At 33.2% G+C, this 576,716-nt stretch overlaps 5 protein-coding genes and 4 long non-coding RNA genes across 11 annotated transcripts; 3 read left to right on the top strand and 6 right to left on the bottom strand.

Moving 5' to 3' along the window:
- Positions 1 to 6,921: 6,921 nt before the first annotated feature.
- LOC127719071 (uncharacterized) lies at positions 6,922 to 11,560 on the bottom strand. Its single transcript, XM_052225117.1, has 6 exons — positions 11,458 to 11,560; positions 10,774 to 10,801; positions 10,266 to 10,300; positions 8,657 to 8,812; positions 8,000 to 8,061; positions 6,922 to 7,405 (listed from the first exon to the last, which is right to left on the bottom strand). Exons 1-6 carry the CDS (start codon positions 11,486 to 11,488, stop codon positions 7,169 to 7,171), a joined length of 549 nt encoding a protein of 182 aa, XP_052081077.1. The 5' UTR covers positions 11,489 to 11,560; the 3' UTR covers positions 6,922 to 7,168.
- Positions 11,561 to 12,171: 611 nt separating this feature from the next.
- Positions 12,172 to 23,046, bottom strand: LOC127717944 (uncharacterized). Its single transcript, XR_007989478.1, has 3 exons — positions 22,756 to 23,046; positions 21,006 to 21,326; positions 12,172 to 12,463 (listed from the first exon to the last, which is right to left on the bottom strand). It is a non-coding gene; the product is annotated as an uncharacterized LOC127717944 (long non-coding RNA).
- A 10,418-nt stretch (positions 23,047 to 33,464) lies between these two features.
- Positions 33,465 to 47,636, bottom strand: LOC127717945 (uncharacterized). Its single transcript, XM_052223825.1, has 7 exons — positions 47,561 to 47,636; positions 45,879 to 46,184; positions 44,044 to 44,162; positions 43,354 to 43,531; positions 38,756 to 38,896; positions 37,336 to 37,461; positions 33,465 to 36,518 (listed from the first exon to the last, which is right to left on the bottom strand). The coding sequence occupies exons 1-7, from the start codon at positions 47,625 to 47,627 to the stop codon at positions 36,475 to 36,477; spliced, it is 981 nt and encodes a 326-aa protein (XP_052079785.1). The 5' UTR covers positions 47,628 to 47,636; the 3' UTR covers positions 33,465 to 36,474.
- A 16,106-nt stretch (positions 47,637 to 63,742) lies between these two features.
- Positions 63,743 to 437,562, top strand: LOC127717947 (uncharacterized). Of its 3 annotated transcripts, none has more exons than XM_052223827.1 (7): positions 63,743 to 63,807; positions 413,057 to 413,169; positions 425,797 to 426,117; positions 433,869 to 433,981; positions 434,161 to 434,338; positions 434,955 to 435,071; positions 435,906 to 437,562. In XM_052223827.1, exons 2-7 carry the CDS (start codon positions 413,091 to 413,093, stop codon positions 436,214 to 436,216), a joined length of 1,119 nt encoding a protein of 372 aa, XP_052079787.1. In that variant the 5' UTR covers positions 63,743 to 63,807; positions 413,057 to 413,090; the 3' UTR covers positions 436,217 to 437,562. The 3 variants fall into 3 exon arrangements, with proteins under 3 accessions (XP_052079787.1, XP_052079789.1, XP_052079788.1); XM_052223828.1 differs by lacking the exon at positions 63,743 to 63,807 and adding an exon at positions 65,768 to 65,876; XM_052223829.1 differs by lacking the exon at positions 413,057 to 413,169.
- Positions 131,465 to 133,051, bottom strand: LOC127717951 (uncharacterized). Its single transcript, XR_007989480.1, has 2 exons — positions 132,305 to 133,051; positions 131,465 to 131,527 (listed from the first exon to the last, which is right to left on the bottom strand). It is a non-coding gene; the product is annotated as an uncharacterized LOC127717951 (long non-coding RNA).
- On the top strand, positions 139,885 to 229,610 carry LOC127717946 (uncharacterized). Its single transcript, XM_052223826.1, has 30 exons — positions 139,885 to 140,103; positions 148,499 to 148,535; positions 149,186 to 149,614; positions 154,818 to 154,900; positions 164,782 to 164,836; positions 165,664 to 165,699; positions 166,693 to 166,736; positions 167,802 to 167,945; positions 168,991 to 169,172; positions 171,098 to 171,170; positions 171,321 to 171,498; positions 174,725 to 174,843; positions 179,844 to 179,963; positions 181,943 to 182,011; positions 183,411 to 183,499; positions 184,349 to 184,466; positions 185,944 to 186,049; positions 186,848 to 186,894; positions 188,008 to 188,259; positions 195,757 to 195,820; positions 198,806 to 200,440; positions 205,804 to 205,866; positions 211,481 to 211,555; positions 211,940 to 211,999; positions 212,497 to 212,559; positions 213,574 to 213,615; positions 216,771 to 216,821; positions 217,890 to 217,997; positions 226,338 to 226,499; positions 229,097 to 229,610. Exons 1-29 carry the CDS (start codon positions 139,957 to 139,959, stop codon positions 226,496 to 226,498), a joined length of 4,650 nt encoding a protein of 1,549 aa, XP_052079786.1. The 5' UTR covers positions 139,885 to 139,956; the 3' UTR covers position 226,499; positions 229,097 to 229,610.
- LOC127717949 (uncharacterized) lies at positions 190,727 to 194,674 on the bottom strand. The gene is made up of 3 exons (XR_007989479.1): positions 193,923 to 194,674; positions 192,219 to 192,258; positions 190,727 to 191,067 (listed from the first exon to the last, which is right to left on the bottom strand). It is a non-coding gene; the product is annotated as an uncharacterized LOC127717949 (long non-coding RNA).
- On the top strand, positions 247,354 to 270,901 carry LOC127717948 (uncharacterized). The gene is made up of 5 exons (XM_052223830.1): positions 247,354 to 247,954; positions 255,806 to 255,961; positions 259,971 to 260,091; positions 266,014 to 266,220; positions 267,534 to 270,901. Exons 1-5 carry the CDS (start codon positions 247,929 to 247,931, stop codon positions 267,723 to 267,725), a joined length of 702 nt encoding a protein of 233 aa, XP_052079790.1. The 5' UTR covers positions 247,354 to 247,928; the 3' UTR covers positions 267,726 to 270,901.
- Positions 437,563 to 500,690: 63,128 nt separating the features above from the next.
- On the bottom strand, positions 500,691 to 508,854 carry LOC127717952 (uncharacterized). The gene is made up of 4 exons (XR_007989481.1): positions 508,686 to 508,854; positions 506,266 to 506,375; positions 505,775 to 505,867; positions 500,691 to 505,013 (listed from the first exon to the last, which is right to left on the bottom strand). It is a non-coding gene; the product is annotated as an uncharacterized LOC127717952 (long non-coding RNA).
- Positions 508,855 to 576,716: the final 67,862 nt, after the last annotated feature.

Genomic DNA, 576,716 nt, shown 5'->3' on the forward strand with positions numbered 1-576,716 from the left:
ATATCATTCCCAGCACCTGTGCAATATTAAAGCTTGTTTTATTTTGCTGCACAAGTTGAATAGGTTGTCAACTGTACCAACAACATTATCCATATCATACCAGACTTGCCTGCCCAGCGCAAAAGCAATTGTTCATTTTAGTACCTGATTAACTGTTCTTTGAGTGATCAAGAGCATGGCAAAGTATTGAAGAACTAACAATCAATATTTCATAAAGACGGGCAGCTGAAAATTAATTTATTTTTTTAGCTCAATATTTTTTAAAACGCTAAATATATGCAGATTTTCAACAACCTAAATCAATATGACCATTCATTGCGAAATGTGTTGCTTTATTTATTCGAAACGAATGCTTGTTATACTCAATTTGATTACAACCAAATATTAGTCTTAAATTAGATTATATGTTGCACCAGATTCTAAAAATGCCCGAAATAGGACCCATTTCTATCGTGTCTGATTGAAACATATTAACTGGTAAAATATTTCTTGATTAAACCTTTTTACTGTTAATGTTGTAAATCAACCTTTTAGATATACTCTATTTTACATCATCTGTTGATACCAGGCTGTGTATTTCTGTTATTTTTAATTTCCCAGATACTCAAAAATGCACAGAATGCTAAATGAACGAAAACATGGATCTAAATGATGTATTTTCATCAAGAATTATGTGTATAGCTTATCCTGGTTGGTCGTTTTTTAGTCGAATCTTTTGAATACTAGGTACTCCGGGTACGATGCATTATACCAAATGCAAAATTATATATTTTTCATATACCTAAAAGAACTGCTGAATTAAAATGAAGTATTTATGTGTATTCAAGAATAATAATTGATTCTTCTAAGAAGATGTATGCCTTGAAACAATTATTTCTATCAAAGTATGACAAAATAGAGGTTAACAAGCAATCAGGGAAAATGCTGATTTAATGAAGGAAAATTTTCTACAAAGATTGGGGTCAGTATTTTTTCTAATAATTTACTGATCCAAAACTCCTCACTTTATGTAAATATTTTTTACCACATAGGATACTTTTATATTTTGTGTAGTATTCTAGTTTTTTAAACTGAATATAATAATATTGGCAATTTCCCTAGCAATATCCCTGATTTCTAGATGATTATAAGATTTTATTTTGGAATATTTCAATTAAATAGGGATTTACCAAAGCAGACATACATTGTACATTCTGTACTACTTTCTCTCACTGTTTGGGTAATGATACTTTACAAACTGACAGGTACCCTCATTCCAATGACTAATTATAATTTCCAAGATATTGTTCATATTTACACTTTTCGCTATCGCATACTGATAAATTATTAGATACTGTTTCCTTTACTAAAATTGAGCGAAATGCTTATTTTCAGCCGTTCCTTCAACGACTTTTCATTCGAGTTATCTCCCTTTGGCCGATCGCCAATTTTGGACCTGTTGAATTGACACATGGCCGGTTTATCAGGCCAGTTTTTGTAACAATAGTCATTTTATGTTCATAATATCAGGAAGTATCATCCCTTTAAAGGAAAATACGTTACCATTCCGTGTATCATTTCAATTTACATTTATTTACTGAGAAGTGTCACGCCCGCTGCACGTTTTTTCATCTTTGCTTATCAAATAATCAAGGAAATTCAACTTTTTCATTCTTAAAAGAATAACGTTATCAAAGTTTGAAACCTGCCGTATCAAATAATATATTTGGTTAAACATGATAAAAACTTAAAATAGCTTTACGCCGTCGATTTCGTGGCGTCATTGCAGTTGCTAAAAATGCTATATTTTGAACTGAAAATAACGTGACCAGAATAATAAAATCGACGCCATTATGAGATTTGCTGTCCAGCTGCATCATCATCTAAGATGATGGTAGAGCAGATTGATAAACCTCGAAAAAAAATATACCTCGTTTTCGCCTCGATTGACATACTGTACTGTTTATTTTTTACAATATTTTTCTCAAATCTATATGTCGTTATTTGCTTCAAATTCAATTGATAAACAGAAGTTAAAGAGCAATGCCAAATGTCATTATAATATTTTAATATAAAGGATTAAGCTGAGTACATGGGAATGGTCAAAATAAAGACTTAAGATCAAATGTCAAATTTATATTAGTAAGTGTTATTTTGTATTGGAGCAATTTAAATTTTGTATAAAAAGAGACTTTTAGAGAGTGTTGGCTGTGAGGATTTCAGAACGATACAATATAGACCTCGTTCAAATGAAGTAGATGTTAGCGATTATAGTCAACCGTACTGCCTTCATCAATGTGAAAACCCCATACCGTATAGTCGGCTATAAAAGGCCCCGACATGAAAAATTGGAAACAATTCAACTGAAAAAAATTATTTTGTTTTTTTGTAATTTTATTAATTTATTTTGGATACAACCTGAGTTATGCTTATTTATTCAAATCTACCGCTAGTTCACCCGTGATGTTAATTACAATTGTATACGCCAATACTCTATGCGCGGTGTGTATATCAGATGTGAATACTGAAGATTAAGTTAAATACAATCTGCCTGTTAGTTTTTTTTTTTTTCTTTTTGCAATGGTACACAAATATTCGACTGCTCCACCCCTAAAACTTCTTATTCTAAACTTAAAAACAGTTGAAAACAGACAGTCCACCTTTGTTGTACATAACATAACAACACATTGATACACATATCCTGTTTTAGGAAAGGATAAATCATTCATGCTAAAAATAAAAAAAAGTGATTCAAACATCTCTTAAATTTACAACTTTCGGATGCATGGTTTTTTGAATAACAATACATTTATTACATTTTGAGGATGTGTTTTATCAACAAACAATCGCCATTCCCATTGGAATCAACTGTCATACGAGGCAGAAAGAATGCACAAATTAGTACCACATTTAACTTCACATTCCACTAAATAATGATGCCCGCTTACTAAACAACTTAAAATTTGGTGACCATTTTGTACGCATCTATCCCATCGAATTCAAAATGAAATATACAACAACCTCTATTTAGTTTGGTCTTTGGTAGGGAATTGTCTCATTGACATTCATACCACATCGACTTAATATGTTTATATATACAGAAACGGATTAAGATCTAGAAATTGACGATAAGGGACACTTGATGAATTATTTTTACGACAACTAAATTTATTGATTCTAACTTCCCAACTGTGATCTTTTCATGTGTGTGTAGCACCATTTCAACTGCGTCTGCCTGTGGTGTTTATATCCACAACTGTACAATAACGAATGACACTTGAGATCAACACGGTTTTGGTTGAGTTCGTGTTGTGCAGTTTTCAGTTTTCTATGAAGTGTTAATTCTTTCGTAATTTTTATGCCAATGCGTTGTCGGCTTGCCTTTCGTTGACATACTGATTCTTCTTGTCCCTTCAGTATCGGTCGCCTCCTTTTTGAGTGTTTTTCCAGAGAAACTATGTTCTATCTTTCTCTCAGCTAGATTGTTTTTATTTTTTATACAGGAACTTAACAGTAATAGTTGCTATAACTAAGCGGATTCACTGATGGTGAGCCATCTGTCCCCGAAGCATCAGTCGCATAAAAACCAGTGCTGCGATATTTGCACTATTCTAATGATACATTGTACCTTCCGGTCTTTGAAATACACCTTCATAACATTATTTCATAGTTACATGTATACAACTGAGGTTGCAACAAAGGCATTTGTTACTTTATCACTTTTACTATTTTGGTTGTTATCTTTGGATTCCGAATCCCTAAAAGCTTTCACAGGATGACACGTTATCATTTACGAGATTCAAGAAAAGCAAATTATCATGAACGAGGTTGAAGAAAGACACTCTATCACACAAGAGGTAATCAAAGTACTGAAGTACTGAACATCGGATGACCGCAAGTTCTGGTGGATGGTCACAATCACTTGTCTCAGAAAAAAAACCCTATACCTGAAAGTTAGGTTAAGGTACATAGATATATTTTTTTGAGACAAGTTCCTGTGTGGATGATGAATAAATGACAGGGAATTAAACCTCGCCGTAATAATTATTATATTGTAGTGATAAAATCATTTGTTATCAGTATACTCTGGTTTGTTGTTATATATTATATTGATATTTGTATACCAGTTATATATATATACATAGCAGATCATCTTAATAACTCTACAGGCAAATGTTCATCCATTCACATATCATATTATTCTACTATTCTAAAGATAGTGCAGTGAAGGTGCATGGTGAACACTCTTCTGTAATAATTCGTTTTTCTAATAGATCGGATTTGAGTAGGCATTCATATTTTCCCGCTTTTGTTGCAAAACGTTCTCGAGATATTCTTCCGCATGCGTTAACACAAATTTTCGGTATTCATGATTTGTTATTGATATATATATATATATATTTCTCACGACAAAACATTTTCATATCATTTATCTATGTTCTTAAAAATTATTTTCATGAATATTTATTGATGAAATTAATATAAAACAAGCGATAAGGAATGTTATTTTGCACTCGATAATATCCGCGTAATTATACGAAATACGTTCGGTTATCAGTCAAAAGCGCAAGGAAATTTCTGCGGCAACATAACACCGGTATGACCTCTCAAGGTCACATCCGATGTAATAAAAGGCACATTATCATGAACGAGGTAATAGAAAGGCACAGTATCATGAAAGGTATTACAAAGGTTGATCGAGGTAAAAGAAAGACGCATTATCATAAAGAGGTAATAAAAAGGCACATTAATATGATCACAAACTAAGTAATTGAAAGACGCATTATCATGAACGAGCGAGGTAAAAGAAAGGCAGATTATAATGAACGAGGTAAAAGAAAAGAGGTTATCATGAACGAGGTGATAGAGAGACACCTTATCCTGAACAAGGTTGTAGAAAGACACATAATTATGACCGAAGTAATTAAAAAAACCCATTATCATGAACAAGGTAATGAAAAGGATGATCATCATGATCGAGGTAAAAGAAAGACACATCATCATGCACGAGGTAATAAAAAGGCTGATCATCATGATCGAGGTAGAAAAGACACATTATCATGCACAAGGTAATAAAAAGGCTGATCATCATGATCGAGGTAAAAGAAAGACACGTTATCATGCACGAGGTAATAAAAAGGCTGATCATCATGATAGAGGTAAAAGAAAGACACGTTATCATGCACGAGGTAATAAAAAGGCTGATCATCATGATCGAGGTAAAAGAAAGACACGTTATCATGCACGAGGTAATAAAAAGGCACAGTTTTATGAACGAGGTAATAAAAAGGCACAGTTTCATGAACGAGGTAATAAAAAGGCACAGATTCATGAACGAGGTAATAAAAAGGCACAGTTTCATGAACGAGGTAATAAAAAGGCACAGATTCATGAACGAGGTAATAAAAAGGCACAGTTTCATGAACGAGGTAATAAAAAGGCACAGATTCATGAACGAGGTAATAAAAAGGTAAATTTTCATGCAAGAGGTAATAAAAAGGCACATTTTCATGCAAGAGGTAATAAAAAGGCACATTTTTATGCAAGAGGTAATAGAAAGGCACATTATCAAGAACGAGGTAATAGAAAGGCACATTATAATGAACGAGGTGATAGAAAGGCACATTATAATGAACGAGGTAATAGAAAGGCACATTATAATGAACGAGGTAATAGAAAGGCACATTATTAGAGTTATTGCCTTTTAATGACGATTTTTTACCAATTTTGTGCCTTATTGCTTAAATATTAAAACCCATATAAGATAAATAGAATATTTAATAAGCAAAAATCATTAACACACAAGATCAACAACAAATAAGTTCACATGTCCGAAATTCTTAGTCGACTTCTAATTGAGCTATTGCCTTTTGATGACAATTTTTACCATTATGTTGCGATTTGGCTAATATTTTAAAAACGATAATAGAACGATAGAAACTTTAAAAAGAAAAATATGATCAAAATGACGTGACTGTGTGAAAAGTTGACGTCTGCCAGTTGATAATTCAGGAGATAAAACATAATAAACGAAATATACAAGACTTTTATGTTTATAATGTTGATAATGGATAAGAAACTTCCCTTTTCGTGAGTTCAACCACGGTTCCTGATTGGGTTCGTGTTTCTGAATTTTTAGTTTTCTCTGGTGTATGTTGAACGTGTTGAACACTTTAGTTCGTTTGGTTGCTTTTGTTATTTTAGTCATTATGTTGTATTTCACTTATAGTTTTTGATTTACCAATCATAATCTTTTCTTGACATGTTTTAAATTTTTTGTATGCCGTACTGAAACTTTTGAATTGCATTTCCTCACATAAAATAAATGCATATTCAAGCCCAAATATTTTTTTTGAAAATTCTATATCATGGCTTGCTCTTTATATTAAAAAAATATAGTCTGATATACTAAGGGGATATTTAAAACAGAAACGTAAATTGTCATGGCAAACAAAACGAAATGCAAACAACAATCTACACCTGAAAACACAACATAGAAATGTGACTAAGTGTCGTCATCTAACAATCAAATTACAATTGAGGAACAAATACGTCAGCGTGGTGTTTTAGGTTAAACTTTGTACTTTCCTACAACACGGCATTTATATCTTATTAGGTTTTGATTTGATTAAACAAAGAAGGAAATATTTATACATTGTGACAGTCTTCATACAATGATTGAGGAAAGGGGAACCATTAAGTCTCTAAATTTGGAATCAGCGTAAAGTTAGCTATTATTTTACATCGGACGTGACTTTTATTTAACCGAAAGTGGCTAATTTTCTCCCTGAATTAAAGAAAACATTGCATTTTCAAAATGTTTAAATATTTCGTGTCGGTTCATTATATCATATGGTGGGGTTTTCTTTGGTTTGAAAACCAAAATATATGTTTGAAAAATTCTATTCAAATAAAATCGAAAAAAAAATGAAATTCTATAAATGCACTGAAAATTTACAATTTATTTAAAAAGATAGTACACAAACTTTAAAATGTATAACATAGGCGATACATTCGTAAAGATAAGTTAATTGACAACATAGAACACGTCGATTTGCAGTAAAGTTTATTGTCTGAGTTCATTTGAGTTTAATACGCCTTTAAATGATCGAATACTGTTCAGATTGTCTTATTATTTAATTCCATTGGAAACAAAAACAATATACATGTGTACATATATATACAACAATTATGAATTGTTATTTCCTCTTTTTTCCACAAAATTTTCTATACCATCTACGTACATAAAGTCATCGTCGCTTTCACTTTCGCTTTCACTTTTATTAGATGCCTGGGCTACATGTTGCGTCATAAAATCTATGTCCGAATAAACCGTTCTGTCACCAATGCCATGTATAACAACTTCATGCACAGTTGGTACATCTTCAAAAATAACTTCTGCATATTGTAGACTACTTTCACCAATCTGGAATAATATGGATATAACAACACACCATAAGAAAGGAGAAGCCTTGTATGTACGATGATGTATTGCTTAATAAATTTATTAATTTTCATGCAACTGCATCAGCATTGCAGGACCTACACTCACCAGCGACTGCAACACCTAAATACTTGAATGTTCGTGGTTATTGTATCAAAAACATTCACGTTTGAAATTACCATGCATGCTACTTTTAAAAATGCAATACAAGTCCATATCGGCTTAATCACACAACATATAAAAATATACATGTAGTGTTGTATAAAAACGTCGTTCACATCATTCAGGTTAACTACTACTAGTTGTCACTCATCAAGGAGAAATATCGTGATTCACATCTCTATACTATTTAAGGAGGGCGTGACATAGTGACTCGTATTCAGCCTTTCAACTTTATCAGCGAAATGCTTGCTGGAAAATGGATATATGACAGCTAAGTCTAATAAATACTGGACGTGTTTGAGTGTATTTACCAGTTAACCAAGTTCAATTCGATTGTTGAAGCATGATCACATCACAGACATACATTTAAAAAAAAAAGAAATTGTCTTGGACATAGTATGCAAAGTAAGTTACCTCTAATCCACGTACTGGCGATAGGACACTTCTGTTTGAATAAGACACACTTTGACCGTTTGCTAAAGAAAAATAAGAGATGAACTGAATTTAATAACCACTTAAAAACTGAAGAACACTTTAGGTTAGTGTTATATTGAGAAACGCCTCATTAGTTCAGCGATCGAATTAAAAATTGTGATTTCTAAAATTAGAAACAAACTCCACAACATGATCTTGAACCAGTCCAATGTCAGAAACCTGTTGTCTTATAGAATGTATTTATGCGTTTTTGTTTTCAATAGACGATGTTATAAATCCTTTGATATATTTATCTTTAATCTTTGAGACCTGGGTCAATTCAAAGCTCGACATATTTTTAAAAAGATGTCTATTGTTGAAGACTGTTTGTTGATGTATTTATTCAGTCTATTTGTATCGTGATGTCTTTCTACAGAAGGTGTGTGGTTCTCTCATGGCACTCTGGCTTCCTCTAGCAATACAGACTAACTGCCACGAAAAAGCACAATAGTGCTAGAAGTGACGATAAACACCATTCAATCAATCAATCAATCAATCATTGTAACGTGATTGACGTTAACCTCATTCTTCTTCTTTCCATATTTTACATTAAAGGATAAGACAGTGCGAAACTAGCTTTTTTTTATACGATCATACCTCCATTTTCATTATACAGTCGCATCTGATGAGTTTGATTATCATGAAACAAAGCTGGTAAGTTCTGATATGTTTCGTTTTGATTTAAAACGTGATGTACAGCTGCTGCATTTTGGAACGGAGACGACTGGTAAAGTTGGTTCTCAACTGATTCCCCTGTAAAATTTCAAACGAAAAATCAAAGTTAATAAACAAATATGGAAAAAAATAAAATAAAATATGGTAAAAAACGTTAAAAAAAAATTGTAAATCCATATCTAACCAATGTGGTCATCCATATAACATGTTCAAGCTATGGACAAACTGGCGTTGTGTACCAAACTAAACATACTAGGCATTCTGAGAAGCCAAATAGACACATAAATATTAACTGAAATTAACTGACAAGAAACCTGACTTAATGGTTATGGTTAACATGGCACACATAAAAAAAATTGATTAATGAATAGTAGCGAACTATTTTGTATCGATAACAAAAATAAGGGGTGACAGACTGAAAGATATTGGGATACAATCTCTCTGCTCTTCTTGTTTGATTACATCATTGTTTATGTTAAGATTCTGTATATAACGGACATGCGTTATAAAATAAGATGTGTTCATCATATCTTTCTACAATAAAATCAAAATCTATTAATGTGTGCATTTATCTTCTTTGTATGTATACATTGCATATCTTCGTCGTTTAAGAGTAAAAATATTGTTTTCAGACTAAATGTCAATAACTGTACAAAGGGAAACAATTCAGTTTAAAAAAATCAAAATCTATATCTCCCTTGTAACATATATTGCAAGCTGTCCCAAGTCAGGAACCTGTAGATGATTGGTTGTCTTTTTTTATGCCCCACATATGGGCATTTGTTTTTCGGTTTGTGCGTCCGTTAGTTCGTCTGTTCGTTCGTCCGTTCGTCTATCCAACTTCAGGTTAAAGTGTTTGGTTCATATATTTGGTCAAGGTAGGTTTTGATGAAGTTGAAGTCCAATCAACTTGAAACTTATTATAAATGTTAAATGATAAGATATTTGTAATTTAGAGTTTTGACCCCAATTTCACGGTCAACTGAACAGAGAAAATGATAGTGCGAGTGGGGCATCCGCATACTATAGACACATATGTTATACGTTAAAACTTTTATTGTTTTGCATAGTTTGTTCTTCTAATGTACTGTTACACCTCTGTCCAAGGTTTTGATAGGGTTGGCCTTCAATCATGTTTAACCCCGTCATATTCTGTAAATGCCTGTCCCAAGTCAGAATCCTGTAATTCAGTTGTTTGTTGTATGCATGGTTTATCACATTTGTTTCTCGTTCATTGTTCAATATATATTCACCATGGTGAATGGTTTTAGAATCGTCATTTCGAGGCCTTTTATTAGCTGAGTATCGGTATGCGTTTCTCATTGTCTTCATGACTTCTATGTTATTTGATCTCTGGTGTAGGTATATCGCATAGGCATTTATACCACATCTTCTTTTTTTCTTCTATCTATCAGTATAATTAAAATAATGTTATTTTACTGATTTACTTGACTATACTTTTGTTGTATATCTTATGTTTCGGTACACATATATTCTACATTAAAAACGATGATAAAAAATATAACAGTACCTTGAAGATTATCTGTTATCTCGTCATCTCTGCTACTAAAAAGAATTATGCCAAAAATTGGAGTATCAAACATTTCGTAGTTGTTTTACCATATACTATGAGGTGAAAGCGATATAATACTGGATCAATTAAGAATTGCATATGTATGTAAAATAACATTTGGACCAAATTTTTTATTGAAATTGTCAAAGTTAACAATTGTTTGCAGACGATTGAATGATTTTCGTATGACACGGAATAACAAAAAAATATTTACTTTCTTTTTATTTATTCACGCGAAGTTTGTAATTTTAAAAAGAAAATGCATATTGAGGTATAATAATACATAACGGTCCGTTAAGGGTATTGGAATTTACAAATATTTCTTTTTAATAGCATTAAAAAAATGCATAAATTAAAAAAAGATTGAACAAATATTAAATAGAATTGTTTATTTACATGCAATATAACAGAATAAAATATCTGTAGAACTAATATAATTAATTAAAATAGTAATCAATACACATACTCATTGATATAGCTAGATACATCTCTTGCTGAAAGAAGCAGAAAAGAAATGCTGTTGATTAAAAATGCAAAGTTATGGATATTCAACTGCTATTAATATAAATCCATTGCACACTGTATTCAAAATATAAATAATGTAATCAAAATAAAAATAAAAGTATTTCCTCGACTTTGACACATGTAACGTAGGATTCGCTTACCCTTCCGGAGCACCTGATATCAAATCGGATTTTGTGTTGTTCGTGTTGCTCAGTCTTTAGTTTCTATTTGGGTGTTTTGCATACTGTAGAATTGAGAATGGAACCAGGAAATGTGTCAAAGAGACAACAACCCGATTTATAGCAGACTACAGCACAAGGCCAATAATGAGCTTTTAATGAACACAGCGAGGAAAATTTAAACTAGTTTTATTTGTATACGTTTTTGTCATGGTGTTGTCAGTTTGTTGTCGACTTATGAGTTCGAATATCTTTTGGTATCTCGCACCTCTCTTTTGAAAAAATACCATACTGTAAACTATGTACCAATGTATTAAAGAAGTATCGAACACTTTGCTCAAAATATAACTTTGTTTCAAATGAATGTAAAAAACTGTTTTGAAGACGAAAGTTGTGTTGAATTTCTTTGTCTCTTTCCATTTGCATTTTCTGCACAGTTGTATCATAAAACATTTTATTTATCGTACCTTTGTTCCTTATAAAGAATACTATCCTCATTACAATCGTTAGAACCAGTATGAAGATGATCGGCACAACAATTGTTACTACTGTAACTGCAGATCCATTATTTGATAGGCCTGCAGACAAATTAGTGTAAACGTAATTTTGAATAATAATACGAACAACGAACGCAATGGATCATTAATCAACGGGGGTATTACGGTTTTTTTGTTTGTGTTTTTTTTTTTAATTATTTGTGTATGTTTTGTTTTGCTTTATCAGTCAAGCCACTTTCGAATAATTTTTATAATTTTTTTTCTTATGTTGTGGTTTTACACCATTGTCCTACATGTACAATGATGTATGTCAAGGAGAGAGTGCGCCCTACAACCATGTTTAACTCTGTTATTTTCTGTAAGTGCCGGTCTGTTCCTGGTCAGGAGCCTGTAATTCATTGGTTTTCGTTAGTTGCTGTATATAAATATTTTTTCGTTTACTGTTTTTCAGATAAAATAAGCCGTTATTTTCCTCGTCGTAATATAGCTTGCTATGTGGTTTGCGTTTAGTTTATTAAAGCACAAAGTTCTTTCCAATAACAATGTATAGACAAACTAAGCAGCTCACAGAGAAAAAAAATAACGGTAAATATAATCGGAAACGGGAATATCTCTAGAGGAAAGATAAAGACTGGTCAGCATGGTCAGGTTAATTTACTACATTTTTTTAAATACTCACCTAAAGACAGTACCAGAGTGAAATCCGTCTTATTACGTATACATTGTCCAAATCTATTCGTTGACAATACTTGAACATAATATCGAGTATTCGGACTTATATCATATAATAGAACTGTCATCATATGCTGCATATTGTCCATTACAGGTTCTGTCTGCCTCCACATTTCTGCGGTTTCTGTTTTATATTCTATAACAAATGTCTGAAAAAATCCTCCGTCAAATCCTGGACACCAAGAAACTTTAAGATATGTTTCAAAGGGAATAACTGACACATTTGTTGGAGGCTCTGGACAACCTGGTTTATTAAAAATGTATATATAATATACAGACCTTCTAAAATTCAAACTGACCATTATTCCGTGCGTTCATCGTGTATCGTGCGTGTTGCGTGCGTGTATCGTGCGTGTATCGTGCGTGTACCAATCGTGCGCTCATCATTCATCGTTCCGTGTATTTTCCGTGTAACGTGCGTGCATCGTGTATTCTTAATCGTGTATGGTGCGTGTATCGTGCGTGTATCGTGCGTTCATCAATCATTCATTCTTAACCGTGTATCGTGCGTTCGTCAATCGTGTATGTAACTGTGTACATCAGATAACGTGCATTTGTCAAACGTTCATCTCTAATCGGGTAACGTTCATTCATTGCGGTTTTTATATGATAGTCGGTTATAGAGCTCATCAAAGCTTATATTTTATCTCACGGTTAAAGTGTATATATATATGTTCCGACTTTAAATAAAATTCACATTCATACTTACTTTCTTGTGAACACTTAATTAACTTCATCGTACTTAACGTTCATACAGATTCATGAATTTTTGTGTAAAATTTATTTATCATCTGTAAACATTTCGTGGTTATTCAGTGAATCTTGGCTGGGACTGACACATTTTAATATAATGATACATGTTCTACGTACAAACAATAACATGATGACATTTCTACGACAGAACAGTTAAAATTGGAATTTCTATTCAACTGAGCGTAATGGGCTTAAAAATATACTGTTGGCCAACTGTTATTTGTTAAAAAATATTCCGCCAATTGAAAACAACAGTGCTTTTGCAAAATTTAGATGTTGGGTAGCTCCACTAAAAATAGAAACTGGAAAGTATGAAAGAAAAGAAGTCCACGAGATGACATGTGTTGTAGCTCTACTATTGAAGATGAACTTCATGTCATTTTAAAATGCCCATTATATGTAGATTTAAGACAAATTATGATACATTAAGCTAAACATTTTAATGAACATTTTAACCTTTAATTATCAGATAGCGAAAAATTTATATTTTTATTTAATAACGGCAATGTTGCAGCTATAGTTGCCAAAAACATCAACAATATTTCATTGAAAAGAAACGGCATTTTATTTCCTAGTTCTCAAAGAAAAAATGTTTTATTTTCATATAGTACAGGTGGACACTGTAAATTTTAAATGTAAATGAGTAAATATATTGTGTCTTAAAAGTCTCTCATTATTCTTTTTAAGATTGGTACATACAATGCAAATGTTTTAATGTTTTATGTTTATTTCTGTGATTCTCATTTTATGTTTGTATGTGGTGAGACTATAATAAAATATTGAATCAGTATTAACATGATTAATGTTCAACTTGAGTCATTTCTCCAATGTTGAACAATGCAAGATTATAATTCTTCGCTTATTTGGCAAATTCATATTCTACTAAATATTCAAACATTTAAGTTTTGATAAATACCATTACAAATATAATTTTTGTCTTCGTTTCTGATGGTCACGTACAGGTAAGGTTATTCCATTGAGAAAATACAATATACAAGATTGTCGGGTAAATGTGGATTGCGGATTAAGATTTTAGATGTCAAACTTGAATTAACAAATTAAACTGAGGCGAATTTAACACGAATATGTATTTTCTCTTCAACAGTGTTTTTATTCTCTGTTCTTTATTTTCATTTAAAATAAGCTAAATATGTTTTGTGGAAAATTGAATACAAATAAACATATGTATTTGAAGGCATTTTTTTAATTAAACAAGTATAAGATCACGCACATATATCCCGTATTCCTCAAGAAGGATTTTAAATTGAGGAACTTTTTAAACTTGAAATTGTGTTTACGAGTTTAAGATATTCTTTTTTATTTAAATTTTTTGATAAAATAGTTAAATATATTGTATTATCATAACAAGTCTTTATTTAAATGGAATAAACATGGAATACTTTCACAGATTCACTTTTCATTGTGTTCATGGTTGCATATCAAGGACACCGTTTTTAATGTATGTCTAAAAGATTAATATCCGAAAAAATAATTCACAATAGTACTTTGTATTAAAGAATGACGGATTATTTTACCATGGGGGTATTTTTTGTTCCGTTACTGAGGACATTTTTTTGTCCTTTATGAATCCATATGACAAATTTGACTCCAATAAGGATAAATTTTATCTTATAGAAAAATCGGTAGTTTTTATCCGATAGATTTTGTGTTCATCTTTATCGGATATAAAAGACTGAAAAATACAAACAATTAATTGAAGTTTCGTATGCATCTATCACGATCCAGCAACTTTTGACTAGTATAAAGGGTTGCCTTGGTTTTATAGCTCAAAACGGTATCATTTGTTTTGCTTTACATTGGGTTAAATAATGAAATGTATGTTTCAGAAATTTACACAAGTTTGATTTCGGCTTTGACTCCCGGGGACACTGTCGTTTACAGTAAAAGACGAAAATCTACACATGTACGTTCTTATAAAAAAGAAGTTGTGGTATGATTGCCAATGTTCATCATTATATCATAATTATTGTACTCCCCCTAATAATGAATCTATAATATATGCCACTGGACGTTAAACGATCAACTATTAATTCATCCATCTTATCCTTTTAGTTTTGTGATAATTTGCATATCAAATACATGAAACAACAGGGGCGGATCCAGCCATTTTAAAAAGGGGGGTTCCAAACCCAGGGCAAAAGGGGGGAGGGGGGTTCCAACTATTATGTCCCCAATTCAAATGCATTGATCGTCCAAAAAAAGGGGGTTTCCAACCCCCTGAACCCTCCCCCTGGATCCGTCACTGAACAACTGCAGAGTTTCACTAAAGTTAGAAGGCCGATATTATTGCACATATAAAATAGACATTAACATCGATCCCTACGTTTTGATCCCCTCACAAAACAACACTTTATAAATTTCATGCATATATAACGCTTTTCTGGATTTACTTTCACTAGGAACGCTCAATGCTAAATATTTGAAAGCCAAAGAATGTATAAAATAGATAGGAGTGTAGAGCTATATGACCAATAAAGGGCCTATACACATTCACAACATTCTGTGTATTTATGTGACTGTCCAAAGTCAAAAGCACGTAGTTCAGTGGTTTTCGTAACATCAATTCTGTTATATACATGTATTTGGGCTTTTTTTGTGGCAAGATACATGTAGCTTTGAAATAAAGAAGGCCGTTAGTTTGCTCAATTGAATTGTTTCATATTTTTTTCATGTCGGGGCGGGGCCTTTAATAACCGACTTTACAGTTCCCGTATTTTTTCATTATTGAAGGTCGTATAGATATAACTGCTAGCATTCCTCTTGATTTGAACTTTCTTGAATAGTTGACTCACTAGCAATTATATCACATTTTCTTATTTTTACAAAAGCCTTCAATCCATCAAAAGCCAATTTAGTCTGCTGAAGCTGAAACCTACGTTTCTTAAAAAAAATCTAAATTTATATACTGACAATTTAAGAAATGTTTGTCATAGATATCTGTTCGTGATATAAGTATCAAAATATTTTAGCTATGAAGATGTGTAAACCCTTAAATAAACCCTATTTCTTTGGGCAATACCTACGGGAATTAAAATAATAAAAACCATTATTAGAAAATCGGAATATATATGTGTGTATGACTCGGAGGTGCAATGGAGATCATAAAGTTTGATGGCCACGCGTGAAGTGCGCTGGTCTGCGCCGAAGTGCGATGAGCTGTTCGATGGTTTGCGATGGTTTATATAACGCGGGATACCTAGATTAAAGTCTACAGATGTGCAATTATTATGAGCAGTATATTTGTTTCAATGTCAGTATATAAAACATTTACTAGTGTTATTGTCTATGAATGTAATAGTTAAAGTTGCCGCGTACTAATTTAGAGACCGTCCTATTTGATGTTTTGCATGTGGAAATTATTCTTGCTTCAACATGTATCTTTACTTAATTTGTTCCTCTAATGAGATCCTCATATACCGTTATATAATCATAAGAATAGTTTCACGGTGGACCCGTATGTATTGAGGGAATGACACTTCATCGTACGTAAAAACAAATCTTTCGCGTTTCACAGTCCTACATGTATATTGAATTTTACCCACAACTCAGAAAGTTGACCAGCGCGGGGTATGCTTAAACCTCTTATTCTTGATGTCAGGTAACTTACTCGTGTTTATGTTGGATTGCTGTCTGATTGACGAATATCCGTCATTTTATATATATATAACAAACAAATTTAATTTAAATATATATATATATATATATATAAATAAAAGTTAAGTAGAATCCGTATGCTGGTAACATATAAGAAAATTAATAAAAGTTAATAACGGTTTCAATTCATCACTTTTACTAGCGCTTTCACTGCTTTTACAGATCTTCAGGTAATATATATATATTTAAATTTGTTTTTTAGGGATGCATCCAGTTGCACCTTTTCATTTAAAATATATTTCCGTGAAGTAATCTCAAAAGACTACTCACTTCAATAAAAAATAAATAAGGGAAATTTAACCTCTTCTCGCATGTTGCACTTTGTGTAATTTTTCTCTTCTACAAAATACTGCCTTGAACTCAATTTTGGTATAAATATAAAGAAGCCTCATTTGGTTCTTAAATGGATATTTTTTAAACACCTAAAGCTAGGTAAGGCCTATTTCTTGATATAGGCTCTTAAATTCGGCAACTTTTAGAGACAGACCGTGCTTGGGTTGTATAGCCAGTCAAGGTCGCTAAACTCTCATTATCCGTTTAGAGATTTTCTGAAAATACGATGGTTACTGTCTCATTAGAAACTAAAACCTTATCAAATATGGTGGCCTTCGGTTGTCATCTGCTCTTTTCGGGTTGTTGTCTCTTTGACATATTCATCATTTCCATTCTCAATTTTAAAATAACTAAAAATATGATAAACAGTTGTCAGATCAATATTCATTTAACAAGCCAGTGCGTTGATACAGGTTATATTCTACTGAATTTACTATATCCGTTGTTATTACGTAATTATATAAGTCCCGTGTCCAGGTAAAAATAACAATTTGTGGTTTGTATGTCAGGTGAAAGTGACAACGGGTGGTATGTATACTAAAATGTTTATCGTCTTCCATTATACATGAGGGTGTGGATGGGGGTTTATAGAATAGAAAATTATTGACCAAAAAATAAAGAATACAAAAAATAACCAGACAAATATATAGAAAAGAAAATGATGAGGTACTAGAATATATGGAATAAAGAATGATCGACAAAAGGTATAACGATTAGAAAAAATGCCTAAAATGATAGAATACAGAAATAATGAATCCCTATTCAGACCCTCATAATTTTACGATGACATTTAGCTTTAGGACAATTATGGGCATGCGATACAGTTTTAGAACCACACTGATTTTTTTTTACAAAAGTTCACATATATACAAGCTAATTTTTACAAAATCAATTTGTATATGTAATAAAAATTATATCTTCATGTGCTAAATTTAAAAGACAAATGGGTTTGAATTATTCTTCATTAAAAATTTTACTTATAACATTTCGGTTTCTTGGACATTTTTGTCCTTTGAACAGACATCCTTAGTTAACTTTTTTGTTTCAAAAGATAAAGATATGCGGATTTCGGTAAAGAGATTAGGAATATCTTCGTTATAAAATTGGGCTCTACATTTGTGTAACAATTCTTTGTTAATATTTAATTTTTGTGAAAAGAAATTGATACAAGAAGAAAAAACGGTATTTTTGTTGTATATTTATCTAGTTAAAAAAAAGTCGGTAATTTCTTCATAAAAGTTTCAACGAATAATCTTCATACAGTATCAAGCAAAATGTCATGTCTAAAATGAGGGAGCCATAACTGATAACACTTTTTCCTTAAAAAAATGAAAAAATAATTATTTGGATAAGAAAATAACCCAGATATTTAGATATATTAGAATAAAAATATTTTTTTAATTTTTTAAAAATCATTTAATATTCATCGGTTTATGATTAAATGAAAAATATAGAAAATTATTAAGTTGTTTTTAAGAAAGGAAAATAATGTTTGTCCCGAGAAAAAAGCCCCCCCCCCCTATGAATGATCATTAATTTACCTAAGTGGGGGCTTAAATTTGGAGACCGATCGTGCGGCCTGACTGCCATAAACAACAGATAACGAACAGCAAACAGTGGATACACCAATTGATATGTATGAAAGACAACGGCGGACACAAAATGATTGCACTGAATAATTTCAACTACCATTGAGATCGTTTTTTTTCAAATCTCCTTATCAAATTAGAAATGCATTTTAAAAAACCTTGGGATATCTTTTACAGTTTGGAATTGGAATTGGAATTAAAAATTGCATTTCCCAAAGAGTTTCAGGTAAAACCCCGAGAATCTCACCTCCTAGAAATTTGAAGTGCCAGGATGTTTGAAAATATGTATAAATTTTTTTACATACTTGAAATTGTATAAGGATTATAAAAAGATTCAGTATGTTTACTGTACAAACCAACAACAGACACCAAGTGATGGATACAATTGTGGCTTATATTGTTTAATTTATTTTTACTGAGAGCAAAATTTGATTGATTGATTATTCAGTGGTTGTTTAAACGTCCAGTGGCAAACATTTCATGCATATTCAGGACGAAAAGTCGTTTCAGAAGTATATAATGAAGTATTTGGTATTACAAATGTTTTAATTTTCTCATTATTTGGTAAATTTCATTTTCTTAGCTATTTCTAATTAATTTGTACGAATCAGATTTTTCTGACAAATTATATATTTTGCTCTAAATTAACTCATACGATTCTGATAATATAAGGAACATTGTAACTTCAGTAAAAAAAAAAAAAGATTATGATTGTTTAATCAGTTGTTATGTAAGTTCGCTCGTGTCAGTCGGATCACTGATTTTCGGCAATATCAAGGAAAAACCGGCACGTTCCAAATATTGTTCAACTACTCATTTAATGGTGATTCTTTTTCTTTAAAAATTGGAATTTATGTAATAAAAATCTATCTATCTCTACCATAGTATGAAAATAGAGTACAAGTAACACGTCCTTTCTAGTCCTTAGTGGCATATTATAAGTCCTTAGCAGTGTTTAGACGTACAGGCAGAAAACAGTCGAAGGCCACCAGTGGGTAGAAAATCCCGCACCGAAGGCGTTTTTCAGCTGGTCCCTAAACAAAAATGAATTTTAGTTCAGTGATAATGGACTTCATACTAAACTTCGAAACATACAAATATTTCCTAAATTTCGGAAGATAAACATATGATAATTAATTAGTTATGGTTACAAATTTAGACAGATAAAAAGAAAGGGGGGGGGGTCAATGCATTTGAATGGGGACATATGGTTAAAACCACCCCTTTTATCCTGGGTTGAGAACCCTCTTTTTAAAAATGGCTGGAATCGCCACTCTTTAAAACGTAGCAATTTATAAATTATTTATATTAAGTAGAATTATAAAATCGATGAGTTTTATAATTTGACAACACTCATTGATATTGGAAATACTATACTACAATTAATTTATTTAATACATGGAGTGTTTAGTAAAACTGTCGACCAATCAACACAGAAAGCGAGATATCTAAAATTTGTATACCCTTATAGATTTTCATTATCACATATCAATTTTAAATGCAATTTCAAATAAAATGGCTTTGAGAACCGTGTATTAAGCGCTTATCGTTCATTCGTCAATGAATCATTCACCGTGCGTGTATCGTGCGTGTATCGTGTGTTCATCATTCATCGTGCATCGTGCGTGTATCGTGCGTTCATCATTCATCATTCATTTTTCGTTAATCCTCCGTGTAACGCACATCGCTCATCGTGCGTGTATCGTGTATCGTGCATTCACCGTGCGTGTATCGTGCGTGCGTGTATCGTGCGTGTGGTCAGTTTGAATTTTAGAAGGTCTGTACATGTATATGTTAAAGAACTCTGCAGTCGTAAGTGACATTTTTCCTATTACCACCTCAAAACAACAATATACAATTTAAAGCAAATTTCCTGACGGTTGGCTTTTATCTTCAATGACATATCAGAATATGTTTATCACCATTTAAGTTATCAAAACATTTCTTTGAAAATTCAAGTTAATACACGAAACTTCATAGTTCAAACCCCGCACTTCTTAAAAAAATATAGCGAACAATTAACAAAATAATTCATTCAAGTTTCATGAAATCGTATCAAATTTATCTTTGTTTTTGTACGACGTATGGACGGGTGGATAGAGAACGATTCACCTCACTATAAATCATGGCTGCCGAATAAAAGACTACGTGTTTTTTTGTTTGTTTGTTATTAAAACATAAATATCATTTCTGCTAGAAATATCAGGACTTTTATTTTATCTATGTATCTGAGCGACATGGTCCATGTGTTCCTTGCATGCATAATATAAAGTTATTTCAAATAAAATGCGGCTCGCTGGTAAAAGGGAAACTATCCAATTTGAATCGTGTGTCAATTGTTTTTATCACAAAAGTATTCTTAACGCCCGTCAATAGAATAAAGTATAAATTATGTCTATAGTCCGCACGTCTGTATAAGGTACTAGATATACTCACTTGCCGATTTAATCAGTACCATGTACTCATTGCATCCTTTTTGGTTACAAGCTGTTATTGTGTAGTCATTAAAATCTTCAGCTTTATCCAAAACTATTTTGAAGGTTATCTTGATACCATTTACTGTTACGTTAACATTGTGAAATACGTCATTCGTTACAATTTTCATCATAGTAGTCTGTATGTTTAGAGTTATGTTATCTTTAGAAATATTTGCTTGGATGTTGCCAAACTTGTTGTACAGAAGCACGGTCAAGTTAATCTCCCGACTGTATTGTCCGAACTGAATTGGTTTGTTTGCTTTCACAAATATTGGCGGACCTAAACAATGAAACACATGTGCATAGATGTTAACATATGCTTAGTATATTGATATGTTACAACCGTTGATTTGAAGATACTTTAGTATTTAATTTCAAACACCTGCTCCTTTAACAAATTGCATATTGTTGTGCAATGTTCAACACAATTTGAATGAAAATAAAGCCAATTCTTATTATTGTATATCTATTTTTTCCATCTATAAATATAAAAAAAATCTTGTTTATTCATTATAAGAATATGATGCGGATATCAAAGTATACGTAGCAAAGGGTACCACTTAAATGTGAGGGTATGGCCATTTGTACCTTACTGTAAAGTATTTTGCGTAATTTTCTAAGAAGATCCGGCAATTGCAAAGAAGTGGTAAACCTTAACATAGATATGTAACATTGTATTCTGACATTATTTTAACATAAAGTTTGTAGAATTCTTTAAAGTTTGTCTCATGAACATTCCTTGTAAAGTCCTTTTCAGAATAGCATATTTGTTACGGTTGGATTAACTTCGTGTGAATATAAAATTATAGAGCGACAAACATTTTAAAATTCACCATCAAGCATATCATCGAAATGTATGCTTCTACATTTTTCATGGTTGGGTTTTTTAAAGCCAACTATACATTGCGCAAGGTCATGTTTTTCTATGACTGTTTATGACGTCTTTAAATAAATCAATTGGATGATTAATGTGTACTGATTGATAATTTCGTCTTCGATGCATGATATTCTTTAGTAGATGTTATTGGCTTTGAACAAGCTGTCAGTAACTGCGAGGACTCTCAGATGAGTACTAAGTGTCTTATTGTTTTTGGGATGCACAAGTACCCAGCCCCGCCCACTCTGTGTTTTTGTTACATGTATTTCAATTTGTATCTATCTGATGAGTAAAGCCTTTTTCAACTGATTTTTATAAATCGTTCTTATGTTGTACTGTCCCATGTTAGAGGTAGAATTATGATCCCGATAACATGTTTAACCCCGCACATTCTGTGGGTATGTGCCTGTCCCAAGCAGTTCAATGGTTGTAGTTTGATTCTGTGTTACATATTTGATTTCATTCATTTGTTTTTTACATTAATTAGGCCGTTAGTTTTCTCGTTTGAATTATTTTACGTATTTTACTTAGAGGCCGTTTACAGCTAACTGTGTGGTATGGGATTGGTTCATTGTTAAAGGCCGTACTGGGACCTAAAGCTTTTAATTTCTGTATCATTTGGTCTATTGTGGAGAGTTGTCCCATTGACAATCATACCACATTTTCTTTTTTATATATCCGGTATGCTTTTTTGCATTGTTGAAGGGCGTATATAATAGACTATAATTAGTTGCATGTACATACACTGGTTTTGAACTTTGATGTTTTATTGGCAATCCTACCACTTCACCTTATTTTCATATTTTTACTATACTTGAGGGTGATTTTCTACCTTGATCGTTAATGAGAACAGTTCCTTTCTGGTATAAATCTCCATGTACATTAGGAATACCGTTTGACGAGTTACACGTGTAAATGCCATCATTTTCATGCCGCCTGTTGTTGTTGCCTGCTTTAAAGATGGTCAATTTACCATCTTTCGTCCCTCGGAAACTTCGAATATATTCTTTGAATTCGGAGCGATGCTCCCAGTTGCCAAACGTATAGTTAGAAGGCTCTCCTTTATGATTGCAAGTAAGTATTATTTTGTTGTCAAATAATAATCTTGTAATATGGATAACCGGAGGATCTGTGAATGTAAAATACTATTATGATTTTCATTAAAATCAAAGCTATTTGAGAGAAAAATTTGATAATATTCAAACGTATAACATTAATATAAAAAAATCATTTATGCACACTTTTTTGTAGTTGTTAAATGCAATTACCAACAGTTGACAATCAATGTTTTATAGATTTTTTATGAGTATCACCGAGATCTGTCTTAATGACTTACTACAAGTCAACACAACAAATGTGCTTGCAAGTTGAATGAAACCAAAATAACGCAGAAAGTCAAAAAACATTATGATTACTGCGTATGTTTCTTCTTATAATTGATGGACCGGCTAATGTGGTTTTTGTTCGATACAACTACAGTTTACAATTCGAAAATGCAGTTATTAATAAGAAATACTCTTGTGTTTTGAGGTTCCAGGAGAAAAAAAAATTAAAATGTTCTATAAATGAGTAGTTCAACCTGTATATTTGAGGCGAAATATATCAATTGGGACATCCAAGCTCAAGGCGAAATAAACTGACCAGAAAATTACAGTAAGACTTAAAGACTAATGACGGTATATAAAACACAACAGAGACACAAAAAAACCCGAACAACACGAACACCGCTAAATACCGTGGATGAAATGATCAAGTTGTCCGGCAACCTAAAACAGATCCTGCTCCACATGTAACACACGTTGTTGAACAATATAATCAATACAATTATTGATTTATTTTCAATATAACCAATACAATTATTGATTTATTTTCAATATACCGAAAGAATATGTCTGTCTGTAGTACATTATTTTTAAATCAGAATACTCGTATTAGAATCTTGTAATATGAATGAAATAAAATGGTGAATACACGTGTATGCAACAACAATTCAATCATACAGACCATTATTATCAATAGCAAAAAACAAAAAAAGAGGTCATAATGCGGTTTCAACTAATGCAAGTTCATGTTTTCTTGGTGCCATTTTTTTCAGTTTTAAGTATATTGCATGCTTTTGCCAAACTTTTCATTGCTATGACACTCTACTTACATAAAACCTTGTAGAACATTGATTGTTCTGTTTGTCCTACTGTGTTAGTTGCTTTACATATGTAAAGTCCGGTATCGCTTCTGTTAAGTGAAGTAAATTCCAAACATAAGCAAGAATCATAACCGTTGAGCACGGATTCGTCATTTTTTTCCCATTCAATAGTTCTGACCTTTGGATTGCTTTTAGCTTGACAACATATTTTTGTGGAATTCCCTTCCACTAAAGTTTCTGGAATTATTTTATCAATGGCAATCTCTGGTTTGACTGGAAAAGAATTTCAACTTTTGCATACATAACTTACTTTCTTTTTCATGCATGTAAACAGGATTAGTTTACATAAAATAGTTGTATCTGAATATATCTCTATATAAAATTTAGGAGATGCGGTATGCTGTAAAAGGGAAAACTATTCACTAAAATTCAAATGGAGTGGATGTAAGCAATTATATGTTACCTTACGGCCTTCAACAACGAGAAGGGGCCTCGGTGGCCGAGTGGTCTAAGTAGTTACTACTGTACTCACTAGCCAGTCAACACTGAGGTTGTGAGTTCGAACCCCGCTCGTGCGGGTGCACTCGACTCCAATCTTAATTGACTAGGATTTTCAGTTTTTCTATCGAAGGTCGGTGGTTTTCTCCGGGCACTCCGTCTTCCTCCACCAATAAAAACTGGCCGCCACAAAATAGCCCAAAAGCGGTGCTTAAAAATGGCGTTAAAACACCAAAACTCAAATCAAATCAAATCAACAACGAGAAAATCCCACACCGTGTAGTCGGCTATAAAAGGCCCCGACATGAAAAAAAAACCCAAACAACTCAAGTCTATCAATATATTTTGGCAGGCTTTCATAATATATTTAGATATTACAAAACATTAAAATTTGATGTAGCGGGTTTGATAAATAAATGGCAGTTTTACTTTCAAATTTATGTCTAATTACAATAAGTCAAAACTATATCAACTTAAAATATGTAAATTCAAATGAACAATAAAAAAACAAAAAATTCTCCCCTGGTATGTTTCATTGGTTCTATACTTAGAAATAATGTCTACTATTTCATCCATAATAGTTGATCAAAAAAATCTGCTATGATCAGTTGTATATTAGAAATGACATTGTTGTTTTTTTTTTTTTTTTTTTTTTGATACACTTGTTACATGTACTGTTTTGTGAGGAGAGGGAGGGGGGTTGAATGGGAACATTTGAATCGTTTGATAATCTCACGTTAACAATTCAAAACATCTTAATTCCAAAAACATTATATATTAAAAAAATGTTTATCACATAACACATTAAAAATTTTATGCCCCTATTATTTTATGATATCTAAGGCAGATACATTTCATATCTTGTACTAAAATCTGACGTTCTCATTTTTTGTGATTTAGAAGAAAAAAAAAATAAAATAAAACGCTTTGTAAATGTTACGTGTTTGAAGCGCTCTTTCTGGATTTACCTTCATTACGAACGTTCAAAGACAGATAGATGTATAAGTTACGTATCAAGTGAAGAGCTGTATTCCTAAGAGGCACATTCGGTACACCCTTTCCCCCGTCATCATCCCTAGTAACTTGATCATAGTGATCACTGAAAAGAGTTTCACTCACATAGGATATCTAGCTCTACTGTACAAACCAGTGGATTATTCAGTGTTTCACTAAAGGCATAACACACAAATGACTGCTGGTTGTTCTTTCTTGTAGGAACAAAAGAATACTCTAGGCTACCATTTTTACCCCAGTGAATTGTGGATCCATTCGTTTTTAAAACCAGTGTTTCCTCTGGATTACCACTTTTCACAGTGCAAACAATTGTGATACTTTTCTTCTCAACTCTGCGGAGTATTTTCTTTCCATCTCTGTCAATTGTGTGTTGTATTTTCAAATTAGAGGGCGGACCTATTAAGAAAAAACAATTTACAATATTAAAAATTAATGTTGTCTAATGTAACATCTAAAAGATGTATACAAAACAAAATGTTAACTATTATTAATTGTATGTCTTTTTTTATGAAAACATATTTTCCTTTGAAAAAAGATACAGTTATATGGTCGTACATGACAAAAAGCAATCACATACTGGTATAACTTTGTATTGATACATACGAAACTATTACGCAAATTTTAGTATATTCTACAACAATGAACTGAAAATTTCCCATCTTGCAGCAAGATTGACAGCCCTTAATATACTATATATTCATTGACAACAACTACATGTCATTATTCAAAAGCTTTGATGGACGAATCACGAGAGTAGTCAATTTATTTGATTTTAGATTGTCTCAAATATCAGTGGCGGATCAAGAAATTTTCATAAAGGTGGCCCGCTGACTGCATAAGAGATGGCTTGCTCCAGCCATGCTTCATTGATTCCCTATATAATCAATAAAAAAAATCCCTCAAAAGTGGGGACCCGGGCACCCTGCTCCCCCTAATTCCGCCATTAAATATTTAGACAATTCATATCATCTGATAACGTATACAGTAACCCTTGGTTAGTAAGTTGTTGTTGATCTATGAGAAAATGAATGATAGAAAATAGATACTCATTTGTGTCGAATGGTAAAGGTTTTTAACTTTCTAGATTGTTTATATACTTTTTTATTTTCATGTCTCATACATCATTTCTTCTTTATATATTTTTTTTCCAATTACAAATTCCGTCATTATATTTGTTGTTAGACAAACGATACACATGAACAAGCTTGAATACAGATGATACGTGCTGAAAACGTAATACGTTATAACCGATGAGACAACAACCATTATAGGAAATAAGGTAGATCAAAATATTCAGAAAACACCTTTTTGAAAACATTAATTCGAAGAAAGACCAAAATTAAGTAAAACCAAGAAAGACCAAATACGAGCAAAAGTAAATAAAACATTGCGCAGATAAACGTAAGATTAAAAACCATTAACCCTACCAAAACTGATAATGAAATCAGGTGAATCAGATTATTAGACATGGCCCGTCCCAACTAGGAATCCTTCGTGTCAGTTAGATGGCCAGATTAATACCCATAGTATACAAGTTTTAAACTGTACCAGGGAAAGGTGTCCTACAGATTAAACGCAAGTTGAACAAAAAAATTACTTTTGACATATTTTCAGACATTATTTTTTATAAACAAAAACTTACTTCGAAGGTACACGTTGTAAGTATTTATTATGATAGAGCCACTTTCCCAATACTCGCATTTGTAGGTTCCGGTGTCGTCAGCTGAGAAATTTCTTATTATCAAGTTACATTCACCACTTTCATAATCCCCACTGATAAAGATATTTGAATTTTTCAGTTTGGGATTCAATAAAAGCCCCTCGGCGTAAGGCACATTAACTGGTTCTGTTTCGTTTGCATCTAGTTGATTTACCGCCGATGTTTTTAATACTCGCCATGAACTTTCGTTTTGATTAAAACAAGTACAGTTAAGAACAACGGTTTCTTGTGTGCCCACAAAAATTCTTTTTGTGCTAGACGTAATCATCTCTTTTCCTACAAAAAATACTTCATCCACTATTATTACTATTAATATTTAGAATAACTGACCTAGAATAATACATAATCATGATCATAATGATATTATAGATTCATTTCCTAATTGGTCGCTATACAAACGCTGATAAGGAAAGTATTTCAGATCTTTATAACCTGTAGATGTAACTTTTATGATATGTAGGTATTAAGTCTATATTTATACATTTTCAACATGTTATGTTATGCCAATGTGTTCAATAAATATAGATTCTACCACTGCATCGAGTGTGATACGATATTTATCCACTCGAGACAGTTAAATTTTAAAATTTAAAACGCGAGGCTCGCCGAGCGTTTTAAATATTTAAAATTTAACTGTCGAGAGTGGATAAATAATCGTATTACACGAGATTTGGTGATGGAATCTGTTTCTCTAATGATTTTCAAACAATACGCAGGCAAATTTATTCCTTCTTTTCGAATGATCTGCAAAAAGATGTGTTCTTTCTATGTGACGTCATCAGGCATGGTCGCCTTTTTTCATGCCGTCACAATAGGAAATTCAGAGGAAAGCAAGAAAATTCGACGTCATAATCGGATTTTAACCAATGAAGAACTGAGATCAAACGAACCACACGTTGATTAAATTTTTTTTTATACAATGGGTGCAGAAAGGGATAAATTGACGAAGAATTAGAGAAATTGTCTTACATATTCTACTGAAAGTAGAAAATATGATTGTTAGAAAATTTTCTCTTAATCCATCAAATGCAAAATTGTAGATCTTACCGATATGCAGTTGACAAACTGTATATATATTAATAGACAATTTCTTGACGATTATGTTCGTGAAGTTGACTGGACTGTTGTTTTCCACGCAACAGTTTTTTCTCCGCTTGTATGTAGAATAAAATTGACAACAATATATTACAAATGTTTCAAAAAATTCCCCCTTTTCCTCTCATTTTTTATTTAAAGTATATTTTTACTTTAGTGATTATATTCTTAATCTGCACGCCATTTACCGTGCTGTACAGATAACTTATTAATTAATAAATATGTTATACTTGTAATGTTTTCTAGTGTTGGCTCATTTTTTTTTATTCCGTTTTATGCTAGCTCATTGTCGACCAATAAAAAATGTTCATCGAATGAAAATGTCGTCTTTATTTGCACGCCATACTTTATTTTACACAAACTAACACTGCATTTGTTTCTTTTAAACCATTTTCTTATCTTATACTGAGTTTGCTAAAACTAAACCGTTCCCGAAAATCGTCATAAAACTATTTCTCAACTTTCACAACCTATTTAGTTTTAAGTACAAACACTACCTTTTAATTTCAGATCAGTTTACCTGAAGAATAAATGCCAGTTAACACTAATAGCTTAAGAATGCCACTTGAAATATGCATATCTGCAAATAAAATTTCAAAAATAAATTTCTAAATAAAATACAAAAACCCACATAAATTTGAAGAAAAACAGGTTACACCATGTTCTGAAGAAAAGAAAAAACCGGACATTTAGCAGTCTTCCAAACTCTTAAAATAATACTCCAGACAGAAAAATAGTATTTATCACGATGGAGAAAGAATAAGTAAGAGTTATAAAAAAATACAAATATATGAAAAGTTACTTAATACTTAAATTTTGACATTTAGCTTGTTCATTAGTTTCTATATTTAACAGAATTATTTTATTATACATGATTGAATGTTTCTATTTTTTTTATTTGGTTGAGAGCCTCGGTTGCCGAGTGGCAAATTGCTTCATCTGCATATGATCAATAACCTGTCAACACTTATTTTTGTGATTTCGAACTCCGATCGTACACATATGTAGCTAGAATTTACAAGAAGGTCGATTGTTCTCTCTGGGTACCCCAGCTTCTTCCGCCCATTATAACTCACTGTCATGATATTGCTAAGAATGTTGAAAATAGCATTTAAACACAAACAATGAATCATTTAATCAATCATATTATTATTCTTTGATAAAAGAGCGGCATTGACTCACCATGGTATATGCATGAATTTTTATCGATATCATCCCCTTAGCAAGAGAACAAAGAGTCTTGAACCGATACTTCTTTAAGGGTTCTCCCTAATATTCCGAACCAAACTAGTCCGACACCACAAAAGTCCGACAAAGGTAGATTATTGTTGGAATAGAAAGTTTTCATAGAATCATCATAACTGGACGTTAAGCAACCAACAATCAATCAATCAATAGAATCATCATTGACGTTGTATGTGAACTACACTTTCTTATAAAAGAAAACAAAAATAGACAATATTATCCATTTGGTAAGAAATACCATGACCATATTATCCTTTTCAAGCATTACAATTTCTAGTCACTCACTGTATACATGAAGGTATAAATCCTGAAATGTCCAATTGCTAATTGGTTATATATTTACTTTACATGAGGGAGACATATTCCTTAATCTAAAATATCTCCCAAAACATTGTGACAGTAAAGTTAAATGACAGAAAATCCGTATTTTTATGCCAGTACCGAAGTAAAGGCTACGGGGCTGGTTTTCCCTCGGGGACTATCAGTCCACCAGCAGTCATCCACCCACTAGTGGTAGTAATAACTTACATTTACTGTTATTGATTAGTTGATGGACAATGCCTTCTTTTCTAAACGCAGTTTAAGTATTAAATGAGCATCATCATGCTTTAAAATATAAAAGAGATATACATTGTGTTCAATTATTCAGTGTTGGACTTTTGGGGTGTAGACCAATGGGGTGTCGGACTAATGAGGAAAATAATAGTATGTCGGACTTATGGGACAGCAGAGCAATAGGGTGTCGGACTAATTAAGCGTCGGAATATGAGGGTGCTGGACCAGTGGTGTTTCGGGATATCGGGGCTGTCCCCTTATTGAATACTTGTATTTACGCAATGTAAGAATCTACAAATTTCCAGTCGTTAATTTTGTTAAACTTGTTAAAAGATCTCTGACGGTTTGCTGCCCTACTTTCGTAACTACAAGTACATACTATTAAAAAAGGAGCAGTCTCATCAATTTTTGTCTTTTCAATATAAATAACAATAAAATGACTTATTTTCAATAAAAAATAAATACCTGACTCGATAACATTTACTTAAACTTTCCAATGTATCTAATTAGAAATGTACATACATGACATGTATAGAAATTACAAGAAATTCTTCCTTCTAAATCAATACAAATATATCTTCCGTTTTCCCAGTATTAAACAATTGAAATCGGAAACTAATATTCAATATGTATAATGTTCTAAGTGCTTTGTGTTAACTAGTACATACATTGATATCAAAATGTCTTTTTACGAATTTGTATATAAAAAATGGTGCTATAGCATAGGTCTGTCATTTGAGAACCCATTTATAAAAGTAATGTTCAACTAATACAATTTTTAAACTGTACGCACAGATTATGTCTTTGTCATTTATCTTTGGCATGACTTTATCGAGTGAAAAAAAGCTTGAGTTTGGTACCATTAAAACGTTTAATCCCGCAATTGTTTGCACCTGTCGTAAGTCAGGAATCTGATGTTCAGTAGTTGTCGTTTGTTTATTTGGTTCATAAGTGTTTCTCGTTTTTTTTTATATAGATTAGACCATTGGTTTCCCCGTTTGAATGGTTTTAAACTAGTAATTTTGGAGGCCCTTTATAGCTTGCTGTTCGGTGTGAGCTTAGGCTCCGTGTTGAAGACCGTACCTTGACCTATAATGGTTTACTTTTATAAATTGTGACTTAGATGGAGAGTTGTCTCATTGGCACTCATACCACATCTTCCTATATCTATTGATCCGTTTAGTTGTTACAAAATGTAAACAACTTAAATTAACGATCTCAAAGAAAGACAAATAAGGACATTTTTTCCCCGACTTATTTTATGGTTATGAGACTAAAATTCGGAAATCTTATCTTTCATAGTTGCGTATTGTGTCAATATTCTAGCTTCTTTGCTCATGATTTGTTTTGAACTTCACCGAGATATTCGTATTTGATTGAAGTTTAGTCGGAATGTGTGCTATAGATGAAATGAATACAATTTTGAAGCGTAGAATGTTTTATTTGCAATTTTGAGTGGAAATATCTACAAAATCTTGACTGTAAAAACATAATAGCGGATTTTAAGAACTGGTGCTTTTCCACATTTTGTCTGTATACTTTATCTTTTTTTATCACACTGTTGATCTTGTCGACGAATGTTGAATGTTTAACTACGGAGCCCTGTAGGTCTCATACTGTTAAAGAGTTTGTTTTAAGTCAAATGCTTGAGATGTAAGTATATGGATTTATATTTAAAGTCTAGCGCTGCAGATGTAAAGTCGCTCGCTGTAAATTTAAATTTCACTGGAGATGCAAACCATTAGCGCTAAAGTTGAGTATAAATGTCGAAATCCCAATCCTGCAGAAAATATTTAATTTGGAATTTACGTTTCAAGACGCTGTTTTTTTTTTTTCTTCTAAACATCTACCCGTCTCTTTCCATTTTTCAATGGTTAGTGTGTATTAAGTTCGTTCGGAGAGAGCAAATGTATCGCCCTATTGTGAATAAATAGTTTCAAAAGAAAATACAAACTGGCGGGAAACATCTGATAACCGCAAAGGTTCTAAATGTGAATTGTGGTGTACTGAATGATAAGCCTTACTCCAATAAATCCAATCTGTCATGTAAGACCTCATCGTTAAATTTATGTCATTTTATATCTTATATTCTAATCTATTCCATTCGTCAAATTCTAAAGTAGGGTAGGGTTAAAATGTTAAAAAGCTTTATTTACACTCATATTACAATATTGTCATGTACCTTTCGCAAGGAAGGCGTTGTCAGTGTTTGCCTATTGTTTTTATAATTACTCTTTAATGCACACGATATTAGGTAAAAAATTGCATGAATTGTGACAACGGGCATTTGAATTTTCGAAAAACTAAGGCTGTTCTACCTCAGGAAAAGATAACCTTAGCTGCATTTGGCAAAAAATTTTAGGAATTTTTGGTTCTCACTGCTCTTCAACTTCGTACTTTATTTGACCTTTTAACTTTTTTTAATTCGAGCGTCACTGGCGAGTCTTTTGTAGACGAATACAAAATTTCAATCCTGGTATCTATGGTGAGTTTATATACAAAATATGCACATTGTCGGAAAAAATACAATTGTTTTGTACAAATTCTTAGAAACAGAACGAAAAGCGAGGTCCGACGAGTTTTTCTCCTGTTTCGTAGCGATCGAGTCACTTGGTGAATTTATTAGCATGACGTGGTATTGAAACAAACAAAAGTTTGTAGTGTAAGACCAGTTTTATTTGCGCACAATCCAACCCCATTGGATATAAGAAAGTCTTCATTATGACATACCAGTTAAAAACACAAAGTTCTGTAACCAATTTAATGATTATTTACCAGAACAAGGAAACTAAATAGAATGCAAACATTTGAAAGTAAGGTCCAATTGGAATGCTTCTCGGCGAATAAAGCTAAATGAGTCAGCGCTTTTGGTCGAATACTGCCTATCAAGACAGTGAAACCTTAATAAAAAAAATACAACTGTATTACACGAGTTGAATGATTAATTTGTCATACTAAGATATGCCGTGTAAGGAGAACTTTATAAAATAGTTGATAGTTTGGGTTTTTGTTGATGTTCATCCGTCTGATTAAATAACAGTTTCTCTTTTGGCCAAATTAAAGTTTCTCTTATCATTGATAAGTATATGATTCAAGTCTTTTCTCTTTGAGAAATGTATGTTAACGAGCACAAACTAATGAAAAAGAAACTATTAATTAAATAAATGGCGATTTCAGTATCATCTTTAAATTAGGCAAATATGAAAAAAACAACATAATACAAAGAAAGGTAAAATAGCTGTCAAGATCACTTCCTGTATAAATGTACATATGAAAATATAAACTACATTTTAATATATACAATACATTAATAAGCAATCATATCAAAAAATTACAATATATATAAATAACAAGTAATATAATATAATAAAAAGTTGTAAACAATAAAAAATTTTTCGAAAGTTAACTCTGAATGGATAGTAATGAATCAATAGTACTAGTCTAAGTACATTCTAGAAATCAATATATTTAACAGCTGCCAAATCATATGAGATGGGGTTTACATAATAGATATTAATAGGGGGAAAGTGCAGATAAGGGTCCAACAAGAGTGCACACGCTAAAGTGTCTCTCCTGATTAACTGACTAGAAACGCAGATAATGATGCCAGACAGACGTATATATACAACTTACATTTTTTTAAACACAAAATATAACTGACCTACATTTATTGCTTATAGTACTTGAAAAACAGACCAAACGACAAAAACTTAACATTGGACAATGAACCATATAAATGAGGTTAAGGTCAAATGTAACCTATCAGACTGAAATGTACACCTTACAATCACCTTCAATACACCGCATATAATTGACCAACTGCTTATTGTATTTGAGAAACGGACCTAATCACGAAACTTTCACCTTAATCAATGGTCCATGAAATGAGCTCGAGGTCAGGTTAACCCTGCTGTCTGGCAGACAGGTTGACGTTGCATGCAAGGGACCCATATACATGTACCAAATATGGTTATCCTATTACTCATAACGAGTGAGAAATTCAAATGACAAAAAAATTCAAATTATTTTCTCAAGCACTTGCTGAACAATGAAAATGAGATCAAGGACATTCGACGTATGACAGATGGAAACTTAGTCACATACAGTATCTGCATACAAGTTATGAATCACCCAGGTCTTCTTATTTCTGAATTATAAAGCTTTAAACAAATAATTTTCGCCATCGCCGGAAAGTTATACCTATGTCTCGCGTACTGCGACTTTCGTCTCAGGCGAGACAAAAAAACAGAATAAATTGAAAAAAATAATGCAAAAAAAATAAAGAATGGAAAATAATGGGTGCTAAAATATAAAGAAAAGAAAATAACAGGAAAAATATATAAAGAATAGAGAAGATAGGAATAAAAAAAAGAATACATAAATGAAGGTCCCCCATCCAGACCCTTATAAATGTATAGATAAAAATATACTTTTGTATAAGCATAAACATAATACAAAATATTTGTACTTCCCTGCCCGGGATTCGAACTCATGCTTTTAAGATATCGTGGCACCAAATCGCCTTGCACTATGCCCGACGCACTTGACCACCTAGGCTCAACAAATATCAAGCTTATGGCTGTCACCTTTTCTCCTCAGTTTTTATCTAGCGTTGTAACACATTACATGATATATAAGACATGAAGATGGAATATTACAGATCAGCTGAATTATCTATCGTAGAGGACCTTACAAATAAATGTAGGATGCAGTCACAGAAATATTAATATTTTAAGTACGTCTGAACCAGTGACAGATTGAATCCATCGGATCACTAGTGATGGCGATACAAGGCTGAAAACACATTCTGTATATACAATTTGTCTAAAAAACAGCCCAACAATGTTAGATCTGTAAATCTATTTATCTCTACATATATTTTTAAAAATGATTTATTTATACAAGATAAAAAAGTAAAATAACCAAAATACCGAGCTCCAAGGAATCCAAAATGGAAAGTTCCTTATCAAATTGAAAAATCAAAAGTTCAAACACATGAAACTCATAGAAAACAACTGCCATACCAGAAATCGTACAGACATTAACTTATGTATGAAAACACTGTTAGTATGTTTAAGAAAACGATACAGGGTATACGACAACAAGAAATTCAAATAACAACTCAAACAAAAGCGAGAGACATTTGTAGGTATGCACATAAATAAATATCAAGCTTCAGATAACGCCTAAAGACCAACTTCATAGATCCGTTGTCAGAGGTCATAACAAATATACTATCAAAACAGTTGCTGCCTTTGTTCATGAGCATGCATTTGGATAGACACATGGACATGTGGCAATGTTTAAGTTAATTGCCGAATAAAGACAGACACGTCTTAGCTGGGATAGTATGTAAATGAGGTCATGATATTAATATGACAATTGCCAGACAGACATAAACACTTTACAATAATTCCATAAATCATAATTATCGATGCCCTAATGATTATGCATGCCAGACTTAAATATGTTCATACGCCAAACATAGTTTTCCTATTGCATACAGTAAAAGAAAATTTGACCAAAACACAAATACTTAACTTAAACCACTGAACCATGAAAATGAGGTCAAGGTCAGATGACACAAGTCAGTTGGACATGTACACCTTACAATCAAATATAGTAGACATATTGATTAAAGTATCTGAGATATGGACTTGACCCTGAAAACTTGACCTTGTTCACTGATCCATGAGTTCGAGGTCAAGCAGAAACTATCTGATGGGCACAAGGACCATGCCAGGTACGCACATACCAAATATAGTTATCATATTACTCACAATGAGAGAGAAATAACAAATACTTAAACAAAAAACTTTTGTTTTTAATTAGTCACTTAACCAGAAAAATGAGGTCAAGGACAATGGATATATGACAGACGGAAAATTCATAACATAAGTCATCTATATATTTGGATTGAAATTGACGTGCAATAGGCTTTCATATATTCAAAATATATACATGTGTAATTCACACATACATTCGCACTACTACTATATATGAAGTATGAACGATTCAGGTTTTTTACCTTCTGAAATATCAAGCTTTTAAGAAGTATATGTTAACGCCGCCGAGTCCCTGTCCCTATGTCTAGATTCTGTGACAGAAGTCGCATTCTAGACAAAAACACAAATTCAACTTAAAATAAATTTGAGTTTTCACATATGACCAGTTATATGTCCATAGACACTAATCTTCATCCTCTCTTCGAACATTTTTGTCATCGATTGAGACCGGTAATATCTGACTTTCATCCAGTCGTTATTTCATTTTTGCATTGTCTAAAATATTTTTTGCTGTTCATCTTCAACTCCCAAGCCGGAATCTATCAGAAATACAAAAGTTTAAAACAATGTAACAAATTAATCCAAATAATCATGCTTTGGGATTTGAAAGGTAGCTGACAATATAGCTACGGGAAAAATGGAAATCGCAATATTTAAAAATGAAATTATATATTTTTCTGCTTGCACACAAATCAACCAATGTTCATAAATATATTGTGGAGAAATACGTATGTGACTTTTGAGATTTATATTTGATATTTGTAATAGTATACGTCCATTACTAATTATATTACTCTTAGTAATATTATATTTGTGACATTTGATTTAGTGCAAAAACCTATTGGACTCATGTGACTATACTTTAACATACGAATATCAAAATTATTTTGCTGGCACATGTACATGTCTCCATCTTTGAACTACATTATATAACGTTTATTTGTTTATCAAATATTGTGGTTATATTTTTAACATGTTAAGCATGTCTGTTAAATCTAGTATTATGATATTGAGTAATAATTGCTGAATTTGTCCTTTAATTGCAAGAAAAATTGGTGTTGAAATTTGAAACATAATTGTATTATTTTGATGTAAAATTTTGCAGATAACTAAATATTTGATACTGATTTGTCTTGTAGATTTTTAAATGAAATACTTTGGTTTTTCACATTTCCTGCTCACTAATTATGTTCATACATTTACCAGTACAGCAGAAATATCTTTTATCCAAATGTCTTTACCAATATAGAGGGTCTAGGTTGCTTTGTGTGTAATTACAAGAGCACCTAATTTTAGGTTTTGAAATAACTTTCACCAAGTACGTTCAAAAACAAAACATAACTTTTCGAAACTCACCTTGTGACAGGAATTTTTCTTTCTCTTTAAAATTTACATCAGTTGTAGATTTGCTGTCATCAGAAACATTGCTGCTACTTGTACATGTACATGGTTGACTTTCAACGTCATTGTTTGTGTCTTTTTCTAAATACATTGATACAGATTTAATGTTGTATAAACAATTTAATTAGATATTTTATTTTCCATCTGAATCCTCAGTTTTTTTATTGTGTGAATAATTTTCGATCATACCGTTTGTTATTCGTGCACTTCAGATGAATTCAAATTAAAATCTGTCTTTGGGAGAAAAACGTTATAATTTCAATACATAAATAGGGGGAATGTTCTACAAAACTGTTTTCGTCTAGTTTTTTTTTTATTCGAAACAAAATCCTTAAAAGTTTTTAAAGATGTTGCTTTTCTATCATCCTCAACTTTGAAAAACAACATTATATTATTTGTAGGGCATGGAAATCGAATGATGTGATATACGCGCGTGCAACATGTGTTCACTTCAGCTGGTACGACTGAGAGTTTAGAGAGACAAAATTATAAACCGCGCGTAGTCAAAAGAATAAAAACAACTGTTAAGTACTGTATAACCTTAAGTAACAATAAAATAACAGTTACAATGTCCACCGCATTGCACATATTTTATATATACAAGGTACATGGCCAATAGCAAAAACAAAAACATTTTTTTATAAGTATTATTTTACTTATAAAAGTATCTTAGAGAATGAAAGCTTCAGAGCCAAATGCAATGCGGTTTCTGTTTCCAAGGAACATAACTCTTAAATAATATTTGATCATCACTTGTTTTCGAAAGTGTCAAAATCATTTCTGATATAAACCTATGATTTAAGTTTCATAGCATGAACTGTACACATGAGAGCTCCAAAAATGCACTTTTCCATATATTTTAGTAATCAATATTTCCAAGGGCATAACTTTTGGAAACAAAACTCGTCCAAGAAATTCTGATATAAACCTATGATATAAGTTTCATAAAAATCTGGTAAGAATTGTACACGTCCTTGCGCTAACAAGACCGGACAGACAGAGGCCTGATTTTTCTGTGTCCTGTAAAATGCGATGCGCGTGACTCACTGCTGCACCTTTTCAATTTAATCAATAATATGCAAGTCTTACTGATAGACATTAAATGTCTTGACGTTTTTGCATTTGGCACGATATTGATTTGTTCTCATCTATCCACAAACAATCCATTTGGTGAACCAGTAATATGCGTACTGATAACTGTCATAATACTGAATTCAACATCTAGAATGTGGTCTTCTTTGTATATTTTCATCGTTCGAAAGTTAAATTATGATATCTATATACTGTATACATTATTCTAAATCTACCGGACATTGTATATTTTTAAAAAAACCCACACATTTCGAAAGGTCAATAGTATGTTAAAGGTAATTACCATTTTTCTCTTCTTGGTCTGAATCTCTTCTTTTTAAACGTTTTTTAAATATCAGAAATCCTATTACCACAATGAGTACTATGAAAACTGTCAGCAAACTAACCAATAGTTCATTCCCTGTCTCTGAATCGTCAGTGAAAGCTATTAAAAGTTGACAAAAACAAGACACATATCAACTTTGCTTGAATAATGATTCTCTTGAATATCTTCATCGTATGTTAATCATTAATCTATAATTCAAGTTTCTTAATATACATGATATACAAGGATAATGGTGCCCATTATATTGATAATGATACGATTTAAAAAGAATCCTTCCTTTTCTTATCGATTTTCTTATTCAAAAATTGGAAAGCGAACTGTTCCAAAACGCACAGAACAATCAACATATGAGCTATTAAATATATGATGTTCATGGATGAATGTGTCGCTTTTGAAATCCGAAAACTACTTTTTATACATGTATAAGGTTTGGTGCCATTAAAACGTTTAAACCCGCTGCAATTGTTTGCACCTGGCCTAAGTCTGGAATCTGATGTTCAGTAGTTGTCGTTTGTTGATGTGGTTCATAAGTGTTTCTCGTTTCTCGTTTTTTTATATAGATTAGACAGTTGGTTTTCCCGTTTGAATGGTTTTACACTAGTAATTTTGGGGGCCCTTTATAGCTTGCTGTTCGGTGTGAGCCAAGGCTCCGTGTTGAAGACCGTACTTTGACCTATAATGGTTTACTTTTATAAATTTTGACTTGGATGGAGAGTTGTCTCATTGGCACTCATACCACATCTTCTTATATCTAATTATTAAAGAAAAAATTCGTATGACACATAAAACATTCTCACTTCACTAGGCAGCTAACTTCGTAACATAAGCATTAACGGTTTCATGGTATTCCGTCGTGTAAAACAGAAATGATGACAATATCCAAGTTCTACTCGGAGGCGAAACGCACTATACCACTTGCCGCTACCAGTGCAGGTACACGCATAGTAATGAATGTTTCAAGACTAATCTGCATAAGACGACCTAGTTCACTCTCCTAGTAAGTTTCACTGAATATCGAATTTCTCTCTTTCCTTATAAATATTTACATGCGCAATGAAGAGGGGCAGAATTCTAGTTGTCAGTTTAGTTATGGTGACCGTGTAATAGTAGAAGTAGAAGTAGAAATGAATGTTAACATCAAGGATCAAGTACATCACGTTGCATTATATCACAAAAGTCTGTTTGTCAATTTCCTCATTTGACCATGTAATTAGAGATTATTTCTTATTAATGTGTCTTAGGAAGGACATTAATTGGAATTGACAATGGAGACATAGCGGAAAGAGCAAATGACACATGTGCAAATTTAAAATATGAAAAAAGGACAATGACGTCAATTTTAATTCAGATGTATTGACTTTGTTGCACAACAGTACAAGATCTCAAAGTCTCATTGATTTTAGGGTAGCGCCATATGGGACATTATTATGTTACCTACTGATGAAACATACACTATAGATATGATACTTTATCAATCTATTATCAATAAGGGATTTTAAGCTTTAGTTAAAAGTAAAATCGTTAGGTTATTATCGTACTGTTAAATGTTATGCAGATTTTTTACGGTTTCTTTTAGACGTATTAATTATGAAGGTTTTTCATTATTCTATTCTATATATATATATATATATTTTGTCATTCAATAATGATGCTTATACATGTATGTCCCCTGTGTTTCGTATCCATTAATATCTCCGTATTGTCTCCCGTTTTTAAAATGTTCCCTCTCGGAATTCAAAATCAAGATAGTAATGCAGATGTGGTATGATTGCAAATGAGACAACTATCCACCAGAGAACAATGAAGTGGATGTACGTTCTCATGTATACCAAAGGTGTCAGATAGGCAAAAGTTTACAACCAACTATTTATCTGAAGGACATATTTATTATAAAAAAGGATATGCCACAAAAGAGTCAGACTTTGACTAGCCTTATTTCTTGTTTGTAAGAATAGATATGGATTGCAAATTTGTGTATATTACATGTATAGCCAAAACAAACTGATGTAAAAACTGGACATAACAATTTAAAACGTTCCTTGTAAGTAAATTTTTCGTTTTTGGCGATGATGATCATTTTGACCCTTCTTATTGTGTGCATATTTTTTAACAAGTTCGCTATGCTCGTTTCTGTAGTAACTTTTTAGATTTCAAGGAATATTATCTATGTAAAACTGGTCAAGTATTAGGATTTCGCTACATAGCATAGATTACTTAGAGCTGAAAAGTCTTTTTTAAAATTCTTTCATAGATACAACAATTTGTTTTGGAAGTTTGGTTGTACCTGTAGAATTATTCTTAAAGACGGGATATCACATCCTAGTTTTACGTAATGTTGTTCTTATAGCCTTTATACTTGCATACGATCAATGTAAATGTATAGAACCACTAATTCAGGCCCGGTCGGAAAGAACATACAAGAAAGTATGCATATTTTAAACAAAATAGCTCCTACGCATAGCTGTATCTTTGTCAATAGCGGATATATTTAGGTAGTTTTAGTATCAAATGAAAGTTTAGGGACTTGGAATCACTGTAGAACTCTTGTTGAAAGTTTTATTTGAATAATAAAGAAGTATATGAAATTTTAATAGGAGGGCAAATTTGGCCTGTTGTTCAGATCGGAAGTTCCTGTTTTTGTACTATCAAACTTCCGGGAACCAGTACGCTCTAATATGCAATTAAAGGTATATTGATTTTGTCAGCACAAGTCAGGATAAGGTACAGTTTTGACATGAAATAACTGCCACTTTATTTGAACTTAAGATAAAGTAGCCATTAATGCTTGAAATTGCAGAATTTAACATAGAAAGCAATGGGGCTATGAATTAGTGGTTTTATACCTGAAGTCATTCCTTTGATTAAACGTATAGGATATCAATTTAACACCGTAGCAAGGTCTTTATATATTGTTTTGATCGGTACGAACATTTCTTTCATTCGTGATAAATTATAACCAAACCAAACATCCATTGCTTAACATTGATACAACTTAAGGTCCTACATCCTGGAAACATTAAGTGCTCACAGGGTCATGATTTTCTTAAAATGTTTATGACGTATTTTCTAAATCAATCGGATGTGTACTGACTGATACTGTAACCTGGGAGAACACGATGAATTTATTACAAGTATGCTTTTATGATTGGATTTGAACTAGCTTTCAGTAACATCGAGTACTCTAGCTTAGATCTGTACTTTGTACATATTGTCTTTATGTTAGTATGTTTCTTGCTTCATGTCAATCTGATGTCAAGCCTTTTACAATTGATTTTTACAGGCTGAATTTTGTTATGTTTTTTTGTTACATCACTGTCCTGGTTAAGGGAGTTTGATTGCTAACAAACATGTTAAACCCCACCGCTTTCTATGTGTGCCTGTCCGAAGTCAGGATTCTGCACTTCGGTGGTTGTCGTTGGTTAGTGTCTTTCATATTTGTTGTATTTTGTTTGATTTAAATAATCGTCTCACATTTTATTATGTCTTGGCCTTTTATAGCTGACAATACAAGGTTTTCTCATTGTGGAAGGTCCCATGGTGACTTATTTGTGCCTAATCCGCTTCATTTGTTTTCTATTGAATAGTTGTCTCATTGGTTTCCCTATATGTACTTTTTTCAAAAGTGGGAAGAGATTTCCTTGACTTAGCCTATTCGTCTAGTCATAGATCATCATCTAAAATTGCGTTTGAAAACAGTCACTGCCCCCCTGAAAAATATCTCCAATATGCCAAGTTTCCTACAACTAGGACATATGAGTAATGTTCATACGGTTTCATCAAAACAATTTGTTTAAGTAAAACACAGATAGCATTAAATGCTGTGCAAACAGTTGGATCATAGAACAATGGATTATTTGTTTGTTGTCTGAGAAACCTTGAAACAAATACTTTTTCTTTTAGAAATAAACAAGCATTGCTATCCGTTTCTCGAAACACTTTAAATTCCAAGTAGGATTTCATAAAAATTCTTTAAGGTATAGAACCACTAATACAAGCCCAGTCGGAAAGAACGTAGTACATATTTTAAACAAAATAGTTCCTACGCATAGCAGTATCTTTGTCAATAGGTGAAATATTTGGGAAGTTTTGATATCAAATGAAAGCTTTGGGACTTGTGAACACTGTAGAACCCTTGTTGAAAATTTCTTTTAAATAATAAAAGAAGAATAAAAAAAATTAACAGGAGGGCAAATTTGCCCTGTTGTTCAGATCAGGAGTACATGTACCTGTTTTTTTACTTTCAATCTTCCGGGAACCAGTACGCTCTAATATGCAATTAAAGGTATGTTTAATTTTTCAGAACAAGTCAGGATAAGGTATAGTTTTGACATGAAATAACTGACACTATATTTGAACGTAAGACAAAGTAGCCTTTAATGCTTGAAATTGCAGAGTTTAACATAGAAAGCAATGGGGCTATGAATTAGTGTTTTTTTTTTTACCTTAAACGCTATTTCAATTCTTAACAACTTCTTCTTAAAGTAGAAATTTAAGTAATGAATTGTGATGTAAACGTGGAAAAAAAAACATTTAAAAATCCAATATTGCATAAATACCTTCTGGTTTACAGGGATTAATATGTTCAACTGCTAAAGAGTAATTTTTTATCAGCTGGCAAGAAACTTCAAAATCACGATTGCATTTTATCGAATTCGCCAATCGTTTAATCATATAAACTTCATAGTAGATACCATTTGTGTGGTGCTTCACAATATCGAGAGACATTTGGGAATCCTAAAACATAATTATACAAGAGTTCGATTATATTTCTGAGTCAAAATTTTGAATCTATAAATATAAATTGATACGACAAGAAAGTATGTCTTTACTTTTGAAATTTCTATGATACCAGATACCAAAATAACAAATCCTAAGATCTCAATATATACATCCAAAATATTTTTATCAATCAAAGTTGCATACATCCTATATTATTTGGAAAAGTATACAAAAGCCACAATGTTGTCTTCCTTCTCGGTGTGTTACACTTGATTTGCATTTCTGACTAGGAAAATGATGGGTGGGTGTCATGCACAGTGACTGTTTTACACATTCGGTTCAACTAAAACTAGATTTATACCACAGTTGTCAGTATTTCTTCTTTTATATTATTGGTACAACTTGTAAAACTCTAAGACTTCCTTGCACTAAGTTTATAAGTTCATAAACGACATTTTAAGTACTAAGAATCAATTAGGTGTATTGGATTTCCTATTCAGTAACAATACAAATATTTGACAACTCACCCCTACGGTTACATTACAGATCGGCATGGGATAAACCTTTTTCAAATGCAGATCTACTGTCATACTTCCATCTGATACGTTGCTTTTGATTATGGCTTTGGTTTCATTTGCTGGTGGATCTAGAATAATCAAAATATATTTCATTCTTTCATTTCTTGCTGCAAAATGCCATCAGATCGTATACAACCATATACTGTTAACACAGAGATATATATGTATCGTCTTTTGTTCAGTTTGGTAGTATAAAAGAGGGGCGAAAGATACCAGAGGGACAGTCAAACTCATAGATCGGAAATTAACTAACAATGCCATGGCTTAAAAGTAAAAAGACAAACAAACAAATAATAGTACACAAGACACAACATAGAAAACTAAAGACTAAGCAACACGAACCCCACCAAAAACTGGGGGTGATCTCAGGTGCTCCGGAAGGGTGAGCAAATCCTGCTCCACATGTGGCACCCGTCGTGTTGCTCATGTTATTACAAACCCGGTAAATAGTCTAATTCGGTAGGTCACATTAAATAATGCAAATGATGAAATCAAACGAGCAATACATTAACATGTAAAAAATGCAAATATTCAAAGTCTATGAACCACCACTGAATGTACAGCGCTAACTACTCTACATTGAGATCAGACGTGTCAATGATTATACCAAATGCATATCAAATATCATTATCATTGACGTATCATAAGCGGTTCCATTTAAACTGATTTGAATATTTTCTATAACATGTAATCATGGTAATATATACTGATGGGACAGGACCCAATAATCCTTGAAGAAATGAGATGTGACAATGCTAAAAAACTGTATACCAAATATGATTAACGAACCATTAGTGGTTCCCCTTAATTTGACCTAATCACAAACTTAAAATTATAAATCTCGGAATCATCTTAAAGTCAATAGACCATGATTAATGGGGCTGGGGTAAAATTATCTCCATGAGAATAAAATGTGCCAACATGGCCAATGCTTAATATACAACTGCATATTTAACAAATATCATTGATTGATCATTCATGCCATTAGTGGTTCCACTTTACTTAACCTAATCATAAACTTTAACAAATTGTTGACGCCTCCGCTAACGCGATCGAAAAAAGCATACCTAGTCTCGCTATTTGACTTTGTTAAGACGAGATAATAAAATGAACAATCGATGCATTTTATTTTACCATGGTTAAAAATGTCAAATGACTTCCTGTCCCAAGTCAGATGCCCGTAAATCAGTGGTTGTCGTATGCTGCTGTGTTACATATTTGCTTTTCGTTCAATTTTTTTGTACATTAAATGATTATTAGTTTTCTCGTTTGAAATGTTTGTATTTGTCACTTCGAGGCCTTTTATAGCTAACTATGCTGTATCGGCTTTGCTCATTGTTTTAGGCCGTATGATGGCCTATAGTTGTTGATTTCTGTGTCATTTGTTATCTTATGTAGATTAGTCTCATTGGCAATCATTCCACATCTTTTTTTTTTTTTATATTCAAAGTTTATTAACGCATTCCCATCTGAATAACATAAATGTCAAAAGCAAAGCATGTACCTGAACCAAGAATGTCGTACTTTGGCCTATAATGGTTTACTTGAAATAACACTTCAAAAATCCAAAAACGCGCGCTTGTTTTGACTTGAATAATGTTAGTAAAACATGATCTCATCGTCATCGTCATAGTGGTCATCATTATCATCATCAAGTTGCATCAAAAGTCACAATGGGTACATTCTCCATGTTCAAGTAATGATATATATTCAGTATTAAACCAGTCTATGTGGGTATTCATGCCAGTGTGAAAAAACTTATCTTTTCTTCTTTTTATACTTACATTCAAAATTATGTCTCGATATCTCTATCTTCTTTGTTTGTGTTTCAAAGCTATAACGACATTGGTAATTACACTGTAAGTCAGACTCTGTTACGTTGTTGATCTGCAGCTTAAATTGGTTATCATTCGTCACAATTTCGCTATACTTAATTGGATCTATTGGATGGCCATTATAACAAATCAGTTCCGGACCTTTTGTCCACTGCCTTATAAGTCCTTGGTCGATAATGTCTACATCAGCTACAGTACAGACTAAAGACAGAGTCTCTCCAATTCGTATGACCTCTGGTTCAAATGTCCAAAAAACTGCAATATGTGTGATACTTGAATTTAAATAATGAAAGATGAACCCAGAAGTTCAAGGATGTAATTTGGCAAAAACATTATCAGTCTAATTCTACACTGCAATGAATCGTAGTCGAGAAATTTTAATGTATACGATGGCCATAACTTGATTTGGCATTAATATATATATATATATTATATATCAATAATTTGTGGAATTTATGGTTTGCAATCCTCTTCAACTTCGTGATTAATTTATCCTTCCAACTGTTTTAATTCGAGCGGCAGTATCTTTAGCCTTGCGTATCAGTACATTACACTATTTTTAGGACTTATTAACCGATCGCGCAGTATCGGTACCAAACGATTTGATCTCATTATTCAGGAGTGTGTGTCTCCCCCCTTATTATTTGTATGTCGTTTTATATTACTGAGCTAATAGTGAGGCGTTAGTTACTCAACAGATTAAAAAAACAATAAGAGATTACCATGATTGCAGGATTTTTAATGTGTTGTTATTATACTTTGTAGCATAACTCACGTCTTTTCAATTTTCATTTGAATAATTGTCATTAATGGTTCTTAAACACTTAATGAACTAACACTTTCTTTAGTTTTAGAGGTGTTCACCATAAATGTACGACAAAACCCCGAAAGTAGTATAATGCAAGTGCTTACTTAACAAAATTTTGACAAATGACCTTAAACTGCCGATTTTGAGCGGTTATTAATTCTAAAGCACGAGAACTATTTTGTCCGTTTTAACATTGCATCACTTCTCAATAACTACTGAACAAAATTAACATGGTCATCAGTTTGACATTGATGAAAACATAAGATCGATATGATTACAATGCAAAAATGGTATTTATACCCGACCCTAAACTCAACTGTAAACACATTTTTTGTGCATTTTATTTTTACATGTTTAGGTCGAAACATGTCTCATTTCTAAACAAATTCAGATTGACCAAAGCATGGAAAGTGTTTGAGATTATGCGTAGGATATTGTTATGCGTATAAATAAGTGTTTAAATGTTAAACACCTTATTTCTAAAACACATTTTAAGTGTTTTTATTCAAGACATGTGTACATTTAATGACTGTGCTTACTCCAAAAATGTGTTTAGATATTGAACATAACCCGGAAACTTGCTTAGAAATAAGCATGTAAAACAAGCTTGATTTTTACATTGAGTTAAAACATAATAGGGGAACCATCATCATGAATATTGAATGATGATAAAAGTGCATAAAATGTCCGGATTTGTCTGACAATTTCTGTATACACTACAGATTTTTAATGGTGTCATACAACGAAGTGAGAGCAAAATTTCCATTGCTTCAAGTATTAAATTAATAATTAATTTCAAAATGCCTTTTATTAAAATACATACCATTAGCATTTAATGTTTCTATCATATTCAACAACAGCAATCCCCACTGGATATTGGATCGTGCCATTTTATCTGTACCTGTAATAAGGATAATCTTTAACATGTTTAATGCTAATTAAATAAATTCAATTCTGGAAGATCCTTCCTTGTACAATATTACTGACAATTCTGGATTAATAAATAAAACAATTAATAACAAACTGTATAGTAATCTTCAAGACACAGACAGACAGTACCCCCCCCCCCCCCCCCCCCCCACCCCCAAAAAAACCGAATCAAACCAGATAAAAACAAACCCGTTTAAAGATCAAGATGAACATATAACGTAATTATGTTTTTAAGAACTACAACCAGAAGAAGAAAACTGCCTGCTTACACACCGATAACCTGATGTCATTTCCAGTTTTTGTATGTTTTGAGGGAGTTCATTTTTGCGAGATCCACAAATTTCAGTGATGTTTGTACAGTTATGAGGCTTTTTTTAAGATATATATATATCGTGTGATTGTCAGTCAAACACATCTGTATAAGTTTACCCATCTTCGCTACCCAAGTGTTACGACCCACTCCCGTCCTCTCCACGTGGAGACGAGGGGAGTGGGTCGTAACCCTTGGCTAGCGGATATGAGGTTTACCCTATTCGGATTATATTTATCGTTTTTTTGTTTGTTCATGAGTTAGTATCATCTTTGAAAATCTCACAACTGCAATTTTAGGCTGCTTTCAAAAGGAGTTATTGGTATTTTTTTTTTTTTTGGCAATGTTGACTTCTTAAATATTTGTCACTACTCATTCTGCTTAATTTGTTTTGTCGGGATCTGTCTGCATGCTGTAGTTGCAAGTATAAAATAATTGCCTATCTACCAACTAGGATTTGTTCCAGCATGTAAGCGAAAACACAGGTATTATGTGTTTAAGCACATTGCCGACGGAGTTTACCTGAAGCAACAAAAGGAATTTAGTTCGAATCTCACTTAAGAAAAGAAATAAAAATATGCTGCTGTAAATTTGCAGAACTTACATTTTTTGGCTTACCTTCAGACGAAGAATACTATAGAATGTATTTTTTAGTTTTAGCCTAGTATAATACGAAGATATCAGCTAGATGACGGATGTCAAAATTGTCACATGTACATGTATCCTATTTCGTGAGGTAGATCGTCATACTCATTAGTTAACAAAGTTGACCACGATGACAGTGTTATAAAAGAATAACAAAGGATATGGGGAATCCACCCATGCACAAAATCATGACATACATGTACACATTAAAACACACATAAAGTAAAAGAACCGCGGTTTTATTGCGGTTCTTCATCTCGATGTACAAGGTTTTTGGTAGAAATTTTGCATATATTGCCAAAGTCGGATGTACGCCGAGTTATCTAATCTTATTATATCCTTGACATTAATACAAAACTTCATTCTCACCTGTTTGTAGGTAAATTCAAGGGTAAACAAATGTCATCCCGTCCAGAGTACCTCCGTTTTTTTGAATTTTTAGTGTTTTTTTTTTGTTTATCTTTATCTAGCTGGTCTAGTGTTTTTGCAGAAGATCAGAAGATAGCCGTTTGCCTCCGTATAAACCGACCTTGATGCCTAGATACTTCCAATTGCCAATAAAACATAATGTGTAAAGCGCATTTTCCGTCTTCGCGTGCAAATATAATATATTATTTTACTTATATCACATGTTTGTTAATTATAGCAAAATGCATTAAAATATCAACAAAAAATGCTGTTGTCAAAAACTACAAAATGTAATTAATTAAGTTAAAAATAGATCTAAGAGCCCTTCGTCCGTCCTTATGTATCACCCTTTTTGTAAGACTAACATATAACATGTAATGAAAAAAAAAAAAAAACACAAAAAAAAACAACAACAAACAAGAGCGGACACACAGAAATGTCTCGCCTGTCGTGTATTTCTAATTGAAGTTATGTTGAAAGTAAATGCTATCAGACATACATTATAAATTTTAAGCTATAAATAATGAGATAATGTCGCTGCTGCTGATGCCTGTATGAACGCTAAAGCTGCTGCCAGGCCTGCTGAAGACAACTATCATAGTGTCTTCATATTTCTAATTGTATAAGTTATTATCCGCTATATGAAGATATGCTGGATAACTGTGGTTAAGAGTGAAATAACTTAGTGATATACTATTGATATTGATTATTGTGATTAAAGATGGTAGTGAAGAATGAAAAAAACTAACATTGACCTATGAACCATGTGAATAAGGTCAAGGTCATATGAACCCTGCCAGACAGACAGATACGCCTTACAATCATTCCATACACCAAATATAGTTGACCTATTGCTTATATTTTCCATGAAATGAGGTCGGGGTCAAGTGAAAACTGTCTGACGGGCATGAGGACCTTGATAGGTACGCACATACCAAATATAATTATCCTATTACTCATAATAAGAGAGAAATGAACATTACAAAAAATCACAACTTGTTTTTCAAGTAGTCACTGAACCATGAAAATGAGGTCAATGACAATGGACATGTGACAGACGGAAACTTCGTAACATAATGCATCTATATACAAAGTATGAAGTATCCAGGTCTTCCACCTTCTAAAATATAAAGCTTTTAAGAAGTTAGCTAACGCCGCCGCCGCCGTAGCCGTCGCCGCCGCCGGATCACTATCCCTATGTCGAGCTTTCTGCGACAAAAGTCGCAGGCTCGACAAAAAACCGCAATCATTAAATCTTATTAAATAGTCCAATCGATATTATATTGATTATCGGAGCTAAATAGAAAAAAAATAACTGAAAACTCTGATTGGAAAACCTTTAGGCTATCTATGTGTTTTTGATGAGATACATGCATGCCTAATCTTTAGTTTTAATGGATTACTAGAACACATCCGCGAGGTCAGTGACTAGATAAAAGTACCTACGCCTTAATTTCATCTTGGATTTTATAGTATCCGTATTGTCATTTGATAAAGTTATGCTGATTATAAGGTGCGCAGTTTTCTCTGCTTTCAAAATTTTCGGTTTGAATCCGTCCTGCTTTTCTCACTATTACCGGAAACTACTTGTAGATATATTTTTGAGTTCGATGATTGAATTTATTTGATTTTTGATTTTTTGTGTTTTAACGCCACTTTTAAGCACCGCTTTTTTGCTATTTCGTGGCGGCCAGTTTTTATTGGTGGAGGAAGCCGGAATGCCCAGAGAGAACCACCGACCTTCGATAGGAAAACTGACAATCCTAGTCAATTAAGATCGGAGTCGAGTACACCCGCACGAGCGGGGTTCGAACTCACAACCTCAATGTTGACTGGCTAGTGATTACAGTAGTAACTACTTAGACCACTCGGCCACCGAGGCCCCCATGATTGAATTTAGTAGTGTCCTGTATAATGACGAAGTTCGGCAGTGATAAAGACCCGTGTATATATTTCAAATTCGAAATATAATAGGTCTTCAATAATGAGCAAAGGCCAACCCGTATAGTCAGCTATAAAAGGCCCAAAAATGACAAATGTAAAATGATTTAAACAAGAAAAGTAACAGTCAAATTTATGAACAAAAGAACGAACGAAAAACAAAGATTTATCACAGCGACATACGACAACCACTGAATTACAGGCTTCTGACTTTGGACGGGCACATACAGAATGTGGCGGGGTTATATTAGTTTGAATGCGCCAACTCTCCCCTAATCTGGGACAGTGGTGTCACATGTAGTTCAACATAAGAACAAACTATACAAATCTATCTAACAAAAACACAGAGTTGACATGGACGGGTACTTGTACATCCCAACAATAAAAATACACTAAGTACATATCTGAGAGTACTCGCAGTTATACTGACAGCTTTCTCAAAGCCAATAACAACTAATAAAGAAAATTCTTTTTTTTACGGATACAACAGAGGGTTGTTATGTGTGAACTGCTTGTAATCATCTCTTCATGAAATAAAGTAAAATCATTCACAGATGAAAAGCATGTTAAGGAAGCCACTTGCAAAAGAATCGAGTGTTGTAAAGATGCAGAATTAAAAATGGAGGTTTTCTTACATTCCGGCTCACAACAACAAGTACTGTAGCATCCTAGTGAACAAGATGTCATTTTTTTTTTTAAATTAACAATATAATTTAGGACACTACACGGTTTAGAAGATACCCTTGTGCATGCTTAAATATTAAAACATTTTCTTACCGTTGATTTATATATAAAATATTTGTTATGTATAACAAGAGTTACACTTTCCGGTTTCCTTTTTTCGGAGAATTTGATAAAATCTTAGTTTTTGTCTTACAACTTGTGGTCATGTAATTTTGTCAGTTTCCCTATAATTTCAAATGAAGTGGGTGTAAGCAATCACAGGCAACTGTACGGCCTTCAATAATGAGAAAAACAAACTGTAAAAATCAGTTGAAATTAGCTCGACTCAAAACATCTCACATGACTAATATATTTGATATATTTTTAAAATTTAGAGTTGAATCCGTCGAATGTTATAGAATTTGCCATGTGGCCATATCAGTGAGCGTAAATGTATTTCGGGTTACGCAGTGACGGTTTTAGAATTACTGAGTATGGGAAGTTAAAACTTGAATAACAAATCACACTATTCAGTGAAAATTGTGCAATGGTGTCGGAACAACTATGTCGTGTCGCAAATAATCTATACATATTCAGAACAAGATGTTATTAACAACACATGTCATATATCATTGATACGCTTTGTATAAATTGGTCGAATGAAGGGTGAGACATTTCGACTGTCAATTGGAAAATGAGGCTACGTTGCAATAGGTCATCTAAGTACCCCAAGAGTTATTGCTAGGGTTCTTTAATCATCGATACAGAGGGATTGACACAAAACTATTTAAACTTACCTACACGAGACACTACGATGAAGAAAATTTGCATGTAATTACATTTTAAAAGTTGGCTATTCAGTGGTTGTCGTTTGTTGATGTGTAACATATTAATTTTGTTTTTCGGTTCATTTTTTTGTACATAAATTAGGCCGTTAGTTTTCTCGTTTGAATTGTTTTACATTTGTAATTTCAGGGCCTTTTATAGCTGACTATGCGGTATGGGCTTTGCTCATTTTTGAAGGCCGTACGGTGACCTATAGTTGTTAATTTCTGTGTCATTTGGTCTCTTGTGGAGAGTTGTCTCATTGGCAATCATCTACATCTTCTTTTTTATATAATGATGAAAATTAAAATAAATTGATAACTGTGCTTGGACAAGAATTATTGGTGAAACTGTATTTCGATGTGTCTAGTAACTGGTACCATATTTTGTGTATTCATTTTTGTTGAAATTGATACTTGAATCGTATTAATAGTTTATTTGTGACCCCTTTGCTTTTTTGGGGGATTTTTTTTCAATGCCCATCCTCATCTGAAGAAGAGAGATTTTTTACCCTCTTTAAGTTCACAAACATGTTCAAGCCACCACCCCACCCCTCATGTATTTCCATCCCCATTTCGATTAACTTTAGAAATGAACATTCTCTTAATAAAAAAATGCACAAATTATATTATCCTGTTAACCGTAATTAATATTTAATCATGCATATACATATAAGTGTGTTTTTTTTGCATATTATCAAAAAATCATATATATAATGCTAGTAAGGAAAAAAATATAGTTTGATTTATTGTTGGTTAATTGTTAAACGTTCAGTGGCAAATATTCCATGCATATGTTTAAGACGATCAACTAAAAATAAAGACAACCTTAAAATTTGCTTCATGTTTATGAAACTTTGAAATCAAACTTTTTGTTTTATCTGGAGACATTATATTTATATGTATAAATATATGTTTAAATGATCTGCAATGGTATTGAGCAAAAATTAAAAAAGACACAAGCAAGATAAATCGAAATGTGACACGAATCATTTGTCGTCGTAAAAAGTAATTCGTTTTGATTGGCTACTACGACATACCTTTGTTCTTATATTCTCACGGCCTGCGCAGGTGCGCATAATTTATGTTTACTACAATTGGGTCACAGTTACTATGAAAGTAGTTTATGTTTACTACATTTGGGTCATAATTACTATGATAGTAAAACTTTTACTTTAATTGGCTTTAAGGCATTTCTTTGTAATGCCATTTTTAATGTAATATTTATGATAATAGCCGAGCTGAGGATACAGTCATTCTTGTTACACTTGAAAAAAGTTCTTTGCTGGTGGTAAACATAATTATTATACTTTTTAATATAAAAAAAGAAAGTATGATTCAGACTTCAATCTTACATTGATAACTACTTGGTTGAAGTCATGTGTAATATATCTAATATATAAATATAACTGTACCTCTGGTTTCTTTCGTGTAGATTTTTCCATTGAAAGGCCAGCATTGCTTTGCGTCTTCTTTTATTGATTGATTGTTGGTTGTTAAAGGCATATTGCCAGTGATAAATATTTCGTTTACATTGAGGACGAGAGCAAATTAACCTTCTACAGTAAATATAACATGTACTTGTTCTACAAAGGGGGTCGACTGGGTTGAAAGGCGACTTAGTTTTGATACCGCTGGAAAATTGGTAAATTCTATTAGGGACAGACCTTTTGCCTAATATATCAGCCTTCAATGAACCCTAGCTCGGAGAGTGGTTGCAAATGTTGTTTTACATGCAGAGTGTGTAACTCTAATCATACACCAGCATGATTAACTATGTACTTGTTCCAGCCGATCACATCTTCGCTAGCCAAGAGTTAAGATCCACTCCGCTCTGTGGAGAGGAGGGGAGTGGATCCTAACCCTTGACTAGCGAAGAGGAGCCGATCATTGCTACATACATGACATAATAAGCCAAGCGACACCTCATCGCGGATTCACATATTTTTGAAAGAGATGGAGAGGATGTTGTCTATTGCGGTATCGGTTTCGTGATTCAAAATAAAAAAATGGAGGAAGTCAAACCCCCTCAATTTATGTATTACACCCCTTTTCCTTTGTAATCGCCAATGCTGTCCATGTAGCAGCCAAAAGGTAAGTCTTGTGATAATTTAATGCTAATGATTATGTTTTTAATGGTGTAACATTATGTTTGCATGGTTTAAAGCATAGAGCATGTAGAGGTGGCAACCTGACAGCAGGTCTGTGCATGATAATATATTAATGGTTACAATAGTGTATTTGTTTTCAATACATATATTATGTACAAATGGATCAATAAACCATGCAAAAAGCGTAAACACAATAATGAATATATGAATGTTATGCAATTTACTTACTTTGAACTTGTTGAAGGCCCCAAATGCTCTGACAGCTATACATTCATATTTGAATTTTAATTATTATGTAATTGGGTCACAGACTCTAATAAACAAGGCAATCGATTTGCTACATTTTTTTAAATTCGAGTACATTATAAGACAAGTTAAGCATATTAATCAGCAAATATTAGGGCCCAACTGGAAATATAGCACACAAACAATAAAAATTAGAACCATTTGCAGAACAATAATACTCAATCAAGACAATAGACATGTAATAAAAAACCAACATATAACATATCGAATAATTTGTACACATTATCTTATAATAAAGTAAAGTTGATACATGTATTCTATCGACTTGCGTGTCATTAATTCTGTATATATATGTATACATGTATATCTAAATTTGAATTTGACCTCTTTTTAAATAAATATTTATATATAAATATCTAAGAATAGCGCACGAAATCTCTAGGTTTAAACCAGGAAGTTAGTTATTATAATCCTTGCATGGTTTAAACTAGTCTCGATTGTATATATATCAATATAGCGTGATTGCCAATGAGACAACTCTGAGTGAGTCTCCACAAGAGACCAAATGACACAGAAATTAACAACTATAGGTCACCATACGGCCTTCAACAATGAGCAAAGCCCATACCGCATAGTCAGCTATAAAAGACCCCGAAATGACAAATGTAAAACAATTCAAACGAGAAAACTAACGGCCCAATTTATGTACAAAAAATGAACGAAAAACAAATATGTAACACATCAAGAAACGACAACCACTGAATTACAGGCTCCTGACTTGGGACAGGCACCTACATACAGAATGTGGCGGGGTTAAATATGTTAGCGGGATCCTAACCCTCCCCCTAACCTGGGACAGTGGTGTAACAGTACAACATAAGAACGAACTATAAAAATCAGTTGAAAAAGGCTTAACTCATCAGATGGATACAAATAGAAACACATCTAACAAAAAAACAGAGTGGAAGTGGCCGGGTACTTGTATATCCCAACAACAAAAAGACACTATATAAGTACTGATCTGAGAGTACTCGCAGTTACTGACAGCTAGTTCAAAGCCACTAACAACTAATAAAAAAAATCATGCATCTAAGACTAAATTATCAATCAGTACACATCCACCATCCAATGGATTTAATGTACGTTTCATTCATAATTTCAAACTTAAATATTTGACATAAATTTGAAATTTCTGGAAGGAAGTTGTGGTTGTGGTGTTATGTATAACACGGTGTTTGTGTGTGGCTGTGATTCTGTATGTTGAAAAACGGGAATGGGGTTACTAAGCATGATACATGTCTTTAAGGATTCTTTCAAAACACACAAATACATTTATGAATATAAACACACGCCTTTTATAAACGAATTGCAATAGATTATAATAAAATCCATTATTTGTTATCAATAGCGAAATGATTTAATGCAATCATATAAATGTTAGTAAATGGCATACCAAAAGAACCTTATAACACTGCATTTTAGTTCCATTGCAGCTGCTATGAAGATTCAAAATTATCAATGTAATCCCCAACAGTCGTTATATGGGCGTTTTTCAAAAAATGGCTCTGTCCAGGGCTAAAATTGTGATAAAATCATATATATTTTTTTACTGAGACAGTAAATTGTGCTTACTAAATACAACTATACAACACTTGTTGTTTGCTTTGTGGTAAGGATGTTCAGAAAATATTAGACCAAAGGGCTCATAAACAGCAAGTTATTTATGAGTAAGTCTATTCAAATTTCAATGTTTTGTCATAGAGCTACATCTGAACATCACAAAAAGTATTCAAATATTTAAATAAGTTCAAATAGATTTGTGCTAGTACTTTTTTAAGCGGTGTCCATGAAAAAATGTCCACTACGCCACACAACAAACACTTGACAAATTATAATCTTCGCAACGCCAAATAACACTTGACAAAATTAATCATATCAATCTTTTTTTTTTAAATTGTAGTCTTTCCTAAAACTTGCCTCTAATACAACTTCATTTAGTAAAATGGCGGTCATCTATGGATGCTGAGACTTTATATATTGAAAATCCTTAAGGGCATACGATACAGTTTCGATCCCATGATGTTTTTTTTAACGAAAATTTGCATACAAGCTATTTTTAACCTAAGCAATTCAAATATGTAATAAAAAATATACCTTCATGCGCTACTTTAAGAGATAAATGAGATCGAAATTTTAGACATTTACTCAAAATTTCGTTTTTTTTATATTTCTATCCTTTAGATAGATGCACCTAACTTTTTTTTTATTTCAACAGATAAACACAAGCGGATTTTTGCAAAAAAAAATTATGAAAATCTTCTTTACATAAATCTGCTCTTAAAATGTACAACAGTTCTCTGGAAATAATTAAATTTTAACAAAGTTTCAGGATTTTAGGAAAAAAAAACCGGCATTTTTTGCGTTATATTTATCAAATTAAAAAATAATTCAATGTTGACTTTTTCAATAAGATTGGTATAAATAATCATCATACGTAATCAAACATAATGTCATTTTAAAAAAGAGGGGTCCATGTACTCGTTTTCAAGTTATATCAGTTTAAATCAATCAGTAATATTTAAGGAAAAAAAGATATAAAGTTCATCAAGCGTCTTCGTAATCGTTATTATGCAGGATACACTAGAAATACTGTTTGTTTTGTATGTACTACAACACAATTTTCTAATGACAGCAGCGTGATTATCAATTATAAGAATTTAATTTGCCGAATGATTCGTGCAATATACATTGTAGCATCTTATTTTTTTAATTGCTTGCTCAACATTGGAAGGAAGCGACGATGCCGAGTTTCCCCTATAGGCACCAATGATGTTCACTAAGACCAACTTTTTGACGGAAATGCATGCAACGATCTCGAAAGTAGTCAATTGGCAAGTCCTATTGATAGCTTACTGTTTTACTTGTCTACTCTGCAACGTCTTTTATTTTTAAATGAAATTTTGGCCTCAAATCATAAAATAACGTTAAGTTTATGAAATAAAATGACAATTGTATCATCTAAGACTATAACATTAAAAGCATGTATTTGAGAAACCGCATATGTCAATTGCTGCTAACATGTAAATACATCCACTGCGCAACACTCCACTACACAACATGTCATTGCGAGGTGGACATGACCCGTTGCGTAGTGGAACATATCGTTTTATAGGGGACATACATCCGAACTGTTCGTCAGGAAAGGCAACATATAAGTTTGGTACACTTCTACTCAATATGTACTAACAGTCTGTCTGCAAAGCCATTATGTGATATTTGATCAAATATAGGGCGATGATGATAATTTATATGATGACAGCGAATAGAAAAAAAATGTCTATTCGTCCGGCCATCCGGAAGAATAGCTTTTCTCTGCTATTGTGCTATTATTCCAGCCATACATGACCAAGAATAATGAAAATGCGTTGGGTAAGTGGTTATTGTAGCATCCAATGGAGAATGTAATGGCAAATATTCCCTTCAATGCAAACATTGGAACTATAATTCATGTGTTGCACATTTTCCGCGCGCACGGTACTGATTATAAACTCAAGATAAAACCTTATGGAAAATAGCAGAAGTCTATTACTAGACAAAAGTCCATTACTAGACTAGTAATGGACTTCTGAAAATAGTAATAATGAAAAAGGAAATAAATAAAAACAGAATTTCATGTGAATAAACTCCTCAAGTACCAACTTTGATTGATTTTCTACTGACTGTTCTATGGAACACGCCGATTAATATAAAAAGCTAGTCAAATGAAACCAAAAGAAGGATATCAACATAGATTGATCATATGCAACAAATACACTTCTGAATTAAAGCCACTTTGCTATTAATTGTACAAAAAAGTTTCCATTCACTAAAACAAATAAAAATGCAAATAAATTTTCTTGGTAGTGATCTAATTTTCATTTTAAGGGAAAAATGGGGCAACAATTCCTCCCCTCTTTTAATATTCTACCTATGAATTTCCTGCAGGGTTAGAAGTCCACTTATGGCTTCAATGGGCATATATGATACCTAAAGAAGATCCTGAATTTATCATTTCCTTGAAGTTTGGTTCCACTGAATGAATTCGAAGTCGTCAAATGACTGAGATTTGCAAGATTGTTTATTCAAAATGTTCGTTGTTTTTTAACCCAAAGAAATAAAAGAAAGGGGTAGGCACATGTTAAATTGTCCCCAAAGAAAGGCTGTATTTATGATAGTAAAAACACGTTTATAGAGAAAAAAAATAAAACATAATGAAATAAAAAGGGGGATTAAACCCCTACCCTGGCATACTATTCCCAGTCCAGGCATATCGTAGCATGTTCATATATCTCCGTTGTAGTAGAACTTAGAAATAATACATCCATGTATATTTGTTTTAGATGTTTTCCGGTGAATAGTTTTATTCGTATTGCCTCCATTGATACAGATAAAGGTACTGATGGGGGTAAATCAACAATTTCAAAAATTGAGTTTGATTTCACGCTTTAAAATTCCTCCCAGTTTACGTGCACACGCTATTGTTCTGGAGTCTGCCATATAGAAGTTTGTTTCTAAAGCAATCACATTATCTCTAACTTTCTTTAAGATACATAAGATATATATTCCGATCATCAATTCTCAAAACGTCCATTGCATACGCGCGTTTGCAATCTGACACCTCATCCGGGTCAATTTCCGCATCACATGACACTGCTGTTGATATTGAATATTTGCGCATGCTCAAACGGATGGCCGGACAAATAGAGATTTTTAACTATTCTTCCGGCTAGCCGGACAAATAGACACTCCGGTATTTTTTTTACGATACGAATACATCTTTAACAGAACTTCAATTCATTGTTAATTGGAATGTGTCAAGATCGGGAAGGATAGTTCGTGCTAATTTATTCAGGCTCTTTTACCATTACCAATTACTAAATAAACTTTTATTAAATGTTAATGTTTTTATTTGTTCTATTCCCGTAATTCTTACTCATGTTTTTTGACGGATATACAATTCATTAATTAAACTCTGACTTAGGTCAGGATCTACATGCAGTGTGTATAGTGCTCTATTTTTTCTCCAAATATATAATTTTTAGGCATTTATTTTTACGAAAAGTATAGGAACATAGAAAACAAAGTGAAACTATTGTCACGGCTAAATTGTAAATGTAAATGGTTATGTATGTCGATTTCACAATAGCATCCACTTTTAATTTCACAGGAATTTGGGATTTTGCATTGAACTTCTGAATTTCTCATGATTTCGGAATGATGAGACCCCCGCCTACCCCCGTAACTAAGAACAGAGTCCATTTAAGTCAATTCTGATCGATGCAAAAGACTAATTCAAAGGTAAACTAACAATTGAACTTCAATACTGACAAAAGCTTCATACTCCTACATAATCATGACAACTGGATTTAGACATTCGATTATGTTCAATGTGCATATCAACTGAATTCTCAGAAAGTATTTGAATAAAGTATTAAACGTTTTGGGTGGATTTTTCTATTTAAATACATAAACGAACTTTTGATGCACTTTTTCGTTTAGTTTAAGTAAAATTGGTAAACACACAAAAGATGTAAAAGAAATCATTGAAATCTTGATTGTCGTATTTCTGAAAAGATTTGGAACGGATTGCGACAAATACTTCGAAGTTACGAATTTGAGGTAACTAAACATCAAAATGGTCGCATTGCTACATCAAACAAATTGTTAAGCACGACGTCAGTGTACTCCTTTGATAAATACATATTTTGAAATTCGTCTCGCACTAACACGATACAACTGTAAAAGCTTGACACTCTTACCAATTCAAAATCTTATAGTTTAGGGTTACAAAAAATTAAAAACTAATAATGTTGAATGCACTTTTTTTACTATAGGGTTGAAAAGTAATCGGGTCAATGTTGGAATGAAGTGCGAATCTACAGAGTTTGAAAACAAGGTCGTGTGAATGGTCCAAAATTCTGTATGGCACTAATTTTTTATAGTTGCAAAATATGGGGCTATATAACTACATTTGTACTTTGTACTAAGAGGCGGATCCAGTCATTTTTAAAAGGAGGTTCCCAATCCAGGATAAAGGGGGGGGGGGGGGGGGGGGGGCATTCAAATGCATTGATTGTCCAAAAAAAAAGTGGGGTTCCATCCCCCTGCATTTTATTTTCCACTATACGTTAAACAGCCATAAATATATCCGTCAATCGCTCCGTTAGATAAAGAATTCAAGCGTGAAAAAAATCCAGATTTTTTGGGTTAAGATAGTAGGGCAGTGACACGGCGGTGACCATCTTTAAAATTCGGTTCCCTCTCCTTTTCCACGATCCCAAACCCCAATCAATTTCCCATACAATCTAAACACTGATTCTCAGCAAATCGGGACCATTTGCCAAAATTAATCTTGGAAAACAAATTTGTGTAAACCAACTTCTAATAATGCTCAAATGATTCGTATATATATGATTTGAAAGATTCCAAAGTGGTTGGTCTTAGCTCTTACTGTGAAAATAATATCGTGGTCAGGACTATGGGTCACTGTTTTCCACATAACAGATACGTTACCGTCATGTTTTATGTCCTTGGAAAACGAATTTTCATACAAAGTGTCGTTGCTTAGATATTTTCCTCCAAAACTATTCTAGAGGTACCCAAGATGATATCAATAGTCATAAATATTAAGTAATAGATTCTGAAAAGTTAATTAATTGTTCTTGCATCCATATCTTGATAAAATATAACTTTGAAGACAAAAAAACATAACAATTAGGTTGTTCTTGATAAAATATGTATCAAGATAATACTCAAAATATGTTTAAATATCATTTATCAACAACTGCTCATATTAATTTCATATACTTTTTCAAATGTTTATATATATTATCTTTTTTTCAACTTGGAAATTAGCAGATCACGTATCTGTTGAGAAGACAATTTGTATATTAAAAACTCTGTTATATCGGTTCTGGAACTATTAAGAAGGTTCGCTACTCAGTTTCAAAATTATTAAAGGAACCAAAAGTGCAACAAAAAAATATAGGTCAATGTGCTTGTTTTCGAGATATTAGCCATTGAAATTTTGGCGGGAAAATGTTCTCTCTTGATTTTTCATAGCTTTATCATTGAAAAGTTCAAGTTCTCAAAAACTATTAAAAAATAACAAAGATTTTATAAGACTTTTACAGATGGCTAATAATTATACATGTAAAAGATTTATAAAAAGAAAAATGGGGGTCAATGGGCAAAATTTTTTAAGGCATTCACATGGATAAAACCAGAGGATTCCGAAAATCTGACAAAAAATCTAAATCATGACAAGCGAACATCGTTAATTATAAATTAACTTTAAATATATAATATTTGAAATCAAAGAAGTGAGCGTAACGCTTCAAACTTGAATGAAACAATAGGATATACGATGTAACGTATCTGTTCAAGGCATGCAACAAATACGCTACTATAGGACACAAATACGTTACTTAATGTTTGCACCCTGAATTACAATACTTTAACACTATTTTTATCCTGTAGGTACAAAATTAAGATGTCTTATTCGTATCTAGGTGTTAAAATATCTAAATAAATATATTAGTGAAAAATACATGTATATTAAAATTTCAAGTTAACATCAGTACAATTACTAAAACTGACGTTGTTCTTTCATATGTCTTCGCAAATTGCAGCTGATAACTTGTTGTACTGATGATATTATTCGTTGATCAGTAAACAAAACAAAAATGTATTAAGGCAGATATCTCAAAAGCCTGAATTCCGAAATAATATCGATATTTTATCGTTAATCGAAACATAGTAACGTATCTATTGGAACTGTATCTGTTTAACAAATTGTTCGTGGGCCATTATTTAAAATATGTTTTTGATACCAGGACATTTTTCACTGTTGAAAAGTACGATCAAATATGTAAAAACATATTTATTCAGTTAAATAGATCCCATGCAAGTGTTTAATGTTTATTCAAATGATTCCATAGTAACGTATCTGTTAAGAAATAACGTACAAAAGCCATTTCCTAGATTTGGAGCTTATCAATTTTCTAAACCATTATAGATACACATCATATAAATTTGTTTTGGTTATAACTATGGACTAACACTTCAAAAGCAACATACTCAAATTTCAATTGACCTTTAGATAAATGTAGAGTCTAATTAAAAGGAAGTAACGTATCTGGTCAAAGAAATAGTGACATATATTCTCAAAACTGTGTTGGTTTTATTTTGTGACAAACTACTTAAAATGACATAAATTTGTATTGGCTAAATGGTAATAGATCGGAAAAGGCAACATAAGTACATGTTTTACAAGCTTCTTAAGTCAAATACTCAACAGAAAAAATATCTATACCATCAGGGACATTCGTTTTACTCAAAATAATAAGTTTTATTGTAAGGCTGGAGTAATTTTAATATTCTTCTACGTAGCAATTGTGTTTGTTTTAGCTAGATAATTATCTTCCTTGACTTTCAAAAACATATTTGTTTAGACATTTTAAAGCAGATGAGGCTTCAAATATCTACAGGGACAACAAATCATGTATTGGACCCAATTTCCTGAGAATGAGTGTAAAAGTGTTTCACCGCCCCCTCCAAACCTGACACGGCCTAATTAGCCATGACATCCGTTTTATTTGAAATATAATGTATACATGTATACATACATGATCATGTAAACATGAACCTGCATCTGTTTTAAATGTAATTGTAACTTAAATCACTATTTCTACAGGCTACACATGCTATTGACCTTGACATGAAATAGTAAATATTTAATTGGTTTGTGATACTATACGGTCTACCTTTTTATGATTGAAGATAAAAAGACATATCAATAGACTGAGGTATATTCCCAACTCTCTAAATATAAATTGACATATTTATATATTTATATATAAATCTTTGTAATATTTACATCACGTAATTTATGCAGCTCCTACATATTTACATACGTGTTCAGAAACATGATGTCTAGGATTATAAACATTGAGTAAGTAACTATTTATTTTTTGATAAGATATACATTTATTTAGAATCTGAAAAAAGCAAATTAGTACAGTAAAATTGCAAAAGCCACATGCAGTCATTGCAAAGTGTTAATTTAGTTTCTAATGGTTTAATGTGAAAAGAGCAATATGTGTGTATATATATATAGTATTAATAATGTTTTCTTTAATAATTATTATTAACTTATTACAACGTATGTACGAAATAATATTATGCCTTATGTTTATATAAATATGTTTTGAAATATATCAAGGCTAATTTTAAACAATTAACAACAGCATACATGTACAAAAGCCATACACGTTCATATTTAATTACGTACTTTTTAATTGGAAAATTTTGCCAAGCTGTCAAGAGTACGAGTATGGTTACAACAGCGCAATTATTCGTAATGCATCTTCTATATAGCAGTGGCGGATCCAGGGGGGAGGGTGGTTCCGTGGGTTGGAACCCCCTATTTTTTGGACGATCAATACATTTGAATGAAGGCATATAGTTGGAACCCCCCTTTATCCTGGGTTGGGAACCCCCCTTTAAAAAAAAAATGGCTGGATCCGCCCCCTGTATAGGGTACCAGTGGTGTACCATATTTTGTTTCTCGAAGACTACACAAAACAGAAAAAAAAATGGGTAGCAGTTCTTGTAACTAGAAATATCAGCGATACATAACTGCCAAAAATATACATAATAGATATAGTCATGCGGCATAAGTCGACCTGAAATGCTCCTACGTGCAGAAATGAATAATCTGTAAAATATAATAAGTAATATAGAAGAATTAATTCCAATCCGGTATCATTCAATCAGAAGCTGTACAAGATTTTTTCTGAGTACCATCTTGGGGTAACTTGTCGGTAAAATGTAAACAAATAATTGCGCTCTTATAACCGAATGTTTGACATATATACTGCAACTTAATTTTAAAACGTTGAAATACAGTCCGATACATTGCACCAGTCGGATGGCATCAAATAAACATTGACGAAAGAGGTTTAACTAAACTTAAATAGATTGATTGATTGATTGGTGTTTTAACGCCACTTTCACTTTAAGTCGATGTATACGTCATAGTAGGAACCTTGGTCTTGTGTAACTAATTCATAAAATTAACTGGAGATTAGTGTATAGTAGCTAGGTTAAGAATTTGTTCAGAATTGATCGGCACAATTGATCCATGTACTTTCAGGAAAATCAATCGAAATGTTTTTCTTTTTTCTTTCTGTAATTGTATCTGAATTATCCATTTAATTTTTTTTTCAGTACTTGGCTTTTTCCTTGAAAACTATAATAGGAGCTGGGTTACAAGTATAAATTTCAAATATGATGAACATGACAAGATATTTTTCGAATTTATTCCAGTAACCGCGCACTGAAAGACTGCATGATTCCTCAATTACATATAGACTCGATTTCAATGCTTCCGGCATGCATGTGAATCCTCACTTTCAAAAAGTAATTTTTTTAATAACATGAATATGATGCAGGAAATTAACATTAAATTTCAAGAGGATTTACAGATTGTCGTCGCATTTGTTACTTAATTCAATGCAAATCACTTCATGCTTTCATGCAACTTCTTGCGTTTTTATACCCTTCTAGTTGCTATCTGAACTGATAAACGTAATATAGCATAAAAATGTAGGAGAACGGCGGGGATATTTTATAAACAAACAGATATAAATATTTGTTCCGTTCGATTTATCTGCCTAGTCTTATAAGCAGATAAGCAAGTCTAGTGGACTTTTTAATTATCTGATCATATTCTAGAGAAAAAAAAAAACAACATGCTTTATCAAATACAAAAAAACAATACGCGACTAGTGAGTGAACATCTGTTCATGAAATATAATTGATTGTTTGGGTAACGTTAGTACATTATCAATGATATGGTCATAAATACAAATTAACTGTTTACACAACTTAGTACATTATTATGTGTATGGTCATGCATTACACTGGTACATTATATAGACATTCGGTCGTTTATTAAGGAAAATGTAAAGAAAAACATGACCCTGAAAAGAGTAAATCGGAAAGTACCGCGTGTTAACCGTAAGTATCAGTATTTGCCCTAATTTTATAAAAAAAAGTACTTAAAACATAATTATTGGTTTCTTTAGTAAAAATAAAGTAATAAGCCAAATAAATAAGATTTTGTAAACCAAAAGTAGCAAATTATCTCGTTAACTTTAGACAAAAATACATAGAAACCATTGACATTGGAATGAAAAGTAATAATAATGAGAACAAAAAATCAAGGTCTTTCTACAGAAAGATGAAAAAGTCTAAATACTGTTGTCTCCTACCAACTTCTTATGAACATATCACGTTGAAAGATTTGATCATACTTTTGATTTTCTATTTCTGACACCAAAACTGGTCTTTATATATTTTCTTCTTTCGGTGCATCGGAAGAATAATCGTTGTTACTCCAGTAGTGACACCCGTGATTTTGTTTATGGAATAAATTCATTTGTAATCATTATGCATGCTCTTTCCATTGTAATAATTGTAATATTGTATTATTACAATACTAGATATTCAAATACGAAAGCCGAGAGGGCTCATTCATATTTTACAGAATTCAGAAATTCTACATTAAGATATATAAGCTATGGATCCCTGCGTTTACACTTTGATACTCTACCGAGAGCCTTGTTTTAAAGTTTGTTAGGAACACAAACGATTTTAAAACAAGGCGAGGGGTCTGTACAACTTTCTAAGGGATGCCATCAATTTTATCATTCAGACCCCGTGATACAACAGCTTCCCTGTAAACGTCAACCCTCTAAAAAGAAAATAGGAGAGACAGCAAAGCCCTGGAATACCGTATCGTAACGTATCTATACTAATAAAATAACGAGATTTAATTTGTTAGCCGACGTACAAACGACGAATTAAAGAATTCAACTTTATATATAACTAATATAGGACATTGGTGTTGTTTAAAAATTACACCATTCCAGGCCCTTTTGTTTTCCACATAATTAACATGATTAATATTACCAATGATTAACAAGTGCCAGGTAGAATCCGATACCGATACCAATAGTATATGTCGCATGTAGTCTCCGGTTACCTGTTACCTTCTATAAATCCATCTCTACCAGGAGAACCCTGAAGTCTTCCAGGAGTTGTTTTATATCTATGATACACTATAGTACACTATTTAACAAGTCTGTTTTCTTCCACCTCAATGCCACTATTAATTTTGGTTAATTAAGTAAAAATTCAATCTTAGTCTATGGTAAGTTTATCGTAGTATCACTACAAACCAGTAAAAGTCTGAAATGGCCTATATCTGTACTCGACTGTACTGATTTTTACTCGACCAGTCTGAATTGGTCTGAAATTTACTTGATAATACTCGACTGTAGTCTGAACCATACCTAACAGTCTGAACTTGTACTCGACCAGTACTTAACCATTTTATACGCGTCTGAACCATGCTCGACCTAGTCTGAACCATGCTCGACCTAGTCTGAACCATACTCGACCTTGTCTGAACCAACTCGACCAAGTCTGAACCATACACGATCAAGTCGTAACCAACCTAGACCTATTGTTTGTATCTATCTATTGTATTTCATCAATTTAGGAACTGTTTTGAACAACAGCTATTTCCCCTGGCTAGAAATTTGAACAACAATTTGAAATTAAAAATGTATTCAATATATATAGCATTGAAACCAAAATTTCACAATAAACATAATAGAACTTCATCACCATATTCATCAACACTTATTTACATACATATATATCACCTTTAAAATAAAAATAAAAAAAGCTGATCAAATAATCTCAAAACTGAATTGTGACTAATATTTTCAATGTTATTCAAAATGTTTTGAATGTTTCAGATATATTTTATGGTTACTGGACAATTTTCACCATAGTAACTTAAGCCTCGTATAGATTTATGGTGTCAGTTGAGTTTTGTTAATAATGCAGTGAACATTTTTTTTATTAAAATATATATAAAATAGCATATAAAGCAACTTAACAAATTTAAAAAATGACACCTTTGTTTTGTTAAACCAAGAATTTAATATAATCATGATAATAGAACTTCCAGAGTAATCCTGTGATAAACTTTTAAAAAAGGAAATGTGTTCCAAAGATACAGTAAAAATTTATTTCAATTAAATTTAAATAATTTTTGTCAAAATTAAAGACATGGCATACTTTAATAAGGTTTAATTACCTCAGTACATGTGTGTTTTACAGGTAAAAAGAAAGCCCTATTTTTCTTAAACTCGTGTATTACTTATCTAGTGAATTCAAAAGGCCTTGCGATTTAAGTTTCACAGGATGTTGCAATTTTGAATGAATGTTATTTAGAATTTAATACTCTCTTTTTCATGAGTTTCCCCCAAGCAGGAGGTATTACTTTATACTTCACCACTAATCAGTAGAACAATTTTATTAATTTCTTTAATTTTTATCCCTTTTTGATATATATTGTATATAATATATCCCAAATTACAATAATAGATATATTTCAAAAATAAGGTTAAACAATTTCAGTGATTTTGTTGGCTGTTGTTACCTCATTAAAAAGATAATTATATAACTATTGTACATTTTTGTATGTAACCATGAAACCTATGTAGTTTTTATTTAGGAATTTAGGAAAATTAATTTAAAAAAAAACACATGCCAAACATGAAGCACCTTAATAAGGTTTAATTACCCTCAGTATAGTTGTGGTTTTTAAGTAAAAGAAATGTTTTTTTTTAACAAAACTCTAAAACTTTAAAATTAATATAATTAAATTATTATATAAGACAATTTGATTTAACTATCTCTATTCGATAAATCTGAGAATCATGTAAGAATGTGAAAATCTGTTTTTATAATATATCTTTATTTTATTGTGGCTGTTGTCATGTCAGTTAAAAAGAAATTTATTTTAACAGTTAAAATTTAGAAAAAATAGAGGTTATTTGGTCAAGTATGGTTCAGACTGGTCGAGTATTGTTCAGACCTTTGGTCGAGTATGGTTTAGACTGAAAAAAATAGGTCGAGTACAGGTCGAGAATGGGTTAAGACTGTTTCAGACTGGTCGAGTAATAGTTCAGACTATTTTCAATGGCAAAGATAAGGGTCAAGTATAAATCAGTATAGTCGAGTATGGTTAAGACTGGGGTCGAGTAATGTCAAGTAAAATTCAGACCAATTCAGACTGGTCGAGTAAAAATTAGTACAGTCGAGTACAGATATAGGCCATTTCAGACTTTTACTGGTTTGTACTGTAAGAAAACCAGAACGGATTCAAACAGAAATATTTTGAAAGCAGAGAAAACTGCGCACTTTGCAATTAGCATGACTTTATCAGATGGCAATACGATTACTAAAAATACGTACTTAATATAAAGCATTGGTACCTTATTTCAATCACGGACCCGCGGGTGTGTTCTAGTATATATGTATACTAAATATGCAGGCGCTGGTAGAATGTAGCTTCATCGAAAAGGTAGGTTATCAATGGGAAAATTTAAATCAATGCTTTGTGGTAAAGTTTTAGATGTTAGTTTCTGGATTTCATTCAAGGAAGGGGCATACCTTATTATACCTGTGGTGTCGTTATTACGAGTTCATTAAGATATATGTAGTTCACCTTGTCTATGAACGTTGAATTTTTCAATAATGAAGCGAAGCGAAGAGACAACTTCATGTATCCCCCTGAAAATTGAGTGGAGACTACCTCATATATATATATATATATATATATATATATATATATATATATATACCGACAAAAGCCACATAAACTGTACTCCTCGGGGGTACAATTGGACATAAAGTGGACTCCTCAGTTAACTGTACAGTTGAGGTGAGCACCTTAACTTTTGGTATCTGTACAAAAAAAAGTATAAATATTAGCAATGTGAACTTAATGCCACACAAAAGATCGATATATTACGATCACATAACGGTCTTGATGGTCAAAAAATATTGAGGAATAAGAAAGATATTGCTTTCTGAAGTGACATACCCCCATTTTTCTATATATGTCACTTTGCACCAAATCGGTACAAACAGAGTTAAAGTGTACACTAACTTTAATCACGATTATTTATTGGTTTCCCCATATATATCTAATGAAATTTGCACTCAAATGATAGTTTAATATATCTTTTAATTTTTGATACCTCAAACAAGTATCGGAACTTATCCGTTAAGAAATTATTTGAGATATATAATCGATCCTGACATATACATGCCTGGTTTTCGATCAACTTGAAAAAGATATATACATCCGGGCATTTGAATGTTTATTTCGTTTGAAAACAAAATGGAGGATGTCCAAGCGATGACCTATATCATCATTTAGACGTCGGATAATGGTTTAAAATGATTGAAATACGTAAAATAATGTAAGTTTTTATTCATTTATATGAACAAATGTATTTAACAAACAAAAGTATGCCTGAAAGAAGAAACAACGATCGTCGTTAACAATGGCCTGACATCTGTATCCTACGACTTTTATATTCATTCTAGTTGATAATTCAGAGTTAGATAACTAAAATATATATATATTGTTCTTATTAATATTGATATTAGCCTGAATAGTTGCGCAACAATCTATAAAATGAGGGCGAATCGTGTTTATAAACAATTACAAAAAGGGGGGACACATGCGTATGATCAATCTGAAAATGCACATATTGAGACAAAATTGTTGTTTTTGTTTGTTTTTCATGTCCCATCTTTAATATGAAAACGCTTTTTTTTTTGTTGAAAGACGTTTGTAAAATGTTTATTGTTAGTATTATTGGTAGGGTTTTTATATTAGGTGCTGGGTTCTTCGGATTTTGATTGATTCAAAGCTTATTAAAAAATCAACAAATCATAAGTTTCTAGGGTGATGTGAGATTATCTGGCTAACATCACTAAACATGAGATTTTTATTTTAAAGAATGTTTTTTTGTTTCCAATTTTTTTGGAAAGGTTAACTCAAACATTACTAAATATGTATTGCTTCATACACTGATACATGTACGAAACATGATTCTACATCCTGTTGATATAATGTTTATATTTTTAGTACCGACTATGATTAAATTTTTAAATGTAATAATAAATCAAAAAATATTCTTTATTTAAAGACTAATTGTCAGAATGCATGGTCCAGTTGCAACTGATTAATTGGGGATTTAACAAAAACTATATGTTGGCGGTTTCATTGTGTAGTTGTAACATTAATCTTTTCTACATGTATGTATTTAATATATTAAAATGCGAAATTAAAAAACATTTATTCAAACTCATTCACTATTCTTATATGACATTCTTATTTGGCTTTGTAAACAAAGCCATGTTTTAATTTGCACAAAATATGTTTGACACATGCGCACAAACCTACTGTTTACATTCTCATTACTGTCATTTTTATCCTAAAAACCATATATTTTTAGCTGCTTTTCTATGGAAAGACCTATTGTATTTGTTCTGATTATTATTTTTTTCTTCTTCTTCCGCCACATTTTGTCTTGCTGTTTATAGTGGTTTCACAAGATGTCGCTTAGATTTTTTGCATGTGATATTGAACAGTTATTGCGCTTTTGAAACTTACCTGTTTGACTGAACACATTTCATTGTAAGAGTTCTCTCCCCAAACACTTTTTCTTGAGTGCACATTATAGCTCCTTTGCAACCGTGAACGGTTACGACAAAATTATTTCACCAACTTGCTCGTTTTATCATAAGGATCTTCAGAATAATTTTGAATGAAGCTTTCCGGAGACTCCATATAATATATGAGAGTCATTTCCCCATCTGTATTTAAAATAATTGAAATGAATCTGTAACTGGAAACCATAAGTCATAGAGACCAAGGGTCTTTTGAATTGTGGTCCTTTGTCCAAAAAAAAGTAAATTAGGTCAAGGTCAAAGGTCAATGTCAGGTTATAAATTTTGATTTTGGCTTATCCTTGCTACTTTTCAGAAACCGCATTAGGTATGGACAAAAATTTTCTTCTAATTTTGTTAGTTGCGGCATGTCTTAAAATATATATTTTGGTTATAAAGGGTGCATTAACTTTTGATGGGAGTTTCCTTCCCTCTGATACTTAAAACTAGCTGTATTGGGATAGAACTCATTTCCCATATTATAGTGGAGACTTGTGGACATTTGATTTGAAGTCCCTGCTTTATGACCTTGAAATTTAATTCAAGAGCAAAGGTAAATTTGATGTTCTATATTTTGACCTTTACTCTCTATTGATATTTATACATGATAGAGCCATTGGGTCTTTAAAATTAGGTTGGTAGCCATATGACGTTGAAAATGTCAACCAGAAGTAACCTTTTTAAACCGAAAGTACCAACTTATTTAAAGAAAAGGGTTATAGAAACTATATATTTTTGGAATCAGTGTAAAGTTAGCTATTATTTGAAACCGGAAGTGACTTTGGTTAACCGGAATTGGCTTATTATCTCCCTTAGTTGAAGAAAATTGTACCTTAAACATTGTATTTTCAAAATCAGTGTGTGATAAGCTATCATTTAAGACCGGGCATACTGTTTTTATCCAAATTTTCTTATCTTAAGTGAATTTGGGTGGAAAGGCCTTCAACTACCCCCCTGAACAATTAGTTTTTAAATGTATTATACATTGTTATTCAAACATTTTATATTAATTCTGCTTTTAGTTTTTAAACTTACATGTATCAAATATTTAAATGTAATGCGCATAATTCCTGTGGAGGAAATGGAAACAGCCAAACATTCATAAGGAATTTTCTTACGCTTCAACCTAATAAAATTCTGTATTAGTTCTGTTAGTAACTAACATGAGATAGTCTCAAAGTGATGTTAAAGCAACGTTTCAAGTTACGTTGAATGGAAACAAAAAACTAACGTTAAAGAAACCTTTCAGTTCACTTTATTTATTTACAATAAACTTATGTCAGTGTAATATTCATCAAATATCAGATATTAATACAAAAATTACAATGGAGTAATAATTTCTAATAAAGGATAAATAGTTACTGTTAATTTTCAACTTATGGTAAAGGAACAATATGTAATTGTTTCCTACTTTTAAAAAATGATGTCAAATAATAGCTTATGACATCATATTAAATTATGGTTAGTCATTAAACTTTAACGGTAAATTTTTATATCGATATAATTTTAGATATATATTTTTTTTAAAATATTTTTAAAAAACTTTATTTAGTCGTTGAACTTGTCATATCTATTTTAAGTAATAATTTTATATAAATAAAAACATAATATTTTAATGTTACATTTGGGTAAGTCATGTAAGTCAACATTGCTTATAAGACATTATGATTATAATTTTACACTTATGTTATTAAAACATAAAAATTTTACGTTTCTTTGACATTTTAAACTAATACAATGTATGTGATGTGTTTAAGCATGGAATACTTTAAAAGTAAAAACTGCAGACCTTAAGCATGTTGAGCACATAATTTCTTCTTTTATAAGTCATAAAAACCTCCATGGCTGTATGTTGAAAGATTAAAAAAAAACACAACTTTTTATCAGAAAACAACCTAAGAACAAGGATCATGAGGATTGACATTTAGAAAGAAATGCATATTTATACAAGATGTATTATTCTTTAATAGAAATTGACAGAATGAGTTAGTTTGCCTGTTTTACTTCAAAATCCATTAACTTTGCTTTTTTTTTTTTTTTTTTGCAAATCAAAATGCGGAAATATTTCATTGTGCATTTATACATTTAACTACTTGTAAAGGAATGCAATCATAGTTTCTTGTTTAAAAAATGATGTCACATTCCAGCGTGGGACATACATTTATAGAATGTGTAGTAATTAAACATTGAATTAGTATGTTGATTTTATTTAACATTAAATCATAAGTTTTTTTGTTAATTTTAATATTTGCTGACAGGAGTAAACAATTTTTAGATAAATGTAATTTAAGGTTGCTGATCTTAAATTGCATTCCGACAATTAAACTGATATGAAACAATCATGTTTTGTTACTGTTTAGTTTTCAACGTAATTGTAGCCATCATATTGGGGATCAGAATATTTTTTTGTTAAGAAAAATCCATTACCCCCACCTTTTTTTTTTTTCCTTTGCAGTTAAATGGTCGTTCCCTTACACTATACATGTTAAGCAATAATTGATACTATCAAAATGTAGTTGGCTTTGAATTAGATTTTAGAAACCGCGACTAGTATCTTAGAATAAATGTTGGTGCTATACCCCCTTTCCGAATTTTTTTATAGCTATAACGCCCTGTCGTAATTTAAGATCGGTTCTGCTAGTCATCTTTTAGTACATTGTAATACCATTTGGAGTTATTTCCCTTTGGTCGAAATCAAAAATTGAATGACCGACATTTATTAAATAAGTTTCATGATGGCCTTTCATGATTGGATCGAAGAAGATCGAATAGGAACAACATTGAATTTGTATATCTGCGAATTTAAACTGTAGACAATTTAACAGAAGACTAGGTGATCGTCTGAGTTATACATGTATTTTTAAGAATAAGATGCAGGGGATGAACATTTCAAGATCTGTGATTCTGTCAGCTGTTTCAAAGTGTTTGTATATTTTCATAATGTCCACGTGGAGCTTTTTACACTTCAAAATATACTTGGAGTACTTACTAACCTGTGAATCTGGAAATTTTTTAATGTTTAGCATGACCTAGATAAATAGACAATATTTATTAGCACAAACACATTTACATTAAATGGTTATGGCACACAGTATTGAGACAATAAACTGACAATAATTAAATTAACTATAATTATAAATTAAAATCAAATGCATTTTAATTTATGTTTAGTCTTTAGAACATAAAAAAACTTGACTGGGTTTTGCTGTGACTTTTTTCTTCCTCACTACATGTTATATTAGCGACAGGAACTGAGAAGGTACCAAAAATTATAAACAAGGAGGGGAAAGAAGTTTGGGAACTTCACATATATATATTTAACTATTGAAGCGAACTGTATTGTCATAGACTTCAGACATGTCAGATATCCCAAACCCAGAGGCGGGGTTTAGCTGGCCCCAAAACAAAAATGTGTACTAGTTCAGCAAAAATGGACGTCACACTTAACTCCAAAACATACACATGCCACATAAATGAACCAAAATTATAAAAACATAAAGACCAGAGGCTTCTGACTTGTGAAAGACACAAAAGAGTGGTGGGTTTAAACATGTTTTGTGAGATCTCAACCATGTTTCAACCCTCCCAATATACCAAAGAAGAATAAAAACAAACACACAGTAAAACTCACATTTTATACAACACACACAAAACATTCTTCATTTTCATTCAATTAAAACATTAGGCCAAAAAAAAATGTATGTCTGTTTAACGTTACATACTTTAAAAAAATAGGGTAGGTAGGTCGGTGTTTCCATTTTATTTTTTGTGACATGATTTTGAGTCATGCCGTTTCGACTTGTCGTGGTCCAAGTTGATCATGGGCCGAGTTTACCCGTATTTTTGATGATTGGATTATTTCCCTTGGAAAAAAATGGTGGCAAAGTGTTTATTTCATCACACGAGTTGCGAATTTCCTTAAAACAGTTGTCATATTCACGATTGTGAAAATTGGGATGTATCAGGCAATTGATTTATATCATTTGCAACACTAACTTCGCTTTTGACACGAGTTCAGTTTATTTTTCACTTTACGACGGAAATAAAATGACTTAGGGTCGGCCCTCAAAAGTAGGGTAGGTCGGGTAACCGTAAACAGACATATATTTTTTTTTAGCCTTAAACAAATGTTTCAATGTTTCATAAAAATTGCAGTCAAAGCTAGACTATGTTGGCACATTATTTAGTACCTTATTTATAGAAGCACTATAGAAAAAGAATACATAACGTGAGGGTACCCAAATTGCACCTTTTTTGACAGTTTTTTCACCTACATTTTTTTATGGTTCATAAGAAAGTTTCCATTCTGTGTTTAGTTTGTAGACCTATCCTTATTTACTTTATAGTTACACCAATTTAATTTTGAATCTATTTCATTGTATTTTGAATCATAGAAAAATAGGTTTGAACCGACCTATAAAAGATCAATGATTCTGTAACAAGGAGTACCCAAATTGCACCCATGGCTATGCTTAAATACGCATCCTTAAAAATCCAATAACAGATGTCTTATTTCTTCAAAAATTTAGAACAATTTGACATTAGTCCATGCTTACTATTCATTTTTCATCAAATGAATGCTTGGAAAATATTTTATTTGCTCATTTCTAAAAGAATACTTTTTGTGAACGTCGCATGGCGACGTTTGTAGATTTTACTTTTCCAGTTAATGCTTCATCTGTTGATACATACTGTGAACGTTTTGTGTATATTTACATATATATTTACTTATGTTGATGGACGTGTATAATGTAAAATCATAAAAATACAAATTGTTTTGTCTCAAAGAAAACTTGTTAGATTTCCGCTGCTATTGCAATCTGGATACTCCATGCAATTTGGGTACTGTGACGTTATATCCTGCCCTGATAATGACGTAAAAATAGATAATTAAAATTTCCTCCCCCTCCACTCTATAAAATTGAATGGTCATCCCCTTATCAAACTTTAAACTGTTTGAAAGATGTCTGTGTTCTAAAATGGTTTAGTAACTCATTTGATAATTTAGAATTAGCACAATTAAGCCATACCTTGCAGTTCTTAACTTCTTACTAAGAGCGTACATGTAGCTGCCAAATTCTGGTATTTCAAACAAGAACAAGAAATATTTTATGCCCCCATCACAAAATGTCGAGGGGCATATTAATTTACCCCTATCTATCCGTCCGGATAAGGATACATTTTTTGTCCGGCTATCTCCTCCTACAGGTTTGGAGGTACAACTTTAATATTTTTATACGACCGCAAAAAAATTTTTGGGATCAATAACTTAAGTTTAAGTGAATGGATCTCTATGGAGTTTTTTAAGAAGGTTCAATACCACAAAAGGAAGGTTGGGATTGATTTTGGGGATGATGGTCCCAACCGTTTAGGAATTAGGGGCCCAAAACAAGCATTTTTCTAGTTTCAGGATAATAACTTGTGTATAAGTATTTCGATTGCTCTGAAATTGTACCACAATGTTTAATACCACAAGTAGAAGGTTGGGATTCATTTTAGGGGTTATGGGGCCAACAGTTTAGGAATTAAGGGCCAAAAAGGGGCCAAAAACAAGCATTTTTCTAGTTTCCAGACAATAACTTGTGTGTAAGTGTATGGATCTCTCTGACATTGTACCACAAGGTTCCATATAACAAAGGGAAGGCGTTGATTGAGTTTGAGGTTAATTGCCCAAAACATGTAGGAATTAGGGGCCAAAAAAGGGCCAAAAACAAGCTTTTTTCTAGTTTCCAGACAATAACTTGTATTTCAGTGTATGGATCTCTCTGAAATTTTATTACAATGTTCCATACTACAAAGGAAAGGCTGGGATTGAGTATTGGGTTTATTGCTCCAAGGGGGGTTTCAAAAAGTTGGGGGGGGGGATTTTTTTTTCCAATTTTTTTAAGGGATTCATATTTTTTTTTCAAAATTTTTCAAATTTCGAATTTTTCAAAATTTTCAAGAAGAAATCTTCAGTTGCACAGTATTGTAAGATTTGTAAGATCTTTGACCACATTTATTTTATGTCAGAAACCTATATTATGTCAAAAATTTGATCACAATCCAAATTCAGACAGTATCAAGCTTGAATATTGTTTCCAAATTTGCCCAAACTGTTCAGGGTTCGACCTCTGCGGTCGTATCAGGCTGCGCTCAGCGAAGCATTTTATTATAGGATGTTCATACACATAATGAAGGTGTGCACGAACACAGGATTTTTATTGTTTTCAAATATTCTGAAAATGACAGGTAGTTGGACTTTCTTTTTTTTTTTGGTACTAGCTGCAACAAACATGCATAAAGAGATCATGGTTTGTTCGCCTATCTCCTCCTACAGTTACATCATCATACATAGTGTTAAATTTATAATTTCCTATGGTCAGGTGGAGGCATCATTTGTGTCTTACAGACAGCGTAACAATTTCAAGTTGTATGCCAACATCACTGTTTGTCAAATCTAAAATATGTGGAAATGTACTCATGCATATGGCAGAGCAGAAAAGGGGAGCATTGTTATTAGGTTTGCACTCTGTCCGTCTGTCTGTCTGTCCATCCATCAGTCCAGCAAATCAGTTTCCCACACTTGATTTCTTCATGCCTGAAGATATTGATTTGATCTTTGATGTTTTATCATAAGTTACGGATCAAGTTCAAATTTGGTCTGGTCTGATGATTTTGTGCAGAGTTATGGTCCTTTGACTTAGAAAATTCACTAAAATAATCAGTTTTCCACACTTTTTTTGCAAGTTTTGTAACCGTTATAAATAGAGAAAATCTGAAAGGAGCAAACATATTCAGAATAATGAGTTCTACCAATTGTCGATATATATGTCAAAACTGTAAGACAACTTCTTATAGGTGACTCGTGTTATTGCCCTTAAATGACAAATTTCACCATTTTTTTTCATTTTTATACGACGGTCGTATATTGGTATCACGTCATCATCGTCGTCTTCGTCAGCAAAAGGAAGGTTGGGATTGATTTTGGGGGTTATGGTACCAACAGTTAAGGAAAAAGGGGCCAAAAACAAGCATTTTTCTAGTTTCTGGACAATAACTTGTGTGTTAGTGTATGGATCTCTCTGAAATTGTACCACAAGATTCCATATTACAAAGGGAAGGTTGGGATTGAGTTTGGGGGTAATTGCCTCAAATGTTGAGGAAAAACGGGCGAAAAACAAGCATTTTCTAGTTTCTAGACAATAACTTGTGTGTAAGTATATGGATCTCTCTGAAATTGTATCACAAGGTTCCATATCACAAAGGGAAAGCTGGAATTGAGTTTGAGGTCAATTGCCCCAAACGTTTAGGAACTAGGGGCCAAAAAAGGGACCAAAAACAAGCATTTTTCTAGTTTCCCGACAATAATTTGTGTTCAAGTGTTTGGATCTCTCTGAAATTGTACTGCAAGGTACCATTCCACAAAGGGAAGGCAGAGATTGAGTTTAGAGGTAATTACTCAAAAGGGGGTTCAAAAATTGGGGGGGGGGGATTTATTTTTCATAATTTTTTTGTTGTTTTTATTCTTAAAATTTTCCATTTTTCTATTGATTATTTCTGATTTATATATAAAAGCAAAAAATACTGATATGGCAAGAGATACACACCAAACAGGATGTGTAAATTATTGTATTAGGTATTGTGCAACAGCAAGAAATCTTCAATTGCATAGTATTGCACAATAGCAAGAAATCTTCAGTTGCATAGTATTGCGCAATAGCAAGAAATCTTCAATTGCACAGTATGGCACAATAGCAAGAAATCTTCAATTGCACAGTATTGCACAATAGCAAAAAATCTTCAATTGCACAGTATTGCACAATAGCAAGAAATCTTCAATTGCACAGTATTGCACAATATTTTTAGCAAGAACTATCCAATTGCACAGTTTTGCGCAATAGCAAGAAATCTTCAATTGCACAGTATTGCGCAATAGCAAGAAATCATCAATTGCACAATAATGGGCAATAGCAAGAAAATTTCTTTTGCACAGTATTGCGCAATAGCACAGTATTGCACAATATCACAGTAAATATTAGATCTTTCACCACATTTATTTTGTGTCAGAAACCTATATTATGTCAAAAATTTGATCACAATCCAAATTCAGACAGTATCAAGCTTGAATATTGTGTCCAAACTTTCACCAACCGTTCAGGGTTCGACCTCTGCGGTCGTATCAGGATGGGCTCAGCGAAGCATTTTATTGCCATTTATCATGGAAACTATGATATTTAGAGGGAAGCATTTTTTTTTCTGTTATGCCTTATATGATTTAGATTATAATAGATAAATAAACACTTTAACTCACAAAATTAATCAGCAAGGCAAGATCTATTAAAAGTCAAATTTTGTCGATATAGTTAGTAGACTGTCACTCTTAATAGGATTGATTGCCCTTAAATGAGGATTTTTTTACCCTCTTTTGTGTTTTTAGCAAAAACTAAAAAAGAAATAGAGAAACTAAACAGACTAAAAGATCAGTAATACAAGATCAACAAAATAGAGATTTTTGATGGAAGTCTATATTCTTGTCTACAATGTTAGAGAGTGTCCTTTGTTTGATATGCACATAGACCAAGGTGAGCTACACAGGCTCTTCAGAGCCTTTAGTTTTTATTTAAAGCACAAACATTAAGAATTTACCCTTTTTTCTTAACAATTTCTTAAATACACATGTTTGTATGGTTGACAGTCAAATACAACAAATAGATAAAAACATGAAAAACAAAGAAATGAATTACAGTATATTTTTTTTACCAGATTACCAGCCACTTCCAATAGTTTAATGAAGGAACACAGCGTTTACATTCATCATAGATTAGTGATTTTTTTATTTTCCCTATACCTTCAGCGGTCAAACACTTTACAGCAATCCCGAAGCGATTGAGAGTAGTACCTCTGGCCCAGGGAAGCCAGTTGAAATGGTACAGAATTACTAGTAAAATGTCGTCTATATTCATGATATTTGGAAATAAAGACGTTAATTGAACACAAAGTTTACACAGAACACAACTGATAATAATTTATTGTATATAATTCGTTCCACTGTGCAAGAGTGCTAACACATGATGTCAGAATAATTTTAACAAACATTTGAACAACAAAAACATTGCATTTTTATTTTATTTTAATAGCTTACTTCCATATATACTTACTTTCACTTTCTCTCTCAATTGCTATTTATAACATAAATCACCATAGCAACATTGTGACGTTTTAATTTTCGATTTTGTACATCAGCATGATTTTATGAATTGTTTTCTATCCTGAGGACGGTGGTCTAGCCATCGAAACATGTTGATCTCAATAAATTACTGGAGCATTCCTTAAAGTGTTGTTGTTATACATGTTATAGAACCTTCTACACTATTTTTTTGAATTGTATATAAGTTGTTTATAATGATGATTTTAATTTTTTCAACAGAGTGAGACTTGAAGTTTTGTGTATCAATGAAATGCAAATTCACTGGTTTGAGCATGGTGACAGTCAGCATTGTTGTAAAATCTGCTGCACTTTTCTCAATTCACTGGTATGCATAATACAGCAAAGTTCCATAGACGATTGGTGGATTAGCAGAACAGAAAATCATGCTGGAAATGAACATCATTAGCAAAAGGCTACAGCTACATGTACATGTACAGTAGATGCATTTTATTTTTGCTAAGTAAATGTCTCCATTGGAATTTTCATTCCACAGCCATGTTACTCATATTAATAACTGGTGTATAAGTGAATTTTCCTCTGAAATTGTTCCAAACTTCAAAAGGAAGGTTATGATTGAATTTGGGGGCTATGGCCCAAACCATTTAGGAATAGGGGCAAAAACTAGGATTTTCATGTTTGGGGATAATAACTTGAGCAAAAGTCCATGGATCTTTATGAAATTGTACCACAGGTTCCATACCAAAAAAGGAATGTTAGGAATGATTTTGAGGGTTGAATAGGTGCTGAAAAAAACAATTGTTTCTTAACATTTTTGCTTATTTCTTGAGCAATTTCAATGGGGTTTTGAATTTTTGAGGATCTTTAATATGCTGAATCTAATCATGTTGTTAGATTTTGGATTTTTATGCCACCACCTACGATAGTAGAGGGGCATTATGTTTTCTGGTCTGTGTGTTCGTTCGTCCGTTCTCAAATCTCGCTTTTTTTTTACAATTTTCTCCTGTCTCATTTGTTCCCTTCTGTTACTTAGATCCTAATTTTTAACACACTATATCCTGCCAAATCACCATTTTTTTACGCACCTTATCCGACATCACCATTTTTTTTAACACCCTATATCCCTCATTCCAAAAATGTGTCTCATCTCATTTTCCGTTTTAATACAAAGTAATTAGGGTATTACAAAATTTGGGTAAAATCATAAAGAGAGCAATGTGGCACCGTTAAAGTCCATAATTCCTCTAAGTCCACAACACCGCTTAAGTCCACAAACTTTTCGCTAAAGTCCACAAACTGACCTCTAAAGTCCACTAGAAAACGCCGTTAAAGTCCACAATAACAAGTTCCGCTAAAGTCCACAAAAAAGCACCGTTAAAGTCCACACATTTTGTTTTATTATTAAAAACATCAATTCGGTTTTTTTTTTATCCCATTAGTACAAAACATAGCATGGGCCTTTCTTCTCGGTAGTTATTTGTTTATCAGTTTGATAAATGAGAAAAGTACAGTATCTGTAGATGATTTTGTTCCATTAATTTTGATCTTTGTATTATGATCAGATGATGATGGCCAATTTGGACATCATTTCTATAAAGTTCGTAAATTCGTTAGTGATTAACTTATTACATTATTACTGCATTCTTCAAGTACTTTTTTTTTCTTATTCTTTGCATATAAACACTTTTTGACGTTACTAATGTACAAAGCAAACATGCCTCCTAATCTATAACATTTGAACGGCATTCATTCGGACAACAATCTTGATTATGATTATAAAAAAAAAAAAAACTAAGTATATGAATCCCCAAAGGTCTCCTGTCACTTAACTTTTAACCAACGTTTAAAACCTTACTAATTTCGGTGTTGGTTATAGAAAACAACGAAAAATAATGAGTTATGATTTTCAGAACGGAAAAATGAAGCCAGTATGATAAATTCTAAATAAAAAAAAAATTCTATGCGATAAATTATATTTTTATCGATTAGTATAGGATATCGATGCGTTGAATGGGTGTCTACCAAAATGTCACAATAAAACCTGATTTGAGTACATTTCAATGAGACAGCAACTCAACAATAAATGTAATACATTTTTACACCACTCTTCCGGAAACCAAATTGGAAATTTAAATATTACTTGCATCATACTTGTATAACATTAATATCAGTTAATAGAATATTGAATAGTTTTTGACCTAAAATGAATTTACACAAAATTTCGCACAAAAGTGTATGTGTTGTACTGTTTCATTACTGTTCCAGGCTAGGGAAGGGTTTGGCGCCAGCAAAGTGTTTAACTTCGCCACATTCTGTATGTGCCTGTCCCAAGTTATGGACCTGTAACTCGTTGGCTGTCGTTTGTTGCTGTATATCATATTATTTTCCCGTTTATTGTTATGGAAAAAAATCAGGCCGTTACTTTTTTCGTTTGAATTGTTTTACCTTTTTCTCGTTTATTTCGGGCCTATTAAAGCTTACCGTGAGGTATCGATTGTGCTCATTATTGAGGGCCGTACGGTGATCTATAATAGATATTAAATTCTCTGGTAGAGAATAATCTCATCGGCAATCTTACCACATATTTTTCTATCAGTTAAATAATTTCCGAGGCCTGGTTTGCCGATCGATCTAAGAAGTATTATACCTACAGTAATCACTAGGATGCCAACACCGAGGTTGTAAATTCGATGAACCCCGCTCGAAGGGGGTTCGACTCCAATCCTTATTAACTACTTCTTTATTGTTCTGCACTCCTTTATCTTAAACAACATATTGTTGTCTAATTCCTTACACTCACTACATTTGAACTTTGGTGAAGAGTTGTCCCATTGGCAATCATACCACATCTCCTTATATTTCATAATGACTGTTTACTTATTCCGTACTGTGTTCTGTGTACTATTTTCGTTAACACATGACATGGGTAAAATCTCTTTGTTCTTACTGTGCTATAATCTGGATAATGCACAGCTAAGGCGGACCCTGGATTTTGAAAGGGATGGTACTTGATTCCATAAAATTTTGAACAAATATATCATGTTAAGGAGGGGTATTTGCGAAAAATACCAGTCGAGAGAATGTTAGCGTGCCAAAAATACTCTATCCGACTGGACGCTTGTAATGTCACTATCATCAATGCGTTTTATGTCACGATCATCAATGCGTTTTGTACGTTAACATTCGGTGTAATTAAACAGATATAGCATGTTCTTGAGGGGTATTTGCGAAAAATACCAGTCTTGAGAATGAATTTCCCTCGCCTTACGGCTCGCTAACATTCTCTCTACTGGTATTTGTCGCAAATACCCCTCCTTAACATGATATATCTGTTCAAAATACCACGGCAGAGAGGGTGAAAAAGGCATATCCTTTTTGCATATACCCCGGCGCTGTTTAAAAATGAACAATATTCATTTGATAAAAGTAAATTGGTGAAAAATACACTGGCTATCAACCAATCAAAATCCAGGATTCTTACATAAGGTGTAATTAAAAAAAATATCTATTTTATAATATTTTGTGTACAATGTAAATCTTAAATGGGTGTTTCACAGTCAAACCAGTTTACTTAATAATTATATTTTGTAATTTCTGCCAAAAAAAATGTATTTTAGAATATCAAATTAAATAAACTCTGATAGTTTTGTGTTCCATGGAATGAATGTATTACGACTATTTAGATATGTATACCTTTTTAGTGACTATTTTGCGATCGAATTTAATGAGGATCATTTTTAAGTTTGTACCAAAACAGCGGGGGAGGGGTAATAAGCTGCAGATCAATTGTTAAGATGCGACATGTCTTCAAAAATGAATTCAGTAGACACAAAATAAAGGGGGGAGGGGAAGTCAAAGATTGAAAAATGAAACATTTTTTTCTGTTTACTTAATATTTTGAATTAAGGTACATTTCTCCTCGGTTCATCTTCTTCTACGCATATTATTGAGGAAAAGAAAGGCAATTAATCTATTCCCAATAACCCGTTCAGTTATGATTTTTCATACACCGATTTAAAAGGTATGTAGCAAACTGAACTAAAACTGAGGAGATGTAGGTTATACGTCAATAAGACAGTAATCAAACGACAAAAACAAACTAATGACTACTAAAGGGCAACATGTAGTATAGTTTAAAAAAAAAAAAAAGATGTTTACACAATATGTCAATCTTTAAATCGTCACTAATTTATATAAAAATTGTGAATAAATTTAACAGAAACGATGAAAAACAATCGTACATCAAACTGCAATTCTCCAAAAAATGTAAAAATTTAGGAAAAAGCCTAAATATAAAAAAATGTTAATTATTTAATACTTACCAACCTTAAACTGCAATACAGCGTATTTCCCCCTTTCTTTGCCCTACAAGAAACTTTCCTAGGAGCCGTGGATTGCGGAATATCGTCCGCATATTTCCAAAATGTTCACGTAAATTGATGACGTAATGTGTTAAAACAGTTACTCGCCAATCAAATCGGTGTATATGGTTTAATCTGCACGGCTCGGGATGACCCTTTAACCCGAACTCCTACGTCGTTCTGGTTAATTAGGGTCACCCGAGCCGCGTGCAGAATAAATCATATATAACGACTTGCTTGGTGAATAACTATAACAAAAAAACAAGAATGTGTCCATAGTACACGGATGCCCCATCCGCACTATCAATTTCTATGTTCAGTGGACCGTGGAAATGGGATAAACACTCTAATTTGGCATTACAATTAGAAAGATCATATCATAGGGAACATGTGTAATAAGTTTCAAGTTGATTGGACTTCAACTTCATCAAAAACTACCTCGACCAAAAACTTTAAACTGAAGCGGGACAGACGTACGGACGAACGGACAGACGGACGGACGAACGAACAAACGGACGCACATACCAGAAAACATAATGCCCATAAATGGGGCATACAAAAATATACACACACTATTTGTTTAACTTAGTAATTAAAGTGTTTTAATCACATGCAAACTTAGTCAAAGATTAATATGTATAAACTCACAAAACGCTAAATCTGTTCTGCAGTAACCAATAAAATTGTATTGATGAGAACAGAAACATTTAATGAATGGCTATTATTTGTTTTGAATTTAATGAACCATAAAATTAATTTTTGACGCTTCACATTGAATAATCCGCGAATTAATTTTTGACGCTTCACATTGAATAATCCGCGAAGCGGATTATGTAAAATGTGAAGAGTCAAAAATTAATTTTATGGTTCAATAAATTCAAAATAAATTATTGCCATTCATTATAAATAAATGTCTATCAAAAATAAGGCTCAAAGAGCTTTTCATATTATTTATATTAACAATAACAACGTACACACATGTTGGCGTATGAATACACAACGTCAGAGTGGGCGTGTCGCCATAAAAATTGACAACATTGAAAATAAAGGTAATACTTTTAACCAATCAGAAGACAGTAAATACACCAAATTTATTTATTCCTTGATAGTATATAATTCGTAAAAGTTCCAGCTCAAAATTTCATACTAGTCTTCCATTTAGCCTTTTGAAAATACTAAAAAAGTATCTTTAAAAAGAGAATAAAGAAAGGAAATTAACTCTGAAAGCGATACCGTGAACTTTAATGTGACGTATATTTTATCAATCATTATGCCTATAAGATAGTTCCACAATTGTTGGTGTTCGGGCTCAATGCAAGATGAACGTTCCTATTGCCTTTATCCTATATCCACACCCTCCAATGCTCATATACATATATTTTTATTAGTTCTGGATTTTCTCATCACACAAATAAATCGGCAAGTGAATGTTAAAATCAAATAAAAAAAAATTCCAAAACATTTGATGGCATTTACAGTTGGATTTTCACAAACCATTTGTTGAAAGACGCAGAATTGTCTGAATATATAATTTTATTTGTTTATTTGGTCATAATTTCTTCGGTTATTTTTGTTTTTCTCCTGATGCAAATCAAAATTTTGGATAAAATGTAAACTTTGTGTTATATCATCAGAAATTGATAATTAACGCTTCAAAATAAATATATTACCAAATAAACAAATAAACATTTGAGAGTTCTGCTTCTATTGGTACCAATTTTGATTAAAATCTTACATGAAATAGTCCCTAAATATTTTTTATGAAAAACACGTAAATTTTCATGATATATATATAACAACAAATTGTAGGTCACAAATTCTTCTGACCATTAAATTTTACTGGCTTGACGGTTTTTGAAGTAACGTTCCTAAATGCTCTAAAACTTATCTTCCAAAATATATATGTATGTACTTCCAATAACTTCAATTTCAATGAGCATTTGAACTCAATTTCATACTTAATACAGGAGATTAACTCATAAAGTTACAATGTAGCGTCACTTTTGTATTTAGTTAAAGTTTTAATTTCATTTTTTGACTCTTGGGGTAAATTTGACAAATGCACGTGTATGGTCGAGCTCGTACTAGACCGTACGAGTATACTCATACGGTACGAGCATACGTTCGAGTATACTTATACGCTCCAGACCGTACGGTCCAAATACTCATATTGTCTGGAACATATATACATGTAGCACTGTTGAAATAAAATCTTTTATACTTGTACTCGATCATGATGATCATGGGTAATACACAATTCAGAACCGCATCCGCGTATAATCTATTCAATTCATCTTTCATTCTGAAACAAATACATTTTCCTTTTTGAAAACAAAACAAACATGCAAACCAATGAGCGATGGAAATCTGCTGAGCACCACAAAATGCATGAATGTGTGGAATTCTTTATCATTATTTTGATTTCAAACAAGAACATTATGGTTAAAAGTCTATTTTTGAGATTTACGGACCGTTTTGGCTGATGTGGAGCCTAACAGACACTGAATGGAAATCATTCTTATGTTTATAGATATTTGCAAAGGAAATTTAAATGTCAAATATAGGCTCCAAATTATGTCAGTGTCTCCAGCATATACATAAAGAGAACGCTATGTTGGAGTTTCTTGTGGATGAACAAATGTTTACTAAAGAATAAAAAGAGCACCATAATGATTGCTAGATAACTTTTCAGAAATGTTGTCTGTTTGATTGATAGAAAATCGCAATACAAAGATCAAATTTATGGGGATCAAAAGCAGATACTATAATCTTTTCATTTATCAAAAATATAATTCAAGCTGATAAGAAATACTTTCCAAGAACAAAAGTCCATGCTTTTTATTAGATCTATATATACTATCGGGAGTAAAAATAGGCGAATTGATCTTTTGATAATAAAAAAAAAAATGTGTGGACTTTAACGGTGCTTTTTTGTGGACTTTAGCGGAACTTGTTATTGTGGACTTTAACGGTGTTTTTTTGTGGACTTTAGCGGAGGTAATTTTGTGGACTTTAGCGGAAATTTTGTGGACCTTAACGGCGTTGTGGACTTTAGCGGAAAATTGTTGTGGACTTTAGCGGTGTTGTGGACTTTAGAGGAATTGTGGACTTTAACGGTGCCACAGAGCAACACCATGAAACAAAAATGAAAGTTAAAGGTCAACAGTGCGTCATCAATATAGCATACATGTTAAAAGTTTACTGTTGAAAGACACTCAAGTATAATATAATTGTTATTCGGGCCAGGGGTTCGGGCTTCGTAGGGGATATGGAAGATCCAGAAAAAAAAAATTTCCGGACCATATTACTGAATACTTGAATCATACGTATGTTCATGGCCATATGCCTATACTATTATAGTCCGACATACGCGTACGGTTGGATACTCGTTTGGTAACAAGTTAACAGGCTCATATTAGTATATACAAATGTACTTGGTTATTTTTTTTTGATGAACTTTAGTTTCCTTCGCAGGAACACACAGATCCTTCTCCGAACCAAAAACAGCACAAGTATAGCTTTCAGAATTCCTTTAACTATGTCTTAATTTAAAGCGCCCTTTTGCTATCCACCTTTTTGTCCGCAAAGTCACATTTCTTCTAATTTCTTCATATTTTCATTTAATGCACGTGTTTTTGCTCCTTTATATACGATTTTATTGTTATTGTGATGTGATTTGAATATTTATTAAAGAACAAATCTAAATAACAATATAATTTGGGGGAAAAAAATGATCAAAGTTCCTATGTGTTCAGCAGCTGGGATAACTTCTCAATAAACAGTTCATTAATATATTTCTTTGAAGTTATTTTCAAAGTCGACATAGTATAGCCATTTAAGAATTATTTCTATATGTTATGATAATTTTAACTTGTAAGTAAAGTTCACTTTAATTCCTTTATCATGTAATATTGATAACCTTATGATTGAATAAGTCAAAATTTCATTTTTAAACAATTTTAATTGCGCGATTCCTTTTGACCATTCATCATCAGTAAAATACTCGGACCATTCGAGTATATAAGCTTATGGTCATGACCATACGCGTCTGGTCCACATACTCATATGGGCCGGAACATATACATAGCAGGACACTCGTGAAGTATTATACGATTGTTATTCGGACTTTACAGGGGATATGGGCTTATACAAATTCTTTCTATCCAGGCGCAATTCAGCTGTTTTGAGAAGTGGGATTGCAACCCCCGGAACACCATGCATGAAACGTTATTAATTAAAAGATTTATATCGAAAAAAGGAGGGGGTTCCATCCCTCGGAAAATCAGCCCGTGTTCGCCAATGCTAATTATAGTCTTCATTGCAGCCAATGTCTTTTGACTTCTAGTTCCCCGTAAGAAAAATGTGAGGACTTATTTTTATAAAAATTGTTTCTCGATCCAACGTAAGCTGTTTCCTCTTTGGGAAATGACAGAAAAACTGCATGACAGTATTGTGCATGTTATTACTTTGTTTGGAAAAAAAATACATTCACATACACTGGTAATTATATAGATATAGGAAGATGTGGTATGAGTGCCAATGAGACAACTCTCCATCCAAGTCACAATTTGTAAAAGTAAACCATTATAGGTCAAGGTACGGTCTTCAACATGGAGCCTAGGCTCACACCGAACAGCAAGCTATAAAGGGCCCCAAAAATTACTAGTGTAAAACCATTCAAACGGGAAAACCAACGGTCTAATCTATATAAAAAACGAAAAACGAGAAACACTTATGAACCACATAAACAGACAACTACTGAACATCAGATTCCTGACTTAGGACAGGTGTTATTCCTGACTTAGGACAGTATGTCTTTTTTTAATCAACCCATAAACCGTATCAAATACCCGGTATACGTCCTTAGTATCGTTTTATTGTACTGTTTTTGTTATTCTAATAATTGAAATAAAAGGAGACTGGGATAATAAAAAAACCAAATACAAGTTAACAATTTTCATTCGTACATTCGTTCATGTGCCTACTCTGGTTTTTGATATGAAGTACTTAAGTTAGTGATTGAAAATCAATTTTTAGGAGCAGAGTGTTTGTTCAATTCATAAAAAAAAAATTATGACTCGGGACAATTTTAGTCCGACATAATGATTGACAAAAAGATCTTAGTTATCTTATCGAATTTCAGAAGTAAAAGGTTGTTTGATTTTCAACGAACCGGCGATAAGTCGATTATCTTTATAATAAAAATGGAACTGTGGTATTATACTCATTAGATCGATAAAAAGCAGAATACATCTAAAATGGTTGAATAATTTGCATTATTTCCAGTGCCAAGTATTTCACGTATGATCAGGACGAAAACAAATTAACAATGAATACAATAGGTATAGATCTGCATTGAAGGCCGGGAAAAAATTAGCATTATAACTGGGTACCTACCCCGGGTATCTACGGACCCTCAAACAGTTGTTTCAGAGGTTCTTCAAAATACAAAGATTTGTATGACACTCTCATCATGAGGCATCAGACTTCACGTCTCCTTTCTGAATTTAAACATTACACACAGTCAAAAGGACAACCCGCACTAGCAATGGTTTGATTGTCGGGAGAAAACGGAAATTATCACATTTCTGTATACCCTAGTCACCATTGCGGTTTAAATTTATTGACGAACAACATATACAAAAAAATTAAAAATCAAATCTATAGCATGCAGCTATATGCGATCATGTTTTTTTCATTTGACACGGTAGATAAAAAGGCAGCAAAAAATGTCAATATTTTCGTCTTCGTTCATAGCAGGCTCTATGGTGACCGTGACGCATAGATTAGAGTCTTGGTTGCTTTAGGGAGACGAGAAGGGAGTTTACATGCATACAAACGCCAGTGGACACAAACCGCTGCTCTAACATAATGTTCAATATAAAAAAGAAGATGGGTATGATTGCGAATGAGACAACTCTCCATAAGAGACCAAATGACACAGAAATTAACAACTATAGGTCACCATACAGCCTTCAACAATGAACAAAGCCCATACTGCATAGTCAACTATAAATGGCCCAGAAATGACAAATGAAAATAATTCAAACGAGAAAACTAACGGCCTCATTTATGTACAAAAAATCACAGGGACTCGGTTAGCAGATTTTTATCTATGTTTTTTCAATCTTTTTTTCGTATTTCCTGTCTATTTGTAATTACATTATTAACGTTTTTAACGTTGGCATCAATATTTCTTTGTTTTCTAGCAAATGCAGTTTACTATCCGTATAATGTAATACGAATAGACAGGAAATACGAAAAAAAAGATTGAAAAAAACATAGATAATTTTTTTTTTATCTGCTAACCGAGTCCCTGTGCAAAAAATGAACAAATAACACATATGTTACTCATCAACAAACGACAACCACTGAACTACAGGCTCCTGACTTGAAACAGGCACATACTTATATACAGAATGTGGCGGGGTTAAACATGTTAGCGGGATCCCAACCCTCCCCCTAATCCGGGACAGTCCGTTTTTTCAGAAAGTATAAAATATATGAATTGGAATGGAAAAATTCAACCGATCATACATCAATGGGGTGGCAAATTTATAAAACAATGCACCAATTTTATGTAAGCCATACGAATAAATCGAATTTTGGACAGTCAATATCAAATGCATACGGCCCCCTGTAAAAAATATAGGTGCTCCACTCACTCACCAGCCCCAACCTTTCTATAAATATATATGTACTTTATAAGTACAGTGCATCATAAGCCTTTATCCCCGGCTTAGTATATTTCTAGGAGTTTGATTGGTTAACGCACGTCGTTACAAAACCCATAGCCCCTGGGTGTTGCTAACCCATATCCCCGGACGTTGCTACCCATTACAACGGGGAATTTCACGCGCGTTTTCCTTAATTCCATGGTTGTTCCTTATGAAATATCGAATTCTGTAGATTTTCCATGATGTCTGTATAATTAAATACTTAATGCACTAACGATTTTATCTTATTACCTTGCACTCATTTTAGTAAATGCATCACTATGCAGCCACATTGTCAATGAATGGTACTACTGACCTAGCTATGCAAATGACCCACGTTGACGTCACACCCTTTATGATGTAACTCTCACAACATTGCGCGCCAAATTCGACCCATTTCAGTTTCTCTGTCTCTACTTTAAAAACGTCTTATATTTGTCTACCTGTAGGGTTGGTAGAACCCTACACCCCGTTAAAAATATGTCAAATTCCCAAATTTCAATAAAAGATATTTAAAAAATGAAAAAAAACGTTGCTTTCACGTTTCACTTTGTGGTCGAATTTCTCTAAAAATCGCCAGATTTAGACTAAAACCGGGGATAAATTCGTTATCTACGTTCATATCCGTAGAAATGGATATTTTAACACCCTTCAGTACCCTGTACACCCTTCGGCTGCGCCTCAGGGTGTACTTGGATACTTCAGGGTGTTAAAATATCCATATCTACGGATATGAACGTAGATAACTTATAATATATGAAGGATGGCTGACATTATAAAATATGTTAAACTTTTATATTTGTATTATTATGTTATATCAGGTTTTATCAGGTTGCACTTTAATAAAACAATATATATATATTATATATTATATATATATATATATATAATGTTACACGCGCGTAATATATTAATGACCGCCGTGGATAGTTAATTTTGAATTGATAGTGTCTGTAAACCATATATATTTCAAAACTTGGCGCAAATGCGTTGCGCCCGTGCTGTTATAAATGGTGCGTTTTATTGAGAAATAAAATACCATTACTTTACTTCTAAACGAAAAACCAAAAAGACATGCAGATAGCCATGCACCTGAAAGTTAAACAAATATATGTGCACGCATTGTACATTTGCATGTACAAGCATACTATAGCACCAGTGGCGGATTCAAACTTTTCATAAAAGGGGGGGGGCGCTGACTGAGCTTAGGAGGCCCCGCTCCCGTCATGCTTTAGTGATTCCCTATATAATCAACCAAATTTTCTGTTTTTTATTTTTCTCAAAAACAAATATATGTATATTGTCGAGTTTTTATATTGTTTCGTGCAAATATATATATTTCTTTTTATTTCGTCAACGTTAGAGTATAGCTTCAATTCATATTATATTAATTTTATGTTGACTCTTAACGCATAAACATAGTTTTGCTTGTTCCCAATCGTTATCGATGATTTTCAAAGAAGTATACAATTGCGAAATGGCCTGCAACATGAACAGTAATTTTAATTTAACTGTTTGCTTAAACTATTTCTGATAGATTGATGTTTGTTTGACGTCCAGTGGCAAATATGTCATGCATATTCATGACGTCCCTCAAACAAAAACAAGCCATTATCACTGAACTAGTATACATTTTTGTTTAGGGGACAGCTGAATCACGCCTAGGGGGTGCGGGATTTTCTCGCTGTATTGAAGACCCATTAGTGGCCTTCGGTTGTTATCTGCTCTTTGGTCGGGTTGTTGTCTCTTTGACACATTCCCCATTTCCATTCTCAATGTTATGGTATGTCGGAATTATATTTATAAAAGCATGCATGAACTGGAACATTTGTAGTTGACCGAATGCAGAATAAATTATTTTATACCGCAGTCACACTAGGCCACGATCGCACTACGATCTGTGAAAAAAAAATTCAAATTTTGACGATCGTAGTGCGATCGTGTATATCGTAGTAAGGTCGTATCACGGTCGTGGTGAGGTCTTCAAGATCGTGATGAGCGAGGCCAACTTTGAACATGTTCAAAACAATCGTGGTGCGGTCGTGGCGAAATCAGGTCGTAATAGAGGCGTAGTGAGAGCGCACTGAGGTCGTGGTAAGATCGCAAAGGTCGCTGTACCATCGTAGCGAGAGCGGGATTCTATTCGGAGAGACTGCGCTACGATCTCATAGCGACGTTATTACGACCTCACTACGACCATCACGTTCTCACCGCGACCCAACTATACGCTACTACTACGACAATACCACGTTTAAGCCACTCTGTTCAAGACCAGCAATAGGTTGTGATTCAGGTTGGATTAGTCGGTCCGTCATTTCTGCTGGATCAGGATTCGTTAATATCAGAGCTCCCTCTGCCTCTACATCTACCCCTTCCACTACGACCACGTGTTCTGGTTGATTTTGATGACATGACTGTGTTGTTTCCGAAAAATCTACGTATTAATCAGAAATACAAGGAATGAAACAGTATTGATATGGAACACGATGTTGACGTTATTGCTGAGAACGTAGTAAGATCGCGGTAGGAACGTAGTATAATCGTGGTAAGAACGTGCTATAATCGCAGTAGAAGCGTGGTAATTAAGATCGTGTTGCAATCGGATAACTCGTGGTATAGTCGTAGTGAGAACGTAATGAGCGTGGTAAGATCATGATAATCGTAGAAAAAGCGTGGTGAGAACGTGGTATACTCGTATCGGGATCGTTGTAGAAACGTTATGAGGACGTAGTATCATCCTGAAAACAACGAAAATTAACATTTTTATGCAGCTTATACCTCGACCTCATCTTTTTACAAAATCCATACTTAAGTTCCATTGAAAATCGGAATCCCTGCAGTTTTCTTTACAGTGTCAAAGAAAACAACAAAAAGGGGTTATGGTGCGTCTGGTAGCTTTCGGTTTTCAAGCTATGGACAGTCTTGAATATGCTTGTAATATTTGCCCTTGACGTTAAGCAAGCAACGCTCAATCAATCAATTCGCTTTAGGAAGCACTGTTTAACTAAGTAGATATAAAAAGGTGTGGTATCAATGTCAATAAGACATCTATCCATCCAAGTCACAATTTGTAAAAGTAAACCATTTTTATTGTATATATATATATATAACACCGAAATAGTTGTTTATAGATTTGAGGATTCTATACCTAAACCTATTATATAAATGAATTCAGAACACGAGTAAGATAACGTTTCTGTGATTAAGAAACAGTATATATATTCCGGATACTATACAGATTGATTCACTTATAACATAACGTGCTTTAAAATAACAATTAATAGAAATATCAATAACAAAAGCACTTCGCCATTTTTTACAAAATCCATACTTAGTGTTCAATTGAAAATAGAAAACCATGCAGTGGTCTTTACCGTTTCATTTTTGAAGCTTTCTGTTTTCCTCCTACGTACGGATCGTAGAGAGTATGCTTGTAATATTTGCCACTGGATATTTAAGCAAGCAAGGCTCAATCATACAATTCACTTACGGAAATACTTTGTGTGTAGGTTTATAACACCGAAATAGTTGTTTATGGATTTGAGGATTCTATCAGGCTAAACCTATTAATTAAATAAACTCAGCATAAAAATAAGATAAACTTTATCTAATTAAGAAACTGTTTAAATTACGGATATAATACAGGTTGGTTCACTTACATGTAAAATAGAACGAGCGTAATAACAAGATTTACAAAACACATATTATTAGCAAAAGCATTCCGACATTTTTATAAAATTTATATATATATATAAACTCGGTGTTTCCTCGGGTGTTCCATTAAAAATAGGAAACCAGTGCATGGTCTTAACAAATACATAGAAACAGTTAAAAAGAGGAAATTGTGCGTCATGCAACGTGCGGTGTTCCACCTATGGATCGGCTTGAATATGCTTGTAATATTTGCCATTTTGTGTTAAGCAAGCAATTGGGACTATGAGAACTTAAGACTTTTATAGCTGCCTATGTGTAATGGATTTTGCTCCTTGTTGAAGGCCATACGGTGATTGTTAGTTGTTAATTTCAATGTCATTTGGTCTCTTGTTGAGAGATGTCTCATTTGCAATCATAACACGTCTTCTTATTTTTATAAGTATATTCGAAAGAGAAAAACCTATATGTAAAGTGTTACTATTTTCCGTTCTCTTTCCTTCTTTTTATACACTACACTAAGTATGTTGGACGTTGATCCAACTTACAATTGATTTAATGCAAAGACGTCATTGTCTTCATCGGGAACATTCCAGCCCAAACATTTGAAAGTCATTTTGATGAACATAAATACTTAAAGATTAAGAACTGTGTGACCAATAGAGAACTCTACGGCCATTATGAACGCTTTCAATACTTATATTTTAGCATTGCACAAAAGTGTACTTGCTATTCTCAGACTGATTATAAAGTAGACCATTTGAACGTATCTCATTGTATGACAATTACACAGCCTGTGAATTGTCTACATCAACTTCATTTGAACTTTGGTGGATAGTTGTCTCAATGACTATTATCATTGTGACCACATCTCCTTATTTTTATATGGGAAACAGGATTTTAATACTTATTAATTGCAACTGTCTTTGATCGTGCTTCCAGTAACTATACATGCACTCTCCAAATCAATACTTTGTGTTTTTAATACTTTTTGTTAATTGTAACGGCCTCGGTGGCCGAGTGGACTAAGTAGATACTACTGTAATCACTAGCCAGTCAACACTGAGGTTGTGAGTTCGAACCCCGCTCGTGCGGGTGCACTCGACTCCTATCTTAATTGACTAGGATTGTCAGCTTTCCTATCGAAGGTCGGTGGTTTTCTCCGGGCACTCCGGCTTCCTCCACAAATAAAAACTGGCCGCCACGAAATAGCCCAAAAGCGGTGCTTAAAAGTGGCGTTAAAACACCAAAAATCAAAATCAATCCAAATCAATACTTTGTGTTTTTATTACTTTTTGTTAATTGTAACGTTTGTGCGCTTTGTGTCTAGCGATGTGGCGAGGTTAGATGATGATTGCGCGCTCACAAAAACCTGTTACATTCTGCATGCATATATATCTACCTGTTCTTTATAGTGGATGTCGTTGGTTGTTGGTCATTATATTTGTTTTCATTTATCGTTTTGTACAAAAAAAAAAAAACAGGCTGTAGTTTTTTTCTCTCTCGCTATCTTAATATTTGAATTGTTTTACATTCTGACATGCAGGGACCGGTATAGCTTACTTTGCGTAATGGGTTGCTCATTGTTGAAGACGGATATTTACTGAAACTTGCGTGATTTGGTTGTATAATTGACGACCTTATCGCATTTTAGGTATTCAACCAGGACAACATCAAAAGATCAATGAAGGATAAAAAACTTAATTCAAGTAGTTTGGGGGTGGGGGTGGGGTGGGGATTAAAATTGCTGCAAGTTTTGTTTATCCAACATTGATTTTACATATATCCATATTGGTCAATCCCAAAATAAGTTAAGAGGGGGCGGGGTCAGTGAAAAAACAATGTGAATTAAGTTTTTGTCCTACATTGAACTTTTGATGTCGTCCCTTACATGCAAGAGTAAGAACGATTAAATTTTAGAAAAGGTTTATTCAAAAGGCATATCTGAAAAGTCACACAAAAAATCATGGAGGATTTTTCAATTTATTGGCAACACTAAAATATGCTCATAGGTTAGAGAACACAGTAAAGACACCCTCCCCTATCGGTAATAAGTAGCAAGTGTCGTTATGAACAGAATGATAATATCGGCGGCATGTTTATTTATTAAATAGTTTAATTTTCCGATCTGTCAACATATCAGATTGCAGTATATTAGCAGCTTCACACACATATTTTTGTGGGTTTTTCCAGAATCATTGTGACACACTTTTTTGAGTGTTAAACAGAGATAGTCAACAACACATTTATACTTTTATTGTATTGTATTCCTCAATTACAATTTAGTGTAAACTTATTAATTTGGATACTATATATACCCTATTCATTATAATTATAATGTAAGTATTTAATTTTTTTTTTAATTATATAAACTTGTGAAAAAACAACTAAACATGTCACCTTGGTGGCACCAGTTTTCAATAACCATGTCATTGGCTTTCAACATTTGATAGATGTTCAGCAAATTCCAGTGTCATAAGACATTGTCGGGTCCACTAAAAAAGGGGGGGGGGGGATGGTCCGGGGGTTGGAACTTGTTTTTTTATGACGATCAATGCGTTTGAATTCAAACATATCGTTGGATCCCCCCTTTATCCTGGGTTTGAACCCCCTTTTAACAGTGGCTAATATAATGTCCCAAATTTACTGAAAGCAGTCAGGCGTAAGAAAATTTCTGATTTGACTTCTCGCTTTGTATTAGTCCTATAATATAAGATCATATAAGATGTCGTTGGGTTACTGTTTCATTGATGACGCGGAGTTTGAGTAGGGATTGAAACACAAAAAACATAGGTCAGGACAGGCCTGTCACGGAATAGAAGTTCCTTCATAATATAAGTTCCAAATGGAAACAATATTCTGGAATATTATTTCCACTGGAATAAATTTTACAGTAAATGTTGCTAACGGAATAAATGGTATAGAATATTTGTTCCAACAGGAACACATATTATGACATTGTTTATAACAAAGTTTCCAGTGGAACTTCTGTTAGGTGGAACAAATATACATATTGACAGGCCCCGTTGAACTACGGATCGATTCCATTCTCCGTCAACGGCTTCCTTTTATGTCATAAATGCACTTCCTTCAAGTTCGTCAGACGCACTTTACAAATTTTGAACACTTTTAAAGGTAGAATGATGTGTATCCATAACATTTTTTTCTCCAGATGCTTAGCTAAGTTTAAAACAAATTGAGGCATATGGGTTACTTTAGTCAATTCGGGTTCTTATCAAATCTGGTCGGTTCTGGCACAGGCACTGCCACTAGACCAGTAGACGTTCTGTCAATAAACAATAGTAATAAAATGTTTCTATTGACAGAACGTCTAGTGCCTGTGGTTCTGGTAAATGTTTACCAGTTAGTCCAAAGACTGGCAAAGCCAAAGTATTATGGCCACGAAGGCCTTAAATGGGCCCTAAATATCAAACTTTGTGTCAAATTGTGATACAATATGGTCATAAATATTCAAATACACCTTATCGCTAATCCTGCTTGACCAGAGAATCTGTCCTGCTCGAACTTTTGACGTCATACAACAAATTAATCACTTTTCCATTGTGGCGTCAGACATTTTGTATTATGATTTTTTTTATGAAATTTTACTGGAACCTGTGTGGTGTCCAGTAATGGCAGACAATTTTCTTTGGTTACATCTTCTGACATCAGACTCGGACTTCTCTTGAACTGAATTTTAATGTGCGTATTGTTATGCGTTTACTTTTCTACATTGGCTAGAGGTATAGGGGGAGGGTTGAGATCTCATAAACATGTTTAACCCCGCCGCATTTTTGCGCCTGTCCCAAGTCAGGAGCCTCTAGCCTTTGTTAGTCTTGTATTATTTTTAATTTTAGTTTCTTGTGTACAATTTGGAGTTTAGTATGGCGTTCATTATCACTGAACTAGTATATATATTTGTTTAGGGGCCAGCTGAAGGACGCCTCCGGGTGCGGGAATTTCTCGCTGCATTGAAGACCTGTTGGTGGCCTTCTGCTGTTGTCTGTTCTGTGGTCGGGTTGTTGTCTCTTTGACACATTCCCCATTTCCATTCTCAATTTTAAATACACCTTATCTCTATTTGTCCGCCATTACTGGACAACACACAAGTTCCAGTAAAATTTTGACATCATAATAGAAAATGTCTGACGCCACAATGGAAAAGTGATTGTTGTATGACGTCAAAAGTTCGAGCAGGACAGATTCTCGGATCAAACGGGAATAGCGATAAGGTGTATTTAGGTAAACAAGACCAATTTGTTGTCTGCTTGTTTTTTTAAACATGTTGACAGCTCCATTCAAGGATATCTAGAGTAAGACTATACGGTATGGGTTTTGCTTATTGTTAAAGGCGGTATGGTGACCTATAGTTGTTTACTTCTATGTCATTTGGTTATCTGGTGGAGAGACTGGAAATGTCTCTGTCACCGGAAAGTATGATTCTACTTGACATCTTAAAAGGCTATTATAACTTTTTGCTTTGACGCCTTACATCATTTGTACATCGTTGCTGTAACAGTAAAAGATGTCAAAACAAATAGAACCTATGCGTTACAAGGCAGCACGTTAACTGACTGAGCTAAAGAAGTACTTTGTTAGCTCAACTACTTACGGCTGACTAAGCATCTACCACATTTGCTAAGAAAGCAATCTCATCACATCTCATTGACAATCATATCACATCTTATTTTTATATTTACTGAATTTTAGCTGAATGGTCCGGTTTTTTTTTTTGAATTTTCAGCGCCTGCATACAAAGTATATATATATTATCTCAGTTGGTGCAATATTCAAGGGCTTGTATTTCATCCCTTCGTAAGTTTAACAGGTGTCATCATGAGTTGGTTAACCATTAAATATACAATACTAAGTATCTGTTTCACAGATGATAGTGGATATGTTTTTGTTTAGTAACTACAATCCCCTTACCTTTACTCGAATGTGACATACTGATTTAGACTAATTACCGGGTTGGACTATCGTGAGCAACACAACAGGTGCCACATGTGGAGCAGGATCTGCTTACCCTTCTGGAGCACTTGAGATTGCCCCCACTTTTCTTGGGGTTTGTGTTGCACAGTCTTCAGATTTCTATGTGGTGATATGTACCATGTATACTATTGTTAGTCTGTTTGGTCCTTTTCAGTTTCTTTTTTTAGCCATGGAGTTGTCATTTTACTTTAGATATAGACTGTCTTTAAAATAGCAATGGTCATGATGGTGTAAATATTAAACAAAATGCATGCATGAACAATTCCTGTGCATACACAGTGTAATCATGATTAGTATAAGCAACATATTGGATGTAAGTGTACTATTTTTTCAGATATTAAATGCATAATTGATTTTTGATATATGCTATATTCTTACCTCCTACATATTTCTAGGAATATGATTGGTTAAAAGCGTCCGCGTGGAGACCGTGTATATTCCATATTAGGTTAGTAGGGAGGCGGGGCTTATTTCAATACACGGTTAGTAGGGGAGTTACGACTTTGGCACTATTTGATTATTTAAATGTATTGCAGTCATTCCGAAGGTCATCGGACATTGGGCAGAGTCCAGTAAAAATTGGTTTGGTCCAGTTAAGTGATAAGCATTACTGGACCAAATGACCAGTAAATTTTTTAACTCTATCCAAATCATACGTGAAAATTACCTGTAAAAAAGAGTCTGGTCCAGTTAAGAAGAATGGTTAACTGGACCAAATGTCCAGTTGATTTCTCAAAGCCTTGGGAACCACTGGTATTGAATATTGTTATATCAAGGTTGTTGATATTAAATTGTTATTGTTGACATTAGTTTTTTTGTGCAGACCAATGGAAGTAGGTTCTTAAAATTGAACACTGGAACACTTTAATATATAAATAAGATGTGGTATGATTGCAAATGAGACAACTTTAGTCTAGATTCAACAAATAAAGATAGTCGGTAAGATAAATTCGTTACATAGTGTGCTAGTGACCTAATACAATATATACAGGGTCAGTAAAATCCATATGGGGTTCTAGCTTCACTCTCACCCCATATGAAATTTACGGACCCTGTATATATCGTATTAGGTCACTAACACACTAAGTAACTAATAATATTTTTAAAGATATATTGTTGATTCAGATTATAAATCTGAGAGTACTCATAGTATATTACTTATTAATTACTGAGATAATATATATACACTTTGTATGCAGGCGCTGAAAATTCAAATAATTAAAAAAAAAACGAGCCATTCAGCTAAAATTCAGTAAATATAAGTTAGTGTTATCATTGGAATGTTATATATATATATAATATATACATTTATATGCTCCTTTTATTCCCTATATCATTCGTCAAGCTCTACATGTATATAACATGTATAACATCAATACATTGACATGTGTAATTTTTAAACAAAGATATAATTGTTTTAATTTCATCCACTTTATTTCATTTTTGGTGGACATTTGTCTCAAAGAAATTTACAAAAAGTCTTGGTACTATTGACACCCACTTTGACAATGATAAAATGAAAAAGATTGTCTCAAACATGATTTTTCAGTGCATTTGACTTATAAGGTGTTTCTGTGCAATTAAACCCAGAGTACAATGGATGAAGCATATTATAACATTTCCAACAAGAAGCAGCAAAATTTGAGTCCAGATATTTTGTAACAGAACATTTTGTTTGATATGTTGTCAAGCTTATACAGTCAGATAATATAAAATAGAAGATATGGTATGATTGGTAATGAAAAAACTCTCCACAAGAGACCAAATGACATAGAAATTAACAACTATAGGTCACCAAACAGCCTATAATGAGCAAAGCCCATACCACATAGTCAGCTATAAAAGGCCCCGAAATGACAAATGTAAAATAATTTGAATGAGAAAACTAACAGCCTAATTATGTTAAAAAAATGAACGGAAAACAAATATGTAACACATCAACAATTTCAAACGACAATTACTGAATTACAGGCTCCTGACTTGAGACAGGCACATATATACAGAATGTGGTGGCGTTAAACATGTTAGCGGGATCCCAAACCTCCCCCTAACCTGGGACAGTGGTATAACAGTACAACATAAGAATGGAATTATAAAAATCAGTTGAAAAAACATAACTCATCAGAAGGATACAAATAGAAATACATCTAACAAAAACATAGTGGAAGTGGTAGGGTACTTGTATATATATCCCAAAAACAAAAGACCACTAGTACTGATCTGAGAGTACTCGCAGTTACTGACAGCTAGTTCAGAGCCACTAACAACTTATAAAAAAAATCATGCATCTAAGACTAAAGTACATTTGAGTGATTTTTTTCTTCTTTGTATTTGCTACACCTACATGTAGGCTACATATACAATGCCACAGTGAACAAATAAAAAAAAATCCAGATTTCAAAGAATGTAAGTATATTTGGTCAACTTTATTTGATGTATGGAAATATTTTATGATATACATGTCAGTCTCGCACGTTTTATTTAACTTTGAACTTATTATCACAGTTCATTGATAGCAGTGATAAGTTTTTGTGTTATGGTCTGTTTTTATTAAACTATAAGCAATAGGTCAACTATATTTGTTGTATGGAAGGATTGTAAGGTGTATATCATCTACATATTTATGTCCTTCTGGCATGCATCATATGACCTTGACCTCATTTTCATGGTTCATTTGTCATTGTTAAGTTTTCATTGTTAACTTTGTTTCTTAGATACTATAAGCAATAGGTCAACTATATTTAATGCACAGTAAGGTATAAATGTCTGTCTGGCAGTGGCATGTTCATCTGACCCTAACCTCATTTTCTTGGTTTTTTGGTCAATGTTTAGTTTTCCTGGTTACATGTATGTCGGTTTCATAAAAACTATAAGCAGTCGGTTAACTATATTTATCCCCGGCTTAGTATATTTCTAGGATTTTGATTGGTTAACGCACGTCGTTACAAAACCCATAGCCCCTGGGTGTGCTAACCCATATACCCGGACGTTGCTAACCATTATCCCGGGGAACTTCACGCAAGTTTTTCTTAGTTCCATGGTTGCTCCTTATGAAATATTGAATTCTGTAGATTATCCTTGATGTCTGTAATTAAATATTTAATTCATTAACGATTTTGTCCTATTATGCCGATCATTTACACTCATTTTTTAAATGCATCACTTGACTACCACATTGTCAAGGAATGGGACTACTGACCTAGCTATGCAAATGACCCACATTGACGTCACACCATCTATGACTTAACTCTCACAACATTGAACGCCAAATTTGACTCAATCCAGTTTCTCTGTCTCCGGATTAAAAACGTCTTATATTTGACTACCTGTAGGGTTCTACCCTAACCCTACACCCCGTAAAAAATATGTAAAATTTCCAAATTTCAATAAACTTTTTTAGATAATGAAAAAACGTTTTTTTCACGTTACACTTTGTACCCCAATTTCCCTAAAACTCGCCCGATTCGGACTAAGACCGGGTATAAATTTGTTATCTACGTTCATATCCGTAGATACCCATATCTACGGATATGAATGTAGATAACTTATATTGGTGTATTGAATGATTGTAAGGTGTACATGTATTTCCCGTTTGGTTTATCTGACCTTGACCTCATGTTTTAGTTTGTGTGTAAACATTCAATATCAACATGATCAAGACTTTTCGTTATTCTTTACTGGCAATCATACCATACCTCCCTCTTTTTGTTGAGCCCTCGACTTTTGTCTAAAAAGCGAGACATAGCGATCCTACTTTCCGTCGTTGTCGTCCACAAATATTCACTCTGCGGTTAAAGTTTTTGAAATTTTAATAACTTTCTTAAACTATCCTGGATTTCTACCAAACTTGGACAGAAGCTTGTTTATGATCATAAGATAGTATCCAGAAGTAAATTTTGTAAAAAATAATTCGTTTTTCCGTATTTTACTTATAAATGGACTTAGTTTTTCTGCAAGGAAACATTATATTCACTCTGTGGTTAAAGTTTTTAAAATTTTAATAACTTTCTTAAACTATCATGAATTTGTACCAAACTTGGACAGAAGCTAATTGTTTATGATCATAAGATAGTATTCAGAAGTAAATTTAGTAAAAAACAAAAAAACAAAAATGGGGGAAATTCTGGGCATCTGTCCTTCGGGTCTTGTTAGCGCTCTCTCAAATACAATTCTCAGATATTTATAAATCTTTTATCATAGGTTTATTATATCAGCAATGTCTTTGACAAATTTAAAAAAAACGGTGCTGATCATGTATTTTATAAGATTTATGTCCCTTGGAAACATTAATTATATGGAAAATTGCATGGTTAGCCCTCTCATTTGTACAATTCATGCCAGATTTTAATGAAACTTACATATATATCATTGTCATAATTAGTTTTGACAAGTTTCAAAATCAGTGACAATCAATAATTTCTAAAAGAGTTATGCCCATTGACTATGATAATTATATGAAAAATTGCATTATGAGTGCTCTGAAAGAGTTATACCCTTGGAAATATTTATTATATCATGGAAAATTGTGTTATTAGCACTCTATTGTGTACAATTATTGCTAGATGTTTAAACTTGACGTAGGGATAGTGATCATCCAAGGTGGCGGCTTTAGCTAACTTCTTAAAAGCTTAATATTTTGGAAGGACGTATATATAGCTGGATCATTCATACTTTGCATAAAGATGCTTTATGTTATGAAGTATTCGTCTGTCATATAAAATGTTCATAGTCCTTGACCTCATTTTCATGATTCATTGAAGACTTCAAAAAAAAATTAAGATTTTTAGTACCAGGTATTCATAATTTCTCTCTTATTATGAGTAATTGGATAATTATTTTTAGGTATACGCGTACCTTGCAAGGTCCTCATGCCTGTCAGACAGTTTTCACTTGACCTCAACCTCATTTCATGGATCAGTGAACAAGGTTAATTTTCGGTAGTCAAGTCCATATCTCAGTAACTATAACCAATAGGTCTACTATATTTGGTGTGTGGAATGATTGTAAGTTTTACATGTCCTACTGGCAGATGTCAATACAACCTTGACCTCGTTTTCATGGTTCATTGGTTAAAGTTTAGTTTCTGTGTTTTGGTTTGATTTTCTTTTACTAGTTACTGTATGCAATATTTCCTAAAGTTAACTATATTTGGTGAATGAAAATATTTTAGGATGTACATGTCAGTCTGGCACGTTTTATTTAACTTTGACCTCATTTTCACAGTTCATTGTTCAATGTTAAGTTTTTGTTTATTGGTCTGTTTTTCTAATACTATACATGTACATACATGTAAATACTATAATTAGCAATAGGTCTGCTATATTTGGCGTATGGAATGATTGTAAGGTGAATAATGTCTGTCTGGCAATTATCATCTGACCATGACCTCATTTTCATGGTTCATTGGTAAATCTTAGGTTTTCCTGGTTAAGCTGTATTTGTCTGTCTGGCGGGGTTTATCTGACCTTGACCTGATTTTTATGGTTCAATGATCAATGTTAAATTTTCCTGTTTAATTTTTTTTCTCATATATATACATGTACTATGTGCAATTAGTCAACTATACTTAAAGCATATATATTTGGTGTATGGAAAGCTTGTAAGGTTTACATGTATTTCTAGTGAGGTTTATCTGACCATGACCTCATTCTCGTGGATCATGTTAAGTTTATGTGATAGTTGTAGTAAAGCTCTATATTTAGGACTATCAACATAAAATCAAATATTAATCATATGGAAACTTGCATTGTCAGCATTATCATGTGTACAATTATTCCCAGAATTTTATGAAACTAATATCATAGGTTTTACTTTATATCAGCAATGTCTTTGACACTTTTGAAAATAAGTGCTGATCAAATATTATTAACAAGTTTTAATACCACTTCAAGGCACTTGGAAAATTAATTATAATGGAAATAACATTACATTTGCTCTGAAGCTTTTATTTCTCCATGATATTAATAAAAAGATTTAAAGAACAAAAAATAGAAGTGCTTTTTGTCGATCCTGGGACTTTTGTTGCAGAAAGCTCGACATAGGGATAGTGATCCGGCGGCGGAGGCGTTAGCTAACTGCTTAAAAGCTTTATATTTTTGAAGGTGGAAGACCTGGATGCTTCATACTTTGTATATAGATGCCTCATGTTAAGAGGTTTCCATCTGTCACATGTCCATTGTCCTTGACCTCATTTTCATGGTTCAGTGTCTACTTGAAAAAAAAGTTAAGATTTTTTGTAATGTTAATTTCTCCCTAATTATGAGTAATAGGATAACCATATTTGGTATGCCCGTCAGACAGTTTTCACTTGACCTTGACCTCATTTCATGGATCAGTGAACAAGGTTAAGTTTTGGTGGTCAAATCCATATCTCAAATACTATAAGCAATAGGTCTAGTACATGTATTTTTGGTGTATGGAAGGACTGTAAAGTGTACATGTCCAACTGGTTGGTGCCATCTGACCTTGACCTCATTTTCATGGTTCAGTGGTCAAAGTTTTGTTTTTGAGTTTTGGTCTTTTTTTCTAATACTATATGCAATAGGTCAACTATATTTGTTGTATGGAAATATGATGTACATGTCTGTCTCGCAGGTTTTATTTTACCTTGACCTCATTTTCACGGTTCATTGCTCAGTGTTAAGTTTTTGTGTTTTGGTCTGTTTTTCTTAAACTATAAGCAATAGGTCAACTATATTTGTTGTATGGAAGGATTGTAAGCTGTACATGTCTGCCTGGCATGGTTCATCTGACCTTGACCTCATTTTCATGGTTCATTGGTCAATGTTTAGTTTTCTTGGTTAAGTCAGTTTCTTTGAAACTATAAGCAATAGGTCATCTATATTTAGTGTATTGAATGATTGTAAGGTGTATATATATTTCTTGTTTGGTTTATATGACCTTGACCTCATTTTCTTGGATCATGTTAAGTTTATGTGATAGTTGTAGTAAAGCTTTATATTTAGGACTATCAACATAATATCAATGATTAGCAAGAAGGTGAGACATTTCAGTGTGTGCACTCTTGTCTTGGTTAAGTCTGCTTCTTAGAAACTATAAGCAATAGGTCAACTATATTTAGTGTATTGAATGATTGTAAGGTGTATATATTTCTTGTTTGGTTTATATGACCTTGACCTCATTTTCTTGGATCATGTTAAGTTTATGTGATAGTTGTATTTAAGCTTTATATTTAGGACTATCAACATAATATCAATGATTAGTAAAGAAGGCGAAACATATCAGCGTGTGCACTCTTGTTTTAGTTATTGGCCTTCTTCCTTGGATAGATAAAATATGAGTGATGCGGGGAAAATTGGAACTGAGTATGTTCTTTTATTAATCTTAATGGATGTAGAATAAGTATAGGTGGTAACTTCTATTTCATTTGTTCTCTGGTGGAGAGTTGTCACATTGGCAAGCATGCCACATCTTCTTATTTTTATATAAAGCAGGAGTAACACTATAGCTATTCAAATTTCAATATAGTAATATTAGTTTTTATTATATAAACAGGACTAGGAAAAGTGAAAGAATCATAAAGCAAGGCCAGGAAAATGTAAGTACTTTTTATTGATTATAATGTTTCTTTTTCATTATCTTGGTGGTTATTGTACATGTATTTTATTTATAACCAGTTATACTGGTACATGGTACCTTCTATGTTAAAGGCCCTTTTTATCAGAAATGCTTTTTCCTGCTAAATCATGACAGAGACATATAATACAAGAGATTCGCAACTCGGCGAAATCCCGTAAAAACACGCGGCCACTAGTTAAACCTCGCGTGATCTCCTTAGGTAATAAAGTCATGAATAAAAGTATTAAAAGTACTCAAAGTAAGGACGAATGTTTAAGCATAACATAAACTGTTTCAGTGTTAAATTTATCATAATTAATTAAATAATTTGAGTTCATATGTAATTATTCATTTTAATGTAATTTTGATTTTAGATTTGTATTATTGAAAAAGAGACATAATTTGATATTGTATAAAAAAAAACTGATAGTAAATAATTAACACTTGATAAATTGTATCAGAGTTCATTTTATTTGATAGTTTCATAATGGGTTTCTATTGAATATACACCTGTCTCGGAGACATAATTTCACAGTGTGACGTGTATATTAGGTTTGAATTATTCGATGACCAGGTAAATCATGAACATGTTATAAATAATGAGTTTAATTGACACCTTGTAAACAAGAAGTTGTTACACCACAGGTGTCCACACACGATTTCCAAAAATACAATTCACAAAATGAAAAATTAATTGATGTGGAAAAAAACTTAATTTATTTGTTAATTAATTGTTAATCATGAAAGGCTTTGTTTTTCATTCTTGATATTTATAAATTATTAAAATTTTATTTATTTTTATATTCATCATTAATTGGGCTTGCATTGAGTTTTTTCTGTGGGATTGTCGGTAAATGTTTGATTTCTAAGTGTTGTTTGACAGTTTCATCATGGGCTTGCATTGAGTTGTTTTTTAATTGATTGTCGGTAAATTTACGGTTTCTTCATGTTCGAAGTGTGTATTGAGAATTAATATTCATTCATGTGCACGCAATATGGAAAATTCCGATTTTATTTCGTGGGATGACAACCTTAATAGTTACGACTTAGATATTCTCCTAGTTGAATAAACTGATAACGAACTCTTTGTTACGAAGACATAAGCGAGAGACCCACCAACAAAAACAATTGACAATACTGCATACATAGATGGATATGTGTGTCCTCGAAGCAACAAAAAATCTATAAAAAAACACACAACATTGAAGTGGGAGCCGAGGTCATACATCAAAGCAACATGGAGGACACTATTTAAAAAGTTTTTTTAACCTTATTTCCACGAGACAATCATTTGTAGTGGTTTTTGTCTTTTTTATTCTGGGGTAAAGAGATGGCAGTTTAAAAGTAAGATTGTTTATGTGTATACATAAACAAATCCTTGGTGTAAATAAAATTATTCATTATCAAATATATATATATCTTTTGCAGTCACCATTGAAATGTCCTTAATACAATTTTAATTTAAAAATGAATTAGGTTCATGTTTTGAATGAGAAGCGTAGTCTGAAACGACAACAGATGCATGAAGCTCATTCATAATATTACGACCAGCAGAAGGTTTCCTTTACTAGGAAAATTTTACTCCTTTTGTAAATTTACTGCATTCGTTCATCTTTGGCACGCCACCCTACAAAGAAGAAAAAAATGACTTCAGAATAGGAGAAAATAAACAACTTTGCCATAAACAGAATGAAAAATGAATAAATTGCCAAACAAAATGCAGGCTATAAATTTCATAGTGCACAAAAATGAAGAACTGATTTAAGGAAATTTGTCCATGAACAATTTCAATATTTAACCAGTTTAATAAAAAAAAAAAAAAAAAAGAAATTGGGAGTAATATATTTCCCCATAATATGACATATTTATTTGTAAATTTCTAGTTTTGACGAAACAGATTGATAAAATTAGCATAGCTGGCTTTGTGTATAAATAACAAAATAATAGTCACCTTTGTTGATATTTTTAGAAATAAATGTTGGATCAAGTTTTACGAAACTGGTCTTATTTTCACGACATAACATCTGAGAGTAATATAGCCCCATACAATTGAATATTTATTCGCACATTTCCAAGTTTTACGAGATAAAATGATAGTACCAGCACAGCTGGCTTCGGGTATCAATAAGAAAAAATCGCCACATTTGTTGATAATTTTGAAAAAAAACACACTATTGGATCAAATTTTACGAAAATAATCTTATTTTCACGAAACAACATTTGGGAGTATTATTGCCCCATAAAATTATATATTTAATAGCATATTTCCAAGTTTAAGAAAAAAATTGGGAGATCAAATGGTTTCTTCGGCAATAGGAGGTGAAGTAAAATGGGCCGAGTTTTAACTTTGTTTGTATTTGATTAATCTCATCATTAGAACATATTTTATCAATAACAAATTATTAGAATTAGTTTTTTGTAACTTTTAAATATACTTGCATGCTTTAGCTGTGAAAGGTATCGGCATTATCCATTAGAAAAATCGTGAGGCGTAGAACCTTTTTCACAACAATAGCGATTTTTACCCATAAATCCATCGGATTAATCGGCTTTCCGGTGGCCACTTCATTTCATTGGCTGTTATATAGACTCTACTAGAGTTGCGAATCTCTTGTATTATATGTCTCTGATCATGAATAACAGTGAATTTAAGATGTGCAGTTGAAATAGTAATTTTGTCAGCACTTACTTAAGTTACAGTGTACCTAGACTATATGTATGTTCCTAGGGTTGGCAAAGTATTACCCGTGCGGGAAAAACCAGGTCCCTGTTTTCCCAGGCTGGGCAGTACTAGAAACGGGTAATACTGGGCTAGTAATAATAATAAGTTCTTTATTTTCAGAGAGTTACACAGTTAACAAAACAGTTTAGTTTAAGCATATTTTATTTGCTGAATTAAAGCAAAATTGATTAGACACAAGTAAATCATACTTATGAAGTCTTCTCCATAACACAATATAAAATTACAATAGTAGTATAATATAACGAGCATGCATGTAAAGCAAACAGTTTATAGAATATAATACGAGCTATTATAGGTAAAAAAGATGAGGGAGAGAAAAAAATAGAATAAGAAAGTTTGAAAGGTCATATAATTCTGTGATGATGACGTGAGTGTTAATGATGATGATGTTCCTTGTCAGTATCAATAAGGCTTTATGAAGGCACAAGAAATCTGTTTGACCTTTTGATGAAATTTTGAACATGTTTGAAAATTTGAATATTTTGTTTGTTCGAAAGTTCAAAGTGTCCGCAAATTAATAGTTTTGTATCTAAAACAAAGTTTTCGGAAAGCCAGTTAAGATTATTGAATAAGGTTTTTCTACATGAAGTGTATTTTGGACAAACGAAGAAGTAATGATGGACATCCTCAATATCTGACCCACATTGACAAGAAGGATCATTTATAATATTAGCTCGAAAAAGGTCATAGTTTAAGAATGAAGCGGAGCATCGCAAAATTGCGTTAAGATAATATTCAAATTCCTCGGGCCGTACAAATAAAACGTTTCAACTTTACTTGGCAGACTATCATTTTTCAATTCTTTCTTAAATTTAGAAAAAGAGTCGACACTGCAAATTTTTGGATCAAGTTTGTTCCACTCACGTATTGTAGAGGGAATAAACGATTCAGTAGTAAGGGAAAGTCTGCAAAATGGAACAATAATATCATGACCATTTTGCAACGGATAGTTGTACTTTGTACACATGGAGGTACAAGATTACATAGGTACTCTGGTGCATGTTTTTGGTTCAACAAAACAGTTAATCCACCCTGAAGCAATCTAATCTACATACAAGAATACACAATTTTTAAAAGATAATTATACATAATCAAAAGGGTAATATAGCAAAAACTACACTGCATACAAGTGCACATATATAGTACAGGTTAACAATTTACTTAAATAAAAAGTATATTTGTAGTAAAATTGTTTCATTAAAAAAACTTCAAAAAGTTCTCTTCTTGTATTTTCAAGAGATAAGCTTGACATTTTGTTTTAAAAACATTTATACTTTTACTATCCTTCATAGTCAGAGGCAAGGAATTCCACAACAAGGTCCCACAATACATAAATGTTCTTTTACCATAATTAATTAGTTTCATATCTTTGATCTAATATATTATTTTAGGAAGGTGATCTTAATGCATATTTATTAACAACTGAACAACTTAACTGATGAAGAGTTTTCAAATCTTAATTTAAAATGATTCTTGCTGCCCTCTTTTGTACATGTAACTTGTATAATTTGTCAATAATAGTTTTTGAAGCATTTCCCCACTTGGTACAGCAGTAGTCCATAATTGAAGGTATATATCTGTTATAATATAGTTTGAGAACACTATTACATAAATACTGGAAGATATGCTTTTAACATGTTTAGTCTGCAATACTGGGTAATACGATTTTTCAAACTTATTTTTACACAAATTAAAATAGACCTGTTGTAGTTCAATAATATTATAGCAAATTATATACATTTTTTTCTGGATGACCATTTAGAGTCATTCCTGGCCCCCGTACGAAATTATAAGGCGTATTACGCCTGGAAATCTGGCGTAAACCAGGCGTAAGTGGTAGTTACGTGCCCTGATCCAGGCGTAATGGAGCAGGAAACGTAAATTTGTAGTCTTTACGGGCGTAGAAAAAAGTGGTAAACCTGGCGTAAATTGAAATAAGCAAGACGTAAATTTTCCTACGGGCGTAAAACTGTTGGTAAGGCGTAAAACATAATACCCATAATGCTTTGTTTAAAGGATCATGGGAAGTTTTTTCAAAATTTGGCTCTTTGGTATTAGTTTGCAAGAGTATGAAATATGACAGCTTTATATCATGTATATATTCAGGGATAATTAGCTTTTTTGTGTTTTTGGAAGAATTTGAAGTTGGAATTATGGAATCAAATTGATGAATGACAATTGTGAAATAAAAGGAAAGTAGTATACATGGTAAATAATAATTTTGTGAGTAACTAAGTTATTAAGTTTTTATTTTTTAACAGTAATTTTGAATTCTGGAAACCTTCATCCTTGGAATATAACATTAAAATCTTTTACATTAAGCTAAATTGCAGTATTATCATTTATATTTTAGTTCAAGTGACATTAATTTTCAAAACATTAACTTAGACAAAATGCTTGTATTATTTCAAGAAAAAATAATTGTCATAATTCTTATTTAAACTGGAGCTAGTGTTTGTCTAATATTTATTTATCTATATAGCTTCTTCAATGGTTAATATTTCAAGTTTTATGTCAAACAATAAGAAATTAAAGCAACAGTACAAGTTTGTTTCAAATACACAAAGTACACAGCTAGGGTAATACACTGATTTAAATTAGGTGTAGTATTATGTAAGGATATTACGCCTGGTTTATTTTATTGACCAGGCATACTCATTTGCATATTACGCCTGGTTTTCTGTGGACCAGGCGTACTCATTTAAATATTACGCCTAATTTTACCCCTGGTTTCCGCCTCTGTTACGCTTGGTTTCCGCCTGGTATAGCCTGGAAATGCATTCCTTAAACACTGCAATGACGCCCGGATAAAGTATGATTTCTACGCCTGGTTTCCGTGTCATTTCCAGGCGTCACATTTCGTACAGGTGAAGTTTGAAAATTTAATTTATTCCTTTTTCTCCACAAATTTTATGAAGGTTGAATACAAGTTTTGGACATTTTAGGATACCTTGCTTTAAATTTCCAAGCTTTGCTTCAATATTAAATCCAAGTTGAAAAAATGCATTTTATTGCAGTGTTTAATTTATAAGTGAATTGTAAATTTTAATTGTTATGTAAACATATTGATAAATAAACTTCCTAAGGGGACAGGCCATGAACACTTTAGAAATCAAAAGGCTGATTATTGCTATATAAACAAATCTGTTTTATAATTAATCTGAATAATTACTTATTAATTAGTGATGTGCATAAACATATGCTAAAACGAGTAAACATTTTTAGTAATGAACAAAAAATGTTTAAAAGTAATTTTCCTTACATATTTTCCTTAATATAAGTTATATTTATTAAAAAGCAAATTGAATTCTTTGACTTTAATGTATTGCATTTGTGATAAATCACTGAATCCTCTTTAAAATTCAGGCCAGTATTTCATATAATTATCCAGTAGTGCCCAGATTTTCCTGGTAAAACCCAGTGGCTAATTATATATATCCCAAGTTTTTGGGCACTGTATAATGTTTTTTTTCTTGCGATATTATAAATGGCAGGTTTTTCAATTTTTACTGTATATAATTTTCGCTGAATGGGAAAACACCGGCGAAAAAAATCAGTGTTATGTTAAAGATGTAAACAAGATAAACTTGTTTCAAAGACATATATAGTTTATTACAAATTAATAGATACCAGTACTCACTACTCAGGGGTTTCAAAATCTTTCATGTTGTCTGGTACATTCCTATTTGTACTTTTCAATATATTCAATGAACATCTAATAAAATAATTCTTGAATTCAGGTGGTACTTATCAGTAGCATAGGATGGTAAAAGTACTAGGTACTGCCTCCTAATGAATGGCCTGAGTACAGTGATTTTCCTAGTGTTAAGGGGAAGGGGACAGTGGCCATGCAATTGGGAATAAAAGATCGTGAATTGTTGGCTTTGGGGAAAATATATGTGTCAGTTGATAAGGAGGGCACACGGCCTATGCCATGTGCAACATGCTATAGGGTTTGCCCCCCAAGAAAATTTTGAAAAATAAACAATTGGGAATTTTAGAGCTGAAAATTGGGAAAAAAGAGCATATTTCTCTTTGGGGTTGGGGCCCAAATTTTTACCCAAAATAAGGGTTGGAAAATCCCTGGAGTACTACAAATTAAATTTCACATAATTAGGATAACTTTCAACATGTCTAAGGAAAGTATATATATATTTGACTTTTGAATAATTATAAGAAATCTGATAAATCAAATGATTGTTCAGTTGCTTTTAATACTTAATGTAATATATTAATTTTTGCAATAGTTAAATTTTTTTGGCACAAACATTGATACTGTGAAAGTACTTTAATTCGTGGGTATCAATTTTCGTGGTTTGAGCAAAAGATACATGTTTGTGAATTTTTAAATTCGTGGATTTTAGTTTTCTAAACAAAATAATAATACTAAAGTGTAGAATTGAAGCCATCAGAAACGAAGACTATTTATGACAACCATATGTAGTTTTTGTCTCGCCTTGAATGAGTCAAAAAGCGAGACATAGGTATGCTGTTTCCGGCGTCGGCTGCGTCAACAATGTATTAGTTTGTGATTAGGTCTAGTTTAAGGTGAACCACTAGTGGTTGGTCAATGATATTTGGTATGCAGTTGTATTAGCACTGGCACATCTCATTTCCATGGAGATTATTTGGCCCTGCCCCCTCAGTCATGGTCTATTGACTGAAACTTGCTTAGTTTACATGTATTAGTTTCATGTGATTAGGTCAGTTTATGTGAAACCACTAGTGGTAAGTCAATGATATTTGGTATGCAGTTGTATAAGCATTGGCATATCTCATTTCCATGGAGATTATTTGGCTCCGCTCCCTCAGTCATGGTCTATTGACTTAAAACTTTTGCTTAGTTTACATGTATTAGTTTGTGATTAGGTCAGTTCATGGGGAACCACTAGTGGTAAGTCAATGATATTTGGTATGCAGTTGTATAAGCATTGGCATATCTCATTTCCATGGAGAATATTTGGTCCCGCCCCCTCAGTCATGGTCTATTGACTTTGAAACTTTTGCTTAGTTTACATGTATTAGTTTGTGATTAGGTCAGTTCAAGGGGAACCACTAGTGGTAAGTCAATGATATTTGGTATGCAGTTGTATAAGCATTGGCAAATCTCATTTCAATGGAGAATGATTGATAAAATCGTCCAAGAAAACCACGAAAATTAGTTCCCCATGAATAAAAGTACTTTCACAGTAGTTGAAATAATTTGATTTAAACGTCAAAATTAAACATCAATATTGAAATGTCCAGTTTCTATAATATATATCCCATGGCCATGAAACTTAACTAACTATCTAATAATTCCCTAAGCTTAGGTCATGCAAAGTTTTATTAGAATTGGTCAAGTCTTTCTATCCTATCAGGTCCAAGAACACAGTTATTGTCCTTTGATTTTCATTGTCTACAAATGTAGTCCCTAGTGTGAATTCATATTTTTTTCATACACTTTCCAAATTTATTTCTTTATATTTTATGCATGAAATATTAAGTGAGGGGATGAAATTACTATGTTAAAAAAAATTGGGTGCTGAATCTTTATGTTAAGTAGTGATTTGGTCCAGTTGAAAAAGGTAAAGAACTTGTATGTCTGAAGCCATGGAAGCTGTCAAACTGAATTTTACACCCCCTTAACATAGAATTATCCATATTTTGAGTTAGAGCTAGTAGACTTTTCTATAATTTTGGTATTATTTGTCCCAATAGTAGTACACTACACTGTAAAAATCTTTTTTGAGATAGAGCAGATGTGATTTTTTAAATTTTAATTTATTGTCTAAAAGAAATGCACTACAAAGTAACTTGTGTTCTCGGGCCATATAATCCTTGAAAGATCGGAAAATAGAAACTAAATGTTGCAGGCCAAACAAGCCTGAAAGCAACCATATACAATGTAATAGAATACATCTGGATGCAGTTTCATTTGTACTACATGTAGCTTTCCTCTTAAATTCAACAATAATTACTTTCAATTGTCTTAGGAATAAAGAAAACTGGTTTGCTGTCAATTTGACAACTCATTTCTTTTTAACATGTTGAATGAACGTATAAGAAATTTGTCACACATTTCTTCAGTACTTATGAACAGAATGACTTCATATTTAGTCAGTAGCTCAACTGTGATATATATGTGTGATTTCAGTTGAAATATGTGAGTGCATTTAATAAATTGAACACTAATAAAATTGAGTTCTTATGTTTCATTAGGAGTTTAATCCAGTGATAGATGCAGAGTTCTATATTAGAAAGCGTGAAGACAAGGAGGGCTTTGCTGTTAAAGAAATTACTCCAGAGATAGGTGAGTTTTGTCAGTAATGTTAGTCTTATCATTGATGGCCACATTGTAAAAATCATGACTTCTTTTTAAGGTTCTATATAATTAAAGTAAAAGTTAGACATGCTAAATATCTATACCTAGCTTTATTATAAAGCTAGGTATAGATATTTAGCATGTCTAACTTTACTTTAGGGGCATTAGCTACAATTTAGACAGAGAAATAAAATATGAACTCTGTTTTATTTAAATATTTTGATATTTATAAGAGCTGTATATTGAAATAAATTTTTTTGCTATTAGCTTTGTCTAACTATTGCATTGACAAGTGCCCCTAAACCACTCAACAAAAATTTTGAAACTTTCACATAATTTTCATGATCTTAAACACACATGGTTTATTTTTGCACCTCATATCTGAATGTTTTTTGGGGGCTAACTGTGCAGAAATAGGGACCTGATCATATATATTTGCATACACAATCTCAATATCAACTTAATATCTTAATAACCCATAATCATAATTATTATTGAATCTTTCTCCGAATTTTAACCAAATACAATAATGCTATTGTTCACCTTTAACATGTGTCTAATTTTGTCTCTAGTTTTTAAATTGGTTTTTGGGTTGTCTATACAAAAGTTTGGACATTACCATTGCTTTCATTTGAGGATGCACATTTTGTGAAACCCCATTTCACAGCTTATTGACGCTTTCTCATGATGTTAACCATGTAATGCTATTGAGCACTTCTTAATTTGCTTTTGATCAAATTTTTTTTTCTTTAAAGGTCCACATTGACAGTAATGTACATTTCATATTTTTCTCAACCTATTCATAATGTAACTGCTACATGAATTTTGAATAATAGCCTTAAAAGAAACTTCAGCTAGGCAATGGAAAAATGAATGTTCGTTTCCTTTAACATCATTACATGCCAAAATTATTAAGGCATGCCAGGCAGGAAATTTATTTATTCTATTTTGTGAAAAATCAGTATAGATCTGACCCGGGAACACAGTTATTTCTTAGTACATAGATTTCTTTTAGACAATAAATTCAAATAAAAAAAAATAGCACCTGCTCTATCTCAAAAAGAATTTAACAGTGAAGTGTATACTACTATTGGGACAAATAATATCAAAATTATAGAAAAGTGTATCAGCTCTTACTCAAAATATGGACAATTCTTTGTGAAGGGGGTCTAAAATTCAGTTTGAAAGCCTCAGACATGCTAATTTTTTATCTTTTTTAACTGGACCAAATCACAACTTAAACATAAACATTCAGCACCCAATTTTTTTAACATGTAATTGCATTCCCCTTGCTTAATATTTCATGCATAAAATATCAAGAAATAAATTTGGAAAGTGTATGAAAAAAGTTATACACTGTTCACATTAGGGATTATATTTGTAGACAACGAAAACCAAAGGATGATAACTGTGTCCTCGGACCATCTACATACAATATTACTGTTAACCTGACAGTAAATTCTTTTTTACATACTATATTTTGGTACAAGCTATAAGAAATTAAAGGAATATCAATTGAGCAATGTTGATACACTTTTGAAAGGTTATAAGACAATTTAAAAAATCATCAAAACCAAACCTAAACAAATTGAAAATAAAACAAAAAAAGTCTGATCTCAAACTTTGTTTCATATATATATTTGTACTCCTGATGTGACGAAATTGGTTAATTGATAAGTCAAAATTTCAGTTGTCTGGGACCAAATTTCAAATCAGGATGTTAACAAACGCATTTAAATTGCATCTGTTATCTTGAACCAATACACATATATATATATATATGTCAAAACATGAGCTCATGATTTAAATGGTTTATAGAGTTTTGCTGGCAATACACCTGACAAGTGTAATGAATTAAAATATAAATTCATTGATCACTGAATTTATTTATTTCCCACACTTTTTGACCAAACTTTATCTTTGATTGCTATAATAAATAATTAGGGATACATTGTTGTAGATTATAAAGAAATATTTAAAATCTTTTATAATCAACAAGTGTGGACACAGATGAATGTGGATAGTATGTTTGGATGTTTGACAGTGTTTTATATGACAAAAGGAGTTCTATTTATTTCCTATATGGTGTTATTAACTGTGCTGCACGATGACAACCAACCTGTGCATGAGGAGTGTTGTTTATTTAATATTTAGATTTTATGTTCAAGAGGGCATGGAAGAGACACTAATTGCATTAATGACCAAATGATTATGATAGAATATTTTCCACATCTTTGATTTTGGATAAATTTTGTAGCTAGGAGAGCAACACATAATAGGTTCATTTTTTCATGTGATTTTTTTTTAAATGGGAGATGATATCTGAGAACATGATATCAGGAGGCTGTAATTCAGTGGTTGTCGTTTGTCTATGTGTTACATAATATTTGTTTTTCGTTTATTTTGTGTACATAAATAACATAAATGACTATGCGTTATGGGCTTTGCTCATTGTTGAAGGCTGTACGGTGACCCGTAGTTGTTAATTTCTGTGTCATTTTGGTCTGTTGTGGAGAATTGTCTCATTGGCAATCATACCACATCTTTTTTATATGTATTTGCTCACTATTTGTATGGTTCTATTTACATTACTTTGTGGTGGATTGTCAGTATCATTAGTAAAATATTTTGTTAAAATGTCGAAATTGTTTCTCAGATTAGAAGACATTTATTGGTTTTTAGTAATGAAAATGCCTGACATGATACTTGGGGCTAGATGAGCTAGAAAGTAAACTTCTGTGTTGTTTTTTATCAATTCTTTGATAACATCTCCTCCAAAGCTGGCCGAAGCAAAAAAAAGTTTTGACCAATATGAAAACGATATCAACAAAAAAACCTTTGTGATCATGCTTCAAAGACTCATAACTGCTCCAAAAGTAATCTGATAGAATTTCAAGCATGTCAAGTGGGTATTATGATATGTACTTAATATGTCTAAATATCAAAAAAGTTATAGTATTCAATATGAAAAAGGTATTGCAAAATTATTCTCTTTTCAATTTTTTTTGTTATATGGATACAAATATAAGTGATACCAACACAGTATTTGTTGTGGTATGAAAGTGTAGTAATTAACATTTACTGTAACAATGTTAATTCACAAACATTAAGAAATAAACAAATGAATGAAAAATGTTGAACATGTACAATGAAATATAGTTTTAGAAATCAATTAGGCCAGATAGGCCTTATAAATTTTTTTTTTTTTAACATACTGAATGACCATTTACACTCAGGACCGAGTCATCAGTAGGCAGTACAGATGTATTAAAACAACCTAGCATCATATTGCTAGTAGCGAGTGTAGCATTGTCGGGTAAATTTGTTCTTTTTTTAAAATTTGGTTAAAGGACAAAAAATGTTTGGTTCAAATCATAATAAAATGCTTTTATCTCCTTATTACTTACATTGTACATAGAATGGATACTACCCTGACAAATCCTTGTACATGAGAGTTGTCTGTCAAATCTTTATTTCACAATGAATGAATTGCATAACAATGAACTGAGCTCAAACTCAAAGCAAAGCACTTTAATAATACACTTAGACAAAGAGATCAATCCAGTGATATACTTTGTACTACAGGTCCTTCATGAACATCCTATCCACCAAAACCATATCTCACAAACATGCCATACTACATGTACATGGTTCGATCAGAAGTCCTGAAAAAGATATGAATTTTATTATCATATTTTAATTATACATACACAGGTTAAAAGTTATATACTCCAATGGCAGTCTTTCCTGCTAAAATGTCATGTGTAGAATGTGATATACCATTTTTGGGTCTATATGGGTACTGTCCTTTATATTCATTAGGTCATTTTGACACAGCAAAATATATAGAAAATGTTAACTTTGATCTGGAAACTGAGTTCTTTTTCGCAAAATAAACCCACTAAAACTAAACTTTGAATGCAAAAGACCCCTAAATGGCTAACAGATATTGCTATAAAGAATGGTCTACAATATCGATTATCTATTTATTGTTATATTGTTGGTATTTTACACCTTCCTAAAACAGTTTTAACGCAACATGAACGCAAGCTTAATAGATCTTGATAGGGTGTCCTCACATATTTTGACGTTGCTGAAAAATTTTGGTTGACATATGTATCCTCTTCTCATCGTTTTTCGTGCTATTAAGAATGCATACTGTCGTCACAATTTCCATTGAAAAGGCATGCATAGTACAAATTCATATGACGTACAAAAACATATGATCTGACCATATACATGTACATGTATGTATAGGTTATCAGCTTTTCTACACATATTAGCCAGTAAGCCGCAATGAACCTATTATGGCGAGTGAGCGCAGCTAATGAGCTAAAATGAATCAAATTGTGTCCTCAGTGGGGGATATTTTAAGGGATCTATATGAAGAAAACCTGATCATCTGTTTATCGTTCTATTACTGGCTTTTTCACCTCCCTAACTTGGCCTAAGACAGTTTTTACAGACGAAAGCAAGCTTGATAACTACTCCTCACACACATGTATAGATTATCGGCTTTTCTACACGAGTCATGAATATCGTAAAATGTTAGCCAGTGAGCAGGCCCGCAATGAACCTTTTTAGCGATAAAATTGTGTACTCAGTCACAGTTGGTGATATTTTAAGGTATCTACACAAAGAAAACCTGCTTATATAAATCTCAGTGGCGGATCCACAACTTTTCATAAAAGGGGGGTGGCCGCTGACTGACCTAAGGGTTGCCCACTCCCGTCATGCTTCCCCAGTGGCGGATCCGGGGGACGGTTCCGAGGGTTGGAACCCCCCCTTTTTTTGGACGATCAATGCATTTGAATGGGGACACATAGTTGGACAGTTGCTTATCTGTTTATCGTTCTGTCACTGGCTTTTTTTAGACTAGAGACTTCATGTGTACAAACCTGACGTCAAACTCGTGTACTATAAAAGAAGAGACAAATAATTTCACATTAAATCCTGTAACATTACAACTAAAGATAATTATAATCCAAAGTAAATTATATTACGATGTCAATGGACTAAATTCCCGCGCAAATGTCATCACTGGGATAGACCAAAACGAATTTTAGGTTTATGTATCATTCACATTAAATTCCGATCAATTTACTCAGAAAATATATGTGTTAACTATTTTTATATTGGTTTTGAATTTAGCTAATCTATCAGAAAAAAGGATTTATTTCTCGCAGATAGCCCTCAATACTATACACCAACTCGACACTGAAGCTAAAAAACCCTAAAACATAATAGTATATGGAATCGTCCAAACGGATTACCTAATATTGATATAGGTGAAATATGTAGATTCAGAATTGTGTACACAGAAATAAGATCAGAAATAAAGCCCTATGTAAGGTGAAAACAATAACACAACTGTATAAAATCATTGTTTATTAAATTTGCTTGCATAAGAACCATGAAGTTAAAATTTATAACGATTACGTTTATCCTGTCAACCCCTTTTCTTCATTGCATCAAGGCTTCCGTTGCTTTACATCGAGCAGCAATTCAACCGATCGGGGAATGTTAAGTTGGGACATACCTCTATTTTTGGAAGCGTGATCTTTACATCGAGGCTTGCGTTGCTTTACACCGAGGCCACAGTAGTTCGACCAATCGGGGAATGTTTATTTGGGGCATGTGACCTTTTGAACTGCAGGTTTTATAATATTTTAATCGAAATTGTAGAAAAATGAAATGTTGTTAGTACATACAAAACAGAAAATGAGGAATACTTTTAGTAAAAGATAATTTGGATCCGGGTTCTGTGTATTCACATCATTTGTACAACTCTCCTTACTGATGCCATTTTTTGGAATTTCTGTGACCTAAATGGTTCGCGAAAATTAATATTTTATTATATATATAGTAATTATCCATAATTATTTATTACTTAATTGAGAGGGAGATATTTAGCTTTATGAAAAGTGAATATTATAGTTTATTCCATATTGATAAAACTTTAGTAGGTTTTTCTATATGATTGGGATTTTGAATAAATAAGCATATTCACCTGAGGAAAAATTATATATTCACCGCGCAGCGCAAAACGTCGCATTTTGGTAAAAAAAGTTTGATTGTACAATTGGTTTTGGTAAATAATTTCCATTACATACATTACTCTGGGAATATGGATTAAAACAGTTACTGTCTTTTGTTTAGGTAAATATGTGGTTAAATTGACTTTTCATCGGTACAAGGACATCATTCGTAAATATAAATCAACATGCAGACATCTTATACGTTCAGGTATTTCACATCCAATATTTTATGGTAATATTCTTTACAAAGCACAAAAATGTCGGTATTCACCTCAAAAGCTAACCAAACCTTTAAACAGACTTATTCGGAAAGGATATAGTTACGATACTGTTGTCAAGTCATTAAGGATTGCATATTTTGGTATTAATATTGATTCACTCATAGGGTCTTTGAATCGGAAATATAAACACATTTATTCTAAAACCAGTTGTTGGCATGATACAGGTTATGTTCTTCTCATATATTTTATGATGGTATGATACTAAACCCCTAACGGGAGGGATTGTACTTGATTTTCATATGATGAAGACATAATCTTTCAATCAGTTTAATTGAGGTCTGGAGATGGCATGTCAGTAACTGCTAGTAGTCCTTTGTTCATTTATGTATCATTGTCATTTTGCTTAGTTTCTTTTGTGACCTATTCTGACATCAGACTCGGACTTCTTTTAAACTGAGTTTTACTGTGCGTATTGCTATGTGTTTCTTTATTCTACATTGGCTAGAGTTATAGGGGGAGGGTTGAGATCTCACAAAACATGTTTAACCCCGCCGCATTTTTGCGCGTGTCCCAAGTCAGGAGCCTCTGGCCTTTGTTAGTCTTGTATGTTTTTTAATTTTAGTTCATTTATATGTTTTGGAGTTTAGTGTGACGTCCATTTTTCACTGAACTAGTACACAATTTTATTTAGGGGCCTGCTGCGGTCCACCTTTGGGTTCAGAATTTTCTCGCTGCGTTGAAGACCCATTGGTGGCCTTCGGCTGTTGTCTGCTCTTTGGTCAGGTTGTTGTCTATTTGACATATTCCCCATTTCCATTCTCAATTTTAGATAGAGCAGATTGTTACCCTGAGAAAACATTGTCAACTGAGGCAAAGGCAAGGTTTAAAATGTCTTTTCAAGGGGTAACAATCTGCCTTCTCAGATATGTGTTATTTAATTAATTATACTGAAATTTCTGTTATTCACTGTCTATCATTTTATAAATTCAAAGTAATAAACTATGATGTCTTGTACATATCAACCATTCCTTTTGAATTAGCGCACACTTGATCAAGCGTCTCAGTGAAACACAATAGAGTATTTGCTATGAGATAGAGTAAATTATTTGTTCAAAATACTCTCAAATTTGGATGAGTTCGTTTGAAACATTGGCAACACATATGGTGCTTAAAGTTAGATGTCATTTCTGTATCTCAGTGCATTGACAGAGTAATTTATTTTGTCACCAAAAATGCAATTGCATTTTGTAAGGAAATCATACACCGGTTCAGATCATAACACTGAAAGCAACACAAAGCATATTGTTCCACATTTTGCTTTCAAATCCTTGTAAAGACTATTGGCATTAAAGATCTTGAATTCAGATTTTTCCAAAAAGAGCACCTCCTGCCATGGTTAGCAAAATCAATAGTAAATGTGCCTAAGCTTGCCCATTGTAAACATTGAGCTGGATGCTGTTGCTAGGGATAGGACCCTTAGTGTAGGGATGGAGTGCATAAATGATAAAGTTGGTTTTCATTGAGAATGTTTCAAACAGACTGCGACCACATTCTTTGTCTGTGTTGTCCAATGGTTACCCTTGCTGTCAAGAAACAGTTGCACAAATGTTGTAACTGGATATGGCGATCCATCTAAAGTGTCATCACTCTAGGAGCACCACCAACAGTTCTAGGTCTATTGGAAACACTGTTGCCATAGCTGCTCAATAGTGCTGTAGTGACAGTGAAAATGATTTGAAACATTTCTCATAGACACAGCACTTTGTAACATATACCCCATGCTTGATTCCGCTCTGCATCACTTAGGTGATCGACCCATTAAGATAAACTTTTCAATTCAAATTACGATGAAACTTTGATTTACTTTTGGTCTTGTTATCTTATAGCTTTCAAAGACCAAACATTTTTGTAAACACTTGTCTGCATTTATTGCATGTGCTAAAAACTTGTTTTTGAAATGGTTCACCTTATGAGATTCTTGATTGCACACAATACCTTACCTTTGATTTATGACGTGGAGGTTTTGTTACACTACACAGAAATCTAAAACTAACCTCATAAAAAATTCAGTTATGAAAAATAAAATTCTTCTGTTGTTAAGTATTTTAACCTCATCAAGGCTTAATACCACCAAATCATACAACATGTTGTATGTTACATGGACTGGTTGAATACGAAAATTGATTGAAAAAAATTATTTCCTTGAATTTGACAGTTGTAGGAAGTATAAGTCCTACTTTTCATCAAATAGTAAAAAGTTTCTGAGTCTTAAACATATATCTTGGGTATTTCAAAGCACCATTCTTTTTTTATTTGGTGTTTCAATATAATATTTTGGAAACCTGAGGTTACATAATGTTACTAAAGCTTGTACACAGGAAAAAAGGGGTGAACATTTGATTGATTAACTACCAGTGATGCTTATAATCTTATATGCAATGAAATGTGATGTAAAATTTTGTCTGAAGTACTCAGGGTTGGTCAAACCCCTGTTTTGTGAGTACTCTGTGCCCAGGATAAAACTTACTCATGCCAAGCATTTCTTTACTTGAAATAAAGATAAATTCTGCAAATTTTTTTGAAAAGTACAAATTTAACAAAGACTAATGGGGAAAAACAATGGTGATATTACTCCTCAAGCTAAGCAAGAGTTGTGTCACTTGATCTGTCAAACTTCGATATTCATTTGGGTGGAACCATGGTTATCTTGGAAAAATATTAATCTGGTCCAGATGACTTTGAGAGTTTGTATTCTCTTATGATAACTACACTAAAGGTGACTGGGTATAGAAATATGATCATTTTTGTTATTAACTGACCTACAGTTGTTGCATGGGTATCTGTGTTTGCTGAGTATGATGTATACTGTAAATTCAGAAATTATTGCGTGCATTAATTATTATTGCGATTTTGTCATTTAAGACTTAAATATGATTTTAATTTTTGCAAAATGGAGAAAAATCCTGTTTAATTCATATAAAAAATTTCAAAATGCGAGTTTAAATTATTGCGATTATAACCCTATTGCATTTTGCACACTAATGAAAACATCAATAATTTCTGAATTTACAGTAGATAATTCTCAGTCATATCCAGTCAAAGCAGCTGCATGATCTAAAGAGAGTGCAATTTTTACACACTATGCTCATTAAAATTGATAGGTTGCTTGGTGTGAGGCTAAATTTATGTCTCTATTTTCTAGTTGCATTCCAAATTTCCCTTCTTTGATCCTATTATAAAGACCCTATTGTAGGACCTCCCAGTATCTATTGGACTCTTTTATTCATTACTGCTAATGATACATTGGTAGGTTTATTTATATTTGGTATGTAGTTGTATAACGAAGCACATCTTTTTTCATGGTTCATTGATTTTGAAATTTTTAACATAATAGAAAAACAAAGGATATGACGATCCATCCATCAGACTCAAAATCAGTACATGCTGTGATGTAATACAAAAAGCAAAGAAACAGCGCTTTTATTGCTGTTCTTTTTCTCAAAGTCACAGTAAGGCATTCAACACAGAGCAAAAAAACAAACTTGCCTCAATGCAAGTTTAAGGATTTGAAATTAAATAAATCTAGAATTTAGAATTGATAAGTACTATATCAGTTAGAAGAACAAAATTAGTTTAGGAACAAAATAAGCTTAAGATATTGATAGGTTATGGAGCTCCTTTACAAGATATTTAAGTTTTTTATAATGGCGGGAAAAGGCTGACATGGTCTTTTACCTTATGTTTGCATTGTCATTATTTGAGTCTCAAATAGAAATGAAAGAAATCTAGAATATGCTTAAATTTTGATAAATGACCTTTTATGAGGTAATATTGAAGTCTTGTATATATGAAAAGAAAAATGGGTGTTGTGGGGCAACCCTGTATCGAAGGGTTAAAACCAAGGAGTTCGAACATCTGACAAAAATTCCTAAACCTGACCTAAGTACATCCTTAAGTCAGCCCCTAGCACCGGTTTGAAGGGAATTCTTTGCAAAATGATTCGGATATAGCCTTTGTAGGATGTATCACCACCAAATCACTTATTTAGCTGTGACTGTCAAAAAAGGACATGCTAGAAAGTAGTACATATTTAAAACAAAATAAGTGTAAATATTTAACTATGTAGAAATAAGTGTAAATATTTAACTTATATAATGTTCTATAATTAAGGTATCAAATGAAGGTGAAGGACTGATATGTTATATTTTGTGATTAAGACATTTTTTTAGAAGAACCACTATTATCAAATGATTATTTAGTATGAGGTTGTATAAGTGTTGTCATATATCATTTCAACAGAGATTATTTGGTACCAAACCTTTACACTCATGGTTCATTGACTTCTGATGTTTTGCATTTGTGCATATTTTTAAGTATTGCCATTTTAACATCAATATTTTTAACATCAATATTTGCATTTTAACTATCAAAATCACACACAAGCAAGAGGTTTTTCTGTATGTGTCAAAAGTTTATTAAAGAAAATCCTTTGGATGGATTTTCAAGATATCACAACTTAAAGTGAAGTCTTTTTTTTTTACATAATTCTATATTTTCATTGAACTATATCCCAAATTTTTAATTGATTGTATTGTGAAGGTGTATACGTGAAAGCTACATTATACATGCAGACACTTTTTTTTGTTTTTCAAATGAAGTTCTTAATGCACACAAATTTTCATCAACATCTTAAATATCACCCATGTCAGTGGTTTCCAAGGCTTTGAGAAATCAACTGGACATTTGGTCCAGTAATCAATTCTTCTTAACTGGACCAGACTCTTTATAACAAGACATTCACACATATGATTTGGACAAAATTAAAAATTTTACTGGTCATTTGGTCCAGTAATGCATATCACTTAACTGGACCAAACCAATTTTTTTACTGGTCTTTGCCCAATGTCCGGCGACCTTGGGAATGACTGCCATATATCTATATGAACAAATTTAAATATACTTTGCTTTATTTTAATTTTTATTATTATAAGTACTTTGACACAAATTCAGCATATAATGGCACCACCACAATAATATTTTGTAGATTTGTGATATTCAACTAATATTCATTTCTTTCATTTATTATCATGATTATAATTAGGAATAATTTCTTAATTCATACAAGAAGAGTTTGCAATGTTTTAACAAAGTTTTATATATTGATATATAAAAAAGAAGTTGAAATAAAGTCATTCAGTTAATGAATCATGGAATAATTTGCTAAGTTTTTTGTAGGTGATGGTTAATTATAATATGTAAAAATATATAAATGCTTGAATTTTAAATTTTATATATTTATCTAAAACAGTTGCATAAGTAATATTATAAAGAACCGAAGTTGCACATAATATGACTCATGACAAGATCTGGCAGTGCATACTTCCTGTGTACTTGTTTTAAAATTCTTAAAATAAGTATATCAATTTTCAAGGCTTGGCAGCTGCTACTAGGTCAGAAAGTGGATATTTGATAAACATGTAATTTTCATACACATATTCACCACTGTGAAATAGAGGTACTATGTGGGATTTTTTGTCTGTGTTGAAATTTATTTTATGAAAACCATTATTTATAAAACTTGAATAATTAAGACCTCATGCAATGTATATATATTTTAATGTTCTATTGTTGACTCAATTATTTTAACGATTAATTATACCTGATTAATATGCTCTTTATGGACCCTGTAATTTGGAATTGATTTAATTTGATATTTATATTGTCATATATGTATTTTTCATATTAACAAATTAAAAATTTTTTTAACAAAAACACACATACAGTATATATTTATATAGTATATTTATGCAAAGATCTAATTACTGCTTAACAAAAGACTGTTTAGTTCCACATGTTCTTTTGATATGGTTAAATAATTTCATGATTTTTTTGTCATAAACTCATTTTCACACTTTTAACTTATTAAATAGTTCTTAATCCTTATTGATATTGAGCTTCAAGAGGAAATGTTTCTTGTATTCAAAAACATGACACAGTTTGCAAAGCTTATCTTCTCTAGGAATTTTAAAATATCAATTCTTGGACTTTTCAATTTCCAGGTTGGGGTCACTTATATGGCTTGATGAAACCCTTTCTAATAATAACGTCATGGTACATTAAATAATTAAAAATCTTTTTTCTGGAGCAATCTTAGTTTCTTATTTTTGTATAAAAATAAATTACTTTTTCGATCAATTAAAATTTTATATTTATCATCTATTTCTCTCCTGATCAGAACCTTAAGTAGTCTTACTTCTTTCAAATTATTTCAATTTTCCTTATATGTAAGATATCACTACCAAGTAGTATATAAAACATATATATATAGGCATTGAAATTTGGTTATAAATACCAGAGGAATTTGTTTATAAAGAGATGGCGCCCGTACAAAATTATAAGAGCGTATTACGCCTGGAAATCTGGCGTAAACCAACTTTCAACATAAAATTAATGGTCAGTAAAGCAGGCGAGGCATTTCAGGGAATGCACTCTTGTTTGATTCAGCCATGCTAATTCTATGTGATCTCCCTGGATTTGGAGATCGTGCAAAATTCTAAGTTGAAGACATATATCATGTGTTTGACAGTTTCTATGACTTGCAGACACTGAATTGATACACCATTTTAATCATTAACTGCCAACTTTCATTATGCTATTTGTCCTTAAATTAAGAAAACGTTGGGCGAACAACTTCTTTATTTTAGATATGGCAGATTTTACAGTATTGTGTTCTGCCTCCTACTTCCATGATAAATAATTAAAGAAGGCATTACACGAAAAAAAATTATATTTTCTGAAAATTTATTATCAGTAGATCATAATTCTTCAAAAAAGGAGTAAATAATGTAAGAGATTATTGAATGGTTGCCAAGGAAACAGGATACCCACATTTTCTCCTTTTGCACCCTGGTCCAAAATTTCATTAATTTTGGTTTAAAGCCTTTAACCAGCAATAAAACCAAAATAAATTCTGAAAGGTAAAGGGTTTAGGAAGATATTCAGCATCTTTCACATTACTATTTCTAATATATTAGTGGAAAAAAATATGTTTAAGATGATGGACATGTGACATATGGAAAATGGGACAAAAGTTTATGTTTTTCAAAGTAAATGACATCTAATACACAGTAAAAAGAATTGAATAAGTATAAAGTTGCATGTGTTGCCAATATTTACTTTTTACTAGTTTAATTTGTGCCAGATTCTTAAAAGAAAACATGTTTTGAATTAAGGCTGTTGCTAATGTGACGGAGACAAAAATGAGTAACGTTAGCGACATTTGGACATGTCACATTAGCAACAGCATCTTTAAAAAATAAAATGTATGCACAAAGTCGTGCTTTATAAATGCTTTGAGTAATTAAATTGTACAGTCTGGTTTAGAATATCTAAATATACAGAATGTCATTGGCAGGTTTACTTTGTATCAAATGAATACACAAGAAACCAATGTGTAATAGTAACATTAGCAACATCTTCTTCAGTAATACATTAAGAAAATTTGCTATCTAGATGGGTCGCACTAAATAGGGCCAAAATTGTTACAGGAGGTGAAAAATAAGATTCATGATATCTTTATCGAAAAAGTTTTCAGATGTAACTGAATGATTCTTCTAGATCTGTTCATATCTTTAGTCGTGAACTGAGATGTTGATATGATATGAGTACCAAATGCAATAAGAACTGTTCTTTGTACCAGACTGACACACCAGATTTTATGGATGGATGGATTAATTATTGTTTAACGTCCAGTGTCAACCTAGTTTGTGCACATCAGGACGAGAACAAGTTGATGTAATATGATCTCTGCTTTGTACTAGACCGACACGCTTAGATGGATTTTCCACAAAGACACATTATACAGACTCTGTTGCCTCTGTAAGCTGACCTTTGCTTTTACTCCTAGATGCTTTTGGCTTGGATGAGAAGCAGCAAAGACCCAATTTTAATGTCTTATTTTATCTGGCTACGAATTTAACCTGCAACCTTTGGCACTCAAAACAGAAGGGGGATATGGATTATTTATGAAGCACAAGCCAAAATGCCCATGTAATGTCTACCAAGAAACATCAAACAACATAAGAATGAACAATTTCAAATCAATTCGCAGTGAAGATGATCAATGCCTCAATGACTTTCACCATGGATTTTGGTAAAGAAAGTCTTTTGTAGTCTTCAGAACACCTTGCTTTGCCCATTTAATTCATGATGCATTTGCATTCAAAAGTCGAAAATACTGCCTAGACTAAGAAGCTTAAAAATATTTTAATGTTTGAAAAATTTATCGTCTCTGTTAGTTCTGGAGGACTGCATCTGAAAGAAAATAAATTGAAAATATTACTGGTATATGAATACAATTTAAAAAATGAACAACTATTAAAATTTTTAAAATGTATTGAAGTACGTACTGCCTTCAAATTTACTTCAATCAAGACATAGTTTTTTGCCGAATGCTTTCAGTATATATGGTAATTAAAGATATGTTGTCATCATTAATTATAGCTAGAACAGTTCAAGTTACCATCTTCTTTTAATGATTACCCGAGATTATGCTAAGATACCCCTGAAAATCAAATGTATGTTTACCATTTGGTAAATTTGTCTGTGAGCAATGACTTTTATGCCAATTTTGACAATTTTAAGAACTGGACTAATTTTGGCAATTAATGAACTAAGTTGTTATTATAAAAATAGAAGATGTGGTATGAAGCTCTTCGAAAAGGAAAGACTATTACCTTCAAATATATATAGTAATGAGCGCCCCTTCATTACTATATTAGACTGTTTTAATTTTCTTATATAACATCACATCAACAATATACTGTCCCAAAGTAACGATCGCTACATAAAAATCTGTCCATGTTATACCGTTCGCATCAAATTATTAAAAGAAATGTATTTTGATGAACTAGAAGACTCAACTGTACGTAAAATATGGTCAAATCTCGTTGGGAGATGAAAAACCAAAACAAAAGTTTCTTAATGTGACATTTAAATGACATTACTTGATTCAACGTTTTGTTGCGAATGTCTTTTTGATGGACGGAATACAATAAAGGACCTCGTGTAACGATATAACAGACAACTTACCTTCTTTGCTTTCCCATTATGTGAGGGAACCGGCTCCGCATCCATTTCTGCAAAGGGCGATATCGTAACTCCTATACAGGAGAGTTACAGATCTAAATATATATTGCTCACGTGACATTGATTTGGACGGAAACGTAGAGCAGTAACGTTTGCAAAAACTAAAACAGCCAATGATATTGATTCCGAAAGTCCTTTGACCCCCTTTCGTCATCAAAATTTAATGTGATTGCTATTTATATCAATTATTTATAAAACCCGAGTTAAAAATAACAACGGGCCGTCTGAGAACCAACAAATAAATTGCGATTGTAACATACCACAATGGACGAAAAAGATGTGACGTTCGCAGTAATATTATTAAATTACCTTTTTTAGCCTTTACCAATAAAAATGTGCCTTAGAATTATAATTAAAACACAAAAGAATAGTTTTTATTAAAATATAAGTCCATGTTATTAGGCTCCACTTAAAAATAATACTTTAAAATTCCACTCCAAATAAGCTAGATGTCAGTCAAGTAGGTCACAATGTCTATTCAATGTCCAATATTTTGAAATTGAAAACCCACTAATTCTAACAAAAAACATAAACACAGGGTGATTTTTATTTTTATTTACTCAGAAAGACACCTTTTATTAAATAAAATAATGCATTACTTCATTTCACACTCTGTTTCACAGTTTCAGCAATACCTTTTTTGATGGATACAAAAAAGCAATACTTCCTTTTTATTGTAAAATCTGCCTTATATTTATACTTGCATATATTTCCTTTTTAATCAAAATTTATATTAAATTGCCATTTATTGATTAATGTGAAAAATGTGATTTATCAAATTGAAGCAGTTGATAAGAATAAGGAAAGTGTTTTATCAGTTTTTAGCTCACCTGGCCCGAAGGGCCAAGTGAGCTTTTCTCATTATTTGGCGTCCGTCGTCCGTCGTCGTCCGTCTTCGTCGTTAACTTTTTACATTTTGAACTTCTTCTAGAGAACCACTGAATGGAATGAAACCAAACTTGGTATGAATGTTCCTTATGAGGTGCTGACCAAGTGTTGTTACTTTGAAGCCTATCCATCATCCAAGATGGCCGCCAGCGAGGGGGACTTAGTTTAACATAGGACCCTATGGGAAATACATACAAATGTCTTCTTTTAGAGAACCACTGAATGGAATGAAACCAAACATGGCATGAATGTTCCTTATGAGATGCTGATCAAGTGTTGTTACTTTGAAGCCGATCCATCATCCAAGATGGCCGCCAGCGGGGGACTTAGTTTAACATAGGACCCTATGGGAAATACATACAAATGTCTTCTTTTAGAGAACCACTGAATGGAATGAAACCAAACATGGCATGAATGTTTCTTATGAGGTGCTGACCGAGTGTTGTAAGCAGATCCATAATCCAAGATGGCCGCCAGCAGGGGACTTAGTTTAACATGGGACCCTATGAGAAATACATACAAATGTCTTCTTTTAGAGAACCACTGAATGGAATGAAAGCAAACATGGCATGAATGTTCCTTATGAGATGCTGACCGAGTGTTGTTACTTTGAAGCCGATCCATAATCCAAGATGGCCACCAGCGGGGGACTTAGTTTAACATGGGACCCTATGGGAAATACATACAAATGTCTTCTTTTAGAGAACCACTGAATGGAATTAAACCAAACATGACATGAATGTTCCTTATAAGGTGCTGACCAAGTGTTGTTACTTTGAAGCTGATCCATCATCCAAGATGGCCGCCAGTGGGGGACTTAGTTTAACATAGGACCCTATGGGAAATACATACAAATGTCTTCTTTTAGAGAACCACTGAATGGAATGAAACAAAACATGGCATGAATGTTCTTTATGAGGTGATGACCAAGTGTTGTTACTATGAAGCCGATCCATAATCTAAGATGGCCGCCAGCGGAGGACTTAGTTTAACATAGGACCCTATGAGAAATACATACAAATGTTTTCTTTTAGAGAACCATTGAATGGAATGAAACCAAACATGGCATGCATGTTCCTTTTGAGGTGCTGACCAAGTGTTGTTAATTTGAAGCTGATCCTTCATCCAAGATGGCCGCCAGATGGGGACAATGTTTAACAAAGGACCCTATGGACAATACATACAAATGTCTTCTTTTAGAGAACCACATACTGAATGGATTGAAACCAAACATGGCATGAATGTTCCTTATGAGGTGCTGACTAAGTTTTGTTACTTTGAAGCTGATCCTTCATCCATGATGGCCGCCAATGGGGGGACTTCCTTTAACATAAGACCCTATGGGAAATACATACAAATGCTTCTTCTAGAGGTGCACTGAATGGAATGAAACCAAAACATGGCATTAATGTTTCTTATGAGGTGCTGATGAAGTGTTGCTGCTTTGTTGCCGATTTACTGTTCAAGATGGCCACCAAGATTTTTTATTAAATTACAGGACCAATATTAAACCAAATTTGGCCTCACTCATTATTAGGGTATCTGTTATGATTTTAATCTATTTTTACATGATTTCCAAAACCAAAGTAGAATCAGGTGAGCGACACAGGCTCTTGAGAGCCTCTAGTCTAATGTTCCTGTAAACCATTGAATAAAATTTGGTTCAAGATGTGTATTGAAATCAGAGTTGATTACCACACTTTTTTTAAATGATTTTATTACCATTCTTTCATTAGGTAAATAAGAATATTGATACATACAAGTATGATAGACAACTGTCACGATTTTCAAACAATTACACTCAACGGTGTAAGTATATAAATATCACATAGCTGAGAGGGTGATAGAGCAGATTTTTACCCCGAAAAAAACATTGTTTACCGCGGCGAAGCCAAGGTTGACAATGCTTTTTAGAGGGGTACCAATGTGTTATTTGATTTATTATACTGAATGTCCCATTATTATTGTCTTTTACAGATGCATTTTATTTAAAAGTATTTTCTGTGACGTGACATACATAACAACGTTACAGGTATTAAAAAAATCAACAGAAGTGAAGCAAGATGTTTAATTTTTTTGTTTTGACAGTCAAATAATAAAATCTGAGCCAAAACTTAGAACTTAAGCATTGTCTTTAATTACTTAATCTAAATTCAACTCATTGTCCTTTAAATTATCGTTGGTCTGGACGAGAGGGTGACATTCAAAAAAATTGTCTCCTGCTCAGCCATGGGATAGAGTAAATTATCTATCTTGTATAAGCCAATCAAAATATGGCATTTTAACGTGAAGTATAATAATATTAATTGGAATCACATCCTCTCAAATGCAGACTTAATTGACCACAGTAAATAAATCATGACAGTTGATAATCATACTTGTATTCAGGTATCCCTAAATTGAGTCCCTTATAAATGACAGTGTCCAGAAATATCATTTCTGTATCCAAAATATTGTATTTGAACTTAAGCAAAGTGTGATGACCATTTGCTGTTTCGAAGAATTCTTTAAAAGTGTCTAGATGTAGTGGATTTGATCTTTCCAATCCAGTATAAAAAAAATTACGAAACATTATAGTAAAAGTGATTTAGTTTTAGCTGTAAAAGAAGATCATATGGGAAATTGCATTGTCAATATTTACAGAAGAGCAACCTTTAGGAATGTCTGATGTAATCACAACTTCTGATGGGATTGGGGGCCAATTGGTTAAGCATATTATCACATGATTTAGAAATGAAATAAAATTGACAGTGCAAGTCCAGTGTAAAACTTTTAAGGTTGATGTAAAAAAAAACTGTGGCAAATATGTCATGCATGTTCAAGACGAGAAGAAATTAACAATAATACAATAGGTAAAGGTCCTGTCATATAGGCTGTCGGGATGAAGGTCAGGGAAGTTTAGACAGCCACAGGAAAATGAAGGTATATATTGGATAGGGACAGAAATTAAACCTGGCAACAGGCCACCTATAGACCCCTCAAAAAGTTGTTGACAGGGTTCTTAACATGTAAAGAGGCATTGGATTTAACGTCCCAAATCTGACGTAATGTGACTGCCAACTTGTACATCTGGCACAGCCAAATGGACACCCCATTTTTGACGAGGGTTTTACTGCTGGGTGGAGGAAGACCAATTGTGACCATATTTCTATTCCTCAGTCACCCATAGGTGACTTTAACTAGAGGAGAATGACTATATACCCTATCTAATCTATAGGCTAAGAAATAGTGTTGTCACCAATTTTAACCAAAGACAAGTGTGACAAATCAATTTTAATTAATTTTAGGAAAAGGAGTGTTTACCAGCAGAAATTTTAAGAAAGGAGATTTTCTCCTTGAATATGAAGGAGAGTTGCTTTCCAGCGAAGAAGGTGTCAGTAGGCTGGATGACCATGTGGCAAGTGGCATTGGTTGTTATGTGTTTTTTTTCAAAAATAAAGATGAAAAAAAATTGAGGTAAATGTGTAAATTTAAGGAAATGTCAATTGATGACTCATGATATGATTTTGATTTTAAGTAGAGAGTGATAATTTATAGAATTAAATTTTCTTATAAAAAATAAATCTAACTGGTTGTTCACAATGCAATAGGAAATATCTTTATTTTTATGTCTTGATATTGATTGATTGATTAATGTTTGCTTAACTTCAGTGGTACTCTGATATGATAAACTCCATATAAAATGATATCATTTTGTTGAGTCTGTGGCAGAAAGCTCGACATAGTGATAGTGATCTGGCAGCAGCTACGGCTGCGTTAACTAACTTCTTAAAAGCTTGACATTTTAGAAGGTTGAAGACCTGGATGCTTCCTACTTTGTATAGATGCCTTACATTATGAAGTTTCAGTCTGTCATATGGTCTTATTTTCTTTTACTGCAATAGGCATGATAGGTCAACTGTTTTTGGTGTATGGTAATATCTTAAGATGTACATCTGAGTCTGGCAGGTTTTATTTGACCTTGACCTCATTTTCACAGTTCATTGCTCAGTGTTAAGTTTTTATGTTTTGATCTGTTTTTTTTGTCTCGCCTTGACGGAGTCAAAAGGCGATACATAGGTATGCTGTTTGCGGCAGCGGCGGCGGCGGCAACAATGTATTAGTTTGTGATTAGGTCTAGTTCATGGTGAACCACTAGTGGTAGGTCAATGATATTTGGTATGCAGTTGTATTAGCATTGGCACATCTCATTACCATGGAGATTATTTTGCCCCGCCCTCTCAGTCAAGGTCTATTGACTTTGAAACTTTTCATAAATCAAATCAAATCAAATCAAATATTTTATTGTCGTATAAACTTTACAGTTTGTGACCAACATGTATTAACACAATAAACATATAATAAAACATATTTCATAATTTACATGTATTAGTTTGTGATTAGGTCAATTTATGGGGAACCACTAGTGGTAGGTCAATGATATTTGGTATGCAGTTGTATAAGCATTGGCATATCTCATTTCCATAGAGATTATTTGGCTCTGCCCCCTTAGTCATGGTCTATAGACTTTGAAAATTTTTCTAAGTTAACATGTATTAGTTTGTGATTAGGTCAGTTCAAGGGGAACCATTAGTGGTAGGCCAATGTTAATTGATGTTCAGTTGTATAAGCATTAGCACATCTCATTTCCATGGAGAATATTTGGCCCCACCCCCTCAGTTATGGTCTATTTACTTTGAAACTTTTGCTTAGTTTACATGTATTAGTTTTTGATTAGATCAGTTTAAGATGAACTGCTAATGTTAAGTCAATGATATTTGGTATGCAAATTTATTGGCATTTGCAAGTATCGTTTCCATGGAGATTACATAGCCCCACCCCTGATCATGGTTCATTGACTTTGAAACTTTTACATAGTTTACAAGTTAATGTTTGTGTTTAGCTTTGTTTAAAGGGAACGACTTAAATAAAAAGTCAATGGTATTTGGTATGCAGTTGTATTAGCATTGGCACATCTCATTCCATGGAGATTGTTTAGCCATATACCTTCAGTCATGGTTCATCGACTTTGAATATTTGCATAACTTACATGTTAAAGTATTCCTATTTTAATTTCAACATTTGCATTATCAAAATTACAAAAAGGCGAGACATATCTCTGTGATAACAGTTCATTTTAACTATCAGTAATAGGTCAAATATATTTGGTGTATGGAATGATTGTAAGGTGTATATGCCTGACTGGCATTGTCATCTGACCTTGACCTCATTTTCATTTTTCATTGGTCAATGTTAAGTTTTCCTGGTTAAGTAACAAGTTTGTTTCTAAGAAACTATATGCAAAAGGTCAACTGTATTTGGTGTATGGAATGACTGTAAGGTTTGGTTTATCTGACCTTGTTAAGTTTATGGGATACTTGTAGTAAGATTTAAATTTAGTACTATCAACATAAAATCAATGGCCAGTAAAGCAGGCGAGACTTAAATTTAATTTTAGTTTCTTGTGTATAATTTGGAGTTAAGTATGACGTCCATTATCACTGAACTAGTATGCATATTTGTTTAGGGGCAAGCTGAAGGACGCCTCCGGGTGCGGGAGTTTTTCGCTGCATTGAAGACCCATTGGTGGCCTTCGGCTGTTGTCTGCTCTATGGTCGGGTTGTTGTCTCTTTGACACATTCCCCATTTCCATTCTCAATTTTATTTCATTAAAAAAAGGACCCAAGGATCAGGAGGATTATATATATATATATACTGAACTTGAAGAAGATAATATGACAACTATAAATAGTTGCTTACAACCACATCATTTGGTCTTTAGATAGTTGTCTCATTGACAATCATTCCACATCTCTATTATTTATGCATGTTTATATATAAGGATTGAATTGAAATATTTTAAACTTAAATTTTTTGAAAAATTATTGGACTGTCTTTTCAGATCAGCCAGGTTCAAGGGTAAGCTCTGTCCAAGTCTTTTAATGAAGGATGAACTCTTTAGAAATAATTTTTATGCCCTCATCATAGCATAGGGGGCATTCAGTTTTACCCTTGTCCATCTGTCTGTCCGTTCGTCTTCCGTCTATCAGTATGTACGTACCTAAATTGGTTTCTGTTCTCTATCTTTAGTTTGCCTAAACTAAATGTTATGAAACTTATACACAATGGTCATTACCACAAAACACAGATCAAGTTTGAATTTCAGAAATGTCACTTCTACCATTCTAGAGTTATGCCCCTTTACAAATGGAAAAATTGCTGAATTTTTCATTTCCGTTCTCTAACTTTAGTTTGCCTCAAACAAATGTTATGAAACTTATATGCACTGCTTATTGTTAAAAAACATAGATCAAGTTTGAATTTTGGTTGCCCCACTTTTACTGTTCTAGAGTTATGCCCCTTTATAAATGGAAAAATTGCTGAATTTTTCACTTTTGTTCTTTAACTTAAGTTTTCCTCAAGCAAATGTTATGAAACTTAAACACAATGCTTATTATACCACAAAACACAGATTAAGTACAAATGTAGTAAACTGTATGGGTAGTGTCACTTTTACTGTTCTTGAGTTATGTCCCTTTATAATCTTAAATGCAAGAGGGGGCATCATCTGTGTCCCATGAATACATTCCCCATTTGTTAAATTATTCATTAAGTGCTTCATGTTGATTATGTTGTATTCTGTTCTCTCTTTTAGCATTGATGGCACATATTCTAGGCTTAAAGCCAGATATGTAAATGATGGTATAGGTATTGAAAAAAATTCTGTTATGAAAAGAATTGATGTTGATGACAGCCCCCATTTGGCTTTATTTGCTGTTAGAGACATAAAAACAGGAGAGGAACTCCGTTATGATTATGGGGAAACATCTAAGTACCTGCCATGGAGGAAGAAGTCAAAAATCACCAATGTACGAGTATGTATTAATAGCATTGCATTTTACACAACTGTATTTTGGTTTAATATGACAGCTTCTATTTGTATTGTTAATTTGTTATTTCACATGTTTAAGGAATGACTGTAATATTTTGTCTGCCTATGAAGAAATAACATCAAAATTGTGGTGCACACTGAATAATCTGCGTAGCGGGTTATTCTAAAGTGTGCACCACATTTTTTATGTTATTTCGAATAGACAGAAAAAATATATTACAGTCATTCCTCATAATTTAATTCTAAATGCCATTTTAAGCCGGAGTAAATCATGAAAAAACGTTGATGAGGCCACAATTAAAAATATTTCAGTTTGCCCAAACCCGACCCATGATGACTGGGTGTGGGTAGGTAGGTAGGCAAATTCTTATTTTTTGTTTATTAGAATTTGCATGAAAATATTAAAACAGTATATCTTATTTTTCCGTCAAATCTTTGTAGAGACATTGTCAAATTCCTGTACAACCTCAATAGATTCACTCATGTCAGGCTCGAAAGTTTGTATCCCACTCTTGTCGGATACAGTAACAACGACTTCATTGGTTTTCCGCATGTCCATCTCATCAGCAGAGATGCAACTAATCGTCGGACCTGTCGGCCCGAGGGGGCAGAAATTGAGCAGGTCAGGCAAATTGGGCTTTTGTGCAAGAACTAATGACCGGCAGGCAGTTCTCTAGGATTGTAGTAAGATTTAGCATTTTTGGTGCTAACCTATTAGTGGGAAATTGAAATTTGCCTTGTTGAAAATTTATTAATTAAAGTTAGTAAGTATGTTTGCTGTAGATGTTAAACATCAATGCTTTGTAGGTCAACTTTCGCGGGAAACAATGGGGATACATGAGATTGGGGAGAGAAACGGCAGTTTTCATTCTTTCTGTAACTGTAACTGTATTGCGAATCTTCTTCCAATAAAGGAGCTCCTCAATTGATGAGTAATATTATCCACCAAAATAAAAGTTAATGTATCTGAACACTTAAAATATGACATTTATTATATGAAAAGTAGTCTTCCATTAAAACAAAATTTTGTGTACCAACATAATGGTAAAAAAATTATAAATTTTCAAATGTTGCTTTTTGAAGTTTAAACATATTTATTCATGCAATTTACAAATATATCAAAATATACAAGGATAACAAAAAGTAAGATCTGGAAACAAGCTGCACACAGCTTATATCAATCTGATTGATTTTTGTAAGTACATGTATCCCTGTGATGAGAGTTGTAACTGGGAAGTTTAAAGAGGGAAATTTAAAACTGAATTGACTTTTCAGTCCTCACTTTCCTGAGAAAGTTGTAATCAATTAAAAATCTTAGAGCACTGTCAAAAAAAATGGAGAATGGCCCTAGCCTGATGTTCAGTGGTATACAATAAAAAAATTTAAAATATATTGTAGTAATTATTAAATAAAAGAACTCAATTGAATTTTAGATATTTTCTAAAAATAATCCACTAAAGCAGCTGTCACTGTAAAGACATCCTATCTCCGTTCTCTTACTGTATAAAAAGCTGATTTAAAAAAAAATGTAGGTCTGGCAAAAATTTGATGGGTCTGACAAAACTTGCTACCCTGTAGGCCCCAATGTCTGACAGAAAAAAAAAACTGTTTGCATCTCTGCATCAGGATCAGCAACCTCATCAAAAACATCATTCCAGGTTTTCTTATTGTTAAAGCGATAAAGCCTATTTAAGACACAATAGGCTTTATTTTTTGGTTTATTTTAAGTAGTACAGACGACGACAGCGTAAAAAAACTGTCTGCCATTTTCACATGTTTTACTTCTTTACGTTCGTTAAATCTGTGACAGAAGATAAAAACCGAGAACATCGATTATCGATTAACTGCGTCTCTTACACGCTTTCTTTTAATCTTATTCACAGTTACTTTCAAACGCAAAGACGACGAACATTAAGTTTTATACGATGGCGGAGCGGACACGAAAAAAATCTGAAAAAAAAATTCTTCAAAAAAACGGCAAAAAAAGAATTTGAGTCGGCGGGTTTTTTTTGGGTCGGTCGCGTTTGGGCAAACATACAATATTTTTATTTTGGCCTGATGTCACGGTCAAATGACAAAATAATGTCTATGAGCTGATATAAGATTATAACAGTTGTTGTTGATATCCATTTTTCATTTAATTTGTATATGCCTGTATACATATATACAAATAGAGACTGCTTGCTCATGCATGACTTTACAGTACAGGCATTTGAATGATTTATATCTAAGTCTGTCTTAAACAGAGACAAAAATGTTCATCAATACCTAATTTATATTAAGCCAGATGGTCAATTTTATCAAATCATAATTTGTGAAAAACACAGAGTGGAACACTAGTTAAATGTTTATGAGGCAACTCATCATTGCAATTTTATATTGGTTGTTAAGTTTTCCAGATATTTTTGTCATTCACCAGAAAGTTTTGTTTTATGACCTATCTGGCTTTGTTCAAGTAACAGAGTGAAGTTCTGCTTCCTTCTTTATGTCCCTGTTTACAGTTTCCCATAATATTTTTGTCACACTCAATTTGTTGTTAGGAGCTACAGTGTTCTCCCCAGGCCCTTAAAGGACCGCAGGCCCGCGATGTATATTTTTTTACCGTTGTGGTATCGTTCTTACTGCGATGTATACTTTTTCTCCGTGGTGCTAAAACTTTCAGTTAAAAAATCGTAAATTGGTAAAGTTTTAAACAACTTGTTAAATCTTTTCCGTGAGGTATAAAATTCCAGGTGAAATTTGACCAGTTCATACCAGTTCCACCTAGACTGTTTACACCACGTGATCGATTTACCTTATGAGGTTAACCTTTTTGATTGGATTTAATCGATGTTTTTAACACTTATAACATGATTCTTTTGTGTTTTAATTAAGAGATCAGCTCCATAACTTTATGATCACAGATAACTATTTATTTATGGCTTATTATTAATTCACTCACCACCCAAGCGCTGACCAGTGACAAGTCGGCAAATACTATGTACACAAACAGAGTGGACCGGTACATTTTTTGTACATAATAAAGTTGGATCTTTACGTATAATCGAATTGACATTTATACATTTCTCAATTCTTATATTATAGTATTATATGTCTGATTAATCCATGGCCAAAATCTTTAGTTATGACATAGTTATTGCATGACAGTCAGGTTTCAAACTATAGTATCTGTCAACAAGTAATTAAAAGGGAACGGACATCTGTACATATCACATGACCCTGAGTTAGTTCACGTAGAATATATTCAAGTTTATTTACAATTAATTGCAATCTATTCTATTTTATAAATAAAATGTATGACTGTACCTTCAAACTGGATATCTATATCCACAATTAATGAATAACAGAAGTAATTTTGCAAATTTTATCCATAAGCACATATTAAATATATTCATATCTACTTTCTGTCATTTAGGCGGGAAAATAGGGAGACTTTGTTGTTGACATTGAATATGGTTTCTTATAGATCTATAGACCTAAGATAAATTTATAGATTTAGGAATTCTTTTTAAATGGATCATGACAAATAAAGATTTAGATTTCAGTGCAGTATTAAGTCTGTAGATCTATCTATGTTTGATTATCACCAAAGACAAGAAAGGTTAATATTTACATGAAATCTATGGCAAAATGTTTTAAAATTAATGAAAAATTTCTTTTTATTAAAATTTAAGATAGAAACTGGTTCAAATAATAACACAATATTTGTTCTTATTAATTTTATATCTCCTTATGACAAGAGACATAAAAATTGCAGTAACTAGAAATATAACTAAGCGACGCGACGGGACGCGTTACCCTGGTGCTATCCAAAAATCCTGAGGAGAACACTGGAGCTACAAATCAGATTCCTGAAATTTGGTATCAGGCGTCATTTGAGCATGTTATATTGAGTCGTGCATTTTAAAGATCTTTGTCTTTAGAGTTCCTTTTTACTTTCAAGTACTTATGTATTCTTTCTCATAATGGCAATGTATGAAATTATCATGTTTTTCATGAAAAATGTATGTCAGGACTTCTTCATGTGTGTATTAATCTTCGTGTGATCATGATATAGTCATTTACCATGTGATATGCTTTTACATCCATCACTCATCACTCACTGTCAAAAACTACTGAATAGAATCAACTTCATACTTGGTCAGCAGCTCATGATGAATTGTTTCATTGTAGATCTTTCAGAATTTACATTATGTTTTCTGATTCTGTCATAAAGCAAGTGGGTGAATGCTAAGCGCAACACATGCATTCTTTTAGTTGAATAACAGAAAATCAACTTATTATTTAAAAGTTTTTATTATGACCACAAAATTTGTGTGGCAGTATAATGGTATGAAATTAGTGACACTTGGTTTCCAAAAAATAACCTGAGAAAAAGCCTACTGATCTCTATGAAAATTTACCAAAAAGTCCCATACTATAAATGGTAAAAAAAGGATTACAGAAAAAGTTTAAGTAGAATACAAAGAGCTTTAAGATTGCCAAAGGCACAGCTTCAACCACCCAATGAGCATCAAATTGACTAAAACCACTGAGTTTGTTGATAAATACAACAAAAAACAAAACAATACATTTATACATCTCAGATATTGTAGGCAAAAAGCAAAGGTCAACTATGTTTCGTGTAATCAATAGTCTGTCTACCAATTCCCATAATTAATTAATTGGGTTTTAAATTTTCATCAGGTTTAATTCTATCTGGCCTGAAATTTTCAGACGCATCAGACACCCCCAGAATTGGTAATTTTGAGGAAATTATGCAGTTTTTGGTTATTATCTTGAATTTTATAATACTAGATGGAGATAAACTGTAAACAGCAAATTTGTTCAGCAAAGTAAGATCTACAAATAAGTCAACATGACCAAAATTGTCACTTGACCCTTTGAGGAGTTATTGCCCTTTATAGTCAGTGTTTAACAATTTTTGTAAATTTTTGTAATCTTTTACAAAAATCTTCTCTGAAACTACAGAGACAAATTCAACCAAACTTGGCCAAAATCATCATTAGGGTAATTAGTTTTAAAAATGTGTCTGATGACCCAACCTTCCAACCAACATGGCCGACATGGCTAAAGATAGAACATAGGGGTAAAATGCAAGTTTTATAATGACCTCTACAAATTGTCCATATACTTCAAAACTGTTAGACAAATTCTTTTAAGTGTTATTGCCCATAAATGACAATTTTTTACAATTTTTTTTCAAAGGGCCAAGTGAGCTTTTCTCATCACTTGGCGTCTGTCGTCGTCGTCAGTTAACTTTTACAAAAAGCTTCTCTTCTGAAACTACTGAGCCAAATACAACTAAACTTGGCCTAAATCATCCTTAGGGTATCTAGTTTAAAAAATGTATCTGATGTAACTGATTCTTTAGTTATCTGTGTAATGTTTTGTGTATCGTCTTTTTAGCTCACCTGGGCCCGAAGGGCCCCGTGTGAGCTTATGCCATCGCTTGGCGTCCGTCGTCGTCCGTCGTCTGTCGTCGTAAACTATTTCAAAAATCTTCTCCTCTGAAACTACTGGGCCAAATACCTTCAAACTTTTAACTAAATGTTCCTTAGGGTATCTAGTTTATAAATTATATCCGAAGTTTTGATCCATCGACAAACATGGCCGCCATGGCTAAAAATAGAACATGGTGGTAAAATGCAGTTTTTGGCTTATATCTCTGAAACTAAAGCATTTAGAGCAAATCTGACATGGGTTTAAATTTTCATCAGGTTTAGATCTATCTGGCCTGAAATTTTCAGATGCATCAGAGAACCCATTTTTTGGGTTGCTGCCCCCGAATTGGTAATTTTGAGGAAATTTTGCAGTTTTTTGTTTTTATCTTGAATATTGTAAAAAATGAGATAAACTGTAAACAGAAAAATTGTTCAAAGTAAGATCTACAAATAAGTCAACATGACAAAAATTGTCAATTGACCCCTTAAGAAGTTATGCCCTTTATTATAAATTTTTTTGTAAATTTTTGTAATCTTTTACAAAAATCTTCTCCGTTTAAGCTACTGGGCCTAATAGAATTAAACTTAGCCACAATTTTCTATAGGGTATCTTGATTGAAACATGTATCCAATGACCCTGTCATTCAACCAATATGGAAGCCATGGCTAAAAATAGAACATAGGGGTTTACTATAGAAGCCTAAAGGAAAATTGTAAAAAACTAAAGTTATGTACTAGCCTGCAGGGCTAGTGAAATTATTATTCTACTAGTCCTCTTTTCAATTCACTAGCCCTCCTGCACGACCCTATCTAGGAGGGTTTGGGGGCATGCCCCCCCAGAAAATTTTGATACAAATGAAGCTAAATCCTGGGTTCTGGAGCATTTCCAGAGGGTTTTGAACATGTTTTGTTTCAAGAAATTTCACTGGTTTGCTTATAAAAAATACCAAAAAAAAAAATTAAAAAAATCATATTTTAATCATATTTATTAAGAATGTGTTCGACTTATTTTGAAGACCCCTTTAGATCATTACTTCATCATTATCCTCATTTTACTTATCATTATTACTAGTGTCTTTAATGAAGATGGATAAGTTAGGGATTTAAAAATACACTCACATAAGAGGAAAGCTTTGCCCTTGCTGTTTTTTGTCATAATTCTTCATGGACTCCTTCTTTTCCCTTGTTGTTTCAGTTTATTTTTTTTTTTGCAGGACAAGATTTTATTCCTAAAAATCTGTATAGTTTTACCAGAGACCAAGGAATTGTATAGTATACAAATCCTTGCAGAGACCTATAATTTTGTTTTTATGACAATAATTCAGTGATATTGTTTGCCTCAAATTACATTCGAAATACAGCTTTTTCCCCCTAGAGAAAATTCCCAATTACTAAAAAACTGACTTAAAATTCCTCCCAATAAGTTGTACATTTTTCCCAAACAGTGATGGTATCGGTAGTAATGTATGTAAATTTCGTATTCATGTTTTTATTTTGATATTATGAAAGCACTTTTGAGATCCAGGTTTCTGATTAGAATCATCACGGCGTTTGTAACACACGTGGTTAATTCAATGTATTAAGTACCATCATTGTTTCTGTTTCTTTCCCCTCCCCAAAAAGTACCTTTCATGTTAAAAATGTCTGACAATCAAAATTTACGTGAATTAACTGTAATTTTTACTAGCCTCTGGCTAGCGGACTAGCGTTAGTGTCGAACCCTGCTACAATGGAATGACCTGCTTTTATTATGGGTCAAATTAAACCAAACTTGGCCTCAATCATTATAAGGGTATCCAATACTATTAATTATGATTTTAACCTTATTTTAGGCAAACAAAAAATATATGTCTGTTTAAGGTTACATCCTTTAAAAAAATAGGGTAGGTAGGTAGGTATTTCCATTTTTTTTTTTGGCGAGATGTGTGATGTTGTTACATGTTGTTTTAACTAATATTAAGTGACTATATTAACTTTTTACTGTCATTATAAACTTAAAATAAATTGTTTTGTCCTTTCTATTATATAGGTTTATTAATGTACATGTATGCAGGCATATATGCAGAAATGAATTAATTCACCTTGTTGAATTTCAGTCTTGCAAGTCACCGTTACTTTGTATGTTTTTGCAGGTTGTTTACTATGGTACAGATCAAACACATCGGTACCAATTATTAATTTGTTTTGTAACGTTGTCATAATAGATTTTGTAAGCATGTGGTCGCATTTTTTTAACTTTAATGCGACCACGCTTGCTGCCTCAGCCTATTGGGCCATGCAGGCTGCCATTGAGATCTAGATCGTAAAAACGCTTCAATATCGAGTACGCGATTTTAAGATTAAAGTGCTCAGATGATCACGCACCTACTTTCACTTTTGTTTTAAACTGAAAGTAGGCGTTTCCGGCTTTGTACTTTCACTTTTGATTTCATTTTTGAATAAGGGTCAGCACCCCAAAATAGGGACGGTCGAGTAACCGTAAACGGATAATATTTTATTTTGGCCTTACATGATATCCAAAATAACAGTTAATACAGGTGAGCGAAACAGGCTCTGAGAGCCTCTAATTGCCGACTATCATGAAAACTATGATACTTAGAGAGAAACATTTTTTTTCCTTATGACTTATATGATTTAAATTATAATAGATAAATAGACACTTTAAATAAAAAAAATGATCAGCATGGCAAGGTCTATTTAAAAGTCAAATTTTGCCGATATAGTTAGCAGAGCTGATATTTTACAATATCAATATACAGACAACCTGATAATGGGTACTTATTTCTATCATGTAAGGAGAGATTTTCAGCATTGTTTTTTCCATTTAAAAAATCTCTGCTTACCTTTAGTCTGAAAAGTAGTTTGATACTTTTCTAGTTGATCAAATACTTACGGCTTTGATTCTAGAGATTTTCATCAAAATTTCATTTACAGTCTACAACCAATACAGATGAAGCATCTGATGATAAAGGTACATATATATTTATATCATTTAATTTAGATGTTGCTTGCTATCCTATTTCCCAAATTAAGGCAATTACAAAAGTTATTATTTTGTTATTTCAATTTTGAAATTTCAATCCTGGTACATGTTTCTAGGATGAGTTTATTCAAAAGAAAAATTGATAATCAAATGTTGGCTATGATGTAAATGAGAGACCAACCCTTAGACACTCCTTAAATGACAATGTATAATTATGAGGGAAAGTATATCAGTAAATTCAGAGATTATTGGGTCCAATCTTTCATTTTGATAGTTGATCAATGTAACAAATTTTTGTAATTAAGGGAAATGCTGTGTGTTACTCAGAATTTAAAATGCAGTTACTAATTAATTTGGGGCTAATCCCTTTTTCTTTATAAATGAATAATGAAAAATACTATTCTATGAGAATCAGACTAATTAAAAAGGAAAAGAAAGCATGGCTCAATTGATTTTTTATTTTTTAACGATAATTTTTTAATTGACAGAAAAGTACATAACCAAACTCTGTCGAAACTTTACGATTGCATCTAAATGTCTGTTTAAGTAAAACAAACTGAAACATCAGACAAATCTTACAAATTTATAGTAAATGATATAACAAGTGTACCATGATTCTGTGTGCTTTCTCATTTTAGACAGTCTTCCAAAGCATAAAGTAGAGCGTGAGGTTGTAAAGACACAAATGCCTCTTATCTCTCACTCCAATGATGATACAGAACATGATTCGAGTCAAGATAAAAATCACTACGATGCTGATGACCTAGAGTCGCATGATCTTTTAAGTTCTGTGAGCAGTCAATTAACAAATCCTGCAGATTCTAGTTCTATTAATAGTTCTCTTAAATCTCATGACAGTATTGTACACCATGAAGATATTGGAAGTACTCATGTACACAGTTCATATATTCAGTCACATGGCAAGTCAACAGACCCTGGAAATTCTTCTGAAGTCCTTTCTGCTGACAATAATGCGCCATCAATGGATGACCTTGACCTACTTTCAACAAAGCAGAAAATACTTAAACATACTGAAAGGGATGATTTTAGACAAGGCAGTTTATTGTGTAAGTAAATTTCATGAACAAAATATCTCCCAAATAGTTTGGTTTATACTTTATTTAGTTCATATATGATTCATTTATTTACTGCAGATTCAGTTTATTCAATGTATACTAATTTGTGGAATTCATGGGTATAGGAAATTAATAAATGTTTTGAACTGAGAAAGCTATCAATATAGTACAGATATATGTTTTTATCTAACCCGTTGAGAATATTTGCCTGTTTGTATTAGATATAATTGTAATGCTTTTTTCAGTCCTCTACCGACGAAGTCGAAGGGGACTTTAGGATTGCTCTCCGTTCGTCTGTCTGCATGGATTTTTCTAGCATTCCACAGGGTCCATTATTCGGACCCATTCCCAATGGCAATTACCCTTCATTTTTCCTAATTTTGGGAGCAAAATTCCCAAACGATCTCAAAATTTATTTTCATCTTTATTATTCATGACAGCGATGTTCATTTTGTTCAACTGCTAGCTTTATGCTGAAAATCGCCAACAAGTAATGTGTAAATCTGAGTAAAATCGTATCTGACTGACAAAAACAACATTGAAAAACAATGGTACCATAAACCGGAAATGAAGACAATTACAATACCGGATCAGATTCCGGGGTTGGATAAGGGTAATTCCAGGTTTGCCGATCAAATACAATAAAAAAATAATAATTCCAGGCAAGTGACAAAATACATCTATGATGATGAAATATAAACTCTAGAATTGAAAACTAAAAGATATATGGAAAAGAAAGATAAAGCAGGAAATATTTTATACAGAAACTCAAAATTACTTTTAGTTCACAAATTTTCATGTCAAAATCCAATAAAATGTGACAGTAATTTTCTTTATCATTAATAAATGTTGATATTACATGTAGATATGTTTTTATAGGTAGTGTAAACATATTACTACAATTCCAAGAGGTAATTTCTTCTCAATTTTGAAGGGCCAGTAAAAATCTTTCTTACTTTATTTTCACAATAAAAGATAACTTTTAATGAACCAAACACACTAAAACTCAAATCTGGTTTATTTGCTGTTTTCCCAATTTCATTGAAAAGCGTGTGAAAAAATTCCCACAACTGGCCAGGGTCCTTTTTCCCAAAATACCCAGAAAAACCCCTGGGACTCTGTCTGTCTGTCTGTCCATCGTCAGCACGGCAAATCAGTTTTCCACACTTTTTTTCTTTATGCTTGAAGATATTGATTTGATATTTGATATATTGTTTTATCATGGCAAGTTACAGGTCCTGAATCTTGTTCTGGTCTGATGATTTTGTGCAGAGTTATGGTCCTTAGACTAGAAAATTCACTCATATAATCAGTTTTCGGCACTTTTTTTCGTCATGCTTGAAGATATTAATGTGATAATTGGTATATAGTTTTATTATGACAAGTTACAGATCAAGTTCGAATTTTGTTACGGTCTGATGACTTTGTGCAGAGTTGTGGTCGTTGGACTTAGGAAATTCACTCAAATATGCAGTTTTCCACTCTTTTTTTCATCATGCTTGAAGATATTGATTTGATAATTGGTATACAGTTTTATCATGACAAGTTACAGATCAAGTTAAATTTTGTTCCGATCTGTTAGTTTATTGCAGAGTTATGGTCCTTGGACTTAGGAAATTCACTAAAATAATCAGTTTTCCGCACTTTTTTTGTCAAATTGCTTGAAGATATTGACTTGATACTTGTTGTATAGTTTACACCATGACAAGTTATAGATCAAGTTAGCATTTTGTTCCAGTACAATGAATTTTAACTGGTAGGGGACTATGTATTGCCATGCAATACTCTCAGAATGCTTGTTACTAATATGTGTGTGGCTCTGATCTGGCTGTGGTTTAACATCTTAGAATTGAGATGATTTTATTCATATTTATATATGATTTATATCAACATTATAATGTCAATTATCAAAATCATTGTAATAAATTACTTTGCTCTTCATGGGCCATTTAATTGGAATAAAAATATCTTATCTTATCTTATCTTATAGGTTATCCATTAATTAAATATTGTATGATACTTCAAATTAAATAAAAAAGTTATGTTTAATATACTTGAATGACTAAATTTTACTATGAAAAAGGTGTACCAGAGCTTCCAAAAAGGTCCTATTGTCCAGACAAGTCAAGACCTCTAAGCTAGCATAAGACCGACAGGACATGTCCTGTAAAAATATATTCTGTCCTGTCGATTTTTGTTAATTTTGTAATACATTCCTAAGAAAAATTTGAAGAATCATCAGTTTGGTCCTGTAAATGCCAAAGCCCAATTTCTATGACTGCAAGTCTGACAAATTATATTCTGGACAGGTTGTGCCAAGCCTGATCTGGGCATTAAAAATGGGTTTGCCATTTTCAAATAATTCAGAAGAAAATTGAAGTTAAACACAATTTTTTTTACCTTACCATTTATATTACACATACACACATGTCCAGTCATAGAAGTGACATTTATATATGATTAATTACTATAAAACATGCCACCCTCATTGCAATCAAGGGTAATTATTTAATTAGTATTCTGCAAGAATGCCTGGCAGCAACCCGTACGAAATTATAAGGCGTATTACGCCTTGAAATCTGGCGTAAACCAGGCGTAAACCTGGCGTAAGTGGTAGTTACGTGTCCAGATCCACATGTAATGGAGCAGGAAACGTAAATTTGTAGCATTTCCAGGCGTAGAAAAAAGTGGTAAACCTGACGTAAAATAAAATAAGCAAGGCGTAAATTTTCCTACGGGCGTAAAACTGTTGGAAGGGCGTAATTCATAATACCCATAATGCTTTGTTTAAAGGATCATGGGAATTTTATTCAAAATTTGGCTCTCTGGTATTAGCTTGCAAGAGTTGGACATATGGCAGCTTGAAATATTCAGGGGAAATTAGCTTTTTTTGTGCTTTTTGGAAGAATTTGAAATTGGAATTATGGAATCAAATTGATGAATGAAAATTGTGAAATGAAAGGAAAGTAGTATACATGGTAAAGAATAAGTATGTGAGTAAACTAAGTTATTAAGTTTTTATTTTTTAACATTATTTCAAATTCTGGAAATCCTCACTCATCCTTGGATAATAACATTTAAATCTTTCACAAGTTAAATGACAATATTATCATTGATTTTTTAGTTCAATTTGATAATGACATTAATTTTCAAAACAAGTTAATCCTAATGCTAGATTTATTTCAAAAAAAATTAATTGTCATAATTCTTATATGTCTTTATTTAAATTATAGCTTCTTCAATTGTTAAAATTATTTCAAGTTTTATGTCAAACAGTGAGAAATTTAATCAACAGTACAAATTTGTATCAAATACACAAAATACACAGCACGGGTAAAACACTGATTTAAATTAAGTGTAGTATTATGTAAGGACATTACGCCTGGTTTATTTATTGACCAGGCATACTCATTTGCATATTACGCCTGGTTTTCTGTTCATTTAAATATTACGCCTAATTTAACGCCGGGTTTCCGCCTCAGTTACGCTTGGTTTCCGCCTGGTTTACGCCTAGTTGACGCCTGGACATGCATTCCTTAAACACTGCAATGACGCCAGGATAAAATATGATTTCTATGACTGGTTTTAGTGTCATTTACAGGCGTCACATTTTGTACAGGAGTTACATTCTTGTTGCATACTGTACGTTTCACATACCCCTTGTGCCCCTTAATTTTGTTTCTCCAATACTTAACATAAATATTAGGAATGGGTTGGAATTCCTGATGAGTGCTCAACCCTTACATCCCATCTCCTTTGTTCTACCAGGGGTGATCTGAGCCGGATCACCCCTACCAGATCACCCTACCTTGAGTTTCTTTGTTTTGCATGCTTTCCTTTGTTTTGTAACATTTTGGCGGGACTGTCAAATCCACAATAAACTTAGAATTATTTATACAGAAAAGACTTACTTTCAAAATGTATGTAGAAAAAATCCAGTAAATAGGCTGGGATTCGAACTCAAGACCTTTAGCATATAAACCCACGACTCAAACCTCTACACCAGGATGACTGGATACGAACTCACTGTTAATTTAATATACTCAAACATTGTGTTCGGGGATCATTAAGAGTATATACTATATAATTATATATAATGTATATTATAAGGATTGTGTGGCGTTTTAAATTAGATTTTATGAAGCGTTAATGTTTATGTAACTAATCTAGAACAGCTGGGATGTAAAATAGTTATCCCATTCGGACTTGGTGTGTCAGTTTAAGATCACCCTGTGGCCTACGGCCATCAGGATGATCTTACACTGACACACCGCGTCCTCATGGGATAACTATTACTTCCATAATCTCTGACAGTGGTGTAATAGCATAAAATAACTGTAAAAATCAATTAGAAATAGGTTTGCTCATCAGATCAACATGCAATCTAAAAACAACTAATGAAAGACAAAAGACACTAAGTACCAATCTAATTGTACTTGCAGTTACTGAAAACTAGTTCAAAGCCAACAACTACTAACAAATAAACCATGTTCTCCGTGACAGATTTAGTGTTAAGATGTCATAAAAAGTAATGCAGTATGAGGAGTAGTTTTGCCATGCTAAATTATAAGTGCATAATATTGATAGGTTTTAGGACCATATGTTTTTATGAATGAATAACAAAACATATTTAGTTATATATCATGTATATGTTTAAACAAGTTCAGTGTTTGTTTGTTATTTCGGAGGAACCATGTGTTGATGATTGATGTGATCTGTTGTGCTATGCAATATCTGTGTGATTCCTGCTTCTAGTGCATATTACAAGGTTGGTAGGCAAGACTATTTTTGAAAACATCGTCTTCAGCATCAACCTTTTTGTAGGTCAGTGTAAGATGAGCAACTAATTATGGTCACTGATAATTGGTATGCCACAATAATTGGTATGCAGTTGGGTCAACATTATAACATAACTAATATCCAGGTAGATTATTTGCTCCTGCACTTTCAGTCATGGTTTATTGACTTTGAATAATTTACATAGTTTTTATGTTAAAGTATGCCATTTCAATTTCAACATTTCCATGATAATGTCAAAATAAGATACAGACTATACCTTTCTCTTTGTCAAAAATTTGTACATGTATACATTATATTGTATAAACTTCATACATTGATGGTTTAGTCTACTCCATGAAATCAAGGTTGTAAGCTTTGGGAGATTAATCCAGTATTGCATTTCTATTACAAACAGGTGAATCTAGTTTACTTGAAAGCAAACAGAAAATGTGTGATGGTAGTCTACCTACTGAGCAAGTGCTGTCTTCTAAACTTCAGGTAAGACACATTGATCTTGAAAGATTTTTTTCTGTTTGGGCCCTGGGCCCCCCTAAAAATTTCAATAGGCCATTTTTGTATTAACTAGAACACACAAGCGACATGGCAGGCCCGTGACTGAATGAAAGTACCTATGTCTTATTTTTAGCCTGGATTTTTAGTTCTCTTATTGTTATTTGATAAAGTCATACTAATTATAAGGTGCACAGTTTTCTCTGCTCTCAAAATCTTTCTGTTTGAACCAGTCCTGGTTTTCTCACTACAATATAGTAGTGGTACTCCATATTGTGGAGGAAAGAATAAAGAAGAACTACAACAGGAAACTACAGGTGACATATTCTATTGGTACATATATCAGTATGGTATTAGACCCAGAACTTGTGAATTATTGGTAATATTAATTATGTGGGGAAAAAAAGGGCCTGGAATGTTGTAATTTTTATACGCCTGTCAATTTTTGACGGGACGTATTATGGTATACAAATGTCCGGTGTCCGTCCGTCTGTCTGTCCGGCGTAAACATGTCGCACCGTAACTTGAGAATGACTTATCTAAATTTCATGAAACTTAACATAGTTGTTTCTTATGATGGTCAAACGATCTGTATACTTTTTGGTGAAAATAAGATTAAAACTTTTTGAGTTACGGAACTTATTTAGTAACTAAAACAGGTATGTGTTTTTTTTCACATGTCGCACCTTATCTCAAAAAAAATTTATGATTATTGCTTAAAACTTTACACACTTTTTAGTTATATTTATCTTAAGATCTGTATACTTTTTGGTGATGATTCAAAATTTTATTTTTGAGTTACTGAGTATTTTGTCAAAAAAGGGGGATGGGTTTTTCACATGTCGCGCTGTATCTCTAAACGATTTATGATTATTGCTCAAAATCTTACACACTTCTTAGTTATATTAATCTAAAGATCTGTATACTTTTTGGTTTTGATTCAAAATTTTATTTTTGAGATATTGATTTTTATTTTTTTAAAAGGGGGGTTTTCACATGTCACGCCTTATCTCAAAAACGATTTATGATTATTGCTTAAAATTTTACACACTTCTTAGTTATATTAATCTAAAGATCTGTATACTTTTTGGTTTTGATTCAAAATTTTATTTTAGAGATATTGAGTTTTTGTTAAAAAAAAAGGGGGTTTTCGCATGTCATGCCGTATGTCAGAAACTATTTATGCTTATTGCATAAAAATTCACACACAAGACGATGGGCGTATCATGCGCTCATGGCACAGCTGTTTATTAATCAACACCATTGTCCTACATTAGTTATAGATAAAGTTGAATTCTTAATTCGTTGTTTTTACATATCATGCTGGCTAATAAATTTGACCTTGTTATTTTAGTATTTATGATGAGCCATGTTGTCAAATGAATGGGTCATTCGTATATAACAAAAAAATAAGAAAGCATATATTTCAAGAAAGAGGTACTAACCTGTATGATTTTAATTGATATTGTTCCTATGCTTTTAGCTTCAGTGAATAAATGTTTATTTAGTTCATGGTGATTTATGTGACAACCCAGCAAACACAATTACATCAGTACAACGTAACTTTTAAAGTAATTTTTGGTTGCGTTTACGTCATTAACTAACATTATTTTTAGGTAGAAATGGATGGTATCAAATACATCTTCCTGAAGTAATTTTGACGTCGGTACAACATATTACTGACCTTGAAATTACTTAATTTTACTAACAATTCCATATACAGACATAATAGTAACATCAAAATGACGTATTTTCAGTCAATTGAATCACGTCGTTCTGACATCGTTTCTCCTCATCATGATACTATTTATTAGGATACTACGTTTTAACTGTGTTTTGACCTCATGTTTTTTAATAATGACAAAATTCAAGTCATGTTTACATGTAATGAACCGAGCTCACCATTCATCTCTATTTCTATCAGTATTTTAATCACCTGATCCATTAATATTGAAGGAAGAATTGATTTGTCACCAAGGTCCCACAGAGCACTGTTAGATAAGGGGGAGCTAACTCGTATGTGCTGGAACCTAGGGACAGGGGGTCAGTCTATCGCTAGACTTAATGTTCTGATAGGCATAGCTAAAATGAAAGGAAGGTTTTCATAATTTAATCAACGATAACAATTTAGATGGATGATGATAACAATCAATTAGTAAACAATGCCAAATAATAATAATAATTAAAGTACAAAGTAAAAAATCTAAATATCAACTCCAAAGTAAAACTATTTCTCCTTACAATGTAAAATGTAAAATAAATGCCAAAACTACTAAATCATAAAATGAACTTAATCTCAAAATCAAAATGTAAAAGTCTCAAAAATAAAAGATTCTCAAAAATATTTTCCAAAGTTAAATTATGAGTCAGAGATAAATTTTGTCTCAACACTAAACCGTCAACTGGTAGACTGGTAGACAGTCTTGTAGGTCCAGTATCATGACGTGAGTAGTGAGAGGAAAGCTTCCGAAACACTGACTGTTTTCTAAAAAATTATCAAAAAATAAAAGGTGAGTCAAAAATAACATTTTTGTCTAAACACTACAAAGTCAACTGGTAGACTGATCAACAGTCTTACAGATCCAGTATAGTAGACTTTAGCAGTGCAAGTTTAGGTCCCAAAAAGATGACTGATTTTCCTAAATTTTACTAAATCCAAAAATAGATAAATATGTCTCGACATGTTAATATTACTCTCATTAGCAAAAATAGACTTTAATTAACAAAGCCTAATCCTATAATGTTTTGATAAAATCTTAAACTTTTAAAGTGAAATATGCTAATTACAATTAATATTTCAAAACAAAGTGCTTTGAGCAAACTGTGACATTTTGAGTATTAATGCCACAGCATAGGTAAAAATCAATTAAAACAAAATTAATTAAAAATTTTACAAAATACAAATATAAAATTTTCTTTCTTAAAATAAAACATATTTTTTATCCAAAATAACACTAACACAAATATAAGCCAAATAACACACCATGACAGATTACCCGTCTGGAGCACATGATCTTTTTTCTGATTTTTGTGGGTTTCGTGTAACTGATTCTTTAGTTATCTGTGTAATGTTTTGTGTATCGTCTTTTTAGCTCACCAGGGCCCGAAGGGCCCCATGTGAGCTTATGCCATCACTTGGCGTCCGTTGTCGTCCCTCGTCTGTCGTCGTCGTCTGTCGTTGTAAACTATTTCAAAAATCTTCTCCTCTGAAACTACCGTGCCAAATACCTTCAAACTTTTAACTAAATGTTCCTTAGGGTATCTTGTTTATAAATTTTATCAGAAGTTTGTATCCATCGACAAACATGGATGCCATGGCTAAAAATAGAACATAAGGGTCAAATGCAGTTTTTGGCTTATATCTCAAAAACTAAATCTTTTAGAGCAAATGTGACATGGGGTAATATTGTTTAATTGGTCAAGACCTATCGGCCCTGAAATATTTCAGACGAATCGAACAACCTGTTGTTGGGTTGCTGCCACAGAATTGGTAGTTTTAACAAAATTTTGCAGTTTTTATACAACCGCAAAAAAATTTTGTGGTCATATATTGATATGACGTTGGCGTCGTCTATGCCGTTGTCTGGCGTCGTCGTCCAAAGACTCATTGGTTTTCGCACTCTAACTTTAGTTTAAGTGAATGGATCTCTATGAAATTTTACCATAAGGTTCAATACCACAAAAGGAAGGTTGGGATTGATTTTGGGGTCTATGGTACCAACAGTTAAGGATTTAGGGGCCAAAAATAAGCATTTTTGTAACTTCCAGACATAACTTGTGTGTTAGTTTATGGATCTCTCTGGCATTGTACCACATCACAAGGTTCCATATCACAAAGGGAATGCTTGGATTGATTTTGGGGGTAATTGCCTCAAAATTTTAGGAATTAAGGGCTAAAAAAGGGGCAAAAACAAGCATTTTTCTAGTTTCATGACAATAACTTGTGTGTAAGTGTATGGATCTTTCTGAAATTATACTACAAGGTTCCATATCACAAAGGGAAGCTGGAATTGAGTTTGGGGGTAATTGCCCAAATCGTTTAGGAATAAGGGGCCAAAAATAAGCATTTTTCTAGTTTCCAGACAATAACTTGTGTTCAAGTGTATGGATCTCTCTGAAATTGTACTGCAAGGTTCCATATCACAAAGGGAATGTTTGGATTGATTTTGGGGGTAATTGCCTCAAAATTTTAGGAAATAGGGGCCAAAAAAACAAGCATTTTTCTAGTTTCGTGACAATAACTTGTGTGTAAGTCTATGGATCTTTCTGAAATTGTACTACAAGGTTCCATACCACAAAAGGAAGGTTGAGATTGATTTTGGGGGTTATGGTACCAACAGTTAAGGAATTAGGGGCCAAAAAGGGGCCAAAAATAAGCATTTTTGTAACTTCCAGACATAACTTGTGTGTTAGTGTATGGATCTCTCTGACATTGTACCACAAGATTTCATATCACAAAGGGAATGCTTGGATTGATTTTGGGGGTAACTGCCTCAAAATTTAAGGAATTAGGGGCTAAAAAAGGGGCAAAAACAAGCATTTTTCTAGTTTCATGACAATAACTTGTGTGTAAGTGTATGGATCTTTCTGAAATTGTACTACAAGTTTCCATATCACAAAGGGAAGCTGGAATTGAGTTTGGGGGTAATTGCCCAAAACGTTTAGGAATAAGGGGCCAAAAAGGGGCCAAAAATAAGCATTTTTCTAGTTTCCAGACAATAACTTGTGTTCAAGTGTATGGATCTCTCTGAAATTGTACTGCAAGGTTCCATATCACAAAGGGAATGTTTGGATTGATTTTGGGGGTAATTGCCTCAAAATTGTAGGAATTAGGGGCCAAAAAGGGGCAAAAAACAAGCATTTTTTTCTAGTTTAAGGACAATAACTTGTGTTTAAGTGAATGGATCTTTATGAAATTGTACTACAAGGTTCCATATCACAAAGGGAAAGCTGGGTTTGAGTTTGGGGGTAATTGCCCTAAATGTTATGGAATATGGGGCCAAAAAAGGGCCAAAAAACAAGCATTTTTCTAGTTTCCAGACAATAACTTGTGTTCAAGTGTATGGATCTCTATGAAATTGTACTGCAAGGTACCATACCACAAAGGGAAGGCTGGGATTGAGTTTGGGGGTGATGAATCATAAGGGGGTTCAAAAAATTTGGGGGGGGATTTTTTTTTCCTTTTTTTTTCTTTAAAATTTTCCATTTTAAATTGGTTATTTCTGATTTATATATAAAAGCAAATAAATAATAATGATATGGTTTGAATAGGTAAATTAAAAATTTTTAAGTTCTTAGACCACATTCATTCTGTGTCAGAAACCTATGCTGTGTCAAATATTTAATCACAATCCAAATTCAGTGCTGTATCAAGCTTGAATGTTGTGTCCATACTTGCCCCAACTGTTCAGGGTTCGACCTCGTATCAAGCTGCACCCAGTGGAGCATTTTATTTGTTATTATTTTGAATATTACTATAGATATATGTAAACTGTAAGCAGCAATAATGTTCCGTAAAGTAAGATCTACAAAAAAGTTAATATGACCAAAATTGTCAATTGACCCCTTAAGGAGTTATTGCCCTTTAAAGACAATTTTACACAATTTGTTCATCAAGTTTGCTAACATTTAAAAATCTTCTCCTCTGAAATACAGGTGAGCGATTCAGGCTCTTGAGAGCCTCTTGTTTTATGTTGGCAATGGTCTTGTCCCTTTTTTATTTCTTATTCTTGATGGCACATTCTAGTAACAGCTTGATGCACTAAGACTACATGGGATGTTTCCATCAGGCTAAATTCAGAACTCAAATCATATCAAACTATAATTCAATTTGATTCTTTCATTAATTGAACAACTATGCAATGATAACATATTAGTAAATGTTCACTACTCTCAGTATGGGTTAATCTCCTTCCAAAATTCCTAAGTACGGGAAAACTAGATTTATTCATATTCTACACCCGGTAAGTCATGTTAAGAAGTTTACTTTGCTGTTGAGCAGAATTAAAGTTATTTTCTTTGAAAATTTGGATCATGGTTGGTTACATTTATTTTGTAATCAGATATACCGCACGTTGCTATCATTAACATGAAGCAAAACACCAGAGATGTACCAAACATGTAGTTGGTGATCCTGTCATTGGAGTGAAACACAACACCTTTTTGTACACAATTATGGTGACATGAAACATGATCAGAAATTCATTTCAAGATATCTAAACGTTAAAGAGCGAATATACTGTATGCCACATTGGTGCTGACATTTGTCACTCACTCCACCATTTTTTTGTCAAAATGTGCATATTGCTCATGGCGCTGGACGTTTATGATCACTGGAGACACATTCTACCTTATTATTGAAATAAGTTAAATTATGTATAAGTGATATAAATAAAGTATATGGTTCATAAATTTATCACACAATTCCTTACATGCACGTTAACAAAGGCAAAGGACCAGCAATCATATTGATAAAGGTCAGAGTAAGACTTTCAAAATGAAGTTGAAGCTCACATTAAAGTTCAAGAAGATCCTAGCACCTGTTTGTTTTGAAATACCTATAATATCTTATGTTAATCATGTTTGTTAGAATAATCTATCAAACTCTGTGAACAGATTTACCATAAGATGACAAATTCTTGACTCATTTAATCCTTTGATATAAAGATAGTGTTTTAACCTGCACAAAACCTATAGTTGACATCACTATGAACTGCTCAGAGTCTGAAAATACCATATTTTGTGCTCAACAAGAAGCACAGGTTAAACTTGACACGACTTGACATAATATCAACTGTATTTGACAGTACTTGACTTTGATCTAGACTTTAATTAATAATTCTGATTGAGTACTTGATACTCTTTGTATAGTCTGAATATAGTATTGACAAATGCTTGACAAGTCTTAGCCAGTCTCAACTCAGTCTTGACTAGTCTCTACTCAGTCTTGACCAATCTTGACCTTTAATTTAGTCTTTTATAGTTTTGACTTGGTCTGAATCAGCCATCTGGGTCAATATCCCTAATGCGCCTCCAATTGAGGAACACAAAAGATGTGGGTAAACAAAAAATCTCTGTGTAGTGATATTGGACATGTTTCTATTTTTAACAAGTGACTGAGCTTAACCATTTGTGTTGATTAAAAAAGTAGATGACCATAGAATAAAAGTGTAAAAACTATGGAGTTATTAAATGTATTCAAAGTATTAAATTTTCAAAGAACTTATAGTGTGAAAAAAAGGGATTTTTTACCACAAGGAGCTGAGCATCACGAAAGGATTTTTGGGGTATGCTAATTTACAGAAAAAATTAATCTCACTTCGTACCTCGAAAATTAACCACATATGTGAAAATGTGTCAGCTTCGAAACAAGCCATCATACATATCCAAGTTTCTGATATGGACTGAGCTGCAGAAGAAAACTTTACCATTACCCCCTATGGAAAATCTTTTGCACATATTGCCCCATCTATGTCAATTATATATTGATCTTACAAAATGCCAGGTTTCTTGTTCATTTAGTTTATTGCTGTCAAATTTAAGATTTAATCTATTAGTGAAAAAGCTAGATTTTCAGTTTGGATTAAATTCAGGTAGTCACCTTTAAAAATTTCTATAACTTTTATCAATCAAATGGATAAAACTCTACAGCTATCTCAAATATATGTTGGTCTTACAAAATGCCAGGCTATCAATGGTAGTTTGGTTTATTGCTGTCAGTTTAAAAATTTAATTAAGCTGGCTCAGGTGTCTTTCTCTATCTTGGATTTTGAAGTAGCAGATAACAGTTGGTCTAGATCTTTAATAAAATGTGCAAATTTTGAGAGCAGTATGTAATTCATGTGTAAAACTTTTGATGTAAATATAGAAAATTATGTGTTTTATCATATTTACGGCTGTAATTTCTAAAAGAACACCATAATGGTGTTTGATTCATTTTTTTCAACTTTGCGATATAAGGGGAGATAACTCAGATAAAATAATGTTTTTAATAGAAAGTATTGTGAATTTACCTTTTATAATATGTAGTAAGAAAACAAGTTCGGTGACCTGGTTTTTTTCTTTTTCTTATCTGAAAGCATGTTATAAGAGCTATTTTCTTATATTTTGTCTTAAAATTCTATCATGTAGTTTTCTTTTTATCCCACAAAACTGGATTTTCCATGCATAATCTATACAAAATCTGACAATTTTGCACAACCTGTAGCATGAAAAAAAGTCCAGTGAGCCATACTTTTTATTATATTTTTGACATTTTATTAAAAAATTCTATGTATTTTAATTAAGAAAAAAAAAAATTCTTAACTTTTTCAAATCAACTTGGATTTGATAAAACTCTACACATATCTCAATTATATATTAATCTATCTGAATTTAGTTCAAAATAAAATTTCTTTAAAATAATTTCACCTATTAATTAAATACTTTAATTTGACAGCAATAAACCAAATTGCCAAATAATCTGGCCTTTTGAAAGAACAAGAGAAACTTCAGTACACATGATCATAATAATGTGAATATATATATATTAAAACATTTGCCAATTTAGGAATTTGACCCTATTTTCAAGGTTCACAGAACATCAAATTATGATAGTACAAGTGGGGCATTGTGTTTCCTTGTGAATACACATTCATGTTTTTCTTTTTAATCTATTTTTGCAAACATAATTTGTTGGATAAATTGATTTGCCATTTTTATACCCCTGCTTTTAAAAAGTGGGGGTATACTGTTTTACCTCTGTCCGTCCGTCCGTCCGTCCGTCCGTCCGTCTGTCTTTCCATCCATCCATCCATTCATCAGTCTGTCCGTCTGTCCCATGAATATTTTTCGTCCCATCTTTCTTAGGAACTACATTACAAGGATTTCTGAAACTTAGTTTCAGAGTTTATATGAGTCAGTTATACCATATGATGTATTTTCAGATTCATCTGTTAACCGAACACTTGCATCATTTTACACATGACATCCAAGTTAAAAATATTTGTCACATTTTTCTCAGGCACTACATTACAAGGATTTCTGAAATTTGGTTTCAGGGTTTATATGAGTCAGCTATACAGTGTGATGCCTTTTCAGATTAATCACTCAACAATTTCCTGTTTACCAAAAACACTTACATCATTTTACACATGACACCCCAAGTTGAAAATTTTCGTCACATTTTTCTCAGGAAATACATTACAAGGATTTCAGAAATTTGGTTTCAGGGTTTATATGAGTCAGCTATACTGTGTGATGCGTTTTCAGATTCATCACTCAACAACTTCCTGTTTACCGAAAACATTTACATATTTTTACACTATTACATGTATTAAGATTATCCAGTTGCGGTGGGGGTATCATCAGTGAGCAGTAGCTAACAGTTTCACTTTTTTGATATGTATGCTACAGAATTTGAAATGTTTATAGTTTCATTTTCAATCATGTCCTGATGCAGCAAGAGCTTATTGTTCGAACACTGGATTGTGTTAAAAATTGGGTGTCACGGTAAAAATCAGTTAGACAAGTTTTTGTATTTATTCAGTAAAGTTACATTGAAAAATGATTTTTATTTGGAATACTTATGGTTTCGTTTTAGTTGGATAATGAAGACTGTTTTTTTATTCCAATCTATGTAAACTGACTCTTTGTTACAAAAAATGGCACAAAAAACTTACCATTATCATTATATTTCATCATCAGAAAAGTTTCTGTTGCATGAAAGACCTACAATGCCACCTTGTAAAAGTCATTGTTGCATCACATTGAAGTCACATAATTTTAATATGAAAATAGTAATATATTATGCACTAGAATCTTACTATTAGTTGGTGCATGACCATTGCAACAAATTAAGGTCTTTGTAAATTAAAAAATTTTGCTTTCAGATGACTAAGAAATGCTATGTTAGTCTGAAGAGATTTTGTATTTCTAAACTGAAAGGTAACATGTTAATACTTAGATATACATTGTATATGTGTTTATATGATATATGAAATCGTTCTATCTTTAAAAGTACAACTATCAGGAAAACTGTTATGGTAGCCAATCTGACAACTATCCTCCAGAAACAAAAGGATGGGAATGTAAACAATAATAAGGCACTGCATGACCTTCAACCATGAGCAAAACCCATATCACATTATGAGCTACAAATCCTTTGTTGTTACAAGTTTCAGCATTATAATTATGACATTGCTGTAAAAATGTTATATGAACCAACATTCTAAATCAACATAAACAATGATTTGAGCTTGTTTTCAGTAACTGTAAGCATTCTATTTAAATGTGGCAATTTGTAATTTATTTTGTGTTTATTTTGTATAAAATGATAGAGTTTATTATAATTTGAAGGAGCTATAGGGTAAATGTCAATGAGACAGCAACCCATCAACAAAATTGACAAAAAGACATGTAGACAAGCAACATTAAGTCTTCAAACTGTGTCAATCTCCTAATTGTCCAGAGTCTTTAAAAGTCGTGAATATATTTAACTAGCACAGATCTGTCATTAACAACCATTTCTCCAATTAATATAAAGGTTGTACTAAATTAACATATGGCAACTACTATCAAGGTTCCTGACTCTGGAAAGGGACATGCAAATGTGGGAGATATATTAATTAATTTTGTATTTTGAGATCTTTTAATCTTGATTTGTTAACTTACTATATACAAATCCTACATGCAAAAAAAGATGTTTCTTACATCATAGAATATAAACTTACAGAAAGGATAAGTTATTATCTTTTAATGTATTTTCTTTACAGGTGGAAGATTTAAAGTAGGACAACCTGGTCACATAGGTATGAAACTGATGAAAAACTCTAAATGTATAAGAAGTACTTGGCTAGTCCCAAAAAGATTTGAATATGAGTTACTGAATTTTCTTGAATATTGATAATTAGTATTGCATTAATATGAATGATTATTGCCAATGTACTTGTCTGCATTTGGTTAATTAAAAGGATTGTCCTGAATATGCATGAAATATTTGTCACAAAACATATAAACTAAAAAGTGTGAAAGTTTATTTTCCATCTATGAGTTTGACTGTCCCTCTGGTATCTTTCGCCCCTCTTTTGTAAAATATAGGCACACAGGATATACCTGTCCCAATCTGCTGTTTTGTGTAATCATGACAAATAGCGATTATGGTAGCCTTTGTGGCAGGGTACATATGTAATAAGACTAATCTTTGTATTTATGAAAGAATTTAGTAAAGGTTTTAAGTAATGAGTGGTAACAAAATCTCTGATCTCTGGAGTGTAGTCTAGTGTATCTGAGTCCAAAGTTCATAAATGTCAACCAAATTGAAAGGACAATCAAAAGCAAGTAATTTGTCAAAAGCAAGTAATTTGTCAAAAACATCCAGAGAGTTTTGAACACTCCAAAAATAATTTTTTCCGTTATTTTCATATGCATTATTACAATAGTTAGTGTGTTCTCTTTAAGTAGTAAGGAGACTAGTAAAAAGTACTGAATAATTAGTTGAAGAACGCTGACTTAGATAAACGGAAACTTCATTGTTTTCTTTGTATATAATAGTGTAGGTATCTGACACAGTAAGGACATTTCATTCATTGAACAAATCTTGAGCTGAGTTGGTGCAGTGTTTTGATTGTTTTTATTTGGCCCTATGGGGTCTAAAAACCTGAATGTAGAAGAACTTTCATTCTTAAGAATTGAAATTGATTGCCTATCACATGAATGATTGACTTGCATATGCATGTAGTAGTGGAAATAAGTTCAGAAAAAAATGTATCATCCCTCATTGAATTATTTTTTTAATTCATTAGGCAGAAAAAGGAATAACAGTAAAGAACACAAAAGGGCAGAATATGTAAGTAGAACTTAACTTCAATAATCATTCTTATTTGCAGATAGCACATATTTTTTTGGTGTGTGTAATGTGAGTTGATCTGACTTGTGATTTCACTCCTTACCACTCTACAACACCTACTTATATACTCTGATCACAATCTATATAAAGCAACAGCAGAATTAGTGACAAATGTAAACTGCATCCACAGATAATAGTTATATTAGTAATCCCATTTCCTTTATTTTAGACTGTTTAAACATAAGTGAAAACATCTACACAAGTTAACCAACACCTTCTTACCGTACAGGCTGGCAGAGTAATCGGGATGGATACCGATGTATGCTACTGTTGTCTTAAAACCTTGGGAAAATAAAACTATAAAAAGACAACAACATCCTGGATTACTGCATGGAAATGCTTTATTCTGGTCTACATGTTTAGCCACTTATGGTGGTGTCTTCAGGACAATTTAATGATAGGTAACTGTAAGTGATGAAATATACAAAATGCGGTTCATATGAGGTTACGTTACGTCACAATTATTGGTAATACAACGTTAAAATTAAACTATTTCTGACGCAATTGGAAGTAGTACCTCATTCAGAGTGGAGCCAGTTGAAATGGTACAGGGGATTGTCCATATCTAGTTTCATTTTATTTATCTTAGAAAATTTCAAAATTCTGACTTAATTCAAAGTTTTACAATCATCTGATATAACTTTAACCAACAGATTCTTTATGGAAGTCTAGGCATTACTTTGACATCAGTACCGTTTGTAGTTATGAAGTCTTTCAACAGTATTTTTGTTGAATAGTATAAACCATTTTAAAACCCCTCCATTTAAAACTGTATATTAATAACAGGTTAAGTCAAAATTAGGCAGTTTGATTCCTGGGTTTTTCATGGTACAATTTACACTAAGTGAAGAGTCATTAAAGTGAATATGTTGAATTTTTTTTTAAGAAACATAAGCAATTTTATTTTAATTCTTGACCAAGGACAATTTTTATATGTCTGAATATCAGGTAACCAAAAATATAATGGAATATTTATTTCAAATTTTTTTATTTTATACTTTTTAGATTTCAGGTTTGGAGACTGTGCTGGAATCAGCTCCTGCTTTAAATAAGGATCTAATAATTAGAGATGTGATGGAGGATCAATTAGAAGTTGACACTGTTGATGACACAATTAAACAGCAATATAAAGAGGCACTAAAAGACAGAGTAAGATTATGTTTGAAACATGTAGTTACCTGGAAACTGAAATTAGTATAAGAAGGGTGCTCTAATTCATCTATTTAAATCTTTTCATTTGAAGGTAAAGTATTCACAAATCGAAAGAGCTTTAAGTCCATAGATGACTTATGAATTTGTGCTCTTTCCCATATATTTTTAATGTCACAATAATCACTTTACAACGTTGCAGAATACCTATTTTTCGAATATGTCTTTTACAGCAATTGACCTTTGGTCAACTGGTGTAACTCATTCATTAAAAAAAACTTAAGATTGGCTTATAGGACTAGATCAATTAAATTAAGAAAAAAAATATCAAATAAAATCAAGTGAAATAGCAGAGCTGTTGAAATATGTTTTGTCTGACAAACATTGACATAATTGCCAGACCTACACTTTTGAGGTAATTTGACTAATTCAGAATAATTATAAGCCAATAACTTTCAAAGCAATTTGGGTTGACATTATTTTGTTGATTTACATTTTTGGGGAAATTTGAAATGCATTGTAGTGGGAAAATATTGAAAATTTAAGTCTTGTTTCAAAAGAGGACATTATTGGCAATTATACCACATCACTTTTTTTTTTATACCCCACTTAGGGGCATTATGTTTTTCGGTCTTTGCGTCTGTGCGTCCCTTCTTCATTTGTTCGTTCATCCTTTCGTCTGTTTGTTTGCTGTTCATGCATCCGTCTGTGCCGCTTCAAGTTAAAGTTTTTGGTATTCATAATCTTAATTTCACGGTCCACTGAACATAGAAAATGATAGTGCTCACTTCAGGTTAAAGTTTTTGGTCAAGGTAGTTTGATGAAGTTGAAGTCTAATCATCTTGAAACTTAGTACATATGTTCCCTATGATATGATCTTTCTAATTTTAATGCCAAATTAGAGTATTGACCCTTATTTCATGGTCCACTGAATATAGAAATTGATAGTGGGAGTGGGGCATCAGTGTACAATGGACTATTCTTGTTATAACTATGAAAAGCTTGAAGACATTCAAATTTGTTTTTACTTTTGAATTATTAACAGCTACAACAACTACCAGATTTATCACAGCATGTTTCATGTACCGAGACAATTGTACAAGATGATATTCCATTACTACCACCACCACCTCCACCACCAAAATTGAGAGTTCAATCACTCCCACCTAACTGGGAATTTGCAAAAGACTTGGAAGGCAATGTGTACTATTATCATGCTAAAACCAGGTAATTGTTAAAAGGTCTCATCATGTAAGATGTGACTAAAAGCATTAATTTTATATAAAATTGATTCTTTTGCATGGTTCCAACTTTCATGGATATAATGGTTATTATTTTGATTTTTTTTTGCACACCAAACAGCATGCATATTTTTGCCATTAATTTGAAATTAACAATTTAAAAAAATAAAATTTTAAAATCCATGAACAAATGATTTTTCTATTAACCATACATATTTATTAACATATAGTACTGTAAATTCAGAAATTATTGCATGCATTAATTATTGTGATTTTTATAAAATGGACAGAAATGCAAGATTAATTATTGTTTTTTTTTCTGGATAATCTAATACAGATATATATATATATATCAGTTATCAGAATGCCAGTTCTTATTTTTAGCTCACCTGGCCCAAAAGGGCCAAGTGAGCTTTTCTCATCACTTGGGGTCTGTCGTCCCTCGTCGTCGTCCGTTAACTTTTACAAAAATCTCATCTGAAACTATTTGGCCAAATATAACCAAAATTGGTCAAAATAATCCTTAGGGTATCTAGTTTAAAAAAATGCATCTGATAACCCCGCCCATCAACCAAGATGGCCACCATGGCTAAAAATAGAACATGGGGGTAAATTGCAGTTTTTGGCTTTTATCTCTGAAACTAAAGCATTAAGAGCAATTCTGACAGGGGTAAAATTGTTCATCAGGTTAAGATCTATCTGCCCTGAAATTTACACACGCATCAGACAACCTGTTGATAGGTTGCTGCCCCTGAATTGGTACTTTTTAGGAAATTTTGCAGTTTTTGGTTATTATCTTGAATGTTATAATAGATAGAGATAAACTATAAACAGCAAAATTGTTCAGTAAAGTAAGATCTACCAATAAGTCAAAATGACCAAATTGGTCAAGTTTTCCCTTAAGGAGTATATAGTACTTCATAGTAAATTTTTAACAATTTTTTGTAAATTTTTGTAATCTTTTACAAAAGTTCTCCTCTGAAACTACTGAGACAAATTAAACCAAACTTGACCACAATCATCATTATGGTTTCTAGTTAAAAAAAATGTGTCAGATGACTCCGCTAACCAACCAACATGGCTGACATGGCTAAAAATAGAACATAGGGGTAGAATGCAAGTTTTGTCTATTATTTTTTGAACCATTAGAAATAGAGAAAATCTGAATGGAGCAAATATGTTCAGAATAATGAGCTCTACCAATTGTCCATATATGTCAAAACTGTTAGACAAATTCTTATAGGAGTTATTGGCCATAATTGACAAATTTTACCATTTTGTTTTTTCATTTTTGCCTATTATCATGAAAACTATGATATTTACTAGTCTTGTGTAATATTATTTGTCTGTTTGTCTTTTTCTTTTTTAGCCATGGCGTTGTCAGTTTATTTTTGATCAATGAGTTTGACTGTCCCTCTGGTATCTTTCGTCCCTTGTTTTGAGAGAAACATTTTTTTTTTGCTGTTATGTCTGATAAGATTTAAATTATAATAGATAAATAAACACTTTAAATCACAAAAATGATCAGCAAGGCAAGATCTATTAATAAGCCAAAGAAACTAAACATACTGAAAGATCAGTAATACAAGATCAACAAAATAGAGATTTTTGTCATGAAGTCTATTCTTGTCTACAATGTTGGAGAGTGTCCTTTGTCTGATATGCCCATAGACCAAGGTGAGCGACATAGGCTCTTTAGAGCCTCTAGTTAATATTATATAATAAAAACCTCTCAATAATTTCTGAATTTACAGTATATGAAACTTATTTGAAGAAACAGATTAATGAGTATATAATTCATGATTATATTTTTTTTATAATAACAAAAACTTATGTATCTGGTTCAAAATTAGTTGGCATGCAAAGTTGTTGAAAATACATTAAAAGCAAAACAAATGTAATCTATTTCAGACAAACTCAGTGGTCTCTACCAGTTTGGGATGATTGTAACAGTCAAAATGATGTAGATATTAGGACTTCCCTGGTAAGCACATTTGCAGTTTAAACAGGATAACTATGTTTATCTTAATATGGAAATAAAAAGGTATACGAGATATGTCGATGATAAAGATAAAAAATATGGGAATGGCAAATGAAGCAGATCAGCAATGTTTGTTTTAATTATATGTTTAAGGATGAAGATAAGACAGCAACAAGAAACGAGAATACAAAAAGTGTGACAGGAAATCTCTTAAGTATGGGAACAGAATCTGAAGTAATACCGCCTTATGTAACAGATGATTTAGAATCTACTATGTATGCAGCAACCCGAGTGCCAAGTATGAATGAGGATGACCTATTGGCAAAAGTCTGTAAGTTGTGTTTTAGGTAGACTTAGTAGAGTAAAATTGTAGGTTACGAATAATTTATATGTGACATGTGAATTTGTGTGTAGAAAAACTCTGGCATGTATTTTTTTTATGCAATTGAAAATTTTAAGACATGATTTATATTCATCTAAAAAGTAAGAAGATACCAATGGGATAATCGACCACTAGAGTGCATCATTTACAAATCGAGGAACAAAGACAATAACAAAACAAAACATCAGATTCAGTCCACAACACTTTACACAGAAACTAAAAATTGATCACTCTAACATTTATCTCAATAAGAAAAAAACCTATGTCATTCAACTGTAAGTGTTCAACTTTATCCTTCAACAGATGTAAAATAAAATAAGCAGGTGTCTTCTACTCTGTCCACTATTTTTGGGGAAAGTAAAATCTAAATTTAGAACCATTAATGAACTGAAACTACACATGTATGATAAGAATAGAACACGTTATTTATGCTATATTAAATTCTAATGTCAAAAAGATAGCGAAATTTGTGCTTTTGGTTATCTTTCTAAAGTAGCAAATACAATTTTGAAGTAATGTTTTTCTTCTCAAGTCTCAATTAAAGAAAACCACTGAATAGAGTATAGAGGGACAAAAAAATAATGTGACACTTGTAACTGCAATTTGATATTTGGTGGAATGAGAGGTGAAATGAGTTAAGACTCTTACCGGCTGGATACATTTTGATAGCATTTTAAAAGACTGATTTGTTTTATTTTGTATCCAATTTTCATAATATCTGCAGAAATACTATCAAATTCTATGTTTAACAAACTTGATTATACATGAAGATCTCACACAGTCAGCTCTATTCTATCACCTTGTTCAAATTTTCAGGAGCCGTGGTTTTTTGCATCAATGGATTTGTCTTTGAATTTTGGAATTGTTTATCTTTTTTTTTTTTAAATCTGTGAACCAACATAATAGAAAATTATAATGTAAAAATATCTGGCGATTTTTAAGATTTTTCTTATGTATCCTATGCATTTTTGGCATCTCATGATGTTAATAAGGGCCCCGCTAAATGTTGGATGCCCTATAGTGATCAGTCTGTCCGTCCGTTCGTCTGTCCGTCCGTCCGTAACAAATTGTGTCCGCTCTATATCTAGAGAAACGTTATGATTTCAACGTTTATACTTGATAAACTTGACATGTATATTAACCAACACCAGAGGGTGTGTCATAATTTATGTACAACTTCCTAGGTCAAAGGTCAAGGTCAAAAACTTTGGTTTCAGTAGACAACCCCATGTCCTATGGTAAAGATCGTGTCCGCTTAATATCTTGAGAACCGTTATGATTTCAAAGTTTATACTTGACATGTATATAAACCAACACCAGAGGGTGTGTCATAATTTATGTACAACTTCCTAGGTCAAAGGTCAAGGTCAAAAACTTTGGTTTCAGTTGACAACCCCATGTCCACACGTTATTCACAGTTTATACTTGACATGTATATAAACCAACACCAGAGGGTGTGTCATAATTTATGTACAACTTCCTAGGTCAAAGGTCAAAGGTCAAGGTTAGAAACTTTGGTTTTAGTTGAAAACCCCATGTCCACACATTATTCACAGCGGGGCCCACAGAGATGGCTCCCATCTCAATGCAGGGCTTGACAATAACGCTTGTCCGATTGTCCGGTACTAGAGGAAAAAAAGGTCGGACAAGTAAAAGCCATATCAAGCTTGTTCGACGGGACAAGTAAAATCCAACTTTGATGATCAAAGTAGTAAACAAAAAACCAGAACAGAAGATAAAAACAAGTATCAATTTGATATGTTTACTTGCAATCGATAATTTAAAACTGGTTCTTTGTCAGATACTTTATAATAGATTCTGGGAAACAAGTCTTACCAATCATCCAGTGGCTTTGTTATAAGGTGACCAGACAGTTCGGCACTGGTTCGGTTGAAGACATTTCGAGACCAATACAAACCAGTACCTTGTTTCCCTATGTTTTTCTGTTGCTTTATACTAAATATATGATTAGTTTTATTTAACAAAAATAATTTAAAAATGAAATGAAGAAATTATTGACCATGACATTCAGAAAATCATATTTGATCATATTTAGACAAACAATATTTGATTGTGTTTGAATAAACATTTTTTATATATTAAAAACAAAGCTGATTGTAGTAAGGCATTAATCATAATAATCAATATTCTATCAACATAAAAGACCAGGATACAAAACAAGTGAGTGTAGACGGACAGGCATACCAGATCTAGACTGTGCCTGATGTGCAGAGTCTGATACACTTTGGCATTGATGATAACTAGAACCTAAGTCCTTTGACTAGACATGACAAGATTCAGTTGTTCTTGACTCATATTTTTGAAAAGGATATCAAGAGATATAATCAAATTCTGATCTATTGTTTTAATTCATTTTGTTTCATTGAATCAACCTTAAATGCAAAACAGGTTAATATAAAGGTTTTTTTTTGGACAAGTTGAAATTCCATTCAGACAAGTAAGTTTTGGTATGTACTTGTCCTATTGGACAAGTTGAAAAAAAAGTTATTGTAGAGGCCTGCAATGATATCTAGTTTCCACAGCTTGTATCTCAAAAACAAAAACGGTTACCCCATTTTTATTTTATTTTCTGCTGTACTTTTACAAGCAGAATCCAAATGTGAAATTTAAAAAAAATCTGTGGTGTGGTTAAGTATGTACACTTTGCCTTCATTGAAACTTTGCCTTTTTATGCCCCACTTAAGGGCATAATGTGTTTTCGTCTGTGCGTCCCTTCGCTCATCCTTTCATCCATTCGTTCGTTTGTCTGTTCTTCCGTCTGTCCCACTTCAGGTTAAAGATTTTTAAAGGTCCAGTGAACATAGAAAATGATAGTGCTAGTGGGGCATCAGTGTACTATGGACACATTATTGTTTGAAATTTTTATAGAAACAACGTATTTGTTGTCTTGATAACAGATAATTTATGTATTTTGTATGCATGGAATTTGTTGATATGCCATAATGTGTGTCTATATTGTTGTATGGTTGACTCGAATGGCTCATTAAAGCTTGAGTTATATAAAAGGATATGTTAGATATATATATATATATGTCAATGAGATAGCAAACCAGTAACAAAAGTAACCAAAAGACATCCAATATGAATCTTGAACTCTTACAGTTTATATTTTATTAACATGCAGTGTTATATGAGGTATTATTTTTGTTTAAAGGTATTTCAGAATTATGGAAGTGGGACAAAGTTGACATGAATGTCACAGTTGGTAAAATTGAGAACATCAATGTAACATTGGAAAGCTTATTTTTTATGAGAGGTTTTTTGCCAGATGAGGTATGATGTAAAAGATAGATATAAGAAGATGTGGTATGAGTGCCAATGAGACAACTCTCCATCCAAGTCAAAATTTATAAAAGTAAACCATTATAGGTCACAGTACGGTCTTCAACACGGAGCCTTGGCTCACACGGAACAGTAAGCTAAAAAGGACCCCAAAAATTACTAGTGTAAAACCATTCAAACGGGAAAACCAACGGTCTAATCTATATAAAAAACGAGAAACGAGAAACACTTATGAACCACATCAACAAACGACAACTACTGAACATCAGATTCCTGACTTAGGACAGGTGCAAACAAATGCAGCGGGTTTAAACGTTTTAATGGTACCAAACCTTCACCCTTTTTCTGAAACAATAGTGTAACATCACAACATAGAAAGACACACTATAAAATATCAACTGAAATAGCTTAACTCAATCAAAGGACATATTAACACCATTGAACATACACTGAACAAATGAATTTGACCTATGATACAATGTAAATACAAATAGATAAACTAAGGGAAGAATAATAAAAGTAACATGTTATATTGGTATGAAAAGTTAAACAATTAAAGAAAAACAATATGCTTGAACAAAAATATCAGCCATTTGCAATAACTTTAAACACAGGTAAATGAAAATAATTTTGTTGTTAGGTATACGTGTACAGTTCCAATAGAGAATGGAAATATTTTTACAAAATAAATAATTTTGATGTTCATAGTACGAAATGAAAATTTATAGTAATACCAAACACTTACAAAAGCTGGTACATAGACCAGATATAACCCTGAATAACATTAAATAACAAAAAAGCAATACAATTAGTAACAACAGGTCAAATAAACAAGAAAGTACGATTTGAGAGTACTCGCAGTTACTGACAGCTAGTTAAAAGCCAAAACAATTAATAAAAAATCATGCATCAGAGACTAAAATCAACTAAAACACATCCCAGGGATTTAGTATTTTAACGTCATGGACAGTCAAAGAAGACATGACTAGTGCAATGCCAAAAATAAATGTATCAACAGACAGTAGGATAGTTAGGAGTTTAACCTCTTTATAGATCAAAACGAACGTGGGTGTGTCTTTATACATCCCGTTGGAAAAGAATACAAATTTAGTTATGTTTTAATTTGCTGATGACAAAATCGATATTAGTGCCAATGTAAACTATATTCAAAGATCTAATTACAACATTGGTAAGATAACCTTTACTAATAAGTTTGTTTAAAGGTTCGATGAGTTTACATGGATCACATAGTGATTTCCTCGCTTTAAGTACAATATTACCGTAAAATTTAGGAAGTGAAATACCGTTTTTAATCATTTTTCTACAAGTACAGCCAAATTTACTAATCAAATCTTTGTATCTATGAAAGAACTTAGCAAAAGTTTTACGTAATTTATGGTAACGAAATCCCTGATTTAATAATTTACCAGTGATGCATTGATTACATTAAAAATCTATGACATCAGTACACACACGGGCATAACGAATGAGTTGGGATATATAAACACCGTATGATGGAGCCAAAGGAACATCGCCGTCTAAAAAAGGAAAATTAACAATAGGGAATGAAAAATCGTCTCTTTTGTCGTAAATTTTCGTATGGAGTTTTCCTTTAGAGAATGAAATGTCCAAATCCAGAAAAGGACAACTACTGCTGTTTATGTTAGATTTAGTTAAAGTAAGTTCAATTGGGTAAATTTCGGTAGTATATTTAGAGAACTCTGGATTATTTAACGAAAAAATATCATCTAGATAACGGAAGGTATTGTTGAATGTATCAACCAAATGTAACAATGACGTGTCTTTACTGAGTTTGGTCATAAACTGAGATTCATAGCAATACAGGAATAAATCTGCTATTAAAGGGGCGCAGTTAGTGCCCATAGGAATACCTACTACTTGTCGATACACTTTATCGCCAAAACGTACATATATGTTGTCCAGGAGAAAATTTAAAGCTTCAATCATATCTTCACATTTCCAGTAAGTGTATCTAGCATACTTTCCTTTTTCGTTACAGAAAAAGGCTTTAAACGAGTTACAGTAAATAAATTTGTAATGAGATTTTTCAAAAGACCATTTGATTAAATATGAAAACTTTTTCTTGATAAGATTGTGTGGAAGTGTAGTATAGAGAGTAGAAAAATCATAACTGTCAACAGAATTAAAAGGACCATCAAAAGCATGTACTTTATCTAAAACCTCTAAAGAATTTTTAACACTCCAAAAATAATTAATACCATTATTTTCATAAGCTTTATTACAAAAGTTAATAACAAGTTCTTTGATAGTAGTAAAGGAGGTAGTTAGAAGCACTGATAGATTGGTAGTAGAACACTTACTAGATGCGGAGATGAAACAGAATTTAAATGGTTTTTTGTGCAATTTAGGTAACCAGTACATAGTAGGGACTTTCAAATGTTCGGAAGAGGCTTAAAGCTGGTTAGTGGCAGTGATATGCTGGTTTACAATTTGACTCTCTGTGGAGCGTATGGACCTGAATGTAGATGAATTTGTAATTTCTTTTTGGAGAACTTCCGTGTAGTATATGCGTCACACGGACCCTATTACTAATTTCAGAATTGTTTTCAAAATGAGATATACGAATATTAACAGTATTCATAATTTTATTCAAATAACTGTCTAGAGATTTTTTATCAGATTTTTCACGTTTACACCAATTTTTACAGTAGACAGACAGAGCGTCTTTAATGATCTGACGATTTTTTTATGAGAGGTTTTTTGCCAGATGAGGTATGATGTAAACGACCATGTTTTATTCATTAAGCTAAATATGTCATCATTAAGACGCATGCTATGAAGCTGATTAAGGGATTTACATGCAATTTCAAAGCCATGCAATTTTTAGCTCACCGTTCCGAAGGAACGGTGAGCTTTTGCCATCACTTGGCGTCCGTCGTCGTCTGTTGTCGTCTGTCGTCGTCGTCCGTCTGGTGTAAATTATTTCAAACATCTTCTCCTCTGAAACTACTGAACCAATTCCAACCGGACTTAAGCTGAATGATGCTTAGGGTATCTAGAATAATTTTGTGTTTTATTTACTGTTTCGTCAAATAACATGGCCGCCATGGCTAAAAATAGAACATAGGGCCGGGGTAAAATGCATTCATTAGGTGAAGTTCTATCAGCCCTGAAATTTTCAGTTGAATCTAACAACCCATTGTTGGATTGCTGCCACTTAATTGGTAATTTTAAGGAAATTTTGCAGATTTTGGTTATTATCTTGAATATTATTAATGATAAAGATAAACTGTAAACAGCAAAAATATTCAGCAAAGTAAGATCTCCAAGTAAGTTCGTATGACCAAAATTGTCAATTGTCCCCTTAAGGAGTTATTGCCCTTTAAAATCAATTTTTCACAATTTGTTCATTTAGTTTGCTTACTTTAAAAAATCTTCTCCTTTGAAACTGCTGAATCAATTTCAGCCAAACTTGGGCTGAATGAGTTTCAAAGTATCTAGTATAAATTTTGTATTTTATTTTCTTGTACGTCAAGAAACATAGCTACTATGGCTAATATGAAACATAGGGGTAAAATGCATTTCTTTGATTTTGAAGAAAATATGACAGATACAAAAAACTTTTCAATGGAAGTTTTAAGTATCTCTTTAATAAATGAACATGGTTAGCACATGCATCACCCAGTGGTGAAATTAAAGGTTTCATTACAGGTTTCATGCTATAATTTATTTGCCTTGTGTTTGAGCTAATTTTGACATGATTGAACTTAATTGACAGCTAATTTTATTTCAATATATCACTTTTGTAATGTTTGAAAAAAAAATCATATTTCATTTTTTATACGACCGCAAAAAAAGTTGCATTTGTATAATGCTATCATGGCTTCGTCGTCAGTTGTGTTGTCTGTGTCCTTGTTGTCGTCGTCCGAAGACATATTTGGTTTCCGGACAATAACTTAAGTTTAAGTGAATGGATCTCTATGAAATTTTACGAGAAGGTTCAATACCACAAAAATAAGGTTGGAATTGATTTTGGGGGTTATGGTACCAACAGTTTAGGAATTAGGGACCAAAAAGGGACCAAAAAGAAACATTTTTGTAGTTTCCGCACAATAACTTGTGTATAGATCTCTCTGAAATTGTACCACAAGGTTCCATATCACAAAGGGAAGGCTGGGATTGAGTTTTGGTGTAATTGCCTAATCTTTCAGGAATTAGGGGCAAAGAAGGGGCCAAAAACAAGCATTTTTCTTGTTTCCAGACAATAACTTGTGTTTATATGCATGGATCTCTCTGAAATTGTACTACAAGGTTCCATATCACAAAGGGAAGGCTTGGATTGAGTTTGGGGTAATTGGCGGGGGGGTTAAAAGATTTGATTTTTTTTTCAATTCTGTATTTTACTTATAAATGGACTTTCTTTCTACACCACTGTTTCATGGAAACACCCACAAACCTGTAATATAAGGCTGTTGGTTTTTTTTCTTTGAATTGTTTCTCATTTTTTCATGTCAAGCTTTTCATAGCCGACTATACAATAAGGGTTTTGTCAATTTTTGAAGGTTGAACAGTGGCCTATAGTTGCTTAAATCCATATTATTTGGACTCCTGATTTTATATAATACTGTATGAAGGCCCTATGAAAAATGGGGAAACTTCTATTACGACAAATTTAGAATTCTCCATACACTTTCACTGTACAAAAACACTCATCTAGAGAAGGAATTTTATAATGCCTTTCCTGTTCCAATTTAAATTTAAATGGAACAGCTCTGATCTAAAGAAACAGATGGGAACATAGTAGGAACATAATAACATTTAAGGCTGTTGAAAATAAGTACATACAGCTGTTACTTTTTCTTTCCTTTATTAGTCCTCACCATTGACTTATTTTATATTTTAGTTTGATCCTATTGGAATTGTGAAGGAATATTTTCCTTTGTGAAAAATCCTAACTACTTAAACTAGAAACAAAGTGTGTTGGTATTAATACAGATTTTTTTTTGTAGGTGATTGATGCTTATTTACATCAGCTGACTGTAGGATTAACTGGAACAATTTTTATCAACAGTACTATTATGACAGCCATTGCAAACAGGCAGACGGAAACACATGGCTGTTTACAGGAGGTATAGAAAAAAGTTCAAGGTTGTGAGATAGAAACATTTCAAAGATACAAATTTGTGAAATTTTTTTAAGAAAATTAAAGCTAATCAAAATCCTTCTCACATGGAGATCTTCATATAAAAACAATTGTTTTGTATAATACAATGAGACTAGTGTGTAATCTTTAAGAGGATATTAACCTTCAAACCTTGTAGCCTGTATTTGACATTTTACAAAAAAAGTTCAACAATAGATAATGGGTAAAACATTTGGAAGAAAATCAGAATCTTTTCCACAGGCATATTTTATGTAGAAAAAAAAACCTTTGAATAAAATCATATGAGACAATGATCAACAAGTTGCTATGAAAAGCAATATTGCCTGATTGGGTACCTGCAGTTTTGATGAAAAACTGTGCTCAATATCAAGGTAAAACAACTAATTTGTTATAAATTATTGTTTTTAACAATTATATATATATATTTATTGCACCACAGGTAAATTATCACGTTGTGATTGGTTTGATGCCATCACGTGGTGACCCCTTATGGATCCGTAGGGGGTTAGTAAATTTCATTGGGGGTTCATGACGTCACGTCTACTGTTAATGGTGACGTCATCTATTTATGTTGTTGTGTTTCATTGTTTATTTTTCTACAAAATGTAGCAGAAAAAGTACCTTTTGCAATAAATTCTTTATACGGTTCACTATTGACCCCCTATGGACCATTAGAGGGTGAATAAAATCCATAGGAGATTCGGCTTGTGGCCTCACCCCTATGGATTTTACTAACCCTCTATGGATCCGTAGGGGGTCAGTAGCTAACCATATAACTTATAATATATATTACATATGGTGTAGCATTCTACTGTTTTTATTGGATATGACTATCACATGTTTCAAATAGATATAAGATGTGGTATGAGTGCCAATGAGACAACTCTCCATCCAAGTCACAATTTGTAAAAGAAAAACCATTATAGGTCAAAGTGCGGTCTTCAACACGGAGCCTTGACTCATACCGAACAGCAAGCTATAAAGGGCCCCAAAAATGACTAGTGTAAAACCATTCAAACGGGAAAACCAACGGTCTAATCTTTATAAAAAACGAGAAATGAGAAACACTTATGATTCACATCAACAAACAACAACTACTGAACATCAGATTATATTGACACTCGGACTTCGTCCTTGGTCCATATAATCTGAACAGGTCCAGGTGTAATGTATTGACCTCGTCAAAAGTCAATAATTAATAAATAATTATACGCAATTTATTGCGTCAGGTATAATGTTTTTGACCCGTCCATCTGTCTGTCTGTCCATCCGTCCGTCAGTCCTGTTCATGTCATCACAACTTCTCTGAAACCACACAGCAGAATTTCATGAAACTTTGTAGATAATAAGGACATACGATGTAGATGTGCATATCGACAGGAAATTATGATTCATTTTTTTTCTAAGAGTTATGCCCTTTGAACTTATTGGCCTCAATATACTACTGCAACAGTTTGTCATCGCAACTCCTCTGAAACCACACAACAGAATTTCATGAAACTTTGTAGATAATAAGGACATACTATGTAGATGTGCATATCGACAGGAAATTATGATTCAATTTATTTTCTAGGAGCTATGCCCCTTTGAACTTAGAATTTTGGCCTAAATATACTACTGCAACAGTTTGTAATCGCAACTCCTCTGAAACCACACAACAGAATTTTTCATGAAACTTTGTAGTTAATGAGGACATAATATGTTAATGTGCATATCCGCAAGAAAATTTTTATCAGTTGACTTTTGTAGAGTTATGAGTCTTTGAACTTAAGAACCTGGTGAGATTTTGTTTGTCCAGTGACAATGTGGGGGCGTGGGGTATGTGAGGGTGCTCACAAAGGTTCTTTAATTAAGAAAAAAAAATGATCAGCTATATAGTTTTAACTTTTGCAATTAAGACATTATACTTCAATGCAAAATCTATTCAAAAGACTTTATTTATAGGTCAACTTCCAGGAATATGACTGTGTTATTGGTGCAGTGAATGAGGGAGAAAACCACTGGATTCTTTTGGTATGTAATAAATAAATTGCATTAGTAAGTTTTTAAAATGTCCTAGATGGCTATATGTATATTGTCCCCTGCACAACACATTGATAAGGAACATAGAAATACCAGGCGTCCGTCTGTCTGTCTGTTTGTCCAGTTTTGTAAGCATGCTAACCTGTACAATTCTTGCCAATTTTTATGCCCCCGTAGCGGAGGGGCATTAGGTTTTATCCTTGTCTGTCTGTACATTCGTCTGTACGTCCCAAAATTGGTTTCCATTCTCTAACTTTAGTTTGCTTCAACCAAGTGTTATGAAATTTATACACAATGCTTATTACCACAAAACACAGATCAAGTTTTAATTTGGGTAGCGTCACTTTTGCCATTCTAGAGTTATGCTCCTTTACAAATGGAAAAATTGCTGAATTTTTTGTTTCCGTTCTCTAACTTTAGTTTGCCTCAAACAAATAATATGAAACCTATATGCAATGCTTATTACCACAAAACATAGATCAAGTTTGAATTTTGGTGGCCTCACTTTTACTGTTCTAGAGTTATTCCCCTTTACAAATGGAAAAATAGCCGAATTTTTTGTTTTTGTTCTTTAACTTAAGTTTTCCTCAAGCAAATGTTATGAAACTTAAACACAATGCTTATTACCACAAAACACAGATTAAGTACAAATTTAGGTAGTGTCACGTTTACCATTCTTGATTTATGTCCCTTTATAATCTTATATTTTCATAGGGGTAAATAGTGACCTTACACTGGTCATTATGTTATGCCATGAAGCACATTTCATTGAAAATTGGTATTGATGATGTTGTTTCTGCCAAATAAGTAAATAACTTTATATAGTTTTATAATCTTATAAAATAGGAAATTGTGAAGGTGTGTAGATGTGTTTGACACATTGAAAACCATTGTTTAAAGTTACCAAGTTAGGAGCTTGTAATTCAGTGGTTGTCATTTATTGTTGTTTATCATATTTGTTTCTCATTCATTATTTTGTAATAAGTTTTCTCATTTGCATTGTTTTACATTTGTCATTTTGGGGGTCTCTTATAGCTGACTATGTGGTATGGGTTTTACTAGTACTCACTATTAAAGGCTATTAAGTGATCTATAGTTGTTAATTTCTGTGTCATTATGTCTCTTGTGGAGAGTTATCTCATTGGCAATCCTATCACATCTTCTTATTTTTATGCTCTTTATGAATTTGCTGTGTTCAAAGGCGCTTTCTCTGATTATCTTAAATTGAAGAAATGTATGTTATATAGGACATTGTAGGAGAATATGCAGTTCAATCATGTACTACGGGTAGCATTTTATTTTGTGTCTTCATGATTTATACAAATCTCGCTTCATCTTTTAAAAAAATTTACTTTGAGCCATTTTGTCATAATTATTTCTTATCTTGAAGATTATTTTACCTCAAGAAAAGATGATTTGTTATTACAATCCTATGGGTGAAACATTCCTGTCACTTCATACATTAATGGAGAACTGGTAGTAAGTAAAACTATTGTCTTAAAATATTATTTTTTTTAATTCTATCTTATATTTCACAATTGCTCTTGGAGTGATACAGTGTCAATTGGGCAATAGGGGCAGTCGATCATATATGTTTCATAAAAACACATTTTAAGAATGAACCAAGTATCTCCTTGAAGCATTGTGCAACCCAGAAATAAAAAAAGATAAATTGAAGAAGCTTTATTATAGCTATTTTCATAATTTCCCCAAATATAAAGTTGTTTCAGGACTGGGCAAATACTTTTTCGATCCAGCATATCTAAAAGTTAATTTGCAAACACCTTTTACCTATGTATTATTATGGAAAATAAGAAACGATAACTTTTTAAAATTTACACTAATAATTGGGCCAAATAAGGACCTTTTTTCCCATAACTTCTATGCTGTCACTTTGACAACTCATTTCAGGTACTGTGGATTCATTTATTTTCGTGGGTACCAATTTTCGTGGATTGAACAAAACTAACACTTTCGTGGACATTTAATTTCGTGGTTCTGCCAAAGTCTGCATACAAGCCTATGGAAAATTTGTAATTCGTTGAACATTTAAATTTGTGGTTCACCTGTACCCACAAAATCCACAAAAATTGGTTTCCAACGAAAAATAATGAACCCACAGTATGGTTTAGAGATAACAAGAGATGATTGCATTTGTTTTTTAATTATATACCACGTTATCATAGGTCAACAGTTTGGTGTTATTTACAAAATCTGGAGTATTATAGACAAGGCATTAATGGTAAATAAAAAATTAAAAAAAATTAAAACAGTGCAGAAGTACAATATTGATAACTAAATTGAAAAGTATGTTACTGAACATTTCAGCTTCTTCATGAAAGAAAGGTCAGACTTCATGCTAGATGGAAATGGAACCTGGCGGTTTAATGTGCTTGATCATTCCAAACAACTGGACAGCATTTCTTGTGGAGTATATGTCCTAAAGGTAGGATTAATTCATGAAGTTCTGTTTAAATGCCAGGTAATTTTATAATCATTATTTGCTTATGGCTTGTGGATTTTACCACTTATTTGATTAGATAGAAAACAGTAAGTAGTTGTAATTTTAGAAATTTTCACTTTTCATTGATTGAGGCTGATTCTTTTTGAAATGAAAAAAAAAGTTATGTGTGTTATGTATTGTATGTAGACAGATAACGTTTTGCATCATTTATTATAATAATTTTTTAGCTACAAGGAATAAAAGGCTCAAAAATCATACTTTTTAATATTTTTTTAAATATTTCACTCTGACAGACAGTTTTCAATATTCATTTAAAAAGCTAAAAAGGACCAAGTGAGCTTTCCTCATCACTTGGCAACTGTCTTCCGTGGTCATCGTCTATCATAGTCGTTGTTGTTGTTGTAGTCGTTAACTTTTTACATTTTGAACTTCTTCTGGAGAACCACTGAATGGAATATAACCAAACATGGCATGAATATTCCTAATGAGGTACTGATCAAGTGTTGTTACTTTGTAGGCGATCCATCACCCAAGATGGCCACCAGAGAGGGACTTAGTTTAACATAGGACCCTATGTGAAATACATACAAATTTTTTAGAGAACCACTGAATGGAATGAAAATAAAAATGGCAAGAATGTTACTTATGAGTTGCTGACCAAGTGCTGTAACTTTGTAGGCAATCCATCATTGAAGATGGCTACCAGCAGGGGACACCATTTAACATAGGACTCTATGGACAATACATACAAATGTCTTCTTTTAGAGAACCACTGAATGGTTTGAAACCAACTATCGCATGAATTTCATTATGATGAGCCGACCAAGTGTTGTTACTTTGAAGCCGATCCATCATCCAAGATGGCCTCCAGAGAGGGACTTAGTTTAACATAGGACCCTATGTGAAATACATACAAATTTTTTAGAGAACCACTGAATGGAATGAAATTAAACATGGCAAGAATGTTACTTATGAGTTGCTGACCAAGTGCTGTAACTTTGCAGGCAATCCATCATTGAAGATGGCTACCAGCAGGGGACATCGTTTAACATAGGACTCTATGGACAATACATACAAATGTCTTCTCTAAGAGAACCACTGAATGGAATGAAACCAAACACAGCATGGCCATTCCTTATGAGGTGCTGACCAAGTGTTGAAACTTTGAAGCCAATCCATCATCCAAGATGGCCGCCAGAGAAGACTTAAAGTTTAACATAGGACCCTATGGGAATTACATACATGTAATGTCTTCTTTTAGAGAACCTCTAAATGGAATGAAATAAAACATGGCAAGAATGTTCCTATTTTAACATGATTTCAAAAGACAAAGTAGAATCAGGTGAGCTACACAGGCTCTCAAGAGCCTCTAGTTTAGTATGAAAACGACTTTCATTTTCAGGTTGTTTAATAACTGTATATAAAAGACAACTTGCTATTTTAGTCATTTGTTTTCTAGATGGCTGAAATGTTTCTTTCTGGTGGTGATGTTCAGTTTGTTATGACAGCAGAAGATCTTAATCAGTATCGACTGCACATTGGGGCTGTCATATTAAGACAATGTGGTGAGAATTCTTGAATTATTATATATATAGATTAATATTTCTTATTATTATACTTCACGTCAAAATGCCAGATTTTGATTGGACTATATGAGGGAGATAATTAACTCTATCCCATGGCCCAGCGGGAGACAATTTTTTTAATGTCACACTCTTGTGCAGACCTATCAAATATAGATAACTTAAAGGACAATGAATTGAGTTTACATTAATGAATTAAAACCAATGCTCAAGGTCTTCGTTTTAACCTCAAAAGAACTTTTTCATAGACTGCTAAATTTTAAAACATTGTCTTGCTTCACTTCTGTTGTTTTTCTTATAAATGTTTCCTTGTTATTAATGTGAGTAATTTCAATTTAGAATTTAACAGTAAAAGACAATAATGACAGAATATTCAGTATATTGAATTTAATAACACATAGCTAAGAGGGTGATAGAGCAAATTGATACCGCTGGATAAAGCATTGTCAACCTTGGCTTCGCCTCAGTTGACAAATTATTGTTTTCTCAGGGTAACAATCTGCTCTCTCATTGCTCAGCTCAGTGTTATTTATATATTATAATTCAGTGTATTTCTTTTTGGTAAATATTTATGATACAGTATCATTGATAATAAGTGCAGGTTAAGTAAATCTTTTTTGTTATAAAAATAAAGTGTATCAGTAATTTGGACTTTAAAAATCATATTTAGCTTATCTTGCATTAGTGAAAAATAACTATTTAAAGTTAATTTTAAGTTTTTACAAGTTTAAATAAGTCTATATGTTTTTATTTTATAAAATTTAATGATGTATTTTTAAGGTTTATTAAATGTACACCAGTCTATTGTTTCAAAGAGATCAGTCAAGGTATGTTATGACTTAATTGGATAGATCTTTATTTTTTTATAAGGGTGTGCTCCTGAAACAAAAAACTGCTCAGACAGAATTATGAAGAATACTAAAATCAATACTACACAAGTGTTTTGCTAACCATTACCAATTGGTTGCCTGATATAATGATGTCCTGTCTTAACTCAATTGTGACATGTGCTCATGGTCTTAGATGGAACAACACAGAGGGAGGGTAGGACCTTTATCGGGACTCCGGGATCGGGTGTTTTTAAGCTCTGGATTTTGGGATTGATCCTTTCAGGATCCGGGAATTCTTTTTTCGAATTTCGGGATGTCAGGATTTAAATTTTTTTAAATTCGAGACCTCGGGATTCCATGTTTTTAATCCCGGGATTTCGGGATCAGGACCCCTCCTATCCCCCCTCAACACACCTTTAAAAGAAAAATTTCTTTTTAGGACAATATTAAAGTATAGGCCCAGATTTATACAGGGATGATTGTCAATGAGACAACTATTCATAGACCAAAGGACACAGATTTGAACCATAACAATTCACTGTACTGCTTCCAATAATGAGCAAACCTCATTAGTCGATTCTGCATCATTCTGTAACTCCTTGTAGACCAGAAATTATTTTAATAGATGTCAATGAGACAGCAATCCAACCATATCTTAAACAAACAAAAAAAGACCAAAAGAGAAGTTTAATATTTTTTTAGTTTATTTGTTGCAATGAATTACATTGATTTCCCAGTGAAATAAAAACTGATAATTTCTTATGTGAAATAAACGCAGTTATTTCACTCCTTTGACCTCATACAACAATAGGTGTTGTTAAGACGTTGTCGAAAGCAAATTGTGAATGCTAAGAAAAAGATACAGTTCCTAATATTTTCTACTTTAATCCCATTAAAAAGACCATTGTCAATGTCATAAAAAGAATAACTAATCAAAGAATTCAAATATGAAAAATATTCAACTGGTGACCGAACAACACTGATAATTTATTTATGTCCTACGAGCACTTGTGAATTAATGAACTAGTTGTTTGGTCACTCATTGAATATTTTTCTTTATTTGAGTTCTTCGATTAGTTATTCTATAATTCATTATCATTTTCTCTTTAGTCAACATGTGGAATCACCAACTTGCTGTCTCCTGGACAGAATACAGAGTTAGATAGTGGTACTAATGAATCACAGTATTCAGGAATTGTAAAGTTATCTGATGGCATTAGTGTCCAACAGTCTTCTAAGGTTTCACAGTCATCTATTGGAAACAATAAGGTGATATCATCTGAAACTATACAGACAGAACCTTGTACTGAAGAGACAGAAGTATCTTGTAGTGACGATGGAACAACTCTTGCAGGCAACAGGGTAACTTAAAGAATTTTACATTTATAGGATTATAATTTGGAGTGACAACAGCAATTTAATGACTTTTACAGCAAATTTGTGTCACTCTTAGATTACATAAGTGTTCTTTTATTTCAGCCACATTTCTTTTATGTCATTTTTGGTTTGCAAACTCATACCTATGTTATCTTGTACCTATAACAGCAAACATGTACAACATAGGTTTGAACCACCTTATTTTAGTGCACTAAAATGGTGGTAGAAGTTAAATATATAAGTTTAACTGAATAACTCAGAAATCTGTAAAAAATAGATAATTAGAAAGTCACAATGACAAATTTGTAGCTGATTGTTCCTCTGCTAATTGAATGAAAAAAACAAAATGTATATTTGTTTTGTTTTGGTATGTTTTTGTTTTGTGTTTATTTACATTTGACTAGCAGCCATGATGACGGCTCATATCAGCTTGAGTTTTGATAATGAGGAATTTTATTTAATAATAGATGTTTTATAATTAATTCCAAGCTGTTAAGTTATATAATGCCAATCATAATTTGTTGATTAGATTAAATAATTGATTACACACATAATCACACAATTAAAGGAATTTAATTATATATTAGAATTGTAGTAGAAAGTAATGTTAAAATAACAAGCCAATTCAATTTAAGTTTATGTTACTATTAATAAAGAAATTCAATAAATATATTATAAAGATTTGCAAAAATCAGTTCATAAAACATTTGGATATTGAATATTTGAACAGTATGAGTTGGCAGAGGTACCAGTTAGCATAGGTACGAGTTGCAATTGACCTTTAGTGTAACAAGTTGACATGGTACTAGTTTGCAATCATACAGGTTGACTTGCTTCCCTCACCTTTCTTGATCTCATTATGAAAACAAGGAGATGTGGTATGATTGCTAATGACACAACTATCCAACAGATATTATGTACAACATTTAACAATAGGCAAAATCCTTGCTGTAAATATTGTAAGTTTTTCAAGACCCTGGGGGTGACAAAATGTGAAATCATGATGAATTCAAACAAGAAAATCAAAGGCCTAGTTCAAGCTTAAAGAATGAAACAAAAAAACAAACAACTTTGAATGACAATTACCACCCACATCCACTGGATTACAGGCTTGGGACAGGCACATAAAAAATGTTAAAGATAATATGCTTATGAGCTCTGTATCATCTTCTCAAATTATGACAATGGTGTAACAGCAAAAGACAAAAACAAACATGTGTACTGGTATAAATGTTCCAGTCTTGTTAGACATAATTTTGTTGTTGTATTGGCTTAGATTTATTTAGCAGTAACTGCAAGTACTCTTAGATGAATATTTAGCTTTCTTAGTACCGTGAAAACAAACAAGAGCTTAACCTTGTTACTGTTGACACCTAAGACATTTCAATGTGTTTGTGGTTTGTTAAAAGAATTTTTGTTCAAACACAAATTTTCAGTTTTGGTTCAAATAAATCAGCATGAGTCTCAATGGTTGTCTTTTATGCCTTACATGAGTTTGTGTAGTGAAAGAAGGTTTGAGGATGATGTCTAAACAAATGTTTCATATCACCCCTATAAGGTTGACAATTCAATCACATGCAGTTAACTACTGTAAATTCAGAAATTATTGTGATGTTTTATTATTGCGAAAAAATGCAACAGGGTTATAATCGCAATGATTTAAACTCGCATTTTGAAATTTTTTATATGAATTAAACAGGATTTTTCTCAATATCGCAAAGATAAAATTGCAATTTAGGCTAAAATGACAAAATCGCAATAATATAACCTTATCCAAGCATCATTTATGATGTGAAGGATAAGGTGCATTATATGAAGAAGCCTAAGGGCTTCGAGGGTTAATAATTGAACCTTTACTTTATGTGAAGGTCGCACGCCTTTCTTCACAGCTCGCTGGTTTTTAAATTGACCAGTACTATATAAGTGGAGGTACACCTGTAAGCGTCCTCTTTTTGTAGATAGGCTCATAGCCTTGGAAATCATGTAACATTTATTGCCAATAAAAAAGGGAGGGCATCTTTATTTAAATTGCATAAAAAATATAACCTGTTGCCCTTCTGGTACATGATAAATAAAGGGAGGGAACTTATTAACCCTCGAAGCCCTTAGGCTTCTTCATATAATGCACCTTATCCTTCACATCATAAATGATGCTTGGATAAGGTTACATTATATTTCACAATCCCGGGCTTTGCTCGGGTTAATAATTGAACTCTTTATAGCCGCAATAAATGCAAAAAACCATAAATAAGAGATATATGACCAATTAATGAGCAGAAGTCCAAAGAAGAAACTAAAAAGTTGTCTCATTGATATATACCTTTACCATAAGCTGTTGCTGTCTCATTGATATATACCTTTAACATAAGCTATTGCTGTCTCATTGACATATATAACTCTAATACCTGTCATGAACAAACATCTCTATCATTTTCTTAAATAAATATACTAGTGTTTTTTAAATATTTTAATATCCCACAATTATACAACAAAATTGCATAAAATACTATGAAGTTCTAACTATCAAAATGTTCAGTTCTATCGCTATTCCACAAACACAGTATAATCATTAACGGATAAATGTTCAAGTTCCTCATCAACACATTACTAGAATATCCATCTGTTTAAAGTCTATTAGTTCCTCAAACCATCATATCCAACGGTATCTCAAACATCAACAATACTTCCAATAAAAATTCCATACATGTTTTGTAATCTACATGTAAATAAGCTGATAGAATATCTGACGACTGTATCTGGTTCCTCCAGTTCCTGTCAACCTGTACTGTCAGACTGCAAATTAGAATTAAATACTGAGTTCACATAGTGAGAATTATTTTTCTTTTTCTCAACATTTTTATAATAAAATTTTTTGAATGTTTGAGCTGATGCCCAGTTTGCTGTTTTGAGTATATCATTTAACGACATACCTGCATTAAGAGCAGCACTCGAAGATGCTGATCTATATGAATGAGCTTTGAATTTAGAAATATCTATACCAGAATTAATTAAAACAACCTTAAGCCATCTGGCTATTGAACAGCTGGTAACTGCTTTCAAAGTTTTAAAAGATACAAACAATTTGTTACTCTTTCTAACATTTTGTGTTCTTAAAATATAATGTTTTAAAGTTTTTAGTGGACAAATTTCTGGTTTACAGAAAGATGCAACTGTAATTTCTTGATTTAAATTTTTTGGTCTGCTTGTTTTTAGCAAAGTGCCAATCTTAAAGACAATTGAATTATCTGAACAATATGCTAGTTTCAAATTTAGACTGCTAAGTGTTTGTGATCTCTGTGCTGTTGCTAGAGCCACCAAAGCTACACTTTTCAGAGTGACCATCTTTAATGACAGATCATTAAGTGGATATAAAGATCCTAAATACTTTAATACTTGGCCTACATCCCATGTAAAAATGTATCTTGCAACTGGAGGTCTCATGTTGAAAATTCCTTTAAGGAATCTTTTAATGAAATAATTGTTATCAAAATTCTTGTTCCCTATTATTGTCAGAGTCTGACATATAGCTGATTTATGGGAACAGACACAACTGTAAGACCTCCCATTATGAAATAGAATGGACAAATAATGCAAAAACTGTTTTACAGTTGGTTTAAGTGGATTAATCTGTTTTCGATTACACCACAATAACCATTTTCTCCAAGAGTATTCATACTGAATGTTTGTAGATTTTCTCCAAGATTTGGATAAAATTTTTGTTGTTTTTCCCGAAAACCCTTGGCTATGGAGATATCTCCGGATACCAGACAAGCGATAAGGAATAATTTTCTTTTGTTCATTTGGTGTTTTTGTTGGTTGTGAGCTAAAGTTAGCAAATCTGAACACTGTGGCAATTTGATTGGCGAAGCAATCAACAATTTTAATAGCTTTGGAAACCATACTTGTGTTGTCCACAGTGGTATAATCAGTATAACTTTTCTTACCTGATCGTCTTCGATCTTCATCAACACCTTGCTGATCTGACTGAAAGGAGGAAAAATATATGGTTTTAAATTTTGCCATGAAAAAGAAAATGCATCAGTTGCCCAGGCTTCTGGGTCTGGATACCAACTTACATATTTTTCCAACTGTTTATTCAACCTAGAGGCAAATAGATCTACATCTGGGATGAAAAAATGTCCTATTACTTGACAAAAAATTGACTCTTTCAACTTCCATTCTGATGTATCTTTAAAACATCTTGATAAATTATCTGGAATTAAATTTTCACTACCAGGAATATGAACTGCTGAAATATATACATTATTTCTGATACACCAAAACCAAATTTGTTTTGAAATAACTAACAGGGGTATAACTGAACCGCCCTGATTGTTAATGTAACTGACTGCTGTGGAACTATCTGTTCTTACTCTAACATGAGCATCCTTAATATGGTTACACAAAGAAATTAAACCAAAATATATAGCTTTTAGTTCTAAGACATTGATATGCAAATTCTGTTCGACTAAATTCCAACGACCTTGTGTTGAACATGAAGTTTTGTCAAGGAAGGCACCCCAGCCTTTCATCGAGGAATCTGTATGTAAAGAATGACTAGGGGGATCCTCCCTTATCAATTTTCCATTCTCAGAATTAACATTTGCAAGCCACCAACGAATTTCAGATCTACTTTCTTCAGAAATGATCATATTTGCATTGTAGTTCTTATTTGATTTTATAAGAGCACGAGTTTTATCAATATCTAAGTATCTATGGAACAGATGAGCATGCGTAACTGCATATCGAGCAGATGAATACAAACCAACTAATTGTGCTACATGTCTTATCAATATATTCTGAGGCTTTAAAACATTATTTGAAATTTCAATAATTTTCTGTATTTTATCTTCAGGTAGGAAAACTCTAAACAAAACTGAGTCTATTATGTATCCCAAAAATGTAATCCTCTGTGATGGGATAAATACAGATTTTTCCATATTTATATTAAAACCAACTGACTGAATGAATTGTTGGACTTTCTTTGTGTTAATAACACTTGTAGAAAAACTTTCAGCTTGTAATAAAGAGTCGTCAATATAAAAGTATGAATCTATTCCTATACTTCGAATGTGGGAAAATATGACCTTCAAAATTTTTGTGAAAACTCTGGGAGCAGATGCTAATCCAAAAGGTAAACACTGAAAAGCATATAATTTACCATCCCAAACAAATTTTAAAAATTTTCTGTCTGATTCCTTAATTGGAACTGAAAAATATGCATCAGTCAAATCAAGGGATGTAAAAAAGTTCCCTCTTTGTATTCCTTTCAAGATTAAATCTAAATTCTCTTGTTTGAAATGATGATAAGTGACAAATTCATTTAAATGTCTAAGGTTAATGACAGGACGAAATTTTCCACTTTTCTTTTTTACCAAAAACAAATTTGAAATAAATTCACCATCTTCATGACAGACTTCTTTTATTGCACCTTTTGATAACAATTCTGAAACTTCTTCCTGAATTAAATTAATTTCAGTATCATTGAACTTAATAGGTGTAGGAATTTTTCCTTGAAAAGGCTTTTTATTAAACTCAATTTTATGCCCCATCACAGTTGACAAAACCCATTTGTCATGTGTTAAAGTTTTCCATTTAGAAATAAATTTTTTAAGTATACCAGCAGTTTTTATTTTTCTACTGCTTACCTTTAATACTTGTTGAATTTTTTCTGGCCGTAGCCTCTTCCTTGGCCTCTGTTTGAGTATGGAACCCTTTGATTTCCATGTCCTCTGGAGTATCCTCGTCTCCCTAAAAAACGACCTTGTGACTGATTGTAAGGGTATCGGCCTCTGCCACCTCTGTAACTATAACTTCTCCCTGAGATGTTTTTGTTTATCTTATTCACTTCATTTATTTGATTTAACTTCTTTCCAATTTCATCACCAAAAAGATTGGTACCAATTTCTTCATTCTTGTTACACAACTGGTGGAATTTTCTGTCTATGTATGGTTTGAGCATTAGCTTCCTTTTAACCGACAACTCAAAATGAGTATTGCAAAGAACAGTCATAGCTTTAGACACAGCTTCTCTCATCAACTTTATGTCAGGTTTTTTAGTTTTCAGAATACCTGCCAGAGTTATCACAGGGATCATCCCGTATGCAAGAAGTCTCTGAAGATTCTGGAGACCTAAATCAGATGATTTTGTCTTGCGGTCTAAAAATTGCCATATTTCTGGGTTAACTGGCGGCACAACAAGGCTCTTGCAATTTGAGGGCACCTTCAGTTCATTGACCATTGACGAAACATCTGTTTTCTTTTTACAAATATTGTCACAGACTTTAGAGATGGATTCACATACCTCTTCACCAAATCTTTCATCGCCTTCGAAAATACGGGGCAATTCATAATCAAAATCATTATTCTCATCTGAAGAGACTTCACTCTGATCATTACAGTTACCATTGTTATTGTTACATGTATCATAAACAGGATAATCAGACTCTTCTTCTTGGTCAGAATACGGATTATTGTGAATATTCTCAGTCCTAGCCGTCTCATTATTTTGTCTAGTTCTTTGCAGACTATTGTCTCTCTGTGTGTTCCCAGTAAGGGTGGACCTCAAAGAATCTGTCAACCCTTGAAATAATGATTTTATCAGTTCTGTATTGTCAGTTTTTGATTTTTTAGCCTTTGGTTTAGTAGTTTTTGTTTGTACTTTTGGTTTGGCTTTCTTTTTCATAGGGCTTACTGTCACTCTACTACCCGAGGGTATTTCAACTGATTCGGAAGTTTTACGTTTAAGGGCCTTGCCCTTTCCGCTATTCTTTACACTTTTTCCTTTTCTAGAGGTATTCTTCTCAAGAGACTTGACCGGTGCTTGTGTAGCGGCCATTTGCATTTCGTGTGTAACTTCCGGTTCTTCCGGAATGTGCACGGTTTCAGCTCCGCTTTTCTGTGGGGTCGAAAACCCAGAAAAAGAAGCATCTATTTCTTCTTCAGATGCGAAAAGCTTTAAAACTTGCTCATCGTTAAGTTCATCATCAAAATTATCGTGGTCGGAGTCGGACTCACTGTCACTCAAACTATGACAACGTGACATTATTCAGTGTCGGATTTTTATATCTCGACCAAATTACTTTTTATCAATACCGAGTCGGTAATTTAAAGTTTAAGTAAATAATCTTAACAGAGTCTGTTAGATCTTTACAGGCGTGCTGCCTTTAAAATAAAGAGGACGCTTACAGGTGTACCTCCACTTATATAGTACTGGTCAATTTAAAAACCAGCGAGCTGTGAAGAAAGGCGTGCGACCTTCACATAAAGTAAAGGTTCAATTATTAACCCGAGCAAAGCCCGGGATTGTGAAATATAATAGTTAAATGCACGCAATAATTTCTGAATTTACAGTAAGTAACATCCATTAACCCCTACATTACTAAAAAAGAGATTCTTTCAACAAACAAACATTTTAATTGAATTTGGTATTTTTTTTTACACAGTAAAACATTATCTCAACTTTTCCTTTTGGATTTTTAGAGTGATGATGGTGAAAATGAGGAGGAAGCAGTACATGTAGATGACAACAACAAAGGATTAAAGGGTAATAAATTTTTTAAGTTTTTTATTATCAGAGATGCAGATCTAGAAATATGAAATTGGTGACTGTTTGACAATTCTTTTAATTAGGTGAAAAAAAACTTTGGGTAAATAATATTTTCACCAACATTATTCTTTACGGTGATGTTCTTTTTGTTCAAAGACTAGTTTAATGCAGAAAAGCAGAGTAAAAACATATCTAACAGACAAAAACTACTTCCACAAATGCATGGCTGCCAACTGTAAAAAGGAAGTTGAAAATCTGGATCTGATTTTAGAACCAGTTACAGCTGTATCATGGCTTGCTTATTAGAAAGAAAGAAAACGAAAAAAAATTGCTGGCCCTCCATCTTTGTTTTTTTGTCTCGCCTGCAACAAAAGTCGCAGTATTTCTTCGCATTATGTGAGACATGTATTACTATCCAGCGGCAATGGCGGCATCACAAAAGCAGTGGCAACTGCGTCAACTATTTATATGAAGCCTTATGTTTCGGAAGATTGAAGACCTGGATGCTTCATATCTTGTATGCAGATACCTTATGTTAAGAAGTGTCCGTTTGTCATTTGTCCAATGTCATTGACCTCATTTTTATGGTTCAGCGACTGCTTGAAAAGAAATTGAGTTTTTTATATGACCGCAAAAATTTGCTTATGTTCATATAATGCTTTGATGTTGTCGTCATCGTTGTCATTGTTGTCTTTGTTCGCGCCTGTGTCAGCTTCGTTTGAAATCACATTTGGTTTATGGACAATTACTTTAGTTTTAGTGAATGGATCTCTACCAAATTTTACCAGAAGGTTAACTAACTTCTTAAAAGCTTTATATTTTAGAAGGTGGAAGACCTGGATGCTTCATACTTTGTATATAAATCCTCTATAGTACGAAGTTTCCGTCTGTCACATGTCCATTGTCCTTAACCTCATTTTCATGGTTCAGTGACTACTTGAAAAAAAAAGTTAAGATTTTTTGTAATGTTAATTTCTCTCTTATTATGAGTAATAGGATAACTATATTTATTATGTGCGTACCTTGCAAGGTCCTCATGCCTGTCAAACAGTTTTCACTTGACCTCAACCTCATTTCATGGATCAGTGAACAAGGTTAAGTTTTGGTGTTCAAGTCCATATCTCAGATACTATAAGCAATAGGTCTAGTATATTTGGTGTATGGAAGGGTTGTAAGGTGTACATGTCCAACTGGCAGGTGTCATCTGACCTTGACCTCATTTTCAGTGGTTATAGTTAAGTTTTTGTGTTTTGGTCTGTTTTTCTTATACTGTATGCAATAGGTAAACTATATTTGGTGTATGGAATGATTGCAAGGTGTACATGTCCAACCGGCAGGTGTCATCTGACCTTGACCTCATTTTCACTGTTCATTACTCAGTGTTAAGTTTTCATGGTTAAGTTTGTTTCTTAGATACTATAAGCAATAGGTCAACTATATTTAATGCATAGATTGATTGTAAAGTGTACATGTCTGTTTGGCATGGTTCATCTGACCTTGACCTCATTTTCATGGTTCATTGGTCAATGTTTAGTTTTCTTGGTTAAGTCTGTTTCTTAGAAACTATAAGCAGTAGGTCAACTATATTTAGTGTATTGAATGATTGTTAGGTGTACATGTATTTCTCGTTTGGTTTTTCTGACCTTGACCTCATTTTCTTGAATCATGTTGAGTTTATGTGATAGTTGTAGTAAAGCATTATATTTAGGACTATCAACATAATATCAATGGTTAGTAAAGAAGGCAAGTCATTTCAGCGTGTGCACTCTTGTAGTGTTTTGGTCTGTTTTCCAAGTAATAGCTCAGCTCTAGATCTATTTGGTGAATGAATTAATTGTTAAGTGTACATGTCTGTCTAGCAGGTATTGTCTGACCTTGACCTAATTTTCATGGTTCATTGATCAATAATACATTTTCCTATACATTTTGTCAGTCTATGAGATACTATTTTTCAAGTACTTAAGCAATAGGTCAACTATTTTTTGGTGTATGGAAGTCCTAGCCCAGAATAAATACAATAATCCACTGGTATCAATGTAAGAATCTATATATATTACTGTTGGTATGCTTGGCTGTCCTTCAGGGAATTTAATTATACACAAATTTCATGAACATTAGAGGAAAAGAGATTTGTGAAATGCAAAATGAATTGCATTCCAAATCGAAATACAGAAAAAATAAATGAAATAATTAAGTATAGATACATGAACTGATGTTAGTTCAAATGTTTAAGATTTGAATCGAAAATGGCCATCATGGCCAGTCAAAGAGCCTAAATGAATTAAACTTAAGGAATAAACTTCTAAAATTTGTATCATTGTACCATTTAAAATGCAAAATTAAAAAGCATAGTAACCAGGTAAACAAAGGTTTTATTTAGCACCGAAATTTTCATACGCTGTTTATGGGAAACTTTGGTGACTTGTTTATATCTATTAAAATAACCTCCCTTAATTTTTTATGTCCTACCTAGGGGCATTATGTTTTTCGTTCTGATCATCCGTCCGTCATCCCTCCCTCCGTCCTTTCTGTCTGTCCCCCTTCAGGTTAAAGTTTTTGGTCAAGGTAGCTTTTGATTAAGTTGAAGTCTGCAGATCAACTTGAAACTTAGTACACATGTTCCCTATGGTATGATCTTTCTAACTTTTAATTCAAATTTGACCCCGATTTCACGGTCCACTGAACATAGAAAATGATAGTGTGAGGGGGGCATCAGTGTACTATGGACACATTCTTGTTTTAATAAAAATCTGAAATGACATTGAGGCATTGTGGAAAATTTTTCTTTGAAAAAATGATGGGTGTATCATGCGCTCATAGGGCAGCTAGTTATTTTTGAAAATCATTAAAAACAACTGTCTACAAAATGCATAGATTCCAGATGAGGAAAACCTGGTCTTATATGTTCTTGTGTACGGTCTAGCTAATTTTTAAGTTCATATTGATAATATGTTATTTATTTATTAATATTCTTTTTTGTAGGAACAAGAAATCCAAAAAGACCATGTCCGTTTTGTGGTATATTTCAAAGTCGATTAAGCAGGCATATTCTAACTAAACATAGAGACAACGATGAGGTAAAGGCAGCAAAGCAGCTTCCTGTAAAGGACAGAAATCAGGTTTTATGCAATTTGAAAAGGAGAGGCTATCACCAGTACAACTTGATGCTAATGAAAGAGGATGATTTTGATGTGAATCAAATAGTTAAGGAAAGGCAGGCAAGAAAACAGAGGGAAGGAGATGCAATGGAAAATAGGGCTATGTGTTCCTCATGTCAGGGTTATTTTGTAAAAGAACACTTGAAGATTCACAGAATCAAATGTACAGCAGCAGAGGGAACAACAATTACACCAACTGCAATTCCACTTTCTGCTGTTAGAGATGATGGTTACACTGAAGATTATAAGGCAGACATCTTAAGTGGCTTTTTGGATGACACAAGTGGAAAGTTTTGTAAAACTGATAAATACCTAAAAGATTTTGGATTTCACAGTTACAGAAGATTTGCAGCAAGGAAGGATAAAAACCCACAGAACAGAAAAAATATAATGAAGCACATGAGGATGCTAGCAAATCTTTTCTTTTGTTTTAAAAGCGAGGCAGCTAAAATTGGCATAGACATAAATGCAACATTAGACATGTTTAAAATGGAACACTTTACCACTTTTATGGATGCTATCCATGTGATGGCTGCAAAAGATGATGGTGGCATGAAATCTGGTTTAAAGAAAAACATAGGTCATCTTTTAAAAAATGTTATTAGACACATAAAAGGGCAGCATTTATTGCAGGGTAAGAGAGATAAGCTGGTAAAAATTGAGGAATTCAAAACATTATTTGATTACTACAGAAAGGAGATATTCGATGGAGCTGAGTACAATTGTATTAAGAATAGACAGGAAAACCTCAGACGACCACAATATTTACCTCTTGATGATGATGTAAGAAGATTGAGAAATTACACCCTTTCTGGAATTGCTCAGATGGATGACCCATATCAGATTTTAGATGTTAATGAATATCCTCGGCTTAGAGATCTTGTGGTGGCAAGAATTACACTGTTCAATGCCAAGCGGGGAGGAGAACCAAGTAGACTTACTTTAAAGGAATGGAATGATGCAAAAGATGGCGTCTGGTTAGATGAAACCCACAAGAAAAAAGCCAAAACATCAGAAGAACTTGAATTGTTTGAAATATACAAATTGTCGTATCAGTCTGGCAAAAGTGTGTGCCATATGCTCCCAACGCTCATTCCGAAAGATTCTTGGAAAGCTATAAGAAAGCTTGCTGATCCACAGATAAGACAGATGGCAGGTGTAAAACCTACTAATATATATGTATTTCCAAACATCCAAGGCTCCAACTTTCATGTAAATGGATGGAATAGTGTAAACAAAGTTTGTAAGCAGGCAGGGCTGACAAAAGAGATTAACGCCACCCAAATGAGACATTACATGTCAACTGTGTTTGCAAACTTGGATGTACCGGAGACAGACAGGCAGGCTTTTTATAGACACATGGGCCATTCAGAAGAAATCAATAAACATGTTTACCAATGTCCATTGGCTGTTCAAGAAATTACAAAAGTTGGAAAGTTTTTTTATCTTATGGACAAAGGTAAGTTTTTTTTTATATTAAATATTGTTTACATATAGATAGAGTCTTGACTTTTCCCCCAAAGACATACAATCAGAGCATGGTCCACATTAATGGTTGTTTGATTGCCCAAGACCTGAGTGAAAGTCATCATTGGCCAAGTAAAATCTGCAGCCATACTTGTCAGATTGGCAAGTAAAAGCTTCAATGTACTTTTTGTACGATTGCAAGTTAAAATCAAAAGTGTAAAACAGTGAAAAATACTGGATCTAGTATTAATTTATATAAATAATCATATCAATTAGCCTAGACATTATGTTATAGTTATTGACCAAGCAAGTCGGTATATATGATATAATCTGCACAACTCGAGTGACCCTTATTAACTGGAACGACGTAGGAGTTCAGGTTAAAGAGTCATCCCGACCGTGCAGATTAAATGATATATACCGATTTGATTAGCCAATAACTGTTTGAACACATGACGCCATCAATTTACGTGAACATTTTAGAAATATGCGAATTATATTCTGCAATCCATGGCTCCTAAGAAAGTTCCTTGTAGGATAAAGAAAGGGGGAAATACGCTTTTATGTAGTTAAAATTATGAAGTATTTAAATATTAACTTTTTTCATATTTAGGCTTCTTCCTAAATTGTAAAAAAAAATGTTACATTATTAGGAGAATCGCGATTTAATGGTAGATTTTTTTTGTTATCGTTTCTGTTAAATTTATTCACAATTTTTATATAAATTAGTGAAGAATTAGAAATTGACATATTGTGTAGACACCTATCTATTGTTGAAAACTATACTATATGTTACCTTCTAGATGTCCTTAGTTTGTTCTTGTTGTTTGGTTGCTGTCTTATTGGTGTATAACCTACATCTCCTACAGTTTTAGTACCGTTTGGTGTACTTTTAAATCAGTGTATGAAAAATCATAACTAAAATGGTTATTGTGTATAGATTTATTGTCTATCTTTCCCTCAATAATATGCTTAGAGGAAGATGGACTGATGAGAGATGCATGTACACAGGGACTTGTGTCTATCCGTGGGAAGGTCGACTATCCATATGTAATACATATGGATAGTTGACCTTCCCATGTGGAGATGTACCTAAATTAAATATATTAAGTATACAGAAAAAAGTGTTTCACTTTTCAATCTTAACTTCCCCTCCACCTCCAATTTTTTTCTACTGTATAAATTTTTGAAGACATATAGCATCTTAACAAAATCTGATTCACCCCATCCCCCCACGCTGTTTTGATACAAACTTAAATATGATTCCCATTAAATTTGATCCCAAAATAATCACTTTAAAGGCATACATATCTAAATAGTCGTAATAAATTCCATTGAGCACGAAACTGATTCAAATCAGATTTTATTTATTTAGATATTCTAAAATACATTTTATTTTGGCAGAAATTACAAAAAAATCATTATTATCTGGTTTGACTGTGAAACACTGTTAAAATTCAGATGTACATTGTGCACAAAATATTATAAAATATTTTATGTCCCATCCTTTGATTTGAAAACATATCTTGTTTTAGCATAAAATCGTCAAAAAATGTTTTTAGTCTCGCTACACTCGGTGATATTTTTAAAAGTTTATGGAATTAAACCCCTTTCAATTAAATCCAGGACTGCTCCTAAAGGTTAGAGTATACTTTTGAACTGTGCAGTATATCTGAGGTAGTTAATGCACACCTTTGCTGTGCATTATCCCGATTATAGCACAGTAATTAAGAACAAAGAGATTACCCATTTTATGTGTTATAAGTGACAAATTAACATATTTTCCCTTTCTAACTTTATAAATTATTTTAATGTTAGCCAATCAATGTACGATTCTGTTGTTGATTCCCATCAAATTAGACAGGGGTATGGAAATGCTCTGCCCAATTTGCCTGACTTATTGTACATTATTTTGACCTGGTTATACCCGTAGACAAGTAAAACATTACACTTTACATAATTAAATTAAATAAAAAATATAGAATTATTTTCACATCATTGTTCATGATGAGATCTAAGTATCAGTTAAAATTTAAAAAAGATTGATTATTAAGCCAGAATAACAAAAATAAGTTGGACTCAATAGCATAACATGATCTTTGTCCATTAACCCAGGATGGCCAATTAGGTTTATCTGACATTAACGGAAGTGACATTTTAATTATACCCCTGCTTTAAAAATGTGGGGGTATACTGTTTTTCCTCTGTCTGTCCGTCCGTCCGTCCATATGTCCATCCGTCCCATGAATATTTTTCGTCGCATTTTTCTTAGGAACTACAATACAAGGATATCTGAAATTTGGTTTCGGGGTTAATATAAGTCACCTATACCGTGTGATGCGTTTCTTAGGTTCATCACTCAACAACTTCCTGTTTACGGAACACTTGTATCATTTTACACATGATAACCAAGTTGAAAATTTGCTAACATTTTTCTCAGGACCTACACTACAAGGATTTCTGAAATTTGGTTTCAGGGTCTATATAAGTGAGCTTTACCCTGTGATACGTTTTCAGATTCATCACTCAACAACTTACTGTTTACCGAACACTTGTATCATTTTTTACACATGATAGCCAAGTTGAAAATTTTAGTGACTTTTTTCTCTGGACCTACAGTAAAAGGATTTCGTAAATTTAGTTTCAGAGTTTATATAAGTCACCTATACCGAGTGATGCTTTTTCAGATTCTTCACTCAACAACTTCCTGTTTACCGGACACTTGTATCATTTTACACATGATAGCCAAGTTGAAAATTTTCGTCACATTTTTCTCAGGAACTACAATACAAGGATTTCTGAAATTTGGTTTTAGGGTTTATATAAGTCAGCTATACCGTGTGATGCGTTTTAAGTTTCATCACTCAACAACTTCTTGTTAACTGAACACTTGTATCATTTTTTACACATGATAGCCAAGTTGAAAATTTTCGTCACATTTTTCTCAGGAAATACAATAAAAGGATTTCTGAAATTTGTTCATCAGTGAGCAGTAGCTCGCAGTTTCACTTGTTTTTCTTGAATGACTTCTATCAGGATCAATAAATACCTGATAAAAACAACTAGACAAAAGAATGAAAATAATAATCATTAATGACGAGTGAATATAATGCTAAAAATGGAAGGGTAGAAAGACTGGGAATAAGAAGGAAAAAAATCATAATGAAAATTCCTGAAGTTATGACTAACAGATTTCCCCTGGCTTTCCAGTAAATGAATTTCTGAAAATAAATTGAATTTGTACACAATTTGTAGGAGATACCAACATCTTGATGATTAAAAGTCTATCTTATTTGTTGGCAAGTTGATATATAGAAGGGACATTTATGATCTATTATTTAGTTTTCCTCTCTTTGCTAGTGTTAAAACTTAGTACACAATTTGTACCTGCTGGCTAGTATTTTAAAAACATTGCTAAATTTCTCTCTAGATGTCTTTTGGTTGCTGTCTCATTAATGGTAACCACCTATATACATCCTTTTATTCATACACATAAAAAAATCACAAACATAATTTATATTGCAATTCAACCACTTTTAAGAATCATACAATCTTTTTTTGTGGAAATTCAGGGCAAGTAGGTCCTGGAAAATTATTTAATTCCCAGTGTGTTCATTGTAAAGAGAGCACATTTATGTTCTAGAATAACATTCTCTAGCCCCTGAGATTTAGTTAGTATAGTAAACTGGTATGAATTGCTTATACAATGAAACAAAAAATACATATGAAGAAATGGAGTAGGAGATTTATAAAATTCTGAAAAAAGTACCTTTTTGAATTGCATTTACCTTATTTTATGACCTTAAATGGCAGTTAAAAATTTGTAATATGCTATTCATTGAAGACTATTTCAGGATCGGAGGCATTGATTAAATGATAGATTTGGTAATATTTTGCATATCTATTTATATATATCATATATGCATTTCGACACACCAGCTGACCTAATTTCATTTTTTGACGACAAAAAGCGAAAGGATCTATTTACCCTGTATTTGTTTTCATTCTAAAGGTCAACATCTAAAAGTTGCCCAATCCTAATGGAAATTAAATATCAAAGAGTATAGATTTAGTTAAAGATGATCTTCTAATACATTTTTGTGGTAAATGCTCAAAATTTGCCAAAAGTTGTCAAAATTGCTGTTATGGGCTATCTTGAGACATTTACAATTTGGTGATCTGCTTAGAAAAAAAAAGAGGTGAAAGATACCAAAGGGACAGTACAACAGATCAAATCAACTGTCTAAAACCAGTTGTTAGCATGATACAGTTTATATGTTCGTCTAAAATATTTTTTGATGGTATGATACTTAACCCCTAACGGAAGGGTTTCTGCTTGATTTTCATATGATGAGGACATAATCTTTCAATCAGATAAATTGAGGTCTGGAGCTGGCATGTCAGTAACTGCTTGTAGTCCTTTGTTAATTTATGTATCAATGCCATTTAATTTTGCTTAGTTTCTTTTGTTACCTACTCTGACATCAGACTTCTTTTAAACTGATTTTTACTGTGTGTTGCGGTGTTTGTTTATTCTTCATTGGCTAGAGGTAATTGGGGAGGGTTGAGATCTCACAAAGCATGTCTAACCATTTTTGCACCTGTCCTAAGTCGGGAGCCTCTGGCCTTTGTTAGTCTTGTATGTTATTACGTTTTTAGTTCATTTATATGTTTTGGAGTTTAGTGTAATGTCTATTTTCACTGAACTAATACACATTTTTGTTTAGAAGCCAGCTGAAGCCTGCCTTAGGGTGCGGGATTTTCTTGTGTTGAAGACCTATTGGTGGCCTTTGGCCGTTTTCTGCTCTTTGGTCGGATTGTTTTCTCTTTGACACACCTCCAATTTCCTTCTCAGTTTTATTATAGCTATGAGAAATAATCATAACTGAAATATGAGGTTGTTAATTATCTGCTTAAGTAAAATTGAGAATGGAAATGGGGAATGTGTCAGAGACAACAACCCTACCAAAGAGTAAACAACTATGACCTACATGCAAGACTCAAATGGCAGTTCGAAAAATGAAATGTTTTAAAATAGTGGCTTAAACTAAATTAAGATGCATGATTATTATTTAAAATTATAAAATGAAATCATAGAAAAATTTACCCACTCTGTAGTCTACCAAAGATTGCAATAAAGACGAAAAAATTGAGTTTGGTAGTCTTAATTCTATACCCTAAATAGTAGATACGGGTTTTGCAATGACATTTAGTGATGCCTTCTTATGTTAAATTATATTGACAAGCCCACATTATATTCAGACAATAAATCTGCATCTGGCATATTCTATCTTTATAAATTTTGTCAAGCATTTGTTGACTTATGTTAACACTCTGATTTTTTTTTATATTTAGATGGTATTAAAGCTTATCCTGATTCTCAGTCATTACCAGCAAAAATGCAAAATGCTGACCAAGGTAGTATGTTTAAAGACAGATATATATGAAAATATATGTATTCAAGCTCAAGTACATACTCAAAAGTATCTGATTTTATGTTTTTTAAGTATTTGGACTAAATTCCTAAAAAAGGGGATTTATTTTCAGAGTTGGGACAATAACTCAAAAATGATTTGAGCAGTTTTCATGAAACTTTGATGACTTGTTTATATCTATTGAAATAAGCTGTCTGTTGTTTTTTTTTTTACATATAAATGACATTGAGAACTTTATTTATTGACAAATTGTTGAAAACTGTCAATTTTTCACACCATTGACGGTTATAGAATTTCATTAAAAGCATGAAGATGAGCAAAATGGGCAGCAGACGTATATGCATATGGTGCAGCTCTTTATTTCATTTTTGCAGAAATCTTTATAGATAAGGATGAGAACTAGTAAAAAACAAAGATGTTAAGTACAATGAGTCTTACAAATAAGCAACATGGCTGTAATTGTCAACTTACTTCCTTTAGGAGTTAATGCCTTTATATAACTGCAAAATATTTTTGGGGCTCGTATAATGCTATGATGTCGTAGTCGTCTGCGTCGTCTTCGTCATCGTCCAAAGACACATTTGGTTTCAGGACAATAACTTTAGTTTAAATGAATGGATCTCTATGAAATTTTACAAGAAGGTTCAATACCACAAAAGGATGATTGGGATTGATTTAAGGGGTTATGGTACCAACAGTTTAGGAATTAGGGGCCAAAAAGGGGCCAAAACAAGCATTTTTGTAGTTTCCGGACAATAACTTGTGTGTAAGTGTATGGATCTCTCTGACATTGTATGACAATGTTCCATATCACAAAGGGAAGGCTGGGAGTGAGTTTGGGGGAAATAACCCCAAGCATTCAGGAATTAGGGGCAAAAAAGGGGCCAAAAACAAGCATTTTTGTAGTTTCCGGACAATAACTTGTTTTTAAGTATATGGATCTCTCTAAAATTGTACTACAGGGTTTCATACTACAAAGGGAATGCTGGGATTGAGTATGGGGTAATTGCTCCAAGAGTGGGGGATCAAAAAGTTGGGGGGGGGGGGGATTTTTTTTACAATTTTTTAAGGGGTTCATAATTTTTTTTCTTCAAAATTTTTCAAATTTCAATATTTGATAAGTTTCAAGAAGAAATCTTCAATTGCACAGTATTGCGCAATAGATTTTTAAGATCTTTGACCACATTTATCTTGTGTCAGTAACCTGAATTATGTCAAAAACTGGATCACAATCCAAATTCAGACAGTATCAAGCTTGAATACTGTGTCCAAATTTGCCCCAACTGTTCAGGGTTTGACCTCTGTGGTTGTATCAGGCTGTGCCCAGCAAAGCATTTTATTTGTATTTGTGCTGTTTTTGCACAAACTATAATTGAAAGTGATAAACAGTTATTACCAAAACTGTATCACCATAAGGTCTTTAACAATGAGTAGAAACGATACTGGTTAGTAAGTTATAAATAGTCACTAAATGACTGATATGGCTAAAAAATAAATTAGGGGGTAAAAATCAAGTTTTGTCTATTATCTTGAAAACTATAATAAATAAAGAAAATCAGACATGGCAGAACTGATGAGAACTATGTAGTATCTATCCAGTTGTATAAATACTGTCAGATAACTTCTTGTAGGAGTTATTGCCCTGAAATGCTCCTAAAGAGCCTCAAGTCTAGTTACAAATTCTGACTAGACCAATTTTCTTGATTATGATTGTACAATTAGGTAAAGTTGTAAAAATTTATGTTACTTTGTATAATGATTAAAATTAATTGAATTTATTTTAGTTGCCTATAAAGTTTTTTAACACATAATTTGTATACGATCACAAAAAATTTTGCGGTCGTATATTGGTATCACTATGACGTTGTCGTTGTCCAAAGACACATTGGTTTTCGCACAATAACTTTAGTTTAAGTGAATGGATCCTTATGAAATTTTACCATCAGGTTCAATACCACAAAAGGAAGATTGGGATTGATTTTGGGGGTTATGGTACTAACAGTTAAGGAATTATGGGCCAAAAAGGGGCCAAAAATAAGCATTTTTGTAACTTCCAGACAATAACTTGTGTGTTAGTGTATGGATCTCTCTGACATTGTACCACAAGGTTCCATATCACAAAGGGAATGCTGGGATTGATTTTAGGGGTAATTGCCTCAAAATTTTAGGAACTAGGGGCAAAAAAAGGGGCAAAAAACAAGCATTTTTCTAGTTTCATGACAATAACTTGTGTGTAAGTGTATGGATCTTTCTGAAATTGTACTACAAGGTTCCATTTTACATAGGGAAAGCTGGAATTGAGTTTTGGGGTAATTGCCCAAAACGTTAAAGAAAAAGAGGCAAAAAATAAGCATTTTTTTAGTTTCCAGACAATAACTTGTGTTTATGTGTATGGATCTCTCTGAAATTGTACTGCAAGGTACCATACCACAAAGGGAAGGCTGGGATTTATTTTGGGGGAAATTGCCTCAAAATTTTAGGAATTAGGGGCCAAAAAGAGGCAAAAAAAACAAGCATTTTTCTAGTTTCAGGACAATAACTTGTGTGTTAGTGTATGGATCTTTATGCAATTGTACTACAAGGTTCCATCTCACAAAGGGAAAGCTGGGTATGCGTTTGGGGGTAGTTGCCCTAAACGTTTAGGAATTTGGGGCAAAAAAACAAGCATTTTTACAGTTTCCAGACAATAACTTGTGTTCAAGTGTATGGATCTCTTTGAAATAGTACTGCAAGCTACCATACCACAAAGGGAAGGTTGGGATTGAGTTTGGGGGTGATGAATCATAAGGGGGTTCAAAAATTGGGGGGGGGGGGATTTTTTTTTCCTTTTTTTATCTTTCTTTAAAATTTTCCATTTTAAGTTGGTTATTTTTTATTTATATATAAAAGCAAATAATAATGATAAGGTTTGATTTCGTCAAAAATTGAAATATTGGGGTTCTTTGATATGCTGAATCTAACCGTGTATTTAGATTCTTAATTTTTGGTCCTGTTTTAAAATGGGTCTACATTAAGGTCCAAAGGGTCCAAAATTAAACTTAGTTTGATTTTAACAAAAATTGAATTCTTGTTGTTCTTTGATATGCTTAATCTAACCGTGTATGTATTTAGATTTTGGATATTGGACCATAATAGGTAAATTCAAATTTTTTTAAGTTCTTAGACCACATTCATTCTGTGTCAGAAACCTATGCTGTGTCAAATATTTAATCACTATCCAAATTCAGAGCTGTATCAAGCTTGAATGTTGTGTGCATACTTGCCCCAACTGTTCAGGGTTTGACCTCTGCGGTTGAATCAAGCTGCGCCAAGCTTATCATTTTTGTTTTGTTTTAAATATCGTTAAATAACATTTGTTGGATTATTCAATTGATAATGACACTTTGTAAAAGCTGTATCTGAAAATTTGCTTAGCTTTTTTAGCTCACCGGGGCCCTTGGCCCCATGTGAGCTTATGCCATCACTTGGCGTCCGTCGTTGTCTGTCTTCGTCGTCTGTCGTCATCGTCTGTCGTCTGTTGTTGTCTGTCGTCGTCTGTCGTCGTAAACTATTTCAAAAATCTTCTCCTCTGAAACTACTGGGCCAAATACCTTCAAACTAACTAAATGTTCTTTAGGGTATCTAGTTTATAAATTGTATCCGAAGTTTTGATCCATCGACAAACATGGCCGCCATGGCTAAAAATAGAACATAGGGGTCAAATGCAGTTTTTGGCTTATATCTCAAAAACTAAATCTTTTAGAGCAAATCTGACATGGGGTTAAATTGTTCAATTGGTCAAGATATATCAGCTCTGAAATTTTCAGACGAATCGAACAACCCATTGTTGGGTTGCTGCCACCGAATTGGTAGGTTTAACAAAATTTTGCAGTTTTTTGTTATTAATTTGAATATTATTATAGATATATATAAACTGTAAGCTGCAATAATGTTCAGCAAAGTAAGATCTACAAAAAAGTTAATATGACCAAAATTGTCAATTGATCCCTTAAGGAGTTATTGCCCTTTAAAGACAATTTTACACAATTTATTCATCAAGTTTGCTAACATTTAAAAATCTTCTCCTCTGAAATACAGGTGAGCAATTCAGGCTCTTGAGAGCCTCTTGTTAAGGCTACAAATAAAAGAGAATCCTTTTAATGCCCCCACTGTAGCAGAGGGGGCATTTAGTTTTGCCCTTGTCCATCTGTATGACCGTATGCCCATAGGCCCAAAAAGTTAGTTTCCTTTCTCTTATTTTAGTTTGCCTCAATCAAATATTATGAAACTTATACACACACTTATAACTACTAAACCCAGATCAAGATTCAATTTGGCGTCACTGTTATCATTTTAGAGTAATGCCCCTTTATAAATGGAAAAATTGTTCGTTTCTGTTCTGTTTGCCTCAACCAAATGTTATGAAACTTTTACCCAATGCTAATTACTATAAAACACAGATCATGTCTGAATTTTGTTTGTGTCACTTTTATTGTTCTAGACAGTAGACTAAGTATGCCCCTTTCCAAATGGAAAAATTGGTGAATTTTTTGTTTCTGTTTAACTTTAGTTTGCCTTAACCAAATGCTATGAAACTTATACATAATGCTTATTACTACAAAACTCAGATCATGTTTGAATTTTGGTGGCGTCGCTTTTACCGTTCTAGAGTTTTGCCCCTTTATAAATGGAAAAATTGCTGAGATATTCGGTTCTGTCCTGTAGTGACTTTATATTGCCTCAACCAAAAGTTATAAAACTTATGCACTATGATAATTACCACAAAACACAGATCAAGTTTTAATTTTGGTGGTTTCAACTTAATCGTTTTTATACGTAATAATGTCCCTTTCCAAATGAAAAAATTGCAGAATTTTTCATTTCAGTTATCTTACTTAAATTTGCCTCAACTTAATGTTATGAAACTTATACACAATGCTTATTACCACAAAACTCAGATGGAGTACAAATTTAGATAATGTCACTTATTTTTAGCTCAACTGGCTATGCTTAAAAGGGCCAAAAAAGAAGCGCAAAAGATACCAGAGGGACAGTCAAACTCATAGATGAAAAATAAACTGACAACACCATGGCTAAAAATGAAAAAGACAAACAGACAAATAATAGTACACAAGACACAACATAGAAAACTAAAGACTAAGCAACACGAACCCCACCAAAAACTGGGGGTGATCTCAGGTGCTACGGAAGGGTAAGCAGATCCTGCTCCACATGTGGCACCCTTAGTGTTGCTCATGTTATTAAAAAGTGAGCTTTTCTCATCATTTTGGGTAAGTTGTCTGTCCTTGTGCATTTTCGTTGTCTGTTAACTTTTACAAAAATCTTCTCCTCTGAAACTATAGGGCCAAATGTACATGGATGACATAGCTAAAAACAGAACATATGGGTAAATGCAGTTTTAGCTTATATCTCTGAAACTAAAGCAAAATTTAAATGGTTGCATTATTTCATGCATCAATTGTAAAAAAAAAATATCAGGTTAGCGACATAGGCTCCTTGGAGCCTCTAGTTTACAGTACTTGAGTTATGTCCCTTTATGATGTTATATATGCAAGCAGGGGCATATTCTGTGGACACATTCCCTATTTTTTTTTCAGAAGATGTTGCGGGTACTTCATATGACAATAGTGGTGGTACTGATGAAAATACAGATATAACAGAGAGTGATGAGGGTATGTTTATCTAAATTATGAATTATGGATAATTAAAATACAAACTATTAAAGTAATTCTGTGCACTTGGAAAACTAGTTTAATGGTAATCAATTATAGAAACTTTTCGAAAAATCCATTATGATTATCATTAATAGAAATCAAAATTTCATTTTTGAATCGTTTCACATATAACAGAGTGGTGGAATGTTTTGATAAGAGATAAAAGTAAAAAAAATATCTAATATAAAATGTTTTCAAAGAAACCTTTTCTAATATTCCTGAATTAAAATGTAAAGACAACCTTTAAACAACCATTAAATAAACATTTGTATACACACACTTTTTTTGGTGGACTCTGCAATTTTGCATCTGTATATTTGAGTGATTACATTTTTATAATAGATTCAGGTTCAAGTTCAAGTTTTGGAAAAGCAAAGAGAGGGAAAAAAAGAAAGAATAGAGGTATATTGTTTTTTAATACATTTTTTTATGGTTGTTTTATGGATTGAATATAAACTTTTCTACTCTTTATTACTTTTTTTAACTTATTTTAAATACTGTGAATTCACTATTAATTGTTTGGTAATTTTTTTGAATTGGTGGTTTATGTGAATTACAAATTTTGGTAATCAGCAAAATCAAAATTTGCTATAAGCAGGACTGCAGACTTAAGCAAAACCCAAAATCAAGTATCCATGAAAATACAATATTTGCTCCATTTCCAAAAATTGATACCCATAAAAAGTTAATGAAACAAATTGACTGATATATATTAAATGGAATCTCAGATGTTAGTGGAATATGTCATGATTAAGCAGGTTAATGATTAGTAAATATGAGCATTCTTTGATACTGTTAATAATTATTGTTTTGATTTTACTTGTTTACACATATTTTTTTTATTTATTATGGACAGTCATATATGAGATGAACCTTATTTTTGATAAACATTTTTTCAGTCATTAAATACAGTTCTTCAGAGGATGATTCTAGTCCACAAAGTGATGACAGTTCTGATGAAGGTATTTCTTTTTAATACCTTATCTAAGGAAAATTAAGTACCACTCTGCCACTCAAACAATTCTTTTGAAATAATGTTGTGGACCATAAAATACAGGTCAATTGAGATTTGTTTGTTTTGACATTTATTGTTCAAAAAGGATGCCCCTTACTGACCTTAATAATTTTCTTAAATTTCCTGATGATGATGATTATACATCTTAACCAAATCTTTTGAATCTTGAACACAATGACATGAATCACAAAACTCAGTCAAGTTTGATTTAGTTTGTTTTAGCATTTACTAGTCAAAGAGAACATACTTTAGTTATTAAAAATCAGATAATTATTTGGTTTCCGGATGATAAAAAGTACCACTATACCAAATCTTCAAATTTTAAGGCAATGTCATAGTTTGTGAAATCTTGATTAAGTTGAATTTGATGGTTTTGAGTTTTACAAATGAAGAGTAATGCCCCTAAGTTCCCTTAAGAATTTTTCTTAAATTTTATTTATACCTGGTTCATATTTAAAGATCTAGACTAGACCAAATCTTTTTGTAGGAAAATTTGTCTTACAAATTGGTATAAAACCATCAAATTTCCTGCATTTCGTGTAATGAGGTCTTGTCATTAATATTTAGATTAAGTGACAGCTTCATCGGAAATTAATGTGTGTAAAATATATCTTTGATTAAGGCTCATATATATATTTAACCAAAAACAATGAACAAAACAGAGGAAAAAGAAACCAAAGAGTCATTCAAACTTAATTTGAAAAAAAAAAGTGTCAAGGCCATGACAGAAAATGAAAAAGACCAAAAGACCAACAACGATTAACAACATTCAACTTAGATAACTCCAGACTGATTGACACAAGCCCCAACAAAAAACAGGAGTGATCTAAGTGCACAAGATGGTTGAGCAGACCCTGGTCCACATGTGGCACCGGTGGTGTTGCTGGTGTAAGTACGGACCTGGTTAAAAAGGAGTGTTTAGGTCAGATAATTAGTCTCAAAGTTATTGTTTCCTTTTTAGGCAACATTCAACAAAAGAGAGGATTGAAAAGAAAGAGCAAAGGTAATAAGGACAATAATTTCTATCAATTAAAATTTATTATTATAAACACTATACCTGTCCAGAGAACACAGTTATTTCATAGGGCATATTTGACAAAAAACACAAAATAAGAAAATGCTACTGCTATATTAAAAAAAAAGTGTACCACTCTTGAGACAAATTATGTCATAATTTTAGAAAATTTTATCGGTTCTAACTAAAAATATGGACAATTTTCAGTTAAAGGGGTCCATAATTCAGTTTGATAGCTTCAGGCATACAAACTTTTGATCTTTTCAAACTGGACCAAATCACTTCTTTACTTAAAAATTCATAGCCAATTTTTGTCGAGCCTGCGACTTTTGTAGCAGATAGCTCGACATAGGAATAGTGATCCGGCGGCTACGGCCGCGGCGTTAGCTAACTTCTTAAAAGCTTTATATTTTAGCAGGTGGAAGATCTGGATGCTTCATACTTTGTATATGGATGCCTCATGTTATGAAGTTTCTGTCAGTCACATGTCCAATGTCCTTGACCTCATTTTCATGGTTCAGTGACTACTTGAAAAAAAAGTTAAGATATATTGTAATGTAAAATTCTCTCTTATTATAAGTAATAGGATAACTATATTTGGTATGTGCGTACCTTGCAAGGTCCTTTTGCCCGTCAGACAGTTTTCACTTGACCCCGACCTCATATCATGGATCAGTGAACAAGGTTAAGTTTTGGTGGTCAAGTCCATATCTCAGATACTATAAGCAATAGGTCTGGTATATTCGGTGTATGGAAGGACTGTAAGGTGTACATGTCCAACTAGCAGGTGTCATCTGACCTTGACCTCATTTTCATGGTTCAGTGGTTATAGTTAAGTTTTTGTGTTTTGGTCTGTTTTTCTTATACTGTATGCAATAGGTCTACTATATTTGGTGTATGGAATGATTGTAAGATGTACATGTCTAGCTGGCAGGTGTCATCTGACCTTGACCTCATTTTAGGTTCAGTGGTCAAAGTTAAGTTTTTGAGTTTTGGTCTTTTTTTCTAATACTATATGCAATAGTTCAACTATATTTGGTGTATGGAAATATTTTATGATCTATATGTCAGTCACGCAGGTTTTATTTGACCTTGACCTCATTTTCAAGGTTCATTGCTCAGTGTTAAATTTTTGTGTTTTGGTCTGTTTTTCTTAAACTATAAGCAATAGGTCAACTATATTTGTTGTATGGAAGAATTGTTAGCTGTACATGCCTGCCTAGCATGGTTCATCTGACCTTGACCTAATTTTCATGGTTCATTGGTCAATGTTTAGTTTACTTGGTTAATGTTAAGTTTATGTGACAGTTGTAATAAAGCTTTATATTTAGGACTATCAACATAATATCAATGATTAGTAAAGAAGGTGAGACATTTCAGCGTGTGCACTCTTGTTTTTTTATATGTAATTTCATCCCCCTCTTACCTGCTTACTATTTTATGCAAAAAAATTAAAAAAAAGAATGAAATTTTGAAGGTGTATGAAAAAAAATTGCAAGTTATATATATGTATATATACACTGTCCACACTAGGGATTCTTTTTGTAGACAACTAAAATCAAAGGATGATAAGTATTAGAGATGAATTTCTTGTGAATATTGAATGGATATTTCTTGATGCAAGATTTTCTGATTCAAGGTGACAAAAAAAGTGCCTGTGTCATATACCTTCTCATACATGCAGTTATCCATTAAAGGGCTTAGGTGGAATCACAAAAAACATACTGCACAGTACAACAGACAATAAGACAATGGTTTAGTAAAAAAAATCAACGCTGTGGTTAAATACCTATTTGAAATAATACACATCTACGGTTGCAAACTTTCAACAGGTGCTATCCAGCACTTTGTTTATTCATTTCCTATTATCCATTTTTAGATGGTGACGTTCCCTTGTCACCATCTTATGGTGTTTATATATCTCAACTTGTTTGATTCTCTTGTGTATGTAACAACGTACTTGATTTTAACTAAAGAAATCTCTGTATTACTGAAAAATTATTACACCAGGGTTTTCGATATCACAAACTAGTCAAAACATTTACTAAATTTTATCATCAGTACAAGGACATCATTCGTAAATATAAATCAACATGCAGACATCTTATAAGTTCAGGTATTTCACATCCAATCTTTTATGGTAATATTCTTTACAAAGCACAAAAATTCACCTCAAAAGCTAACCAAACCTTAAAACAGACTTATTCAGAAGGGATATAGTTACGATACTGTTGTCAGGTCATTAAAGATGGCATATTTTGGTATTAATATTGATTCACTCATAGGGTCTTTGCATCGCAAATAAACACATTTATTATAAAACCAGTTTTTGGCATGATACGGGTTATGTTCTTGTATATTTTATGATGGTATGATACTAAACCCCTAACGGGAGGGATTGTGCTTGATTTTCATATGATGAAGACATAATCTTTCAATCAGTTTAATTGAGGTCTGGAGCTGGCATGTCAGTTACTGCTAGTAGCTCTTTGTTTATTTATGTATCATTGTCATTTTGCATAGTTTCTTTTGTTACCAATTCTGACTTCCGACTCAGATTTTTATTTAGGGGCCAACTGCGGGATTTTCTTGCTCCATTGAAGACCCATTGGTGGCCTTCAGCTGTTATCTGCTCTTTGGTCGGGTTGTTGTCTCTTAGACATATTCCCCATTTCCATTCTCAATTTTATTAGTCTAGATAGACTGACATTGGCCACAAAATGAGGTGATATTGAAACTGTTAAAACCAGTAAACCTCTCTCTTTGCCTATCTTGTACACACAACACTCAAATACCCAATAGAAAACATGTGCAGTGCAGTTACCAACAACATGAACACTAACTCTAACAGGGAAGTAAATTCAGAGGGTTATTATGGTCAAATATTCAATAGCTATTTCAAATTTAAGTTTTATGAATCAACTGCCCTGGTTAACCTGGGATCATTTAGGGGGGGGGATGTCTTGTATTCTGAGACTGGACGCGATCTTTTGAACTTTATATGCAGCCTTTAATAAAAGATTTTCCATCTTTGACTTTAATGGTCAGCATCATTACATGAATAGTAATTAATGTATGAATTGCAATACACCAATCATTCATATATTGGACCAAATTTAGTCAAATTGGTAACTTTATTGTAGATGAGGAAATTGAAGAAGAAATTGCAGAACTATTTAGAACAAGAAAGAAAGGTATGTTTTTGAGAATAAAGCAGTGGTTATCAAAGTTTAATAAGTCATATGGAAAAGAGGGAGTATTCATGTATTTTGGATAAAAGATGATCAGTATAGATTTTACTGAAATTTATATCTTAAAGATCAAAGCTATATTGTTGATGGGTTCTCTAATAAAAAAAAGACACATAGTATTAAATTGTTTCAATTTTTTTGGAATGCATTGAATGAATGTTCTGAATAATGAAATGATGGTCACCATATGGACAACAAGGAGCTTCAACATGTTTTTACAACCCTGAAGTCAACTATCTAGTCAAAACGCTGTTTGAATTTTTAGTACTCAATTGATATTAAAATAAGACGATGCAATATGATTGTCAATGAGACATCTCTCCACCAGAGACCAAATTATGTAGAAATTAGCAACTGTAGGTCATGGTATGGTCTTCAACAACGAGCAAACCATACCGCATAGTAAGCTATAAAAGGCCTTGAAATGACAAATGTAAAACAATACAAACAAGGAAACTTACGGCCTAAGTACATTAGATTGTAAATATTCTATAAAATTGGCCATGCATGCATCTCCATCAATAATGATGAGGTTACCCTGTGTCCACTACTATTCCTTCAGGGATAGCTCCTCATTACTCTGAATGGAACAAAAGGGAATCTTCATTTGAAAATAAAAATGTTGGTTATTTCCACAAAACAATATAGTGACAATTAATCACCTCAAACAAATTGATTTGAATTATTGCAATTCCAATTTAACACTTGAAAGCTTAACGTAATATTAAAGTTTAGTGTATTAAACCAGCTGTGTGCTGGAAAGAAATTTAGTGACATGTACCATTATTATCCTTTTTAAATAAATTTGTTGTTATTTATAAACAAATATAAATATTATCAAACACCAAAAAATTGCATTATCTTCGATCATTCATTCTTGAAAATGACAAGAGTGTAAGAAAAGGAATCCAACTGTATCAACCATATTCTTACTAACAGGTCCGCCATTAAATATGTACCTATTTTGAAACAGCTCTTATAAATTATAGATTTGCATAATTTTCTTTGTAGGAAGACGATATGTTCAATGGAGTGAGAAAGATTCAAACACTGTAAAATCCTACTTCAAACAATATATCCAGGATGTATCTAAAGAAGGTGCAAAAGGGAGAATGCCTGGTATGTTGTATTACATATAGTATTAAGGTCAATATCCTGAAGTAGAAACACCACTGATTCAAGCCCTACTATTTGAATTTAATGCATGGATTTTATTATTAAAAAAAGTCAGTCAAAAAGTATGTGTTCTGCAATGGTCACAAGTTTTCTCACTTTCATTTGATACCAAAATAACTATAATATTCAATATATTTTGAAACAAGCACTGTATTTAAAAAAGATTTCTAAATAATTTAGGTTGGAGTGTATATATAGAATAACCATACATTGTCTCAAAATATAAACTGTTCCAAATGAAATATGTATGGTAAAAACCATTATTTTTTAAATTGAAGTGGACAACTTAAAATTTCCTCGAATCTGTATGTTTTATTGACGTCATAAATAAAACTCTAAGGAATCGCATTGTCAACGTCATAAACAAGGCGATGACTGTATATCACAAATGAATATACGGTCAATGCAATTTGAATGCACAAATAGCACAGCTGCAGTATATATATATATATATATATTCAAAACAAGTAATGATGACGTTTTGGTTTCCTTGATTTTGACATGGTTTAGGTACTGGTCATAGAGAGTTTATACATCTATATTCTTTTAAAGCTGCACATGTTTGAAGAATAATACAGAAACTTCAATGGAAAAAATCAAGTAACTTTTATTTGCATGTTTGAGCTCTCAGAACATCATGACATAAAATGTTTTCATAATTTTCTTATTCCTTTTATCGCATGTTTATACATGTAGTTCAATTTGAAATTATGAACTCTGTTATTTCCTTTGAAATTAATTAGTTTGTCAAACTAGCTTGTGATTGTGTTGATAATTCAATGTCATGTTCATCTAGATATACAAAAAATTTGATGGAATATATTAATTTTGTTTTGAAATATATTAATTTAAGTTTGACACATGTCTATTTGTGACATAAACAATGTAACTTCAGTAATTCAAATGTATTGGCACAAAAAAGTGATAACATTTCAAGCAGAAAATCAACAACTTGAAATCCGGATATTAAATCTTTTACCGTTTGCATTCTGGTTATTAGTTTTTTGCGTCTAGATCAGATGGATGCTTGAAGTCACGAATTTCCCTTGCTTAGCTAGCAAGCGTCTTTATGACTGTGATTGCGAAACATGTGCGCACGTTTCTCTCCCCTAGACTTTAAAACCCCTGCATGATTTACACCAACAAAAACGATCTTGCCTTGAGACTTTGATTGAAATAAAAGATTTAAAGAATACAACTGTTTCATCGACCGTTTGATCTGCATGAATTGGAAGTTTCTGTAATTTAATTTTACTTGCCCACGGACAACAAAGGTTTGAATTTCCACTTTCCCGTGACCTAAATCAACTTGCCACGGGTGACGGGAAATGGGAATTCTAGAACACTGTGTCAGATTGGGATTTAGGTCAAACACATCTTTTTTAACAGAAATAATTTTGGTTATTTCATTGAGATCAGGGTTTTTCAACCGCATACCACTATAAAGATGATGTCCTCACAGTAAATGATTAAAAGTTTGTTGACTATGTTGAATGCATCTGTCCCATGGAACTTGAAATACAGGATACAACAGATATTGTTAAGTCTGCCTCATATCTTGACTTACATCTAGCAATTGACAATGAGGGTTGGTTGAGAACAAAAGTTTACAACCAAAGAGACGATTTCTGCTTCCCAATTGTGAACTTCCCATTTCTATTTAGCATCATTCCAATAGTGCCTGCATATGGAGTATATATTTCCCAGTTGAAAAGATATTAAAGAACTTGTTTTTCCTATCAAGCTTATTAGTTTGAATGTCCCTTTTGTATCTTTTGCCTCTCTTTTTAGCTCACCTGGCCCTAAGGTCCTGGTGAGCTTTTCTCACCACTTGTCATCATTGTTGTCATCTGTCATCGTACAAAAACCTTCTCCTCTGAAACTACTTGGCCAAATTTAACCAAACTTGGCTACAATCTTCATTGGTGTATCTAGTTTTAAAATTTCTCCTATGGCACCGCCTGCTAACCAAGATGGCAGACATGGCTAAAAATAGAACATAGGGGTAAAATGCAAGTTATTGGTGTTATTTTGAAAACCGTTATAAAAAGAGAAAATTTGACTGGGCAAAAATGTTCTGAATGTTGAGCTCTATCAAATGTACATTTATGTTAAAACTGTCAGAAAACTTCTTATATGAGTGATTGCCCTTAAATTACAAATTTTACCATTTTTTTTTCCATTTTTATACGCCCGTTTACGGGACGTATTATGGTATACCGTTGTCTGTCTGTCTGTCCGTCCGTCTGTCCGTCGTCAACATGTCGGACATTAACTCAAAAATGCTTTAACCAATATTCATAAAAATTTGGTGAATTGTTTATATCTATTGACGTGAACTCCCTTTTGATTTTTATAAAATTTAGATTTTACGTTTCCGAGTTATGGGGTTTTATTCATTTAAAAAAGGGGGATTTTCCAGTTTTTCGGACAATAAGTCAAGAATGCTTTCACCAACTTGCAAGAAATTGTGGTAAATTGTTTATATCTATTGACACGAGCTCCCGTTCAATTTTTATAAATTTAAGATTTTACGTTTCCGAGTTGCAGGGTTTTATTCATAAAAAAAGGAGGGATTTTCCAGTTTTCGGACAAAATCTCACAAAATGCTTTCAGCAATTCTTATGAAACTTTGGTGAATTGTTTGTATGTATTGATGTAAGCTCCCTTTAAAATTTTATAAATTTTACATTTTACATTTCTGAGTTATGGGGTTTTATTCATTAAAAAAAGGGGTGATTTTCCAGTTTTCGGACAATAACTCAAAAATGCTGTCACCAATTTGCAATTCTCATGAAACTTTGGTGAATTGTTTATATCTATTGATGTAAGCTCCCTTTTTATTTTCATAAATTTCTAAATTGACAACAGATTTACTAAGTATTGCACAACAGCAAGAAATCTTTAATTGAATATAAATTCAATTCATATAACCAATTTCAAGTTCTTTGACTACATTTATTCAGAAACCTATAATATGTCAAATATTTAATTACAATCCAAATTCAGACCTGAATCAAGCTTGAATATTGTGTCCATTTTTTCCCCAACTGTTCAGGGTTGGACATCTGTTGGCGTATCTAGCTGCACTCAGCGAAGCAGTTTATTGGCGTTTATCTTGAAAACTATGATAGAAAAAGAGAAACTTTATATTGCATAAATGATCAGCAAGACAAGTTCTACAAATAAGACAATTTGGAGGAAATTGTCCGAGGACTTCTTATTGGAGTTATTGCCCTTTAATGACGATTTTTTTTTACCATTTTCTCTGCGTTTTGCCTTATATATATGACAAAAATTATAATAGATAATAAACACTTTAGATCACAAAAATGATCAGCATGGCAAGATCTACTAAGAAGTCAAATTTTGCAGATATATTTGGTAGACTCTTACTCTTTATAGAAGTGATAGCTCTTAAATGAGGATTTTTTTTTACCCTCTTATGTGTTTTAAGCAAAAACTAAAGAAAATTGAGAGAAACTAAACAGACTAAATGATCAGTAATACAAGATCAATTAAACAGAGATTTTGTCATGAATTCTTATTCTTGTCTACAATGTTGGAGATTGTCCTTTATTTAAAATACATTGTATGTACATAGACCAACGTAAGCAACACAGGCTCTTTAGAGCCGCTTGTTTTTCATTCTAATGGAAAGTTCACAGTTGGAAAACTGAAATCATTGTTAAAAGGTTGCTTTCAACTGACCCTTATTGTCAATTTATAAATGTTAGTCAAGATATGAGGCAGGGTTAACTGAAAGCTACATATATGCATAGGAACTATTTTGTTTCAAATATGAACTTCTTTCTGGTATGATCTTTCTGACTTGGCCTAATAGACCACTTTCAAGTTATGTCCTTCACCAGAAAGGTTTGTCAATTATCACGCCTTGGTCACGTCATAAACCAGAACCAGATTTAGAGGAATGCCTGTATCCCTGCACTTTTAAAGATCATCAAGTGTCTTCGTGATCATCATTATGCAGGATAAGCTAGAAACAATGTTTGTTCCCTAGGTACTTAATCACAGCAGTGCTTATTATCAATTATAAGAATTTAATTTGCTGAATAATCTTTGCAATATGGCATCCTATTTTTTCACTAGCTTGCTCAACATAGGAAGGAAGTTCGAAGCACATATATGCACAAATGAGGTTCAATAAAACCAAAATTTTTGACGGAAATGTAACGAACTCAAAAGTAGAGTTACACCTGAAATGCTCCAATGAGAAGCTTATTCGTTGACATTGTTTAAAATTTTTCAACATTGCTATGTCATGTAAGTTGCACTGTATTTGTTTAAGCTAGCTATGGCTGTCATTGGTAGTTAGTTTTCTCATTGAATTGATTTTAATTTCTCATTCCTGTGGCATTTAAAGCTTACTATGTGGTATGGGTTTTATAGCTCATGGTTAAAAGAAGTATGGTGGCCTATAGTTTTTAACTTCTACTAATTTGGACTCTAGTGGAGAGTTGTCTCATTGACAATCATATCATAATAATTTTGTGAAAATAAAATTGAGAATGGAATTGGGGAAGAGACAACAACCCGACCAAAGAGCAGAAAACAGCCAATGCCTACAATTGGTCTTCAACGCAACGAGAAAATCCCGCACCCTGAGGCGTGCTTCAGCTGATACTGTACTGGTTCAGTGATAATGGACGTCATACTAAACTCTGAAACATATAAATGAACTAAAATTAAAAATCATACAAGACTAACAAAGGCCAGAGGCTCCTGACTTGGGACAGGCGCAAAAATGGGGCAGGGTTAAACATGTTTTGTGAGATCTCAACCCTCCCCCTATACCTCTAGCCAATGTAGAAAAACAAACACACAGCAATACGCACAGTAAAACTCAGTTTAAAAGAAATCCGAGTCTGATGTCAGAATTGGTAACAAAAGAAACTAAGCAAAATGACAATGATGCATAAATTAACAAAAGACTACTAGTAGTTACTTACATGCCAACTCCAGACCTCACTTAAACTGATTGAAAGTTATGTCTTCATCATATGAAAATCAAGCACAATCCCTCCCGTTAGGGGTTTAGTATCATACCATCATAAAATATATGAGAAGAACATAACCCGTATCATGCCAACAACTGGTTTTAGAATAAATGTATTTCCGATGCAAAGACCCTATGAGTGAATCAATATTAAAGCCAAAATATGCCATCTTTAATGACCTGACAACAGTATCGTAACTCTATCCCTTCTTAATAAGTCTTTAAAGGTTTGGTTAGCTTTTGAGGTGAATGCCAACATTTTTGTGCTTTGTAAAGAATATTACCATAAAAGATTGGATTCTTTTAAATGCTGTGAAACTATTTACTTTGGGGAATCATCTACAAACAAAGCTCATTTAATGCTAATTGGTATCAAACAGTAGCAATAGAATATAGTTGCCAATTGATGAGATTGCCAAGAATTAGAATACTTAGATTATGCTTCTTTCAGTAACTTTTTAGCTCACCTGGCCCAAAGGGCCAAATGAGCTTTTCTCATCACTTGGCGTCCGTCGTTGTCATCCGTCATCGTCGTCGTCCGTCGTCGTTAACTTTTACAAAAATCTTCTCCTCTGAAACTACTGGGCCAAATTTGACCAAACTTGGCCAAAATCATCATTGGGGTATCTAGTTTAAAAAATGTGTCCGGTGACCCCGCCAACTAACCAAGATGGCCGCCATGGCTAAAAATAGAACATAGGGGTAAAATGTAGATTTTGGCTTATATCTCTGAAACCATAGCATTTAGAGCAAATCTGACATGTTAAATTGTTTATCAGGTCAAGATTTATCTGCCCTGAAATTTTCAGATGAATTGGACAACCCGTTGTTGGGTTGCTGCCCCTGAATTGGTAATTTTAAGGAAATTTTGCCGTTTTTGGTTATTATCTTGAATATTATTATAGATAGAGATAAACTGTAAACAGCAATAATGTTCAGCAAAGTAAGATCTACAAATAAGTCAACTTGACCAAAATGGTCAGTTGACCCCTTAAGGAGTTATTGCCCTTTATAGTCAATTTTTAACCATTTTTCCTAAATTTTTGTAATCTTTTACAAAAATCTTCTCTGAAACTACTAAGACAAATTTAACCAAACTTGTCCACAATCATCATTAGGGTATTTAGTTTAAAAAATGTGTCCGATGACCCCGCCTGCGAACCAAGATGGCCGACATGGCTAAAAAATAGTACATAGGGTAAAATGCATTTTTTGGCTCATATCTCTGAAACCAAAGAATTTAGAGCAAATCTGATGAGTATAAAATTGTTCATTCGGTCAAGATCTATCTGCCCTGAAATTTTCAGACCAATCAGGCAACCCGTTGTTGGGTTGCTGCCCCTGAATTGGTAATTTTAAGAAAATTTTGCCGTTTTTGTTTTATTATCTTGAATATTATTATAGATAGAGATAAACTGGAACAGCAATAATGTTCAGCAAAGTAAGATCTACAAATAAGTCAACTTGACCAAAATGGTCAGTTGACCCCTTAAGGAGTTATTGCCCTTTATAGTCAATTTTTAACCATTTTTCGTAAATTTTTGTAATCTTTTACAAAAATCTTCTCCTCTGAAACTACTTAGACAAATTTAACCAAACTTGTCCACAATCATCATTATTGTATCTAGTTTAAAAAATGTGTCCGATGACCCCGCCCACGAACCAAGATGGCCGACATGGCTAAAAAATAGTACATAGGGTAAAATGCAGTTTTTGGCTCATATCTCTGAAACCAAAGCTTTGAGAGCAAATCTGATGAGTATGAAATTGTTCATTAGGTCAAGATCTATCTGCCCTGAAATTTTCAGACAAATCAGGCAACCCGTTGTTGGGTTGCTGCCCCTGAATTGGTAATTTTAAGGAAATTTTGCCGTTTTTGGTTATTATCTTGAATATTATTATAGATAGAGATAAACTGTAAACAGCAATAATGTTCAGCAAAGTAAGATCTACAAATAAGTCAACATGACCAAAATGGTCAGTTGAACCCTTAAGGAGTTATTGCCCTTTATAGTCAATTTTTAACCATTTTTCGTAAATTTTTGTATTCTTTTACAAAAATCTTCTCCTCTGAAACTACTTAGACAAATTTAACCAAACTTGTCCACAATCATCATTATTGTATCTAGTTTAAAAAATGTGTCCGATGACCCCGCCCACGAACCAAGATGGCCGACATGGCTAAAAAATAGTACATAGGGTAAAATGCAGTTTTTGGCTCATATCTCTGAAAACAAAAGCATTTAGAGCAAATCTGACAGGCTAAAATTGTTTATCAGGTCAAGATCTATCTGCCCTGAAATATTCAGACCTATCAGGCAACACCTTGTTGGGTTGCTGCCCCTGAATTGGTAATTTTAAGAAAATTTTGCCGTTTTTGGTTATTACCTTGAATATTATTATAGATAGAGATAAACTGTAAACAGCAATAATGTTCAGCAAAGTAAGATCTACAATTAAGTCAACTTGACCAAAATTGTCAGTTGACCCCTTAAGGAGTTATTGCCCTTTATAGTCAATTTTTAACCATTTTTCGTAAATTTTTGTAATCTTTTACAAAAATCTTCTCCTCTGAATCTACTGAGACAAATTTAACCAAACTTGTCCACAATCATCATTATTGTTTCTAGTTTAAAAAATGTGTCCGATGACCCCGCCTGCGAACCAAGATGGCCAACATGGCTAAAAAATAGTACATAGGGATAAAATGCAGTTTTTGGCTCATATCTCTGAAACCAAAGCATTTAGAGCAAATCTGACAAGATAAAATTGTTCATTAGGTCAAGATCTATCTGCCCTGAAATTTTCACACCAATCAGGCAACAAGTGTTGGGTTACTGCCCCTGAATTGGTAATTGACCCCTTAAGGAGTTATTGCCCTTTATAGTCAATTTTTTACAATTTTCATAAATTTTGTAAATTTTTGTAAATTTTTACAAAATATTTTCCACTTTAACTACTGGGCCAAGTTCATTATAGATAGAGATAATTGTAAGCAGCAAGAATGTTCAGTAAAGTAAGATCTACAAACTCATCACCATCACCAAAACACAATTTTGTCATGGATCCATCTGTGTCCTTTGTTTTATATGCACATATACCAAGGTGAGCGACACAGGCTCTTTAGAGGCTCTAGTTTATTCACAAAAGTGAATTCTCCATATGTATAGTGTTATTTCAAGAAAACCCAAGAAGCAGAGACCAAATCTCTAAAATAGTTTCAATTATATTTTTTTTTATTAATACAGACGTGATATTTTATCTAGGTTTTAAGGACATAAAAATATTTATGGAGTTATGTCCAAATGTAATGGCACAAGAGAGTGACTTTTTGACAAGGAGAGATATTATCAAATCAAAAGTATTTAATGAAAGAAAAAAGTTTAGAGGAATATATGAGGAGAGGAAAAAGAAATTTTCCTGTTAAGGTATGTGTTTATTTTAACTACTAATGATTGCTGTAAAACTTTCAACTTCAAAATTTTATTTGATAGTTATTATTATAAAACCATACATTATTTGTACGAAATTAAGCTCTCTTTAAAGTAAAATAACCAATTTAAATTTAAATTTAGAAAAGTAGTTGGAGATAAGATAAGCTTTAATAAGGTTTAAACTGAGCATACTTTAACACCATTACAATTTCCTCCTTGATCAAGTTTAGTTTCCATATACCAATTCGCCGTTTCAGAATCTAATGCATTCTGGGTAGTATTTTTAAAAGCGTACACCAAAACGTTGTGATTGGTTTAAAACGTTGTTAACAATGGAAATTGAACCAATGACGTAACATTATTTTCATTTTGGTGTATGGACTATGAGATTACCCTTTAAATTCTGAAAAGACAAATTATTGATGGCATGTAGTTTTGAATCAAGGCTTCCAAAACGGTCATATATTCCGGACAATTGTATAATTTCCGGTAAAAGTCCGGCTGTGCAAAGCATGAAACGGTCATCTACTTTTTAGTTGTCAATGCTTTCTTAAGAGACGGTCATTTTAGCATAATTCGCGATCTTTTTGACCCAACCTTTTGCCTTTAACAGCCACACATTTCCGGTCATAAAAGTAACATGATGATTAATTACTATAAAAAAAACCCCTACTTCAATACTTTATAATTTTAATCAAGGCTAATTAGTTGTTGGACTACTGAAATCTACATGTTCAGGTGACAGGTAAACTATTTCCAGTACCGGACATCATATAAATTGATCGGTCTATTCAAAGTTAATTTCTTACATTTCAGCGGTTTCTATCTAATTGATTTAGTCCAAAAGATTGAAATTATAAGAAATACGTTTATAAACATGATTTGATGAAAAATTTAAAAAGGTTTTTTAATCTAATGTCAATCATTGGAGTGGCCATCTGATTACCATAATTGCCTTTTGTGACTTAGTCTTAAGGGATTAAAATCGGGATAAGATATAAAATGTACGGCTGGCTCAAATATTTTTTGGAAGCCCTGTTTTGAATACTGCTTTCCTTTTGTCATTTTATTTTTCTATGATTATCAGAGTTTTTATTTTAAAGGCTTCAAATATTGGAAAAAAGGAGGAAAGAAAAAGGGATTTTTAATGATAATGATAATTCAATCAATATAATAAGATAACTTATTCATTAAATTTTAATACAATTAAAGTTTGATATGTCAATATTGACAAAAACTGTGTTTTAAACTATTTAGTTTGTATTTGCATGCCCTCTATATATTCTGGGTCTTAAAACTGTTTGCACAACAACCAAAATATACCTGTTTTATATCAAAGTATAACAAATGTAATATATTTTGAAGACATAAATGCATTTAATGTGACTTAGATCAGTAAACAATTGACATTTCCCTTCTTCCAACTTTTATATTTTTATACGACCGCAAAAAATTGTGCGGTCGTATTTTGGTATGACGTTGGCGTCGTCGTCGTCGTCCGAAGACACATTGATTTTCGCACTCTAACTTTAGTTTAAGTGAATGGATCTCTATGAAATTTTACCATAAGGTTCAATACCACAAAAGGAAGGTTGGGATTGATTTTGGGGGTTATGGTATCAACAGTTAAGGAATTAGGGGCCAAAAATAAGCATTTTTGTAACTTCCAGACATAACTTGTGTGTTAGAGTATGGATCATTCTGACATTGTACCACAAGGTTCCATATCACAAAGGGAATGCTGGGATTGAGTTTGGGGGTAATTGCCTAAAAAGTTTAGGAAAAAGGGGCCAAAAATAAGCATTTTTCTCTCTGAAATTGTACTGCAAGGTACCATACCACAAAGGGAAGGCTGGGATTGATTTTGGGGGTAATTGCCTCAAAATTTTAGGAATTAGGGGCAAAAAAGGGGCAAAAAACAAGCATTTTTCTAGTTTCAGGACAATAACTTGTTTGTAAGTGTATGGATCTTTATGAAATTGTACTACAAGGTTTCATATCACAAAGGTAAAGCTGGGTTAGAGTTTGGGGGTAATTGCCCTAAATGTTTAGGAATTTGGGGCCAAAAAGGGGCCAAAAACAAGCATTTTTCTAGTATCCAGACAATAACTTGTGTTCAAGTGTATGTATCTCTCCAAAATTGTACTGCAAGGTACCATACTACAAAGGGAAGGCTGGGATTGAGTTTGGGGTGATGAATCATAAGGGGGTTCAAAAAATTTGGGGGAGGGATTTTTTTTCCTTTTTTTTCTTTAAAATTTTGCATTTTAAATTGGTTATTTCTGATTTATATATAAAAGCAAATAATAATGATATGGTTTGAATAGGTAAATTAAAAGTTTTATAAGTTCTTAGACCACATTCATTGTGTGTCAGAAACCTATGCTGTGTCAAATATTTAATCACAATCCAAATTCAGTGCTGTATCAAGCTTGAATGTTGTGTCCATACTTGCCCCAACTGTTCAGGGTTCTACCTCTGCGGTCGTATCAAGCTGTGCCCAGCGGAGCATTTTATTTAGCTAAGTATTGGGTTGTATAATGCTTTAACAATGAACTTTTTACCAGAAATTCATATCTTCAATTCCTCAGCCTGACGATGAGATATGGTGTACTAGTAGACTGTCCTCAGCCTGACACAGAGATATGGCGTACCTGTAGACTGTTCCTCAGCCTGACACAGAGATATGGTGTACTAGTAGACTATTCCTCAGCCTAACACAGAGATATTGTGTACCTGTAGACTGTTCCTCAGCCTGACGAAGAGATATGGTGTACTAATAGACTGACCCCAGCCTGACACAGAGATATGGTGTACCTGTAGACTGTTCCTCAGCTTGACACAGAGATATGGTGTACCTGTAGACTGTGTCTCAGCCTGACACAGAGATATGGTGTACCTGTAGACTGTTCCTTAGTCTGACACAGAGATATGATGTACCTGTAGACTGTGTCTCAGCCTGACACAGAGATATGGTGTACCTGTAGACTGTTCCTCAGCATGACAGAGATTTGGTGTACCTGTAGACTGTTCCTCAGCCTGACACAGAGATTTGATGTACCTGTAGACTGTTCCTCAGCCTGACATAGAGATATGGTGTACCTGTAGACTGTTTCTCAGCCTGACACAGAAAAATGGTTTACCATTAGACTGTTCTTCAGCCTGGCACAGAGATAAGGTGTACCTGTAGACTGTTCCTCAGCTCGACACAGAGTAATGGCTTACCATTAGACTGTTCTTCAGCCTGACACAGATATGTGGTGTACCTATAGATTGATTCCTCAGCCTGACACAGATAAAGGATGTTACTGTAGACTGACTCCAGCCTGATAAAGAGATAAGATATACCAATAAACTGTTCTTGAGTCTGAAGAAATTATAATGTATACTGAAAGACTGTTCCTCAGCTGCTGTCTTTAACATAGTTTGTCAACTGTAGCATATACTGCCATTTTTACTGTGTCTTAAATCCGCTGCTGTCTGTAACCAGTGTATTTCAGCTGTATCATCTACTGCCATCAGTAACCATCAATTGTCAGCTGTACCATCTGCTGCCATCTGTAACCATCGGTCAACTGTATCATCCTCTGCCGTCTGTACCATCGTTTGGCAACTGTATCATATACTACTATCAGTAACCACCGTTTTTCAACTGTGCAATCTGCAGAATTCTGTTACCAAACATATGGAAAGTTTGAAAAACGATGGTACAGTAGACAAAAGATGTATGCTGTAATGGCAGCTAGCTAGCAGTTGGTAGAGCTGACAGACGATTAGATGGTACAGATGATGGTTACAAATAATGATTATAGATGGCAGCGGTATCTACTTAGATCTGTTACTTTATTTGTCAATTTTACCATCTGCTGCCATATGTAACGGTCGTTTGTTAACTGTACCATTTATTTTGGTCATCTGTACAATTTTCTGCCATCTGTAACCATCGTTTGTCAACTGTACCAGCTGCTGCAATCTGTAACATCTACCATCATCTGTACTATTGTTTGTTAATTGTAACATCTTCTGCCACCTGTAACATCATTTTTCAACTGTACAACCTGCTGTCATCTGTATCATCTACCACCATCTTTAAAATCGTTTGTCTCCTGTACCATCTACCACCATCTACAACATCATTTTTCAACTGTTCCGTATACCTCCATCTATAACATCGTTTGTCATCTGTAACATCTACCACCATGTGTATCATCGTTTATCATCTGTACCATCTAGCACCATCTGTAACATATTCTGTCATCTGTAACATCATTTTTCATCTGTACCATCTACCACCAGCTGTAACATCGTTTATCATTTGTAACATCTACCACCATGTGTATCATCGTTTGTCAACTGTACCATTTACCACCATCTGTAACATATTCTGTCATCTGTACCATCTACCACAATCTGTATCATTGTTTGTCATCTGTACCATCTACCACCGTCTGTATCATCGTTTGTCAACTGTACCATCTACCACCATCTGTCACATCTTCTGCCATCTGTACCATTTACCAACGTCTGTAACATTGTTTGTCATCTGTACCATCTACTACCATCTGTAACATCGTTTGTCATCTCTACCATCTTCCACCGTCTGTATCATCGTTTGTCAACTGTACCATCTACCACCATCTGTATCATCGTTTGTCAACTGTACCATCTACCACTATCTGTCACATCTTCTGCCATATGTATCGTCTACCACCGTCTGTATCATCGTTTGTCATCTGTACCATCTACCACCATGTGTATCATCGTTTGTCAACTGTACCATCTACCACCATCTGTCACATCTTCTGCCATCTGTATCATCTACCACCGTCTGTATCATCGTTTGTCGTCTGTACCATCTACCACCATGTGTATCATCGTTTGTCATCTGTACCATCTACCACCGTCTGTATCATCGTTTGTCATCTGTACCATCTACCATCATCTGTAACATCGTTTGTCATCTGTACCATCTACAACAGTCTGTATCATCGTTTGTCATCTGTAACATCGTTTATCATCTGTACCATCTACCACCATCAGAAACATCGTTTTTCATCTGTACCATCGTTTGTCTTCTCCACCATCTACCACCATCTGTATCATCTACCAAGATCTGTATCATCGGTTGTCAACTGTACCATCTACCACCATCAGTCACATCTTCTGCCATCTGTATCATCTACCACCGTCTGTATCATCGTTTGTCGTCTGTACCGTCTACCACCATGTGTATCATCGTTTGTCATCTGTATCATCTACCATCATGTGTATCATCGTTTGTCAACTGTACCATTTACCACCATGTGTAACATCATTTGTCATCTGTACCGTCTACCACCATCTGTAACATCGTTTGTCAACTGTACCACCTTCCACCATCTGTATCATCGTTTGTCATCTGTACAATCTACCACCATCTGTAACATCGTTTGTCAACTGTACCATTTACCACCATGTATATCATCGTTTGTCAACTGTACCATCTACCACCTTCTGTGACATCGTTTGTCAACTGTACCATCTACCACCATCTGTGACATTGTTTGTCAACTGTATCATCTACCACCATCTGTGACATCGTTTGTCAACTGGACCATCTACCACCATCTGAAACATCATTTGTCATCTGTACCGTCTACCACCATCTGTATCATCGTTTGTCAACTGTATCATCTACCACCATCTGTGACATCGTTTGTCATCTGTACTATCTACCACCGTCTGTAACATCGTTTGTCATCTGTACCATCTACCACCATCTGTAACATCGTTTGTCATCTGTACCATCTACCACCGTCTGTATCATCGTTTGTCATCTGTACCATCTACCACCATGTTTATCATCGTTTGTCATCTGTACCATCTACCACCGTCTGTATCATCGTTTGTCATCTGTACCATATACCATCATCTGTACCATCTACCACCATCTGTAACATCGTTTTTCATCTGTACCATCGTTTTTCATCTGTACCATCGTTTGTCTTCTGCACCTTCTACCACCATCTGTATCATCGTTTGTCAACTGTATCATCTACCCTCTGTATCATCGTTTGTCAACTGTACCATCTACCACCATCTGTCACATCTTCTGCCATCTGTACCATCTACCACCGTCTGTAACATCGTTTGTCTTCTGTACCATCTACCACCGTCTGTATCATCGTTTGTCATCTGTACCATCTACCACCATGTATATTATCGTTTGTCATCTGTACCATCTACCACCATCTGTAACATCATTTGTCATCTGTACCGTCTACCACCATCTGTAACATCGTTTGTCATCTGTACCATCTACCACCATGTTTATCATCGTTTGTCAACTGTACCATCTACCACCATGTGTAACATCATTTGTCATCTGTACCGTCTACTACCATCTGTAACATCGTTTGTCGTCTGTACCACCTACCACCATCTGTAACATCGTTTGTCAACTGTACCACCTTCCACCATCTGTATCATCGTTTGTCATCTGTACAATCTACCACCATCTGTAACATCGTTTGTCAACTGTACCATTTACCACCATGTATATCATCGTTTGTCAACTGTACCATCTACCACCATCTGTGACATCGTTTGTCAACTGTACCATCTACCACCATCTGTGACATCGTTTGTCAACTGTACCACCTTCCACCATCTGTATCATCGTTTGTCATCTGTATAATCTACCACCATCTGTAACATCGTTTGTTAAGTGTACCGTCTACCACATCTGTATCATCGTTTGTCAACTGTATCATCTACCACCATCTGTGACATCGTTTGTCATCTGTACTATCTACCACCGTCTGTAACATCGTTTGTCATCTGTACCATCTACCACCGTCTGTAACATCGTTTGTCATCTGTACCATCTACCACCATCTGTAACATCGTTTGTCATCTGTACCATCTACCACCGTCTGTATCATCGTTTGTCATCTGTACCATCTACCACCATGTTTATCATCGTTTGTCATCTGTACCATCTACCACCGTCTGTATCATCGTTTGTCATCTGTACCATCTACCATCATCTGTACCATCTACCACCATCTGTAACATCGTTTTTCATCTGTACCATCGTTTGTCTTCTGCACCTTCTACCACCATCTGTATTATCGTTTGTCAACTGTAACACCTACCCTCTGTATCATCGTTTGTCAACTGTACCATCTACCACCATCTGTCACATCTTCTGCCATCTGTACCATCTACCACCGTCTGTAACATCGTTTGTCTTCTGTACCATCTACCACCGTCTGTATCATCGTTTGTCATCTGTACCATCTACCACCATGTATATTATCGTTTGTCATCTGTACCATCTACCACCATCTGTAACATCATTTGTCATCTGTACCGTCTACCACCATCTGTAACATCGTTTGTCATCTGTACCATCTACCACCATGTTTATCATCGTTTGTCAACTGTACCATCTACCACCATGTGTAACATCATTTGTCATCTGTACCGTCTACTACCATCTGTAACATCGTTTGTCGTCTGTACCACCTACCACTATCTATAACATCGTTTGTCAACTGTACCACCTTCCACCATCTGTATCATCGTTTGCCAACTGTACCATCCACCACTATCTGTAACATCATTTGTCATCTGTACCCTCTACTACCATCTGTAGCATCATATGTCATCTGTACCATCTACCACCATGTGTAACATCGTTTGTCAACTGTTCCATCTAACACCATCTGTAACATCATTTTTCAACTGTATCATCTACCGCCATCTGTATCATCGTTTTCATCTGAACCGTCTACCACCATCTGTAACATCTTCGACCATCTGTATCATCGTTTGTCAACTGTACCATCTACCACCATGTGTATCATCGTTTGTCAACTGTACCATCTACCACCATCTGTAACATCATTTGTCATCTGTACCATCTACCACCGTCTGTATCATCGTTTGTCATCTGTACCATCTACCACCGTCTGTATCATCGTTTGTCATCTGTACCATCTACCATCATCTGTGACATCGTTTATCATCTGTACCGTCTACCACTATCTGTAACATTGTTTGTCATCTGAACCGTCTACCACCATCTGTAACATTGTTTCTCAACCGTATCATCTACCACCATCTGTAACATCGTGTTTCAACTGTAACATCTTCCACCATCTGTAACATCGTTTTTCAGTTGTATTATCTACCACTATCTGTAACATCGTTTGTCATCTGTACCATCTACCACCATCTGTATCATCGTTTGTCATCTGTACCATCTACCACCATCTGTATCATCGTTTGTCAACTGTTCCATCTACCACTGTCTATCACATCGTTTGTCATCTGCATCATCGGTTGTCAACTGTACCATGTTCTACCGTCTGTCACATCGTTTGTTATCTGTAACATCGTTTGTCATCTGTACCGTCTACTACCATCTGTATCATCGTTTGTCAACTGTACCATCTACCACCGTGTGTCACATCTTCTGCTATCTGAACAATCTACCACCGTCTATAACATCGTTTCTCATCTGTACCATCCTTTTCATCTGTACCATCTACCACCATCTGTATCATCGTTTGTCAATTGTACCATCTAACACCATCTGTCACATCTTCTGCCATCTGTACCATATACCACCGTCTGTAACATCATTTGTCATCTGTACCATCGTTTGTCTTCTGCACCATCTACCATCATGTGTAACATCGTTTGTAAACTGTACCATCTACCACCATGTGTACCATCGTTTGTCAACTGTACCATCTAACACCATCTGGAACATCGTTTGTCAACTGTACCATCTAACACCATCTGGAACATCGTTTTTCAACTGTATCATCTTCCACCATCTGTAACATCATTTTTCAACTGTACCATCTACCACCATGTGTATCATCGTTTCTCAACTGTACCATCTACCACCATGTGTAACATCGTTTGTCAACTGTACCATCTACCACCGTCTGTAGATCGTTTGTCAACTGTACCGTCTACCACCATCTGAATCGTCGTTTGTCAACTGTACCATCTACCACTATGTGTAACATCGTTTGTCATCTGTAACATCTACCACTATGTGTAACATCGTTTGTCATCTGTAACATCTACCACCATCTGTAACATCGTTTGTCATCTGTAACATATTCTGCCACCTGTAACATAATTTTTCAATTGTACCATCTGCTGCCATCTGTGAGCATTGTTTGTCATCTGTATCATCGTTTGTCAACTGTACCGTCTACCACCATCTGAATCGTCGTTTGTCATCTGTACCACCTGCTGTCATCTGTAACATCGAATGTCATCTGTACTATCTACCACAATCTGTAAAATCATTTGTCAAATGTACCATCTGCTAACATCTGTAACATCGTTTGTCAGCTTAACCAATTTACACTTGCCAGCGATCTTTCATCATAGAATTCTGATTGTACCACCTGCTGATGGTTTGTCTAGTATGCCTCTTGCTGGTAGGTGTGCATTTTGTCATTAACTGCTTTCAATGTATGTGAGCTTTACTGCATGTCTTAAGCGTATCGTCTGAATATCATTTGTCATTACTGCGTTTGTCTACTTGTCCAATTGGCATTGAGCTTGGCATTTTACAATCATCTTTTTTCGTTTTTAGTCTGTTTACTTAATATATATATAGCTACCAGCAATCATGCCATCATGTTTTAAACTGGAACACACTCATAGAAAAATCAACATTCCATCACGAATTGTGTATGTGTGCTTTCCTACGTGTGTTTTTGTACTGTGTGCTTCCTCTGTTTACTCCATTGATGTGTGTGACCAGTGTGTTTTATCTTCCATATTCTGTTTTTACATGTCTTTTATGAACCATGTGCTGTGTGTGGATTTGCTTTAAGCTTGCATGTACTATATTAATGTCTTCATATCGTAGCTTATATTTGTACCAATACAATTGTATCAGCTACTTTGATTTAAAGAAAACTAATTTCTGTTGGAAGTTTTTTTTTTGCTCACCTGACTGCATAGATGAGTCAAATGATCTATTCTCATAACTTGGTGTCCTAGTCCAATATATCTTTTTTCAAAAATCTTCTCTGAAACTGCCAGGCCAAACTTAACCACAATCATAATTGAGTTATTTAGTTTTTAAAAAAGTGTTTAATTATACCACCTACTAGCCAACATGGCAGACATGGCTACAATTTCAAAAATAGTAAAATGCAACCTTTGTTATTCATAGTGAAGAAATGATATGAATGTTGAGATCTACGTACTGTCCATTTGGATGACTCATTATAGGAGTAATAGCCCTTAAATAACAGTTTTCCCCAATTCTTTTTTAGGGGCCAAAGAAAACAAATGTTTGAGTACTATATCAAACTTGCACAAAATATTTGGAAATGCAAGAACTTTTAATGATTTGCACAAGACTTTTGAAGTTATAAGGTCATGCATCATATGCACTTTTTTCATGACAATGAAGAATACTGATAACATCTGCCGTTTTCTCATCATTTTTAGCTCACCTTGCCCGAAGGGGCAAGTGATCTTTTCTCATCACTTGGCATCCGTCGTCGTCCATCTTTGTTAACTTTTAAAAAAATCTTCTCCTCTGAAACTACTGGGCCAAATTTAACCAAACTTGGCCACAATCATCATTAAGGTATCTAGTTTAAAAAAATGTGTCCGATAGTCCAGCCCGCCAACCAAGATTACCGACATGGCTAAAAATAGAACATAGGGATAAAATGCAGTTTTTGGCTTATATCTCTGAAACTAAAGCATTTAGAGCAAAATGTTGGTGTTAAAATGTTTATCAAGTTGAGATTTATCCGCCTTTAAATTTTCAGACGAATCAGACAACCTGTTGTTGGGTTGCTGCCCCTGAATTGGTAATTTTAGGAAATTTTGCAGTTTTTGGTTATTATCTTGAATATTATCATAGATAGAAATAAACTGTAAATAGCAATAATGTTCTGCAAAGTAAGATCTACCAAAATTGTCAATCGACTCCTTAAGGAGTTATTGCCCTTTTTTATTAAATTTTTAACAATTTTTCATAAATTTGTAATCTTTTACAAAAATCTTCTCCTCTGAAACTACTGAGACAAATTTAACCAAACTTGGCCATAATCATTCTTAGCGTATTTAGTTTAAAAAAATGTGTCCGATGACCCTGCCTGCCAACCAACATGGCCAACATGGCTAAAAATAGAACATAGGGATAAAATGCAGTTTTTCGCTTATATCTCTGAAAGTAAAGCATTTAGAGCAAATCTGACATGGGGTAAAAATGTTCATCAGGTTTAGATCTATCTGCCCTGAAATTTTCAGACAAATCAGACAACCCGTTGTTGGGTTGCGGCCCCTGAATTGGTAATTTTAAGGAAATTTTGCAGTTTTTGGTTATTATCTTAAATATTATTATAGTATCTAATAATATATAATATCTAATAATCTAAAGTATTTAATACTATTAATTATGATTTTAACCTTATTTTACATGATTTCCAAAATAACAGTAGATACAGGTGAGTAACACAGGCTCTTGAGAGCCTCTAGTTTCTTGGTGAAAAGATTGTGTGCAACCAAACAACAAACTAATTTTATAGAAGCTTTATTATAGCTATTGACATAATCTCACCAAATATAAAGTTGTTTTTGGGTGTGCACATTCTTCCATTCAGCTTCTTATTATTAGTATTAATAATACATTGAGATACAGTGATAAATAGGTTGTTCACTTTTGGCTGCTTGCATAACCTTTTGAGACCCCATGAAACCAGAATTATATCTCCTCAGAGTGATAGTATCAGGTTATGGGATTATAAAAACTAAGTCTTAACTCAACACTCATGAGGTCCAAAATCATGAGACAATATATTAATTGATAGATAGATAGTTAATTTATTCTCTCAATCCAATTGACAATGATACAGAGAGCAGAGAGGGAAGCATAAAAATTTAACATACACTAACTAATAAATTAAACAATATGCGACAAAACGATTATCTTGTCAAAGTGAGATACAATTAGTTGGGTGGTACCCAATGATACCCCTGCCTTTGAGCAGCTAATACAGTTACATGTCAATTACTTAAGATTGCAACATTGAACATTTAATTATAAACAAACTGCATAAATAATGCCAATGAATGTAGAAGTTAAAAATTTTATATAACATACACAAAGGAATGGTGGTTTTAACCAGATGAATGATAACTGATTTGAACTTTGCAATAATGAATATTAATTTGCCATATGTGAATTTGCTTGTCTTAACAGTTTTGTTAATGTATCCAAAGAGAGCTTGCCTAGAAATTTTTGAAGGAATTGTAGTTGATTTATCCACCCCTAAAATAAAGAATTCAATATGAAAATTAAACAAAAAATAGGCCAAACTTTTGGGGAAATGTAAAATATATCTGAAAAACTTTTATTTACCAATATCAGGATGTTGTCAATGTAGAATATTTTCATTTAGATATTTGTAGAATGTTGCCTTCAAATAGATTGAATTAAGGTTTTCCTTATTATGCTCTAAGGTGCCTACTGTTTTATTATGTCCTATTGATTTGCATTTTCATCATGTATGTATCCTCATCAGTGGGAGAAGCCTAGGTGGCCTTAAGTGGTCTAAGTAGTCGCACTACTGTATCACTAGCCTGTCAACACTGAAGTTGTGAGTTCAAACCAAGCACTGGGCAGGTGCACTCGACTCCAATCTTAATTGACTAGGATTGTCAGTTTTCCTACCGAAGATCGGTTGTTCTCTGCTTGCACTCTTTCTTCCTCCACCAATAAAAACTGACAGCCACCAAATAGCCCAATAATATTAAAAGTGGCGTTAAACACCAATCAATCAATCAGTGGGATTATCAGTCTTTGGATACCAAATGCATAATAAGAAGGGGTCTTTTGTTTAGTTGTAACCGTCATATTATATGAAATTTTAGCACACGGTGTCCCTTGCTAAAAAGAAATTAGTTTAATTTCAGAGGTTGTCTTCCCTCCTATCTCGAGAGCCTTCATTTCTTAACAGATTTCTTCAAATTTAGGGAGCTACCATTTGATTTTTATGATGAAATTTGGAAAAAAAAGGCAGGACAGGAGTTTTGAGTAAAAAAAAAGGCAGAATGAGACACTTTGCAAAAAAAAAAAGGCAGGATGACAATTTATGTAAAAAAAAGTCAGGATAAACTTATAAAAAAAAAGGAACGAATAGAGTGAAAAATAAAAAGGCAGGACAGAGATTACAACTAAAAATAAATGCAGGACAAAATTTTTCATCCATGTCGTCCCCCCCCCCCCCCCCCCCCCCTCCCCAAACATGGATGAGACAGATAATCAGAAATCTGGAAAGGGTCAGCACTTATAAAGAGGCAGACTTGTATAAAGTATCCCATATAAAATTGATCTCGTTACAGGGATAGTTTTTTTTTGTCACATCCTCTTAAAATTTTGATGAAGTTTTCCACTCATCCAAACCTCAGATGAGTTCCAAAATCAAAAAAAATCTGAAATGAAGTTGTATAAAGGTTTCTACCCATAAAAATCTGGAATATTCTTGATTATTTTAAGTCAGACAAAATCTGAAATGCGAATCATTGTTAAGGAGAGGATCTTTATATCAAATATTATTGCAAACCAAATACCTTTCCATAGAGTCATCTCCTATTGCTCAATCTATTTAAACTTTTGTCAATTCTATTGTCCTATTGAATAAATACAAAAAAGTTAAATAACAAAAGTACCGAACTCTGATGAAAATTCAAAACGGAAAGTCTGTAATCAAATGGCAAAATCAAAAGCTCTAACACATCAAACGAATGGATATCAATAGATATTGAATAAATACAATAGATATTGTTCTCTGTGTAGTTTATTCACTGGGACCTTTATACTTCTTCGAACAGAAATTGCACCACACATTGATTAATTTACCTGAGTAAAAATGTTATCTTCTAAAAAGATGGAAATTCATGTTTCAACTCACAAAACTGCATGTGTTGCTGTTGTTATTTAATATCAATAAAATATTTTCAATCTGTTAAATATAAACACTGATTTAATCATAAAAAGTTGATTTCTGATAAAATTTTCGGCATTATACCCATTGAATTTTTTGTTGTTGTGTGTTTGACAATGGGACAAAAGAACTGACCAATAGGAAATGACTCTGTGGGAAAGTTTCATTTGCTTAATATTGATTCTTTTCGCAATCATAGTGACTTCATTTTTGTATGACAGTTTCCACTCATTAAAACCTCAAGTTATTAGGGTTTGATAAGCAGAAATGAGGGACTGTTTTTTTTTTCTTAGATGATTCTTGTAATAAGATCCTTTATAAATTTCTTCCAGGTAAGAGCCCTCACTTTTCATAGTTCCTCTTTGCTAGGTACATAAAGTTTTGCACTCATCATCAAATGATTTTTTTTTAGAGAGAGAAATCTTTAATTCAACCCTTTTTTGGGAGAGGACGTAAAAATATCCCATATATATGGCTTGTAACATATGTGAGCTATAAACTTACTTAAAAATCTTTCATTTAATAGAATTTGAATAATGGCTTGAAAAATTAGAAGTGAAAAAGTTTCTCAGTGCTTACAGTGATGCAATATATATGTTGACACGAATTGGGAAATACACCCAAAACTTGAAATGTAAAAATAAATCCTTATTCTTTTACATTTTTTTAGAAATTTCCCTTTTTCAACTATTAGGAAATTGGCTCTGTATGATACTTACAAAAATGTATAAGTGTAAAAGTATAATGACATGTAACTGGGGGACTCATAGCCATATCACATGGATATAACATTCTGAAGTTGATTTCATTGATCAAATATCAGCTGATATCTATCTTGAGGTAATCATGTATGTCAGTAAGGTATAATTTTAATCATTGATATATAAATATAAACAATATCAGTTTGACAAGTGGATGAGCTTATATGCTGCTGGTTCTAAATGTAATGCACTTGCCATACCATCAATACCCTCATATCCTCCTGCTCACCAACTAAATCCATATTGAAGACTCTTTGTAGGAGTCCACAAATTCCAAAAGGAAAAAAAGTCTTATTTTTAATGATTAATCACTTAGGCCAACCATTTTAAATTTTATGATACTTTATAAAGACTATGCTTTCTAACTGCTGACGCATTCCAATGACTAATATTCATTTTCAGATTTTTAAAAAATATACTTTTTTCACCCAATCTAAATTTTGATTTGTGTTCCCTCTTAAATAAAGTATTGTTGTTTCCCTTGAAAACCTACAAAATTCTAAATAGTCTTTTTAGTAAACAAAGGAAATGTGTCATTGTTTTACCAGTGACAGTGAAGCTGTATGACACAATGATTATTTCTGTAATCTTGTGTAATTGTATTTTGTCACACTTTATGTTAACTGCAACTCTATAAAAAACTGCCAGACAAAATTCAATATAACTTTCCTTGATACCTCATAAGGTGTAACACCACTAATTCGGGCCCGGCCTGAAAGCACATACCAGAAAGTAGTACATATTTAACACAAAATAGTTCCTACGCATGGGTGTAACTTTCAAAATATGTAGAATATTTAGGCAATTTTGATATCAAATGAAAGCTGAATGACTGGTGATCATTGTAAAACACTTTTTGACTTATAAATTGTCAGATCTGAAGTACCTATTTTGGTACATCCGAAGTTTTGGGAACCAGTTCTTTCTTATATGCCATTAAAGGTATGCTGATTTTTTCAGTACATTAAGACACCATAAAGTGTTGCTTTGACATGCAATGATTGTCACTTTATTTGAACTTAAAACAAAAGAGCTGTGCCTGCTTCAACCTTGAAATTGAGGAATTTAACATAGTAAGCAATGGGGCCATGAATTAGTGGTGTACTTCCTTTTGCAGAGAATCATCAGAAATTCAATTTTTAGAAGTTTTACCTATTCCAATGAAAATTGGTCATATTTGATGTCAGTAATCATGTTTAATCAACTTTTGTGGATGAACAATTCTGTTTATGCCAAATTTCAGCTCTTAAATTGACACAATAAGGTATTTTAGCCTAATATGGTCATACAACATGCATGCAGTTAAGACTTGTCACCCCAAGTTCTTATTTTTGCATTATTTGGGATTTAAATCAATAAAACATGTATATTATGACTTGTTTATTGTAAAAAAATAGCTCTTGGTCAAATAATCCAACGATTTTTCAAGTTTTATTGGTTTTCTTATGGTAGCCTTTAATTTACAATCTAGGCAATTAGTATATACTCATATAAGAATTCCAAAATCTCACTGTACATTTTGAACCAGTTTTGCAAGTTATCCAGCTGAGGGATATATAAATTGCTCTTAATAATCTATATTGTACCACAGAAGTTTGGTTTATACCAAAAATGTCCCTTTTCTAATTTGCAGAAAAAGGGGGGGGGGGGGGGACAATATTCTCAATTATGTCTTAGGTTTGGACTAATATATTTTTATTAAATGAACATTCTCTGACAAAAATATGACTATTGGTAAGCACATTGTTTTGGTAGTATAAATTAACAAATAGAACCACGATATTGAGAATAGAAAAATCAAACTGGCCATTGGTAATATCCCTATATGCAGTTTTTTTTGCATAACACATATGTTACTACCAGTCCAATTTGAGCTTAAAATCAGTAAAATAGTGTTTGGACTAAAGCTTTATATGTTTTTTATTGCTTAGAATAGATCATAGAATGAAATTAAGAAATGCTGAAGTCAATATGGCAAGTTTGGTTCTGTTATAGGTGTAACACCACTAATTCGGGCCCGGCCGCAAAGCACATACCAGAAAGTAGTACATATTTAACACAAAAATAGTTCCTACGCATGGGTGTAACTTTCAAAATATGTAGAATATTTAGGCAATTTTGATATCAAATGAAAGCTGAATGACTGGTGATCATTGTAAAACACTTTTTGACTTACAATTTTTAATAATAAAAAAAATTGCATGAAATTTAAAAAAGAGGGTACATTTTGCCTGTTTGTCAGATCTGAAGTACCTATTTTGGTACATCCGAGGTTTTGGGAACCAGTTCTTTCTTATAAGCCATTAAAGGTATGCTGATTTTTTCAGTACATTAAGACACCATAAAGTGTTGCTTTGACATGCAATGATTGTCACTTTATTTGAACTTAAAACAATAGAGCTGTGCCTGCTTGAAATTGAGGAATTTAACATAGCAAGCAATGGGGCCATGAATTAGTGGTGTACTTCCTATTACAGAGAATCATCAGATATTCAATTTTTAGAAGTTTTACCTATTCCAATGAAAATTGGTCATATTTGATGTCAGTAATCATGTTTAATCAACTTTTGTGGATGAACAATTCTGTATATGCCAAATTTCAGCTCTTAAATTGACACAATAAGGTATTTTAGCCTTTTATGGTCATACAACATCCATGCAGTTAAGACTTGTCACCCCAAGTTCTTATTTTTGCATTATTTGGGATTTAAATCAATAAAACATGTATATTATGACTTGTTTATTTTAAAAAAATAGCTCTTGGTCAAATAATCCAATGATTTCTCAAGTTTTATTGGTTTTCTTATGGTAGCCTTTAATTTACAATCTAGGCAATTAGTATATACTCATATAAGAATTCCAAAATTTCACTGTACATGCAATTTTGAACCAGTTTTGCAAGTTATCCAGCTGAGGGATATATAAATTGCTCTTAATAATCTATATTGTACCACAGAAGTTTGGTTTATACCAAAAATGTCCCTTTTCTAATTTGAAGAAAAAAGGGAGGGACAATATTCTCAATTATGTCTTAGGTTTGGACTAATATATTTTTATTAAATGAACATCCTCTGACAAAAATATGACTATTGGTAAGCACATTGTTTTCGTAGTATAAATTAACAAATAGAACCACGATATTGAGAATAAAAAAATCATACTGGCCATTGGTAATATCCCTATATGGAGTTTTTTTTGCATAACACATATGTTACTACCAGTCCAATTTGAGCTTAAAATCAGTAAAATAGTGTTTGGACTAAAGCTTTATATGTTTTTTATTGCTTAGAATAGATCATAGAATGAAATTAAGAAATGCTGAAGTCAATATAGCAAGTTCGGTTCTGTTATAGGTGTAACACCACTAATTCGGGCCCGGCCGCAAAGCACATACCAGAAAGTAGTACATATTTAACACAAAAATAGTTCCTACGCATGGGTGTAACTTTCAAAATATGTAGAATATTTAGGCAATTTTGATATCAAATGAAAGCTGAATGACTGGTGATCATTGTAAAACACTTTTTGACTTACAATTTTTAATAATAAAAAAAATTGCATGAAATTTAAAAAAGAGGGTACATTTTGCCTGTTTGTCAGATCTGAAGTACCTATTTTGGTACATCCGAGGTTTTGGGAACCAGTTCTTTCTTATATGCCATTAAAGGTATGCTGATTTTTTCAGTACATTAAGACACCATAAAGTGTTGCTTTGACATGCAATGATTGTCACTTTATTTGAACTTAAAACAAAAGAGCTGTGTCTGCTTGAAATTGAGGAATTTAACATAGCAAGCAATGGGGCCATGAATTAGTGGTGTAGTTCCTATTACAGAGAATCATCAGAAATTCAATTTTTAGAAGTTTTACCTATTCCAATGAAAATTGGTCATATTTGATGTCAGTAATCATGTTTAATCAACTTTTGTGGATGAACAATTCTGTTTATGCCAAATTTCAGCCCTTAAATTGACACAATAAGGTATTTTAGCCTTTTATGGTCATACAACATGCATGCAGTTAAGACTTGTCACCCCAAGTTCTTGTTTTTGCATTATTTGGGATTTAAATCAATAAAACATGTATATTATGACTTGTTTATTGTAAAAAAATAGCTCTTGGTCGAATAATCCAATGATTTCTCAAGTTTTAATGGTTTTCTTATGGTAGCCTTTAATTTACAATCTAGGCAATTAGTATATATACTCCTATAAGAATTCCAAAATCTCACTGTACATGCAATTTTGAACCAGTTTTGCATGTTATCCAGCTGAGGGATATATAAATTGCTCTTAATAATCTATATTGTACCACAGAAGTTTGGTTTGTACCAAAAATGTCCCTTTTCTAATTTGAAGAAAAAAGGGGGGACAATATTCTCAATTATGTCTTAGGTTTGGACTAATATATTTTTATTAAATGAACATCCTCTGACAAAAATATGACTATTGGTAAGCACATTGTTTTCCTAGTTTAAATTAACAAATAGAACCACGATATTGAGAATAAAAAAATCATACTGGCCATTGGTAATATCCCTATATGCAGTTTTTTTTGCATAACACATATGTTACTACCAGTCCAATTTGAGCTTAAAATCAGTAAAATAGTGTTTGGACTAAAGCTTTATAAGTTTTTTATTGCTTAGAATAGATCATAGAATGAAATTAAGAAATGCTGAAGTCAATATAGCAAGTTTGGTTCTGTTATAGGTGTAACACCACTAATTCGGGCCCGGCCGGAAAGCACATACCATTACCAGAAAGTAGTACATATTTAACACAAAATAGTTCCTACGCATGGGTGTAACTTTCAAAATATGTAGAATATTTAGGCAATTTTGATATCAAATGAAAGCTGAATGACTGGTGATCATTGTTGAACACTTTTTGACTTATAATTTTTAATAATAAAAAAAATTGCATGAAATTTAAAAAAGAGGGTACATTTTGCCTGTTTGTCAGATCTGAAGTACCTATTTTGGTACATCCGAAGTTTTGGGAACCAGTTCTTTCTTGTATGCCATTAAAGGTATGCTGATTTTTTCAGTACAAGACACCATGAAGTGTTGCTTTGACATGCAATGATTGTCATTTTATTTGAACTTAAAACAAAAGAGCTGTGCCTGAGTGCTTGAAATTGAGGAATTTAACATAGAAAGCAATGGGGCCATGAATTAGTGGTGTACTTCCATCATGACATCTATAGTTGTGCACCTTGCCATTTTAATTATTTATCTGGTCAAAATTGTGGTCAACATCCTGAGGATTTAATAGCAATGTGGGAAAGTAGTTTTGTCATGGTCTTTACTGTTGTGAATTAAAGTAGTAGAGATAACAAGAAAAATAGTGTTTGAGGAGATAACTCTTACGAAGAAAGGCGTTCAGTTAAACTGGGTCAGTTTCAATAATGTATAATCTGCTTGATATCATATATGAAATAACTTGGAAACATCTTTTGAAACAAGAAAACCTTGCAAGAAATTAAAGAATAAGACGGGGGAAAAAAATTTTAAAAAAATTGTTCAGAGAATAATTGAAGGTCTAATTCCACCAAAATTCACTTAAGATAAAAAAAAAAATTGATAAAGTATGACTGCATGGTACCAGAAGATACCTTATCTCAAATGATTTTAAAAATACAATGTTTAAAGGGTTTTAGCTACAAGAAATATAATAAAGCAAGATATAGTTATTTTTGGCCAAGTTCAATCATAGTCAAACAGTGAAATAATAATACGCTTTTAGTGGCAAGTTTGCTTCAATTTTGACAAAATAAGCTCAGAAACATTGCTGATGAACTATATTCACTTGCAAGTTTAGATACTCTTCATTACAGATTCTTGGGTTGTTTGGAGGAAGGTTCAAACCCATTTTTCTGTGATTCAGTGTTGAACTAGTAAAATGGATACGTCTACAATAAACACAGAATGAAAATTTTTGTCTGTTCCTTGAATAAATGTAGGTGAAAAACTGTTGAAATGGGTGCAATTTGGGTACCCTCACTTTAACCCATTACTTTATTTAAAATAAAGTACTGATAGTTAATTTCAAATAAAATAATACTTATTTCGTTTATCATACTTATATCTTTTTAGCAGTCCGAGTTTGTGATAGTTTGAGTCTGTTATAGACCAAGTTTGTGAAGCCGACTTTGTAATAGGCCGAGTTTGTTTTGGGCCGAGATATCTGGTAGTCCGAGTTGAGAACAATTATCCTCGGCACAACATGGCGTCATCCTCGAAACCTAAACGCAAACGGCACCGCTCAAATTCAGAAGATGATCCACTGTGGACAAATAGAATCAGATGGCGATTATTATTCCGCATCAAGCGATAAACAGAAGAAATTAACTGCACTGAGTAGTTACATTCCGCGTGAAACAAGTGATTGGACGATGAGCGAACTAGAAAATCTTCAGATTAATTGGAACTGGATCGACCCTTCATCCACGAAGAGCATTGATGAATTTTTCGACATGTTTTCAAATATAAATGCAGATTTGCCACCCCTCGATGCAGATTTAATCAAGATGATGGATTATTTGAATGCTAACTTGACATTTCATGATTTGACACAAGTGTCAAAGAACTTGAACAGGAAAATCATGTTAAAGTAAGAGAATATCTTGTTGAAAACTTTCTTCCCAAAGTTGATGCTGATTCAGATGAAGAGTTGATGAAAACTGTGGGTAGTAGTTCCAGGTAAAATTAAAATTAGCATCTTTTCATTCACTACTGCAATCTCAGTCAGGTACTTCTTGTAGCTTTCATGTCAATCGGGCCCTTAGTCGATCCGCCCCAATATAAAAAAATATTTATAGGGAATAAAAATGAAAATACGATGCAGTCTGGTAACTCCGCCCATCTAAGGCTTTGATCGTGTATATTTCTTCTTTATTATATAAAAATTGCATCAAATTTGAATCTATTCACTGAAAACTCAATGTTACGTACATTTTTTATTATCTTATTTCCGCAATCATATATCTGAAAAGATTTGAAAATCAATCAGACAAATGGGTCACCTCTGTTTTCACAGAAGTGCGGTTGTCCGGTAAGTCCATCCATGCGTAGTAAACATGTATGGATGACAGGTTTATCATCATGATCATATATTAACGAACTAGAACTTAACATGCTTAAGGAAATGATGTTTTATCATGTTTATAAATGGACCACTAAGAAAGGAACTTTAGATGAACAAAATAAAAAAATTCAAGCCAATATGATAAAGAAATTGTTGAAATAGAAAAATAAACCAAAAATATAAAAAAACAGAAAATAAAGAAAAGTAAAAAATATGATTATCATGATTATAGATAAAGATAAGAATGTCAATAGCATGGTTAAAAGTATTTTCTTTAAAAAAATGCCCTCATTCAACATGTTCGGTATTCTCAATTGCAGTTACTTAGACACCATCATCCTTGTCAATGGGTTTAAAGTCTGTGCAGTATCATGAGTATATAGTGGTTTTAATATATAACCCAAAATTTTAATTTCAGAGTCAATATATTTTATTTTCAGTCTTTAAAATCGAAAAAAAACCACCAAAAAAACAGAAAGCTTGTGTCAAACTTTTCCATACATCATTGTACATATTTATTAAAGATAATGGATCTTTAAGATTTTTTTTATTATTTTGCCTTATATTAAATGGCATTGTCTCCCTTTTTAGCTCACCGGAGCCCAAAGGGCCCCATGTGAGCTTATGCCATCACTTGGCGTCAGTCGTCGTCTGTTGTCATAAACTATTTCAAAAATCTTCTTCTCTGAAACTCCGAAGTTTTGATCCATCGTCAAACATGGCCACCATGGCTACAAATAGAACATAGGGGTCAAATGCAGTTTTTAGCTTATATCTTAAAAACTAAAGCTTTTAGAGCAAATCAGACATGGGGTTAAATTGTTCAATTGGTCAAGATCTATCGGCCCTGAAATTATCAGACGAATCGAGCAACCCATTGTTGGGTTTCTGTCACCAAATTGGTAGTTTTAACAAAATTTTGCAGTTTTTTGTTATTATCTTGAATATTATTATAGATAGATATAAGAAGAAGTCTTAAAAGCTGTACATGTATTTCATGCTTATCTTCGAAAAGCAGCAGGAAGAGATGATATTCCTGCTGAGGTCCTGACAAACGTTATTAGAACTTCTAATAAAAGATCCAACTATAAAGACCTTGAATCAGGGCCGTAACTACAATGAGGCAGACGAGGCAATTGCTGGCAAAAAAAAATAATAAGGGAAAAAAAGAAAATGGAGAAAGTTAGGCATGCATGCAGAGGGTAGAACACATCCTTGCATTTTAACATCAAGAATTAAGTAATGCATACTTCGAATAGTAATTTATGTTGACGTGCAGCTTCTGTACTTTTATTTCAACGTAAGGTATCAATATCTCTGTATCTGATTACCATCGCCAGTAAACCGGCATTTGGTTCTGTAATTATTTATTTCACGTGAAAATGAATTATTGATAATGGATATTTCCAACGTTATCAGTTCGCAAAGTAAATCAAAATTAAAATAGTTCGAATTCTTCACCTTGCTAGGTTAATATTATTAAAGAAGCATTCACAGATCACACATGAATACCTAAACACCCCACAATTTGTATGTAGTTCTCTTTCAAATTAAAATGAAGATTTGAGGCATTTTCAAATGTTTTGCTACAAACCTGGCTGCTATTCGAAAACAAAACATTTATTTTGGATGGATGGAGGATTTGTTTGGTTTAACGGCAAGTACATGAAGTAGGCTTTCTTTTAGCTATATATAGAGAGCAAGTTATGTGATTATTCCATTCAAATGTTAAACGGACAGGACAAGACCTTGGCAGAATGACAATTTGATTGCTTGATACTTTGAATTTCCATGGAGTATTGTGGGAATACTTTGGGCTTGCGAAATAAAGACGGTCGCACAATTAACCATGGTAAAGGTGACTAGAGAGTATTTAATTTGTATCATTATTGATTCGGGTGTAATAAAATTGAGAATGGAAATGTGGAATGTGTCAAAGAGACAACAACCCGACCGAAGAGCAGAAAACAGCCGAAGGCCACCAATGGGTCTTCAGTACAGCGAGAAAATCCCGAATCCGGAGGCGTGCTTCAGCTGGCCCCTAAACAATAATGTGTACTAGTTCAGTGATAATGGACGTCATACTATAAAACTCTGAAATATATAAATGAACTAAAAATTAAACATGTTTTTTGATATCTCAACCCTCCCCTATACCTGTAGCCAATGTAAGAAAAACAAACACACAGCAATACGCACATGCATTTATCATGTTTATAGAATTAGCAAAAAAAATTAATTATTCAATTCAAAGAAAGTAGTCAGATGATGGGATCATAGTGGCACAAGAAAGGTTAAACTAGCATTCACAGACAGTGACTAGGTTCCACTCTTTGCGCTTTATTAAAGTGTTATTGAAAATGTGTGTTATTTTTAATGAAGCGTTGACCACACACACTTGTCCCGCATTTTCTACTATCAGACACATAACCTACTGTAAATTTTATATAATTGATGGTACAAAATTCGAGGCAAATATCTGTCAACCGGCTCTGATAGACTATTACAGTTCTTAATATGGTAAATATGAAACAAAAACGATAAATATGATACAAACAACGGAGGTAACAAGATATATTTCGAACCATAATGTTACAATTTTCGGCCAGGGGGCCTCAATCGGCGGCTCCCAAACCCCTGCCTCGTCTGTTCCCAAGGCCTAGTTACGGCCCTGTGAATTGTTTATTTAGAGCTAATTTCCTAATGCATGTAGAGCAAGACTTTCAGGTTAGCTTACTTACTTGCTTTGTTTGTATATTGTACAATTTTATTGGGATAACGTCCAATTAAATGTAAATATAATATATACAGGTTTAACTATGCCTATATATATTGTTTGAAGATGTCAAAGCTTGAGTTAAAAGTTTATACAAACAAAGCAAGCAAGCCACCAAAGTTTTACTCTACAAGAATTAGGAAATTAGCTCTTAGTAAATTTTAATAGCTATGATTTTAATTGAATTAAGTGATTACGACCAGCCTTACTTTGGTTCACGATCATCAGACAATTGTTGAATAAACAAACCAATTACAAATGTATAGACTAATGATCATTATGGTAATTACATTATTATGTGTTCCAGTGGATTGTAAATATCTATTTATCTCTTCTATGTGTCGGAATTGAATATAAACTTTTCCCAATTGTATTCTGAGTTATCATGGAAAAAAACTTCATATTCATATACTGATATCGATGCTGCTTAACAAATTGTACAAATCATACTGATTACTCATTTTTGTATCGATTTAAAATAATTCATCTGAATGTTTCTCTAAACATGCTAAAGGTAATATTAGGCATCCTTCACTTACCTGCTGTCATTATTCATCGATACTTTTTACAAATTCCATTTATACTGATTCAGATGTGTCACCAAATCCGCCGAAGTTAATTATTCATTATTATTTTATTATAGGGCCGGATCAACTAGGGGTGGATAATAATAACTTGTACAAGTAGTACCCCTGACTGAATGTGTCAAGTTTGCAGCATTCTAGACACTTCAGCACCGAGACAAATCGTCACCAGCATGGTGACATACATTATGTTCTCAACAACTTTGCTTTATATTTTAAAAATCACATTTTTCTAATACTGGATGTTGACTTGACAATGTTAAACATGGACCAGAGACGGATATGTTAAATCTGTGTACGTTTTCAAAGCACGATTACTTTTAAGAAGTTCTTCACAGTTATTTCTTCAGGAAAATACTCTAAATGAATGTAAGATAAAGGTATCAGTGATATTTTTAGCATTTTCGAAAATTTGTATGCATAATTAAACCTCACAGCTGTAAAACTGTCAGACAACTTCTTATGGGAGTTATTGCCCTTACACATGGAAATGACAAATGTTACCATTTTTTTTCAATTTTTATATGACCGCAAAAAAATTTTTGTGGTCGTATATTGATATGACGTTGGCGTCAACGTCGTTGTCGTCGTCGTCCGAAGACACATTGGTTTTCGCACTCTAACTTTAGTTTAAGTGAATGGATCTCTATGAAATTTTACCATAAGGTTCAATACCACAACAGAAAGGTTGGGATTGATTTTGGGGATAATGGTACCAACAGTTAAGGAATTAGGGGTCAAAAAGGGGCCAAAAGTAAGCATTTTTGTAACTTCCAGACATAACTTGTGTGTTAGTGTATGGATCTCTCTGATATTGTACCACAAGGTTCCATATCACAAAGGGAATGCTGGGATTGATTATGGGGGTAATTGCCTCAAAATTTTAGGAATTAGGGGCCAAAAAATGGGGAAAAAACAAGCATTTTTCTAGTTTCATGACAATAACTTGTGTGTAAGTGTATGGATCTTTCTGAAATTGTACTACAAGGTTCCATATCACAAAAGGAAAGCTGAAAATGAGTTTGGGGGTAATTGCCCACAACGTTTAGGAATAAGGGGCCAAAAATAAGCATTTTTCTAGTTTCCAGACAATAACTTGTGTTCAAGTGTATGGATCTCTCTGAAATTGTACTGCAATGTACCATACCACAAAGGGAAGGCTGGGATTGATTTTGGGGGTAATTGCCTCAAAATTTTAGGAATTAGGGGCCAAAAAGGGGCAAAAAACAAGCATTTTTCTAGTTTTAGGACAATAACTTGTGCGTAAGTGTATGGATCTTTATGAAATTGTACTACAAGGTTCCATACCACAAAGGGAAAGCTTGGTTTGAGTTTGGGGGTAATTGCCCTGAACGTTTAGGAATTTTGGGCCAAAAAGGGGCCTAAAAACAAGCATTTTTCTAGTTTCCAGACAATAACTTGTGTTCAAGTGTATATATGGATCTCTCTGAAATTGTACTGCAATGTACCATACCACAAAGGGAAGGCTGGGATTGAGTTTGGGGGTGATGAATCATAAGGGGGTTCAAAAAATTTGGGGGGAGGGATTTTTTTTTCCTTTTTTTCCATTTTTTTTCTTTAAAATTTTCCATTTTAAATTGGTTATTTCTGATTTATATATAAAAGCAAATAATAATGATATGGTTTGAATAGGTAAATTAAAAATATTTTTAAGTTCTTAGACCACATTCATTCTGTGTCAGAAACCTATGCTGTGTCAAATATTTAATCACAATCCAAATTCAGTGCTGTATCAAGCTTGAATGTTGTGTCCATACTTGCCCCAACTGTTCAGGGTTCGACCTCTGTGGTCGTATCAAGCTGCACCCAGCGGAGCATTTTATTTACATTTATAAGTTTTCATTATTTACCGGCCCTCATTAAAATTCAAATATCTGTAATTGGGAGATATCTGTATTGTATTTTAAGCTTGGCCTTCGTGAAACGTAGATTTGACTGTCACAAATTGAGTTTACCTAGCAACGAAATACAATACAGATATCTCCATTCTAATGCAACATATTAAAATAAATTCCATTTGATAAATATTTTGGCTTACGTCCCAAAGTTGGTTTCCGTTCTCTAACTTTAGTTTGCCTCAACCAAATGTTATAAAACTTCTACAAAAGGCTTATTACCACAAAACACAGATCAAGTTTAAATTTCAGTGGCGTCACTTAAACCGTTCTAGAGTTATGCCCCTTTACAAATGGAAAAATTGCTGAATTTTTCGTTCCCATTCTCTAGTTTAGGAGGGGCCTCAGTGGCCGAGTGGTCTAAGTAGTTACTATTGTAATCACTAGCCAGTCAACACTGAGGTTGTGAGTTCAAACCCCGCTCGTGCGGGTGCACTCGACTCCAATCTAAATTGACTAGGATTGTCAGTTTTCCTATCACAGGTCGGTGGTTTTCTCCTGGCACTTCGGCTCCCTCCACCAATAAAAATTGGCCGCCACGAAATAGCCCAAAAGCGGTGCTTAAAAGTGGCGTTAAAACACCAAAAATCAAATCAAATCTAGTTTAGGTTGCCTCAACCAAATGTTATGAAACTTATTCACAATGCTTATTACCACAAAACACAGATCAAGTTTGAGTTTTGGTAGTGTCACTTTTACTGTTCTAGAGTTATGCCCCTTTACAAATGGAAAAAATACTAGTTTTCATTTCCATTCTCTAACTAAAGTTAGCCTCAACCAAATGTTATGAAACTTATACATAATGCTTAATACCACAAAATACAGATCAAGTTTGAATTTTGGTGGGGTCACTTTTACTGTTCTAGAGTTATGCCCCTTTACAAATGGAATAATTGCTGAATTTTTTGTTTCCGTTCTCTACCTTCAGTTTGCCTCAACGAAATGTTATAAAACTTATACACAATACATATAACCACAAAACTCAGATCAAGTACAAATTTGAGTAGCGTCACTTTTACTGTTCTTCAGTTATGTCCCTTTCAAGGTTACCGCTGGCGTTCACCATTTTCGCATTTTGCAAAAAAATAAAAATTGTGGCGATTAAAATTCATCATTTGCGAAAGAATTTGGCGAAAGAAATATATATAATGATTTGATTTCATCCATCTTATTTATTTTTCGTTTTGGCGACGCACGTGTTTCAAGCATATTTTTACGTCTCAACTTTTTCATTTACGATGGTCCGGAAAAGAAAACTGTCGTTATGAAGAAATATATTCAACAGGTTGGGAACAACCCCTCAAATAAGTAACCCTTCAATGTAATGACTATCCCTTAAATCAGGGATCAATTTCAAGTGATAAAAAAAAAATATTTTTGTTGTAAAAACCACTTCTTAGTACAAAAGGGCACATATTCATATCATTTGAAGAAACTTTTCCCAAAGAACTATACAACTATCTGGTATTATATGGTCAAAACATGTCCAAGAATTTTGTAATATTCCTGGACTTATACATGTATCTTCTTTATTTTTAAAAATAAGTGGACCCCTCTTTAAGAAAAGTTGTTCCAAATATAATGAATTTTTCCCCTTTTAAGTTAAAAAAAAGCTAAATTTTTCTTTTTACCTTTCTACAACAGCAAAATGATCCCTTGTCTGAGGGACAGTCCCTTATTTAAGGGATATCCCACATTTGGAGGGTTGTTCCAAACCTGTTCAAAAGTAAGAAAAGTCTCTGCCTTTAGTCTTTATCCTTCAACTGGAAGGGAAATATATATCCGATAAACTTTTGAAGATGAATCTTGTGTCCCAGAAGTCAAAATTATGATTTCTATATTGCTATTTTTACAGTATCTTTTAAAAAGTAAATGGGGGGGGGGGGGGTTAGAAAGAAGGAAAATTTTAAACGAAAAATATATTTATGTTAGTTGGCGAAAAAAATAATTGACTCGGGGAAACCCTGCCCTTTATAACTTTATATGATATGCTAGCGGGGGCATCATCTGTGTCCCATGGACATATTCCCCATTTATTTGATTTTGCATATATGTACAGGTACGACTCAAATAGACACCAAGTCTGACTTAATAATAGATTATAGAACAAGTTTCCAAATCGACAGCAGATTCTATGCACCTCTAATCAGTGTCCAGTTCTTATATAAATAATTAGGATTTTTTTTTCAGAGTTTTGATATATCATATTGAAGCTGGAAGACATGACTTTCAAAATGACCTAAAAGAAATACTTTATGATTTGTTGTTGACTTCTAGAACAGTGGAAGAAATGAGGTTCACAACAATGCTGGAGAAGTTTTGCAGAATGTGTAACCTAAAGGGAAGGTAAATTCTTTAAAAAATATGGTGAAAATAAATTTTGACCATTACTATCATGACTATTGACAAGACTGTCACTTTAACCACTTTGTGCTTAACCTTAACATACTGCAGAATGAGGACTGACTTTTCAGGGGTTTTTTTCACATTGCTGGACTATTGTGTTACAATACATGTACATACATGTAAAACCAGTAAGATATTGTTTTTTTTAAATTGAGAATAGCAGTAAGATTCCTTACCAACATCTTGCTACAACAAGAAATGAAACAACATGAGCAAGCTTAATAAGTGGAATGAAAATGTTATTTCTTTATAATTTTGAAATTCAGACAGACATGATATATGTAACACTTCCAAAAGTGTCAATCTCCCCAACAATGCCCAAACGTGTCCTCAAAATCCTAAATGATCCAAACGTGTTCAATTATTATTATTTGCAAAGCGTGTCCCCTTTAAAACACCAGAACATCTCAAAACTTTTAGCAATAATATGTCCTCAGTAAAGGCAATAACTTTTATGGCAATTTAATTTTTGAAAACATGATTAAAGACGTCTGGTTTTGGTTGCAGGATTCTAAAACAGATCAAACGACATCTGGAGGAAATAAAGGTATTCTGTTTGGTAAAGACGAATGCCCAAGACATGGAACATTATCCTGTCTATCCACAGTGAAAGATGATATCAATGACTTCTGCTTTCAAATAGACACCAGATAAGAATAAGAATGGCACAATAAAAATGCGTTTTGCTTGCAGTGGTTTTATTGATTCAGCCATGCTGGATTTATGAGATCACTCTGGTGTTGGAGATGGTGCAGAATACTAAGTTGAAGACATATCATGAAACTTATAATGTGTTTTTATGATTTGTAGAATCTTTCTACACCATTTTAATCATCAACTGCCAACTTTTGACATTTTATTTGCCCTTGAATTTAGAAAAGATTGGACGAACAACCCTTTTATTTTAGATATACACTTGCATATAGTTCCTTTGTAAATCAAAATTTATAATGATTTACTATTTATGAATTATTTTGAAAAAGTATTTGTACATCAATTGAATCAGTTGATAAGAATTTTGTTTTATATAAGTATCTTATGCTTGTGTAAGTTGTTATTCAACGAAATTTGGGTCAACATGTGTATTAATAGATCTAAGTTGATTCCCACACTTTTTTTAAATGGTATAACTCCAATTCTTTCCATAGGCAAGTAAGAGTCAGTATGATTATCAAATGTCATGATTTTCAAATAATTACACTCAAAGGTGTAAGTATTAATTGGAAACAACCCCAGTCTTAATTCACCACAGTTAATATCTCATGACCTGTTGTACCACCATTTATTAAAAAAAAATCTGACAGAGTCTAAAATTGAAATATCAATATATAAATATATCAATATTTGCATCAATATTGTGAAATTCCCTACATTTGGACAATAACAGAAATTTTATAGTAAGATTGGAAATGAAAAGAGAAAAAATATTAAAAAAAGTATGGTTAGAAGAATATCAGACTAGCTATGAATATGGCTGGATCACAACATTGACAATGCTTTGATTAGCATAAGTTTGTGCAACGCGGTTTGTTAATTTGCAACGCATAATTTAACTCTTGGTTGCTTAATGTCCAGTGGCAAATATGTCATGCATACTTAGAATGAACATAAAAATTGTAATTGATTAGTTTTGTACAGTTAAATTTATTGTTTATTAATTATAAGTGAACTTTTTTTGCACAAATATACCCCAGTGATGCCAAACGTTAAATATCTTAATAATATAGGAGGGTATCGCATGGCCTGCTTCCTACATAAATGGTATCTGGGCTATTATCATGATTATATAGTTACTGTCCCATTTTAACAACAACAAAACAAAACTACTGTTCCTTTATTAATATTGATTGGATTTGTAAACAACATATATGTGAATACGAATCAATATTTAATAATGCTCGACAGGTTTAAGTGATTTAAAAATATTGACACGATAAGCATTCATAAACAATGGATGTTTTCACTTCATACAGACACATTTTGGTGTGTTTTTTAAGTGGACAAAATTGGGCATTCACAAAAGGGCTCTTTAGTAACAAATTTAAAATCTGTTGCAGTTCAGTGTCCCCATATGGACACATTTGGAATACTCTTAACAAGTTTTTATGCCCTTGCTGTAGCAGAGGGGGCATTAAGTTTTACCCTTGTCCGTCTGTACGTCTGCCAAAGTTGGTTTCCGTTCTCTTACTTTAGTTTGTTTCAACCAAATGTGTTGAAGCTTATACACAATGCTTATTACCACAAAACACAATATCTTGCAGTTCACCATTTTATAGGTCGTACCTAGGTCTTATCAATTGTATGATTGTATTAAGACACTGTCTTTTTAGCTCACCTGGCCCAAAGGGCCAAGTGAGCTTTTCTCATCACTTGGCATCTGTCGTCTGTTAACTTTTACAAAAATCTTCTCCTCTGAAACTACTTGGCCAAGTTTAACCAAACTTGGCCACAATCATCATTGGGGTATCTAGTTTAAAAAATGTGTCCGGTGACCCGGCCAACCAACCAAGATGGCCACCATGGCTAAAAATAGAACATAGGGGTAAAATGTAGATTTTGGCTTATATCTCTGAAACCAAAGCATTTAGAGCAAATCTGACATGGGGTAAAATTGTTTATCAGGTCAAGATCTATCTGCCCTTAAATTTACAGATGAATCTGACAACCCGTTGTTGGGTTGCTGCCCCTGAATTGGTAATTTTAAGGAAATTTTGCTGTTTTTGGTTATTATCTTGAATATTATTATAGATAGAGATAAACTGTAAACAGCAATAATGTTCAGCAAAGACAGATCTACAAATAAGTCAACTTGACCAAAATGGTCAGATGACCCCTTAAGGAATTATTGCCCTTTATAGTCAATTTTTAACCATTTTTCGTAAATTTTTGTAATCTTTTACAAAAATCTTCTCCTCTGAAACTACTAAGACAAATTTAACCAAACTTGTCCACAATCATCATAAGGGTATCTCGTTTCAAAAATGTGTTTGATGACCCCGGCCGCGAACCAAGATGGCTGACATGGCTAAAAAATAGTACATAGGGTAAAATGCAGTTTTTGGCTCATATCTCTGAAACCAAAGCATTTAGAGCAAATCTTACAGGATTAAATTGTTCATTAGGTCAAGATCTATCTGCCCTGAAATTTTCAGACCAATCAGGCAACACGTTGTTGGGTTGCTGCCCCTGAATTGGTAATTTTAAGAAAATTTTGCAGCTTTTGGTTATTATCGTGAATATTATTATAGATAGAGATAAACTGTAAACAGCAATAATGTACTGCAAAGTAAGATCTACAAATAAGTCAACATGACCAAAATTGTCAATTGACCCCTAAAGGAGTTATTGCCCTTTATAGTCAATTTTTTACAATTTTCATAAATTTTGTAAATTTTTGTAAATTTTTACAAAATATTTTCCACTGTAACTACTGGGCCAAGTTCATTATAGATAGAGATAATTGTAAGCAGCAAGAATGTTCAGTAAAGTAAGATCTACAAACACATCACCATCACCAAAACACAATTTTGTCATGAATCCATCTGTGTCCTTTGTTTAATATGCACATAGACCATGGTGAGCGACACAGGCTCTTTAGAGCCTCTATTTATGGTTGTGTAACCAATGAAAGGCAAATATTTCATACAAGAATAGAAGCCAAATATTTCATTGGATTACAGTTTATGTTAAGGAAAATTTTACCCCAAATTGTACCTTGTCCTATAAACATTAAGGAAGATCAAAATCAGTGACAAGAAAAGCATGAACAAAAAACCTCACAAAAATATTTAGCCCTTGACATATTTAAAATCCATGAAATATTGTAACCACCTTAAATAACTGATTAAAACAAGATCGCAATCGATTGACTCGACTTAAATTATCAAATCCTGGTACCCTGTATATGAAAATGATGAAAGGTTAATTTTGAAAATGGTTCTTTTTGTAGTATAGGATTGGTCGAGGAAACCATGATCAAGGATGTACGTGTTGTGGCAGTTCCAGACTTAACTTTCAGAATTTCATCAAATGAAATGCCTGATGTAATACAGATAATGACAGTTGCAGAGGTACTTCTTCATATATAAATAAAGTAAAAAAATTTCAGGCTTGTGTGTCAACAATTAATTTTCATTTCCAATTGTAAAACATATAACTCAAAAACTGTGAAAGTACTTATATTTTCATGGTACATGTGGTATGAGCAAAAGCTACAATACATGTTCATGGATTTTAGTTTTTTGAAAAAAATCAGTGGAGAAATTTTAAGCCATCTGATATAAACCTTCGATATAAATTCTTTAAATATTTGGCAAGAATAGTACACAGGAGAGCACTTACAAGACTAGACTTAAGAAATCTGCATACAGAACTATGTATCAGATATCAGAATGCAATTTTTAGCTCAACTGGCCCAAAGGGCCAAGTGAGCTTTTCTCATCACTTGGCGTCCGTCGTCGTCGTCGTCCCTTAACTTTTACAAAAATCTTCTCCTCTGAAACTACTGGTCCAAATTAAAGCAAACTTTGCCTAAATCATCCTTAGGGTATCTAGTTATAAAAAAAACTATCCGATGACCCCGCCCATCAACCAAGATGGCCACCATGGCTAAAAATAGAACATGGGTGTAAAATGCAGTTTTTATACGACCGCAAAAAAATTTTTGTGGTCGTATATTGGTATGACGTTGGCGTCGTCGTCCGGCATCGTCCGAAGACACATTGGTTTTCGCACTCTAACTTTAGTTTAAGTGAATGGATCTCTATGAAATTTTACCATAAGGTTCAATACCACAAAAGGAAGGTTGGGATTGATTTTGGGGGTTATGGTACCAACAGTAAAGGAATTAGGGGCCAAAAGGGGCCAAAAATAAGCATTTTTGTAACTTCCAGACATAACTTGTGTGTTAGTGTATGGATCTCTCTGACATTGTACCACAAGGTTCCATATCAAAAAAGGAATGCTGGGATTGATTTTGGGGGTAATTGCCTCAAAATTTTAGGAATTAGGGGCCAAAAAAGGGGCAAAAAACCAGCATTTTTCTAGTTTCATGATAATAACTTGTGTGTAAGTGTATGGATCTTTCTGAAATTGTACTACAAGGTTCCATATCACAAAGGGAAAGCTGGAATTGAGTATGGGGGTAATTGCCCAAAACGTTTAGGAATAAGGGGCCAAAAAGGGGCCAAAAATAAGCATTTTTCTAGTTTCCAGACAATAACTTGTGTTAAAGTGTATGGATCTCTCTGAAATTGTACCACAAGGTTCCATATCACACAGGGAATGCTGGGATTGATTTTGGGGGTAATTGCCTCAAAATATTAGGAATTAGGGGCCAAAAAAGGGGCAAAAAACAAGCATTTTTCTAGTTTCATGATAATAACTTGTGTGTAAGTGTATGGATCTTTCTGAAATTGTACTACAAGGTTCCATATCACAAAGGGAAAGCTGGAATTGAGTTTTGGGGTAATTGCATTAAACGTTTAGGAATTTGGGGCCAAAAAGGGGCCAAAAAACACATTTTTTTTAGTTTCCAGACAATAACTTGTGTTCAAGTGTATGGATCTCTATGAAATTGTACTGCAAGGTACCGTACCACAAAGGGAAGGCTGGGATTGAGTTTGGGGTGATGAATCATAAGGGGGTTCAAAAAATTTGGGGGGGGATTTCTTTTTTTTCTTTTTTTCCTTTTTTTTTTCTTTTAAAATTTTCCATTTTAAGTTGGTTATTTCTGATTTATATTTAAAAGCAAATAATAATGATATGGTAGGAGATACACACCAAACAGGATGTGTAAATTTTTATATAAAAAGTATTGTGCAATAGCAAGAAATTTTCAATTGCTCAGTATTGCACAATAGCAAGAAATCTTCAATTGCACAGTATTGCGCAATAGCAAGAAATCTTCAATTGCACAGTATTGCGCAATAGCAAGAAATATCCAATAGCACAATATTGCGCAGTAGCAAGAAATTGTCAATTGTACAGTATTGCGCAATAGCAGGAAATATTCAATTGCACAGTATTGTGCAAAAAAGATACTTCGTATAAATTGCTTATTTCTTGACCAATTTCAATGGGGTTTTATTCTTGAATTCTTGGGGTTCTTTAATATGCTGAATCTAACCGTGTATTAAGTTTTTGGATTTTGGGCGCCGTTTTTAAATTGGTCCACATTGAGGTCCAAAGGGTCCAAAATTAAACTTTGTTTGATTTCATCAAAAATTAAATTATTGGGGTTCTTTGATATGCCGAATCTAACCGTGTATTTAGATTCTTAATTTTTGGTTCCGTTTTCAAATTGGTCTACATTAAGGTCCAAAGGGTCCAAAATTAAACTTAGTTTGATTTTAACAAAAATTGAATTCTTGGGGTTCTTTGATATGCTGAATCTAAACATGTATTTAGATTTTTGATTATGGGCCCAGTTTTCAAGTTGGTCCAAATCGGGGTCCAGTATTTAAACTTTGTTTGATTTCAACAAAAATTGAATATATGGGGTTCTTTGATATGCTGAATCTAACCATGTATTTAGATTTTTGATTTTTGGGCCCCATTATCAACTTTGTCCACATTGAGGTCAAAAGGGTCCAATATTAAACTTTGTTTGATTTCATCAAAAATTGAATTCTTGGGGTTATTTGATATGCTGAATCTAACCATGTATTTAGATTTTGGATATTGGACCATAATAGGTGAATGTCCAATTTAAAATTTTTAAGTTCTTAGACCACATTCATTCTGTGTCAGAAACCTATGCTGTGTCAAATATTTAATCACAATCCAAATGCAAAGCTGTATAAAGCTTGAATGTTGTGTCCATACTTGCCCCAACTGTTCAGGGTTCGACCTCTGCGGTCGTATCAAGCTGCGCCCTGCGGAGCATTTTATTGGCTTATATCTCTGAAACTAAAGCATTTAGAGCAAATCTGACATGGGGTGAATATGTTCATCAGGCCAAGATCTATCTGCCCTGAAATTTTCAGATGCATCAGACAATCCGTTGTTGGGTTGCTGCCTCTGAATTTGTAATTTTAAGGAAATTTTGCAGTTTTTGGTTATTATCTTGAATATTATAATAGATAGAGATAAACTGTAAACAGCAAAATTGTTCAGCAAAGTAAGCTCTACAAATAAGTCAAACATGACAAAAATTGTCAATTCACCCCAAAAAGAGTTATTGCCCTTTAAAGTCATTTTTTCACAATTTTTCGTAAATTTTATACGACCACAAAAATAATTTGTGGTCGTATATATATATATATATTGGTATGACGTCGTCGTCGTCCGAAGACCCATTGGTTTTCGCACTCTAACTTTAGTTTAAGTGAATGGATCTCTATGAAATTTTACCATAAGGTTCGATACCACAAAAGGAAGGTTGGGATTGATTTTGGGGATTATGGTACCAACAGTTAAGGAATTAGGGGCCAAAAATAAGCATTTTTGTAACTTCCTGACATAACTTGTGTGTTAGTGTATGGATCTCTCTTGACATTGTACCACAAAGTTCCATATCACAAAGGGAATGTTTGGATTGATTTTGGGGGTAATTGCCTTAAAATTTTAGGAATTAGGGTCTAAAAAAGGGGCAAAAAACAAGCATTTTTCTAGTTTCATGACAATAACTTGTGTGTAAGTGTATGGATCTTTCTGAAATTGTACTACAAGGTTCCATATTATAAAGGGAAAGCTGGAATTGAGTTTGGGGGTAATTGCCCAAAACGTTTAGGAATAAGGGGCCAAAAATAAGCATTTTTCTAGTTTCCAGACAATAACTTGTGCAAGTGTATGTATCTCTCTGAAATTGTACTGCAAGGTTCCATATCACAAAGGGAATGTTTGGATTGATTTTGGGGGTAATTGCCTCAAAATTTTAGGAATTAGGGGCCAAAAAAGGGGCAAAAAACAAGCATTTTTCTAGTTTCATGACAATAACTTGTGTGTAAGTCTATGGATCTTTCTGAAATTGTACTACAAGGTTCTATATCACAAAGGGAAAGCTGGAATTGAGTTTGGGGGTAATTGCCCAAATGTTTAAGAATAAGGGGCGAAAAGGGGGCCAAAAATAAGCATTTTCCTAGTTTCCAGACAATAACTTGTGTTCAAGTGTATGGATCTCTCTGAAATAATACTGCAAGGTACCATACCACAAAGGGAAGGCTGGGATTGATTTTGGGGGTAATTGCTTCAAAATTTTAGAAATTAGGGGCCAAAAAGGGTAAAAAAACAAGCATTTTTCTAGAGTCAGGACAATAACTTGTGTGTAAGTGTATGGATCTTTATGAAATTGTACTACAAGGTTCCATATCACAAAGGGAAAGCTGGGTTTGAGTTTGGGGGTAATTGCTTTAAATGTTTAGGAATATGGGGCCAAAAAGGGGCCAAAAAACAAGCATTTTTCTAGTTTCCAGACAATAACTTGTGTTCAGGTGTATGGATCTCTATGAAATTGTACTGCAAGGTACCATACCACAAAGGGAAGGCTGGGATTGAGTTTGGGGGTGATGAATCATAAGGGGGTTCAAAAAATTAGGGGGGAGGATTTTTTTTTCCTTTTTTTTTCTTTAAAATTTTCCATTTTAAATTGGTTATTTCTGATTTATATATAAAAGCAAATAATAATGATATGGTTTGAATAGGTAAATTTAAAAATTTCAAGTGCTTAGAGCACATTCATTCTGTGTCAGAAACCTATGCTATGTCAAATATTTAATCACAATCCAAATTCAGTGCTGTATCAAGCTTGAATGTTGTGTCCATACTTGCCCCAACTGTTCAGGGTTCGAGCATTTTATTGTAGTCTTTTACATAAATCTTCTCCTCTGAAACTACTGTGCCAAATTAAACCAAACTTGGCCTAAATTATGCTTAGGGTATCTTCTTTAAAAAATGTATCCGATGACCACGCCCATTGACCAAGATGGCTGCCATGGCTAAAAATAGAACCTGGTGGTAAAATGCAGTTTTTGGCTTATATATCTGAAACTAAAGCATTTAGAGCAAATCTGAGAAGGAGTAAAATTGTTCATCAGGTAAAAATCTTTCTGCCCTGAAATTTTCAAATGCATCAGACAACCTGTTGTTGGGTTGCTGCCCTGAATTGTTAATTTTAAGGAAATTTTGCAGTTTTTATATGCCCGTTTACGGGTCGTATTATGGTATACCGTTGACCGTCTGTCCGTCCGTCCTTCGTCAACATGTCGGACATTAACTCAAAAAAGCTTTAACCAATATGCATGAAACTTTGGTGAATTGTTTATATCTATTGACGTGAGCTCCCTTTCATTTTTTATAAATTTCAGAATTACCGTTTCCGAGTTTTGGGGTTTTATTCATATAACCAATTCCAAGTTCTTTGGCTACATTTATTCAGAAACCTATAATATGTCAAATATTTAATTACAATCCAAATTCAGACCTGTATCAAGCTTGAATATTGTGTCCATTTTTGCCCCAACTGTTCAGGGTTGGACCTCTGGGGGCGTATCCAGCTGCGCTCAGCGAAGCAGTTTATTGGTTATAACCTTGAATATTATAATAGAAAGAGATAAACTGTAAACAGCATAGTAAGCTCTACAAATAAGTCACCATGATCAAAATTGTCAATTGACCACTTCAGGAGTTAATCTTCTACAAAAATTTTCTGCTCTGAAACTACTGGGCCAAGCTCATTATAGATAGAGATAACTGTAAGCAAAAATGTTTAGTAAAGTAAGTTCTACAAACAAGTCACTGACACAAAAACAGAGAGTTTTGTCATGAATTCTATTCTTGTCTTAAATAATGTAGAGTGTCCTTTGTTTAATATGCACTGCAACACATAGCTATAGACCAAGGTGAGCAACACCGGCTCTTAAGAGCCTCTAGTTATTATTGCGATATTAAACCAGTCAAATTATTTGTATAAAGAAACCTTGCAATAATTTCTGAATGTACAGTAGTTATTAATTATGAATTAGTGGGTCCTATATGGTTTTCCTTGTTCTTAGGTTAAAGTTTCAACCAATGATTCATTAGTTGATCAAAAGATTCATGTTACTAGACAAAAACCAGAGGCTATTGATAAGGAGACACTTCAAACTATGGATCCATCAAAGATAAGAGGATTTAGCCAACATGTTGGACAGCTGATCATTGGACTAGGCAATTCTTGCTTCAAAAAAGAATGTCTTGGCCTTTTGCTCCATGAGACAAAGGTAATGTTAATATATAGCTAATTGATTAAAATGTTTCGATCAACTCTTAAATGATCAACACTTTCAGTCCAGTAAAATTAATGATCCCTTTTGATAGATAAATGATATTTTCTATAAAATTGCATTACTATCAGTACAAATCAGTTTTATTATTTGGATGCCCTGCCATGGTCTAGCGACTTTGTATTAATTGTCAATGCTGCTGTCCCTCAAATTGTCTTTTTCAGAATTTTCTGCTGACAGCAAGACATTTCTCTGTGTCAGCAGTTTATTATACCCCACACAACAAATAAGGACATACTATGTAGATGTGCATATCGACAGGAAATTACGATTATTTTTTTTTGTAGGAGTTATGCCCCTTTAACTTAGAATTTTGGCCAAAATATACTACTGCAACAGTTTGTCATCCCAACTTCTCTGAAACCACACAACAGAATTTCATGAAACTTTGTAGATAATAAGGACATACTATGTAGATGTGCATATCGGCAGGAAATTACGATTCAATTTTTATTGTAGGAGTTATGCCCCTTTAACTTAGAATTTTGGCCAAAATATACTACTGCAACAGTTTGTCATCGCAACTCCTCTGAAACCACACAACAGAATTTCATGAAACTTTGTAGATAATAAGGACATACTATGTAGATGTGCATATCGACAAGAAATTACGATTCAATTTTTTTCTAGGAGTTATGCCCCTTTTACCTAGAATTTTGGCCAAAATATACTACTGCAACAGTTTGTCATCGCAACTTCTCTGAAACCACACAACAAAATTTCATGACACTTTGTAGATAATAAGGACATACTATGTAGATGTGCTTATCGACAGGAAATTACGATTCAATTTTTTTTCTAGGAGTTATGCCCCTTAGAACTTAGAATTTTGGCCTAATTATACTACTGCAACAGTTGAAACTTTGTAGTTTATGAGGACATAATATGTTAATTGTGCATATCCACAAGAAAATTTTTATCAGTTGACTTTTGTAGAGTTATGAGTCTTTGAACTTAGGAATCTGGTGAGATTTTGTTTGTCAAGTGACAATGTGGGGGTGTGGGGTATGTGAGGTTCTTTAATTTTTTTATTAAAATTATTTTTAGGGTTTCCCCTTAGCAAATCATGGACTTTGCAAGGGGAAGGGGTATCATTTTGTGGAGCAAGATCACTGGGTACTTCTACTTTTTTTCCAGTGTGCTATATTCACAAATATCAGTTTAAAGTGTCTTTTATACCATCTCTTGGGCAGGTAACAAGTAACTTTCTAGTGGTATACTAATTAAGTATAACTGATTTTTCTTTTCAGATACTGATAACATGCCTGTCTACATCACCCAGGTATTGTACTCATATCAAAGATAAATTAGGTCCAGAAGACAAAGCTACTCTGCATTTCATTGGACCTTATGATATATTAAAGGCAAGGGAGAGGAGCCAGCTGATAAAAGCTTTTCTACGTTTAGGAAACCGACAAAGATTAGGAATACCAAAAGTATAATCTGCCCATTGTGTTACTAGAATCTGCTCACCCTATCAAAGCTAAAGTGAATACCAAAGTTGATTCATAGTAATGAATATAGAGGTGGAATCTCTTAAAATACATTTATTTTTTAGTACAAAATCTTAGTGAAATTGTTGCCACAACATTTTGTAATTCAAGAACAAAGTAACAAAAAGTTTATTTATACAGCATCAGAGTTATTTTCAGAGCTAGATATATAGATATGTATATATATTAACATTATTGTGACATAGGAAATGTACTAGAAAATGCAAGAATGGTGAAATTCATCTATTATCCATTACTTATCATCCCCTGTTTGGCACATTGCAAGGGACATAGAAATACCCTGCATCCATCCAGTCTTGTAAGTGCTCTCCTGTGTACTATTCTTGCAAGATATTTATAGAATTTATATCGAAGGTCAGCAATGTCTAGAACAAGTTTGAAAAATCAGTGCAGATCAATTTTTATGCCCCCGCCGTAGCGGAGGGGGTATTGCGATTTACCCTTGTCCGTCTGTACGTCCGTCCCAAAATTGGTTTCCCTTCTCTAACTTTAGTTTGCCTCAACCAAATGTTATGAAATTTATACACAATGCTTATTACCACAAAACACAGATCAAGTTTGAATTTTGGTGGCGTCACTTTTACTGTTCTAAAGTTATGCCCTTCTACAAATGGAAAAATTGTTGACTTTTTGGTATCCCTTCTCTTACTTTAGTTTGCCTCAACCAAATGTTATGAATCTTATGTTGTGTTTTGTGTACTATTGTTTGTCTGTTTGTCTTTCTCTTTTGTAGCCATGGCGTTGTCAGTTTATTTTTGATCTAGGAGTTTGAATGTCCCTCTGGTATCTTTCGCCCCTCTTATATGCACAATGCCAATTACCACAAAACACAGATCATGTTTCAATTTTTGTGGCGTCACTTTTACCGTTCTTGTATAAAAATTACCATCATGTAACATCTATCAGCCCAGCCCTGACATATAAAAGTATATTTACAGTAAACATCTTATTTATTTGTAAACCTGTTTTCTCTTAACCATACATACAGATTTTATTACTAATTGCCTTTTTAGTTCACCTGGCACGAGGTCCATTGTGAGCTTTTGACATCACTTATTGTCAACTGTCGTCTTCTGTTAAATTATACATAGATCATCTCCTCTGCAACTACTGAACCAAATTTAACCAAACATGGCAAAAATTATCAACGGGATATCTATTTTAAAAAGTGTGTCATCTCAACCTGCCTGCCGACAAACATGGTTCACATGGCTAAAAATATAATATAGGAGTAAAGAGCAATTTTTGTCTATTAACTTGAAAGCACTATAGATAAAGAAAATTGGGCAGGAACAAATATTTCAGAATGATGAGATCTACATAATATCATTTGACATCAAAACTGTCAGATCACTTCTTATACGAGTTATTGCCCTTAATTGAGTTTAGTAAAAAGTTATGTTTGCCTATTATTTCGAATTACGATAGATAGACAGAAACTTTAATAGCAAAAATGATCAACAAGACAAGAAAATTAATAAATAAGTCAACATTATTGAAATCGCCAGTCAACCCCTTATTGAAGTTGTTGCCCTTTAATGACGATGTTTCCCTATTTTTTCCAGGTTTGCCAATTTCTTGAAAACTATGATAGATAAATAAAACTTTAAAATGCAAAAATTATTGGCAAGACAAGATCAACAAATAAGTCAATATGACAGAAATTGTTAATCGACTTCTTATGAAGTTATTGCCCTTTCATAACAATTTTCCCAAATTTTGCAGTTTTGTCTATTTCCTTGAAAACTATAATAGATAGATAAAAATTTGTAATAGAAAAATGATCACTAAGACAACATCTACAGATAAGCCATAATGGCTGAAATCTTTAGTTGATTTGTTTAAATTTTTTGAGTTATTTACCATTTAATGATAATTATTACTATTTTTTTTCTTTTTTGCCTTTTATCTTGAAAACTATAATAGATATATAGAAACTTTAAAAACAAAAAAATATTCAGCTGAATAGAATCTACAAATGCGTTAACATGACTTAAATTGCAAGTTAACTAATAAAGTTATTCTCCTTTTATGATGATTTTTACTTAAAAGTGGCCATTCTGAAAGATGCAGGTGAGCAACACAGGCTCTTTAAGAGTTTTGTTTATTGACAAAAGCATTAAAAGACAGGTGTTAAATTTTAACTGAATGTATTCGACTTTGTTCTTATATCTATATTGTTATTCTTATTTGTGCATATGCAAAAATGATGGCAGTTATTTATACACATTAATAGATAACTTGTAAAAGAAATATGTGATATTTAAAAAAAAAATAATCTACTTGATTGTGTTTTACTTTGAATATAAGTTTGCTTACTATTATTATGGACAATAAAATCAATTCTTACTTTGTTTCTGTTTAAGATGATGAATTGTGCAGGAACATATATAAATAGTAACAATATAATGCATTGAACTTTCTTGACCAGATTTTATTTTTACCTGAGCCACAACAAAACTTCAGACTCGCCTATAAAATGCTATATTTATGAGTAACTACACATTCAAATAATTTATTTAATAAATAGTGTTTTTTTATTTTAATCAGTATATTACGGGTGAAATATTCTATATATTTACTAAATTTTTAAAGAGAGTTTTCAATTGCAAAAATTGTACTTGCTAAACATGTAATCAATTTGAATGATTAGTTGAAATCAAGTACAAATACTTTATTTATATATAACTTATCTGAATTTGTAAATAGGTGTGAAATTTTAAAGTTATTACTCTTTACTTTGAATCATTTACATTTATAAATATATATATGTATATACACTTATAACATTCATAACATTATTGTAAAATTAATTTTAATCAATATAAAAATTTCATTTCATTTTTGTATACATTATTTAACGATCATAATTATGTGAACTATCTGATGTTGCTACATTTTTTGCATTTATTCATCTACATATATGTATGTCTCACCTTGCAACATCACTATCATATTTGAATCATTTATTGTTAAATGTTCATTCACTATTTGTATATATTAAATGAATATATGTGTATAATTTGTAGTTAATCATTATCTTAAAATAAATTTGTAAGTGGTGGTTATATGAGAAAATAAATTTGTAAGTAGTGGTTATATGAGGAGTGTTTTTGATTTACTACAAAATGTACTCGTTTTGATGTTGAAATCTAGATTCAGGTACACCAGTCTTCCTTTTAGTTCTTTAAATTTTGGACTCAAAAAGAGATGTGACAAAGCACAATGAAAATTAGTTTTTTCTTCTACTTTGCAAATTAAGTTAAATGTTGAAGGTTTTTGGCTAAAGATCTATGGGTTTTATTTCAATTCCTGAATACTTACATAATTATGTTACTTCGTGTGGAATTTTGTTTTACCACTGTCTAACATATCCCACTGTCCACATAGGGTAGTTGGTTTGTCTAGCTAACGCCTACAGTGTTCTAGCTAGAACATTTATATTATGTAGGGTGTTAGTACATATTCTAAAGGTGTGCACATTATCAGGATTTGCATGTTCCTTATATTTTCCACAAACGAAAGGATGTTGAACTTTCTCATTTTTAACTCACTTGGGGTGCACAGAAATGCTATGTTGAGGTATATGTACATTTAGTGTTTGTACCAAAAATATCAGATGACTTATTAAAGCGTAACCCCATTAAAATGAAGATTGTTTGCTAGTTTCCATGTTTTTACCTGTATACTTAAAACTTATATTATATCGTAAGAAACTGCCATAGGAATTAATAATCAGCAAAACAAGATCTGTAGAACATTGTAGAAAATAAGGTCATAGTGATTGACCTTATATAACACAGGTCCCTGGTGTACATAACATAGGAGGCTGTAGTGCACCTTATATAACACAGGTCCCTGTTGAATGTAACAGGAGGGTGTAGTGCACCTTGTATAACACAGGTCCCAGGTAAATGTAACATAGGAGGATGTAGTACACCTTATATAACACAGGTCTCTGGTGAATGTAACATAGGAGGGTGTAGTACACCATATAAAGCACAGGTCCCTGTCGGTTGTAACAGGGGGGTGAAATACACCATATATAACACTGGTCCCTGGTAAATGTAACATAGGAGGATGTAATGCACCTCATATAACACAGGTCTCTGCTGAATGTAACAGGAGTGTGTAGTGCACCTTATATAACACAGGTCCCTGGTGGATGTAACAAAAGAGGGTGTAGTCAGAGGCGGATTTAGGGGGGCCAGGGGGCCCGCCCCCTTTTGTGGCAAAAAAATTGGTTGATTATATAGCGAATAACTGAAGCATGACTGAAGCGGGCCCCCTCTTAGGCAATCAGTGGATCCCTTACTGGTAGGTCACCGCATATAACACAGGTCTCTGCTGTATGGAACAGGAGTGTGTAGTACACCTTATGAAACACAGGTCCCTGATGGATGTAACATAAGAGGATGTAGTGCACCGTATATAACACAGGACTCTGTTGAATGTAACAGGAGGGTGTAGTCGCCGTATATAACACAGGTCCCTGGTGAATGTAACATAGGAGGGTGTAGTGCACCGTATATAACACAGGACTCTGTTGAATGTAACAGGAGGGTGTAGTGCGCCGTATATAACACAGGTCCCTGGTGAATGTAACATAGGAGGGTGTAGTGCACCGTATATAACACAGGTCCCTGATGGATGTAACATAAGAGGATGTAGTGCACCGTATATAACACAGGTCCCTGGTGAATGTAACAAAGGAGGGTGAAGTGCATTTTATATAATAGAGGTCTCTGGTGGTTTGTCCAAGGTGGATATAACATAGGAGTGTGAAGTGCATTTTATATAATACAGGTCTATGGTGGTTGTAACATAGAAGGTAGTTGTACACCATATATAACACGGGTACCTGGTAAATGTAACATAGGAAGGTGTAGTACACCTCATATAACACAGGTCCCTGGTAAATGTAACATAGGAAGGTGTAGTACACCTCATATAACACGGGTACCTGGTAAATGTAACATAGGAAGGTGTAGTACACCTTATATAACACGGGTACCTGGTAAATGTAACATAGGAAGGTGTAGTACACCTCATATAACACCGGTCCCTGGTAAATGTAACATAAAAAGGTGTAGTACACCTCATATAACACAGGTCCCAGGTAAATGTAACATAGGAAGGTGTAGTACACCATATATAACACAGGTCCCTGGTAAATGTAACATAGGAAGGTGTAGTACACCATATATAACACAGGTCCCTGGTAAATGTAACATAGGAGGGTGTAGTACACCATATATAAAACAGGTCCTTTGTGAATGTAACGTTTGAGGGTGTAGTGCACCTTATATAACACAGGTCTCTGGTGGATTTAACATAGGATGGTGTAATGCAATTTATAACACAGGTTCCTGGTGGATGTAACATATGACGGTTTAGTACACCTCATATAACACGGGTCCATGGTAAATGTAACATAGGAGGGTGTAGTAACTTGTATATAACAGGTCCCTGGTGAATGTAACATTTGAGGATGTACTGTACCTTATATAACACAGGTCCCTTGTAAATGTAACAAAGGAGGGTGTACGGTATGCCTTATATGATATAAGCCCCTGGTGAATGTAATATATGAGGATATAGTGCACCTTTTATTACAGGTCTCTGGTGAATGTAACATAGGAGTGTGTAGTGCACCTTATATAACACAAGTCCCTGGTGTACATAACATAGGAGGATGTAGTACACCTTATATAACACAGGTCCCTGGCGAATGTAACATAGGAGTGTGTAGTACACCTTGTATAGCACAGGTCTCTGGTGTACATAACATAGGAGGATGTAGTACACCTTATATAACACAGGTCTCTGGTGTACATAACATAGGAGGATGTAGTACACCTTATATAACACAGGTCCCTGGCGAATGTAATATAGGGGGGTGTAGTACACCTTGTATAACACAGGTCTCTGGTGAATGTTACATAGGAGTGTGTAGTGCACCTTATATAACACAGGTCCCTTGTGGATGTAACATAGGAGGATGTAGTACACCTTATATAGCACAGGTCTCTGGTGAATGTAACATAGGAGGGTGTAGTACACCATATAAAGCACAGGTCCCTTGTGGATGTAACATAGAAGGATGTAGTACACCTTATATAGCACAGGTCTCTGGTGAATGTAACATAGGAGGGTGTAGTACACCTTATATAACACAGGTCCCTGGCGAATGTAACATAGGAGTGTGTAGTGCACCTTATATAACACAAGTCCCTGGTGTACATAACATAGGAGGATGTAGTACACCTTATATAACACAGGTCCCTGGCGAATGTAATATAGGGGGGTGTAGTACACCTTGTATAACACAGGTCTCTGGTGAATGTTACATAGGAGTGTGTAGTGCACCTTATATAACACAGGTCTCTGGTGTACATAACATAGGAGGATGTAGTACACCTTATATAGCACAGGTCTCTGGTGAATGTAACATAGGAGTGTGTAGTGCACCTTATATAACACAAGTCCCTGGTGTACATAACATAGGAGGATGTAGTACACCTTATATAACACAGGTCCCTGGCGAATGTAATATAGGGGGGTGTAGTACACCTTGTATAACACAGGTCTCTGGTGAATGTTACATAGGAGTGTGTAGTGCACCTTATATAACACAGGTCCCTTGTGGATGTAACATAGGAGGATGTAGTACACCTTATATAACACAGGTCCCTGGCGAATGTAATATAGGAGGGTGTAGTACACCTTGTATAACACAGGTCTCTGGTGAATGTTACATAGGAGTGTGTAGTGCACCTTATATAACACAGGTCCCTTGTGGATGTAACATAGGAGGATGTAGTACACCTTATATAGCACAGGTCTCTGGTGAATGTAACATTGGAGGGTGTAGTGTAACTTGTATAACACAGGTCCCTGGTGGATGTAACATAGGAGGATGTAGTACACCTTATATAACACAAGTTCCTGTGGAATGTAACATAGGAGGGTGTAGTACACCATATAAGGCACAGGTCCCTGTCGGTTGTAACAGGATGGTGAAGTACACCATATATAACACGGGTCCCTTGTAAATGTAACATAGGAGGGTGTACGGTATGCCTTATATGATATAAGACCCTGGTGAATGTAACATATGACGATATAGTGCACCTTTTACTACAGGTCTCTGGTGAATGTAACAAAGGAGGGTGTACGGTATGCCTTATATGATATAAGCCCCTGGTGAATGTAACATATTAGGATATAGTGCACCTTTTATTACAGGTCTCTGGTGAATGTAACATAGGAGTGTGTAGTGCACCTTATATAACACAAGTCCCTGGTGTACATAACATAGGAGGATGTAGTACACCTTATATAACACAGGTCCCTGGCGAATGTAACATAGGAGTGTGTAGTGCACCTTATATAACACAGGTCCCTTGTGGATGTAACATAGGAGGATGTAGTACACCTTATATAGCACAGGTCTCTGGTGAATGTAACATAGGAGGGTGAAGTACACCATATAAAGCACAGGTCCCTTGTGGATGTAACATAGGAGGATGTAGTACACCTTATATAGCAAGGTCTCTGGTGAATGTAACATAGGAGGGTGTAGTACACCATATAAAGCACAGGTCCCTTGTGGATGTAACATAGGAGGATGTAGTACACCTTATATAGCACAGGTCTCTGGTGAATGTAACATAGGAGGGTGAAGTGTAACTTGTATAACACATGTCCCTGGTGGATGTAACATAAGAAGGATGTAGTACACCTTATATAACACAAGTCCCTGTGGAATGTAACATAGGAGGGTGTAGTACACCATATAAGGCACAGGTCCCTGTCGGTTGTAACAGGAGGGTGAAGTACACCATATGTAACACGGGTCCCTTGTAAATGTAACATAGGAGGGTGTAGTGCGCCTCATATAACACAGGTCTCTGCTGAATGTAACAGGAGTGTGTAGTGCGCCTTATATAACACAGGTCCCAGGTTGATGTAACATAAGAGGGTGTAGGCAGAGGCGGATTTAGGGGGGCCAGGGGGCCCGCCCCCTTTTGTGGCAAAAAAATTGGCTGATTATATAGGGAATCACTGAAGCATGACTGGAGCGGGCGCCCCACTTATGCAGTCAGTGGATCCGCCACTGGTAGGTCACCATATATAACACAGGTCTCTGCTGTATGGAACAGGAGTGTGTAGTACGCCTTATGAAACACAGGTCCCTGATAGATGTAACATAAGAGGATGTAGTGCACCGTATATAACACAGGACTCTGCTGAATGTAACAGGAGAGTGTAGTGCGCCGTATATAACACAGGTCCCTGGTAAATGTAACAGGAGGGTGTAATGCGCCGTATATAACACAGGTCCCTGGTGACTGTAACATAGGAGGGTGTAGTGCACCGTATATAACACAGGACTCTGCTGAATGTAACAGGAGGGTGTAATGCGCCGTATATAACACAGGTCCCTGGTGAATGTAACATAGGAGTGTGTAGTGCACCTTATATAACACAGGTCCCTGGTGTACATAACATAGGAGGATGTAGTACACCTTATATAACACAGGTCCCTGGCGAATGTAATATAGGAGGGTGTAGTACACCTTGTATAGCACAGGTCTCTGGTGAATGTTACATAGGAGTGTGTAGTGCACCTTATATAACACAAGTCCCTGGTGTACATAACATAGGAGGATGTAGTACACCTTATATAACACAGGTCCCTGGCGAATGTAACATAGGAGGGTGTAGTACACCTTGTATAGCACAGGTCTCTGATGAATGTTACATAGGAGTGTGTAGTGCACCTTATATAACACAGGTCCCTTGTGGATGTAACATAGGAGGATGTAGTACACCTTATATAGCACAGGTCTCTGGTGAATGTAACATAGGAGGGTGTAGTACACCTTATATAACACAGGTCCCTGGCGAATGTAACATAGGAGTGTGTAGTGCACCTTATATAACACAAGTCCCTGGTGTACATAACATAGGAGGGTGTAGTACACCTTGTATAGCACAGGTCTCTGATGAATGTTACATAGGAGTGTGTAGTGCACCTTATATAACACAGGTCCCTTGTGGATGTAACATAGGAGGATGTAGTACACCTTATATAGCACAGGTCTCTGGTGAATGTAACATAGGAGGGTGTAGTGTAACTTGTATAACACAGGTCCCTGGTGGATGTAACATAGGAGGATGTAGTACACCTTATATAACACAAGTTCCTGTGGAATGTAACATAGGAGGGTGTAGTACACCATATAAGGCACAGGTCCCTAGCTGTCGGTTGTAACAGGAGGGTGAAGTACACCATATATAACACGGGTCCCTTGTAAATGTAACATAGGAGGGTGTAGTGCGCCTCATATAACACAGGTCTCTGCTGAATGTAACAGGAGTGTGTAGTGCACCTTAAATAACACAGGTCCCAGGTTGATGTAAAATAAGAGGGTGTAGGCAGAGGCGGATTTAGGGGGGCCAGGGGGCCCGCCCCATTTTGTGGCAAAAAATTTGGCTGATTATATAGGGATTCACTGAAGCATGACTGGAGCGGGCGCCCCTCTTATGCAGTCAGTGGATCCGCCACTGGTAGGTCACCATATATAACACAGGTCTCTGCTGTATGGAACAGGAGTGTGTAGTACGCCTTATGAAACACAGGTCCCTGGTGAATGTAACAGGAGGGTGTAATGCGCTGTATATAACACAGGTCCCTGGTGAATGTAACATAGGAGGGTGTAGTGCACCGTATATAACACAGGACTCTGCTGAATGTAACAGGAGGGTGTAGTGCGCCGTATATAACACAGGTCCCTGGTAAATGTAACAGGAGGGTGTAATGCGCCGTATATAACACAGGTCCCTGATGACTGTAACATAGGAGGGTGTAGTGCACCGTATATAACACAGGACTCTGCTGAATGTAACAGGAGGGTGTAATGCGCCGTATATAACACAGGTCCCTGGTGAATGTAACATAGGAGTGTGTAGTGCACCTTATATAACACGGGTCCCTGGTGTACATAACATAGGAGGATGTAGTACACCTTATATAACACAGGTCCCTGGCGAATGTAATATAGGAGGGTGTAGTACACCTTGTATAGCACAGGTCTCTGGTGAATGTTACATAGGAGTGTGTAGTGCACCTTATATAACACAAGTCCCTGGTGTACATAACATAGGAGGATGTAGTACACCTTATATAACACAGGTCCCTGGCGAATGTAACATAGGAGGGTGTAGTACACCTTGTATAGCACAGGTCTCTGATGAATGTTACATAGGAGTGTGTAGTGCACCTTATATAACACAGGTCCCTTGTGGATGTAACATAGGAGGATGTAGTACACCTTATATAGCACAGGTCTCTGGTGAATGTAACATAGGAGGGTGTAGTACACCTTATATAACACAGGTCCCTGGCGAATGTAACATAGGAGTGTGTAGTGCACCTTATATAACACAAGTCCCTGGTGTACATAACATAGGAGGGTGTAGTACACCTTGTATAGCACAGGTCCCTGGTGAATGTAACATAGGAGGGTGTAGTGCACCGTATATAACACAGGACTCTGCTGAATGTAACAGGAGGGTGTAGTGCGCCGTATATAACACAGGTCCCTGGTGAATGTAACAGGAGGGTGTAATGCGCCGTATATAACACAGGTCCCTGGTGAATGTAACATAGGAGGGTGTAGTGCACCGTATATAACACAGGACTCTGCTGAATGTAACAGGAGGGTGTAGTGCGCCGTATATAACACAGGTCCCTGGTGAATGTAACATAGGAGGGTGTAGTGCACCTTATATAACACAGGTCCCTGGTGAATGTAACAAAGGAGGGTGAAGTGCATTTTATATAATAGAGGTCTCTGGTGGTTTTAACATAAGAGGATGTAGTGCATTTTATATAACACAGGTCCCAGGTGGATGTAACATAGGAATGTGAAGTTCATTCTATATAATACAGGTCCATGGTGGTTGAAACATAGTAGGGTGTAGTACAACATATATAACACGGGTACCTGGTAAATGTAACATAGGAAGGTGTAGTACACCTCATATAACACAGGTCCCTGGTAAATGTAACATAGGAAGGTGTAGTACACCATATATAACACAGGTCCCTGGTAAATTTAACATTGGGGGGTGTAGTACACCATATATAACACAGGTCCCTGGTAATTTTAACATAGGAGGGTGTAGTACACCATATATAAAACAGGTCCTTGGTGAATGTAACGTTTGAGGGTGTAGTGCACCTTATATAACACAGGTCTCTGGTGTACATAACATAGGAGGATGTAGTACACCTTATATAACACAGGTCCCTGGCGAATGTAATAAAGGGGGGTGTAGTACACCTTGTATAACACAGGTCTCTGGTGAATGTTACATAGGAGTGTGTAGTGCACCTTATATAACACAGGTCCCTTGTTGATGTAACATAGGAGGATGTAGTACACCTTATATAACACAGGTCCCTGGCGAATGTAATATAGGGGGGTGTAGTACACCTTGTATAACACAGGTCTCTGGTGAATGTTACATAGGAGTGTGTAGTGCACCTTATATAACACAGGTCCCTTGTGGATGTAACATAGGAGGATGTAATACACCTTATATAGCACAGGTCTCTGGTGAATGTAACATAGGAGGGTGAAGTACACCATATAAAGCACAGGTCCCTTGTGGATGTAACATAGGAGGATGTAGTACACCTTATATAGCAAGGTCTCTGGTGAATGTAACATAGGAGGGTGTAGTACACCATATAAAGCACAGGTCCCTTGTGGATGTAACATAGGAGGATGTAGTACACCTTATATAGCACAGGTCTCTGGTGAATGTAACATAGGAGGGTGAAGTGTAACTTGTATAACACATGTCCCTGGTGGATGTAACATAAGAAGGATGTAGTACACCTTATATAACACAAGTCCCTGTGGAATGTAACATAGGAGGGTGTAGTACACCATATAAGGCACAGGTCCCTGTCGGTTGTAACAGGAGGGTGAAGTACACCATATGTAACACGGGTCCCTTGTAAATGTAACATAGGAGGGTGTAGTGCGCCTCATATAACACAGGTCTCTGCTGAATGTAACAGGAGTGTGTAGTGCGCCTTATATAACACAGGTCCCAGGTTGATGTAACATAAGAGGGTGTAGGCAGAGGCGGATTTAGGGGGGCCAGGGGGCCCGCCCCCTTTTGTGGCAAAAAAATTGGCTGATTATATAGGGAATCACTGAAGCATGACTGGAGCGGGCGCCCCACTTATGCAGTCAGTGGATCCGCCACTGGTAGGTCACCATATATAACAAAGGTCTCTGCTGTATGGAACAGGAGTGTGTAGTACGCCTTATGAAACACAGGTCCCTGATAGATGTAACATAAGAGGATGTAGTGCACCGTATATAACACAGGACTCTGCTGAATGTAACAGGAGGGTGTAGTGCGCCGTATATAACACAGGTCCCTGGTAAATGTAACAGGAGGGTGTAATGCGCCGTATATAACACAGGTCCCTGGTGACTGTAACATAGGAGGGTGTAGTGCACCGTATATAACACAGGACTCTGCTGAATGTAACAGGAGGGTGTAATGCGCCGTATATAACACAGGTCCCTGGTGAATGTAACATAAGAGGGTGTAGGCAGAGGCGGATTTAGGGGGGCCAGGGGGCCCGCCCCCTTTTGTGGCAAAAAATTTGGCTGATTATATAGGGATTCACTGAAGCATGACTGGAGCGGGCGCCCCTCTTATGCAGTCAGTGGATCCGCCACTGGTAGGTCACCATATATAACACAGGTCTCTGCTGTATGGAACAGGAGTGTGTAGTACGCCTTATGAAACACAGGTCCCTGGTGAATGTAACAGGAGGGTGTAATGCGCTGTATATAACACAGGTCCCTGGTGAATGTAACATAGGAGGGTGTAGTGCACCGTATATAACACAGGACTCTGCTGAATGTAACAGGAGGGTGTAGTGCGCCGTATATAACACAGGTCCCTGGTGAATGTAACAGGAGGGTGTAATGCGCCGTATATAACACAGGTCCCTGGTGAATGTAACATAGGAGGGTGTAGTGCACCGTATATAACACAGGACTCTGCTGAATGTAACAGGAGGGTGTAGTGCGCCGTATATAACACAGGTCCCTGGTGAATGTAACATAGGAGGGTGTAGTGCACCTTATATAACACAGGTCCCTGGTGAATGTAACAAAGGAGGGTGAAGTGCATTTTATATAATAGAGGTCTCTGGTGGTTTTAACATAAGAGGATGTAGTGCATTTTATATAACACAGGTCCCAGGTGGATGTAACATAGGAATGTGAAGTTCATTCTATATAATACAGGTCTATGGTGGTTGAAACATAGTAGGGTGTAGTACAACATATATAACACGGGTACCTGGTAAATGTAACATAGGAAGGTGTAGTACACCTCATATAACACAGGTCCCTGGTAAATGTAACATAGGAAGGTGTAGTACACCATATATAACACAGGTCCCTGGTAAATTTAACATTGGGGGGTGTAGTACACCATATATAACACAGGTCCCTGGTAAATGTAACATAGGAGGGTGTAGTACACCATATATAAAACAGGTCCTTTGTGAATGTAACGTTTGAGGGTGTAGTGCACCTTATATAACACAGGTCTCTGGTGGATTTAACATAGGATGGTGTAATGCAATTTATAACACAGGTTCCTGGTGGATGTAACATATGACGGTTTAGTACACCTCATATAACACGGGTCCATGGTAAATGTAACATAGGAGGGTGTAGTAACTTGTATATAACAGGTCCCTGGTGAATGTAACATTTGAGGATGTACTGTACCTTATATAACACAGGTCCCTTGTAAATGTAACAAAGGAGGGTGTACGGTATGCCTTATATGATATAAGCCCCTGGTGAATGTAATATATGAGGATATAGTGCACCTTTTACTACAGGTCTCTGGTGAATGTAACATAGGAGTGTGTAGTGCACCTTATATAACACAAGTCCCTGGTGTACATAACATAGGAGGATGTAGTACACCTTATATAACACAGGTCCCTGGCGAATGTAACATAGGAGTGTGTAGTACACCTTGTATAGCACAGGTCTCTGGTGAATGTTACATAGGAGTGTGTAGTGCACCTTATATAACACAGGTCTCTGGTGTACATAACATAGGAGGATGTAGTACACCTTATATAACACAGGTCCCTGGCGAATGTAACATAGGAGGGTGTAGTACACCTTGTATAACACAGGTCTCTGGTGAATGTTACATAGGAGTGTGTAGTGCACCTTATATAACACAGGTCTCTGGTGTACATAACATAGGAGGATGTAGTACACCTTATATAACACAGGTCCCTGGCGAATGTAATATAGGGGGGTGTAGTACACCTTGTATAACACAGGTCTCTGGTGAATGTTACATAGGAGTGTGTAGTGCACCTTATATAACACAGGTCTCTGGTGTACATAACATAGGAGGATGTAGTACACCTTATATAACACAGGTCCCTGGCGAATGTAATATAGGGGGGTGTAGTACACCTTGTATAACACAGGTCTCTGGTGAATGTTACATAGGAGTGTGTAGTGCACCTTATATAACACAGGTCTCTGGTGTACATAACATAGGAGGATGTAGTACACCTTATATAACACAGGTCCCTGGCGAATGTAATATAGGGGGGTGTAGTACACCTTGTATAACACAGGTCTCTGGTGAATGTTACATAGGAGTGTGTAGTGCACCTTATATAACACAGGTCCCTTGTGGATGTAACATAGGAGGATGTAGTACACCTTATATAGCACAGGTCTCTGGTGAATGTAACATAGGAGGGTGAAGTACACCATATAAAGCACAGGTCCCTTGTGGATGTAACATAGAAGGATGTAGTACACCTTATATAGCACAGGTCTCTGGTGAATGTAACATAGGAGGGTGTAGTACACCTTATATAACACAGGTCCCTGGCGAATGTAACATAGGAGTGTGTAGTGCACCTTATATAACACAAGTCCCTGGTGTACATAACATAGGAGGATGTAGTACACCTTATATAACACAGGTCCCTGGCGAATGTAATATAGGAGGGTGTAGTACACCTTGTATAACACAGGTCTCTGGTGAATGTTACATAGGAGTGTGTAGTGCAACTTATATAACACAGGTCCCTTGTGGATGTAACATAGGAGGATGTAGTACACCTTATATAGCACAGGTCTCTGGTGAATGTAACATTGGAGGGTGTAGTGTAACTTGTATAACACAGGTCCCTGGTGGATGTAACATAGGAGGATGTAGTACACCTTATATAACACAAGTTCCTGTGGAATGTAACATAGGAGGGTGTAGTACACCATATAAGGCACAGGTCCCTGTCGGTTGTAACAGGATGGTGAAGTACACCATATATAACACGGGTCCCTTGTAAATGTAACATAGGAGGGTGTACGGTATGCCTTATATGATATAAGACCCTGGTGAATGTAACATATGAGGATATAGTGCACCTTTTACTACAGGTCTCTGGTGAATGTAACAAAGGAGGGTGTACGGTATGCCTTATATGATATAAGCCCCTGGTGAATGTAACATATTAGGATATAGTGCACCTTTTATTACAGGTCTCTGGTGAATGTAACATAGGAGTGTGTAGTGCACCTTATATAACACAAGTCCCTGGTGTACATAACATAGGAGGATGTAGTACACCTTATATAACACAGGTCCCTGGCGAATGTAACATAGGAGTGTGTAGTGCACCTTATATAACACAGGTCCCTTGTGGATGTAACATAGGAGGATGTAGTACACCTTATATAGCACAGGTCTCTGGTGAATGTAACATAGGAGGGTGAAGTACACCATATGAAGCACAGGTCCCTTGTGGATGTAACATAGGAGGATGTAGTACACCTTATATAGCAAGGTCTCTGGTGAATGTAACATAGGAGGGTGTAGTACACCATATAAAGCACAGGTCCCTTGTGGATGTAACATAGGAGGATGTAGTACACCTTATATAGCACAGGTCTCTGGTGAATGTAACATAGGAGGGTGAAGTGTAACTTGTATAACACATGTCCCTGGTGGATGTAACATAAGAAGGATGTAGTACACCTTATATAACACAAGTCCCTGTGGAATGTAACATAGGAGGGTGTAGTACACCATATAAGGCACAGGTCCCTGTCGGTTGTAACAGGAGGGTGAAGTACACCATATGTAACACGGGTCCCTTGTAAATGTAACATAGGAGGGTGTAGTGCGCCTCATATAACACAGGTCTCTGCTGAATGTATCAGGAGTGTGTAGTGCGCCTTATATAACACAGGTCCCAGGTTGATGTAACATAAGAGGGTGTAGGCAGAGGCGGATTTAGGGGGGCCAGGGGGCCCGCCCCCTTTTGTGGCAAAAAAATTGGCTGATTATATAGGGAATCACTGAAGCATGACTGGAGCGGGCGCCCCACTTATGCAGTCATTGGATCCGCCACTGGTAGGTCACCATATATAACACAGGTCTCTGCTGTATGGAACAGGAGTGTGTAGTACGCCTTATGAAACACAGGTCCCTGATAGATGTAACATAAGAGGATGTAGTGCACCGTATATAACACAGGACTCTGCTGAATGTAACAGGAGGGTGTAGTGCGCCGTATATAACACAGGTCCCTGGTAAATGTAACAGGAGGGTGTAATGCGCCGTATATAACACAGGTCCCTGGTGACTGTAACATAGGAGGGTGTAGTGCACCGTATATAACACAGGACTCTGCTGAATGTAACAGGAGGGTGTAATGCGCCGTATATAACACAGGTCCCTGGTGAATGTAACATAGGAGTGTGTAGTGCACCTTATATAACACAGGTCCCTGGTGTACATAACATAGGAGGATGTAGTACACCTTATATAACACAGGTCCCTGGCGAATGTAATATAGGAGGGTGTAGTACACCTTGTATAGCACAGGTCTCTGGTGAATGTTACATAGGAGTGTGTAGTGCACCTTATATAACACAAGTCCCTGGTGTACATAACATAGGAGGATGTAGTACACCTTATATAACACAGGTCCCTGGCGAATGTAACATAGGAGGGTGTAGTACACCTTGTATAGCACAGGTCTCTGATGAATGTTACATAGGAGTGTGTAGTGCACCTTATATAACACAGGTCCCTTGTGGATGTAACATAGGAGGATGTAGTACACCTTATATAGCACAGGTCTCTGGTGAATGTAACATAGGAGGGTGTAGTACACCTTATATAACACAGGTCCCTGGCGAATGTAACATAGGAGTGTGTAGTGCACCTTATATAACACAAGTCCCTGGTGTACATAACATAGGAGGGTGTAGTACACCTTGTATAGCACAGGTCTCTGATGAATGTTACATAGGAGTGTGTAGTGCACCTTATATAACACAGGTCCCTTGTGGATGTAACATAGGAGGATGTAGTACACCTTATATAGCACAGGTCTCTGGTGAATGTAACATAGGAGGGTGTAGTGTAACTTGTATAACACAGGTCCCTGGTGGATGTAACATAGGAGGATGTAGTACACCTTATATAACACAAGTTCCTGTGGAATGTAACATAGGAGGGTGTAGTACACCATATAAGGCACAGGTCCCTGTCGGTTGTAACAGGAGGGTGAAGTACACCATATGTAACACGGGTCCCTTGTAAATGTAACATAGGAGGGTGTAGTGCGCCTCATATAACACAGGTCTCTGCTGAATGTATCAGGAGTGTGTAGTGCGCCTTATATAACACAGGTCCCAGGTTGATGTAACATAAGAGGGTGTAGGCAGAGGCGGATTTAGGGGGGCCAGGGGGCCCGCCCCCTTTTGTGGCAAAAAAATTGGCTGATTATATAGGGAATCACTGAAGCATGACTGGAGCGGGCGCCCCACTTATGCAGTCATTGGATCCGCCACTGGTAGGTCACCATATATAACACAGGTCTCTGCTGTATGGAACAGGAGTGTGTAGTACGCCTTATGAAACACAGGTCCCTGATAGATGTAACATAAGAGGATGTAGTGCACCGTATATAACACAGGACTCTGCTGAATGTAACAGGAGGGTGTAGTGCGCCGTATATAACACAGGTCCCTGGTAAATGTAACAGGAGGGTGTAATGCGCCGTATATAACACAGGTCCCTGGTGACTGTAACATAGGAGGGTGTAGTGCACCGTATATAACACAGGACTCTGCTGAATGTAACAGGAGGGTGTAATGCGCCGTATATAACACAGGTCCCTGGTGAATGTAACATAGGAGTGTGTAGTGCACCTTATATAACACAGGTCCCTGGTGTACATAACATAGGAGGATGTAGTACACCTTATATAACACAGGTCCCTGGCGAATGTAATATAGGAGGGTGTAGTACACCTTGTATAGCACAGGTCTCTGGTGAATGTTACATAGGAGTGTGTAGTGCACCTTATATAACACAAGTCCCTGGTGTACATAACATAGGAGGATGTAGTACACCTTATATAACACAGGTCCCTGGCGAATGTAACATAGGAGGGTGTAGTACACCTTGTATAGCACAGGTCTCTGATGAATGTTACATAGGAGTGTGTAGTGCACCTTATATAACACAGGTCCCTTGTGGATGTAACATAGGAGGATGTAGTACACCTTATATAGCACAGGTCTCTGGTGAATGTAACATAGGAGGGTGTAGTACACCTTATATAACACAGGTCCCTGGCGAATGTAACATAGGAGTGTGTAGTGCACCTTATATAACACAAGTCCCTGGTGTACATAACATAGGAGGGTGTAGTACACCTTGTATAGCACAGGTCTCTGATGAATGTTACATAGGAGTGTGTAGTGCACCTTATATAACACAGGTCCCTTGTGGATGTAACATAGGAGGATGTAGTACACCTTATATAGCACAGGTCTCTGGTGAATGTAACATAGGAGGGTGTAGTGTAACTTGTATAACACAGGTCCCTGGTGGATGTAACATAGGAGGATGTAGTACACCTTATATAACACAAGTTCCTGTGGAATGTAACATAGGAGGGTGTAGTACACCATATAAGGCACAGGTCCCTAGCTGTCGGTTGTAACAGGAGGGTGAAGTACACCATATATAACACGGGTCCCTTGTAAATGTAACATAGGAGGGTGTAGTGCGCCTCATATAACACAGGTCTCTGCTGAATGTAACAGGAGTGTGTAGTGCACCTTAAATAACACAGGTCCCAGGTTGATGTAACATAAGAGGGTGTAGGCAGAGGCGGATTTAGGGGGGCCAGGGGGCCCGCCCCCTTTTGTGGCAAAAAATTTGGCTGATTACATAGGGATTCACTGAAGCATGACTGGAGCGGGCGCCCCTCTTATGCAGTCAGTGGATCCGCCACTGGTAGGTCACCATATATAACACAGGTCTCTGCTGTATGGAACAGGAGTGTGAAGTACGCCTTATGAAACACAGGTCCCTGGTGAATGTAACAGGAGGGTGTAATGCGCTGTATATAACACAGGTCCCTGGTGAATGTAACATAGGAGGGTGTAGTGCACCGTATATAACACAGGACTCTGCTGAATGTAACAGGAGGGTGTAGTGCGCCGTATATAACACAGGTCCCTGGTGAATGTAACAGGAGGGTGTAATGCGCCGTATATAACACAGGTCCCTGGTGAATGTAACATAGGAGGGTGTAGTGCACCGTATATAACACAGGACTCTGCTGAATGTAACAGGAGGGTGTAGTGCGCCGTATATAACACAGGTCCCTGGTGAATGTAACATAGGAGGGTGTAGTGCACCTTATATAACACAGGTCCCTGGTGAATGTAACAAAGGAGGGTGAAGTGCATTTTATATAATAGAGGTCTCTGGTGGTTTTAACATAAGAGGATGTAGTGCATTTTATATAACACAGGTCCCAGGTGGATGTAACATAGGAATGTGAAGTTCATTCTATATAATACAGGTCTATGGTGGTTGAAACATAGTAGGGTGTAGTACAACATATATAACACGGGTACCTGGTAAATGTAACATAGGAAGGTGTAGTACACCTCATATAACACAGGTCCCTGGTAAATGTAACATAGGAAGGTGTAGTACACCATATATAACACAGGTCCCTGGTAAATTTAACATTGGGGGGTGTAGTACACCATATATAACACAGGTCCCTGGTAATTTTAACATAGGAGGGTGTAGTACACCATATATAAAACAGGTCCTTGGTGAATGTAACGTTTGAGGGTGTAGTGCACCTTATATAACACAGGTCTCTGGTGTACATAACATAGGAGGATGTAGTACACCTTATATAACACAGGTCCCTGGCGAATGTAATATAGGAGGGTGTAGTACACCTTATATAACACAGGTCTCTGGTGTATATAACATAGGAGGATGTAGTACACCTTATATAACACAGGTCTCTGGCGAATGTAATATAGGGGGGTGTAGTACACCTTGTATAGCACAGGTCTCTGGTGAATGTTACATAGGAGTGTGTAGTGCACCTTATATAACACAGGTCCCTTGTGGATGTAACATAGGAGGATGTAGTACACCTTATATAGCACAGGTCCCTGGCGAATGTAACATAGGAGTGTGTAGTGCACCTTATATAACACAAGTCCCTGGTGTACATAACATAGGAGGATGTAGTACACCTTATATAACACAGGTCCCTGGCGAATGTAACATAGGAGGGTGTAGTACACCTTGTATAGCACAGGTCTCTGATGAATGTTACATAGGAGTGTGTAGTGCACCTTATATAACACAGGTCCCTTGTTGATGTAACATAGGAGGATGTAGTACACCTTATATAACACAGGTCCCTGGCGAATGTAATATAGGGGGGTGTAGTACACCTTGTATAACACAGGTCTCTGGTGAATGTTACATAGGAGTGTGTAGTGCACCTTATATAACACAGGTCCCTTGTGGATGTAACATAGGAGGATGTAATACACCTTATATAGCACAGGTCTCTGGTGAATGTAACATAGGAGGGTGAAGTACACCATATAAAGCACAGGTCCCTTGTGGATGTAACATAGGAGGATGTAGTACACCTTATATAGCAAGGTCTCTGGTGAATGTAACATAGGAGGGTGTAGTACACCATATAAAGCACAGGTCCCTTGTGGATGTAACATAGGAGGATGTAGTACACCTTATATAGCACAGGTCTCTGGTGAATGTAACATAGGAGGGTGAAGTGTAACTTGTATAACACATGTCCCTGGTGGATGTAACATAAGAAGGATGTAGTACACCTTATATAACACAAGTCCCTGTGGAATGTAACATAGGAGGGTGTAGTACACCATATAAGGCACAGGTCCCTGTCGGTTGTAACAGGAGGGTGAAGTACACCATATGTAACACGGGTCCCTTGTAAATGTAACATAGGAGGGTGTAGTGCGCCTCATATAACACAGGTCTCTGCTGAATGTAACAGGAGTATGTAGTGCGCCTTATATAACACAGGTCCCAGGTTGATGTAACATAAGAGGGTGTGGGCAGAGGCGGATTTAGGGGGGCCAGGGGGCCCGCCCCCTTTTGTGGCAAAAAAATTGGCTGATTATATAGGGAATCACTGAAGCATGACTGGAGCGGGCGCCCCACTTATGCAGTCAGTGGATCCGCCACTGGTAGGTCACCATATATAACACAGGTCTCTGCTGTATGGAACAGGAGTGTGTAGTACGCCTTATGAAACACAGGTCCCTGATAGATGTAACATAAGAGGATGTAGTGCACCGTATATAACACAGGACTCTGCTGAATGTAACAGGAGGGTGTAGTGCGCCGTATATAACACAGGTCCCTGGTAAATGTAACAGGAGGGTGTAATGCGTCGTATATAACACAGGTCCCTGGTGACTGTAACATAGGAGGGTGTAGTGCACCGTATATAACACAGGACTCTGCTCAATGTAACAGGAGGGTGTAATGCGCCGTATATAACACAGGTCCCTGGTGAATGTAACATAGGAGTGTGTAGTGCACCTTATATAACACAAGTCCCTGGTGTACATAACATAGGAGGATGTAGTACACCTTATATAACACAGGTCCCTGGCGAATGTAATATAGGAGGGTGTAGTACACCTTGTATAGCACAGGTCTCTGGTGAATGTTACATAGGAGTGTGTAGTGCACCTTATATAACACAGGTCCCTTGTGAATGTAACATAGGAGGATGTAGTACACCTTATATAGCACAGGTCTCTGGTGAATGTAACATAGGAGGTGTAGTACACCTTATATAACACAGGTCCCTGGCGAATGTAACATAGGAGTGTGTAGTGCACCTTATATAACACAAGTCCCTGGTGTATATAACATAGGAGGATGTAGTACACCTTATATAACACAGGTCCCTGGCGAATGTAATATAGGAGGGTGTAGTACACCTTGTATAACACAGGTCTCTGGTGAATGTTACATAGGAGTGTGTAGTGCACCTTATATAACACAGGTCCCTTGTGGATGTAACATAGGAGGATGTAGTACACCTTATATAGCACAGGTCTCTGGTGAATGTAACATTGGAGGGTGTAGTGTAACTTGTATAACACAGGTCCCTGGTGGATGTAACATAGGAGGATGTAGTACACCTTATATAACACAAGTTCCTGTGGAATGTAACATAGGAGGGTGTAGTACACCATATAAGGCACAGGTCCCTGTCGGTTGTAACAGGATGGTGAAGTACACCATATATAACACGGGTCCCTTGTAAATGTAACATAGGAGGGTGTACGGTATGCCTTATATGATATAAGACCCTGGTGAATGTAACATATGAGGATATAGTGCACCTTTTACTACAGGTCTCTGGTGAATGTAACAAAGGAGGGTGTACGGTATGCCTTATATGATATAAGCCCCTGGTGAATGTAACATATTAGGATATAGTGCACCTTTTATTACAGGTCTCTGGTGAATGTAACATAGGAGTGTGTAGTGCACCTTATATAACACAAGTCCCTGGTGTACATAACATAGGAGGATGTAGTACACCTTATATAACACAGGTCCCTGGCGAATGTAACATAGGAGTGTGTAGTGCACCTTATATAACACAGGTCCCTTGTGGATGTAACATAGGAGGATGTAGTACACCTTATATAGCACAGGTCTCTGGTGAATGTAACATAGGAGGGTGAAGTACACCATATGAAGCACAGGTCCCTTGTGGATGTAACATAGGAGGATGTAGTACACCTTATATAGCAAGGTCTCTGGTGAATGTAACATAGGAGGGTGTAGTACACCATATAAAGCACAGGTCCCTTGTGGATGTAACATAGGAGGATGTAGTACACCTTATATAGCACAGGTCTCTGGTGAATGTAACATAGGAGGGTGAAGTGTAACTTGTATAACACATGTCCCTGGTGGATGTAACATAAGAAGGATGTAGTACACCTTATATAACACAAGTCCCTGTGGAATGTAACATAGGAGGGTGTAGTACACCATATAAGGCACAGGTCCCTGTCGGTTGTAACAGGAGGGTGAAGTACACCATATGTAACACGGGTCCCTTGTAAATGTAACATAGGAGGGTGTAGTGCGCCTCATATAACACAGGTCTCTGCTGAATGTAACAGGAGTGTGTAGTGCGCCTTATATAACACAGGTCCCAGGTTGATGTAACATAAGAGGGTGTAGGCAGAGGCGGATTTAGGGGGGCCAGGGGGCCCGCCCCCTTTTGTGGCAAAAAAATTGGCTGATTATATAGGGAATCACTGAAGCATGACTGGAGCGGGCGCCCCACTTATGCAGTCAGTGGATCCGCCACTGGTAGGTCACCATATATAACACAGGTCTCTGCTGTATGGAACAGGAGTGTGTAGTACGCCTTATGAAACACAGGTCCCTGATAGATGTAACATAAGAGGATGTAGTGCACCGTATATAACACAGGACTCTGCTGAATGTAACAGGAGGGTGTAGTGCGCCGTATATAACACAGGTCCCTGGTAAATGTAACAGGAGGGTGTAATGCGCCGTATATAACACAGGTCCCTGGTGAATGTAACATAGGAGGGTGTAGTGCACCGTATATAACACAGGACTCTGCTGAATGTAACAGGAGGGTGTAATGCGCCGTATATAACACAGGTCCCTGGTGAATGTAACATAGGAGTGTGTAGTGCACCTTATATAACACAGGTCCCTGGTGTACATAACATAGGAGGATGTAGTACACCTTATATAACACAGGTCCCTGGCGAATGTAATATAGGAGGGTGTAGTACACCTTGTATAGCACAGGTCTCTGGTGAATGTTACATAGGAGTGTGTAGTGCACCTTATATAACACAAGTCCCTGGTGTACATAACATAGGAGGATGTAGTACACCTTATATAACACAGGTCCCTGGCGAATGTAACATAGGAGGGTGTAGTACACCTTGTATAGCACAGGTCTCTGATGAATGTTACATAGGAGTGTGTAGTGCACCTTATATAACACAGGTCCCTTGTGGATGTAACATAGGAGGATGTAGTACACCTTATATAGCACAGGTCTCTGGTGAATGTAACATAGGAGGGTGTAGTACACCTTATATAACACAGGTCCCTGGCGAATGTAACATAGGAGTGTGTAGTGCACCTTATATAACACAAGTCCCTGGTGTACATAACATAGGAGGGTGTAGTACACCTTGTATAGCACAGGTCTCTGATGAATGTTACATAGGAGTGTGTAGTGCACCTTATATAACACAGGTCCCTTGTGGATGTAACATAGGAGGATGTAGTACACCTTATATAGCACAGGTCTCTGGTGAATGTAACATAGGAGGGTGTAGTGTAACTTGTATAACACAGGTCCCTGGTGGATGTAACATAGGAGGATGTAGTACACCTTATATAACACAAGTTCCTGTGGAATGTAACATAGGAGGGTGTAGTACACCTTATATAACACAGGTCCCTGGCGAATGTAACATAGGAGTGTGTAGTGCACCTTATATAACACAAGTCCCTGGTGTACATAACATAGGAGGATGTAGTACACCTTATATAACACAGGTCCCTGGCGAATGTAACATAGGAGGGTGTAGTACACCTTGTATAGCACAGGTCTCTGATGAATGTTACATAGGAGTGTGTAGTGCACCTTATATAACACAGGTCCCTTGTGGATGTAACATAGGAGGATGTAGTACACCTTATATAGCACAGGTCTCTGGTGAATGTAACATAGGAGGGTGTAGTGTAACTTGTATAACACAGGTCCCTGGTGGATGTAACATAGGAGGATGTAGTACACCTTATATAACACAAGTTCCTGTGGAATGTAACATAGGAGGGTGTAGTACACCATATAAGGCACAGGTCCCTAGCTGTCGGTTGTAACAGGAGGGTGAAGTACACCATATATAACACGGGTCCCTTGTAAATGTAACATAGGAGGGTGTAGTGCGCCTCATATAACACAGGTCTCTGCTGAATGTAACAGGAGTGTGTAGTGCACCTTAAATAACACAGGTCCCAGGTTGATGTAACATAAGAGGGTGTAGGCAGAGGCGGATTTAGGGGGGCCAGGGGGCCCGCCCCTTTTGTGGCAAAAAATTTGGCTGATTATATAGGGATTCACTGAAGCATGACTGGAGCGGGCGCCCCTCTTATGCAGTCAGTGGATCCGCCACTGGTAGGTCACCATTTATAACACAGGTCTCTGCTGTATGGAACAGGAGTGTGTAGTACGCCTTATGAAACACAGGTCCCTGGTGAATGTAACAGGAGGGTGTAATGCGCTGTATATAACACAGGTCCCTGGTGAATGTAACATAGGAGGGTGTAGTGCACCGTATATAACACAGGACTCTGCTGAATGTAACAGGAGGGTGTAGTGTGCCGTATATAACACAGGTCCCTGGTGAATGTAACATAGGAGGGTGTAGTGCACCTTATATAACACAGGTCCCTGGTGAATGTAACAAAGGAGGGTGAAGTGCATTTTATATAATAGAGGTCTCTGGTGGTTTTAACATAAGAGGATGTAGTGCATTTTATATAACACAGGTCCCAGGTGGATGTAACATAGGAATGTGAAGTTCATTCTATATAATACAGGTCTATGGTGGTTGAAACATAGTAGGGTGTAGTACAACATATATAACACGGGTACCTGGTAAATGTAACATAGGAAGGTGTAGTACACCTCATATAACACAGGTCCCTGGTAAATGTAACATAGGAAGGTGTAGTACACCATATATAACACAGGTCCCTGGTAAATTTAACATTGGGGGGTGTAGTACACCATATATAACACAGGTCCCTGGTAATTTTAACATAGGAGGGTGTAGTACACCATATATAAAACAGGTCCTTGGTGAATGTAACGTTTGAGGGTGTAGTGCACCTTATATAACACAGGTCTCTGGTGGATTTAACATAGGATGGTGTAGTGCAATTTATAACACAGGTTCCTGGTGGATGTAACATATGACGGTTTAGTACACCTCATATAACACGGGTCCATGGTAAATGTAACATAGGAGGGTGTAGTACCCTGTATATAACAGGTCCCTGGTGAATGTACCATTTGAGGATGTACTGTACCTTATATAACACAGGTCCCTTGTAAATGTAACAAAGGAGGGTGTACGGTATGTCTTATATGATATAAGCCCCTGGTGAATGTAACATATGAGGATATAGTGCACCTTTTATTACAGGTCTCTGGTGAATGTAACATAGGAGTGTGTAGTGCACCTTATATAACACAAGTCCCTGGTGGACGTTACATAGGAGGGTGTAGTAGTACCCTTTATATAACAGGTCCCTGGTGAATGTAACAGTTGAGGGTGTACTGTACCTTATATAACACAGGTCCCTTGTAAATGTAACATAGGAGGGTGTACGGTATGCCTTATATTATATAGGCCCCTGGTGAATGTAACATATGAGGATGTAGCGCACCTTTAATTACAGGACGCTGGTGGATGTAACATAAGAGGATGTAGTGTGTTTTTCAGGTGTAGTAAGATAGTACTATGATATTAGACGGTCTTTTTATTATAACATGCTTGGTATTAGCTGATTAACTGATTGCTTAGTTTCTTTTGTTATCTATTCTGACATCGGACTCGGACTTGAACTGAGTTTTACTGTTCGTATTACTGTGTGTTTGTTTTTTTTCTACATTGGCTAGAGGTATAGGGGGAGGGTTTAGATCTCACTAAGCATGTTTAACCCCGCCGCATTTTTGCGCCTGTCCCAAGTCAGGAGCCTCTGGTCTTTGTTAGTCTTGTATGTTTTTTTAATTTTAGTTCATTTATATGTTTTGGAGTTTAGTATGACGTCCATTTTCACTGAACTAGTACATATTTTTATTTAGGGCCCAGCTGACGCCCACCTCTGGGTGCGGGATTTTCTCGCTGCGTTGAAGACCCATTGGAGGCCTTCGGCTGTTATCTGCTCTTTGGTCGGGTTGTTGTCTCTTTGACATATTCCCCATTTCCATTCTCAATTTTATATATCGAAAAATGCATGGTATAATTGGTTTTCATGGTGTAGTAAAATAGTACTATGAAGTTAAAAGGTAACCATATTTAATATATGTGCAAGGTGACCAGAGGTAACCAAAATCAATATTGACGTAAGGTGACCAGATGTTACCATCGTCAATATCTGTGTAAGATGACCAGAGGTAACCAAAGTCAATATATGTGTAAGATGACAAAAAGTAACCAATGTCTTTATAATTGTTAGGTGACCAGAGTTAACCAAATTGAATAATTGTGTAATGTGACCAGAGCATGATTGTAAGTGATCTTACATCCCAGCTCCTTTGTTCTACCAGGGGTGATCTGAGCCGGATTACCCCTACCAGATCACCTTAGCTTGAGTGTCTTTGTTCTGCATGCTTTCCTTTGTTTTGTAACATTTTGGCGGGAATGTCAAATTTATACTAAAACTTAGAAATATTTATACGGAAAAGACAAACTGCTATCAAAATTTTTTGTTGAAAAATTCAGTGTCTATGCTGGGAATCGAACTCAAGACCTTTAGCATATAGACACACGAGTCATACCCCTACACCAGCACGACTGGATACAAATCGATGTTAATTTAACATATTTAAACATTTTGTCCCGTGCTCAAAAAGGGTATATACCATATAGTAATATATAAAGTATGTATTAATGATTGTGTGGCGTTCTAAACTTGATTTTATGAAGCGTAAATGGTTTTTTATCTAATCTTGAACAGCTGAGATGTAAAATAGTTATACCATTCGGACTTGGTGTGTCAGTATTAGATCACCCTCTGGCCTCCGGTCATCGGGATGATCTTACACTGACACACCGCGTCCTCATGGGATAACTATTACAGACGTAAACATAGTCAGTATCTTTGCATGGATTTAGAATTATGTGTAGGGTGACAGGAAAAATCAGTGTTATTATGGTGAGAGGTACGTAAATGAACGCCTCTAGCGGAAAACGGGAAAACTTACGTTTGTTGTTATGAGAGTTATCTCCCGTACACTAGAACAACGTTTTCAAGATGTCGGAAGATATTCCGCTTCGTCGGAATAATGGTTAACTCGGTGGAAGAATATATTGAATGCACATCATTAAAATATAACAAAAAAATGTAGTAATGGTAAACAAAATGTCTTGTCCGAGTGAAACATTGCTTCCTTCCTAAGAAAATAAAAGTAACTTGGCATGTCGTGATGGTCGGAGAATGATTGAGTTCTAAAGATCTAATCCTTGCAGAAAAAAGAGGTGTTGATGGCGCACGCAAATTGCTCACCGAACAGTTTGACGGGAAACCCCGAGTAACAAAAGACCAGAAGATATATACTGGAATCTATTTCAAAATACTAGTACATTATGTCAATAACAAACTAGTAAAACATTGTTTGGACGCTTATACGTTTGTTATTGTATGTTTTGTTTCACGACGCGACACAATTTTTTTTTTAATATTCGCATCAATTCACTATCGTCACTATAATAATGGAACAAAACCACAGATAGGAAAAAAAGAGTAGGGATGATATGCATCAAACTTCAAAATATTTTTTGTTGGGTTTTTGCCTATAATTTACATTCATCCCACATCTCCTTTTATCATATTAAACACACCATTTAAGTTTGCAAATGACCAGACGACAATTTAAATCATTACTATTGGGCTCGAAGTATGTGTTTATTTTTGTGTTGCGTTCTCGTGCCATTGGAAACATTCAACAGGCTTTGTCTACTTCAGGCACGCATCAACTGTACCTCAAGTACAGACCAATGCAACTTACATACACCTCACTTTGATGAACATTGATGTGTATTACCATCAAAACATTCAACAGGCTAAGTCTACTTCAGGTGCGCATCAACTGTACTTCAAGTACAGAGCAATGCAACTTATATACACACAACTCTGATGATTATTGATGTGTATTACTATCAAAACTTTGGAAAGGCTTTGTCTACCCGAGGTACACATCAACTGTACCTCAAATACAGACCAATTCAATTTGCATACACTTCACTTTGATGAATATTGATGTGTATTACCATTAAACTTTCGAAAGCTTTGTCTTCTTGAGGTACACTACAACTGTACCTCAAGTACAGACCAATTGAACTTACATACATCTCACTTTGATGAACATTTATGTGTATTACAATCAAAACATTCAACAGGCTTTGTCTACAGGTACGCATCAACTGTACCTCAAGTGCAGATCAATGCAACTTAGATACACCCAACTCTCATGAGTATTGATGAGATTCAAATCAAAACTTTTAACAGGCTAAGTCTACTTCAGGTATGCATCAACTGTGCCTCAAGTACAGACCAATGCAACTTACATACACCCAACTCTGATGAATATTGATGTGTATAACAATCAAAACTTTCGACAGGCTTTGTCTACCAGAGGTACATATCAACTGTACCTCAAATACAGACCTATTCAATCTACATAAACCTCACTTTGATGAATATTGATGTGTATTACCATCAAAACTTTCAAAAGCTTTGTCTGCTTGAAGTACAAATCAACTGTACCTCAAGGGCAGACCTATTCCATGTATTTACAACCAACTTTGATGTATAGTGATGTGTATTACCGTCAAAACGTTCAACAGGCTTTGTCTACTGGTGGTACAAATCAACTGTACCTCACGTATAGACCAATTCCATCTACATACACCTCCCTTTGATGAATACTGATGTGTATTACCACCAAACTTTCGAAAACTTTGTCTACTTGAAGTACACATCAACTGTACCTCAGGTACAGACCAATGCAACTTACATACACCTCACTTTGATGAACATTGATGTGTTTTACCATCAAAACATTCAACAGGTTTTGTCTACTTCAGGCACGCATCAACTGTACCTCAAGTACAGACCAATGTAAGTTACATACACCCAACTCTGATGACTTTTGATGTGTATTACCATCAAAACTTTCGGCAGGCTTTGTCTACCTGAGGTACACATCAACTGTACCTCAAATGCAGACCAATTCAATTTACATACACCTCACTTTGATGAATATTGATGTGTTTTACCATCAAAACTATTGACAGGCTTTGTCTGCTTGAAGTACGCATCAAATGTACCTTAAGTAAAGACCAATGCAACTTACATACACACAACATTGATAAATATTGATGTGTATTACCATTAAAGCGTTCGACAGGCTTTGTCTACCTGAAGTACACATCAACTGTACCTCAAATACAGACCAATGCAACTTACATACACCTCGCTTTGATGAATATTGATGTGTTTTACCATCAAAACTTTCGAAAGCTTTGTCTACTTGAAGTACAAATCAACTGTACTTCAAGTGCATACCTACTCGTACTACATACACCCAACCCTGATGTAAATGATGTCTATTACCATCAAAACATTCGACAGGCTTTGTCTTCTTCAGCTACGCATCAACTGTACCTCAAGTCCAGACCAATGCAGCTTACATACACCCAACTCTGATGAATATTGATGTGTATTACCATCAAAACTTTCAAAAGGCTTTGTCTACCTGAGGTACACATCAACTGTACCTCAAATACAGAGCAATTCAATCTACATACACACAACTCTGATAAATATTGATGTGGATTACCAGCAACACTTTCGACAGGCTTTGTCTATCTGAGGTACACATCAACTGTACCTCCAATAAAGATAAATATAACCTACACGCACCTCACTTTGTTGAATATTGATGTGTATTACCATCAAAACTTTCGAAAGCTTTGTCTAATTGAAGTACAAATCAACTGTTCCTCAAGTACAGACCTACTCAATCTACATACACCAGTTCTGATGTTAGTGATGTGTATTACCATCAAAATATTCAACAGGCTTTGTCTACTTCAGGTACGCATCAAATGTACCTCAAGTACAGACCAATGCAACTTACAAACATCTCACTTTGATGACTATTGATGTGTATTACGATCAACAATTTCGACAGGCTTTGTCTACCTGAGGTAGACATCAATTGTACCTCTCATACAGACCAATATAACCTAAATACACCTCCTTTTGATGAATATTGATGTGTATTACCATCATAACTTTTGACAGACTTTCTCTACCTGAGTTACACATCAACTGTACCTCAAGTACAGACCAATTCAAATTAAATACACCCAACTTTGATGAATGCTTATGTGTATTACCATCAAAGCTTTTGACAGGGTTTGTCTACCTGAGGTACGCATCAACTGTATCTCAAGTACAGACTGATGCAACTTACATACTGATGAGTATTGATGTGTATTTCCATCAAAACTTTCAACAAGCTTAGTGTACTTCAGGTCGGCATCAACTGAACTTCAAGTACAGACCAATGCAATTGACATACACCCTACACTGATGAATATTGATGTGTATTACCATAAAAAATTTCGAGAGGCTTTGTCTACCTGAGGTACACATCAACTGTACCTCAAATACAAACCATTTAATCTACATACACCTCACTTTGATGAATATTGATGTGTATTGTTTTCAAAAAAGTTTCGAAAGCTTTGTTTACTTGAAGTACAAATCAACTGTACCTCAAGTGCAGACCTACTCAATCTACATACATCCAATTCTGATGTAAATGATGTGTATTACCATCAAAACTTTCGACAGAATTTGTCTAATTCAGGTACGCATCAACTGTATCTCAAGTACAGACCAATGCAACTTGCATACAACTCACCTTGATGACTATTGATATGTATTACCATCAACACTTTCATCGGAATTTGTCTACTTCAGGTACGCATCAAATGTACCTCAAATACAGACCGATTCAATTTACATACACCTCACTTTGATGAATATTGATTGTTTTACTATCAAAGTTTTCAAAAGCTTTGTCTACTTGAAGTACAAATCAACTGTACCTCAAGTGCATACCTATTCAATCTACATACACCCATCTCTGATGTAAGTGATGTGTATTACCATCAAAATATTCGACAGACTTTGTCTACTTCATGTACGCATCAACTGTACCTCAAGTACAGACCAATGCAGCTTACATACACCCAACTCTAATGAATATTGATGTGTATTACCATCAAAACTTTCGACAGACTTTGTGTACCTGAGGTACACATCAACTGTACCTCAAATACAGACCAATTCATTCTACATACACCTCATTTTGATGAATGTTGATGTGTATTACCATCAAAACTTTCGAAAGCTTTGTCTACTTGAGGTGCACATCAACTAAAACTCAGGTACAGACCAATGCAAATTACATACACCTCACTTTGATGAATATTGATGTGTTTTACCATCAAGACTTTCAAAAGCTTTGTCTACTTGAGGCACAAATCAACTGTACCTCAAGTGCATACCTACTCAATCTACATACACCCAACTCTGATGTAAGTGATGTGTATTACCATCAAAACATTCGACAGGCTTTTTCTACTTCAGGTACGCATTAACTGTACCTCAAGTACAGACCAATGCAGCTTACATACACCCAACTCTGATGAATATTGATGAGTATTACCATCAAAACTTTCGAAACCTTTGTCTACTTGAGGTACACATCAATTGTACCTCAGGTACAGACCAATGCAACTTACATCAACTCACTTTGATGAATATTGATGTGTTTTACCATCAAAACTTTCGAAAGCTTTGGTCTACTTGAGTTACATATCAACTGCACCTAAGGTACAGACCAATGCAACTTACATACACCTCACTTTGATGAATATTGATGTGTTTTATCATCAAAACTTTCGAAAGTTTTGTCTACTTGAGGTACACATCAACTAAACCTCAGGTACAGACCAATGCAAATTACATACACCTCACTTTGATGAATATTGATGTGTTTTACCATCAAGACTTTCAAAAGCTTTGTCTACTTGAGGCACAAATCAACTGTACCTCAAGTGCATACCTACTCAATCTACATACACCCAACTCTGATGTAAATGATGTGTATTACCATCAAAACATTCGACAGGCTTTGTCTACTTCAGGTACGCATCAACTGTACCTCAAGTCCAGACCAATGCAGCTTACATACACCCAACTCTGATGAATATTGATGTGTATTACCATCAAAACTTTCGACAGACTTTTTCTACCTGAGGTACACATCAACTGTACCTCAAATACAGACCAATTCAATCTACATAAACCTCATTTTGATGAATATTGATGTGTATTACCATCAAAACTTTCGAAACCTTTGTCTACTTGAGGTACACATCAACTGTACCTCAGGTACAGACCAATGCAACTTACATACACCTCACTTTGATGAATATTGATGTGTTTTACCATCAAAACTTTCGAAACCTTTGTCTACTTGAAGTACAAATCAACTGTACCTTAAGTGCATACCTACTCAATCTATATACACCCAACTCTGATGTAAGTGATGTGTATTACCATCAAAACATTCGACAGGCTTTGTCTACTTGAGATACACATCTAATATACCTCAAGTACAGACCGATGCAACTTACATACACCCAACACCTGATGAATATTGATGCATATTCCTATGAAAACTTTCAACAGGCTTTGTCTACTGGAGGTACAAATCAACTGTACCTGAAGTACAGACCAATTTAATCTACATACACCCAACTCTGATGAATAGTGATGTGTATTACTGTCAAAACTCTCGACAGGTTTTGTCTACTTGAGGTACACATAAACTGTATCACAAGTACAGGCCAATGCAATTTTCATACACCCAACTCTGATGAATATTTATGTATATATTCATCCAAACTTTAGAAGGCTCTTTCTACTTCGGGTACACATCAATTGTACCTCAGGTACAGGCCAATGCAACTTGCATACAACTCACCTTGTTGACTATTGGTATGTATTACCATCAACACTATCGACAGGCTTTGTATTCCTGAGGTATACATCAACTGTACCTCTTATACAGACCAATGAAACTTACATACACCTCACTTTGATGAATATTGATGTGTATTACCATCAAAACTTTCGAAACCTTTGTCTACTTGAAATACAAATCACTGTACCGCGAGTACAGACTGACTCAATCTACATACACCCAACTCTCATGAATATTGATGTGTATTACCATCAAAACTTTCGACAGGCTTTGTCTACTGGAGGTACAAATCAACTGTACCTGAAGTACAGACCAATTTAATCTACATACACTAAACTCTGATGAAGATTGATGTGTTGTGAATTACCCTTACAATTTTCGACATGTTTTGTCTACTTGAGGTACACATCAACTGTACCTCAGGTACAGACCAATGCAACTTACATACACCTCACTTTGATGAATATTGATGTGTTTTACAATCAAAACTTTCGATAGCTTTTTCTACCTGAAGTACAAATCAACTGTACCTCAAGTGCATACCTACTCAATATATATACACCCAGCTCTGATGTAAGTGATGTGTATTACCATCAAAACATTCGACAGGCTTTGTCTACTTCAGGTACGAATCAACGGTACCTCAAGTACAGACCAATACAGCTTACATACACCCAACACTGATGAATATTGATGTGTATTACCATCAAAACTTTCGAAAGCTATGAATACTGATGTGTGTTAGCATTGAAACATTCGAAAGGATTTGTGTACTTGAGATACACATCAACTGAACCTCAAGTATAGACCAATTCAATCTTCATACACCCAAATATAATAAATATTAATGTATATTACCATCAAATCTTTGGACAGGCTTTGTCTACATGCAGTACACATCATTTGTACCTCAAGTACAGACCAATTCAATTTTCATACACTCGAACCTAATGAACAGGAATGTCTATTACCAACAACAATTTTGACAGGTTTTTTCTACTTGACGTACAAATCAACTGAATCTCAAGTACAGACCAACTACGTTTACATAAACCAAAACCTAAGGAACATTAATGTGTATTACAATGAAAAGATTCGACAGGCTTTGTCTACTCGACGTACACAACAACTGTACCTCCAGTACAGACAGATTGTATCTTCGTACAACCAAACCTTGATGAATACTAATGTGTGTTACCATTAAAACTTTCGAAAGGCTTTGTCTACTTGAGATACACATCAACTGCCCCTCAAGTACAGACCAATTCAATCTGCATACACCCAATTTTGACGAATATTGATGTGTATTACCATCAAAAGCTTCTTCAGTCATTGTCTTCTCGAATTACACATCAACTGTACCTCAAGTCACCTTGCACAAATATTGGCTATGCTTCCCCCTGGTCATCTTACAATGATAATCTGTTTTTTTTAGACAGATATGACTGTGGTTATCTCTGGTCACCTTACTTACACAGATGTTAACTTTAGTTACACAATATCACCTATCACAGATATCGATTTCTTAACCTTTGATCACAATACACAACTTTTGGCTTTAGTCGTCTCTGATCACCGTGACCTGGTATTTTGTTCACATTACACAAATATTTAATTTGGTTACCTCTGGTCACCTAACACATATATTCACTTTGGTTACCTCTGGTCACCCTACACAGAAATTCACTTTGGATAAATCTGGTAACCTTACACATATATCGACTTTGGTTACTTCTGGTTACCTTACACTGATGTTCTGGTCACCTTACGCATATGAATAATTTGATTATCTCTTGTAACCTTGCAAGGATATTGACTATGTTTACCTCTGGTCACCTTACAATCATACTCTGGTCAAATTACACAACTATTCAAATCGGTTATCTCTGGTCACCTTACACATATATTGACGTTGGTTACCTCTAGTCATATTGACTTTGGGTACCTCTGGTCACCTTGCACATATATTGACTATGGTATCTTTTGGTTACCTTACAATGATGTTGTTGCCACATTACACAGATATTTGATTTGGTTACCTCTGGTCACCTAACACATATTTTGACGTTGGTTACCTCTGGACACCTTACACATATATTGAATTTGGTTACCTCTGATTACCTCTCACAGAGATTGACTAGCTTCACCCTGGTCATCTTACAATGATATTCCTGTTCTTTATGCTCGACGAACACATCAACTGTACCTCAAGTACAGACCGATTGAATCTACATACAACCAACCCCGATGAATACTAATGTGACATTAAAACTTTTGAAAGGCTTTGTCTTCTTGAGGAACACATCAACTGCACCTCAAGTACAGACCGATTAAATCTACATACAACTAACCTGATGAATACTAATGTGTGTTAGCGTTGAAACATTCGAAAGGATGTGTGTACTTGAGAAACACAACAACTGAACCTCAAGTACAGACCAATTCAATCTACATACACCGAAATATAATAAGTATTAATGTATATTACCATCAAATCTTTGGACAGGCTTTGTCTACATGCAGTACACATCATTTGTACCTCAAGTACAGACCAATTCAATTTTTCATACACTCGAACCTAATGAACAGGAATGTCTATTACCAACAACAATTTTGACAGGTTTTTTCTACTTGATGTACAAATCAACAGAATCTCAAGTACAGACCAACTACCTTTACATAAACCAAAACCTAAGGAACATTAATGTGTATTACAACCAAAACAATCGACAGGCTTTCTCTACTTGAGATACACATCAACTGTCCCTCAAGTACAGACCAATTCAATCTGCATACAACCAACTCTGATAAATATTGATGTGTATTACCATCAAAAGTTTCTACAGGAATTGTCTACTCGACGTACACATCAACTGTAACTCAAGTCGCATTGCACAGATATTGGCTATGCTTCCCCCTGGTCATCTTACAATGATAATCTGGTTCTTTTTAGACAAATATGACTGTGGTAATCTCTGGTCACCTTACTTACACAGATATTAACTTTAGTTACACAATATCACCTATCACAGATATTGATTTCTTTACCTCTGATCACAATACACAAATTTTGACTTTGGTTATATATGGTCACCGTATCCCGATGTTCTGTTCACATTACACAAATATTTAATTTGGTTACCTCTGGTCACCTAGCACATATATTCACTTTGGTTTTCTCTGGTCACTGTACACATAAATTCACTTTGAATAACTCTGGTCACCTTACACATACATTGACTTTTTACATCAGATTACCTTACACTGATGTTCTGGTCACCTTACTCATATGAATAATGTGGTTATATCTGGTAACCTTGAAATGATATTGACTATATTTACCTCTGGTCACCTTACAATTATACTCTAGTCAGATTACACAATTATTCAATTTGGTTACCTCTGGTCACCTTACACATATATTGATGTTGGTTACCTCTAGTCATATTGACTTTGGTTACCTCTGGTCACCTTGCACATATATTGACAATGGTATCTTGTGATTACCTTACAATGATGTTCTTGTAACATTACACAGACATTTGATTTGGTTACCTCTGGTCACCTAACACATATTATAGGTGTCTCTGGTAACCTTGAAAGGTTATTGGCTATCTTTACCTGTGGTCACCTTACAATTATACTCTGGTCAGATTACACAACTATTCAATTTGGTTACCTCTGGTCACCTTACACATATATTGACGTTGGTTACCTCTAGTCATTTTGACGTTAGTAACCTTTGGTCACCTTGCACATATATTGACTATGGTATCTTGTGGTTACCTTACAATGATGTTCTTGTCACATTACACAGATATTTGATTTGGTTACCTCTGGTCACCTAACACATATTTTGACGTTGGTTACCTCTGGACACCTTACACATCTATTGAATTTGGTTACCTCTGATTACCTTTCACAAAGATTGACTAGACTTCACTCTGGTCATCTTACAATGATATTCTTGTTCTTTCTGCTCGACGTACACATCAACTGTACCTCAAGTACAGACAGATTGTATCTTCGTACAACCGAACCTTGACCAATACTAATGTTTGTTAATATTAAGACTTTCGAAAGGCTTTGCCTACTAGGGTTACACATAAACTGCCCCTCATGTAGAGACCAATTCAATCTGCATACACCCAACTCTGATGAATAATGATTTGTATTATCATCATAAGTTTCAACAGGCATTGTCTATTGAAATTACACATCAACGGAACATCAAGTCACATTGCACATATATTGGCTATGCTCCCCCTGGTCATCTTACAATGATAATCTGGTTCTTTTTAGACAGATATGACTGTGGTAATCTCTGGTCACCCTACTTACACAGATTTTAACTTTAGTTACACAATATCACCTATCACAGATATCGATTTCTTTAACTTTGATCACAATACACAAATTTTAACTTTGGTTGTCACTGATCACCGTGACTTGATAATCTGTTCACATTACACATATTTAATTTGGTAACCTCTGGTCACCTAACACATATATTAACTTTGGTTACCTCTGGCCACCCTACACACAAATTCACTTTGGATAACTCTGGTCACCTTACACATACATTGACTTTGGATACCTCTGGTTACCTTACACTGATGTTCTGATCACCTTACGCATATGATTAATTTGGTTATCTCTGGTAACCTTGAAAGGATATTGACTATGTTTACCTCTGGTCACCTTACAATTATACTCTGGTCAGATTACACAATTATTCAATTTGGTTACCTCTGGTCACCTTACACATATATTGACGTTGGTTACCTCTAGTCTATTGACTTTGGTTACCTCTGGTCACCTTGCACAGATATTGACTATGGTATCTTGTGGTTACCTTACAATGATGTTCTTGTCATATTACACAGATATTTGATTTGGTTACCTCTGGTCACCTAACACATATTTTGACGTTGGTTACCTCTGGACACCTTACACATATATTGACTTTGGTTACCTCTGATTACCTTTCACAGAGATTGACTAGGCTTCACCCTGGTCATCTTACAATGATATTCTTGTTCTTTCTGCTCGACGTACACATCAACTGGACCTCAAGTACAGACCGATTGAAACTACATACAACCAACTCCGATGAATACTAATGTGCCTTTAAAACTTTTAAAAGGCTTTGTCTACTTGAGGATCACATCAACTGCACCTAAAGTACAGACCGATTGAATCTACATACAACTAACCCTGATGAATACTAATGTGTGTTAGCATTGAAACATTCGAAAGGATTTGTGTACTTGAGATACACATCAACTGAACCTCAAGTACAGACCAATTCTATCTACATACACCCAAATATAATAAATATTAATGTATATTACCATCAAAACTTTGGACAGGCTTTGTCTACATGCACTACACATCATTTGGACCTCAAGTACAGACCAATTCAATTTTCATACACTCTAAACCTAATGAACAGGAATGTCTATTACCAACAACAATTTTGACAGGTTTTTTCTACTTGCCTTACAAATCAACTGAATCTCAAGTACAGACCAACTACCTTTACATAACCCAAAACCTAAGGAACATTAATGTGTATTACAATGAAAACATTCGACAGGCTTTGTCTTCTCGACGTACACATTAACTGTACCTCAAGTGCAGACAGATTGTATCTTCGTACAACTAAACCTTGATGAATGCTTATGTGTGTTACCATTAAAATTTTCGAAAGGCTTTGTCTACTTGAGATACACATCAACTGCCCCTCAAATACAGACCAATTCAATCTGCATATAGCAAACTCTGATGAATATTGATGTGTATTACCATCAAAAGTTTCTACAGGCATTGTCTACTCGACGTACACATCAACTGTACCTCAAGTCACATTGCACATATATTGGCTATGCTTCCCATTGGTCATCTTACAATGATAATGTGGTTCTTTTTAGACAAATATGACTGTGGTAATCTCTGGTCACCTTACTTACACAGATGTTAGCTTTAGTTACACAATATCACCTATCACAGATATCGATTACTTTACCTCTGATCACAATACACAAATTTTGACTTTGGTTATCTCTGTTCACGGTATCCTGATGTTCTGTTCACATTACACAAATATTTAATTTGATTACCTCTGGTCACCTTACACATATATTCACTATGGTTACCTCTGGTCACCCTACACATAAATTCCCTTTGGATAACTCTGGTCACATTACACATACATTGACTTTGGTAACCTCTGGGTACCTTACACTGATGTTCTGGTCTCCTTACGCATATGATTTATTTGGTTATCTCTGGTAACCTTGAAAGGATATTGACTATGTTTACCTCTGGTCACCTTACAATTATGCTCTGGTCAGATTACACAACTATTCAATTTGGTTACCTCTGGTCACCTTACACATATATTGACGTTGGTTACCTCTAGTCTATTGACTTTGGTTACCTCTGGTCACCTTGCACAGATATTGAATATGGTATCTTGTGGTTAGCTTACAATGATGTTCTTGTCACATTACACAGATATTTGATTTGGTTACCTCTGGTCACCTAACACATATTTTGACGTTGGTTACCTCTCGACACCTTACACATATATTGACTTTGGTTACCTCTTGTCATATTGACTTTGGTTACCTCTGATCACCTTGCACAGATATTGACTATGGTATCTTGTGGTTACCTTAAAATGATGTTCTTGTCACATTACACAGATGTTTGATTTGGTTACCTCTGGTCACCTAACACATTTTTTTGACGTTGGTTACCTCTGGACACCTTAAACATATATTGACTTTGGTGACCTCTGATTACCTTTCACAGAGATTGACTAGGCTTCACCCTAGTCACCTTACAATGAAATTTTTTGTTCTTTCTACTCGACGTACACATCAACTGGACCTCAAATACAGACCGATTGAATCTACATAAAACCAACCCCGATGAATACTAATGTGCGTTACCATTAAAACTTTTGAAAGGCTTTGTCTACTTCAGGTACACATTAACTGCACCTCAAGTACAGACCGATTGAATCTACATACAACTAATCCTGATGAATACTAATGTTTGTTAGCATTGAATCATTCACAAGGATTTGTGTACTTGAGATACACATCAACTGAACCTCAAGTACAGACCAATTCAATCTACATACACCCAAATATAATAAATATTAATGTATATTACCATCAAAACTTTGGACAGGCTTTGTCTACATGCAGTACACATCATTTGTACCTCAAGTACAGACCAATTCAATTTTCATACACTCTAAACCTAATGAACAGGAATGTCTATTACCAACAACAATTTTGACAGGTTTTTTTTACTTGACGTACAAGTCAACTGAATCTCAAGTACAGACCAACTACGTTTACATAACCCAAAACCTAAGGAACATTAATGTGTATTACAATAAGAAGATTCGACAGGCTTTGTCTACTCGACGTACACAACAACTGTACCTCAAGTACAGACAAATTGTATCTTCGTACAACCAAACCTTGATGAATACTAATGTATGTTACCATTAAAACTTTCGAAAGGCTTTGTCTACATGAGGTACACATCAACTGCCCCTCAAGTACAAACCAATTCAATCTGCATACACCCAACTCAGATGAATATTGATGTGTATTACCATCAAAAGTTTCTACAGGCATTGTCTACTCGACGTACACATCAACTGTACCTCAAGTCACAATGTACAGATATTGGCTATGCTCCCCCTGGTCATCTTACAATGATAATCTGGTTCTTTTCAGACAAATATGACTGTTGTAATCTCTGGTCACCTTACTTACACAGATGCTTTAGTTACACAATATCACCTATCACAGATATCGATTTCTTTACCTCTGATCACAATACACACATTTTGACTTTGGTTATCTCTGGTCACCGTATCCTGATGTTCTGTTCACATTACACAAATATCTAATTTGGTTACCTCTGGTCACCAAACACATATATTCACTTTTGTTACCTCTGGTAATTCTACACATAAATTCTCTTTGGATAACTCTGGCCACCTTACACATACATTGACTTTGGTAACCTCTGGTTACCTTACACTGTTGTTCTGGTCACCTTACGCATATGATTAATTTGGTTATCTCTGGTAACCTTGAAAGGATATTGTCTATGTTTACCTCTGGTCACCTTACAATTATATTCTGGTCAGATTACCCAACTATTCAATTTGGTTACCTCTGGTCACTTTACACATATATTGACGTTGGTTACCTCTAGTCATATTGACTTTGGTTACCTCTGGTCACCTTGCACAGATATTGACTATGGTATCTTGTGGTTACCTTACAATGATGTTTTTGTCACATTACACAAATATTTGATTTGGTTACCTCTGGTCACTTAACACATATTTTGACGTTGGTTACCTCTGGACACCTTACACATATATTGACTTTGGTTACCTCTGGTTACCTTACACTGATGTTCTGGTCACCTTACGTATATAATTATTTTGGTTATCTCTGGCAACCTTGAAAGGATATTGACTATGTTTACCTGTGGTCACCTTACAATTATACTCTGATCAGATTACACAGTTATTCAATTTGGTTACCTCTGGTCACCTTACACAATTATTCAATTTGGTTACCTTTGGTCACCTTACACATATATTGACATTGGTTACCTCTAGCCATATTCACTTTGGTTACCTCTGGTCACCCTACACAGAAATTCACTTTGGATAACTCTGGTCACCTTACACATACATTGACTTTGGTAACCTCTGGTTACCTTTTGATGATGTTTTGGTCACCTTACGCATATGATTAATTTTGTTATCTCTGGTAACCTTGCAAGGATATCGACTATGTTTACCTCTGGTCACCTTACAATTATAATCTGGTCAGATTACACAATTATTCAATTTGGTTACCTCTGGTCACCTTACACATACATTGACGTTCGTTACTTTAAGTCATATGGACTTTGGTTACCTCTGGTCACCTTGCACATATATTGACTATGGTATCTTGTGGTTACCTTGCAATCATGTTCTTGTCACATTACACATATATTTGATTTGGTTACCTCTGGTCACCTTGAACAGATATTGACTGTGGTATCTTGTAGTTTCCTTACAATGATGTTCTTGTCATAATACACAGATTTGTTCACCCCTGGTCACCTTGAACATATATTGAATGTGGTATCTTGTGGTTACTTGACAATGATGTTCTTGTCACATTACACAGATATTTGATTTGGATACCTCTGGTCACCTAAAACATATTTTGACGTTGGTAACCTCAGGACACCTTACACATATATTGACTTTGGTTACCTCTGTTTACCTTTCACAGAGGTTGACTAGGCTTCAACCTGGTCATCTTACAATGATATTCTTGTTCTTTCTGCTCGACGTACACATCAACTGTACCTCAAGTACAGACCAATTGAATCTAGATACAACCAACCCCGATGAATATTAATGTGGGTTACCATTCAAACTTTTGAAAGGCTTCGTCTACTTGAGGTACACATCAACTGCACTTCAGGTACAGACCGATTGAATCTACATACAACTAACCCTGATGAATACTAATGTGTGTTAGCATTGAAACATTAGTAAGGATTTGTCTACTTGAGATACACATCAATTGAACTTCGAGTACAGACCAATTCAATCTACATACACCCAAATATAATAAATATTAACGTATATTACTATAAAAACCTTGGACAGGCTTTGTCTACATGCAGTACACATCATTTGTACCTCAAGTACAGACCAATTCAATTTTCATACACTGAAACCTAATGAACAGGAATGTCTATTATCAACAATTTTGACAGGTTTTTTCTGCTTGCCTTACAAATCAACTGAATCTCAAGTACAGACCAACTACGTTTACATAAACGAAACCTAAGGAACATTAATGTGTATTACAATCAAAACATTCGACAGGCTTTGTCTACTCGACGTGCACATCAACTGTACCTCAAGTACAGACCGATTGTATCTTCGTAAAACCAAACCTTGATGAATACTAATGTGTGTTACTATTAAAACTTTTGAAAGTCTTTGTCGAATTGAGATACACATCAACTGCCCCTCAAGTACAGACAAATTCAATCTGCATACACCCAACTCTGATGAATATTGATGTGTAGTACCATCAAAAGTTTCTACAGGCATTTTCTACTCGACGTACACATCAACTGTACCTCAAGTCACATTGCACAGATATTGGCTATGCTTCCCACTGGTCATCTTACAATGATAATGTGGTTCTTTTTAAACAAATGTGACTGTGGTAATCTCTGGTCATCTTACTTACACAGATGTTAACTTTAGTTACACAATATCATCTATCACAGATATCGATTTCTTTACCTCTGATTACAATGCACAAATTTTGACTTTGGTTAGTTCTGGTCACCGTATCCTGATGTTCTGTTCACATTACACAAATATTTAATTTGGTTACCTCTGGGCACCTAACACATATATTCTCTTTGGTTACCTCTGATCACCCTACACAGAAATTCACTTTGGATAACTCTGGTCACCTTACACATACATTGACTTTGGAACCTCTGGTTACCTCACACTGATGTTTTGGTCACCTTACGCATATGATTAATTTGGTTATCTCTGGTAACCTTGCACGATATTTATTATGTTTACCTCTGGTCACCTTTCAATTATAATTTCGTCAGATTACACAATTATTCAATTTGGTTACCTCTGGTCACCTTACACATATATTGACGTTGGTTACCTCTACTCATATTGACTTTGGTTACCTCTGGTCACCTTGCACATATATTGACTATGGTATCTTGTGGTAACCTCATAATGATGTTCTTGTCACATGACACAGATATTTTATTCGGGTACCTCTGGTCACCTTGAACAGATATTGACTGTGGTATCTTGTGGTTACCTTACAATGATGTTCTTGTCACATTACACAGATATTTGATTTTGTTACCTCTGGTCACCTAACACAAATTTTGACTTTGGTTACCTCTGATTACCTTTCACAGAAATTGACTAGCCTTCACCCTGGTCATCTTACAATGATATTCTTGTTCTTTCTGCTCGACGTACACATGAACTGTACCTCAAGTACAGACCAATTGAATCTACATACAACCAAACCCCGATGAATACTAATGTGCGTTACCACTAACACTTTTAAAAGGCTTTGTCTACCTGAGGTACACATCAACTGCACCCTCAGTACAGACCGATTGAATCTACATACAACTTACCCTGATGAATACTAATGTGTGTTAGCATTGAAACATTCGAATGGATTTGTCTACTTTAGATACACATCAACTAAACCTCAAGTACAGACCAACTCAATCTACATACACCCAAATATAATAAATATTAATGTATATTACCATAAAAACCTTGGACAGGCTTTGCATATATGCAGTACACATCATTTGTACCTCAAGTACAGTTCAATTAAATTTTCATACACTCGAACCTAATGAACAGGAATGTCTATTACCAACAACAATTTTGAAAGGTTTTTTCTACTAGACGTACAAATCAACTGAATATCAACTACAGACCAACTACGTTTACATAAACCAAAACATAAGGAACATTAATGTGTATTACAATCAAAACATTCGACAGCCTTTGTCTACACGACGTACACATCAACTGTGCCTCAAGTACAGACCGATTGTATCTTCGTACAACCAAACCTTGGTGAATACTAATGTGTGTTACCATTAAAACTTTCGAAAGGTTTTTTTCTTCTTGAGATACACATTAACTGCCCCTCAAGTACAGACCAATTCAATCTGCATACACCCAACTCTGATGAATATTGATGTGTATTACCATCAAAAGTTTCTACAGGCATTGTCTACTCGACGTACACATCAACTGTACCTCAAGTCACCTTGCACACATATTAGCTATGCTTCCCCCTGGTCATCTTACAATGATAATGTGGTTCTTTTTAGACAAATATGACTGTGGTAATCTCTGGTCACCTTACTTACACAGATTCTTTAGTTACACAATATCACCTATCACAGATATCGGTTTCTTTACCTCTGATCTCAAAACACAAATTTTGGCTTTGGTTATCTCTGGTCACCGTATCCTGATGTTCTGTTCACATTACACAAATATTTTATTAAATATGGTTACCTCTGGTCACCTAACACATACATTCACCTTGGTTACCTCTGGTCACCCTACACAGAAATTCACTTTGGACAACTCTAGTCACCTAACACATACATTGACTTTAGTTACCTCTGGTTACCTTACACTGATGTTCTTGTCACCTTACGCATATGATTAATTTGGTTATCTTTGGTGACCTTGAAAAGATATTGACTATGTTCATCTCTGGTCACCTAACAGTTTTACTCTGGTCAGATTACACAATTATTCAATTTGGTTACCTCTGGTCACCTTAAACATATATTGGCATTGGTTACCTCTAGTCATATTGACTTTGGTTACCTCTGGTCACCTTGCACAGATATTTACTATAGTATCTTGTGGTTACCTTACAATGATGTTCTTGTCACATTACACAGATATTTGATTTGGTTACCTCTGGTCACCTAACACAAATTTTGACTTTGGTTACCTCTGATTACCTTTCACAGAGATTGACTAGGCTTCACCCTGGTCATCTTACAATGATATTCTTGTTCTTTCTGCTCGACGTACACATCAACTGTACCTCAAGTACAGACCGCTTGAATCTACATACAACCAACCCTGATGAAAAACTAATGTGTGTTACCATTAAAACTTTTGAAAGGCTTTGTCTACTCGAGGTACACATTAACTGCACCTCAAGTACAGACCGATTGAAACTACATACAACTAATCCTGATGAATACTAATGTTTGTTAGCATTCAAATATTCGAAAGGATTTGTGTACTTGAGATACAAATCAAATGAACCACAAGTACAGACCAATTCAATCTACATACACCTAAATATAATAAATATTAATGTATATTACCATCAAATCTTTGGACAGGATTTGTGTACTTGACGTATACATGAACTGTATCTCAAATACAGACCAGTTCAATCTACATACACCCAACCCTAATGAATACTTATGAGTGTTACCTTTTAATCTTTGGAATTGTCTACTTGCTGTACATATCAACTGCACATCAAGTACAGACAAATTCAACTTACATACAACCAATACTGATGAATATTGATGTGTATTACCATCAAAACTTTCCAGAGGCCTTGTCTTATTGAGGTACACATCAATTGTAAATCAAGTTAAGACCAATTCAATCTACATACATTCAAATATAATGAATATTGATGTGTATTACCATCAAAACTTTTGAGAGGCTTTGTCTACTTGAGGTATACATCAACTGTGCCTCAAGTATAGACCAATTCAGTCTAGATACAAACAACTCTGAAGAATATTGATGTGTATAACTATCAAAACATTCAGCAGACTAATTCAATCTACAAACAACAAAAACTGATAAATACTAATGTCTGTTACCATTTAATCTTTCGACAGGCTTTGTGTACTTGACGTATACATGAACTGTGCCTCAAGTACAAACAAATTCAATCTACAAACAACCTACACTGATGAATACTAATGTGTGTTACCATTTAATCTTTCGATAGGCTTTGTCTACTTGAGGTATACATGAACTGTACCTTAAGTACAGATCAATTCAATCTAGATACACCCAACTCTGAAGAATATTGATGTGTATAACTATCAAAACATTCGACAGGCTCTGTCTACTTGAGGTACACATCAACTGTACCTCAAGTACAGACCAATACAATCTAGATACACCCAACTCTGATGAATATTGATGTGTATAACCATCAATACTTTCGACAGGCATTGTGTACTTGAGGTACACATCGACTGTATCTGAAATGCAGACCAATTCAGTCTAGATACACCCAACTTTGATGAATATTGACGTGTATTACCATCCAAACTTTCCACAGGCTTTTTCTACTTGAGGTACACATCAACTGTACCTCAAGTACAGACTTATTCAATATACGTACAACCAATTCAGATGAATACTAATGTGTGTTACCTTCAAAATGTTCGAAAGGCTTAGTCTACTTGAGGTGCACATCAACTGTGCCTCAAGTGCAGACCGATTGAATCTACATACAACCAACCCTAATGAATACTTATGAGTGTTACCTTTTAATCTTTTGAATTGTCTACTTGCAGTACATATCAACTGTATCTCATGTACAGATCAATTCAACCTACATACACCCAACTATGATGAATATTGATGTGTATTACCATCAAAACTTTCGACAGGCCTTGTATAATTGAAGGACACATCAATTGTACCTCAAGTTAAGACCAATTCAATCTACATATATTCAAATATAATGAATATTGATATGTATTGCCATCAAGACTTTGGACCGGCTTTGTCTCCTTGAGGTAAACATCAATTAAACCTCAATTACAGACTATTTAATCTACATACAACCAAATATGATAAAAGCTAATTATATTACCATCAAAACTTTGTAGAGGCTTTGTCTAAATGAAGTGCACATCATTTGTATCTCTTGTACAGACCGATTGGATCTAAATACAACTAACCCTGATGAATACTTATGTCTGTTACCATTAAATCTTTTGACAGGCTTTGTCTACTTGAGGTATATATCAACTGTACCTCAGGTATAGACCAATTCAGTCTAGATACAAACAACTCTAAAGAATATTGATGTGTATAACCATCAAAACATTCAACAGGCTCTGTCTACTTGAGGTACACATCAACTGTACCTCAAGTACAGACCAATTCAACCTCGATACACCCAACTCTAATGAATATTGATGTGTATAACCATCAAAACTTTCCACAAGCTTTGTCTACTCGACGTACACATCAGCTGTACCTCAAATACAGACCAATTCAGTATACATACAACCAACCTTGATGAATTCTTATGTGTGTTAAAATCAAAATGTTCGAAAAGCTTTGTATTTTTGAGATATACATCAACTGTACCTCAAATATAGAAAGATTGAATCTACATACAACCAACGCTAATGAATACTTATATGTTTTACCATTTAATCTTGAGAAGTGCCTACTTGCGGTACATCTCAACTGTACCTCATGTACAGATCATTTCAACCTACATACACCCATCTCTGATGAATATTGATGTGTATAACCATCAAACCTTTCGACAAGCATTGTCTACTTGAGGTACACATCAACTGTACTTCAAATACAGACCAATTCAATGTACATACAACGAACCCTGATGAATACTAATGTGTGTTACCATCAAAATGTTCGAAAACCTTTGTCTACTTGAGGTACACATCAACTGTACCTCAAGTGCAGACCGATTGAATCTTCATACAACCAACACTGATGAATACTAATGTGTGTTACCATTTAATCTTTCGTTAGGCTTTGTCTACTTGAGGTATAAATGAACTGTACCTCAAGTACAGACCAATTTAATCTACATACACCCAACTTTGATGAATATTAATGTGTATTACCATCAACACTTTCGACAGGCTTTGTCTTATTGAGGTACACATCAATTGTACCACAAGTTAAGACCAATTGAATCTACATGAATTCAAATATAATGAATATTGATGTGTATTACAATCAAAATTTTCGGCAACTTTGTCTACTCGACTTCCACATCAACTGTACCTCAAGTACAGACAACTTCAATATACGTACAACCAACCCTGATGAATACTAATGTGTGTTACCATCAAAATGTTCGAAAGGCTTTGTCTACTTGAGGTGAACATCAACTATGCCTCAAGTGCAGACCGATTGAATCAACATACGACCAACCCTAATGAATACTAATGACTGTTACCTTTTAATCTTTAGAATTGTCTACTTGCTGTACATATCAACTGCACATCAAGTACAGACAAATTCATCCTACATGTAACCAGTACTGATTAATATTGATGTGTATTACCATCAAACCTTTCGACAGACTTTGTCTATTTGAAGTACACATCAACTGTACCTCAAATTCAGACCAATCCAATCTACATACCATCAATTATGATGAATATTGATGTGTATTACCATGAAAACTTTCGACAGGCTTTGTCTACTTGAGATACACATCAATTGTACCTCAAGTTAAGACCAATTCAATCTACACACCTTCAAATATAATGAATATTGATGTGTATTACCATCAAAACTTTCGCCCGGCTTTGTCTACTTGAGGTAAACATCAATTGTACCTCAAGTACAGATTATTCAATCTACATACATCCAAGTCTAATGAATACTTATGTATGTTATCATTAAAACTTTTGAGAGGCTTTGTCTACTTGAGGAATACATTAACTGTGCCTCAAGTACAGGCCAATTTAGTCTAAATACACCCAACTCTGAAGAATATTGATGTGTATAACCATTAAAACTTTCGACAGGCATTGTCTACTTGAGGTACACATCAACTGTGCCTCAAGTACAGACCAATGGATCTACACACAACCGACCCTAATGCAAACTTATGAGTGTTACCTTTTAATCTTTAGAATTTTTATACTTGCTGTACATATCAACTGCACTTCAAGTACAGACAAATTCAACCTACATGCAACCGATACTGATATATATTGATGTGTATTACAATAAAAACTTTCGACAGGATTTGACTACTTGAGGTACAAATCAACTGTACCTCAAGTTCAGTCCAATTCAATCTACATACAACCAACTATGATGAATATTGATGTGTATTACCATCAAGACTTTAGACCGGCTTTGTCTACTTGAGGTAAACATCAATTGTACCTCAAGTACAGATTATTCAATCTACAAACAACCAAATATGATAAAAACTAATTATATTACCATCAAAATTTTGTATAGGCTTTGTCTACATGAAGTGCACATCATTTGTAACTACTAAACAGACCGATTGGATCTTAATACAACTAACCCTGATGAATACTAATGTCTGTTACCATTAAAAGATTTGAGAGGCTTTGTCTACTTGAGGTATACATCAACTGTGCCTCAAGTACAGACCAATTAAATCTACGAAAAACTAACACTGATGAATACTAATGTGTGTTACCAGTAAATCTTTTGATAGGCTTTGTCTACTTGAGGTATACATGAACTGTACATCAAGTGCAGACCAATTCAGTCCTGATACAAACAACTCTGAAGAATATTGATGTGTATAATCATCAAATTTTTCAACATGCTCTGTCTACTTGAGGTACACATCAACTATACCTCAAATACAGACCATATCAATCTAGATACACCCAACTCTAATGAATATTAATGTGTATTACTATCAAAACTTTCCACAAGCTTTGTCCACTCGACGTACACATCAGCTGTACCTCAAGTACAGACCAATTCAGTATACATACAACCAACCCTGATGAATACTAATTTGTGTTACCATTTAATCTTGAGAATTGCCTACTTGCGGTACATATCAACTGTACCTCATGTACAGATCAATTCAACCTACATACACCCAACTCTGATGAATATTGATGTGTATAACCATCAAAACTTTCGACAAGCATTGTCTCCTTGAGGTACACATCAACTGTACCTCAAATACAGACCAATTCAATGTACATACAATGAACCCTGATGAATACTAATGTGTGTTACCATCAAAATGTTCGATAAGGTTTGTCTACTTGAGGTATACATCAACTGTACCTCAAGTACAGAACGATTGAATCTACATACAACCAACGCTAATGAATACTTATGTGTGTTACCATTTAATCTTGAGAATTGCCTACTTGCGGTACATATCAACTGTACCTCATGTACAGATCAATTCAACCTACATACACCCAACTCTGATGAATATTGATGTGTATAACCATCAAAACTTTCGACAAGCATTGTCTACTTGAGGTACACATCAACTGCAGCTCAGATACAGACCAATTCAATGTACATACAATGAACCCTGATGAATACTAATTTGTGTTACCATCAAAATGTTCGATAAGGTTTGTCTACTTGAGGTAAACATCAACTGTACCTCAAGTACAGACCGATTGAATCTTCATACAACCAACACTGATGAATACTAATGTTTGTTACCATTTAATCTTTCGTTAGGCTTTGTCTACTTGAGGTATAAATGATCTGTACCTCAAATACAGATCAATTCAATCTATATACATCCAACTCTGATGAATATTGATGTGTATTACCATCTACACTTTCGACAAGTTTGTCTAATTGAGGTACACATCAATTGTACCTCAAGTTAAGACCAATTGAATCTACATGAATTCAAATATAATGAATATTGATGTGTATTACCATCAAAACTTTAGCCCGGCTTTGTCTACTTGAGGTAATCATCAATTGTACCTCAAGTACAGATTATTCAATCTACATACAACCAAGTCTAATGAATACTTATGTCTGTTATCATTAAAACTTTTGAGAGGCTTTGTCTACTTGAGGAATACATGAACTGTGCCTCAAGTACAGACCAATTTAGTCTAGATAAACCCAACTCTGAAGAATATTGATGTGTATAACCATTAAAACTTTCGACAGGCATTGTCTACTTGAGGTACACATCAACTGTACCTCAAGTACAGACCAATTCAACCTCGATACACCCAACTCTAATGAATATTAATGTGTATAACCATCAAAACATTCCACAAGCTTTGTCTACTCGACGTACACATCAAATGTACCTCAAGTACAGACCAATTCAGTATACATACAACCAATCCTGATGAAAACTAATGTGTGTTAAAATCAAAATGTTCGAAAAACTTTGTCTATTTGAGGTATACAATAACTGTGCCTCTAGTACAGAACGATTAAATCTACATACAACCAACCCTAATGAATACTTATGTGTGTTACCATCAAAATGTTCGATAAGGTTTGTCTACTTAAGGGAAAAACATCAACTGTACCTCAAGTACAGACCGATTGAATCTTCATACAACCAACACTGATGAATACTAATGTTTGTTACCATTTAATCTTTCGTTAGGCTTTGTCTACTTGAGGTATAAATGATCTGTACCTCAAATACAGATCAATTCAATCTATATACATCCAACTCTGATGAATATTGATGTGTATTACCATCTACACTTTCGACAAGTTTGTCTAATTGAGGTACACATCAATTGTACCTGAAGTTAAGACCAATTGAATCTACATGAATTCAAATATAATGAATATTGATGTGTATTACCATCAAAACTTTCGCCCGGCTTTGTCTACTTGAGGTAATCATCAATTGTACCTCAAGTACAGATTATTCAATCTACATACAACCAAGTCTAATGAATACTTATGTCTGTTATCATTAAAACTTTTGAGAGGCTTTGTCTACTTGAGGAATACATGAACTGTGCCTCAAGTACAGACCAATTTAGTCTAGATAAACCGAACTCTGAAGAATATTGATGTGTATAACCATTAAAACTTTCGACAGGCATTGTCTACTTGAGGTACAAATCAACTGTACCTCAAGTACAGACCAATGGATCATTACAAAACCGACCCTGATGAAACTTATGAGTGTTACCTTTTAATCTTTAGAATTTTGTACTTGCTGTACATATCAACTGCACTTCAAGTACAGACAAATTCAACCTACATGCAACCGATACTGATGAATATTGATGTGTTTTACAATCAAAACTTTCCACAAGCTTTGTCTATTCGACGTACACATCAGCCGTATCTCAAGTACAGACCAATTCAGTATACATACAACCAACCCTGATGATTACTAATATGTTTTCAAATCAAAATGTTCGAAAAGCTTTGTCTATTTGAGGTATAAATCAACTGTACCTCAAGTACAGACCGATTGAATCTTTATACAACCAACACTGATGAATACTAATGTGTGTTACCATTTAATCTTTCGTTAGGCTTTGTCTACTTGAGGTATAAATGAACTGTACCTCAAGTACAGACCAATTCAATCTACATACACCCAACTCTGATGAATATTGATGTGTATTACCATCAACACTTTCGACAGGCTTTGTCTAATTGAGGTACACATCAATTGTACCTCAAGTTAAGACCAATTGAATCGACATGCATTCAAATATAATGAATATTGATGTGTACTACCAACAAAACGTTCGACCGGCTTTGTCTACTAGAGGTAATCATCAATCGTACCTCAAGTACAGATTATTCAATCTACATACAACCAAGCCTAATGAATACTAATGTCAGTTACCATTTAAACTTTTAAAAGGCTTTGTCTACTTGAGGAATACATGAACTGTGCCTCAAGTACAGACCAATTTATTCTAGATACACCCAACTCTGAAGAATATTGATGTGTATAACCATTAAATCTTTCGACAGGCATTGTCTACTTGAGGTACACATCAACTGTACCTCAAGTACAGACCAATGGATCTACACACAACCGACCCTAATGGAAACTTATGAGTGTTTACTTTTAATCTTTAGAATTTTGTACTTGCTGTACATATCAACTGCACTTCAAGTACAGACAAATTCAACCTACATGCAACCGATACTGATGAATATTGATGTGTATTACAATAAAAACTTTCGACAGGATTTGACTACTTGAGGTACAAATCAACTGTACCTCAAGTTCAGACGAATTCAATCTACATACAACCAACTATGATGAATATTGATGTGTATTACCATCAAAACTTTAGACCGGCTTTGTCTGCATGAGGTAAACATCAATTGTACCTCAAGTACAGATTATTCAATCTACATGCAACCAAATATGATAAAAACTAATTATATTACCATCAAAACTTCGTAGAGTCTTTGTCTATATGAAGTTCACATAATTTTTATCGCTTGTACAGACCGATAGGATCTAAATACAACTAATCCTGATGAATACTAATGTCTGTTACCCTTAAAAGTTTTGAGAGGCTTTGTCTACTTGAGGTTTACATCAACTGTGCCTCAAATACAGAACAATTCAATCTACAAACAAACAACACTGATGAATATTAATGTGAGTTACCAGTTAATCTTTTGATAGGCTTTGTCTACTTGAGATATACATGAACTGTACCTCAAGAACAGACCAATTCAGTCTAGATACAAACAACTCTGAAGAATATAAATGTGTATAACCATCAAACATTCAACAGGCTCTGTCTACTTGAGGTACACATCAACTGTACCTCAAGTACAGACCAATTCAATCTAGATAGTACAGACCAATTCAATCTAGATACACCCAACTCTAATGAATATTAATGTGTATTACCATCAAAACTTTCCACAAGCTTTGTTTACTCGACGTATACATCAACTGTACCTCTAGTACAGACCAATTCATTATACATACAACTAACCCTGATGAATACTAATGTGTGTTAAAATCAAAATGTTCGAAAGGTTTTGTGTACTTGAGGTACACATCAACTGTACCTCAAGAACAGACCGATTGAATCTTCATACAACCAACACTGATGAATACTAATGTGTGTTACCATTTAATCTTCCGTTAGGCTTTGTCTGCTTGAGGTATAAATGAACTGTACCTGATGTACAGATCAATTCAACCTACATACACCCAACTCTGATGAATATTGATGTGTATTACCACCAACACTTTCGACAGGCTTTGTCTAATTGAGGTACACATCAATTGTACCTAAAGTTAAGACCAATTGAATCTACATGCATTCAAATATAGTGAATATTGATGTGTATTACCATCAAAACTTTCGACCGGCTTTGTCTATTTGAGGTAAAAATCAATTGCACCTCAAGTACAGATTATTCAATCTACATACAACCAAATATAATGAAAAGTAATAATATTACCATCAAAACTTTGTAGAGTCTTTGTCTACATGAAGTGCGCATCATTTGTATCTCAAGTACAGACCGACTGGATCTACATACAACCAAGCCTAATGAACACCAATGTCTGTTACCATTAGAACTTTTGAGAGGCTTTGTTTACTTGAGGTATACATCAGCTGTGCCTTAAGTACAGACCAATTCAGTCTAGATACACCCTACTCAAATGAATATTAATGTGTATTAACATCAAAACTTTCCACAAGCTTTGTCTATTCGACGTACACATCAGCTGTACCTCAAGTACAGACCAATTCAGCATACATACAACCAACCCTGATGATTACTAATATGTTTTCAAATCAAAATGTTCAAAAAGCTTTGTCTATTTGAGGTATACATCAACTGTACCTCAAGTACAGACCGATTGAATCTTCATACAACCAACACTGATGAATAGTAATGTGTGTTACCATTTAATCTTTCGTTAGGCTTTGTTTACTTGAGGTATAAATGAACTGTACCTCAAGTACAGACCAATTCAATCTACATACACCCAACTCTGATGAATCTTGATGTGTATTACCATGAAAACTTTCGACAGGCATTGTCTACTTGAGGTACACATCAACTGTACCTCAAGTACACACCGCTACAATGTACATACAACCAACCCTGATGAATACTAATGCGTGTTACCATTTAATCCATCGATAGGCTTTGTCTCCTTGAGGTAAACATGAACTGTACCTCAAGTGCAGAGCAATTCAATCTACATGTATTCAAATATAATGAATATTGATGTGTATTACCATCAAAACTTTCGACAGACTGTGTCTACTAGAGGTATACATCAACTGTACCTCAAGTACAGAACGATTGAATCTACATACAACCAACGCTAATGAATACTTATGTGTGTTACCATTTAATCTTGAGAATTGCCTTCTTGTGTTCATATCAACTGTACCTCATGTACAGATCAATTCAATCTATATACACCCAACTCTCTGATGAATATTGATGTGTATAACCATGAAAACTTTCGACAGGCATTGTCTACTTGAGGTACACATCAACTGTACCTCAAGTACACACCGCTACAATGTACATACAACCAACCCTGATGAATACTAATGCGTGTTACCATTTAATCTATCGATAGGCTTTGTCTCCTTGAGGTAAACATGAACTGTACCTCAAGTGCAGAGCAATTCAATCTACATACACCCAACTCTGATGAATATTGATGTGTATAACCATCAAAACTTTCGACAGGCATTGTCTACTTCAAAGAGAGACGAAAGATACCAGAGGGACAGTCAAACTCATAGACCGAAAACAAACTGACAACGCCATGGCCAAAAATAAAAAGACAACCAGAAAAAAAGTAGTACAGATGACACAACATAGAAAACCAAAGACTAAGCAACACATACTCTACCAAAACTGGGGGTGATCTCAGGTTTTTTGGAAGGGTAAGCAGATCCTGCTCCACCTGTTGCACCCGTCGTATTGCTTATGTTATTACAAATCCTGTAAATAGTCTTATTCGGTAAGTCACATTCGTGAAAAGGGAGGGTATTGTATTAACGACATCAGGAACATATCAACTGTACCTCAAGTACAGACCAATTCAATGTACATACAACCAACCCTGATGAATACTAATGTGTGTTACCATCAAAATGTTCAAAAAGCTTTGTCTACTTTAGGTACACATCAACTGCACCTCAAGTACAGATCGATTGAATCTACATACAACCAACCCTGATGAATACTAATGTGTCTTACCATTTAATCTTTCTATAGGCTGTATCTACTTGAGGAATAGATGAACTGTACCTCAAGTACAGACCAATTCAATCTACATACATTCAAATATAATGAATATTGATGTGTATTACCATCAATACTTTCGACCGGCTTTGTCAACTTGAGGCAACATCAATTGTACCTCAAGTACAGATTATTCAATCAACATACAACCAAATATTTTAAACAAATTAATTATATTACCATCAAAACTTTGTAAAGGCTTTGTCTACATGAAGTACACATCATTTGTATCTCAAGTACAGGCCGATTGGATCTAAATACAACTAACCCTGATGAATACTAATGTCTGTTACCATTAAAATTTTAAAAGGCTTTGTCAACTTGAGGTATACATCAAATGTGCCTCAAGTAGACACCAATTCAATCTACAAACAACCAACACTGATGAATACTAATGTGTGTTACCATTTAATCTTTTGATAGGCTTTGTGTACTTGACGTATACATGAACTGTACCTCAAGTACAGACCAATTCAATCTACATACACCCAACCCTAAAGAATACTTATGAATGTTACCTTTTAATCTTTAGAATTGTCTACTTGCTGTACATATCAACTGCACATCAAGTACAGACAAATTCAACTTACATACAACCAATACTGATGAATATTGATGTGTATTACCATCAAAACTTTCGACAGGCCTTGTCTAATTGAGGTACACATCAATTGTACCTCAAGTTAAGACCAATTCAATTTACATACATTCAAATATAAGGAATATTGATGTGTATTACCATCAAAACTTTTGAGAGGCTTTGTCTACTTGAGGTATGCATCACCTGTATCTCAAGTATAGGCCAATTCAGTCTAGATACAAATAACTCTGAAGAATATTGATGTGTATAACCATCAAAACATTCAGCAGACCAATTCAATCTACAAAAAACCAACACTGATCAATTCTAATGTGTGTTATTATTCAATCTTTCGATAGGCTTTGTGTACTTGAGGTATACATAAACTGTACCTCAAGTACAGAACTATTCAGGCTAGATACATCCAACTCTGAAGAAAATTGATGTGTATTACCATCAAAACATTCGACAGGCTCTGTCTACTTGAGGTACAAATCAACTGTACCTCAAGTACAGACCATTTCAATCTAGATACATCCAACTCTGATGAATATTGATGTGTATAACCATCAATACTGTCGACAGGCATTGTGTACTTGAGGTACACATCCACTGCACCTGAAATGCAGACATATTCAGTCTACATACACCCAACTTTGATGAATATTAACGTGTATTACCATCTAAACTTTCCACAGGCTCAAGTACAGACCAATTCAATATACATACAGCCAACCCTGATGAATACTAATGTGTGTTAAAATCAAAATGTTCGAAAGTCTTTGTTTAATTGAGTTATACATCAACTGTACCTCAAGTACAGAGTGATTGAATCTACATACAACCAACCCTAATGAATACTTATGTGTGTTACCATTTAATCTTGAGAATTGTCTTCTTGCAGTACATATCAACTGTACCTCATGTCCAGATCAATTCAACCTACATACAACCACCTATGATGAATATTGATGTGTATTACCATCAGAACGTTCGACAGGCCTTCTCTAATTGAGGGATACATCAATTGTACCTCAAGTTAAGACCAATTCAATCTACATATATTCAAATATAATGAATATTGATATGTATTGCCATCAAAACTTTGGAACGGCTTTGTCTCCTTGTGGTAAACATCAATTGTACCTCAATTACAGACTATTCAATCTGCATACAACCAAATATGATAAAAGCTAATTATATTACCATCAAAACTTTGTAGAGGCTTTGTCTAAATGAAGTGCACATCATTTGTATCTCTTGTACATACCGATTGGATCTAAATACAACTAACCCTGATGAATACTTATGTCTGTTACCATTAAATCTTTTGACAGGCTTTGTTTACTTGAGGTATACATAAACTGTACCTCAAGTACAGAACTATTCAGGCTAGATACATCCAACTCTGAAGAATATTGATGTGTATTACCATCAAAACTTTCAACAGGCTCTGTCAACTTGAGGTACACATCAACTGTACCTCAAGTACAGACCATTTCAATCTAGATACATCCAACTCTGATGAATATTGATGTGTATAACCATCAATACTTTCGACGACAGGCATTGTGTACTTGAGGTACACATCCACTGCACCTGAAATGCAGACCAATTCAGTCGACATACACCCAACTTTGATGAATAGTAACGTGTATTACCATCCAAACTTTCCACAGGCTTTTTCTACTCGACGTACACATCAACTGTACCTCAAGTACAGACCAATTCAATTTACATACAGCCAACCCTGATGAATACTAAAATGTGTTAAAATCAAAATGTTCGACAGTCTTTGTCTAATAGAGTTTTACATCAACTGTACCTCAAGTACAGAATGATTGAATCTACATACAACCAACCCTAATGAATACTTATGTATGTTACCATTTAATCTTGAAAATTGTCAACTTGCAGTACATATCAACTGTACCTCATGTCCAGATCAATTCAACCTACATACAACCACCTATGATGAATATTGATGTGTATTACCATCAGAACGTTCGACAGGCCTTCTCTAATTGAGGGATACATCAATTGTATCTCAAGTTAAGACCAATTCAATCTACCTATATTCAAATATAATGAATATTGATATGTATTGTCATCAAAACTTTGGAACGGCTTTGTCTCCTTGAGGTAAACATCAATTGTACCTCAATTACAGACTAATCAATCTACATACAACCAAATATGATAAAAGCTAATTATATTACCATCAAAACTTTGTAGAGGCTTTGTCTAAATGAAGTGCACATCATTTGTATCTCTTGTACATACCGATTGGATCTAAATACAACTAACCCTGATGAATACTTATGTCTGTTACCATTAAATCTTTTGACAGGATTTGTTTACTTGAGGTATACATCAACTGTACCTCAAGTATAGACCAATTCAGTCTAGATACAAACAACTCTGAAGAATATTGATGTGTATAACCATCAAAACTTTCAACAGGCTCTGTCAACTTGAGGTACACATCAACTGTACCTCAAGTACAGACCAATTCAACCTCGATACACCCAACTCTAATGAATATTAATGTGTATAACCATCAAAACATTCCACAAGCTTTGTCTACTCGACGTACACATCAAATGTACCTCAAGTACAGACCAATTCAGTATACATACAACCAATCCTGATGAAAACTAATGTGTGTTAAAATCAAAATGTTCGAAAAACTTTGTCTATTTGAGGTATACAATAACTGTGCCTCTAGTACAGAACGATTAAATCTACATACAACCAACCCTAATGAATACTTATGTGTGTTACCATTTAATCTTGAGAATTGTCTACTTGCGGTACATATCAACTGTACCTCATGTACAGATCAATTCAACCTAGATACACCCAACTCTGATGAATATTGATGTGTATAACCATCAAAACTTTCGTTAGGCTTTGTCTACTCGATGTCCACATCAATTATACCTCAAGTACAGATCAATTCAATATACGTACACCCAACTCTGATGAATCTTGATGTGTATTACCATGAAAACTTTCGACAGGCATTGTCTACTTGAGGTACACATCAACTGTACCTCAAGTACACACCGCTACAATGTACATACAACCAACCCTGATGAATACTAATGCGTGTTACCATTTAATCCATCGATAGGCTTTGTCTCCTTGAGGTAAACATGAACTGTACCTCAAGTGCAGAGCAATTCAATCTACATGTATTCAAATATAATGAATATTGATGTGTATTACCATCAAAACTTTCGACAGACTGTGTCTACTAGAGGTATACATCAACTGTACCTCAAGTACAGAACGATTGAATCTACATACAACCAACGCTAATGAATACTTATGTGTGTTACCATTTAATCTTGAGAATTGCCTTCTTGTGTTCATATCAACTGTACCTCATGTACAGATCAATTCAATCTATATACACCCAACTCTCTGATGAATATTGATGTGTATAACCATGAAAACTTTCGACAGGCATTGTCTACTTGAGGTACACATCAACTGTACCTCAAGTACACACCGCTACAATGTACATACAACCAACCCTGATGAATACTAATGCGTGTTACCATTTAATCTATCGATAGGCTTTGTCTCCTTGAGGTAAACATGAACTGTACCTCAAGTGCAGAGCAATTCAATCTACATACACCCAACTCTGATGAATATTGATGTGTATAACCATCAAAACTTTCGACAGGCATTGTCTACTTCAAAGAGAGACGAAAGATACCAGAGGGACAGTCAAACTCATAGACCGAAAACAAACTGACAACGCCATGGCCAAAAATAAAAAGACAACCAGAAAAAAAGTAGTACAGATGACACAACATAGAAAACCAAAGACTAAGCAACACATACTCTACCAAAACTGGGGGTGATCTCAGGTTTTTTGGAAGGGTAAGCAGATCCTGCTCCACCTGTTGCACCCGTCGTATTGCTTATGTTATTACAAATCCTGTAAATAGTCTTATTCGGTAAGTCACATTCGTGAAAAGGGAGGGTATTGTATTAACGACATCAGGAACATATCAACTGTACCTCAAGTACAGACCAATTCAATGTACATACAACCAACCCTGATGAATACTAATGTGTGTTACCATCAAAATGTTCAAAAAGCTTTGTCTACTTTAGGTACACATCAACTGCACCTCAAGTACAGATCGATTGAATCTACATACAACCAACCCTGATGAATACTAATGTGTCTTACCATTTAATCTTTCTATAGGCTGTATCTACTTGAGGAATAGATGAACTGTACCTCAAGTACAGACCAATTCAATCTACATACATTCAAATATAATGAATATTGATGTGTATTACCATCAATACTTTCGACCGGCTTTGTCAACTTGAGGCAACATCAATTGTACCTCAAGTACAGATTATTCAATCAACATACAACCAAATATTTTAAACAAATTAATTATATTACCATCAAAACTTTGTAAAGGCTTTGTCTACATGAAGTACACATCATTTGTATCTCAAGTACAGGCCGATTGGATCTAAATACAACTAACCCTGATGAATACTAATGTCTGTTACCATTAAAATTTTAAAAGGCTTTGTCAACTTGAGGTATACATCAAATGTGCCTCAAGTAGACACCAATTCAATCTACAAACAACCAACACTGATGAATACTAATGTGTGTTACCATTTAATCTTTTGATAGGCTTTGTGTACTTGACGTATACATGAACTGTACCTCAAGTACAGACCAATTCAATCTACATACACCCAACCCTAAAGAATACTTATGAATGTTACCTTTTAATCTTTAGAATTGTCTACTTGCTGTACATATCAACTGCACATCAAGTACAGACAAATTCAACTTACATACAACCAATACTGATGAATATTGATGTGTATTACCATCAAAACTTTCGACAGGCCTTGTCTAATTGAGGTACACATCAATTGTACCTCAAGTTAAGACCAATTCAATTTACATACATTCAAATATAAGGAATATTGATGTGTATTACCATCAAAACTTTTGAGAGGCTTTGTCTACTTGAGGTATGCATCACCTGTATCTCAAGTATAGGCCAATTCAGTCTAGATACAAATAACTCTGAAGAATATTGATGTGTATAACCATCAAAACATTCAGCAGACCAATTCAATCTACAAAAAACCAACACTGATCAATTCTAATGTGTGTTATTATTCAATCTTTCGATAGGCTTTGTGTACTTGAGGTATACATAAACTGTACCTCAAGTACAGAACTATTCAGGCTAGATACATCCAACTCTGAAGAAAATTGATGTGTATTACCATCAAAACATTCGACAGGCTCTGTCTACTTGAGGTACAAATCAACTGTACCTCAAGTACAGACCATTTCAATCTAGATACATCCAACTCTGATGAATATTGATGTGTATAACCATCAATACTGTCGACAGGCATTGTGTACTTGAGGTACACATCCACTGCACCTGAAATGCAGACATATTCAGTCTACATACACCCAACTTTGATGAATATTAACGTGTATTACCATCTAAACTTTCCACAGGCTCAAGTACAGACCAATTCAATATACATACAGCCAACCCTGATGAATACTAATGTGTGTTAAAATCAAAATGTTCGAAAGTCTTTGTTTAATTGAGTTATACATCAACTGTACCTCAAGTACAGAGTGATTGAATCTACATACAACCAACCCTAATGAATACTTATGTGTGTTACCATTTAATCTTGAGAATTGTCTTCTTGCAGTACATATCAACTGTACCTCATGTCCAGATCAATTCAACCTACATACAACCACCTATGATGAATATTGATGTGTATTACCATCAGAACGTTCGACAGGCCTTCTCTAATTGAGGGATACATCAATTGTACCTCAAGTTAAGACCAATTCAATCTACATATATTCAAATATAATGAATATTGATATGTATTGCCATCAAAACTTTGGAACGGCTTTGTCTCCTTGTGGTAAACATCAATTGTACCTCAATTACAGACTATTCAATCTGCATACAACCAAATATGATAAAAGCTAATTATATTACCATCAAAACTTTGTAGAGGCTTTGTCTAAATGAAGTGCACATCATTTGTATCTCTTGTACATACCGATTGGATCTAAATACAACTAACCCTGATGAATACTTATGTCTGTTACCATTAAATCTTTTGACAGGCTTTGTTTACTTGAGGTATACATAAACTGTACCTCAAGTACAGAACTATTCAGGCTAGATACATCCAACTCTGAAGAATATTGATGTGTATTACCATCAAAACTTTCAACAGGCTCTGTCAACTTGAGGTACACATCAACTGTACCTCAAGTACAGACCATTTCAATCTAGATACATCCAACTCTGATGAATATTGATGTGTATAACCATCAATACTTTCGACGACAGGCATTGTGTACTTGAGGTACACATCCACTGCACCTGAAATGCAGACCAATTCAGTCGACATACACCCAACTTTGATGAATAGTAACGTGTATTACCATCCAAACTTTCCACAGGCTTTTTCTACTCGACGTACACATCAACTGTACCTCAAGTACAGACCAATTCAATTTACATACAGCCAACGCTGATGAATACTAAAATGTGTTAAAATCAAAATGTTCGACAGTCTTTGTCTAATAGAGTTTTACATCAACTGTACCTCAAGTACAGAATGATTGAATCTACATACAACCAACCCTAATGAATACTTATGTATGTTACCATTTAATCTTGAAAATTGTCAACTTGCAGTACATATCAACTGTACCTCATGTCCAGATCAATTCAACCTACATACAACCACCTATGATGAATATTGATGTGTATTACCATCAGAACGTTCGACAGGCCTTCTCTAATTGAGGGATACATCAATTGTATCTCAAGTTAAGACCAATTCAATCTACCTATATTCAAATATAATGAATATTGATATGTATTGTCATCAAAACTTTGGAACGGCTTTGTCTCCTTGAGGTAAACATCAATTGTACCTCAATTACAGACTAATCAATCTACATACAACCAAATATGATAAAAGCTAATTATATTACCATCAAAACTTTGTAGAGGCTTTGTCTAAATGAAGTGCACATCATTTGTATCTCTTGTACATACCGATTGGATCTAAATACAACTAACCCTGATGAATACTTATGTCTGTTACCATTAAATCTTTTGACAGGATTTGTTTACTTGAGGTATACATCAACTGTACCTCAAGTATAGACCAATTCAGTCTAGATACAAACAACTCTGAAGAATATTGATGTGTATAACCATCAAAACTTTCAACAGGCTCTGTCAACTTGAGGTACACATCAACTGTACCTCAAGTACAGACCAATTCAACCTCGATACACCCAACTCTAATGAATATTAATGTGTATAACCATCAAAACATTCCACAAGCTTTGTCTACTCGACGTACACATCAAATGTACCTCAAGTACAGACCAATTCAGTATACATACAACCAATCCTGATGAAAACTAATGTGTGTTAAAATCAAAATGTTCGAAAAACTTTGTCTATTTGAGGTATACAATAACTGTGCCTCTAGTACAGAACGATTAAATCTACATACAACCAACCCTAATGAATACTTATGTGTGTTACCATTTAATCTTGAGAATTGTCTACTTGCGGTACATATCAACTGTACCTCATGTACAGATCAATTCAACCTAGATACACCCAACTCTGATGAATATTGATGTGTATAACCATCAAAACTTTCGTTAGGCTTTGTCTACTCGATGTCCAAATCAATTATACCTCAAGTACAGATCAATTCAATATACGTACAACCAACCCTGATGAATACGAATGTGTGTTACCATCAAAATGTTCGAAAGGCTTTCTCTACTTGAGGTGCACAATAACTGTGCCTCAAGTGCAGAATGATTGAATCTACATACAACCAACCCTAATGAATACTTATGAGTGTTACGTTTTAATCTTTAGAATTGTCTACTTGCTGTACACATCAACTGCACATGAAGTACAGAAAAAAATCATCCTACATGTAACCAAAACTGATGAATATTGATGTGTATTAACATCAAAACTTTCGACAGGCTTTGTCTACTTGAGGTAAACATCAACTCTACCTCAAGTACGGATTATTCAATCTACATACAACCAAATATAATAAATACTAATTATATTACCATTAAAACTTTGTAGAGGCTTTGTCTACATAAAGTGCACATCATTTGTATCTCTTGTACAGACCGGTTGGATCTAAATACAACTAACCTAATGATACTTATGTTTGTTACCATTTAATCTTGCGAATTGTCTACTTGCGGTACATATCAACTGTACCTCATGTACAGATCAATTCAACCCACATACACCCAACTCTGATAAATATTGATGTGTATAACCATCAAAACTTTCGACAGGCATTGTCTACTTGAGGTACACATCAACTGTACCTCAAGTACAGACCAATTCAATCTAGATACACGCAACTTTGATGAATATTAATGTGTATAATTATCAAAACTTTCAACAGGCATTGTGTACTTGAGGTAAACATCATTTGTACCTCAAGTACAGATTATTCAATATACATACAACGAAATATAATAAAAACTAATTATAATACCATCAAAACTTTGTAGAGGCTTTGTCTACATGAAGTGCACATCATTTGTATCTCTTGTACAGACCGGTTGGATCTAAATACAACTAACCTAATGATACTTATGTTTGTTACCATTTAATCTTGAGAATTGTCTACTTGCGGTACATATCAACTGTACCTTATGTACAGATCAATTCAACCCACATACACCAAACTCTGATAAATATTGATGTGTATAACCATCAAAAATTTCGACAGGCATTGTCTACTTGAGGTACACATCAACTGTACCTCAATTACAGACCAATTCAATCTAGATACACGCAACTTTGATGAATATTAATGTGTATAACCATCAAAACTTTCAACAGGCATTGTGTACTTGAGGTAAACATCATTTGTACCTCAAGTACAGATTATTCAATATACATACAACCAAATATAATAAAAACTAATTATATTACCATCAAAACTTTGTAGAGGCTTTGTCTACATAAAGTGCATATCATTTGTATCTCTTGTACAGACCGATTGGATCTAAATACAACTAACTCTGATGAATACTAATGCATGTTACCATTAAAAGTTTTAAGATGCTTTGTCTTCTTGAGGTATACATCAACTGTGCCTTAAGTACAGATCAATTCAATCTACAAACAACTAACACTGATGAGTACTAATGTGTGTTACCAATTAATCTTTTGATAGGCTTTGTTTACTTGAGGTATACATGAACTGTACCTCAAGTACAGACCTATTTAGTCTAGAAACATCCAACTATGAAGAATATTGATGTGTATAACCATCAAAACATTCGACAGGCTCTGTCTACTTGAGGTACACATCAACTGTACCTAAAGAACAGACCAATTCAATCTAGATACACCCAAATCTGATGAATATTGATGAGTATAACCTTCAATACTTTTGACAGGCATTTTGTACTTGAGGTACACATCGACTGCACCTTAAATGCAGACCAATTCAATCTACATACACCCAACTTTGATGAATATTGACGAGTATTACCATCAAAACTTTCCACAGGCTTTGTCTACTCGACGTACACATCAACTGTACCTCCAGTGCAGACCAATTCAATATACATACAACCAACCCTGATGAATACTAATGTGTGATAAAATCAAAATGTTCGAAAGACTTTGTCTACTTCAGGTATACATCAACTGTACCTCAAGAGTAGAGCGATTGAATCTACATACATCCAACCCTAATGAATACTAATGTGTGTTATCATTTAATCTTGAGAATTGTCTACTTGCGGTATACATCATGTACAGATCAATTCAATGTACATACAACGAACCCTGATGAATACTAATGTGTGTTACCATTTAATCTTTCGTTAGGTTTTGTCTACTTGAGGTAAAAATGAACTGTACCTCAATTACAGACCAATTCAATCTACATACACCCAACTCTGATAAATATTGATGTGTATTCCCATCAACACTTTCGACAGCCTTTGTCTAATTGAGGTACACATCAATTGTACCTCAAGTTAAGACCAATTAAATCTACATGCATTCAAATATAATGAAAAGTAATAATATTACCATCAAAACTTTGTAGAGTCTTTGTCTACATGAAGTGCACATCATTTGTATCTCAAGTAAAGACCGATTGGATCTAAATACAACCAAGCCTAATGAATACTAATGTCTTTTATCATTAAAACTTTTGAGAGGCTTTGTCTTCTTGAGGTATACATCAACTGTGCCTCAAGTACAGACGCATTTAGTCTAGATACACCCATCTCTAAAAAAAATTGATGTGTTTAACCATAAAAACATTCGACAGGCTCTGTTATCTTGAGGTGGTACACATCAACTGTACCTCAAGAATAGACCAATTCAATCTAGATACACCCAATTCTGATGAATATTGATGTGTATAACCATCAAAACTTTCGACAGGCATTGTGTACTTGAGGTACACATCAACTGTACCTCAAATACAGACCAATTCAATGTACATACAACGAACCCTAATGAATACTAATGTGTGTTACCATCAAAATGTTTAAAAGGCTTTGTCTACTTGAGGTACACATCAACTGTACCTCAAGTACAGACCGATTGAATCTTCATACAACCAACACTGATGAATACTAATGTGTGTTACAATTTAATCTTTCGTTAGGCTTTGTCTACTTGAGGTATAAATGAACTGTACCTCAAGTACAGATCAATTCAATCTACATACATCCAACTCTAATGAATATTGATGTGTATTACAATCAACACTTTCGACAGGCTTTGTCTAATTGAGGTACACATCAATTGTACATCAAGATAAGACCAATTTAATCTACATGTATTCAAATATAATGAATATTGATGTGTATTACCATCAAAACTTTCAACCGGCTTTGTCTACTTAAGATAAACATCAATTGTACCTCAAGTACAGACCGATTGGATCTACATACAACCAAGCCTAATGAATACTTATGTCTGTTACCATTAAAACTTTTGAGTGGCTTTGTTTACTTGAGGTATACATCAACTGTGCCTTAAGTACAGACCAATTCAGTCTAGATACACCCAACTCTGAAGAATATTGATGTGTATAACCATAAAAACATTCGACAGGCTCTGTCTTCTTGAGGTACACATCAACTGTACCTCAAGTACAGACCAATTCAATCTAGATACACGCAACTTTGATGAATATTAATGTGTATAACCATCAAAACTTTCAACAGGCATTGTGTACTTGAGGTAAACATCATTTGTACCTCAAGTACAGATTATTCAATATACATACAACGAAATATAATAAAAACTAATTATAATACCATCAAAACTTTGTAGAGGCTTTGTCTACATGAAGTGCACATCATTTGTATCTCTTGTACAGACCGGTTGGATCTAAATACAACTAACCTAATGATACTTATGTTTGTTACCATTTAATCTTGAGAATTGTCTACTTGCGGTACATATCAACTGTACCTTATGTACAGATCAATTCAACCCACATACACCAAACTCTGATAAATATTGATGTGTATAACCATCAAAACTTTCGACAGGCATTGTCTACTTGAGGTACACATCAACTGTACCTCAATTACAGACCAATTCAATCTAGATACACGCAACTTTGATGAATATTAATGTGTATAACCATCAAAACTTTCAACAGGCATTGTGTACTTGAGGTAAACATCATTTGTACCTCAAGTACAGATTATTCAATATACATACAACCAAATATAATAAAAACTAATTATATTACCATCAAAACTTTGTAGAGGCTTTGTCTACATAAAGTGCATATCATTTGTATCTCTTGTACAGACCGATTGGATCTAAATACAACTAACTCTGATGAATACTAATGCATGTTACCATTAAAAGTTTTAAGAGGCTTTGTCTTCTTGAGGTATACATCAACTGTGCCTTAAGTACAGATCAATTCAATCAACACTGATGAGTACTAATGTGTGTTACCAATTAATCTTTTGATAGGCTTTGTTTACTTGAGGTATACATGAACTGTACCTCAAGTACAGACCTATTTAGTCTAGAAACATCCAACTATGAAGAATATTGATGTGTATAACCATCAAAACATTCGACAGGCTCTGTCTACTTGAGGTACACATCAACTGTACATAAAGAACAGACCAATTCAATCTAGATACACCCAAATCTGATGAATATTGATGAGTATAACCTTCAATACTTTTGACAGGCATTTTGTACTTGAGGTACACATCAACTGCACCTTAAATGCAGACCAATTCAATCTACATACACCCAACTTTGATGAATATTGACGAGTATTACCATCAAAACTTTCCACAGGCTTTGTCTACTCGACGTACACATCAACTGTACCTCCAGTGCAGACCAATTCAATATACATACAACCAACCCTGATGAATACTAATGTGTGATAAAATCAAAATGTTCGAAAGACTTTGTCTACTTCAGGTATACATCAACTGTACCTCAAGAGTAGAGCGATTGAATCTACATACATCCAACCCTAATGAATACTAATGTGTGTTACCATTTAATCTTGAGAATTGTCTACTTGCGGTATACATCATGTACAGATCAATTCAATGTACATACAACGAACCCTGATGAATACTAATGTGTGTTACCATTTAATCTTTCGTTAGGTTTTGTCTACTTGAGGTAAAAATGAACTGTACCTCAAGTACAGACCAATTCAATCTACATACACCCAACTCTGATAAATATTGATGTGTATTTCCATCAACACTTTCGACAGCCTTTGTCTAATTGAGGTACACATCAATTGTACCTCAAGTTAAGACCAATTAAATCTACATGCATTCAAATATAATGAAAAGTAATAATATTACCATCAAAACTTTGTAGAGTCTTTGTCTACATGAAGTGCACATCATTTGTATCTCAAGTAAAGACCGATTTGATCTAAATACAACCAAGCCTAATGAATACTAATGTCTTTTATCATTAAAACTTTTGAGAGGCTTTGTCTTCTTGAGGTATACATCAACTGTGCCTCAAGTACAGACGCATTTAGTCTAGATACACCCATCTCTAAAAAAAATTGATGTGTTTAACCATAAAAACATTCGACAGGCTCTGTTATCTTGAGGTGGTACACATCAACTGTACCTCAAGAATAGACCAATTCAATCTAGATACACCCAATTCTGATGAATATTGATGTGTATAACCATCACAACTTTCGACAGGCATTGTGTACTTGAGGTACACATCAACTGTACCTCAAATACAGACCAATTCAATGTACATACAACGAACCCTAATGAATACTAATGTGTGTTACCATCAAAATGTTTAAAAGGCTTTGTCTACTTGAGGTACACATCAACTGTACCTCAAGTACAGACCGATTGAATCTTCATACAACCAACACTGATGAATACTAATGTGTGTTACAATTTAATCTTTCGTTAGGCTTTGTCTACTTGAGGTATAAATGAACTGTACCTCAAGTACAGATCAATTCAATCTACATACATCCAACTCTAATGAATATTGATGTGTATTACAATCAACACTTTCGACAGGCTTTGTCTAATTGAGGTACACATCAATTGTACATCAAGATAAGACCAATTTAATCTACATGTATTCAAATATAATGAATATTGATGTGTATTACCATCAAAACTTTCAACCGGCTTTGTCTACTTAAGATAAACATCAATTGTACCTCAAGTACAGACCGATTGGATCTACATACAACCAAGCCTAATGAATACTTATGTCTGTTACCATTAAAACTTTTGAGTGGCTTTGTTTACTTGAGGTATACATCAACTGTGCCTTAAGTACAGACCAATTCAGTCTAGATACACCCAACTCTGAAGAATATTGATGTGTATAACCATAAAAACATTCGACAGGCTCTGTCTTCTTGAGGTACACATCAACTGTACCTCAAGTACAGACCAATTCAATCTAGATACACGCAACTTTGATGAATATTAATGTGTATAACCATCAAAACTTTCAACAGGCATTGTGTACTTGAGGTAAACATCATTTGTACCTCAAGTACAGATTATTCAATATACATACAACGAAATATAATAAAAACTAATTATAATACCATCAAAACTTTGTAGAGGCTTTGTCTACATGAAGTGCACATCATTTGTATCTCTTGTACAGACCGGTTGGATCTAAATACAACTAACCTAATGATACTTATGTTTGTTACCATTTAATCTTGAGAATTGTCTACTTGCGGTACATATCAACTGTACCTTATGTACAGATCAATTCAACCCACATACACCAAACTCTGATAAATATTGATGTGTATAACCATCAAAACTTTCGACAGGCATTGTCTACTTGAGGTACACATCAACTGTACCTCAATTACAGACCAATTCAATCTAGATACACGCAACTTTGATGAATATTAATGTGTATAACCATCAAAACTTTCAACAGGCATTGTGTACTTGAGGTAAACATCATTTGTACCTCAAGTACAGATTATTCAATATACATACAACCAAATATAATAAAAACTAATTATATTACCATCAAAACTTTGTAGAGGCTTTGTCTACATAAAGTGCATATCATTTGTATCTCTTGTACAGACCGATTGGATCTAAATACAACTAACTCTGATGAATACTAATGCATGTTACCATTAAAAGTTTTAAGAGGCTTTGTCTTCTTGAGGTATACATCAACTGTGCCTTAAGTACAGATCAATTCAATCAACACTGATGAGTACTAATGTGTGTTACCAATTAATCTTTTGATAGGCTTTGTTTACTTGAGGTATACATGAACTGTACCTCAAGTACAGACCTATTTAGTCTAGAAACATCCAACTATGAAGAATATTGATGTGTATAACCATCAAAACATTCGACAGGCTCTGTCTACTTGAGGTACACATCAACTGTACCTAAAGAACAGACCAATTCAATCTAGATACACCCAAATCTGATGAATATTGATGAGTATAACCTTCAATACTTTTGACAGGCATTTTGTACTTGAGGTACACATCGACTGCACCTTAAATGCAGACCAATTCAATCTACATACACCCAACTTTGATGAATATTGACGAGTATTACCATCAAAACTTTCCACAGGCTTTGTCTACTCGACGTACACATCAACTGTACCTCCAGTGCAGACCAATTCAATATACATACAACCAACCCTGATGAATACTAATGTGTGATAAAATCAAAATGTTGGAAAGACTTTGTCTACTTCAGGTGTACATCAACTGTACCTCAAGAGTAGAGCGATTGAATCTACATACATCCAACCCTAATGAATACTAATGTGTGTTACCATTTAATCTTGAGAATTGTCTACTTGCGGTATACATCATGTACAGATCAATTCAATGTACATACAACGAACCCTGATGAATACTAATGTGTGTTACCATTTAATCTTTCGTTAGGTTTTGTCTACTTGAGGTAAAAATGAACTGTACCTCAAGTACAGACCAATTCAATCTACATACACCCAACTCTGATAAATATTGATGTGTATTTCCATCAACACTTTCGACAGCCTTTGTCTAATTGAGGTACACATCAATTGTACCTCAAGTTAAGACCAATTAAATCTACATGCATTCAAATATAATGAAAAGTAATAATATTACCATCAAAACTTTGTAGAGTCTTTGTCTACATGAAGTGCACATCATTTGTATCTCAAGTAAAGACCGATTGGATCTAAATACAACCAAGCCTAATGAATACTAATGTCTTTTATCATTAAAACTTTTGAGAGGCTTTGTCTTCTTGAGGTATACATCAACTGTGCCTCAAGTACAGACGCATTTAGTCTAGATACACCCATCTCTAAAAAAAATTGATGTGTTTAACCATAAAAACATTCGACAGGCTCTGTTATCTTGAGGTGGTACACATCAACTGTACCTCAAGAATAGACCAATTCAATCTAGATACACCCAATTCTGATGAATATTGATGTGTATAACCATCAAAACTTTCGACAGGCATTGTGTACTTGAGGTACACATCAACTGTACCTCAAATACAGACCAATTCAATGTACATACAACGAACCCTAATGAATACTAATGTGTGTTACCATCAAAATGTTTAAAAGGCTTTGTCTACTTGAGGTACACATCAACTGTACCTCAAGTACAGACCGATTGAATCTTCATACAACCAACACTGATGAATACTAATGTGTGTTACAATTTAATCTTTCGTTAGGCTTTGTCTACTTGAGGTATAAATGAACTGTACCTCAAGTACAGATCAATTCAATCTACATACATCCAACTCTAATGAATATTGATGTGTATTACAATCAACACTTTCGACAGGCTTTGTCTAATTGAGGTACACATCAATTGTACATCAAGATAAGACCAATTTAATCTACATGTATTCAAATATAATGAATATTGATGTGTATTACCATCAAAACTTTCAACCGGCTTTGTCTACTTAAGATAAACATCAATTGTACCTCAAGTACAGACCGATTGGATCTACATACAACCAAGCCTAATGAATACTTATGTCTGTTACCATTAAAACTTTTGAGTGGCTTTGTTTACTTGAGGTATACATCAACTGTGCCTTAAGTACAGACCAATTCAGTCTAGATACACCCAACTCTGAAGAATATTGATGTGTATAACCATAAAAACATTCGACAGGCTCTGTCTTCTTGAGGTACACATCAACTGTACCTCAAGTACAGACCAATTCAATCTAGATACACCCAACTCTGATGAATATTGATTTGTATAACCATCAAAACTTTCGACAGGCATTGTGTACTTGAGGTACACATCAACTGCACCTGAAATGCAGACCAATTCAATCTATATACACCCAACTTTGGTGAATATTGTCGTGTATTACCATTCAAACTTTCTACAGGCTTTGTCTACTCGACGTCCACATCAACTGTACCTCAAGTACAGACAACTTCAATATACGTACAACCAACCCTGATGAATACTAATGTGTGTTACCATCTAAAAGTTCGAAAGGCTTTGTCTACTTGAGGTGAACATCAACTGTGCCTCAAGTGCAGACCGATTGAATCAACATGCAACCAACCCTAATGAATACTTATGAGTGTTACCTTTTAATCTTTAGAATTGTCTACTTGCTGTACATATCAACTGCACATCAAGTACAGATAAATTCATCCTACATGTAACGAATACTGATGAATATCGTCGTGTATTACCATCCAAACTTTCTACAGGCTTTGTCTACTCGACGTCCCCATCAACTTGACCTCAAGTACAGACAACTTCAACATACGTACAACCAACCCTGATGAATACTTATGTGTGTTTCCATCAAAATGTTCGAAAGGCTTTGTCTACTTGAGGTGAACATCAACTGTGCCTCAAGTGCAGACCGATTGAATCAACATGCAACCAACCCTAATGAATACTTATGAGTGTTACCTTTTAATCTTTAGAATTTTGTACTTGCTGTACATATCAACAGCACTTCAAGTACAGACAAATTTAACCTACATGCAACCGATACTGATGAATATTGATGTGTATTACCATCAAACCTTTCGACAGGCTTTGTCTACTTGAGATACACATCAATTATACCTCAAGTTAAGACCAATGCAATCTACACACCTTCAAATATAATGAATAATGAAATGTATTACCATCAAAAGTTTAGACCGGCTTTGTCTACTTGAGATAAACATCAATTGTACCTCAAGTACAGATTATTCAATCTACATACAACCAAGCCCAATGAATACTAATATCTGTTATCATTAAAACATTGAGAGACTTTGTCTTCTTGAGGAATACATCAACTGTGCCTCAAGTACAGACCAATTTAGTCTAGATACACCCAACTCTGAAAAATATTGATGTGTATTACCATCAAAACTTTCAACCGGCTTTGTCTACCTAAGATAAACATCAATTGTACCTTAAGTACAGACCGATTGGAACTACATACAACCAAGCCTAATGAATACTTATGTCTGTTACCATTAAAACTTTTGAGTGGCTTTGTTTACTTGAGGTATACATCAACTGTGCCTTAAGTACAGACCAATTCAGTCTAGATACACCCAACTCTGAAGAATATTGATGTGTATAACCATAAAAACATTCGACAGGCATTGTCTACTTGAGGTACACATCAATTGTACCTCAAGTACGGACCAATTTAGTCTAGATACACCCAACTCTGAAGAATATTGATGTGTATAACCATTAAAACTTTCGACAGGCATTGTCTACTTGAGGTACACATCAACTGCACCTCAAGTACAGACCAATCGATCTACAGACAACCGACCCTAATGCAAAATTATGAGTGTTACCTTTTAATCTTTAGAATGTTGTACTTGCTGTACATATCAACTGCACTTCAAGTACAGACAATTTCAACCTACATGCAACCGATACTGATGAATATTGATGTGTATTACAATCAAAACTTTCGACAGGCTTTTTCTACTCGACGTACACATCAACTGTACCTCAAGTACAGACCAATTTAATATACATACAACCAACCCTGATGAATACCAATGTGTGTTAAAATCAAAATGTTCGAAAGGCTTTGTCTAATTGAGTTATACATCGACTCTACCTCAAGTACAGAGCGATTGAATCTACATACAACCAATCCTAATGAATACTTATGTGTGTTACCATTTGATCTTGAGAATTGTCTACTTGCAGTACATATCAACTGTACCTCATGTACAGATCAATTCAACCTTCATACAGCCACCTACGATGAATATTGATGTGTATTACCATCACAACTTTCGACAGGCCTTCTCTAATTGAGGGACACATCAATTGTACCTCAAGTTAAGACTAATTCAATCTACATATATTCAAATATAATGAATATTGATATGTATTGCCATCAGAACTTTGGAACGGCTTTGTCTCCTTGAGGTAAACATCAATTGTACCTCAATTACAGACTATTCAATCTACATACAACCAAATATGATCAAATCTAATTATATTACCTCAAACTTTGTAGAGGCTTTGTCTAAATGAAGTGCACATCATTTGTATCTCTTGTATAGACCGATTGGATCTAAATACAACTAACCCTGATGAATACTTATGTCTGTTACCATTAAATCTTTTGAGTGGCTTTGTTTACTTGAGGTATACATCAACTGTACCTCAAGTATAGACCAATTCAGTCTAGATACAAACAACTCTGAAGAATATTGATGTGTATATCCATCAAAACTTTCAACAGGCTCTGTCTACTTGAGGTACACATCTACTGTACCTCAAGTACAGACCAATTCAACCTCGATACACCCAACTTTGATGAATATTGACGAGCATTACTATTAAAACTTTCCACAGGCTTTTTCTACTCGACGTACACATCAACTGTACCTCCAGTACAGACCAATTCAATATACATACAACCAACCCTGATGAATACTAATGTGTGATAAAATCAAAATGTTCGAAAGACTTTGTCTACTTCAGGTATACATCAACTGTACCTCAAGAATAGAGCGATTGAATCTACATACATCAAACCCTAATGAATACTAATGTGTGTTACCATTTAATCTTGAGAATTGTCTACTTGTGGTACATATCAACTATACATCATGTACAGATCAATGCAATGTACATACAACGAACCCTGATGAATACTAATGTGTGTTACCATTTAATCTTTCGTTAGGTTTTGTCTACTTGAGGTATAATTGAACTGTACCTCAAGTACAGACCAATTTAATCTACATACACCTAACTCTGATAAATATTGATGTGTATGTCCATCAACACTTTCGACAGCCTTTGTCTAATTGAGGTACATGCATTCAAATATAATGAATATTGATGTGTATTACCATCAAAACTTTCGACCGGCTTCGTCTACTTGAGGTAAACATCAATTGTACCTCAAGTACAGATTATTCAATCTACATACAAGCAAATATAATGAAAAGTAATAATATTACCATCAAAACTTTGTAGAGTCTTTGTCTACATGATGTGCACATCATTTGTATCTCAAGTACAGACCAATTAGATCTACATACAACCAATCCTAATGAATACTAATGTCTGTTACCATTAAAACTTTTGAGAGGCTTTGTCTACTTGAGGTATACATCAACTGTGCCTCAAGTACAGACCAATTTAGTCTAGATACACCCATCTCTGAAAAATATTGATGTGTTTAACCATAAAAACATTCGACAGGCTCTGTTATCTTGAGGTGGTACACATCAACTGTACCTCAAGAACAGACCAATTCAATCTAGATACACCCAACTCTGATGAATATTGATGTGTATAACCATCAAAACTTCAACAGGCATTGTCTACTTGAGGTACACATCAACTGTACCTCAAGTACTGACCGATTGAATCTACATACAACAGACCCTAATGCAAACTTATGAGTGTTACCTTTTAATCTTTAGAATTGTCTACCTGCTGTACATATCAACAGCATATCAAGTACAGACAAAATCAACCTACATGCAACAAATGCTGATGAATATTGATGTGTATTACAATCAAAACTTTCGACAGGCTTTGACTACTTGAGGTACAAATCAACTGTACCTCAAGTTAAGACCAATTCAATCAACATACACCCAACTTTAATGAATATTTACTTGTAATAACATCCAAATCTTCCACAGGCTTTGTATACTCGACGTACACATCAACTGTGGCTCAAGTATAGACCAATTCAATCTACATGCAACCAAAACTGAAGAATACTAATGTGTGTTACCATTTAATCTTTCGATAGGCTTTGTCTACTTGAGGTATAGATGAACTGTACCTCAAGTACAGACCGATTTAGTCTAGATACATCCAACTCTGAAGAATATTGATGTGTATAACCATCAAACATTCGATAGGCTCTGTCTACTTGAGGTACAAATCAACTGTATCGCAAGAACAGACCAATTTAATCTAGATACACCCAACTCTGATGAATATTGATGTGTATAACCATCAATACTTTCGACAGGCATAGTGTAGTTGAGGTACACATCGACTGCATCTGAAATGCAGACCAATTCAATCTACATACACTTTTTTTTATGAATATTGACGTGTATTACCATCCTAACTTTCCACAAGCTTTGTCTACTAGACGTACACATCAGCTGTACCTCAAATACAGACCAATTCAGTATACATACAAGCAACCCTGAAAAATACTAATGTGTGTTAAAATAAAAATGTTCGAAAAGCTTTGTCTATTTGAGGTATACATCAACTGTACCTCAAGTACAGAAAGATTGAATCTAAATACAACCAACGCTAATGAATACTTATGTGTGTTACCATTTAATCTTGCGAATTGCCTACTTGCGGTACATATCAACTGTACCTCATGTACAGATAAATTCAACCTACATACACCCAACTCTGATGAATATTGATGTGTTTAACCATCAAACCTTTCGACAAGCATTGTCTACTTGAGGTACACATCAACTGTACCTCAAATACAGACCAATTCAATGTACATACAACGAACCCTGATGAATACTAATGTGTGTTACCATCCAAATGTTGGAATATCTTTGTTTACTTGAGATACACATCAACTGTACCTCAAGTACAGACCGATTGAATCATGTTACAAACAACACTGATGAATACTAATGTGTGTTACCATTTAATCTTTCGTTAGGCTTTGTCTACTTGAGGTATAAATAAACTGTACCTCAAGTACAGACCAATTCAATCTACATACACCCAACTCTGATGAATATTGATGTGTATTACCATCAACACTTTCGACCGGCTTTGTCTACTTGAGGTAAACATCAGTTGTACCTCAAGTACAGATTATTCAATCTAAATACAACCAAGCCTAATGGATACTAATGTCTGTTACCATTACAACTTTTGAGAGGCTTTGTCTACTTGAGGAATACATCAACTGTGCCTCAAGTACAGACCAATTTAGTCTAGATACACCCAACTCTGAAGAATATTGATGTGTATAACCATTAAAACTTTCGACAGGCATTGTCTACTTGAGGTACACATCAACTGTACCTCAAGTACAGACCAATGGATCTACACACAACCGACCCTAATGAAAACTTATGAGTGTTAACTTTTAATCTTTAGAAGTTTGTACTTGCTGTACATATCAACTGCACTTCAAGTACAGACAAATTCAACCTACATGCAACCGATACTGATGAATATTGATGTGTATTACAATCAAAACTTTCGACAGGATTTGACTACTTAAGGTACAAATCAACTGTACCTCATGTTCAGACCAATTTAATCTACATACAACCAAATATGATGAATATTGATGTGTATTACTATCAAAACTTTAGTCCGGCTTTGTCTACTTGAGGTAAACATCAATTGTACCTCAAGTACAGATTATTCAATCTACATACAACCAAATAAGATGAAAACTAATAATATTACCATCAAAACTTTGTAGAGGCTATGTCTACATGAAGTGCACATAATTTTTATCTCTTGTATAGACCAATCGGATCTAAATACAACTAACCCTGATGAATACTAATGTCTGTTACCATTAAAAGTTTTGAGAGGCTTTGTCTACTTGAAGTATACATCAACTGTGCCTCTAGTACAGAACAATTCAATCTACACACAAGCAACAATGATGAATACTAATGTGTGTTACCATTTAATCTTTCGTTAGGCTTTGTCTACTTGAGGTATAAATGAACTGTACCTCAAGTATAGACCAATTCAATCTACATACACCCAACTCTAATGAATATTAATGAGTACAACCAACCCTGATAAATACTAATACGTGTTCAAATCAAAATGTTCGAAAAGCTTTGTCTCTTTGAGGTATACAACAACTGTACCTCAAGTACAGACAGATTGAATCTTCATACAACCAACACTGATGAATACTAATGTGAGTTACCATTTAATCTTTCGTTAGGCTTTGTCTACTTGAGGTATAAATGAACTGTACCTCAAGTATAGACCAATTCAATCTACATACACCCAATTCTTGATGAATCTTGATGTGTATTACCATTAACACTTTCGTCAGGCTTTGTCTATTTGAGGTACACATCAATTGTACCTCGAGTTAAGACCAAATCAATCTACATGCATTCAAATATAATGAATATTGAAGTGTATTACCATCAAAACTTTCGACCGGCTGTGTCTACTTGAGGTATACATCAACTGTACCTCAAGTACAGAACGATTGAATCTACATACAACGAACCCTGATGAATACTAATGTGTGTTACTATCAAAATGTTCGAAAGGCTTTGTCTACTTGAGGTACACATCAACTGTACCTCAAGTACAGATCAATTCAACCTACATACACCAAACTCTGATGAAAAGTGATGTGTATAACCATCAAAACTGTGTGTTACCATTTATTCTTTCGTTAGGCTTTGTCTACTTGAGGTATAAATGAAATGTACCTCAAGTACAGATCAATTCAATCTACATACATCCAACTCTGATGAATATTGATGTGTATTGCCATCAACACTTTCGACAGCCTTTGTCTAATTGAGGTACACATCAATTGTACCTCAAGTTAAGATCAGTTGACTCTACATGCATTCAAATATAATGAATTTTGATGTGTATTACCATCAAAACTTTCGATCGGTTTTGTCTACTTAAGGTAAAAATCAATTGTACCTCAAGTACAGATTATTCAATCTACATACAACCAAATATAATGAAAAGTAATAATATTACCATCAAAAATTTGTAGAGTCTTTGTCTATATGAAGTGCACATCATTTGTATCTGGAGTACAGACCGATTGGATCTACATACAACCAAGCCTAATGAATACTTATGTCTGTTACCATTAAAAGTTTTGAGAGCCTTTGTCTACTTGAGGTATACATCAACTGTGCCTCAATTACAGACCAATTCAATCTACAAACAACCAACACTGATGAATACGTATGTGTGTTACCAGTTAACTTTTGATAGGCTTTGTCTACTTGAGGTATACATGAACTGTACCTCAAGTCCAGACCAATTCAGGCCAGATACAAACAACTCTGAAGAATATTGATGTGTATAACCATCAAAACATTCAACATGCTCTGTCTACTTGAGGTACACATCAACTGTACCTCAAGTACAGACCAATTCAATCTAGATACACCCAACTCTAATGAATATTAATGTGTATAACCATCAAAACTTTCCACAAGCATTGTCTACTTGAGGTACACATCAACTGTACCTCAAATACAGACCAATTCAATGTACATACAACGAACCCTGATGAATACTAATGTGTGTTACCATCAAAATGTTTAAAAAGCTTTGTCTATTTGAGGTATACATCAACTGTACCTCAAGTATAGAACGATTGAATCTACATACAACCAACGCTAATGAATACTTATGTGTGTTACCATTTAATCTTGAGAATTGCCTACTTGCGGTACATATCAACTGTACCTCATGTACAGATCAATTCAACCTACATACACCCAACTCTGATGCATATTGATGTGTATAACATCAAAACTTTCGACAAGCATTGTCTACTTGAGGTACACATCAACTGTACCTCAAATACAGACCAATTCAATGTACATACAACGAACCCTGTTTAATACTAATGTGTGTTACCATCAAAATGTTCGAAAAGCTTTGTCTACTTGAGGTACACATCAAATGTACCTCAAGTACAGACCGATTGAATCTTCATACAACCAGCACTGATGAATACTAATGTGTGTTACCATTTAATCGTTCGTTAGGCTTTGTCTACTTGAGGTATAAATGAACTGTACCTCAAGTACAGATCAATTCAGTCTACATACATCTAACTCTGATGAATATTGATGTGTATTACCATCAACACTTTCGACAGGCTTTGTCTAATTGAGGTACACATCAATTGTACCTCAGGTTAAGACCAACTCAATCTATATGCATTTAAATATAATGCAAATTGATGTGTATTACCATCAAAACTTTCGACCGGCTTTTTCTACTTGAGGTAAACATCAGTTTTACCTCAAGAACAGATTATTCAATCTACATTCAACCAAGTCTAATGAATACTTATGTCTGTTACCATTAAAACTTTTGAGAGGCTTTGTCTACTTGAGGAATACATCAACTGTACCTCAAGTACAGACCAATTCAGTCTAGATACACCCAACTCTGAAGAATATTGATGTGTATAACCATTAAATCTTTCGACAGGCATTGTCTACTTCAGGTACACATCAACTGTACCTCAAGTACAGAGCAATGGATCTACACGCAACCGACCCTAATGCAAACTTATGAGTGTTAACTTTTAATCTTTAGAATTTTGTACTTGCTGTACATATCAACTGCACTTCAAGTACAGACAAATTCAACCTACATACAACCAACTATGATGAATATTAAAGTGTATTACCATCAAAACTTTCAACAGGATTTGTCTACTTGGGGTACACATCAACTGTACCTCAAGTGCAGACCGACTGAATGTGTGTTACCATCAAAATGATCGAAAGGCTTTGTCTACTTGAGGTGAACATCAACTGTGCCTCAAGTGCACACCGATTAAATCAACATACAACCAACCCTAATGAATACTTATGAGTGTTACCTTTTAATCTTTAGAATTATTTACTTGCTGTACATATCAACTGCACATCAAAAACAGACAAATTCATCCTATATGTAACCAATACTGATGAATATTAATGTGTATTACCATCAAACCTTTCGACAGGCTTTGTCTATTTGAAGTACACATCAACTGTACCTCAAGTTCAGACCAATTCAATCTACAAACAACCAACTATGATGATTATTGATGTGTATTACCATCAAAACTTTCGACAGGCTTTGTCTACTTGAGATACACATCAATTGTACCTCAAGTTAAGACCAATTCAATCTACACACCTTCAAATATAATGAATATTGATATGTATTACCCTCAGAACTTTAGACCGGCTTTGTCTACTTGAGATAAACATCAATTGTACCTAAAGTACAGATTAATCAATCTACATACAACCAAGCCTAATGAATGCTAATGTCTGTTATCATTAAAACTTTGAGAGGCTTTGTCTTCTTGAAGAATACATCAACTGTGCCTCAAGTACAGACCAATTTAGTCTAGATACACCCAACTCTGAAGAATATTGATGTGTATAACCATTAAAACTTTCGACAGGCACTGTTTACTTGAGGTACACATCAACTGCACCTCAAGTACAGACCAATGGATCTACACACAACCGACCAAAATGCAAACTTATGAGTGTTACCTTTTAATCTTTAGAATTTTGCACTTGCTGTACATGTCAACTGCACTTCAAGTACAGACAAATTCAACCTACATGCAACCGATACTGATGAATATTGATGTGTATTACAATGAAAACTTTCGACATGCATTGTCTACTTGAGGTACACATCAACTGTACTTCAAATACACACCAATTCAATGTACATACAACGAACCCTGATGAATACGAATGTGTTTTACCATCAAAATGTTCGAAAGGCTTTGTCTACTTGAGGTACACATCAACTGTACCTCAAGTACAGAATGATTGAATCTTCATACAACCAACACTGATGAATACTAATGTGTGTTACGATTTAATCTTTCGTTAGGCTTTGTCTAGTTGAGGTATAAATGAACTGTACCGCAAGTACAGATCAATTCAATCTACATACATCCAACTCTGATGAATATTGATGTGTATTACCATCAACACTTTCGACAGCCTTTGTCTAATTGAGGTACACATCAATTTTACCTCAAGTTAAGACTAATTGAATCTATATGCATTCAAATATAATGAATATTGATGTGTATTACCATCAAAACTTTCGACCGGCTTTGTCTACTTAAGGTAAACATCAATTGTACCTCAAGTACAGATTATTCAAACTACATACAACCAAATATAATGAAAAGTAATAATATTACCATCAAAACTTTGTACAGTCTTTGTCTACATGAAGTGCACATCATTTGTATCTCAAGTACAGACCGATTGGATCTACATACAACCAAGCCTAATGAATACTTATGTCTGTTACCATTAAAACTTTTGAGAGGCTTTGTTTACTTGAGGTATACATTTACTGTGTCTCAAGTACAGACCAATTCAGTCTAGATACACCCAACTCTGAAGAATATTGATGTGTATAACCATAAAAACATTCGACAGACTTTGTCTACTTGAGGTACACATCAACTATACCTCAAGTACAGACCAATTCAATTTAGATACACCCAACTCTGATGAATACTGCTTTGTATAACCATCAAAACTTTCGACAGGCATTGTCTACTCGACGTCCACATCAACTGTACCTCAAGTACAGACAACTTCAATATACGTACAACCAACCCTGATGAATACTAATGTGTGTGTTACCATCAAAATGACCGAAAGGCTTTGTGTACTTGAGGTGAACATCAACTGTGCCTCAAGTGCACACCGATTAAATCAACATACAACCAACCCTAATGAATACTTATGAGTGTTACCTTTTAATCTTTAGAATTATTTACTTGCTGTACATATCAACTGCACATCAAGTACAGACAAATTCATCCTATATGTAACCAATACTGATGAATATTAATGTGTATTACCATCAAACCTTTCGACAGGCTTTGTCTATTTGAAGTACACATCAACTGTACCTCAAGTTCAGACCAATTCAATCTACAAACAACCAACTATGATGATTATTGATGTGTATTACAATCAAAACTTTCGACAGGCTTTGTCTACTTGAGATACACATCAATTGTACCTCAAGTTAAGACCAATTCAATCTACACACCTTCAAATATAATGAATATTGATATGTATTACCCTCAGAACTTTAGACCGGCTTTGTCTACTTGAGATAAACATCAATTGTACCTAAAGTACAGATTAATCAATCTACATACAACCAAGCCTAATGAATGCTAATGTCTGTTATCATTAAAACATTGAGAGGCTTTGTCTTCTTGAAGAATACATCAACTGTGCCTCAAGTACAGACCAATTTAGTCTAGATACACCCAACTCTGAAGAATATTGATGTGTATAACCATTAAAACTTTCGACAGGCACTGTTTACTTGAGGAACACATCAACTGCACCTCAAGTACAGACCAATGGATCTACACACAACCGACCCAAATGCAAACTTATGAGTGTTACCTTTTAATCTTTAGAATTTTGCACTTGCTGTATATGTCAACTGCACTTCAAGTACAGACAAATTCAACCTACATGCAACCGATACTGATGAATATTGATGTGTATTACAATGAAAACTTTCGACATGCATTGTCTACTTGAGGTACACATCAACTGTACTTCAAATACACACCAATTCAATGTACATACAACGAACCCTGATGAATACAAATGTGTTTTACCATCAAAATGTTCGAAAGGCTTTGTCTACTTGAGGTACACATCAACTGTACCTCAAGTACAGAATGATTGAATCTTCATACAACAAACACTGATGAATACTAATGTGTGTTACGATTTAATCTTTCGTTAGGCTTTGTCTAGTTGAGGTATAAATGAACTGTACCGCAAGTACAGATCAATTCAATCTACATACATCCAACTCTGATGAATATTGATGTGTATTACCATCAACACTTTCGACAGCCTTTGTCTAATTGAGGTACACATCAATTGTACCTCAAGTTAAGACCAATTGAATCTATATGCATTCAAATATAATGAATATTGATGTGTATTACCATCAAAACTTTCGACCGGCTTTGTCTACTTAAGGTAAACATCAATTGTACCTCAAGTATAGATTATTCAAACTACATACAACCAAATATAATGAAAAGTAATAATATTACCATCAAAACTTTGTACAGTCTTTGTCTACATGAAGTGCACATCATTTGTATCTCAAGTACAGACCGATTGGATCTACATACAATCAAGCCTAATGAATACTTATGTCTGTTACCATTAAAACTTTTGAGAGGCTTTGTTTACTTGAGGTATACATTTACTGTGTCTCAAGTACAGACCAATTTAGTCTAGATACACCCAACTCTGAAGAATATTGATGTGTATAACCATAAAAACATTCGACAGGCTCTGTCTACTTGAGGTACACATCAACTGTACCTCAAGTACAGACCAATTCAATTTAGATACACCCAACTCTGATGAATATTGATTTGTATAACCATCAAAACTTTCGACAGGCATTGTGTACTTGAGGTACACATCAACTGCACCTGAAATTCAGACCAATTCAATCTATATACACCTAATTTTGGTGAATATTTTCGTGTATTACCATCCAAACTTTCTACAGGCTTTGTCTACTCGACGTCCACATTAACTGTACCTCAAGTACAGACAACTTCAATATACGTACAACCAACCCTGATGAATACTAATGTGTGTTACCATCAAATTGTTCGAAAGGCTTTGTCTACTTGAGGTGAACATCAACTGTGCCTCAAGTGCAGACCGATTGAATCAACATACAACCAACCCTAATGAATACTTATGAGTGTTACCTTTTAATCTTTAGAATTATTAACTTGCAGTACATATCAACTGCACATTAAGTACAGACAAATTCATCCTATATGTAACCAATACTGATGAATATTAACGTGTATTACCATCAAACCTTTCGACAGGCTTTGTCTATTTGAAGTACACATCAACTGTACCTCAAGTTCAGACCAATTCAATCTACACACCTTCAATTATAATGAATATTGATATGTATTACCATCAAAATTTTAGACCGGCTTTGTCTACTTGAGATACACATCAATTCTACCTAAAGTACAGATTAATCAATCTACATACAACCAAGCCTAATGAATACTAATGTCTGTTATCATAAAAAAACATTGAGAGGCTTTGTCTTCTTGAGGAATACATCAACTGTGCCTCAAGTACAGACCAATTCAGTCTTGATACACCCAACTCTGAAGAATATTGATGTGTATAACCATTAAAACTTTCGACAGGCACTGTCTACTTGAGGTACACATCAACTGCACCTCAAGTACAGACCAATGGATCTACACACAACCGACCCAAATGCAAACTTATGAGTGTTACCTTTTAATCTTTAGAATTTTGCACTTGCTGTACATGTCAACTGCACTTCAAGTACAGACAAATTCAACCTACATGCAACCGATACTGATGAATATTGATGTGTATTACAATGAAAACTTTCGACAGGATTTGACTACTTGAGGTACAAATCAACTGTACCTCAAGTTCAGACCAATTCAATCTTCATACAACCAACTATGATAAATATTGATGTGTATTACCATCAACACTTTAGACCGGCTTTGTCTGCTTGAGGTAAACATCAATTTTACCTCAAGTACAGATTATTCAATCTACATACAACCAAATATGATAAAAACTAATTATATTACCATCAAAACTTTGTAGAAGCTTTGTCTACATGACGTGCACATCATTTGTATCTCTTAAACAGACCGATTGGATCTAAATACAACTAACCCTGATGAATACTCATGTCTGTTACCATGAAAAGTTTTAAGAGGCTTTGTCTGCTTTAGGTATACATCAACTGTGCCTCAAGTACAGACCGATTTAATCGACAAACAACCAACACTGATGAATACTAATGTGTGTTACCTGTTAATCTTTTGATAGGCTTTGTCTATTTGAGGTATACATGAACTGTACCTCAAGAACAGACCAATTCAGTCTAGATTCAAACAACTCTGAAGAATATTAATGTGTATAACCATCAAACATACAACAGGCTCTGTCTACTTGAGGTACACATCAACTGTACCTCAAGTACAGACCAATTCAATCTAGATGAATATTAATGTGTATTACCATCAAAACTTTCCACAAGCTTTGTCTACTTGGCGTACACATCAGCTGTACCTCAAGTACAGACCAATTCAGTATACATACAACCAACCCTGATGAATACTAATTTGTGTTAAAATCAAAATGTTCGAAACGCTTTGTCTATTTGAGGTATACATCAACTGTACCTCAAGTAAAGAACGATTGAATCTACATACAACCAACGCTAATGAATACTTATGTGTGTTACCATTTAATCTTGAGAATTGCCTACTTGCGGTACATATCAACTGTACCTCATGTACAGATCAATTCAACCTACATACACCAAACTCTGATGAATATTGATGTGTATAACCATCACACCTTTCGACAAGAATTGTCTACTCGACGTATACATCAACTGTACCTCAAGCACAGACCAATTCAGTATACATACAACTAACCCTGATGAATACTAATGTGTGTTAAAATCAAAATGTTCGAAAGGCTTTGTCTACTTGAGGTACACATCAACTGTACCTCAATTACAGACCGATTGAATCTTCATACAACCAATACTGATGAATACTAATGTGTGTTACCATTTAATCTTTCGTTAGGCTTTGTCTACTTGAAGTATAAATGAACTGTACCTCATGTACAGACCAATTCAATCTAGATACACCCAACTCTGATGAATATTGATTTGTATAACCATCAAAACTTTCGACAGGAATTGTGTACTTGAGGTCCACATTAACTGCACCTGAAATTCAGACCAATTCAATCTATATACACCCAACTTTGGTGAATATTGTCGTGTATTACCATTCAAACTTTCTACAGGCTTTGTCTACTCGACGTCCACATCAACTGTACCTCAAGTACAGACAACTTCAATATACGTACAACCAACCCTGATGAATACTAATGTTTGTCACCATCGAAATGTTCGAAAGGCTTTGTCTACTTGAGGAGAACATCAACTGTACCTCAAGTGCAGACCGATTGAATCAACATACAACCAACCCTAATGAAAACTTATGAGAGTCACCTTCTAATCTTTATATATAGTTAGAATTGTCTACTTGCTGTACATATCAACTGCACATCAAGTACAGACATATTCATCCTACATGTAACCAATACTGATGAATATTGATGTGTATTACCATCAAACCTTTCGACACGCTTTGTCTATTTGAAGTACACATCAACTGTACCTCAAGGTCAGACCAATTCAATCTACATACAACCAACTATGATGAAAATTAATGTGTATTACCATCAAAACTTTCGACAGGCTTTGTCTACTTGAGATACACATCAATTGTACCTCAAGTTAAGACCAATTCAATCTACACACCTTAAAATATAATGAATATTGATATGTATTACCATCAAAACTTTAGACTGGCTTTGTCTACATGAGATAAACATCAATTGTACCTCCAGACCAATGCAATCTACAAACAACCAACACTGATGAATACTAATGTGTGTTACCAGTTAATCTTTTGATAGGCTTTGTCTACTTGAGGTATACATGAACTGTACCTCAAGTGCAGACCAATTCAGTCCAGATAGAAACAAATCTGAAGAATATTGATGTGTATAACCATCAACACATTCAACAGGCTCGGTCTACTTGAGGTACACATCAACTGTACCTCAAGTACAGACCAATTGAATCTACATACACCGAAGTCTAATGAATATTAATGTGTATTATCATCAAAACTTTCCACAAGCTTTGTCTACTCGACGTACACATCAGCTGTACCTCAAGTACAGACCAATTCAGTATACATATAACCAACCCTGATGAATACTAATTTGTGTTAAAATCAAAATGTTCGAAAAGCTTTGTCTATTTGAGGTATACATCAATTGTACCTCAAGTAAAGAACGATTGAATCTACATACAACCAACGCTAATGAATACTTATGTGTGTTACCATTTAATCTTGAGAATTGCCTACTTGCGGCACATATCAACTGAACTTCATGTACAGATCAGTTCAACCTACATACACCCAACTCTGATGAATATTGATATGTATAACCATCAAAACTTTCGACAAGCATTGTCTACTTGAGGTACACATCAACTGTACCTCAAATACAGACCAATTCAATGTACATACAACGAACCCTGATGAATACTTATGTGTGTTACAATCAAAATGTTCGAAAAGCTTTATCTACTTGAGGTACACATCAACTGTACCTCAAGTGCAGACCGATTGAATCTTCAAACAACCAACACTGATGAATACTAATGTGTGTTACCATTTAATCTTTCGTTAGGCTTTGTCTACTTGAGGTATAAATGAACTGTACCTCAAGTACAGATCAATTCAATCTACATACATCCAACTCTAATGAATATTGATGTGTATTACTATAAACCTTTTCGACAGGCTTTGTCTAATTGAGGTACACATCAATTGTACCTCAAGTTACGACCAATTGAATCTACATGCATTTAAATATAATGAATATTGATGTGTATTACCATCAAAACTTTCGACCGGCTTTGTCTATTTGAGGTAAACATCAATTGTACCTCAAGTACAGATTATTCAATCTACATATAAACAAGCCTAATGAATACTAATGCCTGCTATCTTTAAAACTTTTGAGAGGCTTTGTCTACTTGAGGAATACATCAACTGTGCCTCAAGTACAGACCAATTTAGTTTAGATACACCGAACTCTAAAGAGTATTGATGTGTATAACCATTAAAACTTTCGACAGGCATTGTCTACTTGAGGTAATATCAACTGTACCTCAAGTACAGACCAATTCAATCTAGATACACCCAACTCTAATGAATTTTAATGTGTATTAACATCAAAACTTTCCACAAGCTTTGTCTTCTCGACGTACACATCAGCTGTACCTCAAGTACAGACCAATTCAGTATACATACACCCAACTCTGATGAATCAAGACCAATTCAGTATACATACAACCAACCCTGATGAATACTAATGTGTGTTCAAATCAGAATGTTCGAAAAGCTTTGTCTATTTGAGGTATATATCAACTGTACCTCAAGTACAGACCGATTGAATCTTCATACAACCAACACTAATGAATATTGATGTGTATTACCATCAAAACTTTCGACCGGCTGTGTCTACTTGAGGTTTACATCAATTGTACCTCAAGTACAGAACGATTGAATATACATACAACCAACGCTAATGAATTCTTATGTGTGTTAACATTTAATCTTGAGAAATGCCTACTTGCGGTACATATCAACTGTACCTCATGTACAGATCAATTGAACCTACATACACCCAACTCTGATGAATATTGATGTGTATAACCATCAAAATTTCGACAGGCATTGTCTACTTGAGGTACACATTAAATGTACCTCAAGTACAGACCAATTCAATCTAGATACACCCAACTCTAATGAATATTAATGTGTATTAACATCAAAACTTTCCACAAGCTCTGTCTACTCGACGTACACATCAACTGTACCTCAAGAACAGACCAATTCAGTATACATACAACCAACCCTGATGAATACTAATGTGTGTTCAAATCAAAATGTTCGAAAAGCTTCTTTTATTTGAGGTATACATCAACTGTATTTCAAGTACAGACCGATTGAATCATCATACAACCCACACTGGTGAATACTAATGTGTGTTGCCATTTAATCTTTCGTTAGGCTTTGTCTACTTGAGGTATAAATGAACTGTACCTCAAGTATAGACCAATTCAATCTACATACACCCAACTCATATGAATCTTAATGTGTATTTCCATCAACACTTTCGACAGACATTATCTACTTGAGGTACACATCAACTGTACCTCAAGTACAGACCAATTCAATCTAGATACAATAACTCTGATGAATATTGATGTGTATAACCATTAAAACTTTCGACAGGCATTGAGTACTTGAGGTACATATCAACTGCACCTGAAATGCAGACCAATTCAATCTAGATACACCAACTCTGATGAATATTGACGTGTATTACCATCCAAACTTTCCACAGTCTTTTTCTACTTGACGTCAACATCAACTCTACCTCAAGTACAGACCAATTCATTATACGTACAACCAACCCTGATGAATACTAATGTTTGTTACCATCAAAATGTTCTAAAGGCTTTTTCTACTTGAGGTGCACATCAACTGTGCCTCAAGTGCAGACCAATTCAATCTACACACATTCAAATATAATGAATATTTATGTGTATTACCATCAAAACTTTAGACTGGCTTTGTCTACTTGAGGTGAACATCAATTGTACCCCAAGTACAAATTATTCAATCTACATACAACCAAATATAATTAAAACTAATCATATTACCATCAAAACTTTGTAGAGGCTTTGTCTACATGAAGTGCAAATCATTTGATTGATTGATTGATTAGGGACTTTCCGATTGAATTTTCCTCGGAGTTCAGTATTTTTGTGATTTTACTTTTTGTTGGTTGCTTATCGTCCAGTGGCAAATATTTCATGCATATTCAGGACGTGCAAATCATTTGTATCTCTTGTACAGACTGATTGGATCTAAATACAACTAACCTAATAAATACTTATTTGTGTTACCATTTAATCTTGAGAATTATCTACTTCCGGTACAAATCAACTGTACCTCATGTACAGATCAATTCAACCTAAATACACCCAACTCTGATGAATATTGATGTGTATAACCATCAAAACTTTCGACATGCATTGTCTACTTTAGGTACACATCAACTGTGCCTTAAGTACAGACCAATTCAGTCTAGATACACCCAACTCTGAAGAATATTGATGTGTATAACCATCAAAACGTTCGACAGACATTGTCTACTTGAGGTACACATCAACTGTACCTCAAGTACAGACCAATTCAATCTAGATACAATAACTCTGATGAATATTGATGTGTATAACCATCAAAACTTTCGACAGGCATTGTGTACTTGAGGTACACATCAACTGCACCTGAAATGCAGACCAATTCAATCTAGATACACTAACTCTGATGAATACTGACGTGTATTACCATCCAAACTTTCCACAGTCTTTTTCTACTTGACGTCAACATCAACTCTACCTCAAGTACAGACCAATTCATTATACGTACAACCAACCCTGATGAATACTAATGTTTGTTACCATCAAAATGTTCTAAAGGCTTTTTCTACTTGAGGTGCACATCAACTGTGCCTCAATTGCAGACCGATTGAATCTACATACAACCAACCCTAATGAATACTTATGAGTGTTACCTTTTAATCTTTAGAATTGTCTACTTGCTGTACATATCAACTGCACATCCAGTACAGACCAATACTGATGAATATTAATGTGTATAACCATCAAAACTTTCGACAAGCATTGTCTACTTGAGGTACACATCAGCTGTACCTCAAATACAGACCAATTCAATGTACATACAACGAACCCTGATGAATACTAATGTGTGTTACCATCCAAATGTTCGAAAAGCTTAGTCTACTTGAGGTATACATCAACTGTACCTCAAGTGCAGACCGATTGAATCTTCATACAACCAACACTGATGAATACTAATGTGTGTTACCATTTAATCTTTCGTTTAGCTTTGTCTACTTGAGGTATAAATGAACTGTACCTCAAGTACAGATCAATTCAATCTACATACATCCAACTCTTATAAATATTGATGTGTATTACTATAAACTTTTTCGACAGGCTTTGTCTAATTGAGGTACACATCAATTGTATCTCAAGTTAAGACCAATTGAATCTACATGCATTTAAATATAATGAATATTGATGTGTATTACCATCAAAACTTTCGACCGGCTTTGTCTATTTGAGGTAAACATCAATTGTACCTCAAGTACAGATTATTCAATCTACATATAACCAAGCCTAATGAATACTAATGTATGTTATCAATAAAACACTTGAGAGGCTTTGTCTACTTGAGGAATACATCAACTGTGCCTCAAGTACAGACGAATTTAGTCTAGATACACCCAACTCTAAAGAGTCTTGATGTATATAACCATTAAAACTTTCGACAGGCATTGTCTACTTGAGGTACACATCAACTGTACCTCAAGTACAGACCAATTCAATCTAGATACACCCAACTCTAATGAATATTAATGTGTATTAACATCAAAACTTTCCACAAGCTTTGTCCACTCGACGTACACATCAGCTGTATCTCAAGTACTGACCAATTCAGTATACATACAACCAACCCTGATGAATACTTATGTGTGTTCAAATCAAAATGTTCGAAAAGCTTTGTCTAATTGAGTTATACATCAACTGTACCTCAAGTACAGACCGATTGAATCTTCATACAACCAACACTGATGAATACTTATGTGTGTTGCCATTTAATCTTGAGAATTGCCTACTTGCAGGACATATCAACTGTACCTCATGTACCGATCAATTCAACCTACATACACCAAACTCTGATGAATATTGATGTGTATAACCATCCAAACTTTCGAGAGGCATTGTCTACTTTAGGTATACATCAACTGTACCTCAAATACAAACCAATTCAATGTACATACAACGAACCCTGATGAATACTAATGTGTGTTACCATTAAAATGTTTGAAAGCCTTTGTCTACTTGAGGTACACATCAACTGTACCTCAAGTACAGATCAATTAAATCTACATACATCCAACTCTGATGAATATTGATGTGTATAACCATCAAACATTCAACAGGCTCTCTCTACTTGAGGTACACATCAACTGTACCTCAAGTACAGACCAATTCAATCTAGATACACCCAGCTCTAATGAATATTAATCTGTATTACCATCAAAACTTTCCACAAGCTTTGTCTACTCGACGTATACATCAACTGAAACTCAAGTACAGACCAATTCAGTATACATACAAATAACCCTGATGAATACTAATGTGTTTTAAAATCAAAATGTTCGAAAGGCTTTGTCTACTTCAGGTACACATCAACTGTACCTCAAGTACAGACCGATTGAATCTTCATACAACCAACACTGATGAATACTAATGTGTGTTACCATTTAATCTTTCGTTAGGCTTTGTCAATTTGAGGTTTAAATGAAATGTACTTCAAGTACAAACCAATGTAATCTACATAAAACCAACTCTGATGATCATTGATGTGTATTACCATCAAGACTTTCGACAGGCTTTGTCTAATTGAGGTACACATCAATTGTACCTCAGGTTAAGACCAATTAATCTACATGCATTCAAAGATAATGAATATTGATGTGTATTACAATCAAAACTTTCGACCGGCTTTGTCTACTTGAGGTAAACATCAATTGTGCCTTCAGTACAGACTAATTCAGTCTAGATACACCCAACTCTGAAGAATATTGATGTGTACAACCATAAAAACATTCGACAGGCTCTGTCTACTTGAGGTACACATCAACTGTACCTCAAGTACAGACCAATTGAATCTAGATACACCCAACTCTAATGAATATTAATGTGCATTAACATCAAAACTTTCCACAAGCTTTGTCTACTCGACGTACACATCAACTGTACCTCAAGTACAGACCAATTCAGTATACATACAACCAACCCTGATGAATACTAATGTGTGTTCAAATCAAAATGTTCGAAAAGCTTTGTCTATTTGAGGTATACATCAACTGTACCTCAAGTACAGACCGATTGAATCTTCATACAACCAACACTGATGAATACTAATGTATGTTACCATCTAATCTTTCGTTAGGATTTGTCTACTTGAGGTATAAATGAATTGTACCTCAAGTACAGACCAATTCAATCTACATACACCCAATTCTGATGAATCTTGATGTGTATTACCATCAAGACTTTCGACAGGCTTTCTCTAATTGAGGTACACATCAATTGTACCTCGAGTTAAGACCATTTCAATCTAGATGCATTCAAATATAATGAATATTGATGTGTATTACCATCAAAACTTTCGACCGGTTGTGTCTACTTGAGGTATACATCAATTGTACCTCAAGTACTGAACAATTGAATCTACATACAACTAACGCTAATGAATACTTGTGTGTGTTACCATTTAATCTTGAGAATTGCCTACTTGCGGTACATATCAACTGTACCTCATGTACAGATCAATTCAACCTACATACACCCAACTCTGATGAATATTGATGTGTATAACCATCAAAACTTTCGACATGCATTGTCTACTTGAGGTACACATAAACTGTGCCTTAAGTACAGACCAATTCAGTCTAGATACACCCAACTATGAAGAATATTGATGTGTATAACCATCAAAACATTCGACAGGCATTGTCTACTTGAGGTACACATCAACTGTACCTCAAGTACAGACCAATTCAATCTAGATACAATAACTCTGATGAATATTGATGTGTATAACCATCAAAACTTTCGACAGGCATTGTGTACTTGAGGTACACATCAACTGCACCTGAAATGCAGACCAATTCAATATAGATACACCAACTCTGATAAATATTGACGTGTATTACCATCCAAACTTTCCACAGTCTTTTTCTACTTGACGTCAACATCAACTCTACCTCAAGTACAGACCAATTCATTATACATACAACCAACCCTGATGAATACTAATGTTTGTTACCATCAAAATGTTCTAAAGGCTTTTTCTACTTGAGGTGCACATCAACTGTGCCTCAAGTGCAGACCGATTGAATCTACATACAACCAACCCTAATGAATACTTATGAGTGTTACCTTTTAATCTTTAGAATTGTCTACTTGCTGAACATATCAACTGCACATCCAGTACAGACCAATACTGATAAATATTGATGTGTATTACCATCAAAACTTTCGACAGGCTTTGTCTATTTGAGGTACACATCAACTGTACCTCAAGGTCAGACCAATTCAATCTATACACATTCACATATAATGAATATTGATGTGTATTACCATCAAAAGTTTAGACTGGCTTTTTCTACTTGAGGTGAACATCAATTGTACCCCAAGTACAAATTATTCAATCTACATACAACCAAATAGAATTAAAACTAATCATATTACCATCAAAACTTTGTAGAGGCTTTGTCTACATGAAGTGCAAATCATTTGATTGATTGTTGGTTGCTTAACGTCCAGTGGGAAATATTTTATTCATATTCAGGACGAGCAAATCATTTGTATCTCTTGTACAGACTGATTGGATCTAAATACAACTAACCTAATAAATACTTATGTGTGTTATCATTTAATCTTGAGAATTGTCTACTTGCGGTACAAATCAAGTGTACCTCATGTACAGATCAATTCAACCCACATACACCCAACTCTGAAGAATATAGATGTTTATAACCATCAAAAATTTCGACAGGCATTGTCTACTTGATGTACACATCAACTGTACCTCAAGTTCAGACCAATTCAATATACATACACCCAAATATAATGAGTATTAATGTTTATTACCATCAAAACTTTTGACAGTGTTTGTCTACATTAAGTGCACATCATTTGTATCTCAAGTACAAACCAATTCAATATTCAATCTGTCGAACCTAATGAACAGGAATGTATTTTACCAAAAACAATTTTGACAGACTTTTTCTACTTGACGTACAAATCAACTTCACATCAAGTACAGACAAATTAACCTACATGTAACTAATACTGATGAATATTGATATGTATTACCATCAAAACTTTCGACAGGCTTTGTCTATTTGAGGTACACATCAACTGTACCTCAAGTTCAGACCAATTCAATCTACATACACCCAACTATGATGAGTATTATTGTTTATTACCATCAAAACTTTTGACAGTGTGTGTCTACATGAAGTGCACATCTTTTGTATCTCAAGTACAAATCAATTCAATATTAAATCTGTCGAACCTAAAGAACAGGAATGTCTTTTACCAACAACAGTTTTGACAGCCTTTTTCTACTTGACGTACAAATAAACTGAACATCAAGTACAGATCAACTACGTTTACATAAACCAAAACCTAAGAAACATTATTGTGTATTACAATCAAAACATTCGAAATGCTTTGTCTACTCGACATACACATCAACTGTACCTCAAGTACAGACCAATTCAATCTACATACACCAAACTTGACGAATATTGACGTGTATTACCATCCAAACTTTCCACAGGCTTTTTCTACTCGACGTACACATCAACTGTACCTCAAGTACAGACCAATTCAATCTACATACAACCAACCCTGATAAATACTAATGTGTGCTACCATTAAAATGTTCGAAAGGCTTTGTCTTTTTGAGGTACACATTAACTGTACCTCAAGTACAGAGCGATTGAATCTACATACAACCAACCCTAATGAATACTTATGTGTGTTACCATTTCATCTTGAGAATTGTCTACTTGCGGTACATATCAACTTTACCTCATGTACAGATCAATTCAACCTACATACACACAACTCTGATGAATATTGATGTGTATAACCATCCAAACTTTCGACAGGCATTGTCTACTTGAGGTACACATCAACTGTACATCAAGTTCACACCGCTACAATGTACATACAACCAATCCTGATGAAAACTAATGTGTGTTACCATTTAATCTTTCAATAGGCTTTGTCTCTTTGAGGTATACATGAACTGGACCTCAAGTACAGAACAATTCAATCAACATACACCCAACTCTGATGAATATTGATGTGTATAAAAATCAAAACTTTCGACAGGCATTGTCTAATTGAGGTACACATCAACTGTACCTCAAGTACAGACCAATTCAATGTACATACAACCAACGCTGATGCATACATATATGTGTTACCATCAAAATGTTCGAAAAGCTTTGTCTACTTGACGTACACATCAACTGCACCTCAAGTATAGACCGATTGAATCTACATACAACAGACCCTGATGAATACTAATGTGTGTTACCATTTAATCATTCGATAGGCTGTGTCTACTTGAGGTATACATAAACTGTACCTCAAGTACAGACCAATTCAATCTACATACACTCAAATATAATGAATATTGATGTGTATTACCTTCAAAACTTTCGACCGGCTTTGTCAACTTGAGATAAACATCACAGATTATTCAATAAACATACAACCAAATATGTAAAAAAAAAATAATTATATTACCATCAAAACTTTGTAAAGACTTTGTCTACATGAAGTACACATCATTTGTATCTCAATTACAGACCGATTGGATCTAAATACACCTAAGCCTGATGAATACTAATGTCTGTTACCATTAAAAGTTTTAAGAGGCTTTGTCTACTTTAGGTATACATCAACTGTGCCTCAAGTACAGACCAATTCAATCTACAAACAACCAACAATGATGAATACTAATGTGTGTTACCATTTAATCTTTCGATAGGCTTTGTCTACTTGACGTATACATCAACTGTGCCTCAAGTGCAGACCGATTGAATCTACATACAACCAACCCTAATGAATACTTATGAGTGTTACCTTTCAATCTTTAGAATTGTCTACTTGCTGTACATATTAACTGCACATCAAGTACAGACAAATTCAACTTACTGATAAATATTGATGTGTATTACCATCAAAACTTTCGACAGGCCTTGTCTAATTGAGGTACACATCAATTGTACCTAAAGTTAAGACCAATTCAATCTACATATATTCAAATATAATGAATATTGATGTGTATTACCATCAAAACTTTTTAGAAGCTTTGTCTACTTGAGGTAAACATCAACTGTGCCTCAAGTACAGACCAATTCAATCTAAAAACAACCAACACTGATGAATACTAATGTGTGTTACCATTTAATCTTTCGATAGGCTTTGTCTACTTTAGGTATAAATGAAATGTACCTCAAGTACAGACCAATTCAATCTACATACACCCAACTCTGATGAATATTGATGTGTATTACCATCAACTTTTTCGACAGGCTTTGTCTAATTGAGGTACACATCAATTGTACCTCAAGTTAAGACCAATTTAATCTATATGTATTAAAATAAAATGAATATTGATGTGTATTACCATCAAAACTTTCGACCGGCTTTGTTTACTTGAGGTAAACATCAATTGTACCTCAAGTACAGATTATTCAATCTACGTACAACCAAATATAATGAAAAGTAATAATATTACTATCAAAACTTTGTAGAGTCTATGTCTACATGAAGTGCACATCATTTGTATCTCAAGTACAGACCGATTGGATCTACATACAACCAAGCCTAATGAATACTAATTTCTGTTACCATTAAAACTTTTGAGAGGCTTTGTCTACTTGAGGTATACATCAACTGTACCTTAAGTACAGACTAATTCAATCTAGATACACCCTCTGTTGAATATTGATGTGTATAACCAATAAATCTTTCGACAGGCGTTGTATACTTGAGGTACACATCAACTGCACCTCAAGTACAGACCGATTGGATCTACATACAACCGACCCTAATGCAAACTTATGAGTGCTACCTTTAATCTTTAGAATTGTCTACTTGCTGTACATATGAACTGCACATCAAGTACAGACAAATCCAATCTACATGCAAACAATACTGATGAATATTGATGTGTCACAGATATTTGATTTGGTTACCTTTGGTCACCTTACACATATTTTGACGTTGGTTACCTCTGGACACCTTACACATATACTGATTTTGGTTCCCCCTGATTACCTTTGATAGAGATTGACTAGGCTTCACCCTGGTCATCTTACAATGATCTTCTTGTTCTTTCTGCTCTACGTACACATCAACTGTACCTCAAGTACAGCCCGATTGAATCTACATAGAACCAATCCCGATGAATACTAATGTGCCATTAAAACTTTGAAAGGTTTTGTCTACTTGAGGTACACATCAACTGCACCTCAGGTACAGACCGATTGAATCTACATACAACTAACCCTGATGAATACTAATGTGTTTTAGCATTAAAACATTCGAAAGGATTTGTGTACTTGAGATACACATCAACTAAACCTCAAGTACGGACCAATTCAATCTACATATACCCAAATATAATAAATATTACTTTATATTACCATCAAAACTTTGGACAGGCGTTGTCTACATGCAGTACACATCATTTGTATCTCAAGTACAGACCAATTCGATTTTCATACACTCGAGCCCAATGAAGAGGAAGGTCTATTACTCACAACAATTTTGACAGGTTTTGTCTACTTGACGTACAAATCAACTGTATCTGAAGTACAGACCAACTACGTTTACATAAACCAAAACCTAAAGAATATAATGTGTATTACAATGAAAAGATTCGACAGGCTTTGTCTATTCGACGTACACATCAACAGTACCTCAAGTACAGACAGATTGTATCTTCGTACAACCAAACCTTGATGAAAACTAATGTGTGTAAACATTAAAACTTTCGAAAGGCTTTGTCTACTTGAGATACACAAAACTGCCCCTCAAGTAGAGACCAATTCAATCTGCTAACACCCAACTGTGATGAATATTGATGTGTATTATCATTAACAGTTTCTACAGGCATTGTCTACTCGAATTACACATCAACTGAACCTTAAGTCACCTTGCACAAATATTGGCTATGCTTCCCACTGGTCATCTTGCAATGATACTCTGGTTCTTTTCAGACAGATATGACTGTGGTAATCTCTGATCACCTTTCACAGAGATTGACTAGGCTTCACCCTGGTCATCTTACAATGATATTCTTGTTCTTTCTGCTCGACGAACACATCAACTGTACCTCAAATACAGACCGATTGAATCTACATACAACCAATCCAGATGAATACCTATGTGCAATTAAAACTGTTGAAAGGCTTTGTCTACTTAAGGTACACATCAACTTCACCTCAAGCACAGGACGATTGAATCTACATACAACTAACCCTGATGAATTCTAATGTTTGTTAGCATTGAAACATTCGAAAGGATTTGTGTACTTGCGATACACATCAACTAAACCTTAAGTACAGACAAATTCTATCTACATACACCCAAATATAATAAATATTAATGTATAATACCATCAAAACTTTGGATAGGCTTTGTCTACATGCAGTACACATCATTTGTACCTCAAGTACAGACCAATTCAATTTTCATACACTCGAACCTAATCAACAGGAATGTCTAAAACCAATAAGAATTTTGACAGGCTTTTTCTATTTTACGTACACATCAACTGAATTTCAAGTACAGACCAACTACGTTCACATAAACCAAAACCTAAGGAACATTACTGTGTATTACATTCAAAACATTCGACAGGCTTTGTCTACTCGACGTACACATCAACTGCACCTGTAATACAGACAGATTGTATCTTCGTACAACCAAACCTTGATGAATACTAATGTGTGTTACCATTAAAACTTTCGAAAGGCTTTGTCTACTTGAGATACACATTAACTGCCCCTCAAGTACAGACCAATTCAATCTGCATACACCCAACTCTGATGAATATGGATGTGTATTACCATCAAAAGTTTCTACAGGCATTGTCTACTCGACGTACACATCAACTGTACCTCAAGTCACCTTGCACAGATTTTGGCTATGCTTCCCCCTGGTCAACTTACAATGATAATCTGGTTCTTTTTAGACAAATATATTTGTGGTAATCTGTGGTCACCTTACTTACACAGATGTTAACTTTAGTTACACAATATCACCTATCACAGGTATCGATTTCTTTACATCTGATCACAATACACAAATTTTGACTTAGGTTATCTCTGTTCACCGTATCCTGATGTTCTGTTCACATTACACAAATATTTAATTTGGTAACCTCTGGTCACCTAACATATATATTCACTTTGGTTACCTCTTGTCACCCTACACATAAATTCACTTTGGATAACTCTGGTCACCTTACACATACATTGACTTTGGTTACCTTTGGTTACCTTACACTGATGTTCTGGTCATCTTACACATATGATTAATTTGATTATCTCTGGTAACCTTGAAAGGATATTGACTATGATTACCTCTGGTCACCTTACAATTATACTTTGGTCAGATTACACAATTATTCAATTTGGTTACCTCTGGTCACCTTACACATATATTGAGGCAGGTTACATCTAGTCATATTGACTTACAATGATGTAATTGTCACATTACACATATTTGATTTGGTTGCCTCTGGTCACCTTGCACAGATATTTACTATGGTATCTTCTGGTTACCTTACAATGATGTTCTTGTCACATTTCACAGATATTTGAATTTGTTACCTCTTTTCATCTTACACATATTTTGACGTTGATTACCTCTGCACACCTTACACATATATTGACTTTGGTTACCTCTGATTACCTTTTACAGAGATTTACTAGGCTTCACCCTGGTCATCTTACAATGATATTCCTGTTTTTTCTGCTCGATGTACACACTAACTGTAACTCAAGTACCGACCGATTGAATCTACATACAACCAACCCAGATGATTACTTATGTGTGTTACCATTGAATCTTTTGAAAGGCTTTGTCTACTTGAGGTACACATCAACTGCACCTCAAGTACAGACCGATTGAATCTACATACAACTAACTCTGATGAATACAAATGTGTGTCAGCATTGAAACATTCGAAAGGATTTGTGTGCTTGAGATATACATCAACTGAACCTTGAGTACAGACCAATTCAATCTACATATCCCAAATATAATAAATATTAATGTATATTACCATCAAAACTTTAGAGAGGCTTTGTCTAGATGCAGTACACATCATTTGTACCTCAAGTACAGACCAATTCAATTTTCATACACTCGAACCTAATGAACAGGAATGTCTATTAGCAACAATTATTTTGACAGGTTTTTTTCTACTTGACGTACAAATCAACTGAATCTCAAGTACAGACCAACTACGTTTAAATACACAAAGACCTAAGGAACATTAATGTGTATTACAATGAAAATATTCGACAGGCTATGTCTACTCGACGTACACATCAACTGTACCTCAAGTACAGACAGATTGTATCTTCGTACAACCAAACCTTGATGAATACTAATGTGTGTTAACATTAAAACTTTCGAAATGCTTTGCCTACTTGAGATACACATCAACTGCCCCTCAAGTACAGACCAATTCAATCTGCATACACCCAACACTGATGAAAATTGATGTGTATTGCCATCAAAAGTTTCTACAGGCAGTGTCTACTCGACGTACACATCAACTGTACCTCAAGTCACCTTGCACATATATTGGCTATGCTTCCCCCAGGTGATCTTACAATTTTAATCAGGTTCTTTTTAGACAGATACGACTGTGGTAATCTCTCGTCACCTTACTTACACAAATGTTAACTTTAGTTACACAATATCACCTATCACAGATATCGATTTCTTTTCCTCTGATCACAATACAAAAATTTTGACTTTGGTGATCTCCGCTCACCGTATCCTGATGTTCTGTTCACATTACACAAATATTTACTTAAGTTACTTCTGGTCACCTAACACATATATTCACTTTGGTTACCTCTGATCATCTTACACAGAAACTCACTTTGGACAACTCTGGTCATCTTACACATACATTGACTTTGGTTACTTCTGGTTACCTTACACTGATGTTCTGGTCACCTTACGCATATGATTAATTTGGTTATCTCTGGTAACCTTGCAAAGATATTGACTATGTTTACCTCTGGTGACCTTACAGTTATAATCTGGTCAGATTACACAATTATTCAATTTGGTTACCTCTGGTCACCTTACACATATATTGACGTAGGTTACCTCTAGTCATATTGACTTTGGTTACCTCTGGTCACCTTGCACAGATATTTACTATGATATCTTTTAGATACCTAACAATGATGTTATTGTCACATTACACATATTTGATTTGGTTACCTCTAGTCACCTTGCACAGATATGTACTATGGTATCTTGTGGTTACCTTACAATGATGTTCTTTTCACATTACACAGATATTTGATTTAGTTATCTCTGGTCATCTAAGACATATTTTAACGTTGGTTACCTCTGGACACCTTACACATATATTGACTTTGGTTACCTCTGATTACCTTTTACAGAGATTGACTAGGCTTCACCCTGGTCATCTTACAATGATATTCCTGTTTTTTCTGCTCGATGTACACACCAACTGTACCTCAAGTACAGACCGATTGAATCTACATATAACCAACCCAGATGAATACTAATGTGTGTTACCATTGAAACTTTTGAAAGGCTTTGTCTACTTGAGGTACACATTAAATGCACCTCAAGTACAAACCGATTGAATCTACATACAACTAACCCTGATGAATTCTAATGTGTGTTAGCATTGAAACATTCGAAAGTATTTGTCTACTTGAGATACATATTAACTGAACCTTAAGTACGGACCAATTCAATCTACATACACCTAAATATAATAAATATTAATGTATATTACCATCAAAACTTTGGACATGCTTTGTCTAGATGCAGTACACATCATTTGTACCTCAAGTACAGACGAATTCAATTTTCATACACTCGAACCTAATGAACAGGAATGTCTATTACAACAACAATTTTGACAGGTTTTTTTCTACCTGACGTACAAATCAACTGAAACTCCAGTACAGATCAACAGCGTTTAAATACACAAGGACCTAAGGAACATTAATGTGTATTACAATGAAAAGATTCGACAGGGTTTGTCTACTCGATGTATACATCATCTGTACCTCAAGTACAGACAGATTGTATCTTCGTACAACCAAACCTTGATGAATACTAATGTGTGTTAACACTAAAACTTTCGAAAGGCTTTGCCTACTTGAGATACACATCAACTGCACCTCAAGTAAAGACCAATTCAATCTGCATACACCCAACTGATGAATATTGATGTGTATTACCATCAAATGTTTCTACAGGCATTATCTTCTCGACGTACACATCAACTGTACCTCAAGTCACCTTGCACAGATGTTGGCTATGTTTCCCCCTTGTCATCTTACAATGATAATCTGGTTCTTTTTAGACAGATATGACTTTTGTAATCTCTAATCACCTTATTTACACATTTGTTAACTTTAGTTACACAATATCACCTATCACAGATATCGATTTCTTTACCTCTGATCACAATACACAAATTTTGATTTTGGTTATCTCTGGTCACCGTATCCTGATGTTCTGTTCACATTACACAAATATCACTGTGTCTAAACTACCCCGGTAAAAAATGTTTGGACTCGATGGTATCTAATATCCGGCACGGTGACGGAACATCAATAGACAGAGAAAAGGTAGTTTTCTGTTTATTTATTTGTTATTTTTATGATATCGAAGAATATATATACATATATAACTATTTTCTATTGTGAGATGTAATATTTTCTACAACCGTTCTAGATTAACGGAGAAATAAGTAAAAATGCACGTCAAAATGACGAATTGAGTGAACCTTACCTCGAATTTGTTTCATTTCTCCTTAATTGTTCACATGGTGCGGAAAGAAAGGCATGGAAAGAAAGATATTGACATGGAGATTGCAAAACTAGTCACTTTGAGCACCTCAATCCTTGTATTTCTGCGTATGGAACGAAAGAAATAGGTCATGTCAAAATGGAAGGACCCGGTTTTGTCAATGTTGTTTACTACACAATGACCCGGTTTTGTCTATGTCTGAGCATGTGGGTACCAGATACCTCAATCAAGCGTGTGGCCAAGTTTAATCAAATTGTTAAAGAGGAGAAAATTTTTGTAAAAAAATTGGCAAAATTGCAAAGAAATGGTAAAAATCGTAATAAAAGGTCAATCATTCTTACAAGGATATCGACCAAGTGGACTTATTCGTATATATTGTTTTACTGATCATTTTTGCTATATAACTTTTATATATTTAAAGATAATAGACAGAAATGGAAAAAAAAAGAGAAATTTGTCATTTAAGGACATTAACTTCTATGAGAATTCGTGTGAGAGTTTTGATGTGTACGGACAAAAGGTAGAGCTCAACATTATTAACATATCTGCCCCTGTTAAATTTTCTCTATCTATAGCTGTTTTCAAATAATAAACATAACTTGCATCCCACTATGTTCTATTTTAAGCCATGTCGGCCATCTTTGTTAACAAGCGGGGTCATCAAAAACTTTTTAAACTAGATACCACAATGATGATGAAAAACATTTAAACATAAGTTCGTTAGACCTTTTAAAACCGACATAAGATTGTGGATAAGGTTTGTTAAATGTATTGTAGCCCAGTAATTTCAGAGGAGAAAATTATGTAAAAAATTAACGGAAGACGACGGACGACGGGGGCCAAGTGATGAAAAAGCTCACTTTTCCCTTGAGGTCAGGTGAGCTAAAACCAACCAAGAATTCTAAACAAGAGTGCACCGTTCTTGAATTAAAAAAAGTCTAACAATTCATAATTAAGGCTTAATTGAACGAGATAAACTAATCAGACATGGCAAAAAAAAAACTTCAATTGCGTTTTAAAAAAAAAAAAATAAATACTACGTATTATTTAAACAAGAGTGACTGTACGCACTGACATGTCGCGACTGCTTGAATGATCGTTATCGATTTTTTTTTTGAAGTTCTGTAAGATGAAAATTTAATAAAAGTATCTCATAAAATTAACAGTGTTCATGGAACCATAAAAAAGTCAAGGTCTGATGAACCTGCCAGACGGACATGAACACATTACAATCATTAAAACCAACAAAAAAAACTTAACATTTACCAATTAATCAAGAAAATAGTTTAAGGTCACTTAAATAGTCATGTGCGCCATACGAGCAAATATAGTTGACCTATTACTTATGGTATAAGAGATATGGACTTGAACACGAAATGTTAACCTTGATCATAGATATTAACCATTATCAGCTATTCATTTTGTTAGGAAATCGCTGAATCATGAAAATGAGGTTAAGGGCAATGGACATATGACAGATAGAAAAATCGTTACATAAATGATCTGTGTGCGAGGTATATTGCAGTCAGGCCTTCTAACTTCTGACATATGAAGCGTCATACAAATAGTTCAAGCCGCCACGAATCTGCATCCGTTGGTCTCGCATTCTGACAATTCCAAAATATCAATGTGAATTTTTAGAATAAACATGATAATCCTACTCACATACATCCAATTTCGCGGGTGTACCTGTTTTCTTATTTCTTATAAAATTTTAAGTTGGTAAACGATTTAGTTATATAACATCAGTGGCGAATCCAGGCGGCGTATAGGTCACGCGCCCCCACTCCCACTTTTGATGGCCCAAAAAATATTAAATCTTTTTTTTACGATTTTTGTTTAGCATAATTCGTCTAAAACATTGTTTGCTTTGCTACACTCTGTGGTATGTTAGCTGTTTGAATTACACCCACTTTGAAAAAGCCTGAATCCGTCCCTATATATTGACAATACTATATTGACCAACGTCAATGTACGATAATCATAACACAATGGAGAGATAACAGAACCATTTATTTATACAACTATTAAAAAAATAATCATTCTGGCATTTTCTCGATGGCCTGAGACTATTACACTAATTTATACTTAGTATTATAGTTACGATTAGGGATAGATAGATTTGATTTTAATGCATGATTATTGTAATCCTTTTCTCACCATAAACATTCATTTTTTATGGCGATTCTGCAAGCATATATTTTTTACATTTGTCTGATTATCATGCATTATAATGAACATTTAGCCTTAAAAAGATTTATTTTAAACGATCATAGGAAATATATGCTTATATATTTCTGGGCAGCTGCACCCGTTGAAAGCTGTTAGAGGACGAATGACAGCCAAGAATCAATTTATTCGCATCACCCTAAAATATAATTCATAACATGTTTGCAATGGCTAACGGAAGAGGTATAAAATGATAAATAAGAAATAACATTTACCTGTTATATACCTGTACACAATCGGCGCAAATAAAAGAAAAAATCAGCGCAAACGAAAGAAAAAATCAGCGCAAATGAAAGAAAAAAAATCAGCGCAAATGAAAGAAATAATCTGCGCAAATGAAATGCAGATCGGCGCAAATGCAAAACGCCGAAAGATAACCATCTTGTTGTGCAAGAAAACTACATATCAAATATGCGTCCATCAATTTTAAGACCATAAACTCTAATTTTAAGTTTAAACAATAAAATTTACACAATTCATATAAAAAAACGTATAGAGAGCTTTAACCTCAATTTGCGGTTTAACCTTAATTTCTATCTTTTTTTGCAGTTAGAGTATTTCTTTAAAATGCAAAGCAAAATTATAATTATTTTTGTTCCAATAAAGTAGGAATTCAAGTATTTACAGATTCAAATAAATGATAAGTTGTCCTCTGTAAGAAATCGTTTTCCAACCAGCCACCAAACTCCTTTTAATTTCTTAAGTTCAAATATGTTATGCGATTATGCATTTTTTTCTTTGACAAAACCGGGTTCTGCCTTGTGAAATCAATGACAAAACCGGGTTGTAGACAATGACGAAACCGGGTGCTTCCATTTTGACATGACCCATTTCTTTCGTTCCATACGCAGAAATACAAGGATTGAGATGCTCAAACTGACTAGTTTTGCAATCTCCATGTCAATATCTTTCTTTATGTACCTTTCTTTCCGTACCATGTGAACAATTTACGGAGAAATTAAGCAAATTTGAGACAAGGTTCACTCAATTCGTCATTTTGACATGCATTATTACTTATTTCTCCGTTATTCTAGAACGGTTGTAGAAAATATTACATCTCACAATAGAAAATAGTTATATATGTATAAATATTCTTCGATATCATAACAATAACAAATAAATAAACAGAAAACTACCTTTTCTCTGCCTATTAATGTTCCGTTGCCGGATATTAGATACATTCGAGTCCAAACATTTTTTGCCGGGGTAGTTTAGACACAGTGAATATTTAATTTGGTTACCTCTGGTCACCTAACACATATATTCACTTTGGTTACCTCTGGTTACCTTACACTGATGTTCCGGTCACCTTACGCTTATGATTAATTTGGTTATCTCGGGTAACCTTTAAAGGATATTGACTATGTTTAACTCTTGTCACTTTACAAATATACTCTGGTCAGATTACACAATTATTTCACTTGGTTACCTCTGGTCACCTTACTCATATAATGACGTTGGTTACCTCTAGTCATATTGACTTTGGTTACCTCTAGTCATATTGACTTTGGTTACCTCTGGTCACCTTGCACAGATATTAACTATGGTATCTTGGGGTTACCTTACAATGATGTTCTTGTCACATTACACATATATTTGATTTGGTTACCTCTGGTCACCTTACTCAAATAATGACGTTGGTTACCTCTAGTCATATTGACTTTGGTTACCTCTGGTCACCTTGCACAGATATTAACTATGGTATCTTGGGGTTACCTTACAATGATGTTCTTGTCACATTACAAAGATATTTTATTTGGTTACCTCTGGTCACCTAACACATATATTGACTTCGGTTACCTCTGATTACCTTTCACACAGATTGACTAGGCTTCAGCCTGGTCATCTTACAATAATATTCTTGTTATTTCTGCTCGACGTACACATCAACTGTACCTCAAGTACAGACCGATTGAATCTACATACAACCTCGATGAATACTAATGTGTGTTAACATTTAAACTTTCGAAAGGCTTTGCCTTCTTGAGATACACATAAACTGTCCCTCAAGTAGAGACCAATTCAATCTGCATACACCCAACTCCGATGAATATTGATGTGTATTACAATCAAAAGTTTCTACAGGCATTGTCTTCTCGACGTACACATCAACTGTACCTCAAGTCACCCTGCACAGATATTGGCTATGTTTCCCCCTGGTCATCTTACAATGATAATCTGGTTCTTTTTAGACAGATATGACTGTGCTGGTTACCTTACTTACACAGATGTTAACTTTAGTTACACAATATCACTTATCACAGATATCGATCCCTTGACCTCTGATCACAATACACAAATTTTGACTTTTGTTATCTCTGTTCACCGTATCCTGCTGTTCACATTACACAAATATTTAATTTGGTTACCTCTGGTCACCTAACACATATATTCACTTTGGTTACCTCTGGTCACCCTACACAGAAATTCACTTTGGATAACTCTGGTCACCTTACACATGTATTGACTTTGGTTACTTCCGGTTACCTTACACTGATGTTCTGGTCACCTTACGCATATGATTAATTTGGTTATCTCTTGTAACCTTGCAAGGATATTGACTATGTTTACCTCTGGTCACCTTACAATTATACTCTGGTTAGATTACACAACTATTCAATTTGGTTCCCTCTAGTCACTTTACACATATATTTACGTTGGTTACCTCTAGTCATATTGATTCTGGTTACCTCTGGTCACCTTGCACAGATATTGACTATGATATCTTGTGATTACCTTACAATGATGTTCTTGCCACATTACACAGATATTTGATTTGGTTACCTCTGGTCACCTACCACATATTTTGACGTTGGTTACCTCTGGACACCTTACACATATATTGACTTTGGTTACCTCTGATTACCTTTCACAGAGATTGACTAGGCTTCACCCTGGTCATCTTACAATGATATTTTTGTTCTTTCTGCTCGACGTACACATCAACTGTACCTCAAGTACAGACCGATTAAATCTATATACAACCAACCTCGATGAATACTCATGTGCCATTAAAACTTTTGAAAGGCTTTGTCTACTTGAGGTACACATCAACTGCACCTTAAGTACAGACCGATTGAATCTACATACAACTAACCCTGATGGACACTAATATGTGTTAGCATTGAAACATTCGAAAGGATTTGTGTACTTGAGATACACATCAACTAAACCTCAAGTACAGACCAATTCTATCTATATACACCCAAATATAATAAATATTAATGTATATCACCATCAAAACTTTGGACAGGCTTTGTCTACATGCAGTACACATCAACTGTACCTCAAGAACATACCGATTGAATCTACATACAACCAATCCCGATGAAAACTAATGTGCCATTAAAACTTTTGAAAGGCTTTGTCTACTTGAGGTACACATCAACTGCACCTCAAGTACAGACCAATTCAATCTGCATACTCCTAACTCTGATGAATATTGATGTGTATAACCATCACAAGTTTCTACAGCCATTGTCTACTCGACGTACACGTCAACTGAACCTCAAGTCACCTTGCACAGATATTGGCTATGTTTCCCCCTGGTCATCTAAAACGATAATCTGGTTCTTTTTAGACAGATATGACTGTGGTAATATCTGGTCATCTTACTTACACAGATGTTAACTTTAATTACACAATATCACCTATCACAGATATCGATTTCTTTACCTTTGATCACAATACACAAATTTTGACTTTGGTTATCTCTGGTCACCGTATCCTATTGTTCTGTTCACATTACACAAATATTTAATTTGGTTACCTCTGGTCATCTTGAAAGGATATTGACTATGTTTACGTCTGGTCACCTTACAATTATACTCTAGTCAGATTACACAATTATTCAATTTGGTTACCTTATCACAGATATCGATTTCTTTACCTCTGATCACAATACACAAATTTTGACTTTGGTTATCTCTGATCACCGCATCCTGATGTTCTGTTCACATTACATAAATATTAAATCTGATTACCTCTTGTCACCCTACACAGAAATTCACTTTGGATAACTCTGGTCAACTTACACATATATTGACTTTGGTTACCTTTGGTTACCTAACATTGGTGTTCTGGTCACCTTACTCATATTATTAATTTGGTAAACTCCGGTAACCTTGAAAGGATATTGACTATGTTTACCTCTCGTCACCTTACAATAATACTCTGGTCACATTACACAATTATTCAATTTGGTTACCTCTGGTCACCTTACACATATATTGACTTTGGTGACCTTTGGTAAACTTGCACACATGTTGACTATGGTACCTTGTGGTTACCTTACAATGATGTTCTTGTCAAATTACACATATATTTGATTTGTTTACTTCTGGTCACCTAACACATATTTTGACGTTGGTTACCTCTGGTCACCTAACACATATATTGACTTTGGTTACCTCTGATTACCTTTCACAGATATTGATTAGGCTCCCCCCTGGTCATCTTACAATAATATTCTTGTTCTTTCTGCTCGACGTACACATCAACTGTACCTCAAGTACAGACCGATTGTATCTACGAAAATATACAACCAACCTTGTTGAATACTAATGTGTGTTACCATTAAAACTTTTGAAAGGCTTTGTTTACTTTAGGTACACATCAACTGTACTTCAAGTACAGACCGAATGAATCTACGTACAACCAACCCTTATAAATACTAATGTGTGTAAGAATTAAAACTTTCGAAAGGCTTTGTCTTCTTGAGGTACACATCAACTGAACCTCAAGTACAGACCAACTACGTTTACATAAACCAAGACCTAATGATCAATAATGTGTACTACAATCAAAACATTCGACAGGCTTTTCTACTCGACGTACACATCAACTGTACCTCAAGTCACCTTGCGCAGATATCGATTATGCCTCTCCCTGATCATCTTACAATGATAATCTTGTTGTTTTAGACAGATATGAATGTGGTAATCTCAAATCACCTTACACAGATTGTAAAATTTTGTTACACAATATATCCTATCACAGATATCGATTTATTTACCTCTGATCACAATACACAGATATTGACTATGGTTATCTCTGGTCACCGTATCCTTATGTTATGTTAACTTTACACATATAACTAACGTGGTTACCTCTGGTCACCTAACACTCATAATGCCTTTGATTACATCTACTCAATTGACGCAGATATTGACTTTGATAACCTCTGGTCACGGAACACAGATTTGGTTCCCTTTATTCTCTTTAGGCAAATATTGACATTGGTTCTCGTTGTTCTCTTTAGACAGATATTGACTTTAGATACCTCTGTTCACCATAATTACACATATGTTGACTTTGTGTACCAATGCTAGCCCAACAGAGATAGCGTTTTTGTTACTTCTGCTCACCTTACACAGATATTGACTATTGTTACCTCTGGATACCTTACACTGCTGTTCTGGTCACCTTCACAAATGTTTAATATGGTAACTTCTGATCACCTTGTAGATATAATGACTTTGGTTACATCTACTCAATTGGCACAGGTATTGACTTTTGTTACCTATGGTTACCTTATACTGCTGTTCTGGTCACCTTACACAAATGTTTAATATGGTAACTTCTGGTCACCTTGTAGATATAATGACTTTGGTTACATCTACTCAATTGACACAGATATTGACTTTGGTTACCTCTCTTCACCATAATTTGACATATGTTGACTTTGGTTACCCATGCTCGCCTAACAGAGATTATGTTTAACTACCTTTATTCACCTACACAGATATTGATTATTGTTACCTCAGGTTACCTTACACTAATGCTCTGGTCACCTTACATATATGCTTAATTTGGTCATATTACACTGATATTCACTTTGGTTACCTCTGGTCACCTTACGCAAATATCCGCTTTGGATAACACTTGTCACCTTACACATATATTGAACGTGGTTACCTCTGGTCACCTTGTTAAGATACTATCTATGGTTACCTCTGATAACCTTACAATGATGTTCTTGTCACATTACACAAATATTTTATTTTTTACCTCTGGTCACCTAACACATATCTTCACTTTTGTCATCCGGTCACCTTACACAGAAATTCACTCTGTATAACTCTGGTCACCTTACACATATCTTGACTTTTGTTACCTCTGGAAATCTTACACTGATGTTCTGGTCACCTTACACAAATGATTAATTTGGTTACTTCTGGTAACCTTGAAAGGAGATTGACTATTTTTACCTCTCGTCACCTTTCAATTATACTCTGGTCACATTACACAATTGTTCAATTTGGTTACCTCACCTAACACATATATTGACGTTGGTTACCTCTAGTTATATTGACTTTGGTTACCTCTGGTCACCTTGCACAGATATTGACTATGGTACCTTGTGGTAAACTTACAATGATGTTTTTTTTCATTACACATATTTTGACGTTGGTTACCTCTGGTCATCTTACACATCCATTGACGTCGGTTACCTCTGATTACCTTTCACAGATATTGACTATGCTCCCCCTGGTCATCTTACAATGATATTCTTGTTCTTTCTGCTCGACGTACACATCAACTCTACCTCAAGTACAGACCGATTGTATCTACGAATACATACAACCCACCCTGATGAATACTTATGTGTGTTACCATTTAAACTTTCTACAGGCTTTATATAGATATAAGAAGATGTGGTATGAGTGCCAATGAGACAACTCTCCATCCAAGTCAAAATTTACAAAAGTAAACCATTATAAGTCAAAGTACGGTCTTCAACACGGAGCCTTGGTTCACACCGAACAGTAAGCTATAAAGGGCCCCACAAATTACTAGTGTAAAACCATTCAAACGTGAAAAACCAACGGTCTAATCTATATAAAAAACGAGAAACGAGAACCACATCAACAAACGACAACTACTGAACATCAGATTCCTGACTTAGGACAGGTGCAAACAAATGCAGCGGGTTTAAACGTTTTAATTGTACCAAACCTTCACTCTTTTTTCTGAAACAATAGTGTAACATCACAACATAGAAAGACACACTATAGAATATCAACTGAAATAGCTTAACTCAAGCAAAGGACATATTAACACCAGTGAACATGCACTGAACAAATAAATTTGACCTATGCTACAATGTAAATACAAAATAAATAAACTAAGGGAAGAATAATAAAAGTAGCATGTTATATCGGTATGAAATGTTAAACAATTTAAGAAAAACAATATGCTCGAACAAAAATATGTCTACTTGAGGTACACATCCACAATTACTGCACCTCAAGTACAGACCAATTCAATCTACATACACCCAAATATAATGAATATAAATGTATTACAATCAAGAATTTGGCCACCAAAGGGTCTTCAACACAGCGAAAAAAATCCTGCATCCTGGAGGCGCGCTTCAGCTGGCCCCTTAGGTATCAATATATACAGTTAGGAAAAAATATTTAAATTTAACCTCATAAATTTTACCATCCCCTTTTCCTTGCTTTGTTACAAATTAAGCTTACTGTTTGTGTCATATATGTGCATATGTATATAATCAGTATCTTCCATAGATTTGATATCAAGGAGTTAAAATGGTTAAATATAACTTCTTTTTTGATGTATCCATGGCAACAATCTGCATTTATAAAATTTGCAATAAAATATTGCAAAAAGGGGATAAAGATGTCACATATTTGACCAAAACTAGGCAAAAATTAGAATTTCATTCCCTTGGAGTGATACCTTTTCTGAAACTGTTTAAATATATCTATCAAGGGATCCAATTAAAAACATATGTCGTTCGTTTCATTTTTTTGTAAAATTGCGTATAAAAGTTCGTTTGAAAAAATAGTGTTTGTAAACATTACAATAATTTCTGGACCTATGGTCATTCTAGCTATGAAAATATGTACAATCTATCAGAAAATAGCCCATAAAACATGTAGACAATAATCTTGATGTTCTTATATATAAACCCATTTTGAAGGCTAAATTAGTCATAAGCTGTCTAAACATGAATTTTATTGTACAATAACTTTCATATTTGAAAAATCCACGAGGGCCAAAATGCGAAACCACACTCCTAACTGTGTATTTTTACCTTAACACTTTAATAGTAATTATTTTTTTTCAAATTCTCCATTTTCAGTTATTTTCTGTGAACATTCTGTTAGCTAATACGAGTAAAATGGCCTTTTATTTTTGAAAATTGGTTGAGTAATAAATATTTTATGAAGGTTAGAAGTTTACACTGAAAAGCGACAAAAACTGATTTCAAGAAAAGTGCCAAGTAAAAGTGAAAATCTCATTTCTACCTCAATTTCTGGTTAAATTTTAAAAACTATACATTGTACCTCTTGTTTCTGTTTTTTAATGTTGAAATCTTAATAAGGTATCTGAAGATGCAATATTGTACAAAATTTAGCAATTTGAGGCATAAAAATTGTATTTTTTATGTGTATTGCATACAAAGCCTTCATTAAGAAACTAGGTAATAGGGAATCAATTTCTAACATGTCTAACAGCGGAAAGAACTATACATTTAATTTATGCCAAAATGTAACATGAAACTTGAATAAAAATAACCGTTTGATATATTCACAAGAAAAAATACAAAGCTTTCAATACTTGGGCTTCTACATAGAGCAAAATTCTTTAGTAGCAAAGCTTAAGCCTATAGAGTATAAATATAAGCTTTAAATTGTATGTCTGACAAGAAAAGAAAAGTTCATTGATATCTTTAAAAAATTTCAATAAAATGCTCCACGGGCGCAGCTTGAAACGACTGCAGGGGTCGAACTTGAACAGTTGGGGCAATTATAGGCACTACATTCAAGCTTGATACAGCTTTGAATTTGAATTGTGTTTAAATATTTGACACAGCATACATGTAGGTTTCTGACACAGAATGAACGTGGTCAAAGAACAGAAAAATTTTAAATTGGACTTTTACCTTTAATGGTCCAATATCCAAAATCTAAATACATGGTAAGAATCAGCATATCAAAGAACCACAAAAATTAAATGTTTGATGAAATCAACAGATCAAACAATTTCAAATTTTGGACCCTATAGACCTCAATGTGGACCAATTTGATAAGGGGGCCCAAAATTCAAAATGTAAATACATGGTTAGATTCAGCATATCAAAGATTAAGAATCCCATATATTCAATTTTTGTTGAAATCAAACAAAGTTTAATTTTTGACCCAGATTTGGACCAACTTGAAAAATAGGTCCAAAATCAAAAATCTAAATATAAGTTTAGATTCAACATATAAGAGAACCCCTTTGGACCTTATTGAAGGCCGGTCCAATAATCAAAAGTCTAAATACATGGTAAGATTCAGCATATCAAAGAACCCCAAGAGTTCATTTTTTTTTAAATCACACAAAGTTTATTTTTGGACCCTTTGGACCTCAATGCGGAACAATTCAAAAACAGGGCCAAAATCGAAAATCTAAATACCAGGTTAGATTCAGCATACTGTAAATTCAGAAATTATTGCGTGCATTTATTATTGCGATTTTGTCATTTTAGACTAAAATGCGATTTTAATTTTTGCGATATTGAGAAAAATCCTGTGTAAATCATATAAAAAAATTTCAAAATGCGAATTTAAATTATTGCGATTATAACCCTGTCGCATTTTTCGCAATAATAAAAACATCGCAATAATTTCTGAATTTACAGTATTAAAGAACCCAAGAATTCAAGAAATTGAATTAAACCACATTGAAATTGATCAAGAAATAAGCAATGTATACAAAGTATTAGAAAAGTATTGTTTTAAGCACCCTTTTCCTAAACGGCTAGGGCCATAATCCCCAAAAAATCAATTCCAACCTTCCTTTTTTGCTATATGGAACCTTGTGGTACAATTTCATAGAGGTCCATACACTTATTCTCAAGTTACTGTCTGGAAACCAAATGACTTTGGCCGACGCCAACAAAAAGTTTGTGGTCATATAAAATTTAAATCTGGGACATAATTACCATAAAAATGATAAATAAAATCAGAAAAAAAACAAAGAAACAGAAGAATAACCTTATGAACATAGATATATTTTTAAAATCTCTTTAGTGTCAATACGTGAGTTATACTATGCAGTATACGGTCATTTTCAATTTTATGTGACTGTGTATTAATCATGTTAATACATTTCTGTACATTTTGTCCTTTCAAGTTCAGACCTATTTTCTGACACCTGCAATTTAATGTGGGATTCTTTTACAATTTATTACAGCTACACTGCATCATCTCTATTAGAATAATCATGGTTAATATTTGCTACCTTTTCATTACACAAATATATAATTATAATAATCAGACAATCAAGTAAATTTGACAGCATGATGTACCTAAATCACATACATAATGTGTAGACCACATGTACTTTTATACTAGATCTAAAATGAAAATGCTTATACCTCATCAATTTAGACTGTTGTTTACACTTAAGGATAAAACATGTGTGAATTTAGAATCGAGCTACCAAAAGATCAATATCAATTTCACTGTTCAGTGAAGTTTTAATAAAACTATACATACAATATAGGTGAAGAAACCTACTGTATAAGTGCAAACATTTTTAAATCTGTTTTTATGTACTGTAAATTCAGAAATTATTGCATTCATTTATTGTTGCGATTTTAGGAAAATCTGCATACACATGAACATATAACAAAATGTGAGTTCTTATAATTGTGATTATTGGTACATTTTTCCTTTGATGTGTACTCTTTGATAATGTCAGTATCCTTGGACTGGTTATGATAAAAAAATTATTGGGTCAGTTCACATTTGACATGTGCGAGTGCACCGCGTAAGGATCTACTTTTCCTTTCATTCACAAAAATCACACGTAATTTTTTTCGCAGAAACGCACGATTATTTGGGTGATTTTAAAATACTTGTCATTGTTTCAATAAAGTTTGTTTAGCTTTTTTGAACAGTTTTGTCTAAATTGCGTTAAAAATTTGAACAGAAAAAGTTCGTTATATATCCCTATTATTATTTAATCTATTGATAGCTTACCTTACTATCCCTATAGATCTATCTATAAGCAGCTTAGCTTGCATGTTAAATAGTATGGTGCTGTTCCAATGTGTCTTCTTTTTCTGTTTCTTGAGGAGGATTTTTTCAACCTGTTCAGTCACTATAAAGTGTTACAATTCATATTTAGACGCAACACATAAATGGTGACCAAAAAGGTACCGCAATCACAGGATGGACCCTAAAATCAAAAAAATAAAATATACACATTTTTTTATCTTTTTTTTATGGGACAAGGAGATGTGATTTTATTGCAAATGCATCGACAGTTATTTATTATGATTCATAGACTGAAAAACAAATAAGTGAACAAATTACAGGTTACGGTAGGGCCTTCAATATTTCAACGGTCCAGGTTGAAAAATAAATGACATGACTTGAAAAAAAAACATGAAAACTAAAAATTAGACCAAAGTTGAGCTCGAGTTACATTCATTGAAATATTTGAAATAGTTATGAGGTTAACAAGACATGAGCTTTCAGATAATCTACAAACATGCTACCCACACCTGAAAAAATAATTGTCTGCTTTCAGAGTGCTTTCCTAAATTCATGAATGAGTGCGATCGTCTTCTGGCTGAACGCCAAGCGTATAAGGATAAGATAAATGTGATTTTAAAGGAAATTATCCATCTGATAATTTACAAGTAAATAACAGATTTTACCTGAACTTCTAAAACAATGATTCAAATCGTATGCTTCTTTGCTATGTAAAACTAGAGGCTCTAAAGAGCCTGTGTCATTCACCTTGGTCTATGTGCTGCAGTGCATATTGAACAAAGGACACTCTACAACATTAAAGACAAGAAAAGAATTAATGACAAAATTCTCAGTTTTGGTGATGGTGACTTGTTTGTAGATCTAACTTTACTGAACAATTTTGCTGTTTACATTTTATCTCTATCTATTATAATATTCAAGATAATAACCACAAGAGTGCACACGCTGAAATGTCTCGCCTTCTTTACTAATCATTTATATTAAGTTGATAGTCCTAAATATAAAGCTTTATTACAACTGTCACATACAGTCAGGGGTACTACTTGTACAAGTAATTTTTATTTACTTGAAGAAGTAATTATAATATACTTATATAAGTAAATTTGTAGGATACTTATACAAGTGTATTTTATTTACTTGTATAAGTAAATTATTTTTTGGCCTAGTTATGTCCCTTAGACATTCAGATTTTTTTACTTATACAAGTAAAAAAGTCATCCTATCTTCTTTTCTTGAATTCTTAGAACTTCTTTGCTCTAACAGAATTTTGAATTGTCTGTCCTTTGCAGATGTCTTTACTATTCATTTAAGTGTAATTTCATGGACAATGAAAATCTCATTTGTCTGTTATCTTTAGAACACTGCTCATTTACAAGCCCCCAAGGAGCAATTTTTGAAGGCCTTGCGCAAATACTTAAGATCTTTGCTCAATCAGTTTCTTTGTTGAATTAATGAGATAAAACATTGAACTCTTATCAAAAATTATGAGCTAACCTGAGAAAAATTGTTAAAGGCCTGATTTTACATCTCAAAACTTGAGAATTTTTGTGGGATTGTAAAAAAAATTTACTTATACAAGTAAATTTTTTAGAAAATTAAGGGGAGATTATTCAAACAATATAATTAACTTGTATAAGTATATTTTATTTACTTCTTCAAGTAAAAAAAAATTACTTGTATAAGTAGTACCCCTGACTGACATAAACTAAACATTAACCAAGTAAACTAAACATTGACCAATGAACCATGAAAATGAGGTCAAGGTCAGATGAACCATGCTAGGCAGGCATGTACAGCTAACAATTCTTCCATACAACAAATATAGTTGACCTATTGTTTATAGTTTAAGAAAAACAGACCACAACACAAAAACTTAACACTGAGCAATGAACCTTGAAAATGAGGTCAAGGTGAAATAAAACCTGCCTGACTGACATATAGATCATAGTATATTTCCATACACCAAATATAGTTGAACTATTGCATATAGTATTAGAAAAAAAGACCAAAACTCAAAAACTTAACTTTCACCACTGATCTATGAAAATGAGGTCAAGGTCAGATGACACCTGCCAGCTAGACATGTACACCTTACAATCATTCCATACATCAAATATAGTAGACCTATTGCATACAGTATAAGAAAAACAGACCAAAACACAAAAACTTAACACTGAGCAATGAACCTTGAAAATGAGGTCAAGGTCAAATAAAACCTGCGTGACTGACATATAGATCATAAAATATTTCCATACACCAAATATAGTTGAACTATTACATATAGTATTAGAAAAAAAGACCAAAACTCAAAAACTTAACTTTTTTGACCACTGAACCATGAAAATGAGGTCAAGGTCAGATGACACCTGCCAGCTAGACATGTACACCTTACAATCATTCCATACACCATTTATAGTTGACCTATTGCATACAGTATTAGAAAAAAAGACCAAAACTCAAAAACTTAACTTTGACCACTGAACCATGAAAATGAGGTCAAGGTCAGATGACACCTACCAGTTGGACATGTACACCTTACAATCATTCCATATACCAAATATAGTAGACCTACTGCTTATAGTATCTGATATATGGACTTGACCACGAAAATTTAACCTGGTTCACTGATCCATGAAATGAGGTCGAGGTCAAAAGAAAATTGTCTGACGGGCATGAGGACCTTGCAAGGTACGCACATACTAAATATATTTATCCTATTACTCATAATAAGAAAGAAATTAACATTACAAAAAATGTTGACTTTTTTTTCAAGTAGTCACTGAACCATGAAAATGAGGTCAAGGACATTGGACATATGACAGACGGAAACTTCGTAACATAAGGCATCTATATACAAAGTATGAAGCATCCAGGTCTTCTAGCTTCTAAAATATAAAGCTTTTAAGAAGTTAGCTAACGCCACCGCCGCCGTAGCCGCCGCCGGATCACTATCCCTATGTCGAGCTTTCTGCGACAAAAGTCGCAGGCTCGACAAAATACTGCAAAATTTCCTTAAAATTACCAATTCAGGGGCAGCAACCCAACAAGGGGTTGTCTGATGCATCTGATAATTTCAGTGCAGATAGATCTTGACCTGATGAACATTTTTACCGCATGTCAGATTCGGAGATATAAGCCAAAAAAAGCATTTAACCACCATGTTCTATTTTTAGCCAAGGCGGCTATCTTGCTTGATGGGTGGGGTCATCGGATACACTTTTTAACCTAAATACCCTAAGGATGATTTAGGCCAACTATGGTTTGATTTGGCCAAGTAGTTTCAGAGGAGAAGATCTTTGTAAAAGATTACAAAAATTAAGAAAAAATTGTGAAAAAAAATTGACTTTAAAGGGCGATAACTCTTTATGGGGTCAATTGACAATTTTTGATATGTTTGACTTATTTGTAAATCTTACTTTGCTGAACAATTTTGCTGTTTACATTTTATCTCTATCTATTATAATATTCAAGATAATAACCAAAAACTGCAAAATTTCCTTAAAATTACCACTTCAGGGGCAGCAACCCAACAAGGGGTTGTCTGATGCATCTGATAATTTCAGTGCAGATAGATCTTGACCTGATGAACATTTTTACCGCATGTCAGATTTGCTCTTAATGCTTTAGTTTCAGAGATATAAGCCAAAAAATGCATTTAACCACCATGTTCTATTTTTAGCCAAGGCGGCTATCTTGCTTGATGGGTGGGGTCATCGGATACACTTTTTAACCTAAATACCCTAAGGATGATTTAGGCCAACTATGGTTTGATTTGGCCAAGTAGTTTCAGAGGAGAAGATCTATGTAAAAGATTACAAAAATTAAGAAAAAATTGTGAAAAAAAATTGACTTTAAAGGGCGATAACTCTTTATGGGGTCAATTGACAATTTTTGATATGTTTGACTTATTTGTAAATCTTACTTTGCTGAACAATTTTGCTGTTTACATTTTATCTCTATCTATTATAATATTCAAGATAATAACCAATAAAATGCTCCGCAGGGCGCAGCTTGATACGACCGCAGAGGTCGAACCCTGAACAGTTGGGGCAAGTATGGACACAACATTCAAGCTTGATACAGCTCTGAATTTGGATTGTGATTAAATATTTGACACAGCATAGGTTTCTGACACAGAATGAATGTGGTCTAAGAACTTAAAAATTTTAAATTGGACATTCAACTATTATGGTCCAATATCCAAAATCAAAATTCATGGTTAGATTCAGCATATCAAAGAACCCCAAGAATACAATTTTTGATGAAATCAAACAAAGTTTAATTTTGGACCCTTTTGACCTCAATGTGGACTAAGTTGATAATGGGGCCCAAAAATCAAAAATCTAAATACATGGTTAGATTCAGCATATCAAAGAACCCCATATAATCAATTTTTGTTGAAATCAAACAAAGTTTAATTTTGGACCACGATTTGGACCAACTTGAAAACTGGGCCCATAATCAAAAATCTAAATACATGTTTAGATTCAGCATATCAAAGAATCCTAAGAATCCAATTTTTGTTAAAATCAAACTAAGTTTAATTTAGGACCCTTTGGACCTTAATGTAGACCAATTTGAAAACAGAACCAAAAATTAAGAATCTAAATACACGGTTAGATTCGGCATATCAAAGAACCCCAATAATTCAATTTTTGATGTAATCAAACAAAGTTTAATTTTGGACCCTTTGGACCTCAATGTGGACCAATTTAAAAACGGGGCCCAAAATCCAAAAACTTAATACACGGTTAGAATCAGCATATTAAAGAACCCCAAGAATTCAAGAATAAAACCCCATTGAAATTGGTCAAGAAATAAGCAATTTATACGAAGTATCTTCTTTTGAACAATACTGTGCAATTGAATATTTCTTGCTATTGCGCAATACTGTACAATTGACAATTTCTTGCTATTGCGCAATATTGTGCTATTGGATATTTCTTGCTATTGCACAATACTGTGCAATTGAAGATTTCTTGCTATTGCGCAATACTGTGCAATTGAAGATTTCTTGCTATTGTGCAATACTGTGCAATTGAAAATTTCTTGCTATTGCACAATACTTATTTTATAATAATTTACACATCCTGTTTGGTGTGTATCTCCTACCATATCGTTATTATTTGCTTTTAAATATAAAACAGAAATAACCAACTTAAAATGGAAAATTTTAAAAGAAAAAAAAAAGGAAAAAAAAAAAAATCCCCCCCCCCAAATTTTTTGAACCCCCTTATGATTCATCACCCCCAAACTCAATCCCAGCTTTTCCTTTGTGGTATGGTACCTTGGAGTACAATTTCAGAGAGATCCATACACTTGAACACAAGTTATTGTCTGGAAACTAGAAAAATGCTTATTTTTGGCCCCTTTTTGGCCCCTTATTCCTAAACGTTTTGGGCAATTACCCCCAAAATCAATCCCAGCATTCCCTGTGTGATATGGAACCTTGTGGTACAATTTCAGAGAGATCCATACACTTGAACACAAGTTATTGTCTGGAAACTAGAAAAATGCTTATTTTTGGCCCCTTTTTGGCCCCTTATTCCTAAACGTTTTGGGCAATTACCCCCAAACTCAATTCCAGCTTTCCCTTTGTGATATGGAACCTTGTAGTACAATTTCAGAAAGATCCATACACTTACACACAAGTTATTGTCATGAAACTAAAAAAATGCTTGTTTTTTGCCCCTTTTTTGGCCCCTTATTCCTAATATTTTGAGGCAATTACCCCCAAAATTAATCCCAGCATTCCCTGTGTGATATGGAACCTTGTGGTACAATGTCAGAGAGATCCATACACTAACAAACAAGTTATGTCTGGAAGTTACAAAAATGCTTATTTTTGGCCCCTTTTTGGCCCCTAATTCCTTAACTGTTGGTACCATAACCCCCAAAATCAATCCCAACCTTCCTTTTGTGGTATTGAACCTTATGGTAAAATTTCATAGAGATCCATTCACTTAAACTAAAGTTAGAGTGCGAAAACCAATGTGTCTTCGGACGACGCCGGACGACGACGACGACGACGACGACGACGACGACGACGCCAACGTCATACCAATATACGACCAAAAAATTTTCAATTTTTGCGGTCGTATAAAAACTGCAAAATTTCCTTAAAATTACCACTTCAGGGGCAGCAACCCAACAAGGGGTTGTCTGATGCATCTGATAATTTCAGTGCAGATAGATCTTGACCTGATGAACATTTTTACCGCATGTCAGATTTGCTCTTAATGCTTTAGTTTCAGAGATATAAGCCAAAAAATGCATTTAACCACCATGTTCTATTTTTAGCCAAGGCGGCTATCTTGCTTGATGGGTGGGGTCATCGGATACACTTTTTTACCTAAATACCCTAAGGATGATTTAGGCCAACTATGGTTTGATTTGGCCATGTAGTTTCAGAGGAGAAGATCTTTGTAAAAGATTACAAAAATTAAGAAAAAATTGTGAAAAAAATTGACTTTAAAGGGCGATTACTCTTTATGGGGTCAATTGACAATTTTTGACATGTTTGACTTATTTGTAAATCTTACTTTGCTGAACAATTTTGCTGTTTACAGTTTATCTCTATCTATTATAATATTCAAGATAATAACCAAAAACTGCAAAATTTCCTTAAAATTACCAATTCATAGGCAGCAACCCAACAACGGGTTGTCTGATGAGTCTTAAAATTTCAGGGCAGATAGGTCTTGACCTTATGAACATTTTACCCACATCAGATTTGCTCTAAATGCTTTAGTTTCAGAGATATAAGCCAAACACTGCATTTTACCCCCATGTTCTATTTTTAGCCATGGCAGCCATTTTGGTTGATGGCCAGGGTCATTGGATACTTTTTTTAAACTAGATACCTTCAGGATGATTTAGGCCAAGTTTGGTTGTATTTGGCCCAGCAGTTTCAGAGGAGAAGATTTTTGTAAAAGTTAACGGATGACTACAGACGATGGACGACCAAGTGATGAGAAAAGCTCACTTGGCCCTTTTGGGCCAGGTGAGCTAAAAAGAAATTTGACTTATCGGTATGTTTGCAATACATTCATGACATTCTGCATTGTTTAAGGCATGTTTAAAGCAGAAACAATGGAACACATGCATTAATTATTCACTTTCAATACTTTGTGAAAGAGAACAACATGTTTTCTGCACTGTCATGACTGTGACAAACTTCAAATGATGTAATGCAACCTGTGACTTCAAGTGTGATTCGCTGTGATTCAACGCAATAAAGTACTGTAGTTTGTTTGTTCTTTTCTCTTTTTATTATAGTATTTTTCATTTTTTCATAATTATAGATAAAAAAAATAAAGGACTTTTTGTTTAACATGTTTAAGATACTGACTTTATCACTGTAAAATATATTTTACCATGATAAAGTCAGTATCAAAAACAAAAAGTCCTTTATTCTATATTTCTCACGTAGTCGCATTATTCATAATAAAAACCTCTCAATAATTTCTGAATTTACAATATCAACATTGATCAATGTATCTAAATTTGTCTACCTTATTGAATAGTTTCCCGAAATATTCAAAAACTCATATGTATATGCATACTTAATTGAAGCTATATAAATAGAATAGGTAAATTGTTAACAGTAAATATGCTTTTATAGACATTACTATACAGTATGTGTTTTTCTGTTGTTGAAGGCCATACAAGTGCCTATAATTGCTTCGCACAGTGCGGAGCTATTAGTTTCAGTCGATAAACAAGCCATCTTGAAATAATTACTAATCACATATAAATTCTGATTGGTTGCTTTATGATGCGGCTGAGATAAAGCAACAGCTATTGGCTTAAATGAGATAAAGAATTACAGACTTTTCTTGTCTCAGGATAAGACATCAAATGCCGGAAAATTAACTATGTGTATTCCGATCAACTGTCATTAGTTCATGTTCGTTTTATTATGCATATATTGCACACTGAAATTCAATATTGAAATATCAATTATTAATACATGTTTATTTGCTTTGTTAATCTGCAATATGCACGATTTGTTTTGCTAAACAATGTTCCTATACAATGTTTACAAAAATGCATTATCTGTATTTTATAACTTCTGCCAATATAGGCACACCTCCAGAATACTAATTCAACAACCACATGCACACATATTACCTTAAATTAGGGTAAAGCGAAGCAGTCCACAGCTTTTTAAAAAGCTCAAACTTGTTAATGCTTACATTCACTTCATTTAAACTTTGACGGATAGTTGTCTCAATGGCAATCATACCACATCTCCTTATTTTTATATTAACTGATTAAAGGTGCAATAAAATTAATATGTGTTATAAAAAAAGATAACGTAAATTATTGTTCATACAACTTGATCAAAATAGATAATCATGCCAAAATTATCAACCAGAATATTAAGTAGTTGTCCTGGTACTACCCATAGTGATACTATAAATGCTTGTATAGAACAAGACTGATATGATGTGCCAGATTTTTATCTTAGCCATTTTAGCAGCCACAAGTAAACAATACTTGATTCCACACAATTAAAATCAGTTCTACCTTCTGCAACTTGCAAGCTCACAAGGTACATGTAAAATCTCACTAAAAGACATCATATGGAGCACTAGGTAATATACATTATTCTGATTTGTATCAAACCTGTCCTTAAGCTTGCTCTTACCATGCTTACTCATACATGTAACAACAAATTTCTACCAGATTTTGTTTAGCCTGCATTTACAAGGTCCATACATATTATCTATCCCCTTTTATACTTCTATGCCACATAAATATATTATTTTAATGATATTAACAAATTTTGTCACGAGTGCTATGTCAAGAATGTGGAGTCCATACACTGTTTTCTCACATGTCTCATGCACGAGATGTATACTTTGGCCTTTGTTAGTCTTGTATCATTTTTAATTTTAGTTTCTTGTGTATAATTTGGAGTTTAGTATGGCGTCCATTATCACCGAACTAGTATACATATTTGTTTAGGGGCCAGCTGAAGGACAACCCCGGGTGCGGGAGTTTCTCGCTGCATTGAAGACCCATTGGTGGCCTTCGGCTGTTGTCTGATCTATGGTCGGGCTGTTGTCTCTTTGACACATTCCCCATTTCCATTCTCAATTTTATTTAGTATTTTTAGCTATGTCATAACAACCTGTTACACTTCCTGTATTACATGTACTAGCACTACTTCGCTCTCTCACCTTTTTTGCCCTATCTTTGTCACAGTCCTCTGTTTAAATAAGCTATTTATATTTGAAGACCTATTTTGCATAATCATAATGGACATATTCTGTTGCCGTCCTGATACTCCCGAATATCACGAATATAAACCATGTACATAGTGACGTAATCAATCAATCATACATTATTTCCTGCCAAGTTGAGACAAGTACAAAATGTAAATAACTGTATTATTCTATTCTTATTATAAAAAAATTCGTAAGGGTTTCTCGGAACCCAGTGTCTCGCCTACTTTTGCTGTTGTCCATGTTTTCAGTGTGATAGGGGAATGCACATAATAGATTTACAGTTAATGAAATAAAACGTTTGAAATGTATGAAAAAAGTTATGCTTGTAAAAAATGAATACAGTATACAATCAAATCTATAGATTTATAAAAGAGTTGAAACATAACTTTATTGAATGAACAAATGATAAAGAAGAAAATTTTTACATTGCTTGATGATTTATCCCTTAATTCAGATGACGACGGAATGTAGGATCGCTATGTCTAGCTTTTGCGACAAAAGTCGCAGGCTCAACAAAAATGGGGAAAAAATTATTAAAAATTTTACTCTAGATACTATCTTTTGATTGTAAGAAACTTCTGTCCAAGTTTGGTAAAAATCCGGGATGGTTTATGAATCTAATAAATGTTTTAAAAATTTTAACTGCAGACTGTATGTAATGTTAACTGGAAGAAAAACTAAGTCCATTTATAAGTAATATACGGAAAAACAGGAAATAAATTTTTACAAAATTTCCTTCTAGATACTAGCTTTTTATCATAAAAAAGCTTCTGTCCAAGTTTGGTACAAAACCAGGATATTTTATGAAAGTAATTAAAAATTTTAAAACTTTAACTACAGAGTGAGTGTAATGTTAACTGGCAGAAAAACTAAGTCAATTTATAAGTAAAATACAGATAAACAGGATTTTTTTTTACAAAATTAACTTCTGGTTACTATCTTATGATCATAAACAAGCTTCTGTCCAAGTTTGGTAGAAATCCAGGATATTTTAAGAAAGTTATTATAATTTTAATAAAATGCTTCGCTGGGGCGCAGCTTGATACGACCGCAGAGGTCGAACCCTGAACAGTTGGGGCAAGTATGGACACAACATTCAAGCTTGATACAGCTCTGAATTTGGATTGTTATTAAATATTTGACACAGCATAGGTTTCTGACACAGAAAGAATGTGGTCTAAGAACTTGAATTCTTTTAATTTACCTATTATGGTCCAATGTCCAAAATCAAAATACATGGTTAGATTCAGCATATCAAAGAACCCCATATATTCAATTTTTGTTAAAATCAAACAAAGTTTAATTTTGGACCCCAACTTGGACAAACTTGAAAACTGGGCCCATAATCAAAAATCTAAACACATGTTTAGATTCAGCATATCAAAGAACCCCAAGAATTCAATTTTTCCTAAAATCATACTAAGTTTAATTTTGGACCCTTTGGACCTTAATGTAGACCAATTTAAAAAACAGGACTTAAAATTAAAAATCTAAATACACGGTTAGATTTGGAATATCAAAGAACCCCAATAATTCAATTTTTGATGAAATCAAACAAAGTTTAATTTTGGACCCTTTTGACCTCAATATGAACCAATTTGATAGCAGGGCCCACAAATAAAAAATCTAAATTCATGGTTAGATTCAGCATATCAAAGAACCCCATATATTCAATTTTTGTTGAAATCAAAAAAAGTTTAATTTTGGACCCCAACTTGGACCAACTAGAAAACTGGGCCCATAATCAAAAATCTAAACACATGTTTAGATTCAGCATATCAAAGAACCCCAAGAATTCAATTTTTGTTAAAATCAAACTAAGTTTAATTTTGGACCCTTTGGACCTCAATGAAGACCAATTTAAAAAACGGGACCCAAATTAAAAATCTAAAAACACGGTTAGATTTGGCATATCAAAGAACCCCAATAATTCAATTTTTGATGAAATCAAACAAAGTTTAATTTTGGACCCTTTTGACCTCAATATGAACCAATTTGATAGCGGGGCCTACAAATAAAAAATCTAAATACATGGTTAGATTCAGCATATCAAAGAACCTCATATATTCAATTTTTGTTGAAATCAAACAAAGTTTAATTTTGGACCCCAATTTGGACCAACTTGAAAACTGGGCCCTAATCAAAAATCCAAATACATGTTTAGATTCAGCATATCAAAGAACCCCATATATTCAATTTTTGTTGAAATCAAACAAAGTTTAAATACTGGACCCTATCTTGGACCAACTTGAAAACTGGGCCCATAATCAAAAATCTAAACACATGTTTAGATTCAGCAAATCAAAGAACCCCAAGAATTCAATTTTTGTCAAAATCAAACTAAGTTTAATTTTGGACCCTTTGGACCTCAATGTAGACCAATTTAAAAAACAGGACCCAAAATTAAAAACCTAAATACACGGTTAGATTTGGAATATCAAAGAACCCCAAAAATTCAATTTTAGATGAAATCAAACAAAGTTTAATTTTGGACCCTTTTGACCTCAATATGAACCAATTAGATAACGGGGTCCACAAATAAAAAATCTAAATACATGGTTAGATTCAGCTTATCAAAGAACCCCATATATTCAATTTTTGTTGAAATCAAACAAAGTTTAATTTTGGACCCCAATTTGGACCAACTTGAAAACTGGGCCAAAAATCAAAAATCTAAATACATGTTTAGATTCAGCATATCAAAGAACCTCATATATTCAATTTTTGCTAAAATCAAACAAAGTTTAATTTTGGACCCTTTGGACATTATTGTAGACCAATTTGAAAACTGGACCCAAAATTAAAAATCTAAATACACTGTTAGATTCGGCATAACAAATAAATAAATGTGATCAAAGATTTTACAAATCTAATGCGCCATACTGTGCAATTAAAGATTACTTCTTGAAATTTTTCAATATTTGAAATTTGAAAAAAAAATAATATTTGAAGAATAATTATTTTTAATTTCTGAAATCTGAAATGAGAAAAAATTGGCCCCCCACAATTTCTTTTTATCCCCCCCCCTTTTTCCCCCAAAAAAATTCTTTCCCTCAAGATATGGTCATAATCTCAATTCAAATTTCCAATGGAGTTGGCAACCATAATTACCCATTTAAATTTACCATAGTGCTAACTTAATCTATTTTATAATAGAATTAATAAAAATATAGTGTCAAATCTTTCATATGGATTTTTTTGTAAAAAAAAAAGATGAAAACATTTGCAGATATTTTTACTGGTCTTCCTTTATAAATATGCATTTCTTTAAACATAATTTAAAAGCAGTGTAAGGGAAGTAACCAAAACGTTGTATTTGGATTACCTCCCTTACACTGTTTTAGATTATCTTTATTGTTCATTAACCATTACTTTATACATAATTTAAAAGCAGTGTAAGGGAGATAATTTCAATGATGTATTTGATTTATCTCCCTTACACTGCTTTAAATTATGTTTTGTACTAAAGTATTTGTCCATTAACCAGGACAACCTTGTTTTTCCCCCTTTTTTGCCCCTAATTCCTAAACGGTTTGAGCCATAACCCCCCAAAGCAAATCCTAACCATCCCTTTGTGGTATGGAAACTTGTAGTATAATTTCAGAGAGATCCATACACCGTTCCACAGTTATTGTCTGGAAACTAGAAAATGCTCATTTTTGGCCCCTTTTTGGCCCCTAATTCCTTAACTGTTGGTACCATAACCCCCAAAATCAATCCCAACCTTCCTTTTGTGGTATTTAACCTTATGGTCAAATTTCAAAAAGATCCATTCACTTAAACTAAAGTTAGAGTGCGAAAACCAATATGTATTCGGACGACGACGCCGGACGACGACGACGACGACGCCAACGTCATACCAATATACGACCACAAAATTTTTTTGCGGTCGTATAAAAACTTAAACCACAGAGTGAATGTAATGTTAACTGGCAGAAAAACTAAGTCCATTTATAAGTAAAATACGGATAAACAGGATTTATTTTTTTACAAAATTTACTTCTGGATACTATCTTATGATCATAAACAAGTTTCTGTTTAAGTTTGGTAGAAATCCAGGATAGTTTAAGAAAGTTATTAAAATTTCAAAAACTTTAACCACAGACATGACAGACATGACAGAGTGAATATTTGTGGACACCGCCGACGCCGAAGCAATGTAGGATCGCTATGTCTGGCTTTCAGGGGTTCAAATTAACATTTGGTACTGGAAGGTCCAGGACCTTTGACACTCCAAACTGAAAGGTCCACAACCTAAATCCCAGGTCCTACTTTATTTGAAATTTTTCATAACTCAGTAAGATACAAAATTTTTGGTCTTAGGTTAGCTTGTTTAATTATATTTAAACTGCATGCAATATTTTGTTCAGTTTACAAATTTATTGCCAGGCAACCATATAAATGTAGCACTAAACTGTCAGTGTCACTGTGGTATAACATGTATAATAATAAACTTGTCTTACAAGTATATTATGAACTCAAATAATCTTTTTTTTTTGGTATTGGGGAGGGTGTCACTGTGAGTGGGTGTGTTGTCTCAATTATTGGTAATTATACCATTATCTCAGGGCTTACACTACTTCAGATCATAGGGAGAAGTGACTTCTATAAAGGGCTATATGTATCTTTTTTTATACTGTTCAAGTCATAACCGAGTATACAATTAAAGTAACAGTTCAAATTCATAGTGGTCAGGGGCGTTTCTATGATATTATAAAGAGGGGGCGTAGAATCAAATCTTTTTGTACCTTTTTTTGCTAAAAAACATAAAATAATTGTGAAGTGCACTAATGTAACAAGATTAGCAGATTACGATAGGTTTTTTTTTTTAAAGGGGGGGGGGGGGGGGGGTGGGGGGGGGGGGGGGGGTGCGTACGCCCATTACGCTCTCACCTGGACCCGCCCCTGGCTGTGTAAGTTCATCATATGTTACACAATTATATTAGTTCCTCTCTTGTCAGAAACTACTAACTAAATATCTAGCACTAATAAAGAAAGAACTTTGTTTACATCAAAAATGAAAATAAAGCGTGAAATGCTTAATTTTTCGCTTTGGGGTCAATATTCTTCTGTCAGATGTGCCATTTATGGGTCCGTAGTCATTATCCTTAGAATCCGGATTTCATTCATAGCAGGTCCTTTCCCGAATACGACCAGTAGTTTGTACAAATATTTCAATGACGGACGAGAAAATTTACAAAATTAAGCGATGTCTGAAATGCATTTTGGAAGGAATATGACGTATTTAATGCACTGAATGAATTACAAATTTACTTAAGGCAACTTTCATCACTTCTAATGGGTTAACAAACTTATTTTGCCGACATTTAAAATGGTTTGAAGTACGCTCTCGAGGGGTATACCATGTCAATAGTAATATGGCTTTGAAATGACGATACTGATTGTTAAAAGGGTTGGCAAAGTTTTTTTTTATTTTCTTTCAAATCGAAGGTCCGTCGTGCGTAGCTAGTAACAAAAATGAAAGTCCGATTGCAATAGTGGAAGGTCACAGACCTCGGACCACCGCTAATTTGAACCCCTGGCTTTTGGACAAAAGTCGCAGGCTAAAAAAAAAACGATACGAAGCAAAGAAAATGCACCTAAATATCCCACTCAGCATGTCGGTCTGTATAACGTAGGATATATCTTCTAGTCCCATATTGTTCTGACATCTGACAGCCTTTTAAGAATTTGTTGGGCCGTCAGACCTTGGAATAGTATACTATATTATGTCCCAGGTCAGGCCAATCTCAAATTGGTGTCTTCGTGTCAATATGTTGTTGCCCTGAATATTAGTGAAATATTTGATGTTTGACGTTAAACCGCCACTAAAAAATCTCATATTTTCTTTTATATAAATAAGAAGATGTGGTATGAGTGCAAATGAGACAACTCTCCATCCAAGTCACAATCAATGTATAAAAAGTTAACAATTATAGGTCAAAGTAAGGCCTTCAACACAGAGCCTTGGCTCACACCGAACAGCAAGCTACATGTATAAAGGGCTCCAAAATGACTAGTGTAAAACAATTCAAACAGGAAAATAGTTTAACTGAATATCAATCCTAAAAAAAACTGTGATTATTTGGAGAGAATCGGTAAGAAATTAAGTCAGCTTCAAATTCAGAAAAACACCTATATCAACTAAACGATAATATGGATAATAACTGTTAATAGACATTTTTGGAAAAAAAAAATGAAAAATAAATTTAATTAACAGGCCTGTTTTAAAAACATATATATAAAACAATATCAAGAATATAATTTGAAGTGATTTGTATAGGAATTGACCCATACAGCTCTGACAGAGACACAATCTTTTTGTCAAGAAATTAAACAAAATTTTCCTTATACGCTGGTCAAAGTGTTTTTAGATTTTACTTTTTGATAAAGCAAAGCATGGAGACATAATAATCTTGTGGTATAGGCGGGCAAGGAGGTTTCATGTTTTCCCTCCTTTTTATAAAAAGATACATAATAGATTGGAACATGTAAAGTCTTGTTTTTTATTAAAAGTTGTTATTCTTGAGGGGTTCTTGCATCCTAACTCTCATTGCATTCCTGTCTCAATGTCAGAGAAGTTTTGTGGGTTGCTCGAGTTATTTTCACACAACGTGTTTGCTTTTGCTGTGCAATCGATTTAAATTTCGACCGGTGATCGATCATTTGTAAAGCGGAAAGAAAAGACAACCGATTAGTTTTTATTTAAAGAGGAAAAATTAAACTCGAATGGAAATAACAATGTACATAAAAAGAGTTTGTTTTATGAATATGCAATTACAAATCTAATTGCTGATATTAAATGTACATTCCCATGGCTATTTGTACATGATTCTTTTTTTTAATGTCCAGTGGCAAATGTTTCATGTATTTATAATACAAGTTCATTCTGACAGCAAATTTCATCCGTTTTATCGAAGTTTCGACCTCAATACAGTCTTCATATATAGTGATTGAACAATTTTACTATAGATGTTTCGAACAAACTTTTAAACTCACTAATTTTCGATTATATTACATGTATTATCAATTAACAACTGGACAACTTTCAGTTTTAAAAGATTTCGATCTATAAGTTAGTGTATAGTCATGACAGTGTAGATGAACAGAAATCATTTTCCTTGAAAACAATATTCGCTTCCCATGGTCAAATGATACTTTTTCGGTATTGACAGTTTCCGAGACTAAATTATGTGAACGATGAGAGACTGCACTATACTGAGGACTGTTCTTTACATTTTCTTTTTAATGGAGTGTTTTTCCCATAGATCACACTGTTAACCAAAACTTGCAAGGTTCTCGATTGCTTTATATGCATATTGTAATGGTATTTCTTAAATACCAGATGGGAGATATGGTATTATCTATTTCTGTTTCTTTGACATACTTATAAGAAAGAGTAGTTCAAATACCACGCCAAAAACGATTCTATGAAATAATTTTTCTATTACGGCAGTAATGTACCTTCCATTATTGGACTATTGGGGTGTCAGACTAATTGGGTGTCAAACCAATGGGGTGTTGGACTAATGGAGTGTTGGACCAATGGGGCGTCGGACTAATGGGGTGTCGGACCAATGGGGCGTAGGAATAATGGGGTGTCGGAATATCGTGCGACCCAAATTATGACGTCTTGAAAGGCTTTTTCAATTTTTTGCTTTGACACCTTCCTGTTGCAGTAATTTGGACTATGAATGGGGTCTGATTTAGAACAAGGCACTGGCTACAGTTTCATGGAAATGTAACAATAATATAAAAATTATTGTTACATTGGAGACTAATTGCCGGAATGCAGGGTTGGGTAAGGAACCGATTAATTACGAATGTAACAATAATATTTGGGTCTACGGTTACATTGCGTTATTGTTACATTAACGCACTGCAATGTATGATGGGAATAGTAATAAATATGTATTAAAATAAAACTTGAAAACTTTTATTTGATGTTTACAATATTGCATACAATATTTTGATTTTTTATTTACAATGACAGTTTCTACAAATCCAGTATGTTGTTTTGGGGGCATGTTTTAGTCCGACGCATTTTCGGTGAAACCACTCTAAGCAGCCATCACAAACCAGTGATACGGCAATGTGCACGCTCTATATTGCATACCGTACAATTACATTCTGCATTTTCCCTTTATGAAGTTTAAGAAACTTTCAATGTCTGAATGCCATGCTTCAGGTGAAAAATATTTTGTTACTCTTGCGATGTTTACATTTTCGTCCAATATTTTTTTTGGAAGCATGTTAGGTTTTTTAAATATAAGTCAATTGTGACAGCAATTAATGTTGACATTTGCCGACAGATTGAAATTGGTGGAAACAGTGTTTTCATTTTCAGAGTCCAGATATTTTGTGATCTTATCAGTCGTGACAGTACATGCTCTATTGAACAGTTCATTAAGTATTCATCAAGAGTGATATTGAACTAAACTGTAGTAGTCATGATTTTTAACAACACCAAAACAATCAATACTTATTCGCTGAATAATATTATTATTATTATTAATATTATCTAGTACACATGGTACATATCGAAGAATTAAGCAACATAACTATAGAAGGTTTAAGTTTAATAAATCTATCATACATTGCAGTCTTTAATGTAACAATAATGCAATGTAACCGTAGACCCAAATATTAGTGCCTTAGAACAAATTGTTCTTGATATTTGAAGCATCCTCGATTCCTACATGTGTACCTTTGTACTACATAAGGACTACAGGAGTCTACATGCTAGTTTGGGAAAAAGAATTTGAGGTGTTTTACGTTCTTGTGTTATATCACACAGTATTAAAGCCATCCAGTAAGTACAGTATACATACACCTTATCGCTATTTGTCCGCCATTACTGGACATCACACAGGTTCCCGTAAAATTTTGACGTCACAATACAAAATATCTGACGCCACAATGGAAAAGTGATTGTTGTATGACGTCAAAAGTTCAAGCGGGACAGATTCTCGGGTCAGCCGGGAATAGCGATAAGGTCACTGGTGTATTGTAGTTGCCAATTTTAATATTTGGTCTTTTGACATCAGTGATTTTGCGAACTCACAATACTTTTGTTGTTTTTTTTGTAGCACAAACACCCAAATGCAAGTACATGTTGATGTGCTCTGGCTTATTGAAAATTGTCTGGATTTTCTACAATACTTACAAATAATATATTGCATTCACTTTGTTTGTCGTTTATGAAATAAGCTGGTCCCGTTCAAGTGAAGGAACTAGCCTGGATTGCCTCGCGACGCAGACATGTACTAGAACCAGAAACCAGAAAAAGATCTGGTAACCAGACTGGGCAAATTCAACTATGCACTCGAGTCTTTGTGTTGAAAGGTACCAGCTCTCAACTGTTCTGTGAAGGTATTTTCCTCCGTTATATATCGGAGCACCCTCACTTAGGATATAGGTTTAACACTTAAAAGATATTTTCAAAGATATTTACATAGTGTGGTGGGGTGTTTAAGTTTAAAAGTTTTATATACATGTGATAACTGTGGATTTAAAAAAAGTATTTAAAATTATGATTTGTTTGCATCATTTATAGATCTACCTAGGTTAAGATTTAGGATTAAAAATAACATTTGAGTTTCTTTGAGACAGAGGGATGTTTATATCATATGTTTAAAAAGTTAAAAAAAATTAAAATATATAAAATATTAAAAGATATAAATAAAGTTAATTAAAACAAAAACAAAAAGAAAGGGAGTAATTAAGTCAGTTGATATCAGCTGTAGAGGAGTTAACCAAAAATAGAATATATCTGTCTTAAACTATAAATTTATAGTGCATATATTAGGATTTAGTAAAGCTGGAATCAAATGCGTACAAAAGTGAAGTAAATTTTTATGCAGCACAGCCGCACAAAAATATAACCATGCATAGCAACATATGAAAATAAATGACCGATCCAGAAAAATTCCCCGCTTAGCTAGGATATCAAATGTTAGTCCCCCAATAAAAAAAAACAAGAAATATTGTGATTAATTGAATTCAGAAACTACATGAATAAGGTGAATTACAACGATATACATTTTAAAGATTTAAAGTCTACGGTAAATAATTTGAAGAATAATAGTTTGATTTATGTTGTAATTAATTGACGATTGACATACGGTTTAAGCTAATTGTAGGGCAAGAATGAAATTTTGCAAATGATGATAACAATTTTAGGCTAATTTAGGCAAAAGACATCAATGGGATATTCAAATTCATAAGTCAAAAACAAATTGATAATGACATGGCAAAGAGGGTAATTTCATGCCTAAACCATTTTTTTTGACAAATTTATATATTTTTTTATGATTTTATATTTAATTTGTTTTTATTTTTTGTACTGGTATAGTAGTTCATGGATCCAAGGTAGTTTTTTATTTGTCTGTTCCATATACTGTGTCTTTTAATAAAGTTAATAAATTTTTATCGCATTTATTTTTTTTATTTTATTCTTTTAATGTTCATAAAGTATGGCTATACATTAAAGGTATTAAGGCAGGAAAATCTTGATAAATCGTTGCATATAAAAAAGAAGATGTGGTATGACTGCCAATGAGACAACTCTTCACAAGAGACCAAATGACACAGAAATTAACTGCTTTAGGTAACCGTATGGCCTTCAACAATGAGTAAAGCCCACACAGCATAGTCAGCTATAGCAGTTTGTTACAAATAAAACTTTTCCTCTGTCAGCTTCCATCACTTTGCTTTTGGCAGCGCAACAATATGTTTGAATTTCAAAACCGGATCTTTTCACCCAAAATCACGTTTGCTCCCATTCATGTTCAACCTCTTTCACTTTTGCATCCTTTTAAAGGTTTTGTATTGAATATTTTTTTTAATTATGTTTAAGTTATTGTATTGCTAAATAATAAAGATAATGTTTTTTTTTATCTGTGTTAAAACTAGTATTTGTACATTATGTGTAATAGTCCCAGTTTAGAGTAGTTAAGTGTTTTTTTATTATTATTATTTTTACGAAATGAATAATGAATAGTGTCATGATGATACAAATTGTCATAATCATTAAAATCATGCACGGTCCTTTCCAAATCAAAAAGATCTCTAGAATTTTTAAGATATGTAAACCAAAGTTAGTTATAACTTGAATCATGTTTTTCAAACACATAACGCAGATACAAAATTAGTTTTGCAAATACCAACATGACCAATTAACAGTGATCATGAATAATAAACATATAATTATTAATTATCTAAAATAATAAACATTTAATTATTAATTATCTAATTATAAAAAAAAAATCATTTAAACATTTTTTTTTTTATGATAATAGAAATATTTTGATAAATACATCTTAAAAGCATCTAACAATGTAACCTATATTTGCAAAAATAGGGCGCGTTTGTGTGGATTGCAAATGTATAGCGTTCGAACGTGTTATGAGTGCGAATGTACCCGATACTTTGAATTTCTATGTCGATACAAATGTACAGATATTATACTACCATAATATAAGGCTTTATTGGGAGAATTAAAAAAAGGGTTGAAAATGCAGAATTATGTATAGTTCCTATAGGTATAGGAAGATGTGTTCATTTTTATTTCTAAGACTTGTTTTGTTTTCTTTTATTTACACTGAGTACACACATTGTAATCATATAAAATAATGATTCCAGCTAAAAAGCACCCATTGTTTTACAAGTTGTCCTAACCTTATAACAATCCAAACATTGAGGTGTGCAATTCCCCAGGACCTTTCTGTAGTTCCTACGGTTCAATCTGAACACCCTTAAGTCTTTTTGTTGTGACCTTTACATTTTTTTAAAAGGGAAATATTAATGCACAATTTTCAATGCTAATACACAATTCTATCTAGTAAAAAATCGTTTAACAAATTGAAGAGTTTTTAATTAATACAGCACAAATACATTATACTACTTTATTATTTAAATTTTTATTTATGAAGTAACAAGTTTTGAGTTTTACACTGCTTCACCAAAAATATATGGACTTAAACAGTATTTGACTAAAAAGGCTTATAACATTTGTTAGGGTAGGCATCACAATATTGAGAAGGTAGCGAAGGCAGGAATCAGAACTACATCTTTTGTCGGTATATATATTATAGTATTATAACCAAATACACCAGTGGCAAACCTGCTTATTGTGATACTTAATGAAGTTAAAATTGTCCTGAAAAATTTCGAGGAGTTGGGTGTTGATGTTGGATTATTTTGTCCTTTGTACTGTACGATTTTTTTTTTTATTTCTTTTACCTGTTCAAGAATACGAATATTATTACGCAAATTCTGGTTCTAAAATACAATTCCAAATATTTTAGAGAAAAATCACAACATTTTTTACGGTTGTGAAAATATTAAAGTTTCAAATATTTATATTCATGCAACACATATTAGTTACATTTACCACAATTAATATTCTTTTTCATTGTACGTTAAAATACATTAGCTTTGATATACTGTCCCTCAAACTATTTGATAAATTGCCGAATTTAAGTTTATTCCATTTCAATTTCAAAGACTTTTTTGTAAAGGATAGGTAAGCCTCTTAGAATACTTATCATTCTATGCTACATATGTAAGTAACATATTTGATATATAGTTTCACTTACGTTTACATGCAGTTTATTCACATTAGAATGTTATTAAAAATTTTCCTTTTCATGTTTAAACATGTCATCTCATTGATGTAAACAATCGCCATATTGCTTTGTGACGTATTGGAATTTCCACGATTGTATATATATTTTCGAATATCAGCCACTTTAACTCCCGTTGTAACCACGATGTCCACTTTATCTACCAATATATTTCAATGACGTCACATAATCTGTATATCTCTGTACACCTTATCTACTATTGTACCTCTCTGATCACGTGACAACAATCCACCTTATATCCCAATTGTAGGTTCAAGAATGAATTCTAGTAAAGTGGCTTTCTAAATTTAGGTCAAAGTTAAGGTGGCTTTTTGACAATACCAAATAAGGATTCAGAAACCTATCTCTCCCAAAAATAAATAATTTAAAAAATAAAATCTTCTATTCAATTCTTAGAATAAATATACTGAAAAATACTTAATATGGATTGCCTATCTAGTCTACACAATAAAAAAATTGAGATTTTAAAAAGTCCACTTTATCTACGTTTGTACCACCGTACAGCCAATGTGCCTTTTGTGAGTATATATATATATATATATATATCAGATCTGTTCTTATTCTACATCAAGGGTTGACTGCGGTGAGGACATATGGTCTTCATCTGGTCTTCTTTCGACCGGCAGTTAGACGCTTGCCATAGTGGGGAGTCCGTTTGGCTGTGCGGGATGTATTAGATCGTTTTATTTTGGACCATTACAGGTAAAAGTAATATGTTTCAGTTCTTTGAACACATTCATTCTGCATGAAAAACCTATGCAGTGTCAAGCATTTAATTTCAATCTAAATTAAGAGCTGTATCAATCTTGGATGTAGGTTCCATAATTGCCCCAATTGATGAGGGTTCCACCACAGTGTCCGTATCAAGCTGCGCCCCGAGGAGCATTTTATTGTTTGTTACGCTAATGTTTCTTCTTTATCAATGTATAAGATTTGAATATCGGTAAACTGCCGTTGACTGATCTTGACTTAAATGTTAACCCTGTTTTTTGCGGAAACTCTAGAAGAAAGATATAGTATTTATCATTTGTTTATACTTCGAAAAACAAAACAAGACAGCATAAATCTATAGTTCAAGCAAAGCAAAGGATAGTTCAACTTATTTCTTGTAGGAATCAGTTTCCTTGAAAGACGAGTTTTTCACTTTTTTTTAACAGAAACTTCACAAAAAATAACACTGTTTATCTATTCTACTTTAGACTTTAAAGGAGTAGGTCCAGTAAGACCCCTTTTTGGCCCCAAAATATAGCAGTTTTACAAAATTGTTACAATGTAAACTTTTAGCTATTTGTTCGAAAGTATGATACTTCTGCTACATAAAAATGGGATGTTTTTGACAATACAATGCACATATATCGGGTACTAGCATCATTAAGTCATGCTAAATTACTGAAATCTTCACAATTTTAGAATTTGAGTTAAATTTTAGACGGTTTCCGTCTTAAATGGAAGTGGCCGCATTTGTGTTCATTCTTAATATTTAAATGTAAGTTGTATTTAATGATAATACATAACATATATAAAGGTTGAGAGTGAACACGGATGCGGCCACTTTCATTTTTGACAAAAACCATCTGAAAAGTGACACATTATGGCATATTTGACAGATTTTTCATATTTAAGCTTGAATTAGAGCGTCTGAAATGACTAATTCAGTTAAAATCTTTCATATAAACTAATTGAATCGACTGAAGTAGACACTTAAGTGTTTAAAAAGTGTCAAAAATCTTTAATCAGATGAACCTGAAATTTGAGGCCAAAATCGGCCCTTACCGGACCTACTCCTTTGTTCATAATGTACAAAATGAAAAGGGATATACGGAAACTTGGTCCAGCCGAATTGATCAACAAGATCGATTTTAGTCCACATTATGTTCACTCAGCACACATCATCTCGTTACATTGTATCAATTTTATTTCAGTAAAGATGACAGTTGAGCGACACGGGCGCTTGAGAGCCTCTTGCCTTGTCTTGTCGTCGAATTGCTGCTTCATTGACATATACCTGGCAAATCCTTTTCATATTCCTCGTCCTTTACCATTCTATGGGAATTTGTTTAAGCAATGGGCACAAACCGTAGTTCTACGATGACGGAAAATATTGATCTCTATCTGACTGATCTCTTTGAAACTTTCAGATATGGTTTATTGTTGCAATTTCTTGGAAAGTAGATGAATATATGCACAGTTCTGTTTTTAGTTTTGTCATTTGAACATATACATGTAAATGAAAAAGAAACATCAGTCCAAGGTAAGTGAAACTGCCACAATAAGGGCTTTATACCCAATAATAGAAACGATAAGGTATGATTATGCAAACTGAAATACTACTTTTCAAATAAACCAGGACAAAACCTTAATTATATATAATGAATAATGAAATAAGACTTAAATACTATACATTGCACAAAAAAATATTAAAAAGTATGGTACATAACGAATAAATATACAGCATTTGGCAAACAACAAAATCCATATAATTACGACAACTACCATTGGATCCCAAAATTTTGTATTTGACGAAATTCAATATTTAAAATATTTAATTTTGTTTGGTGTGCATAATATTTTCTTTTAACCGACCAAAAAAGATACCATTGGGTTAATGCTCATCAAAAAGTCAAGAAATGACATTTCAAAAGAATAAATAACAAGACGACAGGTCACCGTTCATTATAAATGCTATAAACAAAACAAAATATAGAAATAAAACAATATGAACCCCCTAAAAACAGGAGGTGAACGTAGATCATCGGGAAGTGTCAAATATTACGATTTACTATTTACATCTATCAAGTGTAACCTATTGAATTCCGATGTTGCAAATTGCCTGACTAGCCATTATACAATACTGTGATAGTAAATGCCAGTAACCTTACCTTATGGTATTACAAAATAATAATTCAACGATACTTTAGTTTATTGTCTTACCCAAATACGTAACCAAATTAGAAAGCTATAACGTGTTAACAATGTTTTCTTATACAAATCCTTGGATAAACAAGACTGCTAATGATAGAAAACAAAATCAAATATAAAAAAATCATAGTTACATACTAGGAAAGGCAACGCTACCCCTTTTAACTCACCGAAACCAAATAGTCGATGTATAAGGTTTGGCGGTAAATATCGACCCCGGTATCTACCAGCGGTAAATAGTGGTCGCTTGCAATATTCAATGTTGTTTTTACTATCCAATCTAGTGAAGTAATTAATAAAGGAGGAAATCATTTAAATCTATTCTTTTTCATGATATATTTTATTAAAAGATTTAAATGGTTTGTTTTATTTAATAACTATAAAGTTAACTGTATAATTAACAGTTATAACCTCTTATGTAGTACATTGGGGTTATGATATATATTGCATACATCATATGTATAAAGATGAACATGTATTCTAAAATGACGTTCTTCTTTCGCTTTGGAAACACAGCCATGTTCTAATTACAATAGAACATGGGCTGCACGTGATTGACGTCGCAATTGAAATTGCAATGTCAGTTGTATTTTGAACAACACCGGAGACCAAAATGGACATTTGTGTTGGTGTTGCTCGCTAGTAAATTAAATAAAATCATTCTAAAAGTAAGTTTACATGTTTCTGTTCATTTTTTATCGTCGAACGGTTTAATTTTTATATCGTTTTGGCTTCATAAAATCGAAATGGCTGCCTTTTGAACGTGTGTTATAGGCCCGCTTCGAAGTTCTTAATTGTCTTATTAGAACCGAAATAATTCTATCATGCCATGCTCTATGCTTATTTTTACATGGGTATTCATTTTATTTGTCAACATTTTACACCTCGCATTCGCTCGGTTTAAAGATATTGACAAATATAATGCCTACCCATGTTAAAATAAGCATAGAGCATGGCATGAAAGAATTATTTCTTAATTTAACTGTTTAGATAATTGAATAGAAAATTACAGTTTTATTAAATAAACATGACTAAATTACCCAAGGCTTACAAATTTCCTGGCTTATAGCTTTATACGTGTGAACTGTGAAAGCTTTATTATTAAAACAACGGCTCTCAATAACTCGAATACGCAATGGAAAATAACAAAAGTAGACAAAAAGACAAACACGTTCACAAAACAAACACAAAACACTGAGCAATGCAGATCACACCAAACACTATTGGCAGTGTCAGGTGCTTTGGAAGAATAAGCAGAACACAATGGAAATTAAATTAGTCAGCGTTTCTGTTTTGAAATGAATTATCATTGATTTAACACATGAAATAGTATGGAACGCCAAAACTATTTTATTATACCAAGAGGACATTGATATGGTTGGAAATTTCAAATAATGAATTACTATTTTATTATATCCATTTTCATTATATGATGTGCGTTTGTCATTATATGATGTGCTTTTACCTTTATGATGTGCACTTGTCATTATATGATGTGCAAACACCTTTCTCATGTTTATATGGTGTCTAGTTGACATTATACGATGTGCAAATATCCTTAATGTTGTGCAAATATCCTTATATGATGTGGTAATATACTTATATGCTATGCAAATATATTTATTTGATGTTAAAATATACTTATGTGATGTGCAAATATCCTTCTACATTTGTATTATGTGTAAATTTACTTATATGATGTGCAAATGTACCGATACGATGTGTAAAGATCCTTATGTCATGTGCAAATATATTTATTGGATGTTCAAATATACTTATATGATGTGTATTTTCCCTTATATTATGTGCAAACATCTTTATATGTTGTGGTTGTGTCATTATATTATTTGCTTGTTACATTTTATGATGTGGTTCGGTTTACTTTATAATAAGATGTCAAAACGTCATTAAATGCATCGTTGTTATGGTCAATAAACATAATTACGATTAGAACGATTAATGTCTACGTCATAACTGATTCCGATCTGCTTCTCTGGAATTAATATAAACCCGGCTCAATTTTGTAGATATAGTTTGGAAATTGTTTGAGATTTGAAAAAAAGATAAACATTGCCACGTAAGAACCAGAGGACAAAATCACATCTGATATGGTTGGAAATTTCAAATGATGAATTGCTAGGTTTAGGTCTTTGAGATGGGTCTACAATAGTGAATATACGGTTTAAGTTATTATATTATTGGTCCTCGACTATGTACCGGGCACCTGGAGTTAAAATATTTCATCTACCACAGGATATTTTGCATTTTGATGCCTACACCGTAGCGTAGGGGCATTGAATTTTATCCTTTTCCATCTTTGCGTCCGTTCGTACGTCCCGAAATTGGTTTCCGTTCTCTAACTTAAGATTGCCTTAAATATTATGAAACTTATACACAATGCTTATTACCACACAACTCAGATCAAGTATGAATTTGGGTAGCGTTACTTTAACCGTTCTTAAGTTATGTCCCTTTATAACATTAAATGCAAGCGGGGGCATTATCTGTGTCCCATGGGCACATTCCCCATTTTTTTTATTTTTTAATGCTAGTTTACTGTTTCTAATCTAGATGCTCTAGCCTCCTATCAGCTTTCGAAAGTGCAATTGTAAGAAAAAAATGAGACAGTGCAATTTAACAAATATCAACGTTTCAAAACATTTCGGATGAAAATTTAGATCCATCGATACAGGAAGTAGTTGAAGAATTTCCTTGCTGTGGCGAAAATATGAAAAAACAACTTGTATGCAAAAGACAGCCATACAGGTATATTCATTCCCTCTTTTTGATACGCTTTATCTTATTTAATTTCCTAAAATAATTAAATCAAAGTCACTTTTAAAGGTATTTTATAACAATAACTACAAAATTTTCTACTCAGGTATAATTATACAGGTATGAATAATTGATGATTGACTGATTGATTGATTGATTGATTGATTGATTTTGATTGGTGTTTAACGCCACTTTCAGTCTTATCATGTTATTTCGTGGAGGTCAGTTTTTATTGGTGGAGGAAGCCGAAATGACCGGAGAAAACCACCGCCATTCGATAGGAAAACTGAAAGGGTATTCAATTTTTTATAGGACCGCAAAAATTTTGCGGCTGATTATTGGTATGGCGATGTCGAAATTTGGTTTCCAGACAATAACTTGAGTATAAGTGTATGGATCTCCATCAAATTGTTCCACAATGTTTCTTACTAAAAAAAGAAGGTTTGGATCGATCTTAGGGGTTATGGCCCTCAACGTTTAGTCTTGTATTCTTGGGGTTCTTTGATATTCTGAGTCTAACGGTGTAATTAAGATTTTTTTTTTATTTTAGGCCTCGTTTCCATTCATGATTAATCGTAAATCTCATGATTGAGCATGTAGATCAATGGTATTTAGATAATATCTTGGAGTCAAAGTTGGCATTTTTAACATGTAACTATTTGCATTAATATTTGATAGATTGTTCTTTTATGACCCGGAGATGCGTAATCAAGGGACCCACCACCCTATATTTCCCCATACAATAAAAAATATAAAGTTTTGGCTCCGCTCCAATCAATTGTTAAATAAGTGGTTGTCGTTTTATGCTGCATATCATATTTGTTTTTCGTTCTTTATTTTGTACATTAATCAGGCCGTTAGTTTTTCTCGTTTAAATAGTTTTACATTTGTCAATTCGGGGCCTTTTATAGCTGACTATGCGGTATGGGCTCAGCACATTGTTTGTATTATATTTAATGACGATAATAGATCACATGCCCTTACAGGCCTGTTTGACAGTAATAGTTTCTGTTAAAGACCAGTTGGGATTCTCTGGTTTTGTCGGATTGATACACACCTTCAAACATTTGATGAACAGAGATTTAAATGGAATTTGTCAGATCTTTGTACCTGTTGTAAGCAAAGCTTAGACATATAATCGGTATTTTAATCATATTGTCTAGGGTCTGACTATTTATCTTTTGTCGGCGGGAGAATATGTATTTTCTTGGGCTCATGACAAACATATTTTTTCGACTTCAATAGAATTTTTTTTTTAATAACAAGATTAGTTTTTAAATTTCATTGTTGTTGCATTTTTTTTCTCATTTTCAATGGAAACAATGCAAACTAGAGTTTTTCGCTTCCCCTTGGAAATAGATAATGTCTTTTTCAAGAAATTTGGAGTCGGACAATTAAAAAAAAATGCATGCCTCTCGGTCGGTACATATGCCTTTTTACAAAATGTAACACTTCGGTGCCTTGAGTCTGGAGTTGTGTATAAATAAAGGCAACCGTAGTATACTGCTGTTCAAAAATCATAAATCGATTGAGAGAAATCAAACATACATAGAAACGAACTATTTGATAACAACTGCCATAATCCTGACTAAGTACCTGTCACGACATTTTATGAAAAAATGATGGGTTGAATCTGGTTTTATGGCTAGCCAAACCTCCCGCTTATATGGCAATGTTTTAAAATATCGCTAAAACGACAAAACTATGTGACAGAAATACAGCACAAAGAAATGCAAGAACACTTAGCACAGAGAAACGCACAGTTTAACAACATAATAGTAGTTACAACATGTAAAGCGCAGAATAACAACGAACATCTTCTATTAACGACAGCACAGGACATCACACACAGTGACGTATTTTTGTAACGAAAACATAATCTTGAAATTTATACATTAGTTTAACAATACTAGTCCAAACAATTATCATGATCATGACGGTATTAAAAGGCTATTTTAAATAAATGGTGTGACGACGTCATAATTATTTGGACTAACCCAATACTGTATCCATGGAAAATGGAAGTAAACTCGACTATACTGACAAATATATAAGTATATTTGCTCATCGTATAAGTATATTACCACATTATATAATAATGTTTGCACATCATATAAGGGTATTTGCACATCATATAATGACAAGTGCACATCATATGGGTCATTTTCAAAAAATGTCGAATTTTCAGTATACCCATGCTAAATTTTTTATTTCTAATGGAAATTTCAGTTGTAATTGTTTAAATGAAAGCTTGTAGGATTTATGATTCAGAACATTAATAATAAACACGATTTACATCTATTTTCATAAGATTAAAATGTATTTAAGTCCGATTTTTGGGTAATTTGTGTGCGTACAGTTTCAGAAAAACGCATTTCAAATGATTTGTTTCCGATTTTCTGATCACCTTGATATCTGCAAAAGGGACTTTTTAAGAACGTTAATAATTACTCTAACGAAAAATCGTAGCTTCTTTATCATTATATGTAACATTTTATCTACGAACTTAATTCAATCCGCGTACATGAAGTTCATGTCCATCCTGTTACCGCTACTTAAATCAGCCGTTAAATTATTCTCCCTATGAATATTGAATTAGTCAGTGTTGATTTCAAAAGTGCAAAGTAACATTTACATTTAACACAGCACGTTGCTTGAACGACAGTGTAGAGAAAAGAAATTTCAAGACATTTAGTGAAAAAAAATAGAGGGTACTTTTTTCATGTCTATGCTGTTACCAACAATTTTGATTAATTACACCAAAAGTATACTTGTAAAAAGTGCAATAACGTGTTGGAAACCAAATTCACAACAGAAAAACATTATCACCTCACCAAAGGGAGTAGTTATTTCACAACAGCATTCGAAAATTAAGAAATTTGTCTATCCTGTTATGTCTATCCTGTTACTATGGTTGCTATGGTTACAGTAACAGGATAGACAATTGTAGACAGAAACGAATTAAAAAAGTTTATCATAACATATAGTTGTAAACAGAATGAAATCTTTCGTTGTTTGAACTCATCTTAAGGTTATAACGTCTTAATCTTCCCAATTTAGCATTTGCAGGTGCAATACTGATATCGGTAACAGGATAGACAAAAAGGTAACAGGATAGAACTTTATATAGTGATATATCATTAACGTACGTTCCTGTTACCAATGAAATAAAGACAAAAGTAAACTAACATGTGAGGGATTTACTTGATGTTGGGTTTATTTGAAAGAGAGAAAAAATGCCGAACAATATGAATAGCTATCTTAGACTTACATTACTGGTGGTAATTTTTACAACCTTTGAAAACCAAATTTTAGAGGCATTTTTCAGTACAACCTGGAAAATTGGCAAATAATCTATTATTTCACAAAATGAATATATATAGAAGTTTATTCTCTTGAAAACCATTTAATTGGCTACAAAAACAAGCTTAAAATTTTATCTAAACCTTTTCTTAATAACCCAAAATTTCTTTTGAAAATGGTAACAGGAGAGACAAGATATTGTACCACCTATCAAAAAATGTTTCAAGATATTCTTGTATGACATTATTAAGATTGCATCTTTTAATATGTTGTTCTATAAGTCCTGTTTGTTTTGATTTGCTTATGTAGAGGGTGTTTTGAATAAGTAACTTTTAATAAATTTTTCAATTTCAAAATTCGACATTTTTTTTAAATGACCCATTTAAAGGTAAATGCACATCATATAATGGCAAATGCACATCATATGATCAATATGAACTTCTCCATTACCTTACAAAATTATTTTCATTTACCTGTGTACAATATTCTATTTTGCGGTGTTTTGTTCAAGGTTGTGGTTGTTTTTCTGAAATTGTTTAACATATCACCCCTTATTTTACTTATTTTGTATTTACATTGTGTCATAGATCAAATTTATTCGTTCAGTGTATATTCAATTGTTTGTGTTAATATGTCTTTTAATTGCGTTAAGCCATTTCAATTGATATTTTATAGTGTGTCTTTCTATGTTGTGATGTTACACTATTGTTTCAGGTAAGAGTGGTGGTTGGTACCTATTAAAACGTTCAAACCCGCTGCATTTGTTTGCACCTGTCCTAAGTCTGGAACCTGATGTTCAGTGGTTGTCGTTTGTTCATGTGGTTCATAAGTGTTTCTCGTTTCTCGTTTTATATGGATTAGACCGTTGGTTTTCCCGTTTGAATGGTTTTACACTAGTCATTTTTTGGGACCCTTTATAGCTTGTTGTTCGGTGTGAGCCAAGGCTCCGTGTTGAAGACCGTACTTTGACCTATAATGGTTTACTTTTACAAATTGTGACTTGGATGGAGAGTTGTCTCATTGGCACTCATACCACATCTTCTTATATCTATTAATAAGACAGTGGTGGCGTGCCATAACATAGGCAAAATCTATTTGTTCTTAATGTGCTATAATCTTGATAATGCACAGCTAAGGTTAACTATACTGCGTAGTTCAAATGTACTCTTTATCGTTAGGGGCGGACCAAAAAGTTATAATTTAAAAGTTAACAACCTTTACTACTTACATGTAAAGGCATATTTCCCACTTTTTTTCCACTCCAAGAAATATTTCCCTGGAGCGTTGGATTGAATAACGTCCGAATATTTGAGAATCGTTCATTTACATTTATGACGTCATGTGTTAAAACAGTTATTGACCAATCAAATCGGTATATATTATTTAATCTACACGGTCGGGATGACCCATTAACCCGAAACCCTACGTCGTGTGGGTCAAGTAGTGTTACCCGAGCCGTGCAGATTAAATGTCATATACCGGTTGCTAGGTCAATAACTGCATGTATAACATAAGCATATTTATAAATTAACTGTTTACCAATATATAGAAATACTAAGGATTTTTAACCGGATTTCCAAATTTAGATATGTTGTTTCCTGTGACTAAATAAAGGTCAAGTTCAATTTTCACGATTTTAGCTTTTCTCGTTGTTGAGTTATAGCCCTTTCCAGTAGACAAAAGTGGTACTTATTATGTGATGTAGTTAATTCCCTTTGAACATAAATGGTTTATTATATATTTAAAGTTTGATAACACTAAAGTCTTACAGATAAGTTTTATAGATTTTATAAAGACATTGTACAAAATGTTGTATTAATGATAAATGACATTTTGGATTTTTTTTCTTTGGTAAATTGGTTGAAGAATTTTGTGGTAGGTTTGTTTGTTATTCTGTATTAACCAATTTTCTGAATGATATATATATATATATATATATATATAGCATTCAGAAAATTGGTTTATACAGAATATATATATATATGATGAAGTGAACTCCTTTAAAAACTAAGCTTATATTGTCTATTAATAAACATATATTTAGATTTCTGATTTTGGGCCCAGTTTTCAAGTTGGTCCAAATCAGGGTCCAAAATTAAACTGTGTTTGATTTCAACATAAATTGAATATATATAGGGTTCTTTGAAATGCTGAATCTAAACATGTATTTATTTTCATTATTAATTAGATAATACTACATTGAGTTCCAAAGGGTACTAAATTAAACTTTTGTCTGATTTCATCAAAAAATGAATTCTTGGGGTTCTTTGATATGCTGATTTTAACAATGTACTTAGATTTTGGATATTGGACCATAATAGGTAAATGTCCAATTTCAAATTTTCCAGTTCTTTGACCACATTCATTTTGTGTCACAAATAGGGATGTCAACTCGGCAAAGATTTACTAATCGAGTACTCGTTGGATTTACCGAGCGGTAAAACATTTACAAAATGGAAACACAAAATAATACCCATTTTATGTATTGTGGGTCGTTGCCTTATGAACGTAAAACCCTCAACATTATTACCTAGGACTAGATAATAGTCAAAGAAATTTAATACCATAATTAATAGCTCATTTACTACATGTACTAATTATGTAAGTTGGCAATAATCTTATCAAATAATTAACTAATATCTATAGAAAAATGATTACTCAAACTACAGTATTTGGGAACCGTAAAAAACACATTTAATGATCACCAAAGGGGTGATGATTAGAACTTACTGATGCCTGTAATAATTTATTCTTATTGAAAAATATTATCTTGTCAAATTTTTCGTGGACGAGGCGATTGCTCAACTTTGTTAGGTAACCAACAGTCCTGCTGATGAAAATATATGCTAAATCTGTAAGCCTTGGAAAAGTGCTCATGTTCATATATCTTACCTCTGTTTGGAGGAACTTTAAATGACTGTTAAACGCAAACATTCGAGTCGTATTTTAACTTTTATTAATTTTGATTAATATTTTATTTCCCGGGAGGCGCTCTCAATACAAATATTTTTTGTTTAAGCTTAAGAAAGCAATAACATTCTACCAGGAAAGCGATTATTCGATTATCATTTTGGTAATCGATACTCGGTACTACCGAGCGATACTCGAATACCCGAGTACTCGTTGACATCCCTAGTCACAAACCTATGCTGTGTCAAATATTCAATCACAATCCAAATTCAGAGCTGTTTTAAGCTTAAATGTAGTGTCGATACTTGCTCAACTGTTCAGGGTTCGACCTCTGTAGGAAATCCGGTTTGCTATCACTCTGACAGCCTCTTGTATACTCCTGAAATATATTTACATACCTGTATTTTGCAGAACTTTTCGGTGTTTTGAGTCCTCAATACTCTTCAAATGTCACGGTGTACTTTATTTGGCTTTTCAATTTTTTTTTAATTGACGTCCCTTGTGAGTTTTATGCAGACGTAACATGAGTTTGGCGTACACAATTATGAGCCAGGTATCTTTTATGAGTTATTTTACAACCACTGGGTTGATGCAACTGCATGTTTGATGGTATCATCACCCCATTACTCAGGACTTCTGTTTCAACATGAATCATCATTGATGTGATCATATTTATAAATAAACTGTTCACCAAACTTAAATATACTAATTATATATATGGATCTGCTATCCCATGAATAGATCAGCATATCTGTATTTAGCAGAACCTTTGGGAATGGTGGTTCCTTAATGCTCTTCGACTTTTTACTTTATTTGGCTTTTCAACTTTTTTATTCGAGCGTCACTGATGAGTCTTTGTTTACGTAAATGGATACAATCTTAAGAACAAGAATAGATAGAGAAAAAACTTCAAGTTAAATAACGGATCAGCTAGAAAAAGACCTACAAAAAAAAAATCTACATCACCGAAATAACCAGTGGACAACTCATACGAATTTATGCCCTGTAGTGATGAATTTTGGCATTTATTACCTTCTTTAAATACAAATCTATATTCGATAAAAGTAAACTGTAAACAGCTAAATATATAAGCATGGCAATATCTACAGTCCAACTAAATGCCAGAAACTGACGAGATGAACTTGAATGTCCACTTAATTACTCGTTAGAATTGTCAACTTATATTTTTCCTCATTAAAACCCCCCGTGTTTGGTGGAGTTCGTTTTGCTCAGCATTTAGTTTTCTATATTACGTTTTGTGTCTTTTGGTCATTTTCTTTTTTTTTTTGCCATGGTATTGTCAGTTTATTTTTGACTTATTAGTTTGAATGTCCCTTTGGTATCTTTCGCCTCTTCTTTAATATGGAATCTTTAAAAGCCGTAAAAGTAATATTATAATACTTAAGATATGCTTTTTCACATTAACCATATTTTGAAGGCACAGCAAAGAAATGTTGATACACTTAAAATATATATTTTTACTTTAAATAATGTGTAAACGAAAGGTTTCGACCATATGTTGAATACCAGATAAGCATTATAGACTTTTTTTTCTGTTGCGTGAACTTGTTTTTTTTCCTTGTTCGTTCTCATTCGTGTTTTACCATGTTATTGTCATTTTATCTCGACTTGCGAGTATAAAATGCCCCTTTGTATCCGGCGCTTCGTTTTTGAATAAAATTTTACCAAATTTGTCCAATTGACAATGACATAATATCTTTTTATCTTTATATTGTGAGCACTCAACTTTACCCGTAACCTTAGACAATTGGTTAATAGCACAACATAAGAACAACATATACAAAAATCACTTGACTTGTCAGATTGCCACGAACCACAAAATACAACTAGCATAAGGACAAAAAATAAATACAAAGTACTGACCAAAGAGCACTCGCAGTTACTGGTATCTAAGTATTAATCCGTAAACATCTAACGGATTTTATATAAAGTTTACCTTAGATTTATTGGTTATTAATTTAAGGTCCTTTTTATATATATATATACAATGTATCTTCAACTGTCTCTGTGCTTTCAACATTCGGCATTAAGTTTTTCTGGTGAAGATTTATCCAGAAAAACGCGACCGGTGCATGCTTATTAAATGTTATTTTCATTTTTGTTCACACTCGTATATTAATGCATATTTAGTTATAATTTAATTTAAAAACAAAATCAATAAAACTATGGATAAAACAATGTACAAAACCTTACTACGGTGTTAAACTGATATCAATAAAGAATTTGTTTATCAAAAAGATAAAGGGTTTCATAAACGTTACCGAAAAACGAAAGATATGATATCCAGTTAAAGCCTTTTACCTGTTTCAAAACCTCGTCTAGCGTACTTAAATAATTAAGCATCTATTCGGACGGTGTTCTAAAATTCTAAAATTTTAGAGTCAAATAACCACGCCATTTAATTTGTATCTTTGAAAGAATATAATAACTCTTGGTAACGAAAATCCTTAGTTTTACAGGAAATCACATATTTTGTTCATTGAAATGTAAGACAACAATACAATATTTGTAGAACAAATAAGTTTTCAAGTATAAGAAACACCCTCAACGTCTATAAAAGGAAAATTGATAGTAGGAAACTAAACATATTTTTGTGTCTTAAAATTTAGTATGAAGTTTCCATTGTGAAGCAGAAATATCCATACCAAGGGAAGGACAATATTCGTTAAATTTATCAAGCCAGTTTTCTTAGAGCATTTAATGGGAAAATTGTCATTTATTTAAAGTAACAATATTATTAAGATGTCTTTTGAATTTTAAATTGAATGTTTTTTTATTTTCATTTATTAACTTTTATGCTTTAACATGTTTTAATGAAGGATTGAAGGATACACCAGTGTTAAATTATTTATTAAATACAAATATATGTCCAGCTTCTATAAACGTATAATATATAAGGAGCACAATAGCAGAATGTATAACACATGTAATATTATTGAATATTTTGTAGATAGTATTTCATGGAATCTTCACACCAAGCATCCTGTATTTAAAAGAGATGTACAGCTTGAATGTCATATTTCAACCAAATTTAAATGTTGCAACGAGTTTACCCGGAAGTGGTCAAGAGGGAAAAGCTATGACTTAATTGTAATGAACGGTGTATCCCTAAACACAGCAAAATACAAAGAATACTTAAATATTTCGGCAAATACATCTACTCTTACGATATACAAGTTCAGTGAATACGATGTCAATATTCCCTACGAGTGCTCATACGGTTTTGATTCTGCAAGCCATATTTTGGAATTAACAGAAGAAAATTTTGAATGTATGTATGTATGCACGTAGGTGATAGGTAGGTAGGTAGGTAAGTAAGTATGTATGCATGTATGTTTCTTTGGTGTAAATGTATTTGTTTTGATCATTAATCTAGTTGTTATTTACTCCCCAATTCCCGCCTTTCTGTATTTGAACAAATACTTGGAAGTATGTTTGGAATTGATTTGACGTTCTGTATGCGCATTCAATAGCTTAGAAGCACATTTGATCGTTTTTGGCAGCAGATGATTTGATTCCTATTATTTTGTTTTTTTAATTTATCATATTTTATTGAAATCTGTACCTTTGTTAGTTGGAAAACATCAAGTACCGGTACCTTATCCTGGCCTCGTTAACATTAGTCAATAACATATTCATACAGCTGTTAGTATTTGTTAGTAATCTACTTACAATTTTCCATTCTTAAAAAAATATATACCAAATGAGTAATATAAAAACAAACTTTACCATTAAGATTATCAAACAAATAATTATCTTATATAACTAATGCACAGGTTATGAAAAATATATAGTTTGTGTTGTTTTAGTAGTAAAATATAAAGATATATGTGTTAAGTATGTCTGAAGATTTTTTAGTACTCAAATAATGAAAAAAAACCAGAAACAAGAAGAAAAAAAAAAAAAAAAAAAAAAAAGAACAAGAAAAAATAATTGAAAGTAAAAATAATCAGAAGAATTTCAAAGAAATTAAAAGTTGTTTTGTTTGTTTTGGTTAATTATTTGCACAGATGAATTATATAGTATTTTCTCATATAAGAGCCAATGTATCATATGACAATTCTGTTTCTACTAATTTATGTACACATAAACATTGTTAATAATAACTGATCATTCATTGAAAAGAATGGCAAAACTATTCCAACTCTTGTCAAAAATATCTATTCGTTTATTTTTTAACAGCAATTAATTTTTCAGTGCTGTATAAAGACTTTATTTTACTTTGCACTGCCTGCGGGGGGAAAGGGGGGGAATCGATAGTTTACCTTAAAAAAATAAAAATAAAATTGAAATATTCCTGAATAGAAAGTAATAAACGTTTATTTTTTTGCGTATTCCAAATATGCATATATCAAATATCAAAGATGTCGTTGTGTCATATTTCAAGTACTATCAAAATCTCTTTCTTGTGGTATTACGTGGAGTAAATGTCATGGATAACAAACCCACTAAAAATGCATTAAAAAAGCGAAATTTAAGGTAAATTCAAAAATGAGGAAGTCCAAACCCTTAACTCTCGACAATATAAACCAACCGAAAGAATGAACAACTACTGTCATATTCCTGACTTGGTTTGAGCTTTTCCTACGAAAATGGGGGGTTAAATTTGGTTTTGTAATTAGCTAAACGTTCCACTTGCAAGAAGGTTGTTTAAAGTTCATTTATATTGACACAATTGTGTAATAATCTCAAACAGATATAATTGCCAATACTAATTGCGATCCAGAAACCTAAGGTGTGTAAACATACAGTCTGGACATGTAACACAACTGACGTACGAAATATAAACAAACATAAAAATATCTGAGGAAGTCGCCAACAAAACAGTTAGTATTTGATAATGCAGTATACATGGTATAGCAAAAATTAATGGTAAATAAACTTTCCTAGAATTTGATATTTTGTTATACTTTGGAAGTACAGTAAGTAAGTAAGGAGCATTTTTTTTAGTGATAAGTTTAGCAACTTAAATTCATAGAAGAATGTCGTTCGAACCTCTCAAAGGTTTTCCTTTGCATGTTATCAGCACTTGATTGTATTTTGATTTGATATAAAATTTGTCCCGTTAAATATTCACACCAAATCAGAACTAGATCTGTACGGGGATCTTATTCTAATTACGAAACAGACAAGTAAAAGTATCTGACTAAAATTGTCGGTTTTAAAGATAAGAAAAACGCAGAATGTTTAGACTATTCTGAGACAAAACTAGACATGTATCATACTTTTCAGCATGTTAAAATGAGAAAAATTGGTTACTCATAATCTTGTGATTTTGTAGTTTTGCGGACATTTAGGAATAATTCAGTACATGTACATACATATTATCTTCGGTTCTAGAGTAACGGATCTCTAGCTTTTTACAATGCCGTTAAAGACATTTAATGTAAGCTTTTGTTGTCAAATAAACTATGTTTCATGTGAGGTAATTAGCATGTTTTGAACAGTCTGTTTATGTATTACTTTAATGTTTTATAATTTGCAATATTCAGTTATTTGATATACATGACTGGGGATTGGGTTTTAAGATTGCATGTATTTTTGTACTTGTAACGCCCAGAATATATCCTGATACTCTTGGCATTGAGAATAATTGATATTGCGTATAATGTGTTAAAGTGACATAATACTTCTGTTAAAAACTGTAAAGACGGTTGTTTTTTGCTAGATATGTTGCCATTTGTTTAATAAGGCATTGGTATTCGTTTGAATCCTGTAAAAGTCAAATCAGAATATACTAAAAACCCTTTTAGTTTGTTTCTATTAGAAGAAGCTTGGGTTCTTTGTCAAACAGTAATATGTAATAAGTAGTTTCATTATTTCAATCTCACAGTTATCAATTATCGCATGTCCGAACTATACATGAGTGGTTTGAAAAAAAAACCCAAAATACCAAACAAACTTAGTTTAGGACTTTCAGCAGTCATCTTACATTTCATCGTTTGAAAGCTGCCAGTTGCATTTGTTCGTGAAACCAATACACGCTGCATTCTTGTCCTGATATTGTTGATATAAAAGGTCGAGGATGAAAAATCCCGAATGATCCTTGAAGATCAGGTGAAAGTTTTAATTCATGTGCACAACTGGAAGTAAACGATGACATTTTACCAGAAAATAATATTTAGAATTTATATTTAGTAGTAACACAATGATGGATACAATTTTTTAACCGGATTTTCGAAGGAACTATCAGTTATTGATTTGGGGATGTACGGCGGCGGGCGGGCGTTTGGGCGGAACGGGCGGGCGGGCGCCTGCCAAACAGTGTCCGTTCAATAACATGAAAACGCGTCTATGAATTTTTTTTCAAATTTAGATATGTTGTTTCCTGTGACTAAATGAAGGTCAAATTCAATTTTCACGATTTTAGCTTTTCTCCTTGTTGAGTTATCGCCCTTTTAAATATCCAGTAGTGGTATTTATAATGTGATTGAGTTATTCCTCTTTGTACAGAAATGGTTAATCATATATATAAAGTCTGGTTACACTAATATTTTTAAATTATTTTCTCCTGTTATCAGATTATGACTAAGCATATGGTAAATGTCTTATCTCAGAATTATAATTGGAGTGACATATTTATTTGAAAATGTTCTGTTTCCTAAGTGCTGATGATTATAAGCTAAATTTTTAGACAGTTTGAAGATCATTACAGATAAGTTTTATAGATTTTTAAAAAACATTGTATTAATGATATACACAATTTTGGATTTTTATATGACAGCAACAAAAAATTTGGGGTCGTATATTGCTACCATGTCGTCATTGGCGTCGTCGTCGTCGTCGTCCGAAGACATTTGGTTTCCAGACAATTACTTAAGTTAAAGTGTATGGATCTCTATGAAATTTTACCAAAAGTTTCAATACCACAAAAGGAAGGTTGGGATTGTTTTTGGGGGTGATGGTCCCAACCGTTTAGGAATTAGGGCCCAAAAAAGCATTTTTCTAGTTTCTGGAAAATAACTTGTGTATAAGTATTTCGATTGCTTTAAAATTGTACCACAAGATTCAATACCACGATTTGAAGGTTGGGATTCATGTTCGGGTAATTGCCCAAACTGTTCAGAAATAAGGGACCAAAAAGGGTCTAAAATAAGCATTTTCCTAGTTATTGATGTCTCTTAAATTGTACCACATTTTACAAAAAGAAATTTTTTTTTTTAATGGGGGACAACTTTTATTTCTTCAAGATTATAGAAATTGTCAGTTTTCCAAAGAAAAATTGGGGTTCACAATTGCTAATTCTTTGTATATAGTCTGAAAACATATTTACTAAGTATTGCACAACAGCAGAAATCTTCAATTGAATATAAATTCATATATCCAATTTTAAGTTCTTTGACTAAATTTATTCTGTGTCAGAAACCTATAATGTGTCAAATATTTAATTACAATCCAAATTTAGACCTGTTTCAAGCTTGAATATTGGGTCCATTTTTGCCCCAACTGTTCAGGGTTGGACCTCTGCGGTCGTATCCAGCTGCGCTCGGCGAAGCAGTTGATTTTTTCTTTTCTTTGGTAAAATGGAATGAAGAATTTTGTGGTACGTTTGTTTGTTATTCTGTAAAAACTAATTGTTTGAATGCTATATATTTTTCTTTTTGATGAAGTGAACTCCTTTAAAAGCTAAACCTGTATTGTCTATTAATAAACATATCTAGATTTCTGATTTTGGGCCCAGTTTTCAAGTTGGTCAAAATCAGGGTCCAAAATTAAACTGTATTTGATTTCAACATAAATTTGAATATATAGGGTTCTTTGAAATGCTTAATCTAAACCTGTATTTATTTTCATTATTAATTAGATAATACCACATTGAGGTCCAAAGGGTCCTAAATTAAACTTTTGTTTAATATCATCAACAATTGAATTCTTGGGTTCTTTGATATGCTGATTCTAACAATGTTTGAGTGTTAAATCATATCTAATTTTTAGAGAACTTAGTCATCACTGGTTGCTGTCATTATATTATTGATTATAATTTGAAAAATTACATCATATCTAATTTTAGAGAACTATTTATCCAGTTTGAGTTATTTCAACATAAATTAGATATAAAGATAGGGTTCTTTCAAATGCTGAGTCTAAACCTGTGTTTAAATATTAGATTTTTTGGGCCCAGTTTTCATGTTGGTCCAAATCAGGGTCCAAAATTAAACCTTGTTTGATTCAACAAAAATTGAATTTATGGGGTTCTTTGAAATGCTGAATCTAACCATGTATTGAGAGATTTTGGATTGTGGGCTCCTTTATCAAATTGGTCCACATTGATGTCAAAGGGGCCTAAATTAAACTTTTGTTTTATTTGATCAAAAATTGAATTCTTGGGGTTCTTTGATATGCTGATTCTAACAATGTACTTAGGTTTTGAATATTGGACCATAATAGGTAAATGTCCAATTCCAATTTTCAGTTCTTTGACCACATTCATTTAGTGTCACGAACCTATGCTATGTCAAATATTCAATCACAACCCAAATTCAGAGCTGTTTTCAGCTTAAATAAATGTTGTGTCCATACTTGCTCAACTGTTCAGGGTTCGACCTCTGCAGGAAAATCCGGTTTGCTGTCACTCGACAGCCTTTTGTTTTTTTATTGAAACAACTACCTTAAATTAACACCAATGAAGGGTCGTTTGCGGTAATGGTTAATCAATGAATCAAGAGAAGAATATTTCGAGTTCAGGACGCAGAAAAATTCTCAAAATGTAGTTACAACTACCAAGGCATTTGTTATTATATTTGGGATATATTATAGCACCTGATTATTATATTGTTAGTTAACTCCATTGTTGATTGTTGATTAAATTAGATTACAATCCGTAAAAAGGTTGAGAATTCTTGTTTACTAAATTAAGTTTGAGAAGTAAAGAGAATACAATACACAGTACACAACTTTCCGTTCATGTCATCTGTATCAAAATGACTCGATTCTCTATTTTGTAGAAGGGAGGCGGAAGCTAACAAAGGATTATTCAAATTTTTATGTCGAAAACAAACTGTTAACGATGTGAAAATAAATGAAAACGACCAAAAACAGAAACAACAGTCAAAACTTAGAACGCTAAAGTCGAAGCAACACGAACTAAATAAAAACCATAGGGTGGTCTCAGTGCTACGCACAGCTAAACAGATCCGGCTCTTCGTGTGATACCCATCTTTCTGCTCTTGTAAGAACAAAATACCTAAAAAGTATAATTCGATAATGTCATGTTAGATAGAACAAAACAAGATTGCTGTCGCGATATTTAGATATACGTCGTCACCTGTGAACAGATATCACATAGCAATCAACTAACTCGTGATGGCAGCCATACGGTTTTCGAAAATGATGACTTCGACTTAACCACTAAGAAACCTTGATATAAAAGCTTCCAATTTTACAACCACTCCCTATCTAGGAAATTGTGTCAGGAAATACAAGCTATTATAAACTTGGAAATACATACTTCAAATGTAGACGCTGTTTGAATGTTGCTACATAGAAAAGTTAACAATTGGGAAGTAGAAATCATATGTTTATATCGTTAATTGTTGTTCTGTGCAAGCTACCATTATTGAAATTACTAATTGTTTGTCAAGATGAAAGGCAGACGTTACCGTATCTGTTCTATCTTTTTCTTCATGTTCGATCGGAAAAATGCGTTCTACATAGTCGTTAAACGTTAAAATATTCTGTGAGAGGATATTAGCTATATAGTGAGACGTGAATTTGATTAATATGTAATTTAAAGAATATGTATTACACAGTGAGCACATCATATGTTGAACGTTTAAATACTTTAGCAAGAAACTCTATATATGTAGAAAGAAAAGGGGCTTCATTCATCGATTATCTTGTTTGTAATCGATAATAATTAATCTGAACAGCGTAAGGTATAAGGTAATGTACATGACATATGTATGTAACACAATAAGAAATTAAAGACGTTGGGAATTAACAACATAAATCGTTTTGATGGTAATTCTGCATTACTGTAACAAGCACTGTCTGACAAAACCTAAGGTGGGAGGGATTTGAACTGAAGTCTTTTTTTATTTCTTTTTTTCTAAGTTATGGTATAGTGGGCAACTGTGAAGATGGGCTTATGACAATTGCTGAAACAACAAAATATTACAGGATTTCAATCTTTAGGTTTTCTTTCTTGTACCGTGTGAATTATCGTGTATAATCTATACAAAATCTGACACTTTTTGTACAACCTAAAATACAACAATGTCCAATACTTTTTATTTTCATCTTCCGTGCACACACCATCTATTTGAGAATAGTTTTATATTCCATTACACTCATTGTACAAGGACAATTATAACCAAGTTATTCATTGCTTCTGTGAGAGAGAATTATTTTATACTTTGATCTGCATGATTATATTAAGTAGTAGCGTGTGAGCATATGTTACAACACTATTTTGAAATTCCACAACACGGTCTGTACAAAAAGAATATCCGTCAAATTTGTTTTCCCTTCTATGGAAAGAAATTATCATTTATACTTCAATAAACATTTTACCAATACCAAATACATGCAGCGACGCACGTCAAAACACTGTGTTAGTCTTGTTTAAAAAGGCTTGATATAAACTACAGCTTGAAAAAAAGATGAACAATATCTATTGATTTTATTTAGACCCCCTCCCAACATCAACATTACGTTCAATTGTTGTTTATTTTAATTTTTACGTAAGCCAAGACATTAGAACAAGTTGTCGAAATTTGTTTTAAAAGACCTTTTCTTGGATTATTATTCATAGACAATGAATGAATAGACTCGTTTATTTCGACTTCATTTGAAAATATGGTAGATCTTCTCATCTCTCTTTTAAAATATATTACCACCAATCTTGTGTCGAAGCGTATACGAGCTTGACTTTTTTTCTGTTACTGCAAACATCTAAATTTTACCTGTTGCTTATTTTTTTTGCGTGTTATGTTGCTTTCTCATAAAAAAAATCGAACAATGATTTAATGTTTACAAATCAAAGTATGTTGTCAGTTACTTTCTATCTGTTCTATATTTGAGATCATCCTGAGGAAATGCTTCCATACAACCTAACATCTGACGGACAACAAGTTTTACTTAATATAACACTGATGAAAGTTTACCCTGCTCCGATATGTACCGCTATGTATGGGGTAAGTATTCAAATACATTTTATTTCACGAAATGTTCAAAACTAGTCAAGAAAACATAGAAAAAAAATAAAACAGTTGTTTGTTTAATGGTAGGTATATTTAGTTTACAATTAATGACAATCAAGTAAACGTATACTTAATAGGCCCAATTATATTTTTATTTATTTTTTGTATTGCAGATAAAAGATGTAACGAACAACTTATTTATTAAGAACGATGAAAATGGATTATTTTTACGATCAAATATACGATTCAACTATACGATCAATTATGTTTGTCATAAAACTGTTGAAATTTTCTGCAGAATTGGTCAGACAAAATTTGCTATTGTAAATGGTTCCCGGCCATGTATCAAAGGTAATGATAAGTTATAGCATTTGTATACCCTTTACACTTATCGCTCGACAGTAAAGACGATTGACGGAAAAAATCCGAATTTTTATGCTCTCTTTATTTTCATCACAAAAAAAGGACTTAAAATAATGGCAGGACTCATCTAAGGCAAACTGTTATTTTAAAGACTAAAACTATAATATCTGTTATTGTAACACAGTTGTAATGCACTAATTTCTAAATATCTGTATCTATTATGATTAATGAATGTTTAATAAATTAAATGAGCCAAAATATACAATTCTGCTAATGAAGTTGACATTTAAACCTATTTTGTCTGTTTGTTTTGTTCACACATCGTTGTCATTATAATGAAATTTTATGCGACTGTCATACAAGTGAGAGGTTTAGCTAGCTATAAAACCAGGTTTAATCCACCATTTTCTATATCAAAAAGTGCCTGTACCAAGGCAGGAATATGACAGTTGTTATCCATTCGTTTGATTTGTTTTAGCTTATGATTTTTCCATTTGATAAGGGACTTTCCGTTTCGAATTTTCCTCGGAGTTCGGTATTTTTGTGATTTTACTTTTAAACACTCATAAACAAATCTAAATTGTGTTTGAAAAACCTATTTCAGAAAAATCTGGCTTCCCTCTAAACTTAACAGAAATCGTGATTGTGACAATTTGCTGTATAATGGTAATCTTTTCCATTACCATTTGGATATCATTATTGGTGAAATGTCTGCGGTCTGGTAAGTATTACAATAGATCCAATTCAAAGAATGCATTGCAAGTATGTTGCTCATTTACAAAATTGGCGTATTTCTAACCCTATTATTAACATGTACAACATTTAAGCGAGGAAAAATTGACAACCATTGAGTTATGAGCTTCTGACTTAGGACAGAAAGATACAAACATGTTGGTTAGTCGTTTCTCTTACTCGCAGCCGATTTTTAACAGCACAATATTAGAAATAACTGTAAAAGATAGTTGGAAAAGGGCTGACCCATCAGATCAGCAAAGAGTACACATTTTGTTTCTTTAAATACTCCAATAACTTGAACAAATTATCAAGTGATTGATGGTTGTGGTGGTTCTATACAGACTGTAAAAACGATCGTTGTAGACTACTCACATCAGGCATGTTCGTAAGATTTATTTTGTTGAAATTCTATTCATGAAGCCCAATCGATTAAAGATCTATATCACAATATAGTTCAGGTAAACGTCATCCAGTTTTTGGCCGATATTGGTCAGATAATCTTATTTCTATAAAATGTCGGATGTAAAATACACAAATTTATCAAGAAACAGCTAAGAAAAGATTGTTACTCTACAAATTGTCACCCAGGAGAACAATTCGTCCATAGAGAAAAATTTTAAAATGTTAAGAATCAATCCTTTGAAAGCAACAATAGCAAATGGAGAGCTCCATTCTGCCATAAAGATCAATCACAAAAAAATGAGAAAACAATGCTTTGAAAATAACCATTTCATCCACAGAAGTCCAAACAATTGAAAAGTAAACTTTGTACAAAATAAAGACAAAGCATTCTCTATGTGAATAAAAAAGCTTTTTTCAGATAACAGTAATGTGCATCAATCATCAAACATAGATGATAACACCATATACTCAGAAAATGATAGCAATAATGACGATACTATCGACATTCAACAACATGGAAGTGTAGAAATGCAAGAAGGGCTTAACATGGAGCCGATAGTACAAACAAATGTAGTACAGGATGTGCAACAATCAGATCCTTTACTTCAGCCAAGCGCTACTGCCGAGAATATTGTAACATTAGAAGACGTAGAAGCACATACAAAACCTAAAAGAAAACCAGTCAAAAAGAAAAAGAAAAAGAAAAAATCAGCACGAATCGAAAGATGACAACCGAAGTTCAATGTGACAATTTTTAGTTGAGAAGATTACCTCTAGGAGATGACATTGCGAAAGAGTTATAGATTCTTACGTAAAAAGTAAAACATGAATGAATAATGACAATGTAGTAAATGATTTTTTTTATCAGTTCTTCTGTTTAATAATGAACTGTCTGTATAAGGTTTTTTATTTAATCATACATGTTTATGCAAATAATATTTCCAAATGTATATAATTACCTTGACGGTGATACTTTTTATGTAAATTTTCCAAAATTAACTTCTTAGTTGAAACACAGTTTTTTTTAACAGTTAAATTGTTTAATAAACGGGTTCACAGATTTAATTTTGCAAAACTCAACATGACACAGACACTCACAAATAGAGTGCTACACGTTGGAGGTATACATCTGGTAATAAATCTGCGGAACAAAAATACAATAATCAATATTTTTGATTTGGTAGATATTAAAATACGGCTAGCAAAAGACTGTATAACCGTCAAACGTATACGCTTTGGTTAAAAACTTTCAATTTGAATACAAAAGCTGACAGGCAAACATTTTTTTCTTATTTGTTTAATATAAATCCTTACATACCGCTGACCTGGTAAATATATATTCTGTAACTGTATAGTGAAACACATTTACACAGGAAAGGTTGACCTTAGATGGATTTTTGTATTTTTAGGTCCTGTTTAGTCATATACATTGTAGCTCTTCAACTGTTAGGTTCGTATAAATACTTGGCTTTCAAATAATAGGCTATAATTGTTCCTGCATGATGGAGGTTGATCCAGAAAAGCCCGTCGGATTCATGATGTTTATAACGGTTTGTTTTCAGTTTTTAAAACACTTGGTCAATGCCTCTGCTGTTGGACTATCAGTAGCCGAGGGTATGCTCAGCTCAGTAGTCAGTACTTTGGTATTGACATGATTTATCATGTTTATAGAAAACTTTTTTTAAATTGTCTGTTTATAAATTTTTAAATTATAAAGTTACTTAGGTTTCATTTACCTCAGCCAAAGTTATTTATGTATTTCAAAGTCCTTTTTGGTCGTATAACTCTTCAATTGCTTCGGTTCTTTTTTAACATATCTGGCTTTAAAATACTGGTATTTGTTTTGCGCGTTCCTGGTGATATAAAATCCCGACAAAAAGCGCCTTAAACGCAAGACATTTATAACGTTTTGTTTTCATTTGTCATCATCATAAACTACAGTAATCAACATACTATCATCACAGGAAAAAGTTGAAACAATCTGTACATCTGAGACCAGTATGAATGTATTTGCAACAAACACAAATTCTTATGTCATGATGTATATAAGCGTGCTGTCTCATCTTTCTTAAAAATAGAAGAAAAAAAACCAATCATTACCTTATAGATCCTATTGATAAGTAAGGCTTAAATCATATTAAAAATGTGAGCACACAGTACTTCATATCAAAATCAATTTACTGACCTAAAACTATATGAAAAAGGTCCAAAACAAAGATTCCCCCTTGCATGCATTTTATATAAAGATCAATGATATATTGTAAAACGATGCTCACAATTTTCGAACACGTATAGTTTATGTATTTACTTGCAATATTGTTATTTTTGTCTTATGAAGTTAAATTGGCACCGTACATGTTATTACTACCACTGGGTCGATACATCTGCAGAGTGGAATGGATGTCCCCTGGGGTATAATCAACCAAATAGCCAGTATTTTGGTATGGAATGACAATATGGAAAATGTGGTATCAAATTTGAGTTTTGAGTTTTCAAATAGGCTGGCTCAATAACATTTCTTGTCGTAATTCCTAACTGGTGCAGCCAAATTATTATTGTTGATGCTATTAATGTAATAATGCTATTATCTTTAGAAAAATGTTCAAGTTTTAGCACCACCCAATCAAAAGCAGTAACTGTATTTATAAATCAGCATTACATTCAGAAGTTCGGAGAGGAAATTTTAATGAAACATTAATATGATTAAGTAGTGTAAATATAAAGAAAATCACAAAAATAAGGAAAGGGAAAATAAATAAAAAACAGTTTAAAAACAAAATGAAAAATGTCTATCTTCCACCATATTGATTCAAAAAATTCATCATCTAAGTTTACATAAATTGATTTGTGACTTTATTTCGGAACACAAAAAAAAACCAAAAACAAAAGCAACGCACAAATACAAAATATGTACATCAAGTAGGGGTCAAATTGAAACCTTTATTCAAACATTTTCTTAAACTTTTATGAAGCAAATACGACAATACATTTTAGATTGAGATACATTAACATATTTAATCTTTTAATAACAGACAATTATTAATGTAATGACATTTATGAAAATAGTAGAATTTCAGTAAAAAGATATATCAAAGAAATTGAAATTATATTGACAAAATACCCATAAAGTCGAATATACCAAATCAGTGCCAAAACATATTGGCAAAAATAAACGACTAAAATCTCAGTATAATTATGTGAAGTAAACAACTCACATCCAAACAAGGTTCAATTGTATACAATTAAAAAAGATAGTAAAACCGACAGCTTAAGAGAATGTTGATGAAAACTTCCTTTATGGGCTACAAGATGGTTGAACAAAAACAGACCACACATCTAGTATACATTAAAAAATTGTAATTAACAAGTGAACAACAAATTGAAAATGATTTTTTCTTGGAATCTAATATCATATTTCACCTGAAGGACAACCTATTTTCAAATGGAAAATCAAGAGCTCAAACTTGCGTTCTTTGTGAAGGGTACCAGATATTTATTCTAATAATTTCATTGAATATACTAATTCTAAAATTTGTTTTCATTAGATTTTCTTTCTTTTTAAAAATTTTATATTGATAAACAAGAATTTAAATATGTATGCAATGCTTGTGTGTGCTTTTGCTGTGCATGTACTGATTTTGTGTCATGGATGAACACCCAAAATCCTTTGATAATCTATCAAGAAAACGCATTTGATTATACAAATAATTTCTTTACAATTTAACATTGTATACACTCTACACAGATTTATTTGCATTAAAAAAAAATATGATAAATTTCGAAAGGACGATGTTCTTACAAATTTCGTCTGATGGAATATAGAAACAAGGCACAGACTGTATTTTAATGTAAAGTATCTTTTGTGATTTTTTTTACGGAAGGCAAGAACATTGATATTTTGAATGTGTATATTAGAGTATATTTGTGTCATACCACATGATTTAACATTATTTTTCTGCATACAAACTTTTGATTTTGAGAAAAAAATGTGATAGAATAATTAGTTGTAAAACATAGTTACTTAACATTCCATTCTCGCTTACTTATGTTATCATACACTGAGCTTCTTAACTAAGCAAGTACAACAACATTGTGTAACGTATAACGAGTAAATTGTTAAAACAGCCCATTTGAAATGGTAACAAATTGTAACTGATCAATAGTTATCTGGTTGGTTTGTATAGTATAGACGATTTTGGAATTCGTGCAATATTCCGTACATTTCCTATGCCATAATGTTTTTTTTTTATTACATCACAGTAAGAATTGATAGTTCAATGACGTCGTTTACATCGATTTCCTTCGGGGCATCCGGTGAAACTTATTCATAGAAAAACTCGAGATTGGTTTGTTCGCTTTATTGACGTAGATTTCCTTGCAGTAAGTTTTTTGACGTACAAAATTACTGTACTAATAGCTACAATTTTGTTTAATATTTAACTGATTTCTCCCATGATGGCGGTTATGTTTAATTTATTTTTAAGAATTAACTTTTCTATCAGACTGGTTTAGGAATATGAATATGGAATTGACACACCTACATGTATCATTAAGGATGTACTTAGGTGAAATTAAAAAAAAATCTAGAATTTAAAATTGATACTATAAGTAAGAAGAGCATTAGTTAAAGAACAAAATAAGCTAAAAATATTGATAGGTTATGGAGCTCCTTTTTGAGATATTTGATTTTTTTTAAAATGGCGGGAAAAGGCTGACTAGGACTTTAACCTTATATTTGCATAGGTATTATCTGGGTATCAAATCGAAAGAAAAGAAATCTAGAATCTGCTGAAATTTTGGTAAATAACCTTTTATGAGCGAATGAAGTATTTTATAAAAAGAAAAATGGGTGTTATGGGGCAAAATATTTAACCCTGTATTGAAGGAAGAAAACCAAGGAGTCGGAACATCTGACACAAATTCCTAAACCTCGCCTACGTATATCCTTTTTATGTATTGATATATTAGTGTGATAAAAACAATTAACAAAATAAAAAAAAAAAAAAGATACGGGTGAACTGTCATCTAAATGTATTTGTAATGTTTTTTATATTGTTGAATATAATAATTTCCTGCTACGCCAATTAAGACAGAATGATATGTGTAATTGGCGAATTCATTTATCATGTTATATATAATCTGCATTATTGACTCTCTAAAGGCAGTGGACTTATATTAATGTAAACAAAGAATATGACCAAATTAATCAAGAAAACAGAGTTTTTACTAAAATATATGACCGAGATAAAGGTGACCAACAATTATATTTTGTCATTATAACTGAGTACGTGAACTTTCAACACCATGGAATGATCCGAAGAGGTACATAGATGACAGTGTTACTATGCATTCATTGCCATACAAAAATATACATTGATAAAGAATTTTTTGAAGGACGTTATATTTTGTTTGATGTGTCATTGACCGAAATAGTTTATTCATATATAAATTTTAATGTCTTATGACACCTTTTATGAATTAATTCATCGTAAGGGTTATGTCTACCCTGTACTATAATCTCGTGTAACGTTTACTTGGTGATCTGTGTTTTACATTTTATATTTAGATGAGTGCAATAAGCTTTGTCGTAAGTGAAAATGACATTATCACTAATATATAACATTGTTCAACGAATAATGATATGTATTAATCAATAGCAGTCATTGCCAGTTTTTTTTTTTACATATCAATTCCTCTTCATGATTTTTTTAAATTTTACTTTTGGATGAATGAAGGCCTTTCTAAAAAACGTCAAAATAAACATATAACAAAAGTCGAGTTAGCATATTCTGCTTTAATCATAATTCTGAAACATTCATAAATGATATTTGGAAATTGCACTAAAATAATTTTACAAATTTTATTACGTACGCGCGTATTGGTTTAAAAATTCAGATAAATATTTTACTATTAATGTGTTTGTGTTCCCTATAACTTTGATGTATGAACGGATTTAATATTTAATTTAGTGTATTAATAAGAAGTCGTTCATATTTTATCTAAGAATTTGTTTATAACTTCATAGCCAGACGCGCGTTACGGCAAAATATTGATAATTTGGCCAAAATAATATTTAGTAAAAACAAATATCAAAATATACAAACCTGCATATTCCTCATGTTGCCGCCTATGACGTTTTTCCTGGTTCATCCTTTAAAAAATATGATTTCCTCATCATATAAACTCATTGATTATACAGACAAAAGGATGTTTGTTCTAGAGATGAAATACGAAATTGAATCGAAAATCAATAATTCAAAAGTTCAGCTAAGGCTTATGTCACTTGATAGTGATAAATGTCAACTTAAAATGATAACTGTTAACTTGGGTTTAAAAAATCTTAAAATAAGAATGATAAATTAAAAAAAGAATTGTCCTTCCATTCTATCTTATAAAAATCATATCAACTTCCAAAACGTTTCCGATGTTAAGAAATAGTTTACAAATGTATTTAAACTCAATTTTGAGATATCTATGACTGTGTCTAATATTCTCTATATTATATGGGCATTGGCTGTAAATTTAGACATATCAGTTTGCATTTATACGTATTCAGGGTTGTTTATAGTTCAACTTAAAAAACGTTATTTATATCAGAACAAAAAAGCTTAAGAATTACTATTTTTATTCACTTTGTTGTGTTAGTTTTTGTTATTCTTTTTTTTTAATATTTATACATTTAATTGTATTTATCATGTTTATACCTGCCTCTTTTTTTAAATTCTGAAATGACATGCTTTTTGTAATGTTATATGTATAATAGAACCTAACAATGTTGTTTTTTAGTTAATAAAAAAGTTGAAAACGTTGACGTAAGAGTACACATGTCATAATGCATCAAATAATCCATGCATCAAATCAATGAGGTTGTCATAACAGTGAGATGTATAGCTAGCTACAAAACCAGGTTTTATCAAACATTTTCTACATAAGGAAATAGCTGTAACGGGTCAGGAAATATAACAGTTGTTTTCCATTCGTTTGATGTGTTTGAGCTTTCGATTTTGATATTTGATAAGGACTTTCCGATTTGAATTTTCATTGGAGTTCGGTATTTTTTCACTTTTTGATAAAAAGGAGATACCTGTTTGAACCACGGTTATGTCAAAGAAGGTCTCGTCCTTTTTAAAAAAAAACAAATGTATCATTATATCAAATAGCGTTATTGAAAGGATATATATATATATATATATATAAAAGTCTAAATTGAAAACAACGTTCAAACCTATGATTGCGTTGGATAAAAACCGCAATTTTTATACGTGTGCATGTAAAACAAATTTCTTGGTGTGCTGTATTTAGACCCTTCTACCAAGAAATTTGTTTTACATGCACACGTTTAAAAATTGCGGTTTTTATCCAACGCAATCATAGGTTTGAACGTTGTTTTCAATTTAGACTTTTATATATTTTTTTGTTTGGGCTTGTATTATATTTTCCTTTGGGTTTATATGATCCGTTCATCCTATTTCGACTCTTTAAAATTCAAGAGTCTATCCTAAATTGAGGTAAATTATATGGCCTTCCAAATACCGTTTCGATCCCTAACATCACTGAAGAGACATTAATTGTCGAAATCCGGATATGGTGTACAAATTTTTGCACCTCATGGTTGTGGTATACCATCTTTTCCACAGGTTTATTGTTTTCTGTTTGGTATTAGATTAATATTAAGATCCATTTTGTTAGATCGGGTGATCAATTTATTTGGCAATCGCCAATGGCAGTCAGCAGGGTTTAAGAACATCAGTTGTTCGACCTGTTAGTCAAATGCGTTTTGTTAAAATAGACTTTTTCACTTTTTTTTGGTCTTTTGGAATTTGTTGTTTGTGCTGTATATATATATATATATATATATAGAAGTCTATAAAAAGGACCAACCAGCAAATTTACTATGTTGACAAATATTTCGGCTTAACAAATAGCCTTCTTCAGACTGAAGAAGGCTATTTGTTAAGCCGAAATATTTGTCAACACGATTTAATAACAACATCTTCGTATAATACCATCTTATATTAGTATCGTTGTGCAAATCTCTAGACTTATATATATATATATATATAAATATATTTCAGCTGATCTGTAACAATTCCATCTTCATGCCTTATATATCATGTACTGTATTACGACGCTAGATTAAAACTGACGAGGAAAGGTAACACCCGGCCACCGACAGCTTTATTATTTGAAGCCTAGGTGGCCGAGTGGTCTAGCGCGTCGGATTCAGTGCAGGCGATTTGGTGTCACGGTATCTCAGTAGCATGAGTTCGAATCCCGGAGAGGGAAGAACAAATTTACAGTTCTAACATTGTTGGGCTGATGTTTAGACGAGTTGTATATACAGAATGTACACAGCCATGTATCACCATCACTGCTGGTGATCCGATGGATAAGTCTGTTGTAGAGTTGTCACTGGTTAAGACGTACTTATAAATATAACTATTTCTGTGACTGTATCTTGCATTTATTTGTAGGATCCTTTACAATAGATATTTCAGCTGATCTGTAACAATTCCATCTTCATGCCTTATATATCATGTACTGTATTACGACACTAAATTAAAACTGACGAGGAAAGGTAACACCCGGCCACCGACAGCTTTATTATTTGAAGCCTAGGTGGCCGAGTGGTCTAGGGCGTCGGATTCAGTGCAGGCGATTTGGTGTCACGATATCTCAGCAGCATGAGTTCGAATCCCGAAGAGGGAAGAACAAAAAAATTGCGAAAACAAATTTACAGATCTAACATTGTTGGGCTGATGTTTAGACGAGTTATATATATATATATATATATATATATGCAGTCATGTATAATGAACTTGTACTTATGATAAACCTTACATTAAGGTCATTTAAGCGATCTGATACGTTGATCTGATCGTGTATGCTGTTATAATCTTGCAATGTATGCCATATTTGGTAACGAAAAAAAAAGTCCTATGTTTAAGACCTTACAGATTGCAGAGGACGTTAAATACTATGCGAATGTGAATGTAGTTTAATAGCAGTTTCAGACTCGTTACACGCACAAACGCAGTAAACGTACACTGTTGATGGGTGTCAAATCAAATCTCCTTTTCCGGATGAAATAATGTACAGCTGTAACCTTTTTTACGGTGAATTAAACCCACAACTACGCAACTACAATCTTAATCATGTAAATTAAAAACTTTTTCGGATCAGTTTAGATAAGTAAAAGTTGATCATCTACATTATCTTTTTGTCTGCATGTTGATAGTTTCAATAATACTTCCTGGATGTCAATCGTACTTAGGTGATGGTTGGCATTATTTTATGAAAATTTCTAAATTTGTGAAACAGTTAAAAAGATTTTGCAATCGAAATTTTACTTACTTGTCCGTCCCATTTGATTGTTTTACAGCCTTTACGTAGAAAATGATTGATCTATAAATTATTCAATTGAAAGACACAAATTAAACATCTTATTCGCTTTTTGTAATTTCATATTGCAAAGTTTGTCTCAAAGATATTGGTAAAAAGTTTAAATTGTCAAGTGAACGTTAAATGGTTCTTCATGTCAACGAGTGCTCTCTTTTCTTTACGTCAGTTCATACCTCCGTATTATTAACTTCAGAGGATAAGCTTTCCGCTTTAAACTTGCTTTTCATTTTAACATTTTCTAAAGAAAGTTTTGTTAGCGTCTTGTACAATTTAAAGTATTAATGTGTTTTTCTCCCTTCATTAATTTATCATGTGTTTAGTCAAATTATTTAATAACATATGTTTTACGGTCACAAATCAGTGGAAAACAGACCAATTTAATACATACTGATCAAAATAATTCACCCTAATCAAAAGGCGGTGCCATCCAAACTATGGGGACAGTTTACATGGTTTCTTTGTATATTTTACCATGGTTCTCTCTCTCTCTCTCGCTCTCTCTCAGTACTCAGTTTCAGAAGTAAAGAAACTAAGTATTATTACTGGTAGCTTTCATATAGTGTGCTGAAATTTTGCAAATTAACTAGATTATCATAATCTATTATTCGTGATGTATGCTGGGAACTTGGAAATTTATTTATTTCTTGTAAATTATAAGCCATGGATTTCGTTCCTTACCTTATCTGGTTTGGAAAAATTGTTGTATTTTGATATAGATTTGACCAAATTGTAGTATAAGGATGTATTTCAACATTTCCAAGATCAACCGTTTGATACAGATGTTCATACCCGTCTTCATTCAGCAAAGATATTGATTGACTGTGTTCAGAGCTGGTTGAAGAGCTCGACTTTTCCGATGACGAAACAGTATTGCTGGGTCTTTCTGAGCTTGGCAAAATCACGCTAGATATTGATTCTCGTGCATTGTTCTCTAACACTTGAATATTTACAGTTGTGAAATTAATGTCTCCAATTTCATCGTATTGAACTTCAAGTGGAATGATTGTATGTATTCCTGATTTTTCTTACGTTTCAAAAAAACAATAAATATTCCAAAATAGACTGATCTTTCCACACAAAGACAAACACAAAGTAACATGGATATCACCAAACAAGAAAACAGAAAATCAAATAGACCATATCCTGGTTACTAGACAACACAGAACATCAATACTGGACACAAGAGCTATGAGAGGAGCAGACATTGGCAGCGATCACGAACTCCTCAAATGCAAATTAAGAATCAAACTTAAGAAATACAAAATAGTAACAGATACTTCAAGAAAGAGATTCGATACCACCAAACTACAACGTCCAGAAGTAAGAAAAGCATTTTCAATCGAGCTAAAGAACAGGTTCTAACTCTTAGACGAACTAGAGGACATAGAAACATTCCGGGAAGGTATAAAAAAATGCTATAAAGAAACAGCAACTAACACACTAGGTTTTAAAGAGCGTGGGCAAAAGCTCTGAATCTCCAATGAGTCGTGGAAACTTGTAGATGAGAGAAGAAAACTAAAGGCAAGAACTAACAACAGTAGATCAGAACGAGTTAAGAACAACTTACATGCCAAGTACAGTGACAAAGACAAGGAGGTGAAGAAAAGTATGAGAAACGACAAAAGGCAATGGACAGACAACTTAATAGAAGAAGCAGAAAAAGCAGCAAGCAATGACATGATGAAAACAGTATATGAAGTAACAAGAACAATTTGCAATGAAAAACAGAAACCACCTCAAGTCATCAAAGATAAGTCTAAAAATCCATTATCTAACCATGACGAAAAACTTAAAAGATGGAAAGAACACTTTCAAGAAGTCTTGACCAGACCTGAACCTGACATACCATTTAACATCAATTTAAACTATGAAATCGAGGAAAGAGAGATAGATACAGGTCCAATCAGGAAAGAGGAAATTTCAAAAGCCTTGAAAAGTTTAAAAAATGGGAAGTCAGGAGGCATAGATGGCATAACAGCTGAGATACTAAAAGCAGATACAATAACAACCACCAAGTAATTACATAAACTTTACAATATGATATGGATTGGAGATGAAATACCAAAAGAGTGGAATAAAGGTCTGATAGTTAAAATAGTAAAAAAAGGAGATCGAACATGCTGCGATAACTACAGAGGCAAAACACTACTTTCTGTGCCAAGTAAAGTATTCACAAAAATCATTATCCAAAGAATACAAGAAGGGATAGATGAAGAGCTGAGACAAGAACAAGCTGGCTTCAGAAGGGGTAAAAGCACTACCGAACAATTTTTCACGTTAAGAAACATCATAGAACAATGTTCGGAATGGAATGCTCCTTTGTACATCAACTTTGTAGACTTTGAAAAGGCGTTTGCTTCCATCCACAGGGAAAGCTTATGGTCCATCTTAAAAGCTTACCACATCCCAGACAAACTCATTACAGTTATAAAACTCTTTTACGACTCATTTGAGTGTGCAGTCATAGACGAAGGTATACAATCGGAATGGTTTAAAGTAAAAACGGGAGTAAAACAAGGATGTATGATGTCTGGTTTCTTATTTCTGTTAGCCATTGACTATGTCATGAAACAAACGATTAAAGATCATGAAACAGAAATCAGATAGAAATTCACCACCAAACTGGAAGACCTTGATTTTGCTGACGACCTAGCACTACTGTCTTCCAAATTCCAACACATACAACTGAAAACAGATAAACCTCAAGAGAATGCCAGCAAAATAGGACTTAAGATTAACACCTTTAAAACAAAAGTAATGCGAATGAACACCACAAATAAGAACCCTGTGAAGTTAAATGATAAAAACCTCGAGGATGTTGATACCTTCACTTACCTAGGTGGAAAAGTAACAACGAAATGTGGTTGTGACAATGACATGGACAACAGGTTGAAGAAAGCTAAAGGCCAATTTAGCAGGCTAAGAAAAAAATATGGAGATCATCGTTACTGTCATTTAAAACAAAGGTCTGGTTATTTAACAGCTTAGTCACATCAGTCCTACTATATGGATGTGAAACCTGGAAAACAACCGAACAAGACAAGAAGAAATTGAACACCTTCCAAAACAGATGTTTAAAACAGATACTGAGAATAAGATGGCCCGATACTATATCCAATGAAAACCTCCACATAAAAGCTGGAACAAAGAAGCTAGGTGATGATATAATAGAACGGCGATGGAGATGGATCGGCCATGTACTAAGGATGGATACCAACAGAATATGCTCAGTTGCACTGACATGGAAACCTGAGGGAAAAAGGAATGTTGGACGTCCCAAAACCACCTGGAGACGGACTGTAGAGACTGAAAGAACATCACTTGGATGGAACAACTGGGCTACAGCAAGAACAGTAGCTAAAGACCGTGTAAAATGGAAAAAAATGTATCAGGGCCTTAAATGCCGACCGGCATGAAGAGGATAGGTGAGGTGAGACTGATGAAAAGACTTCCTCCGAACAAACTACCCAAAATCTGCCAGGACGAATTATTTACTCTCATTGACTTGGTGTTATTATCTTCAAAAATAAAGTTTAATTGACATTATTATACAAGTATAAGAATGAGCAATACGATTTAACTGTATGCAACAAGGTTCACCTATCAATTAAATAAAAACATTTAGATATGTTCTGTATGTCAGTAATTTGTACATCGATGTTATTATTTATGTATGTATTTTTGTTATAGTATGAAATAAGGAGATGTGGTATGATTGGCAATGAGACAATTTTTCACAAATGCAGGTGTTTCTATAATAAAATGTTCAACATCAAAATAATCTTTGTACGGAGAAGTCTGAGGACTTCCTTATCTTAACTCCTTTATAACGTCTATCAAATGTCATACTTCAGCTACGTTCACAAAAAAGTCTAGCTTGTTCGAAATTAATAAAATCATATTACACCTTACATCTTTGTACAAACTACAAAAGATGCTAAACAACAATCAGTTAAGGATTGTCGTGAATATTTGTATGCCCCACTTAGGGGCATTATGTTTTTCGGTCTGTGCGTCTGTTAGTTCGTTCGTCCGTTTGTCCGATCGTGCGTTTGTCCGATCGTCCGTCCGTCTATCCCGCTTCAGGTTAAAGTTTTTGGTCAAGGTAGTTTTTGATGAAGTTGAAGTTCAATCAACCTGAAACTTAGTACACATGTTCCCTATGATATGATCTTTCTAATTTTAATGCAAAATTAGAGTTTTGACCCCAATTTCACGGTCCACTGAACATAGAAAATAATAGTGCCAGAGGGACATCCGTGTACTATGGACTCAATCTTGTTATACATGTATGTGTCAATGTCGTTCCAATCGTTGGTTATAATGTTGTACTATACCAAATCTTACTTTTCAAACATTAAATATGTTGTTTTGAGTACAGGTAAATAACAATTAATGAACTATCTGAACATATATGGACTGGACTAATCTTTATGACTGCTATCGAAGTGTCTGAAAAGTACCAAATTTACCATATGGTCTGAAAAGTTCTGAATTAACCAGAGTGCTTTAAATGTTTTGAATTTACCACAGTCTCTTGAAAGTATTGAATGCACCACAATGTCTAGTGTGAAGTAACTAAAGACTGATATAACGTAATAGTTAATTGTCTAATGGTTTGAGGGTTGTTTGGATTAACATTACCGTTTCAGTTCAAAACTTTTTTATAATTAATTTTATCAAAATAAATGTTGACATTTCAAGAACATCGATTCAACCAGGGTTGCATGATCTTTTTTTCTCACAATTGGTTACCAATGGCGAATTCAAAATTTATTTAGAACAAATACCAAATCGGAAAGCAGAAAGTAAGTATAAAATAAAGAATGTAAAATTATCAATTAGAAAAAAAAATGTACCTGCCACAATATGTTCCATAATTTCGCAATTTGTCTAGATTTGGAACGTTTAGAGGGATATATTTGTCAATTTATGTATCATTTAAAAAAGATGTGAAAGTACTTACTATTTGTTCGCAGTTCGTTCCAATGTCATGTTAATATAAAAAAGAAGATGTGGTATGATTGCCAATGAGACAACTCTCCACAACAGACCAAATGACACAGAAATTAACAACTATAGGTCACCGTACGGCCTTCAACAATGAGCAAAGCCCATACCGCACAGTCAGCTATAAAAGGCCCCGAAATGACAATGTAAAACAATTCAAACGAGAAAACTAACGGCCTAATTTATGTACAAAAAATTAACGAAAAAACAAATATTTAACACATGAACAAACGACAACCACTGAATTACAGGCTCCTGATTTGTGACAGGCTCATACATACAGAATGTGGCGGGGTTAAACATGTAATGCACCCTTTTTTGTTACATACTTTGACTGTATAATTTGTAAAATCATCATTTTTGTTTATTTGTACGTCAAAAAGAAGCTTTGATCCCAATCCCATAATTTTCACGCTATGAAATACGATATATCCTATTACTCTTGTCTCTTCTGTGTATGGTGTTATATTTTTTTGTCCATCGGATATTCGAATGGTGCTAGAAAAGAGCTCTGTATTACTGTATATTTGAACCCATACTACTGCTATATTTCCATATGCAGCATACTGCACTTTCATGTTGCTTAACAAAAATGTGGGCGGTCCTGTTATAAACAAGAAACATAACAATCTGAATATATATTGTAAAATAAACAAATGTCGAAACTCGTGGTGTACATTCAAGATTGAGAAAGAAAATTTTTCAGATAGTCTTCCTTCAGTTATGAATTTGAAATTGATTACCGTTATATTCATTGATTAATTGATAAGGGTGTATAACGCCACAGTAAGCCATATTGCCTACATCCTTGCGGTCATTTTTTAATTGGTGGTGAAAGCTTGAATTCCAGGGGAGAACCACTAATCTTTTGCAGAAAACTGACAATACTAGTCAAACGATTCAAGTACAACGCACATAAAATGGTCTAACGAAATCAATGCAATCATGAGTTGGTTAACTATTAATGAATGTCTGTTGTACAGATTATCGTGTATATGATCGCGATAGCGGTAGTTTTGTTCAGTCTTTAGTTAAACATTTGGTTTTTTTTTTTATTTACTATAATTTGGATGTATGTTGTGTTTTTCGATTTTTGTTCCTATATTTGTTTCATGATTGTCACTTTGATATTTAATCCTCTTTTTTACTTGCAACTGCCCAAATTTAAAGCGCTAATCTAAAGTGTCCTCATGAATTCGTTCACATATCTTGTTACAGCAGAACTATAAAGTTAATTTCATTTTGTTTAAAATCCCTTAATATCAATCATATCAATTTAATAACCATAAGATAACTGTATAATTAGGCAATACCAATAATGAAAAAGATTTCGCAAACGGTTGTTGTCTGCATTGCTTCAAGTTCAATGACAATATATCAAGGATTTTCAGGAAAAGATCCTTATTGAGTATTTCAAATTGATGGAAGGAGTCCATGTATAAGTTATCAAATACACTTTATATTTCAAATGAACACGTTGTATTATCGACAACATTACAGTTATATACCATTGTTTGATATTATTAACCTAAACTATAGAGCATGCATTATTTTACAGGTCATAGAAGCGGTAAGAATTTACATGTGAACTTCCAGATTATCAATTGTTTCACGGCTACGGTTTCGTCGATGAATAAAGCTAATCAATACATTAGGTTTGTTTAAAGACCATGGGTAATTTTCTAATCGATTTTGTTCAATGAAACGTTAATGACGTTGATTGATGAAGTAATGACATGCTTGCTCTGCTTGACGAAGAAAAGCTTTTCTCAACAGTTTTATATATGTACTTTACAATAATTGTTTATGTTATACAGATATACCAATGCTACCAATATGTGACCCATGACGTGTACAAATAATGAATTCACGACGTTTTTTTTTTTATTTTGAGACAGCAAATTTTCCTCCCTAAGGCTATATATATAATTAAATATTTATCGGAAAATTTTAAATTTTGCCAGGTTTCCTTTTGCAGTAAGGAAATGCTGTTTTTTTTATTACTTAGAACAAAACTGACCACTTTTGATAGCGAGACATAATTTAAAAATACCCGTTCCAACTAAAAACAACCTTATAGATTAGACCGTTGGTTTTCCTGTTTGAAGAGATTAACACTAGTCATTTTTTAGCCCTTTATAGCTTGCTGTTCGATGTGAGCCACGGCTCCGTGTTGAAGGCCGTACTTTGACCTTTTATGGTTTACATTTTACAGATTGTGACTTGGATGGAGAATTGTTTCATTGGCACTCATACCATATCTTCTTATATCTTTAACATTAAATAACATGTCATAGTATACTACATACCCTCAAAAAATTAACAGATGTCATCCCCTTTTGTTCTTTCTTTCCATTTATAACAGGAATGACATTTGATACAAGACAAATGTAGTATCCACTGTCTTCATACTGCTTGGAAATAATGTTTGTTCTTTGAACATGAAGTGTGCCCGACCGTGTTCCATTTAAAAGACGTATCTGTTTGTGAAATTCTGATTCATGTACCCATGGTAAATATGTTTAATTGTTTGTTTCTCCAGTTGCATTACACGTAAAATTATGGTTGTTATTTTCAGTTGTTTCGTTGATTAATAACTTTAGTTTAGTTTTGTCAGTATTTATGGACTTCTCATTTTTTAGTTTTCTTTTGATTTCGGTATCACGGTAATCATATTGTGGTTTCGATATATACATTTAGTGCACATAAAATCTGTTTTACTCTCATTGAACATGTTGAATTTTGAAAATCTTCTAAACTCTCATTGCATCATAGTATGATCTGTCAAATTATTGTACACACTTTTTTTGTTAAGCAAAGTTCGTTTTTTTTCAAAATTTATTCCTTGTTGATTTAATGAGATTTTTTGTCATGTTGCTTGTATTTATGTGTCATACCTCAACAAAATTTTCAATTCAGTTGACGAGCTAGACCTATCAATATTATTTTCAGCTAGACATGTATAATTTCCTGAATCATTCCGATTGAAGGACGAAAATACAAAGCAATTATTGATGACGTTTCCTTTTTCAAATTTTTCATTGTTTTTCAACAACCAAGTTAACACAACGTGGATGACTTTGAATTTTACAACAAATCATACCATTGGTACCTTCTATTCTGCTGAGTTTTGTTGGTTTTACTGATATAGTTGTGTATGGTTTGTCTACAAAAGAATCTAATCTATTTTATAATAAACGTAACAAAACTCAAATAATATTTGCACAGGTAAAATAAGCAACACAAATTCAAGTAACATATTTTGTCTAAATTTTCTTAATAACAGACAAATTATACATTTTCAAACAAAATCAAACAATCATCCTCCAAATTTTTTAAAGAGCAACACAGATTGAGAAAAAGACAGTCTCCCTCTGAAAATTAGCTCCGACACAAAATAGACCCAATAATAGCTTTTTCGAACAAAAATGCCACAACTTTTGCCGCATGTGAACAACCTATGCCATATGTGGATCAGGATCTGCTTACGCTTCCGGGGCACCTGAGATCACCCCCAGTTTTTGGTTGGGTTCGTGTTGCTTAGTCTTTATTTTTCTTTGTTGTGTTTTTTGTACTATTGTTTGTCTGTTTGTCTTTTTCTTTTTTAGCCATGGGGTTGTCAGTTTATTTTCGATTTATGAGTTTGAATGTCCCTCTTGTGTCTTTCGCCCCTCTTTTTTGATATGTTCTAGTATTAACTTTGTAGATAAAACACCTGGAACATCATTGTAGTTCACAAAAAAGTTATTAATGAAAAGAAAAGATACATTACGAACTATTTAGTTTAAAAAACAAAATGTAGAAGGAATGACAAAAAAAACCAACATCATTGCAAAAAGAAAAGCACACAAACAAAGAATTAAAAACAGAGAAAACGTAACATTTAGCATAAAAATACATTAGTAACACCGTAGCCTTGAAATCACAGTTAGTGTCGAACGGAGTCAGTCCAGGAGAATAAGCAGTTGTGTCGCCACAAGAGAGACCTGTCTTGCTAAAAACTTCAAGGAAATTCAGATGATAAGCCGCGTTCAAGGATGTCAAAATTAGAAAAAGAAAAACAATAATACGGAAATACTACTAGGACAAATATAACAAATAAAGAATTATCTCTGACACAGATATATGTAATGATCAACTACATATTGACTGTTTATTGAAATTTGAAGACATTTTAAAAATTAAAACCCTTGGTTCAGGAGATTCCAGGCAAGCAGCAACCTTCATCCCTTAAAAGTTGTATGGACGACATCTGAAAATAGTCAATAGCTACCACGTTGTTAAACGTGTATCAGGAATTGACTGTCCTCCAAAAGCAGCCAGTGTTTTATAGACTTGTTAGTATTATTTTTTGTGTTTATTTTTGTGTTATGCCTTGGCATTCTGAGTTTTTCTTGTTTTACAAGTTTTAATGATGACTTGCTAATTACCGCTTTTTTCCATTAATTTTGTGGTTACTACATTTGTATTCTCTTTTCCTCGATTGCAACATCACTGAATGAGACTCGTCTCCAAATTTGTATTACCCATATACGACGGGAGCTACTGGTAGAGCATGTTTTGCTTACATTCTGGAGCACCCGCAATCATCCATTATCTTTGGAGAAGTTCGTATTGCCAAGTTTTGATTGTGGTATTTTGTTTACGTATTTGTCTATTCATCTTCTTTTGGTTTTTGAAATGGCTTGGTCGGTTCTCTCTCGAGTTTTGTGGATGATGATGGATGACTGTTCAAAGTACAGCGGCTACACGAGAACATTTCAATGCAATAAAAATATTAACCCTAATGCCGCTTGCTAAGCGGAGATGCAGCAACTATTTTACAGTCTTTGGTTTGACGTGGCCAAGAATGAATCTACGAACTCCCGCACTTGCAGCGAATACGCTACAACGAGATACTTGTAAGTTTGAATATTCCCTTTAAATCTATATCGTCCTCCTCTTTTATGCAATGGGAATTTGAAAGAAAACGACATGTTGGAATATTGTATTTTTTGGAAGACATGTGCTCCACATGCATGTCCTGCTTGAATGTTTCTAATTGATAATGAAAAATCAAATTTTAAATTTTTTTTTAATGAGTCAACATGTTTTGTGTTTTTGGATAACCTGATTCGATCGTTCCTCTGTGAAATTCTCCCCAGAAAAAAATGTGCACAAGTTAGATATGTACTTGATATACTGACGGACTGTTAAAACGCAATACACATTTTTGGTGATTTGTTTTTACCAAATCACGATTGTTCTCCATAAAACTATTATTCATGCTAACCATACCAGAATTTTTTTCTTGTTAGAAAAATTCATTACTTGATTTATCTGAGGTTATTGAAAAAAAACAGGATTATTTTAGTCGAACAAATTTTGAAATCCATAAATGATTTGTTTACGTTTTTTTCCACACTTAAATCAGTAGAAAATGTTGCATTTCCATATTGTTGAGACTGAGCAATGACAATCTGTATCAGGCCAAAAGAATATCACATCAAAAATACGTAAACGTGTTGTTACCGATAATTTTACGTCAGAAAGCCGTATTACAACAAGGGTACAGGTAGACGGTATCTGTTGATGACCCTCCATGACCAGATGATTATGAAGTGACTTTTCATATTTTATGTTAAAAATATATGTGAATCATCGTTTTTACCTGTATAAATTTTGTGAGAGTTTTTGTGGATCGAATCAGTCAATCAAATGATTTACCGTTGTTTCACTGCTGACATTATTTTCCTTTTAAGACTTGAACACACATAATTCATGCGTAATCCATCTCTAGCTAAGGGGTTAAATTGAAGGTCACATGAATACGGATTCAATGAGGTCGAATTATTCACTTTCAAGTGAATAATTCATCATCAATGTTTCTTAGCTTATTTTGACAAAATTGACACTAAAAGCGAACTATTATTTCACTACTTCACTTTAAATAATGTTTGAACAAAAAACTTCATATTTTTAATTTTTATATATCTCGTAGCTGGTGTCCCTTTAATACATTCATTTAAAAAAAGAATGCATATTTAAAAATGGGAATGAGACAGAATAACCTAGCGATTTTAAAGTCCATCAGTATATCATCTACAACTACTCCACAAGTAACCTTATTTTATTCTGTGAGGACCTGCTTGTGAGGTATATCATGTATATAGTACTAACCAAAACTTGCAGATTAACACATGACTTGAAGGTAATATTTAAGTTCATTTCTGTTTTAAGTTTGCATTAGTGCAATATATCCAAAGTCTTACAGTGTTTTAAATTTTACTTTTTTATAAAAGAAATCAGTTTATGTTTAAAGAGGTTATTTTTACTCGGACAATGAAAACCGGATATATTGAAATCGTGTTTTTCTAACTTATATTTGATATCCAACATGATGCTCTTATTAAGGGATACCCTTAACGCACTGCTGTTTACAATACATGTAAATGTTCTTTTATGGTCATATCTCTGTGGTACAAGATACCAGGTAAAAGTCCCAGGTCCTCCCATGCCAACCAATAACTAACTGTTATACCATAATATTGACTATTCAGGGATTCCTCTTTCAGCACTGCAATTTAGATATAGTTGATTTCCTTCTTTTCCACGAATAACTTCTGTGGTTTTACCATTTACAGTTAAATTTGAAGGTGGTACTGTAAAATTAGAAGTATTTAAATTTTTTAAATATACCGTTTTACTCCTATTTCCTATCTTGACTTTTTTTACTGTTAATAGTGTAGTGGCTACATTTAATATTAACATTCAGGGAGACATTTTTTTTTGTCGGCAAACCTGGTCACGATCCATTTGGATATCTGGCACTTTCATCAGGTTTGTAGTATCGATAAAATATTGTTGCTTGTAATAAGTTATTTCTAATAAAAGTAAGACTCTTTAAATTACAAATTTTACAGGTGTACCTTTGTCATATCGAGGAATGTTTAGTACAGCAATTTTGACATGTGAGGTGCAGTAGGTCATGTTTAAATTGATTTTAATGACATAAAGGAACCTGTGCAAATAGAAAAATACGCAATTTTAAACAGCAAGTAAGATATTTTATTCAATATTTTACGTCAAATGTTCTTCATTGAAATTGTTGTTTCAAGAAAGAAAGAAACGCAATTAAATGAACATGTTGCATGGTTAAGATAACCTTACAAGCCTTCATTTGTTTAGTATGATTCTTTTAATCATTCCTTCGCACTTTGTTAGGATATTGTTCAAGTGAAAGTCTTTATATTTAGATAGGATACTTTGCAGAGTACAAGTGTTGTAGTATGATGCATGTAACTAGCAACTTTAATTAGTTACGTTATTTCTGCATATATTCTGCATACCAAAATATAATAGATCAACACTGGATCTAGTCTAAAAATATATATGATACACTGGTATGAACTTATGATAGAAGAAGAAGATGTTTAATTCCATTAAATGGGCTCCCAAGGAGCATAGTACAATATAAGACATTAATAAGACAATAACAAAAAAAAACAACAATAGTCTAGTATGCATACAAAGAAAAGAAAAAGCAGTTTGAACATCATCACTAGTAACCCGAATTTGGCTTGAACGGCCAAAAAGGTATTAACGACATTTAAAAAAGATTGATTATCATTAGATAACGATTTACAAAAATTAAAAATTGTTTTTAATTCATTTCAATCCATATCAAATTTTTTTAATACCAGTCAAATAGATTCCCTTGCGGTCATTCAAGTTAGTTTCAGATGTGGTTAAGCTGTGTCAAACTAATTAGCCACGCCCCCGTTAAACGAAATCAAACTGATGTTAAATCCTTTTAATCTTTAAAGTGACCGCTTTTTTGTAAGGTAAATCACTCAAGCAGAACAGCATCCCCGTTATCTATCGTTAATCCGTTACAAACGTTATCGATTTTAGTCAGATAAGTACCTCCAACAAATATTCACAATTAAGAGAAATTGATTACAAATACATTTGTAAACTATTAAGTAATTTATAGTTAATGGTGCCAGATTTACAAAATGCAGCGAAAAAATATCAGTTAAAAATACAAATTAAAAAAAATAATTAGTACACATGAAGAAACTGTATAGATAAGAAAGATGGTTGATGAATGATATGAAAACTAGCGTCATTTAAGTAATTTTGCAAAAAATAAAACGAGAATGCTGGTTTAAACTTATTTTTATTTAATAATCAATAAAGGGACCAATGCACAAGGAACAGAAAGTGTTCATTGTTTTATTACATCATTCCAATCGATATATCTTATCTTTTAGGTTGAAAATATTTTTTTCAATTACCGCCTAATAAAACAGTATTTATCTAAAACACAAATGTTTTTATTAAATGGATGATTGGTATTTGCTTAACGCCGCCTTAGCGCAAAAAGACTACTAGTATATCGTGGCGATTTATTAAATGGAAAAAATTACGATCGTGAAAATGTTAAAATTTTAGAGTTTATTCCGCCATCAGTTTACATTTGTTGAAAGTTGATCTGTTACATATGCAAATAAGAGGATGTGTTACTTGTATGATTGCCACTGAGACAACTCTCCACCATTAAAAATACTGAACAACTATAGGTCACCGTTAGGCCTTCGACAATTAGTAAAACCCATACCGTTAAAGTTGTTATATTTGTCAACAGTACTGGGCAAGAAGTTGGTTCACATGGGAAAAGGTCGAAAATATTAATATAGAAATTTTAAAAGTGATAATTGATTCTAAGAATTTGTTTTAGAGAATGTTTTTTCAAACAGGTCTGCATACCTCTTCGTTAAGTGTCTGTTAAATGTTCAACCCACCATCTTTGTCGACCATAAACCGAACTAAATTGACTTAAGAACCAAATTTTTGGTTTGATTTTTTAGGCGAACTGAACATGCTAGATAAATGAAACTGCAGTTGTACGGAAACATCAATCTATATAAAGGAATCGTCAGATCAAAAGACCGAATTGCCCATGTAATTTCGTCGGGAACATGTATACAAATATTTGCCACTGCACGTTAAGCAAATTTAAATGAACTAAATTCGTCCCGATTTTTCAAAAATTCACATTAAAACATACGTTTTTTGTTTGATTAATTTACCCGGAAAATAAAAATTTTGTATAGCTTGAATACGCCACAATTTTACTACCACTTATTTTATGGGTGACATTTCTGGTGTAAAGAATGATATGTTGTAATAAACATATATTTAGTTATGTTCCTAGAGTCAAATTTGAAAAATGTAAGTATATACTCGTTGTTATTGATTTTGCTCATTTTAAAAATATTTCACAAAATGTACGCACTTGTCGATAGTTTGTTTATACAGATAACTAGAAAGTTACAAATTCAATATATACTTGAAAATATGAGAGAAACCCCAAGAACGAATCCTATTTAAATTCATATCTATGTTTAACTTTCTTTGCTTCATCGTGTAAATTCATAGATTTATATTTCAATTACTAGTAGGTTGTTCTTGAACAGTTTGAGAAATTCGTCATCACAATTTTTAGTTGTATTGTATAATGAAATAGCACGTGGAATTCTAACTAAGTGTGTCAATATCTTGTAAAAAGTAGGATTCTTTTCATACATTGGCAATTTCCTCTTCCGACATGCATGTAATATATGTCACTGGACGTTAAAATTTCACGAGGGTATTATTCGTATTTAAATCAAACAATATTGTTTATACTCGGTTATGATTTCAAGCAACCATTATAAGTAACCGTCTCACGAACGGTTTGTAACTTACATTTATTTCCCCTGAAATTGCAAATGCAAAAAGAAGCTAAAGTATATGACTCTTTTAAATATATATTCTATCTGATTTTTGCCTGTTATATTATAATAGCAGTATAAAATAACCACAAAAGTAGATCCATATAGGGAAGGCTCGCGCACCCTAAATCCGCCTCTAGACATGTTAGCCTACCTGGACTTTTCTGAGATTTTCTGTTTTGATCCAGTCAGGGTTCGTACCCACGGCCTCCTTTACTATCACACGCTCGTCACGCTTAATCGGGAAGTCATGACACGTGTACACAGATGAAAGACTTGCCGTCAATATCGGCGCGTAACTACCAAAAAAAAAAAAAACAAAAAACAAATAAACAAAATTTAATACAAAAATTCCAAAACTTATTCTCCAGTTCACAAAAAAAAAAATTGCCACTGGAACCGATTCTGACAAACCTTTTTGTTTCAATTCTACCACGGAAAAAAGTTTTTTTTTCACGATTTTGTTTTTTTTTTCAAATTTAATTATAAAAAAACGAATATGCACGAATGATTATCTATACTTTCATACACACCAACGTTAACTGCATGTTCAAAATTTTCTCGGCGCCTATCCCTAACTTTATAAGTGACTTTAAGAAAAAGTATTTCAATGTTTTAACAACAACTTACTGTTCGAAATATCATCTAAATTTTTGTTTCCATAATGACTGACGGACACAAACGGACAGACAAATGGCTCTGAGCCGAGTGTACTGAGTTTTATTTTAAACGTACGCAACAGTCTATAGGGATATATAGGTAACCTTCCATAGACACATTCGGAAACCGGAGACAACATCGTCTCGTTCTTAATGTAGAAGCAACAATCATAAATTGTAGTAAAGTCTGATTTAATTAGACTGGGGATATATTGAACTAACGACCTTCCACATATCAGGCAGATTTTTACAATTCGACAAAGGTCACAAAAATCTATAGTTAAAGTAAGCAAAAACATATGAATGACAGAAAAAAATTCCGGGGCCTTTTATAACTGACTATGTGGTACGGGCTTTGCTCATTGTTGAAATCCGTACTGTGACCTATAGCTGTTAATGTCTGTGTCATTTGGTCTCTTGTGGAAAGTGTATCATTGGCATTCATACCACATCTTCTTTTTTAGAGCATACATGTATTAGGCCCGGGAACACAAATATCGCCTTGTAGTCCCTATAGTGGACAGTGTATTATTACTGGCACATTTTTTTCCATACACCGTACTTATTTATTTCAACATGTTTGGCCGCAAAAAGCTAGAGAGGGGATAAAAATTACACATTAAATAAATTTGGAAAAGTAAATAAGTTATTTCTTCCAGTAGAAAAAGTAGACAATTAGTATTTCTGAAGCTATCAAACAAAATCCAAGACGCCTTCAACACAAAATGGTCCTTGTCCTGAGTTAAGGCTGATAAAGTTTTCTCTTATTTCATATATATGCCCCAAAAGAAGTACAACACAGGGACGGATCCAGTATTTTTTAATAGGACGTAATTCCATAAAAGTGAAAATATACAGTCGTGCGAAGCAAATCGAATGTTTTAAATGATTTTATGCAAAAAGTACTCATATAGCAAAGAGGTACACACAAAAATTTAAAAAGTGTGCATAATCATTGGTAGCAGACTTGTGATCTTTAAAACACGTGTACTTTTCCTCATACCCTGTAAGCTGTAAGCTGTAAGCTATCCCCTCCTCGTATTAATAAGATTTTGCTGAATTAATTCATTTATTTTAATCATTTTCCATATATAGTTTGAATGTCGTAACTTGCCAAAACAGTTCGAGTCCCGTGTATATGATATTAAATAACTTAACTTACCTTACCTTAAATTTCACTCTCAAATACACAAGATGACATAATTTTTGCATTTTTCCTTACGTTTAAATGTTGTCTTCCTTTCTCTAAACAAAGGTAGAGATAATAAAAATTGTTGACCTTTTGTCTCTATAGTGTCGTAAATGGTTAAGTTTCTGTTCAGTATAGCATAGTGTCCGGGTAACAAATGATTTTACACTTGCTTAAGAAGAAAAATTCAAATATCTATACTCCTTTTCCCGTTTTAATTGAAAAATTCTGGACAGAATTGACAATTTTATGAATGTTTACATTGATGTAATTTTTTCGGATAAAATCGTGTTTCAAAAATATTTTAACGAACTTTAACAACGTGTCTTTTAAAGTTTAAAAAAAAAATCATGGACGGTCTCAGATATAACGGTATTGTAACGCAATTCACGTGTATTAATCATCGTCTTAGCCTAAGGATATTATTTCAGATTCAACTTCTTAATCTCCAATCCACAAACACGCCATCCCCGTATATTGTTAATTTTACTGGTACACGAATTATCAATAAGCTTGGCATTTACCTGTTGTTGACACTCGTTAGACAATGCATCTTAAAGTTCGATTTGGTTCGAAATTAATTCAAGCAATGTATAATTATTTTTTTTACAATAGTGCCAAATGCCCCAAAAAAAGGAAAAAAAATCACATTAACTTTGTTTATAAACCATCTAAAATTCAAACTAAATGAGTATTATCCCAGCTCAAATCGGTCAATGTTACTCATAAGGGATGTATTTCTATGCAGTATATGTATACACAAACACACACCAACCCAAACACATCTCTCTTTATATACACCATTTCATTAAAACTTGACTGAAATACTGACCAATTACTTATAGTTTGCCTAACGCTAACATGCATGGCTAATGGATATTTTAAGACATCAAACTGATTTATAAATTTTATGTATTAAAATTGAATTGCATAAAATTTAGAAATTAAATATATATTATTTTCATCAGTTTTGCGGATGACCATACAAATTATTTTTCGACAGAATGTTATATATTATCTTTACACCCCAGTTCTATTGTTATACTTCATAGTTTCAATTTCTGAAACAAGTGTAAATTGAATAGATCTATTGTTACGAATAACAATGGATTTTGACCACAGGGTGTGACGAGCGGGGTTTCTGGAAACCCCTGCTTCTACATCCCGAAAACAAAGTCCATTGTTATTCATTACAATAGAAATTGATTATTTTTTAAATAGCATTAACATAAGAAATTACTAATAGTGTTCACTACAAGTTGTTTCAAGATATTAAAAAAACACATTTTAGGAAATTCCAATAGCGTAAAATATTAAGCATCTGTTTTGAATGAAAAAAAAATCCTTTAAGGGAAAACTAATTTGATTGATAATTAAAAAAATCGGGGATTCTAACGCCCGGGCGTTAGAATCCCCGATTTTTTTAAAATTTTACCTTCAAGCAAAGGAGTGTTAAGGGAGCAACCATTTTAACTTCAAGGGCGGGGGGTATGGTTTTTGCGAACAATTTTATTTAGTTTTTCAACGCTATCAATCAAATTAGTTTTCCCTTAAAGGATTTTTTTTTCATTCAAAACAGATGCTTAATATTTTTACGCTATTGGAATTTCCTAAAATGTGTTTTTTTAATATCTTGAAACAACTTGTAGTGAACACTATTAGTAATTTCTTATGTTAATGCTATTTAAAAAATAATCAATTTCTGTTTTTACATGAAACCCCATAAGTAACCTTACTTTGGCTATTTATCGTTCAAACTTTGACAAGTGAGTAGATTTTACAAATGTCAAAGTTGCTGTTTTGCATATTCCCGTTAAATCTTGGTGCTAACGGATCAGCAGTTCAAGGTTGAACGTTTCGTGCATTTTTATTACAAACAAAAAATACATCATGCTCCTGGTATACAGTTGTCAATATGGACGGGTATAAGACGGACGACATTTTGTGGCAAGCGTTGGATTTGGTAGAAGAGACTAAAGATAAAGGCAATATTATAATCCAAAGTACTTACCTGTATCAGTTTAATAAAGGTAATCATAACTGTATTTTATATCTTACGATTTTATCAAAAACAAAAGCCCCCCCTTCTCGAGAACAAACAAACATTCATATTCGAACATACTAAGCCTAAGGGATAGGTGTGTCTGCATTAAAAACCCGACTACCAGACACGCTCAACATACAATATTTAATATAGAGGAACTCCCTTTTTGGGGGCACTCGGGGGCTGATCCCGGGGGTTCTCAACTGACTCTAAGAGAAAAAGGGAGGTCCAACCATTCAAATGCATTGATCATTTCAATAAACGTCGGGTCCAACCCGCGGAACCCCTAACCCCGGATCAGCCACTGGGTAACCCTGGGGGGGGGGGGGGTCCGGGAGTTAGAATCCCCATTGTTTTAAAAGATCAATACTTTAGAATAGAGACATATGACTGGGATAAAAAAAAATACCTTCAAGCAAAAGAGTATTTAAAGGATTATTTTTGTATTCCATATAGATGCTTATTGGAATTTCCTAAAATGTGTTTTTTTAATATCATGAAACAATTTGTAGTGAACACTATTAGTAATTTCTTATGTTCATGCTATTTAAAAAATAATCAATTTCTATTGTTACGGGGTTTCCAGAAACCCCGCTCGTCACACCCTGTGGTCAAAATCCATTGTTATTCGTAACAATAGATCTATTCAATTTACACATGTTTCAGAAATAGAAACTATGAAGTATAACAATAGAACTGGGGTGTAATAGAAGGCGATACACACTACCAGTTGTTACTCTTACGCAATAAGTACAGTGTACGAATGTAAAATTATCGATAGGGTGCGTCTAAAGAATGTAGGACAGAAAGTCACTGGACAAAAAGTCACAGACAAAAAGTCACGGACAAAATGTCACACTGTCAGGACAAAAAGTCACAATTCAGTTTTGAGATTATTTTTCTTTGAACAAGAAAAAACTAATTTAAAAAGAAATATTTTGTTTTTTCTTCTTAAACTATTATTTATAAAGCAACTTTGTATTTAAAATTTATGCAATAAATATTAATAAGGACCAAATAATTGATATGAAAACAAAAATTAATGTCAAAGAGGCTTGATCCTTAAATAGCTTCATGGTGCCAAGAAATATATCCTTTGTACGATAAAATTTAATAAATTTTCATTTATCAAGGCTTATGAACAATTTCCTAAACTTAAAAATGAATATATGTAATAAAAAAAAAATATTTCAAGATCTTTCACTTATATATTCAAACAATTGTCAACAAACTATTTGTGACTTTTTGTCCTGTGACTTTTTGTCCTATCAAATTTGTGACTTTTGTCCGTTTAGCCGTCTAAACACTGCATGCTAATGACTCCTTAGTGCACTAAGGCCTTAAAATATGTCACTAAGGACTAAAAGGGATGCTATTACATGTAAACTAATTCCATGTCATGGTAGAGTTTTAGAGTAGAGTTTGATATTTAATGCATAAATTCCAAAATTTAATCGCACGTGCCGGTTTTGCTTGTCTGCATGTTGTGTGTTTTAATGTTGTGTTTATGTTATTTTATATTCGACAAAAAGCTCTCAAGAGCTTATGTTTGTATTGTTATATTTGAAACCATAGATATAATAGCCACTGTTATTTCTATGGTATACCAAATCAAAATAGAACTTTCGTATTCGTATTCTTTGATTTTACCGCAAATCACTAAACTGTAAGTCCGGTGCGTCTAAACACTGCACTAAGGACTTATAATATTCCACTAAGGACTAGATCGGGTGCTGTTACGTGTAATTTTTCTCCATATTATGGTAGATACTGATATTTAATGCATAAATTTCAAATTTTATACCCTCCCCCCCCAAGGGTAACTGGGGAATAGAAGTATGGTCACCACTGGTCTTCCTCCGACCGGCAGTAAAACCCTTGCTAAAGTGGGGCGTCCGTTTGGCTGTGCGGGATGTACAAAGCAGCCACGTCCGGTCAGAATGTGGACGTTAAATCCGATGCTCGTGTAAAAAGAGTGCTACACTCTTTGCACGTAAAGAACCTTTGCAACAACTCTTTGAGGGGTCCGTAGATGACCTGTTGCAAGGCTAAATTTCTGTCCCTATCCAATATACCCTCATTTCCCGTGGCAGTCTAAATTTCTCCGACCTTAATCCCTAACGCCCCTATAACAGAACCTACCTATTGTATTTATTGTTAATTTGTTCTCGTCCTGAATATGCATGAAATATTTGCCACTGGAGGTTAAGCAACCAACAATCAATCAATCAAATTTTACAGAAAAATAATCAATGAGTAATTTTACATTGTTTAGCCACTTGCCGATTTTTTTTTTATATTGCCGAAAATCAATGAACCGTTAGACACGTGTCAAATTACATAAAACTGATTACACTGTTTGGTAAAGTTTTTCAGTTTCAGATTATTTCAATGATCAGTTTTGATTTGACTTCACACTGAATACGTTGTTGAAATTTTAATCATGTTTTTTAATTATTTCTTGTAAATAATAAATTTGTTTCCAGTGCAATATATCAACATGCAACCAAACTTATATAATACATGAACTGTTTGGACGGAGTTTATCTTTTGCATTTAATATGGTTCATGGCAAAATTTATGATCATATAAAGAACACGTTTGAGCAATATATTATTTTGGACAAAAACGAATTCAATATGATAATAAATTTTTACTACATGCAAGCAATATAAAAAGAAGTTGTGGTATGATTGGTATGATTGGCGATGGTTCACAAGAGACAAAATGACAAAATGACACAGAAGTAAATAACTATAAGTCACCATACGGCCTTCAACAATGAGTAAAGCACATACCACATAGTCATTATTAAATAACCCAGATAGACATTAAATGTATTTACCATACAAATACTTAGGATTATTTTTTTCTTTTGTTTTTAATTCGCCATCTATAGTTTTAAATCTAAAGTATTCATCGGTTAATAATTTAATGATAAAATATAGAAAATTGTTCAGTGTTTTTTTTTTTTAAGGAAGGAAAAATGTTTGTCCCGAAAGAAAAAAAAAGCACCCCCTCCCTTTGAATGGTCATTACATAATTGGGGGCTTAAATTTGGGGACGGATCGCGAGGCCTGACGGCCACAAACAACAGATGATGAACAGCAAACAGAGGATACAACTTTTGATATGTATGAAAGACGACGATGGACACAAAATGATTGCACTGAATAATTTCAACTACCACATGATACCCACTGAATTTATTTACATACTTGAACTCGTCTAAGGAATATTTCTGGACAAAAACGAATTCATTATGTTAACTGTACAAACAAACAACAAGTGATGGATAAAATTATAGCTTATATTCTTTCAGTCATTTTTAGAGCGAAATTTGATTGATTGATTGTTGGTTGCTTAACGTCCAGTGGCAAATATTTCATGCATATTCAGGACGAGAAGTCGTTTCAGAAATAGATTATGAAGTATTAAGTTATTACAAATGTTACAATTTTCTCACCATTTGGTAAAAGGATATTTTCTTAGCTTTTTTTAGTTAATTTGTACGAATCGTATTTTTTTCTGACAAAATTATATCTTTTGCTCTAAATTAGCACATACGATTTTGATAGTATAAAAAACATTGTAACTTAAGTCTCGGGAGTTATTCGTTTATCAAGGCTTTTGCACATTTAAACCTGCTCAATTTGTTTGCACAAGTCCCAAGTCAGGAACCTTTTGTTCAGTGATTGTCATTTTTATGTTGTAGTTCATAAGTGTTTCTCGTTTCTCGTTTTTCATATAGATTAGACCGTTCATTTTCCTGTTTGAATGGTTTGACACTAAACATTTTTGGGCTCTATAAAGCTTGCTGTGGGCTCTGTGTTGAAGGCCGTAATTTGACCTATAATGGATTACTTGTTACAAATTGTGACTTGGATGGAGAGCTGTCTCATAAGAACTCATACCACATCTTCTTATATAGATATAAGAAGATGTGGTATGAGTGGCAATGAGACAACTCTCCATCCAAGTCAAAATTTATAAAAGTAAACCATTATAGGTCACAGTATGGTCTTCAACACAGAGCCTTATATTTGTTTTGGGCATAGAATATCAAATTTTTATTATTGTTGACATTTCTATTCCTTTTGTCTTGCATAAACATTTTAACAAGCTGACCACAAGTTGACGCACATCAAAGACATGCTCACAAATAACTTTATAGAAAGACAAATAAAACAAAGGCAAAATGATTTGTCCTTTTAATATTTGTAAAAGAGAACAACACATTTAGTTAAACTTATTTAGCACTTGTCTTTGTAATTGTTAATTACTTAGAATAAAAACAATGTACAAGTAACAGCATCCCTTCTCGTCCTAAGCAGGGGCGGATCCAGAACCTTGATGTCGGGGGGCACCATGAAACCAAAATTAAACATTTATTTAGAGATGTATATATAAATTGCGGTTTTTATCCAACGCAATCATAGGTTTGAACGTTGTTTTCAATTTAGACTTGTATATACATATATATATATATAAAAGTCTAAATTGAAAACAACGTTCAAACCTATGATTGCGTTGGATAAAAACCGCAATTTTTATACGTGTGCATGTAAAACAAATTTCTTGGTAGAGGGGTCTAAATACAGCACAAACAACATTTTCCAAAAGACCAAAAAAAGTGAAAAAGTCTATTTTAACAAAACGCATTTGACTAACAGGTCGAACAACTGATGTTCTTAAACCCTGCTGACTGCCATTGTATATATATATGCGAGTGTGGGTGGTAATGGGTTTTTCTTTTGGGGGCGGGGGGTGTGAGATCATCTTTTCTATAGTTTTTATATATATTTTTTTTTAACATTTTACTCTATTCTTTATTCTTCTGCCATTTTATCTCTATTATATTCGTCCTAAACATGCATGTAATATTTGACACGGGACGTTAAGCAACCAACAGTCAATCAACATATTCATTATACTTCATCAAATCTTTATTTTGTTATTTCTATTTTTTGTCTCATTGTTCTCTTCTGTAAACCCCATTCATACCCTCATAAATGGTGACCCATTCATAGCCTCATACATTGGGTAATTTAAACAGGAAAAATATACCGACATATATTATTGTACGCTTGGTCTAAATGTTTAAGCCCAAGATAATGTTATAAAGTATGTATTATATAAATACAGTAGTATTTTATTAATTATTATTATTATATATAGGAGGGGCGAATATATATATATATTAGGCAATGCCAATCCAATTCATATTGTGTGGATAAGGGTTGCGGAGGGGCAGGTTATTTTTAACAAATTGATGGTTTCCCTTGAAAATAAGAGGGAAGAGAAAATACGACATTCAGTTTAAAAACAAAATTTAGAGTGAAAAAAATTTGTTGTTGAGTAAAGTCACAAATAAAACAGTTCCGAAAAAAGAAATTCACAAGAAATGGTAATGTAACGGAATTTTGTTATGAAGGCATATTCCATTTATTGATACTAACATTCTTGGCAATAAACATTTATTTGTACATATTCTTTAAAAACACACAGATTTTAGTTAGTAATTTCTTTTCTGGTCAGAAGATTTCACCTGTTAATCGATCTAGATCTTAATCTGTGATATTGTATTAAAAACCAATAAAGAAAATAGTACTATTTCAATCAACATGTACATGTAGTTTACATCAAGACATTACACACAGGTGTCAATATTTACACACCCACCGATAGTTGTCATAAATCACGCATGTTGAAACAGGGGTTAATTAACGGTTAGTTTAGAAGTCAAATGAAGCTGTGATTATAATTTTCGCTCTAGATAAGCAGATTCAGTAGCAATAAAATTATGTAAGAATTTTGTTTTAGACCCGGACTAGAGAGGGCTGCCCCCGGTAAATTCACCATTGCTTAGGGACATATTATAAGTCCTTAGTGCACTAAGAAGTCCTTATCAGTGTTTAGACGGCATATTATAAGTCCTTAGTGCAGTAATAGTCTTTAGCAGTGTTTAATATGCCACTAAGGACTAAAAAGGGTGTTATTACATGTAAACTAATTTCATACAGTGGCGTATTGTAAATCCTTAGTGCACTAAGTAGTCCTTATCAGTGTTTAGACGTACCGTTATATATATGGTAAATTCAGTAGAATGTATTTTTGGACTGGGGTGTTAAAGATATTTTAATCTGACAGCACGAATTAATCTGACAACACGAATGTATAGTTGTTAATTTCTGTGTCATTTGATCTCTTGATGAGAGATCATACCACATCTCCTTATTTTTATGTGTGTTTTTAAATTTATTTGTGTTTTTAGATTTATTTGTGTTTTATGTCCAAACACAATGTGCTGCCTTTGAAAAAGAAGCATTTAATAAACAATTGCGTTTTTTTTTACTTATTTATTATTATAAGACAGCGTCCCCGAAAAATATTTGTTGACTTATGTAAAGCGTTCCGAATTCACTCCACATTTCTGAATTTATCAACATGATGCAATCAAGATGAAAAAAATTTCATATGTTCAGTCAAAACAAAAAATACCTTTTTTAGCCAAAATGATCCTTAGGAAAGGATGCACACAAGAGCTAACAGTTCACCTTTTGTTATATTGAACCGATTTGAAAGTCAAACGTAACGTACTATATTTTGATAGATACATTCCGTATTCCCCCAAATGAATGCTTGGATGATAATGGTTTTTTTTTTTATTATTATTTGAAAATTTAGTCCTGGTAAATTTTTACAACTGAAAAACCATCGAAACAATTTTTAGTTTGACAGTCTATTGTTGACGACTTTTTTTGTTTATTTGTATGGTTGAGTTGCTGTCTCCCTAGCGTATCTATCACATCTCCTTTTATTCATATAGTGTTTTCGTATATGTACGCGACTTTAATATCGTCATTAAAATCGTGCCATTCACACAATACTTAACTTTGCTTTATATTTTCTTATTTTCACATGATTAATATACAAATAAGAAGATGTGGTATGATTAACAAATTCGAATATTTATAGTATATAACCTCGCTATTTTCATTATCACAAAACTGTTCAATGTGTGTGACATTGATCTTCAGTTATGACCATTTTTTTTTAATTTGAGTTATTGACAAACAATCGCAGTTTTTACACGATCTTTCGTTCGCCATTCCGTAAAAAAGTATTTCCTTCTCGCACTTTAACGGTCTTTTTTCTGCAATTATTTTTAAAAGAATTTCAAAACATTGATGGACTTTTTCAAAAAGATGTTTTTCTCATCTGTAAGCTAGAGTAATATTGTGTTGTACATATACATACATGTTGAAAAAAATGTAGATATCTATAACAAATTTAGCAGTTCAAATATTGATTCATGGTATTCATATTATCAGAAGTCCATTACTAGTTATCAGAAGTGCATTTTCAAAATTATTTGTTGGGCTTGATACAAATTATTTAACGAATGTCCAAGTGGATAGTCTACTGAGAAACGTTACGCAGTGCTGGTAATTCATTTACCATTATAATTTTAATTTTTACATCGAAAATCGATTCAAATGTTCATATGAAAATAAGAAAATGTGGTATGGTTGCCAATGATACAACTCTCCACTATAGACCAAGTGACATAAAAGTATAGAAATCTAGATCACTTTATGGCCTTCAACAACGAGCAAAACCCATAATAGTAAAAGTCCCCGAAATGACAAATGTAATACAATACAAACGGAAAAACTAACGTCTTGATTTATGTACAATACTATTATGTAAAAAAACGAAAAACAAAAGTGATATACAGTAACAAATTTGAACAACAACGTGACTGATTACAGCAGGGGCGGATACAGCAAACGGGTGTTCCAACTTATTTTCCCCTTGACATGTTATATGAAGTGCACATATTTGCACTAATACAAGTACACCGCGGCTGACATGATTAAATAATACCTCAATTATATATATATATATATATATATATCGGTGCGTGCTTGTGTTTGTGTGGGTGTATGTGTGTGTGTGTGTGGGTGTATGTGTGTGTGTGTGTAAGGGTGTGTATATATGTGTGTAATTTTGTGTGTAAATATATGTATATAGATATATTTGATACTGATGAGGGTTGTATATAATGCTACTTAAGTTAAGTATTTTCGTTGAAAAAAAAGATGCATGTATGACAAGTTGTGTGATTGCTTATTTAGTTATCAAATATTACTGGTGCTTGTATTCACTGTATTGTACTGCATGTAGCATGTGTATCATAGCACAGAACGACCATGGCAAGGATTGAGTACTCAAAGTCAATTATTTCAGGCTACCTATTCCTTTTTTATGATACTGGTTTAGACTTTGACTAATATTAATGCTATTTAGCATAAGTAAATAAGTCTTTATTGTCATATAAGTATAGTACACTGAAAATAGACCATATATTTGTGACGAATACAACAGGCTTTTGTATGCTTGTATTTTATTCTAATATATTCTAGTAGTAATATTGTTCATCAGTATTAGAAAGTTATTATGATTTGCAAAAAAGGCAGATTTGTTATGTGGGAAGCATCATAAAAGTGTTGTTTTTCTAAATTCTATATATTAACGTGGACATCGATTTTTTTTTTTTTTTTTCTTTCTTTTTCTCAACACTCAGATTGGTGTGAACTTGCCAGTCCCTTACTTATTTGAAAATACTAATACAATATACAACCGTAGTGGTTGAGAATGTTAATTTGGGTTTAGTGTGCTAAAAGAGTGCTTACATACTGCTTAGAAGAATGAAAAAGGAGAAATAAGCCACTTTATTTATAATACGGAATTTTAATTTTAAAAATGAAAAATTTTCTCATCTATCATCTAGCCCAGTTTTTTGACTGATTGATAGATGGCTTTTGTTCACTTTATCATCATCGTGCTATTGTGAGGAAGTTTTTCGATATTTTAATTCTGCAATAAAAAACATGATTATTTTAATCTTATCATTAACAAAACAATATATTAACAAATATAATTTAACTACATGTAAGTACAATTTAAATTTAAATAAATTTCCTATTGTTCCTATTTTTGTTTCTTTCTAGTTCCCTGTAGATAACTGATTCTGTTGTTGTTATATATCTATGTAGTATAGCGCGGCGCAACCCACACTGACTACTCGTTTTTTTTTCCATCCCGTTTTAATTCCCTTTTTGGTTGACTGGTTATTTCCAATTTCATTTTAATTTTGGGCATTAGGAGACTAAACGGGTATAAAACCCTATTAGAGTTAAGCTCTAACATAGTAGTCTCCCAATCCCGTCATCCAATTTTATTTTTTATTTTTGCTATTTATGTTGTCTTTATCTTCTTTCTTTGCGATCTTGTATCCTTTGAAATTATTTCTTTCTAATTTTTGTTTTAATTATATTTCCGGTATATTTCTTTATCCTTATGGTACTTCATTTGTAATTTACAGATTTAGTGTGTCTTCAAAATGCCTACAGGCCCAAACTGCATGTGTATATCCATATATTATAGGCATTAGTTCCGTTTTTATGTCTACCAGTAGAAGTGATTTTTTACTTATTTCAAAGTTTGGGTCTTCTGACTGACCGTTTTGTATCACATAAGTTCTAAACATTTTTAGTTCCTTACAATCTATAAATAGATGTTCATATGTTTCAAGCTGTCTATTACAGTATTTACATTTTGGATCTATGCCTCTTATTCCTCTATCTATTTGTTTTTCTCCCGTTAATACAGCTCTGTGTATTATTTTATAAATAAATTCTCTGTGAATATCATTTTTAATGTCAGCTACTTTTTGCCAAATATTTGTAAATTCTATTTCTTTATTTTTTTCTTCTACTGTTATTAAATTTTTCCTTTGTCCAATGATTTCATAATAAATATCTTTTAGTGTAATGTTTTCTGTTAATTTGATTTTACTTCTGTATTGTATATATAATTCTTTTAATTTTTTTTAATTTTCCCCAAATTGTATGAGTGGCTATATTTATTTTCTGCTAATTCCGGCATTAATTCTCTTGTTGTTATCCCTAGAAAATACGTATATAGGGTTTTCCAGATTGTTGGTTTTCCTGTGATCATATCACTAATTTTTTGTAGCCACATGGCATTAATCTTTTCCTCAAAATCAGGCATTTGAATTCCCCCCTCTTTTTTCTTTTTATTCAAAGTTGTTCTTTTTATTAGCTCTGGACCATTCCATATGAATTTATATAATGCTCTATTTATCCTACTTTTTATTTCTTGAGTTGGTAAAATTACTCTTGCTACAAACCAGGCTTTGCTCAACATATATGTATTTATTATTTGTACTTTTGAGTATATGTCTATATTTCTGTTTTCCCATTCCTTACATGTTTTTGCTATTGCTTCTACTATTGGATTCCAGTTTTTTTCCATTTTATTTTCCCCAAATTTTATCCCTAGCACTTTAACATTTTCCTTAATTAAATCCTTTATCTGTTGATTAAAGATTGTTTTTTTTCTTCCTATTTCTAATATTTCTGTTTTGGATTCATTTATTTTTGACCCCGATACCTCGCCAAATCTTTTAAATTCTTTTACTAGTTGATCGTAATCTGAAATTTCTGTTGTTATGGTGGAGCAGTCATCTGCGTGTTGGAATAATGCGCATTTTTCTTTCCTGTTTGGCAGGTTTATTCCTTTTATGTCTTTCGAGTTTCTAATGTTTGAGGCCAAAGGTTCTATAATTAATGCATAAATTGTCATAGATAAAGAGCACCCTTGTCTTATTGAACGTTCTATTTTTATTTCTTTTGTAAGATGACCGTTAATCTGTATCGTACTCTTTATGTCTTTATAAATAATCTCAATCCATCTTATTATGCCCGGGGGGAAATTCATTTTTTTCAGTACTTGAATAGTATAGTTATGCTCCACTCTATCAAATGCCTTTTCTTGGTCAAAAGATACAAGATAGCCATTCCAATCATTTATTTCCATAAGTTCTATGATTGAATCTATCCCATATATGTTTTCCGTGATTTTTTTATTAGGCCCTGCCCCTGTCTGGTTTACATCGACTAGTTGATTGATTATTTTTGCCATTTTTTTGTTAGGGTCTTCGTTATAATTTTGTAGTCAAAACATAGTAAACTAATAGGTCGCCATTGTTTCAAATCTCTAAAATTTCCTTTATTCTTGTAGCTGAGAGTTATAATTCCAGTTTTCATCGATTCCGTCATTTCCCCTGTTAAATATATATTATTTATGACTTCTGTCAGATCTTCACCTATGATATCCCAAAATTCAACATAGAATGCTTTCCTTAGACCATCTATTCCTGGTGTTTTATTATTTTGAAAATCTTTTGTATTTTTGAAGCATTCTTCATTTGTCATAATTGGGTTCAAATGAACCCAATCCGCCTCCTCCAATTTATTTAGTTTAACCCCTTCTAAATAGTCCATTATTTTTTCGTTTTCTTTTTTTTGGCTACTATATAATCCTTTATAAAAGTCTCTGACAATGTTTATTATTTCTTCTTTGTTTTCCCGTAATATCCCATTTTTGTCATAAAGTTCTCTTATTTCTTTTTTTATGCCCCTTTTCTCTTCAGCTAATTCAAAAATTTCTATATTTTCTAAATCTCCATTGTAATATTCCTCCCTTGATCTTATTATAACTCCTTTTTTTTGTTATCATCCAATATTGCTATTTCTTTTTTTATTTTATTTATTCTTTCATTAGATATATCATTTTTATTCTTATTTTCTTCTTCTTCTAGTTGTTGTATCAGACCCTTGTATTTGCACTTTTCTTTTGTTGCCATAACCTTACTGTAATTTATTGTTATATCCTTTATTGACTTTTTCCTTTTTCCCACCAATCTAAAATATTCATTTTTAATTTCTCCTTTCCCCATGACTTCCAAAAATTTCTTATCAATTCTGTATATTTCTTTTGTTGTAGCAGAGATTCATTAAGTTTCCAGAATCCTGTTCCCCATTTTATATGGCCAATTAATATTCTTAGTTTATAACCTTTGTGGTCGGATCTTGCAAAGGGTGTATATAATGTTTCTTTTATTTTATTACAGATATGTTTGGATAAATAAATTCTGTCTATTCTTGTTGCGGAAATATTGTCAAATTTTGTCCATGAGTATACTCTTGTATTTTTATTTCTGTATCTGTATGTATCTTTTATGTTTAGTTTGGATATTATACTGTTAAATATATCCATTGTCCTTCTACCTGTTTTAATTTTTCCTGTTTTTGAGTCTCTTTCTGATGTTATCAGGTTAAAATCTCCTCCAAAAATTACTATATCTGTTTTTACATTTATTAATTCAGCATATTTATCTAATTGTTCATAATATTCTGTTTGTGGTCTTGTATTATTATCTGGACTGTATATATTGAGAAGTTGATATTTTTTATTATCTATTTTAAATTCTAAATGTATGAAATTTCCTTTTAGCGTCGCCGGAACTTGTTTCTTAACTATTTCTTTTGCATCTTTTGATATTAGTATACATACACCCCTTGCCCTATTTTCTCCATCTGAACTGTAGATCTTATAATTTGTTGTCGCTTCAATATCAATTTGGGTTGATCTTTTTAGTACCCCTGTTTCTTGTAGACAGATGATATTTGCATCTTGGTAGCTATTGATTATATCTTTATACTTAGTGTTTATATTTTTCCTTATATTTTGTGATATAATATGAAGAGTGCTCATGTGGGTTAGTAAAAGAGAGTATAATAGTAATGTGAAGATACTTATCATAAATAAATACATGTAGTAAAGTATACAATATGAAAATTTTATCCTTCTTTAATTTTAATTTAAATTTTGTTTGTCTAATGTCTATTGTTTTATTTAATATTTTTTTGTTATCTGTTTCTTTGCCTCTGGCTTCCTTTTTTCTAATTCATTTTCACTATCACTAAGATTTTTTCTTTTTTCAATTTTTTGTCTTTCTATTCTCTCTCTCTTTTTTTCTTTGTCTGTTTGAGCTTTTGTTTGTTTGTTTTGGCTCCTACCATTTCCTTGAGCCACTGACGCTCCAGAATTGGTATCCGACCCTTTATTTTTTATTTGTTGTTCTTCTTTTTCAATGTTTTCTGGGTCTGACTCAGAGATTGTGCCCAATATCTCTGTTAAATCTTCCATTAGATCATTGTACTCAACTTGGTTTGGCTTTTTTTTGCCTTTTTGTTTTTCCTTGATTTTTTCAGTCTCTGACTGTGGTTTATCAAATTTTACTTCTAGAGGTTGTGTAATTATAATCTCATGATCAGTTGACTCGTTACTGCTCTTTGATTCATTAAGATTTTCTTCTATGGGGGGGTAGAATCGGAAGTGCTGGTTTGAGCTGCTTCCATTGTTTCCTTGTCTTGGTAGATTTCTACCTCTATTTCCCCTGGACGTCGATTCGTAGATAAACTCGGATTGAAAAAAAATTCAATATTGTGTATCCAATTGAAACTTGAACGCGGACTTCAATGAGAACACCTGGATTGAAAGTTTTCAAACGTTCCGACCAATGAAATTTATTTGATTATGTACCCACGCGGACTTCAACGAGAGCACCTAGATGAAATATTTTATTTAAATCAGTCAATCAATTTTTTGTTTTATATACAAACTATTTTAAATGTCGGTATAATTATAGTTTTTGTTACCGAAAATGAAAGATGTATCGATTTTTTCTATGTAAACAATAAATAATTACTGTTCTTAGACACATGTGTCTCTATTTAAATAACGAGTACAAAAAAAGAGAAAAGGTAAATATACAGGAATGCAGCAATTCAATGCATATAATAATGACAAATTTAAACAGAAATTTAAGTGATAATTTTTCATCACAAATTTGTTTAAATCTATTTATATTCTGTTGAATTGTTTTTAAAACATCTTTCACTTCTAGGCTCGAGCCTATGAATGCAATGAGGACCTTCTCATTCGCATTCTCTTTCCATTTAAAAAAAAATCCCCAAGTATTTGTAAGAGACCAAACTTTACTTACACGTTAATTGTGAATATTTGTTGGAGGTATTTTCTGACTAAAATCGATAACGTTTGTAACAAATTAACGATAGATAACGGGGATGCTGTTCTGCTTGAGTGATCTACCTTACAAAAAGGCGGTCACTTTAAAGATTAAAAGGATTTAACATCAGTTTGATTTGGTTTAACGGGGGCGTGGCTAATTAGTTTGACACAGCTTAACCACATCTGAAACTAACTTGAATGACCGCAAGGGAATCTATTTGACTGGTATTAAAATAATTTGATATGGATTGAAATGAATTAAAAACAATTTTTAATTTTTGTCAATCGTTATCTAATGATAATCAATCTTTTTTAAATGTCGTTAATACCTTTTTGGCCGTTCAAGCCAAATTCGGGTTACTAGTGATTTGTACTAACAACTAACAAAATGACAGATGATCATGTCGCCATTGAACCAGAACCTGCATAGAGTCTTGCAGTGTTATCAAAACTCTTGATTTGTCTACACTATACGCTGTAATTGCCCAAGCTCAATTGACATATAGAATGCATCTTATCTTGGCATTTTAACATTTGTGATTGGAGCTTCATTGATGAGGCGTTTGTAGATCAAACGTGCGTCCTGTGCAAAATTGTAAGCCTGGTATCTTTAAATAGTTGTTTAGTACTCCTAAGAAGCAGAATAACAACAACGTAATCAAAACCTTCATCAAAACAAAACGAAAAAGCATCTGAGATAGTTCTTTAGTTTTATATTAAAACATACTGATGTAAATCCTGTCATGCAATAAATCATGTTCAGCGAGGGTTAGCATTCCAGTGTACCTGAGATGAAGGATACGACCAAAACTAGAAGATATTCTCCATATTGTGATCTTTATGTTGATATAGACACAGTTGAAAAAAATCATTGGAAACATTTTTGATTTCAACTTTACAATTGTCAACATCCAATGTATCATCAGTACTATCTACACTCTCGTCCCAACTTATTTGTTCGGGAACAAAGTTTTCGTGTTCTACAAATATAGTCCTGTTTGGATAATGTATAACATCCTGTTTATTTTGTTATTACACCTGCTAAAATTGTTTATTCTTATACTTTATGACGAATAGTACGTATGGGATGAATTAAAATGTTATAAAAATGGTCGAATAGGTAAAAACTTATTATGTCTGAAGCTGTCACACTGAATTAAAAACCACCTTAATAAAATTTTTTAGTTAGAGCTAGTAGACTTTTCTACAATTGTCAGAGAATTCCATCGAAAAAGGTTCAGCCATTAACCAAATAGACTTCAATTCATTCAGATGATAGCTTGTCTGAGGGGTATTCATGTTTTCTGTACTAGAAATGTGGATGTAGCGTTGCTGTCGTGATGTTATACATTTTAATTTTTTGTAGGTCAACAGCCTCGTTGAATGCAGTTTTGTGTACGAATTCATTTAATACATCGATTCACTTTCTACAAGGCATTTAATAAATTGCATAAACGTTGGTATTTCTCCTATAAATAAAAATTGTGAATGTCAAGCTATGGAATATAAAAAAAAAAGAATGGATTTATAATTTTTTACGTTTTATCAAACTAGAAATTGAGAAGAATTTAGTCAAAATATTAACTACTACCCTTGCATGTATCATAAATTTATCACCATACGTTACTTTTATATGGTCACTGGCAAATATTAAATGAATATTTAGAACGAACACAATTTAATAATTATCCAAGTTGATAGGTTTTGGTGAGTTGGATGGCCGTTACAAAGACAAACACAATAGACTGTAACAAGATAGATGGGTATGATGTTTCGTTGCATATATTATGACTTGCTACAGGCCACCTAGGACCATCTCAATTAATTTTTGAAAGGATTCCTTAATGGGGTTTCCACTATACGAGATTTTGTTTTAAAGATTCAAATTTCAAACATACGTAGCTGCTTATGTACACATCCTGCTCAGTGAAAACGGATGTTCCTCTTTACTGACCGATGGAAAAAGTTTTATTAACCCAATTATATTTCTCCCTCTTCTCTTGAAGTTGATCAGATTCAATATCGCGATACAAATTGAGATGTTAGTGCATTGCCATGATTAAGACAATATAGTTACTAGTTCTTAAACAATGCATATTGTTTGTAGCTCACCTGGCCAAACGGATCAAGTAAGCTTTTCTATTCACTTGGCGTTCGTCGTTCGTCGTCGTCGTCAGTTCTCATTAGCTCTTACACAAATCTTCTCCCCTGAAACTACTGCGTCACATTTAATCAAACTTGTCAAATGTGTCCGATGACGCCGCTTGCTAACCAACATAGTCGACATGGCTAAAAATAGAACAAGGGATAAAATGCAAGTCTTGTCTTTTATCATGAAAACCTCTGTGAATAGTGAACATCTGACAGGACAGACATGTTCAGAATATGAGATCTACCTGGTCAGGAAATACAGTTATCGTCCTTTGATTTTCGTTGTCTACAAATATAGTCCTTAGTGTGGACAGTGTGCTACTTGCAATTTTTTTTATACCCCATCCAAATTTAGTTCTTCATGTTTTATGCCGCAAATAGTATGTAGGGGGATGAAATTACACTGTACAAAAACTGGGTCATAAATGGTAATGTAAAGTAGTGACTTGGTCCAGCTAAAAGAGGTTAAAAATTAGTATTCCCGAAGCTGTCAAAAGAAATCAAGACCCCTTAACATAAAATTGTCTATATTTTAAGTTAGAGTTGATGAAGTTTTCTATAATTTTGATTTCATTTGTCCCAAAAGTAGTACACCACACTGTAAAAATATTATCAAGAAAGTTTGGTTGTTTTTTTTTAATTTTAATTTATTGTGTAAAAGAAATGCACTAAGAAATAACTGTGTTCTCGGGCCTTAGAGCTGTTTATTTACACAAAAACTGTCAGACGACTTCTCATAGGAGTTATTGTCCTTAAATTATAATATTTCATTATTTTTTTTTACTTTTGACCATTTAAAAAAAGCAATAATAGATACAGATAATTTTTGTTTTGAAATATATGACGAACAAGAAAAGATCTACATATAAATTATAGCTGAAATCGTCAGATAACTCATGATTGGAGTTGTTGCTCTTTATTGACGGTTTTTACCAATGCTTTGTATTTTTGCCTCATATCTTAAAAACTATAATAGATTGATAGAAACTTTAATTAGCATAAATAATCAACAGAACATGATCTGCAAATCTTTATTCGAATCGTTTTGGGAGTTATTCCCATGTAAAGATGTTTTTATTATTTTGGGGGTGTTTTCGCTATTATCTTGAAAAGTATAATAGATACAAATGTAGATAGAAACATGTAAAAGCATAGATGATCAGCAGGCGAAGATCTACACAAATTTCAACATGATTGTATTGCCTTTTCATGATGATTTGTGCCAGAAAGTGACTTTTGTTGAAGATGCAGGTGAGCGACACAGGCTCTTTAGAGCCTTTAGTTTCTTTTAACATTTCATTACTTGAAATGCAAATTTAGTACGTAACGATAGTATCATAATTATTCTTTTTGATGATGTAAACAATATCTTGCTTACAAGTTTTAATGAACTATTCCAGAGAAACGTTCCTAATGAAGGCTTACACTAACAACAATGTTAGAAAATTTATCAAATTATTTTAACATATTTTTAAAATGATTTGTTTTCTATTTTAACATGTTTAATTCAAAACAACAAGTATTTCCTGGAAATTGGCATCAGGAAATAGGAAATCACTTTTTCATATAATTGTAGGGTTTAACATTATCTAATGCCTTATATAAATTTTGTAAAGTTCATTTTTCAAAATCAGAATGATACATTGTACTTTGTTATTTGTGTTTGACAGGAAATATGGTCAGCAATCATGCCAGGTGTTAAAACTGTGAATATGAAGAAATGTGTTTTTATGTATACTATTGATCGAGAGGCATGAATCTTATTTCACTGAGGCCGAAATCTTGACTTAGGGTTTATCATAAGTGCAAGTTTATTATACATGTTCAACAACACGGAGCATTAGCTCACACCGAAAACAGCAAGCCATAGATGACCCCAACATGACTAGTGTAAAACAATTAAAACAGGAAAAATCAATTCTCTAATCTATAAAAAAAAAAACCGAAAAACCAGAAACACTTATGAACCACATCAACAAATGACAACCACTGAACAACAGGTTCCTGACTTAGGACAGGTGCAAACAAATGCAGCGGGTTTAAACGTTTTAACAGGCGCCAACCTTAAATGAATTTATTAAATCAGTTTTGAAAAACCGTATCAAATACATACTTGTGATATTTCCACAATCATTTCACCTGCAAAACATTCTACACAACACTGCTCTGAAGCAGTAATGTAAATGTTTCCGAATTTTTTAAAAGAATCATAATATTTCATGCTGATTCCCTTAAAACAGCGTTGGAGATACCAAAAGAACATGGTACAGTTACAATGTATTGTAATGCTAAATTATTTTTTTCATTAATTCAATCTATTCCTTTAAGCTGTTACTGAAACCTTTTGGTGCAATAAGTTTTTATCTTATGCTCACCTATTTGTTTTAACCTTCGAAAAGATAATATAATATTAAAAGTGGTGCACAACCATAAAACATCTGGTTTCAAATTTCCTAACCTGATATCTTTTGGTCACCTTGTCATGGTTATTTCTTTTCAGGAAGTTTCTTGAAATTTTGTCTCATATACTACACCCGATATACTGTGTTTTCATAAACATTAATTCAAATAGTAAAAGATTTAGAAAAACAACAACTAATGTATCTGTCATTTTTAAGTCGTAACTTATAAATTGATATGATGATTTACAAGTTATTACCTTGATAGCAACAATTTCAATCAGACTGTTGAATATTAAAAATAACAAATTGTGTTTTCTATCTGCAAAAGCCTTTATATACATAAAAAAAGAAACACGTATATTTCAGGAAAATCAATACGGAACCTATATCTTTGAAGTATTATTTGAAGGGCAAAATAATTAACCTTTCTTATCTGGGTGTTTGTCATATAACATTTGTTCATTGTAGCAGGTATATGTAAAAACCTAAACCAATAAATACCGAGAATGCAAAACAAAATGTATTGAGTTATAGTAATGAAAAGGTTAAGCTGATAGGACATAACATTTACTGAAACCATAAAGCTATTTTACTTAAACTGATAACATATCTGAGATTATAGAAAAAACTGCTGATACTGAAATTTGAAACCTTAGACATTTTTTAGTTAGAAATAAACGAGAAAGCATTTCTAGGAATATGATTGGTTAAAAGCAACCGCCTAGCACACTATGTAAATAATAGTGCACGGAACGTGATGTTTTATATTTGGGTCGTCTCTTTGTTTTAGAGAACTTACTCATTCCACTGCCAACGGTTATTCATTATACATCTGTTCAATGAGTCTAATACTTATGTACATGCACAATGTTCCTAATTTGAGAACCCCAATCAATATATATCGTAATTCAACTCATCTTTCAGTACAAAACTAAGCCTTTTAAATACGAATATTGAGTTATATCAAAAAGATATATAAAAAGAATAGACCAACTAACTAAATGCTGATAACAGTTATTCACCCTTAACAAATGGCGGTGCCATCCAAGCTACGATGGGGACAGCTTTTTGAAAGACTAATTATATCCAAATGCAGTCTCTCTCTCTCTCTCTCTCTCTCTCTCTCTCTCTCTCTCTCTCTCTCTCTCTCTCTCACACTGGAAAATTCATTACCGCAAATAGCAATAAATCTTCGAGGCTGCATCATTGTAATGATATTATAACACTAAGCCGCATGAGCCATTTGATAATTTAGAAGCTGAGAAGTGTTTTCAGATGGTTTGGGATTCATTAACCAAATGAATCACTGGTAGTTTAAAACAAATAAGATTGAAAGGGCAACTGATTTGTCATTGATATATATTCTTTAACATTGCTCTTTGCGTAAACTACATTCTTTGTAAATTCCCACTTGGGTATTTCAGAGCAAATAATCCTTATTCGTGTTGTTGGCTGGAAACTTGGGAATCACATTTCATTTCTCGTAAATAATAAGCCAGTGATTTCTTTCCTTGGCATATTTAGTCCTTATCTGGTTTGGAAAAATTGTTGTATTTTGATATAGATTTGACCAAATTGTACTATAAGGATGTATTTCAATATTTCCAAGATCAATCGTTTGATACGGATGTTCATACCCGTCTTCATTCAGCAGAGACATTGATTGACTGTGCTCAGAGCTGTCTGAAGAGCTCGACTTTTCCAGTGACGAAGTAATATTGCTGGTTCTTTCTAAGCTTGGCAAGTTCACGCTTGATATTGACTCTCGTGCATTGTTCTGTAACACTTGAATATTTGCACTTGTGAAATTAATGTCTCCAATTTCATCGTATTGAACTTCAAGTGGAACGATTGTATGTATTCCTGAATTTTTCTTACGTTTAAAAAAACAATAAATATTCCAAAATAGACTGATTAAAAGACTTCCTCCGAACAAACTACCCAAAATCTGCCAGGACGAATTAACAAATCTCATAGACTTGGTGTTATTATCTTCAAAAAACAAAGTTAACATAGATATTATTATACAACTACAACAAAATGTATAAGAATGAACAATACGATTTAAACTTAGGTAACAAGGTTCATCATGTTCATCTATGAATGAAATAATACAATTGATACTTTCCTTAAATGACATCACTCTGTATGTCAGTAATTTGTACATAAGTGTTATCATTTATGTTTGTATTTTCTGATAGTTTATGGTTTCCTATAATGAAATGTTTAACATATTAATATTCTTTTTACGGAGAGGTCTGTAGAGTGAGTTTTTATGGACCTTTAATTAGACTAAGGAATGCCCGACAAATATTATACTTCTGGTCTAGAAGGTTTAGTAATTTTACAAATTTATGTCACCTTACATATTTTCAAAAAACTGGAAAAGACAAATAACAATATTCAGGGTTATCGTAAATATTTTTATATGTGCCAATGTTTCACCAATACTATATTTGGTTATAAGGTTCAACTATACCAAGTGTTAATAAGAAATACATTTTTGGGTAAAAGATTGGCTACTCTTGTCAAAAACGTTTTGTAATTTTGTCATGTGTGGTCAAGTACATCAATTGCAATATCTATATAAAGTATATGTCTGACAAAAAAAAACAAGATAAAATCTACCTTTTTTTTGTTATCTATAAAAGAGACATAACTTATAAAGGATTGACGAAAATTACAATCATTGCTATTTCAGTCGCAAGAAAATGTTTCCTTATATACCTCTTTCCTTCACTAGTGAATATTAGTAAACATTCATTCTAATCCTAACATCAGCAAATAATCTAAACTTATTACCTTCAAGACTAGTAGCGAGTTTAAACTATATGTTCAGACATTTTGATTGCAGTAAATTAAGTAATGTTCAGTACTTTTTCAGACAATAATTATGTTGGTTAAGTAAATAACAACTAATGACCAATCCGATCATATATAGACTGGACTTATCTTTATTGACTGCAATTTAAGTGTCTGAAAAGTACTGAATTTACCGCAATGTATGAAAAGGAGTGACAGAACCACAGTGCCTATAATGTAATGATTCTACCTCAGTCTCTTGAAAGTACTGAATTCACCAAAGTGTCTAGTGTAATGTAACTTAAACATTGATATAACGGTATAGTTAATTGTCTTATGGTTTGATGTGAATCAAAATGGCCGTTCTAGTTCAAAATTGGTTTACATATTAATTTTATCGAATGAAATGTTGACCTTTTAAAGAACATCGATTGAACCAGTGTTAAATGATCTCTTTTTCTCACAATTGGTTACCAATGGTGAATTCAAAATTTATATAGAAACAACAATACCAAATCGAAAAAGCAGAATGTAAGTATGAAATAAAGAATGCGAAAATATCAAATAGAAAAAATGTACCTGCTGCAATATGTTCCAACATTTCGCAATTTGTTAACTTTCGGAAAGTTTAGAGGTGTATGTTTATCCATTTATTTATATATTAAGATGTGAAAGTACTTACTATTTGCTCGCAGTTCCAATGTCATGTTAATGCATCCTTTTTTGTTACATACTTTGACTGTATAATTTGTAAAATCATCATTTTTGTTTATATATACGTCAAAAAGTAGCTTTGATCCTAATACCATAACTTTCACGTTGTGAAATACGACATATCCTATAAATCTTGTCTCTTCTGTGTATGATGTTTCATTGTTTTGTCCATCAGATCTTCGAATGGTGCAAGAAAGCAGTTCAATATTACTGTATACTTGAACCCATAAATTTGCTGTATTATCAAATGCACCATACTGCACTTTCGTGTTGCCTAACAAAAATGTAGGCGGTCCTGTTATAAACAAGAAACGTAAAATCGTACAATCTGATTAAATATTATAACTAAAACAAATGTCGAAACTGGTGGTGTATATTCTATATTGAGAAAGACAATTTTTCAGATAGTCTTGTTAACTTATGAATTTGAAATTGATTAACGTTATATTCATTGATCAATTTATTATGGGTGTTTAACGCCACTGTCATCCCTTTTGCCTATATACTTGCGGTCAAATTTTTTATTGGTGGTGAAAAACCACTTACCTTTTGCAGGAAAGCTGACAATATTAGTCAAATATGATTCAAGTGCAACACACCTTCAATGATCAAATGAATGCAATCACGAGTTGGTTAACCGCTATGGAATATCTGTGTTACAGATGATCACGGATATACTCGCGATATCGAAATTTCCAGATGAGACTTATAACCAAAATTAATACTTGGCATGAGCGGTGGTACATAAAGAGTAGGATTTGTTACCCTTATTGTGAATCTTACATTGCCCCGGTTGCCGACGGGGGTAGTTTTGTTCAGTCTTTAGTTAAACATGTGGTAATTTGGATGTATGTTCTGTTTACAATTTTTGTCCTAATGTTGTCGGTTTATATTTTACTCATTATTGTCCCTTGCTTTTTTCGCCCCCTTTTTACTTGCAACGGCCCAAACTTATAGCGTTAATTTATAGGGTCCACATGGATTCGTTCACATATCTTGTTACTGCAGAACAATAAAGTTTATTGCATTTTGTTAGGATCCACTTTATATCAATCAAATCAATCTAATTACCATATGATTATTATATAATTTAGGCAATACCAATAATAAAAAAAGCTTGAGCAAATTGTGATTGTTTGCATTGATTCACGTTCAATGAAAAATATATCAAGCATTTTCAGGAAAAGATCCTAATTTAGTATTTCAAATTAATGGAACACGTCCATTTGTAAGTAATTAGATACGCTTTATATTTCAAATGAACCCGTTGTATTATCGACAACATTACAGTGATATACCATTGTTTGATATCATTAACCTAAACTATAGAGCATGTATTAATTTGCCGGTCATAGAACCGGTAACAGTTTATGTTCGGTTCGACCTTCCCTATTGAACTTATAGATTATCTATTGTTTGACGGCTACCGTCACATCAAAGAGAATAGGAAATCCAGACATTTGTGTTAAGGACCTTGGGTAATTTTCTTATCTATTCTGTTTTCAATGAAAAGTCAATGACGTTGATTTACGAAGCAATGACATGCTTGCTCTGCTTGACAACGACAAGCTTTTCTCAACAGTTATAGGTACTTTACAATAGTTGTTTATGTTATACAGATATACCAATGCTACCAATATGTGACTCATGACATGTATAATAAATCCAAGACGTATTGCTTTTCTATGTTGAAACAGCAACTTTACCCCTCTAAGGCTATCTTTAAATATTTACTGGAACATTTTAAATTTTGCCAGGTTTCCTTTTGCAGTAAGAAAATGCTGATTTTTTATTAGAACAAAAATGAACACTTTTGATAGCGAGATATAATTTAAAAAACCCCGTTCCAACTAAAAACAACCTTATAGATTAGACCGTTGGTTTTACTGTTCGAACTGATTAACACTAGTCATTTTATGGCCCTTTATAGGTTGTTGTTCGATGTGAGCCAAGGCTCCGTATTGTAGGCCGTACTTTGACCTATGTTGGTTTACTTTTTACAAATTGTGACTTGGATTGTCTCATTGGCACTCATACCACATCTTCGTATATCTATTACATCAATTAGCATGTCATAGTATACTTCATACCTTCAAAAGTAACAAATGTCATCCCCTTTTGTACCTTCTTTCCATTCATATCAGGGATGCCATTTGATACACGACAAATATAATATCCACTGTCTTCATACTGCTTTGAAATATTATTTGTTCTTTGAACATGAAGTGTGCCAAATCGTGTTCCATTAAAAAGTCGTATCTTTTTATGAAATTCTGATTCTTGTATCCATGGTAAAAATGAATAATTGTTTGGTTCTCCAGCTACATTACACGCAAAATCAATATAGTCAGGTCTAAGTGAATAGTTCACAGTGACTCTTGCAGGATCTACAATTTGTAAACAATTTCTATTTTTAATGCTAAAATATGATATTGGTATGTTTTTTCATTTAATTTACACATGTCTCCATCGAAGCCTTCTGTATTCTGTTGATTTATCTTTGTGTTTAACTATGTGTTCAGTCGTCACTAAAAGACATGTATGTAAAGATAACAACTGCCTTATAAATACTTTTTCTTCGAAAAATGCATGTTCCAAGTCATGCACATGGTTGTTGTTTTCAGTCGTTTCAGTCGTTTCGTTGATTGATAACTTTAGTTTTGTCAGTATTTATGGACTACCCATTATTGAATATTTTCCTTGGAGTTTGGTATCGATCACGTTGATCATATTGTTATTTCGATATATACATTTAGTATGCATAAAAGCTTTTGGAGTTCGGTATCACGTTGCTCATATTGTTGTTTCGATATATATAATATTGAGAATGGAAATGGGGAATGTGTCAAAGAGACAACAACCCGACCATAGAGCAGACAACAGTATACATTTAGTGTGCATAAAAACTTTTTTCTCTCTTTGAACATGTTGAATTTTGAAAATCTTCTAAACTCTCATTCAATCATAGTATGATAGATCCAATTATTGTACACACTTTGTATCCTTAAGCAAAGTTCGATGTTTTATTTTTCATTGTTGATTTAATTAGGTCTTTGATCATGTTGCTTGACGTATTTATCTTTATCTTTAGAACTTATGAGTCATACTTACACAATATGTTTAATTCAATTGACGAGTTGGATCTTCCAATATTATTTCCAGCTAAACAAGTATAATGTCCGGAATCGTTCCGATTGAAGGATGGAAATAAAAAACAATTATTGATGCTGTTTCCAATTTCAAGTTTTCCGTTATTTTTCAACAACCAAGTAAACAGAACGGGTGGATTACTTTGAACTTCACAACAAATCATACCATTGCCGCCTTCTATTCTGCTGAGTTTGGTTGGTTTTACTGATATAGTTGTGTATGGTTTAACTTCAAAGGAAACCCATCTATATTATGATATGCGTAAAAAACAAAAACGAATAACACTTGTAAGAGAAGCAACACGAACTCAAAATCTTTTGTCTAGTTTTTTTAATAACAGACACCATATACACATTCAAGCACAATCAAACAATCGTCCAAAAAACAACAAAAATTGAAAGAGAAACATTCTCCCTTTAATAGTTAACTCCGACACAAATCAAACCCAATGATGGTTCATTCTAACACAAATTTTACATAATCAGGGTAACATCTTGTGATCTGTTCTAGTTATAATGCTCTAAAAAACACAGGGCTATTTCTTGTAGTTCACAACAAGTCATTCACGAAAAGAGAAGTTAAAATACCAAATATCAATCACAAAAACTAATTCAAAATGGGATAACAAAAGACAACAACGTTGTAAATGTAAATAACAAGAAGTAAAACAATTCAAAAACCTTTTCAAAGAAAACTTGTACAATATTTAGCAGCATACAACCCTAAAAGAAATCAAGAATGAACAATTGTGCGACTCTAGGAGAAGAATTCGCAATGCCTCTATTGGTAAATGAGACTTATCTATTAAAATCATTAGAAATGATCATTACTTTATCATTCCTACAATAGGCTTCATCAACTGATATATTTACGGGTATTTTTTTTGCACACCTGCCTCTAAATAAACTAATAACCAAAGTATCATACAGTAGTGGGATGGTAAATTTTTCTTGTTGTGTAGCCCTAATACATCATCAAATATATACACCATCGGTTCATATAAATCGTCTTACATTAAAACTAGACATACTGCGAATTTGAAATGAGAACAGGGTTTTCCACAACAAAGGGTGGACAAAATATTACCAGACGATACATTATAAACATTAAAAAATACAATAACACCGAGTATGATAATTGAAAACTAAAGCGATAAAGTCGAAAGTAGTTTATCAGCATCACATACCTTTGACATAAGAAACACACACACTTTTATGTCAAAATTAGAGTCGAACTTAGTCAGTCCTTAAGAGTAAGCTGTTCTGTCGCTACAAGAGACACCTGTCGTGCTTAATACATCAAGGAAATTCAGATTATAAGTCGCGTTCTCTGATGTCATTGTTAGGGCTAGGAAAACAATGATACGGGAATGCTGTCGGGACAAATTTAACATACTAACAATTATCTCTGTCTGCGACAACACTGAATTAGACTCGTCACCTTATTTGTATTACCCATCAACCATAACGACCGTAGCCACTGGTAAAGAATGGTCTGCTTACATTCTTCTGGAGCACCTGTCTATGATGAAGTTCGTGTTGCCAAGTTTTAGGGCTTTGAACATGTTTAATGTGGTATTTTGCTCATTTATTTGTCTCTTCAACGTCTTTTGGAGTTTGACAAGGCGTTGTCAGTTTCTCCCGACTTCTGATATTCATTGATGATGGTGGATGGCTGCTCAATGTTCAGCGCCTTCTTAAATGCATACTCTGGACGAGAACATGTCAATGTTAAATAAAATATTAATCCTGGTTTGTATTAGACTGACACTGAGCCAGATTGCCGACGTTCTTGTTCACAATCCTTAATGCCGTGTGCTGAGTGGAAAAGCAGCAACTATTAATTTTAAAGTCTTTGTTTTGACGCTGCCGGGGTTGAACCTACGAGCTCCCACACTTGCGGCGAACACGCTATATCGTGATCAACAAGACAGTTACTTGTAAATTTTGGGTATCCCCTTTCATTAGTAAAGGACGTTGGGTCTAAGACGGTCATTTTTATTTTAACATCATCTGTAAAGTTTGAACAATAAATAACATGTATTATTAAGTCATGTTCACTCTTTCAGTCAGTTTTCAGACTTATCCACTGTAGTAAATTCAGTACTGTTCAGGTGCAAACCACCATTGAATTTCCCCTATTAGTCTTTGTTAAATTTGCACTTTACATAAACTTGTGCAGACTTTATCTTTGTTTCAAATAAAGAAATATTTGGCATGAGTAAAGGTTTTATCCTGTCCAGTACTATAGACAAAATTTCACATAACATTTCATTGCATATAAGAAAATAACCATCACTGGAAGTTAACCAATCAAATTTTCACCTCTTTTTACCTGTGTACAAGCTTTAGCAACCATGTAATCTCAAGTTTCCAAAATATTCTATAGAAACACCAAATAAAAAAATAATGGTGCATTGAAACACCAAAGATATATGTTTATGACCCAGAAATGTTTTACAGCAATGAAAATGTAGGATTAGATTCCTACAACTGTCAAATTCAAGGGAATATTTTTTCTCGAACCTTTTTCGTATGCAACCGGATATGACGTACTATGATTTGGTGGTATAACACCTTAAATAGCTTTTCAAACAATTCAGTATATTGTTGAGATGTACAGATAAAAAAAAACTACTAAATCGTTTGAAAATAGACTAGACAGATCTAAATTGACTGCAAGCGAATTTTCTTAACAGAACTGAATTTAATGATGTGTATAAGTTTGAAATTAAACTGAAAGACTAAACACGAATTAATAATGTATTCATTGTTTTACACAAGTGTTTATATCCTCCGTCTCTTTTATGCAATGGGAATATGAAACGAAACGAAATATCGGAATCTCGTATTTTTTTAAAGATATATGCTCCGCATGCATGTTCTGCTTGAATGTTGCTAATTGATAATGAAAATTCAAAATTTAGAAATCTTTCTCAATAAGTCAACATGTTTTGCATTTTTTAGGATTTCCAGATTCGAACGTTCCTATTAAATTCGCCATAGAAAACTTGTGCAAATGTTAGATATCTCATCTACAACTACCCCACAAGTAACCTTATTTTTTTTTGTGATGTCCTATCTGTGTAGTAAATATAACTACACATATCTGTCACACCAACACATTACTTAAGTACATTTTTATTTTTAGTGTGCATTAGTGCAATATTTCTAAAATCATAAAGTGTTTTGCTCTTTCACTTTTCCGCTAAGATATCAAAAGTGTAGAAATTATAAATTGTTTGAATTATTAATTTATAGTGTCTGTATCAAATGTTGATGAAAACATATCAGTTTATTTTTAAAGAGGTATTTTTTACTCGGAAAATGAACACCGGATATATTGAAATCGTGTTTTTCTAACTTACATTTAATGTCCAACATGATGTTCTTATTAAGGGGTACCCTTAACGCACTGCTGTTTACAATACATGTAAATGTTCTTTCATGGTCATATCTCTGTGGTACAATAGACCAAGTAAAAGTCCTAGGTCCTCCCTTGCCAAGCAATAATGAACTGTTATACCATAATATTGACTCTTCCGGTTTTCCCATTTCTACACTGCAATTTAGATCTAGTTGATGACCCTCTTTTCCATGAATAACTCCTTTGTTTTCACCATTTACAGTTAAATTTGAAGGTGGTACTGTAAAATTAGAAATATTCATATTTTTTAAATGTACTGTTTTAATCCTATTTCCTATCTTGACTATTTTTTTGCTGTTAATAGATCAATTAGTGGCTACATTTAATATATGCATTGAGGAAGACATTTTTTTCTGTCGGCAAACCTGTTCTCGATCCGTTTGGATTTCTGGCACTTTCCTCAGGTGTTTAGTATCGATAAAATATTGTTGCTTGTAATAAGTTATTTCTAATAATAGTAAGGCTTTTTAGATTACAAATTCTACAGGTGGTTCCTTTGTCTAATCGAGGAGTGTTTAGTACAGCAATTTTGTCATATGTAACATGTGTAAGGTGCAGTGGGTCATGTTTAAGTTGATTTTAATGACATAAAGGAACCTGTGCAAATAGAAAAATATGCAATTTTAAACAGCAAATAAGATATTTTATTCAATATTTTACGTCAAATGTTCTTCATTGAAATCGTTGTTTCAAGAAAGAAAGAAACGCAATTAAATGAACATGTTGCATGATTAAGATAAGTGTGCTGACATTTGTAATTGATTATATCATATTTGTCATAGTTCAAATTTCAATTTATACCCACTGGGTTAAAGTCAATGATGACGTCTTTAAAAAAGTATCCTCAATATAACATTACAAGCATCGTAAACCGTTACCAATAAGAAAATTAGCTTTTAACCAATTTTTGTGTGTAATTGATTAATCTTACAGGATGCATTCTATGTTATTTAGTGTGTATTCAATGATAGAATACTTCAATTAATACAATTGAAATAGGAATAGCGTTTATAACTGTCTGTCATACTTGTTTTTCCTTAATTTTTTGGTCATGACGGGACCTCTTGTAGCTGATTTGTTTTCCTCATTGTTCAAGGCAACAATGTGACCTATAGTTGCTTACATTAACTGCATGTAATTCAATATTTGCTAGTTACTTGTATCATAATAAAAACCAGGTTTTGAAGAGAGAATTTTGCCGTTCAAGTTTTCATGTGTTAAGTGTATTGAAGATATCTTGTTTGGTTACTGCAGGGTTAGTAAGAACGATAATTTCGAGATTAACAGTTGTGTTGAAACTGTATTGTCGTCAATAGAAGATATTTAACAAAATTAATCGTTTAAGAGATTGACTCTATTTTACAACTGCAAACTAAGTTGTACGTGACATTATCTGATAGTTTGTAATGTATAACATTGTTTGGGTCGATTTTGTTTTAGATAGATTCGACAAATGGAGAAAAACTGCACACGATATATTTAATTAAGTTGTTAATGTTGATACGTAGAAGCCTTCATTTATTTAGTATGATTGTTTTAATCATTCCTTCACACTTTTTAGGATATTTTTCAAGTGAAAGTTTTTATATTTAGATATGATACTTTGCAGAGTACAAGTGTTGTAGTATGATACATGTAACTAGCAACTTTGATTAGTTACGTTATTTCTGCAGATATTCTGCATCTATACATATACCAAAATATAATAGATCAACACTGGATCTATTCTAAATATACATTAGATACACTGGCATGAACTAATTATATAAAGGTACCAATTTTCTTACTGCATAAATAAAGTCTCGAGGCAAACATCCAAAACCTATTACAAACGAACTGATCAACTAAAAGGACCTGAAGTTTAGCAAAAAAAAGGGCAAGGAATCAAAGCTTTGTATAAGGGAGATATGTTCCTGATTTTAAAATGATTTCTAGAATTTTATTACAGAAAATTGCAATCAAAACAATATTTAAAGTGTGAAAAGAGCAAATATATAGTCAGATCAGATATGTAGTCTAGATCTCTCCGAGATAACAATCCCTAAGTAACCAAATACTAGCTATATTTGTTATTTGTTATGTTATTTACGTAGGTCAACAGTAACACAAAGTAAACAAATGTACAACTGAAAGAAACATGTTTTGGACAATTTAGGCCTTTTAAGTGATTGACTGTTAAAATTTACCATACATCATGTTTTCAAGAAAGAACAAAACCATTGTTGTTGCTTTGTGCATACATGTCCTAAATAGCTAAAAAAAATATGCATTGTTTTGAATTGAGTCATTTTCATTCTTTCGTTGGCGATAAGAATGACAGTTCTGAGTCAAAACAACTAGAAAAAAAGGGTGGGGATTCGAAAATTACCGCTCGGTAATTGTAGAATTATCTTTATGAGAAGAATTGCAATGTTCATGTTTGGTTTGTAGCTGATGCAGTTCTAAAATCTAAATTAATATTATTTGTTGGCATAAAAAATTTCAGCATTCGTCTGCCTTTGGTCATGTTGGTGGGCTAATTTGTAGGGTCGAACCCACCACTAAAGTAACATTCTTGATGTGGGTTTATGACTGTATGAAATTAATTTACCTACTACTTTAATGAACGTATAGAAATGAAAAAGGAACTAAAATGCATCGACTACGCTATGACCCTCTTACCCCTTCAACCAATTGAATTTCTGAATCCACTACTGCACTTAATTAAATCATGACATGGATTTTTTATTGAACCAGTTGAATACATTTTGCGTAATAGTAGTAATGTTTGCCAAATAGTTAATAGCAATGATACATTACGAATAATTATAAGATGGGAAGAGCAGAAGATTACCATAATTTTATAATCGTGACATAATTTGTTTTTATAAGATACCACCAAATGGTTATCTGGCTATTGATTTTCATTTTTAAACCCTTATTAAATCGTTCCGAACTTACAAAATCATGACCACAGCAATGAATGAAACACCCTTATATGGCCATGTTACTACCTGATACTTTATTTACAATATTTTAGGTGTATACTTTGAAGGCTTTAAAGTACTTTGATCTTAACTCAAAATAATGAAGATTAAACTATCTGTGCTCTGTAAAATATGCATCGGTTTAATCTTTAAAAAGCAAAATTAACGAACACATTGTACCGCAAAAACTATATAACAGCAATTTCGTTAATGAACCTTGATCAAAATATTGCAAATGCTATTTAACAACTAAGGGAAAATATAATAAACTATTTCACCTTTCATTTTGAACGAAACAGTTGCTTCCATTGGCATTTCATGTATATCCATATCCATACATGAACATCTGTAGTAACCTTCATCTTCCGAGGAAACATTAGATATATGCAAATTGTATTCTCCGACACTGATGTTTCCAATTATCCTAAGCCTATGCGCATTTGGAAGTCGTTGGTTAATAGTCGTCATATCTGAGTATGCTGTAAATTCACTTCCATTGACACCTGGTCCGTCCCATATACACCAACTGGTTGGGCTAACATTGCAACATGTGCAAGCAATGACAACTGATTCACCTTTTTCAAAGTAAACGATGTTTTGTGCTCCAATATCTGTTCAATATATTATAATTTAATTAGAATAATAGAACAGAAGGTATGCTTGAATAAAATATACAAGTTTTAACACGTTTAATATATACTAAGTCATGTATGTTAAAACTATGAGATTAAGTTATAATCTCATTCTTCATAAAAAAAAATGAAAGAAATAAAAACACTAAGCCACTATTTTGATTATAAGACAGTAAAACAAATTTACGTCACACAGTACCGCTACGTTCTATTGTATACAACATAAATTCCCCTTGGGTAGAAAATATTGTTTTTTTTCTTACTCTAAAGATTTCTCAAACACTGTTTGGAAAAATAAAAGAAGTTTGTAATGGTGCATTGTATCAGGAAGGAGGTGTGTTATTAATCAAATTTAATGTCGTTAGTTTTAGATGTTTAATTGTTAATTATATTTTTGCTAGGTTTCTCTTTGTAGCTTTCAGATAAAACATTTACTTCAGTCTTAAAACTAAGCAGACCCAGATTTTTTAACTTTATTTTCATTAAATATACTCTATACAATAATGAAATCAAGCTTTCTATGTCCCTTTCAAGTATCAAAAGTTACTTTTGTAATTGACTGTAAGTGCATTTAAGCAAAAAACATATGGTAACAAAAACACCTATTTAATGAAGGTGCGACTTAAGTCTAGCACTGTCATTTGATATATATTTAAAAAAAAAAACATACGGTGAAAATACTATATGTTTGCATAAACCGATAGTCGGGTGATCCCATTACTCGTCGCTTTAAACAACAGTTTTAACACATAACATGAATATTTCTTATGAAAATAAATTTGGAAGGGTATTACATTTAACAGTATGTAGTCTTGGATCTTATATAAGTGTATGATGTTTTATCAGAATAGCCTTTAAGCATTATATACAGTGTAATATATCTTGAATGTTAAACTGTGTCAATTGTGTCATATCCATCTATGACGAAATATTATTTACTGATAAATTGTTTTTTTTTAAATCGAGTAGTCTAAAAATAAAATGAAATTATAATTCATGTGGTAAATTATTATCTACGTTTCACATATGAATACATTCTTTGAATATGACAAACATTTTTTACTTTTTTAATACTTGCATTACATGTGTTCTATTGATCACGTTGCTGTATGCCTTTTTTTTAAATACAGCAACCTATCTTGTTCATAGTTCAATGTTATTTCTGATCAGCAGGTAAGGTAGCGAGAGACCTTTATAACGGTACATATAAGATAGAGGACTTTTTTGCTTTTGCTTTTGATACCGATACGGTAAAATATCAGGTGAGCCTGATGGATTCTGAAGAAAGTTCAATTCTTTTCAACCAATTTCCGTGCAGTTAATTAAGTACTATTGAGACAAATCGGTATGTTGTTGATGTGTACAGAGAGTAAAATATACTGTACAGTCTGAACATAGACTGAACTGACTGTAATTGATTGTCTTGTTAGGATAAAAAAAAAAACAGTTGTTGAAACTCAAAAGCGTCAAAAAAGATTATAGACAAAACTTATTGTATAAAATTTATAGTGTTGTGTCTAAATACATCGCTTAATTTTGATGATTTTGATATTTGATGTTGGCTAAAGGACATTCGAGTAAACTTAGTTGAAATTTAAGTATATGAGATATTTGTCTTAGATCAAAACAATAAAACTTACCTTGAACTATAGCGACTATGCATATAAAACAACTCAATCTGTCATTAAGGTACCTACCATGCACCATTTTATCTGTTAAAAGAGAAACTTAGAATTAAAACTTCAAAATAGTAATACTAAAAGTCTATCTATATCATGCATTAACATCGAAAAAAGAAACAGTATTGTGCAATGTTCGTATTTGATTAGAAAGTCATCAATGAGTAATTTGTAGCCAAGACGGGTTTCTGGCAACAAAACTTGACACCTGATTGAGCAGCTTGTTCTGAACATGCATGGAGTATTTGCCATTAGATGTAAAGCAAAAGTGAATCAGTTATTCACCAATAATGTTAAACTTTATGATAGGTAGTGACCGCGCTAAAATCAGGGTCTGATGGTAAATCTCTACTACTACGACTACCATACTACTATTACTACTATTGATAATAAAAATGATAATAACAGAAAAAACGAACAAATGAATTCATGAATAAATAAATAAGACAAGCGAGAGATTATAAAATACTTTACCTAACTCAATGAATAGACAATATTTATTCAAGTTTTGAAATATTTCCTTATTTTAAAGTAATTTCATATGAAACTGAATAGACCATATACTATGACCTATAACGGAAACAACCACTTATTATCAATATTTTCTATATAATGTTCTCAACAAAACTTATTGTTTTATATGTGTAATTCAATTTTCGACATATTGATTATTTGCTTCCCTTTGTTTAAAAAATAATATAAAAAAAACGTGTCAGTCAAACTATTTTCATCCTTCATATAATTATAACTAATTTACATTGTTCAGTTTTGAATATGAAAGTAAACTCAGCATATTGCAACGGATTCCTCAAAATTACCGAATTTTATTTTATAATTGACATGTCAATTCTATTTTTGTTTTTTTGCGCATACTTTTAAAGGAGTTTTGTACAATGGCAACACACAGCATCTGCAGTCCATAAAAGACGTCAAACTAAAATGTAATATAGATATAAATTTCCTGTTTTGGGGTCATGCAAAATCTTGCTTTTTGAATAACTACAATTATTCAGATAACTAATACTCCGAAATGATATCATCCAAATGCGGATCTTTTTTATAATGAGTTTGATGTATTAATTATTAAGGCGAACACTGAATTTTCAAATGGGTGGAAATTCTGCATAACCATTGGTAAAAAAAAATCCTACTTAAAGGGTCAAATGATAATTACAGTCATGTTGACGTATTAGTAGATCTGGTTGTGTTGATCATTTAACTACTGGAATATTTCTGAAAGATATGTCAAAACGTGTACGACTACCAAAGGACGACGGACGAATCAATCTGACATGGCCTGTTAAGTCAGGAGAGTTTAACATTCATAATTGGTTTCGAGGAATCATGTGTCGTCCCTGCGACTGCTGCTTTTTGCTTAAAGAGTAATATTAACCTAAAACTCCATTTATAGGTAAAATGCTGCAAAATGAAAACAAAAAAAAACATTTGAATTTTGCTCAGTATTCTTTTTCTTTATTGAAAAAGCTTTTTTTTTTTATTTCTGTAGTGTCACATTGACTGAAAACAGTAAGCTAAGTCGTTGTATACGTCAATAGATAGACAGGAAGACACATGCAGAATTCACAGTGGAAAACAAAGATTAAAACAATTTTATTGGTCCGAAGCATTTTTTTGGTATTAACTCATCAGGAAAGCTTAAACCCGAAATTGTTAAATCTAAGGATTTATAAGAACCGAAACAGTTGAAAAGCTATGTGATCAAAATTCAAAATGTTCCGAAAAATAATAGTCACTTTCATTCAAAGTCATCTTTGCCGGAGAAAGTTGAAACCTTAGTTTCGTAATAATGTCTATATTTATGTCCGGACAGTTTTAGAAAGGTTTGTTATATATCAATATCATGTTAGTTCCAAAGAATTCACTACTGAGCTGGTAATACTCTCGGGGATTGATAGTCCGCCAGCAGCGGTATCGACAAATGAATAGCTATATGACAAAAAGGACCCCAAAATAATAATTCAAGCCATCTAAGGTCAATTTTGCCTAGGGGTGAAATATTAGTTTCTTAATGATTTCTAAATTGATAAAAGTTTATAGAATGTAGCTCTTGATTGTGAAAACATTCGATTAATTAAAGTTTTCTGAAATTGCGTGAATACTTAAAACAAGTTATTAAAAAACTCAAACCGCAAACCTAGGTTGTATCTTATATTTCCATGTAAAACAAATATGTCAATATATCATTTAAGTGTGAAAGTACAAGCACACAAATTCAACATACCTTATTTTTTGCAACGATAACGCTTCTGATAATTTTCTTGTCTTTCCACTTAATAGTTCAAATTTTGGTGGCTATGTAGAACGCATCTAGCCCATCGAATATAATTTCAAGATATAACAGCTACAGTTAAGTCTCATATCTTGACTCTCATATAAAGATTGCAATGAGGGTCGGAAGAGAACAAAAATTAACGACACAACAGTTGATTTCAGCTTCCAAGGAGCGATTTTCTATTTCTATAGATTAACAGTCAAGCTGTGACTGCATATATGGAGTATATATTACCGAGTTGATACTTTGTTTCAGAGCTGGAATGTCTTATATCTATATATTGGAGGCTTGCTTCTTACATGGGGGCAATCAAACCAAATGTTCCACGTGGTGAAGTTGTAGTGATCCCTTCTATAATTTTACAGACGACATTACGAGTTGTTTTACCTGTGCTGAATATCTGTTTCAAAGATGATGATGGTAATGGTCTAATTTTCGTTACCATAATCCAGTCCACATTTCCTCGCATAAAAAATCGCCAAAATATACTTATAACATGCTTTGTATTTACGCGAGCAACACAAGGAGAAACACATATGGAGCAGGATTTGCGTCCCCTTCCAGAGAATCCGTGATCATTCTGGTTTTTAAAGGAGCTCATGTTGCTTAGGCTTCAGTTTTCTAAGTTGTGTTTTTTCAGACTGTTGTTCATATTTTTTGCCTTTTTACATTTTTGCAATGGCTTTGCTTTTATGTCTCCGACTTATGAGTTTGAATTTCCCTTTTGGTATCTTTCCATCTTTGTGTCATAAATCTTTAACTACGGACTCTTATCTTCATGTTAATGTCTTAGTTGTTCAATACTTATAAATGATATATCAATACATATGAAAACAGAAGCAAACGTACTTTCATCAATTTTTACTGTTTAAGATTGTCGATATGTAAATAAGGAAGAAGACAAATATATGTTTTTTTATTTGTGAAATATTGTTGCATTACAACAAATGTATAATATATGTTTAAAATGTATAACCTAATGATTTATGAAACCACATATTATTTTCAAAACTTACTCAGTCAGTTCTTAATCCAGATAAATATTTCTTTTTTTGAATAAAAACACCATGTATTCAATTTAACATTAACAGCATAAATTAAAAAAAATATATGTATGCCAAACTTGGCAAGAGCACAATTTTCATACTAACACAAGCACAATTTTCATACTAACACTAGCACAATTTTTATACTAACACATCTGGTTATAAAGTTATAAAAGTACAACTAAAGATAATAAGATTGTACCTAATACATGTAATAAGAACAAATACTTATATATTATATTTACCGGTAGAAACAGTTATCAACAATGTATGTAATAGGTGTTATAGCTAATATTCATTATAAATATTGTACATTTTCCCCGTGTTTTTTTTTCAATGGATTCATACAAAAGATCACCATATATCATGTATATTACATGAAAAGAATGTGCCATTATTGAAAGTCGATGATTCAGGTAATATTTTGCCTTGAAACAAAATTAAATGAAAATCTTAAAAAATGTATATAAAAAATACGGCTCTTACAAAATGTGGTCATTTTTTTGTATCAGATAATTCTAAGACTTATCATTGTAGAAGTCAATTTAGACCACACAAGAACGCCGCGGTGTCGTTTTGAGCATCCAAACACTTAGAAATCAAAGTATCAGAAAATAGGAAGTAAATACACACGAAGCTGATTTATCCGATAAAACGCACACACGTAACAACCTGCTCACTAAAAATGACATCATTATGTAGTTGATTTTTATGAAAAGAGCAACACAAAAATGTATGTCCTTCAATTAATGAAAAATTTAAAACGTCTGCAAATTGAATGGATGTACCTGAGAGATCTGAAAATGCTACATTTTACAATTTGCAAAAAGCAAAATAACAATAACAACTTTCATAGTCCTGACTTAGTACAGGCATTTTCTTATATAGAAAATGATGGATTAAACCTGGTTTTATAGCTAGTTAAACCTCTCACTTGTATTATAAGTCTAAACATGAGGCGGATGAAGCCGCATGCGTTGTTTCTTTAATTTCTAGATATGGAAGATATATTAATGGAACCCAATCAGAAAAGTTTGTTTTTTAATAGATAGAACATCAACATATATCTGAATGTGAAATTATATGGCTTCTTTTATCTTCTTGTTTTTGACTATTGTCTAAAGGAACTCCGAATCATATGAAAATAAGAAGAGGTTGGCAAGCAGAGGCGCACAGTTCGTTCCCATAGGAATGCCGACAATTTGTTGAAAAATTCTACCTCCAAATTCAACAAATATGTTATCAATAAGAAACTCCAGCAAACTGATCGCTTGTTCTTCTGTGTAGCATGTTTAACCTTTTTGTTCGCTATTAACAAAATATGCCGTAAGATATCCTAAATGTTATACTATAAATCAATTTTACGTGTGAAACATGCATACATGTAAATGTAGATATTAATATAGGAATGGGATTTTAATATCCATGAAATGACAAGGATAAGACTATTTTGTTTCAGTGTTTTTCATATATCCATTGCCTGTAAACTAATATTATTGTACAAGTCTTACAAAAATCTATGAACATGTATACATACAATAATTCATATAAAAATGCAATACCCATACAGAACAAAAAGCACCGGAGTTTTATGTATAAAAGATCTACTATCTCACTTACATTCGCATAATCATTTGAACATAACATGTTTTATGCATACAGTTGTGTAAGATTTTATTAAAATGATTATGTCAAATGAATAATTAAATCATTAATAGTCTAAGGAACTTATAGCTATTACATGCCATTGTGTTGTTTAAGAGTCTTCACAGTTCTAAGAAACGTAAATGTATTTAAGACAAATATCTTTCCATTTTATTTAATAAAGTACATATCTAAAGAGTCTTCACAGTTCTCAGAAACGTTAATGTATTTAAGACAAATATCTTTCCATTTTATCTAATAAAGTACATATCTAATAGGAGAATCATGACTCAGAAACGTTATTCATCATGCATTGTTTTAACTACAAATGGACACTTAACTTATGCCAAGAACATTATAGAGTTCTCTTCATTTATTGAAGAAGAGTCACTCTTTATCTTTTAATTTTCAAATATATTATATTACCGCAAAATTTCTGTAAACCCAATCTTGGAATGTATACCAAAACTACAAAATGATTTATAAATATCAATCCGTTGTTGGCAGCACAGTATTCAAATGTAGCCTTAAGTAAATATTTGATGGAAATGCAATGAACATTTTTCATAATTTTTCAATAATATGTGTTTGAGCTTTTGATTTTGCCATTTGATTAGGGACTCTCCTTTTTGAATTTTCCTCGGAGGTCAGTATTTTTGTGATTTTACTTTTTTCTACAACCATTATTTCAATTATAATATGGCACTGCTAATGAACATTGTTTAATGCATATATAGAATCCGTATCTTAATATTTTGACTTGATATCATTACAGTTGTTTGTCGAAAATGGTTTATCACCTAAAAGTAAACTTAAACCAATGTTATATAGATTAGTTTTGTATTTCATATTACAAATACAAATACAAATACATAACAATACAAAATGTCTAAAGCACCAGATTTTCATTATTAGATGTGTGTTTGAAAATTATGATTTAAACTGTTTTGTTCTGTTATATTACAAGAGGTTATTAGTGGACGACCATTTTACATTCTGGAGGGGACAGGATAGTTTTTCTGAAGGACTATTAATTATCAAAGTTTGCAAGTCTAGTTTTTTAAAGTGTTTTGTTGCAGCGAGAACATCTATTGTCACGTTTGAACACATGTATTCCTTGCAAATTTTGAGGTAAATTTTTTTTTCTAATTTTTAAAGCAACTCTCAGTTCTTACCAGAACTGAATATTTATTTTATGACAGATAATACACTGGTCGGTCTCTTACTGCATTTAAAAACAACTTTAACTGAAACAAATTTCCGAATTATTTGAATAAAGAATTGTCAGTTATCAAGATTGGTGATAAGAAATGTACATAAACCTATGAATTGATAACACATTTGCCATTTCATAGTATTGAAAGACAGTTCGGGTAAAAATTCTTCTTTAAAAACATTTAAACTTTAATAAATCTTACAAAATATACATTAGATATACATGAGAAATCATATTTTTACAATAATCAAATGCATATTATTTTGTAAAAATGCCTTGTAACATTATATACTTTGGTACATGTTAACCTGTTGCTCAATATCAAATGCACCGATTTTTGTTTATATAACAAATAATAACAATCATTAGATATGTATTTAAGCAATACAGCTGCCTTGTTATAATAATTATTATTTGATGAGGTCTATATAAAAATTATCAAGAAAATATATCTTCATCAATAATGAATGCAATCCACGTAACCAATCATACATGCTTAAGAGGATCACCATATAGAAACTATGACAAGTACGAGTATAAAGTGGAAACAAACTATCGTAATGCGTTATATTTTGATTGCATATTATTTTGTAAAAACTCATCAAATATAATGTTATGATGAGAAATATATATATACAATATATATGTACAAGTAATACCGTATACAGTATATCAATATATCAAGTAATATCATATACAGCCTTTGAATGATGTAGCCTTCCTAAAGAAAGTGTATGGTGTAATGGTGTTTGGTGATTGGTACAAAGGCGAATGTTGTATTATACATGGGGAATAGAGTTTGGTGCATAATATTCGGTGAAGGGTTTTTTAATTCTAGTTCGTTCTTATAAATATAAATAGATATTGACATTTGCAATTCCCTTAAACTTGTTACATTATTAATAATGTTGAATGATGCAAATCGTGTATGATTCAAAGGAAAATGAGAATGATGTACGATGTAATGCTTTAAGGTATATTTGTGTATAGTGAAATGGGGTAATGATGTTGGTTCATAGAATAATGGTTTTGTCCATTGTTGAAGGCCGTACGGTGACATATAGGTGTTAAATTATATTTCAATTGACGGAGAGTTGTCTCATCTGCTTACTTTAATATGGTCTAAGTGGTAAGTTTACATCATTTCGGAACTGTAATTTACTTTAAATTTTGACCTTCTTCTACATATATGCAGTAAAGGTATACAATTCAATTTCCCTCTAATGTTTTATGTAGAAATGGTAATATTGAAATACTGAGCTACTAGTATGCCTTTTGCATCACAGTACGTACACATAATGCAATTGTTATCAATATTTCATAATCTGACTTTTTTTTTAGTTCCAACTACTATTTCTTTCGTTTCTTTCGATATCTGAAATAAAATCATGCATTTAAATATAAATATTTTACGGAGCAAACACATGATCGTTTTCAAAAAGTCATGTTAATTAAATGAATATTACGTATAATGATGAATTTTTGTATTTGTCAATTATGCTTGATATCAAATAGGGTATACATGTATAAAATATCCTGGTTACATTTATTTGTTGTAAGCGTAGAGTAACATGTTGAGGGACTATTTATGTTTATGGTTTGTTCTTCCTGTTCCGCGCTAAAACAGTGCTGCTTTCGCTCTAGAATTTTAGGTATAATTACTAAATTTTACTACCAATAGTAATACAGTATAAACACACAAACAAAGAGAACGTAGTCGGAAAATATTAAACACATTCGTACTCGAAGCTTATCGTGTTTATCATCTAAAACACGTATACATAAATTTGGTGTTATCCGACAATGTACGATATATGTTCTATACCATATAGTCGCACAAGTTTATTTGTAATAAAGCTAATTAGTTCTGGTTTAATGGAATAGAAAATGGATAAAACATGCAATCAAATAACTGTTTACCAATAAAATGAGCCATTCAAATCTTCAGCAAAGACCAGATTGTAATGATCAATTAAAATGCTAGACCATTCCATTTACTGGCAAACAAAATTATATAATAGGTTGATGAATTTCTTAGTAATTGAATGATTAATGGGTTTGTTAAACGAATCAATACAAATGCAAACCCCAACATTAAATTAAAAAGGACTGACATTTTCAAACGGTATTACTAACTTGTTCATATTCCTTTATCAACAGCTGTTCATTTTACTAACTGTTGTTTTGGGAATTTTGATTAACTTCTTGATATTTCCTTTCTGGTGTTTTCTGAAAATACAAAAAGACATGTACTGAATTTCAATATGGGTATTATCCACGCATACAATTAGCTTTTTAAATTGCATTTATTAAGATATTATGAAGAATTTAAAACAAATAAGTGCTGTTTATGTTCTTAACTCATTTCCGTATCTAGCAGTATCCTTCTTTGTTTGATGATAAGTGGCGGTTTTCGACGCAAGTTATTTTTTACTGATAAAAAGGAAATATTCCTTTATATACTTAATGTACTTTTTAATCATAATTTGCTCTGGTCAAAACGCATGTGAATTTTCTGTTATAGTTAGTTCATATAAGTAAAAATTTCCAAGAATTCCAATGCAAGTCTAAACCTTAGCGACTTTTTCACTTTACGAATAACCAAGTACATATACTATTATGTATACCTTTGAATGTATTCTTCGTCTTATACATATTACTACACAAACCACAAGTGATATCAACAAACATATGCTGAATAATGGAACTAATACAACCACTAAGTTTACATTCTTCTCTACAAAGTGTTTAAGACGAAATTGAAAACAAAGTAAGATTTATTTGGAATGATAGTGTCAAAATTTGAAGAGAAAATTATCATTTGCATAAACCTCTCGTGTATTACTGTGCATGATTTATTGCAATGTCGGTTATTTACACAGACAAATAACTTTGTTTTCCTTTTTTTTTCATTAGTATATGAATAACAGTTACAAAACACGTCCACCTTCAAACGCGATGTGTTCATTGTGATGGTGTTAAACCATGTTTAATACCATTTTACTATAATTGTAATTGGATATCACAATTAGTAAACGAAATGCCCAATACCTTTAATCATTTTTTCAAAGAAACTAAGAATATAAGATAATTAAAAATAGGAATCACACACAACATTTTAGTAGTTAATAAGCTTGACACAACACCATATGCAGCTGAAAAATATATACTTATATTCAACTTTCTAGACTATCCCATGAGAATTAAAGAACAAAGATTAAAGAAGCATTCAGATAAGGAGACGGTATAATTTAGCGATGCAAACAGCACTTTCTGTTTGAACGGACAATGGGGATGTAAGTAAAAATGTTGTCCGAATTGAAAAGGGAGGATTTTAAGATGCATTTATTTTCACTTTCTATTAGTTGAATAGAAATGAGGTGGCAGCGTAGAATTTTTTTGTAAGAACACAGAAGAGGATTCGAGTTAGACATTCCTTGTAATTAAAAAAAGAGGCAAGGATGCAGAAATACATTTTGTTTGAACATGGAGAAGTCGGGAATGAAGATATTCTCTTAAACAGGAAGTGAAGTCGGTTTCCGAATGTCTGTGTGTGTGAACAACAGAACGTAGGAGATGCAAATATTCTTTTCTAATAAATAGCCGCGGAGGGTTACAAAGTAATAAAAATGATCCGGAACTGGATACCAATTCACTAAAAATAGATAACCTTTATATAGACACACAATAATGTTTAATCAAAATCCTTATCACTAAGTAAATTTATTTCCTAATTCAATAAGATGAAAGCAAATGAACAATCTATTTAAAGTGATCCAATTTCATCATGTTTGTCTTCAGCAATAATAAATAATTTATAACCATACAGTCAAACTCATTACTTGTTTATGTAAAACTAACAGTGTTTTTTTCTGTTTTACAACTCTACCTGTAAAACCCAATACATTTCATGTTTATTGAAAATATATAATACTATTAACATGATTAATTTGATAATTCAAGCAATAACAATAACGATGTACCAAGATTGTTTTTTTTTTATCTAAACATCATTTGATATGTCGGGAAATTTTACAAATGACTGTACGGTATTGATTTTGCTTATACTTGAAGGTCTTACTACGGTGTTGTATAAATGCTTAAACTAATCTAATTTAGACTTTGTTGGATAGTTGTCTCATTGCCAATCATAATACGTCTCCTTTTTTTATATTATTTACTTAAGTGTACGGATATCTGTGTGCTTTTATAATAGTACGTTTAGTTTAGCAAAAACGAGATTATTCTTTAAAAAAAAAAAATTTTTGTGTGACAATGAATAACACACTTTATCAATCACTGACTTGCAAATAAAATATATTAAAAATTGTCAAGTAAATACAGTGAATTAACTGCTCGTTAATACAGATTAATACAGAAAACACTGTTAAAACGTAATTTTACTGGTCTTAATACAGGATTGTAACTTCCTGTTTTGGTTCGAATAGATGTCAGAAATGGATGTGTGTATAACGCGAAATATAAGACCTCAACAAGTTTGAAGTTACAGTAGTTTCATTGGCAGTCATTCGACATATTCTTATTTTAATGAAGAGAATCATGTACATGTCTTACTCTACTAACAAATTGACAAAATAAAAACGTTCGGCCTTACCCACTATGGATTTTACTGACCCTCTATCGATCCATAGGGGTCAAAAGCAAACCATATAACTTATAATGACGTCTTAAAAGGCTATTTTATTCTTTTGTTGTAACGCCTTCCTGAGACAGGAAGGTATCACAGCAATACAAATAAAATAGCATTTCAAGACGTCATCACTATTTAGACTATAACGCGTCTGAAAATCAAATTTGTCGGTCTCGATCAGCTTTAATGGCCCCCAGCTACGCTTACAGACAGTAAAGTAACGGCTATACAATGCGACTGTACTTGAACATAATACAGGATTAACATGAAAACACCCATTTTACCAAAGACTTAAAATAACCACTAAAAGATGACAGAGGATAAACACGACTGTATGAATACAGGATCAATATGAACTAATAACATTATAATATAAATATTACGTGAACGACATACTTTTGCATGGCTTGAATTTTTCGATATGTATAGGATAATCACCAATCAAATGGCACACTACATTTGGTTCCAGGTCACATACAATTTCGCTTTCAAAAGTGTATATCAATTTGACCTCCAGATAAATTGTATGATTGTTTACAGAATTCACTTGAAAGTTAAACTGTTTGTTCTGAAGAAAAGAAAAAGAAATAGACAAAAACATACAATAACAAAGCATCACAAATTAAACTAAAAATTATTTTAAGATTGAATCAAAGTAAATATGTTAAAAGCTAAAATCTTCATAAAAGCAACGTTTATTCTTGCACTTATCAAAACGCTTACAGAGGTAGAGGTACTGAAAGGTTTATGACCACAGTCATCTAATTGTCACTAGTTATGCTTTTCGTGAAAATACAAATTAAAGACCCATAACCGATTATTTTGGCTTACAATGCAAGTCTTGTCGATAATTATGGATCGAACGTCTGACCAGTTGCTGTCTCGGTCAATTTATAATCACTTCATTTACTTTAATTTCTTTGTTAATACATATATTTACCATATTACCATATAAATAGCTTTTTTAATTGCAAAAGCAAAAATCATGCCAGAGTTCATATAGATTAAGTTATTGAAAACTAAGAGTTTTAATATTTCATTTTTGAAAGTGTATTGAACTCGAATAGGCTTTCCAAAAACCTGAACAGAAGCAGTCTTCTTTTCTTTTATACATACATAAAAGTGCAACCGAAAATTGGATCGTTATCATATTGGCTGGAGTTCGAGAACGTATAATCTTCAACCTTCTTTTCCATAAAATTAAACATATTTTCCTATCTGTTTAATCATATATATAAGGTTCGTTGCATATGTATTTTACATATCCATATTCAGGATGAGAAGATGAATATTAACAAGACTTTGTATTATATCGCAAGAAGACATGTCATCCTACTCGGACATATAATTTTGACCCCAAACCGACCAATCTTTGCTCTTACTCCTAAATATTGCTTGCTTGGCAGAAAAGTAGCCAATCTTTGATTTGAAACGGTCGAGGATCGAGCCCAAGACTTCCCGCACTGGAGCAGTGGTGTAGCTTTGATTGACGCAATGAGGCAACAGCCTCACCAAATTTTTTACCATAAAAACAGAGAGATAAAGAGAATTATATACCATATAGATCAAAGTATAAAGTATACTGAGTGACGACTGTTCAAAACGTTAACGTTGACTGCTTGATTCTTTGCTCCCTCATTCCTCATTATTTACGTCTTGAAAACTTTCTTTCATAAAATGAACAAGGTAGATGCAAATATATTTTTTTTAAAGTAAAAGACAAAGTTTACCACGCAAAAAAATGATTCAAACAAGAGGTCATAACTGTGAAACTGATATGACGCTTGATTTTTTTTAAACGAACTTGTTACTTTTGGTGGACAAAGTTTTCAACAGACACTTGGCACTCCTACATTTTATGTAGTATTCTTCTACCTTGGAATATATTAGCAAGACTTCATAGTTCACCCAGTTATTATCTTCCGTACATTGTGACAAAATATAAACGTATAAAGTTAAAAGACATATATAAAGTGTATCTTATACTTAATATCCCCAAATCTGTATAAAAGCATTATACGTGTTATAGAGGAGGCCATACATATAATTCTGTCAATTATTTTTGTTTTGATCAGGACCTGAATACTGAGAATTAAACCTTTAACCAGCAGTTTCATTGACATATATTGATTAAATGCGCACTAGAAATGTTATTTCAGGATGAAGTGGCAGATATCTATATTTTTCATAGACAGGATAATTTTGCCAGTGAATTCATGTAACGCTACTGTCGATTGATTGATCATAGGTTGTTTAACGTCCAGTGGCAAATATTTCATGCATAAATAACGTGCAGAGAGCTTGGCATTCTCTCTACAAGATGCATCTGATTCAACGTCCCACTGAGACCTGACGGGACTGCGTATTTGTACATCCGGAACAATCAAACGGACTCCCCACTTTTACAATGGTTAAACTGCCGATCGGACCATATTTCTATTGCCTCGATCACCATTGAGGGGTTTAATACCTTAGAGGTGAGCGCGCGACAAAAGAGACAAATATGAGTATGGAAGATACATATAAAATTGAGAATGGAAATGGGGAATGTGTCAAAGAGATAACAACCCGACCATAGAACAGACAACAGCAGAAGGTCACCAACAGGTCTTCAATGCAGCGAGAAATTCCCGCACCCGGAGGCGTCCTTCAGCTGGCCCCTAAACAAATATATATACTAGTTCAGTGATAATGAACGCCATACTAAACTCCAAATTGTACACAAGAAACTAAAATTAAAAATAATACAAGACTAACAAAGGCTAGAGGCTCCTGACTTGGGACAGGCGCAAAAATGCGGCGGGGTTAAACATGTTTATGAGATCTCAACCCTCCCCCTATACCTCTAGCCAATGTAGAAAAGTAAACGCATAACAATACGCACATTAAAATTCAGTTCAAGAGAAGTCCGAGTCTGATGTCAGAAGATGTAACCAAAGAAAATAAACAAAATGACAATAATACATAAATAACAACAGACTACTAGCAGTTAAGTGACATGCCAGCTCCAGACTTCAATTAAACTGATTGAAAGAATATGTCTTCATCATATGAATATCAGGCACAATCCTTCCCGTTAGGGGTTTAGTATATACATGTTCGTGTATTAATTGAAACATTTGCAACAAGAATGTGTGGCTTTAAGACTCTGTGCCTTTCACATGACCATATGCCCATGGTCAGTGTGCCAATTAATCCGGTTTAACTCTAATTTGGTACAGAATTTAAAAGGTTTTATATTTTTAACAGAACGGAAGAACAGACGAATGCACAGACCAGTAAATATAATATCCCTTTGCTATCATAAGTTGATCGCAAAACTAAAATTATCATCCTACTTAACAAAACTTCAAGCAAATATTCCGTTCATGTCTGTTTTTAATACGTATTTGTATAAGTTAAGGTAGCACAATACAAAAGCAACAAAATTTTATCAAAATTTCATTTTCAGCTGTTTTTGTTACTTCTTAATATTCCAAAACCACAGAAGAAAAATTTATTCACATATCTTGCACTGTTAATGAGTTTTGATGATAATTAGTTTTATAAACAAATGCACGTGTCTGACTGATACAAGATAAGAACATGTGGGCAGTACTTTGTGGTTAATCAATAGAATCATTTGATAGCTTTATGACCACTGACCAGCAATACAAATAACAGTTACGAAAAAGAGGTGGATTAGGGATTTATGGAAACATGAAGATAATGAATTCTAAATAAAAATACATTTCATTAATGGAGCTGCCAGGAGAAAAAAAAACAAAATAACAATTTGGGGATATAGAGGGAATCAAAATATAAATGTACAGAAATTAAACAAATGTAATTGTATAACAATTAATGTACTAGAATTTCTTGGGGGAGAATATTTAAATATGAATTCTTTTTAAAAGAAAATATAAATTAAATATTTCATTTTCAAACTGCAAAATTGAAAAAAATCTACTTTGTGTAAAACACCATATTGTCCTTGTATACAATTACAATTCTAAAATCCCCCATAAGGATCCTCTAAACTGACCAACTGATTATTTTGTGTACACATGCATAACTAACTTTTTGTAACAATTAAAAAACAAAATATATTATGTTATGTACTAAATGAATAAAATCCATATTGAAAAAAGTAAATGCAATGTGTAATTAAACTTCTGAGATCATTAGTAGTAAAGGTTTATCATGGTGGGCGGAGTTTTGACCATATCAGTAGCAACTGACTTACAACAAGGTCAATAATAATATAACATCTCCCGCCAGATCTGGTTTTTTATGCATAGGGTGTGCATTTTCTCTATATATTTAGAATTGCTGAAATTGAATGCTTTCTTACTGGTCAAAACCTAATTGATTTATGATTGAAGGCCAATCCTGAAATATCCCAATGGTAAATGTGTGAATTATATTGAAGTTAATGGGGTACAAGTAGGAAAATCCTTATTTATTCAATTGTGACACATTCAATTTTGTCAAGAAAATGTAGTTTTAAATTAATTTAGCTCCTAGATGGGTGCCCCTATATGTCTGATTTCCACACATGTTGTTCCTTGACCAGTTATCTTCAAAAGAGTGTCTCAGATTTCCAAAAACATCAATAGAACAAATGTTATACCCAATTAAATTTAATGATCTCTTATGAATTTAGATTGCAAATTTCATTGAAGTTTTATGAGAGAATGAAATACAATTAGAAAAATCTGAGACACCCTTTTGGAGGTCAAACTGTGTTATACAAGAATCTTTTAAATACTTTGGGATGCTATGAATAACAAAGAAGCTAATTTCATTCAAGTGTGGACATCTCAATATAGCAACTAATTACATAATAATTAATAATGTAATAATTATGTCAAATTGACGTTTTCACCATTGAAAAGATTAATCTTTTTTCTTTCTTTTTGTACCTCATTTATAAAATGTAAAGCTGGATGAAAGAAATTACATCAGTTTAAAGTTGTCTGATTGGGGGTGACAAAATCTTTGTATTGTGCTACCTTAAACGCCAAACATTTTAGAAAAACATACTCCATGCATCATTAAAGACAAAATATAAACAAAAACTGATTTAGTAAAGTGTAATCATATTTTCTTGAAGATGCGTCCTCATTAATTCCATTTGATAAAACTCTACGGAAAGGTGATAATGCACTATCAGAACGTCAGAGATCTGAATTTTACCTTTGGCAAAAGTATCTTGAAATGAAATATAGAAGTATGCAAAAAAGAAGAAGAAGACGCAAGTTGTTTACACCTTTTACTTTCCGGCGTGTTTGAATCTCTTGTTTAATCTTATAAATTTTAAATTAAAAATGAGAATATGTTCTCGCTTCAGATTCCATTATTTCTATTTTTTTAAACTTAATTTTGATTTAGTAGATTTAAGAATTCATCGGTTAGGTGATAAATATATAGGTCAAGTGAAATGGCGATGTAATTTAATGATCGGTGCATTTGATTACCGGTAACTGAAATAAATATTCCCTTTACAGGTTGTTGTATAAGAAATCATCCCAAATTTAATAACAAAATACGTAAAAAATTAAAGTATTAGTTTGTGTTAACTTTTAAATAGCATCTATTCCAACAAAGCATGTAACGCAATCTATTTGAAAAACAGAATTTCTATTTTATTCTCTTTTTTTCAATGTTTTCTATTTGTGTGAACAAAATATTCCAACAAACATTTAACTGGCATGATTGTAACAAATATATTTGATGATGGTATCAAATAACACTACACAACAAAAATTGGAGAACAATCTCAAGAAATAAACACGTTTTACTTAAAATGTACAAGAAACGTAGAAATTATTTGTTAACAAGTATGAGGGAAATTTCCCCATAAAGTTGATAACCAATCAGATATCAATAATTTGGGAAATTCCCCCAAAAAGATGATGACCAACAACAAATCAATAGAATGGGGAAATTTCCCTAAAACGATGTTAACGAAAAAGAAATCAACAGAATGATAAAATCTCCACAAAATGATGAAAACTAAAAAGAAATCAATAAAGTGGTAAAATGTCCCCAAAAAGACGATAACCAACAAGAAGTCAATAGAATGGGGAAATCTCCCAAAAAAGATGATAACCAACAAGAAATCAATAGAATGGGGAAATTTCCCCAAAAAGACGATAACCAACAAGAAGTCAAAAGAATGGGGAAATCTCCCCAACAAGATGATAACCAACAAGAAATCAATAGAATGGGGAAATTTCCCCAAAAAGACGATAACCAACAAGAAGTCAATAGAATGGGGAAATCTCCCAAAAAAGATGATAACCAACAAGAAATCAATAGAATGGGGAAATTTCCCCAAAAAGATGATAACCAACAAGAAGTCAATAGACTGAGGAAATCTCCCCAAAAAGATGATAACCAACAAGAAATCAATAGAATGGGGAAATTTTCCCAAAAAGATGATAACCAACAAGAAGTCAATAGAATGGGGAAATTTCCCCAAAAAGATGATAACCAACAAGAAGTCAATAGAATGGGGAAATTTCCCCAAAAAGATGATAACGAAAACGAAATCACTAAAATGGGGAAATTTCCCTACAAAAGTGATAACCAAAAAGAAATTAAAAGCCTGGGGAAATTTCCCAAAAAAGATGATAACGAAAACGAAATCACTAAAATTTCATAACCAAAAATAAATCAATAGACTGGGGAAATTTCCTAAAAAAGATGGGAACGATACCGAAATCAATAGAATGAGGAAATTTCCTTACACAGTTGATAAACAAAAAAAAATATTTAGACTGGGGAAATTTCTTCACAAAGATTTTAACCAAATAGTTATTTATAGACTGGGGAATTATTTCCACAGAGATGATAATCAAAATAAGTTCACAGGTTTGAAGAAAATACTCATGCATTGCACAATGATTGCACATTCCGTTGTATACAACAGCGAGAAATATGTCGTCTAACAGATACTGTAAGAATAGAAAAGAGTCACTGTGGTGAAACATTTTCAGCAGCAGATAACACAATTGAAAGGAATCATTGGCTGGGGAAACATTCACACTGATAAATTAAATAACAAACATCAGAGATAGGGATGACGCAGTATAGGAAATGGGCTAATTTCCTCACAAACTCTTGTTTAACTGTAGTCATGTATATCGGGGCCTTTAATAGGCGACTAAACAGTATGGTTTTTCTCATGTTGAAGGCCGTAAGGTTGCCGTTAATTGTTAAATATCACTTAAAATGATCTTTAAGGAATTGTTGTCTCATTGACAATCATACCCGATCCCCTTATTTATGAATAGCTATACATTAACTCGTATTTTTTAATCTGTCGGGGCCTGGGTGGCCAAGTGCTCCAAGTAGTCCAACTACTGTATCACTAGCCAGTCAACACTGAGATTATGAATTCGAATTCCGCTCGTGCAAGGTGCGCTCGACTCCAATCTTAGTTGACTAGGCCCATGATTGTCAGTTTTCCTATCGAAGGTTCGTAGTTTTCTTCGGGCAATCCGGCTTCCTCCATCAATAAAAAATGACCGTCAAGAAATAGCACAATAGTGTTGAAAGTGGCGTTTAACACCAACAAATCAATCAATCAATCAATTTAATCTGGTGAATTTCCAAGCCCGTTTGAAAAAAATTACACCCTATGGGAGACCATGAAAAAAATTGATACATTTGAAGTGAGTTTATAACCTTGCAGAATGTGGTTTTAATTTCAACTGTTCAACATTTACAGCAAATACTATAATTCAAACCATACAGATTAAATAGAAAATAAGCTCTGTCCTTTATTTGGTGTCTTTATACATCAGTAATAGATCATGCCTTAAGTTGAAGTCTTCTTTTCCTTTCCTGTAAATATATCATGCCTTGAGTAGAAGTCTTCTTTTCCTTTCCTGTAAATATATCATGCCTTGAGTAGAAGTCTTCTTTTCCTTTCCTGTAAATGTATCATGCCTTGAGTAGAAGTCATCTTTTTCTTTCCTGTAAATATATCATGGCTCGGATGAAATTTGAAAAAAACGTCAGGACCGAATAGAGGGAAAAACAAAAAGAAAAAAGCAGGACAGAGATTACAATTAAAAAAAAAGCAGGACAACATTTTTCATCCTCCCCCCTTTTTCCCCGAATTAAAGTCAAATGGTAGCTCCCTTACGTATAAATAAGCCTGCTATATGTATATCGTTACAGGGTTAACTGAATTGAATGTCTCAATACTTTCTGTTATCGTCATTCTGACGTTGATATCTATAAAATGAGAAGATTGTACCTGCATAGGGCAATTTTGATATCATTTAGAAAGAGTACGAGCACCTTTACAGGCATTCTGATATCTGAGTATACAACAAATTTTAAGGAGGTTTGCGCGAACTATAAGTTCAGTTTTAGAATATGTATAATGAGAATCATTCTGTCAACACTGTGTTAATCGGGACGATTTCAAACTCGATATTTGATTCATAAAAATTAGGACAGTACAAACCCTGTCTAATTTAGAAAAGATGGAGTTACAGTCTATACAGTAACTTTCTTTTACTTGCAGTATATTTACATATTTGCCAATGTGCGTTTTTGTATTGGCAGCAGAAATGTCCTTAAAAACTAGTAAGTCTATTTCCTCATCAATTGATTACGCTTGAGAATTGGCAATAGTTAGGAATAGTTCATGCTCACGATTTTTTTACGACACTGTATGGTATAATAGCGTTATAGAGTATAGAAGTTGTGGTGACGTTACAGTAGAAATTAAATAAGGTCACCGAATTTGTTTTTTCCGCTAAAAATCAAACCTTTGAGAAATGCATTCTATAAAAATTAACTAAATAAATGGGAATGGACACAGATGCTGCCCCCGCTTGCATATAATGTTATAAAGGGACACAACTCAAGAACTGTAAAAGTGACGCTACCCAAATTTGTACTTGCTCTGAGTTTTGTGGTAATTAGCATTGTGTATACGTTTCATAACATTTAGTTGAGTCCACTGTATATAGAAAATGATAGTGCAATGGGGCATCCGTGTACTATGGATACATTCTTGTTAAATATAATTCATTGCTTCTAGATATTGCTTTTTTCATCGGCAACATACTTTTGGTGGCGTCACTTATGCCATTCTTGAGTTATGCCCCTTTACAAATGGAAAAATTGCTGATTTTTTTTTTCCGTTCTCTAACTTTAGTTTGCCTCACTTAAATGTTATGAAACTTATACACAATGCTTATTACCACAAAACATAAACCAAGGTTGAATTTTAGTGGCGTCATTTTAACCGTTCTAGAGTTATGCCCCTTTACAAATGGAAAAATTGCTAATTGTTTTGTTTCCGTTCTCTAACTTTAGTTTGCCTCAACCAAACTTTATGGAACTTAAACACAATGTTCATTACCACAAAACACAGACCAAGTTTGAATATTGGTGGCGTCACTTTTTCCGTTCTAGAGTTATACCCCTTTACAAATGGAAAAAATGCTTATTTTTTTGTTTCCGTTCTCTAACTTTAGTTTTCCTCAACCAAATGTTATGAAACTTATACACAATGATTATTACTACAAAACACAGATCAAGCTTGAACTTTGGTGGCGTCATTTTTTACCGTTCTAGAATTATGCCCCTTTACAAATGGAAAAATTGCTGGATTTTTTGTTTCGGTTGTCTAACTTAAGTTTGCCTCAACTAAATGTTATGAAACGTATACACAATGCTAATTACCACAAAACTCAGAGCAAGTACAAATTTGGGTAGCGTCACTTTTACAGTTCTTGGGTTGTGTCCCTTTATAACATTATATGCAAGCGGGGGCAGCATCTGTGTCCATTCCCATTTATTTAGTTAATTTTTAGAGAATGCATTTCTCAAAGGTTTGATTTTTAGCGGAAAAAACAAATTCGGTGACCTTATTTAATTTCTACTGTAACGTCACCACAACTTCTATACTCTATAACGCTATTATACCATACAGTGTCGTAAAAAAATCGTGAGCATGAACTATTCCTAACTATTGCCAATTCTCAAGCGTAATCAATTGATGAGGAAATAGACTTACTAGTTTTTAAGGACGTTTCTGCTGCCAATACAAAAACGCACATTGGCAAATATGTAAATATACTGCAAGTAAAAGAAAGTTACTGTATAGACTGTAACTCCATCTTTTCTAAATTAGACAGGGTTTGTACTGTCCTAATTTTTATGATTTTTATTACATACAATTCAAAAAACCTGTTTTGAAAATCTAATAATACCCTTGCTACAATGTATTACTTCATAGTTTTTGAAAGAAACAAAAAAGATGCCATTGTTAGATGCAAGAAAAATCTAGAGAGAATCATTTCACTATATACATGAATTGGCTTGCATCTATATCAAAAACAGGACAGGGATCTCTCATTTTTCTCTCTCTGAATATACTATCAAGTTATAATATTTTGAAACAGAGCAGACAACATCCTTTTATACTAAAATATTTTCCTCATTTATAGCTGTAAGTTTTTTTCTTGATTGGCCCTTTTTAGGTTTTTAGCCTTCAATATAAGTATAACTGAATGGTTTCAAACTATTTTTTTCTGCATTTTTCGATATATAATCAACCTTTTTTGTCTATCATTTACTGTATCAATCATGATAGTAGAATAGTTCCGTTTCTGGACAATCGCTGATAGTTTTATTTGTCTAATAATGGCTGCATATTTACTAACATAATATACGGCTCGATCACTATCGCTGTCTTAGTCAATACCACTGTCTTGTGGGCAGTCCATATATCACGATAATGACCAGTTCTTCAATAACTATTATGTTTATTTCATTGAGGAACCATGTTTTTAAAAATTCTCATAAATTCAAATTGTTCAAAGCAAACTCGAGTTATTGTACGATTTCTATAGGAAAGAGTGAAGACCAGTCATAGTGATAACTAGAAGTCACTGCCATTCAATTAAGTGCAATTATTCAGTATATGAATACAAAATAAAGTTTTCTATAATTTTATAATTAATGAAGTCACTCTAAACAGAGAAACCACTCCCCACTTGTCATTAACATGTAAAAGTCCGTTAACGGTCGGTTTTCTGGTCCGTTTTCTTTTTCTGTTAAAGACCGATGGAATTTATTACTGAAGAATAAAGAATGTCAAGTGGCCCCTTGTTATCCAAAGAGAAAAGTTTATCCTTAACCGATAAGAAATAATATTAAATTAAAGACTAATATTGTATTACCTGCAGTTTGTAACATTTTCAGAAATACTAAAATAAATTTCTTTCTGTTCCACATGTCTAAAAAAAAAAAGAAGAATACAAATTGGTTCATTTCAGTTTAAATAAATTGTACAGATTTATATCATATGGTCTATTTTCCTTGCTTTAAGTTATTCTAAATATAAGAAAAATAAAGACAACAGTAGTATACCGCTGTTCAAAAGTCATAAATCGATTGAGAGAAAACAAACCCGGGTTACAAACTAAAACCGAGGGAAACATATCAACTGTACGAGGAAAACACAGGAACAACAGGAACACTGAAGTGCAACAACATCAAACGCCAACATACATAGAAACGAACTATTTGACAACAACTGCCATATTCCTGACTTTGTACAGGACATTTTATGAAAAAATGGTGGGTTGAACCTGGTTTTATGGTTAGCCAAACATCCCGCTTATATGAAATATTAAAAAAACTATCGCTAAAATGACAATACTAAGTGACAGAAATACAACACAAACACACGCAAGAACACTCATCACATAACCTGACATTCACTATATACGTAAAAAGCGTTACCTGTATTTTCTTTCTTAATTGTGTTTCTCCGGTGTTAATTACATACATTACATTTATTGAGCTATTATCATTTGACATCTACAATATTTTATAACATAAACACTTCCTTCTAAAATCACTAACAGTCACGACCAAAAATATGAAATCGGAAATTGGGTTTCAATGGAGACGCCTCAATATTTTTTTTAATATTCAGTATGACGCTTCATATCATTCTTAAAGTGACGTATTGCATTGTTTCTTTAAAAAAGCGAGTGTAATATTTGACAATTTTTTTAAAATAATGGTTTTGTTTGTTATTTTAACAATAATATGTTCAATTCGATTTCGATATATTTATGGTTCTTGTTTTGTCCCTCCCGGTCATTAAACTATTTTTCAGCTTAAAGGTTTATTTTCAATGTTTCGGATCTATGATTAATCTTTACTGGAAATATAATATTATTTTTATAAATTTATTTTAAACTGCAAAAAAAAAAAAAAAAAATGACCTTTACATACAACATCAGCAGTGTATAATATTTAACTACTCAAATCATATTTTACATTTTACATTTGGATCTCGCCAAAAAAAAAAAAACATGTAAAGGAAAGAAAAGAAAAGAAAAAAAATCATAATTGTTTAGGAAGGAAAATTTGTAAGGAACCTTCACAAAAGAATTCAGTTAAGGTCTTACTTAAAAGTTTTTTTTAATAATTGGTCAAAATATGATAAAAAGTATGGGTCATCGGATTATTTTAAAAATGTGCAAAATTGTCAGATTTTGTATAGAAAATGCATGGCAAATCCAATTTTGTGTTATAAAAAGAAAAGTACACCATCAAATTTTAGGATAAAATGTGCGAAAATAGCTCTTATAATATAAAAAAGAAAAAAATGGGATCACCAGACATGTTTTTAATGCTACATATTTAAATAGGTAAATTCACAACACTTTCTGTTATAAAAATGACTTTATCTAAGTTATCACCCGTACTATCTGAGTTATCTCCCCTTATATAGCAAAGTTGAAAAATGAATCAAACAAAAATATTGTTTTTTTTTAGAAAGTACAGCCGTAAATATGATAAAACACAACATTTTTTTTATTATCATGAAATGTCTTAAACATGAATGACATACTACTCTTAAAATTTGCGCATTTCATTAAAGATCTAGACTAACTGTTATCTGCTGCTTCAAAATCCAAGATGGAGAAAAACTCCCCAGCCACGTTAAGAAGACTAATGATGCCGAATAAAAATTAGGAAATAATTTATGCAAGCCATTTATTTGTTTGAAATGTTCACATGGCCTGAGGGAGTTGAAACCCGTATTAATAAATAATAAAACATATTCTTATTCATATCATTTAGAAACTAAGGTCCTGATTGCAAAGCTAGCCTTGGATTACTTTGCTTCAAACCCACACACTTTATAAAGTTTTTACTGTCATTTATATATTCAATATGAAGCTCAGTGTGTGGACTTATTTTGTGGTATTGGTTTTCAAGTTTTTTCATGTACCTATGCCTTTTATTTTCCTGTTTCCGTTATATATATCGGAAACAATTCAAATAGAAAATGTGCCATAGTTTCCTGGGGTCAATTGCTATTGGTGTTTTCAAAATTTGCCAGCTCTTATCAATACTACTTTCCTTGTTTGATTGAAAATAATTCTTGGGCTCTTCATACTGCAAATTTATAGTAAGACTCGACAGTTTGTAGAGTTGTTTTAAACATACAATTTAAATTTCATCTTGACATAAATGTTAACCGAATGTAACACTAACTCTCATTTCAAGGACTCGCGTAGCTTTGGTGCATTGTACACACTTAACATAACAATCCACAAAACTGAACTTGTACTGAACAAAGAATTGCAACCTTATGTATATCCACAATTAAACAATTGATACTTAAGGGGTCAAATATATAGGTTGACTACAAAATGAACATTTAGATTGTGTTAGATGAACTTTATATAACTGAATCAACAATGAATACAAAATATTTGAACATAGAACAAAACGTTATGTCTAATAGATAAATACATAATTTATTTTCTATATCAAACCGAAATAGCATAAAAGTTTATTTATTATTTTTTTTTTATGCTACCATTTAGTATTTTGAAAATTTTGTAAAACGATGAAACTGTTTTGATGTATTTTAACATTGACAAGATTAATTGGTTGAAAAGGATTTTCTTAAACTTCACCACTTGATAACTACGTTTTAACAATTTTCTGAATATCGTTGGTATAAGTTATTACTGATGTGTCGTCACAATTGGCTCTATGAGAGTTAGCACTTAAACTAAAAGATCATATTCTGATGATTTATTGTCCTTCATCATCATAAAATTCTTCTGGAGCACAGATTAGGAGAACCAATTCAACAAATTGAAATTCATCCAATTACAATTCCAAGTACTAATCATCAAAAACCGGCTGTGTAAGGAAATTTATATTCCTCTTTTTAAAATTATATAAGTTAAGACTTAAATAAGTTGTTTTGTTTTTGTTTTTTTTGTATACGTTGGGTTCTCATATCATCACGATAACTGTTAGTATTGATTATATTACTGGAAGAATAACATTAAAACAAATATCGAGCGTTTCACAGAGAAATAAATCCTTTTTACCCTTTAACATCCAATAAACACTCAAACCTTTACAATAGGACTACAAAAATTGTATAGACATCAAAATCTGGTCAAACTTTGATCTGAATTTATCCGAAATGATCATGAGGAGTGTATGATTCAAATTCCAAATATATACTAAAAAGTAGGATGTTATAACTCGAGTGCCGCCTTCCATGGTATATACGGTAATATGCTTTTACAGCTTATAACTTCATTATAACGTAATTGAAGTTTATGATCATAATTCTGTTATATTGTAGATATTGTATCTGGTATGGGTAGGACTAATATCAACAAGTGGACACAATCGAGTTATTGCTCACGGTTTATGACGTTGCTGTATAACATCTTCTCAAATATATTGCTGCCAATTCTGGACAGAACTATAGAGTGCCCTCTTTTTAGAATTGTTAACTCTTTTAAGCTTGTTTTCATAAACTGCGGATGTTGTTTGATACGATAATGTTTATAATAGTCTCGTGATGGTCTTGTTTTCATAGTCATTATTATATTTTTGAGTGCCTTTCTAATTCACTTGTTTTTTATATCCTTAAAAATATCACCTTTCTTCTTTTTAGGAGCACCACTTTAAAAATAAACACACTGTATCGGCACAGATTGAAGTGTGGTTTTACAAACCCAGTCCAACAGTCTAAGTACGCGAAAATTAAGCTTCCAAAAATGATAATAAATGAAGAACGGTGACAACGATGATATGAACGAAGACAATCAACTACTTTTAAAGGCGATAAATCACAAAGATCCGTTTGAAGGGTGAAAAGTAAAATAACAAAAATACCGAACTCCTAGGAAAATCCAAAACGGAAAGTTCGTAATCAAATGACAAAATCAAAAGCTCTAATACATCAAACGAATGAAAACTATCTATATCAAGTACTTAATTCACTATTTTCTTAAGGCATATCTATCAGAGGAGGATTCAACAATACATGCAGAGACCCACCAAGATGGGTAAAATTTCACAGATTTACAGAATACCACAACAAAATAAAACTTTGTGTATGCGATATCATATCGCATGGTGAATGGAATCTAGCGTATAGCTTGTTTGACACTCTGTTTGGATAATCAAGCTAAACAAAAAATATTTTTTCTTTATCAAATGCATTACCATAGAATGTTGGTTTGAAATAATTTTAGTTGTTGTAACATTTGACTGAACTCTATTTGAATCTAACTCCTCTCCTCTGTCTGTAGCAGCCCAAATCTAACATCTATAATGTTCACACGTTCATTTATACGCTCAGGTTACGCTCAGGTTAGGCGAAAGATAAATGTCTCACGATTAAAATAATTTTTCATAATTGGATATATTATATCTTTTAGTATTTCTACTAACAGAATCTATCGATATCATAAATGAAGTCATGGTCCATGAGCCGTATAATCGATACAAACTTATAAATGTAATTCGATGATTGTGTTTTTCCATTCCAGTGTGTCTGTAAACTGCATCAAACATTGATGACCAATGCAAAGTAATCGCTGCTTCAGCATATTCGAAATGATTATGAATGTGTACCTTGTATATTTTTACACGTTGCTGTCGTTTCTGCGTTTCAACCTCTCACAAAAGACGTTTTTTTTTTTGGCGTTTAACCTTACTAATCGATTATTTAATGTAGAAATGCATGGTAGGGGTCTTGTTATGCAGTCAGTTTTCTACACTGTATTTGGTAAATTGTTATCTATTATTTCGTTATTTTTTGTTTTTACATAATGTTACTCGACTCATGAATTTGATTATCTTTTTAGTATTTTCCGCCTCTCTTCTACTACCGTCTTATACATGTATCTACTGTATTCGATAAATACTTAATAGACGACAATCTGAAATAAATAGGACTGTTTAACGAACTTCTATCTAAACCTAACTACTGAAACGTTAGAATGATTATAAACAGATTTTCCAAGCTTAAATGTATATAATATTTTTAATAAATAAAACAATTGCCAATGAGACAACTATCCACCAAACGTCAAGTGAAGTGAATGTAAAAGAGGCGCGAAAGATACCAGACGCCATGGCTAAAAAGAAAAATACCAATAGACAAACAATAGTAAGTAATTATATGCAACCGTACGGTTTTCAACAATTAGAATATACCCACATTAACAATAATCCACTCCAAAAGGGTGGGTGGGTCGGTAATCATACTAACTGCTGTCACATAATTTAATTATAGGCAAACTTTGATTAACTTCAAATTCTTCATCCAACCCCTAAGTAATACTTAATCATGCTTTTCAAGAATCTCATGAGTTGCATATACCCGTTAAAGCAGCATTGTCGGTATATGTCACCCAATCATAACAGACATTAGCACAAAACACGTGCTTAATATAAACACAGACATGTGTTTATAATAAACAATCACTTGGCCGTTACTACATAATGTGACATATAACTTTAATGAATGACTATTAAGTAGTTATCGTTTCTTTAGTGTTTGCTAAGTAGTTCAAGTATTACGATGATGAAAAGATTAAAAGTTTTGACAAGTGTTTTATTCATACAATTGATTTCAAACTGGCTGCAAACTCTAATTTTTAAGACTAGGATATAAAGTTGTGTATATAATTATGTTTAACTGCTTTGGTGAAGTTTGCTGTTGCGACTAAGTCTGCATCGCTCAACCAATTAAGCTTTATAATTGAGTTTGGGCTTAAAACACTCAAAGTCATTTCCTTGTTATGACTATCATTCATATACATTACGATAAAAACGACTTAGTCGTTAGTTTTATTGTGAAGTGACAAAAACGAAAACTGTAGACGGTTTTATTGATCATCTTTCATCCGCAATCGGGCAATCATAGCAGTAAAGAAAACAACATGAGTAGAACAATTACATGAGGTTTGAGTTAGATTGAATACAACGGTTGACAGAATAGCATTAAATCTTTCTGAATCAAACGAATCCTTAAAGCATATTAATAAGAATCAAATCACTACCTAGCTTCAATTTACATTACCATGAACATTGTATAACCATTTTTTGTCGTTATATTAGATAATGTAAAATGTGCATGATGTGAAGTCGTTTCTTATAAAATTGTATCACAATTTTAATCACTTTCTATTTAAGCGAAACCTTTTCTTTAACATTGATATAGTTATTATTGTTCAAATTTTAGTATGGGTGTATTTGAATACTATTTGTTTTATACTTGTATGCTTGCGATTTCCGCGAAAGAACTAATATATACTTCTATAATTAAAAAGGATCTTAATTATATCTAATAACTATCTCATATTGGACAATAGAACTATTGAAAACGAAGACAGGTTTATCTGAAATAATGTTCTGACATAATATATAAGGCATCATCTCCTGAAAAAATTGTATTGAATATGTTCAAAATGTCGTAACCCCGATCCCGTTCCCTATTTTGAACATGATTTAACATAACATTATTATTTTTTATAACATTATTACTTTTTAAATCTAAACAAACATACCATAAACAGCACATGCATTCTTGATAAAGTACAAATCGAATAAATATAAATACAAGAGTATACATTACAAAATGGAAAAAAAAACCCTCTTGCGTCCGAATTGCTTCTCGGGACACACCTGCACCAGAAGTCCCTATAATCAAAATCACGAAAGCGTGATACATAAATACGTTGTCATGTAACAAGTCGTAAGACTAAAAGAAATACAGTACCACAACGACAAACAAAGAATAATATAGTAGCACTGATTTCATGGAGGAGTACAAAGAAAGCATGTATGTATGGATTCAATGTGATGTGATGTATCATTTGATATCGGAAATTACATTGAATTAACCGGCAGTAACAAATCTTCCAAGAAGACAAACTATATAGAAATATTTATTTAAAATTCAGTGTATAGTTAGCTCTCATATGAAACAGGAGTTGACATTATGTAAAACTCATCAACAATACCAAGCTTATAATTTGGTACGCCAGACAGTCGTGTCGTCTACAAAATCAGTGGCGCTTGGATCACTAAAGTTGTAATTCCAAATGAAATACACACTAGTAACTCGAATTTAACTTGAACGGACAAAAACGCATTAACGGCATTTAAAAATGATTAATGAAAATTGAATAAAGATTGACAAAAATTAAAAATTATTTTTAATGCATTTCAATCCATATCAAATCATTTTAATACCAGTCAAATAGTTTCCCTTGCGGTCATTCAAGTTAATTTGAGATGTGGTCAAACTGCGTCAAACTAATTAGCCACGCCCCCGTTAAACGGAATCAAACTGATGTTAAGTCCTTTTAAACTTTAAAGTGTCCGCCTTTTTGTAAGGTAAATCACTCAAGCAGAACAGCATCCTCGTGTATCTATCATTAATCCGCTCCGAGCGTTATCGATTTAAGATATTTTACTGGTGGTTAGTTTTATATATGTTTTCCAATATTTATGTTATACGTAATGTTTTATGTGTATATTGGAATGTATAATGTTATACAAGCGGTGAGACTTTTTAATAAAAAAAAATAAACATGCTTCACAATTAAGATAAACGAATGAACAATAGATATATAATAAATTTTTAAATATTGATGCACGATTTAAAAAGTACAAAGTGTTAATCTGTTAAAAATAAAATAGCTCTTTATATCAAATTATTCGTTTTCAATATTGCTTACTAATATGAAAACTCGTGGCATGTAAGTAAGGTATGGTCTTTTAAATATATCTGAGAAAAAATAAAAACCGGAAAGATAATAAGAAGGTCGTAATTGCGCTCATTACAAACCTAGAAGGGAAAGATGTTTTTTTAATCAATAGACAATAAGTTTTAATAGATGCATATTATATTTTTGGCAAGAAAAAAACATTAACATTTATACCGACATTTAAAATAGCTTGTAATTAAAAACATTTTTTTGTTAAATAATAAAATTGATCTAGATGAGCTTGACATTTGTTGAATTCATTTAGTAAACAGTTTCGTCTTGCTAAAACTTGTAATTAAAGTAACAGCTCAATGAACTTTTAAATCTGTGTAAAATTGTAATACCGGTCACTGGTTAAAAATGTGTGTTATTTGTGTAAAAGCAGCAAACGACAAATGAAATTTGAAGTGGGTTTACGAAGGGATTATCGTTATGTCCGCATGTAAAATAATTCTTGCAAGAAATGAACATTTGACGAACTGGACTGGCTATTAAGCCCTCGCACGGTCGGCCCTGGCCCAAAAGGAATATTTAAAAAAACCCTTATTTTCATATTTGCGGCTTTCAAAAACGTTTTTAAGACCAAAAGGTAACTTAAACATTGTAAAGCACGTCGGATAAAATGTTTCTGTCATATAATTGTGTAAGGCATATTTTAGCGGTAATGCATATTTTAGCGGTAATTACTAGATAAAAAAAAATAATTGGCTATTCTAACTTCCCAAGTTTAATCTAGGTGCTCTCGTAGGCCACGTTTAATATTCAAATAAATTTCATTGGTCGGGATTTCATAATGTGTTATATGAAATTATCTTGAAAATAATTGCGGGAAAGGGCTGTTAAAGTCCGAGAAGAAAACTCTTTTTCTTTTTGCGGAAACGTGAACGAAGGAACGTGCTACAAATAAAGACCTGCGATTGTTTGTCAATAACTCAAATTTACAAAATAGTAAAATATAACTAATGATCAATGTCAAAATTATTGGAAGTTTTGTGATCATGACATCACCTATGTTATGTAGTATAATTACTCGAATTTGTCAATTATACCACATCTTCTTATTTGTATATTAATCATGTCAAAATACGAAAATGGAAATGTAGTGAAGTATTGTGTCCATGCATGACGATATCAAAGTCGCGTACATATACGAAGAGAAGATGTGATAAAGACGTAAAAGAGACAGCAACTCAACCACACAACATACCAGAATGTGTACAGTTAGCTCTTGTGTGCATCCTTTTCTTAGGATTTGACTTTAAAAGATATTACTACTTTTGCCTGAACATACCGGAATTGTACTATTTTCTCGGAAAAGTAAGGTATTTATTTCCGGAAGCGTAGACTTTAATTGTGGAAACGTATTCTTTTTCCCGGGAAAGTAATGACAAATTTTATATGAGCAGTATATTTGTTTCAATGTCAGTATATAAAGCATTAACTAGTGTTAATGTCTATGGGTGTATTAGTTACAGTTGCATACTAATTGAGAGATCGTCCTTTTTGATGTTCTCTGTGTGGAAATTATTCTTCCTTCAGCATGCATCTTTACTTTGTTCCTCTAATGAGATCCTCATTTACCCTTACATTATAATAGTTTGTGGACCCGTATGTATTTAGGAAATGGCACTCTCCGTGTATCGTACGTAAAAAAAAACAACTTTCGTATATTTTACGTTTCAGAGTCCTACATGTATGTTGAATTTTACTCAGAACTTAGAAAGTTGATATCAGCGCGGGTTATGCTTAAAGTTAACCTTTTATTCTATTTGTCAGATAACCTACTTGTTTTTATGTAGGATTGCTGTCTGATTGACGAATAGCCGTAACTTTATCTCTATATTTTTATTTTTTTTTAGGGATGCATCCAATTGCACCTTTTCATTTGAAATATATTTCCGTGACGTAACCTCAAAAGATTAGTCACTTCAATAAAAAATAATGTAAGCGAAAATGAAACCTCTTCTCGCATGTTGCACTTTGTGTAATTGTTCTCTTCGACAAAATTAAATATAAAGAAGCCACAATTTGGTTCCTAAATGGATATTGTTTAAAACCCGGGGCCTAAAGCTAGGCAAAGCCTATCTCTTGATAAAGTTTCTTAAATTCGGCAAATTTTAGAGACCGACCGTGCGAGGGCTCAGTCTGTATAGCCATTCAAGGTCGTTAAAACTTTGATCATCCTTGTAAAGATTTTTTGAAAATACGATGGTTGATGCCTTTTTCGAAACTAAAACATGATCAAATATAATTGGTGGCCTTCTGTTTTCATGTTGTTGTCTCTTTTACATATTCCCCATTTCCATTCTTAATTTTAGATAAAGTAAAAAATTATGATAAACAAATGTATTCTTGTTGTCAGATCAAAATACATTTAACAAGCCAGTGCGATAAAATTCCATTCGTTACTATTACGTAAAATATATATCACGATATCTCAGTAGCATGGGTTCGAATCCCGGCGAGGGAAGAACAAAAAAATTGCGAAAGCAAATTTACAGATCTAACATTGTTGGGTTGATGTTTAGACGAGTTGTATATATATATATATATATATATAAGTTCTGTGTCCAAGTGAGAAATAACTACATGTGGTTTGTATATCAGGGGAGAATTGACAACGGGTGGTATGTATACTAAAATGTTTATCGTCTTCCATTATACATGACGTTGTGGATGAAAATTATTGACAAAAGAATAAAGAAAACAGAAAATAACCAGACAAATACATAGAAAAGAAAATGATGAGGTTCTAGAATACACGGAATAAAGAATGATCGGCAAAAGGTATAACGAATAGAAAAAATTGCCTAAAATTATAGAATACAGAAATAATGAATCCCGATTCAGACCCTCACAATCTGACGATGACATTTAGCTTTAGGGCAATTATGGGCAAACGACCAACAACACTGTTTTTTTTTATGAAAGTTCACATACAAGCTAATTTTTACAAAATCAACTTGAATATGTAATAAAAACTATATCTATATCTTCATGTGTTGAATTTTAAAGATAAACGGGTTTGAAGTTTTCGACATTTACTAAAAATTTCGGTTTCTTGAACATTTCTGTCTCCTTAAATTTTGTTTCAAAAGATAAACGTATGCGGATTTCGGTAAAGAGATAAGGAATATCTTCGTTACAAAATTGGGCTCTACATTTGTGTAACAATCCTTATCAAAAATCCTTTTTGTTAAAGAAATAAATTGATTTTAGAAGAAAAAAAACGGCATTTTTGTTGTTTATTTATCTAGTTGAAAAAAGTCGGTTATTTCTTCATAAAAGTTGGAACGAATAATCTTCATCAGAGACATATAGTAATTGTATGGGTGTATAAAGTTTCCGCATTTTTAGCAAAAACCCAGTTCACGTTTCCACATTTTCGTGCATTACTTTTCCGAAATAAATAGATACCACTTTTCAGCATTTTTACCTGTATTTCACCTGTAAAAAATGGTAATAATGATATATCGGTATAAGACTTTATTATCAAATATGGTCATCTCCTCCCGACACAGATACCAAAAGAACCACAACTGGGCCGGAATCGTTTCTCCCAGTTCTATCCATGTCACACAATTATATTTATTTTTATGGACGTTTTGCAGAAGATCCAAACAACAACTTACATCAAAATTCGGTCTTTATCAGCAGTAGCATCAGTTCGTAAAAATGATCGCGAACGTGCTGAATTCGTATCCGAACAGTTTGTCAAGTATGGTAGAGAATAGAATACGAGGTTGACTTTATAAAGTCAGTTGGCTACAAGTTTACCGCTTTAAACTGTGCTACATGTACTGTATAATAGTATACTGACGCTTAAAATATATATAAACTTTTAGTGCTGAACATTGACTTTTAATTGATATATGACCATGTGTGATTTTTATCATTTTAAGTTGATAGATTTGTAGTTTCATTTTAGTCATAAAGACTTATCCTGCTGGAAGTCCTACTTCCACCCAACTGGTGAGTAAAAAAGGGGGGGGGGGGGGGGGGGATACATTAAAGATTTAAATGCGGAAACGTAAATAACCTTTAATAAAATCAATGCAAAAACAATGCGGAAAAGAGTACTATAAAAATGCGGAAACGTAAGAATTTTAATGCGGAAACGTAGTGCCACAATGCGGAAACGTAAAACGCCAAATTGTATTATATGTCTCTGTCTTCATACAGTATCATGCCAAACGCCATTTTTAAAAAGAGGGGGTCCATGTTCTCGTTTTTAAGCTAATGGTTAAATCTCGAAAAGATGCATTTTTTCCCGATATTTCACAGTTTGACGTAGCGAAATATATCATTTTACGGAAGCAAATAATCAATTAATGTGTCGATAAAAAGAACGAATTCTACAATATATAAAATTCTGTCAAAAATCATTTCCTGGGTCAATATTATAAAGTCCATCCGAAAAAGTGATAAAACTGATAATAACATACTAATTCAATTTCATGCAATTAGGTTTTAATGCTAAAAGTTTTAGAAGAAAGAGTTAAATGTTTTCTTTAAAATATTTAGATTAATTCTGCGAAAACATCAGAGAGAGACAAAACAAAAATGCATGCAACCAATTGAATAAAATGGAGAATGGAAATAGAAAATGTGTCCGACAACAATCCGACCAGAGAGCAGAAAAGGTATATAAGGCACAACATTTGCACTAAATTGAGTTACCTTGTTTTGTAACCCCCATTGACATAATGGTTACATTGGCTACAATGGTTACACTCATACAAACTATCATAAATCATATTATTCAGAAATTCTTTTTGGGGATCATTAATGTACGTCCAGTGGCATATATATAACATGCATGTCGGAACAGGAAAATTGACATAATTTAAGGTACTATTAGAACCATGTTCACATTATTATACATTAGACATATGTCTCTGATTATACCCAACGATTGTGATGATGACGAATTTCTTAAACTGTTCGAAATAATCTAACCGAAAGATATATCTGTAATTTTACTTTGTCCATAACTTCGACGAACCAAATTAAAGCGAGTAATACTTCGACCTGTTTTAAAATCAGATTGGTTTTGAATGTTTCTCTCATATATTCAATATGTATATACATGTATATATTCTTAATTGAGACTATCTATTATTATTATAGTTCCATAACATTCTTTCAAGCCGTATAAACCAATGATCGACAAGTGCGTACATTTTGTGAAATCATATATAATGTGTATGTTTCAAATGTCCATATCTATTGACAACGAGTATATACCCTTGGAAAATATGTAAATAGATTTTTATTTTATCAGATCTTTTTTGGGGAATTATTAAGATTTTCATAAATATCAATCTTAACACCAGAAACGTTATTTATAAACAAGCGTATAAGTAATGACTATAGTATATCACTATCGGACACGCAAGACAAAGATGTATATTACACCTGATATTTTCAAAATGGAAAGTTACAAGTTATCGGCCGTGTACACTGATCAATACCCTCAGAGGTCAAGTGATGCACCAACTTGCTTTATGTAATTGTGAAATAAGAGTTTTAAAGTCCGACAGGAAATCGCTTGCATACCTGGACGTGTCACCTCACAATACATCTGGGAACAATTTCTTCAGCCATGCTGGTGATCAGATGAGGGAAGATCCGAATTTATTTAAAGAAGTTTACAAAACCGTTTTACATAGAGAAATTATGAACAAACTAGACTTTCGAAAACATTTCTACACGGAACACTTCTTTATGACTTTGAACTTTGACTTTTTAACTAATTTCCATTAATATGACTTTTTTCAAAAACTTAATAAAAATTAGTTTCAAAACGATTCCTTAGTTTAAAATTAAAAAAAATATGTTATTATTTTAATGTGGCACGCGCTCTTCTTTGTGTAATGTCTAATCACCTTGTTAATTGATCCAATAAACCTTTAAGAAATAACTTCAAACTAAAAAAAAATAATTCTTGTGTTTTCGTAATTAGAAGAGATAAAGAGGTATTGATCTTAAAGTCATATGAAACCTCAAATTAAAAAAAATATGCATATGTTTTTTATAACAAAATGGATAGTTGTCATTATTAAACTTATGTACAAGTGTTATACAAGTGCTCAATATCCATGCTTCTTTGTTGATTGATTTGTTTGACAAACAACATCAGATAATAAAATATCTTGTGGAAAAACTACATTTGACGGTACGTTTATTTTTTATTCATAACACTATCCCATCATGGGCTTGGTCCAGTTAAAGGAGCTTAGTGCACAAAGGCGGCCTAGGTGGTGTTTAGAAGCTCTCGTTAATTCAGTCTCCTAATTTAAAGGCTCCAAGGCAGCACATTCGTAGAAATACCGCAAAGGACCTCCTTCGTACACTAAGAAGAAAAATGTGCACTAAGGACCTGATGGAATGATACAACTTACAACTTTCACAAAGGACATGGCATATAGAAATAGACTTTGTAAAAATACATTATTTTAAATTTTATGATCATATCTTTTGTGAGGGGGGGGGGGGGGGGGGGGGTCGGAGGGGTCCTGATCCCGAAATCCCGGGCTTAAAAACATGAAATCCCGAAGTCCCGAATTTAAAAAAAGTTAAATCCCGACATCCCGAAATTCGAAAAACCTTGACCGTTTAGAATCCACTTTGTATACTGATTAAACATGTAAAATTGAAGATGAGAAACATATTATATTAGACTGTCCTTTATATGCAGATTTACGTGAAAGTTTATTTTATGAAGTTAAAAGAAGTAATGGTGATTTTAATATTTTATCTGATGATGATAAGTTTATACATCTTTTTAAAAGTACTGTTTTTTGGTGTGGTTGACAAGACCTGCTGTAATATTCTAAGTAGAAGAAATTGTTTTGTTATATGCTTGATAGATAGTGATGTTTTTGCAGACCTGAAATATCTTATAAACATGATAAATGCAGTTATATGGTGCTTTTTGTATTTCTGTCTGTTATATTTTTTACTTCTATGTAATATCGTATTTTCTACTCTTATTTTTAGCTCATCTTGCGTCCGTCGTCGTTAGCTTTTACAAAAAATCTTCTCCTCTGAAATCACTGGGCCAAATTTTAGTTATAGAACGGTAATTTTGTTCAACCGAAATACTTTTAATGGGTACACATACTAGATTTACTAAGGATAAGATTATAAGAGTTTTATTTAGGAGCAAGAATATATGGTTTACATTATTTTTTTAAATGCATCAGTGTTATATTAATAACATAATTAAATTTTATAATTATAAAAAATACACATATGGCGGAGAATGACAATAAAAACACAATGACATCCGTAATAAAGGTAACTTTCATAGAAAACAATTTAATATGATTATTCTCTTTTTGAAAATAATATTGATCTCTTGAAGTCTTTCTATATCACTTCTATAATCGGGTTTTGAAGAATATGTTTTACTCTCAAATGTCTTTCAAGGTATAATGATAGTATGTAAACTATAGAGTTGTAAATGTGGAAATGAAATCTCAGAAGCATTTTTTTTCTCAATTTCTATCTCAAAACAGGTTTCTTTAAAAAAAAAAAAAAGTTTACTAAAGCAATGTCCTTCAAAACAAAATAAAACAAAGGCAAAGTAAACATAAAATTCAGTTTTTAATTTTTCTTTCATCATCTTCAAATTATAACATCCTAAACCGTTAGGTTTATTCAACAAGTTACTGTATCATTAATTAATCAATTAGTAACGATCAAAAGACGATTGTTATTTGGATATGGTTGATTGAACTTAATGATTGGGAATTTGCAATAAGCCGTTGGTCACGTACCGAGTGGCACGCGCTGATTAAAAAGTCATTTTACTTCAAAATTACAATATCTATTGATACCAAACTTTATATTTATGAGTTATATACTTAATATATCCATGTTCTTTGTGATCTTAAAACATCGTTTTTGTGTCCTTAGTGCACTAAGAAGTCCTTTGCGGTATTTCTACACACCGTTTCATTTTAAAGATACTATATAATATGTTTTCGCATTGTTTGCACATTGAACACAAACAAATCTAAAAAAATAAGAAGATGTGGTATAATCTCTCGCCAAGAGACCAAATAACACAGAAATTAACAACTAAGCGTTTTTTGCCTTTTTACTATGACGTTGCGCACGATGTATGTACCAATTCCATTTTGCTATAGATTAGCATAAAAATAAATACGTAGACTGGTCAGTTCGATAAAAATATAGTAATTTCTGATTGAATTCATTCCATTAGACTTGAAATTAAAGAAAAAAAGGAATCGAAATTTAAAATACCAGGAATTATAACACTTAATTATCTCATTTTTACGCAAAAACGTAATGTCCAACGTTTCATTTTATGTGCAAAAGATCAGAGTTCCGTTTCTCTCCTACGGTATTTTTTCTCTGATCATCGTAAAACTTCACGATAATATTGCTATTGTTATAATTATTCGCGTGTTAAAGCAAAATCAATATCACTGAAACCGTAATCCGGAAAATGTTATTTTTGTAAACGGTCTGAAAAATGTCCAACCGTATGCAAAGTAAGTATATTTCGGGTTTGTGCATTTAAACCGTGAAATTGAAAAAGCCGAGAGAAAAAATATTTATTATATTTTGAAAGTTTTTTTACTTTTCTCCTGGTTCATGATATTTTTTTGCCGGAAACCATGCGTATAGTTTCTATTGCAATGACTTCATAAAGTATAGCCATCTTGTCCCAACGAAAAAAACGCTGTATTTTCTTTAAAATTGAGGTTTTAACCAGCTGTCTATCAAATAAGCATAGTTAGATCATAAAAAATAAAACTTGGCGGTAAAGGTTTTTCTGTTTTTCTTCTTAAACAATATAGTGTTTAATATTTTTTCGTTAGGCAACAAGGTTTTTAGATCGTTTCAATAAGTATAGCCGTTTTGTCCCAACGTTCGCAAAACGTAATTGATGTCATGCTCTGGTTTTTAATTTTATGTCGTAATTATTTGTTTCCAGTTTAATTCGAATGAAAATAAAAATACATGTATAAATTACAATACAACCAATGTATGAGAAAGGAATAGTTTAAGTTTAAATTCAAATGTTGACCAAATGAGATCAATATAAAAAAAATATCGGGATCTTAGGGGTTTTTTTTTTTATAGCATATTTGTTTTATATAAGGAACATTGTCTATCTGCAAGTTTTAAATCGTCAAAAGTAACATGTATATTTTATTGTTAATAAAATAAAATAGAGAAAACCCATTGCTGGCAATTATAACAAACAAAGGATATGCCACAAAAATACGGAAATGAGAAAATTTAAAACATGAGTCCCGAATGTTTAACTTCCTAAATATTTTGCGACAAAGAAAGCATCGGGAAATGATAAAATATAGAAAGGAAACGGAAACGGGAAGAAATGCAACAAAAGGAATAAATATGCAAAAAATAGGAGAATATGAATTCAAAATCTAATTTATATTAAAAATAAATCTGTGTAAATTTGGACATTATTGTATCGGATTCATTAATGCGAACTGCTGCCGAAAGGAAAATTATCAATTATGGCCTGGAAAGACTGACAACTCCTGTAAATGAATTTCATTAAAAAATATCTATACGACCACTTTGAGTTTTATTTGTAAATTTATGCATTTTTTCAGACAAACCGAAAATCGGTTACCAAATTCACAACAGTAAATTGACATCATCAATAATATGCTTGAACGCCTGAAACTTTCTTTGAAATCGTCGAAATCGCCTTATTTTGAGGAACGTCGTGAAACGCTAAGTAGTACCAACATCGTGCGCAACGTCTATACATCTGACGGTGACTTTTAGCTTTAGGGCACTGAATTTAGTGACCAGAGAGATGATATATAACCTTCTGTAGAAAAATCATTTGAAAGGTAAATATTATTAGGGTCATCCGGAAAGCTGATGAAAATACTTTAGATACACAATGTATTTCTTTTTAATTTATGCAATTCAATTTTGATACTACAAGTTTTTAAATCAGTAATATCTTACGATTCAAATTAGCGTTAGGCAAACTATAAGCAATGTGTCAGTATTTCAATTAGTTATAAGTCCTAATGAGTGACATTGGCCTGAACTGAGCTGTGATACTTCTTACTTACTAGTAGTTTGATTTTTAGATGATCTGTTATAATACTTAAAGTGTTTTTGACATTTGAAATAATAATAATTCGAACTTAACTATTCATTTTCTTACTAGCGTCAACAACTGGTAATTGCCAAATTTGTTGGTAATTCGTATACTAGTAAAATTAGAAGATACGGGGATGTCGTGTGACTCGTGTCTGTGGATTGGATATTAGGAAGTGATAATGAAATGATATCTTCCTGGGCCTATACCATGTTATATACACGTGATTTGCGTTATCGTTATATCCGAGACAGTCCATGAAAAAAGGTACAAAAAGTCTCGTTGAACTTTACAGATTACGATATCAAAGTTCGATAAAATATTTTCAAATAAACAGCTGCGCCATGAGCGCATGATACGCCCGTCGTCTTGTGTGTGAATTGTTATTCAATAATCGTAAATAGTTTCTGACATACGGCCTGACATGCGAAAACCCCCTTTTTTACAAAAAACACAATATCTCAAAAATAAACTTTTGAATCAAAACCAAAAAGTATACAGATCTTTAGATTAATATAACTAAGAAGTGTGTAAAATTTTAAGCAATAATCATAAATCGTTTTTGAGATACAGCGCGACATGTGGAAAAACCCCTCCCCCTTTTTTAACAAAATACTCAATATCTCTAAAATAAAATTTTGAATCATCACCAAAAAGTATACAGATCTTAAGATTAACATAACTAAGAAGTGTGTAAAGTTTCAAGCAAAAATCATAAATTGTTTTTGAGATACGGCGCGACATGTAAAAAAAAAAAACACACACCTGGTTTAGTTACTAAGTCCCGTAACTCAAAAAATTTTAATCTTATTTTCACCAAAAAGTATACAGATCGTTTGACTATCATAAGAAACAACTATGTTAAGTTTCATAAAATTTGGATAAGTCGTTCTGATGTTACGGTGCGACATGTTTACGCCGGACAGACAGACGGACGGACGGACGGACACCGGACATTTGTATACCACAATACGTCCCGTCAAAAATTGACAGGCGTATAAAAACTATTTCTATCAATGTCAACATTCATAAAATTTTGAATTTATGTAGTAATCGTAGATCAGCGGAATATAACGACTGAATTATTCGGGTTACACCACCTCTATATTCTGTTATCTAGTTTTTTTTTGCCTCGCTTCTTATTAACTTAGTTTCCTCATAATTCTCAAATCTGTAAACCCCATTCATATACTTATAAATGGTGGTCCCATTTATAGCCTCATACATGTAAATGATAATTGAAACAACTTGAAACAAAAAACACACAAATATTAGTGTATGCATGGGCTTTTAGAGAAATATTAGTCCCCGAATCTGTTAAAATGTAGATCTTAATAAGAATATGATAGCAGTTTATCTATGATTTTACATTTATTTTTAATAAAATGTCAATTCATTCTTTTCTGGATTTAAAGGGGGAGGCGGGTTGTGAAGAGAAGGATGGGCGGAGTTTTTTTTTTTTTTTTTTTTTTTTTTTACAAATTGTTTATTTCCTTTGAATATAAGGGACGAAAAAATACTTCATTTCGTTAAAAAAATATTGTTTCATTGTATTAAAAATAAATAGATTAATTTGTTGCTGAATAATTTCACAAAAAAAGACAATTCGAAAAAAAATTATGAATATGTTTTACCTCGCCGCATTTTTGCGCCTGTCACAATTCAGGAGCCTCTGGCCTTTGTTAGTCTTGTATACTTTTAATTTTAGTTTCTTTTATATATTTCGGAGTTGAGTATGACGTCAATAATCCCCATATTCATTCCCAATTTCATTTACAAGAAAATTAAATGTGAGTACTATATTTTGGTATGAAGACATGTTCCATATATTAATACAGCATCAACATTCTTAAAACTAATGTTTAGGCACTTGCTGATTTTCTTTGATTTTGCCGAAAATCGGTGACCCGTAAGACACGTGTCAAAGAACATATCTGATAACACTATTATCTTGAAAAAATGAAAAAATAATTATTTTGCATGAGAAAATAACCCTTTAGATATGTTTGCCATAAAAATACATTGGGACTTATTATTGTTTTTTTTTAATTCAACATCTATAGTTGAAAATCTTAGGTGTACATCGGTTAATTGAATAATAGAATATAGAAATTGTTTTATTTTTTTTTTTCAATAAAAAAAAATGTTCCCCCTTTCGAGATTTGTCATTACATAAGTGTGTGCTAAAATTTGGAGACCGAGGACTAACAGACTACAAACAGCAAAAAGTGGATAAACATTTGATATGCATGAAAGAACGTTGGACACACAATACTGATTTCACTGAAAAATTTCAACGAGCACATGATACCCTATGAATTTATTTACATACTTGAACTCTTCTAAGGAATATAATTCTGGACAAAAACGAATTCAGTATATGTTAAATGGATAAACAAACAACAGCACTCATTGATGGATACACTTGCGGCTTAATTCATTTTTAAAGCACAATTTGAATGATTGATTAATGGTTGTTTAACGTCCAGTGGCAAACATTTCATACATGTTCAAGGCGAGAAGTCGTTTCAGAAATAGATTATGAATTATAAGGTATTCCAAAATGTTAAAATGTTATCATCGTTTAGCAAAAGGAAATTTTCTTAGCTATTAGAATTGGTACGTCAATATTTTCTTACAAACTTATATCTTTTGCTTTAAAATTAACACATATAAGGTTCTGATCTTATTAAAACAATGTCACTTAAGTCTCGAAAATTATTCGTGTATTTGGGCTTTTGAACTCCGCTGCATTTGTTTGCATCTGCCCTAACCTGCTGTTTAGTGGTTGTTGTTTGATTATGTATTTCAAAACTCGAATATATAGACCGTTAGTTTTTCCGTTTGAATGGTTCTACACTGGTCATTTTGGGGCACCGTATAGCTTACTGTTCGGTGTTAGCCAAGACTTTGTGTTGAAGGCAGATGAGTAAAATTGTATAGTTTTACACGTATGAATTTAGTAATGACTAGCAGAGCACTATCAGACTCAAGACAAACAGTGTTCATGTATATTTGGTATCCGGTATACGAGTACGGGGCGCATTTAAAACTGTTTAAGCTAAACGAAATTTTAATTTTCCAGGCGAATTAGACAAAAAAAAAAAGATATGTTTTAATGTGAATTTTTAAAAGTTCGGGACGGAATTGGTTCAATTAAATTTGCTTAACGTACCGTGGCAAATATTATTGCATATTCTCGACGAAATTACATTTTTGATCAGACGATACCTTCATAGAGATTAATGTTTGCGTACAATATCCATTGGCATTCATCAAACATGCTCATTTTGGTCCCTTTATTGGCTATTAAATAACTACCAGCTTTCTCGTTTTATTTCAAGCAAAATAATATTTTTTTTTTATCACAGTCACTTTTTTTTTTATCTCAAGAGCTGCTGCGTGTTTACAAATAAAAAAAAGAACTAATTATAATTTTCGATGCATTTTGAAAATCTGGCATCATTAACTATAAAAAACTTAGTTTACACATGTATTTGTCATTATTTAATTTTAATGTGAATATTTGTAAGAGGTACATTTTTACTTTTCTGACTAAAATCGATAACGCTCGGAACGGTTAAACGATAGATACACGAGGATGCTGTACCGCTTGAGTGATTTACCTTACAAAAAGGCGGACACTTTAAATTTAAAAGGACTTAACATCAGTTTGATTCCGTTTAACGGGGGCGTGGCTAATTAGTTTGACGCAGTTTAACCACATCTCAAATTAACTTGAATGACCGCAAGGGAAACTATTTGACTGGTATTAAAATGATTTGATATGGATTGAAATGCATTAAAAATAATTTTTAATTTTTGTCAATCTTTATTTAATTATCATTAATCTTTTTTAAATGCCGTTAATGCGTTTTTGTCCGTTCAAGCTAAATTCGAGTTACTAGTGACATGTACTAATGTACTAATTCGTGTCTGGTGTAGGACAACATTGATGTTTTGAAAACATCAACGAAAATTTACAAAAATTGAACATATCAATAATATATTAACCGTGAATAGCTAATTAGCTGCATCATTTAATAAAATAAGAACTACATTTTTTTTGCTTTTAAAACGGTATATGTCTTGCTATCTTTTAACACTCGTTTTGAAATTTTCAAACTGAAAGTTACAAATTTGAAACTAGTTTCTAGTACCTTATCATCAATTGTAAATGCCAGATTGGAACTGTAACTATTCTCTGATCATATGTTACTTAATTGATACTTTATATGAGTGATTTACTGCGGTAATTCAGTCCTGTTTAAATGTTTGTTTTCAGTCAATTTAGATCCACTCAGTTTATGTGCATACTGATCAGTAGTTGATATTTACCTCTACACATCAGCAACATACTGAATTGTCTTTAAAGCTACCGAACAGTACTTAATTTACTGCTGTCGATAACTATCTTAACTGATTGACAGAATGAACATGACTTAATAATTTCTTGTTCTGACTTGGCAGATGATGTTTAGATCAAAATTGCCTAAGACTAAGATAACACGGGCCGTATATGACACAATAAAATCTGGTAAAATATTATTTGATTTTGTCTTAAAATCTTGATTTTCTGAAGTCTAATTAGTACGTGTTATACCAACGTTTTTTAATAAGCATGTTATCCCTGATTTGAAGTTATTAAACTTATTAAATAAGAACCACAGTATGATAAAAAGTAGACTAATTTACACTAATAATATCATTAAATGGTTACATTTAAAACCAAGAATAGATGTTTATTTCAATCAAATGATTCACACAGCCAACCAGTATTTTCCCGATTATGTACTTACCAAATATTCTAGCTTCTGTCACACTTGTTTTTTCAATATCTCTAATTACATTTCTAGAAAACATGCACACAAAATATTGTGTATGTGATACCAGTTAATATATAGCGTATTTAATTTCATTTTCGAAGCTATCGTTTATGGGACCTGTTGTTGTCCACCATTCTGTGTCACCATTTCGATGCTGTATAAAGAAATCTTGATTGAATCCGCCATTAAAACCTAGAATCCATGACACTATCATGTGGTTTCCGTATCGAACCAATGTTATATTGTTGGGAGGTTCTGGTCGATCTAAAAGAAACAGAAATTTATAGCCAAACATATCTACAACATGTGCAATGTGTTATACAAATCAAACAAATCCAAAAGCTCAATAACAAACAAAACATGCGAGAATTAATCGCAGAAAAGGATTTTGAGTAGCAAACTTGACCAAATAAATAGACAATAGCTGTAGTAGTACGAGTCTAATAAACAGGTGTAATTCGAGCTTCAGTGAGTTATCACTCATGTTTCGAGCCGAGTACAAATAGAGCTGATATTTAAAGACACTAAACAGTTATTGTCTTTATCCTCAATTAATTTTGTACATTGTTTTGCATTAAAAGACAGTAAAACTCACATTTATTGCATTTAATTTCGATTTAAAATCATTTGAAGCCCGCGTAGTAATATTAAAAAATAGTACAAAGTCAGCTGATAACCGTAACGCCGAAACGAATCTCGTATGGTCAACAATAATACATCGATCAAAGTTTATTATTATTTGTTATGACATAACAACTAATTTCAACGTAAAAAGAAAAAAAAAACATTGTCCGATTTAAGACAAAAGTCTTTGATTTCTCCTACGCCTCAAATTTCGAACTTTCCGTGCATTTGCAATGTTCACTGATACTGATTATTGACATTATTCCATGTTTGATTTTGTGTGTTACACTTTACACATTGAAGTTTTGAACCTGTAGATTGGCGCCGTAGAAAATTGAGGTAATCCTGCTGTTCATGTGTGTATATGAGCAGGATTTGTGTTGCAGATCGAAGACTGGAACATTCACAAATCGAGCAATTCGTCATTTGAACATGATTGCAATACACATTCTGAGGTCACGAAAGTTCATACAACACTCGTCAACAGCAGTACAAAATAAGCCCGGCTGTGGGCGGAGCTTTAAAGCGATATCTGTATAGTATACAAATACAGGCTAGCAATATCTGTTGAGCTGTCAATATATGATAAGAAACCCAATTGCGGGATAAACAAAATTATATTACTAAAATAATATGTATTTAGTTAACTGTATTAACCTTAAATGAACTGTGTTGTAACAATCAGGACATTGATTAATATCTAGTTTTGGTTGAGTGGAAATCTTACGGCAGTTTTGGTAATCGTTTATAATACAAACGTTATCAATTGTGCTGCACCAGATGTGCCTTTTGATGTCTCAAGGGAAAATATTTAAAGACAATACCAATATCACAATTGTTGAAGATCTGTTCAAAGCAAAACGGACCTAAAGTATATCTAAATGATTAAACAAAAGACTGTGACGTTTGGTATTTTTATTTCCAGTTTGACTTCAACAGTATGAAAACCTTTCCAGTGCATTGATAACACAGTTTTTAGCGATATTCTTTGCCATCTTAATGCTAGTAGATTAGTGTGTGTATTATATCGCATCAACATATTACTTGTAGTAAGATGAACACATGCATAGTCACAGGATAAAAAAAAATAAATACGTACACCCCGGTCTGAGGTTAATAGTATATATAATATACCAGATATATATATCAGAAGTATGAGCTCTTTCCTTTGTAATCCTTGGATGTATAACCCTGCTATGATATGATATCTTCGATTGTATAATATCAAGTTTACTGTACAAAATAACAGTGATATTTAGTTCACATCCATATTGCCCAAACTGTACTCTTTTGTTTGTTGAAATGAAGATTGGTGTTGCTAACAAACAGTTAGTATGTGTATTTATATTCAAAAAGTAAAAATAATTAAGTGCAAAATATAATTTTAGCCTTCATTTGGTGGTGGAAAACACATATATCTATCTATACAAAGCTTTTCCTGCAATTTATAGAATATACTAACCAAACTCAAGAGAAAAGTGAATAAACAAATTAATAAAAACAAAACTGAGTACTACATTTAACATGCTTTTGCTTTACTTTTGCAATAATATACCTTCAAATTGAACGTATACTGCTCCTTCCTGATACACATTTTCATTTCTAGCTATTACACCATTCGATACTCTACATACGTAAATTCCAACATGTTCAAGAAGTGTCTTATTGCTTTGAGCTTTTATCGTGAGATTTCCGGTTTGAGATCCTTCAAGTTTTCGAATTGTTTCATTGAATTCCGATCGAAAGTACCATTTTGCAAAGGTGTAATTCTTAGGTTCACTTTCTGGATGGCAATGTAAATTGATAGTCTGTCCAGTAATTCTGTACGATACATTGACCAAAGGTAAATTATTAATACATTTAATCTTATTCATATCACGAAAAAAATTGTAAGTTATTATAATGAGTGTTACTTTAAAATAAAATAATGCAATGCAATGAATGAAAACTGTAAATTCAGAAATGTGTTTATTGTTGCGAGAATTAGAACGGGATAGATTTATAAAACTTCTGTTTTGATAGCGTTATGTTTTCCCCTTCATACCTCTTCCTGTAATTGCATTAATTATCTCTCGCATTTGTGTTAAACCATTTCTGAAATTTTAGTATTTGGTAATATGTTTGCGCCAGTCGTACAGAAGATCCGACAAATAGTTTTGATTTATGATAGGATTATATAATAGTCGATACGAATGAAGCACACTAATCTAGAAGTTGCTGTAGATTTTTTTTTTCAAATTGCTCAAAAATGGTTGATGTACCTGAATAAAACTTACACAGAACCCTCATATCTATATGCGACTCTGATGTTCCTATTATATTTGAAGCAATACATGTGTATCTTTTTGTGTGAGTACGATGAATTGGGCTAAATGTCAAACATGATGTGGTATTATTGACAACAAAATAATTGACATTCCCTTTCCATTTTATCTGATCCATCGGTGGATTACTGTTTCCGTGACTACACTTGTGAAGAAGTATTTTCAATCAGTTTTTCAGGTACAGGATAATCGACAGTTAGCGACGGTTTTTACTACAAAACAAAAAAATACATTATTCTTGTACATGTTGCAGGACTGTGTTCTAGTACCAAAAACTATATCCCTTCAACTGTGTGAAATTCTTCTAGTGGTTTTTCTTTGTTTATTCATCTGTTCTCGATGGTGACGTTAAAACTTGTGCAGTGTCGATTTAAGTCGTTTTATAAGCAATGACCAAAAATGAAAACAATACGTTATCAATTTCCTGCGTCCGAAGCGCTTTTCTAGATTTACCTTCATCAGGGACGCAAAAAGCCGAATATTTGAGTGTCAAGAATGTATAAGAACCTTACAATTGTCGAGCTATTGATAAACGGACCTAAAAATAGACAAATAGTTCATTCACAAAAAACTCCCTTGCGTTTTTGCATGAAAAAACAAAAACAGTGCGAATTTTTTTTAATGAAATGCTGGAAAGATTTTATATTTGGTTTATCAAAACTGGTAGAGTTAACCTTACCATATCGTCCAGTTCAGATCACAGGGAAAATGTACCAATTACCGCAAAAGTCTTTTTATTACATAACGTATACTGTCTTTATTTTATTCAAATGAAGTAAATCTGTGAATGTATGTTAACTTTGTAAATCCTGATATTAACTGAGACCAATGGATTACATTCAACCTAAACCAAAGGCAGTTAATTCTTTATTCCACTTTTGTATTTATAACGATATTAAATAACAACTATCATGTTCTTATTCCAAAACCAATTGTTCATCAAATATTCAATCATAAGTGTACATATTAAGGGGCAGTATGGTAAATGCGTTGAATATTAATTGTTTCCTTTTTGGGGTAGCACATGACATTCATGTGACATTATCATATTTAGCTTTTTTTTTCAGATTGCACGTGACAATTCGCGTGTTGAATATCATATTTAGCCTTTTTTTGAGATTACATCAGGCATTTCGCTTGGTGAATATAATATTAAACCTCTCGATTTTGCGATATCAATGTCGCAGGCTTGACAAAAAATAGTCAAATTCTTCAGATTGCACCTGGTAATTCGCGTGATGATTATCAGTTTCACTATTTCCGTTAGGTGATACTATTGTTTTATTTAAAGTTCAATTCAAAAGACAAATATTTTATATTAAACTTAAATGCAAAATACGCAGTTATCAAATCTTTTGCAAAATGAATGCTTTTAGAACAATTTGATGTATTTAAAACTGTATGGTTCTTCTTTAATCCTTTATTTCAGATATTTAGTTAGATGTGTGATTCCACACATATTTTCTGATAATAGGAATCTGATTTGTAACTTAAACCATCAGATTTACAAGCTGTGCTACATATATCTAATAATTTTATGAGTTAACTGCTGTTAAGATATTATTTTCCTGTATATTAAGGGGACACCTTGCGCTTTTTTTAGTTTCCACTGGGAGCTAGAGCTGCGTTTTACTGTTGACTTTTTTTATTAAGTCAGAACTACGCAGAATTGACATTAGAAAACGAAACAATCTTCTACTGTTAATCTCCTACAAATGAACTATCGTTTACAATTTTTTTCAACACAGATTAGATAAACCTAATTGGAGAGCACAACAAATTTTGTAGCACAATACATGCAATATACGACTTTACACTCGTGAGTTTTTCCGTACATTTCCAAGGTGACAATGATTATGTTTTAACCTCACAGTAAGACAACATGAATTCTAAATGACACCATTTACCACGATTGATCCTTAGTCAACCGGTGTAACTCATTCATAGAAATGAACTCGAGAATAATTTTTACTTACATTGACTATCCAAAATTACTTCAACGGTCAATGGCTTTTCTAACGCAGAACTAACAGCAGAATATTCAAATAATTTCATATTGTCCTTTTTGCTTGGAACAAACGAATATACTATTTTACCATTTTCACCACTCTGAACGGTTGAACCATTTTCTGTTAAAATGGGAGTTTCTTGAGGTTTACCACTGTTAACAGTATACACCATTCGCTAAAATCATAGTTAAATATAGCTGTTTTAGACATCCTTTTAAATGCAAATTCGTGTGTATCACATTAGCACCCAGACATGTTTTATATGAGATATTTTCACAATTGTTTCAAATAGTATTACTTCATGTACTTGGACAATTTGATATAGAGTAGTTTCGTTTATAGAATCTTAAAAAATGAAAAAATGTCTTTTATTTCATTGGTCATCACAATGTTTATGTAGTAATTAAACATGACACTAACTCTTTAAATGGACGGTGAAATTATGTATATAAACTATTCCAGATTTTCAATACTCGCATATGTAATTCCCTACACCAATTTCTGAGAAATTTCTAATAATTAGACTGCATCCGTCGCTTTCGTAATCTCCATTAACATCAACGTTCAAGTTATGAAGTTTAGGATTGAGCATTAGACCAGCCGTATAAGGTTCGTCCTCATTTTTATCTATTTTTGTAACTGAAGATATTTTCGGTCCTGAGCATTCACTTTCATTGTGTATACTGCATGTGCAATTGAGGACAACATTTTCACCCTTTTCTACAAAAATCTGTGTGTATGTTCTGTTAAAAGCAACATCCCCTGCATAATAGAAAGTCCAAATAGGTTAAAAACAATTTCAACAAATATATAACCTTACCTTTTCTTCAATATGTTGTATATTAATAGGTATTGGAAGAAAAGTCAACGAAATGATAAATTAATACGATTTTTTACCTTGTTAATTTAACAAAAGATTTGTCTCATCCTGACTTGTAAATGTTATATGGTAAAACGAGTGTTTCTGAAACTCAGACATGTATACGAAATAAAATCAAGACATTTCTTTGTATTTGGTAAACAAATGTACACATTTTATGTAAAAACATTGATGATAACACGGCAGTGTTGTCTTAAATTATTAAATTGATATGAAATACTGAACACTTAACTATTAAGGAATTGTTTTTGAAACAAATGTGTCATGTAACTCGTAACAAACATATTAAAGAGGAACTTGTTTGTTCAAATGGTAGGGACAGTCGACTATTTACTTTCATTTGAATGCAAGTAAATGGTTTGCAAGTGTTATGTTGAACATTTTGCTTATTTGTTTAAAAAAGTGTTGCAAACCATGAATAGACATGAACTATAAGAGTAAAAACAAGTGGCACGCGAAGATTACCGATAGATATTCCATTCTCAATTTTAGATTATGCAAAATCAAGGTGAAAAACAGGAGAGAATTTGTCCCTCTGCAATTGAACAGTTTTTGTAAGTAAAGTTATGTCAAGCAAAAATGAGAACTCCACTTAGTCATGTCAATTTCCGTTATTGAGTTGATACTGATAAAAAGTAATAAACTTATTGCTTTCTATTTTTCCACAGTTGTTATTTTCAAACTGTGATTATTTGCCCTCATTTGCAAGATTTTTATTGTTGAGAGGGTAAGAATGGTATCCGTTTAAAAAAATTGATAGTAGAAAAATATCAGTACTTTGTTTATTCATAAGAATAAAATATTTTTATATACTACCTGAAGAATAACAATCAAGCAGAAATAACAGAAATATCTTCAACATACAGTAACTGAAAAGCATTCTCACACCTTTATAAAAAGTAACTGAAAATCAAAATTGTATTGATATTAATAGGAATCGTAACCCATTCGACTTGTCATTTAACAAATTATTTGCATAAAAAAAAGGAAAATTTTTACGTGACATCTTAGTAGTATTTCTTTTCATTGCCCTTTAAATGTGTTGTTTTCTATTAAATGCATACGGTAGAAGCTGCTATCACCATAGAGACATGTAAATTATATTAAAGAAAGGGGTTACATACAAACAAAATATATTGTGTATTATGACAGCAAAATATGACACAGACGAGTTAGTAGTGGGTAACACAAACAATGAAGCAGAGTGTACATATGAAAAAAAAGAGAATACTTAAGATAGTTCTCAATTCTTAATAGTCTTATGTATGTTAATGTAAACCTAAACTGTTTGGCTTATACCAATATATAAATATGGCAGTTGAAAAATAAGATTTCCTTGTATGCAGACACGATGAAATTGCTTGTTTGTATTTTATCGTTCGAAATTATTAAGTTATCACATTGAAAATCAATACGCATATAACATCTGTTACGAAAACATATGCAATTGCAATTTCTGTCAAATATTATAATTGGAAGTATATAACCATATAACAAGTCGTGACCCCTGTATATGTAACTTTTATCAGACATTCTTAATTCTGTCTTACTATCGCTTTCAAAATGTTCTAAGTAAGCAGATTCGATTAATTGAATAATTTGTTTTCATTTGTTTAAAACCACTTATAGATTATATATTAAAGAATGCATTGCATCGATTTTATTTATTCACCATGCGTTATTTTTAAATTACATCTATCAGGTGGCTACAAAACAATACCTAGATTGAGTCAAAAGTTTCGAACGAATTAGAATTGTCATACCAACCCGAACTAACAAAAACGCCCGATATTCATCAACTTTGACGGTAGCAGTTGCTAAACTATACTTTAGTACATGTTTCGTTTATCATGTTTATATAACTATAAAACTTTACAGTAATATGTGGAATTCAAAAGATATGGTATGATAGTTTACTGCTTTAGCCTCTTGCATACAAATATCAAAAATCATAATACATCTATCATTCTAGTATTTCATCCTCTAGTTGTCTATAAGGCATTTATCATCTATTTTTCGTCTCTTCAATATTTGTATTTAAACTTCTTGCAAGTTATTATTTTTGCATTCAAAACGACATAAACTACCATTTACCCTTTTTTTGAGAGTTTGTAATTACACAATGTCGTGTTACATTTGTATTTGTTACTAGACATGAGTGAACGCCTTATCCAATATATGCAGTAGGAGAAGATATCTTATTAAATGATGGTGTTGCTTGAAAAATAGATCTTAATTCGTTGGGCTTTGATCAGACTGATTTTGTCAATCATTTTATTTTCGAACTATCCAAAGAATTCTGGCAAACCGCTTGCTCCTATCCAAAATATCCGGATCGTCCAATTCTGCAAAACCTATAAGTTGTATTAATATCTAACGATGTTTAACTTGATCTTGTTATGAATATGCCTTAATAAATTACCATTTGACCTAAAGCAAGCAACAATAAATCAATCATCAATCATAGGATTATCATTATACCTTTTACTTTTCTTCAATTATACATTTGTAGGTGACACAAATAATGGTTGTTACTGCCTTTATTGCTAATTTATTTCACGCAATGTTATCAGTTGAATTTATATATGTTGTCTCAAAGAAGGAAAATATGTATAAATTAACAACTAAATAACTCAAACAAGTATCACATAACCTAAATTTTCAATGACATTGAACAAAACATTTGAGATAGTTAATACTGCTACTGATACCAGTAAGAAATGCAAAAACTTTGTCGATTTATGGCGAACTATCCTGGTTTCCTGCTTTACAATGAAATTAATAAGTAGAATTTTGGTTTCCCAATAAGTATTTCACTACATTTTATAGTTAGATTGATGGGACATGGTGAATATTATAATTATATTATAATCTATTAAAAATTAAATAAAGATATTACAGCCTGCTATTAAACATGTTAAATTACTCAAAACAACAAAATTATTTGAGAATCAAACAAATCTAACCTTGTTATATATGTATGTGCAGTAACCCTTTTTCTGTGCATTCCCTCTAAATTAATATACCCGTTGTAGATTTGTGAAAAGGTTCTTCTCGTATTTATTTTCACGTCACATTTTCGGCTATTCGGTAGTGCAAATGACGAATAATGAAAAATGAATCCACAACAAATTGATAACAGACATATGCAGTAAGTAATTCGGTTCGTGATTTTTTTGTAACAATGTTGTTAACAACAATATAAACAAATCATTTATTTTTAATTCCTCCTTCTATCAAATGTCCTTTTCCGTAACCCTTTATTGAAAACAATAGGAAGAGGAAATAAGTACAAATAAAGTACAATTGACAACTTTGATCTCGAATCATTATAATAATTAAGTAATTCGTGTGATGACAATTGTTTTCCTTTTATTCAATTTATTTAGCTATTATTGGCTCTGAACTAGCTGTCAGTAATTGAAGTACTGAGTCTCTCAGATTTGTACATTCTGTCTTGTGTGTGTGTGTGTGCTTTGTATCGATCGGATGAGTTAAGCACTTTTCAACATAGTTGTAAAGTTTGTTCCTAGATTGTGCTGATACACAACTGTTTCGGGAGGGAAGGGAGCACCCGCAAACTGGTTTATCACCGCAACATTATGTATGTGCATTTCTAAAATCAAGAGCCTGTTATTCAATAATTCAGTTGTCCTTCTATTTGATCTACGTAAATAATGATGTATAACGCCTTTTATAGCTGACTATATGGTGTAAGTTGGTCTTAATGTTGAAGTCCTTACGAATACCTTGATTTTATCTTCGTCATTTGAACTGTGGTGGATGGTTGACTGATTAGCAATCATAAAACATCTCCTTATTCGTATACGGAAGACAGGCAATGTAAACATTTACTATGATCAGGGTTTCCGCTGGCGGTCGAAAAAAATAATAATTGTGGCGATTAAAATTCATCATTTGCGAAAGAATTTGGGGAAAGAAATATGAATTACGATTTAATTTCATCCATTTTGTTTATTTATTTTTGTTCGGGTTTCTCGGACTTAACCTGATCGGACAATACTCGGAATTCACCTTGAAGTCGTTAAGATTTTGACAGAAAATCAATAATCAATAATCAGCTGATTGCATTTTATAGCTGTAGGCAACAAAGGACTAATTAATAAAGGTGTTGATTGTATTGTTTGACAAAATGATATGGTAAAATGGCGTCCGTAACATGTCACATAAAGGATTTATTAACCACTTTGTGATGCACGTGTTTGATGTCTCCTCTCCTTCTTTTAACGATGGGCTGGATAGGAAAACTGTTGTAATAACGAAAAAGATTCAAAAGCAAGAAAAATCTCTGACTTAAAACTTTATCCTTTGACTTTGATATATATAATTGATTTGAAAGGGTACTTTAAAGTCATTTTGGCGAGGCACGTGTTTCAAGTATATAGTTTTACGTCTCAACGTTTTCATTTACGATGGTCCAGAAAAGAAAACTGTCGTTATGAAGAAATATATTCAGCACTTTGGGAACAACCCCTCAAATAAGAGGTAACCATTCAATGTAATGACTATCCCTTTAATGAGGGATCAATTTCAAGTGATGAAATGTTTTGTTGTAAAAACCACTTCTTAGTACAAAAGGCATTATTATATTATTTGAAGAAACTTTTCCCAATAATGAATTTTCCCCCTTTTAAGTTAAAAAAGCAAAAGAGAAGGAAATGTTAAACAAAAAATATATTTAAGTTATATATGGCGAAAAAAATAATAAAGTGGCGAAAAATAAATTGTTTTGGCGAAAGAGGTGGCGAAAAAAATTATTTACCCAGGGGAAACCCTGACTATGATACTACTTGAACAAAAGAGAAACTAAGCAAATAGTTCGACAGCTTATCTTTTTTTATGGGTTTGATGCTTGTTGTTTTCTAGTTTGTAGTCATTTTTTCTGTTTAGCTGTATTTGTTATTTGTTGTCCAGTTATTATGGACATTGTAAGTACTTAGTTCACCGAGGATTAAAACGCTTAAAAGCACCAAACATTGGCCTCCAGAAAATTAACTTATTTTCTTCATGTTTTAATCAATACTTTAAACGATGAGAAGTTACCTTTCAACATAGGATAACCAGGATATATGCATGTCGAAAATAAAAAAAAATAATAAAATTTTCATATGGAAAGTTTGCCTTTTATTATTCTCCTTCAAATGAATATTGCGTTCTGTGGAACACGATATTGTACTTCCGCCCAAAAGACTTGCGTTAAATGTTTTGTCCTTTGTAATCTTTACATTCTATTTGACGTATTCAGACATATGAATCAAATTCTCATGTCTGTTTCGGAGTAATCATGATAGACGCAAAATCAAGAAATGAATGGTTGTTTTTTAATTAACGCAAAGATACAAATAAAGATAGGTATATAAGACTGAAGATTACTCAATACGTTATTGTTCAATCTTTCAACATGTTTAAGTGGTGTGCAGATCAAAATTGGATTGATCATGTCTTTTGTAATTTTCTTAAACTCATTGTTTTCTCTTGTATATAACGAGCCAGGGATTTTTGAAACTATCCATTGCAATATTTAAGTTTTTTGATGTATTTGTTGACAAGCTAGGTGGAAATATTATCGTGTTTTGATAATTGCATGAGACGATGTTACTATAATGATGCATATCGGTATTACAATGATTTATCGCTTGATACGGATTTTCATAACCGTCACCAAATTGTTTTATTGAAGAGCTATCATCAGAGCTAACGACATCGGCCATTAACATATCATCGCTGCTTTCGATGATACTTGATACGTTGTCATTGTTCATATTTACATCGTTGGCTATCTGATCAAAAATAGCATTGTTGTCATTTAAAGTTCCTATTTCATCATAGTTGTCATCTGGATTTATGTGAAGAATCTCGCTCACGATTTTTCCACGGTTAAGGCAGCAGAAAATATGTGAACAAACACATGATAAAACAACTCCTCCAACTATACTGCCCATTATTATCCAACAATAACCATACGCAAATGTAGATTTAAAGTTATCTTCTGGAAAAGAATTAAAATAAAAATGTTGAAATCAGGATTACTGGATATTCGTTTTTAGACAACAATAAAACTATTGTTGATTTCAAATGAAATTATGCTGCAGATTTGTTTGAATCATCCTAAACACTCCAAGAATATTTTTTCACAATACAAACAAATCACATTTTTTTGCCTTTTTTCATATTGCAAACTCTGGCTTCATAGAAAACGCTGCATAGCTATGTTTATAATATAACAATAGAACTCAGACTCGGGTGATTGTAAGCATAGCACGACATCCAAGTCTCATTTTCTAGACTTGGAATAGCGTACAATTCTTTACAATTATATGCATATTGAAATTATTAACATTTTTCTTAAGTTAGAATGTGAGATGTTCTATAAAAAAGATAAACTACTTAAAACAAATAGGATGCATTTACCAAGAAGAAATTGAAAAGACATCATTAGATACAAAAATGAAAACTAGGTTGAAAAAATTAACAAAAGACGACAAAAATTAAAAAAAGTTCACAAAACCTTTCATAAAAAAAAAAACCAACTAACAACTGATAGTTTAAGTTGACACAAGTCTGACTGGATTTTGGGGTCTTCAACGTTCCCCATCTTGATACTTTTTTTGGCCTTTTTAATTCTTTTTAATCGAACTTCACTAATGAGACCTTTTTCAGCAGTTATGTACTGACATGAATTATAATTGATATGGTCATAACAGAATATTTAACAGTATTTCACAGAACATTTTTGGTTTTGGGGTTCTAAATGCTCTTCAGCTTTATGAAGATGTACTTTATGTGACTTCTTTAACTACTTTAAATATGGCGTCATTGGTAGTATTTGGTTGGCGTGTCTGATATACAAAAGGTTAATCCTGGTTTCCATTATGGGTTTGTTTGATACTTCTTTTAACATTTTTATCGTGTTGTATTTGTTATTTTCATTGTTATTTCCTTTTATGTGTAATTCATTTGGAATTCTGGTTCCATGCTTTACTTGTATTTCATATATTTATGATCATAAAGCAAACAAACAAAATCGAAAACGATGTTGCATAACACAATTATCAGTAATTTATCTTAGTGAGAAAAAATTATACTATCGAAACATTTGTAGTCTGATTATTATTTTTTTAATTTAAGCCATGAAACTCACCTAATAAATGGTCAACTAAAGTGGTTGTTGTATTTTTAACTGAAATAAGATACCCAGAAGTTATGAAAGTAAAATAATGAGACATGACCGGATAATATTTTTACATCGAAAATCATGATAAACACTGAATTGCTAAAGGGTGTCCTGTTATTGTTCACTTCTTCGTTTTTTGATCGATTGGTCTATGTATAGTTGTCTCATAGTGAATCATATTCAAATCCTAGTTTTATTTATTCCTTTTGTTGCTGCATCTTTCATGCAATGGCAGTACCTTTCCAGTTACTATTCATGTGTTTCGTTAAATAAATGAGTAGTAACACTTTAAAGTGACTGAAAAGGGTGAACAAATCTTAGAAAAATGTAAACTACCTCGAAACAGCACCAGATAATTTCATATTGCAGCTTATTAAAGGAAACTCAAATTTTAGATAGTTCCATTTCAAGGTAAAAATATTAAATTCTTGTGAAATGAAATAAAACACAAACACAGGGAAAAACTGTAGATAATTAATAAAGATATCATTGCGTGACTTTTCAGTATTGGCCTTGTTATTAGTCCTGGGCACGCTGCATTAGCCTTCGGCGTTGCTCAGCAAGCCTCGGACTAATAACAAGACAAATAGAGAAATAGTAACGTAATAACATCATATTATTACTGATATAACTATTTGTGAATGTTACTCATAAAACTCACCTGAGAAAGTGACAATTAATGGGTTTGTTGTATGTGTATCTGTAAAGTCAACTAATGGGCTGTTTGTTCTGCTATCTGTAGAACAATTTCAGAAATAATGAAAGCAAAACAACGAGTAATGATCAATAGTATATAAAATTGATTTATTATGCAGGTTGTAATTTGTTTTATATTTATCATTCTTGTTTTGTAGAAGGAAAACAAGTTACGTGACTTAATTTTTTCTATTTACTTAATATTTAAAGAGCTATACTATCATGCTGTATCTTAAAATTCTAGCGATTAATGTTCTTTTAAACTCTGCAAACCTGCTTTCCATGTTCAATTCATACAAAATCTGACAATTTTGAACATGCTCCAGATTGAAAAATAACTCCCATACATTTTATATTCTTTTTTATAAAAGTATGATATAAAGTGAATTTTCTAAATTATCAAACAATTCTATGGATTCTAATGTGGACCCCTTAAAGGTACATTTTGATGGATGGATACTTTTGGTCGCGAACCTGATGAAGATTGCTCCAAAAACACATCGTAAACAATTCAATATGCATTTTTAGATTAACATGCTTAAATGAAGATAATTTTACTATAGGAAGAGAACTGTCTCTGGTGTGAAAGAAACATGTAAGTACATGTAAGTAAAGTTATTAAACACGTGTTTCTCATGAACTGCTGATCATTTCGTAGCACGCGAGTTCAATCATTGTTTTAGTGGGGTTCGTGTTGCACTGTTTTTCGATGATTTAGTTGATTATCGTTTTATTGTATTGTTGTTGACAAATATCCTGTCAGGTTTACTGAAAGGAAATTTCGATACGGGTTTTGCAGTGATACTAAGTCATTTAGCTTTCAATCGTTTTCAAAATTGCAATTATGCGTCAGACATTGTTTCGAAGTTAATGTGGTTTCTTTTTCACTGGTAAGAATATTTGGTTCTATTGGACTGATATATCATTATGTTCACAAGTTGTTAAACTTATTTTTCTTATGGTCAACATTCTCAATGTGTAAAATTACAAATTCCACGAAATTTTGATCTAGTCTTTTGCACATTGGAGTATGACGTCATATGTCCTTCCCGGTGTCAAACATTAATGTCAGACATTTTCAGACTTTGTGTACGCTTCAGAATGTAATACTATAATAAAATTTGACAAAAAGAAGATTGTCAGGTGCAATGTGTGAGTGTTTTGTATATTATTGAAGAAATCCCAATGTCCGTTGCCATGGACGAAATGTACATCGTCTTAACTTTAGAGATCATCATTTACCTAACGAATAACCAACGGAAATGCCGTAATACCGTCTTGTGATGCTGGATAAGCCATTTAAATTAACGCAGATTTTCTTATCACTTTTTTGTATCACACTCCGTGCAGTGTGATATGAGAAATATCTATGCATGCATGAAATAGATAACAGGCCACAAACACAAGAGAAAATCATTTCAACGCATGCAATTACCTAAATAAAACATGGAATTACCTAAATAAAAATCTAGTTGGTTCAATGTATTTGCCTCAGGTATAGCAAGAGTGAATGTCATTGTCTTCCAACAGATTATCATGTTAAATCTTGTACAAGGTTCTAGATGTGGTTTACAGAATAAAGAATAATGGGCAAGAATTTGAGGAATTCAGGACAAACATATCGAGAGTACAGAACACATGTAGAAAAAATAAAGTCTAGAGAATTACAGAGTAATAAGATACACAAAATCGAGAATATATGATGGGGAAAATATATAAATTAAAGATGACAGAAAAATTGTCTTAATTATTGCAAACATTTAAGAAATGAAGAACATCACAACTTTCCAAGCCAGACTATCATAAATATTTACAAGCAACTTTTTCATATGGCTACATTGAATAGATTACGTCAAAATTTAAAGAACTGTGCATTCTTTTTTAACAGTCTTTGTATAGCTTGACATTTGCAACCAAAATTATGTATTAATCAATATGAATACGGTCCTATGGTAATAATTATTTGACGTATAGATTGTTATTAGAAATTATCCTGCTCCTGGATATATAGTCCATAACAGATGTTTCATCGTTACAACGGCTGCCAATTTATATATAACCACTAAAACTACATTACCTATCACCTGCAAAGCTTCCAGAAATACAATCATACATTTCCTTCTGTCCCACATGTTCAAAACAGAAATATGAAATCAATGTATATTTAATTCGGTACGGTTCAAATAAATTGTACGTATTAAGTTTGAATCCTATTTTAAATCATTACGTACGAACAAAAACATAAGTTATGAATATAAAGAGTTTGAAGTTGTAATAACTTTCGAGTTTCAAGTTTAATATGTAGACAATGCTTTTCCTGTTTCCGTTACGTATTTCGAAAACACTAGAAAAAGGAAAAGCAAAATGATTTCCTGGGGTCAATTTCTATTGATGTGATATTTGAAAATTGTATAGCTCTTATTGATTATACGTTGCCTGTTTTACAAAACAAAATACTGTCCGAGTACTCCGTAATGCAAATGTAAACTAAACTCTGTTGAGTTATTTTTATATCGACAAAAACTATTTACTGAAAGTAACACCAACTGTAAATTTTGACGAATCGCGTTATGTTGGTGCGACTGTCATAAAATTTAGGGGTTTAGCTGGCAATAAAATCTGGTTTAAACCACAATTATGGACCTTTAGTTTTGAATTTTCCTCAAAGTTTGGTAGTTTTGTTATTTCAACTTGCACGTGCTAAACATAGAAGCCAAACTGTGTAAAGTACTCGTACGGATCATGAACGAAGAGCTTTAACCTTGTGTTTATGAAAAATTAAAAACCAATACCCAAAATTCACACATTTTTAAACAATCTAAACAGGATATATTCAACTTTTAAACGACTGGATTATTCAGGTTACTATGCATCTAAATTTTAGTATATTCAAGTGAGAGGTTTCGCTAGCTATATAAAACGAGGTTTAATCCACCTTTTTCAACATAAGGAAAAGTCTGTACCAAGTCAGGAATATGACAGTTGTTTTCTATTCTTTTAATGTGGTGAGCCTTTGAGTTTGCCTTTTGCTGAGGATCTCCCCGTTTTGAATTTCCTTGCAGTTCGGTACTGTATTTCAATGATTCACACTGCATTATTTTGAATAAAACAGTGAGTAGTGAGCATTACACTTCCATGAAATAGTTGTAACTTTTTAACCTTGTGCATTTACATCATAACAGAAATGATACTTAGGAAATGAATTTATGTTTTTATGCACAAAAAGAATATTTGGAAGCTTATAACTTACCTTTAATTGAGGAGGTATATAGTTAGATTTAATAATTGTATCTAAAAACTTTGTATACTAATAACTATGCACAGTACATAAAAAACATTTTTACACAAAAAAAAAACGGTTTATTTTAACAAGTACGTGTAACTAGCCTAACTGATAAATAAATAATTTATTTTCGATACACTAAACTAGAATAACATAATTGTTTAAGATGTTTTCAATTTTTAATTTAGCTCCTTACTTTTTTTGTATATTACCACCCAGAGTTTTCGGACATAATTGACCGAAAAAAGTCTTGTGTGTTTTTACTCACTACACTGCTTGGATAAATCATTGTATCTTGATAATTCTATGAAACGATATATTCCAGATTTATTGATTGTTAAGTATTTTTGTTATTTTCACTAGCTGACTGTCTGAAATCAGTCTCCAAAAATAAGGAGCTTTGATCGGAACTATCAGTTTCAACACCTTTCTGAATATCGTTGAAACTAGTTATTGCTGATGAGTAGTCTTGATGTTCCTGTGCAATTGTTTTGCAATTGGACCCAAGATCTTATTTATATGACTTATTGGTGCCATCTATCATAAAATTGTTACTGAGATATACTGTTAAACCAGATATAAAGCAAAACACCTGTCCTTTAACATGTACAAGCATGATAAGGTCTACCGTTCCAACTGAATTAATGCATAAATATTTTGAACCTCAAATCAAAAGTCACCTCTCTAAAAGGGTCAGTTTTTCTCTTGCTCAAAGGGAGACCTTTGCAAACAGGTTTAAATGTCGTTGTTATTTACTTCTACAAATTTACTAAGTGCTGAATTGCCTGACATGCTACCAAAAATACTAAATTAACTGCACTTTAAATACTGAATCTACAATATGAGATTATCTAAATAATAACTTACACTCTTTCGTAAGAGTTAGCGTATACGTATTTAGGTTAAAACTTTTAGCTGATGTAAAACCAAAATAACCGTTTTAGACTGACATGCATTTGAAAAGTAAAGTGTAAAAGTATAGTTATCAAAGCTCGTTATTTATATAACAGGATTGTATAAGTTTATTTCTTAATACAGTGTGTTTATATCAGATATACTAGACATCTATGTATGTTGAAACAAAACGACTGGAAGTGTTTGAATAAATTTGTGTTCATGGTAGATCTACAACATAATTAAAGCCTTATTTGATCTCGGAACAATGAAGAGCTAAAAACTAAAAGAAATGTGTTATTTTTTTTAAGAGGAATATAGACTCATCTAATTTTATAATGTGTTTTCCTGTTAAAAGCTCAACAGTAAACATAACATGCAGGACGATACCATGTCTAAATAGAACCGGCTTTGTACTAGACCTATATTTTCTAAGGTGCTCGTTTAAAAGTGATAGTCAACTACAGGAACTGTCACCCTGAACGGTAGCAATCCCCTGATCATTCCACAGGCTTTCCTCATAATAAAAAAATAACGCGTGCTTAGCGGAAAAGCAACAAATACTTAGTGTTGTGATATTAGTTTTTTGACAGGACTATGATCAAGCTCACGCCATTCCCCACCCAAGACAGGCACACCACGTTTAGAACTTTGAAAATTGTGTCATTCTTCAGTTACAACAGTTATTACATGCATTTGAAGATGCTTACCTGTTACCTTTAGTGTAACGTAGAACTCCAGTATTCCCTGTTCACTGCTTCTTTGAGAACATATGTAAATCCCGTCATCGTTCAATGATACATTTTGTATTTGAAGATTATAGTCACCTTCATTTACATCACCAACAATTGCAAGGTTTTGCATATTAGGTAAATCCGGATTGATCTCATTACCATCTGCATACAGAATGACTGTATACATTTCATTAGACTGTAATTTGTCCCATGTAGACTTGCTGTTTGGAATCAGTTTGCATTTAATAATTACATTATCACCTTCTGATGCATATACAGTGACATTTTGAGTGTATACAGCTGTAAAAAATGAATAATTGAGTTTAAAATTAATTATTGTTTCACTTTCATTATCATAGATTTTTTTAGATGTAATACAGTGGCTAAGAGTTGTATTTTTATGTGTATCACATTACACGTTATACTCGAGGGTAAACACTTTTTTACATTTTACAATCGAGAAATGATGATTTCCTTAAGATCAATACTTGATAAAGGCACAATCAACTGAATTTATCGGTGGATGTGGGGCCAGCTTGGAATGGAATGTAAAAAATAATTAATTCGTGTCAAACTGAGAACCATATGTTTTCCAAGAACTTTTCTTTTACATGTAGTTTATTATTAAGAATTGTTTTTGTTCATATCAAAAGCAGACAGTTCTATAAAAATCTCAAACTTTATTACTTGTGATCGATCATTTGCCTTTGGTAGGGCACAACAATACAAAATAGTAATCATGATAATAACAAAAACAGTATTAATTTCGAAGCACCAGATGCGCATTTTGACAAATAAAGTCTCCTCAGTGATGCGAGGCAAATATGTATCGGAATACCCAAAATTTTACTACTGGTTGATAATGCAAGTTATTTCATTTATTGCAAATTTCTTATATTATCCATTCATTGCATTGGATACGTGGTATTTGTTAATTTTCACTACACCTTTCATAAGCCCCGCGTACCCATAGCAACATGTGATAATATTAGCAACAGGTGCTTATACAAAAAAAAACGCTGAGCCCGACGTTTTCCGATCCGATACAATGAACACCATTCCCGGGCGAGGTTTTCCGATTCTTATTTCTACATCATCTCCGTCGTTTTGTTGTTGTTATTAGTACACTTACAGTTATGACTTCAATTTGTTACCATTGTCCTTCGTATAACATAGTGTACATTTAAATCATGAGGTATTCAAGACTTCGTCCTTGGTGATAAATTTTTCCCTCCTGTTAAATCTAAACTAACGCATCCATCCAAGGGCAGTATGTTTATAATATGGATATGTAAAAACATTATTAAAAATTTTTGCAAGGCTAAAACGAACACAACCATTCAATCGCCCTACATGCAGGTATAATACGTCCGAGTTACTATTCTCAAAATTGAAGTGTGGTCAACATATGTAGCAGAGTTCACCGTGACCATTTTTCTATGGATATGATAAGTTGATAACCTTTAAAAGAATTTTGCTTAAATGCATGCATCACTTCGGGGCTTTTTATAGCTTCCTTTCCGTATGTTTTTTGCTCATGTTGAAGGGCCGTAAGGTAACCAATATTTGTTACATTTTATATCATTTGGTCTCTGGTGGAGAATTGTTACATTGGCAATCATACCACATCTCTTTATTGTTAAAATAAGACAACTTTTATGCACCTTGTATTATGTTATACACTGTATCGTTCGGAATTGTACTAGAAAGTTGTTTGATATTGGTATTTGCTTTTTTGAAATTATTAACGCATATGAAATATGCGTTCAGCTGTTTTAAATGGAAATGGAATGAACCTTTCACGTAAGATATGAACTAATATCTTACACATAAAGGTGTGTGATAAGATAAAATTGAGAATGGAAATAGGGAATCTGTCAAAGAGACAACAACTCGAACAAAGAGCAGATAACAGCAGAAGGCCACCAATGGGTCTTTAACGCAGCGAGAAAATCCCGCACCCGGATGTTTGTTTTCTGTTCAATTTTTCAGTGTTGACATGCTTACATCGATGCTCTCTGTGAAATATCATTAATGACGCTACAGAAAGCAGACTATGTTATCTTTTTTTATTTATTATAACAAATAACATAGTTATGTAGGATTTAAGAATCTAACAAAAGGTGCACTGATAATTGCGAAAAACATTCAGCTCTTGTAAAAGTTGCTGTTAAATACATATCTAGTTGTCAATTTAACAGATGTGATTGCGACTTTAATGCATGTTATGTTATAACGAAATAGTTTTCACTCTACAGCTCGTTATTGTACTGATTTAATATTCATGATGGACACCATGTCACAGTGTATATATGTTGTTGATTTTAGAGACGCATTATATTCAATTCATTTAATTGTTAAATGCATACGTTTTTACAAGATCCAAGAAAAAAAATTAGATATTTGATAATGCATTTAATCTCAATTCCTTAACCGTTTTTTTTTTAAAATTCCAATCGGTAAAATTTCAATCCAACTAATTATTAAACGTAGTTTTTTTGTTTCATTATGATCAATATTCGGAGCATATAGTTCCTCGCTAAACGATGAACAAATGATCAATATAAACATAAAACTCGAACTTGAAAACAAGGATACAACATATACATGTACTGTTAAGTCTGCTTCATAGCTTGACTTATGTCTAGAAACTGGCAATGAGGGTCGGTTAAAAACGAAACTGTACGACAAAAGATAGATGATTGTAGCTTCCCAACTGCGAACTTTCTATTTCTATGTAGCAACATTCAAGTAGTGCCTTCATACAGAGTGCATATCTCCAGGTTAATACGATATTCCAGGGGTTTGTTATTCCTATCATGCTTTCCTTGGGTTGCTGGTAACAAGAAAGCTGATTAATGAAGTTGAAAAACTTCCATTCGTAAATTTTACGAACGCTATCACGAGTTGGTTGACCGTTTTGAAATATCCGTTTTATTCCACAGATAGCGGATATGTTCCAAATGTCGTAATTACAATTCCGTCCCATTATCCTCCAAAATGACCTACCAAATTAGACTTATAACCGGGTTTTTACTAACATGAACAACACGACGGGTTCCACATGTGAAGCAGAATCTTCTTACTATTCCGGACCATCTTAGATCATCCCCAACTTTTGGTGTGGTTCGTGTTAATCAGTCTTCAGTTTTTAGTTTTCGATGTTGTGTTTTATGGATTATTCTTTGTTTGTTGAATTTTTTTTTAGCCATGGCGTTGTCAGTTTATTGTTGACTTCTGAGTTTGAATGTCCCCTTGTTTTATTTTGCCTTTCTTTGACTTGTAAAATTAGTTGAAACTAACGAAAAGTAGGACTGTATTGTTTGAATAATTGAGAAAAAATAATCATAAATAATAATTAAATGACGAACAGTTTATGTACAAAAATATAACTTTTTCCCGTACTATTGTTGATATTTTTGTACATCTAAATAAACTGTATTATTTGCACAACCTACCGTATAAATGAATAAAACAAAACTACTGTCAAAATTAAAAAAGAGGGATCAAAGCAAAACAAGAGGAAGGCGTCAGTTACTCTATTCCTTGCAAGGACGACCTATCCTCATATATTGCGTTGTTTCGCAATCTATGACGGAAGTAAATAAGAAAATAAGTATATCTTGACTTTTGATATCAAGTAAATACAGATTGTTTTCATTACTAGACAAGACAAACATCACAACATGACGATAGCCTTTAAAATAAGTGTCTTTGTTGGTCTTCCTTTAAATGTGCTTGTCAGTGACCTTATTGTAACAAAAACACATATTTGAATATGTAGTCATTCACTTAAAATAAATGATGCATCTACTTACATAGAAAATGCCATACAGGAATTAAAAATATACACATGTATAATATATGCATTTTCTTATCTACAATGAAAAACAAATAGTTATGTGTGTATGCTCTATCAAACAGTTACACTATACATTAGCTGCATTGTGGGTATCTTTGCAATATTATCTGTCAAAATGTAGGTATATTGATGAACATGATTAATGAGGGAAGAATTAATTATAATGACAGAAAAATTTTATGATTATTTACCGAAAAAGGTTTATTCATTACAAGAATGATACGTACCTTTTTCATGAAATTTATCAACGTACTCATGTAATAACTTCCTATCATTGACTCTTTTTTTCAAATAAGAGGAAGGTTTGAAAGTTATAAAACGGATATATTAATACAACTTCAAAAGGGAAATCATAATATCATACGAAACAATAGTAGATAATTATGATTAAATGTAACCTTGTTTCTATAGTTTGAATTTCATTATTTGAACCGAGTCATTTTTAGCGAATTACTTCTTTTTAGGGTCATCACAGTAATTTGTCTTAAACCGGTAGCCATACTTTTTATTATTTCAATGACGTTTCTTATTCATATTATTTCTTTCAATAGTTTTTGCCCATTCTTTTCCTCAAGTTTCAGGACTCTATAGGAAGTTGGTATATGTATCTTATAACGAATTCAGTAACATCCCAGTATTAAGTATTTCAAAAATTCAGTTGGACATACGACTACGTATTTCTTCGCTTTGTCATAGCAGCAAATTGGTGTATCATATAAAGTTTATATCATCGTCATATACGAACAAACATATAAACATGTTAACTTATCATGAACAACATGAAGAGTGCAGTCAGCTGTACATGTAAGAATTGGATATCACAAGATAGAACGGTGCAGTTGAACTTAACTTTGCAGATGTAGTTGGTATGAACCAATTGTTTTTTTTATTATTTCAATTTTTCTTTTGCGTTGTATGCTCCTTTTGACCTATAATAACCGATCACAACGTTTTTTTCAAACTAAATAACGGGTTAAAATAATCTGTAATGCACATATCATATCTAGAATAGCAAACTGTATTTTATTTAAACGACAACATATATATTTGTTTAAAGAAGTCAACACAAAATATGATAGCATTTGGTGAAAAAAATGGTCCATAGAACATGATAAATAATAATTTGCAAGACTTATTGCTAAGTATAAGTATAAGTAGTATAAATCAAAGAAACTTCAAATAGGCGGTAAATTGATGGCAAATTCGAAGGTCGAAACAGTTCAATATAACAAAGTTTAAAACAACATACCAAACCATGCTTATTATAAGAATAAGAGGCTGAATGATTTATAAGGACACATCTCTTATTCATGGGGTCCCGGGATATAGTATACTCTAAAAATTCATGTCAAACAGAAAATGATAGTACAGTATGTTATTAAATTGTTCCAAAATCGTTTATCCTTGTTATGCAATGTTTTGGACCATTATGTCATCATTCCCGAATGCAAAAATTAAAACATCAACGCTACCTGAATATGGTATTCCCCGGCGTGTCCAATTCAGCACCACAAATTAAAGCTTTAAATGTTTGAGAAAATACATATGCAATATTCGAAACCATTGAGTCGAAAACAAAAAGAACAAATAGGACTAAAGCGACATAACGATAGACATAACCAACTAGACAAAACACTTTCACAAAATTCTGGAAGGGTCACCAGTTCTTGCACAAGATCTCAAGTGCTCCGGTTGGGTTAGAAGATCCGGCTCTACAAATGGCATCTGTCGTGTTGCTAATGTAAGTTCAAACCGTTTAGGACTATCTTTCGGTCAATTTCTTTTTTGTCAAAAATGAGGGAATTCTGGTTACGGCAATCGGGTGATATTTATCGTCATCGTTTGGGGGTGTGGATAAGGATAATCTAGTTATCTATCGAATTGAATTTTCCAACTGGAAGTTACAATTTGTAAATGTGTAACATATGTAACATGAAGAAATATAAATTCGAGATGGAAAAACCTTCAACTGTTCTTTGGATAAACTGATTTCAATGATTATCATTTTGCCTTCATCTTCCAAATTTGGTTATGATGTGTATTTTTGCTTTATTAGATGTCGATAGCATCTTTGGTAAATTATACCAACCAGTAATGGCGCTTTTGAAACTCAACCTGTTTAACCAAACACTTTTTCGAAAGTGTTTTCCCCTCACATTTCTTTTGTAATTGCTTGAATTGGTCGTAAAATTTTCAAGAGGCATCGATCAGTTACTGCAGCGAATGATATACCCTGTGGAAATTGTTTCGCAAAAGAAATATATTTATAAACCATATCCCTAAATGGACCTTTGTCCTTATATGTAGAATCCACATCATCCACATGATCCATGAACGATAACTTGAAAATACAGTTATAACTCTTGTTCTTAGTTATGACCTTTGCTTACAATGACATCTCCAAAGAAATTGTGATTAAAGGTATGAACAGATTGCTTTGGAATATTGATATGAAGATATAATGCATTTGGTGCACTGAAGATACATTAATTGTAAAAAAAAACCGATAATGTTATTACAACCATGGGTCCATATTTCTGATGATAGACTATTAGTTTGGCCTCGAGCATCCACTGAAGAGACATTAAACGTAAAAATGCGTGTCTGGAGCATTAATATATGTACTGTTAACCGATGTGATATGAAAGGAATTAAAGGCCCTGACAAGTTTAAATAAAAGCTTTATTGATCTGAACTGCATAATGGCTCACGGTATGTTTGTGCTGTCCTTAGTTTGATGTTTATATGTGGCCTTGATACAAACAAAAGGAAGTGCTTTGAGAAAACCGGAATTAGTTGTTTGTGGTTAGTTTGGCAGGGGACACCGAAAGAGCTATTTTATGGAAGTTATTATTTTTACATTTAAATGTGAATTTAAAGGTGGATTTACCTGCACTTGTGTTATAAACAAATTTTTATTTATTGTTTATTGCATTTCTCTCATGCGTGAAATCGTAGATAATAACACCATCTTAACTTAAAGGCCTCGGAAGCCGGGTGGTCTAAGTAGTTCAACAAATGTATCACTAGTCTGCTAACACTGAGTTTGTGAGTTCGAACCCGTACACGGTAGATGCAGTACGTATGCACTCCAATCTTAATTAACAAAGATTGTGAGTTTTTATCCCGAAGGTTTTTGGTTCTCTCCGGGCAATACAGCTTCTTCAATCAATAAAAACTGACCGCCACGATATTGCCATTAACGATGAAAGTGGCGTTTAACATCAATCAATCACTTAAACGTTTTGATAATTTTATTTAATTGAAATGGGATTACAAAATCTTGTAATACACATTACAAAATCTTGTAATACACTAACATTTTTGAATTCATAACATTATTTTTATTATGATTAAGTTTTTCCACCACTTTATTGTTCAGACAGAAGATATACACCAAACCAAATGTTTTCTACATCAAGCGCAGTACAGATGAAAAAATAAGTCCATGATGTTATTACTTTCGTAGTTCATGTTATTGCATCCTCTTGAATATAACAAGCCATGGCTTTGTGTAACTACTGATTGCAATAGCAATGTGTTTTGGTGATGTTGTAGCTGTGCTTACGGGTGATATAAGCGTGTTCTGATAAACATTTGGGATGATGCTACTGTATTGATGCATTTCTATAACTGGAGGAATTACCGCCTGATACTCATTTTCATAATCGTCACCAGGTCGTCCTATAAAAGAGCTTTCATTAGAGCTTTCTCCACCAACACTTGACAAAACAGCATTGCTCTCGTCGTCATTAGATATATTGTCATTGTTCTCTTGTTCAAAGATAGTTATTTGATCAATAATCACACTGTTATAATTTAGTGTTTCTATTTCATCATATTGACCTTCTGGAGAGATTTCTTCCGTTGCATTATATCTGCTTTTTCGCCTCAGACACCAGCAGATATGTGAGCCAATACAGCATATTAGCATTCCTCCAAAAATGTTTCCAATGATAACTGAGCAATAATTATATTCAGCACGCGTTTTTAGATGATACTCTGTAAAAAAAATCTGTAAATTGAACTGTTAATTAAGTTTTTATGTTGGTTTGACTACTTATAATTCTACTTGAAGTAATGTGTTATAAAGCGATCTGAAAACCTTTGAATGTCTACATTTCTTCACAATATATTTCTGTTGTTTTATACAATTAAATGAAAGAACAGTATGTGTTAAAGGTTATTTACATTTTTGCAACAAATGAATATTATCTCGCATGAGACCATGGGAAAATTGAAGCATACGCTATATGAGATCATTTAAAATATACAACGATATACCACAATCAGCAGTTGAACTCAAAGTTAAAAAACTTGAAAATTCAGTATTGATTCTGTCTTGTATTCATGAAATAGATTGGATTTTATAAAATATGATTACGGTTTCTACCACAGCTATTTCATGAATATATTATCCCGATTTAAGGTTCTTAATGCGTATATTAAGAACTGAAGTAAAATTAAAAAAAAAGTAGTGGAATTAACAGTGATGATATGCTTACACACCAACCATGCAGCTTAAAAATTGATTTAGTCGTCATTACGGGATTTTTTTAAGGATGATCGAATTTAGTATAAACAATCCACTTGTTAATAGACATTTCTTAAAACAACAAACAAACAAAAAGAACAAAAGTGACACTCGCCCGTAGGTAATATTTGTATAGTACCCTTTTTGTTATTGTATTTCAAAATTATTTTTGCGCACACCCAAAAGTGATAGAATATAGTTGACCAGATAACGGTGGTCACTAACCGGTAGAAGGAGGTCTTCTATGCTTTTTTATTGATTGAGCACATTTACCCCAAACAAAGTTCATATAAAATAATAATCTAATCAAGCATATTCAAGTAAATGAGTAAGATCCTCAATGCTTCTCTTGAAATATGATACCACATATCTCTTATGTATAATATTCAAATAAACTCTAACAATTGTTTTTGCTTGAATTTGTTTTGAAAGAGTTGGTAGCTACCAAGAGAACAATCAAAATTGATTAGTCAAAGACAAATTCTCAAATCGTTGCCAACAAGACGAAAAGAGATGACAGACAAACAAGTTCATAAAACTCTACATAGACAATTACATATCTAGCAGTATGGGTTCAGTAAGTACCTCTTAAAATACTAATTAAACTTAACAAGATTTGCTCTTATGATCTCCATATAATTCCTTTCTTAACATGACAATGGATGTTAGCATCTAAAGTATTTTCAAGATACAATTGTTTTTTATTGTCATCTAGAGGAGTTGTTGCTATGATGAATTTATATGCTCGCGTTTTATGAATTTAATAGTCTGAAATTTTTTATATATAAAGTACACTCATGTTATATATGTTGTATAATACAAGTATAAGGTTGAACTGCCATCAAACAGACGAGCAGTAATTTCACGATTGTATACTAACCAAATATTCTAGCTACTGCTATATTAGTTTTATTACTATCTCCAATTATGTTTCTAGAAAACATTCGCACACAATACTGTTTAGTTGATACCAGCTCATATATAGGATATTTCATTTTATTTTCCGAGTTATCTTTTACTTGACCTGTGGTTGTCCATAATTCGGTATCGTCTGTTCTATACTGTATGAAGAAATCCTGATTGAATCCGCCATCCATGACACTATCATGTGGTTTTCGTAATTTATAACTGTCAGATTGGTTGGAGTTTGTGGTAGATCTAAATAATATATCATGAAATGATTACAATTTACATTATCCAATATTGTCTTTTTTTAGATCTATTGAAACCAATTATAGTATGACCATTGGAAAACCAAAATTATCAAAAAAGGTCGAAGTCATCATAATAATAAAGATTACAGAATAAGTAGGAATAAGTAGGAAAAGAGAAGTGACATTTTAGGTCAAATCAAGTAAATGATAAAGTTCGTCCTATTCGTTTATACACGCAGTTACATGTAACATCACACTAACATATTAATATTTGTTAGTGAAAGTTAGATGCACGGTCTATAGATAAAAAATCAATAAGCCAAGAAAGGCTTACCTCCCGATCTCATGTAAACAATATATGTATTACAACCTTCATTGTTGCAGGCCTCTATTGTATAATTTCCAAAATGCTCCCTCGTCGCCAAACCCATGTAAAAAACAACTTTAACTGCTGATACTGTTACATGGACGCCATGCAAAACATCCTGAGTATCAACTCTTTCCTTTGTAATCCTTGGTTGTAAATACTGGTTATGATTTGATATACTCAGTAGTATATTACCAGATCTATTGAACAGCAAGACTGTTATGTTAAGTTCACGTTCATATTGTCCATACTGTACCCTTTGGTTGGTTGAAACGAATATTGGCGGTACTAAATTAGAATAAAATAAGAACATGATTATATATTTGGATATGTTTATACTTATTTCTGTAACAATGTGCTGTTAAGGGAAAATAATAGGTTTCACTTTTTGTGGCGTTGATACATTCATGTGACACGCAGTTTAAACTTCGTTTGTGGTGTCCTGGTGTACTGTCGTTAATTCATGGGAGGTGTTTGCTGCTATTCTGTGGTTTACATGTTGTAATGTACTGTTATATTTTTAATTATGTATGTCTCTTTCCTGAGTGTTCTTGTGTTTATTTGTAACTCGTACACAATCTAATTTGTTTAACCCATTTTTCTCAAGTTAACTTAATATTTGTGTGAATAAGAAAAATACTGCAGACGTTGCTTATATTTTGAGCACAGTCGTATGCATGGTTTTCGTGTTTTTTAAGCTATTGTTCTCTTCACAATGGACTCAAATCTGACAATGTGAGTGTTATGTATATTTTATAAGATATTACGAGATATGGCAACGGAATTAAAAAAAAAAATCAGGTGAGTCTTCTGAAAGTCATCATTTGCCTAATGAATATTCAATAAAAAAAACGCTTTTTCGTATCACACTGAAGGGTAGTATTACCAAATTGAAGCTACTTTCGATTTTCTTACTCATATCACATCCCATTTAATGGCATTAAGGTAAAATATCTTTTCATGCGAAAAATCTAAAAATAGACCACAACAATAAGACCCCGTTCACAATTTGGCATTGAGATCGATTTAAACTAGGTCGGTTCACCTAAAATCGATTTAAGCCCAATGTGAACGCTTTGAATCGATTTTGAATCGGTCTAAACTAAGACACGAACAAAAGTAGTTTAGTTTGAATCGATTTAAAGTGAACCGATCTAACTTTAAATGTGAACGCAGAGATCGATCTTAACGAGTACGATTGAATCGAAAATAATTTGTGCGCATGTATTGTGAAAAATTACACATGCAATTTATTACAAATTGGATGATCAACGTAAAAGGCTGAAAATTCACGAAATCTATACAAACAAAAGTATCCAAATTTGAAAGTGTTATTGAAGTGACACAAGTACTTATCCTTTTGTGCAAGCGTGTGTATCAACAAATTAGTTTGATTAAATAATTTTATAACTACACAGTGTTTACATTGGCAATTATGTCAGATGGGTTTCATTTTTTCTTGAAGTGAACGCAGTGGTTAAGATTAGACTCAAAGAAATCGTTAGGACTGAAAATAAGGTGAAAACTAACTGGTTTTATTTCGGACGATTCATATTTAGATCGATTAAAGGAATGATAGTGGGAAAGAATCTTAGAGAACAGTATACAATTGTCTTGCTTTTTTTGGATTATAGAGATTACATCTTCTGATCTATTCATTATTTTTTCTTGGAAATCACTTATCATGTCCTCGAATAAAAAGAAAAAAAATCTAAACATGTTTAACATATAGTTTTTTGTGAAACATAATCGTATCTTACCTAAAGGGACTTTTCGATCGATGCTATACCATATCATGTTTTTTGTTTTTTTGTTTTTACATTTTTGCCATAATATTCATAATTAAAGTTAACGATATAGTTTTATATTTTTGCAGATAATACCTGTAGATTGAATTAAAACTGTTCCTTCTTGGTATACATTTCTATATTTATCTGCTATACCATTTGACACTCTACATATATAAAAGCCGTCATTTTCATGAGATCGGGTTATGTTTGGTGCAACAATAATGAGATTTCCTTCGGGGCCCCGGGGTTCCTTTAAATGTTCCAATTGTTTCATTGTATTCCGATCGATGATACCATTTTCAAAAGGTATAACGTTTTGGATTACCCTCTGAATTACAGTGCAGATTTAAATTCGAACCGGAAAATTGTTGCGTTACGCTGACTGATGGAGGATTTAACTAAAAAAAAAAAGTAAATTATTTTATGGTTTTAAGGTGACAAATATGTTACGATGAATTATCGGTGTAAATACATACAAATACTGATATTTAAAAATTAAGAAATGTTTATCTGTTTAATATGCTACAGTTGCATCAGCATGATCAGTTCATTAGAAGCTCCACCTGGTATGGGTGCTAAAGAGACAACTCTCCATCCAAGTCACAATGTGTAAAAAGTAAACAATTATAGGTCAAAGTACTGCCTTTAATACGGAGCTTTGGCTCACACCTAACAACAAGCTATAAAGGGCCCCAAAATGACAAGTGTAAAACAATTTAAAGAGGAAAACCAACGGTCGCAAACTCACAGGCAAACAACCCATAACTGAAAAATATAAGGGCATACATCACTAGCACGGGCACACATTCTACTGCATCCAATCAGCACGAGCAACAAACCCTGCAGTTAATATATATAAGAAGATGTGGTATGAGTGTCAATGAGCTAACTGTCAAGGTATCTTTATTTCATACATTAATGAAAGATACCTTATACAATGTTATAGTGATAAAAGTTAAAAGATCGCAAAGATAAAACTTTTTAAACAAAATAACAAAAGATGCTCTATCAAGATAATACTTACACATGACATTTATTTCTATGGACTTATTTGATATTCCTATTAAATTTGAAGCAACGCATGTGTATCTTCCTGTGTTGGTACGGTGAATCAGCTTGAATGTCACCCTTGATTCAGTATCATTCACAACTACAGGTGTAAAATTCCCTGTCCAATATAGATAAGATATAGGTGGGTTGCTGTGTCCTTGACAACAAACTTCTAACGAAGTATTTTCGATAACTTCTTGGTGCGCAAGATAATCAGCAACCAGTAATGGTTTGATTGCAAAACATATTATTTGATTTAAGTACTATTACGAATATTTGCTTTTACAACACGTACCAGCTGTTCAATTTTGAGTCTTTTAATTTAATTTATAAGCATTGGATTGTATGTATAATTGATAACAATGCATCAAGAAAACAGGATGAATACGTCAAATGGTGGTAATAATCGATATAGCGTTGATGCTAGTTTAAATGAAAAAAAAATTTGAAAGCAATACGTTTCTTTGTATTTCTAAGTTATTTAATATTAATTTTTCGGATGCTTCAACTGCGCATTATAATAATTTTGAGAAAGAACATGGACATCATCGCTGGCAATGGTGTACGCTTAAACTGTAAAATATATTGGAAGTAGTAACTAAAATAAAGGAAACAATAACACATATAATTAAAGATGCGTCATTTACATATTATTATAAAATACTATACCCCACGAATTGCTACAACGCTTTGATCTTTTTAGAATGCACTTTGTAAATACAGATGTCCAGCAAAGCAAGCCTCATATGGTGATATATATAATATTCATAGATAATTTGTTTTGTGTACGTACTGGTTCCCAGATGAATGTATGATCATTATGTTTCATCTCATAGAGACATAACCATAATATCTTTGGAATGTTACCAGTATAAATACACATGGATAGCGGTCAAATTAAATTCTGAAGAAGACCAAACGTTAAGGGAGGAGTCGTACAGAGTTTAAGTATAATTTTAAACTCTCCGGGGAATATAAATGTTGAAAATATGCCACACAGCCTTATGTTTTGACAATTGGAAAAATAGAATTGCGTATAATCTTTTCATTCTAGAATATATTTTTAACGAAACTTCATAGTAAAAGTTGCACATTAAAAGGAGTTCCTATGGGATATTGCATTGTCCTCATTTGCAGAAGTTCATCTTATAATTAGATAACAATGCTTTAGGTCTTTCTGTGAAGTTTGGTATTTACAGGAGACACGAAAGACATGCTTCACAAACAAACAAATGGGTTACTCGAAATAAGTAACATTTTCCATGTTCCCTTTCATACTCGTTTCAACAACTTTTAAAAATTTAACATCGGTTGATAACTCTCATTTATATAATTTATTGAGAATAAAACCTGGACCCTCAAACACAACGACAATGCCACAACATTGATTTTGTGCGTCCGTAGCGCATTGTTATGTTTACCATTATCAGAAATGGTGAAACCCAAACATGTAAAATCCAAGGATGTATAAGACCTAAACTGGTGAATATCCCTAATGGGCCTCAAATTGAGGAACACAAAAGTTGTGCGTAAACAAAAAAATCTCTAAGATATTGGACATGTTTCTATTTTTAAAAAATGACTGAGCTTGACCATTTCTGTTGATTTGAAAAGTAGAGGACCATAAAATAAATGTGTAAAAACAATGGAGTAATCAAATGTATGCAAAGTATTAATTTTCTAAAGAACTTATTGGGGGAAAAAGGGATTTTTGACCACGTGGACTTCAAAATCAATGCTGGTATTACACCTAATATGGGAAGCTGCACATGCACCTTTGACCTTGTGAGAATTTTTATTTGTTGAAATGTATTGCTATTTAAGTGAAATATTACAAAAAATGTTTATTCTGAGTGGATTGAGTCTCAAAAACACATTTTATGAGAACATTTCCTTGGAATAGGACTCTACGATGCATATTAGTAGACAGAGCAAGCCATACTCAGTGTTCTGAGGAGCTTTTTCTCCTTATTTCTTATATTCTGCTAAAATAGAAAACTTTTTCCTAAGTAATACTTTAATAAATATATAGTTATAAGTAAATGAAATTATTTTTAAAGCAGTAACAACAAATTATTCACTAAAAGAGAAGTTTTGTATGTCCCTCTCTGGAACGAGGCGTAAATTTAAGTTTAAAGTAAGGACTTATTGAAACCTCCTTGGAGACAGTAAACTTTTATATCGATAGTTCATTCAGCTTGAATATTTCAGTTTCTCATTTACTATAACATTTCTATCATAAATGTGTGAAAGTTACCCCAAAATTTTTATTTATTGGCCTAAAAAGTTAAAATTTTGAAGAAATGAGAGGTATAAATGGACCAAAATAACTTATTATGAAGACAAAGAGGTCCATTAGTGGTATTTATTATCATAAATTCATCTTTTGTATCATATTCAACTGTTTGTAAAATAGATGATATAAATATTTGATCATTTATTGGTCCACACTATATCCTATCATGATGCGGCTTGATTTGGATTTTTCGAGGAAATTTTGCTCGAATCGCTGTAGATGTCGACTTATTTCATACTAAATATTTCTCAAAATATTAAACTGATTATGACAAAACTTGACAGTAATGCTTGAAATAACCAGTATTACAAAGGAAAAAAGTCACATTCAGTTTATTCAACAAAAAAGTCTTCTTTAGGTGTAATACCACCAAATCATAGTACGTCACATCCGGTTGCATACGAAAAAGGGTCGAAAAAATATATTCCCTTGAATTTGACAGTTGTAGGTAATTAATCCTATATTTCATTGCAGTAAACAGATTTCTGACTCATAAACATATGACTTGGGTATATCAAATCACCATTTATTTAATTTTTTTTTTGTTTAGGGGGGGGGGGGGTTCTATAGAATATTTTGGAAACATGATGTTACATGGTTAGTAAAGCTTGTACACAGTTAAAAAAAGAGGTGAACATTTGATTGGTTAACTTCCAGTGATAGTTATTTTCTTATATGCAATGAAATGTTATGTGCAATTT

This window comes from Mytilus californianus, unplaced genomic scaffold, assembly GCF_021869535.1.
Source record: "Mytilus californianus isolate M0D057914Y unplaced genomic scaffold, xbMytCali1.0.p SCAF_10, whole genome shotgun sequence".
In the NCBI taxonomy this organism is placed as follows: domain Eukaryota; kingdom Metazoa; phylum Mollusca; class Bivalvia; order Mytilida; family Mytilidae; genus Mytilus; species Mytilus californianus.

Coding starts and splice junctions, on each gene's coding strand:
- LOC127719071 (XM_052225117.1), bottom strand. CDS start 11,488: ATGAGGATAGTATTCTTTATAAGGAACAAAG. Junction 8,813..10,265: donor GATAACAGATAATCTTCAAG/GTACTGTTATAT, acceptor GAAATTTTACAG/GGGAATCAGTTGAGAACCAA. Junction 8,062..8,656: donor ACTGTATAATGAAAATGGAG/GTATGATCGTAT, acceptor ATTTTTCTTTAG/CAAACGGTCAAAGTGTGTCT.
- LOC127717945 (XM_052223825.1), bottom strand. CDS start 47,627: ATGGCACGATCCAATATCCAGTGGGGATTGCTGTTGTTGAATATGATA. Junction 46,185..47,560: donor AGAAACATTAAATGCTAATG/GTATGTATTTTA, acceptor CACATATTGCAG/TTTTTTGGACATTTGAACCA. Junction 44,163..45,878: donor ATCGAGACATAATTTTGAAT/GTAAGTATAAAA, acceptor TGATTATTCTAG/ATCCACCAGCAAATGAAACC.
- LOC127717946 (XM_052223826.1), top strand. CDS start 139,957: ATGAAAAGAATTGATGTTGATGACAGCCCCCATTTGGCTTTATTTGCT. Junction 184,467..185,943: donor GTGGAGTATATGTCCTAAAG/GTAGGATTAATT, acceptor TTTGTTTTCTAG/ATGGCTGAAATGTTTCTTTC. Junction 188,260..195,756: donor CAACTCTTGCAGGCAACAGG/GTAACTTAAAGA, acceptor TTGGATTTTTAG/AGTGATGATGGTGAAAATGA.
- LOC127717948 (XM_052223830.1), top strand. CDS start 247,929: ATGAAAACTGTGGGTAGTAGTTCCAG. Junction 247,955..255,805: donor ACTGTGGGTAGTAGTTCCAG/GTAAAATTAAAA, acceptor TTTTTTTTTCAG/AGTTTTGATATATCATATTG. Junction 266,221..267,533: donor TTTTGCTCCATGAGACAAAG/GTAATGTTAATA, acceptor TTTTCTTTTCAG/ATACTGATAACATGCCTGTC.
- LOC127717947 (XM_052223827.1), top strand. CDS start 413,091: ATGAATATATGCACAGTTCTGTTTTTAGTTTTGTCATTTGAACATATA. Junction 413,170..425,796: donor AAAAGAAACATCAGTCCAAG/GTAAGTGAAACT, acceptor AATATTTTGTAG/ATAGTATTTCATGGAATCTT. Junction 435,072..435,905: donor GGTGAAATGTCTGCGGTCTG/GTAAGTATTACA, acceptor AGCTTTTTTCAG/ATAACAGTAATGTGCATCAA.